At 39.9% G+C, this 457,674-nt stretch overlaps 4 protein-coding genes and 1 non-coding gene across 11 annotated transcripts; 3 read left to right on the top strand and 2 right to left on the bottom strand.

The window, feature by feature from the left end:
- The first annotated feature begins 3,306 nt into the window (after positions 1–3,306).
- MLLT10 (MLLT10 histone lysine methyltransferase DOT1L cofactor) lies at positions 3,307–136,694 on the top strand. 3 transcript variants are annotated; one of them, XM_036402195.1, is made up of 21 exons: positions 3,307–3,329; positions 13,094–13,262; positions 16,899–16,978; positions 35,229–35,283; positions 47,665–47,774; positions 53,957–54,060; positions 58,165–58,258; positions 60,227–60,322; positions 72,338–72,433; positions 78,010–78,265; positions 80,307–80,876; positions 104,568–104,746; positions 117,850–117,967; positions 119,295–119,367; positions 123,843–123,997; positions 125,838–126,026; positions 126,436–126,524; positions 126,650–127,008; positions 131,950–132,052; positions 132,798–133,010; positions 135,054–136,694. In XM_036402195.1, exons 2-21 carry the CDS (start codon positions 13,094–13,096, stop codon positions 135,120–135,122), a joined length of 3,177 nt encoding a protein of 1,058 aa, XP_036258088.1. In that variant the 5' UTR covers positions 3,307–3,329; the 3' UTR covers positions 135,123–136,694. The 3 variants fall into 3 exon arrangements, with proteins under 3 accessions (XP_036258088.1, XP_036258104.1, XP_036258097.1); XM_036402204.2 differs by lacking the exon at positions 3,307–3,329 and having other exon boundaries at positions 12,876–13,262; positions 135,071–136,694; XM_036402211.1 differs by lacking the exons at positions 3,307–3,329; positions 60,227–60,322 and having other exon boundaries at positions 12,875–13,262.
- Positions 136,695–142,323: 5,629 nt separating this feature from the next.
- Positions 142,324–249,430, bottom strand: DNAJC1 (DnaJ heat shock protein family (Hsp40) member C1). The gene is made up of 12 exons (XM_036406943.2): positions 249,229–249,430; positions 211,649–211,750; positions 210,869–210,915; positions 204,566–204,731; positions 203,605–203,702; positions 202,450–202,543; positions 192,968–193,058; positions 183,037–183,203; positions 157,403–157,522; positions 144,646–144,694; positions 143,714–144,189; positions 142,324–142,540 (listed from the first exon to the last, which is right to left on the bottom strand). Exons 1-12 carry the CDS (start codon positions 249,391–249,393, stop codon positions 142,472–142,474), a joined length of 1,644 nt encoding a protein of 547 aa, XP_036262836.1. The 5' UTR covers positions 249,394–249,430; the 3' UTR covers positions 142,324–142,471.
- A 61,689-nt stretch (positions 249,431–311,119) lies between these two features.
- On the bottom strand, positions 311,120–311,193 carry TRNAN-GUU (transfer RNA asparagine (anticodon GUU)). The gene has a single exon. It is a non-coding gene; the product is annotated as a tRNA-Asn (tRNA).
- Positions 311,194–340,182: 28,989 nt separating this feature from the next.
- BMI1 (BMI1 proto-oncogene, polycomb ring finger) lies at positions 340,183–356,044 on the top strand. Of its 4 annotated transcripts, XM_036404734.2 has the most exons (14): positions 340,183–340,334; positions 341,231–341,342; positions 341,447–341,510; positions 341,596–341,630; positions 342,243–342,308; positions 350,649–350,782; positions 351,195–351,291; positions 352,015–352,070; positions 352,193–352,243; positions 352,508–352,616; positions 352,707–352,752; positions 353,286–353,384; positions 353,713–353,793; positions 353,879–356,044. In XM_036404734.2, the coding sequence occupies exons 1-14, from the start codon at positions 340,202–340,204 to the stop codon at positions 354,206–354,208; spliced, it is 1,413 nt and encodes a 470-aa protein (XP_036260627.1). In that variant the 5' UTR covers positions 340,183–340,201; the 3' UTR covers positions 354,209–356,044. The 4 variants fall into 4 exon arrangements, with proteins under 4 accessions (XP_036260627.1, XP_036260621.1, XP_036260603.1 ...); XM_036404710.2 differs by lacking the exons at positions 340,183–340,334; positions 341,231–341,342; positions 341,447–341,510; positions 341,596–341,630; positions 342,243–342,308 and adding an exon at positions 345,113–345,653; XM_036404719.2 differs by lacking the exons at positions 340,183–340,334; positions 341,231–341,342; positions 341,447–341,510; positions 341,596–341,630; positions 342,243–342,308 and adding an exon at positions 350,057–350,128.
- Positions 356,045–365,854: 9,810 nt separating this feature from the next.
- Positions 365,855–404,111, top strand: SPAG6 (sperm associated antigen 6). 2 transcript variants are annotated; one of them, XM_036406914.2, is made up of 11 exons: positions 365,855–365,911; positions 366,011–366,106; positions 376,725–376,891; positions 380,357–380,540; positions 387,232–387,437; positions 388,293–388,466; positions 390,826–390,978; positions 393,319–393,510; positions 394,669–394,785; positions 397,528–397,673; positions 399,898–404,111. In XM_036406914.2, the coding sequence occupies exons 1-11, from the start codon at positions 365,887–365,889 to the stop codon at positions 399,962–399,964; spliced, it is 1,527 nt and encodes a 508-aa protein (XP_036262807.1). In that variant the 5' UTR covers positions 365,855–365,886; the 3' UTR covers positions 399,965–404,111. The 2 variants fall into 2 exon arrangements, with proteins under 2 accessions (XP_036262807.1, XP_036262808.1); XM_036406915.2 differs by lacking the exons at positions 397,528–397,673; positions 399,898–404,111 and adding an exon at positions 396,178–396,637.
- The last annotated feature ends 53,563 nt before the right edge of the window (positions 404,112–457,674 follow it).

Raw genomic sequence — 457,674 nt, 5'->3', positions numbered from 1 at the left:
ACGTGATGTTTTGATTTATTTTCATAGTATGATTATGTTTAAATACCAGTGCAATTTAGCCTGACCTCTTCCTTCTGCAAGGTAGTAATGCACACACCATTTACAGTCTTTTAAACGTTTCATTGGGAAATGCAACAGCAATGTCCACCACCGGTTGTACTAATGGGGAGAACTCTGAAAATCTTCAGGAAAACCTAAGGGTCATGTGCGTTTTCACAATAGGATTGCCACATTATTAGAGTATTATTATTATTTATTATTATTTGCTAATGCTGGACTATGTCTTCAGGTATTGACAAGTATTAAATAAACCTTTTGCTTTCATGATGCTGTGCGGAAATACATATGTCACATGAGAACTTGATTTCTAACACTACACCCTGCTTCTAGTTACTGTTGGGCATATTTCGCTCGAGGAGGACACAGATAGAAAGCAGCTAGAGGCTATCACAAAGAGTCCAGTAATGTAAATATAATAGGGTCAAGGAATAGTATAATAGGATCCTTCTGCTATTTTAAAGTCAGTGAAATGTGACTGCAGTAACTAAAATTTGCCCTAAATTCTAGTCAGACAACATATCAGAATGTATAACTAAATCTCCTAAATGTGCAGGACAAAGAAACACCAGCCATCAGTCTGGGAAAAAAAAAATCATAATCTGGCTAACACTCTTATACCTCAAAGTTTCAGGGTTGTTTTTTCTTTTTTCCATTTTTTCTTCTTTTTCTCTCTCTCTCTCTCTTTTTTTTTCTTTTTTTTTTTTTTTTTAAACAGAGATGCAATGTAGAATTCTATTAAGTGCTTTTTAAGTTTGTGGGGTTTTGTTTTATTTTTTTCATGGGAGCTGGAGTGTTTCTTGCACACTAGAATTTTGTGCAATTTATAATCACTACGGGCTAAGACTATTTCTTGAATTTAATACCCATGGTAATTTTAAAATACTTTTTAGCAGGAGTTTCTGGACACATACTACATGCCATGTTGTTTACTGACCCATAATCAAAATGCAGTGACCTTCTACCCTTTTTTTGCCCCTTGACCCATGCTGAATTCAATGCAGCCTTTATAAATTTGCAAATCCTTGGACGTAAAGGGGATTTGGTGAGGCTTTGTTCTGAAAGGATCCTAAAAGTTTGCATTTTTAATTAGACAAAGGTAAAGCAACAAACATTGGGAAACAAGATCCTCTCTTGCACATAGGTGATCACTCTTAATTTCTACGGTGGGAAACCACATCTTAAAAATCGTACCCTGCAAACTGAAAAGCAGTCGCAAACGAAGGAGATCAGGAGGTTATGAATTGCACCAAATTAGCAATGTGGTACAAATCACTTTCATGACGTAAGGGATAGCCAGGCCACAATCTTCCGGCGCTCCTCATCTCCAAGGACCGTGTGGATCCTGGTGACCCGGGGAGAGGGGCGAGCCAGCGATTTGATCTGGAGCTACAGGCGCATTCCCTTATCTCCTTTGCTATCAGTCAGTTTAAAGGACACCGTAATTATGATGGTGATAAAACAATGCCCGCTTATGTGTGCTGAATAAATAAAGAATGTTTACAGCCCCAGAATGTTTCAATTCCAATTAAACGCTATCAAAGAAAAGCCCCTTTTGCTCCCTCCCCCCTCCCTCTCTCTCCCCCACGACTCCCTATTTACCTTGTTGGTTGTAATATGGCCCTATGAAATAAACCGGCCTTCCAGTTTGCCATTAAGGCCACATCGGGAGGAGGGGGAGGAAGAGGAGGAGAGGGGGTGTGAGACAACAACATGTGCTCCAGGTCCCACAATTACTTTGGGTCGCCTGCATCCTCACTCTTTCTTAAAATTTATTTTGCTATTATTTGTTTATTTTTCAATTGGCAAAGGCGTGATGATGCAGGGGGAAAAGGCACTTAAAGATCCTGCTCCAACCACCGGCCGAGGGAGTTGGGCTAAATTAATCCAGCGCCCTTGGGCACTGGAGGAGGGGGCTGTCCCCCTCACCCCTGGCTGCCACCCCACCGGGGCCTCAGGGAGCGGGGTCTCCCCACCGCTCCTCTTCCCTCTGCAGCAGGGAGCCTTGGAAACGGGAGCCTGGAAATGCTTCCCACTCACTAAGACACAAGGATCATTTCAAATATTCATTGTATCAGCAAATCTTGTCGTAATCAGATTAAAGCAAGGTTTGGGGAGGAACTGCCCGTGTTTCTGGGTGCAAAATGCCGACTGGACTACAAAGAGAGCAGAAAATGGGTTCCTCTCCCCCCCGCCTTGGTTGCATGGGGAGAAAAAAGAAAAACAGTAATTTTTGCAAAAAAGGGACACTTAAAAAAATTGCAATTTTCCCCATTCCTCCCCGGGTAGCATATTCCTCTCAGAGGTTGTTTTCCTTTTAACTTTAGGCTTAGCATTTCTATATGATGCTCTTATTTACTTGTTTTAAACTACAGAGACTATTCCCGCTGTGGAATACACTGAGGTAGATTTTCTTCATGCCAATTTGCTTTTAGCTTATCTCAGCCGAGGCAACAGCTTTTCTACATTCAAGCTTTAAAATGTATATTTCATTGAGTTGTCTGGGGCGAGGTGTTTATATCCATTTTGTGGAAGTGAGTGAGGAACTGAGTGCATTTTCAGGTCTGCCCGATAGATGCAGGCCCTTTTCCTTTTTAAAGTTTAGACTTCCAATACCCTCAATTCTACTGGCAGAATTAGGATGGACTTGGAGGGTCCTAAACGTGACCATTCACTAAGGCGGGGGGCTTGTAACAACGTGCTCGGCAACTTAATCTTACACTAAAAAGAGCAGAGTGTAAAAGAATGGAATACAAACTCTCCCGACATTTGTAGTCGCTTCCAAAGTGGACCGTGCATTTTAAAGCTGATGGGAACGTGTGTGTTTTGGAGCAAAAAGGAGAGAAGGTAAGTGTTTATTCCCTTGTATCCGCCAGTTCGGGTAGAAACAATGAAAGAACAAAGGGAACCACTTCTCCGTGTGAACATTTCCCATTTTCCTCCTCCGTTTGAGCCTCACTGTGAGGGGCTGGCGAGGGGACTCGCTCCAGCTTTACCTTTGGCGGCGGGTCGGGGGTGCGGGGCACGGGGAGAAAGTTGCGGGGCGGTTCAAGTCACCCCCCGTTGGTGGCCGGAGCCCGCCGCGAGCAGGAGCTGCAGGTTTCATGGCTCTGCACTCACCGGACCGTCCCCGCGAGCCGCGGCCGGCGGGAGAGGGATCGGGGCCGGGACCTTTGTGTGCGGGGTCTGCCCGGCCCCGCGCTGCCGGCAACGACGGAGCTCCCCGGTGACTGCCGAGGCGGCGGGAGAGGAAGCGGAGGTTAGGAGCCGAGGTAGGAGGGGGTGCGGAGGGAGAAAACCCCCGTGGAATTATCTGCAAATCCCATAAATCGCGTGGAAGAGCGGTGGGGGAGGGGCGGGGGGCGAACAAATACCGCGCGCGCGGGGCCTCGCGCAGACCGTTACAAGGGGCGGCGGCGACGGCCCGGGACACACGGGCGCGCACGGACACACGCGGGCGGACACGCTCGGTGTTTACAGCCGCGGAGAGCGGCACAACGCCGACTCGCCGAGCGGGACCAGCCCGGCCCGCCCGCCATTGGCGCGGGGGCTCTCGGCCGCTGACCTTTCACCCCCCCACCCCCGCCCGCCGCTTCCTTTGCTGCCCCGACCACCTTCCTACCCATAATCCCCCGCGCCGGCCGCGCTCGTGCCGCGCTCGAGCCTCCCGCCGCTGCTCCCCCTCCCCCCGCTCCGTTCCCCCCGGCATTCCGGGAAAACCCGGGAGCGGCGGCGCCTCCCTCGGGAAGCGCCGGGGCGGGATCGGGGTGTCCCTGTGGCGGCGGCGGTAACGGCCGGGTGGGGGCGGGGCAGAGGCGGGCTCGGCCGCGTTTGAACGGGAGCGCCGGCGGAGCCCCGCGCACTGTAGCGCGGTGCCGGAGCAGGGACCGGCCGGGAATCCTGTCACCTGCGGGGCGGGATCGCTGGCCACGGGTTGTGCGGGGAGCTCCCTCGGCCGAGGGCTGCACGGGGCAGAAGGGGGGGGTCTGAGATCCCTTCCTGCCCGCGTGCTGGGGGAGCCGGGGCGCTGGGAAGAGGATTTGCCTGTTGAATTTCATCGCTGGTAGACGTTAATCTCGTGTTTTAAAGTACCTTGTCAGTGGCTTTAAGGAAATCAAACGTGACATTAATCAAATCACACAAATGTAAACATTTATAAGTTAAATCCTAATATTATGCAATTATTTAAATCGAGCCGTGGTTTTTTCTCAGTGTCATGTTGTAGCTCCCACTCTCTTCCTCACAAGCTTTGAGTTTTCTGCTGGATCCCGGTGTCTTGGTGTCCGCTCCATGGAGTTCTGAGCGTGGGGATGGGAATGCGCTGGGCTGCAGGTGGCAAAGGACTGTAGCTTAAATATTGCCTGGTCACCTAACCAGGCCCATCAGGGTTACAAAGAAGGACGCTTTTGTGAATTTGAGGACAAAATCCTCAAATAATACCTTGCATTGGTGCAGTTGAGGGTTTTTTTTTTTCTGCCATGTGGGTATGTGAAGCAGGTGATCCCGTGGACAAGCTCGACAAGGATGCCTGGGTGGCTGCGATGGGGCAGAGGTTCCTTTGCTGCCTCAGTGGGATTTTTAGGCGAGGTGACATGTGAAAGACCCACTACATTGCGATGAGGGAACAAGGGACAGTGGGCAGGCGGGCTTCGACGGCAGGCACAGCACGAAGGCAAGTTAGGGGAAAGGCGAAGATGGCAGGCAGGATACGCTGGGAAGCGGCCGGCGCCGCGGGCAGTTGGCCTCTCCCCGTCTTCGCCCTTCGTCCCGGCCCTTCCCGTTCGCCTCTCCCGGCGGGGAAGAGGGGATTTGGGGGTCAGGGAGGAGAACAATGCTGAGCCGCCCTTTGTGCGCAGCACCGTCCCCTGAAGGGAGGGAGCGCGCAGTGCAGCGGGGCCGCGGCGCCTCTGTAGTGCTGCCGCTCTCCTGCGGGCAGTGCTCGCGGCATGCGGGGCAGGAGCCCGGGGCAGCGGGATCAGGGCTCCCATAGGCCGCCCGCCCGACCCCGGGATAGGCTCAGGAGCGGGGCTGGCGCCGCGCCAGCCGGGTAGCCCCGCTCGCCGTGCGGGGGCGGGAGAGCTCGGGGGCGAGCGAGTGGCTGCGAGAGTAAACTCGTGGGTGCCCTCGGCGGCGCGGCGCGGGCACGGGGGATTCCAAGGGTGAGCGGGGGTCTCCCGTCAGCGGGGCGGGCTCCGGGCAGGCCGCCCTAGGGACCGGAGCGGCGCGCGAGCCCGCAGGAAGCGGCGGCGGGGCCGGAGGAAGCGCGGCCGGGGCTCCCCCTGCTCCCGGCGCTCCCCATTGTTCCCCGGCCGCCTCTTTTCGCGCCGCTTTCCGCCGGCGGGGAGGAGGGAGAGCCCCGGGCCCCGCACGCTGTGTGTGCTCGCCGGCAGCGGCGTGGGGGGACCCGCCGCGAAATCGGGTTCATGAGTAGAGAGGAGCCTTTAGAAGTGCCATCCGCTGAGGGAGCTCCGTGAGGCTGTAGCTCACGTGTTCCTTGAAAGGTAAAAACCCCCCAACTCCCGCAGCGGAATTGTACATAAAGTAACATCTGTTTCTGGGTGGATTTTAGAGCAGGACTTGTTAAAGAAATTGGGAAAAACTGCTCCGACCCACTGGATTTGGATTAATAAATGTAGCCAAAGAGAAATTTGGAAGGAACTATGCTTAAGTCAGTCTATAAAAACGAAGATATTAATCTTATCCTGTTTTTCATATAAGCACCATGATGGATTCCCCCCCCCCCCAAGTGATTGTTTTATGTTGGTTTGAGATTTTAAAATATTTGGTTTATAGGAAAAGTGATTGTTGCATTTTTTCTCCCTGAAAATAATTAGAAATTAAATTTTTTTCAGTACACCATTTCAAACGGAACTTTCTAATGTATTTCCATAGGGGAAGAATTAACTAGCTTGATGTTCAAGAAAATTTCCAACAAGTGCCCTTATTCATCTAAGAAAAAAAAAACCCAAAACCGTATTTTGCACATTATTTCTGGAAGATAAAATTAAAACCTGTAGGGACTCATATTTGTGATGACTAAAGAGTTTCTAGAGAACTGGTTATTTTAAGAAAATCCTTCCTAGGAGAATTGTGATTGTTTTTAGCAAGTTATTGCCGAGTGCTTGTGAATTTATTTTAAAATATTAGAAGTGGTGCCTAGAGTTTCAAAAAAAATTGAATATATATGCCAAAAAAATTAACATTTGTCATAGATGGTGATCAGTAAAAAAAAGAAATTAAAGGCTGATGTTTATGTATATCACCTAATAGAAAATAATTCTGAAGTGACTTTTCTTCCCCCATGCACACTTGGGAAGTTGCATGCTTGCAGTCATTGTTCAAGATAATACCGTTTGGGACTTTTCTTTCACTCTTGGAAAACTTGCAGGCTTTTGTTGGACTCCTCCAAATAAAAACTCAGTTCAGTTTAGATGGTTAAAAGCATGCATATTATTCAAAAGCTGAAGATGCAATAATATATAGAAAACACTACCCTGGTAATATTTAAAGGCATTAGCTGAAGATCGAGGAAAGAAAGATTTTTGTTTTGTTTTACTTGTCCTGCTTGAGTATTCCGGAGATGCATTTGCTCTTGATTGCTGCTTGGGAATTTTCAGAGGGTTACTGCAAATTTAGAAGGTATCATTCAAAAGGACATTTAATACTCTTGTATTTGCTAAATCTTTATTTGAAAACTATCTCATTGAAATGGAAGATTAAAAAAAATGGGAAGAGATCTTTTGTTGCCATTCTTCATTACTCCTTATTTTGTATTTTTGTGGAATGTGTTGTTGGCATATTTGATATATGAATTTTTTTTGTACAGAGGAGCATTGTTGTTACTTTTAATTGGGAAGTACCATGTTATAGAAATTACCCACATTCCCGACTCTGAAGTACCGTAGTAGGATTGACAAAAAATGATCCGAGGCTTGTGCGCTTAATTCAGCAGGAATGTTAAGCTTCCCATATACACCCTATGTGGTCAAGTTAGACTTTCGCTCTTAAACAGCTTTTAATGGTCAAAGTTGTACCTGGAGGAAATGTATCCATGTATATCTATATGGAATTGAAATGAGATGGTAACAAGCAGTGGGAATGCAGCTCACTGATCGAAAGACCTTTTCTTTTTTTTTATTGCATTTGGCAACCTCTTTCTTTCAGAGACACAATACAATTAATTAACATATTCTGGGGCGTGTTTTTGAGATTGGGAAGTGGTGGCCCCTTGTTGAGAAGAAAACACTTTAAATAAAAAAGTAACATTGTCTTGTCCAAATGGTAGTGGGAAAAGCAGAGTAGTATTGCTTATCCAGCCCACGGATGCGGTTGATTTACTCCAATTTGCTTTAGCATATAACAAACCAGCTTTTCCTTTCCCACGCTTATATTAGATATATGTGTTTTGTTTATACAAACCCATCTAAAATAGCTCTGAATTTAAGAGATTTGATGGGAAATTCAGCATGTTGTTTCTCATATGTAATATATAGTATAGATACTGTTCCTGAATTGAAATGAAATAAATGTGACCTGTGACACAACACAGTATCACAATGCCGATCGTAACACAACAAACATGAAAAGAAGGCTATTAATTTATATGGAATGTTAATTTAGCAAATCGTGCATAGAAATATGCCAATAGAAGTAATCCGAGGCTTGGTCTTGGAGTGATGCTATGTAAATGTATTTAATATAAATCCAATGAATTAATACATACCTCATAAAAATCCAAACTTTGAAACGAAGGATTCTTCTTTGAAGAAAAGCCCTGTGTTACATTTAAATTGCATATAATCTACATTCCAGAGTTTACTAACCCAGCTTCTCAGGGCTTAATATGGTATTAATATTCAATATGGTTTGCTAGAAGTTTATTTCAGGTTCTTTTGTATCATACTGTAATTATCATTGCTTTGACTTAACTCATATAAAAATGTGGTTAGCATTTAAATGCTTTTTTAATGCAGAGAATTATAAATTAACTGTCACATTTAACTTCTTTAACTTCTATCACTTAGGGAATGTTAAATCTTTAAAAGGAAATAATCACTGCACTTAAAAACATCCTGTGCTAGGTTTCCTTTATTTAGAATTTTGGTTTGAGATTGTTCATTCAAAGAAAATCCCTTGTTTCATGTTTACTGTAAACCTCAGTCTGAAATTAACATTTAAATGCCAACACTAGTAACAGAAGCAGTACTTGAAAACCACCAATTTTATCCGTTGCTGCTAGCTAAGTGGAATTCACCAAACTCTCGAAAGGTGATAATACAATTAAAAGCAAGAAAATGAATGCAATAGTTGGTGGAATTATTTTCCCCTTTTTTTGTAGTCAAAATAGTTACAAAATTTGTAAATATGTTCGCATAAAAGAAAATGGCACAACATAAGAAGAGGCATGGTGTCCAGGAGATGCACTGACATGACCTCCAATGTTGCTACCTGTACTTGCATGGCATGTAAATATACAGAGCATTGCAAATTCTTCATCACCAAGTGACTGCATGTTAAATGTTGAGACGTCTAAATTATTGAGTACATTGCATTTGGATAGGTGTTAAATACAGATTTTAGCAGTGTATTAAAGAAGAAGAAAAGGAAAACTTTATTCTTTCTCAATACAATTTAAGAGTAAGCATGTAAAGATACATTTACTTTATTAATGTGGGTTCTGTTGACATGCTATATCCTTCCTAACTGAACAAAGATAGAAAGAATTTGTTGGATCTAAAGCAGACTGCCGTTTAAAATGCACTGTGTGCAAGGGTCAACATGTAAGAGTTGCATTTTATTTTGTGCAAAGTGACCATTTCACTGCTGCCTTCCCAGAAATGAAGCCAATACCCACGATTAGAAGGTATTTCAGTGAATGCTGTTAATGATTTAAAACCACATAAACAAAAGGCAGACAAGCATCAATGTATTTTAAATGGATAATCAAGAGATAGATCATTCTACCTATTGAACATCACTAAGCTACTGCAATTTTCTGTTTTCAGTTGCATCTGTTTAGCTGCAGTATGTATCTTTTTGCACATAGGTAAAGATCACAGCTTTCTCAATAAAGACCCAGTCTGAAAATGGAGTAAAAATTACTGTGAGAAGTTTGCTTTCTGGAAGGAAGTGAGTTTTCCTGCTCTACAGCTCCAAGTCCCAGGATAAATTTATGCTTTCTAATATAGTATGCATTTTATATCAAGTTTATGCTTTTTCTGTTATTTTTGGAAGATTCTTCTGATGATTATATTCAACTGATAATGTGGCTTTGTAAATTAAAGACTTTCTTGTTCAATGCTTTGTTTTATTCACTAAAATTACAATATGATTTTGCACATTTTAGGGAAAGAAGGTGACATGTCAACTAAACATTCAAAAATCTGAGTTTTACTGTTGCAACTGATTATTTTGTAGTAAAAATTTGTGAGTACGTCTTTATTTTTGTTTATAGAACTGAAGTGCTATTCACTCATATATGCTAATGTTTTCTTGAATGCCTTAAACTTTTAAAAACAATTTGCAATTGGAGACTGTAATTTTCTTCTACTTACACATTCATTCTGTTTGTGAAAGTAAGAAAAATTGAAACACTAAATCTTCTTATAAGTTTCTTATATTCTAACTTGTTTAGCTTCTAGATTTTGTAGGTTCCTTTAAGCGAATTGGATTTTCTCCTTGCATTTAGATTAACAATAAAATTATTCACTCTTATTCACTGAATTATATTTTCCTCTAATTATTTTAATCTCTTATATTTCACTATAAGAAGGACAGGCTTCCTTTTTTAGAAAAAGAAAATTGGCCTTCTGTGTCATGTCAGTGCTTATTAAATACTACAATCATAACAACATATATGCTACAAGATTTTATGTTCTGATTCCATAGCTGTTATAGGCTTAGTGTTTGCAGTATTTATTTAGTGGTAATGCATTTCTTTTCCTATTTTGCATTTCAAAGGTCTTCTCTAAATGATTGTTTTACAGAACTATCAAGAGGTTATCTAAATTTTTCAATCAAATATTACACAATACCATAAAGTGGTAGTCATGGAGTTTCTTCCAGTCCATGTACACTCTTTCTATAGAAAGAATTAAATAGAAATCTGTAAGAAGACAACAAATGTTTCATTAAATAACTGAATGTATTAGGCTTGACTGAATTTTAACCAAAGCAAAATTTCGGGATGTTCAATACTGGACTGGTGTGTTACATGGTGTAAGATTAGAATATTTTTACTTGAAAACTATACAGTAGGTTCTTCACGAATATACTGTTGTTGCTATGATGCAGCTTTAATCAAGTTGTTGCAAAGTAATTAGTTTTTTCTTTGGTGATGCTTCTTTATAAAACTAAAGATTGAGCTTTAAAATAGCTAACATAAAAAAGACGCTTGGGAATTGATTGTACTAGTTGCTTTTCAGACAAGAAATTGCAGGAAGACCTCAAAAAAAAAGTGGTGAGAAAAATTTACAATTGTTTGTTACAATGCACATTTTACTAAATGTATGAATTCATCCAACAAAATACATTTGATATATTTTCATTTAAAAATTATATTTATCTGTCAGGGAAATAAAGGACAGATTTGCTGCTGTACTGTGACTTTTTTTTTTTTTTCCTTTTTTTGGTTAGGGTTAGCAGAATCATTGAGAATGCTTTTTAAATTAGATGTCATTTTCTTGACAAGAATGAAGAAGGGCTGTGACACTGTATCTATCAGCTTCAAATAATTTGCATTTTTTTAAAACACCAGGATATATTAATTGCTTTATTTTCTTACAAAGTAATTGCTTGCACCTGCAATTTTCAGGGTATTTTTATGAGCTTTTAAAGTAATAAAAATAGTGTTTTAAGTATGTTTAATAACAAATAGTTTTATGTTCAAATTTGTATTCTTCAGTGTTGATAGGACATTTGGTGCAGGGTGGTTTTTTTTTTTTTTGAGAGCGGTCTTTGATTTTACACAACTGAACCATACTACATTCCAGTCTCCTCCCCCTCCATTTTTTCACGTATCTTAAAAATTTCTAAACTCTTATGGCTATTTGGAGCATATATTTACGGAGAAATGCTTAGGATGCGCCTGAAATGGCTGCAATAATCTCACGTTTGGTTGGGCCTTGCATGTAGGAAACTACCTCCATGATTCTTTTTTGCCTGCCTGCCATTCTTCCTCTATCAAAATAATTTCACTTAAAACTTGAAGGAGAGAAAAGAGCTTGACCTAAGATATCCTGAATACAAACTGCAGACTCGGATGTCTGCAGGGGGTAGAGTTGTGCACATCCCACCTCTCCCTTCCATGCAGCAGTTTGTTAACTAATAAAACATCTGCACTTGTGTACAGGACTATGACAATGTATAAAATAGAATCTGCATACGTGTGGGTCTAGGTAGTGCTGTGTCCAGGAATGTACATAATTCAGTAGTGATTTGTACAGATACCAGCTCAGCTGCCCTTGCAAAATCATCGTGAAAAATACAGCCCACACACAAATTCTGCTTCTCTGCCTTTTAGCATGATAATGAAGATGAATCAATGATATCTTCCTTGCCCAAGACAAAATAAAATAAACAAACAAACAAATAAAGAAATGCTAGGCCGGGGGCAAGTGAGTGACCAGGATTTTGCAAGGCTGCATTTAATTTCTTTATGCTCCTAACAATCACCACAATTAGTTCCTTCTGCTACAGGCATACCTGCTTACAATGGAGAATTGAATAGCCTGAGATTTTCCTCTCTGCTGACCACCTCAGCTCACTCCCCTCAGGTTTTTTTTCTTTGCCTCCCCCCCCCCCTTTGATTTAGAGAGACAACAGAATTACAGAGTTGTTTTATTAAAAAAAAAAACAATCGCCCAACTTCGAGAAAGACCTCTGAGTAAAAGTAGAGAGCAGCTGTGTCGAAGAACATGTTTGTTTTTGTGTGTCTGCAGCCTCCCTGGTTTCTCTATTTGTCACATCTCCCGTTCAGCATCACTTTCGCTGCCGTGGCAGGGATAGCCAGGCAGCGCTGCATCCGCGCCATGAGTTTTGAGGGAAGAGGAAAGAGCGGGATTAATAATGCATTAGCTTTGCAGCCCCATCGCAGGGAAAATAAACAAAATAGTAAAAGTTGCGGTGAGGGCAGGCAAGTGGCGTAATAGCGAGAACGCATTAGTCCTGCAGGCACACCGAGGGGATATAAACAGGATAATAAAAGTTGGGAGCGGGAATGCATTAGTCCTGCAGTCACATCAGGGGGAAAATAAACAAGATAGTAAAAATGATTTCGGGGGGGTGGGGAGGGGGCGGGCACGGGGCGCGTCCTGCGGCCTTGGCGCGGGGGCCCCGCGGAGCGGCGGCGCGGGTGGGAGCGGGGCGCATGTCCGCATGTCCGCCGCCTCCCCGCCCCCGCGGCCGAGGGGCGGGCGGGGGGCAGCGCGCAGCGCGTGCGGCGCTGGCGGGGGCGGGGAGGCCGGGCGGGACGCGGCGCCGCGCGGGCTGTCCCGCGGCCCCGGCGCGCGGGGGGGCCCCGCCATGTCCCGCGCGGGGGACGGGCCGTGGCCGCGCGCCGAGGTGGGTGCGCGCGCGGGCCGTCAGGTGCGCGCGGGCGCGGCGAAGGGCGGGCGCGCTCCCGCGCACGCTCTCTCGGAGGGGACGGCGGGGGCGCGCGCTCGGGGCGCCGCGGCGGCGCTCACGTTCCGCGGGCGGCGCGCGAACCCTCGCGAGGAGGCCCCGGGCCGAGGCCTGCCCGCCCCGCGGGCGCGCGCGTAGTGCGCCTGCGCGCCGGCGCCGCCGCCGTGCCCGCCCGCGGAGCCGCGTCCGCCTCGGGAGCCGCTGCGGCCCGACCGACACAGCCTGGCCGGTTGGTCGGGCGGGGGCGAGACGAGGCGCTCAGCCGGCGGTCATGGGTCCCGAAGCGCTGCCGCGGCGGCGGTGGCGGCGGCTGCGGCTGAGTGACTGAGGGGAGACCCCGCCGGGGGAGGGGGCAGGCGGAGGGCGAGGCGCGTGTGGCGTGCGCGGTGTTGACGACGGTGTTTTTAACCCTTAGATGGTCTCCAGCGAGCCGCTGCTGCTGCCGGTGTCACTGGAGGGTGAGTTCTCCAGTAGCATGAAGGAGATGATCGGCGGCTGCTGCGTGTGCTCCGACGAGCGGGGCTGGGCCGAGAACCCGCTCGTCTACTGCGACGGGCACGGCTGCAATGTCGCAGTGCATCAAGGTGAGCGGGCAGGCGAGGGCAGCGCACCCGCTCCGGCCTGCGGCCTCGCCACTTCCTTCTCGGTGCTCCCCGGCTTCTTCCCTTGGGCCTGCTTCCTTCTCCTCCCCACCCCCCGGCCGTTTTTCCCCCCTTTTTTCCCTCCCCCTCCCAGCTCCTTCTTTTTACCCATGAAGCCTGTTTGCCTGTTTCTAAGGCCACGTGCTTTCTGGTTTGACTTGCTCTGTCATCTTCTCTCCTTCCCGTCTGTCTTTTCCCTCACGTGAAACTTAGTATAGTGTGTTCTCCTGCATTAAGCCTGTGAGAAAGGAAGAACTCCCCTGTGCATTTTTTTACCCTTTCCTCTTCTCCTGCATATTTTTTGTGTCTGTGCTCCCCAGCGTGCCTCTGCACCCTGTAACAGCCTCAGCTGCAACGTTTCAGAGACTCTCTAAAATTGCTTTTGGTCTTTGCAGAACTTGTTACTGTACTATATTCTGCTATTTTGCTGTATTTCTTTTTTCCCCTATGCGATCCCTGTTGTCCCTGCTTTTCCCAAGTTTGAAAAATTTATTTGAGCGGCAGCCAGGAGACAGGGAGGGTTTAGGATTGGAAGAGAAGGGTGCATAGGAAAGACTTAGCTGTCATGTGATTTCATCTCTGCCTTTCCTTGAATGTTATTTGGCTGATGTTTCCTGGTAGATGAAGAGACTTCCTGTTGTGGTTCTGCAAGGGGAGGGTGCTGTTTGGAATGGCTGATGCTGGATTTGTTTGGCTTAGTGGAGGCTGGTTGGTTGGTTTCCAGCTTAGTTCAGGAGCTGGCATGTGTGATTGTTTTTTTTCTGTCAGTGAGTTGACCCTTCGTGTGAGAGCAGAGGAAGAGACAATTCTGCTGCTTACATTGTAAGAAAGGAAGCCATCATAACTTTTCCTTTATGGTAGCAGAAGTAAGGAATAAGATGGTAGTTTTTCTGTACCAACTCCTGAGCAGTCATGAGAACTCAGTGACTGCCTTTTTGGCTACTTACAGGTGGTGGACAAATTGGAGGAGACAGAAAATCCTAAATCCAATTCATTAATCTGAATGCCTAGTGCATGTGAAAATGCTACTAATGTGTGTCTCATGCTTAGTCTTAAATTGTGCTGAAGATGATGTAATATAGTAGTTGGTTGTTCCAAGTATGTGTTCCCTTGTGATTTGACAAATAGTGAGAAATAGTTGTAATTTAAGGAGATATACAAAATAATTAAGTTATTTTTGTTAACATTAGATTGAACACAGAAGGGACCTGACAGGATCTCTGAAGTTAATCTGGTTTTGAATTGCTTTCCTGTCATCTTAAGAGCTGAGTAATGTTAACCAGTAGGTTGACTGCACTTGTGGGATCTTAGGATCATGAAGAAGAACACTAAAACATGACTACTTCTAGAAGTCATAGCTGAAACAGCTATTCCTTTTGCATTATCTTGGACATCTTCCTTTGTATCTAGAACCTTGCTGATATTTTCAGTGAAAGAATTGGATGATAGCAGCAGTCGGACCTGAAATAGCAGGAACAAAAGTCAGTTATAGAAAGTATTCCTAATATAGAGAAACACACTTCAGCAGGTACAGGAAAATGAATTTTTTTGTTAAAGTCATATCCAACCCTAAGTTGGAATCTGTCAGGAAGTATGCAAAATACTGCTTAGTCTAAATCCAGAAGCTGTTACAGAGATCTTAAGAAAAGAAGAACTCTGTGTTTTGATTTACTGTACCATTGATGCTTTGCATTTTGGATTTGATACATCATGTGAACAAAGGTGGTAGAGGAGGCATGTCCACTCCTCTCTGCAGTAAATGTAGTAGTCCTCGTGGTCAAAGCTGGTGGTCTGTATTTGAAGTACAAACAGCAGTATTATCCATAAAGCTTTATTCACTGCTATAATAATTATAATTATTCTTAGTTCTGAGGAAGCTTCAATTGTGAAGTCATTGGCAAGTTGTGAAGGACAAGATCTCTTCATGTGTTTAAAGAAGCTTTCCATAGTAGTGGAAGTATAAACAAAACTCTGAAAATGGTATCACTGTATATCAGAGCATGATTGGGTGATGGACTCTTCTAGGCTCCAGGTGTGCTCTGTTACCCTGGCAGATACAGAAATACTTCCTTCAACTTTGGTCGTTGCCCAGCCCGTGTTGCCTTTGGATCTACTTGCCAGCCTTGTTTCTGAGTTGCATTTTATACTTGTTTCCTATTCTGCACTGTCACTTGCTAACCTGAATGTATGATTGCACATTTAAAATCTCCCTCTCAATATCTAAAGAGAAATTCAGAGTCCCCCCATCCGTGGTTATTATAGATACAACGAGAACAATTTTTTTTTTCTCATGTTAAAGAATTTTGTTGTACAGTAGAAAGGGCTTACCAGAATAGTTTGGCCTGTAGATACTTGAATAAAGTATTTGAAAATCTGACAATGGGTCTTAATATGATTACATTTATGTATATAATAGGAAATGATTTCATTGACTTTCCTTCATGAAAATGAAGGTATATTAGCCAGATGTTTTTATATTACTATTGCATTACTATTTTTCATCTGTGAGCTATCACAAAATCAATATATTTGTATAGCGTAACTACAAGTTACTAATTTAATCTCAGCTTTCTTCATAACTTTAAATTAATCATATTTTTTTCTACTTACACAGTTAAACCTGATTCTTGTATTTAAGTAACATACGATTGTTGAGAATTGAGTCTGACTTACCTTTAATACTTTGGGATTATCTTTGAGCAAAATGTTTGGCTTTTTGCTTCTTAGTTATTTGCTACACCCATACAAGTAAGAGTATACTCACAGCACTTGTATTCTTTTGTTTTCATTCCCTCTATAGTTCTTAAGGTTGCTTGATGTGTGCATTTCAAGCATGAGCAGTATTACCAAATTGCTAAACTCTTTTTTTTCTGTGGAATTTTGTAGCAAACTCTTGGGGTTGCTCTTATATACTGTAAAAATATAGATGACTGTCTTGCAGATAAATCTTCTTGTCTGAAAATCTCTCTCCTAAGGATTTATGTTGTAGCCTGGCTCAAGTTGCAACTGATCCAAGTCCTGATGCTGAGTTCAGTTTGTATTTACATCCCTGTTAATTTTTTGGGGTAAAAAAGCAAACTTTGTTCAGTTCACTGTGGATTGTCTGCTTAAGACCAGTTCATGTTCTTACAAGAGTAAGAAAACTGTATAGTAAGTGTATGAATAAGTGCCTTAGGAAGAGCTCAGGTTTGTTAGGTACTTTTAGTGTTCTCATAAAAAAATCCCTCATAACAAGCATCCAGCATTTACAGTGAAGTGTCTCACCTGTTTTGCAGGTAAATAAATAGCAAAACAGGTCGCATGAAATGTTGCTGCTTTTGAATGGTTGTGTTACTTTTCAAGTGAATGTGTTCTTTTTTCATTGAACAAATCCTGCATAATTTTTAAATCTAAGCTTGTTGTACTTAGTTTCTTGTAATTTTGTGATAGGATTTAATGTGCAATGTATAGCTGTCAATTTGGCTTTCTTGATAATTAAAATTATGTGAGATCAGCTAATAGTAAGCTTCTTTTAGAACATATTAATAATATTGTTGTGCTGTTTATGTTTGCTGAAATGTTTTGTCTTGTTCAAAACAGCTTGCTATGGAATTGTTCAAGTACCCACTGGACCATGGTTTTGCAGAAAGTGTGAATCTCAGGAAAGAGCAGCCAGAGTGGTATGTGTTTTGTTTATTAAGTAATGCTAGTTACAATCCTTGTGTGGATAGTATTTACCCAAGTGTTACAGTAATAGCAGAAGAGAACTTTGCTTTCTGTTGTAATTCCTCTAAATGCTTTTCAGAAAGACTACTATTCTTCTTATTTTTTTAAAGTGGAAATATGTAACTGTCTCTGAAATATTCTGACAGTGTCAGGTTGTGGGGTTTTTATTTTTTAGGTGTTGGGGGTTTTTTAGTTAATTTGGTTGGTTGGTGTTAATCCTTTTGTTTGGTTCATGGTGTAGGTTTTGGTTAATTTTGTCAGTTTAACACTTACATAGCTAGGTACAGGAAGTAAATAAAATCCATATCCAGTTTTCTTTTACAGCAACCTTAATTGCCAGTTAAAAGCTTCAGTCTAGGAACACTCCCAGGAAGAAGTGTTGTTAATTTCAAAAACTAATGCTTACTTGGATTGTGATACTTAGAATTAAAGAAGTATTTTCTTTCTGCTTTTTCTGGTTCTTTTATGGTAGATATTGGGGATTCAGATAATGCTTTTCTTTTTTTTTACCATGGTTACATGAGGTTTTGTTTTGGTCAGACTTGTATGTTTGTTAGATGAAACAGGGTGATGTCAGGCAATTTTAGAAAAAGAGAATCCCATTTCTCCCTACTTGGCACTTCTTAGTTTGTCTTCCAACAAAAGATAAACTGAGAGAGGTGAGTATTTAGAAAGACTAAGCTTTCCTTTGCCTCTGAAAAAAAATTCATTGGAAGAGAAGGTGGTGCAGCATCTTAGAGCAGTGTGTAAACTGTTTCTAATGTTCATATCTAAAAACAAATGAGGAGTCAGAGACCAAATTTTCAGTTACTGTCAGTGACTATCAGTGTGTTTACATGACCTGTTTGCTGTACCTATTTCCTTTTCTAATATAAAGTGCTATAGCAGTGGTGGTGAGACTTACTGTTGAATGAATTTTTGGCACGGGTCTAAAGAATCTCATTCATCTGTTTTTTCCCACTTTTTGCCACTAATGTGTTCATGATGCCAAGGGTAATTGAGACTGACTTAGTTCTTCCAAAGCAGACCTGTTGGTGGGAGCAAGAAGGGATTGCTTTTTGTATGCCCTTCAAGTATTTGTCAATAGAAAATCAAAACCCTTTCTAAAGAAAGGCTGTTTCTTTTCATGGGGAGACCATCAGCTGTGTGAAGTTTAAGGGGTAGCATTTTTTAGTGTTGCTGAGTTTGATGTGTACAGGTTGATAGCAAAGTTAAAAATACAGAGGAGAGAGCTGGTGACTGCAAGAGGATTTTCCAAGAGTACCATAGGGAATCCTTGTGATTTGGTATGTAGTTAATCCTGGCTTCTTGTGACATGAGGAGTGTAAGAGAACTGTCCAGAGTTCTATAATAAACAGTGTCTCTCTGCATTATGATAATTTCTTGAGTTTACCAAGAGAATAGCTTTGATGGACTACTTTACTTGCTGTTTGAAGTGGAGAAGGAGCAGTGCTAGCTGAATTTTCTGCCTGGTGTATTCTGTTCTTGTTTCCACCAACCAGTGTCTGTTTAGTTCAACAGGTTGATTACTGATTTTGTTTTGAAAAAAGAAATTCCATTTGTAATGTAGTGTAGGTTTAAATGGTTCTCAGGTGAAACCGAATGCATGTGAGTTAGCTGAAGTTTTAACAGCTATTTATATGTTAGTGAGTAAGAAACATGGTGGCTCTTTCTGAGGTGTCTTGGAGCAGCTCTTTACGTTCAGAAACTAAACTCAAGCCCTGACCTCACTATGGAAACTGGGGCTTTACAGTAAGCAGTTTACCAGACCCAAAAGTTTTAACACACTTGCTTAGAAAAGCAAACATCCTTACCATCACCGTATGAGACTGAATTTTAGTTTTTCTCGTGGCCTTCTTGCCTATAAACAAAACCAGAATTAAATTAACCATATTACATTGACTATGCTTCTGCTTGCTTACTTTTAATCTTTAAAAAGACCTCAGTATTGTGCTTAAGGCATATTTTTCCATCCTGATTCTGTCTGTGTTGTGTGTTTTCAGGGTGTGTTTCTTGGTTGTTTTTCTTTTTTAAGCTTCAGTTGCTGGGCAAATATATTCATTCTGATAAGCAGCTGTATTTAATTGCTCACACTAAAATTAGTCTTGCTTTAACAATGAAGAGAAGTGGACTAAGTCAGGATAATGCAAGTTGGTGGGTCACCAGAGAAGTTCACTTAACCGCAGACTGGGACGGGTGGCTTCCCATGTACTATGAAGTGTTATGCACCAATGTGTACTGGTTCCTTTTCTTTTGTGTGCTGCTTCTAGGCTGATATGTGCTGGGTAGGAGCCAAAGTAGTGGCTGGTTGACTTCTATGTTTTTGTTGGTCAGCTGGGAGCCAGTGTCCTGGCTGCTGAATGGTCAGTTACTAGCTGGAAAGCACTGCTCCATGCCAGACAAGTCATACTGAGTTTTGGTTCCAGCAGGGTCATGTTTTTCTTTGTGTGTGAGAGAAAGTGTGCCTTTTCATAAACCTGAACTGTTTGGATAATGGATATATTGAGGTGGCTGGAATTTCTTTGGCTTACTTTTTAATCATGCTTGTGTAGTACATAATTGAAGGTTGTAATCCCAGTACACACTTTTTACATCACTGTGTAAGTTTTTAACTATTGCTTGAAAAATCTTAAGTTTTCTCTAAGTCAGCTCATTTATCTTAGCTGACCTATGGTGAGCTTGAAATTCAAGTCTCTTCAAAATGGGTGCCGACTGCTCCCAGCTTTGCCTGTGTCAGCACCAGCTGCTACTACCCTGCATAGTGGGCCCTTTTGGTGTCTTCAGATGTACCTGAACTTCTGAGTCAAAAAGCAGGGCAAGTACATATTGATGTAGAAAAAAATAATTTTGAGGTCTGTGTGAGGTTGTATATATATATGGACTGCTACATAAGGGACTTTGGGTCCTAGCTTAAGAAATTGGATGGTGCATGTGTGTTGTCCAAGGGCTGATAATTCGGGTACCCAAAGAAAGAGCTAAGCTTAGGATTTGTAGCACAACTGTTGTTTCAAAAGACTTTTTAGCCCATAATCCTGTTATGTGTCAAACATCTTCCTTGATGATCTTATGTGAAGAGTAATTTAAATATAGTATATAGTGGGGTAAAAATAGATAATGTATTTATAGTTTACTACCAGCTATTAATTACTCTTCATACTCATCACAAAGCTGTAGTAATCTGTGTGATAGAGGCAGGAGTTCACCATTTGTGCAGATAGCTTGGTCAGGCTTTTTAGCTATGTGTAGGTCCTGTTCTTCTGAATCCAGCTTGATTCAGAGAGACCAGGAGGTCTCTGTACTGAATTTAAGTTTTTCTTAAGAATTCCAGGAAGCTTTACTACCTCAAAGTGTAGCTCAGGTGCTAAATGTGAGGTTGGATTGCTTGCGCTGCAGGAGAATCGCTCTGCTGTTGATCTGTTTCATGGGAATTTGAATATTTTAGGGCTGTCCTTGCATCTGGAAGAATCAGTTTGGACTTGGTACAAATTAATGTCATAACAGTGGTGTTTTCTTTGCTTGGCATTTCTGTGTTTTTTGGTTGTTTTTGGTGGGGTGGTTTATGAAGTTAAATGCAGTCGTGGTCCAGAACTGAGTCAGCACATTTGTGTGACACTACAGCTTGTCTAATAAGCCACCTGGGTTTTAGTCCTGGGAAATGTGCTGAGGGGGCTCTGACTCCCTGTGGAGCTAGCCACATAAAGACTTGAGATAGCATCCATCTGGATCACAGCTCAGTCTGGCTGGAGTCTCTGTGCTTGCACATGTGTTTCTTGGAACTTGGTGTGGAGACAGAAAGAGACTGTCTTTGCAGAGTAAGTTTAGACCATACAGTGGTCAGTACTTGAGGGTTCAGAGCAGTAAAAGTGCCACTATACTGTTTACCCAGTTCAGGTACGCTGTATGCTCACAGTGATAGGTTCCTGCTGGTTATCCTCTGAGACCTGAGCTGCACCTGCATCTGCTGCACAGATCATCCAGAGTCTGAACACTTGAATTTTTATTTTTTTAAAAAATTGTTAATATAATAAGAGTTGGAGCTCTCTCCAAATTATATTTAAAAAAATGTTTCGTCACATTCATCTACAAGTTTTTTTTGTAGAGCTGCTCATAAGAATTGTTTGATGTATCCATATTTTCACTCCTCACCCCCAGCATTTATGTAGTGTAAAAATAAGCATAGGTGCAGTATTACTTGCCTTTGACCTAAACAGAAAAAGGCAAAGAAGGAGGAACTAGGAGTGCAGCCTTTCAGTATGCAGATATGTTTGTGATCAGAGCTCCGATACCTCTGGCTGAACAGGCTGCCTGCAGGGGAGTGGGATCTGTGTTTATTAATGCCTGTATCTGTAAACTAGAATGAATGTTGATAAATATGGTCACAATACAGGTGAATGAAACTTTATTAACCTTATTTTAGAAGAAGAAGACTTGCCTTTTTTTTTTCAATTTGAATTACTTTTTCAATTTGAAAACTTACCACAGCCCCCTAATAAGGACTAATATACTGTGTAGTTTCTTTGAAGATATCCCTTGAAATAATTCTTAAAGAAATGTTGAAATGAATGTTTCTTTAATGTGTATCCATATTTTTCCTTAAAGGGTACTTTAGGTAAGAATATTACTACAGCTACTTTAAGAATATTGTAACAAATATTACTAGAAGAACTGCTTTAGTTTTGAGCACACTACAGAAAAATTGATCTGTGTGCTTTTGTTATTTGTCTGGCTTTTATGAATGACTGTGCGGTCTAGAAGGCATTGAATATTAGTTTGTAGCTGGCTATCTTGAATCAAAAGCCTGCCTAAGGATACTTAGGGAGAACATATTGTATTGGGTTTGTGGGACAAGGTTTTGTTACTAAGGGGGCTACAGGAGGGATTTCTTTGAGAAGCTGCCAGAAACATCCTGTGTCTGACGAAGCCAGTGCCTGCCCAGCTCGAAGACAGACCTGCTGCTGGCCAAGGCTGAGCCAATCAGCAGCTGTGGCAGTGCCCCTGAGATAACATTTAAGAACAGATAAAAAACCCTGCTGAATAGAAACTGCAGCTGTAGAGAGGAGTGAGAATGTGTGAGAGAGACGATTCTGCAGACACCAAGGTCGGTGAAGAAGGAGGGGGAGGACGGTGCTCCAGGTGCTGGATCACTGATTCCCTTGCAGCTGGTGGTGAAGACTGTGGGAAGGCAGGCTGAACCCCTGAAGTCCATGGAAGCCAGCCAGGGAGCAGAAACCCACCTGCAGCCTGTGGAGGACCCCATGCTGGAGCAGGTAGATGCACCTGAAGAGGGTTGTGACCCCATGGGAAGCCCATGCTAGAGCAGGGTCCTGGCAGGACTTCAGTAGAGAGAGGCCCAGGCTGGAGCAGGTTTGCTGGCAGGACTTGGGACCTGTTGGGGTTCTGTACTGGAGCAGTCTTCCCATGGGACTGCTCCCCAGGGAAGGGGGGACATGCTGGAGCAGCTTATGAAGAAATGGAGCCTGTGAGAAAGAGGTTGGAGAAGTTGGTGGAGGACTGTTTCCTGTGGGAGGGACCCCATGCTAGAACTGGGGAAGAGTGAGGATTTCTGCCCCTGAGAAGGAAGAGGAAACAGCATGTGATGAGCTTACCACAGGCCTCATTCCTCTGTGCTGTTGGGTGAGAGGAGGTAGTGGAAATGGGGAGTGAAGTTGAGCCTAGGAAGAATGGAAGGGTGGGGAGAAGGTATTTTAAGATTCAGTTTTTATTTTCTCATTACCCTACTCTGACTTGCTTGGTAATAGGTTAATTTTTCCCCCAACTTGAATTTGCTTTACCTGTGATCTCTCTCTGTCTTTATGTTGACCTAGGAGCCTTTTTTTCAATTTCTGTCCCCTGTCCTGCTGAGGAGGGGAGTGACAGAGAGTGTTGGTGAGCACCTGGTATCCAGCCAGGTTCAACTCACCATGGTGTGTCTTAGTGCCACAGATGGAGCATAAGGAAGTAAGGGTAAGGAGAATAACTGGGGAGGTACCAGGCAAAACTTGGACTGAACAGAATTAGGGACAAAAGTGGAATGATTGTGGAAACTTTGTGTTGTTCTGATTGTGGTGAAGGGGAAAATTTTTATTTTGTAGTACTATTGATTGAGTGATGTGTGTTTCTTGTCCATTACATATATAGGTGAGTGTTGTTTGCTTTGCATTTCATGAGTCCAAGAAAATATTTTTTCCTGTTTTGTTGGTGTAGGTAATGAATACAGACCTAAAACCTTGTTGTATTGCAACTTAAAAGATGACAGAATTGTTTAGCATTACAGTGGCTGGTCTTCAAGGTTAGGAGTACAAGAAGTGCAGAAGGTGCTGCAGAAGTGCAGTGTACTTTCTGTGTACTTCACCAACGTATCAAAGTGGGAGTATAAGTGCCACTTCTGATTGTACTTCCTTCATGCTTTTTTGTTTACTTCCTTTTTTTGTGTGTGTGCTGTATTTTTCCTTGCTTGTATGTGTACTTGTTACTTGGTTTGTAAATACACAGATGACTTCATAAACTTATCTGAAACACTTTCCTACAGCAGAGAAAAGGTCTGCTACTTTTCTTTGATTAGCTAGTTTACTGAAATGTACATGTAATTTGTGCAGTAGTTTATAATTACATTATGCAAATCATGGTTACATAGAGTATTCAGGCTTTAAAACAGTGTTGCATCACTCAAGTACTACTTGATCGAAAATTTTTTAGCATAGATGTCAATATAACAGGTACTTCAGTAAATAGTCTAAAGGTTCTTTGGCAAAATTACTAACCAAAGTGAGGCTAGAACAAAACATTTTCCCTTACAGGAATTGCATAATCCTTATGCAAAAATGTTTTATGAATGTTTGTTTCATTGTATTCACTGGCAGAGGAAGTCTCTAAAGTAAGCAAGGAGTTCCTCAGCTTGTGAGAAGCCTTGCTTAGAATTGATGCTAACATTTTATAGCTGGGAATTTTTAGGATAAAGCTGTGATGTTGCAGAAGAACACTGAAATGAACCATTGCATGTTGTATTTTCTTAATGTAGATTGAATTGGATCAGTTGCATACTTTCAGGCTGATTAAAAAAATTGAATGTTTAGTTGGATGTGCAGCCAAATGTGAGAGGTGTTTCTCATAGCCTTCTGATGCTTTATCTTGAAGATCAATGTGTGAAACTAAAACTTTATATACGTTTATAATTTGGATTTTTGCAACATCTAGCAGGACTTGCTAATCTTGAGTAAATGGTAGGAGATTTATGGTTTTGGACTTCCAAAGTTGGAGTAGCTAGACCATGCTACACCTTGTGTGTCATCACTATGTTACATTGTACTGTACATTATCTCACTTCCATACAGTGAGTGAAAATATGACTAAGTATGACCTGTAGTACTTACTGAGTGGATGGTCTTTAAGAATGCTGATTTGCATGTTGAGTGCTTCTAATCTTCTTGTCATATTCTACAAATTTATTATCAGTAGTAGATGTTTTTGACAGAGCTAACCGAATCTGCATATATTTTAATATGATGCCCTGATAAAAAGATCTAACTTGAGTCTCTTTAATTTATCCAGGTATAAACCCCAAAATGCTTCAGGTAGTCAGTCTGTTTTTCTTTTACCTGTCAACTGTCTGCTTTAAGAAAAAGTTCTTTCTTTCTCCTGGGACAGATGACTGAATAGAGATGGGGCAGAGATTTGGCAAATTTGTCAGCATCGAGAAATGGTTATTTGAAGATGAAGATGACTTAATTTCTTAAGTTGTCAAGTTGTAGAACATAGCACTTTGGAAGAGAAGTGCTGACAGCAGGCATTCGTTTGCTCTATTAGTGATGTCAGCCAGTTGGGGATTCTTGGATGTGGCAGAAGATGCTTCGATTCCTGTTGGTTCTCCATTGTGGTTTATGAACACTGGAGTCTGGTGTGAATCACAGTGAAACATCGCAACTTTAATTTGTCTCTTTTTGGATATTTGAAAAATTATGTAGTTAGCTACTTGCTGACTTCTGCTTCAAATCCTGCCATGGTTGTAAGCTATCATTTATAGAGTAATTTAGATCAAAATAGTGAAGGTGGGTATATTGTGAGTTTATAAGGTTTCTGTAGGGTTTATAAGGTCTGAAGATACTGTAGGTTGAGAATATTGATAAAGTGTATTGCTATCCCACTGTAGTTTAGAAACTGATAAAGAAGTGTGGGTTTGGTTTTGTAGATAGAAGTCTCTTTGGCTGGGCCATGTGTTCCTAAAGCAGCTCATCCTTTTTGCTGTACTGAGCAGGGGAAAAAGGAACTTCTGACTCTGGCAAGTATTACAAAGCATGGATATTAAAATAGAAAGAAACTCTAATGGGAATTTTCATAGTACTTAATTGGTTTTAAAGGAAAAGCACAAAAGCAATGATCAGTAAAATATCAGAATAAAAACATTTGGTATGAATAGATAGCCTAAGTTTGGTGTGAGTAGAGGTTCAGTAATTTTCAACAGCTGCTGGAAATGCTTGTGAGTTTTACTGGACTTTCTGGAGACTTCAAGGGCTGAGATGTTGATCTTTCCTGGTTATTCTTTGTATGTTGGCAGTAGTGATCTTGCTTCATTGAAGATGGCTTGAAGCAGGGAATAGAAACATGAGATGTCACTGCTGAGGGTGGGGGTAAGCTGTTGCCTGCAGATGTAGATGTGGTCAGTCTGGTGCATATCCTGTTGCTGGGTCTGTTCTGTGCTGGCTGCCTGTAAATTCACATCTATTGATAGAATTTATGTGAAGATCTAAATTTCCAGATGAAGTGTCTTGGCAGCACTGTACTGGTTTGCGCTACTCGGCAAGTTGTCCATGGGTTTTTCTTTTGTTGTCTAGTCTTGCAAAAAGCTCTTCCTTTGTAGGCTTTAAGATACTTGTTTTTCTGTAGATAGTCTCTGATTAGCTGAATTTGAGTTAGGTTTTCTAATAATTATAGTCTAGTTGTCTGTGGTTCTCGATTCAAATAGCACACTTTCACTGAAGTGTCTTTAGAATATGGTATCTCGTTACAGACAGAGCTGTGTTTATATTGGTTGTTCAGTACCGTATTTTTCTGAATCTGACACAAATTACCCCAAAATTTCCCAGGCTTATTTGGGGGAAAAGAGAATTTTTTCTGTCTTCAGTGTTTTCATTCCAATGTACGTGTTGTTGTATTTCTACTTGAATTTTTTTTTCCTATTGAAGAAAACACACTAGGGTAAGAGGAACATAGAAAGTATAAAAGGAAATTAGAAAATATAGGATTCTTTCCCCTGGAGGAAATGAAATACTAATTTCAGATCCTATAGGGGAGAAGGAAAATAAATAACAAGAACATTTTGAGCTTAGAAGATAATTTTTCATTGAAAGACTTGAATGAACTTCAAATAGTTATGTATAGGTTAGATGAAGTATGTACAGCATTGGCATAACTGAAACTCTAGATGTGATTTTTAATAAACTTATTGCTCAGAGTGGTTTTCTAAGTAGTCTTTTTCTCAGAATATTTACGTTTTTGACAGTAATAGGTATGTGTCTGCCAGCATTAATGTTTTGCTTTAACTAAAATAACTACCCATATCAAGATCTTTACCCTTCTAAACCAGTTTTAAAATCAATATTATTATATTATTATTATTATTATTATTACTACTACTACTACTACTACTAATATGATGGTATTATTTGAAGTAGTAGTATTTAAGACTACCTAGCATATTTGAAGTCTGAAGGATTGGGAAAGATCATCTTACATATAATAAACAATATTATGGCTGACTTCTACAGGTGTCTTTTTCTGGTAACACCCAAGAGTGAGACAAAATGTTACAGAATACTGGTGAAGGCAGGTGAAGCTGTACCACAGAACTTGGGATATGAGTATCTGGACACAGTCAGTTGTGCTGCAAGCTTCTGCAACTACTGATAGGTGGGAGTCAGGGCTGCTGAGAGCATCATGGGCTGCCAGTTGGAAATGCATCAATTAGAAACTGATCTTCTGATCAGCTGCTTTGCTTTCTTGTAAATCTGTCCATGTGCCTTGGGAAAGTGTGTTGAGTTAGTGCATTTTGTTATGCACAGAAATACCTAGTAGCATGGAATGCTATAAAATAGATGTATTTGAAACAAATTCAGAAGTAAAGCAATAAAAGGCTTGGCAATTGACTCTTTCCTCCTAGGTTAATTTAAAAAAGTCATAAGAATTTGAAGGATTCAAATTAGAATCATCTAATGGTTAAGGTTGGAAAAAAATTCTGTGATGATTGAATCCAGGTGTTAACTCAGCACCACTGTATTCACCACTAAACTGTGTCTCTAAGTGCCACATCCACATGCCTTTTGAATACCTCAGGGATGGTGATTTTGCCACTTCCCTGGGCAGCCTGTTCCAATCAGCCTGATCACCTTTTCAGGATTTTTCCTAATTCCAATCTAAACTCCCTCTGGTGCAACTTGAGGTCATTTCCTCTTGTCCTGTCATTTGTTAGCTGGGAGAAGAGACTGGCATTCACCTTGCTACACCCTTTTTCAGAGAGCACAGAGATGTGGAGTTGTAGATAAGCTATTCCCTGAGCCTTCTCCAGGCTAAACAACCCCATCTCACTCAGCTGCTCCTCATCAGACTTTTGCTCCAGACCCTTCCCCAGTTCCATTGCCCTTCTCTGGACTCTCTCCAGCACCTCAATGTCCTCCTTGTAGTGAGGGGCACAGAACTGAACCCGGATTTGAGGTGTGGCCTCACCAGTGCCAAGTACAGGGGATGGATGATCTCTGCCCTGGCCCTGCTGACCACTCCATTGCTGAGCCAGGCCAGGATGCCATTGGCCTCTTGGCCACCTGGGCACTCTGTGGCTCATGTTCAGCTGCTGTTGAGCAGCACCCCCAGCACCTTTCCCTCCAGGCATCTTTGCAGCCACTCTGCCCCAGGCTGTAGCTGCAGGGGTTGTTGTGAGCAAGGGCAGGAGCAGGCCCAGGCACTCGGCCTTGTTGGACCTCAGAGCTCTGGGCTCTCCCCATCAGTGCAGCCTGTGCAGATGCCCCTGCAGAGCCTTCCTGCCCTCCAGCAGCTCAACACTGCCACCCAGCTCGCTGGGTCTGCAGGCTGCCTGAGGGTGCCCTGGATCCCCTGATGTGGGTCATTGATAAAGACATTGAACAGAGCTGTGCCAGCACTGAGCCCTGGGCAGCACTGCTGGCTGCAGTTCCATTCACCAGCAGCCTCTGGGCCCGGCCGTGCCAACAGCTTCACACCCATCCCACGGAGCCCCAGCCAAGCCATGAGCAGCCAGTTCCTGCAGGAGATGCTGTGGGCAGTGGTGGCCAAGGCTTTCCTGAAGTCCAGGTAGGCACATCCACAGCCTTTCACCCATCCACTAAGTGAGTCACTTTGTCAAAAAAGGAGATCAGGTTGGTCAGTCAGGACCTGCCCACGCTGGCTGGGACTGATTTCCCTGGTTGTTCAGCATATGCCCTGTGATGAAACTCAAGGTGATCTGCTTCATGACCTCCCCAGCAGTGAGGTCAGGATGATAGTCCTGCAATTCCCTGATCTTCCTTTCAGCCTTCCTTGTACATAGGTGTTTCAGTTGCTAATCTCCAGTCAACTGAGACCTCCCTGGTTAGCCAGGGCTGCTGGTAAATGTTTGAAAGTGAGTTGTCAAGCTCTTCTGCCAGCTCCCTCAGTAGCCTTGGGTGGATCCCATCCAGCCCCATAGACTTGTGGCTGTCTCAGTGGCATGGCAGGTCACTGACACTTTTCCTCCTAGATTCTGGGGACTCCATTCTGTTCTCTGCTTCTGTCTTCCAGCTCATGTTTTCACTAAAATATGAACTAAAATTGCAACAAGTGGATTTAACTATTCTTCTGTTTGTTTAATGGTTAACAGGAGCAGCAAAATAAAATGTTTTGTCTGATAACTTTTAACTCCTGTTGATGAAAAAAATTGAAAGAGGTTGAGTGTCGGATTTTTAGAACTGTTATGTTGATTGTATGTAACTCGCTATTTTTGTAATTTGTAACTTCATGGATCATGCATTGTAATCTCATGGAGTTGTTTCTTTCAGTTAAATACTGTTGGGGTTTGGGGTTTTGGTTTTTTTTTTTTTTCCCTCCTGTTGTCAAGCAGTATGAAACAGTAATTCTGTGATCAAAATGTACTTTGGAGAATAAAAATGGTTCTGGTAGTGTGTCATGCTGGGTATATGCACCTTGACAGGGAATTCAAGCTTCCAAACACAACATTTTGCATATGTGGCTGATGCCTGTTGAAAATCTTGAAATACATGAATGTCAGGGAAATATCAAAACAAACTTGAGCAAGAAATCTTCCTGCATTACTACCAACATAAAATTAGTCTGTTTCAAGTGTATGCTTTCTTTCCTTCTGTCCTTCCTTCCGTCCTTTTTAAAGTAAGGCCTTCAGTTGGACTTCCACTCTGATTTGTAGCCAGTGTAGATAATGCCACCTCCCAGATAAGGTATTTGTACCCTTTATATCCTTTCCTGACCACCTGTCCATGTTCCTGTTACATTTGTTATCTGACACTGGTTGTGTAGTCTTCTGGAAAGGTGGCTCAAAGAAATTATCTGACTGAAAAAAAAAAAAATTATGTTGCTGGCTAGGATTTCCATATAGTCCATTGAATGCTTTTCCCAGAGCAAGGAAGACAGTAGCAAGGACACAGCAGGGGATGGTCAGTGATCTTCTTCTGGCAGCACAGTGCAATTATGCTACCTTAAAGTGAGCCTGTAGTAAAGTCAGCTGGAACTGCAGCTTGGTGTCTTGGCTGGCTTTAAGGAACTGTGGTCTGTTTAATCTGCTGTAGATCTTGTGTTATTTAGGTTAACAGGTCACATTGAAAGAAACGTTTTATTGCCTCATTGCAATGCTGGGAATTCAGTCCTGCAGGATTTTACTTGGTTGACAGTCATTATTCAGGTGAATGGTTCCAATGGCCTAGCTTGGGCCACAATTCAGTAAATTATGTGCGCAAGAATTCTTTGACCTTTATTTTCTTATAACAAGAGACAGCATATAATGGGTGTCTGCAGATGATGCTTTATGAATGTGCTCCAAATTTTCAGAACCCTGAGGGAAGAACAATGTTATATTCCTATTACTATTTTTCTTCTCTCCTGCATGTATAGTCTTGTCCCCATCTCTCTTTTATCTTCCCTATTTACTGTTGCCTTTTTCTCTTTCCCTTAATTTCAACATGAATAAGGTAGTCTCTTGGATTGAACCAGTTTCTCTGTGCCTTTCCAGTTGAAAAATTGGTAGAGCTAGGTTTACCAAAAAGACTTGAAAAATGATATTTGTATAATGTTACCTAATGCTGGTTAAGGTAGCTCTTAGTCCTGGTTAAAATGGAAAAGCATATTTATCTAGAATAGAGGAAGAGCACTTTATACCACAATGCAGTGGAGCCAAGTTGGACTGTAACTGATTCAGTATGGGAAGCTGGAATTATTTAGCTCCTTGTTTTACTTTGGTCTTCCATTCTTGCAACTTTTTTCTGATGGATATCTTTAGTGGACACCTCTGTTTTTTTTTTTGTTTGTTTTTGTTTTTTTAATTATTTCAGTTTTTTATTTCTTCTTGATTATTTTTCCTTTTTAATAACGTTGAGGGGATAAAGTTTCTTTTTCTGCATGGATCTTGCACGCTTCTGATTTTAGTTCTCTGCTGGGTGATGTTTTAAAGACTGGACTCCTCAGGAGGCAGTGGTTTTTTCATCAGACCCAGGCAATCTCAGTTTGCCTGAATGCTAAAGTATAGGATCAGTCTTTGTTTACTTAATTAAGTTGCTGTTTATGTAGCTCAGAAGTGAGTTGTGACAGTCACGCTGTCAGACTCTTCCAGCTTCACAGCTCTGAGATTGGTTTCACTTTAGTCCTCTACAGGAGACCTCATAGTCTAAAGCCATTCCTGCTGAGAGTTCACCCCAATTCTGCATGGACAGAACTTAGTCTCTTCCACTGAAGAGCTGCAAAAATGAGATGTCCTTACACTCTCTAAGGACAGGAAGGAAAAGGATGATGTCATTTTCTACAACTTCATTGTGTTCCTTCAGCCAGTATTTGTCTCTTCAGTCTCTTCAGATCTAATTCAGCTGCCTGTACCTACAGCACCACGTGTGCTGCTGCATCTCCCTGTGTTGGACTGGTGCCCTTTAGCACACCAAAGGACATGGTTATTCTCTAGGGTCACAATCAGCCTCTGTAGTGTTCACATTTGTGCTGCTTAACCTGATGTTTATCTGAATTGTTGATCAGTCTTGCAGCTTGCCTTATTTGTGCTGTGGTGTCTCGTAGATGTTGTATCTGCCCCTGCTACCTACTCCCTCTGCCCCGCACAGCTGGTTTAGAAGTTCCCCACAGTGTTTCTGAATGCTCAGACAATAAGTCTGTGTCATAAATCTTTGCCAGAGATAAGACTTATAACATACAACTGGAGAAAAGAGCTGTGTCATGGTCGTGTGCTCAAATATTAGAGACCGTCTGTATGGATCATCAGATTATTCTATATATTGTGTTGCATCATCAACATGCATAATAAAAGGATCAAAATATTATTCCATCCATTTTAGAGCTAGTAATAAAGTGTTAGTTTAAAGAAAAAAAAAATTCTCTGCTAGTTACTTGTCTCAAGGCAAGAGATTCACTGTTTCCCACCTGGCAAAGCTCCTGGTTTTACTACATGGTGTGTATTGAAACTTGGCAGAGTGGAAATGGGTGACAGAATCTGAGAGTGTGGAGGCTGGGAAGGAGTTAGGTTCCTGATGCAGAGAAAGGCAATAGAAGGGCTTGGGGTAGCTATGTGCCCTGTTAGCTTACTAGGGTGCTACTTTATTGCAGATTGTAGCCAGATTTCATGGCACCAGATGTGCTCTGTGTCGTCAAACTGCAAATATCTCTGCAGAGTTACCAGCTCTCAGCACCATGAGAGATGAGTGTGATTCTGCACTCAAGTTTTGCGCTCAAGTTTTCTTCCACTGTCAAAACTTCCACCTCCACTTCAGTTTTCTGTCTTGCATCTTCTCTGACTGGTTGCAGCCAGGACTGCAGAGGATTAATGAGGGACCTGAGTCCTTGCAGACAAAGACAAATAAATCAGATGAAGCTGATGAGATTGAATGGAGCACGCTTAACTCTTCGGCATAAAGGACTGGCTCAAGTCATTGCATCTTAGTGTCCTGTGATCATTTTGATTTATTTTGTGGTAAAGTTTGCACAAGAAGTTTACTAATTCTTTAATTCTTGGTGCTGCAGTGCTGTGGCTCCCTGCCTTCAGTTTTGCTGATGCAACTGTTTGTGGAATTGTACTTAAATTGCATCACTGATATGAAATGAATTTAAAAGGTTAAAAAGTTTATTTCATTCTATTTCACTGATCTGTTCTAAGGGGCAGCCCAGCAGATAGTTGTGTCAGTAGCTGAGGGAGTAGTGGAGGGAGAAATTAATGAGGGCGAGGTGAAAGGGAGAAGAGAACCTCCTAAACTGGTTTTGCCACTACTGAAAATATATGTCAGACGTCCATATGCTTGCAGAGGTGGGGCAAGGCAGAATCTGTTAACAGCTTCTCTTCTCTCAGTTATATCATCTCCTCTCATTGGCTTTAAGCTACCAGCTTGCAGCTTTGGATTGGGAACCAACTTTATTGCACTGTGACCATCAATGCATACCAGGCTTCTTTCTTTAGGAATCTAGTTCAGTGTATGAGAAATTCGCTGAAATGAAACTGTTGTTACTGTGTGTCTCTCAGCACTTCAGTATTTAATATTTGGAGAGCTGAAGTGTTAAGATACAGCTCACAAATATACTGAATATGTAGGATTTTATTTAAAATGAACTGAGCAGTTCATTTCAGTGTCTTGACTAAAAAAAAAAAACGAGAAGTAATGATCCAAGTCTGCAGGCAACTTGCAGAATGATTAAGATGTTTTCAGCCACTTTTGTATCTAAATTTCACATAGACTAATGCTGACTTTCAATAAATTGCTGATCATTTTTGTGAGAGTGTGAGAGATGAGTGAAGCAAAAGACAAAAGGCTACAATCCTAAAGATTCTTCTTTCCATGTGCAGCTCTCGTACCAGTGCACTGAGAAAAAAAAAGTTTTTTTCTATTTTATCCTCTATGAAAGCCTCTTTGCTCTAATATAATTTTTTTACAGGTTAAGAAAGATAGTATTGCAAATTTCTTACAGGTTAAGACAGTCCTCAAGATATACTTTAGCCATATGAATTTCAGGAATGGAATTTCTAGTTCCTCAAATAAGTTTGCACAATCTGTTTCTGAGGTACTACTAGCATCATAGTCTCCTTTATCTGCTGTCAGCTGGTAATGGAAAATAGCTCTGTTCAGGGAACAGTGAGAGCAGGTGTCCCATTCTGTTTGAAGAATATGGTGTTAAGTTTGCATCTGATGATCTTGATTTGCTTAAGATTATTAGGTTTCTATGCTCTGAGTTGTCCCTAATCTGGAAAAATATAAAGGTTATAATATGGTCATTCCTAGGTTTAGGATCCCCTATAGTGGTGTTCCTGTGCTTGTAATGTGGAGCACTTGGAGTGTGGGTCAAATCTAGTAATTTCTGTCACCTCTTTGCATGCTCTAGGACACAAAGGTAAACATGATATTAGGAGCTTGATAGGAGGCAGTGATAGCAGAAAAACTGTTCTGTTGTGATCCTGGTGTATGTTGGAAGAATATTACATCATAGGTGACTTTGACCCAGGACTAGAAGGGACACTATCCAAGTTTACAAGTGATAAAAAACTCGCAGGAGCTGTTGAATCCCTTGGAGGCAGGGAGGCCCTGCAGAGAGAACTTAATAAATTAGAGGACTGGGCAGTCAATAGCAGTATGAAGTTTAAGAAGGGCAAATGCCAAACTCTGCACCTGGGATGGGGCAACCCTGGGTGTACAGCCAGACTGGGCAATGAGAGTCTGGAGAGCCAGCCCTGTGGAGAGGGACCTGGGGGTCCTGGTCCGTGGCAAGTTAAACCTGAGCCAGCAGTGCCCTGGCAGCCAGGAGGGCCAACCCTGTCCTGGGGGGCATCAGGCACAGCATGGCCAGCAGGGCAAGGGAGGAGGGCATTGTCCTGCTCTGCTCTGAGCTGGGGCGGCCTCACCTCAAGTGCTGGGGGCAGTTCTTGGTGTCACAATATAAAAAGACATTTAACTGTTAGAGTGCCCAAAGGAGGGCCATGAGGATGGTGAAGGGCATTGAGGGGAAGCTGTGTGAGGAGCAGCAGAGGTCTCTTGGGTTGTTCACCTTGGAGGAGACTAAGGGAGAACATGATTGGAGTCTACAACTTCCTCAGGAGGGGAAGAGGAGGGTCAGGCACTGTTCTCTTCTTTGTGGTGACCAGTGACAGGACCTGAAGGAATGGCCTGAAGTTGTGTCAGGGGAGGTTTAGGTTGGATATTAGATAAATGTTCTTCACCTTGAGTGTGGTTGCACACTTAATAGGCTCCCCAGGGAAGTGGTCACAGCTCCAGGAGTGCTGACAGAGTTCCAGAAGCATTTGTACAATACTCTCAGGCACATTGGGGCAACTCTTGGGGTGGTGATGTGCAGGGTTAAGAGTTGGGCCTCGATAAGCCTTGTGGGTCCCTTACAACTCAGCTTATTCTGTCATTTTGTGATCAAACTGCTTATTTCTAGACATGTGTTTTTGCTACAGTTGTCAACTTCTGACCTCCTTTTTCTGAGACAGAAAGTGTGGTTGGTTTTTGTCTCTCAGGATAAGTGGCAGCCAGCAGAGACTGTAGCCAGCCAAGGCTATGTGCACCTGTGCTGGTCATATCCACAGCACTTCTCCATGATTGACCATCTTGGTCAATACAGAGAGCCTAGGACAAGGAAATACAGTAAAGACTTTTGGACTATGTCCAAGCGAATTGGCATTTAAGTCCACCCTGTGCTGTAGTTTTTGGAGGCTTGTCTCCAGAATTCCAGGGTGTGAAACCCAGGAAGAAAATTGGAGGTAGAACTGCAAGTAGCTTTAATGTGTGTCATAGTTTCAAGATCTGGAGGAGAAAGCTTTATTTTTTACAAAATAACATTAATATTCAAGTAAAGGTTAAGGGAAAACACACCCATTCACTTGTAAAGAATGGTTGCTTCCTTAATATCAGATAACAGTTTTAATGTGTGTGGTTTCTTTTTCAATGCCTCTGTGATCATTCCATTTTTTTATTTTACTTTTGCTTTTTTTCCTAGAGATGTGAATTATGCCCTCATAAGGATGGTGCTTTAAAGAGAACAGATAATGGGGGTAAGTTTTATTCTTGCTTTTTGTGAACTCTCTTATTTTGTATGAGGGAAGTAAATCTGTGGAAAAAAATTATAGGGATCCTAAACATAAAAGAAAACACTGACTGCTTGGGAAAGAGATAACTGTTTTAGAGTAACCCTTATTTGTCCACTTCAGGTTCAATTTACTTTGAGGACATCTATCATTATTCTTGGTTTCGTTTTTACGAAAAAAGTTACAATAGAAAAACTGCATTTTAACATAAGATTTAATGGGTAAAATGGATGAATTTTATGTGTATTTAGTTGGAGCCTGAGCATTACAGAAAGCTGTTGAAAGTGCACCATTCATGGAGGAAAGTGGAATTTTTATGTCTATAGCCCAGACTGAATGCACCAGTGCATTTTCAAAGGTTGACTCTTTCATGCCTGATTTACTAATAGTTCTGTAACAAAGAAGTTAGAGCTGGAAAGTTGCAGTAGTGATTACCTCTCCCTTGCATCTTCCTAATTTCACTGTTCAGGTTATCATCAGTTCTGCTCCTGCTGAGTAGAACTGCTAGACAAAGTCTCCACTGAATATCCTGGCTTGATTATATTTATACTAATAGCTGGGTGATATGAGTGTAAAATTTCAATTAACTTTTGAATCACTTTTGGAATGCTGCCTTCTCTCTCTGGTAGATACTTCTAAATTCCCATCCATCATGTATCTGTAAATAGCCTGGTCACTTTGATACTGAGCCTTTTCTCTTGTGAGAGGAGAAAGTATGATCTGTATTCTGGAATTCACTTGGACAGTCTATGGAAATTGTATTCTGCAGATTCTATGCTGTGTACATTATATTCTAGCTAATTTGTATCTTAACATAGTGTTGATGCAGCTTTGCTATTTCTGTTGCAGTTGAATTGCAGGAACACAGGGCCTGCTCATGTTTGTGCTGATCTATCCTTTCCCTTGTGTACCTTTGACTGCTCTGTTCATATCTATCTATCTATCTATGCTCTGGGTTTACCATTTTAGTGTCAACTGACTCAAACACATCACTCAACTTAATACCCAGTACTTAAGTCTTATTCCTCTTCTTTATTATTCCTCTCATGTCAATACATGCAATGTTGAATTAATTTGTTTAGAAATGACAGCTGGACACTTTATTTTTAGGAAATAGTATTAAGAAAGCCTCAAAAGTCTTGAAATATACAGGAAAATTTGTGAAGTATGAAGTAGCTGAAGTGTGTTCTGGTTTTATACTTCAAGTAGTATTTGGGAATGCTTTGCTATTATGCTGTGGTGGTCTTGAAACTTTCTTAGCATGAAGTCTTGAGAACTTACTTTGATAGTGTGCATCAATGATGTGAGCATCCTATTAGTTATCTCTCTTATGGCTCTATTAATTGTAATTATAAGTTCTTGTCTGAAAGTGAATTACTCTATAAGATTGAAATGCTTTAAGTTTCAATAGCAAAGATATAACACTGTACTATAATTTTAATACCCAAGTGTTTTCATCAGTGAAAATTTCATACTGAATATTTCATAGTTGAGATGCATAGGAATTTATATTTTCTTCTGAAAACACCCAGCCTCTTGTCCATGGTGTTGAAACAGCAAATTCTACTTTATGGACCAAATGTTTTTTAAATAATAGCTTTACAGGAGGATGTGCACCTTGGAAAATACTTTGACTGGTGTTGCATTTCAGAAATCTGAATTCTTACCTGAAATTTTCCTTTCATAGAGTTGCCTAACAAGATTGTACTAGAAGATTTTTAGACTTAAAGAAATACTGTTGAAGATCAGATAATGGGCTTGCCAGTTGAAATGGCGTTTTCAGTAGGTTAATACTTTTTTTTTTTTTAATGCTGTTAACACCTTTTGTTGCCAAGTGAATCATAAAAAGATGCAGGTATTTGAGAAGAAACTTGGAAACAAACATTTTTGGTAAAATCTTGTAAGGATCTAGCTTTATAAACTTGTAATTATGCAGTCTTTCCCAAAGTATAGAGATAATTAAATGGTTTTAACTTTTCAGAACAAGAGAAGAAATTGCTGATTTTAAGTCAGTGATAGAAGATTTTTCTTCTTTCTGCCTTCTGGCAACAAATAACTTCATTTTGTAGCCAAAAAAAAACCAGTGTGCTTTTTATTTTGAATATGCAGATAGCTTAGCCCACACATGGCCTGCTGCTCCTGTAGGTTTTTTTTTTTAAGTCTTCCAGATATTTGCTTTATAATAAGGTGAAGGACTGTGTTTTGGGCATTGAAGGTACCATATTTTCTTTTATGTTTGGAAGATTAATGGGCTACTGAGCTTTTACTGTAGTGTTCTGTGATTTTCATAACCTGCAGTAAGATGCTGTTACTGCAGTGGGGGTCCTTGCTATACATTGTTTCCTCCTCCTTTGTGATGGTACTTGTTTTTAAAACTTTTCCTTTTTTTTTCTGCCCTACATTCCTTTTCAGCTGCATGAAAACTTCCCTGACCTAGCTGCCCATGCTAATGCTGATAGGAGGAATGGCCAGGAGGGTTCTTTTAACAGCAACCTGTATATGATCTGTCTTAAGTCAGTTGCACAACTGTAACTGAAGGCAGCCTAATCTTAGGGCTCTTCTGTAATGGTGTTGTCTTGCCTTTAAGAACTCTGGGGCACTACATGTATGGCAGTAGTCTGGGAATCAAACTTGTGTTCTTTAGAAGTATTATTAACTGACTATAACTATAATTAATCGACTATATATTATGGTAGCATATGGTGTGGTTGTGTTGGTATTTTGTGAGTTTTTTGTCCCTCTCTCCCACCTCCCCACATAGTGCGAGGTTCCTTTGTATGCATTCTTCCTCCTGCTGCCCCTCCTTTTATTGGCCTGTTGCTGCTTATCTGACCTTTTAGAGATCACCGTTTTTTTAGATTTTATATTTCTGTTTGGAGTTTGGCTCTGCCTTAGTTGTGCTTATCAGGTTAATGTGGGTCCTCTAGTATCATCTATGGCAAATACAGAGTTACAGTTTTCAGTGATTTCTGAAATACAGCATTATTGGAGAGTGCTGTCATGGATTTTACAGAGAACTTAAAAGTGACAGCTTGAGATAGTAATAGGAGAGGAACATATCATGGAGGCCAAACAACATTTGTCCTGCTCTCTTTGACACTATGAACTAGATTCTTGAGAAGGCTCTTCTTTGCCCTCTCAGAATAGTTTCCTAACCTACAAGCATTTATGCTTTGGGACTTCTTGCTCCAGACATGGTATTTTTGTATTTGATGGAAGATGAGTCCATCACACTATTGAAGTGTTCCCTTCTGTATAAAGTATAAGTTTAGTGTCCATGTGTGGCAAGGCTGATCAGTACGATGTGTCCACGAGTTTCTTTTGAACCTGGTACCTCATGGTTTTATTTGATCAAATTTGATACTTGGTATTTGCAAACTGGGATGGCAAGGGTCAGTTATTCTGTGCTCACCTTTCCAATAGCTCTTCCCATAACCTTTTTGGGTATGCTGGAGAGTACACAGATGACTGCCTGTTCTTGGCTTGGTGATGGTGGCTACTGGTGATGTTATCAGAACCTGAAGTGATCCCATAGAGATAATGGAGTCTGGATTTGTGTGGGATATGTCCTAGTCTGCTTCAGTGTCCCTCCTGTGCTTTCCATTGTCAGAGCCTTAAAGTGACCTTGGGCAGGAACAGCTAAGGTCTGTTTGCAGGTGCTTGTTCAGTCTCTGCACTGTGTGAAAATGGCTATTCTGCTCCTGCACTTACACAGATCATAGAAACAATACTCTTAGCTTTAGCTGAGTGGAGTCTGACTACTATCTGTGGTGTGGCTTATCTGTCAATGGGTTTATCTGTCCTAAGGATTGTTAAGAGTTGACTGTATTTAGCTATACATTTGATTTAATTAAGTTTTAAGAGTAATAGGACATTGCATAGTTATGAGCAGGATGTTTGTCAGAAATTTTAGGAATTAGCTTTGAATAAGTTTTAATACTTTGTTTGCCTAATACCTATGACTGTCTTAGGGCTATGGTTAAGTTTTGTGAGCAAAAAATAACCCTTCCTGCATATGGACTTTGTTTTTACATAAACATGAGGACTTTTCCTGTGTTCAGAGACTGGAATTATATAAACTCCGTTAGGCTATTACCTGTTTTTTTTTTTAATTTTTATTTATTCTTTCCTTATTGATATTAAAAGTAGAAAAGGAAGATTGACTTGAAAAAGCAACTTTTCTTTCTGAATATTTTTGTTGACAGAATTCCTTGATGAATTTGGTTTTCATGTTCATGTTGTGGTTTTAAACATGACTAAATATAAAAGTTTTTTAAAATGAGAAAACCTGATGTGTATATGAGTTGCTTATTGATTTGCTGTCTTACATGTAAGAAGGCTATTGAAAGATTAATTTTCCTTTAGCTTGGTGGATTGGTAAGTGGATTAGTAGTTGGATAAAATATAAACACATTTTTTGAAAAACAGAGATGTAACAAGTGAGCATTTGTTTGAAAACACTTGAGAACTGTTGGCATTTGACAGTTTTGGGCCTTTCAGTTCAGTAATATTTCCTAAACTGTTGCAGTAATTTCCTTTGGATTTTTGACACTTAGTGAGGAGGAAATAAAATCATGACCATTTGGACTGATTACAGCTTTTTGAATCCCAGTTCTTTTATCTTCTCATAGTACTGAGTATGCATTCAGTTTTTTAAGCAAATTGTTCACTTGTATCTAATATAGTGCATCTCGCATTTAAATAGTTTTCTTGCAGTAATCTTTTTCCACAATTTTCTGCAAGCTTAAAAGGTTTGATTTTGCTATAACAAGTTGTTACTTTGAAATCTGATTCCAGTGGATGATGATCAGGAATGCTGTGTAACAGCATTCTTTGTATGACTTTTCACCAAGACTTCTTTCATGCAGCTGCTTGGGGAAAGGCCAGCGAACAATGTGGTGGTTTTATGTCATGGTCCAGACCCTCTTCCCACCCCCTGGCTTAGTGGCAGGATCTCCCAAGTCTATAAAAACATTATATGCTAGGCTTTCCTGTTGCTGGTGTTATTATTAGAATCTCACTGTCTGGTTTACTGTTCTGATGAGTTTTCTTGGTGTTAATGTCTAAGAATGTGGATGGTATAACGTTATATGTACACACTGAGATGTATGCATTTTGCAAGTGCTTACCTACAAATGTTCTGGCCTTTTTGAGCAGATTTACAGCAGTGTGTGTATTTTTTTTTACTGGGAAAGAGGAAAAAAGATAATAAATTTAAAATACTGCATTAATAGAAATTAATGTATTACCATATAAAGTATTGTGTATTTATCATTTATATTACTGATAATCACAGTGTATATGTAGAAAAATTTTAAATAGAGTTTTAGGTGCTTATTTACATATTTCTTCCTTTTGTTGTATGAAAGGATTTCTTGAGAGAGGTGGAAGAAACTCAGTAATTCCATAGCATGCCAGATAAAATTATTAAAGCTATTAGCTTACTCAGTGGACCTATGGAATTTCATCTGTAGCTGTTTTGAAAACAAACTATTTCTTGTGCAGAGTGATTATTCAAAACAAATCAATTCTTTACTTGAGGTCCAGATTTTTCTAAATGGAGTATCTTGTGAAATTCAGTAGTAGGACTTTGTAGGATGCAGCCTTTTTCTTCATAGACAAATAGTATTTATTTTACCTTTTAAACAAATTGTCCATTCTATACCAATGAGGAGGTTGGCTACCAACCACAACAGTGAGAGCTGTAGTGGTTAGTGTGGCACCTTCTTTTTACCTGTCTTCAGAGAGTGGATCAAACAATATAATATGAATAATGCTGTATTAACTATAGCAAACTCTAAATCTTTATTCAGTAGAATAAGGAAAAGACAGTAACTTCAGCTGACAGATTTCTTATCTGCAAGTTTTCTTGTTTTAACAGGAAAGGAAGAGCAGGGTTAAAAATACATGGAATGTCTTAATGAGGAGACACTTAACTAAAGGTTTAAAATAGTGCTTAATATTTTCCTTTGGCAAAGAGTAACAGTAATGGTCTTAAGTACATGTTTGAAAGGTGAATCCAGCAGAGTTGGATAGAGCTCAGCCTTTGGGTCAGTCGGCAGATCTGATAGTTGTGGAAATGGAGGGTGCAATTTCATGTAATCTAGGATAGCTGTTGACCTCTGCTGAAAGGAGGGGACTGTGGTTTTCCCCTGACTGGGTGTTTCTGCACTGATGGTTTTGTATATGATAATAATGTGACCTCAGTGTGGATTGCTTCAAACCATTGACTCATCTTGCTCAAAGGTAAACCATTAAGTTTCCCACAAATTCAGTAATGAGATTAATGAAAAAAATTATTTGCCCTGCTACACAGCAAACTCATACTGCAAGGAGAGGACAAGGATGTACAGTTGAAAGTGAACAGTAAGGTGAGATCCTGCTTTTCAGTGACAATCTACAGCTGAAATGGATTGAGGTATATCCTAATTATCCTAATGGACAACTTAAAGCAACCCCCATAAGAAACTAACATTGCAATAAAGATTTTTTCCATGCTAGAATAATACATACATTCTCTTGGTTTGGGAGCGAGCTGTAGTTACAAACAAAGTAAGATTTCTTTAATGAAGTGTGATGGACTCTTTAGGAACTTAGAATGCATAAACAAATTTTGCTCTGACATTGCTGCATGGTTTGGGGACAGTGATAGTATCCCAGAGCTCTTGTGCTACCAGGCTGGTTCTGTGGCTGGAGTTCAGTGTGGCTTCACAGTGCTGGTCTCTACAGTGCCTTACTGCTCTGCTGCACAGCTTCAGCAATGTCTGTGGCTCGTAGTGGAGTCCCTGCTCTGTGCCTCTTAGTTCATCAGCAAGACATGAGCTTCCCCTCTTGTGGATGGTAGGATGGGTTATATGTTTGTTGCTGTTACTTTATTGTGAAGTCAAAGACGATGAAAACAAGGCTTGAAAACTTGCACTGGAAGGCAGTTTAAAAGTACTATGAGTTTATTTATGAGGAAGGTGCTTGTGAATCAAATTTTGGGCAATTAAGCAGTAGTTGTAAAGGCAACAGTTCAGTTAGATGGGTAACATACTGTGTATTATTTATCTTCTTGGGTTTTCTTTGTTAATTTACTTTGGTAGAGTTTACCTCTACTTGTAGAGCTCTTTGTTGGCAAGAGTCTTGTGTTTGCTGATGGTAGAATTGCTAGGAATTACTTTTCTCTGTCACATTGGGATAACAGATCAACTATTTATTTTCAGCTAGGGGTCTGAAGTCTGAGCTTTGTTACTCTGAACATTAGTGAATAAAATTCTGCCTGCTAAGTATGTACTGCTAGGCTTGCACTGAGTTAAAAATCAGTAAGGCATAATAAATAAAAATCTGAGTGATGATTGGTAACATTTGGATAGATTCTGTGGTGGTAAAAATACATTTAAGTGAAATGCTGCAAGTCCGATATGGTGAATTTAAACTTTGAAGACTTTTCAGCATAAATTTCCAGCTTTTGATATTGGAAAAAATTAGTTTCATTAGTGTTATCAAAGCAGATCTCAGAGTTGCTTTATATGTGGTTTTTCATGTTGTTTGAAAGTTGGTAGAATTTTTTTTCTAAGATATTTCCAAAGGAAAATGCCTTAGTTATATTTCTGTGATGTTTTCTTAGAAAGCACACTGGATTTTTTTGTAAAAGGTAAGCAGCATTTCCCAAAGTTACTGATCTTGAAAATGCACTTGAAGTAAGTATTTTTAACTTAGTCTATCACCAGTAAATAAAAATTAAAAACTATGTTTTACACTTTCTGGATGGAGACACTGATTGTTGTAGAATCTTGGGTTTTTTGGAAGCAAAAGAGGCAGTGAATGTGTCAGCTCCATCGTAGCCTGAGGGGTTTTCTTCCGCAGTTTCAGAGAAGACAATTCTAGTAAGAGTGCACAGAGATAGGCAAACTCGATGGCTAATTTGAATCCTTATGATATGTTTCTTAGGCTTTCTAGTTGAAAAACAAGAAATTAAGTTCATTTTAAAGCAAGCAAGGCAAGCAATATCATCTGGTAAAAATACTATTATTGAGAAGGCACATATGTCAAAAGGCCACAGTTTCGAAGATTGAAAAATAAATAAAATCTAAAAAATCTGAATATAAGGGAAAATTTTAACAACATTTTGCAAGCTGACAGTATCTCTATTTGCAAAAACGTGTCCTGCCCTCTCTTCCAGTTAAAGTTGCCCTGAAAGTGAGATGAAACCAAAAGTAAATTGGATATAAGGAGTTCAGTGGGGATAGTAAGAGTTTGTTAGCAATTACTGCAAGTTTCATAAGTAAAATTTTAAAAGCAAGTACTAGTCTGTGGCCATTTGTCTGGATTCAAATCATACACAACTGAAGTGAATGGTAGCTTATCATTGATTTAAAGAGTAAATTATGTCGTTTATGGAGATGGATTTAATAAACACATTTGGAACAAAAGTGATCTCAAAAATCTCATGGGTTCCTGGCTAAATTTGGAAAACAGTTAAGAAAAAAAATAGGAATTTCTTGCTGTTATTTCTGTGGAATGTTTGGGTGAAGAGGAAAGCTGATAAAATAGTTTCAGTTGCAACAGAAACTAGGGAGAATGTTTTGAATGTTTTTGAATGTGTATAACAGTGCTGTTGGAGTTTTTATTTTATAATTTAAAACATGGGTATACAATGGTATTTTTCACACTTAAACATTGGTAAAGCTTAAAAGGACTGGATTTAGTGATGTTTTTTTTATTCCTGGATGAGAAGGAGGGGAAAGGTGTATAGTTGCTGATGAAATTTTAATTGCCCTAGAATAATGTAGTAAGTGATTTGAATAGGAAGTTTATAGTGCAAACTTTACGGCTTAGATGGAGTAAATGGAAAAATATGTATTTTAAGGTAGTCTTAAATACCACACATTCTTTTAAATGCTTACTTCTCATACAGGCTTCTATGTACAGTTTGGATGGGTGTCTTTAGAATGTTTCTTTGTCCCTGCAGACAAAGAAAGCAGTTATCATCCAGTAGAAAACAGAAGACAAAAGCGTTCAACTTTGAACGTGGCAATAGGTCCTTTATTCTGCTGGAACTCTGATCCCTGTGCTCAGCCGGAGTAGTTGTCTGAAAGAGAAGGAAATGTCAGCAGAGGATCAGGAAGGTGTTTTTGCACTGTGTTATATAGTCAGGAACGCTCTCAGTTGAACAAAACATGACAAGTAAAACTGTTTATAGGTTAGTAGCTGATTCTCTCATCAGTGGGACCAAGGACATCTCTCACACTTGGGCTATAGGCGTCCTTACTTCTGTGCTTATGCTTTGTAGCTATGGTGGCTACTCTCTTGATGCTTTGGAAAATGGTTCTTGTTTGCTTTTTTTCTGTTTTTCTCCTACTCTCTGGATCTTACATGGCAAAATGGAATCTTCTTGACCTCCCTTAAGTATAAAAGATTTGTGGAGGAGTCTACAGACCTTGAGTTAACTGTGGAGATTGCGCAGGACCTTTAGACAACCAGTCCTTAACCACATTTGTTATGGAAAAGTATCTTCCTTACTCTTCCTAAAGGGAATTCCCCTTGACACTTCCAGGTCAGCTGAGTGTTGCTCTCTCACAATTCTGTATTTCTTCACCAGTTAAACTTTCGACAAAAGAATATTTAAGAACTTGTGTACAGGGTGTCTTGAATCCAAGTGGATGCTGGTGCTGGATCTAGGCTTTTTTTTTGGTGTAGGCATTTGAGGCTGGTAACATAAGGGTGCTGCAACCACCCCTCTGGTTAAATTATTGTTGGACATCATTGTGATTTATTATATTATTGTGATTTTCCAACAAGGCCAGATTATCTGGCATCTGAAGGTGCCAGATGGAAACCAGTGGAAAATGTCCCTTGTCCTCAATTCCGTGGGCACTTATTAACATATGCTCAAAAAGTGTTTTAGTGCTGTGGTGCTTCATTTGTTTCATTATATAGATCCTGGCTTTGGTCTCATGAAAGTTAAAAGCCTGTTACTGGCCACAGCTGTCTTGGATGTGTACTTCCTATTTGTAAATAGGAATATATTGTGGTTGGGTTTTTTTTTTTTTGGATAGTGGTGGAGCACTATTCAGTTAAAGTTGTTCCTGAAACTGGTTCCTTATAGTAAAAATTCTTTACCTACCTAAATTTCAGTTCACTTAGTAAGTGATTTTTTTCCCCCTAATGTCTCTGGTATATTTTGTATGTTTACTTAATAATTTTCCATTATATGTAACTGTAACTAGAGTACAGACTTAATTACATATGAGGTAAAAGCTTTTGCCATCTGATTATGTGTAGCCAACTGAAGAAGGTTTATTTTTTTTCAAAATTTCAGTGTCACTTTTTTATTGGTTTAATGGCTTTATTAGATAAATGGTGTTTCTATTTGAGTTAATTTTTTGAGAGAACATTTAAAGATAAATATTCATCATTAACACCATATTAACATTTATTTGTCTTTAGTAAGATGATTCTGGCTTAAGGCAGTTTGCAATTCTTAGAAAAGCCCTTATAAATACTCTTTCCCTGAAGATATTTCAAGTAGACAAGTGAACAAAAAAGGTTGTGGTTTTTATCGGTTTTTTTTTCCCTCAGTCTGTCTGTTAATGATAATTTTAAAATGGTCTCTTGGAACAGGTTTTAAAAGCAGCTCAAGTTGTCTGTTTATACATTTTTTACCCTGCACTTTTATTTGTCTCATGTCTTTTCTGTACAGAATAATTCTAAAGACTGTGAATAAAGTCAGGGAGCAGCACAGATACTGTATTTAGTAGCAGTTGAAACACTAGAAGGATATGTGTGGTGTTTCTGTAACTGTTGTGTGTGTGTGCACTTTCCATTTTTCATAGAAATTGTAACTACCAGTTTAGTAAATGGAGAGGGGAAACACCAGGTCCCTTGGCAGAAGCTGGAGAAGACTGGTGCTTTAAGAAAAGTATCAGGAATTGCTTAATTGCTTTTTCTTCTAAATACCATTCCAGAGTCTCAACAATACTACTGTGAGCAAGCACAGCTTTGTGTTTAGCTCCATTTAAGAGTCAGTACAGTTTGGTGAAGAAATGAAGACCTTTTAGATTCTGTAGAGTAGTTGAAAAGAGAAAATCCAAGATGAAAGCTCAGAAAGATCTGCAGTGAGACAGTATATGGTGGGGTTTGTGTTTAATTTTCTTTCTGTTTTTTTTTGGGGGGGGTTTTATTATTGTTGTTGTTTTTATTTTTATTATAGCATGCATTTGCACAATGATAATTTGCTTGCCTAATCTAATAACCTGATAGATTATCTAATTATTTAAGTCTGTCATTTTATGTCCTTAATGTTTGCATACAAGGAAGCCTGGGCAGGAGGAAAGAAGAATTATTTTTAAAGTTTACTGAGGGTCTTGTGACAAGAGACTTTAGTTTTCTTCTTGGGGAAGAACAGAATTTGTACCAGGTGATTAGCTGCACCAAATTCACTTCTGGATGAGATGATGATACTTGTAATAATTCTATTGTTAATGTCAGTATAGCAATATGTTGGATTAGCTATGTAGCAGCAAATCTACAGTTATGGCATATGGTCCTCCTCTGAAACAAACCAATAGCTCTCAGGATCTCTGTCAAAAAAAGGCTGCCAATTCGTAGGTTTGTTTCTGACTTGGAATTTTCCCCCACCTCCATCCAACCAAATGTCAGACAATTAAGAATATTGGCTTTCTTAAAATGTTGTTAAAGCACAGTATGGTAACTAACTAATCATTTATTGATCCCAATTTAATGAATTAGAATAGGACTGGTTATAGGTATTTGTATTCCTATGAAAAAATGAGTTGGCCACAACTTTATAAATGGAAAAGCAAGAAATTTCATAGAGGGGATGTGAGGGTGTGCATATGTGTTGCAATTTCTATCTACAGAAAGAAACAGGAGTCTATTCAAATCAGAATGATGTTTTTAAAATAAAAATTATACACAGGAGTCTTCTATGATGCTATTCTTGTAAGAATACCAGTGTGGTCAGATGCTGCTTCCTTTTTGCAGGACTTGGAGTAGCTTTTATGCGATGACTGTATTAATCCAAGAAATTAAACAAAATAATCATTTTTCTGTTTGTGTGTCACTGTTTGTATAAATCATTAGTATTTGAATTTCATGGAGTATTACACATATAAATTCTCTCTGACTACATTAAAAAATGTATTACTGATCATCTAAACTTTGGATAACAGAAATGAAATGTAAACATGACTTAAGTGTAATTTATGTCCTTAATATTCTAAACAGTTAAAGTAGTCTGTGGAAAAAAAGTGTTGTAAAAGGTTCTTTGTACTGTAATTGTACTACATTGAAATTTCCTTTAAGCTTCTAGAAAACATTAAATACAATTATAACTTTTTGTAGGTTGGGCTCATGTGGTTTGTGCTCTGTACATTCCCGAGGTGCAGTTTGCAAATGTTTCTACAATGGAGCCTATCGTGTTGCAGTCTGTTCCTCATGATCGTTACAATAAGGTATAATTCTATGTCTTTTTATATTTAATGTATTTATTTTAAAACTTCTGAAATTTTATGGTATTAAACTACGCTTCTTAGAATGCACTTTATATAAAATTCCTAAATGTCTGCAGTAATGCTGTAAGTTTTCTGCAATGTCTTTATGATAAATTGAAGAATTAAGAAAGCTGTATTATTAAATTTAGCTGTAAGGTTATCTGCCATGTCTTATTAGTCTTTAGATTAGGGACTGTTTCGGTAATTGAAAATGCCATGATCTTTGAATAACAGTTTATTTTGAAAGGAATCTGAAATATTTTCTATAAGTTACAATACTATTGCAGCTTATATGAGATTTTATTATTGATTACCACAAAGTCCTAGTGTTTTAAGTGTTGATATTAACATAAATATGTTTATAAACATTTCTTTTAGGACAGAGAGGTATGCTAATATATTAAGGCAAATACTTGCAGACTTTTGCCTTTGCAAACAGCATTCACTTCAGTAGCATTATTTGCTTATAGGAGAATGCTTGTAAGTAATTGTCAGTGAGATGGAATGTTTTATAAAGTGTGAGACTTCAAATAAAAAAAAAGCCCAAAAAGGCAGAGCAATAAACCACTATGTTGTTAGTGTTCTTTATTGATAGTTACATTTTTCTTATTTCACTTGTGTTACTTTCTCCTCACTTAACTACATTGGCTTTTCTATGTTCCCTTCTGCAGATGCAAACTGTCTGAATTTCTGATTAGTTGTGTCACATATTTTTCTTGTGTTGTTCTTTTAACCTCTAGTTTCTTTTTTAAACTTTATTTTATGGTAGTTTGTGGACAATGGAATAAAGTAGGAATAGACTGTGTTATAAAAAAGAGAAAGAAGAAAAAGGCATACATCTCCTCTTGTGTTCTTCCTACAGGGAGACCAGTCCCTGTTCACGTTGCCTCTGTGACTTCTCACACCTCCAACATCCCTTTTCCAAGTTTCCATCTTTGATTTATGGGCTCCCCCTCAATGTTTCTAGCCTTTTTCCTTTTTTCTTTCTTTGGTCTTTTCCTTTTCAGTTCACTTTCTCCAGTTGCTGTCAATGCGTTTTGTCCATCTTATTTACCAGTGTAGCTGAAAACCCAGGAGTCAAAGTCTAAGTTTTTCTTAAGCTTTCTCATTACTGTCTGAGCATCTCTATTGGCATCTCACTCTTTGCTTCCCTCTGCATTTGCAAGAACATGCAACAACGAGATTCAGTACAGAGCTAATAAAATGTTTCTGTTTGGGCACAAAGCAGTAAAGATTTCCTATAACAGATGAGTTTATTTCCTCTCTCTCCTCAATTCTGAGGAAGCAGAACATCTGTTTTCTTTTTCCTTGAATAGCAGTCAGTCATAATTTTTTTTTAATTGGTAGTGTTTCTCCCTTAATGTCCTTCAGAAATTTCATGGAACACTTTGAATTTTGTTTTATCTTGCACTATTTCCATTGATGGTAATTGGATATTGGATGAGTAAATCCTTGTAACTTCAAAAAATGTACTCTGCATCTTTTATTATTACTTGTTGACAAAGTCCATCGTTTGTCTCTCTCTTTAGTCTTTATTAATTCCTTTTCATCATAACGAAAGTTTCTTCTTTCTCAAGCAGTTCTTGTTCTAAATGTATGACGATACAGTTGTGTTTTGCTACTAAAATTCTAGTTTCCATTTTTGTTGTCTATACTTAGTGTGTTTTTCTTTCTCACAAGATAGTTACTAGCACCACACAGTTAATATAGAGAGAGCTCCTGGTGCTGTCCAGCTCTTCGTTCTCTGTGCTCTGGGCAGGTGTTCTGATTGAGGTCTATTTTCCATGTTAGCAGTCAGCCTAAAACTACTTTTCATCAGTAATACAGTTTATTGTGAAGTACAATGAGATCAGTGTCAGAAATGCCAAAGTTTGGGGTCACACCCCTAGCCTGCAAATTATATTATTTTTGTTCTCTGTTTTTACAGAACTCAGATTTCACTGTCATTATTTGGTCTTTTTGGGTCAGGGAGATAGTAGCTGTGCCTGTCAGGGGAATCCAAGAAATGGCTATACTGCAGTTGCTCCAGCAAACCTTCTGAAAGCAATCAAACTGCAGTGCCAGCAGCAGTCTGGTTGTGTCAGTACTGAATTTAGAGAAGTATTGGCTGGCAGGGAACTCCCAACTCTGGCTAAGTCTGTAGCTGCTGCTGAGTTTAGCACTGCTGTGGTTAAACTGCCATGGGTTCCCAAGTAGGCTATTCTTGAGCAATACCCCCCAAACCCAGTAAAACTATTAGTTCCCTTTTCATGTAGCTTGCAGTAATTTCACCTTCTACTCCTATTGCTATTCAAGATAAATTTTGTTTATTTAAATGATACTTTTTTAGATCAGAAATTTTGTACAGCATTTCACTCTGACTTTATTAATTTGCATAAAAATGGAAAGAAAAGCTGGTTTTTTGAGAAATAGTTATGCCAAACAGTTCTTGAAACATTTGTTGCACATTGAGAACAAATGTAAACATGTAATTAGGAAAAAATGACTGGAGTTGTTTCTTTTCTTAGAGAGGCTTGGTGATAATTTAATTCTGTTTGTCAGCTCAGGTTGGAATAGGAGATTTTAAGTATGATATTATTTCCTGTGAAGTTCTGAATAATTCTCTGTGCATGGCTGGATATGTATAGAACACTAGCATATAGAATTGGGGAAAATAGAGGCCAAATAAAATTACCATGAGGGAGAAATTATACTGTATTATACTGTAGACTTTAAAGTGAATATTTTTTAAGTTTTGCTAGGACTTAATACTTAATTTAATGTTTGGAATTTTCCCTGTGCACTTGTTTGCACAGTATTATAATAATATTATAATATTACTATAATACTGTGCAAATATATTTATATTATAATATGCAGTATTACCAAGTACAGTAATCTTAAATGCAAGAAGAAATGCTGTAGATACCAAAGCATGGGACTTGTCCATGTAGAGATATTTGGCTGCTCTTTCCCTGAAGTTTGCCTGTTTCAGGGATAAAACCCATCAAATTACAGAATGAATCCACTGAATGATTTGATTAATGAGTTAGCTATCAGGAAAGCTCTTCTTACACTGTTGCTTCCAAAAAAGAAATGAGCTATTAGTTGCTCTTCTTTCCAGAAATTGGTTTTTCTTATTCCTTGGGTGGTTATGCATGGAGAATATATATTTATTTTATGTCAGCTTCTTTTGTCTCTTTCAGGTTCATTTGAAACTATGTGATAATTTTATATAATTACTGCTTTTAGGAATGTCTTTTAAGAACTGATTTAAAGATAAGTGCATTTGGAGTTTCTTCATTCGCCTTGTAGTGAATGCAGCTGGCAAACTTTTCTTTCAGGACTTGCTGCAACAATGAGAAATTTCTGTACAGTTCCTAGGTTTGATTTTGTGATCAGAGAATGCCATTGGGTAGCTGTTATGCGTAAACTATTTCTGAAATTACTTTTTGCCTTATAATTTTTTTGTGTCATCTTCCCTTCTGTCTTTGCTTTTGCAAAGAAGGTTTACACTTTGAATCTTTGAAGGGAAAATACTGACAGTAACATAAAGACAGCTGTGCAAAATATATATTTTGCCTTTAAAGGAAGTAAGATATTTGTTTGGTTTCTGAGTAAAATTTTCTTGCTGAATCAAAAGCTTTTGCTTCTTTTCCAGTGAATTTGGGAGAGTGCTCTCTTTTCTTAAGAGCTTTGAAGAAGAGTGCAGCTGTAGGTGGTAGGACACAGTTTTAAACTTCCACATTTCAGAGGCTTCAGAGGTGTAGCATTTGTATGGATTTGCAAATACATGCAAATCTTCCTTTGTGAAAGAAAGGCAAAGGTTTTCAGGCTTCTGGAATTGTTATGTGTCTAAGAGAAGGTACAAATATGAGAAGCTCATCTGTAGAGAACTTACTGTCTGTTGGAACCTTCTTTGTCCCTGTTTCATATGGAATACCAGGAAACAGGTTTAATGCTTCTCATGACTTTTGTAGGAAAGTTCTTTGAGCTTCTTAAAATGAGTAGTCAGTCCACCATGTTGCATTTAAACTTGTTAATAATGTAGCTTGTAGTCATTTTTCAGTCATTTTACTGTAAATTGCTCCAAGAGGTCCCAAAACAGAGATCCTACGTGTAGGGTAAATACTGAAAAATGGGAGTCAACATCTCTGCTAAGTGGAATGCTTGTATTGCTTTTCTTCAGTGATGAAAAAAACTGTAAGAACTTGAAACAAAACTTTGAAAAAAACAGAAAGTAATTGGAGATTGAGTTTTATGGGGTTTATTGAACTCTCTGTTTATAGAGGTATCTTACTTTGAAGTTGCTTACACTTAATATAGTGACTCAGATGAGGTTGATAGATCATGACCTTGTTCATTCCTAAAATCTAAATGTGTCAGGTCATGGTATGGAAAGCTAAAAAGCAGCCAGTCTCAGACCCTGTCAAACAACTGAATTATCAGTGTTCACCACCTTGAGGTACAAAAGAAGCAAGGCAAAGAATTAAGTAGGATTATCCCCTTTCTGATCTTTTAAATGTTAGGTTATAGGGTATGATTTTAGGATATATTAGCTTTTAAAGTAGTGTGGAAACTGTACAAGAATTACTCTCCTACCTTCAAGTCTTGCATATTAACAAAAAATGCTTTAGTTAGCTGACACCTCCTGTTAAAGTTGTTCTTAAAACCTCTGTAACAGGCTGTTCTGATCTCAGAATTTCACTCATTTTCCTGTCTAAGACTGGTTTTGCATTATATAATTTTTTACAAAAAATTTCAGCGGTCTCCTGGTCCATTTTTTCCACTATGTTTTCTGCTACCCATGATTGTTGTTGTTTGCATTTATTATTCTACTCATTCTCTGTCTCACTAAAAGGAGGTTGTGATAAAATTGTTAGTCAGATAAAATAGAGGCAATTTTATTTTTTGGCATAAAGAAGTTTCTCTTTTCTCATTAAGTATGTTATAATGAGGTTTCTACAGAGGTAGGAGTGCCCTTAATGTTTAATACTCAGTAAAGTTCTCTCATATAAAAACAAACATTTAATCCACCTCAGTACTGGGTGATACTTTCATTAAGAATCTCTTCTAAAATTGTTAAATTTTACACATGAATGTGATATTATATAGAATCTCTCTAAATGCTCTTTCAGTAATTAGGACAGGAAAAAGTGAAAAGAGATTTAGTTTTGCCTGATTTTTTTCCATGGAATGCTGGTGAGAGATTGTAGTGACACCTATTACAGTAGTGAGCTTCCATACAGTATGTATCCATATTTATCAGCCACTTGTTAAAAAAAGAAAAAGTATTGAATAGTGAGGAAGAATTTGGATTTTAAAAATTTCTTTCTTCTGTTTTACTAAGAATGTTTTTGAAAAGATTAAAAATTGCCATGGCATCCCAGTAAAAGAAATAAATTGATAGAAATGCTATGAAGAGATTTCCAGGTACCAAATAGCTTGTTTTGGAGGTTGGAATGTGTTTGGTATACTCATTCAAGCTTTTTTACAGAAGGTTCTTGATTGATTAATTTACAAGATGTTTATAGGGGTGTCCAAGTCATACTGAAATAGTCATCCAAACAAAGCAGAGTTTGGTCAAACACCAATTTAATTAAAAGTAGCTGAGCATCATATGAATATTGAAACATGCTATGACACTTGCAAAATTCTTTGCACCAAATGTACAAATAAAATTTCAAGTTTGCAGGCTTTTTGTAATTGTGTAGATATATATACACACACACACACAGACACCATATGGCATATTACACCATTAGGCACTCAGTCTGATGTTTCTGAATTCCACAAATACAGGTTATATGAAATGAATATGAAAATGATTGAGAGTTAAAAGGACATCAATGCAAACTTGAAAGCAAGGACAGTTGGGAAGCCTAATGCTACTAACCCTTGTCTGTTTAACCCTTTGGCTTGTTGACAATGGTATGAAATGTAAGCAAATTAGTAATTGTACTGCCTTAATGTTGGTGAAGTGTTACACAAATCCCAAGAGTCTACCAGGTGATCTCCTTTTGCTAACAAGCATGATTAGACTTTCATAAAGAAGTTCTTAAACCACCTTAGCTGCAAAATCCAGTAGTTCTCAGCCTAGGATCTCCTGTAACAGAATTTGTTTTGTATACTTCTTATGAAATTAAGTATTTTCTCTTTGATAGACATGCTATATTTGTGATGAACAAGGCAGAGAAAGTAAAGCAGCCACTGGTGCTTGTATGACATGTAATAAACATGGATGTCGACAAGCTTTTCATGTAACATGGTAAGTATATTTTATTATTTAATATCTCTGATGTTCCAGAAAGAATCAATTCACACGGTGTAATGAATAAGCTCCTTATTTAGTACATCTTTTGAGTAAAGAAATACAGCAAAATGGTTTGGTTTTATAATAGTGTTTACTAACAATATGGCAGTGGCAGCATAGATTTTGCTGTGAGCTGCAGAAACAGTCTGATAATACTCCCTTGGGTGGTATTAAATGGTGTGTGCTCCTGTGAATAAGTATAGGGGAGTTTGGAGTTTTTTCTTGGTCTTAGCTTATTTTTCTTAGAGGATGTTTAATAGGATATGGGAGTATGAGGGCATTGTTTTTTAGCATTGCCTGCTAACTGATTTTGATGTTTACTTTTGGTAAATCAGTGGGAAAATTCCTGAGCTGTATGTAAAACAGCACTAGACTCACCCTTTCCAGTATAGATTTCCAGACATTTGGGAGTAACTCACTTCACTGGTTTTATCTAAATGGTACAGATCATCCTGAACTATTCAGATTTCATGTGTTACTGCTGGAGGAAAAAAAGCTGTGTCCTCCACCATCTGATTCATTCCACTTTAAGATACTTAGTTTTCCGTGCGTTCAGGAGATATTTGTTTCACTTTATGAACTTCTAAAAGAGGCTGGATAATTAGATTAAACGACATGTCAACAGGTAAAAGGAAGCAAAAAGAGTTCCACTCCAAAATTTGCAGGCATTATTTGTTTCTTCAATTTCAGCAGGAGTTATTTTACAGTAGCAGGCAGATTTATCTAGGCTGTCTAGCTACATAATCTGTGGATTTACCTGTTTTATGACTGCCCCAGTATGCTGCTTCATGACCAGTTAAATGTATTTTCTTCAGTGTACCCAAGTGATAATTTGTATGTCTTGGAGATCTTGAAAGGTTTAATTCCATTGTTTTGGTGCTGATAATCTTGGCAACTCTTCATTTTTTTAAAATTGTTTGACTACTTTGCAGGTTTTATTCTTTCATAAGCATCTGATTTTTCATTGGATGTGATCAATGTCAAGTTTCTTTTTATGGTGAAAATGGATTGTGTTCCTCAAAGCATGCATACCATGTAAAGGTATTACTTAGAGATGTGAAAAAATGTGTACATCCAAGTGCTTGTATGAAAAGGTCTCTTTCCTTTCAAACACTTGGGTACATACAAGAGTCCTTTTCATCTTCTTACTTTATTCTAAGACCCTGAATGCTGTGAAGAGCATGAGACCTTAAGTTGAAAATTAAAACAGCTATCTTGCCACTTTTTAGAATGTTTTGGTTCAGAAACATGGTCTATACTACAAAATTATATCTAGCTGGAGAGTAGTAGTATGGCTGGATATAATTAGAGGTTTCTGTAATATTTAAAAAAATGGAAGAAAAATGTGAAGACTACCAGAAATCCAGGGCAAGGTGTATCAAATTGGGATTATCAGAATGATTGTCTAATGAAACATGAGCTTCAGTGCATGTTTTTTGCAAGTGAAGCTTAGAAACAATACATCTTTGCTTAAAGACATCCTCTTAATTATTTTTTTCTAGTTGGTATCAGCTGCAGATTTGCATGTATTTAGTATTTCTGGGTTTTTCAAGAACATATTTTTAAAAATCTGTGAAAATGAACCACATAATATAATCTTTAATTTTGACTGTACCATTGCATTATTATGATGTCTTGGTTTGAAAGACAGGTGTCTGCCAAGGAAGGCAGGAGCCTCCCTTAGAATGGAGAGTATTGACCCCCTCCCTCTGAATTATTATAACTTTGGAATTAAGGATCTTTCAGGCAAGGATGCGTGAAAAGGAGTAACAGTTCTTTACTAGTCTGTGTGTGTATAACAAACAAAAACAGTGGCAGCAACAACAAACCAAAGCACAAACCAAAGGACAAGCCAGCCGGCAGCCCCAGTGAGCGCTCGGTCAGTCCCGCCTCGCTCCTCGGACCATTTCCCCGTGGGTGCAGTTCCGGGCCCGGCCGGCAGGGGCGCTGCTGGCTCCTGCCCGGGGGCGCTGTGCTCAGCTCGGGGAGCATGGCGCGGTAATGGCGGCTTGGCCCAGACGGGAGGGGATGCAAGAGAGGCTTTGCCTTGCAAACCCCTTGGGGCAACCGATCCTGGTGCTCCAGCGGGACCCTCGGAAGCAGCGAGCTGGAACGGCAGGGACGGACACAGTCCTGGAGTGGTAGATGAGATTATTAGGAAAATTAATCCACAAACACCAGAGGTTTATGTCCAAAAAGGAGACAGAGGAGTCTTTTTACTTTATTCGAATAAAGGGAGAGGCCATGGGACATTCCCCTGGGATCTCTCAATTTTTTGGAGGACGCAGCCTCCTTTTTATCCCAATTTCCCGGCCGCGTTTCCCTTCTCTCATTCCCCATTGGCTGAGGTACTTGAAAAGTACAGATTTCCTGGAATGCCTGATATATCAAGAGATTCCCCTCTAATGTATACTCTCCCTTTTAATTTTTAATTCTTATGGAATTTAGGGGGTTTTTCTTCTCCATTGTTTCTTTCACCTTTCAAGGTCTAATTTTATTTACCAGCAAACCTAAAGTTTTTTTGTAAAAGCAAATATCTTTTTTCCATTCATCAATCAGTGGAGTCCTTCCCATTGTTTCTTTTATCTCCCAGTGCTAGTTTTATCTACCAGCAGACCCATAGCTTGTTTGTAAAGACAAATCCACTATTCTTCTCAATATGTATCAGAAACTCCGCAGCTGTAGCTGGAACCTGCGCATGCAGGGGCTGTGGGGCTGCAGTGCAGCAAAAACCGAGAGGTGGCACAGAAGATGGGCGGGCGGCAGGGCAGTGGCATCGGCCTCTCGAACAGGGCAGGGAGTGATTCCCTGGGGGGAGGGATGGGGGAGACTCGCGGGGCTTCCCCTCAGCAGTACCAGATGTGAAGGAGGGTCCCCTGTTTGGTGAGGTATGGTGCCAGTAAGGGCCCAGAGCAGCAGCCGCTCCTGCGGGCGGCTCACGGCAGAAGAAAGGCAGCAGGAGGCTGAACCCCGCAGTGGTGACCAGTTCTCCCCACAGCGACTGCAGCCTCTCTCCCCTCCCTGTGCGAGAGCTCTCTAGAGCTGGCAGCTGCCCCAGCCCCCTTTTCCCCAGCCCCCCTTTTCCCCAGCCCCCCTTTCCCCAGCCCCCTTTCCCCAGCCCCCTTTCCCCAGCCCCCTTTCCCCAGCTCCCTTTTCCCCAGCTCCATTCTCTGCTATCTCTGCCCTTCCCAGAGAAACCCTCAGATAAGAGAAACGCAGCCAGGTGCCCTCCTCCCCCGAGTTTGGCAACTTCTTTTTTCTCTCTTAAGTAACCAGTCGTCGTTGTCTCCTAGCAACATATGGGAGAAGATTCCCTAAGGGAAAGAAACAAAAGGAAAAATCCTAAACTCTGACGTGTGGGAATGAAAATTATATGGAAAATTTAACAATATTTGGTTTGTCAATATCTAAGTTGGTTTTGATAAAGAAGATATATCAACATTACAAATGCTGAAAAACAAAATTGTTTTGTAAAAATTATACTAGAATAAGGTAATAATTGGTCTAGTCAATGCAATTTGTAATTGTTGATCTTTTTAAAAGAGATTACTCTGCCACAGTATTTTAAACTAGTAAATACAGTTTGATTTACTATGTAATTCAAGTTAGATTAAAAAAAACCCAGTAATTTTTACTGCGAATCACAGATGCATGTATGCAAGTTCTGAAAAACTCTCTTTGGAACTACAGTATGGTTTTGTTAAAAGCTGTTCTTTCCTTAGATAATTTTTTTGCTTGAATTTGAGCTAAGAGTCATTGTAGATTGCTTTGTTTATTTCTTTGTGCAAGTAGCTGCATAGTAAATGTAGATGTGCTAGCTGTAAGCTTGTGTGAGTGGCTTAAAGATTCTGACAAAAGGCAACAGGCCAAAATATGAATTATATATGTTTTTCCCTGGGCTACAAAGGTTGGTTGTGTGTTCACATGCCACTGGAAGTTATTTGTGTGGAAATCTCTTACTAATTGCAGATATAAGGAACCATATGTTATCAGCTGTGATATTGTGGTACAAACTGGTGTAAAATGGCTTTCCTTGAATGTTGTCTGGTTTATTTTTAGTGCACAGTTTGCAGGACTTCTTTGTGAAGAGGAAGGCAATGGTGCAGATAACGTCCAATACTGCGGCTACTGTAAATACCATTTTAATAAACTGGTATGTATTTATTAAATTCTATAAATAAATGTTACTGACTTATTTTTTATTCTGAGTTGCCATTAGCATTAGAAATAATATTTTCATGTAGTTCAAAAAGTAGGTTGTATTTCATTAAAACAATGTTTTAATCACAGTTCCAGAAGTGCTAGCTGGAAATGTTTTTATAAGTGGTTACTTTATAGATGTGTGGCTTTTCCCCCTCTGCCAGAAATAGCATGCACATTTAGTGGGTTTTTTTCATTGAGTTCCTGGAATGTTTTCTTTTGCTATTTGTTTAGGTGCCTTCTAGGAATTCAGTCCATTTTGGAGTAAACTAGAAAATACTACTTCTAGAGAAAAAAGAAGCACTCCATATTTTTCTGCTTCTATTACTCTTCTGCCCAACCTCTTTTGTTCTGTCTCTCACTGTGCGGCCAGTGAGTATTCCCTTCTTGTAGGTTCTCTGAAACACAACCTTAAGGAAGTGACCTGAGGTTTAATTTTTAAAAAACAAACAAGAAAAGAAAAACATTGAAATTTCTCAGTTAATGCAGAAGGTTTTGGATCAGACCTCTGGAGTCTTTCACTTTTTAATAGTTTGACAGTTCCAGATATCTGTTTCTGTGTACATGTGCGAGTGTGTGGACTTGAGGGGCTTACCGATGTTGAAAAAATGTTATTTATTAATAATAAAATATGCAGACTTATGTTCAGATATGCTTGTAAATATAGTTTAACGTGCAGATTATTTTTCACTGTTAAAAAGTTGAAAACTTGGTGTGACTTTTAGGTTGCAGCGGGGTAAAAACACAGGACCAGTCAACAATTTAGTTTCTAGAAGATTAGCTTGGTGAGGTTAGTTTTGTGCCTTTGTGAATACTGATGAATTTGCTTCATAAGGAAGACAAGTCAGGGCTTTCTAGGCCCTTACTAAGCTAAATTTTTTTTTTTGCTATTTTGAGCTAAGTATTTACAAAAAAAGTGAAAACGGTCTCTTATTTAGTGGCAAAGGCAAACCTTTACACTGTTATGCCTTTGATTTGAATGTAGCAGTGCTGCTATGATTGAGAACAGGTATGTTTATTTAAAACCCAAGTTTTATGATAAAGACATAACTCTATATTTGACATACAGTTAGTTAGCTTTCCATTACAAAGCTGTAGTGGTAAGAACAGTAAAGACTGGCAAGATTGTTTTAAGTGTTTCAATTTTTCTTTAGGATTGTTATGACTGTTAATGCCTGGTAAATACAGGTGCTTAGTATTTACTGCTGAGGATGGTAGGTGTTCTACATCTACTATTCCACTGAAAACTACTGTTCTACATCTACTATTCCACTGACAGAAGAGTGCCCTGAAGTGTCTTTAAATGCTTCCTCAGTTACAAGAAAACCAACATTTAGAACACTGGCCTAGCATAAAGTATTTGCAGTCCTGAACTAGGTTCTCAGACATTACAGAAATACAGGCAATTACATCTGCCACTTATAATCACAGACATGACTGTAGCATTCTTTATCCTGGTTTTTAATCCATTTTAATGAAAATATACCAGACAGATCGCTTGAATAATAAATAAATCATGAAGTCACCTTACAATGCATTTCAAGCATGTGTCAGGGCATTACTGTGGTTTCATGTGATACTCATTTGAGCAGCATCTTTTTGTTTTATGTTATGAAAACTTGAAAATGTGTCTAGCATCTTTTAACCTTTAAAAAGTGGCATATTTCATTTCTCTGTGGAAAGCATATCTTGCAAATTTGTGAGAGGTGTAAAAGTTGATACAGGGACAGGCTTTTTTCCTGGTATGTATTCAGTAGTCTTGTGAATTTTAGTGTCAGTAATTAGTCAGCTTTCCAGTAACTGAAGCACTGAAGTTTGTTTCCTCAAGCAATAAAGCATCTTGTCAGTGGAAATGCTTTATACTTTTTATTTATTCAAATGATTCCTTTTCTCTGTCCATAAATATATTTTCTCTTTTTAGAAAAAGAGCAAACGGGGATCTAATAGGTCATATGATCAAAGTTTAAGTGATTCTTCCTCTCACTCTCAGGATAAACATCATGAGAAGGAGAAAAAAGTAAGTGGATTTGTCGTTGCTAATTATGTGGCACATCTGCTTAAAAGTAGCCCTTTCTGGTAAATTTAATTTTGGCTGAAAAGCGTGAAGAAAATCTTGTTCTGAACCACTGAATAGTAAATAACACGTGATAAACCATAGGTACTGGCATCCAATTAGGAAACCTCTTCAGGTGCATTTGTACATGCACTTCTCTATTTCTGTTTGCATTCAGTTTTGTGATACTGAAACATATCCATTGGGAAGGCTGTTCCATGCAACTTACTTTGCTTTAATTTTCTGTTAGAGCTTTTCTTGTATACCCTTTGTGACTACACCAAGAAGAAAACCAGCAGTACAGATTTTAGCAACTGTGTGGATAAACACGTGCATCTAATTCCTTATGTTTCAACCTGTTATATCTTCCTCTCATCAAAGAACTGACAGCTCTTCTTCAAAATGTGACATCTTGACACATTTTACTGGTACCAGTGGTCGAGCCCACTGTACTGGCAAAATACCTTCTTACTCACCTGGGAAATCTTGCTGTGAGTGTACAAAGAACATAACTGCTGATTTCTAATGTTGCCATACTCTTTTAATGATCTGACTTTGCATATTATTAAAAACTAATTTGAAATCTATCATGATTACTATTTTTAGGTCTTTATTACTGATGCATTAACAGTTGTCTGTAGGAAGTTTGTCGTCTAAACAGAGGGTGATAACAGACACAATAATTCAGATATGCTTTGGCACTTTTTTTAGGCCTCTAAGAATACATACAAAGCTGCTCACTAGCACATGTCCTATACAAGTAGCTTAATAGGATTTTGTGTGGATGTGGGTAAACTTAGTTTTCCATTATTAAAAATCATTACATAAAAATTGGAATCAAAGAATCTTTTGACCAAATGTGTATTATACAAAGGAACTATATTTATAGAAACGGGAAATTGAATAGCAAATGTCATTCTTTAGACTCTTAGTCTCCTTAATATTTGATTTGGATTTTAAGATCCCTTCCATTTTGGATGGATATTGATTGCCAGTTTTTCTTGGATAATCGTAGAAAAAATCTAATCTTTAGACTTGTTTAATGGTGTACGTGAATCATTCTGTCTTTATCTGGTAATGCAGATATCTGGTTGTGTCTTTATCTGCTTGTACCTCTAAATATAAATTTAGGGCTAAAATAATAAAAGTATGGGGTTTTGGCAGCCTTCTTTTTTCTTAGTAACATGTCGGTAGAAAAACCAATTTTGAATTACACACTACAGAATTAGTTGCACGATAAACCCTTACTAATATTTGCCATGTTTTCTTCTTAGTTTTCACTACTGTCATATTTTAGGTCATGTTTTATCAAAGTGCATGCATGGATTTTTACTCACACTGATAAAACTTGTAAGTTGGTTGGTTTGTGGCTTTTGTTTTATTTTGGGTGTTACTTTCTGTCTTTCTTTAAATGAATTTGACTAAAGATACTATGCTCCCCAGGTCATACCTGTGGGATCTAGAGGGCACACTTGGAGGGACTTTCAAAGGGAGTGTATTCAGTCAATGGTGTCAGCTATTTTTTCATCTTATGCTGTGTATTTGATAAACTGTATTAAATATCTTGGAGGAGTAGGGCAGTTTTTTAGGGTGGCTTTCCTTATTTCCTCTTTTGTAAATCACGTGAGAATCTAGATTTTTGTCATATTATAGTAAATATTTATATCTTTCTTCACTGATACAGTAGTGTTTGTGTGTGTGTGTGGCACCCAAATCCCCCTCAAGACCACTGTAGTTTCTGCTGTATCTTTCATCTCCATTCTTTGGAAATTTGGATGATCTGATCTGTAGGCATCATTAAAGCTTTCTGTTTTGCCAAGCAGTAGCTGTATGAGTTGTGGTTTGGAACCACTTTTCTTCCTAAGACCTCAAAACCTGTCCATTTGTGCATGTGAAGTATTACACTGCAGTAAGAAGCAGTTGGTCTGAAATGTTAATATAGGTAACTGTCATTTTTACAAACAGGCTCAGCTGAAAGCCTGTGTTTCCCTTCCATAGTGTATTTAGTCTCTTCTGGGCATGCTGCCAACAAAATTGGTAACTAATATGTAAGGGTATAATAATAAAAAAACCCTGAACAATTCTAACCAAACCTTAGGTATGATTTAATTTTCATGATGATGTTGAAGCTACAGAACAAATAGCTTCATTATATTCTGATTACTACTGCCTAAGCATTGTTAATTTCTGTGGCAGAGATGCTACCTTGAAATGATTTAGTGATGAGGCTGTGTCCCTTCTAAAGAGAATTAGTAGTATGTCACTTGACATTCCATTAAAATATCCCTTTTCTTCAGGGCCCAGGTACTCACTCAGGCTTTCTTGGGAAAACTTAGGCCACCATGAGGCTGTGGAAGAATGCCTTGCTTTAATGTTACTGGCAGTCTTATGTTTGGAAGGACTAAAGAAGGAACTAAACGTATCTGGAATTAACCTTTGTATAATTAAAGTCTTTTTTTTTGCCACTAACATGAAAAAATTAGGCAACATTACTAGCTTTGTATGTTTATGACTTCGGAAAAATCTGAATATATTATGTAGTAATTAACTGCTGTATAGCAGCTGGATGACACAGGTGCCTTTTCTACTAGAAGTGCTTTGGTCTGAACTGAGCAGGAAGAGAAAATTTAAAACTCTGCTGTAGTGGCTCATATAGTGTAAATTAAACAAAAATGGGCTTGTGACTCAAGACTGCAGATGTCTAAGAAATGATTGAAGAGGCAAAAAGCATAAAATAGTAACAAAGGGCCCTCTTGTCACTATCACAGAAGTTGGAGAGCTTTAGAGGAGAACCTAAAATGCAGGAGCCAGGATAAGTGTCCTAAACACTGAGCTACTAATGCATGGTGGGCATCTTTTTGCTGCTTTTGTTCTTAAAGAAACATGACAGCTTTTCTGATTCTGTGGGTAGAAACTGGAACACCTCAGAACAGGTTGTGGCTGTGTGTCACACTCGCTGTGTTCCACCATAGCTGGGAGTTTGGTTGTTAGGCCCATGGGAGGGGGAGATTTAAACCATGTCTCTGCATTGAGAGTTCCCATAGGCTGTGTGCTGGTTTGGAACTGGGCTTGGAACTGCCCAGACTTCGCCTGTGTGCTGTGCAGGAGCCTGTGCTCATGTGTCAGGGTAGTGAATTTCATTTGGGAGAAAGGTGCTGGATGCTTTTTAATGAGTTTAATGAGCTGTGTGAGCTGTTACAAGGCGAGTTGTAAATGCTCAGATCAAGTGTTCCTGGGGCATTTCTTCACTGTCTGCACAAGTGACTGAGAAAAGGTAAAATGGACCTGCTATGCATCACAGAAGATTCTGTGGTAAAAATTGGATCAGATTGCAGGTTTTTGGGTTATCATTCAGTGCATAAGCAGTGGTTTCTTTTTTCTCTTAAAAAACAACAACAAAAAAATCTTGTTTTAGTCCCAAGGAGTCACTTTATAGTGCTGTATAGACCGTTTTAAAGATGATTCTAATTGTGTCATTCCTCAGAATTGCCTCATTTCATAAACTGAATGATGCTACTTGAACATTGGGGGTTTTATGTAACTTTTTAGGGGGAAAAAAGCTCCAAACTCATCTCAGTAATGTAGTATCCCATTGCATTTTTATTAAATTTGTAAGTTTTGTTTATCAGTTTAATATATTTGACTGTTTAATCCTTTCAACTGCTTTTGATGTCTGAAGCAAAATTGTAAGAATGCTAAAGATAACTAGAAGAAAAGTGTTTTGCAACCACTTTGAAATTATTTCAATTTTAGTAATTGAAGTAATACTAGATAAATATTATTTGAATAAGAACTGTGTGGTATAGATGCAAATGGTGATGTGTGTCCGTGTTAACTTACTCTAAATTCTGTTCAGTCAGAGGGAAAGAAGCATGCCTCTGAAACACCTCTAAAAGCTGATCAGTAAATATAAACCACGTGTATTTCAGTGTATAGACACACTAATATCTATCTAAGATGCAGAACCCAGTTCCTGTTTCCTAAAACTGAATTTTTGGGTTCCATGGGTTTGAAAAGAGAGATACTTTCATCCTTCCGTCTTTACTGTTGTTGCCAGTGAAGAGGGTTTCTCTTTCTGGACACCTGTTCTGTATTGACTTTCATAGGAGTATAGTCTTTTCTTTTTTAATGCATCTCTTCATGTCAAATTCTGTTGGAAGTCTAACTGTTTGGGAATACTGACAGCATGTGGCTGTGTAAACAAAATTTCATTAGAAAGCTACTCTATCTGAGTGTATTTAGTAATAGATATTTTTATCTGCAGGATTAAGAGGAAAAGTGACAGTCTGGTTTGACTTGTTGCTCACTAAAATTCTCTGTCAACTTGTGCAGTGTTCTGTGTATACAACTGTCATCCTGATAATCAACTGCATGACATTTACTGGAGCTGGCACCAGCACAATGATCTCTTGTTGAGGTCAAGAAAAATACTTAAGAATATAAGCTCATTTTAATTTATATTTTCTTTTATTTTAGTAAGAGAAAAAGTAGGAACTTCCCGTCTCAATTCTCAAGATTGTAATGGAATTACTGATTTGACTCCCTCATATTTTTTTAACCTTACAGTAACACATTATATATATTACTGAAAAAAGAGTAATGCTTTTAGTATACATTAACAGAGCAAACACCTCAGTAGCATTAAGCTTGTCAGCTGGGATTAGTTAATTATTATAAGATCAAAATGACAAGCATACCACCTCAGGTATTCCTAAAAACTGGTCTGCAAGACGTAGAATTTTGTAAGGCTGCTTAGGTTACAGCTGTCTTTTTCCATCTCAAAGTACACATTTTAGTCTTTTACTGTGAAAGAAAATAAAACCCCTAGCCAGCAGCTCACCCTCACACAGCCACTTGCTCATTCTCCTCCCTTCTGGGATGGGGGAGAGAATCAGAAGGGTAAAAGTGAAAAAACTTGTGGGTTGACATAAAGACAGTTTAATAGATAAAGCAGAAATGTGCATGTAAGCAGAACAGAAGAAGGAATTCATTCACCACTTCCCATGGGCAGGCAGGTGTTCAGGCATCCCCAGGAATGCAGGGCTCCATTAGTTGTAACTGTTACTTGGGAAGATAAATGCTATCACTCTGAACATCCCACCTTTCTTCTTCTTCCCTGACTTTTATGTGCTGAGTGTGATGTCCTGCGGTGTGGGAGGGATATCTTTGGTCATTAGCTGTGTCCCTTCCCAGGTTTTGGTGTACCTCCAGCCCACATGCTGGTGGGGTGAGAAGCAGAAAGGAAGGGCCTTGGCCCTGTATAAGGGCTGCTCAGCAAAAATGAAAACATTCCTGCATTATCAACACTGTTTTCAGCACAAGTCCAAAACACAGCCCCACACCAACCAGGTGAAGTAAATTAACTCTATACCATTCACAATCAGCATGATTTCAATTCTATAGCTATTACTGTGAGAGATGCAGAAGTAGAAGGTGCTTTGAAAGTTCTTTTTCTTGGCTTTGGATTCTGGATTAATACAAGATTACTAGTGCTTTGTAACAGTTTCTAGAAGGTGATGTTGATACTTTTTTATGAAGTTGTATATTTCACCCATACCGTGTCTTGTGTTCTGGTAGACTATATGCAGTTAAAGATGATCTATGATGTTAAGCTGACAGAGACAGGAAAATTGAATGGATTCCTTCTGTTTGCCTATTTCATGATATGTATGTGACAGGTATCTTTAGGTTATCTTGCAGACAGTGGAGCATTTCACAGTATGTAATATAATACGTAATTCAAACTTGTAATTTTTATAGGAATGAACGAAAGTGAGCACTGACAATGCATAGTTGCATTGGTTTAGGTAATATTGCACCATTTTAGAAGTTAGAAAGTGCTACTCATGTGTTTGGCACTGCATATCTATTACTAACAATTAATATTAAACTGCAAATAACAAAAGCAGTGTATTTTATTGTGAAATATCTAAGGACAGCTCATTCTGGATAAGTGTTGGTAGTCTTGCACCTCACAGAAGCTTTGGATGGCATTTTTATTATTGATTCTTGAGTCTTTTTACCATTGATGGTTAAAATTATGACCATTATTCATTTAAGTGAGGCTTTTGAGTATTTAAGTAATTGAATCAAGAATTGTTCGTAAAAATAAGTTATGCTTGGAGTTATATGTATATGAATAATGCTGGCAATAGTGTCCTACTTCTCTCTATAAACTATCTCTTACCTGTATCCTTTTGTTACTGTGACTGCAGCAGCACTGCTGCTGCACTGAATTTTTCTGCTGTGGATTCTGTTGTTAAAAATGCTAGGTAGATGGATGCCTGAGAAAGGGCTGTTCTTATAAAAATAAGATATATTAGGATTTGAGTTTGAAACTTGGGGATTGTGGTCATTATGGTTATATTGCTAATAGCTACTAGTCCTACATAAGAGGCCAAGCAGATCTGGCCTCTTATTTGGGACGAGCAAGAACTAAGCACAGCTTTCCATTGAGGATGCTAGTTGTGATGTGACAGCTCAGGATTTGCAGTGTTTGGTGACACAAAGTGCAGAAAATCTATAAATTACAAAGAACTGATATGAGTACTCTGTGCTAGTAGAGCATTCTGATACATTAACATTATTTGAGGACGTCAAAAGCAGCTGAAAAATGAGGGATTTAGGCATTCAGATGATTTTCCTTAATAATCAGTAAGAAAAGTAGATTTTAAAATGTTGTTGAGGTTTAAAAACTTGAAACAGCCAAAGGTAGTGGAGGATAAGGATTTCTGTAATAGAGAAGGCATAAAAATGCAGTAAGTCAAGGTCAATCCAAGCAGTTTGGTTTGGAAGGAGTAAACACTGGTGGTTGCTGATAGTGTGCATGTGTTTTAATTCTTCCAAAGGAGAAGTTAGTCTCCTGTTCCCTGAACTCATGAGCTCTTGCTTCTCTGTTCTGCATCTGTCTATTCCTGTTACAGTCCATCTTTCATGTTCTTCACAAAAATAATGTAGCTCACTAAAACAACAGAAGACTCTCCACTTATTTTTTGTTGCTGCTGTTCAGCAGTTTGAGTGGGCAGACAGGAGGTCTGACACTAAGCACTCTGAGAAAGGTGAGAGTGGGGTCAGAAAACCTTTTTGTTCTTTTGTAACAGTGAACTGTTAAATGCCCAACTTTGGAATGTATTTTAATCAAATAAACTCCTGTAGAAACCCCTTTCAAGAGGGCTATGCATTCCTGAGACAAAAATGAATTGCAAATAGGTGTAAATACCTTTAACAAGTTAAATGATACTTCCATGTGGAAATGTTATGAATTATTAATGCCATTTAAAGGAAAAGCTGAACTCACTCATTTCTTCTATATTAGAAGAAATTCTCGTTCATTAGAAGTGAACTATTTATTGTTCACTTGTGTTATTCATTTTTTCCAAACATTGAAGTCCAAAGTTTGAAAAGATACATTTTATTATATCTCTTTTGCTGGTAACAGATCCCAGCTAAAATGTAGTTACACATGCATCCTTAATTTGATATTTTGATGAGATGCTGGTCTTTTTCACTGATCTGACAAATGTTTCTCTGAAAGTAAGTTAAAGAAAGTGAATGAGCAAGTGTTGATATTTAGAGTGATAAAACAAGTAAATGAGCTAAAAAAATGAAGAATTGGAACCAAAGTATATTTGTGAAGTCATATTATGTAATAATTTTGTAGATTGAATCTTTGTGGGAGAAACAGAAACAATCAGAATGCATTTCCATCCCCTTCTTCATTCACCTACCCCCTGCCCTACAAGAAAGCAATGCACAGCAGGTGCTGTAGAGTTCCAGAAATTTTGCACCATATTTGTTTTGTTATCTAGAAACATGTAATTGTTGGAGTTAAGATGGGATTACATAATTTTTTAGGTAAGAAACAAAAGCCAAAAATGGGATCCCTGGTGAGAAATAAAGCTTTCTGATCAATCATGATGCATGAAATTGAGGCATTCTGTATTGGTATTTAGCTGCACCATAAATCCAGGCTCTTCAAGTTGTTCAGGACCAGCGTTGTTACAGGTGCTTACCCAAGGGCTGCATGACAATCATGCCTTATTTTTGTTACAGTAAGAAAGATTTCAGGAGCTGCCTGAATCTGGTCTTGTGAACCAAGATTAAAGTTTCTTTTGTCAATTTTGTTGTTGGCCCTTTATTTTTTCATATGTTCTTCCTTGGAATTGTGTCTTCTGCTAAATCTTGGTTTTACAGAATGTACAGATTGCATTTATCAGCTTTGCACAGGAGTTTGGAACATCTGAACTCATTCCTAAGTATATAAATGGGATATGTGTGTTCTGCCTGCCTTTAATGCTCCCTTAGCTTTCACTCACTGGCAATATTATTTTCAGTCCTTGTTAAGAGTAATTTCTGTCCTTTATTTTCCTTACAGTAAAGCTTGTAAAAGATTAGACATTTGATATCATTACCTTCCTTAGAATGGAGAACTCTTATGTGGTTTTATGTATGAATGTTTATCTTGGTGAGTTGTTGCTACCTTTTTTTGGAGGTTTTTTAGAGCTGTGACTGAATAGAGATCTTAAAAAAGTGAAGCATGCAGAGTTGTCTATTGGGAGCTAACAGTTTGTTGGTTTTGTGGCAGTAGGGAAGATGGCTAGTTTGTGTGGCTTTGAGACAGACTTGATTGAAAGTTGTCATATTTGTTAAATATTGTGGGAATTCATATCCCTCTGTTAATCCTTTTCTGAATTCCAAAGTGGATATTTCAGAACTCTTCTTACACTTTTTATGCATCTTTGTGGTAGAAGAGGGTGCAACCGCAAGTCATTTTGTAGGAGCTATGTCTCTTCAGCAGTCTCAGCAGCTTGTTGAAATTTTTATTCTTATCAGTGTAAAAGCTGAGCATTTCTTTCAGAGATTTTCCTGCACTGTTCTCCAGTTCTTTGATGTGGTATGCATTTGAAGTCAATTCACATTCAGAAGTAATGCTTCTCAACTTTCCTTGGGAAGAAAAAAGATAATAAAAGAAAAGGAAAAAAGGAAAAAAATTGTGAGAGGAGGTATAACATAAAAGAAGGAGGAAATGTAGAGTTAAGGACAGCACATGTCTTGTGTTTGAGATATTTGGATGCAGAAGGCCTTTGAATGGGTTATCCCTGCAGTGGCTTTCAGTGGAAAGCTGTAACCTTGGTAAGCTGTCCTGGCAAACTTTGTCTTGGTGGTTTGGATCTGGGGGAGGAATTTGATGTGGTTGCTGATGCTTCACCTTACAGAAATCAAGTATATTCTTTCCAGACACTGAGTTATGTCCTCTTCCTTCTTGCTGTTCTTGTGTCCCTTGTCCTTCCTGACACCTCCTTATGTGTAGGAACTGATGTTGATTTCAGTGTGTTACAAAATGTAATTTGAAGTCCTCTTAAGTGTTCCTTTGGTCAGAATTTTATTGTTCTTTGCCTTTTAGATGAAATTAACATGGGAAGTAAAAGAACACTAGAAAATTCAACAGAAAAGATTGTAAAACATGTTCATTTACAAGTTTTCTTATTGTTTGCTGTTATTGTTGTGAAGTTTCATCCTAAAGTGTATTAAAGTCATTGCCCCTTGGCTCCAAAATTATAAATAAAAAAATTCTTTAGGGTGATTTGAATTTCCCAGTAGAATGATAAAAGAAACTCGGACATTCGTTAGCCATTCCATAGCTTCCTTCTTGAAGCTTGTCTGGGATTCAATGACATTGTTACTCAAGTTTTTCTAAACACATCTACTGATGATGTAGTAAGTTTGGTAGCTTAGCACTGTTGAAAGTCTTTGTATCAACAGAACCAGTGGATAACATGGCAGTCTTGGTGTAGATGTTTCTGTTTTTCCTTGATTCCTGCTTGCTTTTCTGCTAGTGTGTGTAGCACTTTGGGGATAGTTACATTTAAGATGTACTGAAAAGACTGTGCAGTGCGTTTGAATCCTTCCTCTCCATAGTAGTTTTCTTTCCTTTCTAATATGTTTTCCAGGTGCAAAAAGAGACAAACAATCTCTCCTTGAGAAAAACACAAAAGAAAACAAACACAGCCTCCCTGATCTAAAGCTCCTTCAACAAGCCTATATTAGATTGAAAAAATTTAAAACCTACCTTGTGGTGTATGCCATTGTAATTATGACACCTGCTCACTTTATTATGAAGGGGAAAACTCCATATTTCTATGCATATGGCAGAGTGGAAAAAAAAAACAAGTTCACTTGAGTGTGTAAAAACCCCAGACCTAGAAATGCCTATCAGCTTTTTAAAGTGTACTTGTCTTTGTGTTTTAAGAAGTGTACAAGGATTAAAAGGACTTTATGTATTGTATCTAGCAAGTATAGTTCTACATAATATCTTGGTGCTGATAGTTTTTTTACTTGATTTATTAACTTTCTTGGTTAAACTGTATTTCATTCCTGGCAAAATTAGTTTAGTTAAAAGGATTTGGGCTGGTTAGAAACAAGGTGATCGCTAAGTCAGTCACCTGGTATTTACAGTTCATAAAGGTAGAGATAAAAGTGTTTTGCTTTCAGCTTTGCATCTAGGTTGTCAGTTAACCAATTTTACTTTACTGGAGAACTTAAAAATTCATTCTTTTACTCTCTCAGGCTGATTCCATGAAATAAGTTTCTGATATTTCTTCCATTGTTACAGAAATAGAAAGGTGATACTTGGTCATACCTTACTAGAGCATCCACATATTGCATCTTGTCCTGGTGCTTGGTGAGAGTGGTTGGGCAGTCGCTGTTGAACAAATGATGTTCTTTTGAAAGTTTGGACAATCATTTTGATAGAGAAAGATCAGCATGGGTAGTTTTTAAGATTCAGAACAGTTACTGAGTTTTCATATGGCTGTTTAGACTTACACATCTTCCCAAGCTGCTCAATGGGATTTTTGAACTCCTTGTGTCAATCCATATGGTTGCACGTTTTTTACTAGCTCTCTGTAGAAGCAGTCTGAACTAATAGCTGTGCATTGTGCTGTTCTGCAGAGTTTTGTGTTAGTTCACAAAAATTCCACAAATATATAATTAAAGAAATTAAATACTTGAGTGCCACTAGCTTTAAGTAACTTTCTTTCCCAGCTGCAGTTTCTTTGCATCTTCTAACACTGACTGTCTAAGGAAACCATATTACATTGCTAAGAAAAAATGACTTGTTTATGATTAGACTGGAAAAAATACTGAACTTCTGTGTTCTAAGTTTAATTGTTAGTTTTGTCAGACTCACTGTTTTTGTAAAGTATTTGTCTAAACTATTCAAACAAATACAATTTATGTCTGATTCTGTAATCCTCCAAAAATTGATTTCTGTCAGTATGAAAGACTTCTGTTATACTATAAAGGCTCTGGGATAAGAAGTTATTTTCTCTCCGTTGGCACAATTTTATTCACACTGCCAGTGCTTCATTCATGTTTAAGAAATAAAAATTAAAAAACTGATTACATTCTCAGCTCTTTTAGAAAGCACATTTGATTTGTATAGCTTTGATATTTTATTCAGTTTACCATGGAAAATACTTATTTAGTCTGTAAAATGTATGTCCCTTTTTTGGAAATGAAATCTAAATCAGATTTCCCATTCTTATGCATGGAGATGTCAGTAGGGGAGCCAAAGCTAAAACCTTGCATTAATTTACATTAGTATCCCAACAAAAAATACTGTGCAGGTGCAGAGATGCAGATAGATAGAAATCTTTGATGGAAAATGAACGAAAATCTTTGAAACAGAAGCCATGTCTCTGTTTTTAGTTCAGTTTCTTTTGTTGATTAAGTGATTATTGTAAAGATGGGTTATACTAACAACAGTGCATTCATAAATGCTGGTTATTATTGAACAATTTCGGTTGATGCACTTTATAAAATTACATTATAAAACATTCAGAGCATTAATGTGTTTTCCAAATAGCACAGGACATTTTTGCTGTATCTCTTCAGTTTTGATAACACTTGATGCAATATAGATTGGGTTATGTTAAAGGTCAAGCTGAACTTAGTTTTTATTGTCTTTACAACTTACAGAAATATAAAGAGAAAGATAAACACAAGCAAAAATACAAGAAGCAGTCGGAGTCCTCCCCATCTTTGGTTCCATCTCTTACTGTAACTACAGAAAAAGTAAGTCAATGTGTTTTTTCTCTTCCACTTCAGTTACTTATGTCAAAATTTCATGATGTAATCATTCTACTATATATACAGGAGCTTTATAATGCTATAAATTCTATAATTATCAAGCACTCTTGTATTTTTTCCTGTAATGTAAAATCCTAAAATACTTGAAGGTTTTCATATGGAGAAAGGCTTAGAGTTTTGTACTTAAATTTTGATTCAGGTGCCAGTGATGCTCCAGTAAATTTTCCTTAATTGAGGTATATTTAACAACTTGAGAAGTTTTAGAAAGTCTTTCCTTCAAAATTCACTTGTGTATGCTGAGCTGACACTGAACCTGTAAGCATTTAAAACTGGTAGTTATGAAATTACAGCTCCCGCTTCATACACTTATAATTTGCCTTATTAGCAGGTTGTTCTGTTATGTTCTCTAACCTTCCCTTTCTGTTATGTGTTAGAAAATACCTAATCTGAGCAGCAACATACAGGGTTAAAGAATGACAGTTCTCACTGTACTCAGCAAGAATCACTTCTGCTATCCACCAAAACAATGACACTAATGTTGGTGTTACAGAGTGGGCAGTGCTATTGAGAAATGGGTTTTCTGATTTCAGAGTTGGAAAGAATGTGTCCCATTTATGTGGAGATGTTTGACATCCGAGTCAGGGAACGATGGTTTGAGTTGGATTGTGCTTAATATGCAGAGATCATCCTGTAAGGTGTTGAGGCTTGTGTAAACCGTGTGTGGTTTGGTTGCTGAGGTGTTGCATTCAACAAATGTCTGTTTGCATATGGTACACCAAGACCTCATCAGGACAGGCTGAAACAATTGAAATACCAACTTTCTCTGGTCTCTGGAATTATTCTCTCAACTAGTGGTATCAATTTCAAGAATAATCTCCAAGAAAGTTAGATTTTTACTATGCTTTGCATATTTCTTTATTCTCCATAGTAAGATTATTAACTTGAGAATTCATAACTGCTGACATCCCATCATTAGGAGCTCACACTTCTGTTGAGAGTCTTGTTTTTTGTTTTGCTGTATTTTCTTTGATGCTCTTGTGTCAAGTGAGACTTAGTAGTCAGTGGTTTTCTGAAACTCTCAATAACTCTCTGTTAAAAAAAATAGAAGAAAAGGTAGAATCAATTTACCACTTTGCTGGTTTGATTTAAGAGCAATTAGAGATTGCAATCAGTGAGTGTGACAGTTTCTGTTGAAACTAGGTTTTAGTATTGACTGGTCCACATGATTGGTTATTTCATTTTATTAATTTGCCCTAAACATATTCCTTTTGAGTCTGAGACAACTTTGAAAATTCATAACCTGTAAGAGAGGCTATGTGGGAACTTGTATGGAAACTTCTTTAAAATTTACAACCTTTGTTTAGTTTTTATACTGTGTATGATCCTACCTTTCTTGAATTATATACCTCTTGTACTTTGATTATCTAATCATCATAAGTTTTTACAAGAAGTGATATTATTGTGTATTTCTGTAAAAGTTAAAAAAATATATAGAAATATTGATTATCTTTTGCATCCTGCCTATGGGAATTTGCTTTTAATGCCAAAGACACAGTTGGTTCCTGTTTTCCTGCTAAGCTTATTTCTAATTGCTTTGTTTGCCCTATCTTTTCCCTAATTACAAGGTTTACTGCTATGGATAGTCACAGGGATGAGCTAGGGCAAACACTAAAGTGAACAGAAAATCTCTAATTCTAGAACTTTAATTATAACTTCATTAAACTAAAACAGAATATTAATTCTGGAATTTGAATATAGTCATGCCCTTTTCGTTTTTTAATTTAATCTTTTGCATGTGGATTTTCTTTACCTAACCTGTTTGCTTTGTTTATTGACATTTTTTATAGTGGTTCAAATCATCAGGAAAATTGGTGTTCAGCTTTTTATTGGTGTTTTTATTGGAAAATTGGTGTTCAGAGGTTCCTAAGTGCGATCATTTTTTTTTAAAAAGTATCTACTGGATATATAGAAGTGATTTTTTTTTTTTGCTGTGGCTAGTTCCTTCAGTTGATTTTTTCAAGTCCTTTTAACACCATTTACAGGAATTTGCTTTTCTTGATTATAAACTTGTAATGTGTTCCTCAAAACTTTGAAATTTTAGTAATGAAACAAGCTTTATTTTTTTCTAAGATGAATATTTGGTTCAGAATATTGCATTAATGTATTCCTTTTATGTGTCCTTCTATCTGGAGTTGCTAGAATTGTTTTGAACCTGATCTCTATTTCACAGCAGTCTTTCTTTGTATTGAATGCATGACTTTATTGTGGTATATAATCACTTCTGCTACCATAATATTCCTGTGGAGGAAACTGAAATTTGAAATGAAATTTGTTTTTCCTTTTTAAAGACGTTAAACCTTTTAAATCCAGTGGTAATGACCATTTATTCGGGTGATGTCTTAAAGCATGTTTTTATCTGGATGAGTGGTTTCTTTAGATAGAATCATGAAAAACTGCACGATAAACTGAATTTACCTTCTGTTAGTGAGGTTGAATTGCCTGTTGGTTCTGCAGAATTTAATTCCAAGAAATTTTACTGAGATTCCAGCCCCTGCTATTTTGAGAGGCACTTTTGTGTATCCCTGTAATGTCATAGCAAATGTTGTTCAGTCTGAATCAGTTAAGTTTGAAAAAGTTTGAAATAAGAAGTGCCTGACTACTCTTTGATTAATGTGTTAGCACTACATTTTTTCACTCTTGAGACACAGATATAGAATGTGTGAAGAGGAGCTACAATGACTTAGGAATTTGAATTCTTTACTGCCTCTTCTTCTGCCTGCCTTCTTAGTTGGGAGGAGCCATCAGCCCCATATTTACTCCTGGTAAAAAATTTCTATCTCATGTTTTGAGCTTTGGCTTCCTCCAGCAGTGTGGGGAGATGGGGAGTGAGGGTTGTGGTCAGTTTGTCACTGGTTGCTCCTGTAGCTGCTTAAGGAGAAGAGTCCTCCCCCAGCTCCAGCATCCTCCCATGGGAGACAGTCCTTCACAAACTCCTCCATCCTGAGTCCATCTCATGGGCTGCACTTCTCCATTGACTGCTGCAACATGGATCACTTCTCCACAGGATGCAGTCCAGTGTGGATCCCCCACAGGGTTACAAGTCCTGTGAGGAAACCTGCTCCATCATGGGCTCCTTTCTCCATGGGTTTCCAGGTCCTGCCAGGAGCCTGATCCATGGGGTCACAGCCTCCTCTCAGGCATCCACTTGTTCTGGTGTGGGTTTATTCCAGGGCTGCAGGTCGATCTCTGCATCCCCATAGGCTACAGGGGCACAGCTGCTTCACCATGGTCTTCATGGGATTCAGGGGAATCTCAGCTCTGGTGCCTGGAGCACCTCCTCCTTCTCTTTCTTCACTGCCCTTGATGTCTGCAGAGTTGATTCTCTCACATGTTCTTGGTCCTTCTCTGGCTGCAGTTACATCTTCCCAATTACCCTTTCTGGTTTTTCTTTCTTCAGTATTTTGTCACAGAGGTGTTACCACAATTTCTGATGGGCTCAGCCCTGGCCAGTGTTGGGTCAGTCCTGAGGCCAGCTGGAATTGGCTCTCCTGGACATGGAGGATGCCTCTGGCAGCTTCTCACAGAAGCCTCCCCTATAGCCCCCCCCACCAAAACCTGGCCATGCAAACCCAGTGTTGGTTTTGGGGGTTTTTTTGGGTTGGTTGGTTTTTGCTCAGACTCTGCTCTTACCACCTGGCATTTTTGTGGAGAATTACCTGCTGTGTATTCCCTGTCTGTGCAAGGGTACAGCTCTGTACTGATCTGTACAGGGCTAAAGGCCACTCAAACCTTGGCACGTACTATGTGTACCAAGACTGATTATTGCATGTTTGCCATAAATCCCCAGAAGTTTTAAGACTTGCTGCAGATGGATGGTGTTGCTCTTCAGGGTGCACAGTGATAGATGGAGAATGTAAAAATGACAGTAGCTCTCTGTGCTTAGGGTATATTTCATCATGTTTGTGTTATGATTCTCTGAGTAAGCTTGTAGATTTCAGTACACCTTACAGCACCTTCTGAAACGCAAATAGCTGTGGGAGCAGAATTTTCCAAAGCAGAACTGTGTTGTGCATGCATATTCTTCAAAATCTGCCAGGAGTGGGATTCAGACTTGCAGTCAAACCAAATCACAGCACAGTGTTTGCAAATTGATGCCTACTCGTCATTGCCTGGCCTGGTATGCAAATAGATTGAAGTATTTGCTTTCCTCAAAGCTTGTATATTTAGTTGTCTTCTGTCATTTGCAACTGAAAAGTAAGGTTTATGTAAATGTCTTATCTATTTTAGTAAAATATGGAAAACTTTGTATAGCTGCTATACAAAGCTTTCTGTAAAGATGAAGAAACATTCTGTTGTAGGCCTAAATTCAGCAAGCATCTCACTTGGGGCAGGGAAAACGTGTGTGTATGCTCAATTTTAAGAGGCATGTGTTTGTGTGGTCTTTAATGGAGAGATAACTGTAGACACTATTTTAAATTCTATTCTGTAAAGAACTGAAAAACAGACAAGCTCTTTTTGAACAGATAAGTAATTTCTAGGTTTGATCTATATATTTTTAAAAGAAGCTGTTTTACTAGGTGTCTTGAGTATAAATAAGAGTAGATTTTTTTTCTTTTTCCTGATTTTGCTTTCATTTTCTTTCTTACATTATTAAAATTCTGTTACCACAATTCCACAATTTTTTCAATCATGAGAACAATAATATTCCCTTGTATGGTTTCCTGATATTGTGCATGCAGTTTCCCTTCCCACCTAATTACTTTCTGTGAAACCTCGTTTGATTATTGTTCACCAATAGGAACAATTCCGGTAAAATTTAACAGAAAAATAATGGACCTAAAGATGAAATTTTTGAAAGGCCTATGGAGAGTGTATGAGTGTAGGAAAGGGGCTCTAAATCTTGGGGGTGGATGGGGGTTGAGGCAGCAATTTGCATTGGGAGCTCAAGAGTGTTTTTTTACCTGTCAGAGAGTGAGTTTGAAGTAAGTGTGTCTCGGTCAGCTGTCTCATGTGTCTTCTTTGCTTGGTGATTCTTAAGGAATTGGATGAATGGGGGATGGTTCACATGCCAGGGAGCTGATTTTGGTTTGGTGTTGAGGCTATAAAGTCTTAAAAATCCAAGTTCTTAGGTTTTGACACCTTGAACAGTTTCATTGCTGATGGAAGAACATTTCCAGTTTAACAAAAAAAGGCATAAAATTGTATGTTCAGAAAAGCATTAAAAGTTTATTTTCTACTTTTTAATTTTAAGCATAAAATAACAATATCCTATTTAAATAGACTATAAAGACCGTACCCATGAGATTTTTCCATTTACCTCAGGGAAGTAAAAATTTCAATCAAAGCCATTATGCATTTTTTTGCACAAAATGATGTTTTATGTACTTCAGTTGTTTGCTGAGAATCTTCAGAGTTCAGCTGCTGTAATTCCTGTTGTTTCTAGTTACAGTAGTATTTGAACAGTTCTGTGTTTGTTTGAAAGAATGAGGTCCTTGTAAACAGTTGTGAGAGTTTTTTGTGTGACTTGTTTCTTTAATTTCTTCTCTCTTTTAAAATGCCAGACATACACAAGCACTAGCAACAACTCCATGTCAGGCTCCTTGAAGCGGTTGGAAGATACCTCAGCTCGATTTACAAATGCAAATTTCCAGGAAGTTCCTACACATGTTTCAAGTGGAAAAGATTCTTCAGAGGCTAGAGGGTCAGAGAGCAAAGGGAAGAAATCTGCAGGTCACAGCTCAGGTCAGAGGGGAAGAAAGCCTGGTGCTGGAAGAAATCCAGGAACAACTGTGACTGCAGCTAGCCCTTTTCAGCAAGGTACTGATTGTTAAGCTGTAATACAACTTCTGCTTTGACATGAATTAGAAATTTTTTGTATGCAGAACTTGAAAACTAGTTAATGTTTTATCCTCAATACTGAGAAGGTTATTTCACTTAAAACCTAACATTTTCAGGGTAAAAATGTTTGTTGCTGTAACATGAAAAAGAAGGTTGTACATTTTAAAAAGGCAGAAGTGATGCTTTTGTTCAGACTGTTAAGGTTTTCTCTTTAGCTGCAAACAGAAGTGTCTTTATGTGCCAGAAAGTTAGTCTGGGGTAAACTTTAATAAGAATTTGAGTCTAGAGGTCTTAGCTCTTTGAGAGAGTAATACTGATGGTTTTTAGTCAGTGCACTGGCTAAAGAACAGAACGGGACTACCTGATGCATAGGATGCATTGGCCCCTCAGTAATTTTTCAAGATGCAGATATTGAAAGTATACAATTTCCTTCAGAGTGAAAGACCTTTCTACTTAATTGTTTTGTCATTGAAATATATGAACAGAAGTCAAGGATGTTAAAAGTATGCAAAAAAAGTATGCTTTATTTTGTACTACTTAGGTAGTACAAAATCTGTTACTTTTTGAGCTTGCTAAAACCCACTACATGCACTATGAACACTTCTTAAAAGCAAATTTTATTATGGCATCTTTATCAGAGTTGAAAAATGATCAAAAAAATTAAAAGTTTTTTTTCAAATTCCTTACTTAGTAAAACATGTTATTTGTAAACACAACACACTAGGTCTTCTGTAAAGTAATTTTTAGTAATTTTCACTGTGGTTGACTGTTGTTTATGCTTTGTGATGGTGATTTTCCTTTTGAGTTTATTTATGCAGTGAACACTTGTAAATTTACAAGTTTTTTTCAATATGTCGGGTTTTTTTACTTGAAAGAAGAGGAAGGTTTTTTTTTGTTTAAATTCTCAAAACTTTGAAAATTGCCATCTATAATTCCTCATTTAAAGAAAAATCTTACTGCAGATTGCAAAATAGATCTTAATTATGTGCATGCATTTTCTTCTGGGCTGCATTAAGGGAAGTTGATATAACTTATTTAAAATACAAAACAATGATATTTAAATTCTTTTAGTTAACTGTATATGTAATTTTATTTTAAATAAATTTTATTATAAGTGGAATTCTTAACAATGTTGAGTGGAGTACTAAAGATAAAACACTCGTTTTTAAAGGACATGGGTTTTTTATACCTAGTATCATAGTTAGGAATATTTTCTTGATGTTTGTCATCAGTCTGAATTTTGTGAAACAGTACCCACAGACACTCACCTGTATAAAACAGTGAATTTTAGTGCATGTAGATGTTTGTATTTCCCAAGAGTGCTTCATTTTCTGCCTTGAATACAGTAATATGGTGATGAAATGACTGCATTCCAAGTACTGAAGAAGGAATGTAATTCTATTACAAAAAAGATCTTTATGGTTCTGTGACAGTGCTAAAGAAGTCTTAAAATGCCAATTTCATACACTGTTTTTCACTTTCTCTCTTGCACTTTTGAAAAATGTCTTCTATGGAACTCCTCAGCTGGGGAGAATTAAGCCCAATTGTTGTTGTTCCCTTGACCTCTGTCAGACTCTTGATTTTAGGTAGAGTGGTAAGGAAGATTGCGGGCATAGTGTATATGTGAACATAGCACATTTCTATCAGCTTGCTTTTTATATAGCTGTATGTTCAAAAAAAACTGCTCCAATTTGCACCAAGTGTTTGATATGGCTTCAAAACATGATGGATGTTAAAGGTGCCTAAGCAACAAAATTGTTATTCTTCTTTTATTCATTTTCACCTGTTTGTGCCCCAGATGCAAATTTGTATCTCAGACAGGAATCTGAGACTCATATCCAGCAAAGTGAAGATCAGCAGGAGAACCAATCCATTGAGTTATTTAAAGAATTCTTTAGCTCTTGGTAAAGCTTTTCATAGTCTTTCACATTAAATTTTTTTTATTCTAAGACCATAATACTTCCCATCAGTTTTCATCAACTACAGGGAAAAACATAATTGTACTTCTTTCTCTTTTTAGGAAGCTTTTTGGGCACTCCTGGGAGCATAAAGTCATCTTCTGGAAGTTCAGTTCAGTCTCCCCAAGACTTTTTGAGTTTTACAGACACAGATCTACGAAGTGACAGTTTCACACATTCTCAACAGGCTTCGTCAACCAAAGATGTACATAAAGGAGAGGCTGGGAGCCAAGAGGGTGGAGTCAATTGTTTCACTTCCTTAATTGGTCTCCCTACATCGTCAGCAGCTGTTCCCCAATCTAAAAACTTTGACAGCTCACCTGGAGACATAAGTAATTCAAGCCTTACTCCTACAGCATACAAACGAGCTCAAACTTCTGGACTAGAAGAAGAAACTGTAACAGAGAAGAAACGGAAAGGAAATAAGCAAAGTAAACATGGGCCTGGTAGACCTAAAGGAAATAAAAGTCAAGAAAGTCTTTCCCATCTTTCAGTTTCTTCTGCTTCCCCAACTTCATCTGTGGCATCTGCTGCAGGAAGTGTGACAAGCTCTGGTCTTCAAAAATCTCCAACTTTGCTCAGGAATGGAAGTTTACAAAGTCTTAGTGTTGGTTCATCTCCAGTGGGTTCAGGTAGGCATCTATTAGATTCGTTTTTTTACCTTTAAAATATGTTTTTATTATTTTAGCTATAATTCTGAGTATGCTTTTCAGGAACATAGTATCATTTAAAGTATCATGAAAATCACACTGGGGGAAACAGGACTGTTGGAAAAGTAAGTTTTGTTCCATGTATAGGTGCCACTGTGCTGTAGGTGGCTGTAGTAGGTGGACCTTGTATTGACCTAGAGGCTATATAAATGCAGGTTTTGAAGCTGTAGGGGGAAAAGTTGCATGTAAAGAGGTTCTTTGAAAATTATGTGTGACAGGTTTAGCTAAAAAAAAAAAAAAAGTGATAGTATTGACTTGATTGTCTGTGTGTTCAGTTACACAGAGAAAACAAAATTGGTACTCAGGTATGTCAGCTTTGCTGAATGTGTCCCTCAGTTCCATTTCCTCAATTCAGCTTAACTGAAAATCAAAATATCTACATGGAGAATGACCAGTTTAAACATGTAAAATTATATTCTGAGTCTGGACTCCTGTGCAGCTGGATGACATTTTCATATTCTCGTGTGCTATTTAGCAATTGAAATTGGCTGGTTTGTTCTTCCTCTGTTCTAAATGTTCTGCACATCTGGGGCTGTGAGAGGCTTTCTGTTTCCAGTAAACCTGTGTGTGGAATGGCCTGGCAGGATACTCTTATCTACCAAAGTCTTTGTTGCTCTGAAGTTTCTTTCAAAGCTTTTGTGATGTAAAAATAACAAATTACCTCACTTCTGAAACTTCAAAATTTTGTCCTTTTTTTTTTAAATTTTATTTTTCTTAAATTTTCTTTTTCTTCATTTTTCTGATTTGGGGGAAGAGAGAAATGGAGCTTGAATCCTTGCTTCTGGGGAGGGTTTTATGCTATTTGTATTGTACACTTTCACTCTATAAGCAAGAGATATTTTTAAAATATACATAGTTCAAGGAAAAAAAACCCTGTATTTCTTTCAGAACAAGGCAGGTACTTAAAAACTTGATGTCAAAGCCACATTGTTTTAAAGTAGTTTTATACAAATGATCATTTTTATGATGTGTAATAAAGGCAATAGCAGTAGCAGCTATATTAAAAAATACTTTTCCTATATTAAAATCAGTGGAGAGAAATGGCATATGACCAAACTTCATAGTTCACTACTTATCTTTCTGTTTAAAATACAGTTTTAAGAACGTGTTTACCTCTTACCTGTTAAGAACAGTGAGCATCTAACAGATTCATATCAGTGTTCTGATTATTATAGTATGAACTTTCTTATTCCTTTATGATCTCTTTGAGGGGGATTATGTATTGCTGTAGTTGGGGTAGGAGATAGAAGTACAAGGTCTTGGTTTGAAGTGAATGACCCACTTATATTTATAGTTTCCCTCTTATATTTATCGTAGAATATTCTGCTCTCATCAGCTCCTTGAACAGGCCTTTCCCTGTCCAGGTCCATTCTTGCTTCCTTTGTCCTCTTCATGACTTCTCACTCTTCTATTTAGAAGATGCCAGTGATAATGTTAAACTCTTGGTAAATAAATACATGGATGGAAATACCGTGTCTGGTTTATTACGTTTATCATGATACTCAGCCTATAGTTTTACATCTATTAAGTATACTTAGATTCTTGGTGGCCAGCATTAGACCTCTAAAACAGTGATATTTTCTGAGGATGCCAAAGAACATGGATATGAATAAATGAACAAACAAAATTCATAAACAGAATCACCGTAACAAAACCAAGAAAACTCAGAGATACAAAAACAAATGGGATATCTTTGAGCACGAGCTCTAAATTTGTCCAGAAACTTCTGCTTGAATCACAGCTTATTTTTGTAATGTAACCTTCTCCCTCATCTCCTGTTTTTCTTACAGTTGTAGTGCTGCTCTCCTTGCTTCATCATAAGCATTTTTTGGTTTAGCGACCCAAAATAACCCAATTTACAACAATTTTTTATGTTGCAGGGAAAAAGGACATATGAGTATTACCAGTATGATCAGAAACATGTATTTTCTCAGGAGTAATATTCTAATGTTTCTCTTTTCAATGTGCCCACTACTTAGTTGAGTAACAAGATCCGACAAGGGAATCTCAATTATTTGATCCAAGCTCCCAGATAAGATTTTGTGCATCTAAATGTAGTGAGTGAAAACACAGAGTACTCAAATCAAAAACTTTTTATTGCCTCTTACTTGGAAATACCTTGATACCTCAAAGAAGCCAAATCAGGAATGAGCTAGACCATACTACACAAAGCTGCTGAGGCACTTCTGCAGGAATCTCCTCCTCCTTTTTTTAATAGTCTTCCTAACAGCAGCTATGTAAAGCTATCATTCTCTTTCAGTTTTCTGAAGAGTACTTGTAGAGATCCATAAAAATTATGAAAAATACGACTTCACAGATGTATGATAATTGTGTTCATAATTAATGTTCAAATGAGATGAAGTGTGAAGAGAAGCTTATTTTAAAAGGTAACACAGATTCATCATGTGCTATTTATATGTAATTAGGTGTCTTCCCAAAAAGTTTTATTCAGAGTGAATATATTCAGCTAATTTTGTAGAAATAGTTTTCATTTCCAAAGTTATCTAGTCCAAAGGGCTTCTCTTTTCCTGCTTAATAACAGAAATTTACCATGAATGTTGGTATAGTATAAGGTCATGTTATTAGAAGCTGTTACAACACATACACTCAGGTTGTGTTTGCCATGCAACAGGTCTGATGTGTTCAAGGTTAAACTTGAATGTTCAATCTTTATGCTCTCTGTTATTTTTTCTGAAATATATTTATAACCTGACAGGAAGCATTTTATGCATTACTTTAACACTGTATTCAAAGGAAAAAAAATTAACTGTTAAAAAATGAAATAAAATTTAAATTGGTAGGGTGATAGGGAATTTTTGCAGTAAATTAACATTTAACTAGTACTCTCTTTAAAAAAACCCACCAAAGTTCTTTAGATACCAGCTCATTTACAAACCATACTTCTCTTTTTTTGAGAATTCACTAGCATTTTAAGTTTATTGTCTAAAAAGGCCTAACTTATTGGAGGAGGTGTATAAAGCTGATAATGGTTCACCCCAAATATGGTTGGTCTTTGAGTGATTTCAGGATCTGAATCTTTTAATAGGGGAAAGTGTGTATTGATTTAATCTAAACTCAACTATTTTACAGAGCTATCTAACTTTCCAAGTCAAAGCTGCCCAAGCTGTATTCTCAGGATTAAGTTTATTCTCACCATCCTTTTAGGGAATAATGTTTAAAAATTTCTAGTCTAGTATTGTAAAGCATCGAGAGCTTGTGTCTCTCAGCAACAGGAAAAAGAACGTTTTGTGTGATGTACAGTACCTTCTGACTTTTTTGGAATAATGTAGCAATGTAAAATGGAAAGAATCAAGTATCAGAAGTTATCTGAAATTTTTGTTTCATGGTAGATAAAGTTCTTGTGCAGTTGTCTTCCAAATTCAGCATGGTTACTTGCTGCTGGAATTCTTACAGTGCTTCAGGCACTTCTCTGTCTTTCTCGGTTCTGCTCTTGATTTCAAATGTACAACAAATTGTATAGTATCAACTTCAGTAGCTAAGGACTTCAGGGGATTATTTGCTTCAATATTTTAATTTTTGTAAAATTGATTTTATGCCGTTATGTGTACTGTAAACCCTAAAAAAATCTTATAATTTTTTTTCTTTAAGAAGATTGGAAAAGATTAAATTACCAAGTGGGCCTCGAAATGGCTAGCCCATTGTTTCAGCACCCTTATGTGTCCATCTTCTGGAATTCCCTTGTCCTGATTCAGGTGAAATTAGAATTTGTCTTTCTACATTTTTATCTCTGCACCATATATATTCTGCCCTTAGCCAATCTTCAGTATGGTCTGGTTGGTAACACTAGACACTTCTTGGAATAAAAGACTCATCCAAACCCAGTATTGTATTTTATTAAAGCAGTATTTCAAATTCTGAGTTCTCCTATCCTGTGCAGTCAAGTTTCAAATGCTTCAGATTAGTTGCATGTATATTTTTTCTCCTTTCCAATCTGATTCAAGCTGTGCTGAAACCTTTGTCAGTGTTACACAGGTTATGCTGTGCACGATCACGGTACTGTTAAGCTCATTGTTGCACTGATGACATAAGGGAACTCTGAGTTTCAAAGTAGAAGAGTAACTTGAAATTATTCTCATTTGGATACACATCCCTCAATACTTTTGTTCTTTTGTTGAATCTTCAGGATGCTGTGTTTAAAGTTTGACTTAGTAGCTTCTCTTGGGAGAAAGATTTTAGGAAAAATTATTCTAAAACAGTTTGTGCTATTATGTTTTTATCTGCAAAGTGCAGATAAACATAATAGCACATAAAGCAGAAGTCTTGCTGTGTTAAAAAAGCCAGTTTGTATTCAGAGGAGATAGAATATAAAGAAGAAATTGATACTAATTGATACTAATGGTATTTGAGGACTAAGCAAATGGTATAGAAAGCATACAAAGCAAAATCAATGCATGGAGAATTTCATTCTTCATATTTGAGGCTGAACAGAAGTGGTGTTGAGATTGGTGAATGTGTACAAGATTAAAATGTTAAAATTGATGATTGTTGGTGTAGGAAACACGGAGATGTTCATCAGGTAACAGGGAGGAAACTGCATGAGGAAGTATTTATGAAAATGGGGATTGTCATGAAATGCATCAAAGTTCTTAAGTAAAACAGTTGTTATCAGCAGCTACAGCCAGAAGTATTGACATTTCCTGATGATGAATACCTCGTACTTCCATGCTTTTAGACTGTCAGTGTTAAATTTCAGTGTTAAATTTCAGTGAGTCTTTAAAACTCACGAAGTTATAAGAGAGACTGACAAGTAGTTAATGTTATGCAATTTGGATGTATCTGGCAGAAAGGAAGGTTTTAAGACTTACAGAGGTGTAATGACTAATGGTGGAAATTGAGAGTTATGGAAAATAACTTACTGGACTGATTTTATATTATTTCCTAATTTTTTAATAGAAGTGGCATACTAAGTGTCTACATTTCAATTGATATAGCATGACATTTTAAATAAAGACTTGTAATGCTAGGAAGTCAGCAAATCCTTCCATTAACTGTAATTAATAGGTAAGTTTCAATTTTATTTTGTTCATAGAATTATTAAACCAATAATTTTACTTCATTTTGTTATTTCTCCTTATGCTCAGTTGGTCAGAGCATGGTGCTCTTAACACCAGGGTCACAGCTATGATCCTCAAGCCACCAAAGGGTTGGACTTAGCAGTCTTTGTGAGTCTCTTCCAATTCAGAATAGTCTGTAAAATCTATTGGAAAATGCTGAAATTTTTTAAAAAGTCTGGTTATGAGGGCAGGGTAAAATGAATCTCTTGGTCAGCAGTACAAACTAAGAGTTATGTTGGTAGAGCTAAAGTAGAAGATTATCTTAGAAAGATGGATGTATACTTGCAGGATAAGGATGGCCTTCTGGGGAAAGAAGGACTGTAGAGAAAAAGGATAAAGGTGATTAATCAGTTGTGTCTGAGTTTGCAGTGCTGAGCTGTGTTTAAAAAATGTTTTAATGCATAAACAGCAAGCTAATGAGAAAGGCAGCTCTGCATTCAGAGTGTGTCTGGTCTTTGAATACTGTGTATGGTTCTGCAATTTGCTCTGTGTAAAGAAAAGAGCTACGAGAAGATATCAGTGACTGGAAAAAGCACATTATTGGAGAATAACTAAGGAGTGAGTTTATCAGACATGGATATCATATGAGGAACTGAAAACTGGCACAATGATCCTTAACCTAACAAAGAAGTAGAACATCATCAAGTGAGAGAAAGTAATAGTTGAACTAATCACAGTTTTGAAAATGTATTTTCTAGAAGATACAGTTCAGTCAAACATATTTATTTGATTTGCAGGTGCAGGAGTTTTAGAACTAAGAAGTTAATGTGCTTGCAAAGATTCTTGTTTGGTCCTTATCTATGAACCTAATTCTGTGCTGTATTTTCTCTTTGATTTTTAAATGAAAATGTAGCATGGTGCATCAGTTTAGCATATGAAATAGTTTGTAACTGGGCAAATAATGCATTTCAAAATACAGTAGTTAGTAGTAAATTTTCAGGCAGCATGGGTCTGCTAGAATTAGTTCCCAGCATAGTATGTTCTATGCTTTTATCAGAGATTGAGAAGTTAAGTCATCTTTGCCGCTCTCTCTGCGGGTTCAGGGTGGCTTCTAAAAATGTATGTTGTAAAAAATGTGCCTGGATGTAATAAATAAGAACTCCTTCATTAAGAAGGCTGTAGGAAAAAATACTGAACAATGAAACTTCTAACAGAGATGTGTTTTAAAAACAGTTCTGAAAAACTTCTGAATAATGATGGAGAACTGAACGTTATGATACTTTAGGGGGAAAAAAAAGGCTATTATCATCACTGTGACACTCATTTCAAGAAGGGATAGAAAAATTACATCACAATTAATTGAAATTACTCCATACATGTTGCAGGTAGCAAAGTACTATATTTATGGTGCTAATTTCCTCCTAAAATATGACTATGAATATGAAAGTTGAGAAGAGGCATATAATGATTGATATATTTAAAACATGCTTTTCAAAGAGTCTGAAGCTCTTTGATAGACTGAAATATCTTTAATTTTAAAATATTTAAACTTACAAAAATGTGTAGAAGCAGATTGTAATTATTATGCAAAAATAAGTACTCTTCCTGGTCAAGATTTTTTTGGTAATTGTGTCATGGTAATTGCCATTTTCTGGTTTCTTGGTTTTTAGTTTTGTTTTGGGGGGGAGGGGGGATTTTTTTTTTAAGTTAATAGAAAAGTACAGTATAGTGCTTAATTGGATGGGCTGCTGAAAACAAGAAGTGTTTAGCCTGTTCACTCTTGAAGTCTCCAAGCTGCCTGACTTGCCATGGAAGCAGTATTCTGTGCATGAGCTGCAAATAAACTGCCCTGTGAGTGTTGCAAGACCAGAAACTCTTGGAAAATCACTTTGAAACAAAACTTGATTTAAAACAAGGCAAAGTTTTCCTTTCTCATAAAATTGTAAAGTTTTTGGTTTTGAGTGAAAACAGATGGGAGTGCTTTCTGAAGGGAAAAAATAATGGCCCAGGGAAGGGAAGCTCTAATAACTGGGATAGAGCTTCCATGTCAAGCTGCTAAGGCATGCTAATTTCAGTGAAGATCTTGGCAGCTGTGGAAATTACATAACTAGTTAATTGTTGTATGAGAATGTGTTTGTCAGGTTAAAATAAAAACTTTTAAGATTTTATCTTTAAACCAGATTCCCAAATTATGGTGAGTCTGGGCATTAGCTTCTATTTAAATTTCGAAATATGTCATTATTTATTTATTTATTACACTCTGACAGTCAACAGGAAATAGTATATTTAAATTACAAACTTGTAATACATTTCAGATGCTAAAAAACCTACAACAAAGTGAAAAAATCAATATGGGAAAGGGAATTGTAAAATGTATTTTCTTGACTTCCCTTTTAGGTCTTTCATTTAATAACAAAATAAAGAAAATTTTGGTAGTTACTAATTATGGGAGAAAGACATAGTTCTAAACAGCTTAGCAAAAAGATGTAAATATTTCTAAACTGTTTGAAATACTGGTTTTATTCAAGCTTTGTGAGTCTTCTACCCAAATTTTAATTAAATGAAAAATACAAGAAATTCTGCAGGTCTAGATTTTTGCCCATACAGAATTATTTGTGGAACTAACATCTAAATACAAACTCTTGGAAACATAATAAGTATCTTTATGATTACACTGACTGTTTATTAGTTGTATCTGTACTGGCAGAGAAGAAAATGGGCTGGGAATGGCTTAAAGGCTACTTAAGTTTCTGTGCTTACTACTTTCCAAATTTAGCTATAAATCTGTTTTTTGTGGTAAGGGGAGGTTTTCAGAGAAGTTCATGACCTTTTTGTAAACGGCTTGCTTTTATATTATATTTGACTCATAAGCCTACAAAGTGCCTTGTATATATTTGGTGTTAGGTTTGAACTCCTGATAAAAACTAACTTACTTTAGGCCTGGGTAATCTGCATAAACTGTGCTGCATGAACGAGATCTGGCTGACAGCTTTGCTACTGTTGTTGTCTGCATAGGGAAGAAAATAAATTGCCTGCTTTTCCAGTGCCTGATGGTCTTTGCAGATACATGGAGTAAAAGTATGTGGTATTATCATTATTACATTTAAAAAAATAAGGGCAGAAAGAGAAAAGGTACTGAAATTTCCAGGTGTGTGCTTAGATTATGTTAGTTCTTTAACTCTATTATTATAAAACTAAGAATTATAATTTTAAATCGAGCAGGGGAGTAAGGAGACACTGTGAAGCAGTTAGGATTTCTATCCTATCAGATGTCTTTGTTGAAAAGCTTGATATTTGCTTTAGAAGTGTATCCCTTTTCTGAAGATCAAGGATATATTCCTTAATTGTATTGCTGCTTGGAAAATAAAGTGAGATACAAGAGTTAGCTTACTTGTAACTGTTTAGTTCCCAGAACCTCCTTTAAAATGGCTTAACTTAAAAAAAGGACTTTCAAAATGGTATCAAATTAAGAGGTTGTTTGTGTGTATACATGTATATGTATTTTAAAATGAAAATATTCATCTTCTTGAGTGTGAACATTTTTCAGCATCTGCAGTCAATTACTAGAGTATGGCATTCTTTGTAAGTCAAATGTGAGATAGCAATCAGTCTTTTAACTCCATAAAATCTGTTAAAGGTGACATGGGAACATAAAAAAGTGTGTGTGGGGGAGGGTGGAGAAGAGGCTTGACTATAAAAGGAGCAGTAGGGTTTTTTACCCTTCCTTGAAAATTGTACTTTTCAGATCTTACAGACTTTCAAGTCTTTCAGAAATCAAATATATCTAAAAATTGAGTGATGTGTATGTGTTGATAGTTCTTGAAACTTTTTTGTCCTTCTGAAGATTGTCCAATTCATATGGTAAATTTTTTTTGTTGTTGTTGTCAGTCAGAGGTGACAACACTGCAGTCAGGTTTTTAAAATCAGAAGGAAGTGTACTTAGCATTTAAATTTTCCATTTATTTGATGTGAAGAGCTGCAGTACCAGAAGTTAACTGACTGAAGGTTGTCTCAGGATTATATCTGGGGGAGAGGCTGTGATGTCTAGAGATGTTGTTGATTATCATAATAATTTCTGCAATTCCCTTGCAAAGTTTCAAAAGAAAAGAAAAAAAAACTAGAAATGCTAACATAATACAGTGGCATAAAAAAGGCTAGTTACCTTAAAATAATTGAGCTTTCCAGTGAAAGATGTTGCTCAGGGACAAATCCATTAAGATGAGAATGGAGAGATTCATGTGACACTCAGATACGATGACACTCACATTCATATAGGAGCTATACTGCTTTTAAAAACAAATATAATAGGGCTAAGTGTCTGATTATCAAGTCCCTATGCTGCCTTCCTATGTGAGTAATTTATTTTTTTCCTCAAGCAGGTTATATGGCTGTGATAGGACCAAGCACAGCAGCTTTCTGAAGCTCCAGGTTGCCTGTGGTGCTGCAGCACGTCACTTGGCTCAGTGCTGCAGCACATGCACCCCTGCAGTTCTGGCTCTGTAGTGGAGCCTGTGCAGCCAGGTGGGCCCCTGGTGGCTCCATGTGCATCAAGAAGTGTCCTTGGGGACAGTAAGTGACAGTGTGTGCCAGTGCCTTTGCACTGTATGGTGTTCTGATACTGTACAAACAAATGTACAAACATTACAGTACCTGCGTGATCCGCATGTACATCTGAATGGGAGCTCGTTTCTGATAAATCTCCCCAGCATGATTAAAACAGAAAATTGGCAGCAGTAAGCCAATGATGGATTTCAAGAAGGTTACTCAAATAAAACTCTCTTTCAAGAATATTAGGCATACCTGAAAAGCTGTTGTAGGAAAGTGATATACAGGTATGCCATATACACAAAGTGTGCTGTTAAAATTCTTAGCAGGACAGTTCTTGCAAGAGCTTTTGTGCTGGTACTGCAGGAAATAGTAAGTGAAATAAACTATTTTCTATTGTTAGAAAAGCTACTTCTTATCTGATCCTGAATGTAAAGCCATTTTTTGTCCATTTGAACCAAACTGGGATTTAACACCTAGTTTAGATGCAAACTCATTGCTTCATATTGCTCTTTATATACTTTTTATTCAGCTTTTAAATAGAAGTCTTCATCTTTCAGTGTCAGATTTGGTAGATATGTGAGAAGGCCATAAGTATAACAGGAATAAAACTGTTCATTTTGACAGTGATCTAGCTTGCTGCATGTGTTTTTGTGAGAGAGAATTTCCTATAGTGGTAGAAGGTTCAGAAAAGGGTCCTCACTAACAGGAAAAAAGGGAAAATTTTGGTCATTAAAAAAGTGAGTGAGCATCTATGTTCTTTGGACCAGTATAGCTCTAGAAATCTGAGTTGAGAAGGATTTGTGGAAGCTGGTAATGGAAGTGAAGAATATGAACATGCAACTGGGACTTCTGCATGAGTAATCCTGTTAGATCCTACATACTTGACTTGGTTTTATTTCTGTTTCCCATTGTTTATTTGTTTTGAACATCTGTGAAATAAGAATGAGTAGACATTCCAAGTAAATTTAAAAAAAGTCTTAACAGAGCCTCCCCCAGCAAACAAATAAAAAACCAAACCCCAAACACACCCCTCATTCCTCCAAATGAAAAAGTGGCTCATAAGCTGTCAGTATAGTTAGCTTTCACATAAGAATGTCAAATGCAAATTGTTGGAATTTGTTTTGTTTGGGTTTTTTCACTTTTTTTTTCCTTAAAGCATGATAACTGTCATGGGCAAATGCCTAATCTGATGGATTTAGGGCTTGGTTACAGCAAATAACATCCTTCCTAGGGACAAAGTCACTAGCCTTTTTTTCTGTTGTGGAGTAGTGGTAAGCTTAGAATGGAACTTAAGGTTTTTATGAATAACCAATTCCCTTAAAAACAAATAGTGAACAGCCAGAGGGTGGTGACTTGGATGTAGGTATTAATACTGAGTCATTTCAGAAATTGAAATGAATGAGCTGGAAGCATTAAAGTTTTTTCTGAGCAGAATTGATTTTAAGGAGGAATAATTGTAAGATTCTAAGTAAAGCAAACAGCAACAGCTGCTGTAAGGATTGGATGAAGAGAGGAGAAAGATTTAGCCAGGACTGAAAGTGTGGGAGGCACCAGAGATGGCAAATTAACGAAAACAATGAGAAGTGAAGTCCAGATATTACAGCATATATATATACACACACACACACAAACACATATATATAGTTACCATTCACTGTCCCTAACCTTCCTTTCTCCACACCTTAGCATGTTGAATTTCAATTTGGCTGTACATTGTAGCAGAAAACTGGGTGGCTGGGAGGGGAAAGACCTAGCTGCCAATAAAGGCAGTTACACAGGAACCAAGACAGTAGCTCTTTTTTCCTTCCAGAATAAAACACCTTTTTTCATCTGCCTTCTACTAATTTATGGAGTGTGGAAGGGAGTGCTGGTAGGGGAACAGTTCTCCTTCTGTTCTGTGGAGAGGCTTGGGGGGAGTCTAGAATTAGCTCCATCAGTCACAAGCAGGGCTGATCTAGTGTTGGCCCTTCCTTGTGTAATTGGATGAGGTCTGTGGTAGAACAGCTAGGGTTTTGTTAGCCCTTTAACTGCATCTCTTCCTCGTTTATCTATGAAGTGTTATCTCAGAGTAGTAAATTTTGCATTGGGACATATCTAGTCTATTCTGCTTGGAAACTTTCTCATACCTCTTGAGTGATGTTTGGGAATGCATTGTATGTGATTGCGTGGATTAGTGGTGGCTCCTGTTTGGCACAGTTTTCAAGAAAGAAAATCAAAAAGTATAGCTTTGGCAGTCTAGGGCAGAGCTTGTTGGAATAAAATAAAAAATAAAGAAGAGGAAAGAAAAAAACCCACCACCACCCTAAGTTTCCTTCCAAACCTACCCAATGGTTCCTTAAATTTGAAAGGGACTTTCTTTAGTGTTGAAAGCAATGATGGATCAAAATGGCTGCCGTTTCTTGTGCACAAAAAATTGAGCATAACTGGAGAGAATGGATACAATTATAATCAAATAAAGGCTGTGGAGAGTAGGAGTGGGTGAAATGATTCTGCACTTAAGAGTGGCAGACTGCAGTTGCATTGTGTCCTCTGCACCTGAGAAAGAATCTGTCTGTATAGTATAATGTGATTCCAGTCATATCATCTCAGTGCATTTTAGTAATTTTTTTTCCTTGTAAGCTATGAATGTATTTTTGTATTTTGTTAGTTCTCTGAAAACTGTTAAGAAGGTTAATTAAAATTATCAGTTTCATTTATTTCAGATTAATGCACTTCTGTCAAATATCATACAGAATTTTGTACGTTGTGTGTTTTTTCTGTACCACAAAATTTAAATCCCCGAACATTAGTATTTATGTTTTTTAGAGAACGGACTTTGTAAATTAATGCTTTAATTAAAATATTCCAAATTTTACAAGTATTTCCATTGATGTACCTCTGGCTAGTCATTCAGTTTTAGTCAGTAGATAAAAGTAAAAGCTTTAAAATTTTTTAAAATTGCTTCTTAGTTAGTTTTGTAATCTTTGAGTATGAATGACAGAAGTTTAAGATGTCTTTGTTCATTCATTTTTTTGAAATTATGCTGTTCAAAGGGCCCTTCAGAAGAGTTAAAGACTGGCTTATGGCAGCAATGTTTGGTAGCTTCCAGTTGTGGCAAGAGTAAAAAGAGAAAAATAAAGCATTAAAGGTAGTTGCCCTGTTGGACCCCAAATAGTTACTGCAGTCAGATCTCAGAGGCTGATGCAGGTATAAAATTCCCCCATGGGAGTGTGACAGAGGTGTTCACTTCACTGTGGTCTATAAAATCATTTGATTACCAAGTCAAACCAGATGTGTAAACTGAGGGCTTTGTTCCTTAGTAGTGTGACAGAGTGAACAAACAGACTGAAACTAAAATAATTCTGTAGCCATGAGGTCATTGTCCTAAGGAGGAATAAGCTGGTGGGTTAAGTGCAAGAGGGCTGGCATCTGCATGGCTGCCACCACTCTGCAGCTGGGCATTACAGTGCTGTGGTGGCTGCACTGGAGATTTCAGCTGCACAGCAGAGGATGTGAGTGTGTTCTGGCACTTCAGAATCAGAGATCAATACTCTCTAAACACCCCAGCCCATGAAGGAAAGGAAGTTCATGTGAGCATCTCCTTTGGTGTACCATTGGTTGGATGTTCTTTCTGTGTATCTGAGTTCTTCTTGAACTGAGCTCTCTGAAGTCCAGGAGACACAACAGTTTCCTGTTAGACTTGATTGCTTGAGTTCATCTCAATCTATCAGTGAAGCAAAACAGATGCCTTGTGATTAAAATTAGCAAGGCAACTTCCCTTTCAGCTTCTAAATTTGTTGCAGACAATGAAATTAAAATCAGTCTTTTCTTGGGGGGACTGATTGCCACTGGAAAGAATTGAATTTTTATTTGTAATACTAGCCTTAGAATACAGCTAATTGGCATGTGCTGGAATGTTCTTATAATTGACATTTAATATCTAACCAACACTGATAAAAGAAATATAAGTAAAACATTATAGTGGATAGAAATAAATCCATTTTACAATTTGTGCTACTGTAAATGATCAGAGCTCTAATACAAGAAAGATGTATTCAGGTATATTATTGTTCACTGAAATTCCTGTCTATACATACATTCTTTTGTGCGTCTGTTAAACATGATCTTAACATGAAGCCCTTTTTCTCCTAACTCAAAAGCTTTCGTGAAGTTGATGAATGCCATACATAATGGTAAGTTATATTAGAATCTTTTTCAGAGGTTCATTTATCACAAAGGGTAGCCTTTTGTGGAGAAGCCTGATTGAAGGTCTGCATATTCTATGGATTGGGTGAAATACAGGTCTGCAGTGCGTCAATTGTTCAGTACTTGAGTGAAAACTTTGTAGATTGTCTGCAGGAGCCTGATAGGTCAATAGTTCCTCAGTTCTCTCTTTATGATCTTTTTGTATGTGTGAAGTAAAATGATAACAGTTTTATTCCAGTTCTGAGATTCTTTTCTTTAATTTTGTGAATAGTGTTTTCTAGTCCTTCTTCTGTGCTCCATTCATAGGTGTGTTATAGTGATGTCTACCTCAGGCATTCTCCCACTTCCCTTCCTGACTACTTAAATTACTACAAGTATATGCATGTGAAGGTAGCCTTGTTTTGTCCATTCTTTGTTCTGACAGCCTGATGCTGCTCATTTGTGTCACTGATAACAGAACTATCAATTTCAGAGGGAGCAATATTGAATCTTTAATGCATCTAATGGCTGTTTCCTTTTAGTATTCAGCACTGGCTTTTTACCCCTGTTTCTGTATTCACTCATAGCCAGTGGAAATGAAATATCTTATTAAATTAGAACTTGGTTTACTTTTTCAAGGCTGTTGTTAGTTTGTACGAAACAATCATAGCTGTATTCACAAGTTACTGGAAGATTTAAAACTCTCTCATGAGGCTAGTTTTGAAGACTATCAAATTTATTTCTCAGTTTGGCATTTAATTGATGTCAGATGATCTGTTAATAAAAATTGGAAATTTTTATCCATTTGTCTCAGCCTAAATTAGAAATTTTCTTACTGCTGTGCACATATGTTAGGAGAGCAGTGCTGTGTGCATTACTAATTGTATTGACTTGAAATTCAGTGAATGCAAAAGAATTTACATGTTTGAAACTTTGCATGGTCAAGTTTTTTCCATTTTAAGGTGGCAGTCATTATGGTTTTATAGAACTTTTGCTTTTTTGCACTGTTAGAACCATGAATTAAACCTGTCAGGCAGATGTCTAGAGTGGTGGATCTCTTAAATAATAAACATTTTAATATTACATTAACTTTGTTTCATAGTCTATGTGTGGTGAGAAATACTGAAACTTCTCTAGATTTGCTTTGCTTTAGTAAAATAGGTTTAGCTTTTTTTCCTTTTGATATAGGGTTTCCCTCTCACTCTCCCAGGTATACAATGCTCTGAACCAGCTTTGAGATGAAGGAAAGCAAGCTCACCATTTTTCTGAACAAAAATAAAACACCTGAAGGGTATCTGACAAAGTGTGCTGAATTTGGACTTGGTGAGTTTCTGCTGTTTTATAAGCAGAGCCTTTTTGCTGTTTAATGTTGAAGAGATATAGATTGGCAAGAGGGTGCAGAACAGAAATCGATGGAATGCCATTTGTGACTTCTTTCCACATTGCACTTTTTGTTTTTTAAACGAGTGGCACAGATAGTTGGAAGGGCATATATTGCCAGACAGTAGTAATGCTTTATATAACTTACTGTTGTGGAACAGCATAATGATGGCTACATGTTTGTTTTAGAATGGTGTTTGGACAGGATTTATCATCTAATTACCTTATTGTGGGGTGGTGGTGATGTTTCGTGATACCTTCTGAGGTTAAGTTGTTACTTTTTCCCCCCCAGTATTGCCTTTCCTTCCCTCCCTCTCGCCATCCTGGTATTGTAGGGCTCTTGTTTTGCAGAAGCATGTATCTGGGTGAAATCAGCGAGGGTAGGTAGAAATTTTGATCATATGAACAGCAAGAAGAGATGTTGTCGTGTATGTTTATATAGGATGAAAAGTAATTATTAAAACCTGAGATAAATATTTAAATAAAGGAAGATCATTTACTCCAACAGCATATTCAGATTATGTGTCAGGTAATGCTGAGGATTGTAAATGTCACTGTCGGTAAGAGTTTTGATGGAGTCTGTGTGAGGAGCTTGTTTTTTCATTGCACTGAGTTTAAGCTGGCTGCACATCAGCAACAAAGTATCAAAAAGAAAACCTGCAAGTTTTATTTTGAGTGGAAACAAATACAAGTTTGGAGCAGAGAGGTTTATTATGAATAGTTCAGTTATAAAGGGGGCCAAACCCTGTCAGTTGAAATTTGGTGCTGACAAACTCTGAAGGAGGAAAGATAATAGCTAAAATGTTGAACTGGTTTCAGAGAATCTAGTCCTAAAGAAGAGGACTAGAAAATGGAGCCATGAAAGCTGCTCCATTAAGGTGCCTGCCTTAATAGAAAGGAGTCAAGACACTTGAAGGCAGACAGTGGCACACTGCAGTTTGCCAGTAAGAGACATGGTATACTCAGTGCTGTGTTTTGCAGTTGTATAGTCATCTTCTTATATCTTTGCTTTTTTCAAACCTTTTTCTAAAAACCACAAAATTTGCAGCTGAGAGATGTAAAGTTGTCACTGCTATTCACTGTGTGATAACAATGTGCTTTGTCCTCCCAAGTCACTCTGGATCTTACAGTCAAACTTTTTTGACTTGACCTTGCAGTCTCATCTCTTCCTCTATGAGTCTACCACTGAAAAGGAGTGGGATGCACATATCTATACATGCATATATATATATACACACCTACAGAGCATACATATCTCTTGGCAGTTTTAGTGCATACATTAAAAAAAGACTAGGAGAAGCAATGACATGATTATTTTACATTAGAAATAGCTGTAAATTGTAATATTTGCTTGTTGCCTTTCTGTGGTAACTTCAGTTCTTGCTTGTTCTGTCTTCTGTGTTATTTCATACTCGTGTTGCTGTTTTTAGGTCTTTGTTATTGATTGTTCTGTCTTATGCTGATTTTTGAGTTGCTGTGAGGATAGTCATAATACAGAACAGACATCCATTGTGACAGTCTCAGTCCTGTGATTGTTTTTAGAAGACAACATGTTTCCAAAGAAACTTCAGTTCTGTAGCCTTGGCCTTTCCATCAATGCAGGCATAATTCAGTATTTATAGTATGATTTTTTTAACAAGATAACCTAAACTAAAGAGAATCTGTACTGAGTGTGAATGAAATTTTTTGCACGTAGCCCAACTTGGGCAGAGTTTTTCAGTATTGATGAAAAGTCATCTGCCTGTATTGAAGTATGGAGATATTAGTGCTCAGCTAAACCATCTAAATTGATAAAAAAGAAGAACAAGAGAAGGGTGAATTAAAAAGCCTGAAGTAGTTCTGTTATGCATATTTCAAAGTACTGAGTAATTACTGTTTGGTCGTCAGATATTGCAGTTGTAAGTGTAACTATCTGACCATGAGGTTCTGCAATACCACTTGAAAGCTGTAACTGTTGCTCATGACAGCTATTTGTAGGTCTTCAGAAATCTGGGAAAAAGCTGTCCCATCTTCCCCCCTGCCCCGTCCCTTCAAAGACACCAGCCTCAGATCACTGGAATCCAAAAGGGAGAAACTCCCATAAAAGACTGGATTATGTTCACAGTGAAGAGGAATCTCGTACTTCCAGTGACTCACCTTCCAGCACCGAGGTAGATTGCTGTCAGAATGGTTTGAGAGATCTGTTTTCAGAGATCTTAAGCAAACACAGTAAATGTTTCTGAAATCATTAAGAAATGTACATCACAAGTCATGCTCCTATTCATGAATACTCATTAAGTGAGCCTAAAACTGCTTTGCTTTTAGTTTGCTGTATTTAAGTAACTGAGGCTTGTATTGGCTCACTGTTGCAAAAGTGAGCATTTAAAACTTTTAAACCTTAAAAAGTTAAGGTCTTTATCAATTGTTCTTACCTGTTTAACTTTTTCTTTTACAAAGATCTTTCTGTGCTGTGGCACATTTGAAGTACAGGTCTTTTTTGTGGTTATGAGCATATGTGTCTGAGATATGATCATGGTGCTCTTTATCTTCGTATTGTATTCTAGAAGAGTACTTGAAAACTTTTTGACTCGTGGTGAAACAAGCATGAAATTCTTTGCATGTCCTATTTCATAAAGCTGAGTTAATTGTGAAACGTAAACAGGCAGTTATAAAGCATTTCAAAGATTATTGTGAGAAGTCAGAACATATGGAGGAAACAAGTGAAAGGTGTTTTGTCCCTGTGTTGGCCATCTTCCACCCAAAAAACTGCACAGTTTGACTAAGGTGTAACTTTGCCATGAGATACGTTTTGAAAAGCTTCAGCTGTTCAGAAGGGATTGGAAGATATTCATTAGGGCAAGGCTGGAAGCATATTTAAGGCTAATAATTACAAAGACCATTCCTCACACTCAAAATTCATATATTATAGATTTCTAGAGGCTGGGAGAGCATTTGAGAAAAGTATTACTACATCTTGCCCTTTTTTTGTACTTTTCCTTGTGTGGCTGTTCACTGTTAGAAATTGATATAGTGAGCTAGAAAAACAGTTCAGTTCTCCCTGTCTTCCTAGTCTAGCACGTCATCTGTCTCCTTGTGTCACATTCAGACCTTTTCTCTCAGTTTATCTTGGGTGGGCTATGAAAAATGTGGGTTTGAGCCCTTCTGCAGTGGAGGGCTGCAGTGTAAGACCTGTATCAGCTTGGATTAATTCCAAGTGGGAACATGACAGCTGACAAGAGTGGCCATCAATGGACATGGAATCAAGTGTAAAATACCATTGTACACTCTAGCAGGTGGGACTAGCCTAACACAGCAGACCATTCCAGTAGCACATGGATTGGTTCTGATCCTTCACCCCACCCTGTTGTTGAACACATTTCTGATTGATTATAGATAATTGTACAATCAGGGGCTTGACCATAGGGATGGGAGTAGACAGAAGAGATCACCTGAGTATCTTTTGCTGGCTGAGCTGCCAAGGATTTGGGCTTAATTGTAATGGAGTTTGGTAGTGAACTTCAGGTTTTTGCTGTATATGTAGGTTATATGATCACAGATTCACCATATATGTGTCATATTGCTGTGCTGGATTGTGTTCCTCAGTTATGTCAAGGTTCTTGTCAAGTATTTTGGCCTTTGACTATAAATCCACTCTACAGAGTATTCTCGAAGGGAATAATTGTGGCAGTCTGCCTTCTGTCAATAGTTATGAAACTGGACCAACTGTTTCAAAACGGTTAGAAAATCAGTTTTTGAAAACACATACACTTGTACTTTGTATCTTCCCTCTCCCCTCCACCCCCAGCAGTGTGCATTCTTTAGGTATTTTGAGTCTGTGGGGTTTTTTAACTTCTGCCTCAGTTCTGGAGAGTACTCAGAATGCCCTTTGTGAAAGGAAGCCATTGGCTGTTGATCTGGGACAGGCTGCTGTGCCTCCATCAACAAAGGATGCCCAGTCACTGAAAGGGAGGGAAGTGTAGCTTGTTATCCAGCTGCAGATCAGTAACTTTCATTTCCGTGCACCTCTAGAACTGTTACTGCAGAGTCTTGTAGCAACCTATCTGAAAGTGAGCTGTGCCACTTCCCTCATCACCAGCAGGGAAGTAGTGTGATTATTTGATACTTAGATTTCAGATTTCTTCATGAAGGAAACAGATTGGCCTAGCCTCCAAGCTCATTATCTCATAAATTTAAGTGAATATTGTTGCTGCCTTGGCAGTTGAAGTGCAACTTTCTTCTCCTTTGACAACTCTAAAAAATTACCCATTTTTATTTGCTTCTGTTTTCCATTAAATTCACTTCAGTTTATGATCATATTACAAAATAACATAGTGAGGTACTTCATCCACTGTTAACATTGTACTGGAACAGAACATGTTCTTTCTTGTGTAATGGAACTTAATCAGTTTTTTGTACATGCTTACTAATGAATGGACTGCTTCATGCAAAGACACTTTTTCATTTTGCACTGTATTGGAAGTTGCCATGGGTTTAGGAGAGACTTTCTGGGATTACCACACAAAGTGAAGGTATTTGTAGCTTCAGTTTGTGTAATGAAGTTCTTGTTCTTATAACTCAAAATTTCCTTTTATTTCTGCAATTTCAACTGTGAGTTCCCTTGAGGCTGTTGTCCCAACCCTGTGCCCACCTGTCCTCCCCCAAGTATGAAGGTTTTGTAGTTCTTTGCAACTTCTGTGGGCCTGCAAGTTTACATTTGAAAAATAATGGCCTCTTTGGCCATATTCTTCTTATTCCTGAAGTTTTGACAGAAAAGCTAAGATGAGCCACCTATGACAGATATCTCAGATAAATTCCTATTTTCAGAATTGTTGTAATAGTTTCAAATTTCTGACCTACAAAAGAAAATACAGGAGGCTTTAGGGAGGCCATTTTATGAGCTTCCTAAGGAAGCAGTCTAGATGTTGTCGCTCTTGGTTTCAGCTCCCAGTAAGCTTTAAGTCTCTTGTCCAGTTTACAGAAAAAAAGTCTAAAACATGTATGTTCCTGTAATAGGAATGGATGGTGTATGGGACAAAAGTAACCAAATACTGCCTGTTTTTTCTCTCTTGCTGAACTAGGCAGTCACCAGCATAAGAAGGGAATGTAAGAGAGCTGGATAATGGAGGGGGGGCTGTAGTACTAGAAAATAAGAAGTGAGGATTTCATAGCTAGATGCTGATATTGTGGTGGGAAGATTTAGTGTATTGATGTCATCTGTGAGATGCAACATTGTGGAAATCCAGGATTTACTCAGTTTTGTTAACTCCTCTGTTCATGGAACTATTTACTTTTGAGATTTTGAAGAAGTTCACTAAAATTGTTCTGTGTGCTACCTGGTATATATTGCTAGTTTTCATCTGAGGCTATTTTGTTTTTCACTATTCTTGAAGTGCTTTTGTATCCTCTGTTACTGAGTTTTTTACTGATGGTGCATAAAAAATGCATATTTTTCAGTCTGCATTATCTGATATGTTCCCTCCTCTATAGTACTACCTTTCTGTGCTAAGCAGGCAGTTATTTGTTGGCCAGAAATACTTGATTTTTCGCAGTTGCCTTTCTGTTAAGCCTTTCGAGCCAGCAGTGCAGGCTACATGTGCATTTTATCTGTTAGAACCTGCAGTCCATGTTCTGCAGCTGTGTTAGTGGTGTGACACACAGTCAGACTTCACCTGAACACTGTGAGTTGTCCATTTCCACCTGGAGCTGAAGAACTGTGTTCTGGTTAATGCTGAAGATGGTATTTGACCGTGCTGTTTATGCTGCTGGCAAATTACACAATGCCATTCATCACAAGTTACGGCTCTTTGGCTTTTCAGTAGTATGGGAAGGACTTCAAGGTGGTTTGTTTGTTTTAAAAATGAATGTAGTTTACAGAGATTTGCTCAGGTTTTCGTTATCATTCCTTCCTGATCCAGAAAGTAATTTATCTCTCCCCAAACCCCAAAGGACAACTTAATATGTTAGAGACATTTCAAATGTGTATTGTCTTGGCTTTCTAATATAATATACACATAGTTTTTATACAGGTATTTTTGAAACGGTGTGAAAATCAGTAATTTATTTCAATGTTCATCATACAGGTCTTATTTGAATGCTGCATGGAGTAGTATCTTGGTTGCATGACTAGTTTCAGAAGGTGCATGTACTTTTATGTGTTTAGTAAGGGATTGCTAAATGGAAATACTTACCCCAAAAAGAGTGTACTGATAGGTCATATTTGTCTTGTATGTTGCAACAGCAACAAATAGTGTTTTTAATATTACTACAACAACTGGCAACAAATATTAGCTTATCTCATTCCACTGGCAAACTAGTTTGCTGCTTTTCTTTCTTTTGAAATATTCTTTTGCCTGTGATTTCATAACTATCTGCTTATATTCCTGAATTTTATTTTTAAGAGGAAGAATAAACCTTATTATTAAAATAGAAGCAGCAGAAGCACTGCAGTTATTCAATATGTAAGATTTTTAAAAATTAAGAATTAAAAAAAATTATAATAGCTTTAAAATTTTGGAGTTGTTTTCCCTTTCTGGCAAAATACCCTTAATTTTTAGTACTTGTCTCGCACCAAAAATTTTGTTTTCTCCTCTCATTGCTGTTGATGTTTTATGAGAGTGATAGTGTTTGTGGTGATGAGCTCTTAAGGTTTAGTCAAAGGTGCTGTGATATTTCATTATTTTTAAATTTTATGGTTCCTTAAGCCTGGTAATTCATGAGAATCTTGTATTTTCAAGAAGGTTTGTGTATTTAATTGTTTTACTGCATTCAAGAAACAAAGGGTTAAATCTCATCCTTTTTATTAGTTTGAAATTACTGATTAAAAGCAAATTGAAAAATCTTTTGAGGACCTGGGTTATATTTCAGTTTTTGTGGTTGTAGTTATGTCACATTTAAGAGTAGACTCAGTAGCAAGGCTGTTTGTTAATCGTGGTCATTTTGGTGGTGTGTAGGGATGAATTAGAGCAGGATCCATAAAATGTGCTGCGTAGTTAGATGATCCAGCTAGAACTGGAAAAGGATTGTAGCAAAGGGAACACTTCAAGGATCTTAACTGCTAATAAGGCTGGAACTGTAGGCTTTGGGATGGTGAGCAAAAAAAGCCAAGGAGAGGGGAGGTGTGCTAAATGGAAACAGATAGGAAGGTCAGTAGGAATGCAGAGCAGGTATGGAGTTTCTCTATGATGAAGAGACTGGGGAGAAGTCCTGCCTTGGTTAGGCAGGAAAGAAGTGTTGTCGCGATGTGTCTTCAGGTGCTTTTTCATATCTTCTTTCTCTAGTGGGTCTGGCTGATTTTCTCTTCCATTTTTCTTGACAGTTTATAATAGAGTCAGGGAATTTAAGATGCATATTATGTGTGGGTTTGGATGATGTTAGTCTTCCTTGACTGCCTGTGCTCAGAGGGATATCTGGGTGGCGAGTGGTGTTTTAACATTGCGTATCTTCTTATTGTCACTGCCTTCTTCAAATCATTATTTGTATGAGTGACAAACTAGCTCCACCCTTTGCCTTCTAACTGGCATTTCAGTTCTGTTGCTTTTTTTGATCTAACCATGTTCATTCTACTTCTGTTTACTCCCTGTGGCACTCTTCCTCTAACTGCAGTTCAGTGCTACCATGCTTGATATTCCTTGGCCAGCTGACAGCTCACTTATCTAATGCACGTGGAGCCTAACGGTTTCATAGACAGGTACTACTTCTTGTCCTGGGCTTCTGGTCAGTAGGGTTTTTTTTCCCAACTCTATAATGAACTTTACCCTGCATGTAGATGAACAGAAGTAATGGCTTCACAGAGGGGTGTGAACTCTTCCTATTTAAATTGCTAACTTACAACTCTGACTAATGTTAACGTGTTTAGTCATTTATTTGTTGGCTGTTCTAGCAGAAATGTTACTCAAGCATTCGTATAGATCATGGATGGAATTACAGTTCGTGAATAAATGAAATACCACCAGTTCTATTGGCAAATCTGAGTACCTTGTCCTCAGACTTGCTGTCAATATTTTTCTGAAAAAGCACAAGCAATCCTTAGTTGCCAAAATTACAGTTTTGAACAAATGTATGTTGTTTAGTAACATTTACTTTAAAGTTAAAAAGTATTTTTTCTATTTGTACGGTGTGTGTTCAGTCATATAGCCCAATACTTCATTATTTAGTTAACAGTAATACATTGAAAGAACAAACTCTGATAGCAGACTCAGTTGAAGACAGGCATTTTAGCAAAAAATTTTGCCACTGTTAATATTTGAGCAGTTTGTAACGCACATAAATATTTGATTTATCACATATGTTTTACAAAAAACTTAAAAGTGAATCAATCTTTGTTCCCTGAACTGTAGAATGTTAAATGATGAGAGCACTTTTATTAATCAGCATGGTTAGAATTTCTACACAGGAGATTTCTGCATTACGTATTAAGTGATCTTGTTTGTCTTGATTAATTTTCTACTGCATATTTACATGGTTACTAGTAAACAGAGGGAGGGGGAGAGAGAGAGATGCATGTAATCATTTTTGTAATTTTTTTCAGGTATTTTTAGCAGCAATGATGTAGCAGTATCCTTTCCAAATGCAGTATCTGGCTCAGGATCTAGCACTCCCGTTTCCAGTTCTCATTTACCTCAGCAGGCTTCAGGCCACTTGCAGCAAGTGGGAGCTCTATCACCTTCAACTGCGCCTTCTATAACTACTGTTGTTGCTGCAACTCAGGTAAACCATCACAAGAGTTTAAGATAGAAAACCATTTTACTGACCTGCTTAATTTCAATGTCAAAAGAAACAGTAATATATTTGGAAAATAGGTTAATAAACATTATATGTGTTATGAAATGTTGTAGTGGCTGGAAGTTCCCCGTAGTATCACATAGTCTTAATTTGTAGAGCACAGAGATTTTTTAAATGTAGTCTGAGGAAGTGCTTATTAATAATAACTATATTATGACTAGTAGCATAAATGCTGGTTGCAGTTCATCAGTGTTCTAACCAATGTTTAATCAGAACATAAGAAAGGATTTTGATAAGTAAAATATGTAAAGTTTTCAGTTTTTTATGCAAAAATGGTGGTATTAGTTAAAGAGTGCTTTGTTTGGAAGATTTAACAAATTTAACAGCTAGGCTAGCCCTGGCAAAGAGATGGCCAAGGCTGACATCTTGGTAACAAATGAATGTTGACATATATGTTATAATTTTTATTTGAAAAGTCATGCAAATGAAGATCAGTAGTTCATGTTTGATGGTGAAGGAATAAGGGAGGCATGGGAGAAGTGCAGAAGGGTGGCATAGTTGAAGTAATGAACCAGAAAAAACACCTTTATGATAGTTTTTTGTATGAATTTAAGTTGGACAAGATTACATTTATCAAGCTACGAGAATACGAAGTTATAGTTGCAGAAAATCACCATGATTACTGTTGAAGTACGAGGGAATACTACAATATACATGGTGATTTTATACTCCTTGTTTCTTGCATTTTTCATTTCCTGATGGGGATCTCTCTTAGAATGAATGTATCAAATATATATTTTTTTGTGTACTTATAAACAGTGAACTTGTAACTTATCTACAGTGGTCTAAGATAGTGGATATAAACATGAAAAAATCAAGCTTAATGTGTGTATGTGTGCACAAGCAGGTGTTTATAGTGCATGGATAGCAGAAATGCCATGTGAAGACCAACAGAGATTACATTGCAATATCAAATAGCAATTTGTTCTTATAGGTGGCAGTTCATATTTTTACAGAATTCTTCTGGACTGGTTTTCTAAAGAAATAGGGTGGTTTCACCCAAAATTGAGTGGTATCTCTTCTGCACAAATTGATAGAAACTACTTCAAATAAATTAATTAATAATTTGGTACTTTAGGACGTTCTCATTTTTATTTTTCATTTCCAAAGATCGTTTCACACTCTGACTCACTGACAACATTTAATTTGAACAGTTTGGAGTTTGGGGGAGGGGTTGTGTCATAGTTTAGTAGCAGGTTAAAAGTTTTAAAAAAACCCAAATAAGTCAATGGTCAGTTTTCACAGAGGAGAGGTTTGCCATCAGAGTCTTAGGAAGACTTGGCCTTTTGTAGAGCTCAACATATTCAGAAATGGTCTGGGGAAAAAAGGAGGAGGAGGAACACACACCAAGTTTGCTGATTATGCTGGGTTATGCAGTGGGCCATTATGAAGATCAGCTGTCACAAATTGCTGAAAGACCTCACCAGCCTGTGTTGACAAGGTGGTAAGAGGGCAAATAAAATCAATGTTAAAGGGAAAGGACAGTTTCTATTCAAAGCAGATATGGTACATGCCAAAAGAGGTACAAGAAGAGCCATGGCAGTGAACAATGGCAAAGAACAGCTTTATAAGGAGTGAGTAAATAGTGAGGGACTCGTGGCCTCAAAGAGAGACACTGAGATGGGATACGACAAAGGTCTGTAAAATCAACTGACATGGAGAAGTTAAATAAGCAAGAGTTGTGCACCACCACTTCTGTTTGTTAACCTCTGTCAGAAGAAAAACACATTGAAAAAGCAATTGGACAAAACCTGTATTTTATGAGTTAGGAAGAGAAAGATCATAGTGTTTTTTTTCCCCTCATGTTGTCACAAAAAAAGAGAAGTATACCCTAGAAGATGGACCTTCTCTTACTGTTTAGCTGAACTAGAGAGCCCTCCATAGGTTAACTGCTTAAAAGTCCTGTCCTTCCTTCGCCTTTGTTTCTTGTGAGTTGCCTTGGGGGCTTTTTTCTTTTTCATCCCCAAAGAAGCAAAGGAGTTGTGTAACTTGCCTCACTACCAAACTTGTTTTCAAGTGGTCATAGATTTACTTGTCAAGATCTTATTCACAGGTGTTACTATTTAAAGAGTCTTGGGTTTGAGATATTCAGTGAGTCTACTTTCAGTGCATAATCTCTCTGCCTTGGAGAGATTCAGTCAGGAGATCCTACCATTTTTTTTTTTGTTTGTTTTTTAAATATTCCCCTACCCCTCATCCCCTTCCCATTTAGCGTAAATGACTGATTAAATGTCAAGGGTTAGGGTTTACCCACTTAGTTCTGCAAAGTTCCATCAGAGTGCTGTCTGCTTGCTGGGCTCTTGTGGATGTAGTCTCTGTTTGCCCAGCTCTTGACCATGGAAGTCTTCAAATAAGAGTGTGCTGGTATGTTTCTTGTGTAGTGTTCTGATTAAAAGAAAACCATCATCCGAGGTTATAAGCTAAGGTAAGCTTGTACCTCTGTAGCAGGTAAAAAATAATAGACTAAAAGTTAGGTTTTACTTAAACTATTAGTTAAGAGAGCAAGTATGACCAAATCTTGTCTGCTCACTTATTCAGTCATGTTAACAGATGGGTTCTTGGAATAGTGCTAAAACTTGGAATAGCCTCAAAGATGTGCTACTAAGGTGCATCCTCTAAGACTTCAGCTGCTTTTTAGATCTCTGTTGGGCATTTGTAATTATTATTTTGGGGACATCATAAATTTGTCCGTTTTGGAAGGAAATTTTTGCATGTCTCTTGTTTTAAAGGATGTTAAGAAATTCTGAAGAGAAAGTCTTTGGAAAAAATATGTTCCCATAGAACATTTTTATCACGTCCATTATCTCTTCTGAAGTTCCTTTGGCTTTACTTCCATTAGGAGCAGTACAAAAGCCCCCAGGATTTTCTTTAGCATTCATATAAATGAAGGAATGGAGGTGGTTATCCTCCTTTGTCTGATCCAGCTTCTAGGGGGAGATAAGGCTTATTTTTTTAGGTAGATTTGGAGTTACTTGTTAACAACAGAGGAATGTGAAAGCTAAGGAATCCTGAGATCTTTTCTGAATGTAGGGCATGTGATGTTTCAGATGCATCTGCCCTGTGGTTTTTATTTTCTCATTTTCTGAATTAATCTAGTCCCTAATTTTGGATCTCTGTATTCCCCTGCTCATTCTCCAAATTACTAGTCTATACTATTTTTGGCTTCCTTTTTTAGTGGTTTTTTTCCTTGTCATAGTTTAAGTCTGCTCATCATTTTGCATGCTGTCAAGGGAACTTTCTTGTCCTTTTTGTTTTATATTCTAGCACTCGTGGGAAAATAAATGAAAAGACAGGAAATAGGAGCTCTATTCTTAGTTTTTGTTCCTTTCAACAGAGAAGTTAGGAACAGTTTTGGGAGCAATCTCTTTTATACCTTCCACAATAGGAGTGGAATTATGAAGGAACTTAATAGTAGTAGATGTTCCTTTGCTGAAAACTCAAGTTGAGAGGGGTTTTTGCAGGTCTGCAGGAGGGGGGCTTTGGGCATTTTCATGGGACAGTAAAATGCACCTACCTGATTGATATTGCTTCCAAGTTTACAGTTGTAAGCTCAAATTAGGGATGCTGCATTCTTAAATTCAGGATGGCCAAGGAAGATACTCCTTTGTCCACTTTTGTTTGCTATTCTTGTTCAGAGAAACGCCCTGTTTCCTGCTGGTTTGGATTTGTGGTTCTTTAAAAATTCAATATACAGCACAAAGTAAATGTGAGGAAGGAAAGAAGGAAAGTTTCAGGTTAAGCATCTGGAGTTTGCTAGAACTGGGCAGATCTGCAGTGTTTTAAGGGATGGTTCTGGGCCATCCTGCCTGTGGATACTCTAGAAAATGTCTGGTCTATCAGCTATCAGTGTTTAATCAAATTTTCTTTGGGGAGTAGAATGAATACATGGAGAAGAAAGCCAAGCTGCCCTGAGTTCTAGGACTTCAATGTGTGACAGATGTGACCTGCATTAGGTGGTTGGCTGCTTGAGTTTCCTGCTCTGCTCCCAAAGATGCACATCTCAACCATATGTAAGCTAAGAGTTGGTGTAATACTCCTGGAGTCAGGATCAGAACATCTTAAAACTGGAGGCTTTCGTCATGACATCAACAAACTAATTTAAGCAATAATCCTTTTTTTTGCAGTGCAAAGTAACTTAGTGTAATTATATTAAACTGCATTACACATGTAATCAGATGATTTTTAGAACTTAAGAAGAACTTTACTCTCTTTACATATTTTTCAGAACTCTTTCTGAAGTATGTTCCTTAACATAGAAATCATTGAGATACTGAATGCCATAAGAGCTCTTAGGAAGTCCAGAGTGCAGATAGTATAGATTTCTGCTGCTTATTTGGTGGGTCCCTTGTTGGGAAACCTCTCACCTCTTAGTAGTTAGTCATTAAGGTAAAGCATAGACAGCAATTATGACAATATGTTAATATATTCCCAGGTGTCTCCAAGTAAGTTAGTTCATTTCTTAAGTTGAGTTTATACATTGTCATACAATGTATGTTGTTGATTTGGGGAGGGGATGTTGTTTGTTGGGGGTTTGGTGATTTTTTGGGTGTTTTAGGGTTTTTTTGTTTTGTTTGTATTACGTTTAATATGAGTGATAATTAAAAAGAGACTAATAAAACATCTGGAGATAATGATGTTGCATGGTTTAAGCAGCATGCTTCCAGAAAAAGGAAATTAGATCCTTTCTGTGGTACTAGAATTCTCTAATCAATAGAAATGCTGGATGCATGAAAACCAATTAACATATTTTATGTTCCTATCAAAACACTTCTTGATGTTAAAGTCTCTTGAAAGAGGCTCCTACCTACTTCAAAGGTAAAATATCAACATGGATCACAGGCTCTTTGGATTCTGAAATTATTTGGTTTTCTTTATAACTTACCCAAAAGATAAAAAAGGAAGTCTCAGCACATCCAGAACAAAAAGAAATAATTTTTAACAGTATGTTGCTTGTCTTTGGGACTCATTGCCACAGGAAATTGCCAGTGCTTCGTGATTTGGAAAGTGTGCTAAATGCATCCTTCGGTACGTTGTAGACAGAGGGGTTTGATATTGTGGTGTAGGATGTCAGTGCAAAACAGAGGCTTTCCTTCCAAACCTACTCAATCATATTTGTGTCACAGCCACTTAAATTTCAGTCTTGCAAAATGAAAATGGGGAAGAACTGTAGTAGTAAAAGTTTTTCCATCAAAATTCTCTTGTTTCTCACTTAAAAGCTGTTTTAATTTTTATCTACTTCTGGGCAAAATGGGTAAAAAGCTAATTTTCTTTTCATGCAGTCTGAGGATTTTTGGGGTGGGGGAGGAGGAGAATAGCAAGGAGGAAGAATTTACAGCCAGAGGGAAAATTCCTTCTAACATGTGACTCAACCAGAAGAACAAAGGAATCATAGTTGCAAGTAATCTAGTGTTTAGCCCAATGAAAATCTTGTTTTCCTCTTGCTTCAGAAAGCTTGTCTTCATGTGGACTTGTGCAGTGTGGAGGTAGTCTGAAAGGCAGTGCAGGGTTTTGCACAGTGCCACATGCTGAGACAACTGCATCAATGTTTCGCTCTAGCAATAAATGTTTTCTGCCTTCAAGCTGAAGCTTATTTAGCTTGGCTTATCTGGGGCTGCTGTAGCAACCATCAGTCTCCAGGCAACTGAGGCACATTGACCTCTTCGTTGAACTGAGTGTAGCACTACTTCAATTTAGCTGCCTGAGACAATAATAATGGTGGTGAATGTAAAAAGTGTGAAATTTTCTAGTTTGTATGCAATGGAGATAATAAAACAATTTAGATGAAACAATGTTTAGGCCTTACTTGAGAAAGATTTCAATTGTGCATGGTGTGTGTTTGTTGCAAGCTGTAGAGTTGGTTGATGAGGCGGTGGCTTATAGGCCTTGTGTAAATGTTGAGAATCTTCCAAGCATTTTTGCACAGCAGCAATTCTGCTACTGAAGGTGTTTGTTTCATCGCTTAAATAGCAAAGACTGTTGATATTTAGATAGTTAAAATGTCCATGCTTGTGAATAAGTACCTGATTCTTTATTATTGCTCTTTTTGAAATTATAGATTATATTGAAAGTAGTTACTTTTGTCTCAGATTTCAGAATTATTTGCCATATTGCAAGTGTCTTACTTTCTTTGGAATACTGGTATGAAGAAAATAGATTCCTCTATGGATATACTGAGTTTGTCTCCTAAGAAAGTAATTTCTCTACTAGTCAACATGAGAGTGAAGTTGAGATTTCCCATACATAGATTAAAGTTTTTCGGTAAAACAGATTCGTGGGCAAGATACTGCTTCCATGTCCCTGTAGAGCACATAGAGTTTAAGTGCTGTGAAGACAGAGGGAGATGGAAACGATAGAGCAACCAACAAGGTGAAAGGGCTTTGTGTTGAAATGATGGCTCTGTTTTCAGTCAGGCTTCTGGAGGAATCCCTAAGTCTTATCTCTACAAAGCCTCCTTTAAAAAACAAACTAAAACCTGAAACAAAACAAAACCTCCAAACAAAAAAAAACCTAACAAAACAAAAAAGACCTCTTAATGAGGTAGCATTCTAGTAAGTTTTTGTAAGTCTCTTTTTAATGTCTGGTATATAAATAAATAGATCTTATTTGCTTTAAAATTTATATAATATCTAGTTAGTCAACATGAAAGAGAGGAGCAAAGTGGTAGTACAGTTGAGGTTATAGTGTTTTCGCATTACTGGAAGATAGGCCTTCTATCCATGTGGTTTTTTAATGACTTTATGTGCCCTTGTTGTACACTGGGCAGAGGTATAAATTAGTTTCTGTAGGTGTGCCATTAATTTTTCATTTTGCCTTTCAAATCCCACTGTGTTTCCCAGTTGTATTCATTCATGCCTTTCTTGGAAAATACTTGACTGCTGGTGTTTGAAGGTTAGATGGTTTCATTTAATTGAGGGATTTATTTGTATGTTTAATCAAAACAATTGATTCTCAAAGACAGTATTTGATTATTAGCTTCTTCATAAGCTAGAGTCTTCATTACAGCTAGAAGTTCAAAGGATTTATTTTTGCTGCAGACAGAAAAACTACTAGTGATGTGAATAATGTATGCACAGAATGATGTCACAAATACAGTTTTCCTGACAGATTTAAATTATGACAATCTGTACACTTGTAATTAATGTTCTTTTTGAATAAAAAGTTGATCTTTTCTTCTGAGACATCACAAACCGTTTTCCTGATTTTATTTTAACATTTCCAACCTCCTAATTATACTCTCCAGTTAATTATTTTATTTCAGCCAGGTGGTGAAAACCTTTTTTGTGCAATTGGACCTTGATTATCTGTTTTTAAAAATCCCCAAACTTTAAAGGCTTCAGAGTGCTTGGATGGTAATGGTGGCAGTATGTGAGGGCTATCTTTTCAATCTCAGTGGTGCTTTCATAGAATGAATGTGTAAAAAAACTACAGTGGATGTTTGGGTTTGACTTGCATTGGTGATTGTGAAAGCAGGTGAGGTGAAGTTTGCTGTAAAAATTCACTTTGATTCCAGTCATCAGTAGTGCTGTAGGTTTAGTCAATATTGTTTATATTATTTACAAGTGGTCAATATTGTTTATTTTAAATTTAGTTATGTTCAATTTAAGACAGCCAAAACATGTATTAAAATATGTAAATCACAGTATCAGGTTAATTAAAATATATGAATAGTAATTATAATACTACAGATTTATATTGTTTTGTGTTGTGCTAGTTGATTTGAAAAGTCTGATGATAATTTTCAGAAGGAATGTGGGAACTGTATTTTATTAAGGATTTTCTGTGTTGTCTTCCATCTGTGTTTCTTTGCATATAGGAAAATAAACAGGAATTTAGATTTTTGATTTTCCATTGGAAACAAGGTGATGGATAAGCATTCTAAGATTTCTAAGCAAATTCTGTATTTGTGGTGAAAGTCTTCAAGGGTTGTGTTGCAGGAAGGGTTGCATGAGAAAGTGTCCATGTGAGAGGACTCCTCTGTGCTGCTGTGCTGGGACCACCCCTGGCTGGGGGTGCTTTGCCAGCGCCAGGGGCAGCTGGCAATTCACAGGAGGGACTGATGGGGGGCATTGGTGGGTCCCTCACCTCTCCTAAATGCAGTTAGATCTTGCACCATGAGGACTGAAAGAACAAAAGGAAGCTATAGCATGTTCTTCCCATTGCCTTCAACACCCAAACAAAAGCTTTAAAAATTCTAGGGATAAAAATAGTATTTCTTCCCTTGCCCAGGTTAAGGTAGGAAACACAAGGCAAGGTTGCTTCTGCTGCTGTCACTTGATGGGCAGCTCTTTTCACCTCTCAAGAAAATAAAATAATTTTTATATATGCACACTATAAATGTTTTATTATAATTATGTACCTAGAAGTAGTATGTGTTCATAATTAATCTCATTTAATTTCAGTGCAGGCTTGAATCAATTAATTGTTCAGATAAATGTTGCTTGCCATAGACCAAAATGCATCAGCTTAAGATGTCTTCTAGATGAAGTAAACTGATGCTAACACTTGGTCCTGTGCTTGAATTTCCTTCCATGTTTCATGAAACTAGACATGCATGGAAAGTGCTTGTAACATCTCAGAAGGGTAGCAGAACATTTGTGGAAAATTGAACTTTAAATATTATTTGCATAGAAATTTTTTATATGATTTCAGTAGTAGTTGGCCATAGTAGTTAGTGGTATCTCTTTATTTCTTGATTTTGTATTAGTAGGAACAAGGGTAGTTCTGCCCTTCATATCACAGCATTGTGCTGTGATGAATAACCTGGTATGATTGGTAAATGGTGTGACCCCAACCACAGGAACAATGATATGTTTTAATGTTAAACAAAAAGTAAAATTAACTTTCCAAATTATTTTTGACAAAAAAAAATACTGGCGGAAATAGGTAATTAGGTAATGTGTCACTAATTGTAAAGTATTATATGATATAACACAAAGCTACAATATAGCAATGACAGTTTTTACAGCAGAGGGGAAAAGGGCTGTTGATTGGATATAAACTGATTAAGAAACTGTCTTGGAATTGGTTGTTCTGGCCATCCTTGTTGTCCTATCACGAAAGGAAGAGAGTTCAGTAATGGTTTAACTACAATTAAATCCCTCCCCTTTCTTTGTGGAAACTCAACTGTAGGCATTTCAGCATTAGCCTAAACAATGGTTTTGAATATGTTAAGCCTCTAACAATTAGGGAGCAGTTTGGGGCATTGAATAATGTGGAATGATGCAATTGAACCTGACAGCTTCAACAGTCAGCCTACTCATGGGACCCAAAAGTTGTTCACACTTGGTTTCATCTCTCATCACACGCTGAGTATTAAAACCTTACTGGTGTGGAGCTGAGACAGAAATGAGGCCTGTTATCAGAAAATATTTCATAGCATAAAACTTGAAAGGAATGGGGGAAAAGGCATGTTCAAAGAGTCTCAAAATGTTGAGACTCAATCTGATTGCATACAGTTAAGTATTGTCTCATTTTTCTCCCCTTTGTTTTTTTCTGCTGAAAGAACATGTAACTTTTGATTGAAGGGACTGCTTTCCCTGGAAATTTCAGATAGGAGTAAACGTTCAGATAGAAATGCTCTGGAAACTTTATAGTCACGCTGTTAAATACTGTCCTGGAGTCGTGCAAACAAATATAAAACTATTACAAATATTTCGGAGGACATTTATATATATATGAGTTAAATGTTGTTAACGTGCAAATCTTGTTTTTTAATTAGAAGAATATGCTTGTACTTTCTCTCTTGCTGTAGAGGAAGTGTTTTTAAACATCAGTCAAATATCAATAATTTCTTACTGCACGTGGGCATTCTCTGAATTACTGTGCATTGTCCTTCTGTGCTGCTCTGCTGCTTATGACTTTACTGATGTATTGAACATACCATAAAGGAAAGCAGTGTGTTGTATAGCTATAGATGGGCTTAAATCCTTCTGCTAAAATATTTTCAGGAAAATTTGCTGCCTTTTCAAAAGAAATACTTAGTAGTCTTGGGTTTTTAATAGTTCATACATTTTGATCATGTATTGTGTTGAGTGTTTAAATAGAAACAGTTGAAATAAAGAATAATACAGCCCTGAAAGTTCAGCATTTTAGAACATGTGTCAGTCCTGTGACCTTAATATGTATTGACAGGATGATTGCGCATTTTTAATAAATGCTTGCTACAGCTTGTTTCGACTGTGAGTGAAACATGAAGCTCCTGTTTCACCTTTAAATAATGTAGCACTCCTCCACCTTCTCTACTTCCTTGTCAGATGAAGTCATCACATATATAAGAAAGCTTCACAAATCGTTATTCTTGTCATTTTACATTGCTGTTTTAAAAAAGTATTTTCAGAGGTTTTTAATGTGCCTTCAACTTACTTGAAAAATTTAATTGTGTCTTTTTGCTTTAAAAGTTGCATATGCAGGATGGCATTGGAAATTGTGTAGTTCCAACTTGTAGGATACCTTTACTATTATTTTAAAATGCAAACAAGGGTAATGTTTAGGCTGAAACCACTACTTGTGAGAAAACTAAAGTTCTTAGATATTGTTTAAATCCTGCTAAGTCTTTTGATCTGTTATATCAACCCACTTAGCAAACGTTTAATTCCTTTGATGTCTTCTGTTTTGTGGTGTGATAGTTAACTCAACAAACTTTAGCAACTCCCTTCAAGATACTTAGGTACTTCCAGAACATTCTTAAAGCTATTTGTGCAAGTTTCAGTCAAATAGATGTGTATTCCCCTTGCTTATTATAGCTACCATGCCATCATAAATCAATATATAGCTGCCATTGCACAGTTTTAAGCAGCCTTGCAGTGAATTACATGGACTGAGAGCTAAGTATAGAAGCTTCTATGTAAAAATGTGAGCAGTACATACACTTACTGGAATAAAACGAAATATTTTAAGGAAAAATGCTAAACAAACAGAACTAAAACCTGGTGTTTGGAATTTAAAACCTGCCCCCACCCAACCCCCAAAACCATGAGTAAACCTCATACCATCATATAAACTTCTGTTTTCCTAGTCTGACCTTTTAGGTATGGTTGAGTGATAATACTGGTTGAATCTCTTAATAGTCCATTCTGCAAGGCTTTATCAGTGAAAGGATTTGACTGAGGTTTGTTCGGTTTTGAGGGGAAAACAGCTGAAGGTTGCTAGGAACAGCAGTAGTTAAGTTGAAACTGCCCAATGGGCATTTTTTAGAGAAAAATAGCAGGAGCTGTGCAGTGTTGGTGCCTTCGTCAGTGTCACAGTATAATTTGGATTGTATTTTGGAAGCTGTTGTACCTGGGTAGATGGAAATGCCTGCATTATTTTTAAGACTTAGAAATAATTCAGATTAATTCTACTAAAGATATGCAATTCTTAAAAAAAAATCCCAACAAACAACCAGAAGAAAAAACAGCCAGATTTGAAGTGACGCTGTGGTTCCATGTCTAGCGATCTTGCATGTACCTATAAACTGAAAAGTGAATGAACCCCTGATCATTGTAAGCAATTACTTGTGGCTTTTTCTAACTTTGTGACAATAGAAGAATGTAAATATCAGGCACAATTTCTCACCAGTATATAGTAAATAAAGCATCATTGAAAACAGTTGTGTGAATTCATAAAAGTCCATTCATCAAGTTTAATATGTTGGCAGAAAGCCAAAAGTTAATGGTAGTGTGTGATTCTTTCCAGAGACATAGTTTATACTCTGTAATATTTTGCTGTAATAACCAGTATGTTTCCCCTGTCTCTTGTGTGCAGTTATGCATGTCAAAGTGTCCCACAAATTGAGTTCCTTACTGTTCACCTTCTTTTTTTGTTTTTCAAAAGAAGTTTCATTTGTAAAGGTTGTTTACGTTTTCTTAGAAGATTGATTTTAAAATCAGTGATCACACAGGTTTGTGTAACTGTGATGCTACCCTCTGCTCCCCCCCCCCCACCCCAGTCTTTACTTTGTTCTGAAATAATTTTTATCAGGTAGGAAAATGCCTTTAAAATAAGCAGCCATGCTTTTATTTCTTTGATTGCTTGTCTCTGCAACTTAGCATTTGACACAAATCTTTTTTTCTTCGAAAGGGAAAAAGCATAAGCAGCCAAGGAAGAAGGTATTTTTATTGCATTGGATTATGCAAGATTTTGGCCAGCCTCCTTAGCTTCATCTGTTTAAGGGTTCATTTTCGCTTGTTTGGCACAAGTCCCAGCAGAGACCTTCAGAATTGTGGTTAGCAACATGAATGAACACAAACTTTGGGAGCTCTTCAATAAGTAGAGCTGGCCAACTGCCAAAAATACAGTTCCTTATATGGGGTCAGGGCAAAGCTGTGGTTCCCGGAGCCCCCTATTGTATAGAAAACATACTTGTAATGGCTGTTTGCGTTCTTTAAAATAAAAACAAAACAAAACAAAAAAACACCAGGCTTCCAAGTCTCTCAAAATAGGAAGTAACAAAATACTGTGCACGTTTTACTAATGACGGAGTCGAGCAAAGGAAATATGGCTCTGTGTAGTTAAACTATAGAGCTGAAAGTTGGACCTTTTGACCTCCACAGCCGGCTTGTGATGTAAGGAACCCAAGCATTTGTGAGACATCTGTTGTCTACCTGCCCTTATTTTGTAAATGGTTTAATAAGATTAAATAATTAGTAGGATAACCACATGGTCGCCGTGCTACTAAGTCCTAGCATTGAGCGCATACTTCAGGATTGCAAGGAAGTCTGCCTGTCCTGCAAACTGTGGTTGTTTTAAAATGCACTCTAGGTATTTTTAGTATTTGCTACAGTACTTTTTTATTAGAAGGGTTTTCTTTAATTAGAAGATCTTGCCAGCCACAAATACAACACAGTTTAAAACGTGATCTGTTTTTCGAAGTACTGCAATTCTGTTTCTATACTCACAAATGGAAAACATTTTTTCTTTGAAATACATTGTTTTAAAAAGCATTCAACGTGCAAAAATAATTAAAGTGCATTAAGAAGACTTCTTTAAAATACATTTAGCATTTCTTCCCATTATAAAAAACAATTCAGGTTTTATTTGGTTTCTTGCAGGCAAACACCCTACCTGGATCTTCTCTCAGTCTGCCTCCATCCCACATGTACGGCAATAGGCTGAATCCAAATTCAGCCATGGCAGCACTTATAGCTCAGTCAGAAAACAGCCAAGCAGGTAAGCTTCCTCTGCCGGTGCAAATGTGCAGCTTCACAGAACTCCTTGTTTTTAAAAACGTTGTTAAATTGTGTTTTTGATTTCTGCTCAACTTTTGGTTATTAAATGTCTGTACAAAGTTGTTCTGTGTTGGAAGTAAATTCTCGGTTCTGTGGAACAGCGCGGGTTTTCTTCCCCTTTTTTCCCTCGGTGTGTGAAATGTAAATGTTTAAGCAGAGCCATCAGCAGGCAGGAATGCACCAGTGTCTCTTGTGACTCCTGTGATTGATGCGCTCAGTTCCCAGCTCTTTGCAGCCAGAGTGACACAGCTCTGGGTTTTGTCGTGAATAGTTGAAACCTTTATTTGCATAATTCATGAAATTGCATTACATACAAGTTCGTGTGAAAGAGATCCCGTTAGAGAACTTGTGCAGCATTTAATAATCTTGTGAATATTTACCGATTGGCATTTGGTACCGCGGGCTCTCCGCTGCGGTTTTAATGAGCCGCTGGCTTTGCTTTGTTTCATTCCCTCCGTAAGGATTTGTTGACATGTCGTAGTAGTCATGCCTGTTTGGGGGAAGGGAATGAGTTTAGCAGTTTACCAAGAATGGATCAGTCATGTCTTTGCCCTCCAAGGGGTCGGAGGTCGCTTGACTCAGAATAGGGGGAGGGCAACCTTGAAGGGGGCAGATAGGGTTATTTTATTGAGAGGCCATAGGGAAAATAACCCTTTTGAGTCCTTCCAAGCAAAACGTTTTCGTATATTTAATGAGGCCTTTTTTGTTTGTTTTACTACCTTTTTAGCAAGGGGCTTTCCTATGCTTTGCTTATAAATAGGAATTAGTGAATTATACGCTTTCATAAAGTTTTCAGTAAATTTGCAGAATAATGCGTGCTTGTTAGATGGCAGCGGTAAGTTTAATACGTTGTATATTTTATGAGTTGTTTTGGGATGCAAAGTGTTAAAAAAATACAGAGCATCAGGATTTGCTGTGATAAGCATACAGATTAGCTGTCCACAGCTGTGATTCATTACTTTCACCGTACAAATTAAAAGTGGCTGAGGGGAGGGTACTGCAAATGCAAACCACGCTTCTGTGCTGTAAAACTGAAAGGAATGAAAGAAGTGAACATAATCCATGGCCTGGTACAGCCTCAGAAATGTGTAAGGACAACACCTTACATGCTACAGTTCAGCAATCTTAAACTAGTTACTTATTCACTCTTCAGCAGTACCTACAGATAGAAGTTGAGATTGAAGGTATTTTAAAAATCTCTACATCAGATATTAAAACTCTTATCTAAGAAAAGGCGATTTATCAGCTGTGAAATATTTACACTGCAGATCAAGATCTCGGAGATAACAGCCGAAGCCTTGCTGGGAGAGGAGGATCACCCAGAGGAAGTCTCTCACCACGGTAAGTGTTATTTACATTGGAGAGTGCAGGCAGAGGAAATGTTTTAAGATTTGCAAACTTCACTGTCTTTTTACCAGCAATACCAAAGTGTTTTAAAAGCCCATCTATATATATAAATATAAACACACGTGTATAAATATATGTATTTTTGTATCTATATATCCTTCTAAAAAATCCCTAGTACATCCAGAGAGCTAAAATTGTACTGAAGTTTACTTTTCTATCAACTGAAATTAGGTTTACAAATTAAGGTTTGTAGGTAAATTAGTTTACTCCCTTACTTAAGAAATGGAGTCTTGCTTTAGAGGGATTTATCTGTGATTTAATCCATATGTATTGCTTATCTCCTTAGATTTGTCACCACAATCCTAGTTTAGTAATTACAAAAATTCCAGAATCCCATATACTTAACAATGATCACAAGAATAAGAAACATTAAATATCAGTAAAAATTTCAAGCAAATATTTTCTTCCTTTTCCCTCAAAACTTCAAAATTTATAGCGATTCCCTCTAGAAAAAAGTATTTTTTTGTTCTGCTGCAATTCACATTTGCTAGAGAACTTTGAGATAAGAATTCTGCTGAAACTGTATCATGTTATTTTGTTTTAAAATATTTACTGTTAAAATTTCAATATTGTGTTTTAAATATTTCAGTAATATTTTCTGTGTATTTTAAGCAAATCCTTGTTTAGAGAGCTTTATTTTCCTTACTGGATCCAATATGAGGTAGATTTTATTGTGTTATTACTGTGTTTTTTACTTAGGGACTAACCATGAGAAAGATTTATCTGAAAAAAAGATTTATCATGAAAAAAATTTTACAATCAGTAAAAAATGCTAGTTACACAGAAATAGCATTACAGTAATGAATTTTATTGCTATAGCATGTGTTTATTATGGTAATTTTTTACAAATATCTCCAAATTGGGTAATTTAATGTACATGCCTGGTGTTGTTGATCTTGTATTATATTTCTTAATTAATCAAAAGATGTCTTGCTGGATGGGATGAGATTATCTGTTATAATACTTAGGTGTTATTACCTAGTCATGAACTTGTTTTTAAGTTTTCCAGTGTTGCTTCTAAAATAATAAATAGAGAATTTACAAATTAGATGGTATTCTTAGCATAAATATGTATACTTACATTAGCATATAAATTGATCTATACAGACAAGGAATTTCAGAGAATTTTGCAAAGGGAAATGCTCAACAATTAGGAAATTACAGGACTTTTTATTTTATATTAAGCAGTCCTCTTATGCATATATATTGTGGTAATTACAAGTTTTAATGCCTTTTTAGTTAATATGCAGAGACCTGATCTTTGCACTGTGTGCATTGGTCATAGCTGTGTTCAGTCTGTCTTCTGGTCAAATACTTGGGAAGGTAAACTTCTTAAATGTGATGCTTCTACAGAGTGTGTATGTTCAGGGCATATACAGTCCAGTACTTGCAGCATGGTAAAATACCAACTGGTTTTGATGGGGATCTTGAAGGAGATCTGGATGATACAAAGGCCACCTCAGTGCTCAGCTGAAAAGCTTCCTGCAGTGTTGTACGGAAGCTGCAGCACTTTGCAAAGAGGAGAGAGATTTTGCTTGGCAGGGTTGTTCAAAAACAAGCCAGAAAGGGGGGTGGGGGTGGGGTGAGAGAAAGCAAGGGGGAGAAATCGGTGCTGTAGTAACAGAATTGAAAGATGAAAAACTTTAGTTTGAAATACCTAGCATGGAAAAAATGTAGAAAACCAGCTCATTCAGTTAAGTTCAGTAGTCAGCGAATTTCACCTCTGGTTTGCGCAACAAAAAAGATTACATGTATGTCAGGGGTTCTGAAATGTGTAGGTAACTCCCCACTTTCCTCACTTCAGTAAATAAGTAACTCTGGTTACTTAAAGTACAGTTTATAGTGAATAAAAAGCTAACTTAAAAAAATCTGCTATCTGGAAACTTTGCAACGCCAAATGTTACCTGGTTTATCTATTAAAATTATTTAGCTGCTAGTTCTGACTCTGGTCCCTTTGAAGCTTATGAGATACATAAATAACACAGTTCTCCGAGAGAACCATGTGATTTTCAGCGAGTTGCTTAAAATAAAAACACTTGCAGAACATTTGTTTGCTGTTGATGACGCAGCTGATTGCAGCTCTTGGGGAGGACATATGTGACTCATGAGGTTGTATGGTCATTTCCAATTCATATTGTTATATCTTTGTACCCCACTATAACCACAGCGTTTGATGTTTAAGCTGTCGTATTTTAACTTTTAATACATATATGAGAAATATAAATATACCTGGGATATGTGAGCTGTTTCCATTTTGCAAAGGAATTGCTGCTTTTCCCAAGGTAGCACTTAAACTTTTTTTACCCCATACTTAACCTTAGATTTAAAAATGTGTTATGTAATACCTGGAGCGAAATCTCTATGTATGCTTATATCTAAATGCAGTATTGCTTCTAATTAATGCTCTATAGTATAGGTAACTGTCCCAAACTTAATCAAAAAACAGTTGTGAAAGCAGGCAAGCTGTGAAACAGGGTTCTCCTCTCCGTGGCAGGATTGGACCAGTCCACACAGCACATTTATACTCCTTGGAAACTCTGATCAAATACTATTTGGAATAAGGATTCAACCCTAGCATGCAGGAACCATATCCTGTCTAAAGGATGAGCAGTTGGAAGAGGAGAGATTGAGTAATGTTGCAATACACAAAAATCTAGATTTATTTTTTTTTTCCTTCTCTTGTACGAGCTTCCAGTGAAGGATTGCAGAGGTTATACCATCATGTACTGCTTTGTTTCTGCCTTTTCAAAATTGATAGGAAGCAGTCCAAAGCCCAACAAGAATTTTGTTGGTGATTTATAATTCAAAAGGCACAATCTGTTAGGGCAGCATTATGTCCTGCTCAGGAACATGCAGAAAGAGAGAGAAGTTTCTGGGGGAGTTGTTCAGTGGTTTTATGTATTTGTCTTCTGGTTTTTTATTGTTTTGTTTTGTTTTTTTAAAGTGGGTTGTTTGTGTGAAGTGTAAGTGTAGTACCTCTGTGTAGAATGTTTCTGCATAAACTTCTTCTTGCTGCTTCAGCACATCGTGTAAACAGTATGTTTTGAAACTGCTTTTGCTGTCTCTGTGCTGAACTGTTGCATGGTGTTGATTCGTCATCTCTTGTCAAAAAACACTACCTTGGTTACCCATTCGTCAGGGCTTTTTGTTTTAACAAGTGCTTTCCTTTCTTCCTGTATGCAAAAGACCAACTATTTATAAATACTTAACAGAGCTCTTAAGTCACCTACTTAAAACCTTTTCTCGTAAAAAATCGCTTTGCTCTGGTGCCTACAAAATGCTCGACAGTCATTAGGTAGCTAATGTGCTGTGACCACTGCTTATTACGGTAATCATAATTAACACACTGATTTCCTGAGCTCTCTGTGTTCTCCTGTACTGGGACTGTGGTGGTCTTGTTGGTAGATTTGCACTAGGGGTGGAACAGTACAGCTGTGATCCCATGATGGACCAGTTGCTTGCAGTGATAACTACTATCTGGGAATCTGAGCTCCCTGGAATTGAATAAAACCACCCCTCTCCCTTCCCCCCCACAACCAACAACAAAACCAAGAACCAGCTTTTAGTGGCTTTGGTGTTGGTCCTATAGGAAGAATGGGACCTTGCATACACAAGAGCAGAAACCCGAGTCAGAAATACACTGAACATCTGGCTTTGCTCACCAGTTACATTGTGCCCCATCCACTGCAAAAGAAGCCTTCTCCTAGGGCCTGAGAGAGGTAGCCAGCTTTCTTTGTGCTGAATATTTAATTTTCTCCTGAATGAGAAAAGACATGTGGCAAGGGGATTATTCTTGGAACTGTGTGTGATCATGAATAAAAAAGGAGGTATATTAAGTGTTCACAGTACAGGCAGAGGATAACTTCTAATCCCTGTGAAATAATACTTTCATGTAGTCCTTCAAAAATCCAGATTTACATGACTGTTTCTAGAACAAGTTAGTGGAATTATATATGGCCTTTCTATATGATAATTTTAACAAATTGGTTTTATTTTTCCCAGTTTTCTCAGGGAAAGATTTGAAGTTTGGTGTGGGTTGGTTTTTTTGCCCCTAAAGTTGGTGCCCCGTTGTATCCATAATATCATGGTTTCCTGCTGTAGGAGTGTGTGTTGTATAATTTAATTCAGTGCTGTTTGTCACTTACTGTCTTGTTAGTGTGTATGCAAGAAGAGGTTATGTGCTTTCTCAGTATAAATTCTCACACTGTAATAATATGTCTTTCTTTTATTAAAGCCCTGGCAGTGAGAACCAGGAGTTCTTAGTGATTTTGATGAATTAACTTAGTCTTGGAAGCATAAGATATGTAGGTGCTAAGAGCTGATATAAGATAAGAAATTTCAACAGCCTTTTTCTAATACATTTCCTTTCATCCTTTTCTTTAAACAATAAATTGCAATATTTTCAACAGATCCCCTGTGAGCAGCTTGCAGATTCGCTATGATCAATCAGGGAATGGTTGTGGGGAAAATTTGCCCCCAGTAGCAGCCAGCATAGAACAGCTTCTCGAGAGGCAGTGGAGTGAAGGACAACAGTTTTTATTAGAGCAAGGCACCCCCAGTGACAGTAAGTACTCACAATCTGTTTATTATGACTTTTGCCAACTGTTACTCAGAACTGCTATTCTCTGCTTGTCTAAGAATTTTAAAAAAATTTACTTTCTGTTGTGAATTGAAATATAACTGTGGTGGACAGTTCTAGCATAGTTCTTAGTGCATGGCATCAGTAGATTACAAAAGACTTCTCTATAACTATCTGTCTTTTTATAGATGGGGAAGTTGTGTCCTGCAAGAGGAAGTTACTTGCAGGTCCAGTTGCAGAGTTTGGAAAAGAATTCTGAACTCTTAGATCCACTACTGTAAATATTGTAGTACAGTTCCCCATTTTTCTTTGTCCTCTGTGATCTAAATTGGCATAATAATTTTTTATTGTTAAACCTGACTTCTACTTCTGTTGCCGTTTGAAAAGAAAATATTTACAAATGTTAGGCAGGTGTCCTACTGGGTTTTCATGTCTTTATTATGTTCTGCCTTTCTTTTGAGTTCCTAAAGCAAGCAAATTATTATTTTCTCAAGTTATGTTTAATAGAGTGGAATAGTCCAAGAATGAATATGTTAAATGCATAAGTGATTAGTAGATCACATGGATCTCCATATTCAGTAATGTATCAGTATCAAAGACAATCACTGAATATGTTAAAAATTTTATTTTATTCCAGGTTATGGTTTGTGTTATATTTTATTGAACGCATTATTCTTCTCATTGGTAGTGTAAAGAGGTATCTAGTTAGTATTTTTATGAATGGTATCCTGACAAAAATGCTAATTGTGAGGAAATTCATGCAGGGATAATCCTTTAAACATGATAGCTGGAGGACAGGTTTAGCTAAGTCTTATTGCATCTCATTTGAGCTCACTGAGGGTTCCTTTGTATGTTCTTGAAGAGGAGGGATAAAAGCTAAATCCTTGGGAAATGACCAGATGTGCCTATACCAGTAGACTTATGTCTGTAGTAGCTCCAGAGGTCATGTTAAACAAATACAATTTAGAATTTAAAAAAAAACCAAAAAAAGAAAAGAAAGAAAAAAAAAAAAAAAAGGAGGCTATCCCTGTGGCTTTACAGTCACACTGTAGTACTGGCTGGGAAATGCAAGTTCTGAAGCCAAGTGGGAGTTTGAGAAAGCTGTGCTTGGTCAAAGGCAGGTCGGTGGGGAAGGTGCTGCCTGGTTCGGGCAGCGCGGGGGGTGAGTGCGGTGCTCGCAGAGTGCTCCCTGCTGGGGGATGCCGACATCGCCGCCCGCAGCTCCCGCCGGGACAGCTTCCCTGGCTCCGGGCACTGCTGGGTTGTGCCTTGCTCCCATACATTCATGATTCTCTGCACAAGTCGGTAAATCAGAAAAACTCCCTTTTCATAAACTTTTTTTATATAAACCTTGTTGGTTGCCTGTGCTGTTAGTTGAATATGAGCATATTCTTGTGAAACTTCTCTGGTTTATAAGGTTTGCAATTCCTAATACTGCAGCTGAACTGGATTTATCCCAGCTGTGCAGTTAACCTGTGCTACTAAAATACTACTACTTTCATATTCTGATTTGGGGCTAAGTTATCACATACTACTGTTTGCTTAAAATGTATGCTGGCCCTAATGATGCTACTCTGTCAGTACTGAAGCCAGGGTGTAGAGGTATTCCAAAATTACTACCACAAAACACTGTGAACTTTTTTCTGCAATTTAAATGACTCAAAATTAATCTTAAATCTTTCCACTAAAATTCAGACATCTGTAATAATTTTATATTTTCACATATATGCTAGTCTTTATGCAGTGCAGAATTTAAAACTGAGTGAAGGTGTTATTTGTTCATTGAATGTGGCTGTGGAATAGAATGTGTGCATTTTTGCCTTAGTTTTAGGAATGCTGAAATCATTACACCAGCTTCAAGTTGAAAATAGGCGGTTGGAAGAACAGATAAAGAATCTGACTGCCAAGAAGGAGCGACTGCAGCTTCTCAATGCACAGCTTTCAGTGCCCTTTCCAACAATAACTTCAAACCCCAGCCCTTCTCATCAAGTACATGCCTTTCCAGTACAAGCACGTAAGTAGAGGGGATTATTAAAGTGTCAGAGTAATTTGAACATGTATTTATATGAAATATCTATTTCATCCCCGCATGCTGTTGATGGGAGATGAATATAAATGTAGGATGAATATAGACCAAGTATTTGCTGATGTGTTAAATGTTTAAACATCAATTGGTTTATTTTTCTGAACTGTTACTACTTGTTTCAGTGCAGTTTCTCTTTTACTTCAGTTTGGAGCACATCTGTTGGAATCTATTGATTCACCAATTACTTAGTTAATATTTTACTATTCAGCAATGATTTTAAAGTTGACTTTACATTTTCTATGTTTAGCTTTGTCATAGTTTTGAAATAATTATTCTGAATCTTTTTACATGTTCCAGAAATTTAACCACTGTGTGTTTTTTGAAATAATTACTTTAGCACCTAGCACTGATTCCTTGAACAGCAGTAAAAGCCCTCATCTGGGAAACAGTTTTTTACCGGACAATTCTCTTCCTGTATTAAATCAGGTAATTTTTATTTCATTCTTCTAAACCTAAACTTGTTACAAGTTAACTCATCCCAGTCCTTGCATTGTGGTGTTAGGTGAAATTTTATGCAGCTGAGGGGGCTTTGTTGTTTGTTTTGACACCAGGAGATAACCTCCAGCGGACAAAGCACCAGCAGTTCATCAGCGCTTTCCACTCCACCCCCTGCCGGGCAGAGTCCGGCCCAGCCAGGCTCGGGAGTGCCCGGAGTTCAGCAGGTCAATGGTGTGACAGTGGGGGCACTGGCCAGTGGTATGCAGACTGTAACCTCCACCATTCCTGCAGTGCCGGCTGTGGGTGGAATAATTGGAGCACTGCCAGCCAGCCAGCTGGCAATCAATGGAATTGTAGGGGCTTTAAATGGGGTAATTCAGACCCCAGCAACAATATCACAGAACCCTTCTCTCACTCATGCAACCGTGCCACCCAATGCAACACATCCTCTGCCAACCACGCTAAATAACAGGTAAGAATTTGTTGATTTTATGTTTTTCCTCATAGTGCCTGCTGTTCTTCAGCTTAGCTGGGTTTTTTTTGTCTTACTCCAAATATACTGTTTATTCCTTCACCTATAATTGTCAAAACAACTTCTGCTCCTGCTCTGTGAATGAAAGTTAGGAGGCATTTAATGGAAGCACAAATAGTCAAGTTAAAGAAGTTTTCTCTGGAGCTTTTGGGAATCCTAGTGAATTCCTGTTTTTTAATCAAGTCACATTCCCAAACAAATATAATTATGTAAATGTGCTTCAGCTCCTTTTTTCAGTTCAGAAAACAATATTCCTTGTCCTGCCAGTTTTTCTTCCAGGATTAAAGGAGCACTGGAAAAACTACCATTTGTTGCAGTAAGGAGGGAGGAGGGGGAGAAGGGTGTATGGTCGTGTAATTCAAGATGTAATAGGCATAACTAACCAGAGCTGTAATACAGTCGCATGGTTTTCAGTTGCCTGCACTGACTCCAACAAAATTAGCTTTTCAAGCAGTGTTCTTACGGATTTCTAAATGCATAAAAAGATTCATTTGTGAGTATTCCTAGCAGCCTTTCACCAAAGCCAGGTACTCTCAGTAGCATAAACTGCTGCTGCTTGAGCTGCAAGGCAAATGGGTAACAAAAGGAGACAGCTGCTTTCCAGGAGGAGGAATGGACTTCTTGGTCTGGAAGTGTTTTTAGATAGAGCAGAGGCAGGGCCAACTCTTTCTCACTGCTCCCCTTCCCCACACCCCTTGTCCTGTCCTTCCCTTAGGAAGGAGAACAACAGTTCTGTGTAGAAGTGCCTGTAAATAGGGAGCAAATTACTTGTCTTTAAATAGAGTTTATTTTTGGAGATTTTGGTGGATTATCCATCAAAAAAAGACATTTGAGATTGTAATGATGCAAGGGATCCCTAATTTCCAGTTTCTTCACTTCCTGTTGGTTTGGCAGCTCCTGAATATTTGTGTACTGTATCATTGTCTGGTACTGCTTCAGTAGGTACTGCTCATAAAATCTGATACTTTCAAGTGTATCCTGTTGTTTGGATGTGTCATTAGGTTTTTCCTGAGGAGCCTGTATTTTTCGTAGTTTATATCCTTTGTAAACTTGAGGTTTCATAGGATAACCAAAGACATTCTGTTCGTGAAAAGTTTTTGTCTTTCTTGAGCATCAGAGGTTTGTGAAAACCACAAAAATTTTGCATTCTCTCCCCAAAAGTGTGAGAAAGAGTGAGAAATACTAGAGAAGATCGATCAATCATATTAACCAGTTTCATGCTGCTTTCCACTTTAGGTACTGCCATAATACATCAGTTATGCTAAACACCAGTCATGCCACTGTTTTCTCAAATGATTTTGTTTATACACGGATGATTTCTTTCTCTTTGTATTGCAGAAGTTCTTTTGTTTCTTTTTTAATATCCATTTTAAGTGCTGAAACTCTTCATTGTGTAGCCCAGTAGCAGAATGTTCCAATTCATGCAAAATACTGCAGCCAGTATCCTGTTTTTAAGCCTTCATTCTAACTGTTAGCAGAGTCTGGAATACTCCCATGACTCCCTATTTTCTGCTACAACAAGCCTTTGCTGTACAAGTCTGTCAGCACTTCCACTTCTCTGCTTTTATTATGGCATGATCTCTTTCTGCACTGCTCCCTCAATAATACTAATTTAAAATTAATGTTTATATTCAATTTAAAAGTGCACTTTTCACACAATTCTCTGGTTTATTTGGGCATGTCCATACTATTTCCCAGGCCCTCTTCCTTTTGAGGTATTTCACAATTAACCTCATTTTCTGTGACTTTTCAGTATTTCTGGCTGTATGTTTAGAAGGGAAAAGTTCAGTAAGTGCTAATATGATTCTGGTAATGACATGTGCATTCCTCGTTCCTCTTTGTCCCATCAGAAATGCTTTAGTGAAATATATGAAAAAATATATGGGAACTAAGTTTTGTTATGGGAACTAAGTTGCAAAAAGAGGCTCTGGGATGATTTTGAAGGAAGGAAAAAAAATAGACAAAAAATACTTTCTACTGATTGAAATTTTTGGTTCTGGAACTCTAGAATGGGGCACCTGCCAGGCTGGAGTTTGATGCTGCTTCAGTGACAATTGGTTGACTGTTTCTTTAATGTTAAATTTCCCAGGGTACCCCTCTGCTTTGAAGGGCCCTGGTGGGAAGGTTGAATGGTACCAGGCACAGGCAAGCTCAAAGGTTTGGTGCTGTGGTGATGTGAGCTCTCTGACCCTGGTTAGATTGTGGGCTGGGGTCAAGGTTGGAGATAGTTTAAATCAGTATTGGCAAGGTGTTGGAAAGCTACATGAGAATTCAGCCCTGCTTTCTAACTTCAGGGTATTGTTCTGTAATTTTAAAAGACTTGCCAGATGTTGCTGGAAGTTGCTTGTTACAGTAACTTCACAGACTTCAGAATCTGTTCCAACAGTTTAATGTGAAAAATAGGCAAAGTATTCACCAGTACATGAAGACTTCTGTATGCATATTGTCCTTATATGAACTCTCTAACTGTGGCACACAAGGAGGTGAGAAAACACTGATTTGCACACTGTTGTTGGAGAGAGTTTCAAGTTGTAGGTAAAAGAACCCACATTCATTCAACGGAGAAAAAATACTTGATCCTTTTCTGGGAAAAAAGATGGCTTAGTACAGATTGCCAGCAAGTGGGAGATTAAGTGATTGGAGGAAAGAGATAGGATTGTTTCTTTACATTCTCACAACCAGAGAGGAGTGTAGGATGGAGAGTTTCAGACTGATCATGTACCTTTTAATGAGAAGCTAGAAAGGATTAAATTTACATTCCAGGCTGATCTGGTGTAAAGAAAGCTCTGTGGTGAAATTTAGTGAACTGTCTCTTCTGGGAAGCTTGGGAGCCACAGCATTTTGTCCTCTGCAGTTCGGTTTTGTTTCTAGACACTGAGATCTCAGCTGCTGACTGAGGGTATTTTCTTTCAAGTGCCAATGCAGAGCAAGAGAGGCAGGCAGAGCGATTAAAGAGAAGGGAGAACAACAGCAGAAAAAAGAAGTGCAAAGGTAAAACATGATCTGGGAAAAAGAAAGAATGGGATAAAAGAATGAACAAAAACAGCGGAGAAGATTCATTCCAGTATAGAAGAATACAGAAAAAGTGAGGTAAAAAGAGAAGAAGGAAATAATGGTAATGTTAGTCAGAATACTGTGGGAAATAGTGTGAAAGGCTTTACCTAAGTCCAGGTAGAAGCATTCTCAGCCTTTCCCTCACCCACCAAACAGGTCATCTTGTCACAGGACATCAGGTCAGGCAAGCAGGACCTGTCTTTCACAAACCTGTGCTGCCTGGGCCTGATCCCCTGGCTGTCCTGTGTGTGCTGTGTGATGGCACTCAAGAGGATCTGCTCCATGACCTTCCCTGGCACCAAGGTCAGACTGACAAGGCCTGATGCTGAGATCCTACTTCCAGCCCTTCTTCTAGACAGGCATTACATTTGCTATCTTGGAGTCAGCTGGGATCTTGAGATCCCAGTCAGCCAGGGCTGCTGGAATTTGGTTGATAGTGTGCACTTCCATCAGCTCCCTCAGTATTCTTGGGTGGATTCCATCCAGCCCCATAAACTTCAGTTGACACAGGCTTCCCTTTCCCCATAGGAAATCCTAACTGCAGCCCAGGAGGTGTGTCCTGTAGTGCTGAGACCATGCAACAAAGTATGAGACAAAGTTCATACATGGCTTGCCCTGTCCCAAGGAGAGAATGGTGGTGCTTTGGGTATTTGCATACTGGCTAGTTAGGACAAAGTCAAATTACAGCAGAGTTGGGCTACAGATTGCTGGCTGCTGTAAAAACACAAGATAAATATTATGCCCTGAGGAGCTACATGATTGTAGCCTAATGGTGTGGATTTGTGACTGATGTAGGTGAATAATTCCTTACTACCAATCCCAACAAGCAATCCTTTCATCCTGTGCACACCTTCTTACTAGAACTTCTGCATCACACAGCGACCTCATCTACATTAACAGAGAATCTGTCCGTGTGTTCTGTATTGGTTGAAGTTTCAGCTCAGTTCCCACAGGTTGCAGCCCATTGTGCAAGACCCAGTATGAGGGGAGGGGACAGAAGTTGTACAGCTGAAAGGGAAATACTTAATTTTTCAACAGCAGGATAAACCTATCATGAAACAACACCTTAATATTTTAATGGGTGTTTAAAACTAGTAAAAGCTAAGACTGTACTGAAAGAGTAAATCCAGCTGTCTTCCTGGTCTGCTATTCCCAACACACCCTTGTTCGTGCTGTTTGTTGGTCTTGCAGTAAACTGGTATAGCTGAAGAAACCCTTTATTTACAGCCTACTTGTCAGCTGGATCTGTTCCTGCCCAGTTTCCTAAATATTGCAGACAGTTTTATGTAGGTATGAAAATAGAGACTGGGAGTGAAGTAGTTGGCAAAAGCAGAGGCAGCTTCATTCCACGGCAGCATCCCTTGGCCCCTTGCAAGGCTGAAGGTGTTTGCTGAATTACAGAAAGGTGTGGGCAATGTGAGTGGTTTGAATGGCACAAAAGATGGGAATTAGAAGGAAACCAGGATGAAGTAAATGCTTGGTAACTAGGTGTTAAAGTTTGGTAAGAGCTGTCTTGTAATAGAAGATCTGGCCTGTTGGTATAAAGAATTTGAAAAGTACTTTAGGATTGATAATTATTATCTGAGTTTCAAATAACGTCCATGGTGTAGACATGTTACAGGCAAGACGTTGCTGTTGCTCAGCATAAATGAGACTTGAGGATGGTGTCAGAAATTGCTACTGGACAGTTGGACAATATTTGCAGTATGAAATCAAATGCTAAATAGGGTCTGCCTGTTTGTATACATCTTTTCTTTAATGGAAAGCTGAAATAAGAAGTTCCCATACTTCCATATAAACCACAGTATTACCCTGTCAACCCTACAGTGCCTCTGGACTAGGATTGCTTTCTGACCAACAGAGACAACTATTACTTCATCAACAGCACCAGCAATTTCAGCAGTTACTAAGCACCCAGCAACTCACATCAGTAAGTTTTTCAGTTAATTATGATTTATTACTGTATTGTATTCTAAGACATGGATAAACTCCTCAGCTTAATATAAATAGTAGTAATGCATTAAACTTGATATTAAAGGCTTTGATAATATTTTAGTCTTTCAGTTGCTTCAGCCTTTTTGGATGATAGTCATGTAAAATGTTAGGATATTATTGGGCTGTGTGTATGGCTAGAATAATAATTCCCTCGTGCCTTGAGTTCCATTTTGTCCTGTGTGGACATGGAGGCTTGTCTCTCTCAGCATCAGCTGTGGGCAGCAGAGCTTGGGAGCATGTGTGGATTCTAACAGGACTGTGACCTGTCTTTGATTCCACTGGAACACCAGCAAAAGAATTTTGGATATCATCTCATGAGCTGTCTTTGCTCTGCTTGCAGTATTCATATAGGGCAGTAGGTAACTGGTTTAACTATTTGTATTGTTAATTGTATAGTTTTAGTACAGTCTTCCCAGGAATGTTTGTTCTGACAGAGGCCTGATGAAGCCAGCAGGCTTAGCTGAACTTCTACTGAGCTACTGGTTTCAGGAAGTCTGACAGGAACTTTCTTTCCCACAGTCTCATGGAACTTCATTAGTGTAACCTAAATTAGCTGGGATTAGTTTAAGGGTTGCTCTAACTGAAGATCTGGATAAGCAGGAACCCAGGGAGGAGCTATTTTTCAGCAACTAATTACTGATTTTTTTTTCTTCCTCCTCCCTCTCCCCATATTACTCAAGGAACAGCATCAGGCCCTTTTGTATCAATTAGTACAGCAACAACATCACCATCACCAACACCATCAGTCTGAAGTACAGCAATTGCAGATTACTGGAGGAGCACAGATACCCATAAACAACTTACTTTCAGGCACACAGGCTTCACCACTGAATGCAGCTGGTACCAACCCATTCCTTTCAATTCATGGAGATAATGCAGCTCAGAAGGTGACAGTAAGTATCCTTCTCACCTCACTTTCCATGCAGTACCTCCAGGAGGTAACTAAAAGATAAGAAACAGGTTCTGTGCCTGTATTCACAAATCAAAGGTGGTGGATTTTTTTGTCTTTCTTTATTTTATTCTTCTTGAGCCTTGGACTGCACTTAAATGAGGCTCAGAAATGTGTGAACTTGTAGTCACACCAAACATGTCTGCTGCACATTGTTGCTTCTCTGGATCAGAACACCAATCCAGTGACCCTTGCTTTCCTCTTGTAATTACAACTGCAGCCCTAGTGCTCCTCACCCTACTTCTTCCCCAGTATTGTGCCCACTGGTTTGTGGATCATTCCTTTTACCACCTTACTGCCTTGGCCAGGCCTCAGGCCCTGTGGAGCTGTGGGGATTAGTTGAGGAGCCCATTGCTGGGAAGGTGGATCCTGTGCTAGGAGAATGTGCTCTGTACATCCTGCTGCTGGCCTGGGAGAATGAGGCTGTGCATTGGGGGGCTGAGAGGCTCTTCTGCTTTATCGAGTAATAAAACCTTTCCTGGACAGATAAAGAAACAAGACACATTTTTCTGGCAAAGATGTTCCATTATCTTCAGTAGTTGCCCATAATCTCCATCCCCAAGACAAGAATTCTTTATTTCAAGAATTCAGAGAACAGGCTTCATTCTTTAAGGGTCCTACAATTAAGATAAAAGGATAAAGGAAGGAGCATATGAAACTTGGAAAAACAAAGGATGAATAGAGCAGGAAGACAAAGTTTCAGCATTCCTTGGAGACGACAGCAAGTGATAGTGGTAGAGAAGAAAGAGCAGCTTGTCTGCAAGAGCAGGTAGGGAGAGTTTGGGCTAAATAAGAGTCCCCACTCCCAAATCCTCTGGCTACTTTAGGAGCACTATGGTGGGGGACTCGGGCTGGGCTGCTGCGTAGCTCGGGCTACTTCCAGGCAGTACTCACTTCCAGACACAAACCACATAAATGATGAGTTTTCAAGATGATTTTTCCTGAAACAGCTCCCTTCCATTCAAAATTGTGAGCACTTCCTTTTGTTCAGCTTTGTCCTTTGGGGTTTGGGCAGTTGTGACATCAGAGCTGTGAATGGTCACACAGGGCTTGCCTCCAGGCCTTGCCTCCATTCAGAAATGTTCACAGTTTGTTCTCATGTTTAAAACTGATCTCCCCTCATTTTCCAAAAATTAGTAGTGAATGGAATTGAGACCCTATATTTGGTGTACATCCAAGCAAAATATTCTGTGTGATCTTACTTAGATTTTTTAAAATGGCCATTACTAGGTCTGTACAGTGCGGTGTATTTTTACAAACATGCCATTACAGTTTTATGTTAACAGATGTAAATAAATCCAAGAAATTTCAGAACATCTTTTGAACAAAAGCCCTTACCAAAAACTTCTTTTGAAATTGATTTTGTATTTTTTAAGGCTGGAAATGAGACAAGTTGCATAGATTGTTGAACTGTTCTTAACAATTTCTCTATTTGCCAGAGTTCAACTGTTTTAATCTCATTTGCAGTTGAAACAGGTTTTCAGAAATTTCTGAATGCTCAGTGAATGAGATGAGATTTTTGCTCAGTCCTGTTCAATACTTGCAGGAAATGTCTTTGTAGCAATATATGAAAGAAAGAATTGTGATGGGGCAAATTGGAAATTGTATTTCTTCTGATGGAGAAGTGTAGATTTCAGCCCTCTCCAGTGGGCACATGTACCAGAGGTCACCTGGTGTTTCTCTTGGCCATCTTGCAGTTTCAGAGAGACCCACAGCCAGGAACAGCCACTCTTGTTGGAAGGAAAGTAGAAGGAGAGTCGGTGTTTTCTAATGCTGCCTCTCATGACCTTAGCATTAGTTGCTTGAGTACAGGACTGCTCCTTTAATTATTTTTTCCTTTCCTACTTTCCATTCTGCAGTACATGGTTATTTTTTACAATGCAGCAGTTACTATTTAGATGGCTCTATTGAATGTACCTCACTGCTTTGTCATCTTTATGAATTGAATTTTACTTAGCTTTGTATGTTATAATCTGATTTTTAGAAGTATTTTCTCTTACACAGAGGCTCAATGATAAAACTGGACCAGTTGCGTCAGAGAAGAGTTGACATTTGAATGACACTTGAGCCCTGCACATCCTGCTGTTCTAGCACTTCATGTGGCTGCAAACCCTGGGTTCCCTTTCTGCAGATTGAAAAAGAGCAACAAGGAACTCTTACTGCACAGCAAGAGGTTAATAATTTTCATAAGGATATTTTTGGTAGGCTTTCATTTGCTTTCTTGTTGCACTAAAATGGATATACTTTTTAATGTCTCAGACTGTGACGTAGATAAAACTCTGCAAATCATAATTATTTTGTCAATATGATGGTACTAAGTACAGATTCAACAATGGAAGAACATAGACTTTACTCTTCAGTCCTGATCTCACAGATTTAAAGGCTATAAACTGTTTGCAGTGATGCATTGCTTTGGTTTCAGAGCAGTAGTTTTAACAGTCCAACCCCAGCCCATCTGAACTGCTGCTGCAGTTGGAATAGATCCTTTTAGACTGAGCTTGTAATGGCAGCTGGGACTTGCTGTTTGTAGTTTCTTTTTTTACACACCTGTTTTGGAACCTGACTCATAAGGGAATTGACTTCTGAACTTTTTATTCCTTTAAATTCCTATTGTTGTACAGTCGGAGTTTTTCTTGAATAAGAATTATGATATGGAATCCAAAGTTTATTAATTTTGGTGTAGGTTTTAGAGTTTTGAGGTTTTTAAAGGAACCAGATTGGTTCTAGTGACAAAGTTTTCTTACCAGATGAGAAGGCCACACTGGTAGAAGTTTGTGTAGTGTTTGGCCTAAACCAAGTGCCTGTTGCTACCTCCATTTTGTTGAAATGGCTGCAAACAGCTGATCATGCACTAGACGTGTCCTTGTTAGCAGCGGGAATTCTCTGTCTTGCACCAGCAGCCTTGTTCTGCCTTTCCTAGAGGTGTTTATACCACTGTAGAGAGCTCAGGCAGATTGTTACCTGGGTCACTTTTCACTAATAAATTACCAAAAAAGTGAATTACCATTTCCCACTAAAATTTCCCAGTGGGTGAAACGGGTGAACTTGTGTTCCAACACTTTGGGCAGTTGCTGATCTCGTGGTGAGTCTATGCAGGGTGGTGAAGGACAGTTTAAATGGGGGTAATGACCACTAATCAAGAGTGAGGTGGGAATTATTAGCAGAAAAGACCCAGCTGTAATTAGACCTCCACTGTGTACTTATTTGGAAGAACATGTTAATTCTGCAATATGTTTCTTAGTTAAACATTGCACAGTTCTTACCTCATTTCTGTAAATAAAGTTTTGTGAATCTGTTTTGTATTGTGAAGAATTCATAAGAAAACATTGATATTTTGATTTGTAATATTTCTAATTAGTAGATTTAATTGAAAAAGTAAAAAATAATTTATTTTTATATGTTCTGGGGAATTTTTAAAAATGTCACAAATCACTTTTGTAGATACTTTACAAAAGTAAACCAGTGGTTTATTTTACTTACTCGCCCCACTGGTGGATATTCTGTAACAATTTGTACAAAAGGTAAGATGGAAATGTGCTGTTATTTTGACTAGATGTAAAATTCCAAGTGTATGAAAAGATATGTACAAAGCTTTTGTTAATAAACTTTAATAATGTTTATCATTGTATATGACTTGTGTGAATGTGAATCTTGTAGAAGAAAGGAATATTTCTGTTAACATCATATGACAGGAAGGGTTTGATTTGCACATGGCTACTAAATTTAATTACATAAAGGTTCAAAAAGTATTTTTCATGTACGTTTTTGCTTTCAAGTGACAGTGACATAGCTGAAAAACTGTTGAGGGGTATTTCTGCTTACTGGACAGGTATTTCTGCCTGTTGCAGCCCTGGGACTGATGTCAGATTTTGCTTTCACCCCTCCAAGAGCAACGACTGGCCCCACAGGAGCAGCGGCTGTTGTCCCTCAGTGGGGAGGGGACGGTTCCTTCCCTGCCCTGTGCCTGGGGTGAGGGGAGGAGCCTGAGGTTGTTGCTGTAAACTTTGAACTGCACTTTCTGTAAAACCAGCTCAGTGCTTTTTTCCATGAATTTAGTTCACTGTCCATAGGAAGGCTGGTAAATAGCTGAGCTGAACTCCTGGTTTTTATTTCCCAGGAAGCAGAGACCGTGACCCCTCCTGCACAGTCACTTGAAGATAAAATGTGAGGGGTTGTGCTCATCAGGGGGTGACAGACAAGAGCTGCATTGTGGCTTTCTCAGTTTTTAGCCCCTCTCTAGTCAGAGGCAGCCTGAGGCTCAGGGCAGCTTCTGGGACAAAGCAGCAGTAAGATGGGGTTGCTACTGCCTGTGCCATTTGAATGTTCCATCTGCTCAAACCTCCTGTATTGAATAGATTTGTTTTATTTTCCAATGGGGACAACTGAAGTCCTGAAAGAAGACTGGTAAATGAAGAAGCTCAGAACTTACAGTAGGGAAATGTGAAACATCACCTGGCACAGCAAAGGGGCAGCACTTGCTCCCACCCTCCCCAGAACTAGAAAAACCTCCTGACATTTTGGGGGTTTTATGCTTTAAAGTGAAGAGGTTCAGGAGACTTTCACTGCTGAAACCTGTACAAGGGCCAGGAGCTGGCAGTGTTCTGGCCCTGTTGAGCTCTGGCTGTTGGTCAGTGCTGAGAAGGAGATTATAGAGCATGGAAGGCCGGGCCCCAAAGTTACACTTGGTACTGCCAGACCTGGAGAGGAGGGGGAAGAAAAGCCCAATCTGCCCCTGCTCCAGCACAAAGGCTCCAGGGAATCCTGAGTGCCACCTCTCCTGGAGCCATGGCCTGCTGATTTATTCCTGGACCTAAACCAAAGCCAAAAACCCTTAGGCAATATAAGTCACCTTGTTCCAATTGGAGCATACCATAGGAATCAGTAAAATTGCTAAGTCCTGCCTTTCCTTGTGTATTTCTCCTATTGGAGAGATGGCATAAACTCTGGTACCCATCTCCTGCTAAGAGAAGTGTGAAATACTTTTAAAATTTTCAAAAGAGATTGGTGCCAGAAACCCAGAATAGCAGTGGGTGGTTTACAGTACCACAGTCTTGGTGTGCCAACAGCAACAGCAAGGAAATAATGAAAAGGACAGTTCTGACATCCAAACAAAAAATTGAATTCACCAGCCCTTCAAAGAATGAGACCACATCAAAGCCAAGTTCACATGAGGGCCAGCTGCAGTCAAAACCAACCTTGTTTCAATGACTTTTCAGGACCTGACATGAAAGATGATGGTCTGTGGCTGATTTGGCACCAGTTCAGTAAAGCCCACAGTGCTGTCCCTGTGGAATGCCTTGGATGACAAAGCAGCCCAGGCCCCTGCACAGGTCCCTGGAGCCAAGCTGCTGAGCTCTCCAAGTGTTGGGAACTGTCCTGGGCTCAGTGGTATGAAAGCAAGCACAGACTAAACCTGCTGTATTCAGATGATTTTTTACCAAAACCCCACTTTACTCACAACAATGACAACAAACCTTATGGCTTACAGAAGGCAGCTAAAATTCTGGACAGCCTACATCTGAAATCTTGCTTTTATCAATTTTATCCATTCAAGCTGTGTTAGCAGGAGCAACTCCTTCAGCAGTAGCACTGTTGTGACATTTAAACTGACCAGTTTTCTGATGCCTGTTTTTCATAAGCTGCACTGAAATCTTACTGTTGGCTCTGCCTAAAGGAGAACTCTTCACCATTCCTGTTGTTTTCAGGCCCCATCATCTCACAAAAAAGTCACATTGCAAAATCTTTCCTGAAACTTTTTTTTAATTAGTTCAAACACTGAGAACTATAAAGTTGAGAGTAATATAGTCCAAACATGTACATTTACAAAAGGACACTGCAGAAGAGCATCTGCTGGTCTTTCCTCTAGAACTAAACAGCCTAAATGAGAGCACTTCCCACCAACTCAGGCATATTCTACTTGTGTATGGATGTCAGGATCCTCTAGCTTGGCATTGGACTTTATCCTCAGCATGGTAAGAGAATATTGCCCTTCTTGTCTCATCTGCACCAAACAACTCCTTTCCATAGTGTTCTGCCCATGCCATCAGCAGAGATGAGCAAAGACCTTAAAAGTGGGCTCACATTGGGCAAATTTAGGTGCAAGTCAGGATGTAGAACGTACAGCACAGACTGTTTCTAGGACTGAACACAGTGCAAAAGCACTGCTAAGCTACAGCTCAAAACTGCCCAGGAAAGAAAATGTAATTTGCTAGCAGGCAAATGTTTACTTAAAGGAAATCTGCTAGATTCTGTGCTAGAACAAAAGTTGGAAGAAGTTGGTTAAATCCCACGTCTTGGGTGACCTTGGTTTTCATGGACAAAGTTTTAGAAAAACAAGCTCTGGTGGGGGGTAACAGACCCATGAGAAAACAAATCCTGGCTACAGTCTTCCACTTCTCTGATGAGCATCATGTCTGACCTCAGTCACCACAGACTAAAGGCACTGATAAACGGGCTGTGTCATCATCCACAAAACACTTGGCAACCCAGAGAGGACCCTGAGAGGCTCTGAAGGTGTTGGACTCTTACCCAGGCCTCCTTCCTCCCTATGGCCAAACACTAGAGCTAAAGCTAAGGGTGGGCAGCTCCCCTGGCCCTTGAATTGAATATGAACATTCACTGGATGCAGCCTTCACTACCCTGCTCTGTGAGGAATGGCTCCCAGCTGGGATCTGGGATGGGATCCACTGGTGTAGGGCACTGAATCACATTCCCCATCCCAGACCTTCAGTTCCAAAGGACCCACCAGTGCTACACTGTTCTTCCAGTTCTTCCTGCTGAGACAGCTGGCCCTGTCACCAATCCCTGGTGCAGTGCCCCTGTGCAAGAGGCCAATGCATTTCTCCTACACAGCCAGCCTGCCCCTGCTTTCAGGAAGGTTCAGCCTTCAAGCAGTAAGGATGCAACCCATCAATTCCCTTCCATCCAGGCAAAAGCAGCACCTGTGATTAGACAGACATGCACCACTTCAGGTACTCAACCTGACACAGTGTGGCATGTTCAACCTTTGCTCATCCTTAAACATCTTCCTTCAGGTAAACTGGATTTGTAAGAGCATTGTTTTATGTTTCTGGCTGTGAATGGTCTTACAAACAAACAAACAGACAATCTTACCAGTGAGCAGTGCTTGTCCTTCTTCCTTTGACCCTGTGCAGAAAGGCTGTGTGGAGGGAAGCAGAAGGGGTTGGGAGGTGTGACTATTGCCCCTTACCCTCTGGGGATGTGGGCAGGCTCCAGCAGAGCTCACCCCCAGCAATAAAGGTGTCAAGAGTCCTCCTAAGTCCTTGTTACACTTGCTACTGGATTTTTTTGCCCTGACACCTAAGCTATTTCTCACTCCAAACTGAGCCCATTGTTATTCTTCACAGCCACAGCAGATTTGTAACAGTTCCATATGGATCACATCAGGGAAGCAGATCACACAACTGCAAAGCTCTCTTTTACATACCTGGAAGATTTTTCTTTCCCTCTAGTCTAGAGCAAATACCAACAATACCTTCCTAGAAAATCAGGCAGTGCAAACACTGGATCATTCTCTCTGCTCTCTTCTGGATGCTCTGCATCTCAAAAGTGTGACACACTGAACCAGGCATACCATCCCAGGTAAAGTCCTGTAAATCCAGAGTGGAAAAGAAAAGACGATTCTCTCCTCCTCACAGGCTAAACTCTTCCATTACTTGCTTTCTCTTTTAGAAACTGCAGAAATATTCCCATTACCAGTCTATTTTTTTCATGAACAGTACATCTCCATTTGCTCTTATTCTATCCCAGCTCCACCCATTAATTTTCACCAATTCACTTCACCATTTTAGGAGCTTTTCTTTGCAGCCATTTCAACTACCTTGCTTTACACATCTAGTCATCTCTCATTGAGTGTTCTGGATGACTAAAAGCTTTTAAAAGTTTAGTTTTCCTGATACCTCTTGAAAATACCTCACTTGATCTCACTAAGATTCTTCCTTCAAAGTAGCACAGAATTCCTGTTCCACTGATTAGCACCCAGATCACAGCTTGTGAGTATCTTTAACTTCCGGTACAGTTAAGCTGTGAAGTTCTCTGTGAAAAAAAATAATAATTCAATGCATTATTTTGTATCTGGCTATGTTTCCATAATATCATTATTTCTACCAACTAAGATTTTTTAATATGAGACAAAAAAAAAAAAAAGAAAAAGCTTCAACTGGAAGGGGAACATATATGGAACGCTGTTATATTCCTTAAATACTTAGCCTTTAAAGCTTTATGGGAATGGGATGAAATGTTGTGAAGTGCTGATCTGACAGAAGGAGCACAATTGCCAGTTACTGGGGAAATCAGCAGTGGGAATAGCAGGAACTTAACAGAGACTTTCAGCTACCAAGTTTCAATTCTGAGTTCAGATACGTGATTTTCTGAGTTTTCATTTTGATTTTGTATTAAAGCTAAAACAATTTTTAGAATCCTGGTATTAAATCACAATTTGAATGGTAAATTGTGCTTTAAAAAATGCAAGTCTTTAATGTTTCTTGCACCAGACTCTGATCACTGCTTTGATTTATTGCTGTCATTTACAGCCCATTAAGTACCCTTTGTTCCAGCATTTTAAGCTTTTCACAATTTTGGAAAAGTTATACAAAGCAAAATTACAAGTATGGAATAATATAACCCTTATTACCTATTCTTCAAATTGAATCCGGGGTATACCAGCCAACCCAAAATGAGAACTCTTAGCCCAAGACTGTTAGCCATTCTGTACTTAAAAAGCAGTCCTGAAGTACCTTATCTCTTAATTTCTAATTAAAACTGAAGGCCTTTAGTGTTTTCACCCATTTCAACTTTACTGAATCAACCATGCTATCAAATACCACTGCAGGGTTGGCAAAATAAGGTATTATATTGCAGACACATATAAATATATATGGAAGTTAATATTAGAAAGACTACTTATTTCAAAATATTACTAGATATTTCTAAGAATAAGGTATTTATAAGCATATGGTCTTGGATTTAGAGGTGCAAGAAAGAAAAGAAAGATATATATTTTGAGTACAGTGTTTCATTACTCTTGTGCTTGCTTAACAGTTTCAGGTCAATTCTATCTTTCAAAACAAATGCAAGTTATTTGTACATCCACTGGATGCAAACCTACCAGATTCAGTATGTGATTATCAGAGGGGGTTTTCCTGCAGCTCTGCTCACTTTTAGACACTGTGATCACACATCTGCATAAGCAGCTCTTCAATACAAATGCACCTTCATTCTTCAACACACAAACCAGGTAAGATGGTATAAGATTTATTAATATTTTCTTTTACTAAGGCACATGACATATAGAAATACTGAGGTACAAAAATGCGGTTTCCTGCATATGAGATTTAAAACCCCATTTTGACAAAGATGAACTACATCTCTTCTTGCTCTCAACATTCAGCTTTTAGCCATTTTTTTCTTTTGAACCAGTTCAACAAGCAACTTGTATCTTGCTATACACTCCTCCTGAAAGGAAACACAAAAGTGTTATTCAAAGGTTGGTATTTTAGTACTCTTTTAACTCTATACATGCTACTTCATTCTAGAAGAAGAGCTGTGTTCTGGGGGTTGGCTAGAGGTTTTTTTTTGTTTGGGTCTGGTTTTGTTTGTGGGTTTTTTTTTTTTTTTTGTTGTGGGGTTTTTGTTGGGTTTTTTCTTGGTTGGTTGGTTGTTTTCTTGTTGTTTTAAAGTTGCATACTGAATTTGAGAAGGAGATTCAACATCTAGCGAAGTGGGGATTAGAAAAATGAACTTGCAATTTACATTTCTTAGTGGCTCATTTATCTGTTTGAAGAGCACACAAACCCAAGAAACAGTTACCAGTACTTCTTGACAGTGACTGCAAGAGCAGTTATGGATCAGCCGTACTGCAGTGTCTGCTTTGAACAGTTACTCTGGTGTGAGCCACACTGCAGGCAGGTTAAGCTGAGCCTCCAAGGTCACTAACTCAGCACCTGCTGACAGCAGAAACTGCAGAACAGCTCCCAAGCCAGAGACACCCAAATCCTTCCCCAGGCACTGGGGAAGCTCCCTCACTGTGCTTGCCACAAATATTACAGGGCTTTTCTGCAGCTACAATGGCTAAAGCAAGCAAACTAAGCTATCACAACTATTAGGAAATCTAGTACACACCACCTATATCAATGACAATTAATGCTATTTTTAAAAATTATACTTAAAAAAAGAATATTAGATAGATTATTGAGCATTTAACACTTGCAGATGGATTACTTATTTTGTTTGTTCATTAAGATGGGTTGAGAAAGGCATTGTGAACATGTAAGCAAAGCAGCTTATCAATGTTTGGTTACTAACTTTGAATCAAAATTAGTTTTAAAATCTAATTTTGTCCTGCAATTCAAGATCTGAAAGGCAGAGGAGAGGTAGGTATTTTAAATGAAACAGGAGTTATTTCAACATTTTCTGTGTTAGACCAAACAAGCTGACATAAATGAAAAAAACATTTTAAATAAAGCAACAAACATGACAGTGACACTCTCTAGGTCACCTGAGTCTGGACTGAGACCACGTAAAGGCCTCACCTTTCTATATGGACCCTCATTCTTAAGATAATTATAAATTGGTAGCAAATGTGTTTCCCCTTAGTTTATACTATAGTTCTGTCAAAACAAGTCATACCTTGCTTTTTCCAGGAACGCATTTTGCTATTTTATCCCAGCGATCTGATGTTCCCTTTGAATACTGCTGCAAGGCCATTTCAAGAAGTTTCTGTTGATTTTGAGTCCACGGTTCTTCTGGTGCACGGCTTTTCTCCCTTCTTCTGCTTTCATCATCACTCTCTCCCTCTTGCTCAGTGTTATCAAAATCTTTCTGGCGTCTCCCTCTGCCCTTCTCTTCCTGTACCTCTTTTGTTGCCAGCAGAGCCGTTTCAGGTGCTTTGACAATTTTCCGTCTTCGGTGTCTAGTTTCACTTGCTAGGGTCTCCTTTGGATATGCCTGGGTATCCATTTGCTCTGATGTAAGATTGTAGTTCCCCTCCTCCACCTCCTCCTCCCTCTCTCTCTGGGTGATTATGTGATCTGGCAGATTCATGTTGACTTTGTAATTTTTGGAATTGTGTGCCAGCGTTTTAAGCTCCGAGAGCCGAATGATACCTGTTAGAAGCACTGCTGTTACAACTCTGAAAAAGCAAAACAACCCACAAACAAGAAGGAGCTGCCCACAAATTAAAGGTTCTCAGAATAGTGCAGAATGGACAAAAAGCTCTTCTGGACTGACAGCTTAAGGAAAAACTGAGAAATCAAGGCATTCACTTGATCATCAAGGTGATGAACTTTGCCAATTAGGGCTTATCTGATCTACAGGAAGTGCTACTAAATTCCCACACTGATAGAAACAAAGAGAGCAAGCTGGACAAATGACCAAACCCCACAATAAATGGAGTAAGAAAGGAATACATCCAGGAGGATGCAGCTAAAGGGAAATGTTCCCTCAGAATCCCAGCAGTTCATTTTTCTCAAAGCAAGGCAAGGTTGCAAAAATCTCTCTGCAGAGCAGACTCTGAAAGGCACAGCTATCACCCAAACCCAGCCATTTTCAGAAGCACACACCTGGTGTATATGTAACAGAATCCTTCACCTGTTTGGCTTTCAGGGTAACCTGCATGAAAACAACAAAAATGAAAGACTATTAAAAATTTAATATTTGGGCTATTGAAGAATTCATTTTTAGCTTACCACAAAACACCTACAATTGAAGACACAATAAATATGGTGAAGCTGTTGCTCTTTAGCTGCCTTTGCTCATATGTGGAGTTCAAACTGGCTTAAAGTAACCTTCCAGATTTTGTTCTAAATCATTCCTGGCTCATTAAAATAAAATAAATAATGCTATACATTTCTATTACTATCACCATAAAACACCACAGTTGATACTTAAATTTTATTTTCTTTCCTTGTTAAACCCTAATTTTCTGGCCTAAAAATACCACAAGGATAGGAGGAAAAGAACCAAATGAGTTATCTTCTATACGTTAGTTTTGCAATACTCAACAAAAGAACAGAATGACCCACACAGGTCCAGACGGTGGAGCACACAAGTGGACAGGCATTCAGTCCCCAAATGAAAGGAAACAGTTTGACTGCCAAAGATCAGCAAAGACACCTCCTAAGTCCTGGTACTGCAGCAAAAGTTATTACTGATAGTCCAGAGGATAGAGAGCTGCTTGATTCAACTTCTCCGTGTATAATGAAATCTCTGTCCTGGGAGAAAAATAACACTCATTTTAGCATTTTTGGATTTTTTAGAGTAAAAAGTGATTGTTTCAAATTCTGTTCTGTTTGTAAGCAAACAAACAGCCTTTCTCCCAATCCAGAACAAGGAGCTTCCTCATCCCAAATTTCTAGACTTCAGGTAACAAGCCAGGCTTCACTTAAGATTAAGAAAGATTCTTTAATTATTATCTTTGTTATAAAATGACCACAGAATTATAGAATGGCTTGGGTTGAAAGGGACCTTAAGGATCATGTGGTTCCAACTCTCCTGCAATGAAGACACCTTCCACTGGACCAACCAAACCTTGAAAGCTTCCAGGCATCCATGACTTTCTCTGGGGAACCTTTTCCAGTGCCCCACCACCCTCACAGAAAAAAATCTCTTCCTAATATCTCATCTAAACTTACTTCCTGTCAGTTTAAAGCCATTGCCCCTTGTCCTATCACTACAGGCACTTGCAAAAAGTCCCTCTCCAGCCCTCTTGTAGCTCCTCTTAGGTAGCACCCTACAGCCCCAAATTCAGGTATCACAAAAAAAAAATCTTAAAATGTAGTACTCAAAGAATTATACAATCTTTTCAATTGCTGAAAATGATTTATAAATACTATATATAAATTCCTTATTTTTCTTTTTCATCGTGAGGACTTTATTAAAAAGCCAGAAATTGAAATCCAGTAGTCTGAGCCACTCAAATGAAACTTAAAATGAGAACAGGCAAGGCAGTGAATCAAACTTGCTACTACATGGGATGGGTTCCCTGTGCTCCCTGCTCTCTGAACCTGGGACCTCAGATGTTAACATCCCTTTAGTATAAGGTGTGTGGCAGTGTGCTTCTCAGACCAAAAATAAAAAATACATAACTTACAAAGTCAGGAATTCCTCTGTGTGGGATTTGGCCACAATAGGAATCATTTAGCCACAGCACAGACTTCTGCTGTTTTAGCTACCTAATGTTAACAATAACAATTATTCCCTACTCAGAGCAGCACTAGAGAGCAAACCTGCCAGAGGGTTGTAAAGCCATTTCCTGTGAGAAGAATTAAACATTAAGATTCAGGATTTTTGTTCTATGACAAGATTTATAAGTGAGCACCCCAATAGTTAAAATACCTTGGTACCATCTGCTTCTAGTCTGGTCTGTTTGGTTCCTCCCACCCACCTTTCTGCCCACGAAATTGCAGCAGTTTGCTGTAAAAATAGGCTGGTGCTGGATCTCCTTAAGGAAATGACAGCAAGACTTAACAAGGCAAAGTGGTCTATTTTCCCTACAAATTAAGCCTCATTTTCTGGGATGATTAAGTTCAAATGAAAACTCTGAACAATGAAATCCCAACTCTAATTAACCAAAACCTTTATCCAGAGGCAGACATCTGGCACAGAAAACTCCAGTTTCTACTCTTGCAGTACGATAAAGTTTTAATTGTTCAAAGAAAAATGTCAGAATACTGTAATATGAACAGATAATTTTAAGTGGCACTAACAGTTCTGGGACCTCTGTGATCCCAATTTTGAAAGAATAGAAGGGATCTTGCTTGAAAAATATGATCCATTAACAGAAATTGCCTTCCTTAAAAAATTTGTATTCTAAAAAATATCTAAAATAATAAAATTAAAATGTTTGTGTTCCATCTTTAGCAGTGTCTCTACAGTACTAATAATTTAAAAGGCTGAGAGGAGCAGAAACCATTCTTGACTGCTGAACAGAATGGATCCCTAGTGGTGTCCTGCTATGCATCTCTTAAATAGAAACCATGTTATATAAACTGGATTATAACAGATTATTTTCAAAAGAGGGAGAAGAATTTGCCATGCAAACAAGTAGCTTTTAGAGCTTCCTGCAATGATGCAGTAGATTCATTGTAAATATGACAAGGCCCTATCTATCTCTATGGATTGCAGAAAACTGTCTCTAAACCATTTTGCTATCTTTAAAGCAGGGAAAAGAGAGCAGAAAAGATTCCCTGAATAAAACAGAGCAGAATGAATTGCCAGCAAAGACAAGTACCATGAGCTGCTGCCTCAGTGCCAACTGAGCTCAGTTTTCTCTCTGCTGAACCTCTGATGTTTTCAGAGGTCAGCAATTATCATTTTATCTTTCAAGCTGAGACTACACAAGCAACACAAACTTTGCTTTGGAAGAGGTGCAAATCAACTGAATTTCAGTTTCCTTTACAAGACAGATGTCCCCAGATTCAGTTAGTGTATGTATCCCATCACAGATATAAATTTTGCTGCATATTACATCTATTTGGACTGAAATCTAAACCATACCTCTCCATTTGACCAGTGAAGGATTTTGGCTTATTCCCAGATCCCAATTGCATTTAATATTTCCCCTTACATGCAGAAAATTCTGGAGTAAGAGTCTTCCCACAGGTTATCTTATGTTGGCCAACTTCACTCATTACAGCTTGGTGCAACCAAGCATTAAGTTACTCCATTCATCACATCTAATATTTCCAAGACTTTATCTTTTGAAGGCTTTAGAATATTTGTTCATGTTTTGATGGACTTTCAATTTGAACATTCACCAGGTAAGCTGGAAATAACAACTGTGTGCATGCTTTAGATACTGAAAATCTACCATTTCAAACAGTGAACAAGCACTTTGAGTTGATGTAAGTTTGACAACTCATCAAGCTTCCCACAGCTTTACTATCATCATTTACAGGTTACAGGGGAAGATTATTTGTCTATTATTATTTTTGTCAGCTTTCTTCTTCACACAGCAGTCCTTTTCCAGGTGCTATGTACAGTTCAGGTTTACTCCATCTCTTTTCACTGAGAGTTCAGGTATCACTTATTTAGCCTTCAGATTTGTGTCCATCAGCCAAAGCTGTCATTGGCATTCCAGATGCTGACACAGGGCAAGAATCGTTAACATGTCAGTATTAAACTGCTGAGGATTATTAGGAATCCAGCCTATGGAACATCTGAAATTGTATTGCAATTTGATCTGTTGGAGTTTAATCATTGTTCTTGCCACTCAAACCTGCAGACTCTTCTGTTGCCCATTCCTCCATGCTTTTTGACATCCTTAATATCAATTTAAATTTCCTCTCCAGGGATGAATTTAGTGTTATTTACTAGCTAGTTCCTAGCTGATTCATAAAAACTCACTAAGTTATGCAACATAAGTTGCTCCATTCTTTCTCTGTTTAATTACTTATCATAGCTTGCTTATATGATATTATTGCTTTTTCATTAGTTAACAGATAACACACTTGGAAAAACTTATTCAAAGTATGAAGCAGTTGCAGAATACTCTTGTAGTTATTACTGCTATTTGTTCCTGCATAATGCTTTAAAATTACAGTTTTCATGTATAATAAATTATGAGTTTTATCCTGACTGTGAGAAGGTGTGCTTTTAGCCTGCTGTTACTGACAACAGCTTTCACCAGAGTATTAGCCAACCCCCTTAACAAATCCTGAATCTGGGGACACCTTAAATAATAAGGATCAAGACTGTGAAATTGATTTAAAACAGAAGACAGAAGATCTCATATTCCTGTAAGTATTTGTACTGCTGAACAGACACACTGCATTATTTTATAGGAATCAACTTTAAATGTTGTAGTCCACCAGGGATAACAGAAGTCACAAATAAAGTCAGGTAATATCATGCACAGTGAAACAGATTTCCTTAGACAGATAAAGATGACAAAAAAAAACTGGATGCAAGCAATCAAATTGCTGGAGTAGAAATCAAACTATCTTACTATGGGATGTACAGAAAGAAACCACAGGAACAATTTGCTTCTGAGAACTCCCTTCTGAACTCAGTTTCAATAGCTCTTCAGCTATAAAAAGATTCTATCAAAAGCAAGTGGGATTAGTGGGATGATTTTACGTGATGAAAGCCAGACAGAGCTGGTTTCCTCCTGTACTGCTAACAATTAGTCCAGATCACAAAGACTAGTTGCTACTTAACAAGACACCTAGCAGTAAAAGCATTCCTCATCATGACCATCCAGATGTTAACTCTCTTATTACCCTGGACACCTGCCACCTCTTTCAGATGGGACAATTGATACTTCAGAGATATATAGGGAAAAAAATCAGAATCAGCTTAAAAAACTCTCAGATGCATAGGCAAAAGCAAATTTTGCTATCACATGAATGAGAGGGTACTTTTCGCCCTGCAGGGAAGGCAGACATAAAAAAAGCACAGAACTATGACACACTTAGAGGGAAAACCATGTAAAGTCAGGTACAGTGATCCTACTGGTGCTAAACAGACACACAGAACCCTTTGGCAGAAGATGAAGAGCAATTCCCCATTCCCACAGCAGCAGCCACTGGGCCACCAGCTCAGCTGAGCCCTCCAGCACCGCCCCCAGCCCGGCTCTGCAGGGCACACACCAATGTGCCACCGAACCTTCACCATTCTCTGTCTCCTGGGAATCTCCTGGGCAACAACCTACCTTCTATCCTCCTCTAGGAGAGTATTTTGATTAGGATTGCAGCAGAGACTCACAGAAGTACAAACCTCTTGTGTTCTAATGAGATTTTAAGAAAGTAATGTGGGATTTGTAAAGGAAGAAAATCTACATCTCTTGGCTTTCCAAATGTATATAAACTTCTTGCAAAGAAGGATGGTGTTATGGTGCTACTGAACACCAGAGAGGCTGGTAACATTTTTTCTTACTCCCAGCATCTTCCTGAGCAGAAGTTCTCTAAGTATTTACTAAAGATGCAATGGTTTCTTAGCATTAACTAACAAATTTGCACTCCCAGTAGCAGTCTTCTGCACCCAGTTATCTTCCTGCATGCTCCCCATCTAGTTATGTCATGAAAAAAAAGCCAAGATCTGTGTAATTATGGAAAAAATTATTGTGGAGACAGCCTGTGAGTACTTGAGGTTACTATAAAGCAATAAGAAATTTCTTGAATCTTTAAGGCTAATTTGAGTTGTAATCACATTTTTTCTTAACAAGGGAAAGCCAGATACAGAAGGGTTTTAATGCCTTCGTGGCTTTGTCAAAGTAGTAGGTTTTTACAGTTCTTCCAGAACCACACAGAGTAACTCGCCAAATTTAAAGTTCTCCTCTTATAATCAAAATACTAGGCTGGAAGAAAATTCACACAGCAGGTAGATCTAAACAGCTTTTCTCATATTAGTCACAACTGTATCAAGTACTGTTTGACACAAGTCAGACAACAATAATGACTCATTCTTTTATTTCCATGTGACTCAAAATTTGTTGCTTTATACACTGACTTCCCTTTTAGACACTAAAAGAGCTTCTAAAATGCTCTTTCAGTTTTACCAGATTGTGGAAACTTCAAATCCTGAGACACAGAGCCAAATCATTCTCTATTTTTCAAGTATCCTCATTTGCTACTTATAAGACCACTTGAAATAAGTATTTCAAATCAGATGTACCTTTTTTTTTGGCACCGCTTGAGACAGCTTAGTAGAGTGTTCCAAACTTTCCCAAAAGTCGGTAATGCAACTAATCTCTAGCCACTGTGTAGGTTAAATTTCATACTAGCACAGCAAATGAGTATTTTAAGGATAACATTCTTGAAAGAACTACAAACATGTTAGGAACTTAAATGAATTTGCTTAGAACCAAGAGTTGCTGCCAGCAACAATGCAATTTTATTATGCTTATGGACTTTGAAGCCATGTGTGATTCTGAACTTTGCCACAGCAACAGAAATACCCAAAACAACCACAAGTTTTATTATGAGGCAGTTTAAAATGTGGCCCGCGAAAAAGGCAAATTTGATCTAAATCAGCAGATGTAGAACTTTCTCCAGTTTAAGTCCCCAGTTAATTTAAAGCAGCAAAAGAATTGTTCCTTTTTCAGAACACAAGAGGAAGAACTTTGCAATTAGACTTGTGATAATGCTGGAGACTTTATACTGTGCTTGTTTTTTGTCAGTTAAAATCCATGAGAGAGTCTTTAGCTCAACCCTATGGGCACTCATGCAGGAGAGGAGTTTGACTCTAATTCCCACTGCAACAAGTACTTGGACATCTTATTTTGTTACTGATGATGCAAAATGCATTACCTTTCTTGACTGTCAGAAATTTGAATTCTGCAAAGAAATTCAAACCCAGCTCGCTGTGAGCTTTGTGAGACATTACATTAATTTACGCCACTCTATAAAAAGCTGCAGCATCACTGGCTTAACCCCTTCCCAAACCATCTATTTGGACCAAAATTGCTGTCCCACTGCCTTCTGTAAAAAAAATTTTTCCTTTAAGTGAAAGAATGCTCTGGTCATGCTTTATGAGATGAAAATCCATTTTGTTTATAAGGGGCATTGCTCTGCCCAATCTTGTAAAAATGGCAGGGACAACTGTAGGCGTGCACAGAATAAAACTGTACAGTGAGAGTTCTGTGAACAGCAACCACCTTTTCCTGCCTCCAAGTATCAAGAGAATCACTCTGGTGTGTCTGTGGGATTAGCCAGGTGTTTGAAGACTTCACTCTCAGACTGAGGGGTCTACATGGCCTATGTATTATCTAAACCCCATCTCAGATATTCATAACCTCTCTTGGACCTCGATCTAGGTCTTTATACTTCAATAAGCAACTGGGAGAACTACTGATTACATAAATATATGCAAACTGCTAAGGGTGAGTGTTTCAGAATATCCACAACTGGATTGCACTGTAACTGAGTTAACACAGACACAGTACACAAAATGAAATATAAAACAGTCTTAGGAAAACAGTTAATCTCCAGAAGCAAAAGACCTAATAAATTCATGAGCTTTTACATATGGACCACTTCTCATATAGATGTTTTCTTGTTAGCAAAGTAATGAGCTTGCATTTGTCAAAAATAAGAAATCTACTTTACAATGGCATATGAAGTGTAATGAGTATGAACTCACACAGTCAGACTTACAGGCTGAAACTGTTGCTTGGGCATACAAGAGATATCACAAAATATGCACCCACCCCCCCAAACCTTATGCTTTCAGGTTTCATGGTAATTCAGAATGTCTGCCACCTGGCTATTGTTTTGCTGTCTACCTCAGTGTTCTTCTATACAAGCAGCAAATCCCAATCAGTCTGTTTTTGCAACACAAATGCATGAGATTAGTGACTGCAGGAGCAAACAGAATCAGTTTAAATCCTGTAAGACAACTGAATGATATTACTTCACAAGTATGAAATCTGAGATCTCTTTGCCTTTAATTCAAAAAACCTGTACCTAATAATCACATTAAAGTCTGTTTGGCATGCCAGACAGCTTTTACTTCCTCTATTATTTTTACAATTTGAACGTCCTTTGTAGTTACTGAAATTAATTTATGCCTTTCAGCAAATATTTTTTTTAAACTTTTTATCTATAAAGGTTGGTATTGTCAAGTACAATATACTTCTATAATTTCACATCTAAGTGCTTTTCCTCAATTTTTAAATTCAGCAAAAGCTGACAATCATTACTACAAATCTTCATAAGGCTTAGCATTTGTCAAATTAAACAATATCATTTTTGCAGAAATAATAGTATTGCAACTCCACTCCATTCATTATTTATACTATGTTGTAGAGTGTTCACAGTGCTTAGGAAATTCAAACATAACTTTTTTATTTTGTTTTAAAAGGTCAATTATTTCCTTAAGTATTGGCAGACAGGAATGAGAACTAACCCTGGGGCAACAAATTCAGCAAGGAAAATGGGTCAAAGAACAGATGTTTGGAGGATGACAGAGAGCAGTGGTACAGGTAACCAGGTCAGCAGGCAGGAATCCTGATTAGAGTTAACTGAACTCCATTTCCCTTTCATAATCAAAATACTTGAAAACCTAATTTACAATAACAGTCAATTGCAATAAAAATGACTTAAAAAGCTGCAGAAGCTTTCAGTTGTGAAAGCAATAAGATTTCATTATACTAAGCCAGCTGAAAACCATCTTTATAGGAAAAGATTGCTAAATTCCCTATATGCACATACTGAAGTGACAATTAGCAATTTAAATCATTAAACATACTGATAAAGTGAGCACAACTTAACCTCATCTATTTTGGGATGATCATTCACTGGCTGTTAAAAGATGTCTTCCCAAAGAGAGACAAGATAAACATTTACCATGCCAGAAGTGAAGTAGAAAGCCTTCCTCCAGTATGTCAGTACCACAGCCTCAAGCCTGCCCTTGCTCTGAGGTGAAAAGCACAGGAATATGCTGCAAAGATATTTATTCTGGTATCACATGAGGCAGCATAAACACAAACAGGAGAGCTGAATGAGCTCAGGGGCACTACAGCATGGCTGTAGCTGTTTATTGCTGGAGTTTGGCTGGCACTTTCCCAGCAGCCTGCATCACTTGTAGGGTGGATCTACTTGTTTGCACAGGGAATCTGCTAGACATAGCCCTATAATGGGCCTTACAGTAATCCTTATTTGGGCTGTGCTTTGGGAAATAACAATTAACAAACTAAATGTCTACAAAACACTAACCTGAATAGCAGTAGACAAGAAAAACATTGAAGGAACACTATTAGGAATTACTGAATTAAGTAAGTCAAGCTAAGGTATATGCAGTGATTACTGGCCAACTATGGTGACTATCTGGCTTTAATTCTACATTTTTAAAAGCGAATTCACACATGCTTCCAATTGTAGGGAAGGGTTTTTTTTACTCCCTTTTCCTCCCAGATAGCTTGCACTTGCTAGTGTAATCACAGACCATAGGAAGAGAAGGACCTAACCTCAGGCAGAACCACTGCATTGATGTTGTTTCTTGCAGATGGTTTCTGTAACCTGCTCTTAAAGGCCCACAAATATGGAGACTCTACAAATATGGAGCAGCTTATTCCACTGTTTTATCACCTCCATTGTAATTCTTTGTCCTTCAGTGTCTAACTGCAGCCTCTGATTAAATTTGAGGCAAAAACTTGCCCTGTAAGACTACTACAGTGGACAAGACCCTTCCTCATTATGGTTTTCTTTTTATGCAGTTGAATACTTACATTCTCAGTTAATTTTTTTTTTTTTAAGTTCAACAACATGAATTTCTTCACAATCTTCCCTCGTAGATAACATTTTAGGAACATATTATTCTCATCTGGACTCTTACTATCAAACCACATGTTTAAGTGCAATACTGAAAACTAGACACAAACTAAGGATGCAGTAAGTTAAAGCAACACCATGAAGCTGTAAAGTTCAAAAAAGTCAAGAACACTCTCCTCAAGTCACTGCTTCCCACTGCCTAAAAATTGCTAGTGGAAACACAGTTGGACGTAGTAGGAATTTATTTCTTAAAAAAAAGGAATAAATTTAAGACAGAATTTCTTTGGGGTGATTAGAGGGACTGAATTTCACTGATGCTCTTCCAATATATATGAATGGTTTCAGTTTATTCTTTAAAAAGTTTTGAGATTTTTTTGTAACTTTTTTTTTTCTAAGGAAGAAAGCTTTGAGACAGAAGCAACAATGGAGACAGCATTTTGGACTGGATTACTCTGAGCTATCTTTAGGAATACCTATTTAGCTAATCTACTATTAAATAAGGTCTGAATGCATAAAATCACTCAGAAGCAAGCACACTGTACCTTATCAATCCTTTCTATCATAATTCTCTAACTGTGAAAGGAAAATTGAGCCTTACTGCTCTTGATGCTTTGCAGGAGAAGAAAGAAGCAGACACTAATCTCAAGTTCTTACAAAGTATTTCCTGTACTAGAAAATGTTAGAATACCAAATTCAAATTCATCCTTGAATGTTTTTCAGGACATAGTACATTTGCTAGATAATACATACTTCAAACCCTCTCTGGTTGGCTCCTGTTAAACCAGCTGTAAGCAAGGCATCCCCAACCTCTGCTACACAAGCTGTTTCAAAGCAGCACCTTGTACACCAGAACTTATCCCCTTGCCCTGCTCCCAGCAGACACAGGGAGCAGCTGTTTGGGCAGCAGATGCTGCCTGCACATGCAAGCACCTTTTTACTGTGCACAAAGTTAACAACCCAGAAGTTTCTCCTGCAGCTTTACCATAACATTTTTTATCTAATTATGGTGATGCCCAAACAAAATATGAGTCTTTGCTGTGAATTTGGATTCTATGTAATCTTCAAGAAATATAAAGGATAAGTTCTACTTCTTATTGAATATTGAAATCTTACTGAATAGATATATCTGAAGTAGTTTCCAGTTTCACCATTTCTAGTACTGATGCAGTAACAATCTGAGACCCAAAGAAGTTCCCATGAAGCTTTTGTTTAAAACATTCATTTTGTAAAATACTCGTTTCTGTTTCCTCATAATACCTAATTACTGCAATTCTGTGTAATGCAATGATAAAAGTAGCAGAAACTCTAATAATTAGTTTGTGTCAGGAAAGTGACGTAGCACTAGCAGCAGTTGAAAATTTTTACAGAAGTAAAAACTTGTGTGGATAATAATTACATTAATCATATAGTTGGAGGTTACTAGAAGTAAAAAGGATTACACTCAGACCTTTCTCCACGCATAAAAATCCTGGAAATTCCTTTTTTCATACAAGAAAATGACAGCTCTTAGAACAATCACATGTCTTTCATTTCTCTTTCCTACTCATTGAAACAAAACAGCAAGTTGCTGACGACCTCTCATTTAATGGAAGAAACAAGTTTGATTTTTTCTTTCCAGTACTGGATGTGTCCAAGTACACTGGCCAAATATATAATGCAAAGGATTCTTAATACACCCAAGTCAAGGAATAAAGCAGGCAGTGGATGCAAAAGGCATTCTGAGGATAGTGTTAGTTTTGTGATGGATGTATGTAGAATCATTCCACATGTCTGTACTATCTGTATCAAGATAATCAAATTTTCCAAACCCATCTCAAAAGCTCTTTGCCATGAGCACTGTATACTACCAACATATGTGAAATATTTTTGCTGTTAAGATCAGTAACATGTAACATCTTTTTAATAAATTTCAGTATTAGTAGTATTATGATAAAGTTTATTATATTATTATTATTAAAATTTAGTATTATTCAGTTTAGTCAGTTCAGTAGTATGAATACTTCAAGTATGAACACAATAAACCTTAAAGACCCTAATTTAATTTGATTAGCAAGTTGGTTACTTCTTGTTTACGTACACTGTTTTGCAAATAATGTATTGTTCTAAAATTAGAATAGTGCAAAAGACTTATTTTTTTAGTATATGTATCAGAACAGTATAGGTGCATTAAAACTTGAAAACTAAGTTCTCAAAATATCTTTTTGTGATTATATTAACAATGAAAAAAAATTAAGAAGTACACAAATTTCCCAGAGGGATATAATATTTCACTGTAGTCAGTGGCTTTGTTTTCCATTATTTAAGATAATTCCTGAAGTATTATAAATAAAGAACATCTAATCTCAAAATGTACATGAACAGATTTAAATGTTATTCTCATTAACCCCTACAGAGCCTATAAAACAGGGTCAGCTGAAAGGGCTTTCAAATGGTCCTAAGTAGACACTACAACATGTTCTAGTGATCTATTGCTTGAAAAGGCAAAGTCTTTTACAGCCTAGCCCCTAAGGGTTTTAAGATCATAACGCTTAAAAAACGTAAGTACAAGCTTTGGTATCTGGTATATACTACAAAATATGGATTAACAAAGACATTATTTTACATAATATAATTTTAAAGCATGCTATAATACTGAAAAAGGCACTGAAATTGTATCATGCATATTACATAGTTTTAAAATTTGTAAAGATATTTCTGCTTAATTAATGGAAACCACCTGTCAAAACACCATTAGCTAATATGCATTTTTTAAGGACTGGCTTGAAACAGAGATGTAATCTTTAACCAAGTCACACAAACATTCACTTGCAGTGAAAGAAGGTTACTACAAAACCTGCAGTTCATTGTTTTTCTGTTATTGGGTTACAGTAGCTGAAGTTTGTAAGCACCAGAATCCCCCATCCAGCTGATCAGCTACAGCTGTTAATTGTGGAGGGCGATACTGGCTGACATCTGCTTCTTGCATAGTTAGTTAATGGTTCACTTCCAGGTCCTAAAAGGATTGTAGCTTCTCTCAAAAGACAATGTCAGCCCCCATATCTGCCTTCTACACTGCCTGTCTTGTTCTGGTTTGTCATCCTCTACACAATGCAAATCTGAGTGCACTCACATCTGCCACTGATCGACCCAATTCGTGAGCAATCTTTTCCCATCGACCGGGGGTCCCCCCTGGGAACTTAACCATACTTCTTGTCAGCTGGCTCAGGTCCTCCTCTGTCCATTCAGGTGCCTGTAAAACATTTGTAAAACATTCATTACACTGGAATATTGGACATTTATTTGCAAGGTAATATATGGACAAAAAAAAAATCTTTAAACAAATTAATCTAATAAGGTAAAGAAAAAATAAATCTGGGTATCTTCTCTGTGTCTTGTTGCTGAAAATGGATAAAAACAAAAGTAAGTACTGATCAACAGTAAGACACTAAAAATTCTGAACACTCAAAAATTGCACTTTGTCTATTATGTAGACTAACACATTTAATTTCTATTATCTAATACAACATACATAACATAACACTACAAAATGCAGTAAAGATAATACTCAACAATACTTTTATTAGATTATGGGGTTATGCAAAAATTAGATGAGCCCAAGTCCAATAAGAACTTAATCTCACTACTGCCATAAAAGCCAAAAACTGTTTCTGCAAATCCATGAGCAACAAAAGGAGAGCTAAGGAGAATCACCATCTTTTACTAGACATAGGCAGAAACAATGACACAGGATGAGGAAAAGGTTGAGGTACTTGATACTTCCCCTTTGCCTCAGCCTTTAAGGAAAAGATCCACTGGTCTCCATGTACCCAGTCCCTGGAAGACAGAGCACGGTGAAGCCCCCATAATCCAAGGAAAAATGGCCAGTGACCTGACACACACAAGTCCATGGGGCTGGATGGGATTCAACCACAGGAACTGAGGGAGCTGAACAAAGTGCTCACTGAGTCCCTTTCAAATATTTACCAGCAAACCCAGCTGACTGGAGAGGTCTCAGTTCACAACAGCTTTCCAAATGCAATACCCATTGAGAAGAGGAGTGAGAAAGAAGATCCAGGGAAGTACAGGTCTGTCAGTCTGACCTTGGTGCCAGGGAAGGTCATGGAGCAGATCCTCTTGAGTGCCATCATACGTGAAGGACAACCAGGGGATCAGGCCCAGGCAGCACAGGTTTGTGAAAGGCAGGTCCTGCTTGCCTGACCTAATCTCCTTTTCTGTGATAAGATGACCACTTAGTGGATGGGTGAAAGGCTGTGGATGTGCCTACCTGGACTTCAGGAAAGCCTTGGCCACCACTGCCCACAGCATCTCCTGCAGGAACTGGCTGCTCATGGCTTGGCTGGGGCTCCGTGGGATGGGTGTGAAGCTGTTGGCACGGCCGGGCCCAGAGGCTGCTGGTGAATGGAATTGCAGCCAGCAGTGCTGCCCAGGGCTCAGTGCTGGCACAGCTCTGTTCAATGTCTTTATCAATGACCCACATCAGGGGATCCAGGGCACCCTCAGGCAGCCTGCAGACCCAGCGAGCTGGGTGGCAGTGTTGAGCTGCTGGAGGGCAGGAAGGCTCTGCAGGGGCATCTGCACAGGCTGCACTGATGGGGAGAGCCCAGAGCTCTGAGGTCCAACAAGGCCGAGTGCCTGGGCCTGCTCCTGCCCTTGCTCACAACAACCCCTGCAGCTACAGCCTGGGGCAGAGTGGCTGCAAAGATGCCTGGAGGGAAAGGTGCTGGGGGTGCTGCTCAACAGCAGCTGAACATGAGCCACAGAGTGCCCAGGTGGCCAAGAGGCCAATGGCATCCTGGCCTGGCTCAGCAATGGAGTGGTCAGCAGGACCAGGGCAGTGATCATCCCCCTGATCATCCTCACTCAGCACTGGTGAGGCCACACCTTGAATTCTGGGTTCAGTTCTGTGCCCCTCACTACAAGAAGGACATTGAGGTGCTGGAGAGAGTCCAGAGAACGGCAATGGAGCTGGGGAAGGGTCTGCAGCACAACTATGATGAGGAGCAGTTGAGGGAGCTGGGGATGTTTAGCCTGGAGAAAGGGAGGCTCAGAGATCTTATTGCTCTCTACAGCTCCCTGAGATAGGAAGCTGTGGCGAGGGGGGGACTGATCTCTTTCCCAGCTAATAAGATCTAGGACAAGAGGAAATGGCCTCAAGTAGTGCTAGGGGAGTTTTAGATTACATATCAGGAAAAGTTTCTTCAGCAAAAGTGTTTTTGAGCATTGCAACAGGCTGCCCAGGGAAGTGGTGGAATTGCCATCCCTGCAGGTATTTAAAAGACGGTGTGTGGATGTGACACTTGGTGGGCTTCACAGAGCTGGATTAATGGTTAGAGTCAATGATCTGAACAGCCTTTCCCAACCTAAATGATTCCATGATTAAATCACAGTTTAAGACACAAGATTTTAAACATTTACTTAATTGCCTATCTAATATTTTTTCAGTACAGACACAAAGACTATCTCCATTTTGACATATTAAAAAAGCCTCTAAATGAAACAGTCATCTTAGCTTGTCATTGTTACCATCCTGTCTTTTTGCACTCTAGCATGAACCAGGAATGAAATCTGTTGACTCTAATGTTCCATCAAGACGATTAAACAACATCCCTCCCCCCTCCCTAAAATGCAGTTATGCCACAAAACCAGACCGGATGCTTCCCCTACTCAATAACCAAAAGATATAAAAATGTTTTACTCTAACTACATGCCAAGCTGTTAACAATGACTGTCTTCATAACGGCCAAATAAAAGTGAACAAAGCAAGGAACACACAATTAGAGCAGTTTAAGGCATGAAATCGCGTTTGCCTCAGAAGGCAAAACGCAGTAACCGTCTTTGACGTTTGCAGCATCTTTGGCAACGACTGCAGAGCCAAATCTTTGTTATCATCAGTGGCTTGCTATTTTATTTATTTTTAAGGAATTCTTTATGACATACCTCTTCTAATCACCATTTCTGATAATGAACAGGCACATATCAAGCGGTTTGCATTACAGAGCCATCAGCACAGAACAACAGTCAGAGGTGAGTGACCCCAGGGACCATCTCCACAACTACAGCAAAGCTTCTCCCTGACACTAATCCTGCCTGTCATTCTCCCACTGTGCTCTAACCACACTGACATCCGCCCGCTGCACTGCAAGCTTAACGGGCCCTTCCTGACTTTTTACTGTCTCCCCCAATCAATGGTTCAAGCGTGCTCTTTTCACCATGTCCAAATGGCAGCTTCACTCATAATCAAAGTGCATTGCTCCCGTTAAAGGGCTTCCCGAAAGGCTTCACCATTTGCATTCATTTGCAAAGCAAACTACTTTTATTCACTTTGTTCTGCTATCAAGAGTGTTCCCTGAAGCAGATAAATTGGCATAAATACAACCTGCCACTTAAAAGACAGTAAATAATAGCCAATAGTAGCAAGGATTTTATCAATCGTCCTGGTTTGGATCCATGTAGTCCTTTATTCAATGCTGAAAGCCTCAAACATTCATAGTTTTTAATACAAGAATAAAATGAATTATCTCTGATGATTCAAACACAAGACGCTTAAGTAACGTGTGTGTGTGTGTGTGAGAGATCTCACACATACATTGCTTGCACTATACAACTACACCCTAGCCTACAGAAGAAATGACACACATGGAAAAATCTCCACATTACAAAATAGCCTTATTATTTTTACTGGTTTAAACATGTCAATATACTATATACCTTTATTACATTATATTCCATATAGATATTTTAAATTAAAATATTTCTCAGGGATTTTTGTAAAGAAAGATTTCTAGTGCTGAATGTTCTACTTATAAAAAAATTTATCACTGTAATCTAAATAATGAATTCTCTAAAGAGTTCTGGTTAAAAGCCTTTTGTTTAAAAATCAAATTTCATACTTCAAAATTAGGGTTAATATGTGGTTTTACTGTAATTTTCTATTTAATTTGTACTAAAACTTGGTGGTTCGTTTGTTTGTGGGGTATTTATAATAGATTCACAGCTACATTCACAGCTAGTCTCTTTTACCATATCCAAAGCATATCTAAACAATTACACATGGAAATCAAGATGATCTTTTCAGTGATATACAGATGTCGGAAGCTTTCTGCTAAGTTTTATTTTCAGACTTTTCTGTAAGCTTTGATTTGTGCTCACAGTTTTACTAGCCACTTGTAAATATGACAGAACTCTTGAGGTTATCTTCCTAAATAATGGACAAAACTACAATCATTTGGCAGATCTGTAGTTAATTACATAGCTAATTCAGGGCACATGAATTCATTAGCTACATTAAAATATCAACTTCTTAATCTTATTTCAAGCTGACAATAATTTTAGAATGTGAAGATCTAAAACATTTATAAATTTGGAAAACCTCTGAAAAAGTTTGTTGTTTTTTTTTAGAAAATCCGCTCTCAACAGCAAAAGCTGTAAAGGAGCTTTTGTGAATTTGCAATTCCTCAGCAACAGTTAATTGTGTCTTTAGATGCAACAGCGCCTACTGTGATCCAAGTACTACAAGCAGCTACGAGGGTGGTCATGGTGTGAATGTATTCTCCCTGTTCTAATCTGTAGCCAACTGTAACTGCAAGAGTCAAATGAATGCATAAACATACTGCTTTGTCACCTAAAACCATGTGTGTCCAATATTACTGAAACACTGGGCCAAAATTCATCTCTACAGTAAAGCAATGGAAGACACCACATGGTGAGGGGACAGCTGTTGTTACTACACAAGCATTCAGATTTTGCATCCAAAAAGCCCCATTCTGGGATTAATTCCCCATACTGAATACAAAATTAAAAGTACAGTGTTATGGTCTAAAGTCTTTAAAATGAAAATAAGCTACAAGTGTAGATACAAAAAAATTCATAGCATTCCCATAAATAATAATCCTTTAGCATGATTTATTGCTCATAGCTGGCAATATTGAGGGATTAGTTCACCCAAACCGCCATGCACTTTCTATAGAAAAGAAATATGAATGTGGTTTATTGTTCAGCATCACTCTTACATGGGCATCTGCACTTGGCAATTCCATCCCACCTCTTTCAGCATGACAGCTTTAACACTATTAGGATTTTTTAAAATATGAGCAACACTATTTTCAATTACATTAAAAGCAAGTTTTTAGACAACAAAGCATTTCTTGTCAAGATAAGTCTGACTCATTTAATCCTGTTAATAAGTATAAAACTACATATGCTTTTATTGATAAAATGGGAAAGTGGCTGGTATTTGAGAGTTTTAAAGGAAACTTTCAGAGTCATTTACAGTACCTTGACATTGAAATAATTTGATTTTTCTACATGAAATTTTAGCTTTAAATAATTTCTTCCTGTCATCAATATACTGTATATTCTGTATTTATATATTTATATATATTTATATTTATTTATATATAAATATATATATTTATATTTATTTATATATAAATATATATATTTATATATTTATATATAATTAAAAAAATATATACACTGTATAATTAAAATCACTGTTGTATGGAAGTTTGGCTAAAGTTTCAATCTACTTAGAACCTTGAGCTACAATTCATTTAATTTTGGTGATTCACTGATTTTGAGCACATCTAGTCCCAGATCTTGCAAATAAAGTGTGTGGCAGCATCTGTTTAAAAATACCTGTACAAATATTTTTAGACCAAGGGTCCTAGTAAAACTGTGGACAATTCTGCAAATCAGAAAACATTTAACCTACAAGACAGTGGTGTTTAGGTTCAGTAACTAAGGAACAGAACGTGAAAGTTTTCAGATTTAATTTTTTGCTCATAATGTCTTATTTTTATTACAATAATCTTCTACATTGTCACAATCTCTTGCTTTACCTACAAGAAGTCTGAAGTCAGTCTTGTTTTATCTAGTCTAATACACATTTGGCATTGTGATCCTGCTGTTGCTGAACACAAAGGGTCTTGCTCCAGTTCTAAAGATCTCTTGTGAAACTCTCAAGATCAGCTAAAGGGTATTAATCATCTGAACTCATCATATTCAAAGCCACATGTTCATATATAACCCTTTGGTCCTTCAAGGCTCTTACTCACATCCAACTTTCACTAGTACTGTTTTTATTAGGTGAGCCAACAAAAACAAAGACAGCTATGCTGTTTCAGAGCAATGGTCAGAGCAGGTCAGTAAGCACATCATTTGTGCTCAGGGAGTGCAGCAGCAAAAAACTTTGTGATAACAAGAAAGATTATGTTTATCATTCATTCTTTTCAGTCCCACCCTGCTCTGAAAAAACATGGACCATATGCACATACAGGAGTTAGATGAAGGCAAGCATATAGGTTACCTTCCATCCCCCTAATATTCTCCCACCTCCAGTTATTTTCATCTCAAGCAACTTCTCTAGCCTGATTTATTTTATCTATTTAGATTTATTTATCTCAATTAATCTGTTTTTCCATTTTTTCCAGTTACCCATGAACCTCTGTAAACTTTCTGGACTTGCAACATCATGTTCATGAGGAGCTGCACATATCTGCTACTCACTGTACAAGAATTCAGCTTATTTTGTGTTTGAACCTGGCTCCCATCAGCTTTGATGACATCTGGCTCTTGGCTTTCAGAGAGTCACCTCCAAATAGTCTGCATCTACTGACTTCCATGTCACTTACAAATTTGTTCAAAACACCCCCCAAGAGTATTTCTCTGTAAGTTTTCTCTTTCTGGCTCAAGAGCTCTGATCTACTCAGCTGTAAAGCCATGTTACACATAATAGTTCCCATGATGCCTTTTTCTAAACCACCTGGAATTCCATTGTAACCAACCTCTTTAAAAGAGGTATCAAACTGCACAGAGCAGGATTAATCATAAGTTAACACTGAAATAAGGATTCGTCTGGTTTGCTCTCTATTCTTTTCTTAATAATTTCTAACAATTTGTATGGGTTTTTGGCATGATCCTGAGCTGATATTCTCAATGAAGCCAGCACTGATAACTCCTTAAGGATCAAGGTCAGCTCAGAGCTCATTATCTTGCACATGAAGTTTGGAAGTCATCCACTGTATCAATCTTTGCATCACTTTGTATTTATACACTGGGAAACTTTGCTGCTGCTTTATTGCCCAAGCAGTCAAACTCCTAAGATCACTCTGCAGTTCTTCAGTGTTTGCTCTCATGTTCACTGTTCCACACAATACTACCACTGACAAATTTTCTCACCTCAAGAATCATCTTTTTACCGTATTACCATCTTCATCATATGAATACACTGAACAGCAAAACTCCTAGCAGAAATTCAGCCAAACTACAGTGCTAAACTTGCTCTATTGAAAGAGGTATTTATTTCTACCCTCCACTTCCCATCTTTTAATTAATGATTTGTTTGGGAAATAGCCTTTCTCTTATTCCATGACTGTTTTCTTTCCTTAGAAACCTACGAGCCTTGTTAGACCTTTCTGGAAAATCAAGCAGAGACTATCAATCAGATCACCTTCTCCCTGCATATTTGTTAATCTTTCTATGAAGCACAAAGGGTTTAAGGCAGGACTTCCCATGATAGAAGCAATGTTCAGGACTCCCTGCAGGTCATATTTACTTGATGCTCACGAATTCTTCTCTTTCTATCAGTTTTTTGTTAGTTTTCTCTAAAGAGTTGTTGAAAGTACAGGCCTGTAAAAGTCCCTGAATTCCACTGACAACTTAATAAATACGCAGAATGACACATTGGCCATTTCAGTCCCTGGGCATCCACGAATATAAACAGTTACTTGAATTATTTAATCCTTAAGATTTCTTTGAACTCCGTGTTGCACATCCTCTGGTCCCAGTAACTTAAATAATTTAATCTTAAACAATATATTACAGACGTTTAAAAGAACATTAATTTTAGGATTTTTCAAAGCAACTACATGTAAACATGAAGATATAAGTAACTGTCTTCTCTTATAAAGTTGTCAAAATAATAACCTAATCATAACCATTTTTTGTTTATACTATTCCTCAAACAAGACTGCCTTTGGCATTAAAAGCATTAAAATATTAAACAATATACATAAGTAGACAACATCTCTTAGAGAAGAGCAAGAATCTAAGAACAGAAGCACAAAGTTTCATCTGCCTCAGTCTCAGGTCTTCTACCACATGCAGAAACAAATGTTTTAGGACAGAGATTCTTTCCCTCCTCACAGCTGTCCCCAGCATGGATTAGCGATTTCCTAAGCATGAAGTTGAATCCATTTTGCTAACAAAGCCAATGATGAAGTTGTTCACTTTTGTCATCCCATATTTGCTCTAAACCAACATCATAAGCTGGCTTTCTATATATTCAGTTTCTCACTTCTTACCATACCCTGCTGCCTTTTCATTTCTCTGTCCCATATATTTCTGCTTCAGATATAATATAGGAGGGAGAAGGAAAAAACCCCTCACATTAAAAAATAAAACCCACCAAAACCCCCACTACGAGGAAGCCATTTACTTTCTAAACCCACAGCTGAAGGGAGTGCATAGGAAAAGACAGTACTCCTAGGAGAGATTTTTTAGACCTTGCCTGTTTGAGAATGAGGATTTCACAGACATATCGATCAGTGGTGCCCTGAATAACTCTGTTACCCCTTGCAATTCATTGCACTATAGATAATTTCCAGCACTGAACAGATCTTGCAGATTTATATGAAACTCCTCTAGCGACACTTTGCAATAACAAAAATGTATCTGTTTCCTGTTCTTGACAAGCATTACTCTAAAGATTTTCCTTTCCATCTTAACATTACTTTGTAACTATAAGAAGTCTTGCTGACAGAACCTGTCAAAACCTTTATAAAATCCAAGTGCATTGTAAAGCTCTAACAGTAAGGCATATCTTTTCTTTAAAATCACACTGACTTCTTACTATTATTTTTATATTGGCACTCCTAATAGTACAATTCATTTCATAACTTCAAAAAATTACCTAGTATGGAATTCATGCTAACCAGTCTGTACTTCCTAGAATCCTCAAGCAAGCTCAAAAATTGGTATCCTATTTCTATCTTTCATTTCAAGGCTCATTTAAGTAATTGCTAAAATATTAACAGCAGTATTAAATGGATTTGATATTAGAGTTATTTTCAGGTCAACGAATGGTGAAGACCATTGTTCCAAGCAATTTGTTATTTATCATCCTCAGATGAACACCTCAATCTAAAACATTCCCTTCTCACTTGTCTTCAATACATGATGTCAAAAGTCTCTAAAACTTCCTTGGAGTAAACATGGGGGAAAAGGACTTCTGGCCCTAGCATCTTCTAGAAACTGCTTTATACTTTGATCATCCAATATTTCATCTAAGTCCTTGATAGTGTTCCTTTCTCTGTTTCTTGGGAAAACAAAAAGCTGTAATTTTTTGTTCTTGGGTTTAACTTATTCTGGATTCACATAAGCCTTTCCCTTTTTGAAGCTCCTCACCACGCTGACCCCCAAAGCAGCTATCTTCACTTTTTTGTCTGAGACAAGAATAACTTAATTCCAGTAAAATGTATTTGTGATTCCTCCTCTGGCTACTATATTAATTATTCACAATTCTGACAATTTTGTTTTACCTTCAAGCTATATGTTAACCCATCCTAACTGCACGTCAACAGATGATCTGTAAGCACTGAAACAAGCAAAACAAAAAAACCAATCCCCCACATCCAAAATAAAACAAAACCAAAATTCAACTCTGAGAGTTTAAGCATACTACAAACCAAGTATGTCCATAAACACATAATGCCAATACAACAGATCCCATATATTTTTGGGAAAACAAAACCAGTTGCCATCTATTCAGAAAGAACAACTAAAGTATTTATTCTCAAGTACACTTCACAGCTAATGCAGGTCAAAAAGTAATTACTATTCAGCTCTCATTCCTGAGATTTGCCTCTCTCTATATATATATGTGGATACATGTATCTTACTTAACCTCAGCAGGAAGCTGTAATGAATAAGAGATTCTCCCACCACCACCTCAGCAGTATTATTTGGTGCTGCCAGGATATTCCTAGATTTGGAATAAGCCATACCTTAAGACTGAAGAATTTGTTTTCAAAAAGAGAGACAAAAATCTGGGGAGGAGGAGGAGAATTAATTTTTTTTAAATTTATGACATATTGCAGAAAGTTGCAGATACTTGAAAACCAGTATTAATCCAACATCTTACAAAAAGGTGGCGAACAGACTTGAAAAAGAAGCACAAGATGTGCTGCACACTCAGAAGATGAGTGCTATTATTCTACATTCATTCCAACATCTTTGGCTTTCCCTTCTAGTCACTGGCCTTTCTCTGTCTTCCGCCCAGACCAAGCAAACCTTTAATAACAAGTATTTTCTCCCATAAAGGTCTCTCTCCAAGTATCAGTAGACACCATTTCCAACCTTTCAGTAATTCCTAGATTTTCTTTATATCTATTTTACACCTTTTTTTAATGTAAATCTCTAAATGACAAAAAAACATTCAGAGCTGATTTTCCTTCCCCTTTCCCTACTCATTATTTATTCCTACTTCAAGAATTCAGAGCCAAGAGGAGTTTTTAATACTGACTTTAAAAATGCTCCAGTTCTTCATCAATAATCTGTAGAGGAAGGCACAGCTAAGCAGTAATTCTTAGGTTTTGCAGAACAAGAATACCTCAAAAACTACTTTATATTACTTTAATAAAAATATTTTCTTGTCAATAGAGCTGAAAGTGCTCAAAAACAACGACTTGTTAATGCCTAATTATTGATATGAAGTAATCTGGTTAAAGCTACATCACCTTGGAAAAACAGGAAGTAAAAGAATGAAAATACTTTGTATTTCATTGCAAAAATCTTTAGAAATATGACAGAAAAATTGAGACCTTTTTATCAGCTGACTGTGGGCAGAATTTTGATAGTTGAGGCAGCATTTCTGAATGGAGGTGAGCAGTGGGTCTGTGTTGGGGCACTGCAGACCCACTGCAGGACAGAGCTGAGCCCATGAGCCAAGCTGGTGGCACCTCTGGGAACATCTGGTGGCACCACATTCAGGAATGGGCAAAGTGCTGCCCAGCGGAGTGAGGGGAAGGGTGAGGAACAGCCCTCCAGGCACCAAGGTCAGAGGAGAGCAGAGAGTCCCTGGCAGCCTGTGGAATACACCATGCTGCTGACTGTGGAGGACCCACACTTGAGCAGGAAAGAGTGGGAGAAGGAAGGAGTGACAGAGAGGAACTGCTACAGACTGACCAAATGCTCCCTACCCCAACTCTCTGGGCCACTGGGAGCAGGGAGGAGGGAGAAAAATTGGGAAAGGAGTGAAGCTGAGACACTGACTTCAAGGGAAGTGGGAGAAAGGTGTTCTAGGTTTTGTCTTGATTTCTCACAATCCAACTCTGGTGATAAGTTGAATTTTTCCCAAGTCTATTTTGTCCGTGGCACCAATGGATTACTTGATCTCCATACCTTTACCTCAACCCATGAACTTTTTCATCTTATTTTCTCAGCCAGTTGTGTTGAGAATAAGGAGTAAAAGAGTGGCTGGGTAAGGACCTGGCAGCAGCCTCAGAACACCCACTAAAGAATTATGAAGTACCAAAATAAATGGTTTGTATCTAGGAGAAGTTCTGGGGAAGAAGGTTTTGGTGATATCCCCTGAAAACTACAGAAGATTACTAGCATCTACAATTGCTGCTGTTAGTAGCAACAGAACAAACACCAGGTTTTAAAGTAAATCTCTCCTAGCAATAAAACTACCTCTGCAAGAAATAAATATAAAAAAAATTATTACTTATTGATATAGCCTAACAAACTGGTTGAATTTCCTATACCAACTAATGATATTTTTAATAAAAAGTTAATTCCTCAGTGATTTAGGTGCTTCTGAAAAAAAATTATCTATATTTTTCTCTTTTTTTTTTTTTTTTACTACCTTATAAAAAAGGAAACTCTTCCATGGATGTCTATATCCTAAAAATGTTATTGTCACCCCTTTTAAGTGGTAGAACATATTAATTGACTTCACTTCAATGCTGAAGCCCTTTCATGATCACAAAGGTTCAAAGAAATTACAGATAAAAATTACAATTCTATAAAACGCAGATAAAATGAGCACATATGACAAGGACACACAACCAAAAAAGAAGTTGCTAGACTATAAATGTCTTAATTTAGAGAACACTTACTCCCTACACAGTCCTCAAATAGTATCAGAAGCCTAAACGAACTAATGAACTTTCTACCCCTGGTTTTCTTTTACTAGAGGTGTTTGGAAGAATCACTTCTATTTCAGTTTTACTTGATCAGGGAGATACAAGACATCACTTATATCTGATGAATAAGATGTTTCTCTCTAAATACTTTCTTACAGTCAATTAAAACTGGCATCACCCTGGAAGTGTGTGAGACTAGGATTAAAGTCCATGAGTAAATACACACCACTTAATACAGTACAGAACTGCAAAGCAGCTGAGGTTTTAAGGCACCTCTGGAGGTCATCTGGTCCAACACTTGCCTCAAGCAGGTCCACTAGAGCCAGCTGCAATGGATCATGACCAGACAGTTTTTAATGTCTGTCTCCAAGGAGGGAGACTCCACAACCTCTCTGGGCCACCTATGCCAGTGGTCCGCCACTCTCACAATAAGAGAGCATTCCTGATGTTCAGAAAGACACTCACATTTGCAACCACTCTTGTATCCTGAGCCACAAAGCCCTTAGAACAGTTGAATTTGGGTGAAGGTGCAAGTTATTTATCAATTAGGAAATTGTTAAGAAAAATATTTTTCAAAGTTATACTTAAAATTCAACACAGTTTTCTTACATTGTACTCTTTCTCCTTTCTAAAGCAGATCCACCAGTCATGATGACACTGCTGTTTAAAGACACTAAGTTATGAGGTTGGGACTGGAACTCAAAGACTGTTCTGGTTCTGGCTAGAACAGGGTTAATTTTTGCAGGCTTTGGGTTTAGACTTAACACAAAGCTTCCTCTAACCTATAGCTGTTAACATGACCAAGTACGTGCATGGATGTTTCAAATACCCATCTATATTACCATAAAGCAATCTGAGTATTCCTTCTATTATATAGATAGTTTTTAAAAACATGAAAAATAATTTTGAATTCCAACATATTTTTATGGCTTTTGAAATTAAATTGTTCCATCATATTTACACAATGCCCGGGTAATTCTGTCGTCTTCTTTTTGTCATTACAGCAACCATGAGGGGGAAAAGGTTACTTCTTTCCACATTCTCAAAATCAGATCTACTTTTGCATCATGCATGCCAGAGGAAAAATGTCACAATTAAATGGTTCATAAGTATAACACTAAAATTACTATTTAAGTCAATGTAATTGAACAGAAATTAAAATGTAGTTTTTAATTGCATATTACAACTTAAATGGTAGCACTTCGCAGAAAGTGTTAACTCATTTATTTTTTAATTGTTAGCTGCTTCAAGGCAATTGTTTTAATGCAGAAAAAAGTGAGAAGCTCTTCAGTAAATTTGATTGTAGGACACTCAGGCATGTAGATCAAATAAAATATAGGTTGAATAGGTAATTAGGTTTGGCCTGTGATACATTAATGTGGAGACAAATTCCAAAAGAAAAGGAATGATTGTTTTTCATTTCATTCTCTCTCAAACACCACTCTATTTGGATTCTTAAATGCAGTCTGAAAAGTATTTCCATTTGATAGAAAACATGAAATTGAAAATCTTCTATAGTACATAGGTCAATGAATTCTTCAGGAGAATTTTGCAAATTTCATAAACTTCAATAAGTTCATAGGGTAATAAGGCTCAACAGATCACATGTGGCAACTTATTTCATAGTTACTTGACACATTAAAAGTCTTTAGCCATGCTAAATTCACTGGAGAAGACAAGCCCAAGGGGATGCACATACATTAAAGCATATGATTAGTACTTACTAATAAAGACTGTTTTTCCTTGCAAGGTTATTATCTGACTCACAAAAGTGTCAAATATTTTACAGCATCAGGCTGTATACTCTTATTTTATCAACTTCAGTACAACATGGCACGTTATGGGTATTCTGAAAACATTACCATATCGTATTTAAATACCATTCAATACACTAAACTGTCCTGGGATGGTGTCATAATGAACAAGATACTATTACACAGCTAATCCTGCTGACTGCTCTGCAGTGCTGTCCTCTTCTCCTTCTTCTATCCTTTGTCCAGCTTTTCTGTCAGGCTTCCTGGCACAATTTACCAAAAGATAAAGATCTTACTTCAATAACATTTGGATTTGTTTGTTTTCTGGGTTTTTTTACATTGGTCTGTTGCTGGCAACATATTTCTCCTACCTTCATTCATCTTAAATAGCTTATCCAAAATCAGGGGGGTTTTGTGTCCCTTGACTTCCTTCAAATATAGTTTTAACTGTCTCCCTCTGAAGTATTTCACTACCACACATAATGTCTAAATAATGTTCTTCCTTTCACATAAAATGCAACTAAATTCTTTTACTAGCAGTGCTATCTTGCTCTAATTCCCTAAGCAGCCTGAATATTCTGATCTCTTAATCTTTAACTTAAATAAAGGAGGTACTTGCATCCCCACAGACATACTGTGGAATCCAGTACTATATAAATACGACTCAAGTCTATTGGTATCCTAAAACCCAAAGGAAAAATTCAGCACCCTTCTACAAACGGACAAGATATCCAAAGATCTTTGATAACAACCTCAAGCAGAGCACTTCCAAAAACCTCCCAAAATTCCAAATTGTTAATTGTCATGAAATACATGTAATTGAGAATAAGGGAAACACTAGTAAAACTAGTTAAAACATGTACACAGTGAACCTGCCTGTCAAATTCCCAAATATAACCACAATGTTTGGGCTAATTAAAAATCAAAGGTAGCCTTTTTTTCATATGGATAGATTTTCCTTCCCATAATTTGTGGCCACTTGAAAACGTACCATTAACGTCAGTCTCATTCTTCCTGCACTCACCTTCCCATGACCAGGCAAGGTTTCCACCCAAGGACAATAAAAAAAGGTCCAAGGCAGTGATACATTGCAGGTACTGGTATATATCCAGTCATTGAGACTAGCATCATTAAAAAAACCTCAAACACACTCATACACTAGAAGTTACAAACTTAGATCCTCTACTGATATGTTTTCTTTCTAGACCTATTCCAAACCACATTTCCAATGTGAATTACAAATATCACAGAGTAAATAGTAAAAATGGAAGTATTATGTTTTAAATGTTCTTGTTTGTATGTTTCTTAAAAAAAAAAAACCAAACCCAGGCACACAGTTAACTTTATGCTTAGAAAGAAGACCACTAAGAGAACTTTGGATGGTCAGACTGCTGATGTTCCCTAAAGAGGTTTGTGTAAAAAAAATCTGATGCTATACAACACATCAGGTAAATGCACATTGTAAATGCATGCTTACTTTGGGAAAGTCTGAGGACTGCAAAAAACCACAAGCTTTCCATAGTAATCAACTGCAAATGATGCAAGAACATCACTCCTTCACAATTTGCATCTCAAGTCACTGAATGAAAAAAAATCTGCATTTTGGAAATGACAGAAAATGCCATCAATATAATAACCTAACCTCACTACAGTGTACCATTTCTCATACTGTGCCAAGTTTAAAAGTGCTCTCCTCTTCTGCAGGTTTGGGGAAGTAATATATTATGCAGTAGCATTTTAGAAGAATGGTTATGAACACAACTCCCATTCCTTTAAATGGAATGCAATTGCATGCTCAAGTGTGCTGAACTGAGAGTCTGAAGACTAAAGGTGATCTTTTCAAGACTGCATCCTGTCTGACAAAACCCATACAGAAAATGGCTAATTAACTGGATTGAGATTCTCTGAAAATTCTGAAATGACAAAAAGCTTATGTCAGAAGCATTAAATTGCTCCTTAGCAAGGCAGGATTACATATTTATCTTTACAACAACAACAAAAGCCAAATCTCTCCCACTGTTCAGTTTATTTTTAGTAATTGGAGTTTACCATAGATTCTAGTTTCTAGGTAATTTCTATAAATAAATTTGACCAAACCTCATTATAGTCATGGCCCCAGGAAGAAAAGGAAAGGAAAGCAGCAGCCTATACACTGTGAAAGAAGGTAAGATGCTGAATCAAACCAAATTTTAATTGGTTTGTCTGGAAAATATAATATAGAAACATCACTACGGATTTATTTGAAGCTAACTTCCTTCTCCAACTTAAAGATAGCTAAAATCATATGAAGAAAAGTAAGTAAGCATTTTGCAACAGTTTGCACTTTTCAAATTCATGTTAAAAAGCCAAAAAGAGTAGCAGTGAATTGAACTACAGAAGTCAGTGCTATAAAAACTGCAAATTCTTTCTGATCTCTAAGTTGTGGTTCCTGTGAAATCCCGTTTCAGGGATATTTAACATCCTTGCTTCTCATTTGTTGCCAAAATTGTGAGGATACTGGGATTGTTGAATTGTTCTCTCCTTTCTCTTGGATGGGCAGGCAAATGGGGCAAGGTTACAGTGATTAACCCGCTTTCGCATCTTTTTCCAGCTCCTACCCCTGATATGTGCAGTCACTCCTTTCTGCTTCTTTACTCTTCCTTTTGCAGTTGAGATAGGAGTGGCTTTGTTTTGGGAAGTAGTGAGGGAACGCTACCTAGGAAACTAGGATGCCCAGCACCCCCTGACTCCAACTGGGCTAAATCAGAGCAATCCCATCAGATGTTTTTCTACATCTCTCCCAGGCTGAGAGCAAAACAAAAAAGGATTCATTACAAAACCACCACACAATTTCTTGCAAATGTATGTAAAATGGATATGACCTTCAGGACAGAAGAGACACCGACAGTGACTAAAGTCAGATCTTCAAGAATTGACTGGGCAAGATCAATTTCCAGTTTCTCTTCACAGGAATGAGGCTTCTCTTGTGTCAATTACCATGTTTTTCTGTGATAGAAAACTACCATATCAATTTCAGAAGTGCAACAGGATTCAAGACCTGAGGCAGATTAATAAGTTCAACCAGAGCTAAAAAAGTTAATGTAAAAAGCTATACAGCCCTAACCTCACCCAGGCAGGTGCCTGAACTGAGGTTATAGTACTGCCCAGTGCAGAAACAGAGTTGCATTTTAAAAACACTGTGTGTTTTTCCCCCACAGGTTAATACTTTGCACAATTAACTGGAGCTCTTTGGTAGTTTTCAACTGACAGACTCAAAAAACTGAGGACTACATACGGAAAGTACATGTGTGAAACAAGTCAGATTGAATTATGGCAGCAAGTCACATCAATCACTTCTTCTGGAACAGAGATTCAGTTGGAAAACTACTGAAAGCTAAAATTTGACACCACAACATCTATAGCACGGTGTTGAAATCAGTGTATTACTCTTCTTGTCTGTACAAGACAAGAACCCATGCTACTATATTTAATTAGAAGGAAAGTTTAAAAACTCAGTCAAAATCAGGAAATATCAGGCAAATGTCAACTGTATGGCCTTAATTCAACACATATGCATGGCTGATTTATGTTTTAACTAGTGCATAAGTGTTTATATAACACATTGTTACTATCTTTAGGAAATGTCCTTAGGGAAATATATATTTTGGCTCTTTGTTTCCTTTGCAATCTAGACTGAATTTTGGTTGTGCTGTGAAACATATAATTTCCAAACCTCCTTCTTTTTCTGGCTGTCATATAAAAGAATTTCTCTATATAATTTAGATAAATTTTAATATTATCTTTAAATGTTCATAGTATGACTTTCTTGCTTGCAGTTCCAGCTAGCCTGAGCATGGTATATTTGAAAGCAGGATATTATTGAATTATGTACAGCCTAACAACACACCATTACTTTCTATACATACAAGAATAAATAAAGAAATAAAGATTCCTGTGCTTTGTTAACCTAAACTAACTAAAGGTCAAAGAGAGAAAGGCAAAAAAAGACAATACATAAATTACACATACTTACACAGCAGCTATTCAGTTTGTGTTTATTCATAGTCTTTACATATTAATGACCTATTTCAGGCAAAACTCTGTAACTCTTGGTATAATGCTTACTTGTCGCATTTGTCTCAGTCATAAAAAATATTTTCTCTGAATCCAACGCTAGGAGAAATTAATTACTTCAATATTTCTTCACAAATATAATTTGTTCTTTGATGTATATTTGCCATAACATTGACATCACAACTTGAGATGCTAGTTAAAGAATATATCATCCTATCATGTTATTCTTCTTTAAGAAAACCTGAAGACTAAAAAGCCTTGAATATTTAATACTGCAGATTAAATTAGATTCCTGACCCTAATGATTTGATATTCACAGCTCAAAAGCAGACAAGCCTTATTCTAGATTTAAATATATGGGTCATCCTCTCCAAGGAAAGCTCAATAATTAAAAATTATATTTTTTTTAGAATCACACTTATTCTCTCCTTAAAGCTCTTCATGTCCAAAGTAAAGTACTTAGAGGCTTAAATACTCAAGATAGAAGCCTGAAAAGAAGGTTAGTGTCCCATTTAAGGAAAGATGTCTCAAGGAATACATAAAAGTACACAAATTTATTGTTTCTAAACAAAAAAAACTACACCAACTGCATAGAAATATGCTAAATACACATATTTCCTAGAAATAGACAGCTCTGGTTCAACAGTCACATAAAGGAACAAACAAATTACCCAGAAAACCAACAACAACTTGGCTGGCATTTATAATGCTTGAAAAATTGAAAAAATCTTTCTGGTTGTTTTCTTCTGTTCATTAGGCTGACTGAGTTGGAGGCTAGCAAAGAGGAAAAGAAAGATGAATAGAATCACTAATATGTAATTACATAAACATTTTAGAATAACCAAGGTGTCAAGCTATTTTATTGGTATATCCTGTTCTCTATATCACCAACATAAAGTGTAACAAAAGGATGCCTTCTCCACACTCTCCCTGGCTGTCAGGGAAGGTCATGGAGCAGATCCTCTTGAGTGCCATCATACGTGAAGGACAACCAGGGGATCAGGCCCAGGCAGCACAGGTTTGTGAAAGGCAGGTCCTGCTTGCCTGACCTAATCTCCTTTTCTGTGATAAGATGACCACTTAGTGGATGGGTGAAAGGCTGTGGATGTGCCTACCTGGACTTCAGGAAAGCCTTGGCCACCACTGCCCACAGCATCTCCTGCAGGAACTGGCTGCTCATGGCTTGGCTGGGGCTCCGTGGGATGGGTGTGAAGCTGTTGGCACGGCCGGGCCCAGAGGCTGCTGGTGAATGGAATTGCAGCCAGCAGTGCTGCCCAGGGCTCAGTGCTGGCACAGCTCTGTTCAATGTCTTTATCAATGACCCACATGAGGGGATCCAGGGCACCCTCAGGCAGCCTGCAGACCCAGCGAGCTGGGTGGCAGTGTTGAGCTGCTGGAGGGCAGGAAGGCTCTGCAGGGGCATCTGCACAGGCTGCACTGATGGGGAGAGCCCAGAGCTCTGAGGTCCAACAAGGCTGAGTGCCTGGGCCTGCTCCTGCCCTTGCTCACAACAACCCCTGCAGCTACAGCCTGGGGCAGAGTGGCTGCAAAGATGCCTGGAGGGAAAGGTGCTGGGGGTGCTGCTCAACAGCAGCTGAACATGAGCCACAGAGTGCTCAGGTGGCCAAGAGGCCAATGGCATCCTGGCCTGGCTCAGCAATGGAGTGGCAGCAGGACCAGGGCAGTGATCATCCCCCGATCATCCTCACTCAGCACTGGTGAGGCCACACCTTGAATTCTGGGTTCAGTTCTGTGCCCCTTAATTCCAAAATGACATTGAGGTGCTGGAGAGAGTCCAGAGAAGGGCAATGGAGCTGGAGAAGGGTCTGAAGCTCTGAAGCGCAAGTCTGATGAGAAACAGTTGAGGGAGCTGGGGATGTTTAGCTTGGCAGAAAGGAGGCTCAGGGTAGATGAGATAACAAGCACTAGGACAAGAGAAAATGGCCTCAAATTGCACCAAGAGAGTTTTAGATTGGATACTAGGAAAACTTTCTTCACTAAAAGAGTATTGCATTAGGCTACCCAGGAAAGCAGTGTAATCACTGTTCTTGAAAGTTTTCTAAAGACTCACAGATGTGGCACTTAGATGTGGCTTAGTGGTGAACATGGTGGTGCTGACATGGACTTGATGATCTTGAGAGGTCTTTTCAAACTTAAATGATTCTATCATTCTAACTTATCAATATTTCATCACTAGTTTTCTGTTGCACAGAAGAAAAATACATTGATCCATACCTGTCCACTGACCTGGATAGGTCAAAGAGCCAAAAGAAAATAGGTAGATTTAAACAAGTATTTTTAAAAGCATGTATATAATTTTTCATTAATAGTAATAATGCTAATGTAAATATGCCAGCTGCAGGAATATCCCATGTAACAAACTGTAGAGTTTTTTTAACGTGCAAACCCCAATATTCTGCTCAGGCTGAGTCTGCAATATTTGCAGTGACACTAAGCATAAAAAACCCCAGGAAAGTCTGAACTCTTAACACTTTCAGTAACACTCTAATGCAGATTTTATTTTTTTTTAAATGAAGCACTTTTTCAGTAACACTACATTTTTAAGAGTTTGGTGATAGAATACTGAGATTTTCACCTCAAGGTGACTAAATTCAATATGGCCCAGATCAATAGCAACTCAAAGTCATCACCATTTGATGAGAATTTGGAGCTCAGGTTAAAATGTATTATGAACTCAGACTACTCCAGTGAATAGCTTCATAACTGACACTAACATGTATGGTTGCTGGCAGTCTCAACACAGAGCCTTAAATTCACTGGGAACACAGAGAGATTTACTTTCTGGACCTACAGCAATCCTTCTGAGGCAGGATTAAGGCCCAGTAGCTCGCACTCTGAGGAATTTCAGACTGTTAGGTGCTTATTTGTACCTGTCTCAAGAATAAAAGAACATTGGAACCCAGACACGCTTTTCAAGTAGCATATTTGCTTCACTGCTTAGAAAGAGAAAATAAATTATTTCAAAACTAGATGACCTCAGGCTGCACACCAGAACAGAATAACCCTTCCCCTCAAAGACCAATTTATTAAAACATCTGGTTTACACAGCACCTTAATCCTGCTAAGATACAAACTGCTTGCTTAAGAAATTAACATTTTTTAAAAGCCTGGAAACTGTATTCAGGTAATCTGTCATATGACATCTGATTAGAACAAGAACCACATTATTTGCTACTAATGAAAAAGCATACTCAAATTTCAAAGCAGCACAGATGTGGGAAGATCCAAGGCAGAAGAGAGCAGGTGGCAGGCTAGCTGGCAATTACAAAATGTACAAGGTTATAAAATGACTAAGACTTAATTGTCAAATCTATACATTTTAGATATTAATTAATATTAATTTAGTATTTGTATAGAATTTTGCCTTTTAATGTTAGAAAGCAGAGAGATCTCTTCTGTGCATTTAAAGTTATATCACTGTTCCACAGCCAGCTTTCAAATAAAACCTTCATGATTAAAAAGCTCACTCAGTTATCAATACCCTATATCTGAAACACAGTGCTTTGATGGCCCAGGCTGAGAAAAACAAAAGCACAAAATGCATTTTAACCAGAAAGGAGCTCAGCACCAGAATGATCAGAGTGTACAGTTCAATAATTAAGAAAAAATGGTAGCTACCATGTTTCCAGCATCTACAATAACCTGTGTAAAAACAATGGTTATGTATAAAAGTATAGTTATACAAAAGCATACTTAATAAAAGTATACTTATGTATACCTTTATTTCACAGTATTTTTAATAATCTTAATTTAAAGGTTAACAGTATATCAAATGAAAGTGTTGTATGCTCTGTGCACAAAAAGTTTTTACTACTCCTGCTTTAGTAAAATCAAGCCAGGTGCTCCTGCAGTATCAAAAACACCCAAATGCCAAGAAGTGCTGCAGATAACATGAAAAACAAAAATAATGAGAAACATCATTTTCTATCCATACATCTGGTCCAGCTGGAAGGGATCAGGCACTGTCTTTCTCCACCTTTATCTCCTCTTTACAGAGCAAGCAAATATCAAAAGGTCAAAAGTATTCACCAGTCATTGAGACAGAACTTGGAACTCTATCTTCACAGATGAATGAGTGAAATAATGATATGAAATGGAGATTCCAGTGGAGACTATGAGGAATCTGTAAACTAAAAGGAATTATAATCCTGGTCCCACTGAAGACAATGATAAATCTCCCAATGATTTCTTAAGGGCCAAGATTTTCATGCAACAACAATATTCTTCACATAAGCAATGAACTCTCGTGAAAACAACATGTGTTATGAATCACATAAAATCAAATCAGAACAAAGTATGAGGGAAATCCCACTGAGAGAAATGATTCATCAATAGCATGATTCCAAAAACAGTGAGGACATATATTCTTGCAGGAATATTTGCAGAAATGACTGAATAAGATCAGATGTAATGAAATATTGTCCTCTAAGAAGTTCCTTTTCTTTCTTCCAGCTCCACATAATAGGTTGCTCAACAGGGAAGTAAAGGGTTAAATGGTTACTAACTAGTGGCTTAACAACTTATTCAGGCTACAAAATAGTACATCTCAAAGGAAATCCATTCTCTCTAAATTTCCCTTAATTACTAATAAGAATATATATATAGATAATATATAGAACAAGTTTTCCAGTCACCTTTTAATGAGATACAGGAAAAAAAAAATCAGAAACTTTTGCTAAGTGAACTAAGATCACAACAACCTGTCAGATCTTGCAGATCTCCTTCTCAGAAACAGAGCACCAACATTCAGTCACAAAATAAAAAGAATCTTAGAAATAAACTTTGCTTGTTTTGCTTTGAAGACTTTTGTTGATAAGCATGAGAAGAGCTTTTAGCAATTCCTCCCAGGTTCTTAGTCATATGCAGTTTGCATGAATAGTATAGCCAGCATTATATGAATATGCAATTTAGTCCTAGACAAGTATATGATTTCCTATATAGCAAAAAAAAAAATCCTCTCTAGAGCCCCATTACTTCATTTCCATGCTCTCAAATACAACTGAGTCAGCTCCCACTATTTCCAACAGATTGAGTTCAAGAACAGGATAGATGGAAAGGTTTCATAAATGATATAGGTAACATGCTCTTGGCATATGCCTCCACCTACATGTGTTCCCAAATCAGCCAGAATTTAAGCATCCTGGCTGCAAAGCAAATTGAGTATTTCTTTCTCTCTGAATTTATGAAAGGTAGTAGGTCACAGTAAATTATTATAATTTTACCTAAAACAAAACTAGAATGGACTGGAAAAGCATTGTATCCCATTATTCCCACACAGCCCCCCTTTTCTGTGATCTAAAATTCCAACTATTTAACCTTCCCTCATATTTATGATTTTCTAAATTTATTTTTACTGTTAACCTAGTCTTTCTGTTAAGTATTCTTTTTTTTTGAAAAGTATAATTAAAACCATACAAAAAAGTTACTAAAGGTGGATGGATCACTGCTACACAGAAATACAGAAAAACTACCTCTATGTTCTGCAATACTGATATTATCTATCTCTCAATAGCTTGCTTTCTTTTATTATTTCATTTAATTTTCGTTTCTAACTAAAGAGTAACAACATGGCAAGATTACCTCCTTATGGACATAAGCTCAGCGCATTCTGAAATTTGGGCAGAAGAATAACTTTACAATGCTATAAGCATGTCTTCATCCAGCTATGTAACTTTATGGAAAAAACAGGAAAACATTTCTCTTTCTCCTTCCCTTGGTAGATCATTTTACAATGGCTAAGAAGGAAGCTGTTCTTCTCTATAGCCTTTTCTTTATTTACTTCAATACTTAAAATTCTATGGAAGCAGTAACCAAAATGAATAAATCACAAAGAAAAAAAGAACTCAAAGTATTCAAAAAGAATAAATCAATCTAAAAACTGAACATAATCTAATCTTTCTATCAAATTAGGCACTTTGCCTAGTACAGCATTTCCAAAACACTAGTTCATGGATTATAGGCACCTCTAAAGTACAAATATCAACAGTGCAGAGCAGTTGATGAGCAATATTAAATTACTGCAATTGTCTACATTTGGGATGCCAAAAGCAGGGAAAGCAATTCCACTCCTTACTCCTGGAAGGATGACAAAGTAATGTACTACTTTATCAAGCTACTTTGATGTTGTCTGGTACACAGTCCGCATCCCTGAGCTACCACAGAAGACAAGGGAAAAAAGAAGCTAACAGGCTTCCTTATGAGTGAAGAATGACACAAGAAAAGGTCTGATAGCAAAATGATTTATGACAGAGTAACTTTCTTAAAGCAAGCAGAACTGAGAGGGGGACATTACAGACCACTTGGTTTCACATCCATGCTAGAGGCAGAAAAGGGATGCTGACCCAGTTCACATCCATGATGTGATGAACAATATGTATTTCTGAAATGGAAAATGTGTCAAATGACAGTTAGGAACAATTCACTTGTGGTACAATCATTTTCCCAGTGAGCTTATTACAAATCATATGACACAGCCCTTCTCCTGTTAGATACAAATGGCTCCTATAGGTTTCTGGAGCCAGTGACTTATATTCTCCATTTCTTTTTGCAGTTTATAAATCTGTTTTCCTCCACAACTGTATTAAATGTTGATGTTGCATTGTGATAACATATTAGCTGTCAAGCAAAGGAAGCAGAACTCATCACAGTTTGTTCAGGTCAAACACTTTACCCAGACAGCATACCTACAAACTGCCTGCTTGTCCCTAAAAGGTTAACCCCTTTTGTAACAGAATGCTTTAAAAAAGACACTAATTTATCAAAGCAATGAGATGCAATACTGCACATCCAGATTATAGTGTAGAAAACCAAGTTTTGTGGAAGACACCTGGAAGGACCTACAACCAGTTCTCCTAGCAGCATCTCTGAAGACACAACTTCTATATATTTTGTGAGGAAGTACAAATTTATAGATGGAATAGGCCCAGTCTTATTCAATTTCTGCATTTTCATGGAAATTCAAAGACAGATTCAATTTCTGTCAGAGGAGAAACTGGGGGATGAGTCTGGGGATCTAGATGATCAAGCATGTAACCAACCCAACTTTGCTTCAAACACACCCTTCTCACCTGTTTTCCAAGGAAGGCAGACTTTCAAGACAGCAGACTAATTTACAACGTTTATTCTCAGTTCCAACGTGAAGATTATACATTTTCAAGCTAGTATGATTCAATAAAATTTACCAGAACACAATTATACTAACTGCCACTAAGAACCCTTATCTCTGAGTAGAAAGACCCTTAACAATAGGCCTAAATTGAATTGTTAGAACTGTTCCATGCATCAGATAAAATGCACAAAGTACACAATCAGTTCTACAATCAAAAGACAATACATCTGCATATTACAAAGAGAAGGTTTCCTCTTTTTCCTTTGCTTTTCTTTTAACAGAGAAAAATCTATTCTTGCAAGCAAAATGTTATTAACTGCAATTAAGAGAAAGAACCAAGACTCATGCAACTTGACAGCATTATGTTCTACTAATTTCTAGTGAACAAGAATAGTATTTATATTAGAAACCATAGAGAGCTTTCATATGGCTTAATCAACGACATCTTATTATAACAACATTTCCAGTATCATTACACAAATTGCACTGAACATTAATATAATTTTTTCTGTTATATCTCTGTCAGACAATTAATACCTCTCTACACTGTAATGGTATATGAATATTGTGGTGGTATACACACAATATTCTGTTTTCCTGAGAGGAAAGCAAATGAATCAACTTTTAAGATATATAACAACATGAAAGATTTTGAACCTACCTTCTTTTTTTGGGTTCTGTTTCTGCCTCCCAACCAATCATCCATCTGCTCCTCAATCTCTTCGATTGAAGCTCCATGATCATAAGATGGTATATACCCACTTGATTCCAGGGCTGTGTATACAGGGAATTCCAATTTTGGTTTCTTGACTTTAGGTTTCTTCTCTTCTATACAAAAGTAAAAAATAAGAAAAAGTAATGCTACTAGTACTGCAGGCATGCATAATTCAGAAGCAGGTTTAGCTCCCCATTTCTTAATCCTATCTTAAAATTTCCACTGAGGAAGTGCCTTCAATTTCTTTGTTAAAAAGAGAATCAGAGTTTTGCATAATAATTTTATTTTTATTAGAAGTAAATGGCAATGCACCCACTTAGTTGCTCTTCCATCTGAACTATGCTGGAAAGGGCCAGATGAGTTAGCTCTCGTTACTGCTATACCACTTGGCAAAGAAGGTTAGTACAAGCAAAAGCACAGGAGCTGTTAAAAGATTCTGAAGTCCAGCCACCTTCAGAGAAATTGGCAGAGTTAGAAAGGTGAATTTTAGACAATTCTGTACTACTTTATGGTCAGCTATGCTAAGTAGAAGCTTCTGAGTCAACAGATGGCTTCTCTATTCTCAGATTTCTCAAACCACAAATAGCTCTGTTCTAGCACTTACACATTTAAGAAGATTTAAATGTTGGACCTCATTTCTAACACTGATTATTACTGTTTTCTGCTCTCTCTGCCCTTCAAATGGTATTAAATGGGAGCAGCAAACTCATGGGAAAGAAAGGAAGGACCACAATAACCTAAACCCAGCACCTAAAAATGCCTCCACTATGTAAGATGATCTCAAAAGTAAGATTTAAAATGGACAATTGACAGAACTTTAGGAAAAACAAGATGAGGAGCAGAAAGATGCTTGTACACTCAGAAAGTGTCCAGAAACCTTAGGTGTACCCAGTGGGACTCTTCTGTTTTTTCCTCTTGTTTTCAAAATATGCTGAATTCACAATGACTAAATGTTCCTAAACTGAAAGAGCTGATCTAATACGCCACTGCAACCAAGAAGGAAGTTCTACACTTGATTCCACCTTTTCACTCTCCACTGCATAACTTCGTGCTCCTCTCCCTCCTACTGTGTTTCTACAATCACCCAATCACTCAGCAAGCTACTTCAATTTACTAAGCAAGTAGAAAACTGCTCTTAATACTCAAACAAATAGAAAAAGGTCCAAGTCATTTAAAGGTGGTGAGTAAGGAAAAGAAGAACCACACTTGTCTGATCAGCTTATCTGCCTTTGTAACCATGCCCTAATTCTTCAGAGGAGAAAAATCTGTTTTTCATGGAAACCTTTAAAAAATTCCTAAAGAGGACAGAGGACCCTGCAGACTCTGAAGCAGAATTTCTTTTCCTAATAGTATATATGTGCAGAAACAGTACAGTGAAAAGACTCCACAGATTTGACAAACCCTAGGAACTGAGTATTTAAGAAAATAACAAAGGGATAGAGAACTGTTCCAAGCCCAAAATGAACTGAAAAGTCATACAGATCTTGCAAGTTAACAGGATGACGAATGAGCTTTTCAACTTTTCACTGTTCAGAGTTTCCCTGTACATTCTTCAGAGACCTGTTTTTCTAAAGAATCTTTAACTTTGCTTGTCAAATTTCAGTAAATGAAATATTAAGTTAAAATTTGGATTTGGATTTTTTTAGCATCCTCCTGTAGGGATGTGTAGAAAATATAATGAAATGACAGATACTCCTCAAAATTAAGTGAAAATCCAAAAGTGTAATAGCAGCATTTGTCTCACTATGCAGATATTAGTAAAGACAACACAGGTACAATTTTTTGTTTATTTCAAAAGGTAAATTTTATAATCAACTCACATATATTAAATATTATCTCATTTTAATCCAATATACTCTCATTTTACTTAACAGATTCTAGAATCTGTTAAGATTTGTATGGATAAGTAACAATAGCTTTACCATCTCTTTATTGCAAACACTGATACCAGCAAAAGTACTCTAGGAAGTTAACTTCAATGACAATTTTCACCACTTTATTTCAATCCCTCAAAATAATCAAGCACACTCTGTGTGTTCACTTGGAATTACTTAACAGTGGAGACACCCCATGACAGTTGGCTTTTCCTGAATCTTGCACCCCATCAGCTATTGCTTATTAATTTTCCCCATCAAAATATGCAAATAGTTAAAGCCTGAAATCTTCTGACCAACATTTAAAAATGAAGAGCATAGCCTGGAATAGGTCATCTACGCTCTTGCTGTAGTTTTGGAAGTAATTCTGTAACTATTTCCAGAGAACACTGTGCTCCACTTTAAAATGAGGTATCAAAGACAGTATCTAGGCTTTCTTCAGGCTGTTAAGTGACAGAGGAAGACCTAACACAGATAAGACACCCTGCTGTTTGCTGACTATCAAAAGAACGAGAAATCCCACCTAGAGAAGATGGCTGTACAACCTCAAACAAGCACTCAACCAGAATTAAAAAAATCTTATCTCTACTGTCTCCCATGCATATACAAAAAGATGAAGGAGTTCAGCATATCTCTTGATACCACAATGGCTGTCATATTGAATTAAAAAAATAAATAAATAAAAATGAAGTCACAGCACCTTTGACATAGGGCTTCCAATAACCTACCAAGAACAGTTTCACCTCAGAATTTTCAAAGCCCCTTTTTAGAACATGAAAGCACATAAAAGCAGTTTAATGGTAATATCTTAAACTATTTTAGACAGAGGAATTTCAGAAGTTATGTTTAGTAGTATGAAGCCTCAAATTAAGGCAGCCAAGCCCTGGCGCTCCTTCAGGTGAATATTGAGAAAGCAAAACAGACCACTGGAACTATTTCAGCCAAACAACAGAAGTCCACAAGAGATACTCAGGAAGAAAACCTCCTTCCTTCATGTTATCTCTTCACTATCAGCAATTCAGTTGGCAGCCTAAAAGACACTTCTGACCTGACCAGGCACTTTGCCCTGAAGAGAATATGGATCAGGTTTTCGAAATACTGGATGATGCCTAGACGGCTGAATCCTGTATCTGCTGAGGCTTGACAGACAGCCAGGAAGTTGGTGCAGCTGCCCACCACCAGGACCTAAAGTAAGGATGTGTTTGATTGTGCTGACAGCAGTGACAACTGCAGCTGTGATTCAGAGTTTTGAAACACAAGTGTTCCCTTAATATTTAGTGTCATTTTCTAATGCTGCTGGTTTTAGGCCATCTACTATAACAGAACAGGCTTTAAAAAGACATTTTTCTCCTCCGGTCTCAAATATTGTTTTAATATTGTTGCACACAAACCTAACCAAAATGCAGGAGAAACATACAGTAAAGATTTCCTAGAATGGAGATTCCTCTCAATTCTGTGACAGCGAGCTCAGTATCTGCTGGAGACACAGTCAGACCACAGCGGGCACCAATATCCAGCAAATCTTCACTATAACCAGAGTTACTGGCACTCATACAAGTAAACAAAGGGGAGAGAAAACAATCTTGGTAAAACAGAGTCTGACTTCAATAGGGTAAATTAAAAACTTACTCTCATTACTATTTTTGGGAAGATAATGTACTTTAATTGCCAAATTACAGTGTAGTAACTTTTTTAGTCTATTAAATAGAATTTTAAAAACAAATGGAATTTGGTTTCTGTGCATATGGAATCCAAGATCATAAACACACTGGAAACTGTTTGATATCTACCAGTCCAATGTCAATTGATCAGTATTTTACACGACTCATAACTTTTACAGAGTTCTCGTCTTTTTTAGCTGAAGGGATTTTGTTTTATAATTTCCTGCATTCATACTGCAAAAAGTCTAATTTTCTACAAGTATTTTTCACCTTTAGAACTATCAAATTCTTTATCAGAAGAATAAAATTGAATGTGTAGTTGTTAACTAAGAGTTAAAAAAAGAGAGCTGCAGTTACATCCCCTGTGTTTGAACAGCATATAAACAGACCTATCACTGGGATGCCCAGACATTGCAGATAACAATTAGTTAACTCCCCTAAAGTACAAAATTATATGTTTCTAAAGGCCTCCAATACTATTCTTCTAATGGCTCTACATTTTACTAGTTTATGGTGCCATGATCAGAGTTTTGAAGTCTAATGAATCACTTGCACATAATCAGACACTTCCTCATTAGTTCTTCCACCTTGTTACTACATCAATTTTATCACTGGCAGAATTAATAGTATCTAGCTAATGGTTATTTGCTTTAAGATACATCATGCATTAAGATACTGTCAGATAAGGAATCTGCTAGACTTTATGGATCAAGTGCCATGTAGTAAAACAGTGATGCTTTTTCCATAACGAGTATCAGAGGTCCTGCACTTTGAAGTTTTCAGAAAAAATTATATTGATTTTACATGTTAGCTGATCTTAAAATAAAGAACTCAGAGAATTTTTCCACAAAAAAAAAAGCAACTGCTTCACAGAGGAAGAAATAAAACCAAAACTAAGCACTGAACTTCTGCAAAGAAATTTTGACACATCAAGTTGTAGCTCTCTCTCTCTGCAAGGCTTCTAAGCTTTAAGCATGAGAAAGAATTCACAGAAAATACAGTCAAAAAAAGACAGTGATATCTTGAAAATTAAAGGGACAAACTGCCTGATATCTCATGCATTAGTAAGCAAGAAATATGACCACACAAAAAGGTAGACAGCAAACATCTTTTGGGCAAATCAGTAAGATACTGCACTGAGATCTCTTTTTTCAACACAGTTCACTTACCTATGCAACTATGAAAGACAACCAAAGCATTTGTAGCACTAAAATTTGTTGAAAACATGACAAGAGAAAAATTCACTTACACATACAGTAACACAGTCAGACAGAACACAAAGAACCCAGAAGTCTGGAAAAAAATTGTACTAAGGTTTTGACAGTCTACTGAGAAAATGGAGCAAATTATGTTCAATATCAATGCAAATACAGGGCAAACACACATATGCTTAAAAAAAGGTACACATTTCTATACTCAAAGTCAATGGGATTACATGAACATATCAAGAATTAGAGACAGATACACACATCTTCTGTACTGGGACATACAAGCTAGTTTATTTTTGAGCAAACTGACTGAAGACATGCTCAGGGATGAATGCATCCTCAGCTACAAAAAACTCCCAAGCTACAGCTTTTTATAACTTTCATCTTTTTTTCTGAAGATCTACCCTTCCCAAAACTTCCAATTCCCCCAAAATATAAAAGGATTAGAAACAAGGCTCCAATATTTGAGCATTAGTTTGCCGTCCAACAAATGCATATAATGAAGCATGCATGCCTCTCTCAAATGAGCCTCATGCACTGTATGGAAAATATTCCACAAAAATAAAGTCTAAAGCAAGTTTTGTGGGGAGAGGTATATCACACAAGCCTAGTTGAAACAACTGGGAGAAATACACAAGCTTGAAAGTTCAAAATTCTTTCAGCAGGCCTGCCAAAACAATCAGTGAAATGGATGAGACATAGTTTGCCATAATTAGGCTTCAGAGGTAACAATTAAGTGATCAGAAAACATTCACACCCACACCAACCAAAAAAGCGTGCATTGCATAAATTAATTTTCTCTGAACCTGCGTGTCAGCAAATCATTACTCAGCAGCCATGTCAACACTGCATTTTGGCAGAGATTAATACTAAACACAATTATCCAATATATTTATCAATTATTTGGAAGGAGAGTAACCTTCAGCGAAGTGTTAGATTCTACAAATTTATTCCAAATGGTTCACAGTGAAGAGGAAAGCACAAGAAGAAGTAGGAACATGGACTGGCTGGTAGTCTGGGACCAATCAAATCAAAAGTGTTTTTGAAAATTATACAGTTGAGGGCCTTATGCCACATCTGCACTTAGAAGGGACTTAGGGGTCAAGGAACCTTTGATATCAGGGCTTGCAGTTATGATGGACAAGCAATCCAAAATGAGCTATCAGAGCAACGGGAACTAATATAACTTGTGATTCTGTAACCACAGAACCACAGAAGAAACATGATTTTATAATCAGAAGATAACAAACTTTAGAACATTATATACAAACCCAAGGCCCAATACTTCTAGATACATTGCAAAACTAAATCAAGTACAGAAGATCCACAGAAATTAAGGGATCAAGAAAGGCTCTATGTTAAGAAAACCTGCAGATAATAGATTTTTTTTTAGGCACAGACATGCTAATAATGAACAACTGAAAGCCAAATCTGGAGAAATTCATACTGAAATTAGGATATAACTATACAGTAGCAAAATTAATTATCTGAACAAACCATGAAGAACAGAAGGCATCTCAAGGTTTATTGATCAGTGTTGTATCTTGAGTAACAAGGAAGTGCAATGCTGAAGTGCACCACTGGTACAAGTCAAGTAAGACAAGTCAGGAGAATCAGTCTTTTCCACTGATTTTCACCTGTAAGAGTCTGAAATAGACCCACTGTACTAAATGACCTAATGATGTTTCCTATCCCTAGGTTTCATGAAACAATACAAAAAGCTATGCAAGCAGCATGCTGTATTCCAAGCTGTGAGGAAAGGTGACCAACCAAGCCTAACCAAACCTGATCAAATGCATTAAAGGTTTCATTACAGCTCTGGATGTTTGGTGGCAGGCACTTGGGTAAGAGTGCTGTAAGACCTTGTGAAGAGACTACCACATCATAAAAGCCTGACATAGGCAGCTCATCAAGCAGCCATAGGGCTTGTAATTTCGTACTTGAGTTAAAGCTTGACAGATGGGGGTAAGGAAAAAGCAGAAAACCCCACATACTATTCAACATTGTTTATAACTAGAAAAAAAAAACAGTTTCCTGCCATAGATTGTTCCAGATGCCTTGTACATCATGGCAAGAATTCTGGATTTACAATGCAAATATATTTCCTAACTGGGATGCCAGTGAAGAGTTCACCTGCAATACTTAGCAGGCACCTTTTTTTTAAAAAAGACGTATTTTAAAAACAAATTTAAGTTTTCCTGCTGAATGTCAGGGAAAACAAACTCAGAAGAATGGAAAGTAACTGCCAAGGCTTAGTATAAAGCAAGAAAAATAGATGTGTTTCCCCCAAAATGGACATCATTGAAAGAAGTACTCCATGCAAAAACAGCTTGAGAGCTGCTAGAATTTGTCCTGATAACTACTCAAACCTTGCAATTTAAATTTAAAAACTGAGTGATCTATCCAGATTGTATGCCTATATCATCTCAGTTTAATAATGCCTATTCAGTGCAGCTAACACCTACTGTACTTTGCATCCCATGACTATGAGGAACAGGGCTATTCATTGGGAAAGAACCACTCCCTGATGTGGGGATCACAGATGTGACATGACAGAAGACGGAGAAGTTGGAAGAAAGTTTATTAATTAAAGCACTTCCATTTAAAAATAAAACTTTGTGTTCTTGCATCTAAATGTGAAAAATGCATCAGAAAATGTAATGCAACATTACTTTTGTGCCTAAAATACACAACTCCCTTTAATTCCTACAAAACCCTATTTCCTAGAAAACTAAGATTGTATTATAAATTGCTCTATTTTTGTAAGGTAAAGTTGCTATATTTTATTAAGGTAGTAATGACAATTTTGGATGGATTGAGAAGTGATAAGAAACACTGCAAAAGTGCCAGAAAAATAAATCAAAAGTGCATAATATTAACTTACCAAGAAATTATTTCTTCACATTCCTTCCCAAAAATAGAACTTTATTGACATCTCAATATTGTCCTCTCTTTCCTGTTCAGCAAACTACATTTTCCTCCTTCAGTACCTTACTCTGGTTTTAGTTCAAGCTGCCTACAGAATACTGCACAGTTTCAGCAGGAAAGCAGACAGACAAGGGGGCAAACCAGCAGTCAGGGCATGAAAAAAAACAAGCACTGTAAAACAGCTATTGCTAATCAGCATGAGAGATATGTTTACTCAATTAAATAGACAGAACCTTTATTATGACCTTGCATCCCAGAGATAGTGTCTAAAATTAAGAAGAATGGGGACAAACAAACAAAATGCACATTTGGTGATTTATAACCTTTCTATGCTAATTGTGATATGACAACGCAGAGCAACATAATGAAATAAGCAAATTTAGCAGATGCTTTGCATGCAAGCTTCAGTTAAAAATGATATAATTTTTTTTTGCCTACAGTAACATGGATGCATCTCTTGTTTCTCTCTTGGGAGTCTTACTTATTAGAAAAAAAGGTAACTGACAGCTCATTCTGCTGCCCAGCTATAGCACTGCTATGGCTGACCAAATAATTCCATGCCAAATCTCAAACTCTGCTAATTACAGGCGGTGATTCTCAATCCTGCCTGCTCCCTGCCAGCAAGCCTACGAGGGAAGGGCAGGATGCCAGTGAGCCTGGTAAGGCCTGGCCCCTGCTCACATGAGTGACACTGGGTCACCTGGACATGGCAGTCACACGAGTGACACTGGGTCACCTGGCAGACAGGGCAGTTACACCGTGGGGCACCCAGCAGCGTGACAGGGGACAGGGTGGTGCTTCTAGGAGAGGTCAGGGGTGACTTGGAAGGCCAAACTTGCACCTCTCAGGGATGGGCACTGCTAATGGAGGTAACAATAAAAAAAGTGACTCTCACAATACACCTGGCAGCAGGGAAATACTTAAAAGTTTTCACATGTGGCCTTTCAGTGACACACAGGAACGTGCACAATATGATGTTAATAACTTTACACTTTCATTTGCCCTTCATTTTTCAAAAACTAGTCCTTTTTAAACTCACAGCAGTTCACAGGTTTCAATGAGGAATGCATGCCAGCTATTTTGAACAATGGTAATACATTACTATCTGACAATTTAACAAGTTTTTAATAACCCGAGTCAAGACCCTTTTCAAGGACCCATTTTGTGGCTGGTATCTCAAACATAATGGCAGGCCTTCCTAACAAGCATTATATGCACTATTTTGCTAGATTTGGCCTGGGTCCATGATGCTCACTGAGATGCTGAATGTTATCCATTTTCCCAAAATAGATTCAGCTAGTGATAAGTCGGGAATTATTGCTAGAACTGGATCTCTTCGCTGATTTTACAAAATTTAGCTACTTTGTAAATATAAATAATGCAGCTGTATTTTAAGTACCTAAAGGCTGATGGTTACTCCAAGCTACTAAATTATCACAAAGCACTCAATGCACTTGTCAGAATAAAGGAACTTAAAAGCATGCACATAATACTTAAAACAAATACTTAAGTACAGTAAATAAAGCAAGCATGCACATACAAACATGGACAAAAAACTGTTAAAACTGTCTTCAGAAGAGGGTAAGTTTAATAATTGTCAAAAGCAAATAACTGAAAGAAGGAAAGGAAAAGCCACCTATAATTATTCTGAATGCTTTATTAAAGAAAATGTTAATTGCCTTCTCTGGTCTTTTATTTTATAAGAGTATAAAAAAAACTTTAAATATTTATTTGAACAACAGCACAAATCCACCTCTGAAGTCTGCATCCATCCTTTTGGAAATTCAAATAATTGTCACTTTCTATCACAAAAATCAACTCAAAATGAACAAAAGAATTATTAAACATATTATTTAAAAAAAATTACAAACAATGAGAATACAAAAATGCTCAAAAACCCAAGAGGCCACTTCTGAAAATGTACAGTACATTTGAGATCTTCCCCTCCCATAAAGCAACATTTCTAGCAAGATATATTCTTCTTGCTATAATCTAACTGATCACCTGAGTTGTATGTTTCTATAGGAGCAAACCAGCAGCCTACTGCAAAATTAGCCACAAAATTAAAAGCTTATTTAAATTTAACAGCAGTAGAGAAATATATAAAGCATGTATTTTAGAAGGTTAGAAAAGTGTTCATATACATCCAATGTAGAAGGTATATTGTATTACATCTTTGTTTATTAAGACAGTGGTAAAAACTCACTCTGAAGTGTTTCAAGTTCAGCCTTAGCCAGGGCATCTTCTTTCTCCTTCATTTTTGTTTCTTTATATTCTACATATAATTGTCTGGCATCCTTTAAGAAAACGTTGCAATGGCATTAGCATCCTTATACAAACAAGTAATTGCAATGGCTCTGTTTTAAGTTCTCACTTAACCTCACAAAAAAAATAATTAAGATATATTTGTTTCCTTGAGTTACAGCAATTTTCAGTCTAAAACATAGAATTTGTGTAATAAAGACTCAAATGTAATAGTGTTGATATTATAGACTCTGATGCTCATTGACAACCTGAAAAGCAAAATGGTTGGAGAAACTACCTCAGCTTTGCAGAGAGCATGCACCCACTTGCTCAAATCAGCAATCTGGAAGTTCAAGGGAGAAAAAGATGTTTTTAATTAGAGTAGTGTGTGCAGGGACAAACAAAGGCAAGTGCTAGGCAGCAATCACCTCAATGTGAACTCATTAAGGTAACACTAACTGCATGTGCCAGCTTGTTCCCCCCCCCCCTTTTTTTTTTAAACCAACTTCTACATTGCTATTAAAGTGTTGAAAATACACTTTTTTTTCTCCAAGGATTAGATTCTAATCTGAGATCTATAAAGCAAATGTACACATAAAACTAGAAGTCCTGTCACACATACACCACAATAATGTACACCCTTCCAAAATCTGATGAACGAGTTATTATAGATTTCTGTTGAAAGCTTTCCAATATGAACAACCAGATTGCTGAAAAGTTTCCTTACTCTCACCAGTTTAAGAGATTTCTATACTCATTCAAAAACAAGGAATCCATACTACAAACGCTGAAATAGAGAAATTGTTATTTATCTTTATCAATCACGCAGAATGTCTATTGTATTACACAAAAATTAATTATAGTATTTGATAGAGCTAATCTTAGATCTTCCTACCCAAAAATAATTTTTGGTATTATTACACTAACAGTACCACTTTTTACAGATAAAGGGTAACTTAAATTTGAATGCAGAATGTATTGTAGAATGGTAGTAAACATTTTTATGGTAGTAAATATTTTTAAACAAAACCTGCTATCATCAACATGAAACAAGACACCTTAAGAAACCTTGAAAAGAAAATAGCTAATCTAGCTTATGGTAGAAATCATCCCACTCTCCCTGCAAAGTTGTTCTTCATGTTACACTTGCATCTACCCTTTCAAAGCTACTTGAAGGAGGCTGGAGAGCACATGACAGGAATCATGACCAAGCTCTGAGCAGAACTTTGTAGTGGTTTGGAGACATCTCATTGATAAAGTCAGGATGCTTGAAGAACAACTCTGACAAATTCCCACAAAAGATCAGTAAAGTTCCACCTCCTTCCAAAACACCACTTACTCTTTTTTTCTTTTTTTTTTTCTTTCTGTGTACAGGAAATAGCAAGTTTTGGGGAGTTTTTTGCCAGTTTTATGTAGGAAATCTCTGCACACAAAAGTAATTTCAAAGGGTTTACATAACTTTTTGCTTCTGGAACATAACAGAAGAGACCTGTTTCACATGCTAATACTTTTAGGATTGGGAAAAAGGGTTTTTTTAAAGTAGAGTTGTGGCTAAAAAAAAGTGTAGTTAAAGCAGGACTAGCATTAACAGCAGATATGTAGGCTTTGAGGAGACATATTTGAATCACAAAATTAGAATCAGCACTGGTTCTCTTTTTGGTTTACCTGAAATAAGAATTCCCTACCATACTGGAAACTTTCCTTATACTCTCGAGGTTTGGCCTACTTGAAAAATTAAGAAACAGAAACAGCCATAAATGCAATAGTTCATTTCTGCTGAGTTTGAGACGTTTGGGTGTGTGGCATACACAGGATTCAGACTTATGGATATCCAAAAACCACTTCTGTTTAAGGCTATGATTTCAAAATGGCTACAATTAAGTGGCATTTGAATTTAACCCATTTGACACTGAAAGCCAATATTTGATGCTAAATTCTGGTGTAAAATCCATTATTGCTTGTGGGATCTCCAGACAGCAGGCACTAGGGGGTAACTGTCAATCTCTCCAGCATGTCAATCACAGAACAATTGGAAATGTGGCTCAGATGAAAATGAGACACAATAGCTGAACAACAAAGAAAACTAGTCAGAAGCACGTAAATGAAATATGGTAGAATTGTTGCTTTATAGATATAGAATGGATTATCACTAGAAATGGAGTAATATGCAGGTAATAAAGGCAGCATCAGTCTTTTATCTTATCAGTAAGATTATTATGGCTGTGACCATAATAACAAAAAAAAGGGGAAACGACACACTTTGAAGCATACACAAATGTATACATATAAAGAAAAGCAAAGAAAAAAAAATAACAAAAAGCTTAACACCAAATGGATTTTGAACATTTTAAAATCAAATCCATCTCATAAACAAATAAGAATGGCTCTACAGGTTGTAAAGAAAAATTAAAAGGCATACCTGAGTAAAGACTTTAATCACAGACACAAATTTTATGTGAATTAGACCTTATAGGTCAAAATGAAAAACCACTGGAAAAACATTTAACATAGGAAGTTCTTTGAAGAAAAGTTCTGCCTTAATGTAAATAAGCGCCTTTCAATTCATTCTTCATTAGCTTTCCATCAGTCTAAATAGGAATTTTCATTTTCAAGAATATTCTGTTTTGGTAGTGTAAGTATTTAAAAATAGATTTATGCTCAGATTTTTTACTTTTCCAAAGTGATAAATTTAAGCAGTCATTTTGTCTCAATACAAGTATTTTAGGGCCCTAAAGACACTGACAAGACAGATACAGTCTCTTCCAATCTAAGGTTCCTTCCCCATGATTCAGTAACAATTTTATATCTCAAAACATCAACATTCTATACTTAATGTATACTTCACCTTCAAGACATAATACAGGTAAGAAAAGTAATATTTTCATACCTCTGGGTGGAAAGATACAGAGAAAAGAGAAACAAATACAAAGCTTTGAACAGTTCTAACTAACTCCACCTTACCTAATCAGAAATACGTTCTCATTTGCAGGAGTTTAAGACATTTTCAAAAAAACACCAAAACAAATATATTATTTCTTCTCACCACTAAAGCAGTATAACATGTAATTAGTTAAGCATGAAGAATAAAGAAAAGGGCTGATATATGCTGATTTATTATAAGTTCAGATATATACTTTCCAAAAAGGAACAGAATGAAAAAAAGAATGTATTTGAAATGCAAAATTCTGCTATTTATATTTAAACTGTTATATATGGGAAATCCTGTGAATAGCGTCATATTTAATCACAAATAAGAATAAAGAATACTGAAAAATTCTTGAAAATACAGTTTCTCTCTTTATATCAGTATCATCTCATGTTATTAAATTGAGATTGTCTAAAGCTGACCCTGAGTTATGCAGAAATACAGAAATCCCTGATACTGAACATTCAAGGGTTTCTTTCGTTTGTTTGTTTTAGGGTTTGAGGTCTTGGTTGGGGTTTTAGGTGTTTTTTTGTTTGTTGTTTTTAAATCAAGAGATACAGTGTTTATTCAAACTGTACTAATTCTATAAATAAAAACTTCCATTATGAGTAAGATTCAGCCAATTGGTTTCTCCTTGATTTTTGGGGAGGGTGATGAGGCTTTGCTGTTTGTTTGCTTTGTGGTTTTTGGGTTTTCGTTCTTTGGGTATTTTCCCCTCCAGTAAATATTAAGTCCTCCTGGCTTTCTGGTCTACCTCAAAAGAAACTGGAGATTAGGAAAAAGAAAGCAAACAACTTGAAACAATTTGCTGTATGAGAATCTTAATTTCAGGTTTTGTGATAGAAATAGTTCACATTTTAGTTCTTTGGATATGAGACTGATACAAACAAAATGCACACTTAATTGAAAAAAATTTCTCACAAGCATACTTAAAGTCAGTATACTGAAATAATTTTCTTTGGACTAATTTTTATTACATAAAAATACTTTCATGGAGCTATTGAACCAATTTTTTTTTGTCTTTTTGAGCACAGTATTATTATAAGCAATTTGTATTGAAAAGAGAGAAAAAAAGAGTTAAATTAAATTTACTCCACCAGCCCTCCTTCAATTTGCTATTTCTAAGCAATAAAAATTCCAGCCATTACACCAAAGCAAAAATACTCTTTGGATAGGATTCTGTACTAGTGATATCAATGTGTTATGGTAAGAAATAATGTTTTAAAAAGAGTCGAACATTATGATTTATACTTTTCTTTGGCATTTTTACCTTTTTGCCCAAAGGCAATCTAATAAACAAATAGGAATTGCATTACTTCCTCCTTTATAAACAAAAAATCATGCTTTGCCTGTAGAACAATCCCAGGTGTGGGGAGGCTCTTCAGCTGTGTACAGCCGTGGGCAGTTGTGGTGTGGTTCCCAACCCTGCACCGTGTGACCAGCAGCTGGCTGTGCCACTGCAGGCTCTGCTGGGAATTCCATGTGCCCAGTGGGGAGACAAAGGCAGCCAGAAGGGGAAACAGAGGTCAGTGCTGCAAGGCCTCTCTGGGACCCATTTCACACCCCATGAAGCCTCATACCACAGCAGACCAGCAGCAATAATTGAGAGCCACTATTGCCTCCTACACACCAGCTACTCACGATCATGTGGTAGGATATGTAGACTTACAGTGATACAAAGAAGCTGCCACAGCACAGCAGGCAATTAAAAGCAAATTTCTTCACTCTCTTACATTTATTTAAAACTTTTAGTATTTTTGCAGCACATTCTTCCTCCAGAGCCTCAAGCAGTACCCTGTTAGACACAAATTATTTTTGCTCACTTGCATACATCCAGAATACTTGTTTCATCATCCACTCTCCTCTGACCTGCTTCTAAGCTTCTAATTGACCTCAGGGTCAAGAGCTTCATCCTTACTTTGGTTCTCCCAACAGCTGTGAAATAGCAAGAAACAGAGCAAATGGGCAATCACTCGTGCCATACATCCGGCAATTGCTCGCTCCCCACAAATTATACCAACATTGGTACTCTACAGTAAATTGGAACATGTCAAAACCCTCAAAACCCTGTAAAGCTGGGAAATAGAGAGATATTTAACCTTACTGACTTGAATAATTCTTTTTTTTTTAAGGCATATGTTATTAAATGCAATAAATTTTGTTTTAATCTCACACAATTTCATATAAAGTCACATGTGAAGACAGAAACAACTCACAAATACATTTGCTGACCTAATCAAATCTTGCTTGGAAGCTAACTTGCCAAAGGAGATGCCCTGCTGGCAAAGCTTCTTGAGTTTAATGACACACTGCCAATCCATTTAAGGCCAAAGCTGAACCATCTCTAAACAGGTGTTGAATTGTGATCATGGATTAAAAGAAAACCTGAGGAAAAAATGCCAAGAAATTAAACACCTCTGGGTCACTAGTTTGAATCTATTCCAGACTACTAAATCTGCTACAGTAATTACCATCTGGTAGTCTACATAAAAATAAATTACTGGCTTTTTTGTTTTAATTCACTTTGTGCTACACAAAGGTCTTTATAAACACAAGTTTCAATTGTAATTGAAAGCATTGTTGATAATCTCACTAGGTTATAATATCCAGTGCAACTATGTACTGAGCTCAAACTGGCTTCTCATTACTGGTGAGCCACCAGTTCTCCTCCAACAGCTCACTGTGAGGGTGTGTGCTCTACACCTACAGGATTACAGTAGAAGAAGGAAACTTTATTTTCTTAACAAGAAACCATTTCTGTTGAAACAAACAAAAATGCCTTCTGCTCCATTGCCCTCAGGACAACAGCAGGCTCACAATTCAGTCGGTGTAAAAATAAAGACATTCACTGCTAAACTTCACCACATCAGTGTGGAGGTAAAGTTGACAGGACCACTAAGAAACATGCCTATCTTCTGATTTCTGAAGGAAAAATTTTGTGAAGAATAATTAAAAGCATTTTTCAAAAAGACCACTTTTCTTAAGTTATATGTCCAGAAATCCAAAAAAACCACCCTCTAGTCAGCTGCTTTTGGAATAAACTGCAATTTACTTATGGCAGCTCTCCCTCAAAACATAAGTACACTTAACACAACTGTATTACATACACAATTTGAACTGAAATTCTTGCACACCTCATGTAGCTGGTTTATTTCATTCTAAGAAGAAATTTCTGTTTCAACAAGCATTTTAATTGAGTTTTTGGAGGTTTTTGATCTCCTTTTTTTTAAAATACATTGTCTTTTTCCAGGTCATTCTCATGAAAGCATTAGCTAAAATGGCCTTAGAAACAATTTTCATTCTTTTTCTATTTTTTTCTTATCCTACATTATAAGAATTAAACTTGGTAATAGGCAATGTAATTTACACTCCACTTAATGTTTCCCTCACAGCACACATATTTGATTTATGATACATTTTATGCATTTTTCTCCCTTTGGTTCTTCAAACAAACTTTAAAATGCTGTTTTCACTCCTAAATGTAACTAAACTCAGTGTGTGGATATAAAAATCTATGTAGTTTCTCTCAAAATACAATTGTCAACAGTTAAAAAACCTGCTCTTTTCTTAGTTTCTCTCATCCTCCCCTCACACATTTTTCTTCCAATTTCTTGACATAAAATGCAGGCTACAATAAAATGGCATAGGCCATCACAAGGGCATGCAAACAAAGCATTTTTCTTTAGTGAAGGCCCACCTTAATTATTTTAAGTGCCTCCTTCTGAAATCTGACATTTTGAAGGAGGAAGGGAAGTAGGAGAAAGACACTCAATTGGATAAATGAGAGCCAGGCATGAGCAGAAGCTCAGCAACCTGAATTCTCAGACACAGCTGTTGCAAGAAGAATATTCACATTAACTAATAGGGGGAGAGATGGATGCTAGGTAAAAAAAAAAAAAAAAAATCAATACAAGAAGGGCTAAAAAGTTTTATTTGTTGCTATTGTTGTTATGCTGTTATGTTTGATTAGTTTGGGGATTTTTTTAATAAAGTCTCCTCTGAGGAAGAACTTGTGTCTGTTACAAGCATGTGCTTCTGTTTTGTTAGTTTGAGGGAACAGTTCAACTGTTTTACTGGCAGGGCTTTGAAAAACTCAGTGGCAGAGCAACATTCACCTAAAAGCGCTGCTAAATTTTCCCCTTCCTGTCCCAATCATGGTTCCTTTAAACATGGATGCATTTCCAGAAGTTCAGCTACAACTGGATTAGTTGCAACTGAACAACTGATTTTGAAAACGATTTGTTGGCCCTTAAATGACTGGAGAAATAATTTAAATTAAAACAAATAAACAACTAAAATCTGTGGCATCCATCCTGATGCCAACCACTTGCAATATGACACGTGACACTACTCAGTATCTGTAGGATCCTTCATCTTCTGCCTTAGTGATTTCACTTTTATTAAAAGCATTAAGTATCCTGAAATCTCAAGCCTGTGCATTACTGAAGAAAAAAGCACTCAGATTTAAAACAGGACCTCTGTACCAGGGTATAATCATACAAGTACAGATAACTTTTTGCTCCATGTTGGTCATTAAGGCAGATCTTGCCAAAATGTTAAATATACATCAAAATCAAAAAGAACCCAGAGGTCTCTCTGTCAAGGTAGTTACAACACACCAGGTATCTTTTCAACTGTCATTTCAGAACACAGCTCCAACTGCTCTTATGCTCTTCAGAAGGGGTGATACTTCTTTAAGTATTGTTAACTAATTAATAAATAATAAGCCAGAATAATTTATTTTAGTCACCTGAAGTCCTGAATAGTTTTAACATTGAAGATTATTTATAGTTCGGTACATTTTAACTCATGTAACTAGCAGGTCACAATAAACAACAACAAAACAAACCCTGCAGTTGAGCAGTAGTGTCATTTCTATATGGGCCAATTTATTCTAGAATCCCTGTCTCTTTCCTTCCTCTTTGCTTCAAAGCCTTCCTGCTCTGAATTCCACCACAACATGCTTCCCCTGCCACCAAATCCCTGGTTGATGGTCTCCAATATTCCAGGAGTTACTGGACAGGTCTTTTTCCACTACTATTAATTTAATGGAATAGGAATCCAAACAAGGGCTAAGTTCAACAAAGCATGAAACATCATTATTTTGTAATTTCTTTCTGCCAATTCTGACAGGCATAGGAGCCGCTTTTTGAACAACAAACCTGAAACCTCCCATACTGACATAACACTATTTTAATATCATAAAAATTATAAGAAGCCATAAGAAGTCCAAATTTTCAATTATTCACTAATCTTACTATATTGTGTGATTTTAAAAATTTTGCAATGAAAGCAAAATGGAAAGTACTATAATTACGAATTAAGTTTCAAAAATGCAGCAAAAAAAGTTTGCTGATCCTAATTATTTTCTATCTGACTCCCCTTGATGAGGAATGAACATCAAAGCTTAATTTGGCCACAACAGTTGATTAAGCATAATCAACTTGCTTTACAAACTTGTAAAAATAAAGGTTTTTTTAATATAACAGCCCCAATGTTCCGATGAAAATTTTAGAGAGAGAGAGAGAGAGAGAGAGAGATTAACTTTGGCTCTGTTTGTAGGAAAAGTTAAAAGCTATAAAAATGGATGCTGGAAGACCAGGCATTACTGTATTTATAACTTTTACAAGTGTTTAAATAAGAGAGTAGGAATTATAACTATAGTCTTTTTCTAGCTTGAACAGAGACAAACCACAAATACTGATGCCATTTGTACTACTTATACTTTTAAAAGAATACTCAATATTTCTGTAAATCAAAGAAAAATCCATCTCACATTGCCAGATCTATATTACCAGTGACAAAGGTATTAAAAACAAAATACTGTATTTAAGGAAGATGCCAAGAAAGAGCAGGTGATATTAAAAAAGTTATTCTGGTAACTAATTTGACAATACTTCCATTGGTTGAATGCCAGCTAGGTTTTACTGTTGATAGTATTTGATTAAAACACAATAACCATGAGCAAGGCTGCCACATTGATGTTTCTAAATTACAACCATACCTTTGTTGTTTTACTTCAGCAATTTCAGGTATCAATTTGTATCATTATCCAATGAATTAAAGAAAGAAACTCCATTTAAAAAAGTAATTTCACTGCTATCCCAAATTTAAATGGCATATTAAAATTTGCTATGAAAGTACAGCATTTGCTGATTTGAGATTAAAGTACTTTTGTTAACATCACTTAAACATTGGTATTCCTAATTAGATGGATATACATCCATCTCCCCCTCAACCCTCTCCCATCATTTATTCTGTAGTTTTGCCTAACAGAAACTGCTTCCCTAGCTCGTTAAGATTAATATGCATTTAAAATACATTCATATTTCCATGAACTTTTGATATCAAATTTGCCTCCAAAGAGTAATTCTTTATATATATATATATATATATATATATATATGCTATGTGTTTGAGCCAAAAAATTAATTAAGAACAAGCATTACACATCTGATTATGCATAATAACACCGTCAAGAAAAATTAAGTAACACAATTTAACATCATTACTGTTACCTGGAATAACTGAGGTAAAGCTTTCACTGTGAGACAGAACCATATTCCCAGCTTGCACGGAAGTAAGTCATGCCATTGTGGTTTGTCCAGTACCCTGCAGTCAAATAAAATGGTAGGTTTTTCATTATTGCCACACAATCTCAAAGCCAGAACTTTCCCATTATCTTTAAGATGATTAGCACTTGTCAACTCCCATAAAAATGTCTGACTACATAATAATAAAGATACATTTTAAACATTTGATTCAAAATATCTAACAGCTAACTTCGAATTATTTCTGTATTTTGATCTTCTAAAAGGACTTTTCTTCAAGAAAATAAATTCATAAGCCACATAATCACTTTAGTTTAAATAAAAAACCAAACCAAAAAACCACTCAAGCTTCAACCAAGTGTTCACGAGTGCTGACAACCAGATATGAAGACTGTAGCATAAACAAAACAATACATAAAAATTAATGTCATTTGCAGTTCACTGGAGCATTACTCACTGATGTCATCAAGAAAGACGACAGGCAGAATGGTCTCTGATCTCCATCCCTCATTGATCCAGTTCATGCCCCTGCTGTGTGAACTATTTAAACCCTTTATTTCTTTCTATGAATCAATAGAAGAAATAGTGGTATCTTTTGGAGTGTCCTGAAAGTCACTATTTCCTTATGTATTCCTTGACAAACAATGTGTTAGAAGCCTTCACCAACACACTCATTTTTAAGTTAATCAGATAAAAAGCATTTAATCAGACAAGCATTAAAACCCCATAAGAACTCCTTGCTTGGAAGAGGAATAAATTGAAGCTCAAATAAATTGAAATTTGTTAATTGTAATCAAAGGCAAAAACCCTTAAAGAGGGAAAAAGTTCTAAAATCTCCTAAAATCAACTTGTAAAAATAATATCCTTTTATAAGACAGAAGCCTTAAATTCAGCCTTAATCTTTCAATGATTATTGATCTGCTGAATAAACACCACGTGTTTATTTACAAATCCAAACCTGAAAACACACACTGGCACACTTTATATCAGCAATGGCTCTTACTACAAATACAGTTGTTCTTCTTACAGAATATTTCAAAGATGCAAAAAGAAAACGAGATAACTGTATCAGTAGCTGACAGAATGTTTTAAAATGCACAAAACAAGAGAGTTCTTTCCCACCTTTCATTTTTGTCTAGAGCAGCAAGTTTGGCTTCCTCTGTACTCCTGCTGCCTGTTTTTTTCTTCTTTTCCCTCTTTTTTCTGCTAAGCAGTTCATCCTTGATGTAGAAAGAACTACGGTTACAGGTTATCATTAGCATGTAAACCACAAATGTTACTGGGACTCTACTGTGAAGGGTAAACACTAGAGTAGCATTTATGCAAATGTATCTGGGGTCCTACATGATTAAGTAAAATGATCTATCTTAACAATAACTGTTGCCATGGTATCCAGTCTTTAAACACACATGAAGTCCAGTTCTGTCACTCATGTGTATCTCCATAGCAATCAAAGTTTTCTAAGAGGAGAAAGCATTCAACTTGCCTCCTTTCTCATTCATCAACTTCAATAATGCAGTGGAAAATAAAAAAGTAAATAGATGCTAATGTATGAATATTTTTCAAGTTATGGTTAGTTTTTTTTCTTAGTCTACTAAGTGCAACAGACTTGTATAAAATTATCAAAAAATAATGTGATTTATACTGCTTACCAATTCCCACCCCGTTAAAAAAACAAACAAAACAAAAAAGCATTTAGCTTAGAACAAAGGCAAATCAAGTATCACTTTTAAACAAATAAAACCTGTTTATTTTTAAACCTTAGATATGACTACAGTAGCATATGATTCTTCATCAACAAATGATAGACTTTTTCTCTTCTTCCTTCCAGATAAAAACCCAGGACCAGCTCTTGCAATTTATTACCAATTCTAGAAAAATTAAGTCATTGTTAGATCATCATTTCTGAGATGCTGAATATCTCCTTCTGTAATTATCATAATTTTAAATATAATATTTTTAAAATATGAAAAGCCCAAATTCAAACCAGGGGCAGAGGTATCTATCTATCTATATACGCAAACTTCTACAGGAAATTCAGTGCTAATAATTGAAGCAAGTTTGATTTATTACCAATACTTACCAGCTGTTTTTCCAGGTAGATTGACCAAACCACAGCATAATGACCCACTGTGAGTATAATGAACAAGAGTAATGCCAGCTCAGCATTGCTCATTTTTCTCACCCGCCTGTAGTAGAACACAGGCTGTCGCCAATCTGGTAGTCCATTGATCAGAATATCATCATACCTACAGTAGCAAACATAACAGGCTTTCATGGAGAGCTAAAAATGAAATAAGCCAAACCATCCAATTATAAAACAAAAGATAATCCACAGAGTGCTTGAATAATACACACACAAAAGATCATTTAGTAATTTTTTTTTTAGAGAGTAATGCCTTGTTTTGTCAGCAGATAGGCTTGCATGTGGAAACAAACAGGCTCCAATCACTGGGGCACAGGGGGAAAAAAAAATTCAAATGTTCCTGCAACCCTTGCCCCCCTCCCCTCCCAAGTTCATTCACTTCTGAAGTAAGAGACTTCCAGAAATGTGTTCTACGTGCTCTGTAATCAGTGGGCAGGTCTCCGTGATCGAAGTAAGTAACAACCCACGAAGAACTAAATATGTAGCCAAGAACAAATGTCTCAAACACTAGAAACCCTTTTTTCTTTTACAAATTAAATGCACAAGTGCTGGGGGGAGGGGAGAAGCATCTCTGCTTTTTGTTTTTGTCCTTCAGTACCACAAAATCCATTAGATAAAAACATGCCAGACTTATCATACCTTCTTTGTAAGATAAGAGCTTAAATTAGAGGCTTGATATTGATGTTTGAAAATGAAGTTCACCACTTTTTGATTTTCTATTTGAAACACTGTCTTGAAAATCAATCTATTTTAAAACTTTTTAATTACTAACCCTACCAACTGCACAGAAACTATTTTATGACAATCCCTTTTCCTTCACACAAATGTCTTGAAGGATCTTAAAATGTCTGAGGTCTTTTATTTACAGTATTTTAACAATTTAAAAATAAACAAACCACAAACATGCAAACCAAATTTTTTTTAAATTAACTCTTCAGAGTAAAGTTTCAAACAAAAAATCTCTACAGTAAACTCATAAATCTGTATGTTCAAGATGCACAACCTGTTAATCTTAAATTGAACACAACTCATTACATATTCTAATCACACCATTTCCAGAATTAAATCTGCACTGAAAGGCCTAATTTGGTGCAACACATTGACCAAAATATTTTAATTAAAAATATTCTGAGTTAGTCGCAGGCCTAATTACAGGAATAGAAATAGGGCCTATATTGTCATGCAGGTCAGTAGAACTCAGTAGTAGGTTTTTCTCAAGTAAATTGACCAATCCAGGAATAATAGCGCAGCTGCTAAACTGCCAGTCTTGACATGTAAATCAATTTAAATGCAACAACTGCACTAGCTACTTTGATAGTTATTAAATTGATACCTTGAAGATGTACTAAAAAATTTATTTCCAGAAGCAAATTCATTTTAAGCAGAAAAAGAAGCAGCGGTTTTCAATTAAAAAAATATACCTTACTATAGTGCATATCTGAAAAGCTAACTTCTGATGAAACATTTGTTCAAGTTGGCACCATTATGTCTGCATAAAGGATTTAACACCTCAGGATTCTGCTGTGTTCTGAATGATACCAGAAGTAAAATTCATATTACAAAATTCTATCTTCCATTAAAACTATGAGAATACTAAAGTTAAGATCTATTATTGTAAAATTTGAACTAATAACTTCTTCCCTTTCCCAGTAAGTCAAAACAAATTAACTACTGACACCTTAATACAAACTCTGTTCAGAAAAATTGCTTATGATGTTATTTTAAAATTAAAATTTCTACCTAATTTTGTTTAAGAAATAAGGAGATGTTTTAGCCTTTAAAAATATTACAACATTTACAAGATTTTAGTGATAATAGAAGAGAATATTTTAGAAACAGAACCATCTTTAAAACAAATTAGGTTGATAACAAGGTTTTACATAAGATGCTCTTCCTGTGAAATCTTCAGAGAAATACACGTACAACCTAATTTAATATACACTTATTAAGCAGTTGCCTTCTTATATATACTAAGGGTTGTTAATTGATGCGCTGAAAAAGTGGCTACCGATTAAATAAAGTCCATATATACTGATGGTAACAATGCAGTAATATGTAAACCAAGGCTTCAAACTAACATTGGCAAGCATATTCTATTATAAATTATCTGTTAAGAAAAAAATAAATGAAGACAGCAGAGCCTCTTGCATTAAGTGCTTTAAACAGCCCTGGGTATTTACCAGGCTACGTCGCTGCTCTGAACAACAGCCCCCACGGATTAAGGCTCGGAATCAATGCTCTATTGATTTTACTATCAATGAGCATTATGGCTCACACGACTGGCCATTTTAAGGAAAGATCACTTCTATTATAACCCACTTTTTAGAATATATACTGTTAAAAGATAAATCACTGCTTTCAATAGTAATTAAGCTCTGTATTTGAAAAATAAAGATATCAATGATTTTTAGGTTTTCAACTGGAAAATGATCCTACTGAAAATCAGTAGCTCCCATAATTTTAAATCTTAATTTTTCAAATTTCAAATGTGATTCAATTAAAGGTAAGTTTCTCATAAAAGATTTCCTGTATAGACACTTATATTAACTATGAAAGACAGTTAATCTGTGTGCATCAAGAACTACATTTGGAATTTAATTACAAAGCATTCTTTTGGCAACCTATATTAATTGTAACTCTATGTAGGAAAAAAAAACAAGCTGAAAAGAAAAGATACATTTGCAGGATTTCTTGCACAAACATATGCGCACAGAATACAGCAAATTTTTCACATATGAGTATGCCTACCAGTTGTCTCTGAAATGTAGCAGTCAACAAGCTACAAAAACCCCAAAGCACCGGTACAGAAATAGAAAGCCAAAACCATTCCCCATTTAAAACCATGCTGAGTATTTGTTTTAAAACTCAGCAGTCTATAAAGACTTGGTAGTCCTGTATTAAAAGTAACAAACTGCAAGATTATGAACATTTCTTTTTTTTCTATTTTATTTCATAAAATACTTTTTAGAGTTCTTTGTGAATCAATTACATTGCAAGTAAAAAAATCAATTAACTGTAGTAACTAATTACAGTATCATCCATCTTAATATAATTATAATTTACTTTTCCCTTTAAGAGAGCCACTGCATTTCATATTTCAAATAATTTCAGAGATCTGATATAGTTTATATACTATAACCTTGAATTAATGAGGACTATTCTGAACTATAGAAAGATTGCCCTGGTGGTTTTTATTTTGGGAGGCCTATTTTCCTCAAGCTGTCAAAGACCTCCAGCACAACATCAGCCAGAACAATTATACCTACAAATACAGATATTTAATTATTAATGAGAACTAAGATAGACACCTTTCTTACTCTACACAAGTGTATTTTGATCCCTTTGCAAATGTTTTGTTTCCTGTAATCAAGCCAACATTGTTACAGAGGATAGGCCTGGTAGGCAAAAAAAGCTCCTTATAACGGTAACAAACAATGAAATTAAGACCTAAGATTTCTTTTATGTCTAATTACAATTAACCAAAGTGCATAAAATTATTTTTCATAAACTGAGATAATCAAAGGCTAATAAAATTTATCACTGTCAAATTGATTTACCAACAAATGCCCTAAAGGTGAAGTGTATGGCAGGAAATGCACCCATCTCTACATAAGCTAAAGAGAAAATTTTCTGTAGAATTTCACACTGGAGAGTGTATAAAAGCATAAAATATTGTGTTCTGCTGCATATATGTTTAATTTAATAATGTTTAATTTGATAATTTAATGTTAAACAGTGCTACATTAAATGATGCTGCATGTATGTTTATTGTCAGAATATTTGAATGCTTTGATCATGTTTCACTCCAAAGTGTGTAGGAGAGAAGTCCTAACATGGTAGTAACTACCATATTCTGCAGTACTACTAATGATACTGGTGTACTTCATGAGCAACTATATGACTTTCTCAAAAATGAAAACCATGTTTTAAAGCCCAGTTGTACCACTGTCAGTAGAGTAACTGTAATATTTTAACAAAGGCTTCTGCCATCAGATAAAGTAAAAATTCACTGATAAATAAGAAAATGCAAAGGCTTTAGAAAAATAATTACATGTAGCTGGCCAACAGATCTGCCTTTTTAAACACTGTTTCTGTACTCACACAAACGAACAACACCTCTGACATTCACCAAGAATGACATTCACGGAGAAGGGATTTTATTGTTTCAAAATGAGTTCATCACTCTCTCATACAGTGCAGGACCTTATTCCTGCTCTTGCTGGCTCCACTCTCTGTACACATACCAGGAATGATTACATCACTTTTGAGAGGAACAGTAAGAGCCAGGTACAGCTGCTCCTGCACAGAGCAGGAGCCTGCAGCTCGCTCTCCTCTCAGTGGTACAAACCCTGCCCCAAAGCATTCAGGTGCTGGGAAGGGATTCCCACCCAACTGCCAGCAGGAGGCTGCAGTGGTTTCTGCCCAGTGCAGAGGGGGCACTGAGTCAGCTTTGAGCCTATTTCACTCTGTCCCTTGCCTCACGCAATTCAAACCAAATATCAACATGTAAAGTAGAAAGATTCCAAAAAGCAGTAACTCCCACCCTTTCCTTTGCTGTGCAGCTGCAAGTAAGGCTCGAGTTACCTAACAACAGAACCAACAGAACAGGGAGAGCAGCTCCTATCACACTTACTGAAGACCTGTATTGGAAACGTGCTACAACAACGCCTTACAGGCCACCCTCCATTTACGAGCTCAGCTGAGAGATTATCATTACACTGTGCAATAAACCTGATCAATACAGGGCTTTGCAAGCAATGAGACCATACAGCTCTGCTCTACAGGTTATTTCTAAACTCTGTATATTATTTCCAGAAAATCCTCCGAAAATAAACACTGTTTAATCCACCACATTTCTATTAATTCAACTATAAAATCAGTATCAAACATACATCCACATTGTGCAAGAAAAATATGACATTGCCTATGTAAAAAATAAGTTAGTGACAATTAAATCACTAATCTAAGATAGAACAATCTGCTGCTGCTTTAGCTTCTCATTGAATCGCTGATGCAGTAATTAACAATATTTGAGTAAGTTAGTCACCTTTGTAATGTATGCAAGGCTTAAACCACAGTTTTTGCAAGCTACTGTATCACAGTTTCATGCAAAAAACTTCTATTACAGTTGCAAGGAAATTCCTACAAGTTCCACGATGGAACTAAGTTTCAGAGAAACAACACTCTGAAGTGCATGCAAACAATGCTACTAACAAAAAGTTGGGAAGATCTGGGGGATAATTCACTTTAAGTGGCCTGAAATCATTTAGCTAACATTTTTTAAACTTTTGTTAAGTGTAACTTCACAATTAAATTCTCTTTAGAAGGATGAAATAAAAAACCCCACAAATTTCCAAAAGTGCTTCCATGAAGTACATTTTCATGACACTTGAAAAGGGGATTATCAAAAAAGTAGATAATCTGTACTATAAACCCTGGACTCCTGCCAAGACATCTACAAAGCCAAAATCCCTTCAAGAAATGTCTCATAAAACCCCGTTTAAAGACTTGTAAGCTGAAAGATGATCTACTAAAACACCAACCCAAAAGCAAAAGTCTTTCAGTGTCTCAGTTTTTCTGATAATCATTGGTTGAAACTCCTATTTGTTTAAAAACAGGAAAAAAAGTTCAAAATAATCTTCCAGAAAGTAAATTAGCCCCAGGTTTCCAGTTCCTTATCCTACCCTTCAGGTACTGCTGGAACAGCTCCTGAACCAGCAAGGACAACTGGCATTTATTAAAAAATATTTAAAAGCTTCCACTATTACATCTGAAAGAAAAAAAAAAAAACCCTATGAACTAAGCAACAGAAAACAATGCTGAAGACAGCATACAGAGGAAATAATCCCTAAATATCATGCAACAAGCCTTTTACTGATACAGGGAGGTATTACTGACATTTGAATAAATGGCCAATATTTTTTAATCGCAGTTTTTAAAAATTGACAACTGAGCAAAAAAGCTGACATAGCTGTTAAGTATTTTTTAAAATTGCTTGAAATAACAGCTAGTTTTCAAAGTTTTCAAGTACTAATTTTAAAGGAGAAAAAACAGTATGTCATGCAAAAACACCACTTTGACATTTAAGCCATATACAATCTTTAATTAAACAATTACATAGATTTTACAAACCGAAATTATGCAAAAGAATAATCTGAAGTGTTACAATTAAGTCAAATAGAGCTTGAATACAGCACTGGTATGAATGCTTTATTTAAAAACCTGTGCAATTTAACTCACCTCTGCCTCCTTTCTTCATCCTTTAAAACCTCATAGATGGCCACCAACTAAAACAAATAAACAAAACACCAAAAAAAAACACAGAAAAATTTTACTTTATGACTGAATTTATAAATTTTGAACAGTAGTATCATTTTTACATTTGCCAACAAATGACCTTTGCTAGTTTTTACTTTTCCCTACACCACTAAGAGGCAAACCCAGTGTGCAAAAGAAACAGTAATATATTAATATACAAATGTCATCAGACAGAAACAAGCAACTCTTATACAAGACTTTCTTCCCATTCTCACATCTGTCAAACCAAGTCTTGTCTCAGGTAGAAAATCCTGAAGATCTTGCTAAAATCAAGTAAGCTGAGTTCAGCCTGAGGTATGTTTTTAAAGGTAGAGCTAATTACAAAGTCATGTTATTTCACTCTACAAATATTCAAAAATAACTAAAATGAATTATTTTCATTAAATTATGCCTATCTAGGACTTGTGTTGAGAACTCATCCAAAATTTTCCCCACTGCTTTTGCAAGTGCAAAACATATTTACCTCCTAAGTGTATAAGCATTATGTTCAAATTATTTTTAATATACAGGTAAATATGAAATACAAGTTATTGAAAAAGTTAATTCCAAAAAAGTGTACTTGGTTTTAGTCTACATCAGCAGAACTGTAATTCAATGTTTAACTTACTAATTTCAAAGGTGTATCACTGTTCTTACTAAAACAACATCGACATAAAAATTCTGTTTTCCCCTGAAAGTTTTATTGCCACACATTTTACTTACTTGCCTAAACTGTATTTCTGCATTTTCATCTTTATTCTTGTCTGGGTGTAGAACCAGAGAAAGCTTTCGATATGCCTTCCGAATGTCTGCAGATGAAGCATCCTGAAAAAGAGGAAAACAAAGCAAATCGTGAGAAACCATTCCCTGAACTTTTTGAAGATCTGTAGGCAGCCAACCAAGTGTAGGAACTAAGGCAATGTAATTTGAGACATCTAACAACCAAACCTGCAACCAGCCCAGCCTAAATGACTTAACAGCCATTCAGTCCAATTCATCTTTCATCTTAACTCCTTTCATTACCATACATCCATTACAATGACATTTGCCAATACTTGCAAACACTTCCTGCTTTAAACCTAGCCCAGGCACCTTCTGCACCATTTAAAAGTTCAACTGAAAACTGAAAATTATTGCATCTGCATATCTTCAAGACAGACATAATTTCAGCAAATTATCATGCTCAATTTCCCAAACTCAGGACTTGCTAGGAACTCTTCCCTTATTAATATTTACATGCAATTCACTCCTAATAGGACTTCCATTCAACTTCAGCTTCACCATGTCTGAAGAATTGTATTTTTCTAAAGTAGCTTTAAATTGCAGTCTTGGAGCTATACTGTAGCACTGACATCAATCTATACCTTAACCATTACAAGAATTGCACGCATTTTGGAAGAAAAAATAAAATTAAACACAAAATTATGTACCAACTAAGCTGCACAAATGCAAATTTCTGAATAATGACTGCTATTTAGTACATGCTGCAAAGATATCCAGAAATGAAGATGCCAAGAGCTGTATTCTGTCATATAGGTGTAATCCCCACCAGAAGATACACAAAGCACAACATTTAAACAGAACTACTTGCATTTTACTGCTAACATGTTCAAGGCAACACTTTAGAAATCAACTGCTTATCTGACAATTTTTATTTCTTGATTTTATATATACTATTCCTAAGTATCTCTCTTATTCCTAAGTAGATTCTTTCTCTCAAAATTACAGTATAAACAGGGATTAAAAACCCAGACCTGAATTAGGTATAGAACAAAGTGAAATAAGATAATAATTAATTCAATACTGTAATTAGTCTACTAGGCTTTTTATTATATATCATTACTTTAATTTTGGTTTTATAACATAAGGCTATTAAAATGCTGTGTACAAGTTTGGGCCCAGAGTGAATAATAGAAAAAGACTGAACTAGGGGAAGGAGAAAAGCAGGGGAAAATGCAGAAATTGTGAAAATACAGCATGGAAACTATCTTTAAGGAAGTTCGTATTTTCCCCTAATAAAAGACCAAAGTTTCCGTAGTCTCTTCTCTGTCAAAGGAAAATGTTTTTACTACTGAAAGAAGATTTCTCCTGAAAATACCACACATCCATTTTTAAATTTTTCCATTTTCAAAGGCTACTTCTAAGGCATGTGCACACCAAAGCAGAATTCCTCTGCTCAAACAGCAACTTGCTTCCAGCTTGATTACTGCCAATGAGTTGCTTCATATTGCCATTGTTTCACAGGTTTATTTTTAACTCTCAGCTAAAGGGAAGGAAGAGACAGTGACTAAATATCTATTCTAAGCTCAAAGAAATATTAAATCCTTGAGATATGGACTTAATAGAATTATATGAAATACATGTGAAAATGAGATGTAAAAATATCTTTTAAAAATTAGGGATTGAGTCTATGATAACCTTGACAAATGAGTACCTCTAGATTTGTATTTTGGATAAACTACAACTTATTCCTTCTCTACCACACATTTAGATATGCTGGGTATTACTTTTGGAGCACCCATGATTAACAGCTCATGATTATGCTTTATCAGTTAAAAACCTAATAAAACATATTAAAGGCTGTTCTGCAATATTCTTCCAATTATTTCAAACAACAAACAAGCAAAAAAGAAGTTACAGTGTTTTCAGTTGTATCTGAAGAATTGAAATTTTAGTTTTATTTGGGAGCAGTAGTATTGTTTGTGTAAGAGATCAAGATAAAAGGTATTTTATCTGTTCAATGCTTAAGCAAAGCAAAAGATCCCAAGACAACTCTGAAATGATAAAGTTGCTTAAATATTTATGTTGCTTCACCTTGAGAAGTTGAAATAAATGTATAAACTTACAAATTTAGAAACTTGCAAAACCAGATGGTTAATCTTAGTTACCAGAAATAATTGAGAGAGATATTGTTTTGTTTCCCCTCATCACCAACCCAGTCAGCCACTTCATAAACAACATGGGCTTGTCTTCAAACAAAATATAATTATTTAAACACTACTATAGCAAATAAAAAACAGGAAATATTTTACTGGCCATGGTTTTATCTAAACCATGAAAGTGATCTTTATCAACATATCAGCTTATTGTAATTAAGTCTCTAAAAGGTTGAAGAGCGTATTATAATATCAACAAAAAATTAAATAATGGGATATTATTGTCAATTATTTCATTACACCTGGCACATATTAATTTCTAAAGCAGTAAGCCTGCCTGCTAACCCATTCTCCACAATACCCCCAAACACAACACAGAGGACCATTGTATATTTGAAATATTTTGCCAATTAATGCTACCTATAGGTACTGTTAGGCATCTTCAGGCAGTGTTCCAGATCCTCTAGAACCCGCCCTGAAGAGAAGTCATTGGTTTCTAAGAAAAGACTCTCATCTCTGCAGAAGTTCCTTCCTACCAGTGTGTGACTCTAAATAAGCTATAAAGAATGATTCTTTCCAACCAATAAAGAAACACCCCCCACATCGATGTCAGCTGCTCTGAGAGACCTTAACTCTGCTGGCCATCTTCAGTAACATTTCCATAAAAGCTAACGCTTTTAAACAAAGAGTTAAGAGTTGGTGTTTTCTGCAGACTAAGACATTATTTTACATATTACAACACAAGTCTAGAGACTAGAGAAAGCCATGACCACACTAAGGTTTTGCTTGTTTAAAAGAAACAACATGTTAGGTTGCTTTGTTTACTAGCAAAATCTCAATCTCAGTTACATCTAAGGAGGGAAAAGTAAAACCTGTAGAGGCACCTCAGTTAATAGCAGAAGGAGCTGGTAATGTCACAGACAGCAAGTGCTGCCGATTCACTGATTTCTCCAACACTGCTTCAGGTTTGCAAGTTTTGCCACCAATTGTTGCAAAGAAGCCTGTCACACTGTCACCCTCAGGTGGATACAAACATCATGAGTACCACCCTATTTCCTGATAAATATCTTTTCAAAGCAATATTGTCCCATCATAGTTCCAAGGTTGATCATCTCTTTGTTTTGTGCTAGAATTGGTTCTCAGAAATACAAAACTGCAAGTCTACACTTAGGTAGGCCATAGTCTGGCATCTTATGCATGGAAATATGCAAGTGTTCATCTTTTAATGCCCAACACTTCATCAAACAAATGTCCATATGCCTAGTTACATGACCTCTAGGCAGAACTTAAAAGTTAAATCTTGTACATTTTTTTTTATAATCCCTTATATTTCAAACAAGTATGTTAGCATAGAAACAAAATTAACATTTAAATAAATCAACAGAATGTCAAAAGTCAAATACATTTCTTAAGGTTTCTGCTGGACTTTCACATTTTTGTCTAAAGGGCAATAGATGGCAGATTCAAAGAGTGGGGCAGAAGAAGAAACATTCTTCTCCCTGTTTATGATGTACTTTTGGCAACTTGTTGAATTCTGACAATGAAAAACACATTACTAAATTTCATTTTACTCAGCATCATGTCCAAATTCACTAGTATTACCAAGGAAAGTTCTCTCATATACAAATATATAAGTAGGAACACAGAAAGGAATTTTTCACAACAAAAAAATAAATAAAATATATAAATGCACATTTGCCTTCCATTCTTTTAAAATTAAATTCCTGTTCAAGATGCACAAAGTTTTAAATCTGGTCTCCTCCTCTGCCTATACAAGTTCAGAGTCCCACAGAGTTCATGGCCACCTTTACAATAAATCAAACAACTGGCGTAGTACACAGTACAAGCATATTACTCCATTGCTTTCCATTCCTAATGTAACTATGATTACTAATGAAGCTAAAAAAAAAGCCTCATTGTGTTCCCAAGACAATTCTTGGTGAACACATGACATATCAGATATTGCCATAGGCAAACAGTGATTAGGTCAAGGGGAAAAAATAATCAATGTCTACATAGTTTTCACTTACCAACATACACAATTCAAAACCTAAATTGTTCCCTTGAGTGCAATGCAGTTATACAACAAGACTTAGTTACTCACAATTTAGCAACTGCTTCTAACGCAGTAAATGTGCTCAATTCATCTTGGGTTTTAAATATGTCTGCCAATGTCTTCAAATAGGTGGCAGTATCTTTATTAGCAATGGAAGGCACATGGTCCCAGAACCAACTATGCAGATAGAAATCACATTTCTATTCACTTGCAGTTTGTCCAATCACTAGTTAATGGGTGAAAGGAAAATGACATCAGTATATCTATTTCATTGCACTGCTGCTGAATGACTGTGTAGAATTTTCCACAGCCATGTTACTGAAGCTATATGGCAAAAAGTGACAACTGTATAGAGCACCAGCTGACTGTATTTCATGTCTGAACTTGTTAGCAACATCAGTGCAGGCAAGCTTTCATGAGGCCTTTTTCAGCCTTCCCAAACTATAAATCAAACCTATGAAGCTTTGGTGTTTGGATTTTCTAATTTTCCTTTTTTTTTTAATTCTAGAGCAATTCAAATGTATTGGGTTTCTTTGATAAAAATATTTCATTCAGTACTTCTGTGTAGAAGAGAGGGTGTAAGTCACTACTTTCCTTCCGGTGAGCATCAGCCATACAAGCTGAAGCAGAATAGTAGGAAACAAAGTATGCTTTGTAAATTTACAATCACCTGTTTTTCAGCTATGATTTCAAACTGCAGGATGTACACCCTGTCCCACAAAACTCACAAACAAGCAGGCATAGATAACTGGACAGAAGCTACCACCATCTATTAAACGTTGTGTCAACACAGATACTATCTATTTGTTCGTCTTCATGTGAAGTCCACAGAAAACGAGTATCCCTAAGTGTCAGAGAACAAACAAACGTGACTGCAGGTCAACGATGAAATATCCACTGTCCTCATTCCTTAAGCAGCATCAAGGAACTCGGGGTGGGTGATTGCCTCCTTAGTGCCTCATTAACATACGGAGACAGAACAGTGACAGCTGAGACTCCACAACCCCTCGCTAGGTAACTCTTAGGCTGGAAACCACATTGCTAAGACCCTTTTTCCTTATTCTTTACCCCCTCTTTGCTTTAGCACAGGCTGACACAGACCCTCAATACCACTCCCAGATTTACTTCACACATACTTACTGCAACCTGGTCTTAATTTAAGCTCCCGTGACCAGATTAGTTCCAAGAAGTACACCTGAATTTGCCAAGTCTGCATGTGGAAAAACATTTATGAGGGAAATAGAATCTTGTAGAGAATTCCAGAGGTGGGAAGGACCTGCTGGCAATCCTGAAGAATATAACTCTAGGAAAGGAAAACAAGTGTCTCCCAGAAGACCAAGCATTATCTGTGAACTTTCATAGTTAATAGATACCAGCTGAGTTTTGGCTTAAATTTCTCACTGCATAACCTTTGTTCAATTACCCTTTATTTTTACTCAACTTCTTTCTAAGACACTCATCTTTTCCAAGGATGCAAAATGAGTAAAACTCAAATTTGCTGCTTGTCTACAGATGAATACTCGGAGCATACACAGGGAGGAGGAGAGATGTGCTCTGCTGCAAACTCAGCCATGTGTCTCACAACATTCCATTGATTTAAACTGAATGACAGCACAGCAGGGAAATACATAGGAACTAAAAATAATGCTAAAAAGGTGTTTTAATGCTTTTTTATTCTGCTAAGTTTTAAAGCAATTCATGAAATGAAAATGAATACAAACCAGCACAATGTATTCCTGTAAGCTTCTGATAACTGGCACAATCCCTTCACTGGCATGTTTGTTTCCAGGGGAGTGTGTCAAATGAAAGAAGACTCTGTTTTCAGCCTAGCATGCCAAATGAATGAAAATTCTGCTGCCTCATGCTTGAGAAACCAAAAAAAGTGCTCTCCTCAGCATATGTGCACAATTGTATGGGCTTAGGTTTTCTTCACCTACTAGAACAACAGTATTTATATATAATTCTTTTCTTCCTTTCAACTATTTTACCTTCTGCATTTTTTCAGAAACTGATTACTTAGAAAAAATTACACTGTCCAAGAGAACAGTGTCATGTACAACCATAAGCATATATTTTAATACAGACTTTGTCTCTGAGATGCAGAGAACACTCATCAACTCTCAACAGCTTTAGAATTATTCTTCAAATTCACAATGGATAGAGGCTACAAACAACAACTGAGGAAAACTCAAGCCAGTATTAACTAATAAAAAATTCTTCCTACTGCTGTATTTTATTTCCGTTTAGTTTTCTATTCTGATAGCTCAAAATGAAGGAATTCGTAGATAATCTTTATTTCACATGCTTTTCCAGGAACACTATTACATATTTATTTTTATTCTATTTGAGACATGAAATTATTGTTTACACAGTTACATGTGTTACATATTTTTATAATATAGATAGATGTAAATATTTATATATATGTGTGTGCACATACCTTATAGACTAAATGAAGTTGTTTCTAGTGAGTTGTCTTAAAAATCTGCCTATTACATCTGAGATTTCCAGCCTACAGCTCTCACATAAAAACATTACCTACAAAATTCCTTGTCCTGCAACACTTTCAGAGGAACTAAGTTGCTACAAAGAAAGACTTTTGCAGCCCAGGTTGGCAGGGAAAGCAAAATGTGGTGTCTCCTGCAGTGCATTTCATGCTCAATGCCTTTGCTCTCAGATAGCACAGCCCCTTGATTGACAAGAGGTGACACTGGACCCAAGGACAGCTGCACACAGTCCACATTCACCACTGTGGAGCATGAGCAAAGATTTTAGGGTGTTGCATCTGACAAGTTCCAACCCTTCCCATGATGTAATGCCAAAAATATGCTGCTATTTGACTGTTTATATAGTCCTCTTGGTACATTTCTGCTTCAGAACGTTTCCAGCTTCTTTTCTTAGGGTAAGGAATTAAAGAAAATTAGAAAATCAGCAAGGCTACATCCATACCACACCTTTACCTCTTCCTCCTTTTGCTATTCCTGTTCTCATGACACCCTTCCACCAGAACTGACCCATACACTCTGACACACCTAGACATCTTTCCAAGAAAACTCTTCCCTGATTTCAGTTCAAGGGTAGTTTTCTGCAGGGAGATTTCTAACAACTACAGACTAAGATCTTAATGACAACTAAATACCTATTTAAAAAATAAATAATAACCCCCCCTAAAATTGTTTAAGCTTCTAATTACTGAATTCCTGTGTCACCTAAACAGTTACTGTCACTTCTGTGTCTACGACTTCAATTGCTGAAACTTTTCATATTTTTATGAAAGGTGTTTATTACCCTCCTTCTGATGGCCAAAAAATGAAGAAAGAGCATTTGAGGGACAGGATATAGGAGGTATGAAGGAAAACATAAAGCCATACAAGAAGCAAACAAATCACAATTACCTTTAATACAGAAGTTTTCAAAAATATACCCATTATCTTATGCATCAACAACACTTACAAGGTGAATAATCCCCACAGGCAATAATTTATAGAATAAACATTAACTATTTATTGGCAACTTCTTCAGCTTATCAGCAGTGAAGGACACCAATTTATATGCCCATACACCCAGATACATCCATCATATATATTTTCACATATATACACATAGTAGTTTAAAAACAAAGCTGTAAAAACCTTACATCCTCAGCAGCCCTTAATGTTTATACAATGCTCTAATTTATATTTGTAATTGCTGCTCAACTTCATGAAGCATTTTAAAAACAGAGTTAAATAATTTTGGAAAGAATAGTGTGACCATTTCTCTACACTGACTTTAGTAATGCTTTTAATGTACCTTATTTTAAACAAAAACATGGGTATCATACAGCTTCTCTTGCAAGTGCAAAACAAAATGGAAAGAAAATAAAAATAAATCATACCTTAAATATTCAAAGGCCCCAACAGTAAAAAATGAAAAGGTGTATCAAAAAGGATTTTATGAAGCCTGTGTCCCAAGCTCACAGTCAGTATTTTAACTGGTAGGTGAATTACAGAATCATGATTAATCAGGTAGTTAACACTAACCCGAAAAACCTACACGATGCAGTCAAAGAGAACTAGAGTTTTAAAAGATCTGGACAAATCGGAGAATTGCTGTTAAAAGATATGACATTATTTCCTGAATGAAAGACTAATGGTCTACATCTGGACAGAATTCATCAACGACAAAAACATAGGATAGAAAAAAGCAGTTAGGCAGAAATGATCAGTAAATCACAAGCTGAGGGTGAGTCAGAGGCACGATGCTGCCTTTCTGTGCCGCACAGCACTGTGACACGAGCAGTATGGCAACAAGCAGCCGTGCCGTGTCACACAGCAATTGTAAGACCTCAGCAGATTGCTGCACCCTGTTCAAACAATACAATTAAAGACAGCCAGGAACATGTTCAGATGATAAACAAAGAAATCTTACTAACAAGAGGTCTAGAAGAATAGAACAGTGACTTGTTCAGAGAAACAAAAAGAACAAGAGTGACTTAAGCTTACAGAAAAGGCAGCTGACACAAGAAAATAACATATTTAAATATGCAAAAGGTAGCTTTAAAGGAAAACTTTAATTATTGCTTTGTCTGATCTACCCGGGGCTAAGCACTATCAGTCAGCTGGCAGCACAGGAAGATTCAAGTCAGGTACCAGGCAAACATCTCATAAGCAACACCAGCATATCACTGGAACAGACTGCTGAAGTCTCCTTCACAAGCAAGTCTTGCATACATTTATCAGGCGGGACTTCGATTTAACCAGCTCTGTCACAGCAGGGTACAGTAAGTCACTAACAGTCTTCTATTTTAGCATTTAAATACCCTTTTGATGATCAATTTAATAATTACTCTGAAAATATTCCAACTGGCTTTACTGCATCTGTTTATGTAGTTTAAAAGGTCCTAGCTGAAAGACAATATTCTTGTCACACTGAAGATGACAGATGTTCATGCCGGAAGAGTCCATGAAATTTCACAGAACCTAAAAGGGCTTCGAAAGGAGTGGCAAATAAAAAGGGGTGGCAGGAAACACTTCTTTGCTATGAAAACCCATGGGACCCCACTCCATGATTTGCACCACTAGGCATTAGGCTTATTTGTCCTGTTACACAGCAGCTGCTCCAAACTAAGAAAGTCATCCTGTAGCAGATGATCACAAGTAAGGCATCCATATAATTTGAGTTTAGAATACTTTTCCATCCATTACCAGCTTTAACCCTGAAAGATGGTAATACAGAACAGATATGATAAGCAAGATTGCTTGACAATGTCAGATGAAAATAAGGACTAAGCTGAACAAGAAAAACAAGCAGAAATTTCCACAAGTAAAACTTAAAAAAAAAATTAATTTAACTGTTCCTTTAAAAATGCTCTGTATCTGGTTTATTATAAATACATCCTTAAATGCTGCAACAAAAACACATAAATTAGGATAGGGTAGAGCCGCTGTAGTAAACGACATCCATGCAGAGCAGGCATAATTTATTCATTTAAGACAGAAAGCAAGAGCACCACTCTTCCAATATTATATATATTATATATATGTGATATATATTATATTATATATATATTATATAATATATAATATATATTTTATATATATTATATGTATATAATATTTATTATATATAATATATATTTTATATATATATTATATATGTTTACAATTTTTTTTTTTTTTACTTAATACATTTCATAATTGCTTCCATCCTACTTTTCCTATAATATTACTGAAGGGCTCAGTAATAGGTTAAGGACACTTAGCAATAGGTGTGTCCACTGAACCTGAGCTGTGAGATCCAGGTGTACCTGACTCCACAGTCTTTCATCTGTTTGTCTATCCTCCTAGAGTCTGAAAGAAGACATGAAGCATTTACTGAGATCGAGTAGTTTTTCATCTCATGGCTGCAAAATCCACATTGTCCAGTTTGAAGAAATTCTTAGCACATTTTTCCAGAAAATAACCATTGTTAAATGAAAAAAATAGAAGATACCACTTCATGTGTGAGGTGGTTATATTGTCCATGAATAAAACCATATTTGGGGAATGCCACTCACCTACCACAAGGCAAAATTATTTCACTCTTTATTTTTGGCATATAAAACAGAAAATGTCTACACATCCGAGCTATGGGCCATTCATTTAAGAGTTGGACTTGATCCTTGAGGGTCCCTTCCAACTCAGAATATTCTGTGATCTTAAAAAAACATCAAATGTAAGCGGTCATAAGGTAAAATAATTTTTCTCTTTTTTTTAACTTCAAACCCAACTGATCAGAAGTGGCAAAATACTGCATATTTTTAATCAAAGATGCTTCAGTACACTGTGTTAAGGTAACTTAGAGATTATACAGGATACTAATGCCTCTAAAGCCCTAAAATACATTTCTAAAAAGGGATTAATTTATTAAAATTTTATTTCTATGTGTATTTTTCTCAAAAACATGTTTTAAATAGCTAGGTTTATAAAGAACTACCAGCAGCATTTGTCAAATTCTTTCCTTCTTTATTCAGAATACTTTCTACTGAGCTAGTTAGGATTTAGCCCTACTCGTCATGTAGGAGATCGTATAATGATCCCTTTATACTCATTAACTACCATTTTAATGAGCTATTACTACCTCGGGACTCAGAAGACCTCAGGGAGGTTGTAACATGCCACTACCTATATAGTAATTCACTGCTGAGTTAGTACATAGCCTCCTTGAAAGAATATAGGAATGCCCTCCATCACTGTCTTTAGTTCAGATGCCAGCATCAGCAAGATTTTTGCATGTAAGACACATCCCATCCTAAAACTTTAAAAGCATCTCAGTTAAACTCCAATAAGTTTAACAGATTACTGTAAGTGTAGCCCACCACGTTGCTAAATGTTTTCACCCTCCTAATGAAAGGAGCTGAAATCATGAGCATTGTCTGAACACTTCAGCTCACAGTTTGGTGGCATAAAATATTGCAAATCTGATCAAGGGCCAGGGTAGGAGGAAGGGGAAACGACCATCGCAAAGGGCTATTGGCAAAATAAATAGCCATAAATTAGGCAGCTGATGTCCAAAGGTACACAGATAAAGAAATCAAGTTCAGCATTAGAAATCATCAATTAAAATTCACACAGAGAATTAATTTATAAGCAACTGAAGCCTAAATAATGTTAAAATTTAAAAACTGCGGACATATGTGAAAAGCCACATAAATGCAACGACTTACGACGGGACTGACTTGAAGAAAGCCTTTCCCATTCAGTAGCAATTCTGTAAGGAAAACTGGTATTATGGTCTCTAAAAATGCTTATCTGACGTTATTTCTAGCAAGAATGAGCCAAATAATCCTAAAGGAAGATAATTACCTCTCAAGATTTATGGCAGCTGTGGGCAGATACTGTTACACACAGTGGCACGCTGTTCCCTGAATTGCCCTCTGTGTTTTTCAAATCAAAATGTTTTAAGTGAACCACACAGGTCCAAGCAAGGGGCAGAAAGATCCCTTCCCTGCTTTTCATAGAGCCACTCACTGCAAGCAGTTATTGCTCTTGTCTTCCAGTACTTTGGAGGCATTTCTGCATCAGGGAAGGAGGGGGGTAATTCATGCTGATTCATAAACTGCCTCCTCTTTTGGTCTGCAAGAGCCAAACCAGACACTGAAACAGAGACAAGACAACAGACAGAGCACAGGTCTGCACAGGGAAGAGAAGCAGAGAAGATGAGTGAAGGAAACACTTCTGATCTGCTTCAAGTGTTCTTCAGTCAGCTGAGTGCAACACCCAACAGCCTCACCACTACAAAAGGCAGTGGGTATCAACCACATGGACGTGCCTGTTTCTCTCCTTATGCACAAAAATAATTCAGCAAAAACAAGCCTTTTGTGCTGATAAACTGGATAGTTCATCACCACCCTCAGAGCACTGAGAAAGGCACACTAACAGCCCATACTCAATACTCACCCTGAAGTCATGACTGAAACAGATTGGGAAATGCTCCCTGCTTCCTGAGAGAAAAACAAGTAAAGGAGCTAATGTAAGGTCAGTTTTTCAGCCACTGATATTCACAGGTGGCAGCTGTGTGGATTGTATTTGCCTCCCATCATGGGTCATCCACCCATAGAGACCTGTCCTCAAATCACAAAAGCAGAGTTGAAACTGACCTACTAAAGAAATCTCTTGCTTCTTCCATTTCCATTTTCATTTCCCTGCCATCATAAACAGAAGTAACAGGAGGAATTTTCTTCTGACACCTGTATTTCAAGGATACCTCCTCAAACTGGAAGGATTACAGAGCAGGAAAGAGAGCCAACTGCAGGATCTACAAAGATGGGTGAGCAGAGCTGGCAGCAAGACAAACAGTGCAAAAGGCAAAAAAGAACAAAATAAAGAGGAAAAGTATGCCTTCTTCTATGCCTGTGGAAAAGAAGAATCAGCAGTTGAGTGAGCAGCAATACAAACTTGGCAGAGGTTGCATCCCATTAACTGTGCTACCAGAAATCTGTTTCAGCCAACTGACTGCAGAAGATAGTGGCTACTACCAATTCATTACTTGCCTCTCAACATGGGATTACAGGATTATCAGCATCAAAGATAACAGTGAAAGTTGGGAGATAAAACTGTGGTCCTGCTGCCTCAAGTAGAAACACTGGGAAATGTAGAATATTTCAAATGCATAAGATAAGATTTAAATGAAGCAAGGATAAATCTTAATATGGGTTCTCATCCAAGTTTTCAAGTAATGAAGTCAAGACTAAAAGAAAAATCATCATACAAGTAAAAATATAATTAGTAGGTAACTTTTCACACAGGGGAGGGGAAAGGACTGCAAGTACACAGCTCCTACACAGAAATAAGCATTCTGTTACTGACAATCCTGCAAGTAACAATAATACACCCAAGCTGCATTTCCCTCCGCATCATAATACCAGCCATGGAATCTAATACATGGAGACATTTTTTCCCAACAGATGCAATTTCTTCTTCTCATAACTTGTCTTTTTAGGAAGGAAGAAAACCCAAGCACAAAATAGTGGTGGCAGAAATACTGCAAAACTAGCTCTGAAAAAATCTATCCCAGTAAGTACCACTCGACAACATAACAGAAATATTTACTTCAAAGTGAAGAAACCAAGAAGAAGGAAGAAAGTACTAAAATTAATCTGTTTCCTCATCTAGCTCCCCTCTTCCAATCAGTACCACACAGACTCTGAGCCAACTTTAAGCAGATGCCAGCAGTGGAAGCTGAGTACCCTGTGGCAATGTCGACAAAGAGCAAATAGACCTAAAAGATAAAAATATTTGGTCAAATTCTGGTTTTGTTCTTTGAATCAAGAGAAAGGATGAAACTTTATAAGTAGCAAGAGAATGTAGGGTTAAGAAAATGATGAGACTGCCAAAAGATAAGAGGTTAATTTGAATTTAATTCCATCTAAAATGTAAACTTAACATTTAAAAATTAGTAGATAACAGAAATATGATAAAGATAATACATGCTACAAACAATAATGAATATTCTGAACAAGTAAAGGGGATTTGGGAAGAACTCAGTGATTCCCTGAAAAGGAACTACAATCTGTTGTTACTCCTGCCACTCTGTCTTTATGCCACACGCAGAAGATGAGTGCTTACCCAGCGAGCAGCTATTCAGGATTTTTCTCCACGCATTTATTCATGTGTGGCCTCATCTGCTCATAGCTGCATGCTGTTCAGACATGTTTGGAAGCTGTGGCTATTTGTTTTGAAGCCCATCTTGATGGCATCACAGTTCATCAATACTATTCACCACTGTAGTCTCTTAAGAGACAAGTGGACATTACTTACCTTTTTTAATAGATCATAAAATGAGGCACAGATTAAGGTAAAATCATCAGTAATCTCAGGTGCTAATTTTATCTCAGATATGATTTTTCCAAGTGCTTGGTATCAAACAACATTTCATACATTCAGGGCACAGACTTTAATCGACTTCAGCTGCAGCTGCAAACCCTCAGCATTTCTGCATATAAGGCCCTAGTACCTCAAATTATGCAACCAGAATTGCAGAGCACTCAAATCAATTAGTCACCACTTGGGAAAAGTTTCGTTTAAACGACTTGCCGAGCATCACATAGGAATTCTGTGGCAGAGAGAGGAACAGAATTCAATCCTCAAGGGCACTTTTCGTCTGACTAGCTTACCCATGAAACCATTTCCCCCCGCAATCTTCTCCCCCACTCTCTACATACCCTCAACATCTACAGGTTAAACAGTTTTTACAGACAACAGTCTCTTTCAATACATAAGCCTGAAGCTGCACTGGGGCCAGATCTCTCCCTGAGCCTGAATAAGTAAAGACCCTGTAGAATATAATGTAGTGAATTAAAAATCATCACAATGAACAAGCACAAAGAAACCAAATTAAGATTTGAAACATTCTGAAAACTGACATTCCCTAATTTTAGAGCATGCAGCCCCAGAAATTTGTTCCTAGTTCTTTTAAAAGTGATATTAAGGTACATAGCTGCAGTACAAAAAAGACAGAGAAACAAGCAGATTCAGAAAGGAATAAAAATTTGCATATCCAATGCAGACTTGCTTTATAAGACTAACTCACAAGCAGTGTTTTCCCTCCTCCCTTCAAATAAACCCCAGCTCTCTGAAGCATCATTTTGATTCTAACAGGCTCCACTAAACTGCAGAACAATCTGGCTAGTTAACAACTTGCCTATTTCAAATTACAGATCTTAACACAAATAGAACATAAATGGATTTTTCCTTATAAGTGTAACATTTCTGTGAGATGTACAGTAGTACTGGTGTCTTTACAGACATAGAATATCATTGTAAAAGGGTTTGGAGAAATTGGTAAAGCAAGTGCATCAATTAGGAAAGGAAAGGAGACTGCATGTATTTAAAGCAGATGAGCCTGGGTGCAGACGGACAGGTCTGAAACACAGTGTCCTTGCAACTGATTATTCTCTTACAGGAAAATGTACTTTTTGTCTCAAAAGACTCAGAAGTATTTACCAAGCACTTTCTGCAAGGCTTATGTATTTTTATCACCTATGACAAAGCAGCCCAAGTCCCAGCACCTTCCAAAATCTCTCAAGTATAATGAAAGTAATGAGATTCTAAAAATAATGGCAGCCACATGAGAAAGTGGTAAAGTGTTTTAATTACTAATTCTCTTATGGTACAACGAAGTTCTTCCTTAATAATTCAAGAGAAGTTCCCTACATGAGAGGGTACTCAGAAAAACAAATGGAGATGTCTACTTTTAGATCACAAATAACTGCAACAATTTTTTAACCAAATTATTTGGAATCTTACTGAAATATAATTTGTGAGGCACATTTTCAGAAGTTATAAATAATCCAGAACCATTTTACTTATGTGAATGGCATTGTTAGCATGTATCAATACAAGACATACTTGCAATACTTTATATCACTTCTATCTCTATTTATCACATTAAACACAAAACATTTGACTAAGAGTTGAAAAGCTCTGGAAGACAAATTCCATTTAGCTGAATAAACATGACTAATCCAAGCCTTTCCTTAAAAAAGCCACAGCACTCTAAGTAGTGTAGTAATATTTTTGATAAAATATTTCCTGTATTTTATAATTGATGCAGTTTCCCTGCACTATATAAAAGAATAACTTAAAATATAGAACCATACTATTCCCACATGGGGCAATCAAAACTTGTATGCAATTAAACCAACATTGTTTTAAATACTGAAATTCCAACTACACAAGTTTTCAGGAATATTAGGACTCATGCATATACTTACATGGGAGTTAAATGCTACTGCTGCCTAAATACTGATGGAATTATAATCCCAAACTGACAAGCATGCTAAACTTTAATTGGATAATATTTACAGATCTCCAGTCAGACTCATATCTGTAAACTGAAAAATTTTGCTTTCTTTATGAAATGAGCCTACAGAAATCTTTAGCTGAGTCTGAAATATAAGTGAGTATTGAATAAGGGCACACAAACAAAAAACTTGCTGTTCACCACATAAATAAATTGCAACAGAAGTTCAAATTCTGAAAGGCTCTCTTATGGCAAAATAAAACATAGAGTTAATTATATGAGCAATTTTCAATTCTTCATATTTATTCTGTTCTCACTAATTACTTCCATAAATGTTAATCATTACAGTTTTCTATAACCAGTTTTATAATTTTTTCTATTATTCTACAATTATAACAAAGAATTGTTACTGAATTCTGTAATTGTTAATATAAATTAGAATTGTTTAGAAGGTCTCTTCATTGAAGGGAAACTTCTGATTATTTTCAGTAATTCAGTAGCTTTGAATAGTGAATCTCCTCTATCACTATTAAAAAGCAAGTAAATGTGAAAATGAACTTCACAATAGTCTCAGTTCTGGTAAGGCATTTTTATCTCTAAATTACAAGGTGAAGTATTACCTACATAAAGGGCATTCTTTGTTCAAAATACACATCAGAGTAAACATAGGAATATTCAAGGCTATTAACTCCAGATACTGGCTGGTAATTTGTTCCATTTTATGCCTTTTCCAAGAACTGACTTGTTCCTTCTGCCCACACAGGAAGTGACCATTTGGGATTTGCTCAGCAGTCAAGGATAAATAAAAATGCCATCAACAAACCTCAAAGTTTTAATGATAAAGTTAATATAAAGATATAACCAAGAGACAGTTTCAGGGCAAAAATTATCCCAAGTGTTAGCACAGTAAAAGAAAAAGGCCAGAGGATTTTAAAAAGATCAATATGAATTTGCTGACTTCCACAGAGATAAAACCTAGAAATTGAGACCTTTACTATTATTGGCAACTCCTTACCAGATAAGGAGAAATAAAAGTAACACATTGCTTCTGGGGACTTGCTACTACTGCACTGATTAATATAGAAACTATTTAGCACAAACTAGTTACCCTCTAGGAAGCACGAGAGTTGCATTATACTCACAGCCTTTTTTCCCCCTTTTATAAAATGTGATTTCTCCCACACAATATTTAACAACTGTATACAGTCATATAACATGCACCCCTGAATAAGTTGCCCATCAGCTAGATAAGTTTATCTCTAGGACCAAAAAACCCCAAACCAACCAACCAGATTTTTTTTATAAGTTATGTTTGCTAAAATTCTTAACAATCACCTAGAAATATAAAATTTATTTTGCACAAATAGATGTATTCTTCCCATATCTGACTTTTGGCAATTATGCTGTTCATCCTGGCAAGCAAAACACAGTAAGGTTAACATTAACTTCATGAAACAGATTTGATGTTTCAAATGCTGCTATAATTTTCTTGTATCTTTCAAATTTCAGATTCCCCCAAACTGAACAGTAGCAGCTAGAAAAGCTTGCACCACCTTATCATAAAATTGTATTGCACCACAGTAGCTAAGATTTTCCAATGACATTAAATAGATGCAGCTGTACCATGTAATGGAGTAAAATTACATTGTTTTCTAACAAATCTTACTGAAAACAGCATTGAGAAGAGACCCATTCCAACACCATTTTATGCCACACAACAAACTAATGCCAGAGGTGAAATGCTACAGTCTCACAAGGGCATTTCCAGCAAATGAGTCTCTCCTGACTAAAACCATCATTCTAAATACTCACTAACTTTGACTCCATCTTCTAACCTTTTCTTTCTACCACTTGACAGAATTTTTATTTGGTATTTATTTGATAAAATAAACTGGAATTTTCCCCAGTAAGTTTGCTCTGGCTGCCATTACACTTAAGCAGCACAGCAGTCCATCAATTTGAATTGCTAACATTAATATGAGGAATAATACTAATTATGAAGAACAACATGTTTTAAAGCCTTTTAAAAATAAGAATGGCATCTGAAACCAAAATAAACATTTGATAGCTCTGGCAATTTTAACTTATTTTTAACTGTGAGTTTATATAATACTATTATAGAACTAGAATAATGCTGATAATGATTAAAATATTTGATAATTATGCAAATTTAGAGTTTGCTTTTTGACATTCTCTTAAATTAGTAACAGGCTGCTCACATAGAAAACTTAACAAACCAAGTTCTTTACTTATCATCCAATCAAAAATATAACTGCAAAATATTAGCTATGCGTATTTTAACAAAAAAGTTCAGTCAAGTTGCATCTGCATGGATGTTTTTGATACTCATTCAAAATCACTTACACGTCAAAGACACTGCATGAAATTGAAACCTTTACTAATGCCAAGGTTTGACCCAGGATCCAAAATAAATCTGCGTGTACAGACCCTTGTACCTACACAAAGCACCAATTACTTCAAATAAGGTTTTGTCTGTGGACTAGAGTCCACCCATGTGGAGCCAATTACTACAGCAGGGCCATTATATGGTTCATTTCCCCATACCAGCTTGGCAAGAGGTGTACATGGGTGTAGGAAGTGCAAAAGAACCTTCACTAATAAAGAGCCTCAAACACACATCCGTGCATTATAATATTTAATGTTACAACAAACACCTCTTCAATGGACTAGACCATGCACAACAGTAAATATTGCAGGGCAGTTTCCAGTGAACAGTATTTTTCAAGTTTCTCTTTTTGGTTACCAGTGAAATCCAACTACCTTCTTTTTAAAAAATCTTGAATAATTATGTTGATCCTTAATCTACAAAACACATTTCTAACAATACCTGGGAATTATTAACAATCTTGAGAAGTTGTAGGATTTGAACAGAAGGTGTGAGAAAAATTTCAGAATTGCATGTTCTTCAAGTAGCATGCTTATAACAGCAGAAGCACTGACATTACTTATTGATAATGTCTGGTATCATTCCAGGTCTAAATGGAAAAGTTGTTGTTAGAAACAATTATTATAAATAGGAGGAAGCCACTTGAGTATAAAAATCTCTCCCCCATTGAAAGTACTGAAGCTCCATCTAGAGGCTTTTCTCATCTACTGTCATTTGTGGTATATGTAATATCACCTAGAAATGTGAACAATATTAAATGTCAGAGGCTTCCTTTGTACCTCCTCTTTTGTTATTCATAATGGCTCTTGCCCTGAACCTTTGCCCAGCAACACTAGCTCCTTCACTGCCATCAAGTGGTAAGAAACCCAAACTGAACTTAAAAATGTAAAATCTCAATCATCAGATTAAATGATCAGTATGGTAGAGAGATAACTATAATTACTGAATATTGACAATCTTTATGGTTCTTCTCATTGAAGTTCTGGTATATCTACTCCAGAGCACTATAGTGCCTCACACAATAAATTCAGCAATGGTTTCAGATCTCTTTTTGTAAGCTTTATTTTTACTTCAAATTGCACAGAATAAAAATCTAAATCCATATTCCCCAACACTCGATTTTGAAAAAGAAAGGCATCACAATAAAAGAATTTATTTCTTTAAAAGGAATAATATACGTAATGCTTGACACTAATAATATTTAATTTGGCAATTAGGAAGAATTTCATAACATAATTAGCAGGAACAGCACAAATATCTCCTCAGACTTTGTGTTGCCTATTGGCAGTATCTCAAAAGAAGAGTGAAACAGCAGCTCATCTCTCCAGCAGTGTCTAATGCAGCAAGTATGCAGCTATGTCAGTCTCTTTGTGCTCCACAGCTGTAATCAACTGTGGACATTTGTTATGTCAGGAGAAGATTATGTAATGCTCTACAATCACAAGTGACCTACTGGGAGACAAGCACACAACACACCAAAAAACTGGGAGGGTTTGTCTAGATCAAATAAATAGGAAAAAGTACTAACAAAGTAACAGCAGAACGAACCCAGGCTGCAAGACTTGATTATTTCAATTTCAACGCTCAGTGAGTTATGGTAGAACTACTCCCACGGCTGCCCATCACTCCCACATAGAGTGCTCTGAGTTACAGAAAGCCCACAAGGTCTCCACCATGACCTTGGTGGAATACCAAGGAATAGCACTGCAATAAACCTCCCAGTGCACATCCAGTGTCACTGCACTAAGAGCTCCTATGTGCTCCTGCAGGCACACAATCTTATTTCACAACATTTTCTTTTCAGCAGTTATTCCAATTGGGTATTTTGCCCACGGCATAATATAAAGTACAAAGACTTCTTGATGTTGTCCTGTTAGACAGAATAGTGACCAGCACATGCAATGGAGCTTAGGAAATCAACTTCTGTCACAGAAATTTAAAAACAGAAAAAGGAATAATGAACAGGAAAAAAACCCCAAAACCAACAACAGTTTTGATAGCAGAGATATTCTATGCCTTATCATTACTTCATTGGTAAAGAAAGAACTATTGATTTACTTCTACCAAATCCTCTGTCTAGCAGTCCACAGTTTCAACCTGCTCTGTGTAAGTACTGGGTGGCCACTTACCTACCTCTAACTGAGCAGAGCGAGCTCTGCTGAAAAGAAGGCTCACACAAGGCAGTCTGCTAAATCTGTGCCATTTAAAAAGCAACCTCCAGACAGTCAAACTTTCCAGCTGGAAGAGGTCAGTCTGAAAGATCTGACTTCTGTGTTTGCTTGTCCCTGGAACCCAGCCTGCTCATCCAAAGACACTTCATTTCTAGACCAGAAATTTTCAAACACAGTTGTAAAAAATCCTCCTTCAGAATAATAATTGGTATAACACCTACATATTGAAATTTAGAACACATCAAGTATTTATTTGAGAATAACTTTTAAAAGCCACAAATAATAAAAGTATATATTGGGAAACTTAATTATTTCTTCTACAGTGTTGGAAAAGGAGGGCTAGAACTGATTCTGGCAGGCAGAAGTAAAAATGGATCTTCAGGAATTACATGAATAAGAAGAGACTAAAAACTGAACAGAAATCAGTGAACTGACAAAGACAAAAACCAAATAAATAAAAAAGCACTACCAACAATGCCAAACTATGTAAGGATTAAAATAGAAATGGGAATATACAGGGCAACTGTAAAGTGCAGCCCAAAGCCACATGTAGCTTTAATATCAAGGCAACACTAAGTGCCTGTTGCTTGGCAATTCATCTCCAGGTCCAGCTGAAAAGCCAAACCCAATTTTAGACAGTCAGTTACAGAAAGCATAGGGATTAGACAAAGAGGGTGTTCCTGAAGTAATTGAAATGTAAGTTAACCAGGGTGCATGCAACCACTTTAGCTCCCAAGCTAAAAGGGCAGACTGAATTTATGATGAGCAGTGAAAGCCACAGTAAAATCTGATAGCAGCAGGAATACATTTAAAAGCAAACCAACCAAACACACAATAAAGAAAATAGATGACCTTTAAGATTAGGAGTGACAAACAGAAGACATTGGTCATTAACAAGAAATTTTAAAACCCTTAGTTTTTCCTCCCAAACATGATTACATGTAGTTTGAACTGACTGCAGACATCTCAGAAGAATCAAACACATTGATAAGAAAAGTAACCAGAGAAAGGGTGCTTTAAAAGTTACAGATATGCCTGTAAAGTATCCCTGATTGATAATTCTAGTTCTTAATGAGAGGACAAATAAAAAGGGAAAAGAATTCAGAAGGCAAAGTACAGTATAACCCAAGCAGAACAGAGAGGACTCAGACTGCTCATTCTTGCAGCCACTAAAAATTAGAGTGAAAGAAAACCAAAAAACAACTAGAACAGAAGCCATGGAAAATGCCCTCAAAGAATAGAGAGCAATTACTGGCTCCAGAACGGCATTGCAGAAGGTTCCTGGGATGCACTCACAAAGCTGTAACAGCACTGGAGCATCAGAACAGCACAGCAGTTCTCAGCTGCGGCCACCAGGGACCCCGGACACCGCCCTCATTAATGAAACCCTCAGTACCTGGCTGGGTGAAAAACAGCTTTAGGCATACCAAAGAACAAGAAACCATTTACTTAACTGTCTCATACTTCATCATTATTCTAGGACTAACAGTTTGAAGAAAGGGATTTCATTTGGGGGGAAAATGACGAAAAAGAGGATAAAATCAAAACAACAAAACCACCAGGAAGTCCAGCAAGCTAATGGCAGCAAAAACTGTAAACCTGTTGCCAAATATTAATCTAGCACATCAAGTCCTTGTAGGCAGATCTGTTACGATGTCTAGAGAGAAATGAAGAGACTGATGAAATGAAAAATTATAAGTGTAGGTAATTTTGAAGTTTTGTTTGCATCTCTTCTGGGTTAATAACATAACAAAGCTGAACTAAAACAAAACACACAGGAAGTCGACAAGGAAGCATCATCTTCCTTTCTGGGGCTACAGGTGTTATCCTAGTGGTAGCAGAAGACAACTTGCCTTTGCTCTTCTCTGTCAAGATGCTACTATCATTAGGACTCTATAAGAAAGGCTGTGGCCTAGAAATTTAAAATCAACTCATCCAAAATATCATCTGCACCAGGCTTTGGCAGAACATGGGATAGGTGTCCACACTTTATCCAAATAAAACCACCGAGGTCCAACTTAAACAGAAAACAAAGGACAGCATAATAAGCAAGATGCAACTTCAAAATGTCATCAAAAGATCAGCAATGAATCTCTTGAAGATTATCTCCTTTCCTTGGGCTATATTAGAAACTGCAGCACTTTTCCTGATGCTTGAAAAGAAACACAATATTAGAGCACATGCAATAATTCTTGCTAAAATCACCAATTAGGTAATTATCTTAAAAATTGAATACAGAAGGCCTCAAGCCTGTTAAGCAGCCAACAAGACTGAGCATAAGAAACTTCCCTGGAGTAGCTTGCTATTCCAAGCACATGCTGGCTCACTCTATTCTTCTGCTCTCCTTCCTCTTGCCAGAGCGTTGGGCCTCAGCAAAGTGCCACCCTACACTGTGCATCAGGGTAACTGACAGATTTTACACTAGTACAGCTCATCTAGAGCATTATTTCACCTCTTGCAATTATGTTTTTCCTTAACCAAGTCATTGCAAGACAGAATCCTTGGGAAAACTAATCCTGTTTCCAAGGTACCTACTGCCCATATATGAATCTGTTACTACCAAAATCCCAGAGCACACACCTTGGGCTGAGAGTCAGAACAGCCTTTTCTAGATTGAAAAATTACCTGCATTACACTTACCATAGCCTACCACACAAGCTAATACCTTTTGTATTAATTGTCATGCACACAAAAAAAAAAACACACCAAAAAAAACCCCAATAGTTAAGCAGGGAAGGAGGGGGAAAGATCTGTTAATTTCTGCATTTCATTGGATTTTTCCATGTTTTTAGAGTATCTGAGAGATCAATGTCCTTCATGGAGTCTTAATTTTTCTTTCTACCACCACTTCATACCATCCCATCTTTAACTGGCAATACAGGTTTCACTATTTAACTGGACAAACAATAGATTTTTATCATGACAGTTTGTTATTTTTCAGCTCTGCCAACTCATACGAGACTCCATCTTTTTAGGCATTCTCACCTTCATGCCTAAATCCACTAATAGACTGGGGAGGGGGGGAGCATGTCAGAGGGAACAGTGCTAGTTTTTATATATGTGAATCTTTTTATCCATCCACCCTTTGCCAAAGCCAATGGAGAGTCCAAGAGGAACCTCTGGTTCAGCAAGCTACCCCTTAAGAACAGAAAAAAAAAATCTTACTAAACTATGCTGTGAATCTCATACTGAGGCAAAGCATGGCAATGACTACAATATATGCACTCCTTTCAGCCTTGCAGCCAAACACTGAGACTGCACAAGCAACCCCGGTGTAAATTGGGGGTGGGGTGGGTGCTCGGTTGTATGACAAGTTCTACACTTGTAACTGGAACGGGAAATAGTTTGTATATTTGTCTTAGCTGAATTGCAAAATATTGAATACTTGATCAAGATACAATTCTATCTTGACGGAGAAATCAATTTCAGAAAGCAACCTCGTCCAGTACTGTCTTTCCTGGCCATAGTATCAATCCAATCACGTCTAACCAGCTGTCATGTAAGGCTCTCATATCTCATGACAGCAGACAGGATAACCAATACCCTGATAATAATGGGATACCATTAATTCAATGACAGTGTCTTTGAGTTAATCTGTTAGAAAAGACCCCAGAAGCTACAGGAACGCATCTTACATATTCCAGAAGTGAAGACACATTTTACAGCCTTCTGCTTCCTTTCGGTCAGAAATTTAAGGATATATGCCCCTGCTAACAGTTGTCTAAATACCAGTCATATTTTCTTTTCAAAACAAAGGTTTTTTGTGTTAAAAATCTGAACTTTGAGGAAGTCAAACACATAGAAGGCAACTGAAAGAATGTTTCTTAGAAAGAAAACGTGGATATTCATATTCAATGTTAAGCAGCGTTTATTTTCACAAATACGTTACAAGGGAAGTCAACATTCTGCAATGCACAATGGCAACCTATGCAAGAGCACTTTTTAAACAGGTGTCCCAATTTACTTTTTATACTTCAGATATTATGAAATGAATGCTAACAAAAGTTTTGTACTGAAAACTTTAAAACAACAAGATTTAAAATAGGAAATATCAAGATTGAAGTACTTTATTGTTAGGGCATGATTTTCAATTCAAATGTATTTCTCTCCAACTCTATCCCTCTTTATTGGAGAATATAGTATTACCTAAACATTTTGGATGTAAAAACAGTCCACTCAAACATACACCTTCAGAGACTGAGAGAATTAAATATTAGTTTTACTTAAAAATCAAAATAAAGCTAACTATACATTGCAATTTGCTGTCACACTAAGACAAACTGCAGCCTTAAAGAGCCAATCCCAAATGGAACTTAAAACAGGAAGTATTTACCACCAACACCTCTGCTACAAAATCTCCATCTAAACTCTGCACCCAGTACATTGTACCTACAAAACCACTGTTCCCAGAAAACAGTCTGATTTCATCTTTCATTACCCCACACTTCTTTCTAGATACTGTTTCCTTGTGTTTCAAATTTGACTTCTCAATGTACCACATCAGACATGCAGATGCTAGCAAACAGCACAGTCTACCATAAATTCACATTTCTTGATGATAGTGAAGGTGCATGCACAGCATGGAAGCAACACACAGGATTAGAGACAGAGTTTAATTCCTTTAAATAGGACCTAGAACTATGACTTTATTATGTCCCTGAACAATGAACAGATCAACTCTATTTAGAAGAATAAGAAAATTGATTATACAATAAAGAACTGTACTGAAAACTTGAAATTCAATACCCTTTATCTGATACAACTTTTAGCTTTAGTATGTTCAATTAAAGCCCCTCTATTTCAAACAAGTTCCCTGCTGCAAAAGTTATTTCAGCAAGTCTCTACCTTTTAAAAACTTCTGGAAGTGAGGGTATTTCATAAAATCCTGTCATGTTTCTCCTCACAATGCCAACACCTGACAGAAAACACAAAATTGAAGTCTTCACTGTGATTTATGCAATACCAAAATCTTGCATAAGACAGTAGGAATAAGCAAAGACATAGCAAGTAAGTGGTACCATCAGAATTACAATAACTGGATTAAAATATTCTTATTGTTTCCAAAACAATATACTTAAGTACATCACAGTAAGAACTTTGCTGCAGAAATAGTAAATCCACAGATTTACTATGGTATAAAGGAACAGTGAGTCAAAAAGGAGGGAGGGGAGGGATGACAGGACACACACCAACTCTGCTCAAGTCTTAACTCAAGTAGTAATACAAGCCCAAACCCTCTGTCTTGCTGTCTGAAAAGAGAACTACTGTCCCTGATGTTACAGAGTTGAGACCAGTAACCAAGCAAAGGGACCAGAAGCAGATTATATGTTCCTGAACTCCCTATGGATATCTCAGTTAAAAGCCTGGGTTCCTATGAAAATGTGCTCAATCACTCATGTGGAGCAGTTAATCAAACAGGAAAAATGGCATAACAGCAGCTATTCTTCCTTCTAACAATAAACAACCACAACAGCAGCGTGGTGGATTTTTGTGCCAGTTCCATTAGAATTCATGGAATGCATAGCCAAAAAAATGCATTGCTACTTCTTTCCAGCATGTTACTGAGGACTTTTGTACTTGTCCAAGCAAACTAGAGTGTCAATTTATTTTATTTTCAAAACCCTTTTATTTCTTCAGATGTAATCAAAATCAAAATGTTAGAGACTGCTTGATGAAAAATATGAAAAGTTTCATTTAGGAACAAAGCTACAGACAGACAAGTAATTTCATAATTCACTTAATGAATCTTCTCTGTTGGAGATGTTCAAGAGATTCTCGCACCAATTGTGTTCCTTGCAGGTCAAGAGAAGAAAATTCAACTTGAAATATGTATGAGACATATTACCCCAAACAGGCAAACTACATGCTAATAAGTGAGGACCATAACTATCACCTGAGACTGTTGAAATAAATGTATATTAAAAACTGCACACCTTCAGGTGAGGAAGATAAGCCAGTGCTGCAAAGAAAATGCCACCAGGGACCTGACAATTTTTAAAAAGCTTTTGACAAGGTTCATACCAAAGGCTATTAAAGTGACTAACTTAACACAAGATGGGAGGAAAAAGTCTTACAAAAAGAAAATTAATGAACAGGGTACAAAAAGCAAGGTCTAGTGACCAGTCTTCAGGGCAGAGAAAAGGCAGCTGAAAGATCTCCTGCTGGGGGATTGGTGCTGAGACTGGCTTCATTCAGCATTTTCAAAGACAACCTGAAGAGCCAAGCATGCAGTGATGCTAAATGTTTTGGGTAGGTACCGGACACAAGCAAGGGAATACCAAACCAAGTGATCTAGCAAAAAAGCAAGAGGTAAGATTTAGTGTAGCTAAGACTGTTGCCTTAAACTACACCTTTCCTCACAAAGCAGAGCTTGCAGCTAGCAAGCATAAATCACTAAGTTACCCAAGACATTGCTGACAGTTCTACAAATCCACTGTACAGCACCAGACTGAAAGGTACCACCAGGAATGCACCTCTGAACATTGTTAATCAAAAACTGTGGCAGCTGAAAGGTACGGGGGGAAAATGGATTGCAAAACATGGTTATGTTCACATGTGCTCCCCAGTGACACCATCTATTGCCACTGGTTTCATTGCTTTTATTAAAGAAAGAAGTGCAAGGATAATACAGAAGTGCATAAACAATAAGAAAGAAGAGTAGAAACAGACAGTACATTGACAGCATTCCTCCAAGGTATCCAAGGAGCTTATGGATGACATGGAGGGATGCCCTAACTGGAGACAAACGCCCATACTATGCAATGGAAGCAGGCCTCACTGACCATCAGGATGCATTGCTCAAGACAATTCCAGACTATTGCCAGATAAGGCAAGGGTGTTTAGTACTCTCAAGTGCACTAAAAATCACATTATTTTTTTTAACTGATACAGCAGCTATTGTCCTTTAATCTAAGGTCATTAAACAGAGGTCTGCATCTCCTCCAGAAAATTAAGGTGTCTACAGATCATATCTGTTTGTAGGTAAGAGAGGTAAGTGTATGAAAGGCCAAACTCATCATGATTGATGAAATTCTTAAGTCAGTAATAAGTTAAGTCTCTATCTCTCCAGCAGACAATTAGTTTAATTTTTATTTCCTTTAAAACAAAACCAAAAACTCACACAACTGCTTTCTAATTAAGCACCTAGTATTACTCAACCAGAAAACACAAAGACCAAAAATATTGACTACATGGAGTAATAGTGCCCTCCAGCAGGGGAACTCTGTACCATGTAAGTGAGAATAAATATAAGTCAGCTACAAATAATTTCCAAATAGAGTACACAATTTATTGTAAATTTTGCATCGTAAGCTGCAAAAAACAACTGATTGGCTGATCCCCTCAATCTGTACTTCAACTATGAAAACTCCATTCTCAACAGACACAAGCCAACATTTGAATTTTTTCCTTTGTTTTGAATGTTGCTGACTTAGCTTGGAGTGTGGAAAGGCTTCTAAAGAAGAAATAGAAAATTCTGAAGTAGAACAGAAACTGCAAGGCTACTAAAGAAGAAATAGAAAATTCTGAAGTAGAACAGAAACTACAAGCCACACGAGTTACATCATGACAGAAGAAATACTTTTTATTCAATAGATACGTAGACTCAGACTGGAAAACACATCTATTTCAAGTTTTAAATAAATTCAAAGAAATGCATGAATTGAATAAGATTTTTATTAAATCTTAATAGGAAATGGGAAGAGGCTTCCATGTAGGATTAAATTTTACAGACTTTTTTGTAGTATAACATTTTGGCAGCCACTGCTAGACACCCAGTAAAGCAATTCATAATATGACTTAGACTGTCACAAAGTTAAATGGCATACAAACTCTTTTACGCTCCCATCACAGCATTTATATCCCACAGAAGAACACTACAGAAATCACTGAGTTTGAAATGGTGATTACTGAATATAAAAGCTAGCCTAAATCAGTTTGAGAAAACCAATTTAGGCTAAATAAATAAATAAAACGTAATAAAGCATTGATCAATCACACTAAAAAAAAATCATTTCCAATAGTTTTATGGGTAGGTATAAACAATCATTGTCCCTTAAAGGATAAGCTATTCGACCCAAATCAGTGCAATAAGGCTATTTCACAGCTTTCTCATGTTCTCATCAGTACTGAATGCTTCCTTCAACAAGTGAAAGTACTTTACAGTATTGGAGACAGCAGCATTTCATAATTACAGCCCATGTGGCAAGACCCCTCTAGATCTTCCTTCTCTCTGCAGTCATACAAGCATTGCCAAGCAACTTTATTTCAACAGCTCCTATGCATCGTCTGGTTTCTTCCACAAATTTTCCAGATTAATACTGATAAGGATGAGTTTCAGATCTATCAGAGACTGCATATGAACCTTCTTCACTTCTCACCCCACTGTTCATTTGACATCAGTAAGAACAGTTTGCAAGGCCTGCAACCAGGTCATTTAGGAAATCTGCACTTAAGCAAATCCTCAGATGAGAGCCCAGGAATACACAATCCCACTTTAAACTGTTACTGTTTGCATAGCTATAACATATACCATGTGTACAACACATTATCAGGTATGTGAGACTGTTTACAAATCACTTTTACACAGAGTTAGTAACATCCAAACAAGACTGACATACAAACAATAAACAAAAGAAACCCAGAAACCCCAAATCTCCTCATAATTTAGCAAAACCCAACAATTTCACACTGCAAGGGAAAAAAAAAACCAAAAGAGAAGCAAACTTCTAACCTGCACAGCAGCTAGCTAAGGAAAAGCACAAAGACTAAGAAGCAAATCAAAAGCAAACCTGCAGATTTTCATATGCTGCATGAATTTTGTTAGCCCACTAGGATTCTGTGGAAAACCAAAACATTTCAGATATTAAAATGAATAAAAGGAGGAAATTAATGTGTATCAGACCCATTCTTAGAGACAAAATAAACCCCTCTGTTATCACTTTTACTCTCATTCTCACTGGCTCAGCTGCGCAACAGCACCACAGACTCTTTGTTGCCGGCTCTGCTGAGAGCACAAGAAGCACCAAACCAATTAAGGAACATCTTATATGCTGAATTCTCATTTTATTTTTTAAATTTTACCACATACCTAAAGTTAAAATAGCACCACAGATACCTCCAAATATCTCCCTTGAAGCTACAGTTTTCTCTAGATCTGATTAGAAAACCTTGTTTATCTTAATTGTAAAATGACTGTAGATGGAGCATAAAAGCTTTATCATTCAACAGAATGAAATTAGGGCTGCCTCTATGATTTTTTTTTACACAGCTTTACAGACAAATATGATGACTACAGTCATCATATCCACGTCAATCCACAGCAGTCAAGTAGTAAAAGGCCCACTGGGAAGTTGTTTACAAAATCCCATGTTAGATCAATTACGTAGCTGTGTCAGATACCACCATGGGCACATACCTCAGAACTTCAGCAAAGGAGATGAATTTTGAACCACCATAAAATGTAGAGCTTTTGTAAGCACCAAAGGCCACCAGCACAGGTTACCCACTCTTCTACACTAAGAAATTGGTCAATCCCTTCAATGAATTACAGATCAAACACAGAACTACTTGGGAAAAAAAAACAACCAAAACCATTTTTTACTTCTGCAATTTGAAGATCAAACTATTATGGATACATCCTTTAAAGAATTAGTGACACAAGAAGTATAGAGATAAAGAGCTGAAGCGTTATTGATGCTGCAGACAGAAAAAAACCCAAAACCAAACCAACTCAAGACTGCTTGTTTTATCCTTTTTACTGCACTTTGAGTACTGTCAGCTCCCTTGGGTTCCCAAACATAATAATTTCCTACTGCTGTATGTTCTTCTAAACAGCAAGAAAGAAGAAAAAGATAACCTGAAAGAAATCAGGAAAGTACTACATGAATGAATTGTCAGGGAAAGTTAAGAGTAAGTGTCTTTAAAACTACTTAAATTGGTAGATTCCAAAGCACTTTTGTGTCTTGAAAAAAGGAGACAACATTGAAAGAAAAAAAATTCTTGGACAACATCCAAGTAGAAATTTAGTAGACAACAATGCAGAAAACCCATTTTTATGGAAAATACAAGCTTTACATGTCTAGATGTCTCAATCATTTTTATATGCAACAACACTGAACAAAAAGATAAAGGCAGGGCATTTACAGAATAGAATACATTACCAGCAGTTTACCTCTAAATTCAGCAATTTAAAAAAAATCCCAAAACACACAGAAACCTGTGCCCTGCACCATCCCCAGCTACAAATGCTGCAGTTTATCATTAGCACTTCTCTATGGTGACTCTTACAAGCCATTAAACTACTCAAAATCGAAACAACTTTGTTCTACAGGATCCAAGTGAATAATATCAATGATGACTTCACACAACCTTAATAATTTACATCTTCTGGGACAAGCAGAGTTTCCAGAGCTGCTGAAAATCTCAGTTCTATGTGTAACTTACAAGTAACATATTCAGAAAGGAAGTTTTTAACCATAAAGGGATGCAAAGCTGTGTCCCAGTAACACACTAAGAAAAACCACACAATTACTTTTATGGAATGAACTGACATTACAGCTAAATCCACCAGAAACAAAACTGGACTTTCTGATGATATTTTTGTTTGAACCAGTGCAATGGACTATTACTATTATGCCTCAATGCTGACAGCACATTCATGGCCTTAAAAGAAATACAATTTCAGAAATTACCAAAATCCCTCAATATTCAAATAAAGGTCTGCTAGTACTATCACCCAGTTGTGTATTATGGAAGTTAATTATTTTTGAAAGCTTGGAGCAAGAAAATGGAAACATTTCCTCTAACTGAGAATTCTGATGTTGCAATTGACAGTGCATTTCAATCTGATGCCTTCCAATTTAGATCTCCTTAACACATACTTTGAACAAGAAGCAGAAAGCAATCTCAGAACAGGCTGAGACCATTAGACATGATGTTTAATCACCAGCTGAACAACTTTTCTTCGTCAGAAATGAGTGAGACACCAAGGTGCTACATGGCTCCATGTCATTTCACAGCACACTTTTGAAGGTCACAGTGAATATCTTATTTGTCATGCAAGATAAAAAAGTCTTACAAAACAAAGCAAGAATAGCTTACAGCTCATAGTTTTGACAAAATTATCTGAAGAAATGATGTTATAATCACATGCAAGTGAAGTTTTGTCTTACTTGATCAAATACTTCCAAAGCTTGGAAGACTGAACTACTAGATTTTTGCTAAATTGTTTGCAGATGATGCACACTCCATGATTTTAGCAACACTGCACCCACATACTCTAACCTCAAAAAGCAGCAGGGAGGAGAACAGCCTGAAGTGGTAGAAGAGCAACCAAAATACATCTATGGAGAGCGATCCAGCTTGTCATGGGGAAGAACAAACAGACTGCTGACTTTCTGGGCTACCCTCCTTATTTCCCTCCTTCCTTGCTCTAGCTATGTGCACCTTGCCTGCCAAGAAGACAGAACTGCATGGGTACAGACAGGCTGCTCTTGATGAGGACTTAAGAGTATTCCTTGGACAGACACACATGAGAGAGAGCTGTCTCTTCCCACACAGAAGGGACCAATCTATGTACTCAAAGCTCCCCAGAAGTTCTATAAGAAAAATAGTTTAATGTAGATTTTTTTTCTGGACAATAACCCATTCAAAGCCAGAACTACAGCAGGATCAGACAAAACAACACTGGTAACTTCCAGATAGCCATTATTTCTGAAAAATAGGTTACTAAATCTATGTCCAAGAACTTCATTTATATAACATACAAATTCACAACTTTTGAACTGTGGTGATGTATGCATTGCATGCCTCGGTCAATGCATTTGCATAAAACAGACCACATAGAAAGCTTACTGAGAGTTTTCTTCCATCTCCAGTAACACTTGATAATACCATAAAAGCCACACAGTTTGTTGTGGTGTTCATTCCTCTTCTTACAGAGCAATGCCAAGAGGTGTAATTCAGTGTCAGCAATTTACTAGAAACTACAGTCTTAAAGGTGCAGCTACCTCACACTTTTAGTGCAGCCCAGGAGCGTGCGTGTAAATCAAACTGCTTTATTGTACCTACTGACTGCGTATCATGAAGCAGTCCTGGAGTGGATGAACAGGATTCCTTTCAGAGAGAACTGAACCACAAGGTGTGAAACCAAGAGTGCAAACAGCATGCTTCAACACAAACAGGCATTGAGTCCATGCAGCCAGCCTGGAGTTAGTTCAACAACAAGGAAAAAAAAATCCCCAAAATGCAAACAGTATGGACATCAGTTCCACAGTACCAAACATTGCAAACATTGCATTCTACAGACATAACCCTGTCAGATCCTGTTACTCGACACAGTACACAACAGCTCATCTGTTCCAGCATTCTTGAAAGAAGCCTATTAGCCCAACACATCCAGCTCATCTGGAGAGGTTGTGGTTTCCCACAGCCATAGATATCCAACTCCTTGGTTTTCATGTCATGCATTTTCTTGGAGTTGCTAACATGTCTCATAGGCTTCAGACCAAAATCAGGCTCTGTACCCACAGTTCTGACTTTATGCTGCAGCATCATCTACCACACTCATCATCTTGCAGTGGATATAACACTCTTAGTTCTCTGCAGTAAAGGCACACAAACACATTAGAGCCTGGTTCAATACGAAGCTCGTGTGCCATAAGAAAGGCATAAGCCAATATTGAAGAAAATATCCCTCTCAGCATTTTTCAGGTTACATATTTATCCACCATGCTGGCCAGCAAGTCCTACTTGTTAACTCTCCCCCAAGAACCTGAGCTCCCAGGGCCTCTTCCACTACCCCAAGGAGCACTCAGAGTGTTTGTTTCCCTGCAATGCACAGGCCTAGCAGAACTTCCATCCCCACCCCTTCCCTTATGTAACCAGCAGTGGAAGCCAAAGCCTCTTGCAGCCCTTCCTTGTCCAGACATACAACACACAGCTCCACACAGCTCAATTCCAGCAATACAGCTGGAATGCATTCCAATACATCTTCACAAATAACTGTTACCTAAAACTTTTTTTATCAGATCCTTTGTATCCAAGAACTGTATCACAAATTTCAAAAGACATACAGAGGCTTGCAGTGCATTCCTGGCTGCAAGTCAAAAAAAGTGGAGGAACAAATAATTCCTTTGAAGCCATATTAACAAGCTATAATCAAAAGCATATTTTGGGAAGAAGAGCCACAGGTTCAACTGATGCAAAGTTGATTTATCCAAAGCATATCACATTCATGAAGGTATCAACTATTAAAATCTGTAAGAGATGATAACATTAACTTGACCCATTCATTTGTCCACCACACAAGCTTGTAGCTCCTCAGATCTTCCTGGAATTTTTCCAAGATGTTAACATCACATTTCTGTGTTCTCATTCTTAGGTAACCGGTCATCATATTACTGAGTCTGCATAGCCTCTGGTTTAATTCTGCTGCTTCATCTGAGTTTTTAGATGAATACTATTTGGTCCTGATTCCTTTGTTGGTTTGAAACTGGCTATATTGAAGTGATTAATGAAATTATTATTACATCAGATTTGTCAAGAGGTTATGATTCTATTTTCTTCAGTAACCACTTGGGGGACAGGGAAATGCAACCTTTTCTCAAGCCCAAGATTACATCCCCATTCTGCTAGGTCCAACTTCTTGAAACCAGCAATGTTTTCTATGAATCATTTAAGTTAGTTACATCATCAATTTAAGAACCACCAAAGAAAGGGAAGGTAGAGCAATTCCAACGTTGGTCAGAACAGCAATAGTAACAACATAACAGTGCAAGACCTCCTCATGCTGTGGTACTATTAGATCTGATAAAAACCCAAATAGACAGATTGTGTCCTTGTATAAAAATCAGATACTTCTTAATCTAGGTACTCACCCCTAACATTTGGGGGTTGGACAAGAAGGGACCTTCCAACCTCAACCATTCCATGAGCACTTGTAGATTGCTCAGCCCTCCCTCTTTGAAATCAGGAACAAAGGTCAGTTATTTAACAGCCAAGACAGTCACAATCTTATTCTTACTTTGTCGTTCCACATTCAGAACCACAACAATCACTTTGTTTAGATCACCCTCTATCTTTGCCATTGATATCAGAAAACTGCAGCAGCTCAAACTTAACACCTTACCAGAGCTGGATGAGTTACCTGACAATGCCAGGAGGCTTCCACAAGGCCCTCAAAATGACAAAACACAAACCCCATATTCCTGCAAGTATAGAACAGCAACAAAACCCTAATAATTTCTCTCCAATTTCAGTGAAAAAATCCACACAGCAGAGGCTTCACCAAAGCATGTTTGAGAGCTACAGCACTTCCCACAATGCCTTCTGCATCTTGTCAGCTGAGGTCAGCATCAGCTTCTGACATCATGTATGAGTTCAACAATCAGTGCCACAATTCTCCCATCAAAACCTAAGCTGCTTTAATGCCTTAAGGAAGCATTAGAGCCATTCCCTATATTTTTTCAAAACACAAGATGACATGTTTAGAAGAAATCTGGCAGCCCCGATACAGTACTGTTAACAAACACAGTTGAGCATCCATATCTCAGATATTGAAGTTACATCCTGCATAATGGAGAAGTACTCCCTCTCCCAGAAGTTCATGAAGGAAGAAGGTATTATCAGGACATGATACAAGGCAATGAAATAAGAATGGGTGGCAGGAAGAGCAAGCCTTAATGAATGAAAGATAATTAAAGAGTTCAAAGGAGTGGCCATAAAGGCTATTGTCCCACACACAGTCAACTCTTGTTGACAAGAAAACCACCTGAACTCAGGGGAGGAAACCTCTAGTACCAGAACTACAAAAAGTGAAATTACAGCACTACAGTCAAAAGCATCCCAACTAACACAATAATGACATGCAAAACAAATAAGCTCCATTAAAAGTATTAAAAAATAGCAGAAGACCTGAAGAAATGTGCAAACATCACATTGAGATATTATGGTAAAAGGCAGCTTTGTGTTGAGACATCCAGGGTAGGATACAGCACACCTGGAATTTGCGCACTTCCCCTGATCCTGTCACAAGACCCATTACCCTTCTCATAAGGTAATTTGAACAGCAGCAGCTGCCGAGCAAGGCACTGCAGGACAACATCCCTTCAGGATGACACAAGGATCCTGTTGGAAGTTTCAGATACAGAGCTGGAGAAGCAAGCAGCAGGAACAAAGGATACAGTGTGAAAGAACCTGTAAATCCACACAGCATTTTCCAATCTTACAGATTCCTATTGAAGCTCAACTCCCAACACTGCATACTCCATTATTCCACTCACAGGTTTATTCTGCTGCATGTGTACATCTCCAGTCTTGGCTATAATGACGAGATGAGTGACCTCTTTAAACAAAAGTACACTTTAAACAAAAAACCCCCAAAAAAACTCTGTTTCATTTGTGTTGCACTTCCATCAACTTTTTCCTTGCTCCCACACTGCAAGTGATGCAAATTTGCCATTATGACTAAGAGTAGAAATGTGAACTAGAAGAATATTTGCTAAACATTTTGCTAAGCATACAGGCTAAGGTAGAGATTTGGCCCTAGAAGAAAGGACTGTGGAAGATGTTAACAAAGAGTTGCATATCAGACCTGAACATCACTAACAGAAACTAAGTTTTGCATACCTATATTATCTAACACTAAAGTTTTCTTTGAGAATTAACACTTGGATTTTTAGGGTCTTGAAAATGAAACATGAATAGCAGCACTTGCTGGGTTGTATAGTTGATGGTATTCCATAGTATTTAACACTGCATGCTTAAGAAGGACTGAAGAAGAAAGAGATGAAACAGAGTCAGAGCAATCACAGCCAGTAGTTCCCAAAACTGGACACTTATACGTTGCAGACATCTTCCCTCTCTTTTTAGACGTGGCCTTAGTGAAATGCACCTGAAAATACAGTCATTACTCTCAAAATCTACAAGAACTACATCAGAATAAACTTCAAGGTTGGCAGGGAAGCCATTTAAATAGGATCAATGCCCAGAATATAGCACTGGAAAAAGAAGGCATTAGGGGTACAGAATGCACTAGGAGACAGAGAAAGAGCAAAATGTCTTTTAGAGATTCTGGGTGAAGTAGCAGCATATAAAGAATTGCGTATTTCATTATTGAGGAGAAGAACACTGATTGGAAGAAAGTAAAAAAAGTGGTTAAGATGCATGTAGAGACACCGAGTAGGGTCACACATAGAGCAAACCATCTAGAGAAAAGAAAGGGCATCATAAGGGAGCCCCGACAAGTGATACAAGCTGAAGATGCCAAGCAGCAATGAAACCAGCAACCACATCCAAAATGTACACACAAACCATGGGATAAAAGCGTTCCTAACAGGAGTTCCTGTCTTGACCACACTGGCATGAAAAATTAACTGAAGGTGCATAACAAATTCTTTAAGATAATATTAGGTGTTACTGATCAGAGAGAGGTGAAAACCACACACAATGACCAAGGTACATGGAAAGTAAACAAATATAACCATCTACAAGCCATTAACACAGCAAAGGGTCACAGTCTACCACACGGCATGGGTGAGAGAAATATGAGCCGCAACACATGGTGATTCACAATCTTAAGATAAGGACATAGCAGCTATGCAGAAGGAGGGAAAGGTGAGAAACTGCCATGCCGACGATATGAATGGGAAGTGTGAAAACCCCAGAAGCTACTTTTGTCTGGCTGTAGATGCATTTGGAGAAAATGGGATATGTTCAGAAAAGCAACAGGCAGTAGGAACACACAAAGGTGTGGGAGAGAGAGGGCTGATTTCTGGTGGGGCAGGAAGGAGAAGCAACAGAGCAGTACCTGAAGCAGAGCAGAGCCCCCGCAGCGGGAGGGGAGAGGCTGGGAAGGGACAGGCGCATTGCCCGGGGGCAGGGCAGAGGAGGGTGACAGCGCCAGGCGAGGGCCGAGGGCCGGCGGGGGGAGCCGGGCAGCTGCCCTGGGCTCAGGGGCACCGGTGACCGGCGGGAACGGGGAACGGGCTAGGGCAGGGGGCGGCGGCGGGCGGGCTCGGTCCCTCGCTCACCTGCTGCACCCCCAGGAAGTCGTAGAAGTTCTGCGGCACCTCCTCCACCAGGTCGAAGAGCTCCAGGTCGCCGCTGTCCCAGGCGCGGGCGCGGGGCGCAAGCAGCGCCAGCAGCGCCAGGAGCGGCAGCAGCCGAGGGCGCGGCGTGGGCCGCAGGCGGGCCATGACCCCCGCCTGCGGTGGCGGCACCGGAGCGCGGGCGAAGCGGGGACGTGCCCGGGGGGCTCCGGGGAGGCCGCGCTCGCCGCGGCGGCCGCTCCGCTCTGAGGGGACGCGCGAGGCCCGGCCCGGCCCCAGCAGCGGCGGTCCCACGGCGGGGGAGGGGTGAGGGGGGGGGGTGCTCCCCGGCGGGCCAATCGCCGCCTCCGCGGCTCGTGACGTCACTCGCCCCGGTAACCGCCGGCGCTCGCGCAATGGAGAGGCCGGAGGGGGAAGGGCGCGAGCGGCTCCTGGCGCGAGCTCTCTGCGCGTGGACGCCCCGCCCCACCCCGCCCTTCCCCCGTCCCGCCGGGAACAGCGAGGACGGACACCGGGACAGGGACACACCGGGACAGGGACACACACGGGGACGCAGGAACACACACGGGGACAGGGACACACACCGGGACGCAGGAACACACACGGGGAGGGCTCCGGTCCCTCGCGGCTGCCGCCGTGGAGCCAGCGGTGCCCGCGGAGCCAGCGGTGCCCGCGAGGCCCCCGCGCGCTAAATCTTGTTTCGATTTCCTCTCTTCGTTAACTCCTTAAGGGCGTGTGTGATTCCTATTGTAACCTATTGTACCCTAAAATCGCTCCGCCCTGCTGTTAGTATCAACCCGATTTTTAAGGTGTTGTCCCCGAACCTTTCGTTCTTTCCTAGCTTAAATGAATGTGAAATGTTTCACCTGGGACGCTAGATGAGAAATTAGATGGGAACTTAATGGCCGAACAATACAAATTATCAGCATTAAATCACTTTTCTCGGGCACAGGCAGACTCCTCGGCACACCCCATCTGTTTCGTCTCTCTCGAAACCAGGCCTGGTTAATAACTCACTCTGGGAATCTTTTTAAGAAAAGAGAGATTCACTCATCTGAAAAATATTCATGAACTAAATTTTAAAAAATAGGGTTTGCAATTTAAGAAAAAAAAAATCCCAAGTACCAATCTTATCTGCACCTGAATTCACCTATGCTACCATTTACAGAACCACTGTACAGTAGAGTGCTTCCTTGGATGCTCCGTGGGAATACCAGGATGTGGCTTTATAATACACTCTGCTCAGTTCTGAGTAAGGAGCTGAACCAACACAACCATTATCAATTTTCCAACTCATAAAGTATAGAGTAGTCTTAGGTATTCTCTACTATTGAAACTGTTCCCTTTTGTATAAACTATTTAAATATTAATTAGATTGATATTTAAACTCATGTTTCCATATCCCATATGTATGCCCACTGGGCTTTTAGGATCACAATTCTGCCTCCGGCTCTGCTTTCTGAAGAGTCCTAAACCCATTTGCCAGGAAATGATAATTTAGCCAACAGTGCCTTATATAGACCCTTTTAACTTACCCTTCATGAAAAGGTACATTTAACTGTTCATTCTTATAATCTTTAAAAAGGTTCCTCCCACTTGATCACAAAGCCAAAAAACGTTCTTTTTTAGAGAATGACAAAGTAAAGTCATTGGTTTGTTAATTTATCAGCTGCTTTGTTTGGCTGGAGCAACTGAACCCGGTATAGAAAAATTTCTTCCCATGTCCTTATTTGTTAATCTGTTCTGTTTTGCCTGTCAGTATCCACAGTATAAATTTGTTGCCCTGTATATTTACATTATCCTTCCTTTCAAGTCTCAAGCTTAATTGCACAAAAATACCACCTTTGGATTCAAAACATTACCTACTCATAAGGTTGTAGAACAAAGTTTAAAAATACAAAGTATCCTCAGAAACCAGGGACAAATAAAGAGTTCAATAAGGTAGCATTATTTCCATACCAGGTGGAAGATTTTTTAAAATGTGAGATTAGTGATATTTCATTCCCCTTAACAGATACTTCCAAATTCTCCTTTCCTTCTGACTTGTTCTGTATTTTTCATATCTACTTGCTCTTGCCTCATTAGCTTCTAAACCTCCTTCAGTTGATGTAGTGCGATGATGAACCTTGAAGAGAAGCATTTGTTATTTTGATCTTATGTTTTGGCATTTGGAATGTGTTATGAAAAATCACTCCTTTCAAAACCCACCTCTGGCTGCTCTTGCTGAAACTGTTTAAAAAGCCTTCAAAAAACCTGATAAAAACAAGTCACTTATTCCATACTACTGAGACCAGGGAAACCTCTCCTAACACTGATCACAAATTGCAGGTGGCTTGTGGCACCAGTGCTTCTGAGAACACAGCAGATAATGCATATTTTGAAAGAAATACCTGAGAATTCTTCAGATAAATTATGGCTTTTTTAGTCAAGAGGAATGTGAATTTGGAAAGAATAATAGGGAAAAATGTGCTAATGTTAACGGGATTATGATTATCTAAAATACATATTTAAGAGATCTCTTAATTTAAGTTAGCACAGTTAAATTATTCCAATTGGTTTTAACAATGGGAGAAATTTGAAACTCATTTTTATTCTGCTCCTTAAACCATTGGAACAGAAGGCCTAATCCTGCACTGAACATTTCCAAAAGGGATTTTTAAGAAACTCTACACTATGAGATTAGTTTAAATGTTTCCATTAAAATGGTTCTGTACTCCAAGCATAAATACTGAAATTTTGGGAAGAAAATGCTGAAAATACTATTAAAATGCTAGAAGTGCTTCCATAATAATGAAATCTCCTTCACTTTTCTTCTTTAAAGTCATAAGAGTAATGAAGAGTACTTCCCCCTTCTCCAGCACTTCAATTAAAGTCACATTAGGCCTCCCACCCCCAAAAAAAAACAGTTAAAATACAAGTCAGTTCTCTCTCTTGCCTTCAGAGAAATATTTAAAATATAAAACAAACAAAATAAAATTCAGCAATGCTTGGCCTCTCTATGAGCCTGCAACTACATGTGAGATATCACAGGCAGTTGAGTTGGGAGACTGGTGAAGAAGATTTAAATCTCACTATTTCAAACTCTGACACAAAGGTAGAGGGGAAAGGAAAAGATTACACATGGCTTTTTCATCATTGTCTAAAATGACTCCTGTTGGGAAGCATTAGTAATTTTTTCCTGTGACTCAGCCATGACATTTAAATTGCTAGAAGATCAGAGAAGAGTTTTTAATCCTGTATGTAGGCCCTGCAGCTGGGCAGTTCTTTCACTGAAGGATGCAGAGAGAGAGCTGTGAAGGCAAGGATAGCATTTCCTTTCTGTGCCCCAAATTTGCCTGCACATGCAGACAGGTGTCACTGAAACAGGTCCACTTGGTCATGAAGCTCTACTTTACAAAGCATAAGAGAAAGAAGCATTTACAGAAATAATTTGTTTAAATAAATCTCTATTCTGACACTAATTGACAGCAGCACCCAAGGCCCAAGGCGTGAACAAGTTATTATTAGCATTTTTAACAGCACTGAAAGACCAACATTCCACATGAGCCCAGTAGGATTCACACGATCATATTGCGGATAGCTAAAGAGCCTGCGATCTCGGTGTCCCAAGTGAATAGCAGACGTCCAGGGGAAAGAGCTTATTAAGGGACCACCCCTTTTCTTCCTAAAGATAAAGCCTTATCTCCAGCAATTGGACAGCCTGACTGCTCTGCGTCTGTTCCAGTTCTCTCTTCCGGCTGGTTAGTGTAGGTGCTCGGCGTGGTTTTGTGCACGGTTTTGGGCAGTCACAGGGCACAGGGAGCCTCTCTCTGCTCACAAAGCTGGCTCAAGGGTTCCCTGCGCCCTCCCCCCAGCCCAGGCGCTGCTTCCCACCTCTGCGCCTCTGCTCGCTGCCTCCTCAGCCGCGCTCATTCAGCTCGTGTGGGCCACGTTAGAAGTCAAATGGGTGAGATGATCCAGCTTTAAAAAAAAAAAAAAAAAAAAACAACAAAACCAAAAAACCCAAAAAACAAACGATCAAACGAACAAAAAGCCCCCAAAAACACAACACAAAACTGCTCGCGCACACGTACGTACACACGCACAGAAAGACTCAGATGTTTCACTGATCCAATTCACAGCCCAACCCACGAACAGCTGCACTCGCACGATCACGGGGACAGCGAGCCCCGACGAGGGAGCCAGAACGAGAGGGCAGAGCAGGCAGCAAAAGCCCCGCTTAAAGTGGCCTTTCCACTGGCCAAAACCCCGCAGCACAACCGGAGCCGGAGCAGCTCCCCCGGCAGCAGGGCAGGGCAGGGCAGGGCAGAGCGCAGGCAGGAATTGTCACATCCCAGCTGGCAGGAATTGTCACATCCCAGCTGGCAGGAACGCCGCAGGACTCGCCCCGGAAGGGAAGGAGGCTGTGCTGCCGCAGCGGCGGGGCAGCAGCAGCAGCAGCCCTGCTCCGAGCGGTGCCGCAGCGCTCCGTCCCCATAGGCGACTGGCCTGGCTATTGCCTTTTTAAGGATTTTTTTTCTGAAGTCAGAGCATTTTGCAGATGCAGTTTAGCGTTTAGCCACGCGATCAGGCGAATGGAACGGAGACGGAGAGAAGATGACATCCAGTGTGGCAGTGGGAAAAGAAGGACAGTGGGGACGGGACCACTTTATAGCAACCCTGCCCACGGAAAGATTTGTAAGGAGTATGCTGTTTGTGTACACCAGCTGATACCTTAGGTCAGACGTAAGTCAAAGTAATGAGAAAGAAATGTGGGAATGGGAAGAGAAGCAAAAGCAACAGAGCTAAAAACAGAAAGCTATTGCAGTCCATCAGACATGAAAGAATATTATTTAGGAAATAGCCCATAATGCCTGGTCTGGGCAGCTCAGCTGTCTCTTTAAGCTACGTTACTCTTAGTTTTTTTCTTTTTCTTCATGTTACATCATTAGTGCCAAAACCCAATAGTGCCTGCTGGGCATGCCATACCTTTGATGCTATTTTCCAAACTCAAAAATTACCTGAAGCCACATTACCATCACACAAGATATGGTAATATACTCAGATCATCTTTGTAGGAGCCATATCCTAATAGTGTAAAGCCAAGATATGAAAGCCCTGATCATTATAAATGGCCTTTTTCCAGCATAAATGTATAATGTTTTACTGTGTGACATGACAATAGTCTGTCATTAAATTTTAATATATATTTTTCTGAAGAAGAACATGGGGAAGCACTCTCAAAGAGAAGTTTTGGAGACACAATAATTAAAAGACAGAACAAAATCAGTGATTAGAGGGCTAATGGCATATTTTTAAACAATGTATTCTTGACACCTTTCAAAATTATCTGCAGCTAAAATTGCAAATGGGTGACTACCAGTGTTAATTTTGTTATTACTATTCCAAGAATGACATGCTGGTAGTTTATTCACATATGGAGATGCTCAGCATATGCAAGCTGAAAACCTCTAGACAACTTTGAGAAATATGTAACACTATTTAAAAAGTTCTATTCAGGGAACGTTATTCTAGTGGCACAGAATGGGAATTCTCAATGTATGGACAACATACAGAGAGGGGCAATGTAAAGATGCTGTTTGGATGAATATAATTTCCATTGTTCATTTCCAGTAAGAATGGTGGAAATAAGGTATTTTCAAGACTACATTACATTCCTAAGATGTTTATGTTAACCATCCCCCCACCCCCAAAAAAAGTAAAGACATGATTTTAAAGTATTGAAGGTTTCATGCAGTTTTCAAACTATTTTAAATCTATTCTGCAGTGACTATCAAAGATTGATGGAGCTTGCTCATAATAGGATTTTTTCTAATTATGTTTGACACATTAAGTGTTGCTTAGCAGTGTATTATTACCTGTATTCAATGAAGCAATTAGCATTTATTTTTCATTTCAAGTAAATTTTCCTAAAAGTGTTTTGTAATATTTTTCAAAATTAATTCACCACCAGGGGGCAAAGAACTATTTCGCTGGAGGGAACGTTTTTATATTGGTTTTATAGATGCGTGACCCTTTCAAGGTCCTTTTCTACTTCACAGTAATTGCAGAAGTGATTAAAAACAAAAAAGTGTGCAGACCTAAAAATACATCAGAGGGACATCTTTACCATTTTTGCCAACTTTGAGTGCTCTAAGGTTAAGATAATTGTTGAGAGAGAGAGCAAGCTGGAAGACCAGAAGAGGTGCTACAAGATGGCTGTGATGTGAGCGCTGCTCTGTGCACATTCTGTGCCTCTGTCAGGAACACATGGTGCTGTGCCTTGTGCAGAAAGAAATGTCAACCATGTAGGCACTAAACCAGGTAACAAACAACTCAGCATTGTACACGGTATCATAACACTTATCACAGAATCATAGAATCATTCAATTTTAGCTGATTTTAATTCCCTGCTCAATTCTGTCAATGCTGTTTTGTTTCTGCTTGGTCCCTCTTTTTTGTTACTTTGCCAGAGATGAGCTGATGTTAGGAATAATTAAAAATATAATTTGATTTTGCAAATGGAAAAACCATTTTAAATCACCTGGAAATTCTCTGTGAAGATCACACAATGCCATTTGTCAGTACATAAGACTCATTTTCCATTTATTAATGTGGTATGTATGTTAGTGACATTTGTTAGGAACCTTACCAAGAAAGGAGCTAGCACCATAAAATATTGGAGAAAAGAAAGAGAATCAGGTAAATCCAAAACCAAAACCACCATAAAATTAACTAGTATGACCATGCATAGAGAGACTGTGCAACCAACAGCACAACATGCCAACAGTGTAACAGAAGAGCCTGTTATAGCAAACTCATGTAGGAATTAATCATGGACAGCATTTGGTTTGTGGGATATCTTTTCAATAAAATGATTGAGTCCATTTGGAGAGGAAACTGAAAGCTGTGATGGATGAACATAGAATACACTATTTACTCAAAACTGCTCTTTCCCTGCCATAGGGATTTTTAGGTGGTAGATTGCTGTCCTGTTCAAAATTGTGGATGATACTTTGAAATTTGTTCAGGATGTTCAAAATATTTTCTTCATAAAATAAAGTTAAATTTCAAGTTAAGATAGTTTTCACACTTCAGGATTGCATTAACAAAGTAGTCATACTCTAATCACACAGTGCAAAACCAGCAAAACTAACTAAATATAGGAAGACCATTAATATAATGCATGTGTACAAGTGTCCTTCTAAGAAAAAGCCTATTAAAATTCTTCAAATTCGCCTTTAAATTTAAAAATGCACTTAATTGTGACTAAAAAAAAATCTATTGAATTCTCATCCTCAAAATTCCAGTATATACAGATACAGAAAAGTAATTCCTAGGAAGACCAGTCTGGATTGAATAATCACAACTGTACAGCAAAAAAAGTACATTGGTAGAAACCAATATAAAGAAATGAGGTTTGATTATTCCATGGTTATATTTACCAAAGGGCAGCTTTGAAATGTGGCCCACAGCTACAAATGCAAACACATATCTGCTAAATAAGGCATTATAATGTCTGGTACAGCTTTTCTTACATTTGTATCACGTCAAGTAAAGATATATTTACTTCATGATTCACTTGCTTTTACTAAATTAAAAGTTCAATGTTAAACATGTCACAGTATCTTGCTGGTGGTGGATTATATTTGTGATTTCTTCAAATCACATAAATGGCCAAAATCCTTCCTCTGCCTGCACAGTTGTGATTTCCATTTGCTCTCAAGGAATGCATTTCAGAAAATAGAGCCGGGCATGCTACTCTTATTACAAAACATTATTTTCAGAAAAACAAATTACTGTCCAAAGCACTTTCTTTGCCAAAATTCTACAATGTAATTTCTCACAAAATCCCATTAGCCAATACAATTTCTCTAGTAAGTAGTCTTTAACAGAGTTTTAACAGCTCTCACCCACATGGGGATTTTGTTGTCCTTGTTGTGACTAGATTTTGCTGTGGTATGAGTTTTATTCATAACATCACAGACTAAAACAATAAAAAAGTAAAAATAAAGATTTCTCATACCAAGAACCTGTCATTGAAGATAAAAGGTGCCCTAAATGTGGAGAACCCAGATGGTCCAGATCTGATGAGAAGTGGCTCATTTCTGGAGCTATCTTGAAGCAACATATTTTTAGATAAAGCAGGACTGCTGTTAATAGTCATTTACAATCTCCTTAAACGTTATTTTTTCTCAAAATTTTTTGACTTTTAAATTCTAAAACCTAAAGAACTGAGCTTCTCTTGCCGTTTACTTTTTTCAGAATCACTTCAGTCATGTAGAAATATTTCATGCTCTGTCTGTGCCCTTGAATCACTTTTTCTTCCTCCTCTATTTGCATTCTCTCTCATCTCCCCTGTATCTATTGTATTGTGCTAGCAAATAAATATTAAATATGTTGTACTCATTTAGGTCTTAACTAGGCATTCAACTCACATAACAAATACTTCTGTGGGCAAATATTAAACAAGGAATATGTAATATAGAGTGTTATTTAGCAAAATATATTTAATGAATTCTATCAAGTGAGAGGTATAAATATTGACTTCTCCTCCATGTGGCATGTACAGGAAGAAATCACTTAGTGGATGCTCTTGGTACATATTCCTGGTCACTGGTAGGATGAGGAGGTGGCTTGCAGAGTACAGAGCAGGAACATACACAATGGTATTATCTGGATCCACTTCTATGTAAGTAGTACTAATGAGTTACACCTTCAACACAAAGTATCAAAAAGCTACTTTTTGATAAAAAGACCAAAAAAACTCCTATTTAGCAGCTTGCCAATAGTATGGCAATCCTCCCAACATCAAATCTATGAAAACTGGGAAAAGCAACCATCCTTAAAAGCTGTGCTAATGGAAGTGGTTAAATTACTAGTTTGTTTCTATTGTGTTGCAGAGGCCAAAGACTCTCTCCTTTCTTGGCCCATAATGCAAGCTTCAAAACTCTCTTCTATCCTGCAAATAAAAAGGAATTTGATGTCCCTTGCACGCATGTAGGATATCCTTGAATATAAATATTAATGTCAAAGAACAGCACACTTGTCCTTATTCCACTTATCCCTGATTTGCTTTTATAGTCAAATTATATTTTTCATCTTTTCTTTTGTTGCAAAATATTTTTTTAAAATAGTAAACAAAGACCAGGCTAGTGGAATTTTAATCAGTGCTAGATCCAAGTGCTGTTACCTCTGTCTGCAGGCCAGCCAAGAGCTCCATTATATCACTTAAGCACCATTTAAGCTGAATCAGTGATTCTTTTCTTGCAGCACATTAGAGGAAAAGGCAGAAGGAATTCTCCCTGCAGGACCAACTTGCATCACACGTCAGTGACAGATCATTTTTGCCACCAGGCATCAGTGACTGCAGTCCTATGGAGCCCAGGGCTGGAGATGGTCAGGGTAAAGCAGGAGGGTCCAGCTGACAGCAGTGCATGTGCACACTGTCCCAGCTGACAGCAGTGCATGTGCACACTCTGTGCAGGCACAGCAAATCAAACACATGGCAGGAGAAGCCAGAAACTGAGCTGCAGTGCTGGGGGCATCATACAAGATGCAGAAATTTTATGCTGGATGCTCCGTGTTCCAAGGGATGTCTGTCAGTCCTGGCTAAGGAAAGGCATGGCACCTGCCCTTCCCTGCACTGTGTGCTGTGAGGTTTGTCTGCAGGGAGCTCCTGAGGGCACAGGAACTGCCATTCTGCCTTTCCTTCAGACTTAGGAACCACCAGCATCTCCCTGCAGCCATGCAGCCCCTTCGTGCTGCTTTGTCCAGCCCACTCTCTCCCACTCCCATCCACACCAGACTCTCTGTGCTCCCCTGCTGCTGCTCCAGCCTCTGCTCCAGCATCCCTGCCAGCCTCAGCCTTGGCTATGGACAAAGGACCTGAGCACATCTGTCCTTCACTGGCACATGCACCTGCAGGGCAACACCCAGAGCTGGGGCCCCTCTCCTGCCTGCTCCTGTAATGTGCCAACAGCCACTCCTGCTGACCTTTCCAGGAGAAAAAAAAACTGATTTAGACCATGCAGCTTGAGAACAATTTCCAGGTAGCTTTCCAAAGGCTAGTCATAATGGATGAGTTCTAGCCAAGAGTCATACATTCCAACTTTCCCAACTTTCCTTTGACAAGTTACCTTTTTCTTTAAAGGACTTTGGGGCAAACTCAGCCTATTCTGTCAGCAGATCCAACTGAGAATGGATCAAGTACTCTGGACAGCAAAAAGAAGCCAAAACAGGTCAGTGGAGCAGGATATGCACCTGTGATCATCTGCCCTCTGGAGACCTGACAGGCAATGAAGAGCCCTCTGGATGCTCTAGCTGCTGGCAGGAAAAGGAAGAAACCAGTCCTTGTATTTTTCTGAAATTTAACATTGAAGAATGCAGTACATTGAAACACAAAAGGAAGGTAAAAAATAATTAGGTTTTCTGTTTAAAAAATTAAATGTGCGGGTTATCATCTCTGTTTTGATTTTGAATAATTTTTACTTACCCTTTTGGGTACAAATGTGGTTGTTAGTGTTGTCTGGTTTCCCAGGAGTATTAAAAATGTAACATAGGCCTTTCTGCAATTCCAAGCAAGTGAACTTTTCACAGCTGTGTGCCATGTTCAGGCCCAGTAGCAAACTCTGCCCCCACTCTCCACACTGCTTTTCCTGTTCCCACTGGGCACAGGACTAAAATTCACCAAAATGACACTACCTCCATAACTACAGTACTTCCTGCTGTGCCAAAATCCCATCATCTCTGCAGTCATTTTAAAGTACAGGAATATTGAAAACAAAACCAATCCAGAAAGAGGCACAAATGCAGCAATAGGTCCCTCCTGATCTGGAATTTCTTTATGTCTTTATAGAAAATGTTAAATACTGTTGTAATCAGAAAACTACTGCTGTTGTTTCTCCATAGCTCACTGTTGAACATAACAGCCTGTTAATTAACATTAAAAAACATATTTATGTTATGGAAAAGAATATTCAGTGAACATTAACAATAGTGTGTACAGGACAACACCATATACAGCCACACCATATCCTCCATTTTAAGGACTGTACAAAATAGCAATGGCAGTCAAAGTCAACTGTGAAATGGTGGTCATGATGTTCTCCTGGCTATTGTTTAATTATGCCTCAGTTATTGTGTGGTTGATTCTATCACTCTTTTACCCATATTTTTGAAGGCTGTCTCCTGAAACTGCACCCCACTCCAGAAAATCCTGGATACACCATCAATCTACATGCCTGTTAATAGAGTGATCTCAGCCTAAAAGGAAAAGAATCAGACCGGTCAGTTTAAATGTCTAAATTGCCTTTAGCCATCAGCTCTCTCAGCCAGAGAGCTGTAATTACCATGAAACACCCAGGGAGGCACTTACCATTGTTGCTTTCTTTTTGTACTAGTCTGTTACATTTGGAGTTATGACAGATTATACTACAGTTACCATAAAGTAGTATTTCCCAAGTGAAAAGACTCTTCACAAACTATTGTCTTTCTTTCTGTTTTCAGTTTTGCCAGTAAGAGACAAAAACATTTGTTAGAAGGAGAAAGAAGCAGCATAAAGATTTATTTTGGAAAGCAGATTTTGTAGCTGTGGAATAAGCAAATTGGATCTTACTGTTTTCTGGTTACATTTTGCCTTTTCACAGTAAGTAAAATAAAATGGTGGTTTCTCAGCTATTATGATTTTAGAAATACAGTATTTAATTAAATCTTTTTATAGTAATGTTTTTTACCTGCACTCTTTGTGTTTCTTGTAGATCTGAGGCTTGCCAAGTTTCACTCAATTAGAAAGAGATCAGTCATTCCAGAACTGAAAGCAGTTTTCTGGAATATCTCCATGAAAAACAACATTTAATAACTTAACTAGATGTAAGAACTTCTAAATAGTAAGGCATTACAAGCCAATTTTTAATCTTGGTCTTTTATAAATATACCATTTCATTCCTTCCTCATTTAACTTCAGAGACAGTCTTAAGTACATAACACCTCTGAACATTAAATAACACTCACAGTAAAAGGCACTTTAAGAAGAATTTTGGTCTGAATTAGCTTTTCCTACACTCAGTCAGTGCTGAGCACCTGATGGAGTGAAACATTGGGATCTTTCCCCAGCATTAGTTTCTCTTTAGTTATGATAATGATTTATGGTACCTCTGAGTCCTGATTTGGAGCTCATAGAGAGTAAAGGATATCTTAGAGAAACCAGTAAAAACTGCACTATGCATCTGACTTTCCAGAAAAAAACCTAGAGAACTGAGCAAAGCAGGACAATTTTTTTCTATTCCTGAGAAGATTAAAAAGTGGCCTAAAACATCCTGGGGCTCAGATGCACCAGATTAGACCAATAGCCTATATGCAGGTGAGAAAGAGCAAGACAGCTGTTACACAGCACTAAATAAATGAAGAGTTTTCTTCAGTTACAGAAAGGTAAAGCTGCAGAAGGATTGGTTTACTCTAAGAAATCAAAAAGGAGATGTGTGATGCTTTATAAGTATTAAACTGTAAATCCATAAAGAGATGCAATTGTGAAACAAAACTGAAGGCTCTATAGAGAAGTCCACAAAATACAGTCAGTAGATTTGCAAAGTCCCAGAGAATACTGCACAAAGGCTTGAAATAAAATATAGACCCAAGCAGCCCCTGGGCAAATCCATTATATTTAATTTTATTTTGTATAGTAAAACAATTCTGCAAAAGTCTGTGGACAACAGCTGAAGAAAGACAAAGAAGAGCTAGAAAGAATCAATTGTAGCAGAAACTTTGCAAGAGCAAAGACTGGATTATCACTTTGAAAAGACTACATATGATTTACATTTGGACACCATACACAAGCTATACTATATTTGAAGTCCCAGAAATACTTCTGAAATGAAATTCTAATTATATTGAGTACAAACAAGCAAAGCTCATCTCACAGGAGTTGTGCTGTGGGAAATGTGAACTGCAAGCCTAGGCAAGGCAAAATTTAGAAAATCTAATACTTGCAGTGGCTTCAAAAATGAAACACTGTATCTTTTTTAGGACTGGAAATGTCAGATACTAGATGATAATGCAAATTTTGAAGAAAAACACAAGTCCAGAAAGCAAAAAACATAAAGTGAAAGCAGAACATAATGAAATGGAATAGAGAAGTAACATAGGAGAGGTAGCTTATCTGTATCCTTGTCTTTGAGATGTGGTTGAATGTCACTCATACCCAAGCAGAGTTAGTCAGATAAATTATGTCTTGGTGCAAGAGACATAGTATCAAAGGTATGCCAGCCAGCTCCATCCTGGGATCATGTAGCTTGGGAACAGCTGATGGAAGTCACTCTCCCATCCAAGAGAGAATGCTGACACTGCTTGGGAAGGTGTTTAGGATGAGTGTAAAGCACAAACTCTAATAGATGCCCATGCCTGTCTGTTAATAAAGGCTACCATCTCTTTTTACCCTCCTGACTGAAATAACTGTGAGGTTGATTTCACCGAGAAACGAAGAATGGAGAAAGATTTGGAAGGTGTACTACCAAATATATGAAAACCATCTCACGTGGCAAGGAGGACCAAGACCTGATGGGAAGAAATTTTGTGGAGTTCCAAGAGCATTCAGCAAATCCAAGTGGAAAATCCTTCACTTGTCAACATAAGGTGGGTATGCCAATGAGGGCAATTTCAAACAAGCTGATCAAAACATCCTGTCCTATAAATCATCATCACACATCAGCACACTTACTGCATGTGCCTGCTGGAATCTCCACTGTTATTTATCAGGGTATCACTGACCAGAATAAGCAGGTAAGCTATAATCCAGAGAGCCATTGCCTGCTGCTGACTAAAGGCAAGCTCAGCACTAGGAGGCCGTGGCACTGAAACCAGGTCAGGTGTAGCAGAGATATGGGAGAGTAGGCCATGGAAGAATAACCACAGTGGTATATTGTCTTACCTACTGGATGACTACAGTCATGAAGGAAATTTCTGTGAACAAATACTCCTCTAAATGACAAATCAAGAAGCTAACAACAACTGTAGAGATGAACGAGCTCGAGGGCAGAAAGACTGATTCTTGCAGTGCATATTGAAGGCATAGGAGACAATCTCTGGCAGGTGGCAGAGGATATTCACCAAGCTGATTCAGTGGACATCTTTAAAAGATACAATTTATCATTATGTATCAAAGAAAGACCTATAAATTAATGACAGGCTGAGGGGACATGGTGTACACAAGGAACAAGTCAATTTTAAGTCCGTACAAAACCCTCTGACCATGTTAGGGCAGAGGAGTAATGTGATAACAAAGCTCTCTCATCATTAAAATGAGTGAGACACTTCAATGTGCTCTTCTGTCTCAAAGAGCACAGAGGAAGAAAAACTGTTCCAAAAGGACAGGTCAGTGTTTAAGAAACCTGTGATCTTTGCTTTGTGCTCTTACTTACGGAGCTGGGAGTTTCTCCAGAAATATCTAACAAAACATTGGAAAGCTGCCTTGCCTTCCAGGGAAGATAAGGAACAGATTACAAGTCTGACTGAGTCTTCTGATTTCTCTTCTGCAGTGAAAAGGAAGTTATAAGGTAAAGGTAAATGCTGTTGAATCAATGACCAAGTCTCATAATAATATAAAGGAAAACCTCAGGACACAAACAGAAGCTATTTGAAGAAAGAGTCAGTATCCAAGACCTATCTATGAATGACCCTGGGAGGAGCAGAGTATCTATGAATGACCCTGGAAGGAGCAGAGTAGCATTGTGGATCTCAAAAATGTGAGAGGAACAGCTCTTCTGGAGATCTCAGGAGCTGCTGTTCCAAACCCAGGGGGTCTCAGAAGACATGGCCTGAGCCAAAGGGGAAGAACCAACCCTTGTAGACCTACATCTGACCAAACCACATCTTAAGGGCCAGCAGCCAAAAGCTTGTTTTGTCAAAAGCTTGGTTTGTCAAAAGCTTATTTCTTCTTTCTGGTTGTAGAAACATGAACCAGCCCAAGAGCTTTCAGCCAGTTCGTTCTCTGGGCTGTTTGACTCTGTAGAACCTATGGATTTGCTCATTGAGTGTTCTCAGAGATAACACCAGTGATCCCACATGGTCTGAATCCAACTTTGAATATCCTGTCAGGGTTGTACACTTCCTTACAGCATTTAAGACAACATCAGCCATCAGAATTGGAAAAACAAGTTCCCCAGGGAAAGGTCCAGCAATCTAAGCCACACTAAGGAAGCAGATAACAGCTGATGAAATTTTGGCCAAAAATAAGCTGAAAATTGCCCAAAGTTTATATCTATATGTATTTATATTTATATGGAATGAAATTGTCCATACTTCATATTATTAACATATGTATTCTGCCTACATATTATTAACATATGTATTCTGCCTCTATGTGCGCATGTATACATTCTATAGAGAAGCTATTTTTATAAATAATTCTATTTGTACAGAACTTTAACAAGGATCTGGGGTGCTGATCCAAATCAGATGGACTACTGAGATGAGGCAACAAAATCCTTGGACACTGGATGCCTGGAATGAGGACAGGGCTGCTGTATTTGTGCATCTCTCATCAGGATCATTTTACTTCCTCATCAGTGCATGACAGTACAGAGACATACATAGATATTTACTCAAAAGAGAAAAGCCAAGTTCACCGCAAATTGACAAAACCATGGACACAATAGGATCATAAAAATACTTATAAAGTATGCCCAAGAGAAAGAAAGACCACAACCTGGTGCTGGACACCAAAATGCTGAACACGGCCTTTTCACATTGTAATCTTCATTAGAAAATTGTATCAAAATTGTTAGTTCTTTGTAACTATCAATAAGTATATTCAAGCAACCATGAGACAGCATGTTGTATCTATGCAACAACAAAGAGAGGCTCAAAAGGCATAGAGATAGTGCTTGTGACACAAAGACTGCAGTAGGGTGAGAGATATCCACAGTATCTGATGGAAACGGAGGAGGAAAATTAATAAGATCCTAAATTTACAAATTCCAAAGCAGAAGAGACTATCAATAAACCAGAGAATCATCAGCTAATATGAGGAGATGATTATGCACAGAAGAACACACAAAGTGTGAAACCCTGTGGGTGCTCACTCTACAAGCATTCAAGTGCAGGCTCCTTAAGATGGAGACCAAGCTGGCATTGACTGAGCACTGCTGAAATACATTTCCTTCTTTTAAAGGGGGAAAATGTTTGGATGGCTGGCACTTTAAAGCTTTCAGCCTCCTGCTTTCAAACCATAAGTTAGGGTCACTAGTCACTAGATGCCTGACAGAATGAGGGTATTTCTCTCACCCTTGCAGATTTCTCCCCCTCTCTGTGATAGCTTAACTTTCAATAAGAACTAAATTCTTCTCTCTTTCACTAACATGTAAGAATATGGATTAAGTTGCAAAATTTAATACACCAAACAGATGAAAATGCCAGTGTTCACTTTCATATTTCTTTTTTCTTAGCTGTAAAATAGGGATAGTAAATTTAACAATACAGCTCACAAGATTCATTAGGCTTCATTAAGATTTCCATAGATTGTATTTTTTAGCTACTGAGTAGTATTATTTTTATCGGTCTCCCTCTGATAAAGGGATTTAGAAGGGTTTTCAGCATATTTCTTATCACATTGGCCTTTTTTTTCTTAAACTCAGACATTCAGGAACCGATTCTTGAAAGCTCTGTATAATATCTGGGTTGATAAAGCATCTTGAGACTCCTCTAGGACAGTTCCAAGTGTTTTACACCTACACTACAATTAACATTTTTTGGTTTAAATTACAATACAACCCTAAACTGTACCCCCTCAGCTGAGAACCACAAATGCATTTGTGCAGATAAACTGGAGAGGCCTGCAATTTATGAGTCTAAATTCACATTCACTAGAAGCTGTATGTAAAGAACATTGTTAATGTTGTGAAAGCAAATATTTGAATGTTAAGTATCAGAATTAGAACCAATTCCAGAATAACTTACTTCCTGTTGACTTAACATTAACGTCTAGATACAAAAGTAGGAGTTTTGCATTAGTCACTTAGAAGTTACTTTACAGGGCTTGTTCACCTGATTATTACAGTATCCTCATGTATCAGCACAGATTTTTTAATTCTTTGTGAACACTTCTACTTAATTCAACACACACACATACACCTCCATCAATGCCATGACAAGCCCACTGTATGCCCTATAGATGATTTTCTCAAATAATTGAGTTTATTATTTTCATGCCAAAATGAACAGACTTATGGAATTTATGCAGTGGAGTTTCCTTTTGTACACACTAATATTCTAGACTATGTGGAAATTTTAGGGCTTTAAATCACCAGAAGAACAACTAACAACTCTTTATGATACCACAAAATGACTGTATTGTGCTCTGGCTGTAAAAAGCTGATGTGAAAATTACAGCTGAGGTTTTACCTTGGTTGGGGTTTTTTTCTTTTCATTTGTGTTTTCAGGCTAGTTTGAGATGGATTTTCACCATGACATAACAAGCAGTGACAGCGGTTGAACAGAACATTTCTTTACAACGAAAGTTTATATCCTTCAGTTTTGGCTAATTTTGAACTCAAGGAAGTTCCTTAGCAAAATAAAAATCACAATAATTTTTTTGTTAAAACAAGTAAAAAAATATTATATATATACATTTTATTAAATATTTTTAAATCCTTTTTTCCTGCTTTCTTTGCAAATTTTGATTTAGTAAAAGCCTTTCATAATGAAAGCCCTAGCAGGCTACAGGGGTAAAATGTTTTCCCTACTTACTGGTTACTCTCTCAGCACTACCAGGCTGCACTATCAGTTACAGCTTCTCTTCTGCTGCTGTTTTTCAACCTTAACGCTTTCCCATTACAGAGCACCCAGCGATGCTCTACGAACCACTCATATTCCCAATTAAGCTCTACTTCACATGCTTTAGCAGGTCATAAATGATATACAGATGCCAGCTTGACCTTCTGCCCATCCTGTGCATGTGGAGCACTGGGTGGTTGGATTGTAAAAAAAAAAATCACAAGGCCCTACAGTGCAGAGAACCTGACCCACCCTTCCTCCCCAGCCCAGGCAGGAGGTCCCTGAGCAAGCTCCTTGTCTGCAGTCTTGGCATCCTACTAAAGGCACAAGGAAAGGGGCAGTAAACATTCAACAAATGGCTGTAAAAACATGACCCAAGATGAAAGTTGCACTATAACATTCAAATCTATATGCCATTTTCTTTTCTTTTATCTCTTCTTTTTTTTTTTTAATTTTTTTTTTTTTTGGCAGGAGGAGGGTGGAGAGAAATCCAATTGCCCCCATCTGTGTTGTTGAGTAAAACCACCTTTTTGGTATTCTTGAATTTAGATTTTTTCAAAATGCTGTTTTTCATCCCTAAATTTATAGGGCAAACTAGATACTTCATTTAGATGAGCAGCTTTTGGGCATGAATGACAACAACTGTTCATATGGATTTTTATTATGCAGATTAAATACTCTCTAATTACACATAGTGGAATACTTCATAACAGTCTGCTGTGTTATGTCAATAATCCATTAAGATATGAATAGATGCTTGGTAAAACTTCTGCTGAAAGCAAATGAGCGTTTATAATCTTATTGGAGAAAGCACAACAATCCCATTGACAGGAGCCCGATGGGATTGCAGGGACACAGTCTCATGAGCTGCTCTTGAAATCCAGAGAAAGGTCCTGTGATGCTGACAAACTGTAAATACTAAAGAAAGCACAGAACTTCAAAACTAAACTTCTTTTTTTTTCCTAGATTATTTTCTCATGTAAGTAGGAGCAGCTCCTCTAAGCCCTGTGATGCTTCTCTCCTTCCCATAAGCAAAAAAAAGTTTAGACCTAATTTTCAGTGTTTTCTGTCTTAATCACATAGATAACCATACAGTGATAACTTTGGAAATTCCCTCAGTTCAGAACTAGAACAAGGACAGTTTGAGTCAGGAGATTATTCTGGAAGAGATCAGAAGGTATCAAAAGGTACCCATGCTCTCTTCCATGGTTTCACAGGATCATAGAATGTCCTGAGTTGGAAGTGACCCCTAAGGACCACTGAAGTTCATCTCTTGGCCCTGCACAGGACACCTCAAGAGTCACACCATGTGCCTGAGAGCATTGTCCCAACACTTCTGGAACTCTGTCAGGCTTGGTGCTGTGACCACTGCCATGGGGAGCTGTTCCACTGCCCAGACACTGTCAGGATAAAGAACCATTTCCTAATATCCAACCTAACCCTCCCCTGGCACAGCTTCATGCTCAGGTCTTGTCACTGGTCACCAGAGAGAAGAGATCAGCATTTGCCCTTCTGCTCCTCCTCTGTGCCTGCTCTTGCCTCCGCTCTGACACTGGGTCAAGCAGTCAGGGAAACTGGTTAAAAAGAGCCAGGAAGACTAAATAAGAAAGGATGGATGATATTCAAAAATCATGATGATCAGAAACAGGCATTTTAGAATACTGGTCTGAATCCAAAGCACAATGAAGTACAAAACAAACAAATCAAATATAAGTTATTTGTAGTTTATATTGACTGACCCAAGAGCAGCAAGAGCTATTAACATAAAAACACTAAAACTCATCAACTGCTAATATAACTGTCCTGTAAGATCCTTTGCAAACTGAGTATGCTGCATCTGCTTGTAGCTTCAGTGTGACTACAACACAGATGTGTTTCTCCTCCATGCCACAAAGTATTCTCCTTTCTCTCCAGAATCATTTGTGGCTGTCATTGGAACATCTAGGCATGCATTTTCCAACAAATACATGCAGGGGAAGTTGTACTTTCTCAACACTAATTGCTCTGAAGAGGTAGCAAGAAAATGCAGCATGTCCTGTGTCAACAGTGACTGGTGCAAGAGGAAGGAACCACTTGGCTCAGGGCAGAGAGAGACAGTGGCTGGTAGACTGGAACCAGCCAGACAAGAAACCTTGTCTGGAGAGCAGAAGGTCAAGACAAAATGGAGAATGGGAGGCAGGAGAACCTGGATTTAGAGAGTAGTTGGCTTTAGCCTGGGGGGAACATACTGATATTTGATGAAGAGCTATGAGGAGTGACTAAGTGCAACGTGGTTTTTTAGTGGCATCACTATTTGAGGCCTATCAGAAATACTAATAAAGTGAGATTTGCAGTCACAAGTAGTGCATTTCATTAAATCAAATTAGGATGGTTTGGAGAATAAGAGGTTGGACAAACAGACACTTCTTGAGGTCTTAAATAGAGCAATCGTCAACATTAGGTACAAGTGCTAAGACTTACTGGCAGTGAGAGCCAAAACAGATACAAGCTCACAAAAGACTGGAGTTATACAAAACCCCATTTGTGAATACAATAGGAGCTTGATTTTTCAACCTCATTATTTCCATGTGTGTTATATACCTGTGTAATCCTGTGTGATATAATTCCTGTGTGATCCCCAGAACAGACCAGTGTGAATACTTAGAGGATAACCCAACATTTCAAAGGTGCACATTTGAAAAAGACCCTTCTTTTCTTTGATAAAGTCACTCAGTATATTGTGCAAAAATAGAAGAGGAAAGGACCTGATTTGGTTTTGATCCATCATTTACTGGGTGCCTTACAGCCAGTAATACATGTCAATTCTATTTTATTATTTGGAAACATACAGCAGTTGGGTGGATCTTTTCACTGGCATTAAGGTAGGTTACATTTCTGCTCTTACCTCATTAACCTTTATTGCTAGTGCTTTGGTTTACCAGGATAAAGTTTGTTGCTCTCTAATCCTGTGTTAGATTAAATAGGATGCTTTGTAGGTTGTCTAATTTCACTGTATTCCTCTCCTTAGCTCAGTATTGTAGTTTGTTACTCATTTTGAATAAAGCAGCCTCCAGATGAAACAAAGCTTATTTACAATCTATTAGCAATAAAAGCATACACAAACAAAAAAACCCCCACAGGTTGCTTTTATTTGTCTTTTGATTTCCAAGTCTTTGGAGCCTACATGAACATGGCTTGTAGCATTGTTCTGCAGGCAGGGACTTACTTCAAATTTAATTAAAGTTGGAATTCCCGCTGTAATCATATGAATTTAAGAGTTGGGGCTGTAAAAAAAATTACTAAATATTTTCTGACTCTCAGCTGAATTGTGAGTTATCAACACTGAACTGCAGAGCTGCATGATTCACTGTGAAATTGATTTTATCACATGGTTTCACAATGCATCCTATGGGGTATTTTTTTCATATTTTCCCATGCATTTTTAATGTGCTGCCTGATCTTTGGGTACAAATTCCTTTCCCTTCAGCAAATTCTGACTTTCTAAACACCTGAGCAGTTTCAAACACCTGATATTTAATTTTCATCAGTCTTCTAGGGAAATATTTTTGCCTCTCACATGTGGATATCTTTCTGCTAAAATTATATACTTCTGAAGTACACTACTCAATCTCCAATCATGAGGAGTTGAAGGGCTAAAAGTTAGATCTCTGTCATTAGAGACAGAAGTAGATATAATCTTCTAGAACTCAGTGCTTGCTTCTGTCACTGGCAAGACAGTACCAGGTATTCACCATTTAAATGTTTATACTTTCATTAGGAGAAGAATCATATAAAGCTATTTTAGAACTGGTTTGTCTTCAAGTTCTGCTGCTTAAATTCTCTCACAGACCTTAAATGCATTTCTTCAGGCACATTCATTCTGTTGACATCAGTCTACTTCCATGCTGTAACATCCTTAAATGCTTTGCAGAATCACGGCCCTACAAACATGGCCCTACAGGTGAAGAATCCCAATGCATCTTAACTCTAATGTAGCTAAGATTTCCTTTTCAAAAAGAAGTGACTGTGGGTCCAGATATATGCATGTGTGTACAAGTGTGCAGATATATATATAAAGGTCATAAGACAAATCAGCTTTTGTTGTTACTTATTTGGAAGGAACTATATGCACACATGACTAGCTGAGTTTTATAGAGGCTCTATTGTCCAACCATACAGTGGCCAAAACACAACTATTTTTTAATGATCAGGATAACCACACTCCCTGTTTACTTGGGTAATTGGCTAAATGGAATAATTCAGCTTCATATTTAAAAAAATGAGGGGTCTATATTAAATAATTTGAGATATATCATGGACTGCTTGAAGGACTGTAAACAATTAATAATGATAAATAGGCTGCAATTTGTTGAAATAGATGCAAAGAGGTATCTGGGGAGATACTGAAGACGTCAGTGTTGAAACAAATTTACTATAAGCATAAATGTTCTAAAAGGGGTAGTTGATTAAATGAGTAAATGATATATCTTTGAATTTCAATGTAAATGAAGATGGGGGGAAAGAACCATAGTAATTGAAAGAATGTAGCAGCATGAAGTTACTTCAGCTGAAAGGTAAGATAATAATATGAGAAAGATTAATTACAATCATAATTATCTTCTCCTCACATAGTTATCTTCCTATATAGCTATTGTTTAAAATAGATTCAAGAACTTAAGGCACTGCTGGCTTCAGGAGCCTGATACACAGGCTGTTAAAATGAAAGGGAGCCTTTCCCTTAATGTCAGTAACTTTGGATCAGCCTTACAAAAACTTCTGGATTGAGGTGGAGTTAATGTAAAGAGTAATAGAAACCAAAACATGTTAAGGAATATGGTTAAAGATAAGGTGATCAAATGATGGCAAAATCTCCCTGTAGTGGTACAATAAGACTACAATGGTAATTAAGTCACATCTTTTTTTTTGTGGAGACAGGTTGGGGTAAAAGGCTTCAGGTAACCTTACATGGTGCAATTTTCTTCTTCCATCACAGCATGAGTGCACACAGTGACAGTTTTGGGATTATTACTTAACATGCAAGCTTCAGAAAAATAAGTAATTTTTTTCTATGCATTTTCTTTATTTTGGAGGACAGAGCTATAGGAAGTCAAACAGCTGAAGAAAGGTCTATGTTAAAATACGAATGTATGAAATTTAATTTTCAAATAATATAATCTTCCTGAGTCTGATGTGCTAAGCATAATAAATGAACAAGCATGCAGTACTTTATGCATAAGCAAAAATAAATCAGTGCAAAGTCCCTGCAATTCATCTGGTCAAGAAGACTTATTAGACAAGGTCAAATTATATGAAAATCAATCTTCGTAGACTGAATCTGATTTGCATTAGTAGATAAATGTTTACCATAATTCCAAATCAAGAACAAGACTCCACAGTAATTCCTTCATCCATGCTCATGGTCCCTCATACCGAGGGATGCACTGTTACTCAGGCTGTGCTTGTGCTTGGCTCAGCCAAGCAGAGCTGTGCAGAAATGCAGCTCTAAGCAGAGGCATGGAAATCATTTTTGTCTGACTTTGGGAAAAAAAACCTGTCCTGAGTTAAACTAAACCTATTTTTTTAATCAATAAAAAACAAGTCTGACAAAATGTATTGTTTTCCTCTGTCCTCTCTTGTATCTCCAACAGTAAGGAAATCTGCCCTCCAGTCCTTCTCACTTGACCAGATGAGGAATTTCACTTCTCTCCCATTTCAGAGAACTCTACTAGACATGGTCTTCAGTCTGCAGGTAGTTTGTCACCCTGCTAGACTCATCTTCCTCGGTTATGTGGGCTGTACTCAGGTGTGCCTATGAATCTAGTCTGAAAAGGATTCAGAAATCAGTTCAGAAAATGCCAAACTGATCTATTTTTTTTTTAATCCAAAGCTATTTGCCAATTTCAGCTCACATTTGCAAATAACTTTGGTTGTCCTCAAATTTCTTTTGGTGGCCAAGTAAATAATGGAAAATCCTAAGTCCTAGTCTTAGTTCTAAACATATATTTATTGCAGTGCACAGGAGGTAGGGGGCTGGTGAGGGATACCCACATGAGGGAACACTTAGGTAATTTTTAAGATGGCTTCAGCGCCCAAAGCAGCCATACCCCAGGTCCAGAATAAAACTACCACATCAGAAGTGCAACTGGAGTAAGATTTATCACCTCTTTACACTTTCTGGCAAGTTTCTCCACATTGGGCTTTATTCTGATTTTTCCTGAGCTGGCTTTACACTGATGTAGCCTGACTGGTGGGAAACAGAGCTGCTGCAGATTTCACCTGGCATCAGACCTCTCTGAACAACGCTTTGCCAACAGCTGTAAGACACTCCTGGGTCACAGGCAGGCATCTTCCCTCCTGAGCTGTAAGTTCATGCTGTCCCATGAGGTTAGCACTAGGAGAGGCTGCTCACTTGCTCTCAGGGAAGCCAGCAGGGCTGGAGGGTGCTCAGCACCCTGGAGGGATGAGGATGCAGGGCTGGAGGGTGCTCAGCACCCCAGAGGGATGAGGATGCAGGGCTGGAGGGTGCTCAGCACCCTGGGAGGATGAGGATGCAGGGCTGGAGGGTGCTCAGCACCCCAGAGGGATGAGGATGCAGGGCTGGAGGGTGCTCAGCACCCCGGAGGGATGAGGATGCAGGGCTGGAGGGTGCTCAGCACCCCGGAGGGATGAGGATGCAGGGCTGGAGGGTGCTCAGCACCCCGGAGGGATGAGGGCTGCTGGAAGCATCCCCTGCTGAACATCCGCCTTTCAAGCCCTGTCTGGATTCAGCAGTAACAGTTGTACTGAATTTTCTGTCCTAAACTTTTATTCATTAAAAATCTTTAAAATCTGAGTATGACTCTGTATTTCTCAAGTTCAAATAAGAAGGTTTTTCACATTTGGGCCAAGCTCTGTTGCAAGCTGTCTGGCTGTGACACAAACCATGGCCCTACGCCAGTGAAATGTGGTGTGTGTCGTGCTGCAGTCTGAGCTGTCTTCTTGGGAGGCTGGGAAAGCCTGGAACAGCTGTGTCATTTTCATTTGCTTACCATTTCCAGAGTTTTTCTAACACCATAGCTACTTTCTGCTCCATCACATACTTGATAAATTATTAGAAACTACTTTTAAAATTAAGAAAAAGGTGTAATGGATGCTTGTAAACTGGTGCCAGAGAGCCCAGCCCACTGCAGGAGCACTGATGTTGACCTGATCAGTACTTCCTTGCCATTTTCACCCTTTTTTCCTCCTCTCCCCCTCTTTACTCTTTTCTTCTCTGTGCTAATGAAAAGATGACTTGCTAGTCAAACTCACCCCCCTGTCTTGCTCACCTCCCAGGCACAACTCCACAGGTCCTGCCATGGGGTCATGCACTAATCAGAGCCACCTCCTCGTGATCTGGGGAGGACTTCTCCACCTCCATCTGTGACTGACACTCCACAGGATCCTGTTAGATTACAGTTTTGTAATTAATGGAACCAGAAATTACTTTAAAAAAGACAGTTCTCACCTACAACCTGCAAAGTACCCCCTCCAGAACCACCTCTTGGTAATTAAAAGCCTTCTTTGTTAGCTATCTAGAAGACCTTTCCCAAAGCAGAGGAATCAATCCATTGCACCTGTAACAATGGGCACCTTGTGAAAAAATAAGAGGTCTGGCATGGGAGCTAAAGAATATGTGACATCTATGCTGTTCTGCTAACAGTGTCTGTTCCTCCTCTTCCCCATGCCACAGGAGAGAATTGGGATGGGCAGAGCTAGAGCAGAAAAGTGGAAAAAAGCCATTGGCAGGATTTAAAATAGTGATCCCACCCATCTCTGCTTAGTGCAGTCATCCAGCCTAGATCCACAGTGTTCAGTCACTGCAGCTGTGTTCAGGCTCAGGCGTGCTGAGCCAAATGACAAAAATCAGGTACCTGCAAAGTGTCACCTCCAGCTGTCTTTGCTCTCTCTGGTTGTATCCAGGTGTCCATGTTTTGGCCAGGACAGAGTCAATTTTTGCAGCAGTTCAGTTTTCACAGCTGTTTTCACTGTGAGGGGGTTGAGCCTGGAACTGTGTGGTCAGGTCTAGGTTGTGATGCTCTACCACTGACATCTTCACCAGGGGTGTAAGGGACTCTTGCTTCCAAGATGAGGGGCATGGCTTTGGGCCAACAAAAGCCACCTGTTCAAAGCCATCTTTCCCTTTTTCAAAGCCACCTTTGCTTTCCAAAGGTGGGAGTAGGAAACCTGTCTGCCATTGTCTGTTGTTGCTGTTGGGGTATGCATTTTGCATGTAAATCACTCTCTTTTTGTACCCTTTTGTCAGTAACATGGTTGCTGTTACTGTGCCTTTATCTCATGGATTATCTCACTGTTTCCAATAAATTTTTCTCATCTCAACTCATTACCTGTGCCTTTTGTCTCTCTCACCAGCATGGGGAGGGAGCAGCTCGTGGGAGCACCCCCATTTTTAGTGGGGGTGCTTAACTGGGGACTACCATTCCTAATCCATGGCACTGTGCTATATTTTGGCAGGAACAAATGTAGGCTTATCAGCCAATACACTTTTGTATGGCCCCTGGTACTCACGGCATTTTGAAAGCATTGCTGAAACTCTTCTGGGTTGGCTGGAGAACTCTGCCAGGTGTCTCCTTAAACAGGAAACAAGCAGGAGGTGGGATAAGGCTTAACATCCGTTCTCCACAAAATCCTTACCACAGGGAATACACACCTTGCACTACAAGAGAACAATTATGAATCCTGAGCAACTTAGGAGGCCAATTTATAGTTTTTATATTTCCACTGACCAGACACCTTTAAGGATCATATCTGTCAGGATAATGAGATATCATGGGTTTGTTCACATGGAACATTTATCCCATAAAAAACTTCCAGACAGTGACAGAGACTTACATCTCCTCTGCTCTCCAGATTCCCACTTTCTGAGCAGCCAATACAGCTCCCAGAGACAAGCTCTGGAGAAGAGAGGGAGGGAAAACCCCAGAAGAGATGTGAGGCTCCAGCTGGAGGATGGAGCAGTGAGATGCTGAGGGCAGGACAGGGATGGTGGGTGGGTTATTGAGAATTAGTGTGGGTGTACCCAAAATGGGCTGATTCAGGCCCTGGGGTGATGGAGCTGGGCTGTGAAAACTGAACTCTGCTCTGGGATCCTATTCAGCTTGGACCTGAGTTTCTTGACCAAAGACCCCTGGGGATCTCTGCCCTGGGGCTGGGCTGCCAGCCAGGACCCAGGCACCATGTCAGTGACAAGTGAGCTGCCAGTGCAATTCTGTGTTTCAGTATTGTTCTTCCAGATCCTCAGTTCCTCCGCAAAATATTGAAATAAAGAAGCCTTGAGAGGATCCTGTACTTTACCATGACTATCTCCTTAAATTTAAATCCTGTGGCAGTTCTTTAACTGATCTATCTAGATAGAAGCAGCTCAAAACTCCCACAGTGTCAATGCCCACCTCTGGCCTCACCCCTCTGCCACTGCTTTCCAGTTAATTTATGTGAGAGGAAAGGCCCTTGGGAACTGGCCTTTAATACCACAGCTGTAATCTTCTCTGAGGCCAGGAGAGAATCCTGCTTGGGGATTTGATGTCTGCAGAGCTGTGTGGCAGTCCTGTCTGGTGCTATATTGTCTCTTTTTTTTTTTAATTGTTTTATATTTTCTTTCTCTTATAATTTAAAAAAAACCCATTTTTTTTTTCAAATAAAGAATATAATGTTCATATACATAATTTGCCTAACTAAGAAAGCAATACAAATTAATAGATAAAGTTTCTGATGCATATTAGAAAAATAAAGAGGATAATTCATTTGCTTTAAAGTAGAAGACAAAAGACTTACTGACAAATTAGAAATTAGAATTAATGATTTCCTGTTGTTGAGGTATCAGAGGACAGGAAGAAATCAGAATTCTCCCCAGACTTCAACATTTGAGAGACTGCAATTGCCTTGCTGAAAAATCTGCTGTTCAGCCCCACTGCTTCTGCTCTGAAGCACAGTGAATGAACCCACCATTATATGTTTAAGAGAGAAATACTTTATCTTTTTTCCTTTTCAGCTAATCAAGATCATTCTGGTTGAAAACCCACATACCTCTCTAACAGTAAAAGTTCTGTTCAGATGCCTTGAGCTTCTGCCATCTCCTCCAGATTTTCTGCATGGCTCAAGTGGTGGGCTGTATATTCAAACCATGTACAACAATATTTCTTACAGATGTCAAACACATGCAGTAGGAAAATGAACATTATGGCAGACTTAGTGACTGTATAAAAGTGACTTTTATATTAAAGGAAGTCCCTTTTTACAGTGAATAGAAAGAACTGGTAAAGGACTTGGAGCTACAGAAAAAAATACAGCTCCTTGCTGTCACATTTCTGCTGTGTTCAGGGATCAGGACGGTCTGTGCACAGTATTTGAAAAAGAAATACATTATTCCACCAGCAATTTCTTATTACAAAAAAATACTCTTTTGAAGCTGATTTTTGGTTAACCACTCAGGTCAAGTACATAAGTAGCTTTTTTTCCTAGGTCTTGTCTTATTAAATGCCAAAATGTCTTTTTGGTTGCTCCCTTTGACCACAAGCAGGGGCTTCTCAGTTTCCTTGCTTTAATCATAAACAGAATCTCCAAATAGTCTACATTGGAAGGGACCCACAAGGATCATCAAGTCCAACTCTTAAATGAATGGCCCCATGCACGGATCAAATCCACAGCCTTGGCATTATTAGCACCAGGCTCTGGTCAGCTGAGCTGATTTCAGGGCTGGGAGTGGCTACACTTCCTCACATTCTGGTGAGGTGAGGTGAGATGAGGTGGAGCCTGGAAGTGGTTGCCTGGGGAGGTGGTCATGCTTTTACCTCTGATGGCTGTAAAGTTCACAGCCTCAAATCCCTGACCTTGGACAGGCACTTCCCTGAAGTCTCATCCTGGTTGAAACTCCAAAGAAAAAGACTACCAGCAGCATACAGATTTTTGGGAGGGAGTGCAGCAACTTCTAACCTAAACTTCTGGTTTAAGAGGTGGAGCAGAACGGCACAAATTAGCGTGATGTTTCCACGAATAGGTAAATGGATTGCTAGTGGTTTTTTCCATAGATTCTGAGTTAAATTAGCTCAGTTTTTCTGTCTTTGAACCTAGTGTGTGGTTCAGCTTCTGCTGGTCAATCAGGCTAATCCTCAGTTTTCCATACACACCTTAGAATTTATCATGAATTAGGTGCACTTCTTTATAAGGGTCTCATTCTTACTCTGATTTTAGCCCTTCATCACCTTGTAATTATAATAAGGCCTCTATTACAGTTAGCTACTACATTTCCAAACTGTACACAACTTGCACACTATACAACTGAATTTCCTTACAAATTCCTAGACCTTTTTTTTTAAATAGTTGATTCAAAGAGGAACAGAAACATAATTTTTGCAACATAATATAATTTATATACATACATGTATTACTTGACCCTATTGCATGTCTTTTGCGTGCTAATGTGCAGACTGTCCCTCAGTCATGGTCTTATTCTTACACAAGAGCAAACAAACAGTTAAGTGCTACATATTTGTGTGTTTCTCTAATAAGTGATTACCTACAAAATATTACTGACCCCTATTTCATCCATACTGACTCATAATTGATATCCCACTGCCTGTTTATACTGAACTCTTGTCTGCTGGTGATTAATTTTAGAAGATTCCACCTAAAAATGTGGTGTTTTCCATGACAGAGTGGGCAGAGAGTCAGTGCTGCTGGCATCCACACTTCTGCCCTAAGCTTCTCTTTTCTCCTTCAGCCAAGGACCAGGAACAAAACCTTCATTGCAAGACCCTACACAGTCACACCTAATCAAGATGACACAACTCCCAAGCACGGATTATGGAGTACATACAGAGAGCTCTCAAGTCACTTCATAGCGATTACATGAGTTATGCAAATACAGGAGAAAATGATAAATTTATCAACATATTTGAAAAAAAATGGAGCAGTTCTCATGAGTGTGATGAAAAGGCCAGATCAAAGCAGCAGTCCATGAGGCAGAGCTGTTTGCCAGGACTGTGTCAGCTGGCATATTACCTCCCCAAGCACCTCCACATGCCCAAACACTTACTCTGTAAACTGTCAGCCCACCTGTGTTGGAGGAGAACCCTGCTCTGATGGACCTCCAGAGATCAGCTTACAGAGGTGCCCCAAAGCTGACATTTGGCTCACAGCACTGAAAAGGCTAAGCCAGCCTAGGCTGGATTTCTATAAATGACTGGCTTGCTTTCTACATCTCTTTGTCACCTCCAAATCAAGAATTACTATAATCTCTAAAGATTATTTGTTATTAGTGCAACCAGAACCCCTGTTTAGAGACCAAGACCACCCGGCACAAACACAGAACAAAAGACAGTCCCTAGTCTAAAAGTTTACATGTAAAGTATGTTCCCTGGAAACAGTCTTCCAACTGGATGAATATCAACAAGCTGACTTGTGTTTCGCTATAAATCCCACACTCCAACAAAAAGAAAAAGGGACCCATAAATTATCTGTATTTTGCTATCTGTCAGTGGTAGAATTCTGCAACCAATGCAGCTGACAGCAGTCAGACCTGATGCAAGATTGTTGTACTTGTGGAAGAACTAGAAAATACTAAAAATGCAAAACCTGGCCAACATTCTTTGCATATTTATCCTCCTCAGATCTTTATTTCTCTGAGGTGGCAAGGGACATATGGTGAATCAATGTAAAATTTAGCTCTTTATGTGCAAACCGTTCTTTTTTTATTTCCTTTTGCCAATTTAGTTGGAGCAGCATATTTTACATAGTTACAGCTGATAGCAAGTAAGTCAGCTTGATCTGATGCTTGTAAATCTGACAGAATCTCACTGACAGTTGTATATTTTACCCCAGCATTACCCTTGGGCAAATAAAGGTTAAGTATTTTATTCTCCCCAGTCTCTTTACTCTCCCCTCTGATCCCATCCCTACTCTACTAGCTACTGTAGTTTACAGTGAGCTGCTTTTCCCTCCTTTTCTCTCCTTAATACTGATGTCCTGTTCTAGAGTCTTCCTTCTCAGTTTCTCTCTCTTTGTGGGGTGCCCTTCCCACTCTTCTTAAAAGTGTGAGAATTGTTGCCTGTAACTAAGTTGATAGTGATGCTTTCATAACTTACTATCAATATTAAATATACCTTTACATTCTGGATTCTAATGAGATAATGGGTAAATAAGGTATCTGCATTATTTTATCTCAGGACTCAGGCTTCTCTGAAGTTTTAATTTCCTAACAATTGTTCTTTCAATACCCTCCAAACAGAAAGCTATTACTCTAGGACTGTGACATTATCTATACATCAGTAGACTATATGACTCCAGCACCAAATAATGGAGATTATGGTGATAGTGTTAAGTTAAAATAAGTCTGAGTAAGACTGTTAGCTTTCAAGTATATGTCTAGCTTTGTATTTTTGTATGAATTTGTTTCCATTCTTCAGTTATATACTAACACCTCCTATTGCAAATACTTCACATTCTACTTTCTCCAAAAACAATGCTTAGATTTATGGAAAGTTCTTAAATTTGATTGTAGATAAAATTTTAAAGCATGGTAATTGTTCAAATAGAAAAATCAACAACTTTGAAGGAAGTTATCTCTGATTTTAAGTAACATGTCTTAAGTTTCTGTGGTTTAGCTGAAACTCAGCAACACCTCAAGTTCTAAAAGTGCAAAACATTGACCCCATATCCAAATGAACATCAGCTATTTGTATTCCTTATGGAGTAATTCACAGTTGATACAGTAATCCAATTACCATGACCAGGGAGGTGGTACTGAAAAGTTCCTCAGCTGTAGCTCTAGTCATGCAATTGTGTACAAAACATGTGTGCTCCAGGGAAAACCCTTAAAAGGAGCTGACACTGACCTAGCAGATCTTCTCCATAGCCTAAGCCAAAGGAATTGCATTTCTATCATACTAACCAGGAAAATAAGTAATATATTCAAGACAGGAAAGACTTATATTTTCTCAATATGAAATTAAATGTATGTATCTACATTTTCAGTTTCCAACATGCCAATCTATACTGGCAACTGAAAGCAGCATCAGAAGTTAATAGAGTGGAAGCTGAAAGTTAACTTCTGAGCTGGAGGTCATTCTCATGACAGAGAGAACTGATAGGCTCTCATGTTTTTAACATGTTGCTATAATGCTCAGGAACTGAAATAGTTAATGCAAATGCAGCTGTCACAATTAAGTTTCAGATTTTATCATTCTGCTGAAATGAAAGCTCCCTACTTTCATACCATCTGCAGACTCAGGGAGACGAGGCAGCAGCTCTGCTGTCTGCTGGTGTTTTGATGGTTTCCCTCCCAAGAGCATGGAGACAACATCCAGCTCTCTGTAGCTGCACCACGAGTGACAACAGCACTGTCATGGAGTTTGGGTGAAATCTGTTGAATGTTCATCACTGAAAAGCAGCCAGTGAGCAACTGTGACAGGCATCACACTGAGAGGCAGAGGAAAACACCTGGGAAGTTTGTGGCCGTGCCTCAGGCTCTGCTGATTAAGATACCACTGTTATCTGTCAGGTTGCAGCCAGCAGAGCTCCTCAACTCCTTCTTGAAGTTCTACCAGGGGTGGATTTAGAGCAGGGAGAAAGAGAGTAATAATTAAGGGAGCCTCAATGCCTTTGTGAGCCTGTTAGGATGCTGGAGCTGTTTGTGATGCTGTAACAGGAACGAGCTACCTGCTACCATCTCTTTCTCTCCAACAAAAGCCATCTCTGCCCCATGTCCTTGTATGTGATAATGCTCACATGCCCTGTTTGTGGCTGGTGCTCTGCCACTGGAGCTGAGGGGGAGAGCTGTGCTCCCTGGGAGGAAGGGGCTGTTACAGGTGTTAGGACAGAAACAGCGGTCACGGTATAATAACCCAAACTGAGCAAAGGGGACTACAAACTACAGGTTTCTTTTACTTAAATGAGATTTCGAAAGATGAAACAAAGTTCTACAGCATGACTGGATTTTGCAGTTAGAGGCCCTGAATACTTAGTAAATGCTTAATACAGTCTCTGTCTCAGGAGAGACATGAGTAACAATGAAGATGCCACTTGCCCACCTGTAAAGAAAGATTTCTCCATCTTGTATAAAATTCTTCTCATGCAAAGATACAAACAGCATCACTGCATGAGCAGGAGGGTTCCCAGCAAATGGCTTCATTTGCAGGAGGCAAGTCTTCTGTCCTGCTCAGCTGTGCACTGGTGACCAGGGCTCAGCATTCGCTCAAATCTTTCTAGTGAGATAGGAGAGGTGGAGCAAATCTAGGAAATAAAAATTATGCCAATTTCATCCCACAGCTTTTCCAAGTACCTTGCACTGTAATATCAGCATGTGCATCCTGTGCTCACAATCTCTGATTTAAAGGTCCTCTGGACAGCAGACTCCCTCCAGCCCTAACCTTCTTTCTTTCTCCCCTCCAAGCCCTTTTTTCTCTCTTGATCCAATTCAAGGATCTGTCCCTCAGTGTTTGTCATCAGGCTCCATCCTGTATCCCTCAGTGCCTTCAGGGTGTCTTCTTTTTTCTCTGTTCCTATGGCTCCAAGGTCATTCACTGCTCCTAAGGGAACCTGGCTTTTTTCTTCAATCCCCAGACATCAGACATCTCTGGACCCCTCTGTCTATTCCTCTGTCTATCTTCCTTCATGGTTCTCTCTTTCAATTTGCAAAACCTTCACTCTATCAAGTTTTAAGCAACAATATTTCAAGGGAATGGACAGGAAATTCCCATGCCCATAATTAAATTTCACATGTAGGGCTGTGCGTGCCTTAGTGCCCACACTGACAAATACTTCTCATAATGAGCCACAGCTAGTACAAATCAAGTGACACAAAACCTGAAACGATTGGAGAGAAAAGAATGTGCCTCAAATACGTAGGACCTTTCTTTTTGCACAGAGCGCTTTTCATTGTTAAAAATATGCTTGAATACAGCATTCAAAAACCTGAACAAACTGATTAAGTAGGGACCAAGTCAGTAAAGGAGCAGTGGCACTCTGTGTTATCATGTGAGAGGCCCTGGTTTGGGAATGACAGAAGCTGATGATAAATGGCTGCAGCATGGCCATGATGCCACAAGTCTCTGTGGAACAATACTGGCTCTGCTGCCCTTCCTTGACAGCTGCACTCCAGTCTCTGCAAACAAGGATTACTCCAGAAGGCCATTTGCCCTTCTCCTGTTGAAAATGTCGTCTGGGGAATACACGTGGTCACGAGCTATGGGGATGCACTGGAGTGATCTCTGGTGCACAGCTTCACTGCATGTCTCTGTCCCCTTCTGTTGGGATTAGGGACCTCTGCACCAGGGAATGAGCACAGAGACATTACATTGCCAGTGGAAAGGCTGCCTACCAGGTGATTTAGAGAGCAGCCTATTTGATTGTGCCAGCAAAGGCAACATGTCTCCTAATGCATCCCCTTAGCTAAAGGTCATGATGATCAGATACAGAGCTGGAAATGAAAGGGCAAAATATTAGTCAACCAATGAAGTTTCCTATTTTATTTTCCCTGAGTGATATTTTGAGTTTGATTCCTTGTGAGCAGAGGCAGGAGGAGACAGAGTAAGTGTACTTGAAATCCACTGCTATCCATATGCCATACAATCCAACTTATGGAGCTGATTAAAAACAATGCTTTCTTTAAAAAATAATTACAGTTTACAGAATTTTCTGGCTTCTTGTTTTAAGAAATTTTGCTGTTTCTCCCCCTCCCCTGTTTTACATAGATGAAAATTATTTTATGAAACAAAAGGAAATTTAGATGAGTCTGGACAGTCCAGTGTCTCAGCAGAGTGAGCCCTTTACAGGGTTGTTGTTTGCTGCCTTACAGATTAACACAGTTGGGACCAGCCCCTGCATTATCACCCGGCAGCCTCAACTACACCTTAATAAGAACATATTTTCCACTCTTTGAAGTTCTACAAGTTACATCTTAAAAAGTACATGGTGCTCTATATGGGGATTAAATTGGGGGGGTTAGACATATCCTGTGATTAAGGTGGGCATTTATGACCTTCTCACTGGCAGGAGCCAATCTACAGGAAAGCAATCTGCAGCACAAGCTCTACAGACAAGGCATGGCATGATGTTGTAAACCAAACCCCATTCTGTTGTGTTATTCAAGGAGCTCCATCAAATTATTACCATTATTTATACCCTAATAAAATGTAGAGGTCTCTTTCAGGTTTCATGTTCTGTGGTGCCTGATTCCCTCCAAACACACAATGAAACATGGCTCTAAGACTGGTAAAATGAAAACAGTTGGGAGAATTTAACAGAATTCATAATGAATTATTTTCAGGCATATGGTTGTTTTAAATGTTATCTCATAGTTGGTAGTATTGAAAGAAAAAAAAAAGACATGAAACCAAGAAGGAATTTCATTGTCTTTAAGTAAAAAAACATGGCATAAATGTGATTTAGATAAACCTGATGTTATAGTGATGGTGGTAACACAGGTCCCATCCCAGACTGCCTCTCCCAGTCCCAAGATAGGAACAAGACACTTCCTTCCACCAAAAAACCAGAAGGAAGGATGGGTGTCCCAACTGTGGTATGGCCCCACATGCCCTGAGGTTTTACACATATGGCAACACTTTGCACAGGTGCTTTTAAACATGATACAATTTATTACTCTTTCTCTTTCCCAGTAAACTAGAATCAGAACACTCATTTTCAGACAAAATTCCTTTTTTTCCCAACAGCTGCAACACTTAAAAAATTTAACTGTAAGCTTCTTTTCTTCTAATTTCCAGAACTAAATCTACTCCCAAAAGTAAAGACATGCACCCCTCTTTCAATTCACTTATATATATGAATATATGTGGCATCTATTCTGATACCTGGTGTGGCTAAAAAATGTATTTTAGGAATCTCTGATGCTCTGCAGCTGCTTTCTCTTAACAAAGAAACAAAGACTTCTAAAAAAATCTTATTAGCATTGATATAAGTCTGGATAATAAAAAAAATATTTTATAATGTATACAGTCTTGATGAAAAATAAGAAGGAAGAAAAATCTAATTTTAAAAAATTAAATTTCCCCAAAATATTTAATGCCTTTTTCCAGCATCATGGGAAACAAACCCCACAAACAAACAAAAAACCAAAGAAACAAACAAACAAAACTAGTCCTCATTTTCTCTTCCTTTGCCATGTTACTTTAAATGATTTATGCTAAATCTTTATGTACAATTAGTACCCACTTAATAGGCAGCTTACCAAAACATAATCAGAGGTTTAGCTTGATCTTGGAATATGAAGAAAATTTAAGGAAAGCATGGGGAAAATATTTCAAAGCATGAGGGACTTGGTCAGCTAGAGGTAGCTCCAGGGTCAGTATTTGCATCCTCTGTTTAATACAGCTCTCCAACAGTATCCTGAGAGGTCTTGCATCTTTCCATGATATGACACATCCTCCAGTCACTTCAGAATTTAGTTGAGACACCATGAATGGGGAGTGAGATACAAGACGGGTTGATGAGATTGTTATCCAGAAAGAAGGCCAGCAAGCCAAAGAATCATGTTTGTATTTTCTGCCTTTATGTTAGGTCTGACTGGGACAGTGCAGGGCAGGAACTTAGAGAGTAAAGAAAGTCCTGGTCCCAGACCTGGGAACTGAGCTTCTCTCTGGGCACTGCCAGGTGGCCCAGCAGCCACGGGAAGCCATGGCACAACACCACGGCTTTTTCTGGCTACTGCAGGAGTGGAGGAGCTGGAGAATATTTTAAAAACTGCACCCTAAGAATATGAAAGTCTGGGCTTCAAGTGCTAGAAGTGTTCAGTGTGTGTCTTCCTCCAATGCTGACATTCTACCTTCAGCCACTGATCCACAAAGTTCTTGTCCGTGGGTTTGAGACCAGAGTTCCACACAGTCCAGAGAGCAGGCAAAGTCCAATACAGCTCATTGCTCAGCAAGCAAGGTAAGGGTCACACCATCACCTGTACTCATCAGAAACCACTCCTGATACCACCTGCAGGGAATGCTGGCACAGTGTGGAAGGCCAGTTTCCATCAAAATCTTGATTTGGGTTCACTCATTGGAAGAGGAACAGAGAAGACCACGGCCATCTCTGCTTAGGAGCTGCTCTCTGGTGCAGTCAGCAGCTTCTGGCAGACAAGCAGCACACAGGGACAGTGTCCAGGAGCCAGGCCCAGGAGTGGGACAGTCCTGCTTCACTCTGCTGCATGCTGGCCACACATCAGAGGAAGAGTGAGAACCTTGTTGGAGACCATCCCAAACTCTCTTAACCTTGTACCAGCTGGAGAATGTTTCAACTGTGCAATAACTATAGGTTGACTTGCTTGAGGCTGATCCATAATAAAGTGAAAAAAAAAGAAAAAAAAGTGTGCAAGATGCTACTGAATAAACAATGAAAAATGGCCTTCACTAGGATCAAAATAAATCCATACACTGGGTGACAACTACCACCAGAGTCACGTCACGCAACAGGTGACATGGCTCCACACTAAAACTAGTCCAAATACATCAGGAATATGTTTCTTACTGATGTGTGCATGTGACCAGTACATATGAAACTGGGGACTGTAAGAATGGCATTGCAGACTTTTGTCACCAGTGTATTAATGGTAGAGTTATACTAAATTGGTTGTCCAGTACTGATGCTGAATATCCTCCTGTCCGAAACATTCCTTGATTAAAACAGTGTATGAGGAAACTTGTGCTTATAAAAAGAGAAAAAACAGTAAGTAGATTTAATTGTTTCCACAACCTTGTGTACTAGGCATGTGTACCTTAATACAGCCAGGCATGAAGGCTACATCAGATGGATTAAGAGGGGAGTACAGACATGATTGAGGTCACTGATTGCTTTACTACCACAGATTTTACTCCATTCTCAAGAATAAAATTTAAGCAATCTGCTGTACCTGAGCTGCTTAGCTAGCAGATAGAATTTGCAAGCAAAAGAACTGCAAGAGAGGTCAGCAGATGAACCGAAGCTTTCTGGCTTTGAAGCAGAACAAAACCCCAACACTCACAGTCCCTTGCACTTTGCTTGTGCAGAGGAATAACCAGTTCCTTCAGCAGCTCCTCAGACCATGCTGCCAGTGTAGGGACTTTGCCTACATTTATTAAGAAAACCTAGTTTGTCAAGAATATGCCTGGGAAGCAGCTCAGTAAACAAAACAAAAAACATAACATATTGTTGCCTGAAGATATGCTACAGTTAATGCTTGCACAGGAAAAATCTTATAAACATGAAATACTTTTAGACTCTTTTACCTTCACTTGCTGCAGCAGCTTTAGCCTCCTGTTATAGAATCACTCTGCTGTTGGAATATTACCAGCAGTGGTAGCCTGCACTGGAGTTTTATTCCTTTTTCTAGGCCAGTCCTTTCATCTTTCTTTTTTTTTTTTCCCTCTGAAGGTTATTTATGCAAGTGTGACATGCAGTTACAGTAAAGTTCCTTGCAATGAATGGAGTGCAGGGCAGTGGTAAATTCCATTCCAAAATCATTTTGAATTCTAAAGGTTCCATTTAAGGGATAATGATGGGAGCAAAGGGCATTTCTCCAGGATTAATCACTGGCTGGGTGAGATGATAGCCCAAGGCAAAGCCACGGGCCATTAACCCCTGCAGGTCACCTTATCCCTACAGGAAATGCACTGGGTCAAGTTCACTGTTGCTATTATAAACTCTTATTCGAGAAAGGGGTTACACTTCTGTGTTTATATATGTCTTCCATTCCCATGTTTGTAATGATAGTGGATAGCTTTTGGCAATGCCTCTATATTGTACCACTGAGAGATGTAAAAACAAGTTCTATTGTTATAATGGATGCCAAAGACACAAGTGGATTTTTAATGTTTACAGTGAAACATTTAAGATTCTTGGAAAAGAATGAAGAATGAAATGACAGGAAAATACCACATGAAAAAGACCCAAGGAAATGACATTAGAAAGAGAGAACCTCTCTTCAGCTGGTATAAATCACCACATCTCTAAAGCCAAAGGAGCTACATGAATTCACACCAGCTAAAGAACTCAGACAGAAGTTGAGGTTGAAACAATTAAAGAATAAATTTTAGGCTTGGCTCCTATGCCATCACATAGGGAATACCACATAAAGAAGCAGTTTGACAAAAATACTGCTAAATGGGATTTATGTGCATGTAAAAACAGCATTTTAAAGTGCTGTCTGAATCCTCTATTATTAACATGACTCCCAGTCCCACAAACTTTAGTCAGGTTCAATTGTTTCTAGCCAGAGCAGCAGGCAAAAGCCTTCCAATGAGCCCATTGCAAGGAAAAGGCTATCACTGCAGCTCCATTGGTTGAAAGAGCAGGAATTTTGCTCACTGTCAAGCTTTTCTTTGCTCACATGAACAGCAGCCCCAGAGTCCAAACTCCCATCCAGAATGAGCACTGTGCAAAATCTCCAGGATATGCACGTTTGAAGACCCTCCTGAACAATGGGTCAGCAGAAGAGGTCAAAACAGGGCTGTGTTTGTGAGATTTTTGCCTGCCTTCCCAGCTTTTCTTCAAATGCATGAAACAATTTCAACTTTCATTAAAGAGCAAATAGTCCTTAGCCCTCTGTGCACTGAGGACACAGGCAGTGTCTCCCTGCTCGTGGCAGCTCCTCTCTTCCCCTGGGCTGTAGTACCTGGATCCTTTAGTCTGCGCTGTCTGCAACTCCCTCCCTACCTCCAGCCTCCCTTTCCAGAGGTGGAGCAGGGATCACTGGTTTTATGATGCCCCTGTGGTTAGCAGCAGTAATCCCTTCTATAAAATTGTTTCCTGACTGAGGACTTGCACAGGAGCAGCAGACTTAGACCACTTCTCCACACACTGGAGAGAGTTCAAACACTCCTAGATCCCAGCGACAAGGCAAATCTGTGGGGGGTGCATTTAACCCCTGAATTTTGAAGTTGTGCTGAAGTTCAGCAAAGAAGTGAAGATCCACTAAGCCACAGAAAGTGGCCAAGAGTGCATCTCATACCTGGCAGTGGAGGTGGTGCCCAAGGGAGCCCTCAAGTCCTGCAGCTACTCCTGCAACATTCCTGCATTTATCCTGTTACAATCATACTCACCATGCACAAGCATCCCTGTGCATTGTGAGTATGATTGTAACAGGATAAATGCAGGAATGAATAAATAGAAATCTCACTGCAGTGCAGGAGTTTTCCCCAGAAGTTCTTCCCTCAGAGACTGTCCTGCTGCCTCTATGCCCTGGGAAAGGAGCACAGAGCAAGCTGCAGGTCCTGCACACACCAAGGAAGCTCCTTCCTGCCCACAGCCAGGTGCTGCTCTTCTGGAGAGAGCTCAGATTCCAGATGGAGCTGTGTCTCTTGCACTCCCAGGCAGTGAGTGAGCTTACAGACCATGAGTTTGCATTAATCCCACTTGGAGGTGGCTGCCTCTCCTCATGCACTGTGTGCAGTGTCCAGACCTGCAGGTCTGATTTCTCTGGAGTTTTAAAGTTGCACAGGACAACACCATCATTTCCCAATTTCATGGTACTACACTTTGCAACTTTAATGTTCTTTTAATGGAGTTTGTAGGTGCAATACATAAGTATAAACATATCCAGCATGTGGTAATAAACTGCATAGTAAATATAATTACAACAGCTCTCACCAAACTGAAACCTTTTCATTTTACTGTTAATTGACTAAAAGCATTTGCTGAAATGCTGAAAACAAAACTTTGGCATCAATATTTAATAAAAGACAGCAAAAAGATACTAATCATCTGATGGGATCAAGTAGCTAGTTTTTAGATCATATGATATATGATGAGGTGTAGAACTGATGATGCTCATTTCTCTCTAATTAATGCCTAAACCAACATTCAAACAACACAGAAGATCTGGGTTAGGAAAGCTGTTGCTGCCATTCATTTTCTCTACTTGTTATTTTGAGGAAAGACCCATTATGTGAGTGAAAAGCAATTGTTCCCATGGCCCTGACCCCTGTCAAGATGGAGACAGGTGAAAGGCAGACTTCCTAAGAGAAGTCCAGCAGTGTCTCCAGCAGGGCCAGTCAGGAGCAGCAGTGTGAGGCTGCTGGCTACCTGCAAGCCAGAACAGGGAGTTTTCCACTGCTTGCCCTCCCACAGGGAATGCATGGTCATTTCATGGCACCAGTGCCTCCAAAGCAGGTGGAAATGTAACTCAGGAGTAACTGAGGCCCCAGCAATGAGGTCTCCTCCTTCCCTTACCTTCCCATTGCTTACAGGGAGCGAGGGAAAATTCTTTTGGAACAGAAATGGAAAAAGACCATTGCTGCCAAACCTGGGCTACCTCCAGCACATGATCCAGTGTGGAGAGGAAGCAGTGGGAGCAGGGGGAGCTGTGGGAGCAGAGGGTGCAGGGGGAGTAGGGGGTGCAGGGGGAGCAGAGAGTGCAGAGGGAGCAGGGGGTGCAGGGGATGCAGGGGATGCAGGGGATGCAGGGGATGCAGGGGATGCAGGGGGAGCAGGGGGAGCAGGGGGAGCAGAGGGTGCAGGGGGAGCAGGGGGGAACAAGGGGGATCAGGGGGAGCAGGGGGAGCGGGGGTGCAGGGGAGCAGGGGAGCAGGGGGAGCAGGGGGTGCAGGGGAGCAGGGGTGCAGGGGGAGCAGGGGGTGCAGGGGGAGCAGAGGGTGCAGGGAGAGCAGGGGGAGCAGGGGGTGCAGAGAGTGCAGAGGGAGCAGGGGGTGCAGAGGGTGCAGAGGGTGCAGGGGGGAGCAGGGGTAGCAGGGGGTGCAGGGGGGAGCAGAGGGTGCAGGGGGAGCTGGGGGTGCAGGGAGTGCAGAGGGTGCAGGGGATGCAGAGGGTGCAGGGAGTGCAGGGGGAGCAGAGGGAGCAGGGGGAGCAGGGGGAGCAGGGGATGCAGGGGATGCAGGGGATGCAGGGGGAGCAGGGGGAGCAGGGGGAGCAGGGGGAGCAGGGGGTGCAGGGTTCTCTGAGTGCTGCTCACAGGTACCAGCTGCCATCAGCCCCCAGGGCTTTTAAGATGCTGCCACATCCTGTGCCTGTTCCAGTCCCCAGGCAGTGATTAATTACTGGGCAGTGGTCAAACCTCACCCCTCACACCTGCATGTACAACAAGTGGTGCCATTGCAATGTCTTCCCTCCTCTGCTGTGCCTACACATCCCCCCCTATATTCTTGTATTTGCCAGCTTTCTGGAGGAGGTTATCTTTTTTTATACAGAAACAGGAGCTCTCAATTTCCAGCCACTGGTGCCTCAGTGCTGCTGCAGTACACAGCAATCATTACAGGAACAGAAAACATCATGCTTGGAAGATGAAAAAGAGTTTGAGAAAAAATGCATCATAGTCTTAAATCTAAAATAGCTAATAAGAAAAACTGAGAGAAGCAGAATGTAGTTTGTTACATATTTGGATGGCCAATGCTTGGAATGCTCACTTCAAGTACTCTTGCAGCATTTTATATACATATACATATATTGCAGCAGTTTTTCATCTAACTGTTGAAATACTGTAATGATCACATGTTTCACTTTAAATAGAAACTCCTACTGAAAAAAGATCTGGTAGGTAATTTTCTTTCACATCTGTGATGGGAGATGTATTATGTATTTGAAGTTTGAGCCAGCATTTTCTCTTGCTTTTTTTTCTTTTTTCTTTTTTTCTCTGAAGAGCCAGCAAGAAAGAATGCTTCATTTTACTGCTCTGCAGTTTTGAAAAATGAAATGGGTTGGACCATGATGAAAAGCTGAATATTTTGATCTGTCTGTGCTTTGGCTGGGTTTTGCTGCAGCATGAGGAATTCAGATCTCCCCACAAACAGTGCTCTAATGATAGGGTACCACAGCCTAGCCCCAGTGGCAGGGGAGCTCTACTCCCCTTACTCACTCTGACATGCTTAGTCCAAGTTGTAATTCTTTCGGGAATAAATCAGAAACTATGCAAGTCTCTCTGCCCCATGGCACCATCTTTATGTTGATTTGACCATGTTGGATGTACATATGTTGCATCACACCACAGGGGTGGGGGCTGGACAGGATCAATACCTTTTTTTGGCTGCCTCCATTTTATGCTGTGTTTATTTAGCCTGCAAGTTCAGGCCATGTTCAGAGGAACAGTTCATAACATCCATCAAATTTGGGTTTATTGATCAATTATTTCAATTTGCAACGAACACAATAAAGGATGTCATCCATATGTTCAAGCAGCAAAGGAAAAATTCTGTGCAAAAGACACATCAGCAGTTATAGCATATACAGAAGGAATTTCCTTCCTTCTTTTCTAGGACTTTCAAAGTCTTCATTAAGGTGTTTGGGCCTCATCCTTGACTCATGGGCATTGGTACAACCTCATGAATGTCAGTGGAAGTGAGGTTAATTTAAACCAGCCCAGAATCTGGAAATGAGAAATGGCTTCTTTTTATGACATGAACAATAGTTGAGGCACAAAAACTATAGAAAACAATTTACATTAAATGCTAGATTTTAAAAAATCCCCTTATATGTAATGCTTATTTGTTGTTTGTTACATTAGTTATTATGTCCATCATCCAAGATGATGTCCAACTAAAATACCCCAAATAAATGTTTTATGAGTATTTTCTGTCCTGCTTTTCTGACATCTTATGCTCAAACTACTAATGTGCTTGTTTTAATCAATAGGTAGTGTGGTAAAGATGACACAAGAGACTACAGCACACAGCAAAGGAATTCTGCTGCTCTTCAATGATGCTTCTAGGTGATCTTTGTCTTTTAATGTTCAAGAAAAAAGCCAACAGTGATAAAGAATTGCATTTGCATTGCTGTATTTAGGTTTATATTCCTATTCACAAACAATGGGGACTTGGTATCTTCAACCAGCAACATACTTTATAATGCAATCCAAATACTTTTCCTTGAGTTACTACATAAAAATATTATAGATCATCCAACAATATGAGGAAATGTCACTGTATTCATTTAAAATAGCTATCTGTGAAATGTGTGTTACCGTATTTTGCTTGGGGCAATATATTTCCATGCTTTATGAAATTATTAATTCTCATTAAATTCTAATGATCCCGTCTGAAAAGAGCAGAACTAATTAACTGCTCCATTAAAGTTATTACTTACTCCTGATGAGGCCTGTAAATGTTTCTACTTTGTTAGGCCAGTGAAAGTTTTCTGAACCACAGCTCCTGGCCTTACAAGGAAAATTCCCCTATTATTCCATAACAGTAAAATTACCAGGTGCTAACAACACCCATGTTAGCCTCTAAGATTGAAGTCTTACACCCTGAAACAAATATTTTCTTCCTCTCACAAATGCAAGAAAATGAAGCTCATGCTGGCAGGAAGGATCTGCAGAACCTGCATCAGACAGGTGATATCTACTTGGGGCCAGCACCCATACAGACAGTAGTTGTTTAAATGTCTTTAAGGATTTGGACTGCAGTGGCTCTGTACCTCTGCTGACACTTGTAGAACCAAAATGACTTTGCTCCCTCTCCAGAGGACTGTGAAAACTGGTGACACCATGAGGTTCTCACATGCTGTGTCTGTTGGGGTCTCATCCCTGCCCCAGGGACAGATGGCAGAGCCATGAGCAGCAGCAGGGCCTGGAGAGCAGCACTGCCCCCCAGTCTGCACACTGAGCTGGGGTGCTCAGCACAAACTGGTGATTTTGAGAGGTTACAGGGTCACCTTCAAAAATGGCACCTGCTTAAAGACCATAATGAGTGCAAGAGGTGAGTGCCCAACACGGACTAAGGACAAGCAAAAGGGATTCAGCAGCCTCAGCACTGCCAGGTCAAGATCACAGAACCTCAGTGAGATGAAATGAAGGGAGAAAAGCCTTGATCAGAGCTGATAGGAAAAGCTTGATGACTGAAACAGCAAACAAACTGTGACAGTTGCTTTCACAACCATGCAGGGTACAAACATCCACATGTGAGGAAGATTTTAAATACACACATGTAAAAATCTCCCATGGAAAGGCCCTCTGCTGATCTGGCCACAGAACTGGAACAGAGCCCATTATTGCTACTGCAACTCTGACCAAGAGCTACTCCAGACAAGCATCAAATACTTTAATCCATCAGGTAATAATTAAAACAGGGATATATTAGTTAAAGAATTTGAATAAATTATTACTTTGGCAATCTATTACATTATTTACATACAATGAATAAATTATGTTTTAAATTATTTGCTCAGCTTCATTATTAAGACATTTTTCAAAGTTTGATTTTTTTTTTGAGAGGATTTTGTTGGGGCTTTTTCAGAGCTTACTCTTTTCTAGATAAAGGCTGAATTTTTTAGGAAAATTAAATAGTTCTTAATAATGCTTCTCAGATAGTAAACACAAAATATTTTGACATTCAACTCCCATCACTCCCCAAGAAAATCTTGAGTTTGCAAGGCTTCTGCCACAAAACCAGTTTTTATAATGGCCACTGATACTTTGGAAAGGATCAGAAGTTAGATTTGCAATCTAAAGTGACAAATACACACTGCATTTTGACTCATTCTATGCCAATCTCTGCATCTCTGCCATTTAGGCACTGAGGTTTGGCTCAGAGTTTTGGATGCTTCTCTGCAGCGAACAAATACAATCTGAAATACTGACTGCTCTGGAAATACTTTTTCCTCTGCTATGTCCCCCCTTTCAGTCACAATAACAAAATGATCAATTCTTATCATTATCCCTTGTTCCAGCCCCTTGAAAAATGTTTTGCCAAACATTTGCAGTTGCAACTTTTGACAGCACAAGCTGTGCTTAAACCCCTCACCCTTCCCTGCCTTTCCATGGCCTCCCTGTGCACTGGGCATCCCCAGGAAGGGAGCTGATTCCCCATTTGGGACAATCCCAAGTGCTTGGTGATCACCTGCACTTTGTCCAGTGATGGTGCACACCAAGGTCAGTAACGCTGTTTTGGGCCCCAAGGCAGCTGTGCAAGGAAGTGTTTCTGAGCAAGGAAACGCCAAATGATTGGAGCTGTCTCGGCAGCAGAAGCAGCCATAGGACCTAAGCCACACTCCCACTCTCAGGCTGGACTCGGTGCAAGCAAGCCCCAGGCTCAGCTGCTCCCTGAGAGAGGCTGCCTCATTCCCTGGGGGCACCTGGCTCCACCAGCCACCCCAGCCTGGCATTCCCACCACCCACACGCTCCCTGGAGAGCTGTGCCACTTGCCCAGAGCTTCCAAAATAGCAACTTCCCAGCCCATAAGCTTTTGAAAACATTTGCAACCAATTTTACAGTTAATTAAACCCAGATTTGCTCTATTCAGTCATTTGTTCTATAACTTTAAAATCTTTTTTGGTTTAAAGTTAAGGGGTTTTTTTAAGTCATGTGCAAGCTTTTGCTGTAAATAGGTTAATTGCAGCTCTGATCTTCTTCCAGCATCTGCCAGTAAAGACAAACAGTTTTAAAACATCCAGGCCTAACAGGGATCACAGCATTTCAAGGTGGGACCAGTCCCATGGTGCTGCCAGCAGAGAATCCCATGCCAAATCATACAGCTAATAAATAGTATGGCATCAATTCCTCAAAAATTTCCATAGCAAAAGTTTTAGGAAAAGATCCAAATACTCTATCAGTAAATCTCACAGAGTAGGTAAAGCCTTTGCAGTTGCCATGTATTTCAAGAGGTCTTTCTCTCACATGTGGTTGCAGTCCACAGATCCAAAGCTTACACAAACTAGATATGCCACAAATTTGAAACTCTCTCCTCTGCTCAGAACAAATGTAGGAAAATTATATGATGAAAGTCACCCACTTTTCCTCAACAAGACAAAAAAATCATTATCCATGTTTTTCTTTTAAAATCAATATTTCTACCAAGAAAGAGAAGTAAGTTGTTGCAAGCAAGACTGTCTGGCTTGAGTTTAAAGGCAGGCTTCTCCAAACTGGCAAAGTTTCCCCAGCAATGTGCCTTTCTCTGGTTCCAAAGCAGAATTTCTTATGACTCGTACCTTGAGTATGTAAATGAGGAAATACCAGTGAAAATTAAGCTCCTGCTCACCAGAGATCAATCATTGATTTTCTTCCTCTCTTTATTCAATGAATAGAACAGGCAAGATTTTAAAAGGTTTTAAAAACCTTTGGGAGAAAAATTATCTATTTAAAAACCGTTGCAGTGAATTGTAAATATCAACAAAAAAACCCCATGTCTTGCTTCCATTTCTGGTGAGTGCTATAAGTTTTTTTTGAGAAGTGAATGATCCATGTTCACTGAATAAGGTCACAGAAACAGCCCAGTGCCTTGAAGAGCAACTGGAATCACAGACACCCTTGGCAACTGTGGGCACCTATACTTAGTCCTTGCCCTGGACAAAGGAATTCATCCTACAAAATCTGAGGTGTCCAGGGGCATGATGTACTGGTATGTCCCAGAGACAGGCAGTCTCTGGTGCTATGGGAGCTGTAGGCTGTCCTTTGTAGAAAATAATGACTAATTTACTAACAATGGGAGCTTAAATCCTTCCTATATCAACCTGGAAGGTGTGAACTGATGTCCAGTAAAATCAAAAACCACCCTCTGAACCCAGATTAGTTTATTGGTTTTGAAAGCAAGGAATTTATTTACTCCTACAAGCAAAGCCCATTTGTGCATTAGAATTATCTCAGTGCCTTAAACAAACTTTCAGAAAAGCTATCCTATGGAACAGCCAGTAAAGTGAACTGTTGGGAATTTCATTACTGACATTAAAAAAACTCAAACCCCTCTGATGTCTAGTACCTTCAAAGTTATATTAGATATTATAATAATTCTTTTTCTAAAAAAAATCACTATATAATTCATTAAAGCAAGGGTTTTAGTGCCACTTACCATCATCTCCTGCTGCTGGTAGGAGACCCCAGGGAGGGAGCACAGATGCCAGTGAGAGTCTGACTCAGGCCAGAGCACCACCCCTGCAATCCTGCCTGCAACAACAAGCAGGGTGAGACTTCCCAGACCACATCCAAGCACTGGGGATTGGAGATCACCTGTCAGCCATTACCCACACTGGAGACAACACCTACTCTCTGAAAACACTGCTGCATTCTAGCACTTTTCTTTCTTAAATTCCACATCCTCACAACCATTTGATTTTTTAGACAATTGTCTTTATTTTGCAAAGAACACCCTGTGTGTTTTAGGCAAACCTGCACCACAATCTTATAGACCAGAAGTCTGAGTCAGACACCATCCTGTCAGTCTGTGTAGGTAATTTACACATTCCCTTAATCCTTGGACTCAGGATCCTTGTGGGTCCATCCCAATTCAGAATGCTCTGGGAGTGTGTGTGAAGTCTGACCATATACACAGCAGTTTATGTAAAAGTGCAGAATATACAAAATCCACATCAATCAAAAATATCACCACGATCTCAATATAAATCAAGATCCACAACTCAAAATCCAAGACTCTAGTTTAAATCAATTAGAGTTCTGCATAAGGATTAAGGTCACAAATTCTCCTTCTTCCTCTCATTTGAGGAAGTGTGTGCAGGGCTAGAAGTAAGAAAGTCTTCTAGAGAGATGTTTCACCTTAGCTAACAAAAACAAACAAACAAAAACCAACCAAACCAAAAAACCAAAACCTGCAGATTCTGTATCTAGAATAAATATATTATGCCACTCTCATAAATATTCACTTTTTGAACCCATTCCAAAATTCACCAGAGCTCATGCCATTTTTTTCTGCAATTGCTTTCTGCATCAGTGAGACTCCTGACCTCACACACGGCCACTCTCCTCTCTGACATTTTGACATCATCATTTACAGGCTGTTGTTACCGTGGCAGGTTCTTTAGGGCAGGAACAAAGAAACAGTATGGTTTGACTTCTAGGAAAGAGCATTTGCTGAACTTCCTGCAACCACTCTACTCCTAACCCGTGGAAACCAATGGCTCATGTTCTGGGGAAGTCAAAGGATTTGTGGCTAGTTACTGCACAAATCAGAAGGGAAACACATACAGAGCTTGTTGCTGAACTTGTCAGTGATTGCAGTTAAAGGTAAATTAAAGGAGGGACACAGATCAAGAATCACCAAAGAATGGAGTATCAGGTAAAAGAAGATGCAAAATGTGCATTTTTTTAAAAGAGAGAAGTTTCATATTGCCTTCAAGCTGCTGACCAAGATTCCTCTTTACAATGGATTATATATTACTGTAACCTTTTTTAATTCCTGCTTAATTAATAAGAATTCTACTATTTTTCAAATGTGTATTTCTCCTCTGTTTTGGATTCTATTCTTAATCAATGAAAAACCCATTAAATTTTGAAAAATAACAAACAGTTTTATGGGGCATACTGCATGAAGTACTGTTTCTTGTTAATTCAGACTATTTTTTTCAGTTTCATTGTTTTTGAAATATTAACAATTTCTATCAATCAGAGACCTGCAGAATTCAAGTTGCTACATTAATTTTGAATAATTGATTTTAAAACAAAACAATTTACATTTCTATAAACATGATTTCCCAGGAAAACCTGATAAAAGGAGACTTTCTTTAAAGGATTTCCTGAATCACTCTGGCTCATTCAGGTACATTTTCCTCTTTAATAAGTTTAAGGTACTATGGCCTAATTTTAATTTAACCAAACACATGCTTGCTAAAATTAACATTGAGAGTTGTCATCAAAACTTCAAAATTATTTAAAGAACATTGTAATTTTAAATTTCACAGTTACATTTAAAAGCACAAGAAATCCAAACTGTAGACAAAAGCAAAACTGTATTTATTCATTAATATGTTATTACTAACAAGTATGGGTAACATAATTACATGATTGTATTTTAAGGTTATCTTTTATCAGCATCCCTGCCCTTAAAATCAAAACTCTGTCTGGCAAAATTTGCCAGTAATTTATGTTGACATTAGTAGTTAAAATATTTAATGGGATTGTTAATTTTTAATTTTTATCATACTGTTTTCAGACACTCTGATACCAAAAAGAACCCCAACAAAAATCTAGAGAAAATGACTGCTTACTCTATTGCCCTTCAGTATGTTTAACAACCACATTTCTGGGTGCTGTCATACAGCCAGACATACAGGAGCTATGAAATACAATTTATTGCCCATAATTAATTACGCTCACAATCCTTTACAAGGAAAAAATTGTACCAATAAAATGGAGACCTTATAAAAAGAACTGTGTATTACTTTGAAATGACAGGCTTCTCTAGCAGTTTCACTCCTGCTTTTTGGCTAAAATTGTTCTTGTTCGAATGCTGAATTGTCCACCTGGGCCCAGCCCAGCTGTCTCAAGAGCTCTGACTCCAGACTGGCAGCAAAAGCTGCATTCTTCAGCAGCAAAGTCAGGGTTCTATTGCAAGCCTTGGTGTAGCATGGTCTTGTGATTCTTTTTTTTTAAGCTTCACATCTTGGAATTAACAGATTACATGAAAAACTCAGCTTCCTTTAAACAAAACTAATTTTCAACTTCACTGGAGAATAAGTTAAAAATAATTTTGTAAAAACCTGGGGATGTGGAAGGCAAATAAGGCCAAGAGGTTTTTATACAGTAAAGACTTTCTAGGCTGGCATGGTGGGTTTACGTTCTATTTCATATTTTTAATGCTCAATATTGACAACATTAATAGTGAGGTTTTATATCAAATGTTAAACACTGCAGAAGAGCATCCACCCATCAGAGCCAGAAGGACATTTATAGGTTAGAACAGCCGAGTTCCTCCTGCATCCCCATTAATAACAAAATCCATTGCTTAAATAAATAATTGGGAGGGGATTAAGCATAGTAAGAGCTTTGTTTTGGTGGACTTGTTCAGTGGAAAGCAAAATCCTAGTTAGTATCAACCCACTTACTTGAGAAAGTGAACTGGGACAACGGAAATCCCCCAAACCAGGAAATGTGTTTCCCAATGATTTTTTTTAAATCTAGTTATAATTTATTTTCAAATGCGATTCCTGGCTTTCCTACTGCAAACCCTGGGCAATCTCAAGCCCCTTGCTGTTGTCCTCCTGAGTCTGTAAACAGGCAGAATTAAACAACAGCATTACTAAGTGCGGACTTACTCCATTCATCTTAATGGACTGTTAATTATGACCACTTAAATGCCCACAGTGTTAACCCTGTCACCGCTGGCTGCATTTCACCCGAAAAGGCAGTTTATAGATGTTGATTTATACACAAACAAGTAGATGTAAACTCTCCATCAATGAACTTTTAAGCGAACTAAACGATTAATAGTTATTCATATGGATTATGAAGCCAGTTGAACAATCTAATAATTGTATTCTGAAGTTTATTCCTTTCAAAGATTAGAGCACGGTGCTGCTTTCAGAATCAACATTGCTGGCTAATTGCTTGAGGGCTGAAGAGTTTCAAACAGGATGGTGTTGGGTTTGTAGTGAATTTTCATGTTGTGAATTTTCAAGGCTGGTAAGGTGCAGTTAACTGATTGACTTTGCACATCCTAAGTGATGCAGCAATATGTAATGTCAGGATGTAATAAAGCTAGTTGACTTTTCTTTAATTTCAGAAATTTTTATAGAGCTATATAAAATATGAAACTATTTATTTTAAAAAGCCAGGAAAATCTTGGGGAGAAAAGGTAATAAATTTTATATATTGCTGCCTATAAAGCTGATGGAATTAGCAGATATGACAAACGGAATAAATTCTTGGGCACAAATATATAGACATTTGGAGGGGGCACAGAAATCACAGTGGTTTAGAAGAATTTAACAGAACAATATTTGGAGTACAGTCATTATAGGAATTGTATTTTTAATATTGTATGTACTGCAAAAGTAATAATTACCAAAGCCTTAGGTTTCATTGCCCTAGTTCTCCACTGGCATCCTGGCTATTTGAGGAAAATCTGAGCACCAAAAGGAGCCCTGTCCATTTGTTCTGTCACACCACAGGTTTTTCAGTCATTCCTTCCATCAAATCCTATGGTTGCTCCATGCTTGCACAAATCCCAGGAACTAGGTGTATGTGGTAAGCTGGCTGGCATGGGGAAAAGGAAGATCTCACAACATTCATAACATGCAAACCCCTTGTAAATATTTTCTCAGTCTGCACTGGCAGTTTCAGCCACCACCACTGCAGCACCACTGGCTGCCCATGCAATGCAGATTCTCATTTTTGCAGCACAACCATCATTTCCAGAGTCCACTAAACAGCCAATGTGACACTTCCACAACAATTAGAAAAACAGATCCACCGAGTAAAGCAACTCTGAAACCAGAAACCACAACCCAAACCCCTGAGAACCCAACAACAATTTGTGCTCAAGCGTGCGCTCTGTTTCCCCCATTTAAGCACTTTGGGGTGCCAATTTTTTTTTTTTAAATAAGAATTAGTTGTAAATGAGCAGTCAGGCCCTTGTGGCCAGCACATAGCACTGGCAAGAGCAGCAGTGCCAGAGGACGTGGGCCGGTGCTTTGGGTGTACCAGCAGCGCAGACCCCCCTGATAGTTACCATAGAGATAGCGGGAGCCACAAAGAGCTTCGATCGCTCCCGGCCGGGAGGGGGCAATTTGTATGCGCGAGCCCTGCTGGGATTGAAAGAATGCAGAGGAGGACAGGAAAGATAATAGAGAGAAAAAGAAGTGAAGGGAGAATGCAAGAAATGAGAAAAAATGAAAGAAAGAAAGGAAAAGGGGGAAGGGGGAGATGGGAAAGCGACCAAAGGGAGTGAGGGTTCTCAGAAGAAAAAAAAATCCAGCGGAAAGACCAAGGGAAAATGGAGAGAGAAGGAGAGACAACATGAGTGAGAAAATTCATCTTGTGCAGACAGCACTCGTGTTGCTGCCTGACAGGCACTGCTGCTCCAGAGGAGCTGAGCCAGTAGTGTGGGCAGCTGAGAGCAGCAGGGATGGATGGATGGATGGATGGATGGATGGATGGATGGATGGATGGATGGATGGATGGATGGATGGAAGCTTGCAGTTCCTGACCTACACCAGAAAAACTGCTCCAAACACAGAGCAGAGGAAGGAGACTGAATTGGAGAGAGAGGAGAGGAGAGGAGAGGAGAGGAGAGGAGAGGAGAGGAGAGGAGAGGAGAGGAGAGGAGAGGAGAGGAGAGGAGAGGAGAGGAGAGGAGAGGAGAGGAGAGGAGAGGAGAGGAGAGGAGAGGAGAGGAGAGGAGAGGAGAGGAGAGGAGAGGAGAGGAGAGGAGAGGAGAGGAGAGGAGAGGAGAGGAGAGGATGGTTTGTTCCTATATGCCCACATGTGAACATTCTGAAGCTATTGCCAACTGCACCAGCACCACAAAAGCAAACAAGTTTATTTCTTTCTTCTTTGTGCTCCTCAGTGAAGGGCATTGAGGGCTCAGGGCAGGACAGCTTGTGCCTCTGAAAGCTGTGACTGCCTGGTCTGGTGGGGCTGGAGCTTCAGCAAATGCTCTGGGGTCCCCTTGAGGACCACAGCAGCCTCCACATTCCCAGCTGCCTCCTGCAGACAACACCTAACTCCCTAGTCTGGAAAGGCCGAGAAGAGCAATTTGAATCACTAACAGAATCAGCAGTCTCCCAAACACCAAATTTGGGAAAAAATCTCTTCGTGATGACGGTGACCACTGTAATAAGTGGACTGTGCTGTTGCAAAAGTCTGTTGTTCCTCTGCAGGTTAGTAATGTCACAGGCAAGTCTGCTTGTCTGCCCAGAGGAATCTTAGCAAAGTCAGAGACAGAGAGAGATTTGATACATAATCAGTAACAGTTAAAGAGAAATATCTTATTTGGTGGTGTTCCTCAGCCCTGTACCTCCCAGAAGGTAGGGGTAACTAAAAATGTCTGCTTTGGTGGCCTCAGTGATGCCATCGTGCTGCAGCAACTCACCTCGCAGTTCCAGGACACTTCTCAGCCCCGAGCTGGTACTCAGCTGGGATTTTAGTTTGCTGCCAGAGGAATGTCCCAGAGGCTGGCAGGGCAGCAGAGAGCTGCAGGGTACTGCAGCCCCATGGCTGAGAGACAGGAGAATTTTTCCTGGGTAGAATGACCATCTGCTGAGTTTTTCCTAAAATACACCTTTTTTTTTTTTTTTTTTCTCTTAGAAGCAGCACCATAGTATTCCTCACCTTGAGGGCCATCCCATTCAGCCCTGTGGGAACAAGACAACATCCCCTACATTTCCTTACAGAGAAACAGATTTAAATATGTTCAGTGAAAGTTTAGCTTGGATTTCAGAGACAACCCCCCAAGTGTCAATAGCATCAATTGGCCCATCTGTGTCATGGGCTCAGTACACACAGACCAGCCTAGAAGTGAATGTGAAGGTGTTATTTTTCTTTTTAATGAACCAATACTGGGTTTGTATCATTCCACTTTTCAAGCCAGCTGCCAAACTGACCATAAAGCAAATTTCTCCCTTGCATATTAACACCAATGTCAAGTTACCCCTAAGATCAACAGCATTGCCTTTGAGTTAAAAGCACACAGATGTCTGAGTAACAGTAAAATTACTGAAGTATGTAAAAGCCTCTGGAAATGTTGGAAAGCAGCTTTTCCATATATAACAGTGTCACCATTTAAGTCAAATACATTGTGATTTTAGCTTAAAAAGCCCTCCAAAGCAACACAAACTAAATTGAAAACACTTTCCATTCAGAGGAATATACTCTTTACATAACGCTGCAAAGTAAAGCAATAAAATGGCATGTATAAAACTGCAAAGTGCCTTTGTAGGAAAACCTGAATAGTTTAATGCACAAGTTTCCAAACTGTCCTATGCATTAGAGTTACTATCTTTTTAAATGTGTTTTATAATACAGAATCATTTTTAAAAGAGACGGTGCCAGTGCAGCCACAGATTCCCTTATCACCACCACACATGTAGGGAGAGGATCCTCCAGCAAGCCCCACAGTTTCCAGCCAAGCCCAGCCCAGCCTCAACAGCCTCAGGCTGCTGAAGTCATTAAGATTTTTATGAACATCTACTAGCCAGATGAGTCCTCATTTCCAAATCCCTTACAAATTTTTCCACCACAAGAATACTTTCCAAAAGCTGGGTAATAGGCCTCAAACAGTTCTTTCAGTACTAATGTGAACTGGAAACTAAAAAACCATCCAGCAATGGTAATTTGTACAAGTCTCTTAAATCTTGAAAATGAGGCTATTCATTTTCTAATAATAAATCTTTACTACAGATAATCTTATCTTCCTTCCACAATAAACTCCTAATTATTACCTTTCCAGCCAGCATATCTGGGATTTTAAAAGTATGTGACAGCAGTAAAAGCAAGTGCTGGATTTTAGGACTGAAAAGAAGGAGATAGTTAGGTTAGGCATACAGAAGATCCTTGTTTTTCAAGATCTGGACAACATGATAGAACAGAACAAGTTACAGGCTGGGAGTGAACTCTTCACACCAGAGAAGTCAAGGACAGCCACGGCCCCACCGGCTGTGGGGAAACTCCACCTTCAGTTTGGCCAGATCTGTGCTGCCCTAAGGAAAGTGAAAGAGGAAAATGCTTCTTTTTTTTTTTCATTTTAAGTTAGACCCAGTCAAAACCAGAATCCATTGCTAAATATTAAGGGAAAACGAACAAAACATTTTTGCAAACATTTGTCTAAACTGAAAACTTTGCACATCATTAATTCCAAGTTTTATCTCCCATTTCCACTGGAAGTTCTTCAGGGCTGGCAGCCCCTTGAGGCCCAGGAGTGCTGAGCACAGTGTGAGCCATGGCACAGACCTTCTCTGAGTCACTTTCACTCTGCCGAGGAAAAGCAAATTATGGAGGGCATCCGCAAGGCTAATTTTTGAGTTTCAGAATATTTATGTCACCCAAGGAAAAAAATCAGGTAAAGTATGTCCTCACGTTAAACTGAAGATCTTAATTTTGAGTAGTAACCACTTATCACTGCCTATTTCAATTGAACCATAGAAGGGGAAATATTTAGAGACATGATCTGAAGAGCACATCTGTCTTACACAACCAGAAATGTTTGCAGGAAATCTGTGAAGTGAAAAGGAGACCAAAATTATCACTCAAATCCTGTATTTTACCTTACTGCTTTACAATCATGTTTTAAACAGTACAAGGGATTTAGCAACAGCAACTTTTAAGCAGAATATTTACAAACAACTCTCAGCTTGTTAAATCAATTATTCCTTATCAATATAGGCACTACTCTAGCAAGCACTTAACAGTTGCTTGCAGAGCCTGATATGTCAATGACACAACAAGAAAATAAAATAACCAGAATATCAGAATAAAGTATAAAATCACCAGTCAGAATAATATATAAAATCACCAGTCCCTTGGTCTCAGTTATTTGGAAATTCCCAGATACTCATTGCTCTGCTGGAAGGTGTAGATAGAAGTGTTCCCACGTCTCCCTCTCTATTTAACTATGAAGGTGCAATTTAGCTCCCAGGTTTTGCCAACAAAGCTATGATGATGACAAAGGAACATAATACTTAACAGAAAAAAATATTCTAAGCCTATCTTATGTAATAATACTTTAAGTACCTTAGGGCAAATGAACTTCATGAATCAAAGTCATATTCTTTACAGGAAAAACATTATACTGGCCTTTCTCTTCCTGTGAATGCATTTCTTTGTGGCAAAATACATATTTTGAGTAATCATAAAAATAGTTTTTAAAATAATTTATATTTTATTGATTTATAATTTAGAAATAAATTTATTTCTTCTATTTAATTCTACAAAATTTCTCTGTCCTTCATATCTGTGGGACAAGATACAGTGTTATATCTCCTTGCTTCTTCTTCACACCCTGTTTCCTCCCTGAACCCTACATACCTTTCACACATAAATCGGATTTCCATGACATTTAAATGCAGTTCCTTAAGCTTTCAGCAAATGTGACACAGCTTTCCTCTCTGGGCCCTACAGCAGTCCCCAGTATTACTCAATCTGGTTGTAATCTTTGTGTTTCTTGGATAATATTAAAAATTTGAGCTGAGTGTCACTTTCATTTTCAGAAAAAGACTTGCCCATTAAAAAGTCAGTGCCTGTTTTTCTAGGTTATTGTTTCTAGACTGCATTTTTTTCTCACAAGCACAAGTTCGTAATTTTAGCCTTTGATGGAGCTTGTAATTTGCATTTTAGTAATTTTGCTCACTCTGCTTTTTACAAATGCTATTCTTTGGAGATTCCTGTGTGCTACAATTATAAAAAAATAACCAGGAATCTGCTTGGTTTTTTAGTGCCTTTGATTCAAATAGTCTCAAGAAATGCTGTACCAGCATCAGGATGTGTAGGAAAGAGGTGCTAGACATATTTTTATGTATCAATCCATGGGGGAGAGCATGGAACTGAGAAATTAAAGCAAAAATGTTCAGATACAGAAAGTAAGCTGTACCAATATGCTGAAATAAACAGGAACTGCATATGCAGTATCTCAGAATTTCCTTGAAAAATTAAAAACTTGAATAAGAACAGCACAGTTCTCAACAGAAACATTATTCTTAACAATTAGGATTAGAACTGCTCCCCAAATTGACTTGAAAGAAACCAATAAGAGAATAAAATCAAGCAGTTCTGTCTGAAAATCCTATTCTTTAATCTTCAGACAATGGTCTCCAGCCATCCCTGCATTATATTTTTTTATCTGTCTTTGGGGGTTTTGGGGTTTTTTTTTTAAAGTGTGTTATTTCTGCTGTGCTTATCTTTGAAGGAGTAGGTCCAAAGTAAGCAAACAGCAACGAGAAAAGAAATAAATAAATAATCCCGGGGAAGGAGCCTCTCTGAGCCTGTGTAGCTGAACCACTGACTTATTGTCTCTGCTCTCACCACACCCCCCACTTCAGTCGGTTGTTCCTCTGTAAAGAAAAAAACAAAAAACAAAAAAAAACCCAGAAAACCAAAACCAACAAAAAATTTAAAATTTGTGGAGGCCTACCATATTAAAACCCTAGCAATCCTTAGGGGAAAAAAAAAAAAAACACCACCAAAAAAAAAGCCATGGAAAAGCTATTTGTTATATGAAAACAAAAAAGCATCTGAAATCAGCATGTTGTATTTGTTTTCACCATCAGTTTGAGGTGGGGGAAAAAGAAAGAAAAAATAAAGACAGCTGTTAACCCATTTTAGTAGAAGTGGGAAAAATCCTGGGGACTTCCTAAGCCTAATTTCAGCCTAGAGTGATTTTTATGGGCAAACAATGAATCCTTAAAATAATTGGTTCATATCATGAATGCACAACAAACTCTGAACCCAGGCCTTGATTCAATTTCCAGGGTAATTTGTAGGAATACCTCCCTTGATTTTGGCGATGGTAACAATGTACAATATCATAAAAAATAAAAAATCTTTACCGATGTGTTCTGGCTGAACACAGAGCAATTGTTTCTTTATGTTGCTTGAGCTCTGAGAGTGTTTTTGCAGCATTACATGTGACTTATGTCGATGAAAACAAATCGATATAAATCGTGGGTAAAAAAAGCACCATCACTTAGAGAGGTACTAAATTTCCAGACCACAGTATTCAGATTATGATTATTTATTGCCATTGTAGGTAGATGAAAGGCTGTGGCGTTCCTTCCAGTCTCCCTGTTCCGTGCCAGCTGAATTCTGCGAGAGGGATGGTGTTAGGAATGGAAGGCTACAGTAATGTTAACTATGCTGTTTCCCTCCAACATCCATTTTGTTCCAAAGAAACACTTGCCAGAGATTAAAATATTCAAGATGGCTGTTTTCTGCACCCTTTCTGCGAGCCGTACAGTTTTTCATCTTTCCAATACTCCGGGTCCCCGTCTTTATTGAGACCATGAATATTTTATTCCCCATCTTATCTGCCTCCCAAGTCATTAAATATTGGCCAAAGTTCAAAGGGAGCTGCTTCGCCACGGTCTCGCTCCCAGCCCGGACCCCGCGCAGCCCCTGCGGCCGCCGCTCCGGCCGGACGCCGCTCCCGCACCGCCGCTCTCGCCGGGGATGCGCCCCGGTCCCCCGGCACCCCCGGCACCCCCGGCAGCCCCCGGCAGCCCCGGCACCCCCGGCAGCCTCGCCCGGCCGGGGCAGCGGGCGGAGCGCGGCGGCTCCGCGGGGGCGGCGGGCCCGGTCCCGCACCTGGACTTCCGCGCGGCCCCGCGGCCCCTCCCGCGCGGCTGCGGACGGGGCGGGGCGGCCGCGGGGCCCGGGGGCGGCTGCGGGGGGGTCCCGGCTCCGCCGGCCCCGCCCGCCGGCAGGAGGCAGCGGGAAGCCCCGGCGAGGGGCGGGGGCGGCGCGGATCCCCCCGGCTCCCACGCAGAGCCCACCTCTCCCCCGGGGCTTCCCGTGGCGGGGGAAGAGTCCGCGTTCTTTTGTCCCCGCGCGTCCCCGCGTTTGTGGGTGTCCCGAGCGGCTGCGGGGCCGGCTCGGCCCGGGGGCTCCAGCAGTGCGGGCGGCCGTGTCCTCCCCATCCCCCAGGGCTCCGCTGGACGCGGCGGGAGGGGAGCGGGACCCGCACCCGCAGGGAACGCCGGCTCCCCGAGCCCTCCATCCCGCAGCGCCGGGGCGCGGGCGGCCGGCGGCGGCTCCCCCTCCGCCGAATGCGGAGCCCCCGAGCGCTGCCCGAGGCGGGGGACCGCGGCAGAGCTGTCCCCTGTGTCCCCAGCCCGAGGCACCGGCCGTCCCCAGCCCCGCGTCCCCGTCCCATCGCCGCGCGAACAAAGAGCCGCGGCGCGTTGCGGGTTGCTGCGGTTTATCCAGGCGCTGGTGATGCCAGGGTGAGACAACCGGCGGTCCGCTGGTTCTGGGCTCTCCCGAACGTCTCGACGGCGAGTCTTGTCCAGCTGCATTAAAAATTGCTTGGAATATCGGTTGGGAATACTTACTCTGGAATTCATCTCGGTGTTAGTTAAGAGGTCACTTTGAATATGTCAAATCTTTTTCCTAAAAGCATCAGACGGTGCAGTCCCCCATTACATTTAGAACAGCGTTTATCCGAGACTGCATATAGATAAATGGATTAAGGCAAGAACCGGCTGGCTTGTCTGGGTACATTACACAGCTACGAGAAGCTTTTTCCATGGCTAAGAACTGAAAGCTTCACTGACCTCTGAAAAAATTCTACTTCATACAAAGGAAGCTTCGATTCCCTGTCTAGTCCCAAAAATGTATCAGGTTTCCCGTTCTCCACAACCTTAATTGTAATTAGTTGGTGAGCAGATGGGATGAGGCACTTCCCATGCACGAGCTTTCCACTTCTACAAAATTAGTTTATCAAGCACTGCCTAAATGTCGCTTTGTATTACCGAGCCCATGATGAGCCCCTCCTGCACACGTGTCGCAGGATCGCGGCGTGGGTGCTCGCACCCCGCACCTATTTTAACAGGTTTGATGGTGCACGCTTGCACAGCGACGTGTAGCAACTGGGATGAGCCTAAACAACCCCCGTGGTCAGCTATAACCACCCCTGTAAAACGCATCTGTGACTTGCTAAGGAGAGCAAGACTTGCTTTAGGCGAGCAGAAACGCCTGTCCTTCCTCATGAACTATCAGCTAATTTTAGTTTTTAAATTGTTACTGGTTTTCCAGACACTGCTGCTTCACACTGACATGATCAATTTTTTGTTGGTGGTGGTTCCTGTAAGCTCTTGATGCCTGCCTGCCAGCGCGGCGGTCCAAGCAATGGCAAATGTAGATTTTTAGATTTCATCCCCTGCGAGGCTTTGCTGGCTGCAGTGGATGCAGTTCTATCGGGCTGAACACATCCTGCACTGCAAACAGCGTGGAAATGTCCAGGAGGGAATTTACCTGAACCACTTTAGTTAAAATAAAATTCCCCCTAACAGCAGGAAATATTTACGGGTTAAGCGTGGCTAACGGTGATAGGGGGGTCCTGCACCCTGAGAGCTACACCTCCCCTGATGCTCAGCACACGGCTGCCAGTTTTTCAAAATGTTTTACCGAAATGAAAAATATGTGGATAATAGAAAAAAAAAATACCATCACACCAACGATTTAAGGTTTACGACTTTCAAAAGATTTTTCGGTGTTTCTAAATACATGTCTTTTCTCTGCTATCTTGGCTAGCGAGGGCCGTATCTTGTCATCGATGGTAAATCAATGGCACAGCCTGACCTTTAAGAGGGTTGTATCCCTTATTCAAACCAGGCGGGTTGAACAGAAAGATCTGTGAAATACTGCTTCGCTGGGGAAGGGGCATTTTTAATACGGATCCTGTTTTCTCTAAACTGTAAATAGATCCTCTCAGAGCTGGCAGAGGTCGGGCTGGAAGGCAGCCGGATTTCACGCGACCAGAGCGCTCGTTGGAATCGCCTCTCGGGCTCGGATACGGCGAAGGTGCCAACTTCTAATTGACACGTTTAGGCGAAGCTCCCGGAGTAATTGCTTTTAACATTCATTTATGCAAAGCGGCTCCGCGCGGGCAGGGCGAGCCCGGAGCGGCCGCGCCGCCTGCCAGCAGGGAACGGGCCTGGAGCACGTCCCGCCCGGGCGGGGAGGGAGCGCGGGGCACGGCGCTGTCCCGCTCCTGCCCGCCGGGCCCCGGAGGCGGCGGCAGCCCCGCAGCCGGCTCTGCCGCCGGGCTCCGGTGTCCCCCCTCGCTTCACCCGGCCGTGCGGGCTCCCTCCGCCGCGGAGAGACGGGGCCGCCGGTGTGCGCGTTCCCAGCGCGCCGCGGAGCGCCGGCCGCAGTGACACTCGGCAGTGGTCGCAATAATCCTCGTCGCAAGCCGCGTTTGTCCCCGAGTCTCGGCTCCCACCCAGGCTGTCCGCCGGCGATCGCTCGAGTGCTGGAGCGCCGTGAGCGCCTCCCGGAGCAAACCCCAATGGCCCCGCAGCCTCGCTCGTTATCTCGGAGCAGCTCGAAGACTGTATTTTCCTTCGCACCTCCCGCCGCGGGAGCCGGGGGTGCAGAAAATCCCGGGCACTCGGGTCCCCGTCAGCCTCAGGACAGAGCCCGCCGCTGCAGCCGACGGCGCTCGGGGGCCGCTCCAGCAAGGGCATCGCCGCACGCACGGAGGCAGGAGCAGGTCCCGGGTGCCCGCAAGCCTCGCTCCACCGGCGAGGCACGGGGCAGGAGCCGGGGCGCCCTGGGCAGGGCACGGCCGCGTGGCCCCGCAGGAGCCGGGGCGCCGTGGGCAGCGCGGCCGCTCTGCGGCGGGCTCAGCGCTCGGCGCTCGGGGCGGGCCCCGCCGCAGCTGGGGCCGCCGCGCTGCGCTCCCCGCCGCGGGCCCCCCTGCCCAGCACCACGCGGCGCCTGCGGGGCCGCCGGCGCTGATCGCACACCCTCCCCCGGCGCACACGCACAAAACGACGGCCGGCGGCGGGGGCGGCGCCGAGGCCAAAAGGGAAACCCGTCCCTGGGTGGGCTCGAACCACCAACCTTTCGGTTAACAGCCGAACGCGCTAACCGATTGCGCCACAGAGACTCCGCTGGCAGCACCTCCGTCCTGCTCACCAAGTGCTACGATACCGCCCCTGCCGTGACCCCGCCGCCTCCTCGCCCCCGCTCCGGCCACTGGTGGCCACCGCGGACCCACCGAGCCCGGGATCCCAAACAGCGAGCCTCGCGACACGCCAAAAAACACTGAGGAAACAGCGAAAACAGCGGCTTTCCCCCTCCTACCCAACGAGAAACCCTCATTCTCAAAATCATTGTTCGCAGCAATGCTCTTATTTTAGGGAATAAATTAATGAATCAGACTTAAAACTGCTTCTTCTGGGATGCTGCTAACTGATGAGTTACTTACGCAAACCAAAATATAATTTCCAAATATCATGACAAAATTTCTCTATTAATACATTTGGAGAGTAATTTTAAGTGACTGCAGGGAACAGTTAGACTCTCTAAAGTAGGCAGCAGTCCTCTGTGTGTGTAGGTTAAGTGTATTTACAGTTCTAAGTAGTGGAAACAATCGTGAAGAAAAGCTAACATTCCTATTTATTATTTTACCAAAATCTTCTTCCCAGAGTACCTTACAGTAAATCTATACCTACAGCTCTGCAACTACAAAGTTTCACATCTGAACCTGAGCAATTGTTTCCCCTTTGCTTTCACAGACTGATACTGTTTGTATCTCTTTGAACTCTTACAATATTGTTGGCCTCATGTTGTCCCTACGTCTCCCTGAAGCTCAGCCTGATGGCTCTTTTGCCCATTAAAAGCCCTCGGAGCTGAGCAGGCACATGGCACTCACAACACCAGCACTGACTGCTTTCCAAGTGGTGCTGGTCATCTCCTGGTATCCCCCATCCATGACCAAGAAGTCCCAGCTCACTCCTGAAAACAGAGACTCTCATATTTTGCACAATGCTGCTCATCAACACTGTTTGATTTCATTCCTCATCCCAGTGAGTAACTTTATGCTGATCATTTACTGATCACAGTGCAAACTTTCCAGTTTTTCCAATACTCTGAGAAGACCTACACAAATGCCAGCATTATCTCAGGATGGCTCAATTTTCTTTTGTTGTGTATTTTTGGTACCTTACTGACTGACACATTTTAAAACCTTGAAGAGAAACACAAGATATGCAAGTCCTGAAGAGTAATTGAAATAATTATTTTGAAGGTTGCTTTTTGGGACACCATGTCTGCTGCTGCATATTTTCCTACCCAGATATCTGCTATTCTCAGGGTCAGAAGAATCAGTTCACAGGCTGGACCACTTTTGTCTGCTCTGTGTAGGAGGACAAGCAAATAGTCCTGTGATTTTATGCACAAGCCATTGGTTATTTAGTGGAATTACCAAGATTTCAGTCTGACTAAAGGCCTAACCCATAGATGCACAGACCTGTAGACTGGGTGTGGATTTGGGACCCTGAAATGTTTTACTTTATTCACATGAATATTCACATGAGTTTTAACAAAAGTAGGCTATTTTCAAACTCTGTGTCTAGAGGCCAGATCTACAAAGGGTCTTTGCTATGCTGATATTGAACACAAGTTCTAACTCTGAGCTGTCTCACCTGGTGTAAGACATCCAGGGCTGCCTACTCAATGCACTGCTACAGTGAGAGGAGTGCTGTAGCTGAGGCTACACAGTCACTTGGCACCTTTCTTCTCAGCAGTCTTCCTCCCCGAATCTCAGAATCTCTCATTTAAAGTCTTACAAGGTAAAAAAGAAACTAAAAAGAACATACACAGCTGTGAGTATTACTCCTTAAAGCTTGAAACCTACAGATCAGCAAAAGATCCAAACCTGGATGGTTTGGCTGGCTGTGGAAGCACTAATCAGTGAGACATGGTACCAGAGGGCAACACTATCCATCCCTGCTCTGCAAAGGGAAAAGATGCTTTACTTACTATTGGGACAAGGTGTCTGACTGTATCTTAGGAAAAAGGAAGAGCCCAAGTACTGTTTAAGGCATTCAGAAACCAGAAATAATTCACTGCTTCAGAATAATCACCCTTCCTATCAGGGTTTTGTTCTTTATTTCTGGACAGCTCTGTTCCTTGATGTGCTGCTTCTTGTGGATTATACTGGGAGGTGCTTAATTCTTTGCAATATCTAGTCTATATAATTTAAATACTATTATTGCATTCACTACCTATGATTCATATTATGGTTTAGAATTTCATAAAAACATAAATTTATAACAATATATTGCATTTTAATATATTAAAATAGAATACTATATAATGTGAAGTAATTTATATTTTATATAATAACTTTTTTTTAATTCCTAAATCTGTGTGCTTAAATGTTCATTGCTATGACATCTGTGACCTTCTTCAGATATAGTCTTTGGTCCTTAAATGTCAGAGAAAGTTACTGCAGGACAGAGGGTGAAACTGGTATTGTTTACAAGATTTATAAATGTACCATATATTTATCTGCTGTTCAGAAAAAATAAATCTGGGTTTTCATCCAGAACAATTCCTAAAATCAGTTCCACAGGATATAGCAGAAACAAAAGAATCTTTCCACTTTTATCACAGAATTATTCTATTTCTACAATTTCTACATGGGAAAGAACCATTTTCCCCCAACAAGCACACGTCCCTACTTTATTTATTATCCTGTGTCAATTTTGGTCAGCTATTTGTCAGTTCTCAAGTTACAACCCTGCCCAAACTACAAAAATTCATAGCCACAAAAAAAATTGTGTAACAGCTACTCAGTTTCTGCCCAAATGCATTTCTAATTCCTTACTTTGTAACAGAAATCTCTAGGTTACCATCCAAAGATTTCTTGTGTTTTCCTCAGAAACATACGATTCTAATCCTTACAAGAACTGGGACATTAAGATAAATGGACAGATAATGCAATTCAACATTGCTATTAGAGTTATTATGGGCAGAGAATAAGATTTCCATGACAAAAGATTTTTCTTTATGGAGCTGCAAGCATCAAACCATGGAAAACATTATTCCTGAAGAAGGATTCAAAAGGTTGGGAGAAGCAGATATTGACAATTTTTCTTGACCAATTGCAAGACTTCTGTTCTTTTATTCTTCCAATAAAATGCATTTGTATGAGGGGTTTTTTTTCAGTTGTTCGTATACAAATTTGCTACTTTCCAGATACAAAGATGGCTTATATTTCTTACAGACTTTGTCAGCTAAACATTTCTATTCTTGCCTCTATTAATAAAATCAGAGAAATGTTACAACTGAGAGGACATCCCTCCAAATATGAGCAACTTACCCTAAAAGCAAAGAACAAGACCAGACAATAGTATTTTACTGAGCTATCTAGTTCACTTAGCCCTGGCTTCTCTTCTGATACAGGTCACACAAAAGATGATGGCTAGGTGAGAAAATCCAGAAATCTTGGGTTATCGTCAGCTGCAGACTGTTGGGTAAACTAAGCCATACTCCCACCCTCCATGTTTACCAAAAGGAAATGGCACAGGCTGCCTGGTTCTAGATCACAACATATGTATTACAACATGATGTTCAGGAGAGACAAAAAGTTGTTTCAGCATGACTTGTGACAAAATTAGAACAGCCATTGCTATGATCAGTAATTTGAAGTACAGTCTGAAATTGAGGAAAAAAGCCACCAAAACCCAAAAGCCCGCAACAACAACAAAAACAAACAAAACAAAAACAAACCCCAAACCAAATAGAGAGGGCAGCATTCAGAATTGATCTTCAGATATCAACTGACATACTGTAAGGGGAGTTTTATTTTGCCATTCCCTGAAATCTATCTGCTCTGGATGACTACTGAAAAGTGGGCAATCATTATGGCAGTCAGTTCAATAGTTTACGTACATACACACACACAAACATAACCATAACCAAAAAAAAAAAAAAGCAAACAAAAACCCCCATATACGATATAAAGTGAAAAGATGAAAATTTTACTGGCATTAGAAATGGGAAGAGTAATAATGATGCTTTCCACACAGCACTTATTTATCTCAAGCACTTCTTATTATCATGGTAAGAAAGGGAGAACTTTCTTGTCCTTGCAGTTTTTAGAACTGCTCATACTAGGAATGCCTAAGAGTTCTTAAAGTAATAGTGAATACTGTGAAAATAAGAATGAGTCTTAAGCAACTGAACTTTAATGTTGTCTCTACATAACACACATGAAAGCACAGGAATTTCCAGCCAGTGTTTTCAGAAGCACCAACCTGTTTTACCATTTCCTGAAGTCCAGAATTCACATTTAAGTTCTCAGCATAGGCCTTAGTTCAGGAAAGCGGCTGTATTCAGAGTAATAAGAAAGCACATGTTTCCTTCAAGTAAATAAGATTATTAGTGTTGTATAAAAGTGTTTTCCTAAACAAGTTAAATTTCAGGGAGAAAAATAAGGGACAAATTTTAGAGTAGACCCAAACCCATAGTTTGTTAAGAAATGAGAAGACCACAAATTTTGTATCCTTGCCATGCTGAGGACAACACATCTCCTTGATAGTGTCACCAGTTCTAAGTTACTTTGCAGGTCATCACACAAGTCAGGTTTACATCTGCTGAAGTGCTACAGTTCAGCCAGAACGTCTGAAGGAAAGGCAGAGAGAAAGGAATACATGGGTACGCTTTGTGGACCCAGTCCAGATATTTCCAAACAGGAATCCAACACGTTTGGCCAGGCTGCAGGCTTAAGAAACCTGTGCTGACAGGTTGTGTTGGCAACACCACTTTTCAAAGAGTAAATAATAAACCAACTTCCTGTATCAGTGCTCTTTTCAGGATGCATTTACAGGCTCAAAGTGTTCTTGCACCGACTTTTCTAGAAGAGCTTTGTGTGACAGATGGCACAGAAGGTTCAAAGAGCCATGGAAAAGCAAATATATTTCAGTTTCTGCAGCTGCATTTATTTTCAGCTAGCAAAACATCAACAAAGGTTTCTAATCCTGTAACTATTGCCAAAAGGGAGGGAGGCTATAATACCCCATCCTGAAACCAAACTTGAATTCCTATGTTTATCCTTATCTCCAGAAGAATTCTAACTCTCTCAAACACCTCTGATGCAAGGAAGCTTCTTCCATTGCTGTCCCTTGCAATGTGAGCAACATCCTGTAGGACCTCAGGATACCAAAGCTTTTGGTGGTCTGAACCTGCAGTAACAAAACCTCCTTCTTGAAGTTGTAGTAAGAATGGTATATGAGAGATTTGTCTTGTTCCGTATAAATACTGTGAGAGAGATACTCAGAATATTCTTAGTAATTCACAGCAGAGAGAAACTAAAGGATACCTCTCTCTATATACCTTCTAAAAAATCCCTTTTCTTTATATGGTCTCAGACATGGGCAAGTTTCACAATAATGGGGCCTGAAAAACAAAAAGTAAAACTTCAACTAGACATTAGTCTCCTCCTATTCAGTGGGAGAGAGAAAAACTGAGGAGGTTTATTCTTACATTGGTTGAAATAATGGACAATGTACTTCTACTGTTCTGTACAGTTTATCATCACTTAGCATGGACAGGAATTCAGAAATTTAAATATTCCATAGGGAATATTTAAAGAATAATTTTTAAAAATCCCAAATCAATAACCTTTAAGCCCTCAAATTAAATATACCTATTGTAATCCCAAGTGCTGGAAAGTATAAGGTAGAGGAAGATTGGAGTAGGGAAAGTAAAGAAAAAAGAGACAGATTAGGGAGAAACAAAAGCGGACAATGTGAACTGTGAAGGAAATGAAAGAATAAATAAATCAGAAAAACTAATAAATCTGAATTAGATAATTATTGACTCAGGCCATATTCCTGCTGATTTCAGAGATTTTGGAATATCTGGTGGAAAGGAACCACCATATTTTTGCAGCTTCAATAGCTTGAAGTGAGACTGAAGGCAAAAGGAGAACACAGAGGGAGCTGACCTGTCTCCTGTTACTCCTGTCCTAAAGGATGCTATAATCTCCACTACAGCACAGGAAGAGAGAAGGCACTTGGAGAGTTACTCACAGCCTCCTGTCCCCTCCTCCTCTTCTTGGCCCCCAGTTTCTCAGATCTTTCTATTAAACTTTAATAGTGGGGACCCCATCACTCAGGGCAGCACCGCAGTCATTCATTAGTGTCCACCTAGGGAGCAAATAACTCTTTAGCTGCACTGTAGGTGTCCAGCTTGCTTTGTGCCTGGAGGGGGATTTGTAACCGAAACAGGGAAGTGCAGGAGCAAAGAGAAAAACTGGGCAGTAATAACCCATGAACTCTCCTTTCATTCAGGTAACACACAAGACACATGTTAATGATTTCAGCTAAATTACCAGGCAGAGAACTAACTGTACAGTAACCAGGCAGAAACCACCTGCCTGTGCCAACATCCCTCCTTACCAGGGGCTTTCTGGACAAGGGACAGCAAGAACTAACTTGCTGGATTTGCAGGGAGTTGCTTTGTTGTGTATTTTACTGCTCTGTCTTTGCAAAGTCCCTTTTCAGCTCTCACCCAAATGGATCGACAAGCTAAGATTTTGCTCAGGTCTTGTATTTTAGCTTGTCTGCACAGGGTTCCTGTAACTGGATTAGGAGAACCCCTGAGACTCCAGACAGAATGCACTGGGATTTCAGCAGCTCTGCTGTCTGATGGGACTAGAATATCAGAATATGTGCTATCTTAGGCAGGACTGCTTCAGACCTCATGGCCTGGATCATCAAGGTAATTTTTAATTTTAATGGGTTTTGCTAGACCCATCAAAGCAAACGAATGAAAAGACAGACAAACAGGAAATGGGTTTTGCCTCCTATAATTTCTGTCAAAATGCATGTGTGTATGTGCAAAACAATCAAGCAGTTTTTATGTAGGCACTCTCCCTCGTTTTCCTCTTTCAGGTTTTTGGTGGCTGCTGGCCCCAGCAGGGCGAGGCAGCTTTGCCCACCTCCCCAGTGCCCTCAGGTGAGCACATCAGCCTCCTGTACATAAAGGTAAGATAGACAGAGAAATACAGGGGGAGAAAGATCTCTAACAGAGGAGAGAAGACTGCAAATATCTTTGAGGACAATGTTTCCCTTTTCATCCCTAAATATTTGCAATCAATAGAGCTTCAGTATTTCACAGGCTAATCAATAATGCAGTGAGCGTGACAGAGATGTGAGGGTCTTCTTGGCAGCTACAAACTGGCAATGATGCTTTGATGGCTCCTACTGAGGATTTATCATCTCTTGGATAATCTCCTGCAGAACACTGTGGGGTCTGAGAATATAATATACAATATGGCTATAGCAAAGAAGCTGGACAGATGATTGCACTTTATCTTAATTCCCTATGGCGTCATCTGCCAAGGAAATGAAAGGTAAAATAAAAGCATGATAGATGTCTAAAAGTATGAATACAGTGTACAAAGATTGTGTTTAGACATTTAATCTAGCTAAGGTGGTCCACAGAAGGTAAGACAGAGCAAGAGCGTTATGAGGAACCATTTTCCTTTTTTGCCATTGTCTTTGCCATGAGTGACTTCAGAAGGACTTTATAATAACTAATATTAGATTATACTAACAATTATTTCAGAAGCATACACAAGATAATTCTCTCTCATTTTCCACATGCATGCAATTCACTAAGTGTGAATAAGATGAAAAATTGCCCCTAAAAACATAAACACATGCGCTATTCAATAAAAAAAAGAACAGAAGAGGTCACATCTCCAAAGTTTAATATATTTTGGTCAAAATGCCCCTGGCTCAAGTGACCAGAACATTTAGTGAGGTGTGCCATCCCTGCAGGAGGGGATCCTCCATTCAGACTTCTGCAATGCAGAGCACTGTCCCTCACACACAGCATAAGCCCTCCCAGAAAAAGGAAGTACAAGCTGTGCACAGCAGCACATTCTGACAGTACCAAAGTTCCTCCTCCTCCTCGAGGCTGTGATGCAAGGCCCTAATAATAAGCCCAAGAATTGTCAGACAACATGTTAAATCTCGTCGTTTCACCTGCCCAGGAATCATCTGGGCCTGAAAGGTCTAAAATTATTCCTTTCCCCTTCTCTTTTCTCACTTTTCTTTCCTTACTTAAAAGCCTTTCTAGATTTCCACAGGTTTGTTTTGCAATTATTTACTGTCTCTAAATCATTATTTCAAATATTTTTAATTCTACTTCATTAAGAAATGGTATATTAATAAACATCCACTGCAACACATCCCAGTTGCTGCTGAAGAGGCTCCTAATGATCCAACTTGTTACAGTTTTTCAAAAGAACACAATCCAGCATTTTCAATTTTCCACACAGCCAAGCTGTAATGTAGGACCATTAGCTTTTGCTGTATTTCCACACTCTCTGCTAATACACTGTGCATTGGTTCAGCTTCCACAACTAACTACCTAAGTGTAAATGCAAAATATAAAGAGCACCTGATGGTGTACAGCATATTTCTAGGTCTTATAGCCCTCCTACTCTTTCATTATCACATTAACTAGCTTCAGAAAATTCTGCTAACACTCAGAGCACTTTAACAGTTGCTTTCCTCATGTATTCGTGTGATTGGCATTTCCAGATTCTCAGAGGCTTAACCTTTTTCCTTTCTTGCAGTTAAAAAAAAAAAATACAAAAAAAAAAAAAAACCAAACAAAAAAACCCCAATCAACACCCCAACCCCCACCCCTCAAAAAACTCCCACAGGTGTACTTGAGTCTGTCAGTGCACCTGGAAATTTTCAATCTTTTTTTTTTAATTAAGATAATCAACAAAATTGTAATGTTAAAATCACTCTCAATTAAATTCTCAAGCAAACTTAAGACAGATTATATTCCGAAATTCTTTTATTTTTTTAACTCAGGATTTTTGAGAGCTTGTTAAAATATTATGCCAAAACCATCAAGCTAAATCACAGCAGAAAGAATGATGATATTAATGATAAAAAATGTATTTATGGGCTTTTACAAATCACAGTATCCAGTTCAATGACACACAAGCAGATTTATAACAAAACTAATTTCTCAAGACTACAGAAGCCTTTAAAAGCAGCATTTCTGCCATCTTCAAGAAGCTTTTGCAGCTTGGTAGGTACAGATAATTTGAATTTCATCAGCTAATTGTCATTAAAGACCCCCCCATATTTCTCTTAAATTGCATAAATAAGAAAATTGTTCATTTCCTCTTCCTCCAGCTCTGTTTTCATGTACGATGAATTTAGGCATGTTTTGCTGAAAATGGGCTAGAGATTATGCTGCATAGAGATATGCCTGCTAAAAACAATTCAATGAATTCAAAATAACTGTGGTCTGCAACTGACCTTTCATATAAGCCATATATCTCTATATTTTTTTACATGCCTTAATGATTATTAGAGTCTGGCTCAATGAAAGCAATGAAAGAGTACAATATTTAGCATTTGTTTTATATTACTTATAATTTCAGTGTTCTGTTTACAGATGTTTACAATCCCCATCCTGGCAATGTTACTGAGATGAGTAATCCGGTCTCTTGATTCTATTACTGAATGGAAGCACTCAAGTATTCTGAATGGAGATGCAGGAGTGACTCTTTTATTCTGATGTAAGCACGAGATAAACAGGCAGACACACCACACGGATCAGCTGAGGTGGGGGATGCCTCCTTGCTGGAGACAGGAGTCTGCTGCCTGTGCAGGGCTCCAGGCAGCTGAGCACAGCAGTGCTGAATGCTGAATGCTCTGAGAGCTCTGCAGCAGCACCTCTGATGGAGACCTATCGGAGCCAGCCCTGCGCTGTGCGCCCTCCTCCCCAGCACAGAAAGTTCTGTCTCCAGCACCACGGTGTGCATCGACGTGTCTTTCAAAGCCATGCTTCAAATGTTACTCCTAGTCAATGCAAAGATCATAGTCTTGTATACATTAAATTCCTCTATTTACCTCTATGAGGAAAAGGGATATCTATAACATCATTTCCATCCTAAGGCCAGCTTTTAACTAAAATTACCATGGAAATGTATGTTTGGATCATTTTGATATTAGGTAAGTGGAGAGTCTCAACTGTGAAAAATAATTCTGTGTCTAACATTTAGCTTAGTTTTGAAAATTAAATTCTGTAAATACATATTAAGATATTACTCATAGGGATTTTTAAATAACAAATCTTAGCAACACATGGCATAAGTGTATGTATAAAATGTGATAGAAGTTATATGCATTTCTTGTTTGGAGCAGATGCAACTGTGGCTACATCTTCCTCACTGATGATTTTTGGTTTCAGTTCAAAGGTTTGCACATGAGTTTCATGCACATGGATTTTCTGACATTTTCAGGATCTGGCATTACAAACACTCGAGTAACTTTCTCCAGAGGTAGAGTCCAGCTCTGCTCCAAAGCTTCTCATCTGAGCCAAGCTGCGTTTGCTGAATGAAGCCCCGATATTGACACGGATACACGTGGCTAAATGAGATTTGGCTGCCAATTTCACAATGTGGTATTCTGTATCAGACAAAGCAACAAAGGAAAGGTGACTTGTTTCCCTGTGTGAGCTGTAAATACCAGCCATCACACCACTTAATAGGTTTATTTTATTAATAGCATATATTTAAAGACTTCAATGCAAGTTTCTTTTGAACGATGAAAGGCTGGCAAATTCTTAAAAGATAATAATCAGCAGTGCAGCAGTTCTTTGATGGTCTGTAATTACCCAACTGTCCACTATTTGAATGACAGCAGCAAACTACCACTCACTGTTAGTTTATTTTTATTTATAACTTGTACTTTAGGTAAGAATCCATTAATTACAAGCAAAATAAATTGCTTACTCAAAACACTTCCCACAGAGGCTATTTTTTTCACATGCACTAATCTAGCTGAGATATACATGACATTTTAAATGGAGGTTAAACTGATGTAAATAAATGCAATTATTTGAAAGCAAACAGGAATCAGTCACATTTATTTCTGTGCAGGATTACTGTACTTTCTCCCCTAGCGACCAAGCACCGAACCACAGGAATTCTGAAAGGCTGAGGTTTTTAAAACTTCCTACCAACATGAAATTTGAGGCTATACCGCTGTACCTTTTATTTTAATTTTATGTGATTTGCCTTAGGTGGCATCTTGTGTAGTTGTTTTTCAAATAGAACCACTAAGCTTGGAGGGACAGCCAAGGGTTTGGATTTCACACACTTTTGTGCTTTGCTCATAAAAAAGGTGCAGATGAGCTGCCTGCACTGCCAAGCATGGAGCTGCTGGTCCCTGCTGGGAACACTCCCTGACTGTCACTGCCCTGGGACTCCCCTGGGTGAGCCCACCCCAGCCAGCCTGCAGTGCCACCAGCACCCACCCACCAGGCCAAAATGGCCATCCTGAGAGCCTGGCCCTCAGCCAGCTCCACAGCACACCCCAGCCATCCCCACAGAGGCCACAGCATCAGGGCTCCTTCCCGTTCTTCTCCATCTGGCACCACCCATCCCACCTGGCCACCACTGAGTTCCCCTGGTCTAAGGCCAGGGTCACTGCAAAGGCAATGACCAACCCAAGAGACATGCCAGAACTGACTGCTGTATTCTTGCCACCTTTTATAAAGGATTTAAATTTCAGAAGTGAATCTGTACAGTTTTGGTGTGCTTTTCTCACACTCTGAGCTGTGTTGGTTTCACTGCCATCCAGCAGCCCTCAATGAAGCTCTTTGAGACAAAGAAGAGTGAGAAATCACTGTACACCCACAGTGACTCTGAGGAGCCACCCAATTTCTATGCTGCAGGCACTGGGAAGCCCAATCCCAGTTCTGACAAAGACAACAAAAAGGGGATTTTGCCACCAGTATCAATGGCAGTGAGATCCAGCTGCCCACAGCAGCAAGGTTCCATAAATCAGTTATGTGGTATGATAAAGACTCTGGGACACAATGATCTTATTGTAATCAGTAGGGACTAAAAAATCCCACCCAATTTATTGCACCAAACCATTTCAGCCAATTTTTGCCTTTTGCCATAGCAGAGGTCTTCTGAAAATTATTGAAAATAATATATAAATGTGAGTTCCAAAATGTTGGTTTTACATCCTGCCAATTTCAGCTAGCATGCCATGTGAGGGACAATGGATAACCTCATAAAGTCTAATCAATAAAATCAAAGCATGCAGCTGAACAATTAGCCTTCCACGAGCGTCTTGACGATGGTTGTTTCAAACTACACAAGTTAGGGTAATTGCAAGAGGGTCAATCTTTCTATAATCAGACCGATGCAGGGACATGGTTGGCTTTAGGAAGGCTGTTCTTGCTGCTGCTGTGTCACTGGAGAAGCAGAAGCACGGCCCTGACGTGTTCTTGCTCCATTGCAGAGGTTATGCAGAGGGTCAGGGTGCTGGGCTCCCAGAAGCTCTCTCTCACCAGACTGGATCTCATGTGCATTTTCAGCAGCGTTACTGGGTAAGGAGCAGTCACAGGCATAGTCTGGCCCTTTATATAATCCTTTAACCCAACCAGAGATCAACTCCTGGGAGAAGTCTATCCCATTTTTTAAGAACGGCTTTGTCGCCAGCACTGTAAATCTGGCAATAAACTGTTGGGAAACTCTATCCTCTCTCACGCTTAAAGAGCTTTGTGGAAAATGGATCTTGAGGGATAGGGAAATGCAGGAATATTTTTCTGCAAATATTTCAAAGAGGAGCTTTTCTACCTGGGACTAAAACATTTTTGTATTTTTGACTATTTCAGTAACTAGTACATTTTTAGAATGTTATTTTTATCATTATTTCAATAAACTATAGCTTTGTATTGTCAATTCCAAAAAACACAGGCAGGAGTATCTTTGTCAGAGTTCCATATTATCATCAGACATACATATTTATAACTCTCCATTTCCTAGAATGCTCCACATAAATAGATGCTCAGTGCTTGTCATGTAACATGTCTTGCAGATAGTAAGAACAAAAGAAAAACAACAAAGAAACAATATCAAAAATAATTTTAAAAAATCTGAGCTGAAAACATAAAAGAGAAATGCTCAGGCATTCACTGGTAACAACCTACACATTTGAAGCCAGTGTGACTGAGCTATGTTTTGCTTTCCTCATGCTTATGAATATGATTGATGTCATGTGAATGGGAAGAAGTTTATTTAAATCCAATAATAATCCCGATGTAAGTGTATTTTATATTGACAGACTAACTCAAAACCCAGTCACCTTTACCTGCATGATAAAGTTCCAGCCTGCAGGAGCTCCAGTGACAGGCTAACTTTAATTTCTTCGCTTCAGTCACATGAACCTGGCCAGGGTCATGAACAATTACATACAGCCTGTCATATGGCACAAGGGTCAGTATCTACTAATTCCAGTGGCTACTGTTACAATATTCAACCACCAAAAGTTTCAGATCAGAAGTTGAAAGTTTGAGACATTTATGAGTGAGAACAGAGGATCCTAATTTAAAACGTGTGTGACCTTAATATAGCATTTGGGGGTTCAGAATGTTCTTATGTACTTTGCTAATACTGCAGTTTTACAATACTCCCTTGCTTCCAGTCGTAAAACCTTATCTGTAAATTCTGTAAAGATGTCTGAGAAAAGCAAATTTACGTTGACTATGTGAACCAGTAACAGGCAAATAGTTTTTCTTTCTGCAAAGGCAGAATAAAAAGAACATGCATCTAACCCTTAATTCCAGACATAAGTTGGCATTTTTCACAGATGTGTACATTTTTCAGAACGTTCTATAAATCAGAATGATTCTGTACTTGTCAATGATAACTCTGTTAATGTAAAATAATCTTATAACAGGACACCAGAATAATCTATCTTAATCAAAGACAGATTTATATCCATACAGTCCAGTTATTCACAGACTGTAACAAACCATATAAAAATGTAGATCTGACATCACTGTAAGTCTTGCATACACAATTGCCTTCTTCGTGTGTTGTATAACAATGAAAAATAACACCCACTGCTGCTCCATTGAAATCAGGGACACATTCCCACTTACATGGCTGCCATTTGGATGAGAGATCAACACTAATGTCCAGCTTTTGAAAACTTCTTAAGACTGGGTATCACATGGATTTGAATAACTCTGATTGTTCCACAACTAACTGTAAATATAATTTTTTTTTCTTCATAATTAGCCCAAAGAATTAAAACAAAATTCAGAAAATAATGGACATGCACAGAATTTTTAATAATTCTATCCATACATTTTTCTATAATTACAGCTTAGATTACAAGAAACAACTCAGAAGCCTGGCTCATCAAAATATTTTCTTGAGGAAATTACTTAATAAATGGCAGTATGAAATAGAAATAGGAGATCTGTAGGCTGTGATATATTTCATTTTCTCTGGTGGGAATTAGTATATTGTGGATGAACAATATTTGGAGCAAAATCTTTCTTTATTTAATCATGTGTACTTTTTCTGAAGCCAAAAGCCAGTGCATCTACAACAATTTAACTGCAAAAATAATGTAATCAAATATGACCAAACCCACAGTCCTTATCCAAAATATCCATTATTGACATGATGACTTTGCTTACGGTTCTCAGCCATGTTTCAACAGCTTTTTTAATAAAAGCCTTAATAGATTAACTGACAATGGAATCATTAAAGAAACAGATGAACATATTTTAATAGTATGAAAAAGTTTAACATAAACATATTAATTACCTGGTTTCTGTATCAATGTCAGTGAAATTTCACAAAAGGGAGGTAAAGAGCAATCTGAATTCTTTAAATTGATTCTGGTTCATATAAAAATAGTTGCATTTTATTCAAAGTATAAAACAAAACACAATAAAGTTTTAGTGAGACAGAACAGTGCAATAACTCAAGAAAATTAATGCCATGAGCAGTTTTTCCTCTCTTTTTGATGGCAATGGTCAACAAAATAAATGAAGAACAACAAAAGAGAATCAATGCAAAGGCCTAGAGAGTAACTCCAATTTTTTTAACTATTAATTTTGTTCTCGGTGTCAAAGGCAATGACAGTAAGCATTGAATAAATACAAAACTTCTTTGGGATTGCTGTTTTTTTCAAGATGAAAAATGCACTGGCTCGGAATGTTTATTTGAACCAGCTGTAGGGTATTACTATAGAGAGTCAGGAAGTTAATATATTCTTTGGAAGTCCAGTATCATAACATGTTATTCTAGCAGGCACAGTGAATGAACAGAGGATGTGCAAAGGGACTTGGCAGCCCAGGCACAGACACTGCAGATGCTCCTATGTTCAAGCCACACAGCAGCTCTAAGTTACCAGCACCATGTCTTGATGCTAATTAGTGGAGTGACTGGTAAAAGAGGCAGAATCAGAATTAATTCCCACATTTCCTAGCAGACATCATGGGACCGATCCTCTCTGAACTCTACAGAGTGAAATCTTCTGGCTGAGATCTATCATGCAACAGGCTCATAACACATTACACCTTTTTTTCATTTATTATAGTGCTTTATTCTGGGTATTTGTCTCCTCTGGTTTATATAACCATGTCCTCCTTGTTACAGTCCTAGCAATACAGCAAAATGTTGTGATAAGAAGGGCTGGAAAATCAAAGAAATCGCTACTCTGCCAAAATTTTCCATGGCAAGCTGAGTGTTGTAGAGATGGAAGGGTATATATTCAGATATTCCAGTTAAGAACAGTCATGAAACCTGTTTATATTCTGAATCTCTCTCATAAAACCATTAAATGTGAAATCTTTCATAACACTACAATCAATCTCTCTGTAACTATTTAATAGCTACAGAGGCAAATCAAATTATTATCATAATCAGGGATAAAATCCAACACACTCTGCAATCTATCAAGTAGAAGATCTCATACTTGTACAATTAGTGTCTAAAGATTGTAGTGGGTTGACCCTGGCTGGATGCCAGGTGCCCACCCACTCTATCACTCCTCCTCAGCTGGTCAGGGGAGGGGAATATAACAAAAGGTTCATGGGCTGAGATAAGGACATGGAGAGACTGCTCACCAGCTACCACCATGGGCAAAACTGACTTGACTTGGGGAAATTAGTTTAATTTATTACCAAGAAAGTCAGAGCAGGGTAATGAGAAAATAAAAGCTAAATCTTAAAATACCCTCTCCCCAGCCTTTCCTTCTTCCCAGGCTCAACTTCACTCCCCATTTTCTCTACCTCCTCCCCCCTGCACAGGGGCATAGAGAATGGAGGCTGTGTTCAATTCATCACATTTTCTTTGCTGGTCCTTTCTCCTCAGTAGGAGAACTCACACTCCTCCCCTGCTCCTGCATGGGGTTCCTCCTGTGGGAGACAGTCCTTGACATTCTCCAGCTTAAGTCTTTCTCATGGGCTGCAGTTCTTCCCAAGCATCTCGAGCATGGGTCCCTTCCACAAGGCACTGTCCTTCAGGAACCAGCTGCTCCAGTGTGGACCCTGTGGGCTCACAGGTCCTGCCAGGAGCCTGCTCCAGCGTGGAGCTCTCTCTCACAGGGTCCCAGGTCCTGCCAGGACCCTGCTCCAGTGTGGAGCTCTCTCTCACAGGGTCCCAGGTCCTGCCAGGACCCTGCTCCAGTGTGGAGCTCTCTCTCACAGGGTCCCAGGTCCTGCCAGGACCCTGCTCCAGTGTGGAGCTCTCTCTCACAGGCTCACAGGTCCTGCCAGGAGCCTGCTCCAGTGTGGAACTCTCTCACAGGGTCCCAGGTCCTGCCAGGAGCCTGCTCCAGCGTGGAGCCCATGGGCTTGGCCCTGGCCAGTGGCAAGTCTGCCTTGGAGCTGGCTGGCTTTGGTTCTGTTGGAAATGGAGAAAGCTTCTGGCATCTTCTCAAAGAAACCCCCCACAGCCCTCTCACTACAAAAACCTGTCCAATCAAACCCAACACAAAGATCAGCTGCTGTGTTTCAGACTATTAATTGTATTATATATATATATATATGTATATATATTTCATTATATGAAGTGTAAGGCAAATAATTTAGAGCTGAATTTCAAAGCTAGATGTAGACTTTTATGGCAAGATGATGTAGGATTGTAAGCTATGACACCACAACAACTAGAAATAACAGGGTAAGTTAAAGTTACCATAACAGATGTTTTGACTTTGTCTGCATTCCCTTACTCTAGCTAATGTTGTCACAATCTTCTAGTTGCCTAAATATGGATAATTGCTATCAGTCATATCTCATCATCCTTAGGCAACTTTCCCAAAAAGGGAAAGGGGAATTTTCTTTGAGTGACAGATGCAGAATAGTGACAGATGCAGAACGCACCATTTTTTATCCTCTGTCTGCTATGTAAGATACAATGTGGAAGAGTTCTGGAATATCTCCTCATTGTAAACAAGGACAAAAGCCTCTTCCACAAAGTACCACTGCTACCTAACTTTTTTACCTCAATAGAGCAATAGAGACATTAAAATTTACTGAAATTTCAAAATGTGTAAAGAATCTGTCTGAATTTATTTATGCTGAAAATTGGGTTATGCTCTAAGCTACTATATCTTCACTTCCTTTAATTTACAGAAACAATTTGTTTTCCAAAATATGAAAAGAGACGTATAATAGTTTAGTTATTTAAAGCAGTCTAGCCAATAAATGGGACACCTACATAGATCCATTATCAGATTGTGCTAGGAGATGCTTTGGCTGATAATATTAGTCTAATACAGTCCTGTAAATAACAGAATAAGTGAACAAGTACTCTGAAATGTGCTTACATTTTAAAACCTACCTGATATTACCTACCCAACATTAGAACACTGCTTCAGTAAATCAGGTATTTTACTATATTCACATATTATTTAAAAACTGGACTAGATAACAACCCAGATAATACAAGATATTCTACTAGAATAATACAGGAATTCCACTAGATAATACAGGATATTCTAAATTCTGCCTCTTTTTTTTTTTTTTTTTTTTTGAGTACCACAATATCACAATAATATCTCAGCTTAAATAATTGGGTTACTGCCATAAAATGCATGCTGGTCCACACTTCTATGTACAAAATTCTTCTGGCATTTTCCTAGTATGATATGGCACAGTGATCCTGGTGATGTGAGTGGATGGTGGGAGGCACAGAACAGGACTCTACCTCCAAGCCTGAGCAGCATGGCTTGCCCAGCCTAACCAGCTCTGTAACTTCCATGCAGTGAACAACCTCCAGCACTGAGAAGTTCCAAAGCCAGCAAAGCCATCCCCAGCACTCACCCTGGGCTACTCATTCAATGCCAGCATTCTCCCCCTCTCCTCTGACTCTCATTCCTCACAGCCACATCCAAAAAATCTTGGACTTTCTGCCAATTGGTGGTTTCCAGTTTTACTCCGCCTTAAGAGAACCAGGGGGAATCAGACAAATCCTAATATTGACTGGGAGAGTTTTGCACTTAGGCTCAGGCCACTGGCTGGGAAATGAAGGTCACAGTGAAGCAGGGCAGGGGGAAAAGGTTTCTGACAGCTTTCCCTGACACTGGGAGAACTCCACAGATGAATGCACTCTTTTCAGTCTCATCATACAGCACGAGAGAGAAAATCCTACCACAGAACCTCCCAGGGTTTCCAGCCTCTCAGATGGGCTTTGCCTCAGAGAGGAGCCTTGACAGGAACAGATGTGATAACAAATGACCTTTAGAATTGCACCCTGAGAGCTGTTGACCGTTTCCTGAAAGCTGCTCACCCTCCTGAGCTCCTGGTTTTAGTTTGGAAACCTTGAGATCCTGGCATATAGCTAAAAATTTTTTATTTTTATTTTTTCTATTTCTGGTCAACAACCAGAAATAGAAAAATAGAGTGTAAGATCCAAAGAAAGGGGGGACAAAACCAGAGTACATGTATATTTAAAGACTCTTCCCTTGTTTATAAACATAAAAATCATAAATCTAAATGCAAAGCCAAATCTCAGCATCATCTTCTTCCCCAAATCAAAGAAAAAATTCTGAGATGACGCAAAAGGCTAGCCAATGATAATATAATAAATAATTGATGCAAAGCTATTTAATTTTCATTCCAATTCAAATTAAACCAAATGTATCATATTAGATAACATAATATTTATATATTTCTGTGAGAGTACTTAGATTTGCTATGTGATACACAAAACTGTCTTTCCCAAAGACAGCTTACAGGGTAAGTGGAGCACGCAGAGAGTAGTACACCTCGAGATGTCCAGAGGAGAGGCTGCACATGCAGATGTATGTCTACAAGCATGAGAGAGGAAGATGGGAGATAGTTTATTTGTTCCACTTTGACTTCACCAAGAAAGTGAAAAATTTCTCAGCACTGACTTCTTGTAAAGCTCCTTGAAATCAAGACTATGACCATATCCCATAACTGACAGGGAGCAAAAGTCACATTTCATTCATATGCTCACTTAGGTTTCTGTTGAGGATTTCAGGCTGTCTCCACTGAGTCTGGGTGGGGGGGTGGGAGGCTGAAAGAATAACAACACACTGGCATTCCATTTTTAAGGCAAGTTCAGGAAAAACCTGGCCCTGCTAATACAATGATATGCTACATCTCAGTCATTGCCTGTGAGAGGCAGAGAAGAGAAAAAGGGGAGGGGTAAGCAAGAGACGGAACGAGACAGAAAGCAAAAGCAGAAACAAAGATGCAGCATTGGGAGGCAAAATGAACGGAGGGATGAAATGGGGGAATGTGCACAGGATGCTTCTTCTTACATTTGTGAAAACTAAACATGCACACAAACTATAAAGCTGAAATGAAAAGCACAGGCAAGCTTTTTTGGTTTAATCCTTTCAAGCAGTGAAATTATTTTCTCTATGATTTTTTTCCCTGTCAGTTCCTGTCATTTCCTTGCAATGCCTCCTCCTTTCTCACTTGTCTTTTCTCCTTTTCCTTTTCAATGCCATCTTGCTTTGTTCCTTTTTATTTGCTTCTGTCTGTTTCTTTCTTCCTCTTCCTTTCTTCTCTTGCTCTCCCTTGTCTTTTTTGTCTCGCTCTTGCTCTCCCATGTGTTCTCTGAGCACATGAAGAACATGAACACAAATAGTTAAAAAGCTTTTTTTTTTCCTGATGCTCCTTTTCTATCCCCATGTGGTTTTGACTGTTGTAGCTCTGTTAGGTTTTAAATGCACATGGGGAACCCACTTGTAGTCCCATGTGTTTTAGAGCTATCTACAGTAGCACACTGCAGGAAAAACATGTGGGAAGGGAATGTGTCAGAAAAGTTTCTTGTACTCCCTCCAACACGTGGGCCACATTTAACAAGGTCAAGGGACAAGTGTGGCTCACAGGCATTAGTTTGACCGGTAGGATAAAAAAGGATCACACATTCTACTTTATTTTACCTGCACACACTCTGCAGTGAATCACTCGCCCAAATGCAGCTTATGGAGTCTCAATTGATCTACTTTTATTTTTAGGCAGATTATTACCTCTTTTTTCCTGATTTGATGATTCCAAGATAATGAAGTATATAAATGTAACAGAAGGAAATCTTTTTTCTTTCCTTTGTCTCCCTCCTGCATGAGAGCATCATGCACGCTGTGATCAAGGAGACAGGGGTCTGCCTGTTAAGCTGGCTGGCTGTTCCTAAGGCAGATAATCTCTGCTGAGGGTTCCTTCTAAACTTTCCTGATACACCACCAAATTCACACAAAATGTCTGTGAACTGTTGGTTCATGTTATGCACATTTTGACACCTTTCAGCTGGCTTTCACAGATTTTCAAAGCACCTGTTCCAATACAACCTGTCTTTTTGGCAGCAAGCAGTACCAGTAAACCCCTGATTTTCTTTCTTCTATTGCTTAACCATTTATAACAATGTACATGTCAAAAAATTATAATTAAGTGAAAGAAGGCAAATCCTGTTTAGCTTTCATGGATACTGACCACACTTCCTGCAGGAAATAAAAAAAATGGTTTGCATTGTTAGAGACCAACTAAACTGTTCTTCCCTGTCACTCATTTCTTAGAGGGAAGGTCCAGCTCACTTGCAAGTGGGCTGCTTTCCATGTGAGCAGATGGGCACGGGGTTTGACAGCCAAGAAATGATGGATCAAATTTTGAAATTTGTTGCTTCGTCTCCACTCTAGTACTTCCTAATTGGCCTCAATGGAACTTTATTGCTGTAAAAATGGTATAATGGCAACAACATTTGCCTGAACAAGCACACATCCCATGTAGGTGCTGCAAGCAGACTTCCTGGCTGGCAGAGCCCGAGTGACGCCGTCAGTGAATATCTGCCACAAGCTGACGTCGGTCTCCAAGGCTAACATGCTCCTGGGTGAGCACACAGTGGAATTCAAGGCAGCTTCTAATGCTTACTTTGAAAGCTGGTCTAAGATACAGTCTTTTGTCTGCAAAGATCCTTTTAATAAACATAACCATATAAACAAACAAAGGGTTTACTTATGTTTTATTATAAGCATAAGGCAACAGGAGGGAAGAGGTGTTTTCATTGATGCGCTATTGATAATACGTTATCTAAAATTGTTACCACCTGGATAACAAATGTAATTTAGGATTTTATATAGAAAATTGACCAAAATTAAATTATATTTGACTGCTACTAAAAAATTAAGAAAATAAATTTACCTTTAGAAAAACATTGTTTCCCAGATTTCTAAGAGCTGCTATGGCAGTATACATTCACCTTAAATTCCTATGTACTCAGTGAGAGCACAGGATATGAAAATAACACAGATTTATCATTGATGTCATTGATGGACTTATATAGTTCTGTTTTTTATCATCAGTAATTTGAATTATTACTGATTAAGTGTTATTTAAACTATGAAATAGAGGCTTCTTAAATTTCTTCATATTGATTGTACATAGCTGTGCAATTTTAACTCTTTCTGTTGTCATTTTAACAGTGTTAGCACTGTATTAACTACTGCCAGCAGCTGCAAGACAGGATCTTAACATTTTGTTTATACTGTAATTAGAATTTCTTGCCTTGTGCTGCCTTCTTCTCTACATTTCGACGGGTTACTGATGGATTTGCAAAAATAGTTGAATTCTATGACTGCATAAATAACAAGTGATTATTATTATAATTAGTGTTATCTTTAGAAATTGCATTGTATTTTAAAAAATTGTATTTTAAATAAAATTGCAGAACAGAAAAGATGATAAAAATCTTTATAAGAACCTACACAATACATTTCATTAATTTTTTCAAGGAAAAGAAAGCAATTTCTCAGGGTCTCCTCCAATTTTTCCCCACCACCTTAGGCCCAGTGCTATTTGGTATGGGCAGATTAGGGTAGCTGATGATTCCTATTGATTTAAATGTCGTGCTAGGAAGCCTAAATCCCCAAGAGCAATAGAATCTCCCCTATCACTATCCTACTGCTTATTGACCTAATTCAGTAACCAACCATCAGGGTTTTCTCTCACAACAAATAAATCTTGCATGAAACAGAGAGTACATGGACACTCATAGTTTTCAGTGGTGTTGCCAGTACAATAAATTTAGAGTCACCAAAGCATTCACCTTTGTTTTCTCAGAGTGATCATAATGCCATTTGCTATTTAAAACAAGCAGAAACCACAACTGTTTTTAAGGGCAAAACTATTTCCACAGCCTGAGGTAAACTTGATGTTGTGTAAATGATGCAGACAATTCAGCATGTGTAAAATTCCACATACTTTAATGCTTCAAACAGCCCATAAGTTATTGCTGGAGCATCTGCTGAACAGGTTTAATGGTTGTAGCATCACATCCACTGATCGAGATACTTCTTAGTGCCAGTGTTTACTGCTCAAAATTCTGATAACTACTAAATTTTCATTAATTGAGCCAAAGAAATGAAGAACAAAACAGGGTTTGTTATGTTACTCTGGATCTCACAGGGTCATAATTTCAACTAGAACTTTTGACTTGGAACTCTGCAGATGCCTCTGTATCTGAATTCACTCTTGGTGATTTTACTGAGTTGAATAACACGTTTGTTTATACATAAAAGCCAGGATTCTAAACTTAGTGGTTCTGTAAAATGTGGCTGTTACAAGATACAAAATATGTGCAGCAAGAGAACACAAAAAATACACTTCAAATATTTTTTTAAAAATTTAAAAAGGAAAAAACCCAAACCACATCATACTACTTTGATAGGGAGATCTGTTTCAGAGGAGAGGCCTCATTCTGCTCCCAGTAAAGTTAATTAGAGCAACAACAAGATCCTAAATTACTAGTCCTCTCATCAATATCAAGTTAAGCTTTTATCAATGTAATTTGAAGCAGCATTAAAAGCAATAGTGCTAATTTATAATTGTTGATATTATCAAAGCAAGATCCTTTGCAACCATACATAACTGTGCCAGATTTTTATCACACTATAAAGGTTAACATAAGTGTTACAAGAAACATCAATGAGCTACGTTCACTACGTTTGCTTTTGGTTAGATAAGTATGCTTTGTAGTAGTTGATATTCCCTCTAGATAATGGATATGGGCCAGATTCTCTGCTGACACAATGCAATAGAAGTAATTTGAAGGCAGATATGCTGATTCACACTAGCTGCAGATCTAGCCCTAATATATTTAGATGTAATAAACCATTTTAAGTAAGTCAGTTTCCTAACTATTACTCAGCCATTCCTCACAGTTGCCAAAAGGAAACTGTGAATGCCAAGGTCTGCAGGACTTTATTTATCAAAGCTTCTTTTAAGGCATCTATCATTTTGGCATGCATGCCTTGCTTTACGACCAGAATCAAGCACTTTCATGAAGCAGCAGGTCTAATCCGAGCAAAAAATGCCACGCAGTGCTTGCTCTTGCTGCAATATTACAACATCTGCTTCAACAAGGTTTTTTTTTATAAAAACTGTTTATTACATTAACAGAATTAGATTAGATACTGTGGAACTGTATAAAGAGAATAAAAATTGTTGTATCACGTACCTCTAAATACTGGATTAATAATAACTCACTCTACTGCTTTTATCTAATTTGATAGGAAACTAAGTGCAGAGCTAAGAAAATCAGATTTCTGTTTGTTATATAAATACAAAATTATTTTACATACCAAAATTAGGTGCTATGCTAAATAACATTTCAGTGCCATGACATTAAACATCTGGAGACAAATAGTACCTGAGCTCCACAGCTTAATTTTCCTTTGAGGTTTATCTATTTTTACTTACATTTCCTGGATGTCAGCTTATAGTAATTACTCTTCTACACACATCTCTAGCACTAATGTGACAGACTGTGAATGCTTCTTGACAATAGAACATAATATCCTCCTTACAGGTTTCCACCAGCAAGGTTACAATCTTACCATCACGTGTATAAACATGTAAAAAGCCTTACTTTAAACATTAACAATTTTCAATTATATTTGGCTTACTGTTAAAATTCACATACAGATCAGACTTTTCTCAACAAATTTACAAAATAAAGCTAGAAATAAAGAACTTTGGATACAATGTGTGACATCTGTATCTGAGAGCTGCCTCAACTTTGAAGCATCTGTAAATTATGTCAGATCATTTGAAAAGGAGCAAAAATTTCCATTTAAGACCTGCTTCCAATAAGTGTTGCTTACAAAGACAGAATACCAATATAATAAGTAAAAAGCAGTTCCTAGTATTTTTGTGAATATGACAAACTGTTCATCTGTGACACAGGACTAAAGGTGGAATTACAACAGTAATTCCAGTAAAGCAGCAGGAATGTTTGCATTTCCCATCTGACATTAAAAGCAGCACGCTCTATGTAGGCCTCATTTGTAAACCTCCACGAATTTAATCAAAGGCATCAGAGTTTTATCCAAAGAAAGAGCAAACACATTATGAGCTACATAGCTTTATTTCTCTGTGAAAGAAAAAGAAACCAAGAGAGCGACTGAAAATTCAGTAAATACAGGACTTTTCTTTAATTAGAATGACTTCAAAATAAGTCAAAACACATAAAACAACAAAGCTGCTATCCTGGAGGATGTACTGTCTAGTACATCACAGTGACTCTGGCTCACATCCACAGATTTTTACATTTTTTTATTACTCAGTTTTTTGCATGATCTTGGACATAAAGTATGCAAATTATCCTTGTGGGTTTTTTTTTATTTGGCAAGAAATTATACAATATGAACTCAAATAAATTTTTAGAGGTTTGATTTGTGTTTTGATAAAATAAGGGGACTTTTATAATATGTAAGATTTTCCTGAATTGTAAGAAATCAGAGGAATTATAATGTTTTAAGCAGTGGTACTTCTCTGGTTGCCTCTATTCCCGAGTATTTAAATAAGTACTAAAATATCAATAGTTTAAGAGTAAAATTAAAATGTGAAAGCTCTGGATTTTTTCCTTTTTTTTTTCCTACAGCCTAGGAATATCTGTCTTTTTTCGTGTATGAAGGGGAAACCAGAAGACTTTAAGTTTTGACAAATATAAGATAAAAGCAAGTTGAATAAAGTTAATCAAAAGGTAAATAGATAAGACCTACTTATTTTTTAATAAATTAATCTCATTCAACTCCAAAAATACTATCTAGTAGAAAAAATGGTTTTCATGTTAAATAGACCAAAAAAGATTAAATACCTGGTAAAAAATGTATTCAACTACTACAGGTTTTACCTTACCAAAATAAATCAAGAGCTTTCACATATTTCAATAAAAAGCTAAGTTCCTTAACTGTTAATCAGAACTATTTGTAAGCAAACAAAGCATGTTTTATTGAATAGTCCTTGTGTCTAGACAAACAATGCATTTATTGAAATTAATACATACCAAAAATTTCTGAAAGCAAATATTTTCTTTTTAATATGTGACAAGTCCTGCATTTTCAGCAGATATGAGGACTGCCTACAATAATCATACCAATTAAATAATTCACATAATTGCCTGGTTCAAGGCAGTACTTTATTTAATATACTGCACTTTTGTGCCTGTGATTATGAGAGAAATTTTCCTGGACTTTCTGGCATATGCAGACTCCTTTTCCTTATTTCTGTTATTATGTCAGTTACTAGTATCTGGATATCATGCTGTCTTTAAAGATATGAATCCAGCAAGAAATATTTTTTGTAGAAAATACTGACTTATTTTTACGGTTTTGATCTGCTTAAAATATTTTATTCAGAAAAATATATTTTATAATAAGGAAGGTTTGATACTGACTTAAAAGAAAATTCAAGGGGCAATCCATCAATATGTGGAAGAAACTCTTGGAATTCAGTAATAATTTGGCAGAAAACTGGTGTTGGAATATCATCTTATGTTACTGTCTCTTAACTGAAGAGCAATACATAGATTAAAAAATGTTAATCTGAGACTTTTCAGAAATACTTATGCTAATGTTTAAATTTTATGAATTAGTCCTCTGGAGATGCTAATGATTTCCCCTCATTTTGTTCTATTTGAACTATTTTGTTCTAAGCAACAAAGCTCAAGCAGTAAAAATTACTATCTGGCATGGGCTGAGGTAGTCTGTTTCCTTGATAAATTATTATTCAGTATTTATGCATTTCCCTCATAATTTCTTTATTCAATATACAGGTTAGATTTCTCTAGAAAATTTTAAAGAGCAGCTCTTTAAAATGTGTATATGCTCTAAACAATTAGTAAAATCTCAGAGCAATCTTCCCATCTGAATCCATCTCATGACTTTCTTGGGGGGAAAAAGAAAGAAAAAACGTCAAGCTGAGAGACTGGGTAGAGGACTTGATAATATAAATTTTGTGATGAAATTGTGATGAGAGTTACATGTACAACATAATCTTACAATGACTCTTGAGCAGTTGTTTCGCCTTTAAAGCTGGATGTTAATTTATAGATTTCAGTACGCTATAAATGATAATGGGATGTTGAAGAAGAAATTGCTGTAATGTGCAATCATGCCGTGTGTGTTCATTTTAATATATTTTAGGTGACAACCCTTTTTTTAAAGCCCTGGTCTCTTTACCTTTGTAATTCTACAGCTCAGAACTCTGTCCTCTCCTCCATGTTATGGTTTTTCCTCTCCTCCATTTTATGCTGGCTTTTATTAGGTATCATGTCTATATTTGACAACCATACCAAAAAAAGAGAGAAAGCCTTATTTTGTCAGCCCACCTGCCTGTCACCACCACTTTCTTGCTTCTGGAAAGAAAAAAGAAAAAAAAAGACTGGGGCTTCTGTCTGCCAGATTCTGAAGCTTGCAGTTTGTCAGTTCAGTGGTATTAATTTTTATGTATGAGGCCAGAAATAGTAATTCAGATCGTATTCCAAAACATTCCATGTTCATTCTGCACAGTATCATGAGGCCTAATATTGTACAGGAGAGTTAGAACTGAGAGCCTGATCCTGCAGCCAGTGTGATTTTCCTCTTTACCTTGATTTGGGCACAATTAAGACCTAGATATATAAATGTGTGTTTTTATAACACAGTGGTCAGACAACTCACAGGAAACTGGAGGCAGAATCTTTTGATAGCCTCCATCCATACTGAAGGAGATGCATGCACTGGCTGGGTTTGCAAAAAATGTTAATTAATTAATATCACAAAAATATTAAAATCACCAAAAAATGAAAAATAAAAGAAGTTGATGAATGATCTCAAATATAGCATGATTCAAATAAACACAAAAAGGTGTTGTGGTGAGATTTGATAAAGTCTAATCTTACAATCTGTGCTAGGACAAAGCTGGAACTGGCCTCCAAAGCTGGACCAAGCATTTATATGGTGTGTTGTAATTAGTGAGAGTGATGGATACAAATTCCAAACAGCTTTTTGGTTAAATTAGCTACCAGTCAATCACCATGAAAGTTCAGAAAAAAATTAAATTTTTTGTTCATTTTGATATTGTATAGATATTATTTTAGAATAATGAATCTAGCAAAGGCCTTTAGCTTTTCCTCATATTTTTTAGGCTGAGTAGCTTTCAGCATTGCATTTTCCTTTAAGAAATGTCCAACAGAAATGTTTGTTCAATAAAGAATGCCAAGTAACACAGTAACATTCTTGACCGTGCAGAATAGACATACACAAAGAAAAAAATGAGATCTAAAACATTTTCTGTACATGAACTCCAAAGGTCATATACATCATGATTAATGATTCATGTAACACACTAAGGCCTTTACCTTTTCTGATTACATCAGTACTAATTTGGTCCTTAGCTGAGATATAACCACACAATATTTAATTGTTTACTTTTAAGTTACTTAAGTAAACTTCAGTATTTTTGAGGATTATGGCAATGTTTCAATACTTAAAGAATAAAATGCTAACATAAGAGGTTAATACCTCGTGAAGGATTTATTTGATTTTCATGGAAATGTTTTCAGATGGCAGTTGTACACCTTTCCTAAATCACCACAAAAGGCTGTTTGGGCTATCTGTAACTATTTTTTGTATATCAAAAAAGCACAGAGCCTTTTGCCAAAATACAAAAGCAATCCTGGCTAGAAAATTACTTTAGGAGAAAAGGAATTAGTTTAGTAGTAAGTTCATGTTTCAGCTGGCCATAACCACAGGTAAAAACGTGGTTTGATAAGCAAATCTATAACCGTGGGGAGAGGGGGGGAATGTCTGATGACACACATAGACGTTTCAGAAGCAAAATAATATTCTTTCCTGGAAGAGCGGTTAGGCATTGGAACAGGCTCTCCAGGGAGGTGATGGAGTCACCATCCCAGGAAATGTCAAAAACCCCGAGTAGATTGTGGCGCTCTGCTATGCTTGGGTGGGTATGGTGCTATCCAGGCGAGGGATGGACTTGGCGATCTCGAGCGCCTTTTCCAGCCTCAATGGTTCTATGATTCCCTGTAACGAAGGGACAAGGCTCTGCTCCTGAGGACTGAGATTGCCCGCACGACATTTTTGGGCTGTAAAGCTTCACACCAACACATGCACGTCAGACATCTACTGAGATACAAGCGCTTTAGGGATTTCGTGAGATACGAGCACTTTTAAGACTCATTAAGAGCTAATTACACCCCAAAACACGCCCTTGCGGCGCATCTCCCACGGAAACGGCACCACCTCCCACTCCGAGCCCCGGGAAGCGAGGGGGACACGCGTGGAAAGGGCAGGGCAGCGGCGGGGCCGGCTGGGGCAGGGCGGCGGAGCGTGGGGGGGGCGGGGGGGGGCGCGCCCCGCGCGGGCTCCGCGGCCGCGCACCGGCACCGGCGCCTCGCGCCCCGCCCGCGCCCGCCCCGCGGCGGCGGCGGCCCCGCCTCGCGCCCGCGATCAGCTGCGCGCGCGTCACGTGGGCGCGTGTCGAAGGTCACGGCGCCCACAATGGAGCTGTCGCCGTACGCGCAGGGCGGGTGGCGGCTGCTGGGCGACCCCCGCCGCTTCCCCCGCCGCCCGTTCGCCGCCCTCCTCCGCGCCGCCTTCCGCAGCCTCCTGGATGACCCGCAGGCCGCGTTGGGTAAGGCGTGCCGCGGCGGCGGGTGCGGGCCGCGCCGCTCCGCGGGGCGCGCAGGCGGGCGCGGGGCTCCGTCCGCCCCCGCGGATGTTCGCGCGTGTCCGCGCTGCAGCGGGCGCTGCCCGCGCACACCCGCGGGGCGGCTCCTGCCCCCGGGCGGCTCCAGGGTGCCGCTGCGCGGGGTGTCATCGCTAATGCTCGCCCGCTCCGTTAAAGCTCCGAGCTGTCCGAAATAAGGGGAGCGGGCCGAGAAGGGTCCCCGCGCGCGTTCGTGTCCGCGGGGTGGGCCGGGCTAAGGGGGCGGTGTTCCCTCTCTGCCACCCTGCGGGGCTTTTCGCGCGGGGACGCGTCCTACGGCAGCCCCGGGCCGAGGGTGCGCGGCCGTGCAATTAATTTTGCGCTGTTAATGACTCCGCCGCCGCCGCCGCGGACGGAGCGAGCCGCCGGTGCCGGGCCGGGGCGGCGGGCGGGCGGTCCCGGTGCCCCTCCCGGCCGGTGGCCCCAGCCCCGCTTCTCGCCATTAAGAGGCTGCTGAGGTTCGCGGACGAGGCTCGCAGAGGAAACTGAGGTTTTCCTTCTTTCCTTTTTTTTTTTTTTTTTTTTGTTTTTTTCCCCCTTTTTGTTTTTAACGGGAAGGAGCTGTAGGGGCGGCGGGGCGCTCAGCGCCGCACAGCCCCGCCTGGTACGGCTCGCCCCAGCCCGTGCTTCTGCCCCTCACCTTCTCCTCCGCCTCCTCACACCTTGCCTGCTTGTTCTGTCCTCTCGCTCTGAAACACCAAACGTGTTTCATTTTGACGTTTTTGTGGGAAGGATAGCGTTCAAAGGGCGAGCAGCAGGCTTTGGTACCGTGTGCTGGGGTTTGGCAAATAAGTGTGTCATCAGTAATTCATTTATTTTAGACGATCCAGACCTGAAAGATATTGACCCTACAGTATTAAAACATTGCCATGCTGCGGCTGCAATGTGTATTCTGGAGGCAGGGAAGCAGAAAGCTGACATATCTGCTATAAGGTACTCATACTTGGAAGCTACACCATTTTTCTAGCAGTTATTACTTAGAAGTGTACTGCTGAGTTAATGTTAACAGAAAACTAATAAATTCTCTTTCCCTGTAGCACGTGCCTAGAAGACTGCAAACTGGATAAAGAGAGAATAGAACAATTTTGCACCGAATATCAGGTTTTTAAACCAACTTTAACATATTAGTTTTTCTTATTTCATAGGAATTTATTGAACCTAGTAATTTTTTTTTCTCTTGCTTCAGAAAAACAAGGATGCATTGGAAATCCTATTGGGAAGGTAGGTCAACCACTCAGCAGAGACATGGTTTCACTTACAGTTAGTTTGAAACTGTCCTGGAAAACACTTCTGCATACTTTAGGTGATTAAAGTAAGTAATATTGTGCCATTAAAAAATAAAGTGCGTTTTTAACAAACTCTAGAAAACAGCTATTGAAACTTTTCTTCATTTGAAATTCTACTCTAAAATAACCTTTTAGAACTTCCCAAGAAGCATTACCAGGATCATGAAAAGTTCTTTATTGATGGACAGCTTGAGAAAATGACCTTTTCTTTTAGCATAGAGGACTTGTAACTGTTGTGTCTTCCAGCATAGGCAGATCTCCTCTCCATATAACTGATGTGTCTTGGCGCTTGGAGTATCAGATCAAGGTAATTTTTACAGATCGAGGTGTTTCTTTAGTCTGTTTTAATGCTGAGACCTGGATTTTTAATATGTTCTTTGTTTCTAATTTAGAACAATCAACTTCATAAAACTTATCAGCCTTCCTATTTGGTGACCTTAAATGTAGAGGTACTGTACTCCCAGCACCCTCAAAGGAAAAAATGCAATTTCAAGATATTTTTAAAATACAATAGACATTGCTGTTTCTTTGCTTTTTTTCCCTTCAGAACAGTGATTCAGGATCACACCCAGATGTTAGTTTTAGTTGTACAATGGAGCAATTACAGGTACTTGTTTCCTTCATCTTTCTATGCTTAGCCCCATTTGTGGATATACACGTTTTTAACAAATTGCCAATCAAAATGAAATCATATACACTATTACTTAAAAAAAAATCCAATACTGGGAGGGTAAGAGAATTTTCCATAAAAGTTATCCAAGTGTATTTTTACTGTCTTTTCAAATAAAGTTGGAAAGTAACTGAATTTAGTTGCGTGGGGAGTGTTTTACATACGTGCATAAATATTTTGTCTGTTTTCATAACTGTAATCCATATGTATATGTGGGAGGAAACTCATCATTTTCTGAAACTCTGATTTCCCGTGCTTTAGAGAAATGATTAAAGAAGCTGGTTCAGTGATTTAAATGTGTCATGATTAAAAATAGAGAAGGAACTGAAGGCTCTTCAGTGGTGTTAATGACATGTAAGAAATGTCCTGAAACAAACGTTGATCTTTGTTTAGCGATTTAAATGTGTAACTGAACAATAGAGGTATTGTAATGCTTGGAAGTGACCAAACTCTGGAGGATCGGGAAGAGGGCTTGGTGGGAGAGGAAAAGCAAGATACTAAAACTTAAGGTTTACATCTCGTCTTTTTAAGTGTGTCTCAATAGCTGTCCTTTTGTCAGTAATGAGTGTTTCTAGTTGGTTTGCTGGCATAGTGAAATCTGATGTGCTTTGGCTGGAGAATGTAGTACAAAATTGCACCCAAAATATTTTCGGTGTTTTAGAAATCCATGTACTACTTCAAAGCCGGAAGCAAATGTCAGCATTAGCCATTGTGGCAATACCAGTAAAATCTACGTGTAAATAATAATGATCTATTTTAGGAGAAAATACATTTTAAAGAGTGTTTTCCTTCAGTTCCCACTTTTCTGACTACATTGTAAAATACTGAGCTATTGAATTATTTGCTTGCATTGTTCATCAGTTGCAACACTTCTTTGTTCTACAAGGTGCTGGTTTCACTTGAGTCTCTGTCTAAAAAAAATAATCTGTTCTTCTAGCTGACCTTTAAAAAATATGCTTATTCTAAGACTCTATTTCATCTCTTAGGACTTAGTGGGAAAGCTAAAAGATGCTGCAAAAAGCCTAGAACGAGCGACTCAGATGTGATGGAAGGAAGGTGTCAGCCTGCTGAAGCACTCTCCTTCCTAAGTGTCTCCTAAATGACAAATGTCTTTCATCTCTTGATGCAAACTGGGGTTTTTTTTAAGTCCTTGGATGTGAATTAAATGATTTTTTTACATCTGCACTGGGTATTCCCTACTCATTAATTTTTTTTATTATTATTAACTCCTGTTAAATATTTGCTGAACTGTCGTGTCATCAAGGTATTCCTTCTATCTTATTTTGTATATTTTTACAACTGTCACTGCTTATTTTTCTCTGTGATCTAATAAAGGTTTATTCGCGCCTGTTGTGCAATTTCTATGGATGAATTAGCTGTACCTAAAAGTAAGATGCTAAACGTTAGATCAGCTCAGTGAGGCAAAAGCGCCTTCCCGTGCCGCGGCTGCGGCGCGTTTGCTAAATCGCCCGCCGCGCTTTGTTACTTCCAGCCGACCTTACATCTCTCCTACGAGGAAAAGTCGGAGCCCGGCGCGGGGGTCGGGAAAGGATTCGGTTTAATTTTGTGGAGCCGGGGCGCCTCCCGGAAAGCCGGCAGAGTCCGCGGGATGGAGCGGAGCCGGGTGGCGGCTCCGGCTCGACGGCGCGGCTGCTCTGCTCCCGGCATCTCCCGCTCGCCCTGGGCCGCGCTGCTCTCCGCTCGCTCCCGCCCGCAGATGCGGAGGGGCTCCGAGGCGCGCTCCGCCCGCACCTGCCGCCGAGGGAGAGCGGCCCCGCGGAGGATGCGCGGCGGCGGCCGGTCCCTCACGGCGGAGCAGGGCTTTTCCCTCTCCGCTCCTCAGCGCCCGAGCGGCGGGCGGCGTCTTAACCTCGCCGGAGGCGAGCACCGGCGCGGGTTTCCCCCGTTCCCTCCGGCCGCTCCGGGGCCGTCCGTCCCGCCCGCGGGACGTGGGGACCCCGCGGGTCCCCGCGACACCCGCTCCCGCCGCCGCTCGGGGTGGAAAAGCGTCCGCGCGGCCCTCGAGGGGACGCGTCGCCTCGACGGCGGCGGCTCCGCGCGGCCCCGGGCGGGCGCGGCGGGGCGAGGGGCGCGCGGCAGCGCGCACGCGGTGGCGGAGGCGCGAGGCCGCGGTGCGGGTCCCCGCGGGGGTGCCCGCGCGGCGGGACGGGGCGTGCGGGGGTGGGAGCGCGCAACAAGTGCGCGGAGGGAGGCGAGGGCTGCGCGGGCAGGGTGACGGGCGGCGTGTGGGGCCGGGGAGCCTGCGGGCTGCGGGGCTGCGGCGCGGCCAGGATGGAGAGGGCAGCGCCGGCCAGGGCGGGGGGCGCGGCGGCTGAAGGGGAGCCGCGGCGCGGGCGGAGGGAGCGCGGAGAAGGAGGGCGGGAGGCACCGTGGCTGCGGCGGGCGGGAGCCGCGGAGCGGGGCCGGGGGTCGGGGCGGGCGGTGAGGAAAAGGAGGAAAAGGAGGCATCGGCGGCGCGCGGGCGAGCGCGTGCAGGGCCGGGGGGAGGGGAGGGAGGGAGGAAAGGAGGAGGGAGGGAAGGGAGGGGGTGGCGGGCGGGGGAGGGGAGGGAGGGAGCGAGGGGGGAGGCGGAGGGGGAAGAGGCGGCCGGGTTGCGGGATTGGGTCACGGGGAGGCTGCCGGGCCCCGGCGGCAGCGCCGCTAATTCCCAGGCCGCCCTTAAGGAATGAGGCGCCCCACGTGACGCTGGCGGGGCGGGCGAACTCCGAGCCATTTTGGGGACGGTGTCAGTTTCCACTGTGTGCCTTCAGCGTTGCATTCTTCCCTCCTCCGCCCTCCTCCCGCCCGCCCGCCCGCCCGCCCGCCCTCCTTCCCTCCCCGGGTCCCCGCCACCAACTATGAAATAACAACAACAATAATACTCGTAATAATAACAATAATAATAAAAGAAGGAACGCGAGAGAGGCCGCGAGGCGGAGCGGGGGGCAGAGGGAGAGACAATGGGCTGGTGGAGAGAGGACCCATCCGGACCGGGGAGACTGTGCGCTCGCAGCGCCTGAGCCGCCCGGGCGGCCAACTCGGAGGGAGCGAGAGAGCGAGGGAGCGAGCGAGAAGGGCCCGCGAGCAGCCGAGGAGACCCGGGCGTTCTGTAACTAAAATGAGCGGAGCGCAGCGGCGGCGGCGGCAATAAGCTTATTGCAATTGACAGCGTCTGCAGTTCATTTCAAGATGGCCGCTTGGCTCACATTCATTTTCTGCTGAACGACTTTTAACTTTCATTGTCTTTTTTGGCCGCTCCGATCATCACCAACCGGCTCCGTTTTCCGGGTACGTATGAAGCGAGGTGTCGTCTTACCGAGGGCGGGGGGCGAAGGGGGCTCGGCGGCGGTTTTCGGCCGGTTTGGGGGCTGCAAAGGGGCGCCTAGGTGTCCCCCGAGCTCTCCGTATGGGAAAAGCGCTGACAGGCTGCTCTAGCCACACACACACATACAGACACGCAGCAGCAGCAGCCTGTGCACTCGCTCGCGTTACGCACCCACATTTGCAAATTTTAGTTCCTTTCTTTCTCCAGACGCCCCCTAAAACCTTTCTGTGCACATGGCCCCCGAGGAGAATATTTATATTTCCCGACCCTGCTGCCAGCCCGGCCCGAGCGCCCTTTGTTTAAAGGCAGATTTTGATTAAACAGGGACGTTCGTGAAATCTGGAGCTGCCTGGGTCAAGTGATTTCAGTCCTCCCCGAAAGAAATGTGTCTGGGGGGGGTTAAAATGTCAGATAATGCACCCATTTTATAGAGACGGAGCCAGTGGGGGGTAGCGATCCTCCTGGGGGGGTTGTTAGGCGCCGGGGCACCCAGCAGAAAATGTTATTAACTTAAGTTGGACAAGTACTTCTGTGAAATTGGATGGGTTGTAAGATGGCGGTTCCCAGTTGTTTCCAATGTCTCCTCTTACATTTCTGCTCTAAATGCTGAACTTTAGGGGTTTGTGCCTACTGGGAGAGGCAAGGGGTGGTCAACGCCGAGAAATAACTTTTTTGGGGGGTAAGGGTAGCACTTTTAATGCGGTCTTGGGGAGCTGGGGCGAGCGGTTTGCTGGAGCCTTTGGAGCAAAGGTGATGTGTCTGCGGGACGCGGAGGGGGGGTGGTGTGTGTGAATTTCTTTTCTCTGGTTGGTATTTTTTTTTACCCTGAGCCCCGGGAAGGGTAAATTTACATGAAATCCTTTGTCAGATCTTAAAGGTGTCACGAGTGGGCTCCTCGTGCTGCTTATGGGCAGCACTTGAAAGTTGCTGGTGTTATGTTTTTATAATTGAATGGCCTTGGCAATATATAAAGCGGGATGTTTCTGGATGTCTGCTGTAAACATTTGCAAATAATCAGGTGAAAATAAGCAGGAAAAAAATCGCATTTCCATAAAAGTGAGGCAGTAACTTTTCAGCCTCTAAAAACTTTGGTTCACTCCTCCACTCTCCAGGAAAGTGGAAGAAAACCTGGGCATGTGTACCCATTTGCAAGCTTGTCGCTAAAAGAATTTTTTTGCGTAGTCTGTAGTGGTGAGAGCAGCTTCTGTTGTGGGACTGTCCCTAAGACCAGGGACGTTCAGTACAGTCCAGTAAAACTACTTTGAGTGAGTCTGTGCAGCCGTCCTGGAAACTGAGACTTGTGTTGCACTTCGCCAGAGACACGAAGTTTTGACCTACCTGATCGCTTAGATATTACAAAATTAACATTTTAGTGTATTTTTTAAAGTAGTTAGATTGTGTCTTACGCCTGGTCCCAGGGAGGCGATTTAAGAGACTGGGGTCCTTTTGCACTCTGTTGCCAATATTCAGGTCTTTTCTCGCTGCTGCGAGTTGCGCAGAGATACTTGAGGTTCGTGTGCCTCCTCTGAATGAACTACTGTCCTCTCCTTTAAAACATATGTGGCCATTCTTAAGCGAAAGAGTAATAACAGGCTCGATAGTACAAGTGACTCTGGCTGATAATGGGTGAAGATGTAGAATGAAGGCTGCTTTATTCCTGATGAGAGTTTTCCGAGAGGAGATGGGTACAAAGTACACAAACCTACCCGAGCGATGCTTCTATTTTTTTATGTATGTATTTTCTGTTAGTGACCTGTCGAGCAAGGTTTGATAGCTTATTGCCATTATGGATTTTTAATAATGTAGTTGATTCTTAGCAGGAGAATGCACTTCTGTTTTTCTTCATTTTGACATAACTTGTTTAAGGCCTCTGTATAATCGGTTGGCTGGCAGTGTTTACTTGTTGCAGGTATTATCCACATATATTTTACGTTTAGTTGTTCCATGTGTCAATGTGTAAATATATATTGTCCTGGCTAAGAGGCTGTTTGTATTCCTGTGAAGTGTTGGCATTCACCGTGCGATCAGCAGGAGCAGAAAAAACATCTGAAAGGGTTTCCCTCGTACCAAGATATTAAACTCAGGCTGATGTAGTAAAATGTGCTGCGTTCATGTTACATCCCCGCAGGCACAGACACGCGTGTGCCTGCGCGGGTGGCTTTTGGGGAGAAATTAAGTGCCTAGTTCAGCTCGCTGGGGAAAATCACTGATTTTCAAGATAGCTCATAGCACGTTGAAAATGTGCTAACTTTGGGCAATAAATAATCCGCATTTAGGGGTTGCTTCGACAAAACAGGTTTCACGGTTGAATTTAATCCCCCTCCATTTAGGAAGGGGCTTCGCCTGCGTGAAATAAACGCGTTAGTGTCTTGAAAGGTTTGTCCCAGTCTGTCAGGGCTGGGAAGGAATTCTCGGTCAGCCGACTTGTGTGACCTCGGTCACTGCTGGGTTTTTTTTTTTTTTGGTTTAGATATTTATGAATTATAAGGTAGTGACTTGAACAAATAAAACACAGAACCGTGAAAGCTGTCCATGTGTAAGTACCTAAAGGGGCTCCAGAGCCGCCGGCTTCAGGGCGCTGGGTTCTTCAGAGAGGCATGCAGAAACTCCGTCTCTGCCTTTTCTGGGAAAAGCAAAACCTCAGTATCAGTTTAAAAGGAAGAAGCGGAGGGTCAGGGACCCTGGAAGCGACATTTAAACCGCAGTACAATGCAGCGGGGGTCTTGCTTTCCCGCACGGTGCTGGGAACAGCTTTGGGGACCTGGTCTGGCTTGGTGCTTCTGGAACTTTGCTTTTCTTTGTGCTGGCCGGCTGTGGTTTGATGTTGGGGAGTTTTATCTGCTGTTCACTCAAGGGTTCTCCTGCAGTAACAAGAGAAGTTTCCTGGTCGGGGTCGCTCGTTGGCGCTGTGCACGCTTCTGACGAATATTGTACCCCTGTCCTGGTCAGTTTGGCTGACGTTCAAAGCTTTTAGAAACATTACTGTGTTGCCACCTTTCCCCCCCCCCCTTTTTTTTTTTTTTTTCTCCCCTCCCGCTGCCTAACATTGAAGTTTGCGAATGGCTGCTCGCATATTGAGCATTCGGTGCTGCGGTGAGAGGTGGCTCGCAAGCTGTGCCTCGGGAGGAGAGGGGACCAGGGGCAGGAGTTGGTGTGCTGGGAGCACTGACCTGGGGAAATTAATAGCTTGGAGTGGAGCAACGTTGTTACATTACATTTTTCAGGATCTGGTCGACAGAAAATAATTTACTCTACAATTGACGTGGCTGACAGGGATTTTTCCCTGTGCGTGCTTTTCCCTTTATCTGTTATTCCCTCTCATTTTAAACAGTGTGTATGCATCTAGCATTGGTGCCAGTGCATGTGATGGGGTTTTATGGGTTTCAGACTATGAAAATGACATTTGTTTTTCACTCTTGTCTCTGCTTTGTGTTGACAAGGTGTTGATTTAGCTTTAGGAATGATCTGGTCACATGGTCCTTCGCATGTTGTCACTAATGTACCGTTTAAAGTCGGTTTGGGCTTTTTCCCCCTTCTCGGTGTGTTTTATTGCTGAAAAGGGGGGTTACTTAAGTATCCGGAGACTTGCTTTCTCCCGTCCGAGCACCTTACTCTGGTGATGCAAATCTCTTTTACACCTTTTGCAAAACTTTGCACCGCGCTTGCCTCGTCCGCGGGATGATTTTCAAACAAGCGTCAAAAGGTGGGAGAAGGAAAGAAAGAGAGAAAAAGAGTTGGGGGTGAGAGAGAGCTAGGAAGGAGAAAAGTGAGGAGAGCAGAGAAGGAGAGAGCGGGGATGCCGGCGCGGTGGAGCGGGAGCTGGGGCTCGGCACCCCACTGGCGGGGCAGTGGGCTCGGTCCGGGAGCGCGGCGCGGTTCTGCTCGCCGGAGGGAGGGAACGGAGGGGGAGAGGAGCTATCTCAGACCAGCTCCTCGCACCGAGTCGACGTGGAGAGAGGCCCCTGAGAGGATCCGAAATGGCCGAGGCTCGGGAGGAGCCTCTGGCACTCGCCTCCGCCAGGCTGAGACCCCGAAGCCCGGGGCCGCCCCCGCCGGCCGGGCTGCCCCGCACCGCGCCCGGGCACCCTCCGGGCTGTGCCACCCGACCCCGCCCGGGCCGCTCCCGCCCTCCCCCTCCCCTCCCTTCGCGGCCGGGCTCCCAGACCCCCGCGGGCTCCTTGGCTCCTCCACCCCCACCGCCAGCCCCCGGGCCCCGCGTCCCACCCCCTGGCCCGGCCCGACCCGCCCCCCCGGCCGCCCCCCGCCCGGCTCTCGTGTGTTCCCAGCGGTGGCAGGATGCCAAGTGTAAGTGTAAGTTGCTATAGCAACCCCCTCGGAGAGCGGAGCAGATCCGGATCGGCACCGAGCCGCAGCGGCAGCCGCCCGGACCCCCCCGGCGGGCCGGCCCCGCCGCCCCGGTGCCCGGCCCCGCTCCGAGGTGCGTGTGTCCCCCCCCCTCCGTCCCTCCCCCCGCCGCCCCTCCCCGCGCTCCGGAAATGCCAGGGCAGCCGCACCGGGAGGCGCTGGTTCCCCTTTGTGCTGCTCGCCGGCAGCCCGGTGCCCGCCGTGTCGCCCCCGGAGCTCCCCGCCGCATCGCCGCCGAGCCGCCCGCGCAGCCCGAGCCGGCCGGTGCCGCCGCGCCGCGGGAATCGCCCGTGCCCGCCGGGGAACGGCGCGGTGGGTGCCGCGGAACGACCGCCCCTCCGCGGGGCTGCGCCCAGGCCGGCCCGGGGCGGTGCGGTGCGGGGACGCCCCGCCGGCCTCGGGACCGGACCTCGCCCGCCACCCGGCCCCGCGCCGCCGCCGCCGCCGCCTTCGTCTTCCGCGCTCGGTCTTCCTCTGCGCCGGGGGATGCGATGCGATGCACGGGGGAAGGGGATGCGCCGGACCGCGGCACCTGGGACGCCGCCGCGCTTGGCCCCGCTGACCGGTCCTCTGTGTGTGTGTGTGTCTTTCAGAGCCGCTCCTCGCCACGCCAAAATGCACCGAACAACCAGAATCAAAATAACCGAGCTAAACCCCCATCTCATGTGCGTGCTCTGCGGCGGGTACTTCATTGATGCAACAACCATCATAGAGTGCCTCCACTCCTGTAAGTACGACCGGGCGCTCCGCGTTTTTCACCCGCCGCTTCCCTCCTTTCCCGACATCCCGGGAACACACACGGAAAAAAAAAAAATCCTCCCAAGCCCAAACCCCCCGAGGGGCTCGGGACCGACGCCCTCCTCCTCCCCGACGAGATGGGAAGTAGGTGTTCCAGCCGCGGTGCAGATTTTCTGAGGACGGCCCTACGGTCTTTGTTAAACTAATAATATATGTGCCATAAGCGTCTCCTTTTCATGGTAATTGCAGCTTATTTGGGTAGTTGTTTAGCTTAAGCAGCGTGTTGCTGACAATGGACGATTTGCTCTAGCTTGCATAGTTTAGAGAATCGCACCTTTATCTATGCATATCTGAGCGGCACCTAGGAGCATCACTAAAAGCCTGTGGTGTTTGACTTACAGTTTGTAAGACCTGTATCGTGCGTTACTTGGAGACCAGCAAGTATTGTCCTATCTGTGATGTCCAAGTTCACAAAACTCGACCGCTTTTGAATATAAGGTAGGAGAAAGTTGGGAAGTGCGCATTGCATCTCTGTATCTCTGTTTTTGCTTTATGTGAGGAGACCAGCAGTAGTCGGTGTCAATGTTATCTCTTCGTCTGCAATTTAAATCTGAAAGGGCTTGTCAATTTACAAGCTACCTCGTGTGTATGTGGTCTCTTTGGAGTTTCTTCACTGATTGAAACTGAAGATGCCTCTAGATGTTTTTGTTGGCCTATTTTAACATAGACCAGTCATTGATGCCTCTTCCTTCTCCCGAATTCTGCTGTACCATCCGATAGTTCTTGCCTCTTCTTTCTGTATCTCCAAGACATGCATCACTCCAACCACAGCTCCTAGTCATGAAAACTCCTGCTGCAACTTTCCAAACTAAGAGGCAGAAGCCTTTAAAATATCATTTGCCTTTCAGAAACATTTTTGTTGTCAGCACTACATTTTGCTCTCTGCACTTTCTAGGAAAGACAAGAAGATTTAAGGCCTTCCTTCAGTCTGAGAGACTTCTTTTTCAGTTGTGGTAATATGGATGAGTTTTGGTTCAGAGTGGTATTTAGAGCAGGGTTAGTTTGATTACAAGGTCCTGTAAGTTAACTTTTTATGACTGGCCTCCCACTTTGTAGAAGATGCCTCATTGTTGTGAAAGTTTATAAGTGAGGAGCTGCCATTTGGATTAAAATATTGCTTCATCTACTTAATTTTATGTTGTGGGGTTGTTCTTTTTTCAGGTCAGATAAAACTCTCCAGGATATTGTATACAAGCTAGTACCAGGCCTTTTCAAAAGTAAGTACTTAAATCAGGTATTTTATTAAGAGCAGAAAAACAAAACCAGAGCCGCTATCCTTTATCAATACCGTGAGTTACAGAGTAACTACTAAAAGAAAAATATATGCTTTTCCATCTAGATGAAATGAAAAGAAGAAGGGATTTTTATGCTGCTCATCCGTCGGCTGATGGTAAAAGCTTCTCGTTCACAACTTTAATATGTGTGGCATTGAGCTGGATGTTTTTACTGTTTCCTTTTTAACTTACAAGTGATGTATTACCGTCACAGAATTTTAAGAAGTAAAGTCAGCATAATAAAAGTTTATTGTTTTAACAGTCAGGTAGCTTTCATTCATTATCTTACTGTGAAGATTTTTTTTTTCTTGTTACTGAGAATTGCAATTCTTCCTGATTTGAATTTCAAAATGTAAATTATTGTGGAAATTTCTGTGCAGCTGCCAATGGCTCTAATGAAGACAGGGGAGAAGTGGCTGATGAAGACAAAAGAATTATAACAGACGACGAGATAATAAGCTTATCCATTGAATTCTTTGACCAGAATAGGCAAGTTCCAGAATGGCAAAATTTTATGTTTACCTATTTGATAGCACCTGTATTTATTATTTGTTGTAATTGTGTAATTTCTTTTCACAGACTGGAGCGAAAAGGAAATAAGGAGAAAGAAAAGTCAAAGGAAGAGGTAAATAACTTTCCTTTACTCCAGGGGAAACATATCACACACACACACAACTTTGGGGCAGATCTGTAGCTGAGAAAAATATGTAGCTATATGTGTCTAGAAGAAATGAAGCACACCTCCTATCATGGCACTAGGTACAGAAGAGGTAAAACATTTTCATACAGCTGTATATGCAGGCAACTTTTTAAAATTCAAAATACCCACAGTATTATTTTGAAAGCAGAATCTGATTTTTCGTCAAAGTTTGGGAAAACATATTTAGTAATTTATTAAAAAATAATATGTATTGCATATGTACCTGGAAAGATATTAAATATAATACAAATATTTACATATGAATTTAATTACAATTTTAAATTACTTTCTCTAATTTGCCGCTTATTTTGATGTGCCCTCCAAGACAGCAGGCATTGTTGTACTACAGCTGATAATTTAGTAAGGTGCACTTTTTTCAACATGAAATGCTGGAATAGAACGTTGGTGGGAGTACTTGTGCATTCTCAGTAGACTGACTTTCTTTACCATGCCACTAGGTGAATGACAAAAGATACTTGCGCTGCCCAGCAGCAATGACAGTGATGCATCTAAGAAAGTTCCTGCGGAGTAAGATGGATATACCTAACACTTTCCAGGTACCCATGGGGAAAGAGTGGTTGGTTTGTTTGTTTGGGGTTTTTGGGGGTTGGTTTTGGTAGGACTCATTTTTCTCATTACAGCCGGTCCCAGCCAAGCATTTCTGGTGTGTGTCATACATTATTTGGTTTATTTATAAAATATCTGTCTGTAGAGTTTGGTGACATTGTAATTTTTTTAGTGCTGTAAATACCAAAGTATTAAGAAATTGTTCCTTGATGTATTTGTGATATCTGTGACAGTGGGGCTACTTCTACCTCTGAGCAGTCATGTGCTAGGGGTAAGTGCCTGGATGCTCCTTAATGCAAGGGTTCATATCTCGAACAGATCGATGTGATGTATGAAGAGGAGCCTCTGAAGGACTACTACACCCTAATGGATATTGCCTACATCTATACCTGGAGGCGGGTGAGTATTTCCAGCGTGCCTCCCGGGAGGGTGCAGGTCATGGCCTGGGCAGGGCACTTACCAGGGTCTCCCTTTTGCTTTGCAGAATGGGCCTCTGCCCTTGAAATACCGGGTCCGACCTACTTGCAAGAGGATGAAGATCAGTCACCAGAGGGAAGGCTTGAATAATAGTGGGGAGCTGGAAAGTGACTCTGGGAGCGACAAGGCAAGCAGCCCAGCAGGAGGCATCCCCTCCACCTCCTCCTGTTTGCCCAGCCCCAGCACGCCAGTCCAGTCTCCTCACCCCCAGTTCCCCCACATCTCCAGCACCATGAATGGCACCAGCAGCAGCCCCAGCAGTAACCACCAGTCCTCCTTTACCAACAGAGCTCGGAAAACATCAATAAATGGCTCCTCAGCCACTTCATCTGGTTGATGTGCCAACCAGGCTACCACCCTTGCCCCTCCTTTATATAGGTCTCTCCATGCCATTACAGCTTTATAGATGCTAATCCATGTGACTATCATCCAAATTGCTTTCTTTTGTAGTAACACTGAACTTGGCTATAAAAGGCGGACTAGGTGACATTCAGGATGGACGTTATTGGAAACGCAAGATTGAAATGTAAATTTTTCAGAGGACTGGGAAACAAACGAAAGTTACACCTTCACCTGTTCTGAATGATGTGGAGTTGTGTCTGTCCCCATCATCTGGAGCCAGGAGTCTCCAGAAGTCAATACAAATCCTGGGAAGTAGTTTGTTAATCCAGACTAACTCCTCCATTGCGTTCTCTTCGATTGTTATTGTTCTTATACTGTTTTGTGAACCTGTAGAAAGCAAGTGCTTTTTCATCTTGAAATCCAACAAAATTGAAAGAATATGCATAGAAAAATGCATATATGTAGCCATGTCACTGTGAATAACAATTTTTGCGTATTAGCCATTTTGATTCTTATGTTGCATCTTTTACTTCTCTGTTGCTGCGCAGAACCGATCAAAAGAAAACTTCAGTTTTACAATCTGTATGCCTAAAAGCGGGTATTACCGTTTTATTTACTGACTTGTTTAAATGATTCGCTTTTGTAAGAATCAGATGGCATTATGCTTATTGTACAATGCCATATTGGTATATGACATAACAGGAAACAGTATTGTATGATATATTTATAAATACTATAAAGAAAATATTGTGTTTCATGCACTCATGATATGGTTGTTAAATTTCTAAACAGGTTCGACCCTTGCAGATGCCGCCTGTTTGAGCTTTGCTCATACTGCAAGAAACACATTGTGTGTGAGAGCTACAGTATTGGGGAAGCACATTCAAGTCTCTGATAACCTGGAGGCAATTGGCAATCTTAAAAGAATTTTACTTGCTTTGTCTTTTATTTTTCCTTCCAAGTGGAATATTTTTACTTTACCAAATGTTGAAGTGATAACAGTGAAAAAAAGAAATCAAGGGATGTGGAAGTTTTAGACCTGTTTGATTACCTTCTTATTATTTGGTGTGGTGGGTCTGTGTTTCTAAAAGCACATGGAATCATTATAGAAGCCATAAACTCTTTGATATAAATTTTAAGGAACCAGCAAGTGGCCGGATGAAGGCATTTTATCTAAATTTGTTTTAATATATATGTATATGGTACAGTACTAACTTCATTAAAATTTAACTGGTACTTCAATATTTCCAGTAAATTGTGGAGAATGCCTTCTCTTTAATGGCCTGCAAGTAGGTGCATTTTATTAGAGGCTTCTATGGGTGGGGTTTTTTCAATAGGAGGAACTTTTCCACCATAAAGTGTGAACAACCCAGAACACTTTTCAGTTTGTGCTTTGCTTTGGTCGAACTTTGTGTGTGTTCATCACCCATCAGTTATACATTTGTGAGGGTGTTTATTCTATATGGATATTGTTTCATGTTTGTACGGAAAAATTGTAGTTAAACATTTCATTGTCTCCAGTCTGCAAAAGAAGCACAATTCTTATTGCTTTGTCTTGCTTATAGTCATTAAATCATTACTTTTGCATATAAATTGCTGTTACTTGTCCTGCTTGTTTTTATAGACCAGGTGATTGCAAATCCTCCACAAGGTTATTGCTTATTGATGTATATGTCTTGTTAAACAAGAGTTGATATTTTTTCCTGTAGTAAACATGTACAGTTCAATTTCAACAGTAAAAACTTCAGTTTTATATACACGAATAACTTTCATTTATAGCTGATCAAAGAAATAAACAAATAAAAGGGATAATTCATTGAAAAGTAGCAAATTACCTCTGTTGATAATGTGGTGTTAAAGGACAAACATATTGTTCTTGTGGGAAGTATTTCTGAGTGTACCAAAGATTTTAGTGAACAGTACAGTACAGCGCACTAAAATAACAAAGGGAGGGAAAAAAACACCTAGAAATTTTAGTGATTTGTTTTGGTTGCCTGTCTTGAAAACATTTGCTGTTCTTTATTTGACCCCGATTTATTATTGAAAATAAGCAAATGGTTCATCCTCACATCCCAGTCAGCCACAGGTTTTACCTCCTCTCTGTTCAAACTTAGCCTTTGTTAAACTGCACTGCCCGGGAAGGGAAGAACTTGATTTTTCTGATGGCGAGTGCAATGTTCTGCCTGTGCTACCCTGGCTTACTTTTAAAGCCTCAGTGGAACTAAATACGTTTTAATAGAAAGATACCTCTCAATGTGACTGAATGTCTGTCTTGGCACGATTCCCTGAGCCACATGAGTGAATCACGCTGTACTGGTTGAATTATTTCGCCCAAAAACCAGCACTGAACCTGCAGCAGAGGCTTGCACGTTAGCACACAGATCAAAATGTGCTTAATTTTACTCGAAATAGCAGTTAATCACTACTTCTAGCATCAGTACGGAGCTAATCTCGGTCTTTGTGGCGTGCCCTTGAAGCACGCGGCAGTGAAACAGGAGTTGGATATTTCCCTTCGAGGTTTACTAAGCTCTTACAGTATTTTCGACCTCTCCCAATTTGACATCTCCTGTCTGAACAAGAACAAACGCTCTAGTAGCTCTCTTGCCGAGCTGCAAAAGCCGCCGAGGATGTTTGTGCTACCATGTGAAACTTTTGTTTTGCTGCTGGCCCTGCGCAGATGGCACTGCGATGCTTATATACTGCTAAGCACAACTGGGAGGACGATCAAAGATAGCATCTTGGTGTTCTACTTGTGAAGCTGCTATGTCAGCTTTCCCGGTTTCACAATATTTTCCTTTGCATATACATAGTGACAGGTTTTCCTTTCACATGTACCTAAATTCTCCCTGAAATGAAAGAAATCTCCGCTCAGTACATGTAAGAGGAATCTTTTCATTATCCGACGTTGCGTTTGTGTAGATGTTGGGATAAAGGCGAAGTCTACTGCGTTATCCTGAGCTTGTTCAACAAGCAATCTGGTCAAGGATAGAGGCAGGAGTGGTCTGTGCCGGCTGGAAAAGGATGTTTTTCTGCCTTCATCCGACCAAATTTTCCGCCCTGGTTCAGCTGCCTGCAGTTCCAAGCAGCGCTTTTGTGTCCGGCACGAATGGAGATCCAGCCCCGGGGAAAGCAACAGAGAGGAAGCATGAAAAGCTCCATACGCTTCTGGAGAAGACGGACAGAAACAGGGAGACGGAATGCAGAAATGTGCCGGGAGAGAAAGAGGAGCATGACGAGCTTGCTGAGCCGCGATGGTTGTCCCCCAGCACGGACCATTTCTCTCAACAACCTGCGCCCATGACTTCCAGAAAACAGTCGCTGGCGGGCGGGTACCGCCGGCAGATTTCCGACACCGGCAGCGTCCCGTGGGCAGGAGAGGGAAGCGGCGGGCGGCACCGCCGCGGCGCCGGTGACCCGGGCAGCACCGGGGGAGCTCCAGGAAACACCGTGAGAAAGCGATGCTCCCCCATTTTTGAATGATGAGGGGGCATAGAAACCCGACGGCGGAGGCAGCGGCGGGCGCCCTTCCCGACCAGGCGATACCTTTGGTCCTCTGGCCGCGGCCGCCGGGCCACCGCCGTCCCCTCCGCCGCCGCACCGCTGCCCAGGAGTCGCTGGGGATTTTCAAAGCGCGCCCAAAGCAAGTCTTCCCATGGCCGGTACCGGGGCAAACTCTCCTTCCTTCCTTCCGCCGCCGCCAGCCCTGCGCCTCTTTTCCTTCGCCGCGGCCCCGAGCCGCCGGTTCCTCAGCCCCGGCGTCAGACTGCTCCTGCCCTCCAAACATCACTTTTGGACTGTTCATCTCTCACCACGCAGGAACTCCTGCAGTTCCGATCTTTGCCACCAAACTGGCTGACGAGGATCGGGTTGTCTCGTCGTGCCGGGCTCCGATTTCTGGCCCCGGAACGGGCGGGCGGCGGCGGCCCCCGCCGCAGGCACCGCAGCGGGAGGAGGGCGGCGGCGGCCCCGCCGAGCACCTCGCGCCCTCCCGATTTTAAAACGGTGAAATTCTGAGACAGTGTTTACTCAGATAAGTGTTTCCTGTTTCCGCTGTTAATTTTTAACGTTCTTGCTCCTACACTGGGTACTTGAAACGGATTTCCTTTATTTTACTATAAACAGTTTATTTTTCATCTTTTGTGCCCTTCTCTTACTCGGAGGACGCCTGGAGAAGAACCTGCCCTCACCTCCCAAGGGCTGCGGATCTCTGCTTTCTGCAGCTCAATGTCGTTGCCCCGTTCCGGGAGCTCCGACCCACGGTTGATTTGTGTTTTATTAACTCGAGGATGGCAAGGATTCTGGCAGCGAGGATTTTTTCCAACTCTGGCTCCTTCACTCGCTTTCCCCGCGACCAACAGAGGAGTCCCGCCAGGAGAACAGAAACACTTCTAAAGCCCGGTGTGGACCAGGCAATTCTCGGTCTCGCCGTCTTTGGGGATGGGATATTTGTATTTATTTAACAGTGATGATGTGGGTTAAAGAAAAAAAAAATAATAATGTCAGCAACGGGTAGAGCACGAAGGACACGTAACACCCACGGCAAAGGAGGTTTTCCTGCCGGGGTTGGGCACGGAGAGGGACTTTCATCCCCGCTCGCTGCCGCGAAGCCGCGGCCACGACGGGCAAGACAGCGGCAGTCACGGAAAGGCCGCGAGTGGCGGTGCCGGGGCGGGCGCTGCCCCAGGGCTTCGAGGAGCCCGCGGGCCTCCCCGCCGCCGGGCGGGCGGCCGCTGCCCGCCCCGGGAGCCCAGCCGGGCAGCTGCGCTTCTGCTGCGTTTGTCTCCGCGCCGCCTCCGCCGGCGGGAACGCGGCTTCTCGGGCCGGCGTGGAAACGTGGCGCTCGGCGCCGCCGGTGCGGCGGGCGCGGCCGGCCCCCGCTGGCTGCCCCTCACGGGCGGGCCGCCCCGCTCCGCGCCCCCCGCGCCCGGCAGAGGCCATCTTGCGCCTGCGCACCTCTCGCGCCCGCGGAACTTCCCCCGCGCCGCCAGATTCGAACGGGGCTGCGCGGAGCGGGACCCGCGGGGGACCCGCCGGCCGCGCCCGCCGCGCCGGGCCCCGCCAGCGCCGCCCCATCGGCCTCCGCCGGCGGCCGCGGCGGGTGCACCGTCGCGCCTTTGGCAGCTCTAGGGCCCGTGCCGGGTCCGGCCGGGATGCGGCGGGCACGCCTGGCAGGCAGCACCCCCGGCCGCAGCCGCGCTCCGCTGAGGTGCGGCGGTGCCGCCGCAGGCTCCGCACCGTCCCGCGTCCAGTCTGCCTTCCCCCGCCCCCTGGCCTTTAGGGTGCTCCAGCCAGCCCGGGCATTTGGGAATGTGCGCAGCGGGTCGGGAGCGTTACGGGTTTTCCAGCTGCGGGGCGCCGCTGTCCTGTATCCCCGTCCGCCCTGCCGCAAGCACACGGCCTCCCGCTGAGGCTGGCCGGCACCGGCCCTTCCTGGGGCACCGTGGGGCCTCGGGGCGAGCCCATCTCCCCGAGGGATAGGAGGGGGTCGCGCTAGCCATTTGGCGTATCTATTTTCATGACCCGCAGCTGAATATCGCACCTCGGTTAGAGAGACAAAGGGCTGTATGTTCCTATCGCCGGGGACAGGCAGATGCCTTCCCCGTTCCGAACGCCGATGCTCTCCGCGGTGTGGAGGGGTACATTTTCCGGGAGCGGCCGGGTGAGAACTCCGCAGTGGCAGGGAGGCACTTTCCAATAGCAGAGGCAGCCAGCAGCCCTTCCCCCTCAGTGCCCGCCGCCGGGCTCCGCGGCCCCGCTGCCTCTCGGCCGCCGCATCCCCGGTGGAGGAGGCCGAGGCCGGGAGAAGCCGCCTCGCATCCTGGGGCCTCCGCTGAGCGCAGAGATTCCAGGAACTGCTGCCAGCGGTGACATTTCTTACTCCTCCATGTGCTGGGGATGCTCGAGAGTTGCCTTCTCAACGAGGCATTTTCTAATCTGTGAGACAACATCGTGCAGCTGATGGAGGCCTCCAAGGTGGACTGAGTCTACCAACAAAAAACCCAAACCAAAACCAAACCAAACAAAAACGTTCCCCCAAAACTCAAACACAAAAATCAGAAAAAAACCCCTAATAAAATAGCAAAATCCCCACACTCCACCAAAGAACCCCCCAAAAACTCCACATACACAATCCCAAAACTTTGAAGGGGAAATGAGGGAAAAAACCCTCCAATAAAATAAACAACAAAATAAAAACCAGAAGAAAGCCCTAACAACTGAAATCAAGATATCCCGAAGGCTATGCTAACAGGGTGCTGGAAGGAAGGCACGACCAAGGTGTAGGAATGCTGAATGAGCGATGCCCCTGCGAGGCAGCTCTCACTGCGCGGGCTGCGGAGCTTGAGCACACACTCCGCAGGTTCTCGAGCCCGGCTGGGGTGCGCGGTGCGCGGAGCCGCAGCTCCGCCCGGCCAACGGGTGCTTCGATGTAGCCGGTGGGGACGTGTCCCTTCCGAAGGGATGGCACTTGGATTTCTTGGTTGGGTGGGCTGGCTGCGCAGGGCTGCGGCTGGAGCCCCGCGGGACACCGCGCTGCTGCTCCCTGGGCTGGGGCCGTGCTGCCGGGCAGGCGGGGACAGCCCCGGGCACGGAGGAGCTGGCAGCAGGGTGGACCGGCGGAGGCGAGACAGGGGCTCAGCGCCGGGAAGGATGCCTACAAGCCATGAGCTGCCATTTTGTCTCTTTTAAGAGGGTTGGCTTTCCCCTCTCCTGGAGCTCAGTGCGCGGCGGTGGCAGCGTCTGCCCTTGCCCTGCCCCTCCTCGGCTGGGCAGGGAGGCAGCTCGGGGCGGCACCGGAGGTCCCCTCGGGAAAGCGCCCATCAACCCCAGCCTTCCCAGCCCCGGCGCTCTCCCTGCCACCTCCGCCCTAGGTGCTCGGGGTTTGCAGGCTGTTCAGCTGATTTGTTGCTAATAGCAACCACACGACAGCGATTTGCAGCCTTTGCTGCTGCCAGCGCCTCTCGTTACACCTTCTTCTGCAAACCGGGATACGGTCGTCTGGCTGCTGCCTGTCCCCACCCCTCTAAGCACAGCAGCCAGGGACAATAACGGCGCAGGAGGACGGGACGGCCTCGGGGCGCGCTGCGGGCTCCGCTGGGCACCGCGCAGATTTGGTCCTTCCACATCAAGAGCTAAATACTGGCTTTCAGCCGCAGCCGCGCAGGCTCCGCGCATTTCGCATTGTGTGGTAGCTTTGTTGAGAGCTGCAATCCGACCGGCGCGGGGGGGAGAAGCGCTGCTGGGTTTACATATGTAGATGCGGGCAGCGTTCACCGCCAAGCCAACGCACACCCTCCCCCGGAGCATCAGACACAAAGGAAGACCTCGCTCCTTTCAAGTCCCCAGAATAAATTAAGCTCCGGCTTTCAGTTTTGGAACGTCCCAAAAATATTTTTTTTTTAATGACACTGCACAGGCGCTGACGGTTCCGCAGGAAACCAGAGGTGTAACCATATGCGCGTGGTGAAAAGGGTTCAGCTCTACCAGCTAATATTTCCTGGTCCCATCCTGCAAGTCAGCCTGACATGTTTTGCCATTTTCCGGTTTATTTATCTCTTAAAATTATTGTTCAGCCTTTCCGATTGTATTGGTGATGCACCAATCCCCACTAGCCAAATCTGTACCGTTTACACGATTACAGTTGTTATAAATATCTGTTCAAATGCCAGCGTCGTCCTCTTGGGTGAAGAAAAAAGAGAAGTCCTCTTTCTAGCGCGTCTGAAGTGCCTCGACGTTTCTGTCTTCGCCTCACAGAAATAATTTACTCTGTAGGAAGGTCTTACAAACTAAACTCGCCACCGAAAATCCGGAGAGGGGACCCTAGAATGCCGTGAGTCCCTGTAGCCCCGAGCCAAAGCTCAGGGTGAAAAAAGAGAGAGAGCTCTCCATTCCTACGGTCTCTCTGACAGAGTTTCTGCTAAAATCAGGTACTGGCACAGCCCAACTTAAATTTGAAAAATAAACTATTCAAGGATCCAAATTAATCTTGGTAGAGGCTATACGTGGAGTTGGGGAGTCTTCACTCAGTGTACTCTTTTCGAGAGTGCACTTCAGTTGCCTACATCCCATTCACTCCCACTAATCTTTCCAGGTTCAAACTCCTGGCTTTTAAAAACGCAGCACGTCCAACTCCGATCCGTGGGAGAGTTTGCGCGTTGCTCTTCCCACCAAATGAGCTGAGTGGTGCAAATACGGGATTAAACCCCCTAATTTCTGTAACCCTGTGAATATCTCCTCAACGCCTTGAACAATTTGCCGGGCGTGTGGCAGGAGGAGCAGACCCTCCAGCGGCAGATGGGGTGACCCAGCGCCCGCCGACGGGCGCGGGGGGCGGCCGGGGGCGGTCCGGGGACAGCCCGGGTGAGCCGCAGCCCCGGCGGGCTGTCCCGGGGGCCTCCCGAGCCGCTGGGGAAGCCGCGGCACCGAGGCACGGGAAGATCTCACCTTTGGATGGGCGTCGGGCAGTTTTAAGCCGTGGTGGAACATCCGCGGCTTGGGCAGCCGGGGCTCAGCGGGGCATGAGCCGTCGAGGGGCAGAGAGCCCGATCCTGGACCGGCCACCCAGCGCCCTTCCAGCCGGGGGCACCCGGCAGCTCCCGGAGCTGTCACCTGTTGCCTCGCACCCGCGGGGACGAGACCGAGCCGGGCAAACCCACGCCCTCGGCACGCCTCACCCCCCAAAAAAATCCCAGGAGCAACTTCGCCCTTCTGCGTCTTGGGCAAAATGATGCTCCCCCGCCACGTTCCGGGCGTATTTCCGAGTGAATCAAAGTCTGAGATTAAAGAACACCCACCAGAAAGCGAAGGCACATTATTCATTTAGGTAACTGTTGCCTATTCCCCTGGTCTCCGGTTTATTTTTTAAGCTGACGTGTGCGGTAACGCAGTCATTACTAACACCACCCGCTTAAGGATACAGGTTTCCTACTAATGAGCACCCCAGCAGTAGGCAATGAAGTCTCACAACTACGTCATTTCCATAAATGATTTTCCGTCTTCAGTACTTTTGCGAGAACCGGTGACATTTCCGTAGACCGCATTTGCATGATGTTTATTCCTCATTATTATTATTAACCATGCGGACAGACTTAGTATCAAGCAACGAAGTGTAACAGCAAGTCTTGGTGGCACTCAGGGTGCGTTTTGTTGTTCCTTATCCAAACATTAGACTTAATTAGACAGATAAATCAATTTATCTCTAATCGACACATCTGCTTTTTTTTTTTTTAACCTCTGGAAGTAATTAATCACCATTTGTTTATTTTTTATTTAACTTAGGAACAGAAATAAGTATAAAGAAATGTGTTTAACAGCTGTTCCCTTCTCAAGTACACATGGTGATAATTTCCCAAAATATTTTCTGTGGCAAACGACCTTCTCAGCAATCTGATTTTATTTGTCTCCTTTATTTGTAAAGGATAGCACGCCACCTGTTTAATTTGTTTGCTTAAAGAGATTTTTTTTTCCCCGCACTAAATACTCTTGGAAACATGTAGCTCATTTTAGACCATGATATTGTGTATGTTAGCCCCCCTTTTTTCAGCTGAGCAAACACAGACAGGAGTTTTAAAAAATTCAGACGTCTCTCTTACACTTTTCTAAACTTTAAAAAGGCAGTTGAAGTACCTTCAGCATTCCAACTTCAAGGTATGAGACAAAACTTTATGTTACCTAGCAGATAATATGTTTATATAGTGTCAGTCGTCTGATTTTTGTACATTTGCAGCTTTTCAGGACAAATAACCCGCCTATGAAATCTTGAAGCCACTGTGCAATAATATGTGGCTACAGAAAGCGACATTCTTTATTGACTATTAAGTCTGATTTTCTGTTGTGGATCACAATTTCACTTGGAACAGCCTGATCGATATCAGAGCTAACTATTACCTTCGTTCACAAGTATCCTGCGTCTTGGGAATCGCCCTCAAAAGATACTGGGGGAGATGTAGAGTCTATTTCTCTTCAAACCCTAATAATACTGATTTCATTTTCCAGTTCCACCGTTTGCACTAGCTGCTATACAGACCTCCAAGGTTGTGTTTACTCGTAGATTCCACCATGTCTTTTCCAGCCAGTAATGAAGAGAATTATTCGTAATTAGTCCTTATGGCCCCACCAATATGGGAAAAAGTGGAAGGCAGTGGGAGGTTATCTACCAGAATGATACGCTGGTGGAAAAAAAAAAAAATACCCTCCCTCTCCACCCCCATTATAGTGCACAGGAATGACTTGTGTCTGTGCCAGGCAGAGCCAGAGGGCTGCTGCCGGAGCTTCCTTCCCCACCGTGCCCCTTCCCGCGCTGCTCCCGCCGCACCGAGAGAGCGGATGCTGCTCCGGGCCACCTGCGGCCGAGCGGGGCGGGGAGCTGCCGCTGCGCGAGTGTTCCGCGGATGAGTGCGCTCGGGCATCATTCACTGCGCTCTGTATCGTCTGAGAAAAGCCTTCCCTCCAGCGGGGCACGGCGCTTCTTGTGCCGCGCTCCCGTGGCTCCCGGCGGAGGCTGCAGCCCACGGGCTCGCCCTTGCGCGTCCGCGCTGCCCACACCGCCCCGGCGCCGCCGCGCTCCGCGGCCTTGCGCGGGACAAGTTTATTCCCCATGAGGCGCAAAAACCCCTGCGTGGGTCGTCGCGGCGGCGAAGGAAAGAGCGGAGATCCCCGTGGAGGAATCGCGTCGGTGGTGAGACAGAAAAGAAAAATCTAAAATCAAAGGACACCACGAAGAATAAAGGCGCGGCGGGGGGCGAGCAGCTTGGAGCTGTCCTTATTTTTCTTATTTAGTTTTTATTTTCCCTCCGCTCCCAGGGAGTGGAGGGAAGCGGGAGCCAAGCAGGTGGACCCTCTCTCTGCCGGGAGATGCGCTGGATTTTGCCAGAGCGGCGAGCCTCTCCTCGTCTGCCGGCCGAGCCTTTGGCAAGTTGCGCAGCAGCGGAGCGGGACAAGGGACGGGCTCCCGGGGGAGCAGCGCGTCCCACCGATACGCACCGGCGGGGCGGCCGCGGCGCCGCTCCCGAATGTCAGCGGGGGCGGACAGGCTCCGGTCCGGCCGTCTGACACCTCCCCGCCAGCCTCCGCTGCGCGGAACTCGGCGACGCGCCGCGGCTGTGGCCCGGACACGTCCCTGCGCGGAGCCCGGCGCCGTCCGGCGGGCGCTGCGCCTTCCCTGCCCGCCCCCGTCCTTCCCCAGCGGCCCCGGGAGCGGCACTGCCCGCCGGTGAGAGGGGAGTGCGCACAGTGGCTGTACGGGTTTCCATGTCACGTCGTGCTGATACCGTCCCGCAGGTGCTCTGCCGTGCTTGTGCTACAGACGTGACACAGCGGCGCTCCCCTCTCCGCGGAGCTGCCGGTCCGCCCCCGCGAGCCTCCGTAGGTGCCGATCCCCACACCTGCCGGCAGCGAGCAAGTGACACACGCGGGCGGGCCGGTGCCGGGTACAGCCCGCCGGGCACGGCCAGCCGGGCACAGCCGCCGCTCGTCCCTTCCCGTCCCGTCCCGCGGGCACGGCCCGAGCGCGGCGCGCGGAGCCCGCGGGGCGGAGCGGGACCGGGCGCGGCGGGCGGGCGCGCCAACGTCACTGCCGAGGCCCCGCCCCCGGCGGCTCCGCTTCCGCCCGGTTGCCGGGGAGACGCGTCCATAGCGCGGAAATCCCCGCGGGCGCGGAGCCCGCCCGGCGCCGCCATGAGCCAGCGGCAGGTCCTGCAAGGTAGGCTGGGCCGGGGGCCGGGGGCCGGGGCCGGGGGAGCGGGGCTGGCGCGGCGCCCGCCCGCCCGCTGACCCGGCGCCCCGGCGCTGCCGCCCGCAGTGTTCGAGCAGTACCAGCGCGCCCGGTCGCAGTTCGCGCAGGCAGTGGCCGACCTCGCCGCCCGGTCGCAGAGCATCGACACTCTCCGAAGTGCAGGTACGCGGGAGCCGGTGGGGCCGGGGCGTGCGCGGCCGCGGGGTTTTGCGCGCCCCGGGGCGGGGGCACGGGCAGCGCAGGGCGCCGCGGCCTTTCCCCGGTTTTTGTTTTATCTCCCTCCTCCCCCGGTGACCGCTCAGTTTCCGGAGATTTTTTCCCAGTAGGGTTTGGGCCCCACCCTCGTTGCCGAGTCCCCCTCGTTGCGATGGGAAAGTAAATTGCGCTGCTCGGCTGCGGGCGGGTGCCTGTGCGGGGGTGCGTGTCTCTGGCTGAGACCTCCAGTTTATTTCAAGGAACGTTTCTCAGTATAATCCTTTTTCAAATTTACTTCCTCCCGGTTCCGATGTAGCTTTATGTAAAGTACAGCGATTGGAATTCCCGATGAAGGCAGCACTAATTTGCCAAGGAAATTCTACTTTTAGAATAAACAACTTTTTATACCGGCTTTACAAGTTGTTCCTAAATTCTTCGATGCTTTCTGCCGGCAGACTGGCTCAGTTTAGGAGGGATTTGATTTTGTTATATAGCTGTCGTGGGATGTTGTGAACCAAATTGAACATTTCTAGAAAGAGGAGCTGCGGGAGCACTTCTACCAGCTGTTGTACCGCTGGCATCTGGCAGATCCACTCCGCTCGGCCAAAGTTCCTGGGCTTAAAAGAGGAAAAAGAAGTGCCTGGTAATTGATTACCTGAATGACAGTTTGAAAATGTGCTATAGAACAGTGGTGGGTTTGCCGTGTGGTGTTCATGAATTGATTATGTTTGGGTGTGTCTCAATTTTGTTTTGATACTTGTTTCCTAGATCTAATAAAGCTATCAGTCTTTTCTCAAATACAATGACATCTAACAAACGAAAAAGAAAACCAATGGTGTAAATATTTACAACTTTCTGTTATTTTATTTACAACCGTTTTTTAGAATTGTTTTATTAAAAATCTATCACCTAAATTCTTGAGGACCACCTTTTCTTAAGGAAACATTTCCTTTCGTTATGGGAGTGCCGTGTTAATACCAGGCCTTTTGTATTACCTTGCTGAGGGCTCTTGAATCTTTGTTTTGTTTTCCATCTTTTGGTGAGTTAATGACACTGCTGTAGCTTATACAAGTGATCTCTGTTTGCCAAGGGGACATCGTGGCTATAGGAATAATTTATGCCTTATTTGTAGGAAGAGGTTCCTCTGAGTCCTCTTGCAGTCCTGGTTTTAGCAGCTCCCAGAGAGACATCCTGTATAAGCAGGCTTCTCCCAGCTCAGCATTGTAAAAATGCAGAAAGTTTCTATTTTAAGAAAGCAATCAAAGTGCCAAGCTAACTTTAATTGCATTGTATTTCTTTTTAAAATAACTTTTTAATGTAATCTGGTTGGTAACTTGACCTCAGAACTGATTTCTTGCTTGTGCAGAACAAATAATTGATTGAGAGGCCTGAAACTTTCTTCTGCGCACAGCTGGTGTTGGTCTGAAGGTTAAATTTGCAAGGATCAGGCTTTGGATGGTAATCTGGAAATGTGCATTTGTGTAGATTAGCTTACTTGGCTGTTTCTAGTCATGAGCTGCTTTTCCACAAGTTTCAGTTTTTCAGATGCTGGACAAGAGGGGAACATCCGCAAATATGCCTGTTACAATTTATTTACATGGCACACAAATATTTTACCATCTTTCCCACCTGTGTCTTTAAAAATACTATGTAGTTATATAATTGCAATGAGAGTGGTTCATCTTGGCCTTTTCTGGATGTGCTAGATCCAAGTTTTAAAATAAAATTGGTCCTTTTATTAAAACAAATATTTTGGGACATCGCTGTCTAGCAGATAACTGGTGTGCCTTTTATGATCTCAATCTAGTGAGTGCTGGAGCAATGATTTAAGTAAGATGCCTGTCTATACATGTATCTCTGTATAAATCTGATTTTAAAAGGATTTGGGGCTTGTTTCTTACTCTGGTGAATAAGAATTCTAGCCATCCCTTATGGAGATTGCTGTTTTAAGAAGATGAGAAAAGTCTTTGCCCACTGTTACTTTACATTAGCTATAGGAGTCAGGAGCACCTTGCAGGGTTCTTTTGTTGGATCTCAAAAGTTGTCAGGGTTTAGTATCTTTCTGGCAAAAGCAAAAGGCAAGATTACAGTGACTTGAATTTGAATAAAATTATATCCTAAAGTGTAATGTCAGGTACTCTTGTATTAGTGGCCTCAGTTTATATTCCTGGAATAAGAATGAAAGATGAGTTCTCAAGGAATAAAGCATCTGATCCCATTTTAGAAGTCCTTTTGATAAATAGTTAACATCTCATAAGGAAAATAAATACTTGTTTGAGACCTTATTCTTTGTGGAGGTGTGTCTGGACACCACGCTAACATCATGAAAGATAGAAGTGTTGAAAAAGTAATTCTTTACTACCCTCTAAGCCTGCTTCTGTGGTATTAAACTAGGTGCAAGCACTGGTATTGTTGCACATTTGGAACCTGCAGCCTGGAGGGGAGCAAGCAGCCAGGATCAGAGGCACCAGTTCCTTGTGCTGGCTTGGCTGCTGAGAAACCTGTGTATGACCTGTAAGGAAGACTGCTGGGAAGGTGAAAACAAGGTCAGAGAGGGCCAGCAGGAAGCCCACCTTTTCTTGGGGCATCTGTCTTCTGAAGTTTCTGTATCTCAACAAGTTCTGGAGCTGCTTTTCCCACTGGGGAGTAATCTCAAAGATGTTGTAACCAGGGAACTGGAACCTGGCCCTGGGCTTCAACACATTTGCATGGCACTGGCCCTTTCCTGGTCAAGAACGTCCTGGGAGTTAGTGCCTGGGAGCTTAACAGCTTTCTGGTGGCAAGAAAGTGTAAGGAATGATCCCAGAGATTCTTTTGTTGGAGCTCATTCCTGTGTGTTTCCCAACTCTCTGTTTTGCATTGATAAAGTTGTTCCTTATGATTAAATACTGCCATGAATAATTATAGAATTTGTCATTTGAATGTTTAGTTAGTTGATACTTGGGGAGAAAAGTCTGTCCCAAAACTCCTAAACCTTTTCCATGTAGTAAATATACATGTGAAACAGTGACAGATATTTTATCAAATCTTGTTTCTTCAGGGCTGCTGACTAATGGGAGAAGCTACTTTGATAGTAATGACTTCAAATATACTTTTTACATATAAATCTATTTATTTGGTAGCTGCTGCCCATGGAGTTTGGTAATGGAATGAATTATTCAGCTCCACACCTCCTCATCCTTCCATAATTTAAAATCCAAGAAACAGGCTGTTTTCAGTTATAATGACAGATGAACTTGAGCTCTTTTTTTTGCACTGAGTTTTAGGCAGCTGCCTGTCTTTTAGAAAACCTACGTGAAAATCTGAAGTGCTTCTAGGATGTGTGGAACAGTGGTAGTCACTGAGGGTCTAAATCTTTAGGTTTTTTCTTGTAAAGTGCAGCTCTCTGTAAATAAACAACCCCTTTGAAATTGCATTTTGTTTTGATTTTTTTGGAGGCATTAACAATTCAGGATTAATACATGTATCAGAATAATTACTTATGTGTATTTGTTTTTGATTGATTATTTGATTATTTTTTATTTATCTTGCATTGGAACATGTGGTGATGACAATGTTGCTTTTAATATGTGAGTTATTTAAGGCTGTCATTGTGATTAAGAAACAATTTAGTCTTGCTACTTTGACTCTAAAGATATTACAAGATCAGCTCTTTAACCCCTTTCTTGGGGCTAATCACATTCTTAAGTGTGATGACTGCAGAAGTCATGGGGAAAGCTGGGTATGGAACATGGAAAACCAGAGCTGTGTGTGCAGCAGCCTGTGTGCTGGGGCCCTGCACACCTGGCTTCCCTTTGCATTGCTGCTGGGCTATTTTTCTCATCTCAGGCAGAGAACTTCCACTGCTGCTCCTCTGCCTTGCTGGCTTGCTGGACAGTCTGCAGGGTTCCAGGAAAGTTCCAGAATGTCACTGTAAATGAAGATCCTCTCCCAGGAATCTCTCCAACTCCATCAGCCCACAGCCCTGAGGCCAGGTCTCCCTTCCATAATGCCTGGTACCAAGCTGCTTCTCAGCCTTGTACTCCAGCCCTGAGCCCTCTCCTCTGCTTTAACCTCTGGGCTTTTTCTCCTGTACCTGTTCCACACAACCCATGCTGGCAGGAGGCTAAAGCCTGGAGGCAGGGCTTACCTGAACAGACTGGGGCTCCACCACCAGCCCTTGGGCATGGCAGACTTTCCCCTGTTTTGTGGTCTCTTTTTCTGTAGGTAAAGGGTGATGTCATCAGTGTTAGTTCTTTCCTGGCTCCAGACCTATTCCGCTGGTGACAGGTTTTAAAAGCTGTATTTCCGAATCTCTGGATTGGTTTTAGGAGCCTTTATTTTTAAGAAAAGCTGTTCAAATTGATTTCCCTCCTCCAATTACATGGAATATTTTTGCCCATGCTTTTGTCAACTTTTCGTTCTGATGTGTGTATTTTAAATGTACCATTTTTCAATGTGACAGTTGGCCCTGAGTAATCAGAACCAGACCCTAGGATGGGATTTTAGGATATAGTTCCATATTTTATATAATATTAAAGAATATTATTTGATAGCACTGTGCTTAATAGAAAGCCTGGGAGCACTTGGATCTTGCAAGTGGATATGCATGGACAGACTCCAGTGCCCCCAAGCAGCCAGTTTCAACACTGGAGTTTATCTACCCTCTTTTGTAAAGGATGCAGACAGCTTTGGCTTTGTTTTTGTTTTTGGTTGTTTTGTTTTTTGGTTTTGTGTTTTTTAAAAAATTTTTTTTAGTGCGAGTTAAAAGCTTTACTGAGCTTGAGAAGTAGGAGAGGATTAATGCAATGTGGCATAAAAGACAAAAGTTTGTCTTTGAAGTTGTAGATCAGGTGCGGAGAGTGGCTTTTCCAAAGACATTGTGGTGCCTGATGAAGGCAAGAAGGAGACTGTTTTAAGGGAAGTACAAGAGAGGTGACATAGAAGGAGAAAATAAATGCAGCTGAAGCTGGAGGATTGACTTTTTCTGTTACTCAATCAAGTGAAAGCTCAGCTGTTCCTCCTCTTCTCAGTCTCCTGGCCTTTCTGGTGATTTGCAAGTAAAATGTCAAAACCAGACTTTTTTAGAAAATTCAGTCTCATCTTAACAAGAGGACAGTAAAAAGAAGCAGTTCCTTGTGACCACCTTGGCTTTGGTGTGTCTGTGCACAATTGCATGGTGGCCACTAACAGCCCTGTAAGTGGTATTTTCAGAAATTTGTCCTCTTGTAACAGGATTAGTTCTGCTTCATTAATGCAGAAACAGGGTCTGGCATCTAAGAAGGAGAAACTTACTGTTCTTGATCCTTCAGGAATCTTCAGTGATACTGTCAAACTGAATCTGCATTGTGTCCCACACCATCTGGTAGCTGCTGTATGAATTACTTGATCAGCCAGAGTCCCTGTTACCGAAGTGCATTGATATTCCCTTTGATCTCTGGAGGATGGTAGCTGTGCTGTGCATGGAGCTGTGGCACTGAGGAGTCCTTCCTGGTGACAAGTCACACTTGAGCAGTATGTACTTGAGACCTGCACACTCTGCTGTCCCTGGAAGAGGCTGTGTCAAGATGAGTGTGAAATTTCTCTCTCACTGCTCTTCTGGGAAATTTGTTTTAAGCAGGGCATTTAAAACTCACTGCTATGGAGTTCCTAGAAAAAGGTCATTGAAGATAGGGTGTTAGGGTGAGGCAGAAATAAATTTCCATTTTATTTCCTTGTTAAGTCAGCTGAATTTGACATAAAGAACTCTGAAAAATCAAGCTGATACGATGAATGTTGGAATGCTAATGTTAGCTCTGTAGATGCTCTAAATGTAACAGGTAACACACAAAAATAAGATGATGTTATCTTGGTCCAAAGCATAAATTAGAAGGACAGCATCTGAAAGACAAGAGTGTGTACAGAGACAACTGTAGTGTAGAGTGACTTTTTTTTCCCCACATTTTAAAACAGAAATTATTTTTCCTTTAAGGAAGGAGGATAAGGTTGGAGTAGTCATCTTCAGATGCAGAAATGGAAAGAATTTCCAGTGCAGTGATGATTCTGTTTTGTGACTAGTCAAATCTAGGGGGTTTGATGGGGATGGGAGGAGGGTAGAAGTATTTTGCATGAATTCCGGGTTGTTTTCCCCAAAAAATCAAAATGGCCAAGCAAAGATTGCTATCTCCAGAATAGTGACTGTTTCCTGCAGAAACTTGGAATGAAAAAAATTGGAACCCGCTGCTGCCCCAAGTGATTTTTTTTGTTTGTTTTCCAGATAGGCAGCAGCCAGCACTTGCTTGCTAAAAGAAAGTGCATCAGGCCTGTGTGTAACAGCTCCACTTGAGAAGTGTGTGTTAAGAGTGATTCAGCTTCTAAAGTGTGTCATTCTTTGAAACAAATTTGAGTGGGAAACTGAGGATAGAAAGGGGAATCGTTCCTTGCCCAATGTCAGTCAAGGTTCTGTGATGCAAGAGAGAATATTTGGCAGTAATTCTCTGTTACTCAGTTTCTGAGTGCTAGTGGGAACTCTTCCAAAATAAATCTAGTCCAATAGTCTAAATGCCTTATTTTGTAGTTTACTTTCTGTGTGGTTGCTTTTGAATTAGAGTTAATGAATTTCCTACTGCTGTCACAACAGACTTATTTAGAAGAAGACCAAAGAGTTCTAAAGTTTTCAGCAACAAGACACTGCTACTCCATGATCTGTATGGCCCTGTTCACTTGAGTGAATGGTCAAGATAAAAGGAAGTAGTTGGAAGGTTCTTGCCTATTTTCCTGCTCTAAGTAATGTTAAATACATTTGAATTTAATTAAAAATGCTGATAGGAATCCTGGCTTGGACCTCTTTGGAGGAGTAGACTTTGCTGTAAACAGGATAGATGAAAGGAAGAGATCAAATAGAGGAGGTCACCAAATCCAGCTGTCTCTGGAACAAAGATCTGGGTTGGGCCAGTGCAGGAAAGCCTCATCCTGTGCCAGGCACATCTGTCCTTTACAGCATGGGGTTCAAAAGCCATACAAGGAAAGGTTGGATGGATTTCTTGGCTTCCTATAGGTGTTTTAGTGGATCTCTATGTTTTTTACTGTAGGATCTCTATCTAGCTGTTTTCACACTCTCAGAATTAATTATTTTTTGAAGTGCTGTAAAGAAAGAAATACTAGGTTTGCTGAAGATACAAAAATGATGACAATGGTGAAAGCTCCTCAAGCAGTTGGTTTTGCAGAGTAATTGGAGGTGATGGAAAGCATCTTGACATATATAAAGTGGTTTTAAGAGGAGGTGGAAAGTAGAGGTAAAAGCTTTTAATTATGTTCAATGCACAGGCATGGTCCAGGCCTATGTATACTTCTCTCAATTCTCAGTTAATTTGATGTGACTGTTAGGCTTGTACAGCACCAGGAATTGTTTTTTCTTTGTCTTCTTCCTCCAAAACTCATTCCATTGTAATTATTTGTCCACTGTCTCTTCTTACATTCTAACATGACTTTAGGAAAATACAGTCTCCTTGAGGACCAGCACAGTTGCCATTATTTCTAAACTTGTTTTTTTTTTTTTTTTAATCTGTGTTGTAACATTTTGTTTCCTTTCTTCAAATAGTAACTCCCATTTCATTCTTCATCTTTTTCCTTATTTTAAGTTGTACCAGCTAAAGTAATTTGCAGTAGAACATTTTGTGCTGATGCTTAAATGTCATCACCAAACTTTGCATGGTTTATACTGTCATGGAATGAAAGGCATTGGTCATGGGAGGCATGCTGCTTGGAAGCATTTTCAAATTGAAGGCTTTTTAGGCTGTTCCAAAAGTGAAAGCTGTATCAGCTAACCTTGAAAACACAAAATATATAAATCTTACATTTGGAACAACTCAAATCATGTATGTATGTAAACCTTGTTAAATGTGGTTTTATATTTTGCTGTGCCTAGGTATGTCATAAAGGTCAGAAATGTGTCACATGGCCTGGACCTAGCTCCTGGGTTAAGTGATTCTAGTATCTTTAAATTCCTAGTATCTTTAAATTTCACTGGATTTGAGATCATCAGAATTGAATTGTCTGGCACATTCTGGTTTATTGTCCCAGCCATCAGTCTCTTGGCTTTTTTAGGGTCAGGATACTGCAGGCTGAAGTGTTCCTTTCCCTCTCCCCCAACCACTTCTGATAGGCTCTTTTATATTAGTAAAATAATTTTTCCCCCTTTCTTTTTCTTTTTTTTCCCATTTATTAAATAATCTTGTTTTCATGTTATCTCAAGTCAAGAGCTCAAATGTAAAATCTGTACAGTAACTGCGAGTGAATTACTTGTATGTGTTCCTGCTCCACTGAAATACCTTCAATGTAGATCATAAGAACAGTGTGAGGTCTCCTTAGGAATTTCAGCAGCTGTTTGACCATGCAACTGATGTTAGAGGGAAGGACAAAAAAATACCCTCCCACAGAGGGTGTAGATGACTGTCTAGAAGATAGCAGATGATACATGGCATTGGCCCCAACTCATATGTTTGTTTTGCTTCTAATTTGTCATATTGTCTAATTGTCACATTTAGTGGTTTTTGATATGAAGCACAACTTGCTAATGACACTGTACCTGCCATGCAGAGTTCATGAGAAGATGTCAGTGATGACCACATTCTGAAGTAGTGCTTTCTGCAAGTGCTAAATGAATTCACATTGATCTTACAATACTGGAGGATCTATCTTTTGTCATTTGGTACACAGGAGGCCTCTTCCAGTTCCCAGTGGCTTTAACAGAAGGGTGAGCAGACCCCAGCTACATTACAGACCTGTTTCCATAGGTTCAGTGTATTTGCTTTTATGTGTCCCCCTGAAACCTGTGTTATTTTGTCTTGTGAACATGCTGGGAGGCTGTACCTCTCATGATAGTGCAGCTTTTGTCAAGAGTATTGACCTTCCTAAATTTTTTTTAGTGGATAGCATGGCCTCCATGGTTAGTTTTTTATGTCCTTCTTCCAGCCCCTTCAGAGCCATGTATAGATGATTTGTCTATTGTTCTACTTGCTGGGAGCAATTTGGTTTTGGTGTAAAATAAAAGTGAGAGTTTTACTGCTTCTCTACTTACTTTTTTTTTTCTTTTTAGGGAAAGAAGTATGGTACAGGTGTGACTTGTTATAGCCTGCATGCCTTGGATTATTCCTTGCTCTGAGGTCCTCAGCTTTTCCTTGTCATGGAGTCCCTGTTGAACACCTGGGTGTTTGTTGCTTGCCATTAGGCAGTGATCCCCCAGTGTGGCACTGTCACACCAAAAGGCCTTTGTTCAGTGCTAATAACAATAGGAGCCCTTGAGAAGGCAAGTCTTGCTTTCTTTCACTGTTGCTCAACTAGATCTTTATATGTGTAAAAAAAATAGTGGAAAGGACTGAGAGAACTGATATGAAGAGACCTCTAGCTCTGAGTGTTCATTGTTCTGTTGCAACATCTCCATTTTCAGAGACCTCTGCTTTCTGGCTAAGGTCTAAAGCTCCAAAATGTTAATTCATGGAGCTGGCTGCTACAGGGACAGCACGTTCTAGGGATCACAATACAAGTAATGTTCCCTTCCCAGACCTTACGAGTCACATTCTTTACATAACCATTTGGATCTCATTTCTATCCCTACTGAAGAGTCCTAGTTTAACAGGAAGAGCTTCCACATATGGATTGGTCATCTTTGATCATCCTTGTTCCCTTTCACTGAACTTTTTTCAGTTCTGCTTTAGTGGAGGGTATTAAATGTAGGCTAGTGATGACCTCTGCTTTAGCCTCTACCCTTTCCCTATAATCCTGAGCACTCTGTATACTTCTGCAGGTAAAGTTTCTCCTCTACTACTGAGCAAGAGCTGGGATCTCTCTGGAACTCCCTGTTCTAACTTTGAGATTTTTCTCCTGGTTGGTAGTAATCTGTTTGGAGTCCATCACCGCATCTGTGAGGTTGGAGTTGGGTTCCCTGCATGAGCTCCATTTCACTTGCCATTTTGTTATCCAGTCATTCAGTCTGTAACTTTTTATTGTTTCCCTTGCTGCTACTTTCACATTTTTTATGCTTAGCTGATATACTGTGAACTCATCAGTGAAAACACATCATAAATAATAACATGATAAGAAAATCTACAACTCTTCTGTCTGGAGTGTAATGTATTATGGATATTGGTCTTCAAATCAGAAATCAGTCATTGCTTACAGCAGATGAAATGTAATTTGGTGTAATTCAGTGTAGAGGTTCTACTGGCATGATGAATGAGGAACATGCCAGTGTCTTCTCACCAGGATCTTCAGATGGAGTTTCCCATGCACATGGTAACAGATGCAGTTTATGTATGTTTGAATGTAACTTCCTTTCTTGTGTAAACTTTAAGGATGTATTTTAAAGATAGTTGAATACAACTTATTTCTACATGTGCCTTTTTTTTTTGATTTCAGAATCATTCTGTACCTACAAAAAGTGGGCAGAAACATTGCTATACATCAGCAGTGCTATCCAAGTGCCAACTTCATTTCAGCGGAATACCTGGATTTCCTACCTGCTCTTATTACCTGGAAGAGTAATTTAGTAGGTTTTCAAGAGTAAAGGCAAATGTTTAGAAAAACTTCAACTTACCAAATTGGCTTTTTTCTTCCTACTGCAACTCAGGTGTAGTGTGTTTGCTGAGACCTCTTTTGCTGGATGTTGTCCCAAGTATTCGACAGACCACTGCCTTGGCTTTTGGGAGACTTGCTGATTATGATGTGGAGATGGCAGAGGCAGTTGTGAAGGCAGGAATTCTTCCACAGCTCATATGTTCACTGCCTAAGGAGAATGTAAGGCATGATTCTTCTCTTTAGTAATATTTTAAAAAATTATTATACAGGGAAAAGGAAATCTTTCTGTGTCAGCATCTGGTGTTATTCTAATAGGACATTAAATGTATTGAAGTCAGAGCAGCATTCATGTTTGAACCCCTGAGAGATCTCTGTGTACTGTATGCCGAGGTCTGACTTCAAATAAGCTTGACTTTAAAATATTGTATTACCGTTTAATGCACTATAGGAAATACATTCATTGCACTGTAACATTTTAAAAATGTTGAGTGATGCTTTGTAAAAGGTTCCTCTTCAAAAAGGAGACAGTTGGGAAGCTGTGGTGATAATTGACTAGGTTTTGTCCCTAATACCAGACGCATGTAAAATACATCTAAAACCCCTGAACTTCTGTAATGAAATACTTTGTATCTCCAAACACAGGTCTTTGGAAATCTGTAGTGTGAGAAACAACAAACCTCTGACACAGGAAAATATACAGAAAGGGTTTCATCTTCATATTTGTCAAAACCAAAGTACAGTCACAATTGCAATGCAAATAAATCTGTTGGTCTCTTCCACACCCTTCCTCACATTTTTCCTCAAGCTCTGTGTCTCTTTCAGCTTTGATTTTTTGAATGATGCTAACCTAGATTAACAGAAATACTTTCAAGTAAGGTTCCTAGCAGCTGGAAACTGACAGCTGTAGGGTTAAGTACACTTATATCACAGCCACACTTATGTTGCAGCTTTGATTTATGAAAAGTAGGTTTTCAATGGAAATAAAATTTGGAAAACCATATATTTTAATTTTCAATCTTTTGAGGAAAACAAAGATGTAAATGTACTCATTGCATACTTTTTGTGCATATAGAATCATATATACAAGTAAAATTGAAAAAGAAAACACTAAAGAAAAACTTTGATGGCAAGATACTGGTGTAGTAAGAAAAGAAAGTAAAGATTTTAATTAGACAAGGTTATAAACATTTTGGTTATTTTATTTCTATTTTTAAGGGAATATGTGGAACAAAACTCTACCCACTGTTGGTTTGGAAACTACCCCCTGCTACAACTTGAAACCCTCAATAAATTAGCTTAAGTTCCCTGAGATAGAGTAATTAGGGGGAGCAACAGCAAGACTTGTGTGAGGTCATGGAAAGCCTGCTATGCCTTGGTGACTGAGGGCAAGAGGAGGAAACTCATCCAGTTCATGCAGAGTTTAGCAAGCAGACAGTTTGTCACTTCCCACAGGCGAAGAAACCTTTTCCATTCCACTCACTTTTAGCGTATTAAAATCTGTATTTAAGGATGAGATTCTTTGAGCACACAATGAATACTGTTTCTACTGATTTATGGGGAACAGTCACAGGGTAACATCCCAGATCAATGTTTTGTCAATTAAACTGAGCAAAATTCAGTTTTGCAGCATATTCTGGCTATGCCTGTGAATACGATTTGTTTCTAAAGAATGTGTTTTGAATAATGAAAACAAAGAAGTGTTTTTCTTTGCCAGGAGCATAATTACTTAACAGAAACAACATACCCATATTTGTACAGACTTATGTAAACAAATATGGCTCCACTGAGTTCAGCAAAGCTTACAGTAACTTACATTATCTGGGAATTGGACCATTTGTCTGTACTGTTTCCCTTAACTTCTGTTCCCCCTAAATGAGGTTTAATGCTTTGCCTGTAAATTTTGTTTAATGTACCTGCTTGTAGACCTTAACCTAGAAAACTGGATTTTTGGCATCAAGGAATTATATCAGTACTGGTAAACTAAGGAAGGTAAGGGCATGTGTTGGAGCACTGAAAGATGACTGTGCTTGTTAATCAGTAGCTCATTAATCATGTTCTCTGATGTGGTTTTAGCCAATGCCAGACATCAAACTACTCAACAATGCTTGGGCATGGTTTAAGGGATAGCACAAGGCAGGAACAGTTTCCAGAAGCATAGATGAGGCCATTGTGCTTTGAGGAAAGAGGAGTTTAGGTGCACAGATGTGTTATGCTGTGTCACCTTCTTCTAGGGCCAGGGAGTGGGCCTGGGTGTGTTTTATTTCCTGGGGGGGTCATTGCAGATACTGTTCTGTTGTCATATCTTAGTGCTTTAGATCAGGCTTTTGAAGGTGTTTGGGTACCTCACAGGATGCACAAAAGCACTCACGTGGTTCTTTGTTTTTCTGGACTTGATCCAGAAGGGATGTGGGCTTTGCATTGTTTAAATTTTGGGTGCCTTGACTGAGGACTAGCACTGTAAAGTGCCCAGACTGCCTGTGCAGAGCAGGGGAGAGCCAAGCATCTTGGGATGAGATCAAAAGCAGCTGGCACACGGAGAGAGAGCTCTCTAGAGCTTGTCCATAGGGATCATCTGTCAGTGCCCAGGCTGGAGGGCATACTCCAGGCACTCAGACATAGCAGCAGGTTACTTGTGTCACCCCATGAATCTTGCCCTTCACAAGGGAGGGGAACAACCTGTCGTTCTGACAACGTGGTTTTCTCTGGCCAGAGTGCTTTAACTGGGCTCCGGATTTTGAAAATATAATGCAGTACAGGAAACTTCATCTTCCATATCCTAGTGGTGGGTATAAAACTGCAGGAGGAGACTGAAATGTGACTTTTTGAGGGAAGACTTAACTGTGCTTTTAGAAGAAATCACTGCTGCAGTTTACATGGGATCCACATGCTGTGTGCAGTGTCATGTATTACATATACATACTGAAACCATTATTTGGTCCAGCACCAAGGGAGATGGGCAGAATTGAGACAAGAGCTTAGGCTTCGTGTGCCCTTATGGCAAAAGGGCCAGGTGCTTAGTCCTGTTCAAAGGGAGCTTTTTCTGGACACAGGCAGGAGTAAAATTGCAGTCTGCTTGATCAAAACTGGGGGTTATTCAGTATTGGGTGTTGGTGGGATGGGTTTTCAGTCTCCTAGCTGTGGGGTTTAGGCAGTATTTAGGCATTTCAGGATTCAGATTTTAAACTCTTTTATTGGATCTAATTCTCTCTGTCTCAGTTCCTGTTTGCAAATGTAACTAGTGTTTTCTCATAGAGATGTTGTGAGGGTATCTAATTTAGAAAGTAGAAAACCTTGCAAGTGTTATAGATGGGTAGAATTATTTTAGGAGCTTGCCCTGCATAACCTGTGTAATCTGGTTAAATATGTTAAGAGTTATTGTTTTTGTAGCTCTTGTTGTTCACTACTCACTTAAACAAACAGACTTACCTGGACTACTCTCTTTTCCCCATATCCTCTTAGCTCTCATTTTTTTCTGTTTGTTTATGCACCTGCTGCAGATTTTTATATCATGAGCTGTCCCAAAGAACTATAGGTTCATTGTTTGTGTGATGTCCAGTGGTCCTGATTTGGGTCTATATGAGATATTGCTGCTACTAAAAAAGTCTAATGTAGGCATGTCTGTACTATATTATGCTTTGAACTTCTTAAGGTTAGTGAAAGTTTGTTTGTTTCTGATTTGTCTAGCGTTACTACAAGAAAGCAGCTGCATTTGTGCTAAGAGCAATTGCTAAGCATTCTCCACAACTAGCTCAGGCAGTAGTTCAATCTGGAGCACTGGAAATGCTGGTGATTTGCTTGGAAGATTTTGACCCTGGAGTCAAAGAAGGTGCATCTTGGGGACTTGGATACATTGCCCGACACAATCCAGGTAACAAGTTTCATGTGTGTTATCTTTTAGCTTAATGTCATGTGATAACAATAATAAATTGTGTTATTTTGGTAAGTATAAAAACATACTTTTTCTTCTCTACAGTTAGAAAATTGTAAATTTGGGGTGAAACCCTAGTGTAACTGTACCATTCCAAGAATGCTGTACCTTTTTGTGGGAAACTGGCATACCTGACATCAGCAATGCCTAGTTATGAGAGGTGCTTTAAGAGAAAATGTTTTGGGCCCTTGGTCAAAAAAGGACACTCTGCTTTATTCCTCTTCATGAACAGATTTCTGAATCTTTATATATTGTGTAGGTGTTACTGCAGAACCTGGTTTCTTTTGCTTGGCATTAGTTCTTCTTTGATACACATAGTTGAATGGAGAAGCCTAGGGAGAAGCAAGTTTCATTCATTCATTCCAGTAGTGTTTGCAGGATAAATAGGCCAAATTTATTGCACTATGTTATCATTAGCCAGTGGACCACACTACTCTCTGGGAGTCAGGAATAGATCCTAGGAATCCAATATTGAGCAGTTCCCTGCTGTCTCACGGGCAGTTGTATAACTCACTGGTGGTGTCATGTTCCTATTTAAACACTGATCCACGTGGTTGATAGTTCTTCCACCAGCTATTTATATAGTTCAAGTAAAAGTTTAGACTGTGAATGAAAGAACTGAGGGAAGAAACTGCTAGCTGGAAGGGGTGGGAGAAACAGTTAGTGTTTGTATTGTTCAAAGTTAAACTAATTATAGGATCATAACATTAACTCATAGTTTTATATTTGGTTTTGGCTCTAAAACGTACATAGACTGATTTTGAAAGTGTTTTTCTTTGTTTTTTAATCAATACAGAATGTTGGCCTGCAGAAGGCATGGGGGATTCCCCCTTCCCACTCAGCAGGTTAGCTTACTGGGACAGTCTCCAAAGTTGTTAGCACCTTTCTAACAGACTGCATTTTCTGGGGAACAAATTAATTCTTGGGACACCTCTCTGGTAATGATCTTTTATCATTTGGTCATCAGGATTGAATTCCACACTTGATGGAAAATAATTGTTCCTTCCATCTGAAAGATATTTATTGAAATATCAAAAACGTTAATTTGTATAAATGTGTGTAGAATGTGTGTGTCTGCATTACTCTTAACATAAACATTTCTGCAGTTTTGTTATGTCACTAAATCAATATTGACTCACTTCAATTGCCCTTCATGCTATTCACTGCATGAATGCTGATGGAGCTTTAGGGTGATCCAGTTCACTCTGTGACAGCATTGTCTGCAAAGATGTAGGTGATGTGGGGGTGTTGAAGACAAAAAAAATCCTTGTACAAATTTTTATTCCATGGTTATGAATAATTTATTTGCTGATGGTGAATGGGTGCATACCTTATGTCAATTTACAATGACAATAAGAACAGCATCCTCAGAAATTAGGTTGAAATTGTGAGTGCTACCAAGCTGCAAGCATCAGGACATAGACAGATCACGAGATGTAATCAGTAAAAAAACCCTGAATGCCAACAAAAGCCCACCAAAACACCCCTGAAAAAATTGCCCAGCTACAGCCAATTTAGGGGATTTGACTGCCTCTATAACAGTCACAGTTTGTCTCCAAAATGATTATGGAAAGTAGAGGAGTTACACTGAGAAAAGATCACTTTGTGCATTGTATGTTTCTTACACTGCTACAAGCATGCCTTTGCAACATGATATTGCTGGAAATGGGATCCAGAGATAGAGAAATGGGATACAGACTCTCTCTTATCAATAGCTGGTGTTTACTGTTCAAGAAGCTCTGGATTAGACTGACATGCTCCTGTTGACAAAATCTGGTGGTTATGATTTTCTGTCATTGACTGTCTGTGGACACATAATGCAGTTTTAACTTTAAAAATAGACCTGGGTGTAAAATGGTTCCCCCCACTCACAGAAGGTTTTTCAGTTTCAAAAATTGTTGCAGTTTTGAACTGGGACAATATTGAGACAAGACTTTTTCTCTCTCCTGAATAGATTGTGGGTAGGGAGATTTGTTTGCCCCAGTAAGAAAAGTTCAATAATTGGGGCATGTCTCTGGGATTAAAGTCCTGATCTGTTTTAGGCAGGATGGAACCTCTGTCTTCGTGAGTGCAGTCAAAGCCTCCTGGCATTCAGTGATAACTGTTTGCAATGGTGAGGATCTCTCTGCTTTTAATCAGAAGTTGCACCTATGACCCAGTAAAGCTATGAAGAACTGCAGTGTATGTTCCCATGAAAAGACTTCCATTCTGAGAAACTGAGGCTTCCCCGCACAATGAAAATACTCTCTGCTTAGCAAGTTCTATACTGACTTCATATAAAAATCTCTTAAAATACAGTTCTTCTGGGAACAGATGTCTCCAGAAGGCCTGTGAGATTTTAGGTAAAGACAAATGTCTCATGAGGTTTCAAGATGTTAAAATCTTGCCAGGTCAGATTCCAAAATCTAGAAACTGCTCGTGCAGTTCTGCTCTTTCTTTCCCTTTCAGCTGAATTTCAGATACTGATCTTACTCCAAAGTGTACATATCAACGTGCTGTGATTTTGCCATTCATTATTTTTACTGATTGGGTTTAAAAAGAAGTATAAAATGTTTCAAATACCATAGATACCATCAGGTCCATGAAAAATATTTAGTAACATTTTACTTACACCATATTCAGTTAAAATGCAAAATTGTTTTCTTTGAAGTATGCAAATAATTTGGCTTTCCATTTTCTTTGTCTGCATTAAAGGTGTAATTTATTCATTGTCTCATGCTTCAGTATATTGTAAATTGGTAGGAAAAATAAGACAATAAAAAAACAAAAAAACAAAAATAAACAACACTGTTGATACTGAAGCTTATTGCTAAGAGCAGGATTTTGCTCATTTTCTGTCATCCAGTGGACCATAGCTCAGCTTAGAAGGGACCTTGATAGATCTCTAGTCCAGTTTCCTGCTCAAAGCAGCATCAGCCACAAGAACCAGTTCCTCAGCTCTTCAGTGATTTGAGTCTCACTTCCCATCCTCCTGGTGAAAGGTTTTCCCCCTGGTTCCAGTGGAATCTTTGGCACTGTGGTTGTAGGGGCCTGCAGAAACCTCTGATTTTGAAGTGCAGCCTTTGGGCTGCTTGTGGGAATTAGAGTCTTTCTGTGTGGCCATAACATGATCACACAGTCCTCAGAAAAATACAGTATTGGTGGTTGTTTTGGTCAAAACCTGTTGTTTCCTGTGGATGCACCTGCTACCACAGCAAGGTCTGTTTGAGAGCCCTGGTCTGAACTGAAACTTGCATTTCCTTCCAACCAGGGGTGTTGCTGCTGCTCTACTATGGGGATATAATATTGTATATTGTCAATAAAATATTGAGCTGATTTTCTTTCTCTGGGGAAAACCTGGACATTTACTTTCTCACCTTCATCTTTTTTATCCTCATCTGGTTTTTATAATCCATGCTATTATTGCCAGTGTGATAATATTAGTAGAGTTTTTCTTTTAGCACCTTGAACTAGTTCAGAATAATCCTGTAAGCCTTCCCATTGTTTTCAGTGGGTATGTAGGTAGGATCTTGGTTCCACTTTGTTGACTTTCCCCTCTTCCTGATCACATAAACTCATGACAAGTCTTCAACCTACTTTGAATTAATTTCTTCATCCCTGATGAGTACTTTTGCATTGAGACAAACCAGCGCAACTCTACTACAAACTTCTAGTTGTACTAGAACTGGTGGCATCTCAGACTCCTAAATCTGTCTTTATTAGTCTTTCTTCTACATCCATTTGAGTTCTGTCTGAAGTGTCTCACTTGCTAAAATCTTCCTTATGTAGATCTGGATGAAAGTGATGAATTTTTGGGCAGTTTTGAGCCATAGTTCTCTTGTGTCTGAACAAACAGAGTTCAATTTCCTACTTTCACTCACATAGGGAGAAGTTCAACTTTATCATCATGTAGCTGGAGAAGTTCCTTGAGCTGTACCCCAATGTGAGTTCCAAGCCTGTGGTTTTCATAACCTTCTGTGGAATTAAATGAGGTTCATACATTAGCTTTTCTCTGCTGTCTTTTCTTTTGTCTTTTCTTTGCCCTTATAATATAGCCTTGACGTAGTATTTGGAAGAGTATTTTTGTAATTTGTTTTAGTTATTTTAATTTTTTCAGAGCGAATATTTGATTTAAAAAATTTCTTATTGTCGAGTTTGTTTTCCCCTCTAACTCCTTCTCAGTCTAAATTTTTTCCCACCTCTGTCTGTGTTTCTAAATGGACGGCAAAGTTTCATGAATCCTTTGGTGTATAATCTGCATTAAAGATGTTCTACAAGTAGGAAGATTAATTGAGCCTTTTCTTGAGGGGAAAAAAAAGAATTACAATTTATAATAGCATCATTAATACCTAGAATTGTAATTTTGGGCTGAATTTGTGGGGAAACAAGATGGGAAGTACTGTATTTCCTTTCTTCCCTGCCTCAGCTTTTCTGTTTTTCTGACAGTCCATTTACGACTTGTCTGTCTTGACACATGGTCCAGCTCTCCATGTGGTAAGTTATTAGCCATGAACCTTATAAACACCATTGGAAGAAAAACCATTTAATTACCCATGACCAACAGTAACCATCAGTATTTAAATGATATCAGACTTCTAGCAGCAAGAGCTCATCTAAATTGAATCAGATTTAGTTTGCTCTTTTGAAATAACTTAGGGTTACTTTTGCATGCCTGAGTGTAGCTGTGACCTGAAAGTATTGCTCTTTCTCTCCCTGCTTGAACTTCATGATTTTAGCTCCTAAGACATCAAAGAAGCCCATTCTTCTAGCACCATGTCCCTCTTGACATCAGATTCTTGATTTTAGCATTTCCCAGCAGACACTGGGCAGTGGAGCTCTGGTTGGTCTGAAGTTCTGAGGCACAGTTGGAGGGGTTAATCTGGACTGTGGGTCAGTAGATTACCATGAATTCCACTTGGTCAGTGTACAGCAGCAAAACACGATCTGAAGAAACTGGGCATGGCTTTTTCCACCAAAAGCTGACTGTAACTTATCCCACTTATATTGATTAGCTCCTTTTCAGATTTGTTTTGACATACATTTCAGGTGTACTTCAGATTTTTAAAATACAGCATCTGAGTTTGTTGAAATCTTATGATTTGTGTATTTTGAGGATGCATGCACTACATTTTCAGTCAAATATTTATTTGAAAAATGAACTTTGTAAAGTTAATTTTACAGATTTACAGAATGTTCTGAATTGGAAGTGACCCACAAGGATCATCAAGCCTTAAGTAAATGGCCTGTACAGGGGCTGAACCCACTACTTTGCCATTATTAGCACTATGCTCTAGCCAACTGAGCTAATTTCAGGGTATTGTATTAGTTTAAAAATTATTGCATTATTTATTTTTTGGATGTAATATTTATATTTTCTTTAAAATATTGTATAATAAAATAACATACAGTGTAAATATTTGACTTATCACATGTATTACAGTGTGTGGCTATAACTCACTAATTGAAAACAAATCTGGTCTGGAACATTATTTGGATATTAACAACGTAATGATGACATGACGTACAGATTTCATGAAAAACTATATTAGTCTATGTATATTTAATGAAGTATGCTGTATTTTTCTTAGTATGAAAATCTCTTTATGGATGGACTATAAATCAAAAGCTAAGTTAGAGTCTTGAAATACAACAGCCATATGTTGCCATGGTACTGTAAGTCAAGATAAATGTTAAAGATAATAATGGATATGCATAATAAGGTGTAGCAAAACTGAACGAAGAACCTAATAGATTATTGAATCCCCTATGGTTTTTACCACTTTTTCAACACTATTTTAAAATAGCACAGCTTGGTTATAATATAAATTTTGCTTCTGATACCCAGTAATTCTCATTTTAGGACTGTGATTAATGCTGCATACACAGAGAGAGCTAATGAATTTCTAATAGTGTAATTTTTGTCCATGTCAGCTAATCACATGCTCAGATTTTTTTTTTTTTTGTTTAAGGTGCAGTTAGTTAAGGATATTGTGCTAATCTCAGACACACAATATCACTGATGATATTTCTCATTTGTCTAATTGTGTATGATAACATTTTTCTTGTCATTAAAGTATAAATTCTGTCTCATCCCACGTATGGTAGCAAAGACTAGTTTTGATCACCAAGTTCCATTTTTGCAATCTTTTATGTAAGATAAATCTTTTATGTATTTTTTTTGTATTTTTGTTTTTGGCATTTGATCTATGCTAATATCTGCTTATCATTTAAAGAGGGTAAAATGCTCTCTAATTAGCCGGTTGATAAAATTTTGGTACTTTGGCTTTCTGTGTTGTTGTTAGCCATGCATAAAATGCTTTCCTATTGATCAGTGCAGAATAGCCAGGGTTTAAACAGCTGACATCTGCTTACTTTAAAAAAAGAAAAAGAAAACAGAATAACAAACCATTTCAGCCTAATCTACCTCAAATGTGTGCATGTAAATGGGGGTCCATCTATTGACCTGCATTCTTTTCAGTTGTGGATTGGTCCACACGGTTTATGAAACCAGGAGGGCTGATTTGAAATGCAGATGTCGAGACAGTGAACTACACCCTCCCCTTTTTCCTTTGCTGTATCTGTCAGGGTGAAAAATGGCTTGCACAAGGGTCAGTCACCCATACTCACTTAATTACTTTCCTTGGACCTACAGAACTGTCACAAGCTGTGGTGGATGCAGGCGCTGTTCCTCTTTTAGTGCTCTGTATCCAGGAGCCAGAAATTGCTTTGAAAAGGATTGCTGCTTCAACTCTCAGTGATATTTCAAAGCATTCTCCAGAGTTAGCACAGACAGTAGTGGATGCAGGAGCTATCGCTCACTTAGCTCAGATGATCCCGAACCCTGATGCTAAACTGAAGGTACATTTAATTTTTTTTAAATCTCCGTTATACCAGTCATTGCTTGAGATTGAATCAAAGACATGGATGTGCATATTTATTTAGAAGCTCTTGGTTTGGGTGTTAACAAAATGTAACTATGTAGTTAGTGATAAAGAGTTCTGCACATATTTACAAATTTAGCTACTGGATATAAACTGCAGCTCTGTAAGGAACAGCTAAACTAATCTTTAAAGTGAGAAGTATGGGTTTTTTTTAGAAATATACAGTTTATGAAGAATGCAACAGATACTTTTAATAGGTAAGATTTGCACATTTCAGTTACAAAAAAGGTTTTGCATACGAAAGATTATATGATAAGCCAGTTAATAGTGAACTTATTGTATTTTAGAATGTGGTATCTGATGTGAATAGCTGTTGTCAAAGGTTTAATTTCTAGTGTTTAATTGACAAAAAAAATTGTTTCTTATTATAAATTTTCTGTTTTACTCTACCAAACAGAAGACAACATAAAAATGCCACAAAGATTTCTTAATATAAGATCTGACAGATCCAATTTATGTAAATAGAAATACTTTCTATAGATTTTAGTAAATTTTAAATTACAGTTTTAAATGGTGTGTATATATAATTTTTTTTTAATACATACAAGTTTGAATGGGATAAAACAAAAGAGAAACTTTTATTCAGGAACCAGCGAATGTTCTGTGCCATTATATTTGTGCATGAATTGACTCAGTGAATTGTAAAATAGCTGTAATTGTTTTCCCTATCCTGCTTTGTTTTCCTTGATGCAATAGATTTTTGTGTGCAGGAGGAGTGTGTGTTGTGGGATGTTTGTATACTATTGATTTTATAACAATTTTTATTTACTAGCGTCAGGTGCTGTCAGCTCTAAGCCAAATAGCAAAGCATTCAGTGGATCTTGCAGAGTTGGTGGTTGAAGCAGAAATTTTCCCAGTTGTGCTCACATGCCTGAAGGACTCAGATGAATATGTCAAGAAAAATGGTGCAACTTTAATTAGAGAGATAGCAAAGCATACGCCTGAGGTAAAACCTTGAAAATGCAAATACAAGGTCATATCATTAGATTTTACACTTTAAATAAAATACAGGATTATTCTGTCATTTGCTTTTCGAAAGGGAGGGCAAATGGCTGTTTGGCATGTTCATTGGAAAATATGGAAATGCTGATATTATGAGATGTGTATTGAATATGAATTGGGTTAGGAAACTGGGAATCATAAAATGTATACCTAGCTACTTCATTCTATGAGATATCAGCACAGAGAGGGAGTTCTTGGCTGACAGTACTGTCAGTCCTAGATATTAAAAATATTATGAGAAAAGCCTCACAGAAGTCATGATACCAGCTAATAAATTGCAAGATCATCCTTTAACAATAAAAGATGGTGTGTGTCTTTTTAAAAATCTTCAGGGGTGCTGGGATCACATTTTAATTATCTTTCCAATGACAGCAAAGGTCAAAAATTCTCTTATTTATTATTAACCTGATGGTAACTTGAGTTTGTAATTTGAGTTTGAGCATTTACAGTGTTTTTACCCATAGGAAGGTGGGGATGTTTGGCAAAGTCAATACAAAATAAATAGGAAAACCATATAATTATAACTATGGTAATCTGCCAGACCACAGAGATAATTAAAAGGCACAAAATATGACTTTGGAATGAAATATAAGCCATGTACTTGTGGAACACACTAATGCTGAGCATAGTAATTTCAAAATCATGATGCTAACTCAACAACTGAGAAGTGTTTAAACATGAATGTTGTGCAGTTTCTTCAGCCTGCCAGTCTTTAAGCTGGTGATAAAAGTTTACAGTCTTGGCACATTTCCTGCTTTCTCTCTGTACCTCATGGGCAATGCAACTCACTTCCTCAAAAAAGGAAAGAAATTATTAAAAGGGGGCTCTAGAGTCAGAAGGCAGAGACCAAACTCAGGATTGCAGGTGAAGCCAGAAGAGCTTCTGGCACCAGATCCTCCACACAAGAGGACCTGGCCATGCCAGCAGCTCTCCAAAGGAGCACTGGGAGGCATCTTGGTGACTCCCAGTGGGAAGTCACAATCTCTGTCTGACTTAGAGTGACAGAGATGACTGTCCAGCTCTGGGAACTCTATTCAAGCAATGCATGTGGCAATGGAGACAGGCTGATAGATGGTGTTTCTAGAGGACTTGGCTGTGTCATTGCAGACTCATGGCTTTTAGATCTCGACTCTCTAGCTGCAGATGCAGTAAAATTCATGTGAAGGTCAGCAGCAGAGGGACTTGGAGTGAGGACTGAGGAACATGGCAGGAGCTCTGCACATCCAGGTGCACATGGCTGTGTCCAGATGTGGGACTTGGTTGCTACTGGCTGTAATTCACAATCATGAGAACAGATTTTCCTAAGTACTAACTGAAAGTTTAATCTGGCTGTTTAATGAACAAAACAATCCCCTTTTAAAGGCTCTAAGATAAAGGTAGATTTCGTATTTATAGAAATCAACTGGATTGGGAATTCATGTGCCTCAGTTTTGTTCATTTAATTTTGACTTTTAAGAACACATTCCTTTTGCTCTGGAATCTGTAAGGATTATGCTAAAATGGGATATACCTAAAAACATGGAAGAAAATAATACTAATAAGAATAAGAAATAATTTTGATTTGTATGCATTATTGATATCATACATATTCTACTGCTGTCCCTTAAGTGGTGTGACAAGTTTGCTTTTGGTAGAAACCCATGTTGCATTGCTTGATTATTATTTATAAGCAGGGCTATGTCATTTGGCATTCTGGGGCAGACTCCATTACCCATCAAGTGTGCTCCCTGGACACTTCCCTCAGAGCATGCTAACATGGCAGAATGGTGCAGCCCAAGTCAGTTTTGCACATCCAGAACAGTTGTCCTTGCCTTCAATCCTCGGCATGAGGATCCACAAAGGATTTTATGCCACAGAGGTAATTTAGAATGCAGCTAAGAGGAGGAATGGGCCTTTGCCTCTGTCCCTGCACAGAACAGAGGATGTTAGTTTGGGAATGAGGGGCCACTAGGATGAAACAGTATCTGGCTCATTAGGTGCATCTTCAAGATCAGTCCTGTGATAGGTTGTCATCTGCACATTTCTCTGGTGTGTGATGATGGAGTTGAGAATATGTCATTCCATGCTATACAGCATCAAGGAGTCAGAACCCTGATTTCCTTGCAGTAAAGTCAATCAAAAACACAGCAGCAAATCAGCCTCATTCCTGAAAACTTGATGCTGCACTTACTTCCCAACAGTCTGTGTGATACATCACTTTTATTTCATAAAACAAGAGCAATACATTAAAAGGCTTCTCTGATGTGCTTCTTTATGCCTGTTGATACTCCAGAGTATTTAATCTCTTCTGTTTATCTTTTCAGCTTTCCCAGCTTATAGTAAATTCAGGTGGAGTTGCTGCTGTGATTGATTGTATTGGCAGCTGCAGAGGGACTGTCAGACTGCCTGGCATCATGACACTTGGCTATGTGGCGGCTCACTCGGAGAACCTGTCAATGGCAGTGATTGTCTCCAAGGTTAGCTATCACTTTGTTGTCTTCCTGTAGTTCTTCAGCAGTATTCTTTGGTACAGGTACAAATTAACATAGGCAGAGAATGTATTTTGTGACAGGATTATATACTTGCTCTCCATGAATGCATTTTCTCCTACTATTGCTGCTTTCTATGACTGAAATTCTGTGTCAACCTGATAAAAGGGTGTCTTTATGGTGTTGAACCTTTTACAGAACATTGTGGATTAGTTGGTATTACAGTGTGTGATTTTTCTGTGTTGCAATTGCATGGGTGCAGAAAATAAGTGACTGAATTTCTCGAGTCTGCTTCCTCTTAAAATGTGTATTTGTGGCTACATTGAAAGCTCCTTTAGAACACCTGTGTTTAAAGGTGTGTTCTTCATGGTACAAGCAAGGCTCTGCTAGTGCTGCTGGAGTATCTTGCAGCAGCCATCTTCAGACTTGAAAAGACCTCAGTTTCTTATGTAATGTGGTTTGATTCAGTTCTGCAAGTGACATTTCAAATGAGTAAAGTAATATGTTTTCAGGTTTAAATAAATTCTACTGGACAATGATATAGAAGAGGGAGAATTTGCAATGTTTGTAATAGGTGAAATTAGTGCCTGGCCTAGTAGTCTGTGAATAATGCTAACTAATGACAGAAGGAATGAAACAATTTCATGAACATTTTTGACCCATTTTCACACTGTCAGTCATTCAAAGTGTATGTGTGAGTGGAGCAACAAAACAATATAAATAAAGGAACTGAAATGTCTTCTAGTAGAAATACAAGTTGAAAAATGGAAGTTGCTACAGCATAACATAGTATGCAGGGAAAGTAGGAGTGATCAAAAAAATGCTCTTCTGTATTTTAAAATTAAAGAAATAGATGCTTTTTTCTTGTCATCTCTTGAGGCCCTTCTTCTCTGGATGTGTCTCTCTTTCCACTTTCAGTGATGCCTAGAGCAAATATGCTCCTGCTTTTGAGTACTTGAAATCAAGTGGGATGAAACCAGGATTAGATTCTGGAGGAAGCCCCTAAGTTAGATTTTTGAAGAATAATAATGATCCCTATCATAACTGAATGGAACTGCTGTGAGAGCTGTTGTAGGGATCTGGGCAAACTTTGATGAACTTAAATGTGTTAATGAATGATCTACAAAAGAAATAATAATAAACTTCAATAAACCTGAAACTCATTAAAAAACCAAAAACTGCTTCAGGGGAAATTAAATTGTGGAGTGGTACATAGAGCTGAGGATGGGGCTTGATAAACTGGAACCATTTGAAAGAAATGCACTGTGGCATAACCATATGCAGTTAGACACTGATGATGTTATGATGTAAAATGATAGTTCCATTCCATGGTACTCTAACCTGAAAGGATGTATTTTGAACAATGATTTTTGGGATCATACTGGACAAACACTTCATTGTGGTCTTCTGCTATAAGGCAGTGGCAAAACCCCCCACAATTTAGTCCTTTGTGGTATGAAAGAGTAGAAGATGAAGCATTATTGGAAAAGAGAAGTTAATCTATTTGTTTTAGTAATATATATAGTTCTACTGTCTGTATTTGAAAAGTATCTTGGGGAAAAAACCCAAAACAACAAAGCAGAAAACTGTGCAGAAAAGAGTAAAGAAGGATTCATGGGATGGAGAAAAAGGTTTTTCTGGGTAGAAGTTTAGTAGCCTTGCCTTACCTAAAGTAGCATGAAATGTTTCCTGTTGGAGTGTTTTGGCATAAAATATCAGCTACTAAGTAGTTGTGGAGAAAGTATAAAGACCCTGAACCAGAACAACTTTAGCTGGATGTGAGATCTCCACCTCTTGATGTCTGCAAATCAAAAATTGAAGCCTTTCTTGAAGTGATTGGGTGAGTCAAACATGAACTACTGGACTCAAGAAGAGGTTGATACGTTGAAATTTAGTGTGGAAAGTAAAAAAAGAAAGACTCAGTGATTGAGCCCTTCTGGTCTTAAACTGATTTTGTAGAATCATAAGCACTCAAATTCTTTTCTTTTCAGTCGGAGAAAAACTGCCATCTTTACTCAGTACAGCCTGAATTATGTTGCGTATTCTTTTTGTACCTTAAATTTGCATGTTTGTTCAAACTGCTCTCTGACTTAGAACGTTGAATCAGTTTCTTTATAACCATATTTATTAATATTTATTAAAAATTCTCGCTAATCATAATGCTGTAAAAATATGACACTAATGCTGTAAAAATATGACACTAGCATGCATTCTCTTACAGCCTTTTTTAGAAGAGTGTAAATAGAGAATCATTTTCTAAGTATCTGTTTCACGTTGTCATTCCCTGGTCTACATTTGTAAAGGTTGTGCTTTTGATTAATGCTACAGGGAATACCACCACTGTGTCTTTGCTTGGTAGAAGAACATGAAGATCATATTAAGGCAGCAGCTGCCTGGGCCTTGGGACAGATTGGAAGGCACACTACTGAGCATGCACGTCATGTGGCAGTAGCAAACGTGCTGCCCACGCTGCTCGATATCTTTGTGGACCCACGCAGCTCAGAAGATCTAAAAACAAAAGTAAGTAGATTTGTAGTATTTGCAGTATGGCATTTTAATTGTAATCAAGAGGTTTAAGTGCTTAAAAACTACTAAATTATGTGTTTTTATTGATGCTCACTGAGTCACAGCTTTCCTGGGTGCTGTGTCACTTATTAGGGGACTGGCTGGTCCTAATGCATGTGCATGCGGTGTATACCAAATCATATGCTACAGCCACCACAGTCTAATCCCTTTTTTTTTTCCCAGTTTAGATCAGAGTTGTGCAGACCCATATTGCTGTAATTTCTTGTGACTCATTTCTAATTATCCACTTCTTTTTTTGCAAGTATAAGCTCTTGTAGAAAATATTACAGTCCTTGTAATAATTTTGCCTACATTTTTATTATTATAATAAAATTGTAACAGCTAATCAAGGCTCTGCTCTTTAAAACATGCAACTGCCCATATTTAGGGCCTTTGAGTGGGAGCCAGTAGAGTTGCAGTTTAGTAAAGTGTATTTCTGAGCAACAGTAAGAATGCAATAGGACAGGGTATGATCTCCTATGTTGCACTGTGATTCTCTATGTTCCACTGAAATACCACATTCCATGTAAAGTACCTTTCATATAGTAATTTCCAGTAGTCCAAAAATATTGAAGCCAAATTAGCTGTACCTGTGATCCTGCCCAAGAAGGTTACTTCTGCTTGTATCAGTCACCACTGAGTTTGTTTTCAGAAATATGCACCAATGCACAATTGTTTCACTCTCTCTTTTCCCCCCTGCCTGGACCATACTGCACTTTGCTACCCCAGACCAGCAGCCTCTCCTAGTAAGCCACTTCTAAAATACAATCTTTTAAAATATGTTTTGATTTAACTTTCTTATTACATTAGAGTACTTCAATTTACCTTAAAGGCTCTACTCCAGCTTTCATTATAGTCAAAGGAAAATTGCCATTACTTTGACTGTAGATAACATAATAATAATATGATGCACTGTAGGTTTTGAGGTTTCATAAATCTAAGTAGAGAATTGATTCTTCATTAAGTGACCTGATAGATATCATAGTTTCTATTCAGAAATTGCCCATTGAAAATTCTGATCAATTTGCTTTTTTGATCAGACTTCAGTGATATATATGAATTCTTGTTTTCGTTGATATTTTACTACAGAAAGTTTATTTTGCATTTCAATAGACTAAGAAAGCCTTAAAGAACATTCTTCAGAAATGCACATATCTTCCAGCACTTGAACCACTGCTTCATGAGGCCCCTCCCAGTATTATGAAGCATATTATTGGGCAGTTTAGTAAGGTAAGAAAAGGCTCTTCTTGCTGAGTAATATGTTAATTACTAATTTTTTCCCATTTAGCTACTCTAAAGGTGTCATTGTTTTCTCAGGATCCTCAAGCATCCCCTTCCAAAGCAGTTTGGATCCTGTTCTTTTGTCTTATACAGCTGGATACTGTTTCATTTGGAATCTGCCATAATTCATCCTAAGACTGGGAAAACAGTTTCCTATAAGCAAGGTGTTTTTTTCTTCCTTGCCTCTTGAGATTAAGTGGAATATTAACTCACTGCAAATATTTTCGCTGAGCCAATGTATCACATAAATCCCAGTCACATCTGTTTTAGATAAACTACAAGCTGTCTGTACAGCAGTGACTTAAGTCAGATATTTTACAATAATATAAAGGCTTCACTCCTTTTATCCTGATTAATTTTCAGGCTCAAATAAGTGTAAAAATTCCAAATCTTTTCTCATCCCTCTCAATATTTTGAAACTTAGTCGTTAAATACATTGTTGATTTGAATGCAGCATGTAAAAGTGATACGATTTATTGAAAATATTTAAAATTTATAAGTAATTGCTAACTAACTGGGAGACTTGCAGTGTCTGTAATGTTCAGCACATGGTGGGAATCCTGTTCAACTGCAGACTATGTTTTGTGTGATACTCTGCAGTGTAACCTGTTAGCAGGGTATACCAAGCTCTGTGGGTAAGATGCTCTTTCTGGAAATGGCCAAGTAAAACACTCTTGATATTCAGTTCTGATTATGACAGATCTGGAAGCACTGCTGTTGGTAGTGCAGATTCCTGATTACATTGCCAGAGTTTCATTTCTCCTGTCTTCTTGCTAAGGCTGTTCAAAGACTGGAGATTTGCACAGAATCCAGTCTCTTTTGCTTCTAGTTCTGAATGGAGCTATTAATGAGCCAAGTGTGTAGCAATTGGTTATCCAGTGTATATTTGAACATTGCTTGCTATTGAAATGGTTTTGTGCCCTTCATATCAGCTGATATTTTGTTTTGTTTCAATTTTCTCCTTTGCCTATATGTTATTAAACTATACTTGTCTGGCATTTGCTCTTCTGAAGTGTTAATTTTAAGTTCTCTTAATTTTAAGTTCTCTGTAGTAAAAGCATTTGTCTCTCCTGTACCATAGCTTAGGAATTTCCTATTCTTAGAGCTGTGGTCTGTTACTTCTGTGGGCTTATTTATGGCACAGTAAAAGCCTTATTTCCAAGCTGTGCTTCAAAATGGGGTGCTGTTTGTTTTTCGTGCTGGACTGTGTATTTTAGCATTAGCATTTTTGGAGTTTGTGCAGTTCTCTGCTGTCTCAGGTTGGACTGGGGGAAGAGACTGTCTCAGAGGTGCTCTCTCTTTAGGGCCCCTTCTCAGAGAATTTTTTGCTGTCTTATCCAGGCTGGAAGTCACAGTGTGGAGGAGGAAGGCAGGGAAAGGGCCATATCCTGTCTCCTTGCTAGTTCCTCCTTGGCAGTTCTTGTTGTGGGAGAGATGTGAAAACAGACGTCTGCTCAGTTCCCACAACGAAAAAATCACAGTTGTTCCTGACACTTCTGTGGAGCATAGAATAGAGAGAAGTCTTTGTGCTCTCCTGCTTTTTCTTTACCTGTCTGTTGATTTTGTACAGACTAGAGGAACCACAGAAATGAAGGTCATTTGCCTGAATGCATGGAAGAAATTTTGTTCTTTTTCTTCATCCTTTTAGGCACTTCCTTCCTCATTTGAGGCTCTTGTTTTACACTGAAATACAGTCAAATTTATGGCTTCATGTCTGACCAGTGTGGAAGCTTACAAAATGTTTTTGCCCTCATAATCTGTAACTCTCAGAGTTGTTTTTAAACGCATCTGGTTTTGCTGTAGATGCAGCTGACATCTTGCATTATTTTTCTGTCTTTTTCTCTCTATTTTTTTTTTTTTTTAATAATATTGCAGCCCTATGGGCCTATGGACTACATGCAGTCATTCTCCCTCGCCTGGCCCAGCCCCCACCTCCCTCCCTCCCTTCATTCCTCCCTCCCTCCTCCCTCGCTGCCGTCCTCTGGACAGAGCTGCGTACTGGCATCACTCAGGGAGCACAGAATGTTATTGTCTGATCATTCCTGCTTCTCATCCCCTTTGGCTGCAGAAACTTCACGTTTTTGCTTTGTGTGTGTGTTTGTAAAAGGCTTCCATGGCTACACAGTGTGTTAAAGGATTTTAATATCTAGGAATTTAATAGTAGCATGTAATGCTTCAAGGCTGTATTGTTCACTTGCAACAATTCTCAGTATTGTTTTCATGCACTAATCTATACTAGATCATTATAATGATATAAAATTCAGCTCTACAATTAAACTGTGGGAATTGACATAAAAGACCTGAATAACTTGGTTTAAGTGGAACAGATGCTGTTGTTATTCCACGTTAGTGTTTTGTTTTGATTATCTATTTATTCTCCACAATCTTATTGTCTCTGTAGGAATAATTCAAGAAATATTATTTATGTAAGGATAAATATTAAATTCATTATTTTATATATGTTATGTATTAAAGTACATTATAAATTATGTTGTAATCATAAAGGGCTGGTTTCTGGGTTTTTTTCCCTATACAGCTGGGTGTTATAATACAGTAGTCATTACAGATGTTGTTTCTCTAATTTTCCTTTTTATCTGTCCTCTGAATTAAAAACAAATAAGCAATATTTGAGCCTAGTGGCATACAGATTAATTCAAAAGAATTTTTTAAAATGTACTATTCTGTGTGTAGGTGTTACCACATGACAATAAAGCACGTCGTCTCTTTGTAACAACTGGTGGACTTAAAAAGGTTCAAGAAATAAAAGCAGAACCTGGGTCACTTCTTCAGGAATATATCAACACTATTAACAATTGCTACCCAGAGGAAATAGTAAGGTAGGGAAAATGAAATTTAAAGAACTCATACTTGTAACATTGTTAGATGTTTTTCACAGGAACAACACAAAGGAAGGATTTAAAATACTAATTTAACTCCTATGTGAAATTTGGTTTTAATAAAACCAAAGCGTAACATTTGATTAATTGCCCCAGCAGTAACACAACCTCTGGACACGTACATTAGAATGCTTTCTCTTTTTGTATTTGGAATCAAATTTCTTTGTCTGTCAACAAAGCCCAAATAATCAGGCTCTTGCAGGAAAGTGTGACATAAAGTCAGTCCTGCACTGCCCAGATGGACTCTGAGTCTTCAGTACAGCCACTCATATTAATGAATGTCTGTGGGAAATTTATTTTGGTAACTTACTTGTGGATTACTTAGGCTCCAAAAATAGAGGTATTGGTGAATCTTTGGTTGCATCCTTGACTTTCATAATAGTGTGTCTGAGCTAGAGTGTTCAGAGGCTCCTTTGAAACTTCCTCTGATGTACAGAGGGTCCAGAGGCTCTCCTGCACAGTTGGTCTGCCCACAGCTGCCCTTCCTCCCTGAGCCTCATCACAAGGCTTAAGTGTTATATAAAAGGACCATACACCAGCTGTCTGCACCAAGTTGAACTTTGCCCTTAATGAATACAGAAACACTATTAAATAGCTTACAGTCAAAATGTCACCATCCTAAATTGTAATAATGAGAGAAATGCCCTCCTAGATTCTAGATACCCATTTACCAGTCCTTCACTACATCAACACATCAGAAGGATGTTGTACTCATGTACTCCCTCTACAGGCTCTGAAAATCTGCATCATCAATTTTAATTATAGCAGCAGAGTTCTTCAGCTAATAGTAGCTAGAAACTAAGTCTCACAAAATGAAGGCCTATTTGTCTCTACAAAGAAAAGCCAGTAGCTGTCAAATGGGTAAAAGCAAATTCATAAAGAAATTTTATTCTGCAGCTTGTACTTCAGAAGGAAAGAGGAATTTGTTTATTCTTTTCTGGGTATTAATAATGTTTCTTTGTTATAGCTATTTTTCCCCCCTGTAAATGAAAAAAGGTTACTCATCTAGCCTGGGATGTAATAAATAAAAAGGCCCCTCTGAGCATCTCTTGCTTGACTGTCTGTGCTTCTGCCTGATGTTGGTTGTGCTGCCTGAGGCACAGCAGCTGTGATAGAATCCAGCTCTGGGTTTGTCCTGGAGACCTGTTATTTTAGGCTGTTTGCAGACTGAATACAGTAATGCATTGGAAAGTTAGCTTTACAAATCACAGAACTAATAAGAGGTTTAAAAAGAGTTTAATTATGCAGAAATTGTCCAGAAAAATGAAAATTAACAAAGTAAATAGATTTTCCTTCAAGGGAAAGCATTGGGGATTTTTTGAGTATATTTTAGGCCTACATTACATGGAAGTGTGTTCCTCTCTCTTTATAGTTGAAGCTTTCAGGGCTCAGAGGTGGCAGTTCACATGCCTGCAAAACTAGAAATATACTGAGATGTATGTTTTTAGGATAATACAGTATTAAATTTCAGATTCTCTTAACCTGGAAAACAAGAACTAAATGCAGCTTTGATGCTTGCATATTGGATGCATGTAGTTGGAACATTGTGGAAAACCAGTTGAATGACAGCAGGACAGCAATGGGACTATAGAGTCCTACTCTAATGAAAACCTCCAGTTTTCCATGGCACTCACTCCCATGGCAGTGTCCATCCTTGAGCAGCATTAGAGAGAGAGAAGGTCACTGTGACAATTTTTTTTGTTCCAGAACCAGTGTCCCTCTCATGGATGTAGACTTCATGTGAGTTTTGGGGTGTGTGCTTATGTCTGACAAGCAGCAGCAGACTATTGTCATTTGCAGCCAACAGTTCTGTGTAAACTCATGCTTTTTTGTTGAAGGCCATCATTTCAAAAGAAGCCAGCACGTACATTTCTTAGTAAAGACAATGCTTGTGGCAGCTGAATCAATCTAAAATGTAGCTGCTTACCTACATGCCCTAAAAGAAGCTAAATATATTTTTAAAAAACTGACTTCCAAGTATAAATGATTATGTAAGTTGAAAAGAAGGTTGTTAAAACATTGTAGGGGAGTAGCTGTAGAATGCCTTGACCAGTGTTTAATGCTAGGATTTTTTCCTGATCAGTAGAAATATGCATAGTATTTCATTACTTTGTACAGAACATGCCTTGTAGTCTAACACACAAACAAAATGCTTCTCTTTCAGGTATTATTCCCCTGGATATTCTGAGATACTCCTGGAAAGGGTGGAAAATTACCAACCAGTTTTATAAACTTCAGTGTTTTATTAGAGCTACATTTCACATTTATGCCTTTATGACTGTAATACAAATACAGCTGTTGAAAACCTTGCTTGATTCTCAAATCTCTTTCTACTTTTTGAACTACTGAAAAAGCTCAACAATTTTAGCAAGCCGTATTTTGTTCTTTATAAACTTGTTATAAGCTAAGTTTTTGTTCCTTTTTGTTTTACTTTAACATTACTACCAGATACTGCCACATACATGAATGAATTTCATGCAGGGGTGATGATTTATCACAGAAGCTTTTTTAGAATCAGTCATTTCCTTTTCCTTCCACAAGAAAAGTTTGTTATCTCATTCAAATTTTAGCCCTCTCAGTACTATTACCATTTTCTCCTTTTGTCTTTGTATATTGTTTAAAGCTTCCCAGGCTTGATGAGGGGAAAAAAGCTGGCCCCTGTGCTTTTTCTAATTATGGAATTCTTTCTGCACTGAGATATCTCCTACTGCTACCTTTGAGGAAGTAAAGTGTTGTGATTTTAAATCTCCAAACATGTTAGCAGCAGCTAAACAAAGAAATAATCAGAGATGAAGATGATACAAGGGCTGAATTCTTCATGATATGGTAGTGTGGTGATCCTGGCCTGGGAGATAATACATCTTCTGCAAAAGTCCTCCTAATTAAGGCAGGATTTGCTGTGGAGGAAAGGAGCAATACACTATTTGGTCTGTGCATGGTTGTTCCTCTTGGGAAGGACAGAGTGAACTCAGAACTTCCATGGACACAAGGGGAAGGACCCTGGGAGGTTTGGTTTGCAGGGGTCAGCAGCACATTGGTGTGGCTCAGAAGAGAGGGGCTTTGCTTGGCTGCAGGAACACTGATAGCAAAGTTCTGAGGACACTTGGGTCGCACTGATTGGACTGATGGGACTAAGATGGCTTAGGATTTATCCTTCAAGAGCTGAAATAGCTGAAGAGTTGAGTTAAAACACATTTGGAACTTAAGTCTTGAAGCTGCAAGATCACATCGATGTAGAGGTATGAGCTCTATCCCATCTGAAGAACATCCTGAAACTATTTTTACCTTCTTTTGGAGAGTGAAAAGACTTTTACATTCTGCTTACTCCTCTGGTGTATCACACAGCAACAACCCTCTAATCTTCCCTAATATGTAACTGTCATTTACCATTTTTTGTTCTAACCATTTTTCTTTTTCTCATTTGCAGAAGTTTGGGGGAGTGTTTGTTGTTTTGTTTTGTTGGGGTTTTTGGTTGTTTTTGTTGTTTGTTTGTTTGTTTGTGTCTTTGTTTTATTTTGTTTTGTTTTTGTGGGGTTTTTTTGGGTTTTCTTTTTTTGCTTTGGTTTTTTAAAAATTTTTCCTGAAGACTATTAAACGATGTTTCTGGAATGGGATATGGAAATACTGGCAGCCACAAGGAAAGACAATATTTGAAAACCTCCACTGGAGAGAAACTTACCTATTTTCTTAAACATATAACTGAATGGGTTTATAAAAGGATAGTCTCATCTATTACTTGTAAAGCAGGAGCAAAGACTGATTGCAGTTGGAAATTATTTAGGGTGGCTTTTCTTTGCCAAATTCCAAATTACTATTTTTTTTTTATTCTTGCCAGCATATTTTTCAACAGTTCACAAAAACATGGGTGGGCTATCCTGTGTTAAAATTTATTTCTACAGAGGGCTGTGCTCCTGCTGTGAGGTACTTGGTGCTCTCAGACTCTGCAGGGGATGCACAGTACCTTACTGTATGGACACTGAGACAGAAGCTGTTGGTGTCATGAATGTTGGTATAGAATCCACAGCAGATGGGTTCTTTCCTTAGCCCACAGCTAAGTGAAAAGCCTTGGAACTGACTAGCTTCTACCAAATGCCTTTTTGATTTTAGTGTTTATATTCTGACATTAATGCTAGGATATTCTGGCACTATTAATGCTAGTGGAAAAACTTTGAGACTCTTAGCAAGATTGTTGTTAAGAGTCAATAATTTTAAGTCAATACTCAATAATTTTCTCACGAGCATTATGGATATTTAAAAATCAAATCTCGTACAACCTCTGAAACAAAATGCAATGGAAGGGATTCAAGAGAGTCTTGAAGGATTTGAAGCCTCTGTTTTCCCTGGCAGAGCAGAAGTGGCGCAGAGGGCTGTGTGCAGATGGGAGGCAGCAGAGGCATGGATGGAGCTGTGTCCCCACGGCTTCCTCCCTCGTGTGCTCGGGAGCACCCCCAGCCCACACAATGCTAATGTATATGTTTTGTGCAGAGAGAGCAAAGAGGCTTCAGTCCCCTGACAAATGTGCTCCTGCTGTGTCACACTGTGCTACACTGTAAGGATTCCACAGGGTTAAATTTCAATGCCTAAACAATTTGTTCACAGTCTTTTCACAGTCTTTTTCTGATTCCTGACAAAGGAAATGATTGCACAAGGCAAACCTTCAAAGCGATCTGATTGTGTAGAGCACAATCTAAATCAGACCTAGCATAAATACATCTTTACATCCCTGGGCAGCTCTGGCCTAGGCCAGTGGCTGTTTGGCCCCTTGTTGCAGGATTCCTGGACGATGCCACATCCCATTAGGCTGTGGCAGTGCAAAGTCCTCTCCCACAGTTTGAGACCCCAGCAGTTGTTCTTTGCTGGCAGGCTGCTTCTCTGCCTGCACAACCACCTTGTGGCTGGAGGCTTCCCTGGAGGAACACAGGTCTGCACAACACAGATCTAGCCCTTTACAGCAGAATTATTGCTAATTTGTATTTTACTAATGGAACTATGGCAAGAATTGCTTTTTTTCCCTGTAGTGTTTCAAAAGGCGTTTCTTCAGTGTTTCTGTTCCATCCTCTCATTTGGTTTAAGTCATCATCTAAAACTATATTAATGTTTGTAATAGCTGCTCTGGCAGGCTTCAAGTGTGTATCATTTGTCTCAATTTCATATAATAAAATGTAGATTTGCATTTTAATTCGTTCAAATGCTGTTTTCATGCGAGTGTGTGACTGTGGTGCTAGAGGAGATGAACAACAGGCTCATTTTGCAGCTTGGCCCCTACACTGCCTTTGGATGTTTGTCTCAGCTTACCACTCAACAGTGCCTGCTTTGGAGCTTAGGACATGCAGGCATTTCAAGTAAGAGTACCTCTCACAGAGGTGGCTTATTAAGACACACAAAGATAATTAAGCCAGTGCTTTGGCAGAAATAAATGTAAGCCTTTAAATCATTTTGCCTGCTCCTTTGACTGTGGCATTGGGACTTTTCAACTCAAGTCTCTAAAGATCTTCTCTGGGGGCCTGAGCCGTGATTTCTGTCTGCATTACTGCAGTTATTATTACATCTACAGATGTAAACCAGGGCCTTGACAGAACTTGTGGATGTGTAGAACTTGTACCATATTTCATTCAGCAGATGGATTAACTGGTCTACAAAAGCTCCTTTCTTTATCTGAATGACTGGAAACCTAGAGGATCTGAAAAGGGGAAATTCAAGGAGTTCAACTCTTGTGCATATAATATGTTCTGCATGTCCAGAGGGATTTACCAAGGGATTGCTTTGTCTCATCTGAAGTGATCAAGCTGCTGGAGATCTGCATCTTAACAAACAAATGAACAAAATGTTGAAGGAATTGAATGGAACTGGTGGAGGAAACGAACCTCGTATTGTGATGTAGAGCATAAAGTTACTGTAATTAGGAAGTGGATGGAGTGTGAGTAGATCTTCAAGTGTTCTTGATTTGGTCGAGGGGGTTGTGAATTAGGCTGGCTCAAGGGGAGTTTTAAACATGGAAAATACCAGGGGATGCTTTCAACTTTGTTATAAATTGGAGTCCTCTGAGTTCTGGATATGAAGGGGTGGCAGACAATTGTCTCACCATGTGAAGAATCTGTGAAAGCATGCTTCCTTCAATTTCTTCCCTAATGGCTGCTTGGTTTCCAGTATCTTGGTTGTTGGAATTTTAGATCTCCTTTTGTGAGGGGAAGGAAATATGGAGTAGGACTGGATTGCAAAGCCAGTGGTTCCACTTCTCACACTGACATAGGATTGCTTTTATGGTCTTGGATAATTATTACAAATCCCTATGATTCATCATCTTCATCTGTGAAGTATCTGTTCTACTCCTTTGTTAACTTACAGAAGTGCTGGGAAAATTAAATTCATATGAGAGATTGATGCAGCAGAATTTAAGTTCTTTATAACTAATACCATATTCAGAAAGAAATATTGTTCAAGAACCTACAAAAATTTACCTAGATTTTTAGAATTGGAGTTGAACTAGGAGTCAATGGATCTTGTGAGTTTCCTCATCTGATAAAATTTAAAGGCATCACAGAGAAAGAGGAAATTATTAGATCTTGTGACTATACTAAAACTAGTGATGTTATTTTTGTATAATACTTCACTGATAATATTGATGCTACTGTGCTTTATTCTGCAGCCAGCTCTGTAATTTAGCTAGTGAAAATACTAATTACCTTATTACCGCTGTACTGTATTTCTAGATACAGCACAAAAGACTGAGTTAGGAAATATGTATAAGCAACACTAACACATATTTTGATGATGAGAATGCCTTTTAAACCAGGAAATGGTTTGTGCTGCCTTTCACAAGAGGTTCCTCCTCGTTCATGGCTGTGTCGCCCCTGCCCGAGGTCGCATCACGAGTTCCGAGTGCTGAGGGAGTGGAGCTGCTGTCCGTAGCAGAAACTGGTTGTGTTCACTCTCATGCATCAGCAAGCCATGGAGAAGAACAATGCAAGGCTGCTAATGTCACCCATTTAGCATATTTCCACAGACATTTTGAAGGCTTGCTTTTTCTTCACAAATATATGCTTGTTCCGACTCCAAATTGAGTTAAATTATAGGTACCAAGATTAACATTAGCTGTTCTGTATTTTATTCCTTTTGTTACAAAAGTTAAACTTCCAGAGGTGAGAAAAGTGTTTAAATGTATTTCTTTAAAACAAAGCTTTTGATTACTTGTTTGTGTCAAATTTAGCAGCAGAACTCTTCTGCTGCATAATCTTATGATGAGGTCTGTGCGCTTTGCTCTCAAGGAAAGTTTTGTCGTCACTGATGCAGACTAGTGATGTGTTTTATCCCTGTTGTCCTATTTATAATTTGGTCTGATGCCCTCTGAACACATTCACCTTTCAATATTAGGTCAGTGTTAAAGCCCTTATCAACCTAAAAGGTTGGATTGCTATCAGGATCCAGCCTTTGTTGCCCCACAGTGCTATAAATTATATTACAATCTATTGTTAAAAATTAATAATATGCAACATAGAGGTCTGATGGAATCATGTTAATGAGAACACCGAAGCTTCATTGACTTGCAATATCATTAGAGCTCTGAGACAGGTTTATAGCCTTGTGCAAACTATATTTGTGCTGGTTTAGACACAGTATTTATTTGGTCACACCCAGCCAAATGTTTCCTTACTAAATTAAAATAAATGCTGGTTAGTTCAATGAACTACAAAGATATATAGTGTAATTTCAGGTTCTCAAGTCACAGAAAATAAGCCTCAACAATGGAAATCAGCAGAGAATCAAAAATGATGGATATACTAGAGTGAATATGAACAAAGAGGGAAGGGAGTTCACTGGGTTGGGTGCAGTTAATATTTTGTGACTCAAGTAATGTGTAAAATTTGAAAATAACAGCTCCCATTTGTAGTCTGCCCTGGTCTTTATGTAACTCCTCTCTGTATAGACATATGTACACACTTGCAAGCATAGTCAGCCAAAATGTAATCAAAATTACATCTGCTTTCACAAGACTTGCCTCTGTAAAGCATCTTTAGGGGCTGCTGGGCAGCTCCTCTGCTCACTAATGCCAGCTTTATGGTACTAATTTCCATCCAGAACAGCAGCACACATCTGATTTCCATTGCAGTGAGAATCAGGCACTGGATCTTCATCACCTGTGCTCTGGACAGCTCTGCTTTTTACTGGAAGCAAAGCAGAAGCAAGAAAATTACTTCCCTGCTTTCTTCTCCAACAGTGCTTCAAATGAGGGAATGGTAGGAAAGTCTTTCTAGAACTGGGGAATGGCTCATGCTCTGTGTTGGAAACATAACCTGCAGCCATGCAGAGCATGAGATGAAGGGGAGGTTGGAGTAATCAGTAACATGCAGGGGTCTCAGCTCTTACCTGCTTTGGGAAATGAATGTCAAGGAGGCTTCAAGTTCCCCATGTCCTTTCATGGGTAACACCTCCTTGCTGTAGCTGTCCCTGAGTTGGGTCACAGGGCTCTGCCTCCTGCTCTGGGGACAGGTGATTGCTTCAGTGACACCGTGACAGTGCTGCTCATGCCAGCCAAGCATTGGATCATGATTCATACAGACATTTTTATTTCATGGAAATGGAAAGGAGGATAATTTAAGCAATTTATAAGCAGTTTAACAATATGAAACTTTCTTGCTTTCAGTCACTCCAGAGCAAATCCTGCACCAACTTATCTATGAAGGCTACAAGGTCCTGTAGCACAAGAGACAGGGAAATTTGGCAGGGGGAGGCTGAAGAGGGTCAGGAGTGGGCCTTATGCTAGTGCTGCTTGTATGCTGTCACAGCTAGTGGGTGGAACTGAACTTGCTCTGTCCTTAATTGCATGGGTCAAGACCCCACCCAGCCTTGGACAGAGGTACCACACCCAGAGCATGTGCCTACAGGGTTGAGAGATTACAGACTCCTCTCCCTGCCTCCATCCCATGTCCACTTGGCATCAGTGCACCCACCTGACCTTGCTGGCTCTGGCACAGTGAGGACTTCCAGCTCCTCAGGATGTCCCAGGGGTGATGTTCATAATGCTTTGAAGCTGAAAACTGCTATGAGTGCCACATGCTGGTAGCGTTCATCAGTGCCATCAATGTGTAGCTGACCATAACTCATTTTCCTGGGATAATTCCCTTGGTTAAACTGAAGCAAATGAACTGTTTTGATGACAATGTTTTAAGAAGCTGCCATTTCAGAAGCTATAGCTATGCCTGTAATGTATCACCCTGACCAACAGCAAGAGCAGAAACTTGGCTTTCCCTCTGAAGTGTGGAGCTGCAGCTTGGACCACCTCCACTTATTTTCATATTTTTTTAATATCAGACATGACCTAGTAATAAAATCTGTTAAATTTTTTGCCATGGACTGGAATTATCTCTAAAAGGTCATGAATGACTACTTTAGGCCTACCCCTCCCCCTCCTAAGTGATTTTTAAAATCCAGATTTGTGTTTATTCTAATGTAGTCGTGCAATGCGAATGTTTGGTAAAATTGCCATTTAATTTACAATAGAAGACTGCTTTAGCAGCTGTTTTATAGCAGTTTAACCACTCTGACCTAAATGACTGTTCTTAAGAGATTGAAAAGTAATTGAAAATGTAAAAAAGTCCAGGACCATCCCTTTTTTTTTCTGAAACATCTTTCAAATGGCTTACAAACAACTTGGATTCCTCTGCAGAATTCAGATTAGAGAGGAAAGAATGTCAGTTTACTGGGAATTGTTCTCTGACCACCTGAGAAAAATGAGTTTTTCATCCCCTTGAACATCATCTGGAGCTGTAATAAAACATGCTCTCAGCTGGATTCCTTCTGTGTGAAAATAGACAGAGCTACATCATTGCACACCTAAGGGAAGCACACAGAACTATAAAAGCAATCTAAAATCTGGATTTTTTTTCTTCTTCTCTGAGGCTACAAGTAATTTTCTGTAATCTCAATGAATATTATTTGAATCTTGAAAGAAGGATATACCTCTTCCTTCCCCTCTATGTGAGCAGTCCAAATGAACAGAGCAAGACGTATTTTATACAGAGTTAAGTCACCTATCAGGATCATAGTGTGAAAACCCTTATCAATAGCTATTGAAGGAACTGCAAAAATCCCCAAAACTAAAAGGTAAGTCGTGAAAATCCACAAGTAAGTTAATAAAACTTCAGCTGAATGTTCATTCCAATCTGTAGCAGATTAATGAAATGTGGTGCTAGTGGTGTTGGAATCCTGTGGTGATAAACACATGAAGAATAGATAAAAGATGGTTGTTAGCTAATGGTGCAGACAGGCCATCCTACTTGTCTGGGCAGCTGGTCCTGAAAACCCTCAGCCAGGCAAAAGCTTTTGTTGATCTGAGGGTGACTGTGCACTGAGAGAAGGTTCTGGGCTGGGGCATATGGCAGTCAGATGACAGTGGAGCAGCTCCCATCATGTGCTCTGGACTGGTGGGATGGTTGGATGTCAAAACTCTGCAACTTCACACAAGTGTGGTGTAATCTGAAGCTGTTCTGCAGGGAAACTATAGGCAGCAAGTACAATTTCTAAGCTTGATATAAATTCCATCCTGTTTAACTGCCACCAGTTCTCCTGCTGCAGAAGAGCAAACCAAGTACAAAACAGAGTAATGGAGGGAATTGGTCTGGCTTCATACTGCAATTGAAAAACTCTCAATTAGAAGAGCATTTGCCACAAAAGCACAGAACTCAGGTTTTTGCTGTGGTCTGTTGCCATGCTGCTGTGCCCTAAGTGGGCAGCTGGTCCCTTTTCTTCCTTTCCTTTCTCCTACTGAGAGAAATAGTGTTTCATCCACTGTCTTCTGGATTTCCTTCACCTCTTCTCTGTCTCTATTTTTTTTTTCCCTTTCATTTCTTTAACTGAAATTCGGTGATGCACATATCTCCTACATGATTTTTTTTTCTGTGGGACAAATGCAGGAATCTCAACTTCAGCTCACTCCAATGTTTTCCCAGTCCTCATGTATTCCTTCTGTTCCTCGATTCCAAGTCATGATGCACTTAAATAATTTGTCCCCTGTTTTTGTTTATTTGGCTAATTGCTTTTTACATCTCCTTCAGCCCTTCTGAATTACCACACCACACATTGCTTGTCATAGTTCACACTCCTTTTGTTTGACTTTGCTTTATCCAAAGCTAGCTATTGAGTGCTGGCAGAATTGTTACAGCATCTCACAAACAGCTGTTTTTTGCTGTGACAATAGGCTGATGTATGCTCCAGAGTGAACACACAGCCTGCATATTAAATACTTACAGTGTCGTGACAAGCACAAACAAGTTTTCAAATACTTTAAAAAAAAATTAAGATGGAGATTCAAAATAGGAAATAATTGAAAAGAAACAATACCACACTGAGGGGCAAGCATGCCTGAGATGAGACACTCAGTATCAGCTGTCAGGTAAATATCAAATAAGATCTCTTGCAGTAAAAGACTTTGAGAGAAAAACACCATGGGCCCCATGATGTCCTGTGCATAGGCAATGCAGTGTGTGGATGCCTGCACAGCTTCTGCTGGATTGTATCTGAGTAAAGGGATCACAGAGCAAATGCAGCTCTACTTCCCCAGCAAGAGAGGATGTTCCTATTTTACAGAATTGATTTATTTCTTCAAATAAACTTTTATCAACTACATCACAGTCACACTGAGAAGATATTTTAATGACTGCTTTAGTTTAAAGCTGTGGGGAGGACACTGCTGCTTTCATCCTTCTCTCTCCTCTTTCCTCCACCTTTCCATTACTTTTCCCCATTAACGTTCGATGCACGCTCTTAAGGTATGTCTGTCGCTGGGTATTACTTTCACCAGCCTTTCCTTGCAGTAGTATGTCTATAAATGGCAGACAGCATCATTCCTAATTACATGTTGCCCCCAGATGCTCCGAGGGTGATGCTGATGGATTGCTGTGTGGGTGGTGTTGAAGGGGCTGGGGGAGGGGAGCTGGGATGCAGCTCCTCTAAGTGGTAGCAGAAATCTCTCTTCGGGCTGGGCTCGTCAGTCCTCCCTCGGTAAAGTCAGCTCAAGAATGCCCGAGATCATGGAACTGGGCATTGGAAAACGGGACGCAATGCAGGGAAGGCTTCAGAGTACAGCCCAAACAACCGGGGAAGAGGAAGGAACGGAGAGAGACAGAGAATTCACCCTTTACCTATCCGTGCAGGAGGCACACAGCACGGAGGGCTGGCAGGGTACACAAACTGCCACATCTCCCTTCCCTGATGCGATTTTCACAGCCCCGAGTCCCGCGGCGGGCGCGGAGCTCAGCGCGCAGGCGGAGCGCGGCTCGGCTCCTTTCGGGAGGTGCTCCGGACACCGGCACCGGCTGCGGGACTCACAGACCACTGGCGTGGCAGGAGGCAGGCTGGGCTTTGGCACTGGCTCAGGCCGAGCTCGGCTGCCATGAGTGTGGCTCTGGTCGGGCGGGGGGCTCCAGCAGCTCCGCAGGCTCAGCCCCGGCAGCCGCTGCCCGCGGACAGCAGCGCCCGCCCCGGCCCCGGGACCGGCGTTCCTGCCCCGGCAGGCTGAGCGGGAAAATGGGGCGTGAGTCATCCTGGACAGTAAAACTGTGCTCACCAAACCCCCGAGAAATCCAGGGAACGGTGAGGAGGTGAAAGCTGGGATCTCCAGTCAAGTGCTTGTCGGTTTTGAGCAGAGCTTTACTCTGCAAGGTCTGATAGTGGGGAAGGAGGAAGTGAGAGAATGCACGTGTGCAAGGCACAGCTGCAAGATCTGTTTCCTTCTCTAACTGCTCTGTGGTCCTTGGAGGGTTTATATTTAGTGTGCCTGGCAGGTCAGCCTTCCAGCTGGGCAGGTACAGGAAAACATGGACGGAATAGGCAGTACTGGCTTTGGGGACCGCAGCAATTGGACTGCATGGGTTTTACATCTCAGCCTTAGTGCCAGGCTGGGAATTTGCTCCGTCACAGTGTGCGCTGAAACTGGGACATGTCTAGGAATGGTGTGCAGAAGCACATTTAAGAGTGTAAGACATCAACTGCTGCATCAGGTCAGTGGTCCATCCAGCCCTGAGTCTGACAGTGCTGCCTACAGAGAGCGGGTGAGCCCAGCCTCTCTGCACGCCCCAGCACCCCAGGGGCTGGGTTTGGGTGTTAGAGGCTCATCACTGCCTGGTGTGAGCCTGCTAGTGTCTGCTGATCGAGCCATTGCCAACTCACCCAATTTTGTGAAGTCCTTCCAGAGTTACTTGCCTGAAAGACTGTGTGCCATACAAATTTAAGGACTTGTACGCTCCCTGTTCAGGTACTCACTGAAAATGTTGAGTAAAGCCAGTCCCACCATCAGTCCCCACAGTGTGGAGGTCTTGTTGGTGCCTGTTTTCTACCCTGAAAAGTGGCTTTTGAGCCTCATATTTGCTTCATGTCCCGCCTCCAATTTTCTATCTGTAAAGAGTCTTCTCATCATGTGGTTAGTTTCTCTGTTGCGATTACTTTGTTATAGAACATCATCAAAAGTTTTTTTCAGAATTGGACAGTTCTGTGTCTGCTGCACCCACTCCCTCTCTTTTCTGGTGCACTCTGAGGGCTATGGTGGGTTGGTGAGTCAGGGTTTCTCTCTGCAGAAGCCACGCTGCCTTGTTCCCAAGAGACCGTGTTTATCCCTTGTCTACAGTGACTTCATTTTTTCAGACTCTGCTGCCATTAGTAAGGATGGATGGCAAACTTCCTGGTCTGCAGTTCCCAGGGCCCCTTCTGAAGTCCTTTTATTGGCTGTGAGTTGCAATGGCAGGTTGCCAGCCCGCTGACAGCCTGGGCTGCCCTCCCCATCTCCTGCAGCCTGAGAGGTGTGGATGGGTGGTACTCAGGGGCAAAGTGGAGCTCTACTCAGGAGTGGAAACCACCACCCAGAGGAGTGTCAGTAACTAATTTATTTTAACTTCAAAACACATTTGCTGAACTTCTGAAGGGAGTACTCAGGTGCCACTGATTTCTCTCCCTCTTCCCTCCAAAGGGACAAGGCATTTTACATAACTCCTCATACAAAGGTCAATGAAATACAGAGGTGTGTAGAGATTAGGTGGAACACAACTTCTGTCGTGGGTCTCATACCTGCTATTGATATATAATTGGTACTTGGTGGGATATTCCCTACAGTGTGATAGAAATATCTGTATTGGAGGGAAGGGGGAAGGGAGGGACTATACTCTCAAATCATCTAGATCAGGATTTAACAAAAGGCACGAACACAAAACTGAATAACATAGCTAAATACAAACCCTTTGGGCTACAGAAACACCACAATGAAAAGGTTTTAATACTTGAGTATTAAAGCAGGTGTCTTATATGACACCTAATAAGGGACAAATGCTGCTATGGAGCCTCTGAGAGGATCCAGCTTGTAAAAGAGACTGTCAGGTAGCAATGCACTTTTGCAGGTAATGCTCTTTCCTGATCATCACCAAAACAGGAAGGGATGAAAATACAAAAGCAAAAAAGAAATAGCAAACAGTAAATGAAACCACAAGAGGTGGAAGTAAAATGTCAATTTTTTGTTGTCCTTGATGCAACTGCCAAGGAGTTTTGTTCTGGGAAGAGAAAGTGCCACAGCAGGATGGGAATGCTTGCATTGGATGGGTTGTCATATCTGTCATCATTATAAACATGGACAGATGATGATGATCTCTCCATTCTGTTTCTGGTTTTTAGTCTCCAGAGATGCTCATCCAGCTGTTTTCATCAGAAAATTTATTCAGCTAATTTGTCCACTTTCTTTTCTTCCTTTCTAATAGTGCTTCTTTTCTCTGGTAACATCCTCTCTGTGCTTTCTGCTGCTTTAAGCCCTTCTTGTTCCTGGAAACGCTGACCACTTTCCAGTGCCTGGAGGTGTGTTAGTCTTCCTCCTTCACTGATTTTTCTGCACAATGTGGCATCCCACGCTGCTTGAGGAGGGGGCAAGGTGGGAGAAGAGAAGCAGGAGTGACTGGGGCTCTTTAGGAAGGTCACTTCTCATAGGTACAGGTTCCTTCCTCTCCTCTTACACACACATCCCTCGGGTACTGACCCCAGGTTTATTTTCTAGCCTGCAGCAGCATTGTGTCTAAACCCAGGCAGCCAACAGCACAGCTTTAGAGCTCAACTACTGCTGTATATTTTGAAGACAAGCAGCTTTCACAAGGCTGCAGCTTAAAGGAAGGTATTTCTAGAAGCCAGTTCCTCTGCAGAGTTTTCAGAGAAGATATTTATGATCACTGATACTTTCCAGTCTTGGTTTTTGGTAAGTGAGGTGAAAAAAGGTACTCTAGGTATGCTTCTTCTTTTTTTTTCCCCAAATGATAACTAGGATATAACAATCTTTCCTAGTTATGTAGCTCTTCTCACTCTGAGCTTGTCACAGCCTGTGTCTGAGGAGGACCACTTTGAATGAGATTTATGTGCATTTGGTATAATTTGAAACAGAATGAAACTTAATGTCAGGGCATTTCGTCACATGCAGAGTCTTAAAATTATGATGGAAGTCATCTGGGGACCTGCACTGGCAGTGTGCAGCCCTTCTCACTGGAGTTGTTCCTACCTGCTTACCACAGCCTGCAAAACAAACAGCCAGCCATGGCAGGGCAGGGCAGAGAAAAGGCCACGGTGATGGATGATGTCCAGGTGTGACCTTTCACCTGTTACGGTAGCCAAAAATCTTTGTGGGAAGAGTGCATGATGGAAAATTTCAGGATAATAAAATAAATAAAGGTCAGTCAGGTGTAGAATTATGTTGCTAAAAAAAGAAGCATTAACTATTTTGAAATACCCAACCATTTCAGGCCAGGCCACACCTGAAAGGGTGACTGGTAAAGCCCCAGTTGGCTGAAGTGGTTCAGTCCAAAGGGCAGCTACTGCTGGCAGGGGCAGAGCATATCTTCAGTGAGCTGCTGCAATGGATGCAAGAAACTGAGCACACAATCTATTATCAAGTGCATGGTGGAAACTTGACATTTCAGCAATGTAATGTGCTTGTTTTTTCAGTAGAATGAGACTAATATGCTCCTTTTCTGTGCTTGATGCAGCATCATTCACATCTGAGCAAAATAAGTGGGGAAGAAGACAATTTTGGTATCTATTCTAGGCATTGCTAATTTTAGTGCCACTAAGGATAGGGATTTTTCCCCCCTCTTTTTTCCTTTTTTTTTAAAGAAACTATAACATGAATACATATAAAGCACATGAATCTCAGAATAAAAATCATTTTGAAGGGCAACATCTCTGCTTGTTCTTTGACACTGGCACCTTGGTAGCTGCAGTAGATCCCTTATGTTGTCTGGAATGAAAACCAGCCATCAAACTGACACAGAGGAGTTATGAAGTCTTGCTTGCATCTCTGAGCCCCCCAAAGCAAACCAGTGTTTGTGTTGCTGAAATAAATAGAGAATCACCATGAATGAAACCTTCTTAATTCAGTGCCATCAATATAGAAGATTACATCTCTAGCCTGTGTGCAAGAGGTTTTGAATCCCAATTTTTGAATCAGTCACCTCTCTCTCTTTTGCAGCTCCTCCTTCTACCACTGTGGTAGTTCACAAAAAACCACATCTGTGTATTGAAGGAAAACAGTGGAGAAAGGCTTGTGCTTGGCCTAGCTTCTTTGAAATGCATGCAGACATATTTATTTCCCCTATGATATAGCTCCTATTATGTGCTTTGCATCTTTAAATGTGTGAAGCATCATGCCTGCCTGGCAGGACCCTGAGATTCAAATAGAAGAGAGACAGGCTTTGTTTTCTCTCTCACAGAGATTTTGCTTTTGGTCTTTCTTTACCATTATGTTGGCTTGTTGAGAGAGTTAGTAAAAAACCCTATCATGTTTTCCTATTTTCTTTATGTTTTCTGTGCACAAAGAGCAAAATGCACGTTTTTTTTCCCCTGCACAGGGAAATGCTAGGAAAAGAAAATGTGCAAAACCTCAGTGCAAGAAGCAGTGTCTCCTCTGCTGCAGAGCCTCCTCACAGCAGACAGGCAGGCTGCACGCTCACATTGGAAAAAAACAAAGAAGAGAAACTCACAGCACACATTCTGGAGTGCCTAAGGACTATTTCTGTTCTTGCCAACCTGCTCCCAGCCTGGACAATAACGAAGGCATGCTGCTGTGGGAGGCCCCATACATGCCACCACGTTTTGCAGATTGAGCATTTGCCATTGCAGTTTTAGATCCTTTAATTTTTCTGCGTGGTTCATCCATATTCTAGAGTACAAAAAAGTAAGAATACTGTGGAAGTAAATCTTCACCAGTGCTAGATTACTAGTTAAACTGGTTAAGCACTGGTCTGATTTTGTAAGTTGTTCCACATGAGCAAACAGAGGGGCTGCAGCCAGCAGGGAGCGAGGCTTGACTGCATCCGGTGGGGGTGGCTCTCCTGCAGGGTGACAATTTGAGCCCAGAGTTTTTCAAAATAAGTTTCCTTCTCCCCATTCCTATATGGGCTTCAGAAGCTGCATGGTGGCTGTTTTCTGAGAGGAGGTGAGTCTAAAGCAAGCCAAAGTGAGTGAAGCCACATTAGCATTAGGGTTTGTTTGTATGGTCAGAGGCTTAACCATGCTGTCAGTCCTGATGAGTTCATGGAGAAGTTGTGGCAATTTGTGGGGAGGCCTCCAGGCTTTTGCACGAGGTGTGGACTGACTGTGGTTGGAGCTGCATTCTTTCTTCCCCCTGTTTGAGTGACCTCCTTGGAAAGTAAACCCCAGCACTTCTGTCAGAGGAGTGCTCTGCATGCATGGAGTGGTTCTACACATGGCTGTGGTGTGTGTAGCTGTGTGTGTACATGGAATTGCAGTGCCCATACCAACATCCTCCCTCAAGAATCCTGCTGCAGGAGGACTGTTATAAATAACTCTTTGGCCACTAGAATTGTTCTGCCCTCACAGGCTGCCAGAGAAACACATTGACTCAGCACATGCCTGAGCAAGGTCCTCTCCCAGGCAGCACCTCCCATGGGACAAACGTCCCTGCAAAGCCCTGGAGGTGCCTGGTGGGGCAGTGAGCCCCATCCTCTCCCAGGCAGCACCTCCCATGGGACAAACGTCCCTGCAAAGCCCTGGAGGTGCCTGGTGGGGCAGTGAGCCCCATCTGGCTGCTGCTGCAAGCTGCCATCAGCCAGTGCTGAGTCAAATTCGTGTTTGTAAAACATACTGAGGACAAAGAAAGCACTGCTTAGGCACTAGTTGATATTATTTCAGTGCCCCCAGTAAGAGTTCTGTTATTGCAGGAACTGCAGGTGCCTTTCCATGCAGTGGTAACTCTGGGTGTTCTCAGTGGAAAAATGAACGTTCTTCTGCCACTCTCATAGAGCTGCACTGGTCTTTACCAAACCAAGTAAGATAGCCTGGCATGTGCTCACTGGCAAAAGGAACTAAATTATTGTCCCTCATGCAAGGGTTTTTAACATCTACTGCTGCAATGGCTTTTATGCCTCTTCTGGCTGCCACAGTCTTACCAAAAACAGCTCCCTGGCCCTGTACCCGGTAGGAGGCTACAGTCAAATTTTCTTGCTGTTGTTCCTGAAACTATATGAATTCTTTTTGATAATTACATGGGAGACTCTTTTTCTTATTTTAAAAATTGCTTTCAAAATAGTAATTAGGAAGCTGTCATTGTTCATTCCTTCAAAGCAGGTTCTACATGGAGTAAAGAACCTAGAGATGTGATTTACATCTTATCACTTGGAGTACCAAAATGGCTATAAATTAATCCAAATGTAATTTTCCTGGGAAAATAATTCCTCTGTTATATAGCCCATTTTTGCTATACATTTCAGGGCCTGTTTTACCAGTGTAATTTGAAATTATTCAGAAGAAATCCCTGACTTTTTTGTTTGTGCAAGTATCGATTCTCCATTTTTCATTCTACTAATTCTGACTTGGAGACTGCTTTTTTATTAATGTCTAAAAGTAATTGCAAACTCTAACTTTCCAAGAACCTATTTGAATGTACACAGCATGTTCCCTTGAATGCATGCCTCCATTTAAACCAGCACAATTACTTGGAGGTGCACAGGTCTCCTCAGGTGTTATTCTTACATTGCTGTATCTCTTTTCTGAAATGGTGATGCATCATACCTTTATATGAGTAAAATCACATGTACAGTAAATATTTTACCAGTATAATAAAATAAAATCATACCCAGTCTAATTATAATGAAAATACCCAGGTGTTGACCAAGACTCACCTGTTAATTCTTTATTACAGTACGTTTCCAGCTGCAACAGAATTTAAATACCATATTTTCTCTTGTGGGTGATTTGAATTTTTTTCCGTAACGTCACGGATTTATTATTTCTGAATGCAATTACAACATCAGTTACAATGGGAACATTTTTATCTTTGCCCTATGTCCCATAGAGACAAACCTTGAGAAGTCAAACTGTAAGCTTTCAAAAATGAACTTATCTGTGAGGTTAAACAAGGTGTGGCAACCCTGACACGGGGCTCCTGCACTAAGAAAATGTTATTTTTCTGGCCCCTTGTAGTGGTCCTCATTCTGCAATGTGAAAATAGTTTTATAGATGTGTATTTATGTATTTTTAGTGCTGCCAAATTCTGTGTTTTCAATGGAGATGTTATATTTAGAAGTTTCTCAAAATGTGGAGCATGTGTTAAGTTTTTTTTGCGTAATCCATCAAGACTAATTTGATTTGAGACCGGTGCCTTTTTTTCCCCCATCTGTTTGGAAAAGTGCAGTTGTAGAGACATCAGTCATGTAACACTTTCTACAAAACAGCTTTACTGACAGTTGGGAGTTGTCAGTAACCATGTGGATTTCAAGCTCTCAGTCTGGCTATGATGAGAAAAACCCTCTGACACATAATTTCCACAGAGCCACAGAATCTGAGGCTGGAAAGACCCAGAGTGCTCATTAGCTGACCTCCCACCTGGACAATCCAGAGGTAAGTCATGTTTCAAGCCTAAAACACCAGAAAACACCATCTTTTGGAACAAACATACACTCAATTTAACAGCATTTACTCACCCATCACCACTGATTTTATTTTGTATATATGTTGTGTACATAACTGAGGCTTGTTTCCTGTTTCAACTGATCTAATTTCAACTCCCAACCTTTGGGAAAGCTTTAAGAGATTGTGAGTCTGTGTTCCCTGTCTAAATATGTGGAGACCAAACTCTGTATTGGGTGAGGGTAGAACAGGCAGATGCCCCATGAAAGCAAATTCCTGGAAGCAGGAGAAGAGTTCTGCAGAGGTAAAACCATGTCCCTGCTGCCCATGCCCACAGTTCGCTGAGTTTGCTACCCAGTGCTGGGGCAGAGGCAGGAGCAGGGGCTTGCAGGGCTTGGCACAGGCTTGGTGGGCTTGAGATGGGCTTGCAGGGCTCTGCCTTCGTGTAGGAGATGGAGGAAAACACTTCAAAGTGCCCATAAAAGCTCTTTTCTTTTCAACTAAGAAGCAGCAAAACTCAGTTTTGCCCCAGTGTCGTTGAGAAATGTGGGATTGTCTCTTCAGACCAGGGCAGCATTCTCCACTGTGGTCACCTTTGCAAAGATACCATTCTGAAATGTTCCCATCTCTCACTGTAAGGTGTTTTGTAGCCTCTAGGACTCTCTCCTGTTCATTTGTGTCCCACTCAGGAGGTGGCCTGAGCAGAGCAGCCCATGAAGGTGTCAGAGGTGACATAATGTACTGCATCATACTTGGCCTATATCCTTGTCTTTTCCCTAACCCTGGCTCATCAGCATGGGCTCTCTCTTGCTGTGATTCTTTCATCCTTCTATGTGTCTGAGCTTGCTTTTGGCTGCATTGGAAAGATTATGGTTTGCCCATGCAAATGATCAAGCTGACTATTTGGGTTAGAATCTTTCCTCCTTGTTGCATACTGTTGCACTGATTTTGGAGTTTTTAAAACTCTTACTCAGGAATCACCACATATTTTGTGCAGTGCAAAAATAAGAAATCGTGCATATTCAGCTACCTTCTTGCAAATTGGAAATGAATTAACTTAATCTTATTTATAATAATATTTTTTCTATCATTTAATATTTTTATAATTTTATTTAGTTACTTCTAGAATCAAGGAGTTCATCTAGGTCAACCTCCCGCTAGAAATGGGGCTGTGACCAGTAGTGGATGAGGTCAGCCACACTACAGCTGAATCTTGAACCACCTTCAGGAGCAGAAGAAGTTCCACAGGCTCTCTGGGCAGTTACCCTGCCCTCCTGAACATGTCCTGTCCAGACCTCAGCATGTGTCCACTCTACAGCTTTTAACACTAAAAAGACAAGTTTGGCTCTTCTGTATAGCCACCCTGTTCCAGCAGCCCTTAGCCCTCCCTTGATCAGATTAAACAGGCTCAGCTTCCCCAGCCCCTCTCATGTTGCTCCAGGCCTCTGATGGTCTCAGCAGGGCTTTACTGGACCCTTTCCAAACCTGACACTTCTGGCCTTATGCCCTCCGTAATCCCCAACTCCTTTTAACCAGGATGGCTCCTCACTGAGGTGCTTCCCAGCCTGGAATAGATCATGTTTCCTGTTGAACATCATGGGGTGTCTGCTGGCCCAGATCTCAAGTACATAAAGGAGCCTCTGCATGGGAGCTTTGCTGTTTGTTAGTGCAGACAGCTTAAGTCATCAACAAATCTGACTGTGTCAGCATCAGGGTATCTGATGAAGATACTGAACAGTGTGGATATTGGTACTGACCCCCTGGGTGCACCTCTGGTTGCTGGTGACCTGTCAGGCATGACCAGACAGTTTTCAGTCCCTCTTTCAACCTGTTCTTTTAGCCCACACCCTCTAAGCTTCCAAATGATATTATGTGGAATGGTGTCAAAACCTTACAGGGCACAGTACAGCCAGCACTTTCATCTTCACACATTCAGCAATTTCACCTTAGAAAGCAGGCTGGTCAGTCAAATTCGGTTTGCCATAATTAAGTCCATTCCCAAATAAGTTTTTGTCCTTTATGGCTTTCAATGTGGACCCCAAGAGGGACCTCCCTGATCTTCTAGTGACTGAGATAACGGTGATCAGCAGGTAGTTCCCCAGTTTCCTTTCTTGGCTTTCTAAAGCTATATGAGGTGTAGACTTTTTCCAGGCACTGGGGACTTCCCCAGTCTAGGCAGCTGTCACAGACTGGTGTTACAATCCCACTGGCCAATTCTTTCTGGAAATGTGTACTGTGCCTCATGTCAGTTTCTTGTATGTTCCCTTTTTGCATCTGGTTTCATCAACAAGATGCTTCTGTAGCCAATTAAATATTCTGCTGAAATTCCTTCTTCCTGCACAACAGGATCATTTTTTGCTGAGCTACTCAGTAAGTTGTCTTTAAATATCATTCAGAACTTCTGGGCACATTTCCATTCATGGTTGCATCTCAAGGGATTTTATTTAACAACTCTGTGAGTAACCTGAAGTTTCTTCTTCTGAAATCCAGAGTAATTATTCTGTAGCTTACCTTCCCAGCCTTGTTCTGGAACCTGAGTTTAATAATGGTGACAGAAAATAAATCCAGACTGATACTGTGACCATGCTCACCACTGGAAGTCGAGTGTAATCCCTAGATGTCCCCTCCAGCATTCACATGATGGAATTATCACTTGTGCTGTAAAAGGAGCTCCTGGATTGGCTGGTCATTGCTGTGTTACCCTTCCAGCAGATGCCTGGTTTGAAATGCTTGGTAACAATCAGACTGGGAGACACTTGTGCCAGTTTTCTGTAGGAAGCCCTGTTCACAGGCTCCTCCTGGCTGGACATGCTGTGACAGGCTGTCCTGTTCCCAGCAGGTCTGTCCCCTCTGCTCCTCACCCAGAGGTTCATTCCAGTCTCAGCTTTCCTGCTGGAGCTTGGTACAGTCACGAAACTCCTTAACACAGAGCATAACTCATATTGTTCATTTTTTATTCACTGTGATATGCATCTTGATTAATTTTGAATCTCTTGATTCATATCATTCTTGTTTCCTAATCAAGATGTCACTGATCTCTAACCTTACAGTCAAATGCAGCCAAAGATAAGAAATCTAATTCCTTTTCTTATTATCTGGGCTTGGTATAGAACTGTAATAATAATAATTACATATATATTGCTTTATCCTCAAGCTCTTTGAACCTGACCTGCACAGAATTTAGCATTCTCCAAGTCAAGCCATCTGCACATGATGACATCAGAAGATGAAGTTCTGTTTGCTATAGAGAACTGCATTTGCACCCTAGAATTTTACAGCTGTGAAGGTGGAAGGTATTAGATGGGCATGTGAGCAAATCTTTGTGCTAATGAAAGTACTGCACCAACATTAACATCAGGCTGAACAAGTAGAATTTTTTCTTTATTGGTTAATACCCCAAAGCCCCAAACAATCACGAGAAGAATAGACTCTTTTGAATGAAAGTCACACATTAACTTTATGTTTTATATTTTCTCCCACACCAGTTAAGTTTTTTTTTTTCTTCTCCCATTCATTTGACAAGGTTTTTGTGTAAAAGAACTGAAGTAAAGTTGGTGGGGGTTTTTTGTTTGTTTGTTTTTTGTGGGGTTTTTGTTGGTGTGATTTTGTTTTGGGGTTTTTTGGGGGGATTTTTTGTTGTTTTTTTTTTGTAAGCAGAAAGCTTGATGCAGACCTTGGGCTGTTCCTGTAGCCAGAAGGTGCAGCAGCCTGGCTGCACGGTGACTCATGGCCCTGTGCCACATCGCAAATAATGCTCTTATTAATCTCTCCAGGCTTTGTTCTGGCCCCCCTCCTAGTGGTGTCTGATTTCATGGTGTGGCATAGCCAAAGGTCAGATAAACTACATGATGGCCAGAGCTGCTACTGCAGAGAGAAATCGGAAATGCCTCTCCCGGCAGCTTCAGCAATGAGAATGGAGAGAAAAATAATTTCTTTTAGTACTAACCTGCCTGATGTGTCATCTTGTGTTGCTGTTTCAGTAGAGGAAAGCTGTGGTACAGCAGTAACCCAGGGAAGCAGCCAAGCCCAGCTGTGTTGCAAATGCTTCTGGATCTGCCTGGCTCAGTACATTTTTCAGCAAATATGTTCTTTCTTTAGGTGTTTGATCATTTGCAACAAATGACAGTCCCAAGCTAGAAGAGATACTTTGCTTTGTCCCTAACTGAGCTGGTGTCATTGACTGATTCATTAATTACCCACTTTTCCCCAGATTAGATTCAACATACTGTTCACAAAGAGATAACCAGTCACAAATTAGTCAAGCTGAAGTTAGATGTGCTTGGCTACAGGGCCATTTTTTTGTTAGCAGTTTCAGATGAGTGATTACTCTTGTGAAACTAGCTAGTGCTTCTTGCAAGTTGTTTCTTTTCCTCCATGGCTACGCAAAGTGTTTTTATTCAAATGAAATGGAGCCCATACGCGCTGGGCTGGGTGCTTTGTGAGCAGCTAGCACAGCCAGATCAAACATGTATGCTGGCTGTAAACTGGTGCACGGTTTTCCTTGCTCTCCTTTGAACCAAGCTCTCTGTGGTTTCTGGTGACTGCTGTCTATGCTATGGGCTCTGGCTGATGCTGACACATAGAGGACTTAGCTGGAAAAAGTGGGGAGGACAAGACAGCATCACTTCCTGCACACAGTCCTGGCCATTTCTATCAAAGGTTGAGACCTCACTGAAGCTCTTTCCTAGAGAAGCTTCCTGGGTCACATTTAAATGATTTTGGGGTCAACAGAACCTGCTGTTGGCTAGGCAGACGCAAGAGAGCAGTAAGATTGTTCTTCTAAAACCCCATAATTTCATGGACAGGCATTGCAATACCAGCCTCATATTATGACTTTCAAAATCCCATTAGTGCAAGTCTGCAGTGTGTGGGGCTCTGTTTTTCTGTCACCTAGGGACACGCTGGCCCTGCTCTCCATTGCTGTGCTTGGGCTTTCCCTTGCAGCAGGGCTCCCACTGCCCGTGCAGGCACAGGGCTCTGTTGGCCCGAGCCAGCAGTCATACGTTCCCGTCTGGAGCAGATTCCAGCGATTGCATAAAGCACAGAAAAGGGGAGAGACTGATCCAAGTGGTCTGTGTTAAACCTGAGTAGGTTTGGGGCTCGTCAGTCTGTCTGTCCGAGGGGAGCAGCCCCCATCTCTCACCCTGTGCTCAGCTGCCAGCAGCCGCCCTGGCCGAGGCCCTGTGGGCCCCAGAGCTCAGCCTGAGTTTCTGCACCTCAGCTCCCTTGCTGGACCGTGGACCATGGCAGGGACTGAGGAGGTGACAGCCAGGGCCAGCCCTCCTGCCTCAGCGTCCAATGTCCCCTTTGTCACTGCCAGCCCCTGCCTGGTCTCAGATTAACCTGAGGGTGGTGGCAATTTGGCTGGTGGCAAATTGTGCGGGAGCCCTGCCCTCTTTGGCTGGCTTAGCCAGGGGGGTTTGTTTTGCGGAGCGTGGTTATTACTGCTCTGCTTTTGTTCTTCATCGTCACTCCTGCCTTATTCTTATGTGCATTAACTGTTAATAACAATGTGAAGCGTTCAGCTTTGGCAGCCAGCTGAGCTCTGCACAAATCCGAGCCCCACACGGCTGCTGGCTCCACGGCGGGCACACGGAGCGCTCGGCTTGGCACCGACAGCACCGGGCTCTTCCTCCCGTCCTGACCGGGCAGCCCAGCGGGGAGGGCAGCCCAGCACAGGGCTCAGCACTGGCCTGGCTCCCCTCCAGCCCAGGCTTCTCCCAGCACTGCCCCTTGTGCTCCTTCCCACTCTGCCGGGCTCCCCGTCATCCCTCAGGAAGGCGGCGGGAGGAGGGAGGAGCAGAGGGATGGATGAGAGCTGGCTTTACTCACAGATGCTGCTGCTGCTGCTGCTGCAGAGGGAGGCACCACCACGGGAATGTAGACGGACAGGCAGAGGTGATTAATAGTGATACATATTATTTTAATTGAGTCATGTTTGGCCTCTTGCTTTGCCAGTACTCAATTTTTTTTTTTTTTTTTTTTTTTTTTTGCTATTGTGGTGTGAATTTGGAATTAATTTAAAGTATAATAAGAATCCCTCACCTGGCAAATGCAGGCAAGACTGAAAATTGAAATGCTATGTAAATCTCAAAAGATTAGGGCATAAACTGCAGCAGGCAGTGCAATGGCTGAAGCTTTAAGAAGCTGGAAAAGCCTCTCTCCACATTATTCCTGATAATACAAAATCAATTTACATTGAGTGCATTTTTTCCAAATAACTATCCACCACATTCTAGCTGATCTTACTAATGAATGCAGAAATTGGATCCTAATACATTCCAGGGAAATATTCTGCAGAGGTTTTATTAGTTCTAAAAATACTTGGTGGCATCGCAGTACTTTGTCATTAAAATTGCCAGGTTCTGAGATACAGATATTGTGGAATTGTAATGAGAATGCTGCGGCGCTGGCAGTGGCAGCACTTTGTTTTGAAAGCCCAGGTCCTTTCGGGGGGTTTTGGAGCACCGTGTGTGAGACGCTGCGCCCCCCCGCTTTCAGCTCTGCCTCAGCTGAGAGCACGGCAGCGCTGAGGCAGGGCGGGGATGGTGCGGGGGACAGGAGGCGTCAGCCAGACTCACGGACAGCTCTGAGCTCACACACAGGCTCTGCCTCGGAGCCGCCTTGTCTTCCCCTGGAGAAAAGGCAGCAACAAACAATTCCACGAGTTTCTCCCGGCTGGGATGCGGCAGAGGCTCGGGGCTGCACGGTCACTTCGTGCTCTGGGGGGCTGCAGGGGCAGCAGGCGCTGCTTGAGGCTGCTTCTCCCGGGAATCCCAGCAAACCCCTTCCAAAGGAAGGCATCCAGCATGTGGAGGGCGGGAAATCCCAAAGAGCCCGACAAGGAGGCGAGAGCTCCAGCCCTGCAGCGCACCCTGGGCTCAGCATTCCCCTCCGCACCTGGATGGCTGCCGGGATTGCCGGGAGCCGGCGCTGCGGCCGGATGGCACCGAGGCGCTGGGAATCGCTGCCGAGCCCTCTGCGCGGAGGGCACCCGCTCCGATCTGCCTCGGCCGGGAGGAGGTGGGAGTCCCCTGCCTTGGCTGCTGCTTGGAGCTCCATCTGCAGCACTGATGGGGAAAGTATCATTCCTCTTGCGCGGAAGCCATTAATTCCCAGCTGCGGGAGAGTGATCCGGCATGGGGCAGAGTCCAAGCCTTTGCCTGGAGGAAGGTGCTGCGGAGAGCGGGCCTGGGGCTGCCGGCAGGTCTGTGTCACCACACGCTATTTCTGACCTGCCCCCAAGTGCCGCTTATCTCTGCAGATTAAGGGCAGCCCGAGCGCGGGGCTCCCCTGCAGCCCCTCCCCTCCCCTGGCTCAGCTTCCTCACCTCGGGAATCTGGATAATAATATCTGCCCGTGGGAGCTTCATCGCTTACAGCCAGTGGCTAAAATTGTCAAACCAAGTGAGAGAAAAGGGCCGTGCCTTGTTAAGTTTCCCATGAAGATTTCCACCCTCCCCACCCCCACCCTCTATTGGTAAAAAAATTACGTGAATTGAAAATGAGACACGTGGAAAAGAAAAAGAACCCTGTGGATCTAAATAAGAGTGTTTGTGTGAGGCTTCCTACTGTCTGTAACTATTCTGTTGTGCACACAGACAACCACGCAGCTCTGGCCCAGAGGAAGGTGAACATCCCCAAAATGAGGGCTGTTGGAGGCAAAGTGGAGAGATGAGCTACAACAGCAGCATTAATACTATTTTTCACACCCTTTTCAGACATGGTTGCAGCTCCCATTTATTCTGCTACTGATTAATTTGATCAAACATTGTGAACAAATAATTTGTATTAAAAATTGTGCGAGTTCCACCCTTCCTGTAGTTGGCTTCAGGCAGGTATTTATTGGATAACATAGTCTCAGACTAGTGAATGTTGACATTTAATTAATACGGAAGCTTAGCATTGTGAATATGAAGAACAGAAAAAAAGGCCCAAGAAAATCCTGTGATAATGAAAGGAGATGACAACCAGGTTCTGGTAGTCAGACATTTCTGTTGACATTGAAGGGTCAAATGTAGATATCTGGTGGAGGGCTGCAAATAACGCTGTGGGTCAGGGTTTGCATGTACAAATAGTTCCACACGATGCCTGACCTATGCTCGAGCTGCTTGCACTTGCACTGGCGGTGCTAGGGTGGATATTTTTGTCATGACTATACTAGGAAGATGCTACCAAAATAGGGAGAGTGGTGTGACGTACCAGTACAGTCCTACAGCTGTTAATGCCCACCTTGCAACCACGGGATTGCTTTCCACAGAATTTAGAGGTTAAAAAGCCCCAAAATTAGGCTAGTAAAATTGCATCTATGTTAGGGGATTAGGTACTGTGACCAAAAAAAAAAGCAAAATTAGGCTAGTAAAACTGCATTTATGTTAGGGGATTAGCCACCATGACCTACATGCCTATGCCAGCAGAACTCTGGAGTATCTCAAAACTACTTGTGTCCTGTCTAACTTGTGACGGGTAACATCCGTGCCCAGGAAAAGCAAACAGACTGCAAAGAACATGATTGTAATAAAAAGAGAGTGTTTTATCATAGAAATGTATGGGAAGTGTTTCTCTTGTCATGCATAAATCAGGAGCGTGGGGTTGCCTGAATTTTCCATTCCATTAACTCTGCACTTTTTGAGTTGAGATGAAAATAGCTGGAGAAAGGAAATATTCTGTGCTGCACAATGGGGATATCACAAGGCATGTTAAATTGCCATGTTACTTTGTTGGGCATTAGCCTGCTACTACCTTCTGTTTATTATGTGGTTTACCTTACAAAGTAATTGTGTTCAGAATCCCATTTATTGCATGTGCAGGAAGGGCATTATTTTTTCCTTACATGATTGGGATTTATTGCCTATACTTTGATCTACTTCATGCTGAAATTTGACCAAAAAATGTAAAAAGAGGTGAGAGTGAGTATTTTTCTCTGTTTCATGTTTAGATTCAACAGAGAGGTTTCTACTTAGTGGAAACAGATATTCCATTAAAAGTCCACTGCTGCTGTATAATTTAAATGCTTTTTCAACACCACAAAGTACCTCAAGCCAAACAGCTGGTGTTGACTAAGAACGGTATTTGAGCCTGTTACATGCTGTGATTATTACTTCCCAAACAAGAGTTTATCCTTCATTTTCAGTGAAGATTAAATTAATTAGGATGGCAATGTGATACGGGAATAAGGAGGTGAGTGAAATTAACAGTTTTCACCTACTCTGAGATTTATTTAATTAACTATTTTCATTTGGAAGTGGTGATCTGGGACTATATTTTAGTAGTAATAGTTCTTTTTGGGCAAATAGTACACTTCACAGGTCATGCAGGAAAACACAAGCTTATCAGAAAGCTGATCAGGGCTTCCATTTTGACTATGCATGACATACTAAAAAGAAAATAATTCTATTGAACAGATTTAAAAATCTGTCTTTTCATAGCATGTATTGAAAATTAGTAGTATCCTCCTAGTAAGTAGGAAGAGTCGTAATGTATGAAGAAATTGTATTCTGCTCTTTTATTGTATTTGAAGAAATTCCTTTCTCATGTTGCTGTAAGTTGTCACGCTAGAGAAAGCTACTAATTCCTTTTCTCTCCATTAAAATGTAGTGAGCATTCTCCTAAACCATCAATATTATTGCAATGCTTCTCTCTCCACAGATCAGGGGCTATTTCTCTCTCATCAATGAACAGGTTTCATGTTTAAAATCTTATTTCTGCATTTATAATGAATTGTTGATAGAAAAAAAAATCTTCACTATCCTTACAGTTGTCTTAAGATTTCATAAGTAATTTAAAAAAGAAATAAAAATGAAAAACATCTGCTTCAGAGACCAACCCCTAAGAATGTGATTCCACAACAACGCTGGTTGCCCTCACATGCCCTTAATGACCACTTATTGGCAGTAACATAACTTAAGGTTTTAATTGATGCTTTAGCCAGGCTTTTGACTTCAGAGTAGTATTTGTAAAGATTCTAATTATCATGATATAGTAGAAATTAGAAGGCAATTTGTAAATGTTTAGATCAATGTGATTAATACAGTAAAACTAGAGCAGCATGAGGACGTATACAGCTTTACTTGGGGAGCAGTCTGTGCTTAAAAAATACTGACAAATAAGTGCAGATTCAGGTCTTTTGAGATAAAACACCATCAGTCTGACCAGATTTTCATTTCCACAGAAATCTGGTGTGTAGTATGACTTGTATTCCACCAATCCCACAAATATAATTTGCATTCCACCAATTATATAAACAAAATTTATCTCTTCTCCTGTTTGAATTTCAACCACAAATGCATGTTGAGATATCTGAACATATTTGTTATTTTAAAATATGTAAGCAAGTAAATCTTAGTGTAAATCTTCATGAGTTTTTGAGAAGCATGTAGATATCTGGGGTATTTTGATTGAACCTTGAGGAATGTTTCTTGCCATGAAACACAACCTGAAAATCTGTATTTCCACTTTGTGCCCAAGGAAATTCCAGACTCCCTTTCCGTGAAGATTTTCTCACTTTTGGTTAAAAATTACTGTATCAGTGACAGTCTCACCAAAACTGGACAGTATTTTGCCCCTCTGATGCACATTTGAAAACACTGGATCCAAAAGGAATGTAAACAAACTGAAAACAAATTAATTAAACAGCAGAACTGTTTTGTAGTAACATTCTAAGGCATTCTCAGCCTTCTGCCTTAACACACACCATTTAAGAAAAGAACAATTTAGAGGCTGCATTTGCTGCATTTCCAAACAAGTGAGAACAGCTTTAACTGTGCATTGCTTACAGTGGTACAATTCCTTTAAAAATATAGTCCTTTAACATTTCCTGATCACAGCAGTTTTACTCATCTCCTAAACTGTGCCCTTTGCGTGCAAAAGCCAGCCATCAGAGTTTAAACAGGCATCCCCCTACAATTCTTCTAAAAATTACTTTCCCTTCATAATTTTGATCCAACCTGAGGCACCTTTATTTCATAGAGGCAGGGAGGACAGAGGCAGTTTGTTTCTGGGCAGCACCGAGTACCTGTTTTGAGTTAGCTCTTGCTTGTCTGACTCCCCTGAATGATTCTATTGATTTCAAGGGGTCCACTTGCATGAGAAAAGTGAGCAGCAGAGACTGGATGCTCCTTTTATTGTTTCATCCAACACAGATTCATTTTATAGGATCAGTTATTCTGTGTGATGAATGGGAAGTGCAACTAAAAAATTGAGCCTAGAAATCTAATGTTAGCAGTGAGCGTATGAAAGTCTGATTGTGAAATATGATCCAGAACACATTTACTAACAGACAAAACTCAAGACTCATTTCTCACACAGGCAGGACTGTTAAAGTCAGTAATACTTTGCTTTTCCATTACAGCCAACAGGATTTCTGCTGCACAAAGGCTAAGCAAAGCAAAGATAGAAAGATCTGGTGCTTGGAGCAGGAATGTTTTCATTTACTAAAACCTCGTGTGTGCAGAAGGTAGAATTAATTTAATTGCAAATAAATGTCAAGAAATAAATTAATGAAATAATATTAGATTTTGCTAAGAGAATATGTTATGGGTAAGCTATTCTTTTGTGTCAGTCTTCCTAAAGAGAGGGAAACAAAGGAAAATGGGTAGGGGAAAAAAAGGCTGTACTGAAAGCACATACAGAAATCAAACACAGGAAAACTGTTGGGGACTTAATAGTGCTAGAGGTAAATTGGCCACTATTCTTTCTATCAGAAAGAGACCAGAGTATTTGATTAAGTTAAACAGGAGCCATTTCTTTGTTCCTGAGAACAGAGAAAGCTGCATTTCAACCAGACAACTGAGACAGAGAACCGAGGAAAAAAAATCTATTAAAGAGATAACAAAGGAGAAAAGCACTTACACTAATTCTGTCAAAACTCATGAAGCATCCTGAGAGGTTGATAAAGGTGATATTCTTCTAAGGCACATAGAAGCTATAGTAGAATATTTGTGGTAGATCCAAAGGATTGGTGATTTCTTACAAGTTAAAGGCCCAGTAATGCCTATGAAATAAGCTGAAATTATGTATTTTTGAGGATCAACAAAACAGCACAGCTGTGTGGCTTAGAAATTAAATGTTATAAAGACAAAAGCACTCAGACTCTATAATACTGAAGTTATTTTAAAAGGCTCTGTAGAAAGGCAGGCCAGCAGATTTGATGAATATTTTAGCTGTTTTACCTAGAACAGGCAACCCTCACGTCCTAAAAAAGGGGCTGACACTAGTATTGATATAAATAAGAAGATAAAAACCTGTGATTTCTTGAAGCTGTTCATGTCAAATTAGTATCCTTTTATCTCCATGAAAATTTGTTATATTTACCAGAGTGTAAAATAAAACAAACACCTCGCCTGATCCTGTATTCACTTAAATCAATGTTCACCCTCAAGCACAAAATAATTCTAGCTGACTACTGTTACCTATTTGTCAGATTTTCAGATGTGAAGAAATAGTCAGTTATCCTGTAAAAAAAAAGTCTAATTTTCTTATTTCTGATAAATTCACACTGACTGTATTTTACAACAGTTCATAAACTAAACACATTTTATGCAAATACAAAGGTATCTTAGTAGGGCTAATTTAGGGTCAATACTGATTTAAGAGCAAAATATGGCCCAGCTTCCATATTTAAGTTAATGCAAAGATTTATTAGTCTTCTAGGTAAACATTGACCTTGGCTTCACCTTGGTCAATATTTGCTTCTCAAGTTAATAAATCTTTATATTAACTGCAATTGAAGTCACTCTCTGCTTAAAAGATAAAGACCAAACAGGTCCTCATATGAAGACAACATTCATCAGAAAAATGCTGCAGCTTGATTTATCTTTTTGCCCACTTGTCTTAAAAAAATGGTAATCTATAGATGGTGAAAGATGTTCCTTTCTAGAGAGAAAGAGGTTTGGGTTTTTTGTTTGTTTGTTTTATTTTTAACCTGTAGATTTGTGATTTTAATCACATTACAAGGCAATGGAACCAGCTTTTTGTCTCTTGCACTTAGGGAACTTGAGTTTCCAGGATGTTATTCCAAAGGATGTTACATTCCTACACAATCTATTTACCTATGAGCAAGCCTGGAGACTGTATTACCCAGTGAACAGCCCTCTTGCTCGCTGACTTGGTTGCTACTTGGTTTCAACAAGGTGACAGGTTTAACTTTTTGAAATTCATAGCGATTTTGGAAAAAGGTGCTGACTAGGGGTGTTGAGAATGACACTGCAATGAAGCACCAATAATAAACAAATCAACTAACATGTGAGGACCTTGGAAAAACAGGAAACTTTGAACTTATCAGAAGAGAAAAGACATCAAAGACTTGACTTAATCCAGCTACCAGGAGTGGGAATCTGAATTACTGTAAAAGAAATTGTCTCGAGGAGCATTTGGATAAGTCAAGGATGAAGTTACAATTAGAGATTTCCCTGAAATTATAAGTGAAAAGGAAAAATCAGACAAGAACAGATTTATACATCTTCTCTTTCCATGATTTCAAACATTATTGCATTGATTAAAATCTCACCATGCTGTTTTCTCCACATTTAACTAGTGCTTTTAAAAGCCAAAACAAACAACATATGTTTTGTCCATGGGTCTCTCTGATTTAGTTCAGATTGGATTAGATTATGCCATATATAATTTTTTACTGCATTCTGAACAATATTAAACCTTTGTGCTGGCACAAAAAATTGAGGACTTGCTGAGAAATACTCAATTACAGAGAAATTAAAAACCAAACTTTCTGAGGAAGAGAATCAAAGCAGCAATAACTTCAGAAACTAAATGGCAAAGCTGTTTCATTTTTAAAAACATATTTAAGATCTCACTTAAATAAACATCAACCACTTCACTTATGCAGGCATTCCCTTTGAAGTCAATGGGATTAGCCATGGATAAAATTCATCCTAAATTCTGTGTAGAAAGACAGGTACAAAGTCACCAAATCACTTAAATCCCACAGAGTCTCAGTCTTAAAAGCTGCAAAGGTTTCTTGTTAGTCCTTTGGACCAGAGTGCTTAAAAATGTGGAAATCTGGGGGGCAGGATTTGTCCTCACTGGAAGATGCTTTAAGTCTCTGCAGTTACATTCCTCTCTTCCATCGAGCTGCAGTTTCAGCACCCTCTTGTTCTCTCCATGCAGCGCTGATGAGTTTACAATGATGCTGTGGTGCCTTTCTGCAGGCTGTGCAGGGAAATGTCATGCAAACTCCATTAATAAATCATCCTATTGGCAAAAACAGTTTGAATGGCACAGCCAGCTCTACTAGCAGGACAATGTATTGCATGGTTGTGCGTGCGTACAAAAGTATATATACTCATCTTTCAACCCCAAAAAACCTGATCCACGTTTTTATCTTTTTTTTCCCTCCTGTCTTTTTCCTCCTCGTTGAAAACAGCAGCTTAGTCAGTAAATGACGAGGCATACAAAGGGATACAAGCTGTATAAAGTCAATGGTGGCTGGTATAATACACCTCTGACTTCCACTGTAAATGGTGCAACTATTCAGAGCTGTACTTCTCTCTACGCTTTCTTATTTCTAGTTCATGAAAATAAAGCACAGATAGAATTTCAATATAGTTATAAAATCTGCCAGGATTTAAAAAGAATTTTAAAAAGAATAAACATGAATAAAGATGGTTTAATTTACTGGCATGAGAACTGAGAGCTGGTAATGTATCTGTTTGAGGGCTGTACTGCGAGCAAGTGGCAGTCCTCAGAGACGGAAAACCAAACAAATTATGGCTGCTGACTCCCAATATTCCACTTAAATTGGTGGGGGCTGTCCTGGAGAAAGATACATGAGCCTTTCCCGGCGGCAACAGGAATTTGCCATATATAAATGCAGGGCCCATTGGCATTTGGGTTTTTCACGCACCCGCGTGGGAGGTTCGCGCAGGGAGGCGGCCCGTGAGCCCCCGGCACCGCTCCCGCCGCGGCAGCGGACCCGGCCCCGCGGGGCTCGGAGCCCGGCTCGGGACGCGGGACCAGCCCCGCTCCGGGAGCGCTGCCCCGCCGGGGCGGCTCCGAGCGCGGCCCGCGCCCGTTCCGCGGGCTGCGGAGCGGGGGCTGCGCGGAGCGGGGGCTGCGCGGAGCGGGGGCTGCGCGGAGCCTCCCGCCCGGTTGCCATGGGACCGGCGCCGCCGCCCCGGGGCCGCCGCTCCGCGCCCGGCACCGCCGCCCTCCCGGAGCCGCCGGCCTGCGGGAAGGGGGAGGGGGCTCCGGGGCGCTCCCGCTAATTTTAACATTCTTCTCCTTTTCCTCTCCCCGAAATCAGGCGGCCGAAATTGCCGGAGAAGCGCCCCCGCCCCCGCGCCAGGCTCTCGCCTTTGTTGTGCTGAGCCCGGCAGCGGCGGAGGCGCCGCTCAATGAATGGCAAAGTGTCTTTAAAAGGCGCTGGCGGGCGATGCCCGGTCCCTGGCCAGCCGGCGGCGGGGGCGGGGGCGGCCGGTGCCTGGCGCTGGGACACGAGAGGCGCGCTGGGGAGGGTTCAGACACCTTTCTTTCCACGTTTAATCCCCTCTCACCCTGCCGTGACCAGTTCCCCGACACACTGAGTGCCGAGTGAGCCGGACACACAGGGTAGGCAAGGGCGCATGTGTGTAATTAATAAAGTAAATTAAAGGGTTTTAAAAATTAATTCTACTCATTTAGTCACCAATCTGTTAATGAGGCATGGAAAGCCCCCGGGATCGATAGTGGGGAGTAAAACCGAAGTGGGTGAAGGAGGTGCCTGCTGAAAGATAAAAGCTTTATAGAGGAAGTATCCGTATCTCAGGCGATATAAATATATATAAAAGGATGTGTATAAATCTTTGCCTGCTCTGGCGGGGTCTGGATTCCATCGGCGCGATGGAGGCAGCCGCCCTCTCCCTAGTTTATGGGGCTCCGAACTTTCCCTTCGCCGGTACCGCGGGGCTTCAGCCTTTGCTCCGCCGCATCCTCTCAGCCACAGGAGCCTCTGGCTCCTACCATAAATATTAATACTCTGCGCTAGTGCGAGGCATAATTATCTCTCCTTAATTGCAAATTCAACCAAAAATTGAGCCTGCTGTCATTCAGGCACCTCTAAATTATTGTAATTAGGGCTTTTTTTTTATGTCAAGTGAATCCCTGGGCTGAATGTTAGTCCTTGTATGCAGTAGTGCAACATGTAAACCATATGCTGTGCCGCTGCTCGGGAAGCCCCACGGCCGGGAGAAGCCGCTCCCGTCCCCGCTCCCGGGGAGCAGCTGGGCTCCGGGAAGGGCTCCGGGCGGAGCAGCAGCCCTCGGGGAGCTCCGGAGGCTCTGCCGGCCGCGGCAGCGCCTCCAGCACCGGGGGCGATGCGGGCGCGATGCTCCGCACCGGCACCGCGGCTGCCTCCCTCCCCATTCCGGCACCGGCGCCGCGTCCCCCGCCCCGCGAAATTCCCCTTTCGGAGAACCGGCCCGCTCCCCCTGCTCGTGCCGCCCTTTGTTCGGGGGCCGGAGGGGCCCGGGGTGGGGTCTCCGAGCCGGGCAGGACGGGCTGGGGAGCGCCGGTGCCTCAGCTGGTGTTGAACCAGCTTCCAGTGCCAGTGTGGGGGCTGCTGTCTGCAGGTGCTGCCCAGACTCCTGCCTGTTCCCCTCGTCTTTTGGGAGAGAGAGAATGAGGGGGTCTCCAGCACAGGTGCCTTGAGTGGCCTGGCGCCGTGTCACTGAGGCGAGGTGAGGCTGCAGGGCAGAGCCAGGGTGTGTGGATACAATGCTCCAGCCATGCCTCTCCTTACTCAGCCAGCCCTCCGAGCAGGGGGCAGAGCGCCGCTCCTGCAGCCTGCAGCCCTGCCCAGGGCACCCGGGGGCTGGGGCCTTCTTCAGCCTCATGAGAAGAGCTTTGTATTTCTCCAGAGTGCAGTGGTAGCTGAGGACACTGCTCCTGACCAAGCACATGCATCATTCTGTGTGAAGCTGGGTTGCTCCACCAAAAGGAATACCAGGTTTGTTGGGCCAGCAAGACAGACAACAAGAAGGGAGCCCAAAGTCCATGCTGAGAACCTTCTGCCAGGATGAAGGGAGCTTGGATCTCTGTCCTCTGAGATTTATGTACTTCATGCAGTATTCTCATACAAAATACATAAGCGGCCTTTATGTGAGATGCTGGAGTTGTCCACTTGCGTGTGGTCTGCTGGTGATACTGTTTGTGAGTCATAAATCTGCCTTCCAAGCTGAAAGGGTGAGAACTAATCCTTTGTGTGGAAACATGGCATCAAGCTTTCAGAGAACTGCTTAGAACCACAAGTTTTTAAATTGGTGCTCAGGAAATGATCTAGCACAGCCCCAGGTACAAGAGCCACGGGAGCACAATGTGTTGCTGCCCAGACAGGAGAGATGCTGCTGGCTCTAGCTGTGATCTCTCTTTTGGTGGCAAGGCTGTGCAAGGAGCTCTTCCCCTCTTCTCTCCAGTTCATTCAGTCCTGTCCTTGTGCTGCCTGCTGTGCTGGACTTGCAGAGCTGTTTGAGTGGTGGTGAGTGACGAAGACTGAAGAACTGTTTTCCCCCCAGTTCTAATAACTCAGAATTCTACAGGGAAATTGTGCACCTCCCTTTCCTAGGCACATCCTACACTGGGCCTTCATTAGCACAGGCCACACAGGACTCACCTGCAGCTTCTGATTTCCCAAGCCATGTGATGGACTGGGGATAGATGGAATTATATTCAGCAAAAAGTTTACTTTTTGTGATGTGTATTGTTCTCAGTGGAAGGTTTTTTTCTGAGCAAGAAATTCACAGAATAAAAATCAAAAGAAAAAGTATACAGAATGGAGCACTCAAAAGTAGGAAATAACAGGATGAGGCTTTTCCCTGCAAGTTAATATGGCCTCACTATAAAGGGCTTTTGGTCCATTTAGATTTTGAGATTTTACCTTATCTTTGCTGCAAGATTCTCATTTAATGCAGAAGATGCCTCCTGCCCTGCAAGTGAGTCCAGATTGTGTTTTTGTCCTTCCCTGGCACGGGCTGTAGTGTTGGGCAGGCAGCAGGAGCAGGCAACTCTTTTCCTGAGGGGGCACCCACAGGCAGCAGCTTTGCCTTTGGGACAGCTCATCTGTCACCTGGGCTGGCCCCTGTCACAAAATTTTCTGGTGTGGCTGTTCTGTGCTGTGCTTAGCTCTGGTCCTCAAAGAGCAGGTGAGACCTGAGGTGAAGGGGACCTGATTTGGGAAAAGCTTCTGTTTGAGTTGTTGAGAGCTATGCTGTGAGTCCATGAAGCACTACAAAACGTGAAGATATCACAAGACTCAGCTCTGAGGGTTTCCAGTTTGGAGATCCAAAACTCAAGGCACTGACACGTCTCACTGTGCCTGCCCAGCCTCACCTGGGGCCTCCCTGACCCTGTCCTTGGCCCAGGGCCCTGTGCCAGCCCAGTCTGTGGCTGTCAGTCCCTGCACCTGCCCTGCTGGCCCCAAGGGAGCAGCCAGCCCTTATTGCTCCCTAAAGAAAACCATTCAAAAGATCTGACATTTCTGCTTTCATTTTTTTCTTTCAGTTTATGTCTTGCATATACAACTAAGAGAATAATGCCACCTTGCCTCACAGTGATGTAGTGCAAATACATTAGTACTTCTAACAAAATGAGCTGGCAAGGTGGGAAGGCCAGAGAAAGCCCCACAGAGAAACTGGTGGCAAAGTGAGAGGCTGGAGAGTCCCCACTGGAGCACAGCTACAGCAGCTCCCACCTTAAGTTCTCCACATGGGAGTGAAGAACTGGTGCTTCACTCTCTGTTGTCGTCTTGAGCAGCTAAATGGCTTAAAAACAAAAAGGTCCTTTGAAAGTCACCAGACATGTTAGCTGCTCTGTAAATCTGAAAATAATGTTGCACTGTGATATTTTTCAGTCTGTGGCTTGTTGCTTGCCTCCTCCAAAAATTTTACTTGCTGAAGAGCTTTACAGCGGCAGAGGTGACCCTGTTCTGGCCCTGTTGAAGTCAATGGGAATTTCCCTGTGACTCATGAGTGGGAGTATTTCCCATGGGGTAAAAAAATTTGCATTCCTTTGCCGCTTTAAATTCAGCCCAGGTTAGTGGAGATTTGGTGAGTCCTAAGTGTTACAGAAATCTCTTTCCATGAGCCTGCAGATACTGGCCCTGTTTGAGGTAAGCTGAGTTGTGTTTTAAGTTCCAATTTTAGAAACAAACACAGATGTGATAATTACCACCTATGAGCAGGAAACCAAGATGGTGTAAATGGGTCAACATGCTGCCTGGGCTTGAGCCAGAGAAGTGTTTTATTTATATAACAGAAACCATAGTGTGTTTAGAAGGGAAGTTTTAGATTCAATCATAGGCCTTTAGAAACAGCGACAGTCAGTGAAACTTGTGTTATTGTTAGTTCTCAGTAACTCTGCAGAGTTAACATCTGCTGTATATTTTATTTGTTTTGTATATTATTTGCAACAGTATTAATAACATTGTTTGCAATATTAATAATGCAGGATTTCTGTGAACTTGTGCTGAACCGTGTGCAGAAAATGGGGCTGGTAACATACCACCTGTGAATTTGCAGTTATTAATTAGCAGCTCTGGTGGGAAGGGCCACCATGCAGGAATTGCTGCCCTTGCCCTCAGTCTGAGCCTTGCCCCAGGGGCAGCTTCCCAGCCCGAGGGGCACCAGCAGGAGGAGGAGTGGTGCTGGTTCTGCCTGCCTGAAGTCGGTGTGACAGCGTGGAAATTGGAACTCAGAGTCTCTGGCCTGCTTGGAAACAGAGGAGGATGCGAGGCTGAGCTTCTAGAGGAAAGAGGACGCTTTTCTGGAAAATGTATTTTTGCACAGATGAAGAATTCCCGCCGAGTGCCTCCGCAGCAGAGAAAGGCGGGTAATGAGATGCAGAGCTCCTCCTTGCCCACCTCTCACGGCGCCCTCCTTGCCGGGATCCAGCCCTTGCTAGCTCTGCTAACAAAGTCTCAACACAGATTTTCTCTGTGCCGGAAAAGAAGCGATTTTGGGAAGCGAGCCTTGTGCCCCGCAGCTCAGGAGAGGGAGGCAGGAGAGGCACCGTATCCCATGGAAACTGCAGGGGGCACAGTGTCATTACTAGAGGGCCGGGATAATTAGATGCTGTTAACTCGCCTTCCCTAACCACGAGCTCAGAGGGGCTGTGGGTGGCAGGAGATGAAGCCCCGGCTCCGATCACCCACGGCAGTGCAGGTGTGATGCTAAGCCAGCTCAGGGCCGGGGCCGCTGCGGATCCCGAGCAGCTCCTTGACAAGAAGGCCCCTGTCACACCGGGATGCCGCCCGTGTCACCCTGGAAAAAAGCGTTCGCTCCCGCCCGCAGCACAAGGGACCCGGCTCCGGAGGATGCACTAAACGCCCTGACAATTTAAGGCAATAGGTTCGCCCCACCTTTTCAAAAATGTTAAAAAGCACTGAATATAAAAGAATTCTTGTTAACAGCATGCTTTCAGCTAATGCATAAATTGTTTTATCTTCAAAATATTTTCGTGTGGAAGCCGAATACATTCACTGTTACTTTTTCCCTCTCACCTGTTCTGGGTCAGCAGGATGAGGCGTTTGCTTTCAATGTGAGACATAGATAGGGCCATTCAAACGGTACCTTGTGGTTGTTTTTTTCCCCTGCAGAAATGCTTTGTGTAGTTGACATCACTGGTTCAGCAATCTACAGTGCTGAATAATCATAAACATGTTTGTCCTAGTTATTCCCCTGGAGGATTTTTCCACCTAAGATATTTAAAGGAATATATTCTTGCTGTGACACAGGTCTATTTTAGAAATACTGTCAGATTATAGAACTGTTAAAGTTCATAGATTTAGTAATTGTTTTCCCACAATTAAAACCCAAAAGGTTTTGCCTATAGATACAGAGCTCTTTACCAGCTGAAAATGTCATAGCTGTCAAAGCAAAAACATTTATTCCGTTTATATAAAAACATCCTCTCATATTGAATACATATATGTGAAGTGACTGTTTTGTGGTCTTAGAACTAATAAAGTAGCTTTGGAAACATTTTTTTCACTGTGTGTCATCTCTGTTAAATATACCTGGGTACATAAGGAGTTTGATACTGCTTGAGCACTTGCTCTTTCTATGCACTTTGGATAGTGCTAGATTTTGTAAACTTTCCCCCTCTAATATTTGTCTGAAGGGATTAGACCAGAAAATACAGCTTTTTTTTTTTTTAATTATGTCTAGGAAAATGACAGTTAAACAAGAGAAAAATACTAACAAATTTAAAAAACAATATAAGTATTGCTTACTCTTATGTAAACCTAATCTTCGTGAAAGCAGAGGAAAAGAAAAAATTATTGGGGAAATGGTGTTTCCTGAGCTTCCAGGAAGCACTGTTAACAGTTTATTAGAATTTGTTGTAGTAGTTAATAGAATTTCAATGAAAGTCTTAATAATATTTATAGTATTCAATAATAATTATAGACTAATTAGTAATTATTGATTTTAGTTGTTTCCTGGTTTTGTTTTAACTGATACCAGTGTTATTTGCAGATTACCAGTTAAGTATAGCATTAGGACTTATTCAGATACTTTATTACAGTTAAACTATTTAATTAAGGAAGTTTATTAAAAATTGTCCAAAATACACTGTTTGTAACAGTACAGTGGGTTGGACCATATATTCTCCTAGTTAAAAAAAATTATCTAGTACTTCTGCATATATTTAACAGCAGAAGGATTAATTTAATTGGGTAGAGGTTTCACCTATATTTAGGTGACTGCATTTTTAGCTAGTAAAGGAATCAAGCAGAGAAGAAAAGAGAAGCAGAGAAGACCTGCCAACTACTTTCACAGGTGGAATTAGGAAAGGAGTCCAATGGAGCAGAATCTTCTGAGTACTTTTCATACACAGAGTTACTTATAATCCATTTTTCAGCTCAGCAGGTTGCTGTGATGAAAGGGAACTGATCAGAGGAGATAGGGGTGGGGGACTCCTGCAGGTGAAGCGTGGTTCAGCTGCAGGGAAGATGAACCTTCCCCAGAGTTTCTCCCCTCTGATGTGGCAGCACCACCTTGCCCAGACCTGGCCAGCTCTGCTCTGGTTGTCCTGGAGCAGTTGTGCCAGGCACATCTCCCAGGGGCAGCTTTCTTCCCCTCCCTTGACTTCTGATCTGTCAGCACCTTCCAGCATCTGGGGCTGAGCTCTGCTATTTCTGAGGGGAATCAGAACAAATAATTCTGCCCATCTGCCCCTTCCAGCACTTCCTACAGATTTGTGTTTTGTGATTGATCCTGAGTTCCTAATGCAACTTGGCTGTGAGTAAATATTCCATGGTGTCTCAGTTAGTGGCTGCTACCTTGGGGGACTGTACTTCCACTTTCCCTTGTGCAGAGTGCTTAGTCCCCCTTTCCTACCTGAACTTCTCTTCCTCTGAAGATGTATAGGAACTGGGTAGCTCAAAGCAATCTGCACCTCCCTGTTAAATTTGGTTAAAGCTGGCCAGAGAATCTGGATGAGAACTGGATCAGACACATACAGAGCCACATGGTGCCTTTGCGTCTCGGTTTCCTTAGGAAACGAAGTTAAAAAAGACATCCGTATTTTTCCTAAGATCAGGAGCCAAATTAATGCATCTGTGTCCATGGGGAAATCCTTCCTCTGTGACTCCTGTACTTAATAGCAAAATACTTAAATGAAATACTTGAAGAAAATAATAGCTGGCTTCATGGGAGGCTACAAAACATACAGGTCTGGCCAGTGTCCATAAAAGAGTTGGGTGGAAAACTAGTTCCAGGGTCAGGAAGAAGAACAGCTATCCAGCCCAACTTAGGCATGCAGTTGTTCCTTGGCTCACACTTTTATGACTTGTTTTCCAAATTTTTATCCCTTTTGTAGAGCTGTCTATAAGGAAGCTGAGAGATTTAAAAAAGTGGGCATCAGGATTGTACATAGTAGTGGTCTTGGGAGTGAATTGTACTGTGGCAAAATCAATTCCTTTCACTCAATATTTCCATTTGCACCTTATGCCACAGGCTTGTGTTCTGGATGGCCTTTTCAGCTTCCCTCTGAGAAACTGATTTTCAAAGTAGTCTTCTGCCTTCCAGCATCCCTTGCATTTCTGATTTCCATTAGACTTTCCTGAAATTTCCTGTGGGGCTGTGTCCATTTGTCAGAGCACATAAGAATAACGTGTTCACTTCTTTCTGCAGACCCTGGTTTTAGTGCCAGGTACCAGCTCTACTGACCAAGCTCTTGAGATTGAGTAGGCCTTCGATGAATAGATGAAAAGACTGAGAACTACACTCAGGAGGTTCTCCCAGGAGAGACCCTTTCAGATATTTTCTCATTAAATGACACCTTACATTTTGATATTCTAAACTGAGATAGTTTTTAATCTATATGTGCCTTTTTATCATCGTATAAAGTATCACCTGTTGTGTGGTTCCAAGTCAGACACCTGGGAGAAATCCAGCTGTGCTGGCATGGCCTCCTTCTGCTTTCTTCTCACTGATGTCAGGCAAACTGGTCCTTAACTTCTGAGGTATTTTTCCATGTTTTAAAATAAAGAGGCACGATTTGGCATTTTCTGTACTTTTGAGGGAACCAGGGCTGTCCTGTGTCCAGGCAGTGTTTGAGCTGAGAAGCTTGGTGTGGGTTCAAGGGCTGTGGGTGAAACACAGAGTGGAGGATGGGGCAGAAAGGGGTCAATCCCAAGGAGAAAGACTGGAAGTCTGTGTTGATTAAAGCAGGGATGGGATCTATGGTTTCTAAATCTTGCCTTTCTTTTGCACTCACAAAATAGCTGAGACCTTTTCTGGTGAGTTGTGCCTTGTGTTCCCTTCCAGTGCTGGTCCATGCAGATGTAACAACCTGCTCCTGCTGCCAGCTGCTTCCTCATCTCAAGTGGCAGATGTGTTTTTGGTGAACCCAAGGGTGTCAGCCCAAGTGCCGAGCCACGTGTTTCATCATCCATCCATCCATCCATCCATCCATCCATCCATCCATCCATCCATCCATCCATCCATCCATCCATCCGATACAATTGCTGCTGCTTGGGGGGTTTGCCTTCAGTAAAATGTCTTCATTTGCCATAGAGGTGGTATAACCATTGTTTAATGATTAAGGCAGCCAAATGATGGTCTGGAAAACAGCAGCCCATCCTTTCACCTGCAGGGCTCTACATTTTCCTCATCAGATTACTATTTAAGCCAAATCTTTTCCTGGCAAACACTGTTTTCATGTTTCTGAAATAAGACCTGTGGGAATGCAAGACATTCAGAGGTGGAGTTGGCATGATGAGACCTGTGCTTTGAATTTATGAAGTCCTATATAATGTCCAGTGCTTTGAAATAGGTTACAGGCATCACAAAATTAAATTTTTTCCCCCTAATCTGTCTCCAGTTCCCGGTCCATAAAATGGGAGTAATAATGGTGTCTCACATCTAATGTAGGAGAAAAATAATAGAAAATTAGAGAAATAATACATTTGCTCCAGTGATTAATGTCCATAAGGACATGAGTAATTCCCTTAGGATAGTAGAGTTTCAATGGCATGTACAAATAAAGTCTTGGATTACACCTTGAATAACAGGAAGAAAACAGAATGCTGCGTTTGTGTTTGTTAAATCAACACTCTTTTCTCTGCATGAATTACATAAAGACCTTGTGGCTGAACAGTGTGCATGTAATCAAAGATCATATATTAAAATCTGATAAACAGATATGCATCTGGAGGCAAATCGAAGTCGCACAGATCTTTAGTTCTATTATTTCCCCAAATCCAGTGTCAGGAATCCACTAAAGAGTTAAATATTTTATTTCAATAGACTGCCTGAAAGATTATTTATCAGAAAACCACGATAAAGAGCATCAGGAGTGGTTTTGTGTCCGTCTCCCCACACTCCCTCCCTGCCTGTTGCCTCATCCATGTCGTAAATCCTCCACATTGTTGCTCTCTAAGGAACTGTGCAACTGGTTCATTGTTCGTTTGTCAGTTTGCATATGCAAATGGCACGGCGCCATACATTTCAGCAGCAGAAAAAGCTGTTTCTATAATCAGGAAAACTAGCAATTAATGAGGTGGGAGTAGGAGCAGATATTGCTATAGGCAGGAACAGCAGGCTTTTGTGCCGCTCCTCCGCCACTTCTCGTGTCCCCGCCTGGGTTTTTGAACTGTTCCGTGGTGGAGACAGCCCCTGGTCATTGTCTTTCCAGTCACTTCTGCCTTCCAAGGGCTCAGCACTATGTAAACATGCAATTGAAAACTCATTTGCTCTGAGAATGAGTTTGAAGGTGAGGAGACTGGATTTGAAGCAAACAGCCTAACTGAATGGCTTTCAGAAATGTCATTTCCTCAGCACGTGTGCTGCTCTCTGGGCTGCCTGAAGGTGGGAAAATAAGAAACTGCAACGACTGAGGCAGACAGTGGCTAGAGATGTGTGTGTGTATGAGAGCTGGGACACCCTGCCTGAAGGGGCCATGGACAGGAGATGCTTCATTCTGGACGTTTGCTCTGCCATATTTTCTGTGTATACTTCCACATGACCCCTGTATTTATCTAGTAGCACTCTACTCTGGTATAAACTGACATATTTTACAAATGGTTTGGATTGTAGCATGGTATTTAAAAGGAAACACAGATGTTAGAGAGCAATTCAGAGAGGAAATGAAAAGAGGAAGAGCATCTGGAGACTTGAGTCTGGGCTGGAGCTCTGGTTGTTGGTTGATTTAGTAGTCTGGGCTCTTTGCAATCAGATCTGGCCTTTCTGCTTTTAAGTAGGTGCTCCAAAGTATTCCCCAGCACACCTGACTTTGTTCTGGGTATGGGACCATGCACTGTGCAAGTTTGAGGCCCTGGAGAAAGGAGACAGAGGAATTACTTTGATGCCAACTCCAGTTGCAATATTCACAGCCACAAGTTTTAGATCCCTTTCAGATCTTATCAACCTTCTAGCAACACTGGTGTCCACCAACAGTTGTCTGTTTTAGGAAAACATTGGCAAAGGACAATCACCCAAAGGGAAGAGATTCTGGGGTCTCTACCTAAGGGGTTTGTGTTTCAGTCACTGCTCTGAGTCCAGGTAAAGCCAGCAAACCTGCTTCTTTCATAGGTTTAATAGACAGGTTTGTGAGCATCTGCACAGCAAACTGTTCCACCACCTGTGGCGATGATAAATATTTTATACTGTGCAGAATTTGTGACTTGGTTACAATTATGTGCATGTTTCTGTTGTGCTCGTGTCTGTTTGCTGAGTTTGTGCAGATGGTATCCGTGCATCTGAACAGGCTTGACAGAAAATTCTTGTGTTATTCATCTTCTCTCAGGCTGAGGAACAGAGAGTTCAGGAGCAGTTTTATGTTGGAAATGTAGTGGTGCAATGTATTTTCACTCCCTGGTACTTGTTGGGAGAGGTGTTTCTTTAACATCCCCACAGCCCGGTACTTTCTCTCCCTCAACCTCTCTTTGTCCTCAGTGAAATGTGAGATTTAATGAATTCTAAGACTTACACATAGCCAGTCTCTTTTCTCAGCTAATTTTATTATTTAAACAAACATTTTTATATTCTGTACCCTTCCACTGACTTCGTTAATGCATAGCCCTGCAAATACTGAGTGATTTATCTTTTATTATCAGGGATGCAGTTCATGTCTCCTAATAAGTAATATGGCCATTATCTGTGTTTAATGTAGAAATTTCTTTCTTTCCTTGAGGTTTGGTGCTGTATATTATATGCTATCTAAATCTAGTCAAACTTAAAAGCATTGTGGAAGACATTTGATGGAAACCAACCTTAGGGTCATTTCTTTGTTGTCTTTGGAATTTTTTAGGAACAGTGTGAAGGAAAAAGCAGAATCAGTGGGATGAGGTGATGCAGGGTTTTTTTTTCTGCAGACTTTTTTCTAATTTATATTTAAACTTATAAAAAAGTAAATTCTACAGACAGAATCCCCTTTTAAATTTTTTTTGAGGTAGTTCTTCCTTCCATTTAAATTTTTGTTGGAGGAGGAGGAGTATTTTACTCTGCTCTGGGGTATTGACCACTTTAATCCTCTAAACACGATATTCAAGCCTCCTGGATGTTTCTGCCAGTGCAGCTAATTCAGGCTCCCAGGGCTGCAGGGAGAGAACAGCATGAGAATACATGCAACACTTGTGGAGGCCAAGGGCATTAAAGGGAGGGGTGGGTCCACTGAGGGCTATTAAACATAATGGCCCAGATGCAACTGTGGTGTTAGTGGAGATGTGGACTCTAAATGCAAACTCATTGGTTAGATCAGAAGATTTTGTGGTATTATATATGTGGGTTTGGAGATATTTTTATTTAGTGTGTGTCTGTTTTCTAGATAACTAAATCATGTCAGAGTGTTGCAAGTGTATCAGGGTTTTTATTTCTCAAAGATAGCAAAGAAAATGTACCCTTTATGTAGCTTCCTTTAAATAATATAACATGTAGGAGAGTATAATAGATTCAGCTCCAAGCAGGCTACACAATACTTGTTTTTGAGGGAATTGTTCTGTTCTTTTTGGAAATCCAGAAGAATATTATCAACATAGGATTGAATGGTAAATGCTTAAAATTATCAAAGCTAAATACATGCAATTTAGACACAAATTGCATACAGTAACAAAAATATCACTAGCAGAACTTGTAAAGGAGTCTACATATGGGTTATGGTGAGCTTCAGCATTTAGAGGAAAAATGATGAAAAGAAAGAAGAAAAGCAAGCTGCTTATGGAAATAATTTTCTGGCTATCTTGGGTCATAAATAATCTGTGCCAAAATGCACAAAAAGCACTAGAAATGTTTCTTCAATGCAAGTTTGACTGTTCTAGTGTTGGACAAAACAGCTAAGTTTGCACAACTGTATAACTGCTGTGTGCATAAGCTACTTTTTTGCCTAATTTTTTGAAATTGCTGTTATCCCTTCTGTTATAATGAAGTCTCTATAGCTAGGACATAGAAAAGTTTGCAGCCTTTAACATTTTACAGAGCTAAAATAAAGTACATATATTAAAAAAATCTGAATTTCTTTATAAAACCAAATGACACCTCTGTTGACTCTATGTGAACAGGAACATGTAGGTTGTTTTTACCCCACATTCATTGTCTTCTAAAGATAATGCAAGTTTTGATGGTGCCTTTATGTGCCATGATTCTCTTCATATTGTGAAAAATGCTTTCATGTTTCTGATAGAGAAATGATAATTTGAAATCTTGAAGAGATTGTCACATAAAGGAGACTGCATGCACTGAGCTGCATATGCTGCACAGATGAGGTAATGTCTGTGGTGCACACTTGAGATTAACCTGTTTGAAGCACAGAATACCATGTTAATGATGAATTAAAAACCAAAGGGGGGTGTGTGTGTGAACATATTACTTTGGGCAAAAAGGTGAAATCCTTCTCTAAAAAGGTTAAACGTGAAAGAAAAACACTGTGCTGCAGAAATGAGCTGGAGAATTAATTCATTGTCAGAGGGAGTTTGGAGGAAAAAAGAATCTCTTCCCAAGATGACATATGACTTACTGAGGGATTGAAGAAATGTAGTGGAGGTGTAGAGGGGAAATAGATAAAAATAATTCCTGTTTCCTCTTACCATCAGACTTCCAGGTGTTACATGTTTTCTTTGCCTCCTGAGTCTAATAAAAGACTTGTGGGAGTCAATGAAAACATTTTTGCCTCTGTATCCTATTTTCCCCCAATAACAGAAATTCAGAGTGAAAAAAATGAAACACCATGGTAGTCTGAAAGGCATTTCTTTAGATGATGTAGATTGGAAATTATTTTCTTACAGGACAAGAAGTGCAGTCTTGGGTCATAGTTCAGCTTTTACACCAGTTTTGATCAATTTTCACAAAACCAAGGCTTTAAGAAAAGTAATTGCCAGACAGCTTCAAAATCTACTTACCATTGCAAGTGATACATACCTTTTTGAAAATAATTGGGGTATCATCAGTCCATATACTACTGAAATATACTGGTTTATATACAAAGAGGGGAAAGAGCATGTTTGATAAACTACTACACTGAAGCTTTAGAAATGCAGCACAGTATTGCATATCTAGATAGACTCAGCAATTGCTGAGACTTTGTAGCCTGATGATTGAGTCTTTTCATTTTCCAGATGTTAGGAATTTCAGCCCCTGTTATGCAAAGAAACTTCTTCCTTTATTTGTATTTCTTTTAAACTGAAATTTTAAGCTGCTTCACTAACATGCTCCATTTATCATGATACTCTTAAGAGTACACCTTCAAAATGGATTTTGTGTAACTTCAGAAGTGGAAAGATGAGAGGTAGTTTTAGCAATTGAAAAAGTTTAACGGTGGACTTCTTGCATGGATAACAACAAATGTCACCAAAACTTCAATTGTTTGCTGATGTCCCATTGCCACTAGTTACAATAATAAATGTTATATTAACAGGACAATTATATTAATATAGAAGTCTTTAGATAATTGTTTTTATAATGGTAGTGTCTAATTCTGCATAAATAAGTGCAAGAAACACCTATAATTAAACAACTGTACATAATGCTGATGGTTTCATGCCAGCCAGCAAGAATCTTTCCCCTGGAAAGGCAGCCAAAATACCAACAGAAGCATGATGCAGGTCAGTGGACTTTAACTCATGGATTAATGACATGAAGATGTGTCAGAGGAAGTTTAGGCTGGGTAGTAGGAAAAGCTTCTTCTACTGGAGGGTGGCTGGGCACTAGAGCAGGGTCCCCAGGGAAGTGGTCACAGCACCAGGCCTGACAGAGTTCAAGAAGCATTTGGACAATGCTCTCAGGGGGTGACTCTTGGGATGGTTCTGTGCAGAGCCAGGAGCTGGACTCGATGATCTTGATGGATCCCTTCCAACCCAGCAGATTCTGTGATTCCTTGCTGCTTGAAGTCAAACTGCTGCTGCAAGTGGTGAATCAGTCAATGCACCTTCCTGTACAGCATCGAGAGGAGTGGAGGGAGGAGCTCTTCTTGGATTTGCTTCATATTACACTGTGGAACAGGGGGCTTGTTTTTCCATTGGTGTCCTTGTGTCTCTCAGGTCCAGCACCATCAGTGATGCAGCGGCTGCGCCGTGTTCATTTAATGCACGGAGTGAAGGCTGCTGTGCCAGCCCAAACCCCTGTGTGCTGGGGTGCTCCAGACAGAAACTGCTACTCTCCTACTCTGCTCAGCCTGTGCATGAGCCTGAACCTTCTGGGAAGTGTTGGATTCACTGTAAATGTGCAATAAATTTAGCACTCGGGAAGTATTTTGGGCTGACTGTGAATGTGTGAATCAGTTGTGCAGGCTGCTAGTGGCAGATCTGAAGCTTCCAGGCAGTGTCAGACCTATGCTGTGTGAATGTGCAGCCAGAATCACAGCTGGCTTGGCTTGGGAGGGACCTCTGTAGACCAGCCAGTCCAACCCTGCTGTCATGGGACAGTCACCTTTCACTAGACCGGGCTGCTCAGAGTCCCCTCTGGCCTGGCTTTGAACATTTCAGGGATGGGGCATCCTCAGCTTTTATAGACGGTATGTTCACCTCTCTCATTGTAAAAAAAATATTTTTTACTCCTAATCTAAATGTCCCCTCTTTAGATTAAAGCCATCACCCCTGCTCTTATCACAGCTGACCTGGACAAATCTTCAGGAAATGCATTTCATTTCCAAATGACAAGTAGCTGGAAAAGTGGCCTTGTTTGGGAAAACCTGGGCTAAGGCTGTCCAGCACAGATTGCTGTAGAGCTGATCAATGTCTTCTCGAAATCAGGGAGACTCAGCCTTGTCTTAGGCTTGCTGTTCCTTTAAGAGGACTGTGTAAGGCCAGGAAAAAAAAAAAAGAAAAAAAAAAAGTGGGGCTTCTTTCCTTATGACTTTGCATTGTCTATCCATAAGCTGCACATGAGGCAGTGATGGAGAGGAGAACGTGGAGTTCCTGGAGACGAAGCATTTCAGGGGAACAAGTACAGGTATGCATCCAAGAAAGCAAAGTGTGCTTTGCCTCTTTCTATGAATCAGCTGAAGAATGGATTTTTTTTTTAATCTCATTGGGAATAATTTTGCTGCCTAGTCTTGAAGCTGGAGGCTATTTTTAATTTTAAGAGGATTTCTCTCTTGATGAGGTGATAACCTAAAATGGCACAGGAGGATCTAATGCAGCATGTTTTCATTCAGGGACTCTGTTTTACAGTCAAGCCCAGCAATATGAGAAGGAAGCTTGAAAAGAAATTTTTAACTTTATAGATCCAAAGTTGTTCACTTTTCTCCACATGTGTATTTATGGTTTTGAACATTACCCTACAACTTACATGCCAAAGAAATACTTGGATCCCATGCAGTCCTCCAACTGCTAATGTATCTCCAGAATGTTACTGCATATGTGGAAATACACATATTGCAAAAAAGCATCATGGAGAAGTAGTTAGGGAAAGCTGCCCAGCACAGGACAGGAGGGGATTTGAGGATGGACTGCTAACAAAAAAGTGAAGAAAATAATCTAATCATAGAGTTATTTAGGTTGTAAAAGACCTTTTATATCATTGAGTCCAACCATTAACACAGCACTGCTAAGTCCACCACTAAACCATCTCTAAGTGCCACCTCTAGGTGTTATTTAAATGCCTCCAGCGATGGGGAGTTGTGAAAGACCGAGTTGTTAAGTGATAATGGCTCCAAATATTCCCCCATTTGTGGAGTGTGCAGGGGGCTTTGCTCAGATCGAGGTGCGTGAGCTTTTGGTGTGTAATGCCAAACTCTGATCTGGTAAGACAGAAAGAATGAGGGGCTATGAATGAGACAGGAGAGGATCCTGTGGAGAGGGATTGTGCTTCTCTTAACACTAAATTGTTCTCCCCTGCACAAACCACTGGGTTGTGGGGCTACCCCTTCCTGCCCGGGGAAGCAGGGACACTGCTGTGCCCTGAGGCTGCTGCTCTCTGCTGACGGGGCACAATCCACTCAGCTGCTGATGTGATGGGCAGCTGTTCTCTCTTAGAAGGCATCAAGGGCTCCCAAGTGTCCCAGATCAACACTATTGCATCAATCTCCCTGCCCCTAACCCTAACCCTGGGTGTTCCTGAGTGGATATAAACCCAAGAGATCGTGTACCACAGAGACTTTACCACTTCTTAGGGACTTCCTCCTCCGCCTGATGGATCCAGTCTGTGACCAAGACTACAAGCAGCCAAATCTTGTTGCAGGGTCTGTGGGTGGTGAGACCTTCACTCTGGTCCCTTTTCTCTCTCTTTCTTTATTTTGTGCTTCATGCTCTTGTCCCTTCTTTTCCCTTGTGCATCTCCTCAGATGATGTTGTTGAACTTTCATATTGCAATGCTTTTATGTAGTTCTATTACTGCAGATAATAATAACCAAAATGGCTCCATACCTGCTTTCCTCTGCAACCAAACTGTTCCTCAATAAACCCTACATATGTGTGCTCACCAACACCAAGCCTTGTGTGTTGTTCCCCTCTAACCTGCCCCATGGGATCTAATAAGAAGAACCTGGGTTGCCCTCACCTTCTGTAAGGGGATGGAACAGGACTCCACCACTGGGCAGCCTGTTCCAGTGCTTGATAACCTTGGTGAGCATTCTCTTCCCATTAGCCAATACTTAAATCACCCCTGCTGCAACTTCAGGACATTTCTTCTTGTCCTGTTACTTGGGAATAGAGACCAAGTCCCACATTTTAAGTAGAAGTACCCCAGGAGAACCATGACTAGCAATTGCAGGGCTTCTCCCAGTTGCTTATGGAATTTTTCATCTGCCTCTTCATCCTGGCTGGGAGGCCTGTAACAGACTCCCATCATGGTGTCTGCCAGGTTCTCAACCATAAAGATTCAATCCCACTGGTACTGCAGACAATCAAAACTGCCCCTACTGTACAGGGCTTCCCCACCATCTCTCCTTCCTTGTATATCCATCCTGAAGAGTTTATACCCATCCACTGCAGCTCTTCAGTCGTGTGAGCCATCCCACCAGGTTTCTGTCACAGCAAACATGTCTCAGTTTTCCTGCTGCACAACAGCTTCCAGCTGCTCCTGTGTGTTGCATTGGTGCTGACAGATTTGCACTGGTCACAAGGTTAAAGCCCAAACAAAAGGCAGAGGGCAGAAGGAATGTCACCACGTTGGGAAATATGCACTCACAGCTAATACTGTTGCTGCAGATGGATTTTCTGGGCACAATAGCTGGGACCTGTCCCAGAACAAGCACAAATGGTGCTTCTACCCTACAAACAGCTGATTGTGGGTGGTGAAATTGCTGCCTTAAAATCAAGTCAGGCCATGAACATCCTTTTTCTTTGCCCTTGTTGCTTCTCTCTAGAGTGACTTCCAGGGCATCTTTAAAAACCTTTCCTTGGCACATACACCAAAGGTATCTATTTTTTTCACTTTTTTACCAGAACAGCTGCATATTTCTTCCTGTTTGCAGCCTCCACGCTTACCCTGAGGATATGATAGTAGGCTATGAACTTCTGGAGTCAAGGATCAGTCCCTTAACCGCCATTAAAAAAAAAAAAAAAAAAAAAAAAAAAAAAAAATCAATCCCAATGAACCTTGGCATATTTTTCTAATTGATGTGAATGAGATGAAAGGGATAGCTGACTCCCGTGACCTCTGTCGGATAATTGTGTATCATGTGTTGCATGAATAAAGGGGTGTGCCATAGCTGCAAAAATGGGAATTGACACCATTCTGCTCTTTAACAACATCCACTGGTGTGTGACATCCAAGTACATTAGCAGCTGTCACCCTTCATTTCTCTTCTGCTCCCCTCCCACCTTCTTTGTTCATTTGCATGATGAAACTTGGTGAGCAAAACAGTTTGATGTTTATAACTGTCAAGGCTCTTGTTCCAAAATATTTTCATAAATGTAACTGTAATTATTAGTCTGCTGGTACTCTTTCCATCTTTACCAGAGCAAGACAGAAGGAAAGTCAGCAGAACATCAGGGCAGGTTCTTCCATATCTAGCAGTGTTGGAAGTTGGAGGAGGAGTTCTTTAACAAAGGTCTACGTTACAGATAAGATGCTTATCAAAGGAATAGGTTCTTCAGTGGTGCAAGCTGACATGTGCATTGTTAGGACTTAAATTGCTCTCCAATGTTTTTTTCCAATAGAACTATTTTGAGTTGATTTTGTGGTATTTCTTTCTCAGCCAAAAATGAGTAGTATTGAAAAGGTTTTGAGAAAAATCAGTTAATATTATATATTTGTGAAAGAAATATTGCTTCCATGTTTTTATTTCATTAAAGCTTTTGTGTCTGGTTTAAATCAAACTTCTGTCATGTCTTACTCCTCATGGAAGGTTCTGTAGCAACAAAAGCTGAAGAGCATCATCTTACTACACCATTTCAGTCAACTTAGAGTTGAAATGGTCATGCTTGTGTTTCAAATTATGTATTTAAGTATCTTTTGGAATTGAGAAGTCTAACACAGTGCGAGCTTGCTTTCCCTTCCCTTGGTTAGGGCAGAGAGTTCTCCTGTTGCATAGAGAAGCTGCATGGTACTAATTACACTGTAGGAAAACTAGCACTACTCTGTGTGTGTGCTGGAGCTGGATTTGTTCTGCTCTCATCTGGTCTGTGGGAATTTATTTGACAGTTGAAAGGATGTTTGAGCTGGCTGTTAAGTACTACAAGAGCATTAGGCAAACGGGTCTGAAGATTCTGTTCAGAAGGTCTGCTCAAACATCTGTCTTGCTAAGTCATTATACTTAATATAGTTATACTCAGTAAACCTTTTGGTGAGAAGTTTGACTCTCCTTTTAAAGCTGCAGTTATGCTGCAAAGCTTTTAGTACAAGAACCATAATACACCTTATGCTGGTACAAAGCAGAATAACTCCAACAAGCATCGTAAGGAAGTACTGGGGTACGGGCTACTTTTACCAAGATGTATCTAAATCCATGGTAAGAAAGACTGGAAATACAAGTTTATGCTGGCACAGTTAAAACAGCAACACCTTTTAGTTTCACAGGACTAATTTGTGTGAGTCATGGATGATGAAAAGGTTATGCTTGAAAAACCTGGTTCAATAACTATTGAATTTAGATGGAGTCTTTCCTGGGCTTTGCATCAAGTTATAATTTCCAACTCAAGTTATTTGTAAGTTAGAAAATATTTCAAATGCCTCTGGATTTCTTTTGATGTGTTGAATATGTTCCAAAGTGAATAATTTGAAGGAATAACATGTGCTTGACAGAGTGAACTTCAGAAATAGTACAACTTGCTTTGTACCATGGTATATCTTTGCTATAGGAAACTCATAGCTAAAGCCAGACCTCATTGTGACTGCACAGGGGGCAGTGCAAAGGAAGTTGATGAGACCATTTTCTATTATTCTGATTAAAAACCAGAGCAGTGCACTCCAGGCTGTGAATTAGTCTGGAAGGCAACATTTTGATTTGTGGAATAAACAAGAAGGGGCTAAAGAAGTTTTTGTGAGCAGCTTGCTTAAAAACCACATTAAGCCATGTAGGAGGTCTGTTTAAAATTACTTTGTTTAGCAAAAAGCAACAATTAGAATTAGAAACAGTTTGGCTGTTAACATCTAAAACTAATTTCCTAGTTGAGACTCCATGGAAATATCTGTATTATATGAAAGACCTAAACCCAAACATTGGTCAAAAAACCCTGAAAAGGTCCGGAAATATGTTAGTATGTGATCCTTGCCTGGTTTCTTTGAACTATCTGAACTTTTCCACCTTTTATCTTCAGGAGAAACTGTGAAATGCAGCCCTCTGGTTATGCTTGGCTGTGACATTATGTTTCTAGGAGCTGGCAAGTCCCTTAACTCTCATATGCAACCTCCCTTCTTTAGCTGCCCTATGTAATGACAAAATGTGCGCTTGGAAACATCGCAAGCTTGAGTACAGGGACTTTCTTTCCAAGCATTCCTTCCTCCCAGACACAGCCTCTGTATTTGTGTGGGCTGGGGCTGCCTTGCAAAAGCTACACCTGCTCTGATGCCCACGAGCTCCAGCAAGCACAATTCTCTCTGAGCAGGGTCCCAGCAGGGTTTCTGTTCTACTCACAGCTTGTGCCACTCATTTACTCCCTGACTTTGGTTCCTCTGATCCTATTATGTCCCAGCTGCATTTTTCACACTGTCTGCCTATAAAGCATGGATTAATTCAAGCTGATAATTTTGATCTATAAAGCATTTAACAGCATAAAGCTTGGCTGTTTCAAGATCATCTTCAGCCTTCACCTTCTGGGTATCTGTGGTCAGCCACGGTTCACTGTGTAATGTTTCCTAGCCTCTTGCTCTAAATTGCAGATGCATACTTGTTCTTACTAGGGTGCAACCTGCTTTGTTTCTTTGTTTGAAAAAGCTTTTTTTTTTTTTTTTTGTTTGAGCATGTAATGGAATTTGATTAGTTCTGTAAATTCTTTCTCTTCTGTGAAGCCATGTTTGTCAAGAATCCAACAAATGCTGTTTCAGTAATAATCTTGGTAGTAAATGTACAGTTGCTCAGTGGTCCACTGTGCCTCTGGAGAGGGTCTGGATAATGAGCCCTGTTCACCAGCACAAAAAAATATATGACAGCAACTCTTCTCTGGATGTTCTTAAGTACAGAACCCCATTTCAGGAGAGCATTTTTTAATTTAAAACATTTGTATTCTAATTTTTTCAGAATAAACACACATTCAAAGCATGAGCCTTCAGCTGCTATGTATATATCAGACTAGGTGACTTCTAGGGTATGAGCTGTGATCTGCTCCTCCACTGCAGCATCATCCAATGAATTGATGAGACACCTGATGCACCTTCCCCAAGCAGGCAAGTCAGAGCCCTGTTTGCTACCTTAAAGGCTGAACTGAGGCTTCAAAGCTAATTCCCAATACTTGAAAGGAAGAGCTGCTTCCCAGTGGACCTTAAGAGAATGACAGCCTTTTCAAACCCATCTTCTCATCTGAAGACACTGTTCCTCTCCTCTATCAGCTCTCCCTTGCCCAAACGTGCCCATGAAAACAATTGTGTCAGGCCAGACAACTCAGTACTCTGAAGGAAGCCACAAAGTGTTTGTGGGGCTGTGTCTGATGAAGAGGCTGAGTTAAGATGGGGGGAGATGAAGCTACACAGGGCATGAGGAAATGTTTCTGTCCAAAGAACATCCCATCCAAACAAAGCATTTCCACAGACTGGTTTGGGTCACTGAAAGAGCCTATTTTGATGATGGAAATGTTCCATGTAGCCATCTTCCTGCTCAGTCTTTTCTTTATCAGCATACTATAGTATGACCCAAGTCCAGCAGTTTAATTATGTTTTACAGGGGTATCTCCTTCAACCTTTTACTGCATTGCTTTTAAATATGCTGTGGGTCTAGGGTTTTTTTTAGGGTTGCTACCATTTCCTCTCTAGGCTGATCAGTTCTCTCTGATTTGCTCTACTGATCTACTTCCAATCTTACACCATAGCACTCTTCCCATTATTTTGGGTGAGAAGGTAATTATTGTAAAATGCTTTTATGGTGTTGTCAACATAGTAATTTATGCCTTTCCTTTTGCATCATAATCTTTATGGTCTGAGATTTTTCTCTACTCCCATAAGGGACTGTCCTCCCTGACCCCAGAGCAGAAGCAGATAATGCCAAACCCAGTGCTGCTTCTTTGTATTTTGTTTCTTATTCTCAGCTTTATTTCTTTACTAGCCTCAGTACTAGGCCTCTCTTGCCACTTCAGAAAAGGTTTTTTGGTTTGTGCTCTCCTCTTACCCTAAACCCTCGTTACTGCATCTGTGGAACTCCCCTAGTGACAGGTCACCACTCTGATGTCACTCCATTCTCTGTAACCCTTTGTGCCTGACCCGTGAGCCAGCTGCTCACCCATCACATGATGTGTTTATCCAGCTCTGAGCTGGACATCTCGTGCAGAAGGGCTCTGTGAGAGACAGCATTGAAAGCTTTACTGAAATCCAAAAATCTCATTACACCAACTGGCTCCCGTTGATCAGCCCCATGGGTTACCTTGTCACAAAAGGAAATCAGGTTGGATAAGCAGGACTTTCCTCTCATGAAGCTGTGCTGGCTGTGACCAGTGAGTGTGTTGTACAGGAAAACACGTTTTCCTCCCTCCAGACCAGGACCTCCAATAGCATCATTGTACTGCTGGGTGCAGTTTCAAGGCCACAAACACACTCAGCTTTGTCTCCTTCAACTGACTCAGTGCCATCTCACTCTCCTGCATCCTGGGGGGAAAGAGCAGCCAAACACAGAGATGCTGCAGCCTGTGGCATGTGAAACACAGCTTGCAAACTTCTGCTCCAGAGCACTTCACAGTGTAATCAGATCAAACACTGCAATTCCTGCCACACAGATCTTGGCTGACTGAAGCTGCAGAGCAGCACTAAGCAGGTGAGCATGCCTGTCACTGCTTAACTAAAAGCAGATTCTTTCCAGTCTACCCTATGAAGAGATGATCATCATTGCACAGTACAATTTGATATTTTAACATCTTAAATAAAAAGTCTCTGGTGCAGCTGATGTACAAATAAATTTCTAAGACTTACTTGGTTTTGTTACGCAATTCCACAGTGTGAAAGAAGATGGGGACCTGACCCATCTTGTGTAAAGTGTAAAGTGTAATTTAGGATAACATGCCTGGTGGAAATAGGCACTAATTAATCAGACCTCTTTGGCAGAAAGGATTCTTTTTGTATCACTTGAATCCAAGGTGTTGGGATAAACAGGCACCTCTCAGGAACAGAGGACTTTCTCTTAAACTGAATCAAATGTGACCCTGTTATCCTCAGGTGATGGAAGACAAACCAGAATTGTTGCCAGCCCAGCCACTGGAAGAGGGAAGAGCCCTTCCCTCTGCCTTGGTAGGACGCATGCACTCTAAACATTAGAGTGACTGAGATATTCTTGTAACAAAATAGCTTTATGCATCCACTTAAAAATACATAAAACTGAAAAGAAAGTAGAGTGCTTTGGCCTTGGGGAAGGTGAAATACCAGAAATGTAATGAGTTAAATTACCTTCCAGGCTTGTGTGGAAGGGCTAAACCTCTTCAAAACACAAGGTTCTTACACAAACACCATTTATTCCAATAGGACACACATTGCTAAATAAAATGAGTCACTACGAATGAATCAGATTGAGTTGAAACAAAGTAGAAGCATTTTATGATCTTGAAGCATATTTGGAATAACTAAAATGCCTAAAAATATTCAGAGTACTGGGTAAGAATGAATTCATGCCACCTTGCAAGAAGTATTTTTTGTACCTTAATACTTATGGCCAAATAATAATTTTATTTGATTATCACTAATGGAGATGAGACAGGAAGCTGTGAAAAGGGAATGTGATGAGAAAAAGCTAAGATCATGATATTCTTTAGTTTGGGAAAAACGAAAAGCAGTATTTTATTGCAGTTATAGCCACAACTACAGCCAAGGCTTAGCTGTGCTCATTTTGAAACTGTACTTTGTGCACACAGCAATTATGACAATTTTTTTAGTAGATGGTAAATGAATGGCTATGAAATTCTCAAAACATAAATTCAAGAAGCACCATTTTAACTTTTTTTTTTTAATTAGGCATTACAGAAATGGAATAGGCCATTCTGCTTTGCTCAAACCATTCTGATAATTTTGTTAAATAAGAGAGGGAATATTCAATTTAAAATGTGCAAAAGCTAATATTTACATTGTTCAGTACACAGTGGCAGGATCACATTAAGAGAAACTGGAAGAGGAAGAGAATAAACTGTTCTTAAGAGTCCACTGTAGATAGAACAAATATTAATGAGCTTAAAGCACAGTAATGTAGTCAGGTAAGATTTTAGAAAAAAAATCTTTGCAATGATAGAGCTGGTGAGGCATGGGACGAGATAGCACAGGGAAGTCATGGAAGTAGCTCCCTGGAAAAGATTAACCCTATTCTCACCAATGTTTATTTACAGCTGAACTGCTCTGGGACAGACTATAATTACCTTTTCAAGTCCTCTCCAGACCTGTTCTTTAAGAGTTTTAATAAAGCAATTTTTAATGATTTCACCTCACACACAAGGCCTTTGTCACTTGGCATTGTAAGGGATATGCTGACTGCCAGAAACAGTTCCTGCCATAGAGAAATCAGGACAGAGATGAAACAGATTTCTCCTTTAAGTTAACTGCTCTCTATTTTTGTATTTTCCCCTATTAAATACATGA

This window comes from Molothrus ater, chromosome 1, assembly GCF_012460135.2.
Source record: "Molothrus ater isolate BHLD 08-10-18 breed brown headed cowbird chromosome 1, BPBGC_Mater_1.1, whole genome shotgun sequence".
NCBI lineage: Eukaryota > Metazoa > Chordata > Aves > Passeriformes > Icteridae > Molothrus > Molothrus ater.
This window is presented reverse-complemented; position numbering and strand designations above follow the sequence as displayed.

Coding starts and splice junctions, on each gene's coding strand:
- BMI1 (XM_036404734.2), top strand. CDS start 340,202: ATGGAGCTGTCGCCGTACGCGCAGGGCGGGTGGCGGCTGCTGGGCGAC. Junction 350,783..351,194: donor CATAGAGTGCCTCCACTCCT/GTAAGTACGACC, acceptor TTTGACTTACAG/TTTGTAAGACCTGTATCGTG. Junction 352,244..352,507: donor TGCTCATCCGTCGGCTGATG/GTAAAAGCTTCT, acceptor ATTTCTGTGCAG/CTGCCAATGGCTCTAATGAA.
- SPAG6 (XM_036406914.2), top strand. CDS start 365,887: ATGAGCCAGCGGCAGGTCCTGCAAG. Junction 365,912..366,010: donor CCAGCGGCAGGTCCTGCAAG/GTAGGCTGGGCC, acceptor TGCCGCCCGCAG/TGTTCGAGCAGTACCAGCGC. Junction 380,541..387,231: donor CATTGCCCGACACAATCCAG/GTAACAAGTTTC, acceptor TTGGACCTACAG/AACTGTCACAAGCTGTGGTG.
- DNAJC1 (XM_036406943.2), bottom strand. CDS start 249,393: ATGGCCCGCCTGCGGCCCACGCCGCGCCCTCGGCTGCTGCCGCTCCTG. Junction 202,544..203,604: donor GCTCTAGACAAAAATGAAAG/GTGGGAAAGAAC, acceptor ATTTGACTGCAG/GGTACTGGACAAACCACAAT. Junction 144,695..157,402: donor TGGGTCGATCAGTGGCAGAT/GTGAGTGCACTC, acceptor GTTTTCATGCAG/GTTACCCTGAAAGCCAAACA.
- MLLT10 (XM_036402195.1), top strand. CDS start 13,094: ATGGTCTCCAGCGAGCCGCTGCTGCTGCCGGTGTCACTGGAGGGTGAG. Junction 58,259..60,226: donor AATACCATTTTAATAAACTG/GTATGTATTTAT, acceptor TTCTCTTTTTAG/AAAAAGAGCAAACGGGGATC. Junction 133,011..135,053: donor ATGCAGCTCAGAAGGTGACA/GTAAGTATCCTT, acceptor GATTTTTAGAAG/TATTTTCTCTTACACAGAGG.